General features: G+C 41.5%; 10 protein-coding genes, 1 long non-coding RNA gene and 1 pseudogene across 26 annotated transcripts; 9 read left to right on the forward strand and 3 right to left on the reverse strand.

Moving 5' to 3' along the window:
* The first annotated feature begins 3,714 nt into the window (after nucleotides 1-3,714).
* LOC125881656 (tight junction protein ZO-1-like) lies at nucleotides 3,715-62,809 on the forward strand. 8 transcript variants are annotated; one of them, XM_049564899.1, is made up of 30 exons: nucleotides 3,715-4,172; nucleotides 26,780-26,836; nucleotides 27,874-27,998; nucleotides 28,157-28,259; nucleotides 28,377-28,698; nucleotides 28,851-28,957; nucleotides 30,011-30,179; nucleotides 30,345-30,480; nucleotides 35,782-35,921; nucleotides 36,308-36,413; nucleotides 37,238-37,388; nucleotides 39,272-39,380; nucleotides 39,496-39,715; nucleotides 41,735-41,919; nucleotides 42,185-42,280; nucleotides 44,082-44,108; nucleotides 46,807-46,889; nucleotides 47,180-47,390; nucleotides 49,147-49,247; nucleotides 49,370-49,720; nucleotides 50,642-50,893; nucleotides 52,094-52,927; nucleotides 54,108-54,190; nucleotides 54,344-54,520; nucleotides 54,734-54,840; nucleotides 54,965-55,209; nucleotides 55,816-55,970; nucleotides 56,057-56,277; nucleotides 56,647-56,790; nucleotides 61,006-62,809. In XM_049564899.1, exons 1-30 carry the CDS (start codon nucleotides 4,149-4,151, stop codon nucleotides 61,098-61,100), a joined length of 5,136 nt encoding a protein of 1,711 aa, XP_049420856.1. In that variant the 5' UTR covers nucleotides 3,715-4,148; the 3' UTR covers nucleotides 61,101-62,809. The 8 variants fall into 8 exon arrangements, with proteins under 8 accessions (XP_049420856.1, XP_049420891.1, XP_049420899.1 ...); XM_049564934.1 differs by having other exon boundaries at nucleotides 56,647-56,751; XM_049564942.1 differs by having other exon boundaries at nucleotides 56,647-56,730.
* A 2,418-nt stretch (nucleotides 62,810-65,227) lies between these two features.
* On the forward strand, nucleotides 65,228-217,167 carry fam189a1 (family with sequence similarity 189 member A1). 2 transcript variants are annotated; one of them, XM_049564970.1, is made up of 12 exons: nucleotides 65,228-66,367; nucleotides 132,721-132,777; nucleotides 181,922-182,032; nucleotides 187,974-188,138; nucleotides 203,607-203,714; nucleotides 207,323-207,483; nucleotides 210,457-210,592; nucleotides 213,203-213,281; nucleotides 213,380-214,159; nucleotides 215,470-215,541; nucleotides 216,008-216,330; nucleotides 216,559-217,167. In XM_049564970.1, exons 1-12 carry the CDS (start codon nucleotides 66,119-66,121, stop codon nucleotides 216,754-216,756), a joined length of 2,439 nt encoding a protein of 812 aa, XP_049420927.1. In that variant the 5' UTR covers nucleotides 65,228-66,118; the 3' UTR covers nucleotides 216,757-217,167. The 2 variants fall into 2 exon arrangements, with proteins under 2 accessions (XP_049420927.1, XP_049420937.1); XM_049564980.1 differs by having other exon boundaries at nucleotides 65,229-66,367; nucleotides 188,007-188,138.
* Nucleotides 217,168-218,718: 1,551 nt separating this feature from the next.
* Nucleotides 218,719-231,029, forward strand: golm2 (golgi membrane protein 2). 4 transcript variants are annotated; one of them, XM_049603880.1, is made up of 10 exons: nucleotides 218,719-219,860; nucleotides 223,149-223,203; nucleotides 223,376-223,478; nucleotides 224,218-224,308; nucleotides 224,606-224,729; nucleotides 224,924-225,007; nucleotides 225,424-225,702; nucleotides 226,030-226,167; nucleotides 228,796-228,963; nucleotides 229,968-231,029. In XM_049603880.1, exons 1-10 carry the CDS (start codon nucleotides 219,534-219,536, stop codon nucleotides 230,042-230,044), a joined length of 1,446 nt encoding a protein of 481 aa, XP_049459837.1. In that variant the 5' UTR covers nucleotides 218,719-219,533; the 3' UTR covers nucleotides 230,045-231,029. The 4 variants fall into 4 exon arrangements, with proteins under 4 accessions (XP_049459837.1, XP_049459846.1, XP_049459855.1 ...); XM_049603889.1 differs by having other exon boundaries at nucleotides 224,927-225,007; XM_049603898.1 differs by lacking the exon at nucleotides 228,796-228,963.
* A 395-nt stretch (nucleotides 231,030-231,424) lies between these two features.
* On the forward strand, nucleotides 231,425-246,221 carry ctdspl2b (CTD (carboxy-terminal domain, RNA polymerase II, polypeptide A) small phosphatase like 2b). Its single transcript, XM_049600136.1, has 13 exons — nucleotides 231,425-231,620; nucleotides 235,492-235,682; nucleotides 237,317-237,455; nucleotides 237,550-237,699; nucleotides 237,839-238,087; nucleotides 238,212-238,308; nucleotides 239,110-239,221; nucleotides 239,328-239,414; nucleotides 239,625-239,687; nucleotides 239,775-239,854; nucleotides 240,088-240,214; nucleotides 240,858-240,953; nucleotides 243,067-246,221. The coding sequence occupies exons 2-13, from the start codon at nucleotides 235,515-235,517 to the stop codon at nucleotides 243,130-243,132; spliced, it is 1,434 nt and encodes a 477-aa protein (XP_049456093.1). The 5' UTR covers nucleotides 231,425-231,620; nucleotides 235,492-235,514; the 3' UTR covers nucleotides 243,133-246,221.
* A 4,184-nt stretch (nucleotides 246,222-250,405) lies between these two features.
* On the forward strand, nucleotides 250,406-251,588 carry LOC125906207 (uncharacterized). The gene is made up of 3 exons (XR_007451758.1): nucleotides 250,406-250,472; nucleotides 250,605-250,629; nucleotides 251,407-251,588. It is a non-coding gene; the product is annotated as an uncharacterized LOC125906207 (long non-coding RNA).
* Nucleotides 251,589-266,319: 14,731 nt separating this feature from the next.
* Nucleotides 266,320-277,237, forward strand: strc1 (stereocilin 1). Its single transcript, XM_049562589.1, has 15 exons — nucleotides 266,320-266,361; nucleotides 266,724-266,785; nucleotides 266,943-267,078; nucleotides 267,327-267,415; nucleotides 267,685-267,820; nucleotides 267,957-268,147; nucleotides 269,833-269,923; nucleotides 270,228-270,399; nucleotides 271,395-271,570; nucleotides 271,713-271,868; nucleotides 272,545-272,693; nucleotides 272,821-272,969; nucleotides 273,346-273,443; nucleotides 273,593-273,743; nucleotides 276,625-277,237. The coding sequence occupies exons 1-15, from the start codon at nucleotides 266,320-266,322 to the stop codon at nucleotides 276,729-276,731; spliced, it is 1,905 nt and encodes a 634-aa protein (XP_049418546.1). The 3' UTR covers nucleotides 276,732-277,237.
* Nucleotides 277,238-280,973: 3,736 nt separating this feature from the next.
* Nucleotides 280,974-288,427, forward strand: eif3jb (eukaryotic translation initiation factor 3, subunit Jb). The gene is made up of 8 exons (XM_049600050.1): nucleotides 280,974-281,131; nucleotides 281,281-281,369; nucleotides 284,598-284,655; nucleotides 284,772-284,878; nucleotides 284,988-285,084; nucleotides 286,535-286,705; nucleotides 286,811-286,884; nucleotides 287,202-288,427. Exons 1-8 carry the CDS (start codon nucleotides 281,119-281,121, stop codon nucleotides 287,328-287,330), a joined length of 738 nt encoding a protein of 245 aa, XP_049456007.1. The 5' UTR covers nucleotides 280,974-281,118; the 3' UTR covers nucleotides 287,331-288,427.
* Nucleotides 288,235-308,177, reverse strand: LOC125903240 (cartilage intermediate layer protein, nucleotide pyrophosphohydrolase). 2 transcript variants are annotated; one of them, XM_049600035.1, is made up of 10 exons: nucleotides 308,047-308,177; nucleotides 307,585-307,675; nucleotides 294,496-294,666; nucleotides 292,815-292,868; nucleotides 292,443-292,712; nucleotides 292,137-292,316; nucleotides 291,738-292,043; nucleotides 291,515-291,623; nucleotides 291,242-291,390; nucleotides 288,235-291,100 (listed from the first exon to the last, which is right to left on the reverse strand). In XM_049600035.1, exons 3-10 carry the CDS (start codon nucleotides 294,560-294,562, stop codon nucleotides 288,741-288,743), a joined length of 3,495 nt encoding a protein of 1,164 aa, XP_049455992.1. In that variant the 5' UTR covers nucleotides 294,563-294,666; nucleotides 307,585-307,675; nucleotides 308,047-308,177; the 3' UTR covers nucleotides 288,235-288,740. The 2 variants fall into 2 exon arrangements, with proteins under 2 accessions (XP_049455992.1, XP_049455997.1); XM_049600040.1 differs by lacking the exons at nucleotides 307,585-307,675; nucleotides 308,047-308,177 and adding an exon at nucleotides 295,455-295,568 and having other exon boundaries at nucleotides 294,496-294,669.
* Nucleotides 308,178-355,282: 47,105 nt separating this feature from the next.
* Nucleotides 355,283-441,246, reverse strand: igdcc3 (immunoglobulin superfamily, DCC subclass, member 3). 2 transcript variants are annotated; one of them, XM_049595653.1, is made up of 14 exons: nucleotides 440,961-441,246; nucleotides 435,966-436,271; nucleotides 398,481-398,625; nucleotides 398,231-398,361; nucleotides 397,877-398,014; nucleotides 393,961-394,119; nucleotides 387,353-387,518; nucleotides 372,723-372,970; nucleotides 371,305-371,469; nucleotides 369,466-369,654; nucleotides 369,037-369,141; nucleotides 368,668-368,803; nucleotides 368,272-368,482; nucleotides 355,283-367,047 (listed from the first exon to the last, which is right to left on the reverse strand). In XM_049595653.1, exons 1-14 carry the CDS (start codon nucleotides 441,025-441,027, stop codon nucleotides 366,922-366,924), a joined length of 2,292 nt encoding a protein of 763 aa, XP_049451610.1. In that variant the 5' UTR covers nucleotides 441,028-441,246; the 3' UTR covers nucleotides 355,283-366,921. The 2 variants fall into 2 exon arrangements, with proteins under 2 accessions (XP_049451610.1, XP_049451619.1); XM_049595662.1 differs by having other exon boundaries at nucleotides 366,910-367,047; nucleotides 368,277-368,482.
* Nucleotides 406,887-407,087, reverse strand: LOC125882659 (U2 spliceosomal RNA; annotated as a pseudogene).
* A 3,572-nt stretch (nucleotides 441,247-444,818) lies between the features above and the next one.
* ano5b (anoctamin 5b) lies at nucleotides 444,819-489,364 on the forward strand. Of its 3 annotated transcripts, XM_049595607.1 has the most exons (22): nucleotides 444,819-444,960; nucleotides 448,647-448,837; nucleotides 457,328-457,372; nucleotides 464,855-464,919; nucleotides 469,142-469,249; nucleotides 472,533-472,601; nucleotides 472,767-473,051; nucleotides 474,735-474,854; nucleotides 477,412-477,527; nucleotides 477,611-477,745; nucleotides 479,300-479,405; nucleotides 479,656-479,716; nucleotides 480,201-480,352; nucleotides 480,511-480,585; nucleotides 481,520-481,745; nucleotides 481,863-482,041; nucleotides 482,270-482,367; nucleotides 483,188-483,318; nucleotides 483,529-483,734; nucleotides 483,919-484,106; nucleotides 486,020-486,125; nucleotides 486,223-489,364. In XM_049595607.1, exons 2-22 carry the CDS (start codon nucleotides 448,762-448,764, stop codon nucleotides 486,445-486,447), a joined length of 2,772 nt encoding a protein of 923 aa, XP_049451564.1. In that variant the 5' UTR covers nucleotides 444,819-444,960; nucleotides 448,647-448,761; the 3' UTR covers nucleotides 486,448-489,364. The 3 variants fall into 3 exon arrangements, with proteins under 3 accessions (XP_049451564.1, XP_049451556.1, XP_049451573.1); XM_049595599.1 differs by lacking the exon at nucleotides 444,819-444,960 and having other exon boundaries at nucleotides 448,421-448,837; XM_049595616.1 differs by lacking the exons at nucleotides 444,819-444,960; nucleotides 457,328-457,372 and having other exon boundaries at nucleotides 448,427-448,837.
* A 3,114-nt stretch (nucleotides 489,365-492,478) lies between these two features.
* On the forward strand, nucleotides 492,479-511,845 carry slc17a6b (solute carrier family 17 member 6b). The gene is made up of 12 exons (XM_049595697.1): nucleotides 492,479-493,134; nucleotides 494,645-494,900; nucleotides 495,803-495,921; nucleotides 497,719-497,833; nucleotides 499,167-499,254; nucleotides 500,554-500,640; nucleotides 501,178-501,320; nucleotides 501,492-501,641; nucleotides 503,649-503,781; nucleotides 504,168-504,278; nucleotides 507,076-507,203; nucleotides 510,882-511,845. Exons 1-12 carry the CDS (start codon nucleotides 493,073-493,075, stop codon nucleotides 511,221-511,223), a joined length of 1,734 nt encoding a protein of 577 aa, XP_049451654.1. The 5' UTR covers nucleotides 492,479-493,072; the 3' UTR covers nucleotides 511,224-511,845.
* Nucleotides 511,846-532,951: the final 21,106 nt, after the last annotated feature.

The following is a 532,951-nucleotide window of genomic DNA, read 5'->3' on the forward strand; positions in this document are numbered from 1 at the left end:
GGAATATAAGTTTCATGTTGTTTTTAATTTATAGTTTTACTTTAAAGGTATTTATTTTCATCTGTAATCAAGATATCATATTTCCCTGATTTCATGGATGAATAAATTAACCATGGACCACATCGGGGGCTTAGCACATTCAAAACCAGATTTGTGTTTACTGTTTAAGTCAGCACAAAAGCCTTGACAATATTGACCTGGAAGGTAGGGGGTGAATTTGAGAGATGCCTGCTAATCCCGTCATATGATACTAATCTGGCCGCAAACAGTTGGCCTGTTAAGCAGAGATGTGACATTTGTGCTCTCATCATTTGCGGGTTACACCACAGCTCTTCCCTTTTACTGAACGGATTAATTTCCTGTGAGTGAAAGTTTTGCAAAATGAAATTCAGGTGAAAATGATATTGAAAGTATAAGGCTGGAATTATTCTATATTTTTCCTGGTGTATACAAATCCCATGACAAGACTAAAATGAAAAATCCATTGATCCTGGCAACAAATATTGTCTGAGTAATAATAATAATCTTTATTTATAAAGCACTTTTCAAAACAGAGTTACAAAGTGCTTTACATGTCAATAATTAAAACAGACAAGACATGAAAACAACAACTTTTAAAAGAACTGATAAAAACATGCATATGTATAAAAACAGAGGAAATAAAAGACATTTTAAATGAACTTAAAACTCAAGTAATATCAGAAAAGGCTGTCCTATAAAGGTATGTTTTAAGAAGGGAGATCACTGAATCGGCTGACCTGATTTCCTTGGGCGGACCGTTTCAGAGCCTTGGAGTCCTGACAGCAAACACTCTGTCCCCTTTAGTTTTCAGCTGGGCCTCTGGAACCGACAAAAGACCTCTGCCCGGGGACCTCAAAATATGTCCTGGCATGTAAGGCACAGTTCTTCTGTTCCACAGAGCTACCTTGTTGTCCAAAGACTCATTTAAACTGGTTATTTTACTACAAAAATCTACGTTGAAGCCCCAGTGTGTAGGATGTAAGGGCATTCATTCGCTGAAATTGAATATAATAAGTATGTTTTCTTTAGTGTATAATCACCTAGAAATAAGTATCATTGTGTTTTCATTACCTTAGAATGAGCTGTGTTGCAACTCCATGTTCCTACAATAGCCCGAACCCAACAAACCAAACACTGGCTCTAGATGGGGCCATTGGTGTTTTTGCATCGCATCAGCAACTTTAGTTAGTAGCCCCTCTGCGACAAGCCAAACAGTGTCGGAAAAACACTTATTTTTAACATGAAACTGCTTTATTTAGTGTTTTTACTCGTTTATATTTCTGGGTTAATTTGTCTGTGAGAGGAGGAGACCTCTGCGGATAATTCACTGCTCTGTAAAAACCTCCTGAACAATGAAAACTGATGGAATTCTAACCAGGAGTTCACGCTTTGCACATGGGAGAAGTTTCAGCTGGTTGCAATTTGTAATTTTCACCACTAGATGCCACTAAATTCCACACAATGCTCCTTTAAAGTGTTGTTTACCACCTACAGATACCAACTACAACAAAATTGAATACCACCAGATGAATGGGTTCATAGTGTTTCCATGGTTTAGATGGTCTACAACAAAGTGACAAGGATTGATTGAGAATTCCAAGTCTTCAGAAGGTCTTTATTAGTCTGTAGACACAAAGAGGCTCCGCTGGACATGCAGGGCAGCTCTGAGTCAACAGGGCACCAGAGATATCCCACAGCTTCTCACAGACACCTAATTCAGGACAGATGAAATTAGGGTAACAACATCTGCTGAACAACTTTTACCAATGCAAAACAAATGGTTCTCCTCAAATGTTTGACATTCTTCTTTCTCTCTCTCATCATCATGTAATCATGTCTTGCTTACATAAACGCCTTCATGCGCATCAACAGCCAGCTTTACATTTTTCGGGTGTGCACATTATGCTGTTTCACTCTACATTAGCCTTTTTGCTGCAGAGGAGCTGGGTTGAGTGAACCTTGTGATGCGCTCCAACCAAATGTGGGCTTGCATGTTCGCCTTTGTTTTCCATGTGCCTGCTCTTCCATGAGCGCACCTGAGCTTTGAAGCTGCCCGTTGTGCAAAAAGAGCTGTGTGTCTATGCTTGTATATATGTGTGTGTGAAAGAGCGGGAGAGAGAGGGGGGCAGGGATGGAGCACAGAGGACAAAGATAGCTTTGATCACATTGGAGTGTCACTAATGTCTTGCTCCTATCTGATAGAACATCTGAGGTACCATCACAGGTGTGGATGAGAGCAAGAGGCAAGCAGCAGAGGAAAAGCTCCTGCTTGTTGTAATTTTTAAAGGCAGTTATCTCAAGTTTGGTTATTTTGATTGTAAATTATTTATAGTTGACACCCAAGTCATCATGTTGAACATCCTGCTGTCTGCACTGATTGATCCTGACAGGCGTCTGAGGAGCTTCAGAAGGAGTGAGCGACTTGCATCAATACTAGTATGTATCATCCTTGGGGCACAGTCTGTTTTGTATATGCACTTTTTTTTGTGGTATTGATTTTGAACCCTTCAAGCATACTTGAGAAATGAGTATGTGTTTCCTGGCTGAAGTATGGCTGCAGGTTTTAAACTTGTGCATCTGTTTTGATCCTCTTTTCGGCATGACCTGGCCTTTCTGGAGGTCATTCCCCGCTTGCAACCTTCAGACATGTCTGCTACTCATGACTGGCGGTATTTTATCCTTGTAGGATTATGTCAGGTGGGAATTAACCCCTTAGACCACCTACACTGCCGCAACGCCCTCCTCCACAGTTGAGCGAGAAAGATAAAGGAAGGGATCATTAGAGGAGCTAGATTGCGGGAATGTGATTACTGAGTTTGTTTGGAAAGGATAGGGTGTGTCTCTGTTTTTTTTATGCCCACAATCACATGTAGTGTAACCTTGGATACTGAAAACTTTCATGTCACGCTGCTTCAGGATTTTGTGTTTTCTCCTGCGGCCCACTTTTAATATTGTTTTGCTGGAAACAAGAAGTAAACTGTGAAACAATGCAAGCTGAGATTGTTGCATCCTGTGGGTGGGGACTGGCTGAGGAAGTCATAGGAACTTAACTGAATGGCTTTTGTGGTTTCCTGTGAGGTGACTTATCAACCACAAACAGTTTCTCTGTGCTTAGAAGTGCTTTCAAATAAGGACTCTGTGTTTACTTTATTGACCTATTTTGTAATTAAAGCGACTGGCACAAACACAGGAGGGAAGTAGTTTCGGTCATTAGTTATGCAGCTAACTTTTTTAATATTCTGCTTTTTTTTTTATCAAAGGGCAGGCTTCATATGGTCTGTTTTACACCGATTTTCCAAGGTTTTTTGAACAGGATACAGGCTGTGGTTTTTCCCCACATAGTTGAGATTATGAAGCTACAGTGGTTTTTGTGTAACAACACAACATTCACCATCATCCCACAGTGAAAGTGAGCATCCAGCATGAGCAGGGACAGCGGCGTCGCTTCTCCTTATTGTATCCCGGACTGTTTATTCTACGGGATAACAGGGGTGCTCACTTTTTTAAACAGCGATAAAAAATAAACGATAAGGAGAAAATATACATAATGATGAGGTAATAATATGTTGTTGAGGTTTTTCAACAAAAATATTCGTATTAGAGGAGACTTTAAGCGGTAGATGGACATTGCCCCCGTTTTCTCAGAGTCTTGCGCCCCTCTGTGCATTCAATGGTCCGCTCCGCCCAGACACGACACGGCCGTTGCTCACAGAGCCGAGAGCAGGGAGAGGTTTACTCAGCCTGCCATTGCTGCACACCGTCCGAGTGATGCCTACTCTTCCCAACTTTTCATCCAGAGGTTAGTGACGAGACGTCAAAGCAAGGCGGTCTTATTTCCTCTTTTTTCCCAACTCGAGTTTCTTCCATGACTCGATACCCGACTGGACTATCGTTAGCGTTTCAGGCGACGAAGATAAGATAATGAACTTTGGACTTTCCACACGGCTTTTCGTGACATGTTCCCCGTCGTCCTGGATAAAATAAAATAACAACGTAGCCCGGCGTGGCGGCAGCTGGGCGAAAATTCAACTGGAAGGGAAATACCGCTCTCACCCCAAGTGATTACCAAAACAAAGACACCGACAACTTTTTAACCTGCCACTTTTGAAGCGGAATAGGGCTGTAAAATGTCCTCTAAACCTTCAAATAAGGTGGGTAACCTGCCCGGATAAAGTGTTTTGTTCCAACGTTATGCTGCTGGCTGTTGTAGCTAATGTGATGAACTGAAAAGCTAACAGTGACTGAACAGGAAAAGCGGTCAGTTGTGCTGTTGCTGGGCCATATAACTTTGTTGTTAGTAGTAATATAGTATGCCTAATGGTGGTGGTGTTTGTTTGTGTGTGAGAGAGGCAGTGTGTCTGGGTGTTTTTGTCTCAGGGGTTATTTTGAAATCTACACCTAGTAACATAGCCTACAACCAGCCATGCTGTTTGTCCAGTCCTAGGTTCAAAATAATCTGACTTTAACTGATTGTTGATAAATAGTCACACAGCAGTGTTCATGGGAGGTCTCAGCTCAGCTACCTGTTGATACCCAGAGTCCCAGTCCTGATAGTTTATTTTTTGAAAATGAGGCAGGAAATCCTCATGGATCTGAAAACTAACTGAGCCTCTGAGGCATAACTTCTGCAAAGGGATTCCCTTTTTACATGTCAGAGATCCCCAAATATAGCAGCCCACAAACTACATTTCTTAGACTTTGCCTTCTGGAAGCACATTTTGAAATATTTTTGTTTTTTGTATGCTGTGTTTTATATTAAATGATGATAACAGTCAGGGAGAAAGAAACACCTGTTACTCAAAATGTGATCTTCATGAACAGTCTTATTATAATGACCTTAAGTAAAAGAACTAACACTAATATAGTCTAATTTATAAAGTATAAAACTTAGAAACTATTCACCATTTTGGGTGCCCCTTCACTCACTTGTCAAGACTTAGTTGAGGTCCCTGAAGCCTAATTTGGAAAACCACTAGCTTACTACAGTTTGTGTTGTTTTCACCTGCAGCACTGTACCAGCTCTGTGTTACTGCCGTCCATTCATGAATGAATGGATATCTGTCAATCCTTACTTATTTTCTAGAGTTCTTTTATATATCTTTAAGTCATCAATGAAGCATTGCTGCAGAATTAGTTGAAATCTGGGTCAGGTCAGGTGCTGATCAATGGCTGAACAATCTTGAACATTAACTGTTGGCTTTTATCAATGACCTCTATGTATGTTTACACACATGCACCATGCGATTAAGATTAAAAGTTTAGTTTAGACATAGAGAATAGTTGTGGTAAATGAATTTTTCAACTGCTTTAATCTTCAAATTAGTTAAAAAAAAATTAGTGTATTAAATAGTTATTTACTATTAAGGGATTTCTTTTTTTCAGTTTGACAAGTGAGGAATGTGCTGTGTTTGCCTACCAGAGGTGGTGATATTCAGGTTTGGTCGGTTGTTCCAGTCAGACGAAACCAGCTCCACCATGTCAGCGGGTGACGTCATGTTGTACTGTAACTGATGGCCTTGGTCACACCTCGACATAAACCTTACTACTATACGACGCTTGCACTTGGTAATGAGCCAGAAGTGTTTCCTGTGCTCATTTCTAATTCTATTGTTTCCTCTTCAATTCACTATTATTCTCTATTTTGAGTGTTTTATTTCAACAAGTAGGGCCAGAACTTTTGAACATTATCATGGCTTTAAATTGAAAGTGAAATAGTTGTGAATGTATTCCTTTAGGGCAACATAAGCAATGATGGTCAGAGCCTGAAGAGGTAGGCCACGAAGAAGTGCTGAAAACTGTCCGGATCTTGATGTTATCTTGAAGAATTTTGAATAAGCAGCAAGAAGAGTCAGATTTGCATTATAGTAGATAAACAGAGGCTCCAGTAACACGATAAAGAGAACGGATCAGGCTGCTATTAGTTGGATGAAACAGGAATGTAGGAGTGGAAGATGAAAATGTTGCCTGATTGTTTACGGGCAGTCTTGGCAGCTTTGTTGCGGTTATTGGCCAGCTTGCTTACCAGGTTTCAGCCATACTGTTCAGGTGAGAGATTGATGTCTCTTTCATATAGGCCAGAGTTTTCTTATGATAGGAAAGCTATATGTCAGTTCAAGCCAACTTTATATACACATGTGTTTTAAAGATGAAAAACAGAAGTCCTGTCCTTTGTCCAAGCGAACCTCTTGGCTATTTCACTCAGTGTATATGTTCAATAAGGTTTTCTCTCATTGTTTTATTTTTCCTGAAAAGCATAAATATGATGTAAGGATTCTTGGCTGTAGTCCAAGCGAACTTATTATTGTTGGGGCTGGGCAGTATTATCTGCTAGTGAGATCATAACGTAATATTCCAATTTTATTATGTTATAGTTTATAAAATGTTGCCAAAATTAATGGTTTTCGAGGACATTTTATCAAAACAACAACATATGAAATTACCACAATTATTAAAAGAAATTTAATAAGATATATCTGTAAATATTTTGTTAACCTTCAACAACTACAGCATCAGTGAGGTACATAAACAAATATCCTGAATATCTCAATATTGTAAGAAGGAGGAAGTAAAGCTGTGTGTCCTTTAACACTCAAGACCTAGTGACTTATTTTCAGGGGTCACTGTACTGGTCAGCAAACATTGCAGGGACAGTAGACACATTAAGCTTCCAAAGCTGGTCCTAGGGAGACAGACCTACCATTACAAATTTGTGTTTTCTGAGAAATAATCTGTGACACAAATATGACTTGCCTTCCATTGTGTTAGCCTCCCCATCACCCATTGTCTAGCTCCCACCTGATGAGTTGTGGTCAACTCATACAATACCAGTATGAGTCACACATACCATGTAAAGCTACAGTTAATGATTAACTGTAATAAAATGTTGAGCCGCTGTTTTTTCAGGAATAGAGTAACATCTGTAGGTGTGTTGACTTTATGTCTCAGAGGTCAGTAATGCTTTTATTGCACAATAGTGTGTCATTAGGTTAGTGTTATGTGTCACTTAGCATTCACTCCACTGTGACAACTTTGGCAAAAACCAATACGGTGAACAGAAAGAATGCAGAATGCCATTAGTTTCATGTCATGACAGACCGACAGGACAATAACAGTTTATGTTAATTGCTGTTTAGGGGAGGATGTGTTTCTGAGAAGACGGAGAGTGAAATATCTTTCTGTTTGTGGTGCCAGAGTTCCTGCTCTGGCTCCAAGGAGAGAGGAAAGGACAGTTTTATCAAAGCTGGGAGAAAGAGACACAGTGACGACAGTCTGGCTGTGTTGGTAGGATGATATGATGACAGGAAGACACATATGCAGTGCAATAACAAAAAGTTTATTTGATTTTATCACCATTTGAAGACAGAATAATAAAATTGACCTACTTAGCAATGTTAATAATAATTGTATGACATTTTTACCAATCAGATTTTTATTAGCCTTATTTAAATCTGAATATGATTTATCGTCCTATATGTTATTTTTCAAATGAGTCAGTCATTTAACTGATATATAACTAATTGAAAACCACATTCATCCAGTGAAGAGCTGACGTAAACTCTTCTTCACCACAGTAAATGCTGGCCTCATTCTTCTTTGTCTCTGGCCTTCAGCCATTCCTGTTTACTTTTGTCAATGCAACACAAAAAAAGAAACATAATTTAGAGCATCAGCAGTCCCCCCAGCCTTTAGACTTGCATTTTGAGGAGACAGACCGAAATAAGTGGAAAATGCATTTGATGAAGGAGGTTGTATTAATTAGAGTTGCACAGCGGGCCAAGAACAGCCTCTATTTTGCTTTGATGATTACACATCCCCATTTACATCAATGAGGGAGGGAAATGTAATTAGAGGACCAAGTGCTGGGGAGAGGAAGAGTCCTGGTGGTGTTTTTGTTCTGTGTCTTAGGCTCCCCGTCCTTTTGGAGAATCAGGGCTGATGTGGCGAGTGATAAACAGAGGATGAAACAGCTAATGTCTGGCGTCTGTGACAAGGAGTTACACCATTAGATTATAAGGCATTTATGCAATCTTCTGTTGATAGACTTCCCAAAGTGCCTACATTTTAATATGTTAAATGTAACTTTTAAATCTCATAAATTCGGTTTACAAGATGGTCATGCGTGCAATGGGTAGGATAAGAACGGTTATTGATATTAAATGTCAAAGGGAAGCTGTGTTGAAAATGTCAAGGTGAATCCTCTAAGGCACAATCAAGGTCATTTTGAGAACAGCACATGGCAAAGGGTGAACAGTGCAGTACGGGTCAGTGTAGATCGCAGCTACTGCCCAAAAGTTTGAAGATTGAAAATTTGAGAACCCCACCGTGACCAATCACAGTTTCAGTGTAAAAATATGAGATGTAAAATTCATCTGTACTACATGTAGCACACTTACTCATTGTTGCTTACACTAACAGGCAAGTCTTTGATTATAGGCCCTTGATCTAAAGTCCTCCCGGCCCTTGAGGAGAGCAGGTGTGGGCTGTTTCTGTGTGTAAAATGAAAGGGCTTCCAGTTGATCATACTGAAGACAGCAGCCGGGAGTCTGTTGGTTCAGATGGGCTCCAGTTTTTGGCTGGTTTTCCTGCCACTGTGACCTTTCTGGATCGAAACAAAAGTATGTCGTTTATTTTTTCAAAAACAAATGTTTAGGCATACGCCCACTGACCACGAGAGACTAACTCACACAACACAAACAGAGCGCGCTTAATTGAAGTATGATTATATCCAGATGCCCAGATTGAATTTTCCTTGCCGACCAGTTTAGAAAAAGAGAAGACGGTGGACTGTAATAATCCAAATTAGCTCCTTGTTACTCAGGTATCACCTTCTGTCGGAGTCTAGATAAAGACATTGAGAGAAAGCAGCTGTTTTGTGTTGTTCCAATGCCAGGAGACTCTGGAGTGCGGCAGTTATCAAGGACATCTGACCTGCTTATCCTTTCATCCCTGGAGGGAAATTCAGGGCAGATACACACAGCAGGAGGCAGGTGGATAGCTGAGGGAGAAAAAGAGGGAAAACAGAAAATGCCTTTCGAGGGAGGAGGTGATGTGAGGAGGGGTTATTGGAGGGGTGAAATGGAGAAAGGAAGGAGTGGGAGGGCGAGATGCACCGGCTATAATCTGAATCACATGGCCGATCTTAAAAAGGCTGCTTCTTTCTCTTATAATCACAACATTACAGCTCCTGGACTTTTTCATGTTATAAAGCATGTTAATAACTATTTCTGTTTTGTTCAAATGCAGCAACTAAATAGGGTGGAGCACATTTCCTTGCCCAGTGTGGGTCAAGGACGCTTGTGGAAAAGAGTAGCTGTAGTCTTGCAAAACAATCCACAACATTTTATTTTGCTCACTGTGGTTTGGCAGCGCCATGCACAGAACATTTTAAGGGGGATGATGTTCAGAGTAAGCAATTCAATAGATGACTGACAGTTATCTGCTTCACTAAGAAATCAACATGAACCCGTCCTACACTTTATTGGATGAGCACACCACTTCGGCTATCACTGGTCTCTGGCTGTGATTTTTGTGGAATAACATGGGCGTGGTTCTGATTTTCTTCTTAACTTTCCATCAAAATCAGTTTCTGAAAAAGATGACACAGGAAGTGGGCCGTGTAGTCAATTAATATCCATCAGTCATATTTCAGTTTAATCTTCAATGCCTAATTTTAGTAGTTCACAGCAAGGTTTGGAGGCAGAAATTCATGCTTACATTTAAATGTTTTTTTTGTGGTTGGTTAGTTTTATCCGACTGTGCTGAATCAGTTTTCAAGTGGACGTTTCTAGACTTAGGGGGCTTTCACATCAGGGACCCAGGCCTGGATCTGACCTGGACCGGTGCAACAGGGTATTGCAGGCAGAACCAAACACACCTTAGACAGGACTCAGCACCGGTCTGCCCAGGAAGTCCACAACACACTTTTCTATTGTCTGAGTGTCTAAGGTCTAATATTGATTTGACTGAGTCTAAATATTCAATCATGGATTTACCCTCAGGAACACCAGCCTGGCATTAAATATTACCCACACTTTTGTTTGCAGAAACATGTGGGTTTCTGGAATAAGATGATCCACCACCTTTCACTCGCCTGCTGATTTTTATGATTGAGGTGGATGTAAATGTCACATAATCCTGAGTCTTGGTTAGTCCCTTGTTCCTTATCAAACAGCCAGCCTATCAAAGCTAGGACACTCCAAGCCAGCCCTGCATCCTCTCTGACAGGGCAGGGCAGGTCTCTGCAGGGATTTATCACTCCCACTGCAGGCATAGGGGATTTGACACAGGGTGTTTTGTGTGTCTGAGACAGTGAGAGTGAGAGAGACGGTGAGAGACAGAGGGAGAGATAGAGAGGGGAGGGACAAGAGCGGGTGCATGTGGCAGCCGTGGCTCAGCTGGTTAGGGAAGAGAGAAAGAGGCTGGAACAGATTCATCCCAAGGCTCTCTGCCCTGCATGCCTTTACTTACACACACATACACACACACACACACTCACACTCACACTCACACTCACTCACACACACACTGCTGTGTGTTCATTTGCTTATCTTTGGCAGTGTTGGGAGTACAGCACTGTCTTTTCTGTCTGGGAAACAGTCATCAGCCTGTGGGAGACATTGTCCGCTGCCTTAGATGATTTAAGGCATAATCATCACTAGCAGTAACTGTGTGTAAATTTCCCAGATCTTAGGCTTCTGTCAAGGGAATTTGCTTCTGTTAGAGACCCCTTTTTACAGTTTAATTCATACGCTATCATCCTGTCTGACAATAGAAGTGTTTTTCTTGCTAAATATAAATCTTGTCCACATGCATATTATTTTGAAAGCTGTTTCCCCCCATCTTAGACAAAACAGCACATCTTGTGATTGTGTTTTCTATAAACAACCCTGAGGTCATCCTTATCTCCTGTCTTTTTTAGTTTAACGGCTTCCTCTTTATATGTTTTTCTCCATATTTTGGTCTCTGTCTGCAATGTATCAGATTGAATGTGCCCTCAACACCCCCCCTGTATTATGAAACATAATCACCTGAGTAGGGCTGTAATCAACCAAATAAAAGACTGAAATTATACCTACTCCTGAACCACTCAATTGGTTGATGGGGGGGGGGGTTCTGTGCATTCTCTCCAAGTTAACTAAACCAGCTAAAGTGCTCTCTACCTGGTAGTGTCACATGTAAACTGAAGCATTTTTTCCTATCACAGAGCTCAAAATTAACTCTTTGATCGGGCAAGTGGACTGAGTGAAGTGAAAAATAAATGTGATGTTCACTGTAATGTTATCTTAAAAACAAACTGCGCACTGTATCTCTGGGAGCGACCAGCTGAGCTGTGTGCATGAGTCCATCTCGCCACTAAGCGTTGAACAGGACTGATTAGAAAAATCTGACACACTGAATACTATAGACTTTAACTCTGAGGTTGACGACGTAATTTACAACGTAACGTTACTAAAGTTAAATATCTCCATAACACTACATGCAATGTCTTCTGTGATTATTTATCCATTCTTCCAATTAAAAATGAGATTTGAAAAATGTTTAACTTTGGGTAAAGCACTGTGCATACCAGTGTCACCAGCTGTTCAATCATAGTTGAGAAGGGGCAGGACAAATACCACATAGACAAACCGTCACAGAAGTTGCAAGTTTTCAGCAAGGAAAAGAAATGCTTTGGTGGCCAAACAGCCATATTTAAATAACACCAGTGAATGTCTCAGTAAGTGAAGTAAGTATATAGCAGTGGGTGCCCAAGCATCCTTGGGTGCACTGAGGACACGTCAGGGGTGCTAACAATTTCTTCATTCATTCATTATTCTTCATTTACTGTGGGTTTTTAATTGTGTTTCAACACCACATTAAAAAAGCTGTTGACATTTACAGTAACTATGTTGTAAGTAACAATATTCAAACATACCAAAACATAAGAAAAAGCAATAATTATCAAACGTATTGAAAAAGTATTACGAACTGTTAAAAATGCTGGTGTGCCACAGCTAATAACATGATAACTCACGGTTGCCTGTTGTCATAGTAACACACTTCCCAGCTTAGGACTTCTTAAGAGCTCAGTGGTCAGAAAAATGTTGACCTATGAAGAGATTTGTCACACTAAACGGAGCTCAAAGAAATGGTGAAACATCTCAGCCCTCAACACAGTCTCACACAGCTGAATCTGTGCCAAACAACCAAACTTAAAATCAGAATGAACACTGGTATTTAGGCCTGTCACGATAAATTCATTAACGACTTATGGCACTTGTATCCGTGGTACCTATGGTGCTTGCATATAGATATATGGATATGACTTTGACCTCAATATTGCCTGTTGTGTTTAGACTACATGTGTGTTTGTTTACCTAAGAATGTCACCAACATTTTAGCCAACGTGATGCCTGTTTTCCCAATCATACTAAGACTTAGGCGCAGTTATTGTGACAGGCCTAGTGGTATCATCTGTTTCCAACCTCATGTATGTGTGATCTGGCTCTCTCATTCCTGGTTTACATGAAAACAAGACCAAAAACCGCGGGTCAGCTGAGTCAGTTCTGCAGGTTACGCTCTCTCTCGCTCCCCACGTCAACAGCAGGCTCACATATCCCTTTAAAATGCCTGCAACCTTTTTTGTTGTTTCTGTTTTGTTTGTCTTTGTACACATAAATTAAAGCACATTTTAAGTTGCATCTGTGTAGCTACACTGCATGTATGTTATTGTGACGATTGGTTGGCTCATGGTCCCATTTAAAAAAAACTTTAAGAAGTTTTCGGAGCCACTGGCACAGGGAATCAAACGTGAGTGGTTCTGTCACTGATTAAAAACAAATCACTCAGATAGAGCTACACTGTCACTCCTTTCACTCCTCCTCTCCTGTCTGAAGCAGGATCAGGGAGGTAAAAACACAAATAAACTGGCAACAGCCTTCAGTTTCAGGTAATAGTATGACAGGGAGGGCTAGTGAGTGATGTAAGGACAGGCACATTGTTATGCATCTATTTCAGCGCCAATTTGCAGATGCTTCGCACCTCTGAAGTGTTTCTGTTGTGACTGAAAAAACTTTTCTCTTCACACATATCAACAAAGGAAAGATTTGATGCAGGTTGTATTTTCTTAATACAGACCTGTTCAGCTGTCAGTCCTGTTTAAATTTCTTAACGTGGGTGATAACAACTGAGCGCTGCGCAGCTGTAGTCACAACAAATCTCTGACTTGGTATCCACAGATACTGTAAAGGATGTGTTCTCCTCCTCCTCCTCCTCCTCGCTAACCTTTAGTGGCCAACCCTCTGAAAACAGCATAATGATGTTCACTCACTTACAGTATGTACACTAAGATGATCAGGCTTCATTACAGATTTGTCCTTTGCACATTGTAATTAGTTCATTAGGTGCATTAGGGGCTGTGAGCATCCTCTCTAGTAGGGGTGCTGAGCTCTTTTTTTAGATGTCATTAGAAGTCATTCATGTATTATCTCTCTGTGCTTGTGCATCTTGTTAAAGAATGCATGCACCCCCTCCCCGTCTCTCATCTCTTGGGGGATTGGTAATTATGTCGCCAGTTAAGTGCTGGGAAAATGGCCGCTCCAACAGTAACTCATTAATTCACTATAGATTCTGTCCCACAACATGCCTATTGTAGCACAGTCCTCAGAAGGCTTGGGAATGCCATTGAGTGGGCTTGGCCCCTTGTTTTATTGCACCATGTGATTGTGAGGAATATGAGTTGTGGTTCAGAGTTGCGTAGTTTAAAAGATGTTGAGCAACTTGAAATTTGAAAGTCATAATGTTTTTATTTCTGTGTGTAATATTCCAACCGCCTGCTGCCCCAAGTTTGTGTTTGAACAGTCACCACAGTTACGTGAAGGCTTTATAGTTACATTGTGGCACATGAGACGCTTGACTGTTTGTCCTTGCTAGTAGTACCGTAGTTTATTTTGGTCATCCTGTGTGTACTGTGGACGCAGGCAAACACGAACAGACTGAGAGACTCCTTGCTGAATCAGCCCTCTGTTTTACCTGCGTGTGTGTGTGTGTGTGTGTGTGTGTGTGCGCTGGCTTACTCGTGTTGTACAGAGGGGCCACATTCACACTAATATGTTTTCATTTCAAAACCAAATTTTAAAACAAAAGCAATCTCCGCACATACAAGCATTGTTACAGAAATAATCACCGTCTATACTAACACACCTGAAAACACGTATTTCATGACCATTCATGTACGCCGGGCATGCAGATGTTAACAGGAAGCAGATTGCCTACTTTGTTTGGTTGCTTAGTTACAGAAAATACTAGGGAGATGTCAAAAAGTTGAACCAGAGACTTTTTTGCTTGGACAGACAACATAGTGGAACTGTAGCTGAAAGTAAAGCGTGAGTAAAAGGGTTGCAAAGTACCAAAGTGGTTTGGATGCTAAGCGTAAACCTAGCAATAGTTCTGTGTTTAAAACTAAAAAGTATTGGTGTGGTTGTAGCCTAAGTGTCACCACTGTCAAACCCAGCCATATTGTGAAGTGGAAAGCATCCTTTACAAACCCTAACAATACCAATATTTCACTTTCACAATGCTCACAATACGGGTACTCCTTTTACCCTTTGAAACCTGTGCCGCTTGTCTTTTGTTCTTTAACAGCTTTTTATACTACTTTGTGTTGTATGTTGCAAAGAAATGTTTGCACTGGCAGCTCCATGTGGATACTAGCTGTAAGTAATTGTGCTGTTATTGTCATTTGGAGCCAACCATGGTGGCTACGGCTTTATTTGGACAATATGACCTAAATATGAATGTTAAGTGATGCACAAGACTGTGGGTTAATTGCTTGGTTCAACTTTTGGTAAGATGTCAATAGTTGTTGTAGCTAATCAGTTTAATTTTATGGGATTCGATTAGAGTAACTTTAGATCAGTAAGGGATTTATAGTGATTGTAATTAGATAAGTTTTGTTCGTTGTCCAGCCCTGACTGCAACCCCTAAGGTACCTAATAAAACCCGTCTCTTACGACAAAATGTATCACATCATATAGCTTCTGTTAATTGACAGTTGAACACTGTGGTGAAATTTCTATTAAACTTTATCAGCCACATGATAGTAATCACTATACTTATCATTGCCAGACCATGAATCTTTTTACCTCGCCTTTATAGTCACTGATACTTGTCACTGATACAGTTACTGATACTTGATTATTTCAGTTTTCTGATAATAAATTGACTCAGTCACATGTAATTCAGTTGTGTTGTTCTCTGGTGTTCAATGTCAGTGAGACAGAAAAGGGGAAAGGGAGTCGACATGAACCAGAGAGAGAGGTGGAGGCAAAAAGATCCAGAGAGTGAGGCGAGGAAAAGGTGAGGGAAACCGTTTGGAATGAGAAACAGGCAGAGTGAGAGAGTTGGGCCTTGCCTCCTTATCTGCACATTCCTGTAGAGTGTATGTGTGAGATGGGAGGGGTAGGGTGGGAATACTGATAGTTGTGTGTGTGTGGTGATTGGCTGAATCCAAAGGTTCCAGTGCTGGATCTGGTTATCTTTCTCAATGCCTTGGCTTACAGTTTGTTTCCACAGACTCAAAAACAAAGTGTTGTGTTATGTTTTGTATGAATGTCTTAAACTTATTTTAGTTTAAATCTTAGTCTTTAGTTGAAAATGCTTTTTTTGTGTTAGTCACAATTTAGTCATTTTTCAATCCAATCCAATCCACTTTATTTATATAGCACGATTTTAACAAACACAAGGTTTCCAAAGTGCTGCACAGCAAGATAAAAACACAATATCCTTTTTATCCTTAATAGCTTTAGTTTAGTTTTAGTTGACGACAGCTCAAATGTTTTAGTCCAGACTTTCAGTCTTTACTTTTAATGAAACTGTTTTCTCTCTTTAAACGAATTCATTTAGGCTAATGCAGGTATTGGTTTTTGGAATCAAGGTAACATGGATCAAGTGTTAGAATTTAATTTAGGCATTTTTTTTTTTTACAACTACAGGTAATTTCTGCACATTTACAACCTTGCATTTCTCCAACAGAGTTGCTAACATTACTTAATTATTTTTTTTTCATGCCTGTGTGTCCCTGTGTATCAGTCTGTGTCCCATCTCTAAATTTGGAGGTTTTTGTGGGTCTGTGAATGCAGCACAGGATGAACTCTTCATGGGTTCTTCTGCTCCTCAGCAGCAGGATTTGGAGTATGAGTTGCTGGGTGGATTATTGATAAGTCGATCTGCAGGGGTCAACAGATGTGATCAGATCAGATCGATGGATGAGAGGTGCAGCTGTATGTGAGTGAAAGGAAACTTTTAGACCTTATAGACCCTAAAGTTTCCCTTTCACTACACCTGATGTTCTGCTGCTCCGTCTGTGCCCATAGTACACTCTGTGCTCTGAGAATATGGGAGAATAGATAACTGAACAGTATATATTCCAACAGTGCTTCTTATGAATGGTTAGACTCCTAAACTAGAAAATCAAAAATCAAAATGCGGTGGCAGATGTTATAATCGTGGCGGGCCACCACATATAAGTTAATGTGTGGGAAACCCTGGAGCTTTGGTAGTGCTCAACAACCTGACAAAGCTGTGAAACAGAAGTGTGGAAACAGCATACTAGCTCCAACAAATTTAAGGTTTGAGATTTATATTTAAAAGATTCAGTGTTGCTGCTAGACAGGTTAGACGCAACGCCTGGGGGACTGTCTTCAGAGCTGCTCTGCCCAGTTGGCACGAGCTAACACAGCAGCAGCGGTTAACATCCAACACTTACTCTGTTGTTATATCCGTTAATTACCATTAGGTTACATTAGCTGTGTGATGCATACAGGTAGCCCTGTCACTGTGTGTGTGCAGGTGGAGTCCCCAGTTGTACCTGGCACTGACCAGAGCTCTCATGATAAACAGAGAGGGAGAGAGTGAGAGAGCAGGGCAGGAGTTCAGTGAATCAATACGCTGCACTGACTTCTGTCTAAATCTGCAACATGTTAGTCTGAAGGTTTAAACTCCTGTCCTCTCACACAGTCTGCGATTAAAACTGGACTTTCAGCTCTGTCAGAGAAAACTCAGCTGAGTTCAGACTGTTTACATACAACACAGCCACACTCACAGGTGACTGAGCCTCCACCTGCCTGTCAAACAGCAATCAAGCCATAAACCTCCTCTGTGGATCAGAGTTGAGTCCGGACAATATTTGTCATAGTTTTCATTAAATAAATTAACACTGGCACGTCTCGATACATTCCACCAGGAACAACAATGAAAAACAAAAGTGTTTAAGCATTCAGTGATTTAACCCCCTCATGTGCACACCTTCATATCAGCCCACAAAAAAGTAAGAGTGTGATAAGCCTGTAAATGCTGATAACAGTGGCCGTTAGTTGTATCAGTCAGGCTGCACTCATGAAGCAATTTCCTCCCACAACTTTCTAATCGACCCAGACATCAACCAAATGTGACCCCTTTTACATTATTGAATTTGATTATCATTGTAAGTAGGCAGATAACTATAGTTTTACAACGTGAGAGATCACAGTAAGTACAGCCATATGCGTGCATTAGATTTATGTTTTAGGTGTCAGCTCCAGACTCGGACCTTTACCACCTGCACACCCAAAAGGAGAAAAAAGGAAACTGTTCACTTTGGCAAAATATCTTCCAGCCCTTAAATACACCCATAACTCTAGCGAGGGTCGGCCCTCAGATCCCAAGAGTGAGCAGCGCTGCCAGAGAGGCTATTTGAAACTTTGAAGTTTGTGATAAATCCACAGCGTGAACTAAACCAAGGGAACGGATTGTGGAAAAATGGAAAGTCAGACTCCCACCAGAAGTTACCACTATGTGACCTCGACACTGCCTGTCTCTCTAGGCAGAGAACAATTAGTGTGGTTGAGCTTGGGACGACTTTGCTGCTGGGTAAGCTGCACATGAGATGCCAGCCTAGCCTAACTGTGTGTGTCTGGGTCAGTGGATAGCAGAGAACAGCCCACTGCACATCAGCTCTGTGGAGCTACACTGAAAATAATCAGAGCCTGCACCTGACCAGAGGCTCCAATGAGGCACTCACATTATTCAAACGGAAATACATTACCTTTATGAGATACATGTGATTTATGTGATCATCATACAAGTTGAAATAGACATTAAACATTATATTAAAACTATACAATGAACAGTAGTGTAATCAAGTAAAATGTAGAGTGTGTGCACCCTAAAAGTCAGCTATCATACATTGAAATCAGCAGGCTCCTGAGTCAACCCTGTTCAAAACATAACTCAGCAGAGCCGAGCTGTATATAGTTCCACGTGTCTGGGGAACAAAATAACTTTTTCCTGGAGTTTTATGAATATTAAGCATAACACAAGTACTTTTAATTAATTAATCTCCTTATAAACAACTTCTGTGAACCAAAGATACCCTTTTCTTTCCCATTTTTACTGTAATAGCTAAACTGATGAAGTGATTTGGATCAGTAATTCTTCAAAGTTTGGATTAATTGGTTGATGGAGCCCATTTTATGCAAAGGCGATAATTTTCTAACAAAATCTTAAAGGCATCTGTGCTAATCTTGGGAAATGGGATGAAGTATTTGCATCATGTGGAACAGCTATCAGCTGATTTTGCATAATCATATACCTCAGAGATAATAGGCAGGCTTTGTTTTAAACTGGGTTTGGAATTTTGGCACCAGTTTGACTCTGCAAAAAGGTGATGGGTGGTGATTTAAGCAAGGCGTCGTCAATGGCAGATTTGACCACAATTGCATGTTATTAAAGATTCAATGAAACATAGACAGATTTATCATAAGCTAAATTGGCAGGCAGCTGCAACAGTAAGACAGAGGCATGTGTAACCATGCTGTGAGAAACATGCTCCCTGACATCACTAGAGTTGTAACCAACATAAGAAAGTCTTGGTTGATTAAAATTCTACCCTCTCTTCAACCAATCAATTGAGCATGGGGAAAGAAAGTCTGCACGTTATCTCTAGATTAACTAAATTGGTCACAGTAGCCCTTTTTTGATAGGAACTGTGCAAATTTGCAGGAAAGCCCAATCAGTCTTTTTTCAGCATTGGCAGTATAAAAACAAAATCGGGGAGTGCAGCAAAATGCCGCCTGCCTACTTTTGTTGATACAGAATGTGCCTTTTTCAGAGCAATGGGGGACGTGAGCAAGTAACAAAACGTGTAGCTCAGCGTGTGACGTAAACAGTGACGTAGCACTGTTGGGCACCTCGGATCAACTCGCCAATCCAACTCTGTGTGTCTAAACGCTCGCAGCTTGCCGGCAAAACGGCCCAACATTCGCGGAAAATCTGGCAGTGTAAAAGGGGCTAGTGTCACTTTACCCCGCTGTCCAATCACTGTGGAGGTAGGGCAGGACAAGTGCTAAACAACAACAACAATGGGAAGAAATCAAGACTGTTGGCCACACAGCCCGGCAGGTCCATCCTTTCTCCCTATGTGCTTCAGCTGTCCCTTCATCCAAAGCAAAGGCCAGAGCAAGTGCTCAACCTTCGGCCAACATTTTTACTTATGTGGATATTCTGTATCATAGCAACCACAAGCAATCAAAGCATCTTTGATGAAAAAAATCCTTTGCCTCCACAGCACTCGACTGCTCCGAGCTGGGCTTTTCAAAACAGCGTCCGGGAAAAAAAATAGGCATTGCTGGACAGACAGCCTTATGAAAATAACACCAGGGATTGTAAGTGTCCGACCAATGAGAGTTTAGTCAGACAAGAGCATATTGACCAATAAATCAACCATACGACTAGAAGGTGTCAGTCCCAAGCATTCAACTGCTCTCAGTTCTCCATCCATCCGTCCGCCTGTCCGTCTATCCATTTCACTCTGTCTGATTTCATGAGACAGCAGCAGTCGACTTCAGAGGGAAGCATGGCTCAGATTAACGTTTTAATCCAAAAGCCTGGATTATAGGTTTTGTATTTTATTCCTACCCTCACTATACTAGCAGTGACTCTGTGTCAGATAGTTTTCAGTCAGAAGTGTGTGTGTGTGTGTGTGTGTGTGTGTGTGTGTGTGTGTGTGTGTGTGTGAGTGCATCCTGTATATTATGTTGAGGAGAGTCCTGGTGGAGGGGTTTTCAGGGAGCTGTGTGGCAGAATAGAGCTGCTGTTTGAGACTAATTAACTCAAGCATATTTGAGCATGTCAGCACAACAGTACATCATTGCTGACTGAGGCTCTGCATCATCATCATCGTCATCTGCCTATTGGCTACTTGCCCTCATCTGCACACCCATGTGTGTGCACACACTTGCAGCCCTCTCTCGTCCCATCACAGTCCCAACTAGAGGTCGACTGATGGTGGATTTTTAAAGGCTGAGACAATAACGATAGTTTGGAGGAGGAAACAGCCGATAGCTGATTAATCAACCAAAATCCAACCTCTCAGAAATGAACGATTGAATGGCGACTACTGAATGCATCTGCTTAATGCCGCAGGTGACGACTGATACTTTGCTGGGTTTATATTGTGCGCTTCACAGGACAGCACAGCACACTAATCTGAAATACAGAATGTAAAGCTTACATTAGAGGCTTTAATGCATTTGCATGTGTTTGCTGATGAGTGCCTGCCCTCCAGAAAGAGCATGTGCGTGTGTCTCTAATTATGTGTTGTTTGAGTGTACTGCTGCCCCACTGTTTCCTTTGGGTCCGGTGAGAAGAGAGATACGGTTACCATGGATACAATTGCCCCAGTGATGTGGAGAGCTTTGGTATAGGGTGGTGGCTCTACAAGATGCCAGTCTAAATGTTCATTCATAAACATTAGTCTCAACTTTTCTCTCGTCCTCTTCTCTATTACGTGCATCCAGGTTTTGTTGTAGTGTTTTGACCTTTATGGTGTTTACAGTACACCATAATGACATGATAACTGTTTTTATTTGTGTGATAAAGAGCTGAATTTCTGCCTTTTATGGATGTTTGTGGTTGAAGTGACCTGTGACCTGTGACCTCGGTGTATTAGAATAAGAACACAGTGAGGCAGATCAACCACTTGCACTCAAGACTTTCTTTAGGTTGAAAGTTGTAGGATGAGGTGAGTATACTGGGAGGAATTTTCAATAGTGTGCACAGGGATTTCTCTGGAAGCTAAAGCTATTTCCTGCAAACAGGAAGTGAGTGTTTTCCTGTGGGTGATGTGGCCGCTCTTGCTTACATCCTGCCTCGGGCTATCGGAGAAGAGCAGGCACACTGACCTAAAGCTTTGTCAGGATTTTACCTCACTCATGCCATCATCAAGACACTCGCTCCTGTTAGCCCCATTGCTCAGTATTTCTGTCTTTACCTAAGAATAACTGGGTGTGAATAATACATTGTTCTCTCTTAATGGCACACATGTCAGCCCTCACCCATTCTTTCATCTTTTTTCTTTACTTCTCCCACATTTTCATCCTTTGTTTTTGTCAAAAACAGCATCTTAGACTTTGTGTTTGATACACCCACTGTGCAAGGCATTCCTGTGGTTCAGATGAAGGGGAGTTAGATGAAGGGAGGTGGTGAGTAATGGGCTCCTGGAAAACCTTTTCACTGGTAAAGCACTGATAAAGAGCTTGTATTGTGCCTCCTCCAAGCCTCCTCTCAGCTTGTGACATTACTCTTAAGATGACCTCATTGTCATCTGCTGCTTTGTCAGTTTCCTTTTTAAAATTATGAAATAAATTCTATAGGATAAGAAAAACAAGATAGGGATGTGTATGACTGCACACCTCTCTGTGCTTTTATTGTGTACTCATTGCCACCAACTTGGTTGTGTGAGTCAGGTCCACATGTTTGTGGCATTTTCTGGCTGAATGCTTCTTTTTACCAGAACTGAAGTGATGCTCATCAGCTGACTTTTTATATGGTTGCAGACTGGATGGGCGTACAGTGTTGGCAGTGTGTACTTTTGAATTTTTAAATGTGAGCATGTTTGATGACTGAAGAGACTGAGAGGCATGTGTGAAGACTCTCATGCTTGACTTGACCCTATTTATCATAGCTTTCTGCAGCAGGTTATTATTGTCCGTTTCATCACTCATTTTTTCAGTCCCTTCATCAGTACACCCCAAAGAACTGGATTAGTCTCTGCCTTTGAAGAGCCTGAGTGAGCTGTTATCTTCTGTACTGGACTCTGTTATGGTGGGCCAGGCAGGGCCAAGCCAGGCTGGCTGTAGCTTGAACAAAGAAGCCCTGTAGTGTTAGATCATGGCTGGGGTGTGTGTGTGTGTCTGTGTGTCTGTGTGTCTGTGTGCATGCATGTGTCTGTGTCTATGTTTGTGTGCACGAACAAGTACACATGTGTGTGATTGGTGGCTGCTCTTTGTTTCCCAGCCCTGGGCCTTGCTGGCCAGAGCTCAAGCCTGACTAATATGGATGTATAAATACACTAGGCTGCCGTCACTTTGTGCAACATCAAGCGCGCCATTGTTTCACACAACTCTGTGACTTCAGAGATAAACCGCATCCTTTGTTCCCGTCAGTATTTTGTATTATTTCTTTACTCCAAAAAGAAAACAAGACACACTTGTGTTTATGTCTGTTTCGGCCCAACATTTTCTTTGCCTCTGATCTTTGCTTTTGCACGGTCTAAAATGTTTCCGTTGCAAAATACATGAGATAACCAAATTACCATTTGACACTGAGCTACAGCTTTTCTACACAGAAAATTCCTCATTGTGGATTTTGTTTCATGAAAGATGAGACCACATCGCATATGAATTAGCAGTTAGAATTCACCCGGTTAAAGTAAATTGTTTGTTTTCCTCTCACGTCTCAGTAACGCTAAGCTAACACGTGATTTGTGCTCTGTTACTGTCTGCTCTGTACCCTGCTTATACCTCACACTCAATCAGCCAGCCTGTTAATCATCACTTCACATTGCAGTAATTAATTACTGTAATAATCTCATCTGAGACACTGAGCCGTAGTCCCAGTGGAGTAAATATTCTAAGCAGCCTGGTTCCCTCCTTAACCGTCTTGGCTTTCACCAGTTTACTGTGCATCTGTCGTAAACACTGCAGCCTGTATTATTCTTTTAAGAGGCTCTTCTTTTGTCACAGATCCCCTGCAGATGTATTCAACAGTAGAGAATCTGCTTTTTTAGATAAAAATATCCTGTGAGAATCAATATCCTACCTCAGTCCTAACTCGCCTGCCAACTTGATTGTTCTGTATTTGTTTTATTTGAACTGCATCAAGAGAAGCCATGCAAAACTCCATTTAACCTGTGTGTAATGACACTAAAGATCATTCTGATTCTGGCATCTGTCAAGGGCAGGGCTCTTTCCACTCGCAAACTGAACATCATGGCACTGTGAATATGCTCTCTGCTGTCAACATTGGATTGTGTTGTCAATGTGCTAACTGGCCAACTAGTGTCATGACAGTCTTTCAGTATCCCTTTTTGAATGATGAATACAGACTACCGTCGTCTGCTGCTAAGGAGAGTTATTTCCTCTCACGCAGGCGCAGAATATACGTGCTAGTTGGCCATCAGCTGTATTCTTTTCTGTGTGTTCATGTGCAGCTTTTTGGCCAAGACACAGACGATGTGAGGAGACGCAACAGTCGGGATTTGGTGCCGCTAGTTCTCTGATGTCAGTTTGGTGTGTCAGGGCCTTTATGACTCATACACCTGATCTATGACCTCTTACTGGTACAAGCGTGTCTACGCCTTAATGGCTCATACTCACGTACCGTAAGCCCTCCCTTGCAAGGCTATTGGCAGACTGTGGGGGTGTGGATGTCTAGGACTCCAGTGTTTTCAGAGGGTTTAGATTTGGTGGAGCAAAATATGTTTAACACAAAAGGTTTACCTCCTCTTCATTGCCCTAGCTTGCTTTGGAATAGGGATTTAGTTTAATGGTTAGCAAGCAATGTGCATGTGTGAGAAATGGGAAGAGACAAGGGAGCCGAGAATAAAAAGGAACGTGTCATTCAGCATGTCATCCTCTACAGTTTTATGGGCCCTGCCCATTGGTATTGTGTATGTATGCTGTATAAGCAGCCCACAGCCTTGGTCTTGCTCTCCTCCTCCCTCTCCCTGCCTATCAGTGCAACCCACAGTTCAAGGACAAGGCCACCTGCCCGCCTGACCGCCTGGTCACATGACCCCAGCATGCTGTTGTTTCTCATGGTGTAGCCCCCCTAGGTCTGCTTGGACTGTTGGATGAATGAATGGATGAACGGATGGATGAATATATCACAAAACACTTTAGAGGAATGGATGTGTTTGGGAATGTTGGGGGGGAGCTGTGGTTAAATGGGTCAGGTCCCTTCACACAATAGTGGCGTTACTGTGGGAGTCGTAGGGGCAGACAAGGGAGGGGAAGGAGAGAAAGAGAGGGGGAACACCCGAACCCTTTGCGCCAATTATGGACATAAATAACATCCACACAGAGCTGCCATGGAAATTAGGGTCAAAGGGTTAACTGTGTATTCTTGAGGTTCAGGCCAACTGAACTGAACAGAATGAATGGAAAAGATTGAAGCACAAACACAGGATAGGAGACCTACAGTAACTACAGCATACACTACTGCCTACAGGACCAGAGGCCTATATGAAGGTGTTCAGCCTTGTGTTAAAACAGTGCAGGGCGCTACCTTGGTGGTTGTGTGCTGTTTAGGTACCAGTAAGACAATGAAATATGATCCAGGATGTCCAGTTAAGTAACATATTGATGCATTGAAAGGCCTATCAGATGTCCAAACACTGCACAGCTTGTAATAGTCACTGACAGGAACTCTGGAAAGTTATCACGGCAGCTATTTTATTTTGTGTGAAGTTTGACAATCATGTTACAAAGTAGTCAACCAGGGATCTGTGCTTGTATGTAGGCTTGTGTGATTGGCAGTGCAGTGGAGCTTTAGCCATCGTGCCACTACTTGTCAAGTATTAGATTAACTACCAACTAATTTGATAATTGATTAATTGGTTTGAGTATTTTTTAAGAGTTTTCTCTTATTCCAGCTTCTTAAATGTGAATATTTTCTTGTTTCTTTACTCCTTCATGACAGTTAACTGAATATCCTTGGGTTGTGGACAAGACAAGACATTTGAGGGGGTCATCTCGGGCTTTGGGAAATACTGATTGACATTTTTCACCATTTTCTGACTATTTATTGACTAGTTGCAGCCCTGCAAGTTCCCAGGGACAAAGATGACATATTGCTTGTTTTGTTCTGTCTGCAGTTCAAAACCTGAAGATAAAAAATGACTCCAATTAATCGATTATTTAAAACATCCATTTGATTTACTTTTGATTGAATCATCTCTCAATCGGTCATTTAAAAAGTTCCTTGTTAACTTTTACATATGTTTTGAGCAGAGTCGTGTCTTCTTTCCAACAAACCTACAGTATTATGTGCCTGGCCATTTCTAAAAACAACAGACGCTCCCATCAGCTGGCTCTTCGCCTGTGTCCTCATCATATGCAGTTGGCAACATTGCAGTGTGAACCTGCTATGTGAACTGTGTAGTTAGGTTAAGGGGAGGTGATGACAGTAATGATCATGATGATGTTGAAGATGATGGGTGAGATGGTTTGGGGATTAGGTGATGATGAAGGGGTGCAGGAGTGAAATTATCACGATGATAGGGTGGGCAGGTGACACGGTGTGTTATTTTAAAAAGCTGATAATAGAAGCAGTGGTAAATAAGCACCCTGCCACGTGTGGTGGTGTTTGTTTTTTACTTTGCCTGCCACATTGGACTGTGCTCAGCACTCTGCCACAGACAGCTGTACCATCACTCCCTGCAGGCACACAGGCACAGACAGACACACAGACAGACAGGACAGCAGTGTTGCTTCATCAGCTGGAGGGATGCACAGTAAAGATGTAATTTAAAGCTGAGGATATAGCATGCAGGGAGTTTTAAAAAGCTGCTTTAAGACACAAATTGAAGAGTGTCTGTTTGACCTAATAGTAGTAACATATTCTTGTAGTTTCATGTTAGGATTTTTCTAGCATTTTCTGTGCTTAATGTGGAGTAAATATAATTGAAAAAAGCCTATGCTAAAAGACAAATCATGCATAAAGAGAAACCTTTGTGATGTAACTGAATTAGAGAATGAGTGAAAGGAAAAGATGCCTGCCTAGCATCAGTTTAATCCAGTGTGGCAGGTCAGAGGAGCAGCTAAATACCGTCTTTGCTCCAGCTCTCTCAGATGACCCAGCCAGGAATAATACACGACTGTTCACTCAGTCTCCTGAACCTCAGTCAGTCTCTGCCGGCTGTTTACTCATGCTGCTGTCATTCATAATCTTTTCACATGTAGACTTTTAGGACTCCGGGACTTAGTCGTGCAAATAAGCAATAGAGTCTACCTTGCTGGTAGCCAAACAACAACCCTGCCTGCTGAAACTGAACAGGATATGGGAGCACTAAGCGTGCATGTAGTTTTTAGACTGTCACTCTTATCTAAAGCTACATATAAACAGTGGTTCATTTCCAAAATTTTATGAGTCAGTGACATTTTGTGTGTGTTACATAAGTATGTCTTGCACGCCTGTTAAACATGCCCTCGTTGAGTTACTCCTGCTCTTCCTTATAGTAACAGAAAGATTTCACAATAAATAACATGGGTATGCCACCTTACATATAGTTACAGCTGAAAGTTATCATCAAGTTGTCTCAAAGTCTGCAAGAATGGAGCATCATAAGTTTCACAAAGAGAGTGTGTGTTGCAGGATTATTGTGATAGTGTACATTTGTGTATGTACTTTATTAACTGGCCTCAAAATACTGATCCTTTCCCTCTTGTTTCTTGCTTTGCAGAGTGCAGCGATGGAGGAAACGGTCATATGGGAACAGCACACAGTGACCCTTCACAGGGTAAGTGGTTACAACTCTTAAATCCATTCTCCCCTTCTCTTTTGTCTTTTCCCCCCTCTCTGCCTGTCTCTGGCATCTTAATCCTGCAGTATGTCTTGTGTGTTCTTCACTTTTTCCTCCCTGTCTCTTCATGCCCATCCATCTCTCTGCACTCTCTGTACTGAGAGGGCCAGCTGTAGCAGCAGGATGTGTGGTACTGAAACAATAGTCAAGGAACCCAGATGGCAGGAAACAAGGCTAAGGAAGACAGAAATCAGCATCCACATCCTTACTACTTCATTTCGCTTCCTTCCTGTTGGCAACACACTCCTCTCCTTAACACAGCTCCAGGGAAAGAGGTGGATGATGGCTTCAGTCCATGTGCTTTTTATCCTGTGTTAAGTCACATGTAATTATGATAGATTGCACCGGTGCATCTAATTGATGGCCCCCCCCCGGCAACATCATCAGATAAACTGTTAAACTATTCAAAGCCATATTCTCCCAGCTCTAGCTGGTATATTAATATATTCATTGTCTTGTAATGCTGAATTTCTGAATGTACTTTGTTGTGAGATACTAAACTGTACTGTTAGTTGATGCTGTTGTGCAGTGGGATTGTGTAGAGCACCTGTCTAGACTGGCCTGCTTGCTGTAATCTAATTAGTAGCGGCTTTATTGAGGCTGAAGGAGCGGCCCAGTGTGGCCTGTGGTTCTTTGCCTTGTGGTTCTCCTGTGTTGTTGTGGTTGTAAGATTAGCCATTTACATCACATGGCTTTCTCCCTTGGTGCTGGCTTTTGCTCAGGCAAAAAACACAGCAGTCCTCAAAACCTCCATGGAAACCTCTTGGAAAAGTAGGAAAACAACTTGCAAATGCATAGCTTTGCTGTAGACTACAGTAAAAGTATATATATTTTTAATGAAATCGCACATTCAATGATAATTAGCCTACAGAGAGTCTGTTAGTCTGTTTCTGTTTACAGCAAAGCCTGCTATAAGTTTAATGTATCTGCCATTTATGCTGTATCAGTCAGTGTGTATGTATTTCTGTGTGTAGGCCCCAGGTTTTGGGTTTGGTATTGCCATCTCAGGTGGGCGAGACAACCCTCATTTCCAAAGTGGGGAGACGTCCATTGTGATATCTGATGTGCTGAAAGGAGGGCCTGCAGAGGGACTGCTACAGTAAGTCTTTCACCATTGCCATCAATTTTTTGTGGGTTGTAGGAGCACTAAGCTCCTATTTATTATATTATATACCATTCTTGTGTTAATAGCATTGACTGACAGAGATCTCCGCAGCTATGTAGACATTGTTAATGGATTTTGTTTGTTTGTTTCAGAGAAAATGATCGAGTGGTGATGGTTAATGCAGTCTCTATGGACAATGTAGAGCATGCATACGCTGTGCAGCAGCTCAGAAAGAGTGGCAAAAATGCAAAGATAGTAAGTTTGACACTGCAGATATTGACATTGTGTGACATTGTGTGAATTTCCGTGACCCCTGAGGGAAAACCGCAATACTTGTCTCTCTAACACTCAACACTTCCTGTCTATTTCAAGACTATTCGTCGGAAAAGGAAAGTGCAGATCCCTGTTTCCCGGCCAGGGGACAGGGAGACGATGTCGGAGCATGAGGAAGAGGACAGTGATGAAGAGGATGGATATGACCACCATAGTGGTCGTGGTGGCCAAAGTGCCTATGGAGGAGCAAGCGGAGGCACTGGCAGGCGTCCTGATCGTGAGCGTAGCAACAGCGGCAGGCGGGATAATAGTGCCTCGCGGGAAAGGAGCATCTCACCGCGCTCTGATCGCCGATCACAAGCCTCCTCTGCGCCACCCAGGCCTTCCAAGGTCACCCTTGTAAAGTCCCGTAAAAATGAAGGTGAGTAACAAAATGTCCAAGCACATGAGGAGTTGATTGAGTGTCTCAGATTAAAGGTCAATCAGAATTTTAATCTCATTTGCATAGAACTAAATGATGCGTCAAATTGATGTTCGCTGTTAATATTACTTTATTTGTATTAACTCTGAAAGTAGAGTATGGACTGAGGTTGGCCAGCCACATCTTTGTGAAGGACATCTCTCCCGAGAGCCTTGCAGCCAGGGATGGAAACATCCAGGAGGGAGATGTCGTCCTTAAGGTGAGCGTGTTTGGGGGAGACGTGGGTTTTAAAAGTGGGTAAAACACAGTCAGTGAGGACATTGACATAAAAAATAGAATGAATGAGGTGGGGTGAAAGAGGAGGAAGCATCCGGTTTTACTGAAAACTTTAGCCAGTCTGCAGTGGCGATCTGTGAGCAGCTGAAAGTGAGAGTGAGGTCACAGTTCATTAGTATGCAGACTCACCAGCAGGAATACCACACATTCCACCATTCCTTTGAATTTTTATCCACTCAATCTCTGAGGAGGGAAAAATCCTCCTTCACGTTACAGAGATGCATTCAGAGTCTAATTTACTGTATCAGTTGTTCTGAGGAGAGGCTGAGACATTTTCCAGTTGAAATGTGGTTGCTGGATAAAGACCAGTGGGAAAAATACGTAAATAAAGATTATTAAGTTTGGCTTTATACAAACTATATGATGGGGAAAAAAAATTACGGACTCACTGTTTCTCTGACAGAAGTTGTAATCCTAATTATATTAATTTTTAAACTTGTTTGTAGCCTCATAGACATCATTATTTGTCCATCAGTTACCCTGAGTTACCTTGAATTGATGGAGAAAACGTTATTTTTCTTGCATACCTCCTCAGTGAACAAAGAATCCAGACACAGCCAACATTATTGATGAATTGCAGTAACGGGAGGCTGTGTTTGACAGCAGCAAAACTAAATCAAAACATCCGCTTACAAACTCTCACACAACTCCTGCAGTATAATCGAAGTCTAATTTATCTGGTTGTATGATCTGTACTTTCCAAACACGTTTTTGCTAAAACTTTACCCTTCAGCATAAAGAGTCTCATGCTCTGATGGGTAGCTGCGTGAACCACGTGCATTCAAACTCTGCTTATGAGTAGCGTTCAAATGCACACTAAAATGCATGTCTATGGAGAACAGTTTACAATTTTTCTTTTCCTTTTGGTGATCCTGTAGTTTTCAGAAGCACGTTGTGGGGTCTACAGACAAGCTGTGTAGTGGTGATGACTTGTGCATTCAGTTCTCATGCTGACCCTCTCCTCTACCTCGGGCAGATCAATGGCACTGTTACAGAGAACCTATCGCTAATAGATGCCAAGAAGCTGATTGAGAGGTCAAAGGGCAAGTTGAAGATGGTTGTGCAGAGAGATGAGCGAGCCACTCTGCTCAACATTCCCGACCTTGATGACAGCATCCCGTCAGCCAATAACTCCGACAGAGATGGTGAGTCATTTGATTACACAAAGACCATGTTTTAAAAAAAGACAATTCTTTAATTTTTTGAAGCACCAAGAAAGAAGTTAGAATTATATTTGTCTTGTTATTTTAACTCGATCTTAATTTACTTATTGATTAAATGCTAATACATGTAAAATTTCCATTTCACAGACATTTCAGAAATACATTCACTGACATCAGACCATTCCAATCGATCCCACGGGCGAGGTAGTCGATCACGTTCACCTGACAGGCCCGAGCCATCGGACCTTCTCCGTCACTCACCTCGGCAGATCAGCAATGGCAGGTAAGTGACGCACACAAGCACTCACACATCTGACTGCAAATCTGTTGATGAGACACAGCTGTCACACATGCCACAGTCATACATTCATACTCCCACCACTCCAACTTCATACATCATGTTCACACCCACGGGTTAGTGGGTGCTGAGTAAGTACCGTGTACCACTAATGCATAAATCAATGGGTAAAGACATTGCATGCATAAACCATCACACTCCCCACGGAGCCATCACTGGGTTCCAATAAGGCCTTGCTCTGGGAGAGGAGTGGTGAGGAGAGAAAGGATTGATCCACCTCCTCCTGCTGGACTGACGTCTTGCTTTGAAGTGTGCTAGATATTTTTAACCATTTTCTGTACATGGAATCACCTTCAAACCGTATAAGGTTGTCTCAGCCGTATATCGTCTCTCACTTTAAGTCTCGCAAAGCTAGGTTTGATTTATATTCAACACAGCTTTTACTGTTGTTGCCATTACTCATGCCAATGACCTGAACATTAATGCTTGAAATAAAGTCTATATTTTATAATGCACATTCGATTAATGCATAATTAAACCATAATTCACAGCTATTTTCTGCATATACTCTGTACTGATTAAGTGCTGTTGTGTTGATTCATGTTTCTTTGTCCCCTTTTCTTACTGCCAGTTGGAACCTCCAGTAAGCTATCTGTCTTGTAGTTTAGAGGCTGCATAGTTTCCTGTAGCTGATAAACACATAGATGGCAAAGGAGAGCTAAAGAAAGACATGCAAGAGATTGAAGTTTCTCTCAGATGGTGTGGAGCTTGGGTATTGTATACTTACTAGGCAAGAACAAGATACTGAGCTTGGTTGAATGGGACACGATGACTAACTCCGGTTAATGAAACAGGCCTGGGGAGTCAAACAGGCTTGGCAGATTTTGGAGCAGTCCCATGTTAATCCTGTCATCGGCTGTGTGTGATACTTTGAGATAGGAGTGGGTATTGAATCAGGCACCCCAAACCTTGCGACCTTTAACACTTGTTCTGGATTGAGCTGTCAGCGTGTCGTATAACCAGACCTCCTTTACATCATATTTGTATAGGACTTGGGTCACAGACGCAGGATGCTGTCATACTTAAACTAGGGCTGTCCCAAACAACAGTTTTGGGGCATCGAAGCTTCAGTGAGAAACATCTGCAATTCATCAAAGCTTTTAATTAATGTTGCTACTTGTTAGCATGCAGGTCGCACATTAGCTGTAAAAGCTAGAAATAAGAATACTTGGCAAGATGGCTAAGCTGTTCGTTGTAGATTTGTGATATGCCAGTGTCCTTTGGCATATCTGGGACTCCACGGTTTGGGAGTCGTCTTTGCAAATTTAGAAATTATTCCAAACACTTGACCTTTTCGACATATTGCAAGCTGGTCACTTGCTGGTGACTGACGTTACGTAAGAGTGAGCTGAAGTGACAAAACTGTCACTAAGTGTAAATGTCCTTGTCTGAGAAAAACTAAAGGTAATAATTTTGATGCATAATAAATAATGTTGATAACTCTTCCTTAATTTATGGGCTGTTTTGGATTTTCTTTGGATAATGCATACAGTATCTTTACAAAAAAAAACCTGCTGCATTTGAATACTTATTTGGACGTTGCTTACTTAAACTATGAAGCATTTGGGTCAGCCCTGCTCAAAGCCCCAAAAAAACTCTGCTACAGAGAACATGTTGAGATAGAAAACTATCCAGAGGTGCTATTTCATTTTCAGTTTCATTGCCAATCAAGTAGTGGCATTTTTCTCCAGACTTTTGTGATGTTGATGACATCAAGGTCTGATTATGTGAGATACAGGTGCCCAATATGCTGTTTATAATAAACTCTCCTCCTGAAGGGAGAAATGCCTCACAGGATCAGATATACAAAACCCAACTTAAGCTTAAAAAACAGTCGTCTTTTAAGATATTTCTTGCCTGAATTGTTTTGCACAAACCCACACACTGAGTGTTGTAGCTGCAGGATGTTAGTTTAGCTCTCTGGCTTACTTGTTGCTTGTCAGTGTTCAAGAACCCTAGTGATGTCGTTTCATTAGATAGTATGTTGTTTTCAGATTGTGGAGTAACCTTACTTGTTTCAATGCAGGATGAGGGCAGGGTCACTGTTGCACAGATTGCTTCCAATGTAAGTGAACGAATCCCTCTGATAACAGGCCAGTGTGTTTTTGTTTGAACGTTTATCACTGTTATACTTTTGTTGCTCTTTTCCTGATTCCTCCTCTATCTCTGTGCACCAAACTTATGCCAGTCCAGCAGTAAGAAAACAAAATGTTCAGTCATTTTACTTGTGTGTATTATTGCACATTTAGCACGACTGGTTAACTCGTAAACACGTGAACTGTCATAAGAGGAGTTACACCTGCTTCTCATGTGTTTGTGGTTGAAGAAGTAACTAATGAAACAACAGTCTGACTGTTAAGAGCCTGTGATGTAAGGCAATGTTTCTACTATCTCCCAGTTTAGGAGGGGGAAAATAAAGGAATTTGACATACTTCCCACAGTGCTTTGCCCCAAGCCAGATGGTTCGCTTAACCTGATTGGCTGTAGGGCTTAGAGGCATGCTATTCCCCAGGGCATGGTGCTGTTGCATGTTTTTGAATCAGACATATCATCAGAAACGCCCTTCATGCAGAGTCTCTCTTCGTGAGCATGAGTGTACTTTGCACATAGGCTCTCTTCAAGGAATTTAATTCGTCTTGATAAGCATCATGGTTCAACTTACAGATACATTTGTGTGAGTAATATTTGTTTCATTTCTAGTTCTTGATGTGCTAATCTTAGTGTTAGATTGTTTGTTTACAGGGGTGAACTTTTGCTCCTGCACATTTTGTTTGTTCTGCAAGAGTTGTCACTAAATTGAGTCAGTTTTGTTCTCTAAATATTTTGGAGCTTGTGGATGAAGGTGAAATTATAGAGACCGGGACTGTAATGATGTGTAGAGATTCTGGTGTGGCCGTACCATATTTTTTGCATTGTTTTTGATGTCTGTGCAGCCACATCTCTCCTGCTCCTTCACTTTTTCCGACTCTCACTCCCCTTGCTCCCTCTCGTCTGTACCCATACTGTAAGAATGTGTAAGCAAGGGGATTGAACAAAGGCTTCTGTCAAATGGTGTTTGTCAGCATGAAGCCGTTTTTAGCACCATTCTGCAGCAAGGAACAGCAGATTTAGGCCGCAACACTCTCCCTCACTCCTCTCTGTCTTTCTGTCCCTTGCTCTGTTTGTTTGTCCCTCTCTTTCTCATTCATCCATTACAAACACACAGACACAAACACATACTCTTGTCTCTCTCTCTCTCTGCCGCTACAATTCTGTTATTTATCCTCAGGCTGCAGCTCTCAAACAAATCCCATACACATCTCTCTAATGCTGAAACTGCTGACATATAAAATTGCACAGATCAGATTCATGTGTAAAGCTGAGTTGTAGTGAGAGATGCTGACACAGTCAATGCTGGGGATTCATGACTACGGCCAAAATTATAATCGCAATTCTTTTTTTAAATATTGAGATCACAATTATTTATCTCGCTGATTCATTGATTTTAGGGACAAAATATTTTTATTGCACTTCCACATGTAAAGAAACCAAGCACTGCTTTCACTTCATGTGACACTACGTTCCTGCTAACATACAAATCTTTGCATTAAAATAAGACTTAGAAATAAGGTTCTTCTTTACCTGAATTCAGTCCATCTCCTAGACGCAAAATATGAACAAAATTGTAACAAAAATAGAGGCTAGCTAAAAATAAATACGGCTTTCACAGTGTCACGTTATGGTGACGAGCTGTTTTGGATGTCTGAGGTGACACTAGAGAAGGACTGGGATCCAGTGAGACAACATTAGTGACGTCATTCTTCTTGGCCTTCATGCATTCATTGTACTGCATATTATGGTGTTTTTTTAGGTGGCTAACAAGTTAATTGTGTTGCTTTGAGGAGCAGTCACATCTCATACACTCTTTGCATATGATTTGTTCTCCTAAATCCAAAATTCTTCCAAACAGTGGATGATGAGGGTCGATGACGGATTTTCATTTTGCCTGTTTACAGTCACAACATTCAGAAAAGTTTTTTTACAGGCTGCTGCTGCAGTGTGTGCACGTATCGCCTTGACAGCTCTTCAAAAGTGGAGTCTGACTTTTGGAAGTGCTTGATTTGATATGCAGCAGAGGTTTCTATTAGCAAAGTTCTGATTTTAAACGTTAATATTTCATTCAAGAGTGTTCATTTAGGTGTCGGAAGTCAAAATAGTGATCATGATAAACATTAGGTTGATTGTGTAGGCTTGTTCAAGGCCCTAGAAAAGGCCGGCCATGCTGCAGTGAGAAGAAACTGTAAATAAAGTCAGCAGCTGTGCAGCTAACAGGTTTAACCCTAAGGGTCAGTCATTGCGTGTAAATGAATGTACTCGTGAATGGATTTGCATTGATGTTTTGCCATATTTTATTTATGGCTGACTACACCGTTCTGTACACTTTGCCTACACTGTATATTTTCATACCGCGTGAGCAAAAATGAGAGAATAGGAGAAGTTTCCTAGTCTGAGCTGGTGGCAGAGCCTGCACCTTCACATTCTTCTAGAAAAGCTTCTGAATGCAGCTCAAGTACTGTGCCAGCAGGCAGTCATGTGACCAGATTGGAATTCAACCATTGTTTTAAGCAGCAGAGGCCTTTCTACTCTGTTAGACATGGCCTACAAGACTCTCTCTCACATACACACACTCTCACACACACACACAGTTTCCTCTTGTTTATTCTATCCAGGTTAAACAGGAACTTGAACTGAAAAGTATCCTAACTCAAGAGTTTATGTTGGGAGACTTGGTTTGATTTTTCTTTCTCTGCCTGTGTGCTTTTATTGGAACGGTTATTAAAATGTGAGTTTACATTAGTTTTCCAGAAAGAAATTAATGTGGAAATATAAAATATATAAACAATGTCTGCTTCAGTTTAATATAACAACAGTTTCTGGTTGGGAATGTAGTTTTGACACAATGCATGTATGACACCATTAAACTTAGGACTGGTGACGAATTTGCAGGGCCTTTTCTTTTATTAGCTTCCTGTCTCCTCATTAAATTTTCTGTCCATGTGCTGCATGGTTCATGCTATTTCCTTTCAGGACAAAATTATATAAACACATACAAGGTCATTCTTACACCCACTGAAACCAACAAAAATGTTGCAGTCATTTAAGGATTCCATTAATGGAAACTGTCTTTGTTTACAGCCTTGACAGTCCACTCGTACTGAATTGCCATGTTATTTTTGTCTGTTTCAGCCATCGAAGTCGAGATGAAGAACGCGTATCCAAACCAGGGGCCATGTCCACTCCGGTCAAAAGCTCTGACGATGGTGTCTTGTCACAGGCCAGCGACCAGGCCAGCTCCAGAGATGACAAACAGTTACCTCCGCTGCCTGGTACGGAAACCTCTGCCTGTCAGCCATCAGCTCTAGGGATTAGTGTGGTTTCTCATGTTTGTCTCAGCTTTCACCACCTTTTATACTTCCTCATCTCATTGTCATTAGCACAGTAGGGTTTCAGTAAGGTCATAAAGAGATTTTCACTAAGGCTCAGTCTGCATGTTGCTGTGGTTTAATTAACTCTACAAGTATTTTTTTTTTCCCCTGTAGAGCTGTGCATAAAGAAAAATTATTGAGAGAAGGAGTGTGTCAGGTGTCAGATGCACCTTAACAATAAACTCCACTGTGACTGTATAAAGCACCTAAAAGAACACAATCTAAACTGTTGTTTATTGTGTGATATCATGGTTTTACATGTTTTGCTATGTTTGTTTTTGTGGCAGAACCAAAGCCAGTTTATGCACAGCCTGGTCAGCCTGATGTGGACCTTCCTGTCAGCCCCTCTGATGCCCCAGTACCCAGCGCTGCTCATGATGACAGCATCCTCAGGTAAATGTCCTCGATGCTCACGTCCAAAGCACCTTTAGCCAGATTAATACTTTTCATCTGCTCATGTCCACAAGGGGCTGCATGGACCCTTATGTTGATGTCTGCACACAGCCCAAAATTCGTGACCACGCAGATTGTAGATATAGCAAGCGTACCGCACATGCATGCTCCAGTTACAGGTGGTGCTTCTCCTCATCGATGCTTCTCATGTCTTGCACTAGTGTGCTGCATTCCCTGTACCTGGTCCTGCTCTCATTAAGCGGTCACACAATATATTTTCTCCTTTTACATGCTTCTTGTTGTTCAGCCAAAAACAACAAACACAGGAGCTTTTTTTTTTTTTGCTGTTGTGAGGTCGCCATTTTCTTTCCTGATGTGCGTGCTTTCTCTTCTTATTTGTCTGGTTCTTGATTTTTATCGTGGTTTGCAAATAGTGTTATGGTGCATTACCGCTACCAACTTAAATGAAGTGTGGATTGAGAAATGTGCATGCCTGGAACGCTTGACCGACATGGAGCCTGGGGATTGAAGTATGAATGGAACCAAATGCATGCAACCAGTATAGGTCTGCAGCTGTTAGGTGCAAACCTTTACAGTATCAAGTGTATATATTCACTTTATTATTCACTTAAAAAATAAGCTTACCTGTCATATACTTGAAATTAGTTCAGATATTCTGGTTGTTCTGGCTCTGACGTTAACACCACACTCTGCTTGCATGAATAGCTGGCTGTGTTCTGTGTCTCTTGCAATGATTGTTTTTAAATCCACGATTTGCTGACCTTTTTGCCTAATGCTATCTGTCTACCTGTGTTCTCCTGCAGGCCGAGTATGAAGCTGGTCAAGTTCAAGAAGGGAGAGAGTGTCGGTCTGCGGCTAGCAGGAGGGAACGACGTGGGAATTTTTGTGGCAGGTGTTTTGGAGGACAGTCCTGCTGCCAAGGAGGGGCTGGAGGAGGGAGACCAGATTCTCAGGGTACGCTACACTCCATCACTTACGCAACACGACTGCTTGCCTTCTGCAGTAACATGTAAACATGAAATGTAGTTATTGAAATAGTGGTGAGGGATTAAGAGAATCCCACTTTTACACATTTCTGCTGGAGAACCCTGATTTGTTGACTGTATTTTATCCTTTTTGTCTACATGTGCATGAGAGATATTTTAGAAAGGGAGAATATTGCAAAGGCAGCAGTTCAGTGGGTTGAAGGGACAGATCATTTGGCAAAAATTGAAGTTTAAATAAGTGTATCTAATTCGTGTTTCACAGCTGAAGTGGACTATTTTTTTAAATTCTGTAAAAGATGTCCTTTCATTGCACCGTCTGTCAGAGCGCTCCAAGAAAAAAACTCCTCAGGCTACACTGTCATTATCAAACATGCCAGCCTCAGTTGAAAAACTGGACTGCGGTAGGGAGGAAATCTGTCGCTTGTAAACACAAGTTTTACAGTAATCGGGTGTGTAAGTGTATTCTCTCTCCGACCAGATTCTTCCCAGTAACTTGTTGATTTTGTAGCCAGGTAAACACAGTGTGTGTGTGTGTTATGTTACTTCTCTGAGTCACAGGTAGATGTTGCTGACGTCGATCTTTTCGTTAAATGCTTTGTATTTGCAGCATGTTGTTTTCGTATTATGTAGCTTGTAACATGATTTTAAGGTATTGTTTTCGTTCAGAGTTCATTCAGGCTTTCTTGTTTAGAAAGTATTAACTGTGCCTATTTTTTTCCCATGTCACATGTGTGAAAGTGGGAAGAACATCTGGTGTTATTGTCAAAATAGTGGCTGCCCACACTAACTAATCAGTGGTGAAACTATGTGATTCCATGGCCACAATAGTTTTATTTCTGTGTTAAGAGATGTTGGGAATACATTACAATGTATCTGTCAGTGTGTGAGTCATTGCGAGTTCTGCCTCGTGTCAAAACTCCCCTTGTTTCCAATGTGAAGACACAATAGAGGTCGTTCTTGCACTCTGACCTCGGAACAGTTGACTTTCTGTCTCACTGAACACTAGACTAACAGTGTTGATGGGATGATGAAAACCCTCTTGATGTCAGTGTTGGATCCATTCTGACATGTTTATACAGCAGCCAAGCATTACATCTGCTTTGTTTAATGCTTTAACTGTGAATCTGTATAATCGTGCTCTGCGCAGACAGTTCTTTATCCCCCATGATATAAACATTTATAGACTGCTTTTATCTCATAGACAAATCTGTCCATTACCGAATCTCCTTCCCTTAATGAATATACTATGTCTTGTGTTCCTCCCACTCCAGTGTGTGTTCTCTCCACTGTGCAAACACTCCTCAGAGACTTTAAGGACATTGTTTTCCATCTTTAGATGGTTTCCCTTTGGTCATGGTGTGCTAGTGGAGATAAAGACGTCAAGCCCTCTCCTGTTTCTGGGAAGGATAAAGGTGTCTTTCTGAGGTTCAGTGATTCAGACCATGTGTTTCTGGTTCCCCTGCCGCCCCTCAAGCAGAGTCAATAAACAGCAGTTATTGTGTTTGGGATGTAGGCTGCGATGCGGAGGAGGCTGCATGGTTGAGGGGGGAATACACTGCCCTGCTTCTGTTGAGGAAGTTTTTCTTTCCCTACGTTGCTTCTGAGAATAAGAAGAACATATGCTAGAGTTATGTGGAAAAAGTAAAGATGTTAAAAGTTGAAAAATGAGTACACTTTCAACAATTGTTAAGCATTAAACAGTGATTATTGAGAAGTGTATGAGGATTAAGGAGGCCTTCTGTAACATGGCTTAAGAGTTCATAGGTTACTGTTTTGTATGGTACTCTACTAATCCTTCAGTGGACTTTAAGTTGATTGTTAATTGCTCCGTCTTCTGTTCTGCATCCGTAGGTGAACAATGTGGACTTTGCAAACATCATCCGGGAGGAGGCTGTGTTGTTTCTGCTGGATCTCCCAAGAGGGGAAGAAGTTACTATTTTGGCCCAGAAGAAGAAGGATGGTGAGTGATGGCAGTATAAAGCACTGTGCCAGTTGTGTAAACGTATCAGGCATCAAAACGAGCACATTTAAAAGGTCGCTGTCATCATCTCTGTTATTTTCTGCTTTTTCCTTAGTGTACCGGAGGATAGTGGAATCGGACGTGGGTGACTCCTTCTACATTCGCACACATTTTGAATATGAGAAAGAGTCACCGTACGGGCTGAGCTTTAACAAGGGTGAGGTGTTTCGTGTTGTAGACACGCTCTACAACGGGAAGCTAGGCTCCTGGCTTGCTATCCGTATTGGCAAGAACCATCAGGAAGTGGAAAGGGGCATCATCCCCAACAAGAACAGGTAAAAGAAGTTTTAGGTCACACCTTTAATACCTGTATGGCTTGTTGTGGCACTTTATGAATGGGCAGGGGCGGAGGCAAAGGAATGTAAGCATTGTGATTAATCTGAGAGTTGTATGAAAAGATTTGAGAGCACATTTACATTTATTCAATCTTCTCTTTTTTTTAAAGGGTATTATTTGTATTTCTGTAACTGTATTTAAGAAAATAATTCTGTGTTATAGTCCGCATAAACTGGAATTTCTTTAAAAGTAGGGCATTTTTAGTTTTTAAGGATCATTGCGTGAGGTTTGTGAGGACTCTGTGAGGCCCATGTGTCTGAGGATATGTACTGTAGCCCATGATCCAGCATCGTTTTATCTAGGCCTGCCTCTACAGCCTTCAACAGCCCCTGGCAATGTTTACACAGAGATTCCTCACTGTCCTGCTGACAGAGCAGACATCGCTTTCCACATGCTGCATGCGTTTCTATCGCTTACATTTAAGCATTGTGAAATATGTCTCCGCTTCTCTTCCAAGATAAACTTGCCTCCCTGGATATTCTTTCAAAATATAAATCCCTAAAATCTCACTCAGCATTCAATAATATTATTTTTAAAAACATGCATCAAAGGAAGAACATTGTTATTAAAAGCCAAAAGGGACGAGTTCTTCCCCGGTAGGCCCGCTGCATTACTAACCTTACTGCTTACCACTGTTTGCGTTGTTAGAATGTATTGACCCATCTGCAGTGATCTTAATATGTAAACTGTAGGGAACAGACTAAAAATGTTCCCACTGACTGTGTTTACATGTGAAAAATATTCCAGTTTCTGCCCTTATTCCAAAAAATATTACCCATTACATGGGTAATGAAAAGGAATATTCCACTGATATTCCCATTTACATGCAGCCATTCACACTCCGATTTACATGCCCTGACATGTCATGCATCATTTCAAAATATGGAAAATTGGAGTAGTTGAAGCTGCTTGTCATATTGCTTTTTTGCATGATGACAGGATTTTTTCAAAGTTTCCCCCCAGACTTGTTTGACCATGCAAATACAGCCTCCCTCTTTCATTCCTTCAGCCGCTTTCTTGAAAATGTCAGTGTTGTAATATTTGCGCATACCCAAAAAGTTGATATCCAAGTCTTTCATAATGTTTTAAAGAAGGTGTATTTTTCCTTCCAGACAGAATTGTGGGCTTCTGTTTTGAGCATGCTTCTGTACACCAGCTTTGCAAACTGTTGGTTAGTTAGTTAGTGTACAATGCATCCATGACAAAGCAGAGAACTGGCTGTAAACTGGGAAGAGGCCATGTGTTGCAAACTGTGGCAAAAACTGCAATAGAGAAGCATATTCCAAATGTCCTCTATACATGTCCAAAGAATGCTCCTAATACCTGAATATCTACATATGCATATGCTGTTTACATGACCCATATCATATTCAGAGTATTGTCATATTCAGAATAATAGTGGAACATTTGTATCCATGTAAACGTAGTCACGGTTTTATAAATAAGGCTTGCCATTTTACTGCAAAATCTTACCTTAGTTTCTGTTATACATGCACTGTATGTGACCTTTGTCATTACATTGGGAAACGACAATGTAAAACAGTGAGATTATGAATATCAAAGCGCTGACTCTGTTATTCTACTGCCAAGAGTTCACTGAAAAATCATTGGGTTATGTGATGTTTTAGCTCCTCATAATGTGAACACTGAGCTATAAATTAGGTTGTATTAGCCCCCAAGGCAACGTATCAATTAGCCCAAATATAAAGCAGCTTTTAAGCATTTCATCAGCATTTCTTCGGTCATTAATGGCAACTACTCCGTAATGAGTTTGACAACCATTTACAGCTCAGTACTGTACAGTGGTGTTACAGTTACACTGCCAGTATACCACCATGGCTGTTCCCTCCAAACGTTAGTGAGCTGTCAGATAAATACCTGAACAACCTCAAAGTGCATTTGGTTGCAGTTTTGACTGAAGTACTGGCATCTGACCTTACTCCTGCTTCTCTGTCCAGAGCTGAGCAGCTATCCAGTGTGCAGTACACCCTTCCCAAAACACCAGGAGGCGACAGAGCAGACTTTTGGAGATTCCGAGGATTGCGAAGCTCCAAGAGGAATTTGCGGAAAAGCAGGGAGGACCTGTCGGCCCAGCCAGTCCAGACCAAGTTCCCTGCCTATGAGAGGGTGGTGCTGAGGGAAGGTAAGAGTGTGTTGGCAAAGGCAGTAACAGCAGTGAACTCCCACATATCTTTATACTTTGATTTAGGAAGAACTTACAAAGTTGTGGACAGATTTCAACCTTGTAGCCTAAGGTCCTTCACAGCACTGAGTTCTAGCTAGCTGACATCTATAGTTTTAACGTTTCTATGCTTCTAAACATTGTAAAGTTATTAATTTGTAAAAATGTTTGTGTTATATGATGCTAAGCATTGTACTCTCAATGACATGGTCTTGTTCTTGCACAGCTGGGTTCCTGAGGCCTGTGGTTCTCTTTGGGCCGATAGCAGACGTGGCCAGAGAGAAACTGGCCAGGGAGGAGCCAGACATTTTTGAACTAGCAAGTAAGTGATGAAATACGAGTCACCCTCTGTTCTAATATTCACATTCTGTGTGGTGTCCTATTGTGGGTCTTGTGGAGATGCACCGATTTATTGGCTGATATTCACCTTGTTGACTGCCATCAGCCTTTCAGCAAATAAGATGACTGACGACAGTGGCCGATGTTTTTCTGTTGCGTCACATCAGTTTTGCGCAGGCTCAAAAGCAGGGCTCGAGACTAACAATAGAAAACGTGTTTAGGACAAACTGAGATCTTCTTCTGGACTCCTTCGAGACGAAAGGATGCAGTAGACTTATAATTGGCACAACATATTATTTCATTTATTTTTCGCCTGATAATGCTACACTGTGAACAACAAATCCATGTTGAAATCGACAGGATGAGAGCTAGTTAATGTTAGCACCTGCTAACGTAGATTACGCAGGTACGTACATGATCTATTCAGTACAAATGAGTATTGGCGAAGAAAGTTATAATGCTATCATGATGTGTTCAAATGTATGATATTGTAGAGGGTATTTTGAGATGTTTTTCATGTGAAACAAGGTTATATTATACAGTAGGCTGTTTATTCAAACATTTGAATAAAGGAATTTTCGTTCAGTCAAAGATATGTAATGAAGGGCTGAAAGTCTGTAAAACAGTTATTTTACATACTGAAGATTTCTTTGTTTCCCTGGCACGAAAGGGGGAATAAATAATAACAAAATAAACATCAACAGAAAACATCAGTATTATCCCAGAATATCACAGTCTGTGCATCCCTTGTGTCTTGCTTGAACAGGAGACCACACTCTTAATTCACACACTAAGTCTGAGGGCTGTCAAATTTCTCAGGATCTCTCAAATATTCACAGTAGTGGTCAGTATCTAATAGATGTTGAACTCACTGCTGGGTCAGAACCTCTACTGCGTACCTGTCATTTTTAAAATCCAAATGGTAGCTCTACAGTCTTAGCGCTTGAATTTCCCTCCCCTGGGGGATCAATAAAGTTTATCTTACCTTATCTTACACAGCCCTGAACAACCTAAATAATTGTGAGAGGTTTTAAAGCTATCTATAGCTTGTCTACATCTAATTTGATTGGTTTAGCAAAATTTATTCTACTGACTTTATTGTCTCTGAACAAATTTTGAGAATTCTTCTGTTGGCGATTTGTAACAGTAAGTCTCATGGCAGTCAATACCGCATGTGACTCTCTTTTCTCCTCCTCGGCATTACATTTTGGTAGCATATTCTTTGTAGAAATACACCACTGCTGTTGGCTGCTTCAATTTTTAGCTAAAACTGAAGCAAATGGTCATTCACCGGATGCCCATTTCTTAAAAAAAAAAGATGGCATACTGCTTTATTCGAGAATATTACTACTACTACAAATTCCCAATTTATTTTAGTGGGTCAGTTTGTCAGGTTAGTCAAGTTGTGTCTGTTAGTTCCTGAGTTTATTTATAGCTTCTCTATCTCTCTATCTTTGTTTTTCCTTTCACTCTTGTGCGCTCCAAGCAGAGCTGCATACTTTTATTCATTTCAGTCCTCACCCGTTGCCTCTTACTTCTTGAAACTGCAGCCTTCTTTAATGCGTGGTTTTATTTTAACACTCAGTATTGAATTTCAATTACTTTAAGTGCACACCCATGCATGCCAGTGCAACCACACACACACACACACACACACACACACACACACACACACACACACACACACACACATATTGAGCACACAATCACATTAAATATTTCCATTCCTTGATGTTTATTTGCGTAACTCCAGTGATGTTTGTGTAACTGTATTTTCTTTTCAGAAACACAGCAACAACAAGGAGGGGAAAGTATGTCACTTAGTGCATCAACTTTTGTTTCATTTGATTCAGTGAATGGCAGATAAACTTTAAACTGGTGTTTGGTGGCTAGCTGGCCTATAGATGTGTCAACAGTGTGTGTTGGGGAATAGCACTTGATTTATGAAATAACATTTGTTATTACAATTGGCAATAACAATTGTTTTAGACTATATCAGGACGATTGTTTAAACAAATCACAGAAGAGCTGAAACAGAAGAAATGCAATTTCACACTAACACACAGCTACTTTTAATTTTCCTGTAATTTTTTTCAGTGGAAACAAAATCTACTCTTGATACTGTACTTGATTTATTGACTGAAATTGCACTTGACTATGGTAAACAAAAAACACAACTATCAATGAAATTATATCTATTTAATATTTTCAGAAGCTCCACTGCATTAGCACAGATCACATTTTGGACATCTAAATGTGCAAGTGTTTTCCACTCAACACATTTATGCCCAAATTTAAGTCTCTAAGGAGCTGTGTGTCATTGTGATATTGCGTGTTGATCATGGAAGAGATTAGTGAATGCTGATTAATGTACAGCAGTATATACTGTAGTAATTTCACAGTTAAATTTAGTGGTATTCCCCTCTTAATGGCATCATATAGAGAGACAACAAGGCAGCATGTAGAGCTGTGCAGTTAATATGCCATGAAAACTGAGATGTGTGAAGTTGCTTTTCAACAAAATCATCAGGAAATGATCAAATAATGCAGAATTCACTGTGAATGTTAAAAAAGTTGACATTCATTTTTATGCTTTTTGTACTAATTTTTCCATACTTTCCCATAAAATACCACATCTAAAAAAAAAAAATGCAACAAATCAACACGGCATTAATCACCGAACTGGAGGATTTGCACAGATTTTCTTTTAAAAAAAAAATGCCCATAATATTACATAGATGAAATAAACCATCTCAGCAATCAGCTGAAAAATGAACCATCTATTTATGTGCTTATATCAATGACTGTTAGGGGTGTAACAGTTCACTAAATTCACAGTTCACCTTGATTTTTAAAATTTTAAATGTATAAAAAATTAACATAATTTGGACTGTTTTTTTGTGTACAGACCAACCAAACTGAAAGACTTGTGCAGAACGAATGCAGTATGAATATGTGTATTGTTATACCCCTAATGACTGTATATAAAGATGGACAACACTTCTCCACTTCCTCCCACTGTACAAAAATGAAGCCAGAATATCCCAGATATGGCCGCTGCCATCTTGGGCTGCTGATGCCATTTGGAGTCAGTCTACACTGTAGCAATCTCTGTGGTATTGAATTCCAGTTGGCACACACAGCTGTCACTTAAGACGTCAAACCCCTTTTTTATAGCATCAAATAACTAATTAAAACCAAACTTATCCAAAAAAACAACACTAGAAATAAACCAGCTTTGTACTTTGATTTTTAGTTTGGCCCATGTCCCATCTTCTAACATGGAGGGGGCAGGGTTTATGACCTCTACTGTAGCCGGTCACCAGCCTGCGATCAAAATGGCTTGGCTTCGTTTTTTTGGAAGCTGTCATGTCGTCCATCTTTATATACAGTCTATGGTTCACATCCTAAAATAAATCTCATGACACTGTGAGCATTCAGACACAGTATCCACACAGCAAAATTGTCACCAAATATTTGGATATCAGGTTCAAGCACGTGCTGCACCAAAAGTGTATCAGTATGTAATTTGATCAGAGTGGGTCATTTAATGGCTTACATAGTCAAACCACTGCTGTGACGCTACTCTACAAAAGCATAAAGTGTATATTAGACAAAGCTGACAGTGGTGTGTGTGTGTGTGTGTGTGTGTGTGCGTGCGTGTTTTTCTGCCTTATTTTTATAATGCAGTGATGGTATAAAGCCCCTAAGTTTTAATGGAAAGACTTCCTTGTGTCAGAATTGGTCTTTTAAATATTATATTGACACAGACATTACTAAATCCCAACATTACATTTTTAGCATTGCTGCATACGCTTAAATCTTGACTTGCTGCATGGCTATCTGCTCTCCCTGAAATGTTTTTGGGTAGTTACATGTAAGAGCGGTGCTTCCAGATCATAGATCCTATTAGAAATACTAGAAATCAAGCCTCGTCCTGTGATGTGTTTCAGTTGTTACTATACTACATCCTGGTGAGGTGGCTGCCCTCCTTTGAACCTTGTGTGTCTAGGCAGGAAACCATTGCTTATCTTCATGTGAATCATAAACCCCTCTACACATCCTTGCTTAAATCCCTGAGGCTTACAATGACACTGTATTCTGGTTAATCCCAAAAATGACCCTCATGCTCTTGTATGTGCATATTTCATGTCAGTGTTTCTCACATTAACACATTTCCTGCACCATAATTTACACTGTTACATGCAGTTGCACGCACAAATATATTAAACACTGAATTTAATTTCCCTAAACCTACCCAAAATACCTAATGAATAATTGCATGAATTGGCTGCTGTCCTCATTTTGTCTTTATTATAGAGCAGTTCTCACGAACGTACACTTGTCTTCTCCTGTATGGAGATTATTATTCTGTATTTAACAGCTCTATTTATGGGAGTCGACAACTGCACGCTACAAGGATGTCTAATTGGGGCACAGCCTGGTTTTATTGTTGTTTGTCTCTTGTGTTGATGTGATGCGGCAACTCTGTCCATTTGTCTTCCACAGAGAGTGAACCCAGGGATGCAGGAACTGACCAGAAAAGCTCCGGCATCATTCGCCTGCACACCATCAAACAGATCATTGACCGGGTGAGAAGCTAGACGTGCACACACATTTATTTATGCAGACAAAATGTAGACATATGAACATCTTTTGACAGATTTGTTATGGTAATGAAAAGATGGCCGTGAGCCACGATGGTATGTACAGCTCACTGCTGCCCTCTGCTGTACTGCACTCTGGTGTACACAACACTGTATGTAAGAAAAAAAAAACATCCTTAGCTTGAATGTTGATCCTGGAACTGCTCACAATATGGAAATAAACACACTGACAATATGTTAATGTTTTTGTTTTTATTTGATTTCTGTGTATGAAGGACAAGCATGCAGTGCTGGACATCACCCCTAATGCAGTGGACCGTCTGAACTACGCCCAGTGGTATCCAATCGTGGTGTTTCTCAACCCAGACACAAAGCAGGGTGTCAAGAACATGAGGACCCGCCTCTGCCCCGAGTCCAGGAAGAGTGCCAGGAAGCTCTATGAGCGAGCCCTTAAATTAAGGAAGAACAACCACCACCTCTTCACCAGTGAGTCCAGTGGGAGGAAGGGAAGACGGGGTAGACGGGTAGGGATGGTAGAGATTTTACAGGCAGCACAGACACATTTCAAAGGCAGTTGACAATTGAGTGCCGCAGTGTTGGAGGCTGCACTTGTTGTGCCTGGCCCTGTTCTGTCAGACTCCTTACAAACGCTTGTTCAGCACTGACCGTCACACAAGAGCACCCACAGGGCCCCTTTCTCAGCATGCACTCTTTCTGTCAAGTGGTGTGACCATGTTTTAGGAGCATCTGTTGTCGATAAAGATATTGGAGAAGTCCTAGAAAGTATTCTTCTTGGCTCTTTGCAGCACACACATTTCTTTACATAATCTGTCCAAACAACTACTACACACCGAGTTGCATCTGTACCTCTACGCCTTTATCTACTGGATTTCATTTGAAAGTTATCCTCAAAATCAAGCCTCATAATCACGTCCCACTGCAATTACTGTATGTAAAACTTGGAAACGGATAAAAGTGGGATATTTTTATATTTAGAATCTGGCACATGGGACTAGGCAATGTGGGAAGGTACCTCCAAGCTGCCTGTTTATCTCCTTGAGACTGAGGTAGAGCAGTTCCTTAACTTTGCATTTTAAGTATCTCTTTCTAGTATGTTGTTATTGGTTTGCACATTTTATTCAAAACAAGGTACTTGCTTCTCCACTGTGATTGTGACTGCCTTTATAAGATCGTGTGTGTGTGTGTGTGTGTGTGTGTGTGTGTGTGTGTGTGTGAGACTGTGTGTGACTGTGTGTATCTGTCTGTCTGCAGCTACTCTCACAAACTACTGGACCAATCAGTCAAATATTTTGTGTATGGCTGTATGCTCAAGGATCTCTTGTGGTTGCAGCGATTCAAAATTGTTGAAAAACTTGTTTTATTGACTGTTTTTTACCGTCACTAACTGACTCCTCATTTCTCTTAATCCGCCAGTACGGGCTGCATGTTTTCTGGACATCTGCTCGGCTAAAATCAAGAACCCTTACCTAGTATGTTGCAAGCCACATTTTGGCCTTCGCCATGGCTCAGTACCTGACATCCATAGAAAAGTTTGGTCATTTTGAACAGGCCTATCTGCAGATTAATTCCATACCTGATATGTTGGTTACGAGATGACTTGGTCCCCGTTTTTTCGTTATCTTAGCTGCCCCATGACTGTAAGGAAGCCAGGAGAGACATTTTCTCCGGCTGTAGCTCTTCGCATTCCACCTGTGACTCAGTTTTGCCTGTCAACTACATGGGGTCATACCACACTGGGGGGCATTTTAGAAGTGGAGTGCTTTGCCTGCCTAATTTTGTGGACTTAAGGTTTTGTTCATTTGGTCATTTTTCTTTGATATTAGTGTTTTGACTGTAAGCAAGTAGGCGGGTTACGTAGTTAAATGGTTTCTGTCGTTGTCTGTTGTAATTGTGTTTATTGTATTTCCTCCATCGTTGTCCTGTAGCCTGCAGATAACATTGATACCGTTAGAAGTCCAGTTATGAATGACAAATCAAAGATATGTGGCTGTATTTAAGTTACAAATACATTCGTGAACTAAGTCCTAGCAGGAGTCCTTTTCAGACACGATGCTAATCATGTAAAAGTGGCAAAGCATTTATGGATTAGAGTGCACGTCTAAAAGGGACTTTAGATTTCATGGTTGTACTTAATTGGTATTTGAAAAGTTTTTGGCACTCAGTTGATTGGAGAGATGTGTTTTTTTCTTTTCTTTCTGCTCTTTCCTCTCTGTGTATTTAGCGACCATTAACTTGAACAACATGAACGATGGTTGGTTTGGGGCGCTGAAAGAGATAATCCAGCAGCAGCAGAACCAGCTGGTGTGGGTTTCAGAGGGCAAAGTAAGTAACACACACACACACACACACACACACACACACACACAAACAAACACAAACACAAATGTGTAGACTAGAAATGCTCTTTTCTCACTCCCTCTCCCACTTTGCCTTTTGTTCCCCAGGCTGATGGCGCAGCTGAGGATGACTTGGACATCCACGATGACCGCCTGTCCTACCTATCAGCGCCAGGCAGTGAGTATTCCATGTACAGCACTGACAGCCGCCACACCTCCGACTACGAGGACACGGACACAGAGGGTGGAGCCTACACCGACCAGGAGCTGGACGAAACGCTGAATGACGACGTGGGTCCACCCACGGAGCCTGCCATCACCCGCTCCTCTGAGCCTGTCCGTGAGGACCCACCTGTCATCCAGGAGCCCCCTGGCTATGCTAGCTACACTCACACAGTGCAGCCGGACCCCCTGAACCGCATCGACCCGGCTGGATTCAAGGCACCAGTGCCGCAGCAGGTAGCGTTTCTGAGAGCTGCACGTCTTCCCTGTTGTCTGGAGGACGTGGTTTGCGTTAGAAGGGTTTTCTGGAGGCGCTATTGAAGGCACTTTTTTATTTTTACAGTTAATCTGTCTATCTACTGTTACCAAACAATATCAGTGGGAAAGTGAAAACTTCTGTGGTCAGGTATTTATCGCAATATATAAATATTATATATAATATATATATCTATATTTATGATATTATTTATTTTATCTATTTGCCTTTATGTATTTGTTGATTGATGTTTGTGAGCGTGTTTTTTATTTTTGAAAAGGAGAAGAACTTCTACAGAAGTTTTACTGTTACTCTTGTACTCTGTATTACCACAAGCTGTCTTATTGGTGTGACTGTTGCTGATGTCACTGGGAAAAGAAACTTATGATTGATGTCTAAGTGTCTGTACCAGTACTCACCTATGTGCACTTCCTACCTTTGTTCTACCTGTGATCGAGACTGTGACAATACGACACAAGAAAGTATTATGTGCATGTTGGAAATGCCAGTGTTAAACCAGTGTACCTGTGAAATGTATTTATCAACACCCAATTGGCCGTTGTGACACCCAAATCTAAACCTTTGTCGTCTCATGATGTGTTAATGAACATAAAAGGGGAAAAAAGAAACTACTGTATTGTAACCGTAGAATTAAAATCAAATTAGTATACTCTAACGATGAAAACTTGTCCCTCTGCTAATTCCTAACTCTCGCATGACATTGGTTGATCTACAGCTACTGTTAAATGTGGAGGCGGGTGATTGGCTGTTTGACTCCATGTAATCTGTAGGCACAAGTGAGGAGCAGACCGTTGTAGAGGGGCTGCGGAGGTAGTAGCACTTGTTAGTACTGCACCGTAGTGTCAGCGCGTGTTATTAAACATTTCTGAACCACTTCACAGAAAGCAGAGGCCGCTGCCGTCCCTAGCATCCCCCAGCAGCCTGAGCCCCTGGCTGAGACAGTGCCCCCTGCTGTCGACGTTACTGTAAAAACTGTAGGGGGTCTGAGCCCTGACGAGGCTCCTGCAGCTCCTCACAGCCAGCCAAGCCCCATCCCGGAGGCTGGCTCACTTAGGAGGCCCACCCCTGAGCTAACCCCCCAGAGCGTCACACCAGAACCTCTACAGTCTGGACTGGCCAGTTCAGAACCAAAGGTATCCATCTGACCGTCACTGGACGCTCCGTGATCCGGCTCAGCTCAGCTCGGTCTGACCCGGCTGACCTCCTGTGCTGCTGCTGCTGCCTGTCTACCTACCTACCTCCTGCTGCCACGCTTCTCTCTCTCTCCTTCCGCCCTGCATGTCTGCTGACCACAGTGCTGCCCAGAAGAGACAGAGATGTGTGTGTGTGTGTGTGTGTGTATGTGAGTGGGTGTTCTTGTGCAAGAGCGTGGATGTGTGTGCATGTGCCAGAGTGCGAGCAAATGCTGGTAAACAACAGTGGGCTTGGAGGTGATGGCTGTGCTGATAATGCCTACGTATAGAGGAGCAGCGGAAAACCTGCGGCTCTCACTGTTGCTTATCCTCTTTGCATGGCTGCAACATGTTTGCCTCGTTCTCTGTTAACCACTAGAAGTAGATTTCTTTGTGACGCATTTATCAGTGCAGACTGAATGGACCGTTTATTTGTAAAAGTAGCCATTAATTTTCCAACCATTTTATATTTTATTTTTTAAATATAGCCATGGCCGAATAACCTAGACAACCTCAACAGACGTGTCCTGCAGATTTGGATGGATAATTAATGGTTACTTCTCAGTTGTCAGAATTTTAAATATGTTTTTGTACAATGGTTATGTGCTTGTAATGTTAAATATTATTGTGGATGTTTAAGTTGCCATTATCTTTGCAACAAGACAGTAGGTGGCATTTTCACTTGTGAATGCAACAGGGCAGAAACCCCAAATTACTAGCCAAATTATTGACATTACATTTCTGAATTCCGTTTTCACATTCTGCCACTTTGGACAAGAAAAATGCATCCCATTGTTTTGATTTTTTTTTTTTTTTTTAACAACTTTGTTATTTTGTTAATTTAATTTCAGTGTTTAATTTGGAGCTGCAGTGGTGCAATGTGATGTTTTCAAGCTGCAATAAGTGTTTGGCTGTGCTGCGATTTCTATTTAATCTACTATATTATCTGACCAGTAACCCCTCCCTCTCAGTTTCTCTATTTCAGGTCTTTCCCTTCTTGTTTCTTCTGCAATTAATTTTACGGACTTGTTTTAATATTCTCCTTTTCTCAACCTTTCACTGATTGAAATCAGTCCAGTTTTTCAAATCACACATTTTACATCTGTGTAGTATGTCAGTGCAGTTGCTAACCCTCTTCTTTGTTGTGTATTTGTTTGGTAGATGTTTCAGAAGGATCCATACAGCACAGACAACACGGGGAGAATCGGTCACAGCATGAAGCCTGTGGCTTACAACCCTCAGCAGGGATATCACCCTGACCAGCAGCCATACAGAGATTACGACCACCCACCCAGTCGGTATGATGTCAGCAGCAGTGGAGTCAGCAGTGGAGGTGGTTACCCAGAACCAAAGTACCGAAACTATGACTCTAACCCGCCCTATGAGAACAGCGTGCCTCACTACGACCAGCAACAGTGGAACCCCTACAGCCAACCACTCTCTACTGCCAACTCCCAGGGATACGATCCCCGTTTGCCATACGGTGACGGCCCTGACTCCCAGTACACCCCTCCTCTCCGCTATGACGAGCCCCCACCTCAGCAGGGATTCGACGGACGGCCTCGCTACGGTAAGCCGACCGCTCCGGCTCCTGTCCGTTATGATGACCCTCCACCTCCTGCTCCAGGGCCTGACATGCACTATGACCAGGATCCTCACCTGAGCACGTACCCCACCGCGGCCCACTCCCCAGACCCTGCTGCCCAGCGGCCTGCCTATAACCAGGGACCAACACCGCAACAAAAGAGCTACAAACCTCAGCAGTATGACCCTACTCATGTGAACTCTGAAACCAGCCCCACACCTCCTCCCAAAGCAGAGGCACCCTCACCTGCCCCTGCAGATGCTCCAAAGCCTTTCTCTGCCAGAGAGGAGCAACAGGAAGACCCAGCCATGCGGCCACAGTCAGTCCTGACAAGGGTCAAGATGTTTGAGAACAAACGCTCTGTATCCGTGGATAGAGCCAGAGATGCAGGGGATTCATCTGGGAGCAAGGTAAACTTATTAGCTTTGTAGTTATATTACATAATGCAGCTTATGCAGCTTATGCAGTAAGAGTAGTTATTCTAGTGCTTAAAAGGTAACTAAGGTATTTTTCAAATTGAACACTGTTTTCTCAAATTTTTGTGTCAAAGTGACAAGAGTTTGGAAAGTGGTCTAGTATTGAGCATGCCGACACTGGTAAAGCGGGCTGCAATGCAACCAATCGAGGCATTTGGCACCATCAGTTTACATCCACTTAAAGTGCTTGTTTTTGCCACTGACAGGCTCAAATTGCTATTACCAGTGTCAGATAACTTATGGTGCAGATCCCTACAGACAGACCTTTTTGTTAAAGACTAAGATCCTTTTTGTTTAATCAGAAACAGCCCCAAATTTGCTATTGCCAAACCCATCGGACTCCATTTAAATAAACAGTAATTTTAGCATTTATAGAGGCAGCATCTTTTCACATTTAACTGGGTGAATTAAGGGTTTATTCAACCAAATCAGAGTTAGTTATAGTTTAACAGTAGAGAGACGAACCAAGACTGCTTTTGTTAGTTTGTTTCTGTCAGTTGTGAATGAATTGGGATTTACGATAATAGAATTACTGTTTATTGCCTTTATTGGTGTCTGGTAGGTTCATGTTTTTGTGTCCAAGTGACTAATCAGAGCAACAATATTTTGAAAGTGGTCCAGTAATAAGAGAGTAGCGATTTCAGGGCTGTTTCTGGATAAACAAAAAGGATCTTACTCCTTAACAGAAATGTCTATCTCTGTAGGGATCCTCTCCATAAGTTTTCAGACACTTATCATAACAATCTGAGCCTGTCAGTGGCAAAAACAAGCACTTTGAGTTTACATAAACTGACAGTGCCAAATACGCGATGTGGTTACAGTGCAGCCTCTTTCACGGCTTCTAGCTGTGGCATACTCTCTTATTACTGGACCACTTTCAAAATATTGTTGCTCTGATTTGTCACTTAGACACAAAAACATGTAAAAACAGGGTCCAGGTTGAAAAATACCGAAGTTACCCTTTAACTTGTACCTTTGCTTTTCAACTTCTTGAGAAATAAGCACGTTGTTGTTGTTGTTGTTGTGTGTGTGTGTGTGTGTGTGTGTGTGTGTGTGTGTGTGTGTGTGTGTGTGTTTGTCCTGCTGATAAGGTTTATTGCTTTTGCTATTACAGGCAGCTGATTTACCTTTGAAAGCAGGTGGAGTCATCCCTAAAGCAAATTCTCTGAGCAACTTGGATCAAGAGAAGACGTTTAGGTAAGCCTTTGCTTTTGCTCCTGTAACTGCATTTTTGGTCACCCTGAGTAATATCACAGTGAAATTGTGTAGTTAGTCAATTTGACCAGTCATTGACCAGTTTGCTAAAGCACCTTCATTGTGTCATGGTAAACTCTTCGTCTGCTGTTTCAGAGCCCCAGGTCCTCAGCAGCCTCAGTCCAAGGCCGCTGATGACATCGTGCGCTCCAACCATTACGACCCTGATGAGGACGAGGACTACTACAGGAAGCAGCTTTCTTACTTTGACAGGCTCCAGGCTGGTCCCAACAAACCCCAGCCACAAGCACAAACAACTAACAACTACCCCAGGTGATGCTCAGTCACTTACACATTCCCAGACATGCTGAGTATAATATCCTCATCAAACATATTTGTTTTTTTCCTCTTTGATGATCTGGAGAATTAATGTGTCTTTTCCAACTTTCCTTCCAACTATCTTTAGCAGCCTTTGTGGTTTTATGATCAGTTTCTTGGTCATTTTAATGCGTATCTTCAGTTGGTTGTTTTGGTCTTCTGATGTAGGACGGAGTCAGTGGAGAAACCAAGTCCAGTGGAGAAAAAATATGAACCAGTTCCCCAGGTGACGCCATCTCTGCCACCAGCCACGCTCCCCAAACCCGCAACTGAAGGTAAGATTTACTGTGTTATATCCAAGGGGGGAAAATGTAGTCAGGATTTTATGTTACACAAGACTGTAATCACGTGAAGATGCACCTGTGTACTGTCTCACACTGTACTTTGTCTCTTCCGCAGCCAAGCCTCCCGGCCGAGACGACACTGTCCAGACCAACTTCCTGCCTCACAAGAGTTTCCCTGAGAAGTCCCCAGTTAACGGCACAAGTGAACATCCTCCAAAAACAGCTCCACCAGCAACCAGCTACAACCGCTACACGCCCAAGCCCTACACAACGTCTGCCAAGCCTTTTGCTCGCATGTTCGACAGTCCTAAATTCAACCACAACCTTCTGCCCAACGACAAGCCGGATACTGCTCCAAAGGTAAACAGCAGTCGCACGTGAACTTAAATTTAAATCAAGTAAATAGATGACATCATTTAACTGTAGCTCTCAGATTTGGTACCAAGTCAAAAATATAAGCGACGCTTTTCTGTAATTCTCCGTATATTTGATCTCATACTGACCTCACTGTTCACCTAACTCACTTTTTTACAGTTGGTTTAACGCATTCCTCTCTGTTGATTTCGCTATCTAAAAAACTTTTCTGTGGCTATAACTTTGTCACAGTTGGTAATTCCTCATTACTAAGAACAGATTGGTCTGAAATATATGTTACTGGGGTTCCCTGAGGTTCTTAAACAGTCTTAAAAGACACTGAATTCATTTATCTAAAATTAATTAAATTAAAATGTCTGAAATCAATCTTTAAAAAGTCACGAGTCATGATCGTGATGGTTGCCACAGGGACTTAAAACCATCCTAAGCAAAGCAGAGTGTGGTTTTCCCTTGCTCCCTTTCCTCCTCTGACATTACTTGATTAAGACGTCAAGATTCATGCAAATATCCAGCTCCCAGCTCTTATGCTATGCCTCACTGCTGCTGTCTTCCCCTACAGTTTAACACTTTCCCCTCCTGTGTTTCAAACAGGGCCGGAGCTCCAGCCCAGTGAAGCCTCAGATTCCCCCGCAGCCCCAGAACACAGACCATGACAGTGGCCTGGACACTTTCACACGCACTATGGACCACCGCTCCAAACACCAGCACAACAACATCAACGCTGTGCCCAAGGCCATCCCTGTGAGGTAACAAACTCCGTCTGACTACATACTAAATGTAAACTACTCTGCTGAATATGAGAGTGTGAAAGTAAAGGTATCTCTCCCCTCAGCCCCAGTGCCCTGGATGATGATGAGGATGAAGATGAGGGCCACACAGTGGTTGCAACAGCTCGAGGTATCTTCAACAGCAACGGCGGCGTCCTGAGCTCCATCGAGACAGGTGTCAGCATAATTATCCCGCAGGGTGCCATCCCTGAAGGTGTGGAGCAGGAGATCTACTTCAAGGTCTGCAGAGACAACAGCATCCTGCCGCCACTCGACAAGGAGAAAGGTAACTTATATCATTATCAGTCACATCTAAATTCCGGGTTCACAAAAGGTACTTTAAGTGATTGAATTCATTTATGTTTAAGTCCCTAAATATAAAAGGGTGTGCTTGAATAAGGACTTGAATGTGTTTGAATTGTATTTCTTAATGTCTGTATGAACCCTGTAAATTATTCAATGCTTTATGAAACCAGTCTTTTAGAGTACAATTGTACATGTTGTCCTTTTGGGAGATGTGCTAGATCTAAAGTAGGATTGTTTCCACCATATTCCCAGGCGTACAAAGCCTACTAGCACTGTCGGGTATAAAATGCATTCAGGACCAGCCTGTGTGTGTGTTTATATATAATCGTCCTGAATTCTGTGTTTACAGGAGAGACTCTGCTCAGCCCTCTGGTGATGTGTGGACCTCACGGCCTCAAGTTTTTGAAGCCTGTGGAGCTGCGCTTACCTCACTGTGCGTCTATGACCCCTGATGGTTGGTCTTTTGCTCTAAAATCCTCCGACTCCTCGTCGGGTATGCTGTGCTCTCTCTGTTCTTTCGGGGTCGTTTGGGCTGGCTGTGTGACAATTTGAGGGTTGTGGGTCACTGTTTTATAATTATTATTGTTTGTAGTGTTACCCCTATTTTTGATTCTCTTCATTAGAAATCAATTGAGGAAAAAAAAATAACAAGATAATTTGGTCAGTCACCATATCTGAGAATCAATCTACGGGTAAACCCTCTTTAAATTTATATATATATAATTTATGGCTTTGGTTGATTCATTCTCATCATTTAGTTAACTCACCCACTCAATCTCTCATTCACTGTATCACTGATTTCCTGTATTTGGTGTTCAGATCAAAGTCTCTGCTCATGCTGAAATTGCAGTTTTCCTCTCTCAGTTTTCACCTCTTGAGTCATTTTAACAAGCTTCTCTTCTTTCATTTAACATCCATGCATCAAACACTTGGCTGTATAACAATTTAATTTCATCAGGTAGACGTATAATGCATGCTGCTCTGCCCTGAGTGATTTGTCTCACATAGCCACCCAAATCCTGACCTGAAGAACAGTTTGTAATGATCTCTACAGAAATTGGGACACAGTCATAACCAATACTGCCTGTATCTACCTTTATCCTGCAGAAAACAAAGATGTCTCGTTACCATGTCGAAATATAGCTCTCTAAATTTAGCTTGTGTCTCATTTCGAGGTAGCTTTCAGGTGGCAAGAAAATGAATTTTCCTGTTAATTTGTTTTCCAGACTGGCTTCAGTTTGTTTACTAAAAAGAGAGGTTGTGAAATTGGATCTTGGGTAAAAACAGGGAAATAGAAGTAATCAAACAGATAAATAATTCACAGCTCTCAGAGGTTGCTGGAGATGATTCAGGCAAATCCCTTCAGATAATTGAAACTCCTTCTCAGTAAACGGTTACTTCACGGACCAAACTCGTAACACTCTGAGATAACTCAATTCTAATATCTGTTTTTGAGGCGTAACCGGGCCTGATTAACCAGCTAATAAAGACGTTCCTGTGAAAGTCAAATTAAAACCACGAAACAGATTACTGTTTGAGAAGTGAATATTCATGTTTAGCATTGAAATTGATCAGCAATGTAGAATTTAGAGCAATAAATGAGATAGAGGGAGGACGTTGCACAGATCATGTTAATGGAAATCAAAAGCAATATAGGCCATCAGTTAGTCTGTCATGTAACTGAGCAAACAAACGTCCTCGTGGAGAGGTTGAGCTTCAGCTGAGAACGTTTTAAAAGAAAACAGAAGAAAGTATCTAATTCCTGCTTTCCCTTTTCTCAACACTGTCCCTCTCACATCTCACGTCTTCAAAAACAGTGGTAATTTTGGCAGTGGTCAGGATTAGCTGTTAATTAGCCTCATTTTAAGGATGAGACTTGAAGGGCTGAATGAGATGTGAGCTCACTCCGTTGTCCTGCTGAATTGTGGGAGGATTATCGGGCTGCCTCATAATCCTCTTATTGTAAAGCAAGGCCACTCTCTGGCCTCCTGTCCCTGCTCTGGTTTTCTTCTCACTTTGCTTCCCTGCTTCTCCTTTTCCTGCCTATACAACTCTGTATCTTACTGCTGCTTTTCTGTGTATATACTGTTATTCTGCAGATCATTGTGTTAACTTAAAGGCTGAAACCAGAACCACTGTGATACAGTTAAACTCTATAAAAGAAACGACTTCTCTTAATGTCGAACAGAGTGAAACGAAAGCACTGACATCAGATGATGCAACATCTCATCTTACTTGCATTCTTTAGGGTTTGACCACCGATGATATTTGTAGTTTAATAATACTATTCAAGCTATCACACTGTTGAGAAGGCAGATTGACGAAACATCAATCTTAAAAACTTGAAATAAAGTGTCTGAGTTTTGGGGCTTTCCCCCCTCTGCCTGTCATTTTGCGTACCTGAAAAGAAGATGCTCCTCAGGTCATATTTATCCCCTCCATGTCACCCAGAATTGAGCATAAGATTGACAGTTGAGGGACCGACGGTCGATGTCAATGAGGAGGCTGTATTTATAGTGAGTGTATACTGTATCGATGGACCTCTGCCGAGCTGGCTCCGTTTACTCTGATTGATTACTGGAACTTTCCTCTTGGCACAGACCTGTATGTTTATAATTGCAATTACACTCAGACCTCACAGTGACTGAGGTTTAATTTGCAGCCGGCAGGAGGCTGGGGGACGTTCAATAAAAATATTAAATTGCTTTAGCTCGCTTTTATAGGCCACAAAACCATGTGATATTACTTAACGTGGCTCAAAGACAATAGATACGATCATGCTCTGCTGCAGTCAGTGCTGTTTTAAAACGAGAACAGTAGTTCATGAGTTCGTTGTTCGATAGATTTTGTGGTGTGAAGAGGAGTCAGCAAGAGTATGGTGCTTATCAGATGCCTCAGGCCCTGTATCTACACGTATTCAGATATTTCTGAAAACTGAAAGCTCTCCATTTTAAAGGTCCAGTGTGTAGGATTTAGGGGGATTATGCTGGCAGAAATTGAATATAATGTAATATAAAAAGTATGCTCTCTTGAGTGTAACCACCATGAGAATCGTTGTGTTTTTGTTACCTGAGAATGAGATATTTATATCTACGTAGGGAGCAGGTCCTCGTCCACATATTCCGCCATGTTGCACCACCATGTTTCTACAGTAGCTCAGAACGGACAAATCAAACTCAAGATAATCATTCACATTTTTCACGTCAGCCACCATAGTTAGCAGCCATTCCATGACAAGTGGAAAATCAGATTTTTAAATGCAAAACTCCTTCATTCACTGTTTTTACTAGTTTAAATCACCTGGTTGATACGTTTGGAGAGGAAGAGAACTCTACGGATAATTCAGCTCCCAGTAAAAACCTCCTGAACTATGAACACTTGAGGAACTGTCAACAGGAGAAGTTTTGGCTGGTTGCAATCTGTAGCCGTCATCACTAGATGCCGCTAAATCCCCCTAAAGCTTATGTACTGCTTCTAAAAAAAAAGAAATTCTGTCCACACGACATTCGTCATTCAAAGTATCTCTATCCACACTACAACACAAAAACCATCCCAATTGCTCGCCAGTGTTGGCTGTCTACTGTCCTGTTGATCCCACTTCATTATAAGGATGAAGGAGCTCACTCAGAGTTTTCCTTCCTCTCCTCATCGACAACAGTCCAACTCTCGAAAATGTCCGACCATCCGCTGGTTCAATCGGACCTGATTCAAAGCCATCATTTCTGGTGACCTTTAAACTGTGGACGTTGAGGTAGACCAAATGACATTAGGCGCAGCAGACGCCTCTGTGGTCGTCCGTGAAGTGGTGCAGCATCACTGAGTTTAAGTGTAAGGTAGACCAAGCAGTGCCAACATGATGTCAATAAAGTAACGTTAATGGCGTAGTCTGCCGTTGTTTTCGTTGTGTCTGAAGTAAGCTCATTACACAAAGCAACTGTGGATCTGTGTGAATCAAGGAAATGATGTCATTGTTTTCCAAACACTCTGATTGAGGGCCCATACACAACAGACTGACATCAAAGAACTAAAGGCCGAGTGTTGTATCGGCTCTTGTCGCCCGTGTCTCAGCCAAGACTTTGCACCTGAACACACCGCAAAGACTACAGCTAACAGCCAACTAGCACGTATGTTCTGTGCCTGTGCCAGAGGACACAATTTCCATACCAGCAGGCGGCAGTAGTCTGTATTTGTTATTAAAAAAGCATTCAAGACACTAGTTAGCCAGTGAGCACTTTAACAACACGACCTGGTGCTGAAACAACAAAGGATATTTACAGTGTGCTAGCGAACTCTTTCTGCTAAAGATGCTAAAATAATCTTAATGTGATTTCATTCACTGATGAGCTTGCTGTCTCCAAAACTAACTCAACATGTTGAACAGCTGGAAAAGAAAACAGAAAACAAGGGCGGACTAGTGCCAACAGCGCGGGACACACCGCTAAAACTAGGGCGGCAGACACGTGCTGATTGCCTGACTTTGACCAACGGTCGACCGTCACCTTTTTGTGTCAGGAGACTAACAGACGCAGATAAACAGTAACTTTAGTGACCTAAAAGTCAGTTTGTAGACGAGAGGCCGAAATGTAGATGAAAATATCCGTTTACATAAACATCTGTATACGTGTAGACAGGCTCTTACAGTTTGAGTTTCACATGAAAAAAAAAAGCAGCTGTTATGACTCACTGTCCCCCATCTGTCTCTCCGCAGGTGACCCAAAAAGCTGGCAGAACAAGTCTCTCCCCGGGGACCCCAACTACCTGGTGGGAGCCAACTGTGTGTCTGTGCTCATTGACCACTTTTAAGGACGGACCCGCAGGTGTGATGTTACTGAATGTGGAACCGTGGGGGATCAAATGAAGAAGATGGACACACAAACACATACACACACACTGACAGATGCACTCCAGAGAGAGAGAGACACACACACACACACACACACACACACACACACACACAACATATTGGAGTATGAAGGATATCCAGTCAGTGCTGTTTACTGCACCCATGGATGAAGGCGAGACACTGATGATCGTTACAAGCTCTTCTTTAAACTTTTCTCCCCGATTTGAAGTTGTGATGTGAAATGAAACCATGGATGCATGCCCCATGCCACTGAGGATCGATCCTTTATATAAGGCAATGTTTAATGTAATTATTGACATGAGTATAGATGGATGGATGGCTTCTGAGGCACCGTACATGCTTCAGAAATCTGTGTTGGTATATTTATGCTATATATGCAGACAGTATATATAGTAGCATAGAGAAAATCTACTAAAATTCTACTCGTGAATTAAATTACAAGTCAACAAATAGTTATTTTTCAGTTCAGATGACTGAATACAAACATGTATCTCCACATTTTCTCCACACTGAGGGGATTTTAATGAAGGTTTGAGACAGACAGAGGCAAGAGTGAGCCAGTGAAGGTGATCTGTTGAAGGAGTCGGCGAAACACGAGCTGGATCTGAACCCAAGCAGCACACACTTTTCAGAGACGTTCTTCCTTCCTTTATTCTTCCTTTTTTTTCCTACAGTGATATCTTGTAGCTTAATTTCTTACAGAGTACCACGTCTCTCCTTCCAGCCTGAGGGAGATCTATGCATGTTCTTTACTCAGGTCCAGTAGCCTCCTCAGTTCCTTCCTCACATATATTTCTCCTCTTCCTCCTCCTCTCTCTGTGCACTCTTGCACTCACACACAAATAAGCAGTGATGCCTTATCTGCAGATTATTCACTTTTCATTAAGAGAAACAAAATAAGTTATGATAAATTATGGTATAATGTCATTTGTTTTGCCATTTTTTGTGAACCCACTGTATAAATGAACTTGGGTTTAGCACACAGTAACAGTTTATAAAGGATAACAAAGGTATGCTCTTCTTTTATCTGCTATGCATTACTTAAAGAAGAAAAGAAAAACCAGAAAAGAAGTGGCTGTAAATAAATCTAGCATATTGCCTTGTTTCTTTTGTTTGTAAATGAACTTTTTGTATGTCTTTCTTTTTTGTATAAAACCTAGAGAAAACATGTTTTAAAAAGTGGAAGAAAGTGAACGTGGTTATCTTTGTATTCTGGATATACCCTCGAGCCTTGGAACTTGTAACCTAACGATAATACATCACATCTTTTCTACCAGTATATTCACACTATGTTATGGTCACACTGAAAAAAGAAAACAAAAAAAAACGGTCTTTTCGTGGCTCTCTAAGGATCAGGAAAGTGCTTGGGCTAAAATACATTTAAAACATGTTTCTTTAAAAAGGGTGTGCTCTCAAAGTGTCCCCCCACTGATTTGTGATACTGGATGCTGTATCGTGTGCCCTTAAATGTATTTTTGTACTAATAGACGATATATGATGTATGGCACACCAGTACCATTTTATTTTTAGATATAACACGGCTTTAATTGGATATTAGCTCTTCACGTGTGGCTGACTTTTTTTCTCCTCTGCAACACAATTTTAAGTATACCACTGTATTAATAAATAAAATCATTTTTAAAGTAAACAGTGTGAGGAAGGTTTTTTTTGCCCCATACAGAGTGAATTATGTCTTATCTATCTATCTATCTATCTAATTGATTTTATTATCAGGTAATGTGAAATTTTATTTTCTTGACTAAACCAATTTATCCTTTCATCAAGAAAACTATGAAAATGACAGATCACAACCACCTTCAAATTGCTTGTTTGTCCCAGAAATACAGATACTTAGTTTAATACAGGGTTCCTATTGGTCCTTGAAATCCTTGAAAGTTTGTCAGTTTGAGGGGAAAAAATAAAGGCCTTGACAGTTTTTGAACAAAGACAATGGTCACTGAAAGTGCTTGAATTTATGGGTTTTTTTTGTTGTTTATTTGCAAATCACAGATAACGCTCCTTCGATATACATATTTTAGACGATTGTTTTTATGTGGTATGGTATGGACTTTTCTCTGTCCTTAATAAAGTCCTTATTATCATTATCATTAGTAGTAGTAGTAGTAGTAGTAGTGGTGGAAGTATTTAAAAATGGTACTTGCTGTCTGTGAGCGTCTGTAAAGCCGGCTAGTTTTTATAAAAATTCTCAGTGTTGCAACTTACTAACCCTGATCCATGTCCCAAACTGTGCCATGCTGTGTCCTTGAATTTGAGGCGCATGAGCTTGGGGAGTCCTTGAAGCAGCCTTGAATTTCTTTTGTTTCAGAAGGTGTAGGAACCCTAACAAGGAAAAAACAGCTGATTCTCATCCTGAGGATCTTAATGTCTTAAGTAAATGACTACTATGAAAATGAATGCTGATTCATTTTTGTCATTAAACTGATCAACTGATCAATTAATTGTTTATTTCAGCTCTATGAAATGGGCAGATTATGAAATAAGGGGCCCTTGAGCACAGATATGCAAAACGTCCCACCACCTCTCGTACATAAGAGCAAGACACATTTTGTCTCTTTGTAGTCAGTGTGCATCTTTTACCTTTTTTTTTTTTTAGTTTATTAAAGAAGGGACAGTGCAAATTAATAAATACACATGGTATAAAAATGCCAGGGTATTTTTTTTAACTGTAGTACCTTAGCCAAGGTGTTACATGAGGCTACCTTAAATACAACAAAGAAGAGACAAACCCCCCCCCCACCCCACCCCACCCCCACGGAACAGGACATGCAATTAAAAAACTGAAAAAAGGACATACAATTTCTAAAAGCACTTGAGGCAGTTTATGTTGTTTTGTGGTCATTTTGTTTATTTGTTGGTGATTAATTGTCTCTCGTCATTTTGTGTTTGTTTTTTGTTTGTGTTGTACGTCATTTTGTGTCTAGGTTTTTTTATGTCTTGTGGTTGTTATGAGTTTGTGTTTTGTATACATACATACATATATATATATATATATATATATATTTTAGGGGGGCATCTTTTGTGTTACTGAAGTACCTTTGTGTAGTCGTTTTGTGTTTTTTGTTTCTCCTCATGGTTGTTTTGTTGTTTTGCATGTCTTTGCATGTCTCATTTGTACAGTGACGTTTTGCAGTGAAGACCAAGTATGGGTGGTGGGTGAGTGGGTGATTGGACACACTCTGGGCCTGTGCCAGTAAGGCCCATTCATTAATCCATCCATGTCTCTCAGTGTCATGTTTGGCTGTATATCATTTTAGTAATGAGCATCACAGCAACCGTGGCTCAGCTATCACAGCTAGATGGCGCAGTTGAGCTCTGAATGAGTGCAGCACAAGGTCAGAAACACAAAAGTCCTTCAGATGTGATTTTAATGTGTTTTTCAATATTTGTATTTTCTTGCTTTCAGTCCCTGCGGCCTGCGTGTGGTAAAAAGCATTTGATGAGGAACAAGGAGCAAAATGTGCCCCAATAAGTGGCCTATATATATTCATATAAAATGCATTATATTGAAACTACAAATAATGGTTGCACAAATAAAGGAGCTTTGCAGGTTGTGGGGTATTAGTGATGATTCATTTTACTCTTTTCACTTCGTCAAGCCTCTAAGTGTCTTTTAAATAAAACTCTAAGAAAGGGGTCACAGCTAAGTGATGGATCACAAGCCATGAAGGTTGGGAACCACTGGGACATTTTCCTTTCATCACTAATTATATAACAATGTGCAGCCAGTGTAATTTCAAGCAGCTCTTTAGGCACAATCCTCTCCAGGTGTGTCGCATTCACTACCTGCAGCCTGCACACTGAAGGACAGATGATCCGGAGCCAGTGTTCAATGACAATGCGGTGGATGATGTCCTGACGCTGCGGCTGGAGCTCAGCTCAACCTACAGTCACTATGTTTTCTCAAAGGTAAACCCACCTCAACTTAAACCTGACATTTTCAATCCTGGTAATGGAACTGTTACAACACTCACACTGGAGCATTTTTACGCAACACAGAACGTGCACCCTCTCCAAAAAAAAAAATGATTTCTTGTTTGGCTAATCTGCTCGTGATCATCCACGTTCCCATGAAGCACTACATCACCAGCAGCCAGTAACAAATCACACGCAGGTTTTTTTTTTCTTTCTCTTGATGTTGCCTGATAGTAACGAGCCCACCTCCCCTCCTCCACTACATCGTAGTAAAACAGGCACCGTGCAGCAGCAGCAGCAGCTCGCCGCCATGAAGACGCGCACAGTGGCACATCTCCAATACGCAGTGTGCATCTCCTGTCCTGGCTGTTAGATTTGCTGTCGTCTGTGAAAACCACGGCTGGTGCCTCACACAGAGGAAACACTGCTCACTCCAGACCTGCGGATATTTACACACCATTTAAAAAACCGACTAATTCAGCGCCATTTCACCGTTTTTTCTCTGTTTAATCTTGAAGGAGTGCACCTTTTTGTTTCACACGCGTCTTATCCCGGGTTCATCTCTCGCTTTTTGAGTAGTTGGAGCGCCTGCAGAGGCGAACATGACAGCATGACAATGGTGCAAGGCTGCTTGACAGCAGGATGGTGCGTTTTTTTCTTTTTGCCTTTTTGCATTTTGACTTTTGAGGAATGGACTCTCTGCCGGAGCAGTCTGCGATAACTCCTGCGGTTTATTTTGAATATTTGGACTTGGAAAATCTTCCTACTTTGCGTGTGTGTTATGGTAAACATCTGGTGCCTCGTCCAGTCCGCTCTTTGCTCACCTTTCTCCTCCCATCCGCCGCAGCGCATCTCTAATTGGAGCGAGTATCTTAATTGATGGAGATCAGCCACACCGGACACTGACCTCCAGTTACACCGTGTTACCAGCTCAGCTGCAGGCGGAAACACACCGACTCTGCTCTCCGTGGATGTGTTTTGTCCTTTACTGGTACTGCTGTGCTTGTCGTACCCTTCAGTGACAATGCCGGTGAACGCGCTGCCCCGCGGCGGCAGCAGCGGCATCGGCGGCCCGGGCTCCCTGAGCCCCGCGTCGCTGTCCCGCAGCCTGTCCCGGCTAAGGGAGTACAGGACCCGGACGAGGATCATGCTGGCTTTGGGGGTCTCTCAGATGGTCCTGGGGAGTCTGATCCTGGCCGTCAGTTTCGCAGCTCTGGCTCTGACCACATCACCCAGGGTCCGGCACTCGTGTCCCTTCTGGGCAGGTTTCTCTGTGAGTACCAACCACACAATGCTGGGTTTATCTGGTTGCATGAATCAAACATGATGCAAGTTTTCATCTCTCAAAGAAAAGCCTTATCCTAAGAAAAGCATGATGCTATTGAGACACTAACAGCATGCCAATATTTGCTTTTGTTTCATTTAGCATCCATAAAATAAGGATATGTGTCACATGTCCCTACACTGGCCTCATGGGCTGCTAGTTATAACACAGGAGACCATAAATGATCAGTGTAGACTCAGTGTTTCAGGAATATTTAAAGTTGATTTTCTGATTTCAAAGAGGTCCAGTTCTTTAGTCTCAGGTACAGAGCTGAACTAATGTGTGTGTTACTGCCAAGGAAAAACATGAAATTAGGTTTTTTGAATGAATGGAGCCAATCTTAAGCAATTAGTTGTGAGGATGCAAAGCCTCTGGTCACAGATACACACACATACACACACATACACAGATACAGTGAAGGAGGAGGATATTTTAAGTGCTATACAGTGCTCACTCCTCCTCTGTGTACACTGGGATATGTTTGAGATGTTGTGTTTTTCCTTCTTCATGTGAAATTTTCATGGTGGTTTCCGTAAATATTTATGAATGCACACTTCCCCTGATTTCCTGCCAGCGACCCGGAGCAGGGCTGCTCCATTAATTATAGAGGCAGCGGGGCAGAGTGCAGGGGTAAGGGGAGGTCTGTGGCACAAGGGCCATCTGTGTTTGTGTGTGCCTCTACATCTATCTTTGCGAGAGCCAATCTGAGGACGTTTTGGGAAAGTCTGTGCATGGGTCCTTACCGTCGGAGAGATCTTCAGAGGCCTGTTTGAGGGTTCAGACTTGGTTCAAGGAGCATTGTGTCAATGAAAATCCTCACAAGTGTAGAAGTACAGGGTTGTAATATAAATTGTAAATGGATAGATGTTCTTGTATGAGAGAGAGAGAAATGAGGGGGAGAGAGCGGACATGTGTTGCTGCATGTATGTGTGGGAGTGTATAGTTACAGGAGAGTAACCACAGGGGTCAGAGAGCAAAGGTCAGTGCACATTCTTCATCGGTGCCTCGGGGCTGATTTGAGGTTTGCCAGCCTGTTGTGCTGCATCTTACCTCCTGTTGTCTTTGTTCACCTAAACCTGATGCACCTTTGTGCCCTTAGTTATGTTATTTATTGTGTCATGCACAAAACATCACTACTTAGGCCAGAGTATCTTCATACAACTGTCCATATATCTTACAGAAATACACGCACATTGGTTTGTGTGGTATATAATGAGTTAGCGCCCTACGAATGACGTCACACACTTCACGTAAAGTCACTTCAGTTAGGTTTCAGAACAGAAACATGGTTGGGTGTCTTCAGATTTAGACCAGTGGTTCTCAACTGGTGGGTTGCAGTCCAAAAGTGGGTCGCAGGCCCATTCTGAATGGACCACAAGTGACTCGCAAATGTGTCAAGTTTGTAAATAAAACACTTTATTTGTAAGTACAGTGAATTTCCAGCACAGAGCTTTTATTTTCAAGTGCTGTTTTCTGCTGTAGAGCGAGTGACTAACAGCTACTTAACAGAGACAGCAAACAAGCTCAGCGACATGGCCAAACGCAAGTATGATGCTATGTGTATTAACCTATGTGGACTACAAATTAATGACTAAGCAAAAATTTGCACCCTGTGGCCGGACCAGTTGGGAATCACTGGTTTAGACAAGTTACCTAGGCTTGGTTTAGGAAAAGAAACAAGGTGACGTCAGGCTAACTTGGTTTCACACAGCTCCAAACACAGATCTCGTGGGGGAAAGTCCTGTGTTGTGTGACACATCCACTGCCCCAACCTTCGTCTTTAGTTGGACTTTTGTCCTTTAAATTACTTCCATCTTTCCTTCCCTAAGCACATTGATCACGTGATTGCAGCCTTCCCAAATACATGGGTTACCCTTTTTAGTTACTGGCTCGTGATTACGTGGAATATATGAATTTTGTTGCATTACTTTCTGTAGGTATACGTACGAATGGTGCATGAGAACAAACTGCTTTTATGTAGTGCTACATTGCAAACAAGGAGAAAAAAACAGCCATGAAAAATAATTCCCTCTTAAACACATCTCCAGTTTTGTCGATGAAACTCATCAGAGATAAAGTACGATTTACTAAAAAGCATAGTGCTTAAATTTTAATTTTATGAGCAATAAAACAGGAAATGAACTTCATCTTTAATCTCATTTAAATCTCATAACAAACAAAGCATTTTATCTTCAGGGATACCATTAACCTGCCTGTTGTTACAGCTGATGGTGATGTTCATAACTCTGAACAAATACTTAAACTCTTTGTTAAATTCTGCTTCACATTAAACTGTTGTTGTTTTTCTTGAGACAATTTATTTGTACTTAAGGTTTGCACCAAACCCCAGCAGACGCTGTAAAGTAAGAAATAAATGAATCCTAAGTTTCACCTCCCTGATGAAGCGGTGTCTGTGCAAATTGTCCTAGTTGGTGATATGTAGGAGTTGGTTGAGATGAATTCTTATTGAGAGGCCCTTCAGAGGGAGACTGAGTGAGGCAAAGGTAATATAAGGTTTAGTACTGTAACTTAAACTGAGTCACTGAGGACATATAAGTGAAGATGAGGACCGCTCTCCAATTTAAAGGTCCAGTGTGTAGGACTTAGGGGGACATATTGGTAGAAATAGAATATAACATAAGTATGTTTCCTTTAGTGTATGATCACCTGAAAATCAAAGTTGTGCTTTCAGTACCTTAGAATGAGCTGTTTATACCTACACAGGGAGCGGGTCCTTGTCCACAGAGACTGCCATGTTGCACTGCCATGTTTCTACAGTAGCCCAGAATGGACAAACCAACCACTCACTATAGATAGGGTCATTCACGTTTTCGTGTCAGTCACTATAGTAAGTAGCCCCTCCCGATAAGCAGTGTTGAAAAAACAGATTTTTAATCATGAAACTGCTTCATTTAGTGCTTATTGGTTTAAATCACCTGGGGTCTAATTTATAAGCATTGCGTATGCACAAAACGAGGCCTGAGAGAGGTGTACGCCACTTCTCACGCAAAAGTTGTCACCTATAAAAACGAACTTGATGGGAAGAGCTTTGACCCATGCTTACGAACATTTTGGAGACAGGGAATTGGTGATGCAGATGGTGAGGTGGAAGCCTGGTTGTTAAATTTCTCTTCCATTTTCGGCTTTTGTCCGTACGTACATTTTTAGTATGGATCCTATGCATTGTTTTATAAATGAGACCCCAGGTTCATTTGTTGTGGAGAAGAAGAGACCTATGTGGATAATTTTGCTCCCGGCTAAAATCTACTGGACATCTGAATCAGAAAAAAGTTAAGCTGTGTTGGGCTAATGACCTGTCTCCATTACATTTGCAATATGTAAATACTTTATTCAGTGTTTTTACCAGTTTAAATCAACTGGTTGTTTTGTTTTGGAGAGGAAGAGACCTCTGCGGATAATTCAGCTCCTGTGGAAAATTCTCCTGAACAATGAAAACTAAAGGAATTCAAACCAGGAGAAGGTTTAGCTAGTTTCATTCTGCAATCCTCACTGATATGTGCCACTACATCCCCCTAAATCTTACACAATCAACCTTTAACTTTTGGACTTTTCAGGCACGACGCCCTTCCTCAGCGTGTATTCTATCAATGTCACGAACAATATACATGGGTGGGGTCAATTATAGGTGACCACAGCCAGCACAATCTGAACACTGAAAACAACCAGCCCGCAGAAAGACCCATCAGCCTCAGTGGTGCCAAAACCCAGATAATGTGGCTGAGGTCAGCTTCTCTGTATCTGGAGACAGTGGGAGTAACTCTTTGTAAAGTTGAAAGCTCTAAACTGATGGAGTTTAAAATCTTCTTATGTAAAAACGTGGGCTGGAAAAAGATTTTTCAGCACTCACTTCATTTGATCTTAAACATCAACTTCTATCAGCAGCAAATCCAGCAGCTGCTGTTACTAGAGAGTGTAAGTGTATTTTGTCTGGGTAAATAAGACAAATCAACAGCATCTCAATTAGGTGTTATGGGATGCTTTTTGCAGCTCTTCTCTTTGATTTAGTCTAATAAGATGAGTGTATTTGCATACAGAAGCTTGTCTTATGTAGCCTTAAGATGTGGTAGAGCTAATCTGTTTGATTATCTAGAGAAGGAAAGTGTTCTTTCTCTCTGCCTCCATGTGTGTGAGTGTGGTTTATAAGGAGGACGTTATCCTGGAGTATCTGTTAGAGATGCTTTGGTGCAGTGTGTCCATTCTCAAGTGTCCCTGTCACTGTGAGGAAACAAGCTCCTCGACAACCTGATTCTTTTGGCATGTAAATGTAGATTAGCATTGAACCATGACGCCTATTTGTTGAGCTTCCTGCCATGTTGGCGAACTGAGCTAATGAGGAAAGCGACAGCAAATCCAACAAATCCTCAACCTATCTGCATCCGTGTGTGTGTGTGTGTGTGTTTGTGTAGGGCGTAGGTGTGTGCGTGTGTGGTCACTGTGGGACGTCATTAAGGTTCTCTGTGTGATGACTGGCATTGTGGGATTTCATCACGGTCACAGCAAGAGAAGGAGAGAAGGCGTAATCTGTACTTCCTACACAGAGCAATCACTGTAGAGCCCACACACACACACACACACACACACACACACACAGATGCACATATCCCACCTTGGTGTTGTGCATATCTGTGTCTCCCTCATCCTGATCTTCCACACTCTGGACAGAAACGCGTTTTACAGCTTTGACGTTAAGAGTTGTGTGTTTGACAGCATAATATCTCTCTTTCTCACACACACACACACACACACACACACACACACTTGCCTGGCCAACAGAGACTAATCCTACAAATATCTTGCTCTTTCTTGCACCCTACCCTGGGCCTGTAATCATCCCACACCCTCGATGTAACTCAGCTCGGCAGACAAGCAGCCAGCCGCTGCTGTAGTCACTTCCTGTTGATCTCATCGCTGGTGACAAAAAATGACGCAGAGCTCAAACGTCGAGAGGTGCAGACTCGAGGCTGCAGAGGCCCGCCATACTCATCGTCTCCGCTCCGCTTAGTTCGGCAGCATCACCAGCAGGTTTACCTGTTGGCGCTGAATCACGCTGCCCTGCCGGGTTTGGCCAATAAATGAGGCGACGTGGCCGAGCCAGCCGAAGGGCTTCTGCAGCTGTCAGCAGCTGACATGCAGAACAAATTACCGTTCACCTCGCATCTCCACGAATTAAAGCTCGGAGCTGATCCAAGTGTTCAAACACACATACATGGATACACAAACCGCCTCTCTTCCCTTTCTCATTTCCTGTCACGGAGAATAAAGACACTTTAGACAAAATATGTGAATATGTAAATCCATCAGAAAGAGTTACTGCAGGCATCATTTACAAATGCACATTAGATTTTGATGCTTCCCGTCTCTTTCTCTCTGTACCACTATGACATCTCCTCTCCTCTCCTCTCCTCTCCTCTCCTCTCCTGAGAAGGATTTACTGCTCCTCTTTTCCCTCCCCCGCCCGCCTGGTTGTGTGGAAGAAGATGAATGTTGATTTTGTGTATAGCCGCTCTAAGAGTAACACTCCAACATCCCAAATCTACAGACTGTGCCGTAACAAAGATGGCTTAAGATGGTATTCTTGGTATTTGTTGTGAGGCAGCTCTCTCTGCCGCATTTCCAGCTCCAACCGTCAGCAAATTCTGCACTAATCTGCTCAAGTGCATGTTTGTGTTTGAATAGAATGCTTCAAAGTATTTTGTAGGGGGTTGTTGTGTTGTGGGGGCATATTGGGAGGCTCTCAGTGTCTTTTTTAGTGTGTTTGTGTGTGTGCTGAAGGGGGTCAAAGGTCCACGGTGGAGTGAAGTTAAGAACAGCTTAATTTTTAGCAACACTTGAGGCATGGCGATGTCGGGCTATTGGTTAGACCAGTCTTTACTTTGCTCCAGACCAAAATATTTCAGCAACTACTGGATGGATTATTATGAAATGTACAAAATGCATGTTTCCCAGAGGATGAATGTTACTGGCTGTAGTGCTCCAGGTGCCACGAGTAAGTCAGAGATTTTCCTTGTCCTGTGAAATATCTCAACACCTGCCGGGTGAACTGACACAAGGTTTTGTACATTTGTTGTTCCCAGACAATGTTAAGTTTTGGTTTATAAGAAAATATTTGCAGAACTAACATTCCCATAAACTGCACTTTGTGTTTGCTGTGAATTAGCAAATATTTGCCTAACACATTAAACTAAGATGGTGAACATTACAATAACCATTGTCATTGTGAGCATGCAAGGGGCTATCACCATGTCTGAAAAGTGAAGCCAATGTGAAAGCGCCTTAAATCTACAAGCAACTTCACTGGTTGCAAAAAGAAGTTTGATTGTGCAGATGTCTGTGAGAAAATGACCCTTTCTGTCACTTGATTTATTACCTCAGTAAACATTTTCCTGTATGGGTTTATGGTCTCAGTTGCAACTTTCAAGTCTTCTTCAATACAGCATGACGTTCATTTTGTAAGTTATGGTCCCATTTAGTGCCAGGTGGCATTCTACCCTCACTTGTGAACAAGACCCCGAGATACTTGAATTCCCTCGCTTGGGGCAGTAACTCACTCCCATCCCGGAGGGGGTAATCCACTGTTTTGACAGAGAACCATGGCCTCAGATTTGGAGGTGCTGACTCTCATCCTGACTGTGTCACATTGGCTGCAAACCACCCCAGTGCATGCTTGAGGTCACGGTGGGATGAACAGAACCACATCATCTGCATAAGGCAGAGATGCAATTCTGAGGTTACCAAACTGGGCCCCTTCCTCCCCACAGCTACGCCTTGAGATCTTGGGGTCTTGTTCACGAGTGAGGGGAGAATAGAGCATGAGATGGATTTGTGGTTTGGTGCAGTGTCTGCATTGAATCAGGCACTGCGTCGGACTGTCATGGTGAAGAGGGAGCTGAGCTGTAAGGTAAAGCTTTCGATTTACTGGTCCATCTACGTCCCAACCATCACCTATGGTCATGAACTCTGGGTAGTGACCGTAAGAATAAGGTTACAGATACAAGCGGCCAAAACGAGTTTCCTCAGAAGGGTGGCTGTGCTCAGCCGTAGAGACAGGGTAAGGAGCTCAGACATCTGGAGGGAGCTCGGAGTAGAGCTGCTGCTCCTTCGCGTCGAAAGGGGTCAGTTGAGGTGGTACAGGCATCTGATCAGGATGCCTCCTGGGCGCCTCCTGTTTGAGGTGTTCCGGGCACATCTCGCAGGTAGGAGGCCCCGGGGCAGACCCAGAACATATTGGAGAAATTACATATCTCATCTGACTTGGGAAAACCTCGGGGTCCCCCAGGAAGAGCCGGAAAACGTTCCTGGGGTGATGGACGTCTGCAATGCTTTGCTTGGCCTGCTGCCCCCAAGACTTTGGATAAGCGGTTGAAAATGGATGGATGGGTGTGACTATGTTAGCATGCTTATGTAAGCATTTGCTCAAAGCAGTGCTTTGCCTAAGTACATGGCTGTAGGCACCTATTTTTTGGGCATTTCTGTCTTGCTCTAAATTCAAAAACAGAATCAGGTTTCTCACTGACCTTGTGTGTTTTGTGCTGTCTTGAGATCCCGAGGCCAGGAAAATAGAATTTTGTGGTACCAGGCCTCTCACAGGAAATAATTTCAGAGGAAAAAGTTCTGTCTAATCTGGTTGTTGCAGGAAAATCTTGTTTGCAGTATTCCATGTTTGTATGTTGCACCTTTTTGTCTTGAGAGGTCTCAGCGAGGAATACAGAGCAGCAGTTCTGCGAGTAGACGAAATGTTTAATTTGATTGTTTAGTTGCTGGGTTCTGCTTTTTCTGCAGCAAGGGAGTGTGAATCATCATTAATTAACTGGCTTATTAGGCCTCGCTAGTATCCTGGCAACAGGTCTTAAGACACAAACACACGCAGACACACACATGTACACTCGCGCACATACTCATACTTCAAAGTGCAGTCTGCAGTGTTGGTTGGAAATCTTCATCATTTTGATGAACAGACTCTCGATGTGTTGGAAATGAATAAAGTAAATTCAGATGTGGTTGTTGTCGGGAATACTGAGACGTTATTTATGAAATTTTTTTTTATTTTTTTTTTTTTTAGCTTTTGGTGTCAGACTCCGAACATCAAAGTGAACGCAGAGAAGTGTTAAGATGCTTCAATCAGTTGCTGTTCTCTGCCTTCAAAGTGAATATCAATACTTCCACCACAGTATCAAACAAGTGGGAAGTCTTTCATAAGACTTTTTGTATGCTTAAAAAAAAAAAGATTGATATGAGTCATAGTTTAAGGTCCAATGAGACTCCTAATAATGTTCATTTTCATATTTTACTGTGTGTTTACTCGGTGAGTCACTGGGTTTTGATGCAGAGAACCGGGAAACTGAAATGTGAATCAACAGAATCAGGTAGTGTCATTAACAAGTTTTAGCACATAGGGATTAAAACGGAAGCTGCCATAATTAAAACAAATTTATGATTTTTATTGTGCAGCATGTGTGTGCAAAAAGCTACTACATTTATTATTCAACACGACTTCATCTATGTGGAATATTCATTAGGATGGAGGGAACTATTAAAGGATCAGTTCACCCAAAACTGCCACATATTATATCTTTAATGATATTTAGTTTTGTGCCACACCCTCATATTTTTATTTTTTGTTGAGGCTGCAACTAACAATTATTTTCATGATCTTTCCATAATTCTCTCAATTAATTGTTTTGTGAAATGTCAGAAAATAGTGAAATGCCTCAGAGCCCAAGGTGAAGTCTCCAAAAAAATCCAAAGCTATTCAGATTATCATGTATGACAAGGAAAAGCATCAATATGTCAGATTTAAGAACCATGAAACCAGCAAATGTTTGGCATTTTTTCGGTAAAAAAAAAAAAGGATTAAAATGATTATTCAATTATCAAAATAGTTGCCAATTAATTTTATGTCAGTTGACTTATCAATTAATCAACTAATCGTTAGGCCTGTCAGAATAACGACTTTTGATGGACGATATAGTGTCTCAGAAATAATTGCGATAAATACAAAGGGGTGTGAACTTTTATTTCTTAGAACATTCAGACATTGGAATTGGAATTAAAAAAATCTACATTTTTTTTAAACAGAGCTTAAAAGTAGCATATCTGTGTAGGAGTAGCCTAAAATAACTCAGTTTGAGACTTAATACAAAATTTGGCCAACAAAAGAAAACCAAATGACGCCTCTTGCAACTCAAAGACAAGCTTAGCAAGCTTCAGGAAACACTGCACTTACCACCATAATCTAGCTGGACAGTTTGGTGGTGGATTTACAGAGTGGAGAGTGAAGTTATTGGAGGATAAAATTACAAACAACTGACTTTTTGGCTCATAGCCAGGGGTTGCCAAGTAAATGACTACCAGGACTGTGACTCTCCCACTACCAATAAGCTACACTGTGTTGTCTTTGTTTTGTTGAACTGTTTTGTTTTCTTTGGACTAGCACAAATAGGCAAGAAAAAAAGGAGAACTGCTGGGCCCAAGTCTTATAATGATCAGAAAAACCCTGCCGTTTATTCTGGTTTATTTATTTATTTGGTTTATGTTGTTAACTTCCTTATGTAAACAACCATGCGTGTAAAATACAACGAGCATGCGAAATGATTGAGGTCATGGCCATATATCCTATGATAAGGTGATAATGATATTGTCGTGACAGACCTACTAATCATTGCAATTTTTCTTCATGGCACTCCCAGCAGGAGCAGTATGTCAGATTTAGGGGGATTTAGACCGCAGATTGCAACCAGCTGAAAATTCTCTGATGTGCTGAGTGTGAACTCCCAGTTAGAATTCCTTCAGTGTTCATTGTTCAGGAGGTTCTTACCAGGGGCTGAATTATTCGCAGTGGTCTCCTCTTCTCCAAAACAAACGAACTAGGTGGTTGAAATGAGTAAAAACACAGAATAAAACAGTTGTATATCACAAAAAAAAGAAAAATCTGTGTTTTGACGAAGCTTGTCATGGAAGAGTTGATAACTACATTGGCTGACACGAAAACATGAATGGCCTTATCTAGAACCAGTGTTTAGTTTGTCCCTTCTGGGCTACTGTAGAATCATGGCAGTGCAACATGGCGGACTCCCTAGGATGAGAACCATGTCCCTACGTAGATATAAACAGCTCATTCTAAGATAACGAAAACACAATGCTTCTCATTTTCAGGTGATTCTACACTCAAAAAACATACTTATTATAATATATTTATTCATTCATTTGTTGATTTTACGTTACTGCTTGTCCTGTTATGGGTTGCGGGGGGGCTGGCTGGGGCCTATCCCAGCTGACATTGGGCGAGAGGCGGGGTACGCCCTGGACAGGTCACCAGACTATCACAGGGCTGACACATAGAGACAGACAACCATTCACGCTCACATTCACACCTACGGACAATTTAGAGTCACCAATTAACCTGCATGTCTTTGGACTGTGGGAGGAAGCTGGAGTACCCCGAGAAAACCCTCACTGATACAGGGAGAACATGCAAACTCCGCACAGAGGGACTCCCCCACCCTGGGTTTGAACCAGGAAACCTCTTGCTGTGAGGCAGCAATGCTAACCACTGCACCACTGTTATAATATATTCTATTTCTGCTAAAGCAACCCCCTTAATCCTACACACTGGACCTTTAAACCAATTTAAAGCAACGCATCTGTCCTGTAACAATGCCCTGGTTACTAAGGACAATCCAAAGAGCACACTGTCAACAGTTCGTCCTCACTACCTGCATTACCTGATTAAAAAAAACAGAGGTGCTAGTGTTTTTTTTAAAATTTAATTTATTTAGGTGAACTGATCCTTTACAGGTGAAGCTCAGAGGAAACCCTCCTCCTACATGACACCTAGTGAAGAAGAGAGCTTGTTCTTGTGATGTGATATAAGTCACATTATGTAATGGCATCATAGGTTTCACAGCGTCTTATAATTTGATGGCCGTCCACTTGCGAACAGTGTAACAAAAGCATAATGCTATTATTCAGGGACTCGACACAAAGCTCCACTGGGCTGTTTGTTGTATTGATGCAGCCTTTTACCTCCCAGCTGTCAATAGAGGCCGTGGCTCCTCAGCTGCTTTACTCATCTTGTCAGTTTAGATTAAATGGAACAGTGCGGTCAGCACACATGCTCTCAGGCCAGACCACTCACGGCCGGACCGGCCTGTCTTAAATCTCATATTGATCAACTAATTAGATGGATTCCATCAATCATCTCACTGCTGTGTACCTTCATTTTACTTGGTGGTTTTTTTAACATCTCTGCAGTGACCTCACTCTTGTGTTTAGAGCGGGCGTGTGGTGTGATGATGTCATGTAGTTTTAGCACTCAGTCTGTGCCGAGGTGTCGCCGAACAGTTGTAATTCACTTTCCTGCCGCACCTTTTCCATAATAAGTAAGTAGGCACTCAGCCTGCTGCTACTCATTACTCTGAGGACCCTCCAGTGCATCCTGCCCCCACTCCAGTGCTACCAGTGAGCACCATAATGGTGGAGAGAACAGTTTGTCCTTGCTCCCACTTCAGCACACACACAGGCACACATACTGTACACACACACACACACATGCACACTGTTTGAGAGCGGCTCTAATATTTCAAGTTGTCAACTTCACTTAATTCCCTGTCTCGGTGTGCTTTGCCGTTACGAGCTGGAGACGCAGCCAGACTTTCTGTCTCATCTCGTTCCTCCACTTGTACTCTGATATTTTTGGGTTTTTTTTTATGATACGTGTTCAACACCGGGTACAGGATGATCTGAGCTTCTTCAGGATGTGTCGTGTTAAAAGATTAAAGTCCCTTTGTTACATGACGTCCCTTCTTTTTCTCCCTTCTCTTTGCTGTGTATTGCCTAATGAAGCAAAGAACCAGCCCAGCTGAAAACCTGGCATTGCACTACGCCTGGTTGGCAAAGCAGTCATCGGTAAAATGCAAAGGAAAAGAAGAACGTCTGGGTTGTATTTCTGTGGAAGATCTGCAGTGACACAGCAAAGGTTCTGACTCAGAGGGCTCAGGAGGAAAAATATGCACGGTCATTGAAAGAAGCTGAACTTCACTTAACTTCTGCAGTGCAAGTGCACATTCCTGTTAGATAAGTTTGTAATGTGAACAGTGTAGTTCTGTTATTGTCTTGTGATATTTGAGATAGAGGGAAAAAATAGGGCTGCAGCGTATGATTATTTTCATTATTGTTAATTCTGCCTATTGTTTTCTTGATTATTAGTTCAGAGAGCACAAGGTGACATTGTTAAATACCTTTTTTTTGTCAGAACAATAGTCCAAAAACCCCAAATATTCAGTTTACTTTATTGTTCAGACAAAGGCTGTGGTCAAATGACCTCCTATGTATTTTCCAAACACTTTTCCTCAGTGAAAATCATCATGAGGTCAAGGAAAGAGTTGGAGAATTCATAAGGACTAAGGAAAAAAGAGGCACTGTGCTGACAGAATCCAGGTACACCTAGGTTAAGGTGTAAGATCGAACGACTGTTGCAGCTCAGCTCTAATGATTGTCGACATGATGACTTCGGTGTTGCAAAATCCTGTCTCAAAGCTGGATGTACTGCATTTCATCTTCTCATCGGGGCTGTGCTTTTGTCCTATAGGCTGTCCAGCATAGACTCCAATTTGTTCATTATTCTGCTAACAAGATTACAGTCAGCATCAGAGAGAATCAACAAAATTGTGATTTGCCCTCCACTTACAAATTGTCTTTATCGTTACTTCACTTGGATGTTTGAGCTTCACTGTGCAGAATGATTTAAGTGCAGCGTTTGACTCTTCAAGGCTGTTTTCACGTTCATCTTCTGTAGACATCACAACTAGTTTGGAAGCCAACTGACCAGGGCTCGACAAACTTTACTATCAAAAGAGTCATTCTTGGCCAAAAAATGTTTGAAATCTGTCTGAAGCCACAATACATATCTGTGTCTTATAGTGACGGCAACGCAGCCTATTTAATCTACATTAACCATAAACATTCTATTATGTAGCATTCATTAATATGTATTACAACAAAGTAGCTACTCTGCAGTGGGCTATTTATTATTATTTGGTGCTTAAACATTGCAGCATTAGTAGTGAAAGCAAACAGATCTGTCCAAGGACTATGACGTTTTTTATTTTCGTCGAAGCCATTTTCGTTTTTGAATTTGGAATCAATAGCTAACCTCATTTTAACCTTTTTATTCAGTGTATGGGACACACATTTATACAACTGGAAAATGTAGGTCTCACTTTAGGGCTACAACAACAACAATTAAATTGAAATTAAAATGTTAATGCCACGTAATTTATTAATAAACTTAGAGTAGTTTCAGTAGTTTCATCTCACCTCAGCCATTTTTTTTTCAGCAGCAGCAGCAAAATGTATCTAGTGGACTGATACCCCCCCCCCCAACACCTTTAAAGTTCAGGTGTTGAAATTGGTGCTGAAGAAAAAAAATGGTAGCAGAACATCTCTAAATCATGGTCGAGTATTCAGTTTACACAAGTGTGATGTGGACACATGAATTCTCTAGTGCACAAACACTGAGACTGTTCGGTGATGGCGACGTCTTGTGTCCAATTGTTAAACTTGGGGGAATGAATAATAGTGTCACATTCATAAATTCTGGATTTCTTCAATGAGACAGATGGAGATGTAAAAAAATATTTAACGAGTTAATTGAACTTCTTTGTGGAAAAAACATCAGACAGAAATTATAATTCCAAGCAGATTGTTTTCATATATCTTAAAACATGTCTGGAGGGGGTCTTAGACTGATCAAACACATATCTGTGCTTGCACATGTGTGCGCACACTTGGCATCTCTGCCCGCCCACCTCTTTGTATTCACAGACACTTGCATGCACGCACACCCAAATGTGCGCACATAAAACACAAGCAGCCTCCATTATGCATCATTTTGATCTTTGAAGAGTGAAGCTGGTTGATGTGTGATGAAAGATGTTGTTTTGTTTTTCTGAATGTTTTCAGACCTGAACTGACCCTGCAAATACATGCGGGAGGAGACGGAGAGAGAGGGGGGAAGGGTCACGTGTTTGCAGGGTCGTGTGTTTGGGGAAATCGTTTCATGCATTGAATGCATGATATTTGTATGTCACATCACAGATCTCTGTCATAAATCCTCCTTTTCTTCCCTCTGCCTGCGCTTGTTTGTAGTGTGTCTGTGTGTCGGTGTGACCCGCAGCCCGGGACGTGTCTGACAGAATGCTTGATGCTGCATTTCTTTACAAACAGCCTCGACCCGGCCGCCAGCAGGTCTGCCTGCAGACTGTTGAATAGAAAAGGCCAACAAGGTTGATCTGTGCTCGCGGGGATGGGAGGGAAACCAGAGCAGAGACAACAGAAGACAACCAGAGGCGACCGAATGTCTGTCTCGATGTTCAGTTGTGCTTTAGCCGAGGGTGTTGCGTCGAGGAAAACACTCTCAGGTGCTGCGACTGTACAACACCTGTGTTTACAGTTATTCCGCCGGTGTGTTCGTGTGGAATCCGACAGGAAGAAGAAGCTTTAAGAAGCAAATGCGTCTTTTATTTGGACTGAATGGAAAGTTTTAGTTTCCAGTGATGTGACAGGCATCCATTTCCTCCTCCTGGCTTTGACCCGGTGTTTACAGAGTTTTCTTTTAATAAAGAGCTTTTCAGTGGCGTGCCGCAACAGGCCGTCATCAGTGTGGAGGTCTGATACCAGCGCTCGCAGGAGACAGACAGACAGTGCTTTGACTTCTACCCTCTACCTGCTATAGTGTCATAACTTCCTCCTGCTGTAACAAAGCTGACGGTCGTCCCTCCCTGCTGCTTTCTATGGCCGATCAATGGGAGAGCCTGCTGACTGGAGCTTCCCTTTGTTCTATGATTAGCAGCTGTGTTGTGCTGGATGGTGCTTTTATGTGTGTACACATGTGGGAGAGCAGGTCGGGGGCGTGTGTGTGCCTGTGCATGTTTATTTGTGTATCTGGAGCCAAAGTAGATGTAAAAGTTGGCGATATACCTTCGACAGTTGATCAACAAAGTGGTTATTCGTCTGAATCGGAACTCTACAGGCTGCTGATATGCAGCTCTTTAACAGAAAGTGAGGGAAGACGTGAGAGCACATTACAATATTTCTTTTATATTTTTCTTTTATCTTTGTTTATCTCTGGCTCCCACAGAAAGTAGCCGACCACTGCGCTGAGAGCTGTTTTAGGAGGTTAATCAGGCGGTGAGGAAGATAAATCAAGAGCCTAAAGACAAACCTGAGAGGCGTTTTCAGGCTCTTATATAAACACTGTTTACAAGAACTTTTAGTCTGAGCACACAAAAAATAAAAGCAATAAAGAGCCAAAGTGAAACTAGAACTTCTGGGTTCGGCTCCAAAAGGAAGAAAATCACATTGATTTGTAAAAATGACTATAAAGCATTGCAGCCCTACAGAATAACCTTGCTCAATAATATGTGGCTGTGTAGACACGGATGCTGAATGTTTTCAGATGAAATAATATTTGTTTGATATTTCTGTGTTTACAGCCTTTTAACAAAGACAATTTTCCGTCAAGCTGCAAAACCATCGCAGGTTAAACATCCACATTTTAACAGACTTTGAGTGGCTGTCACTGTGAGAATGGACTTGTTCATCTTCCTACATAATTTGAACAATAACTGGACAGAGAGACAAACATTGAGCATAGCGTTAGTTCAGGCAGGACACAATGTCAAGCTCAGCTCACATCTCATCTACATCAGCTGATCTGAAACTGAACTGATGGAGCAGCTGACTGATGGAAGGGAGTCAGCTGATAGATCACATGATTCCTTTCTATGTAACCAAGTGGCAAATCTCATTCAGAGCGCCCTATTTAAACTGCTCTGGCCTGCCTACTGTTGCTGCTTCCTCTGCAAGCCACTTTGCAACCCGCCTAATATTTTCTGAAAAACACAAACGTGTTTTTTGTTTCCCAGTCCTAGCATTAGTAAAGTGCTTTTTAGGACATTTAAAAATATCGAGATATATATCGTGTATCAAGACATAGCCCAAAAATACTGTGATATAATTTTCAGGACATATCGCCCAGCCCTAACCTAAGCTGGATAAACCACTTAGGCCTTAAACACCAGGAACTTGTGTCAGTTTTGCAGGAAGTTTGGTGAAAAAAATAATGAGACATTTCATTGAATCAGTGAAGCTGATGGAGTGGCTAGTTTAAGACTTCATATCTCTGTATCATCTGAAATGCAGTGAGAATACCACAGTACAAGAAAAATACACAGGTTTCCAGGTTGAAATCAGTAACAAGGATAAAATCTGTCTTGCTGACAGTGAGCTGTGAGGGTAAATTCTGTGGGTCGGAGGTCAAACCTTTAACAGCAGTTAATGACATACAAAAGGTCACAAGATCAGCGGAACACACACACACACACACACACACATTGTTCATTGTTCATCGTCTAGCGGTGATCAGATTTGTCACCTGTAATGTAGTCGCCGTTGTCTCCTGGTCGAGTGCAGCAGCATAATCTTAAAGTCATTTTTCACTGATAATGGCCCGAATGAGGCATTTCCTTTCAGTTTCCTGCTCCTCATGTTGTTTCATCAATACAGATGGGACTGGCAACGGGGAGACAGGCCAAATGGTTAATCTCTGGACGTTTTCCAAGGACTTTGTGTGTATATGCACGTCCCCCCATTTGTGTGTATGAGTGTGAGAGACGGAGAAGGAGAGAGAGCAGAGTACAGGACTGATTGATCTGACAGTCTAACACATCTGCCTTTTAGAGGAGCCTCAGTGGGAGTTTAATAAGTGCAAAAACCTCCAGAAAAGACAGGAGGGGGATCTGACTCCTTCTCCCTCTGCAGCTGAGGTTCATCTGTACCAATATTGTCTCTGTGTTAGCGCTCTTTCTTTGCACACCTCTATTGTGGTTTTTCTTGATAATCATTACATAATCAATGGTGATTGCATTACTGTCCTTTGAGATTAAAACATGCATCTGTATCCCTTTATTAGGTGCTATGTTTTGCACCTTTTGGTGTGTATTTTCTCTGCTGTGGTGCACTGCAGTGACATCGCAGTTTTGTAGGAGAGAAAAATCCGATTTCCTCACAGTTCCTTGCTTAAGGGAACAATCCTAATCGCTCATTTATTTTCAGACTGTCCTGGGGCTGGAGTGGATTGTGGGAGTTGCTGTTTTTTCTCTCTTAATTCACAAGTTGGTTTTTCTTTCTTCTTTTACTGTTTGGGTTTTTAGAAATATGCTTTATAAAAGAAAAAGACGAGGAGTAGAAACTAAGGGGGACATTGCTGCTGTTTTTGAGCCAGTGCTGCAGGGGATGATGGGGAATCTGTGGGTGTTTGCTCAGCATGAAGGAGGCCAGCCGCCCCCCGGGCCATCAGCTCCTCCCTCAGGTTGATATTTCAGCGCCCCCCTCTTCCTCCTCACCAGCTCTGAGTGTTTCTTTTGGCATCGCCTCAGTTTGGTTAGCATGCCTCATCCCCCACCCACCCTCTCATAATCGACACTCTTTTTGATCTGACTCGCTGCCTGTTTCTGTCCCTGGAGGTTACATCTCTGTGGGATCCATGTTTCAGCTGTGGCTCCAGGAGAGTGAGCGCCTCTGGGACTGCACTTTCAGGTTTCAGGAGTGTGCACACGTCCGTCAGAGAAATGTGTTTCTTTTAGTTTGTCCCTTTCTCCCTAATAGGCGAAATGTAGGATCCATTTCAGCATAAACATTATACATATCTATACGTGTCTTGTGTGCATGTTAATTAAAGGTTCAGTGTGTAGGATTTAGTGGAATATATTAGCAGAAATGGAATATAATAAGTATGTTTTCTGTAGTGTGTAATCACCTGAGGATAAGAGTCGTGTTTTCATTACCTTAGAATGAGCTGTTTATATCTACATAGGGACATGGTCCTCATCCGTGAAGTCCGCCATGTTGCACCTCCATGTTCCTACAGCAGCCCAGAACAGACAGACCAGACACTGTCTCCAGATAGGGCCATTCGTGTTTTTGTCAGCCCCTTCTCAACGTGCAGCGTAGGGAAAAACACAGATTTTTTTAATGTGAAACTGCTTCATTCAGTGTTTTTCACCCTTTAGAGAGGAAAAGACCTCTGCAGATAATCCAGCGCTCAGTAAACCCCCCCCCCCCCCCCCCCCCAAACAATAAACACAGAAGGAATTCTAACAAGGAGAAGTTTCAGCCGGGCTCAGTCTGCAGTGCTCAAAATCCTACGCACTGCCCCTTTAATGTCTTTTCCAAAAGTGCACACCTGTGAGCAAGTTCTGATTTTCTGTTCCATTATTTCCTCTTGCCGTACTGCCGTGTTTCATCTATATATTTCTGATTTTATTTTGTTGGAAAACACAAAAAGCCACTTCAGCAAAACATTAAACTTTATTAGCTCCTGATTCAGCGCGGGTCTCCATCACTGCCACAGCACTGCAGTGCAAAGCCTAAAAATATGCTCTATATAAGCTTTTTTTGTACTGATCAATACCCCCCAAATGTGCTTAGTAAGGGAGGACCAGAGCCAGACAGCCCTCTGCATGAAAACTGTGTGTGCATATATGTGTGTTTTAGTGCTGAAAAGATAAGCTGATCTACAGAGAACTGATCAGCAACTATTTCAACTATTGTGATGATTTGCTATTTTTCCTCTGTTCTGCATCACTGGAAACTCAGTATCTTGGTTTTCAACTGTTTGTCAGACAAAACATGCAATTTGAAGACTCCACATTGGGCTCTGAAAAATGGTGATGGTTATTTTTTTCACCTTTCTTTGTACTTTAAACTCTTAATTGAGAATTCAATCAGCAGTTTAGCAGTAATCAAAAGTTGTATTTATGTAACTGAGTAGAAAGAGAAGATAAATGTTTTATAATGAGCACAAAACATCCCTGATCAGGTCCTCAGGAAGTGCGCCAGGGTGTGAAGCCAATTTTCATAGTGGCCAAACAGTTAATTACACTATCACATGATGCCCTGCGACCCATTCACTAACATGACTAAAGAGACATTGGTAACTCAGTATATACATTTTTTTTTTTGAGCGTCACAGCCCCCGTAAGATGACTGGTTTCACTGTCGGGATTTCACTTCAGTCTGATAGCATTTCTAAAGTCTAGAAGAGCCACACAATTGAATCATTTTATCCCCATTCAAGTTAGCAGATCGCTAAACTGGAAGTAGTCTGCTGGGTCAGCAGAGGTCTCTTGTATGCTCGCTCTGTGGGTGACACAGTGCAGAAGCAGTGCCGAACATTCAAGTAATTTTATATACAGCAGTTGAGCCATTTTGGCTTCATCCACCACTGTGCACCTTCAATAGAAATAAACAGAGCGCTGCCTCTAACGCTGTATTGAGCACCCTTTTTCCATTGACACTCTTTGGCGTGCTGAGTAAAGTCATGCTGTGCTATGCCATGCCAAGCTGCGCAGGAGATGGACCTTCTCTGGAGTAGGTCCAAAAGCTGAGCCGCCCGCCCTCAAGCAAATAGCGGCAACGTCTCGCTGACCGCAGCCAACCCCGACGACCCCAACTCAAACAAGCGGGTGTGTTGCAAGACTCTACTCACCTTTGTCTACAGGAGACCAGAGAGAAAGGCTTTTCTAAAAGTCTCTGTGTGTTCAGCTCTCAGTACTTTTGTAGCTTCTAACTGGATGTTTGGTTTGGTTGGAGTTTAGTTTCTCTCCTGCGTCCTGTTTTTACTTTAGATATCTGCTTTATTTTACTGTTTCATGTTCACTATCTGCCGTATTAGAAGTTGTATTTCCTTATTTTGGCGCATCACAATAAAAGCTTATACATAACAAATAAATGGGGGACTTTTATTGTGAAGAATCTATAGGAAATGAAAATAAAGGCAAGTCTAACAATACTGTAGGGAGGAAAGTAAAAACAGAAACAGCCTCAGTGAGATGTTGATGAAGAGCTGCAGACAACAGGCTCTTACTGCACCTCTGCAAACAGCTCACCTCCAACAGGTAAACTTCTTTTACCTGCCCTGCTGTGTGATGGAAAAACACATGCAGCAAAAATAACAGGCTTTAGCCATGGATCAGCACTCTGCTTTTAAACGTCATGACTCAAGACAAGCCATCATCAGTTTAAGACACACCTTTAAGTGGGTAGCCCTGCTGCAATGGAAATGCAAATCCCTGCTGTGCTGGGCTGATGGTCCAAACCAAGCCAAGCCAGCCCATGACTGTTGAAAAGGGGTACAGTTCTCTTTACACATCCATGGTGCTGATGTTCAAAGTTTGGAAATTAATCTGTTAAAATGTCAGCTGATAAAGATCTGGCCAAAAAACCCAGATACTGTGACATTGTTTGGCTGCGAACACATGCAGTGTTTCCAATTTCTCCTCTGCGGTGTGACTTTCATAAAGGAAGTTGTGGAGATGAAATCGGACAGTTTTTCAGCTCGCAGGATATTTAGGTGCCATGGAAACAGCCGACAATGAAACTGCGTTTCCAGCAAAGAAAAGGTTTGTGATTCCTTTTCCAATTACTGAAGATAGCGATCACATAACTGAGCATTTTTGGTGCAGCAGAAAATAACAGTCATCGATTATCAGCAACAGAATTAAGACAGACGAGAGCCCAACACACAGAAAATCACTTGTTGCATTTTTGGAGCCAGTCCTCCAAATAATACATCCTTTGATCTAGGATGGAAGTGGAAGTGTCTTTATACGACATTGAATCTAGAGCTGTGAAAAAAGAAGCAGTATTCTTATTTAATATCGACTCTGATTAGGACCTCGTCAAGGTTGGTTACTATGGCAGCCAGAGACAGTTACTATGGCTTGTTACCACTCAGCATCATTTGAGGGAGGTGAGGGACTCAGCCGGGGTGGGGGGAGTGTCTTTCTTTCTGTCGCCTGCTGAAACGAGCTTTAAGGGGAAGAAGAAGCAATTGTAAGAAAGAGAAAGAGCTTGTAGCACATGAGGATCAGCGCGTCGAGAGGCTCGTCATGGGTGAGATGACAGGCAGGCTGCGAGAGGGAGAACAAGAAATATGAAAGCAGAGGAACAACAAAGGCTTCAGAAGAGTGACTTCTATTAGCGGAACGAGGAGGGAGAGTGAAATGTTTTGGTTGAAGTCAATTACAGCTGTGGTTGTGTGGAGTAATGAGTCTGGCCGTGTCTCATGCCTCTGTATCCCTCTCATTAGCGGGCACTGGAGGACAAAAACAGTGTTTTGACAACTGTAGTTTAAACGTGTGTTTGTGTGCAACGGCTCACACAGGCTTCTCCTGCACTTTCCGCAGAACCTGGACGGCAGTTAGGCCGGACAGGATAATAAGTGTGAGGCCATGTCTGTATTCTGCACCATCTTTAGAGCTGCTGTTTGTTTCTATGACTCACTCTGTTTCTCCCAGTTCCCAGTCTTGTATCAGTTTTTTTTTCTGCTCATGTTCCTCCTATTCAGCTTATTCACCATCGTCGTTAGGGAGGGACTTGTTGGTTGCCCCCAGCAACATGATCAGACATTTTGTTAGAAGTGAGACACTGCATATGAAAAAAAAGTCCTTCTAGGAATAACGTTCACATCGGATGTTTCTGCCGTGCATGATTTACATTCAGAGTCACTGTTGAGTGCCAGTGCAGGAAGTAGTGATGCTGCTGTCAATTTAGTGGTGAATAATAAAGGGAATGAGTCGTGTTTTGATGCCTGAGACTGAGGGTTGCGTCCTTTCTCAGACCAGCTATTGAGCGGTTTTTATATATTCAACCAGAACAACAATCCCTGCATTCTGGACTGCATATTTTTTCTGTTTACTATCAGTGCATACTGCAGCTGGCCTAAAAAGTACTATACTTACTGTTGCATGAAGTATGCAGTCAGGTACTTCTTTGTCACACAATTGCGCCTTGAACTTTGACCTTCTTGCTCATACAGTGCGTAGTGTGAAAAGAAAAGAAAAAGCGTACGGTGTGGAACACAAAAGATCTTAACGTCATCACCTTGGAAATACAACAAAAGGCATTCACAGAGATCTCCAGAGACGAAGATCAACTCAGACAACTACTTTGCATTGTACGCACACATTGTAGAGTCTAACATGCAGTATTATATTCATGACAGTAACACTTCCCTGTCATTGATATTTTCGTAGTTATGTATTGCGTATTTTGTTCACTTAAACAATCCCTATCATTATTATCTCTTCAACTGGTCACTTGAATGTGCAGTCATGCATCACTGTCCTCTGTCAGCTGTCAATGAGCTGTCATCTGTCTGCGGCTCAGTCGATGTGACGGATCGTCCGCTGTGCAGAGGATTGTGGGTCAGAATAGCCAGAAAAGCATGCTGGCTTGCACACCAACCAGATGCAATAGAACATCCCGGTATTTTTTGGCACACTGCATTTGACATACTTTGTACTGGAGCTTATGGAATCTTGTTTTAGCATACTAAATACTTGGGTAGTATGGGTATTCAAATCTCTCTCTAACCCAAGGTGGCCCTGAGAGCTCAACACCCTGCAACTTAAGAGACAGCATCTTCACTGAATTAACAACCTGTGAGCAGCATTTTTAAAAACTGCTGCAAAGTGAGAGAACACAACCAAATATAGAAACTCTCTGCAAACACAGAAACACTTCAAGAATAGAACTGGAACGAATCACCTGTGCCGTGCAAAGTTTAGGAATTAATTTCTGTTCTGTGTGACTTGCAGCATTTCTGCATTTTGTTGTGTTTTCTGTTGCCAAATTGAGGAAGGTGGTTTCTTTATTTGCATGTATTTTCCAAGTTGCGGTGCGTTGAGCTCTTAGGGCCACTGTAAGAAAGTTAACTCAGGTATTCTTACACGAGTAGGGTAAAAGAAACGTGGAGGCCATCTAAAGTTGAATGGATCTTATTCATGTAATAACACATCACTCAAATCTAAAATGCAAATTAAGTCATCTCCCGCTTTGTGTCTGGCTGTACTGGAAAAGTTAACTTGCATTTTTCATTTGTTCAAGAAAACTTGATGAGCAACACACACGATACAGGACGTTTTATATTATTTCAATAAAACAAAAAATGTGTGTCCGATATTGTTAATGGCTGATAAGAATTAAATCACTTTACACGGAGGCCATGAAATCGTGTTGAGCTTCCAAAGCGGAACATGACAGAACAAGTTTGAGAGCTACTGCCTTAGCTGCACTGAAGTTGTCATTAGCAGATAATGCTGGAATAATGAGATAAAAACACTCTGTGGTTTTTGCAGAATGGTCCAACATTAACGTTGTGCTGGGCGAGTGGGTGGATCCGCACACATGAAAGGAGACCTCAGAGCGTATTTGATGAGTCTGTATATGTGGGGATGATGCAGCCCGCGTCTTTGAACAGCTGGAGTCATAAAACAACAGAGAACCTGTGGGCTTCAAACATGGCAGGGCAGCGGGCCTTTGAAACATGACAAGTGAGGATCTGATCAAAATGTCACACTGTCAGAAAAGGCAGAGTTGAACCTTTGAGTATGAAAGCATGTTGCTGCCACAGAAGCAATACCATACTGCTCCTGCAAATGCACCAAGAAACAATGGTATAATAATTAGGCATCAGTGGGAAAATTAGCATGTGGCTTTTTTTTCTTTTTGCATTGTCATCTTTGGCTCAGAGTTTGAAGTGATCACTTCTGTCTGCACTGCAGTCCTTGTTGCTGCAAACTCCCACCACTCTTGTCTTGGGGAGGGTGCCGACAGAAGCAGACAGAGCAGACAGGCCAGCCAGAACAAGTCGCTGGTGCTGCAACACGGACTTCACCAGCGAACAAGAGTAATTGTGTTTGATGAGGCTGGAAGCTCCACTGCTGGGGATTGAACCCTGGTCTCTGCAGTGTTGCACCACCCAGGCCCATCAATCAGCGAGCTAACTTTTAGTATCTGTACTCTTTTTGTTCAGGCTGAGCTGCTTCAAATTTCCACCTTTCTGAAGGTGGATGAAAATGTACATCCTGTATGTGTGGGCCCACTGAAAATCTGTTATGTTGCGTTTGTGTAAAATGTACTTCTCAGTTCAACATTATAGATGTATGAGTTTCACTATTGCCAGCATGAGGTGGAGGGGATGGTGGATGGCGTGTCACCTAGGCAAGACGCCTGCCAAGATGCAGACCACTTTTCGAAACCAGTTACTTTTAGTGGCACACTGTGGCATTTCCCAGTTCAATCAGGTGAAACTCGTTCTGAGAGAAAAGAATTTAATCTTGAGAATTTACTTACTCGTGCACATAAGTATGGACCCCATCATGATGTCATATTTCAGGAGGGTGGTAAAGACGCAGTAGATTAGGGAAACCCCCCCTATGGAGTAGATGGTGATGAGAGGAGATGAAGATGGAGCTGAGGATCTGGATATGAAGAGGAGTGGCCTTTGATGAGCTTGTCCTGGGCTCTGGATGCTCTGGATAAGGTGACTGGGGGTGAATAGGGCGGAGGTGGGTGCAGTGATTCCGCCTAAAATGACAGCTGACTGGAGCAGAGAGAAGAACAGATTTAGGGTCCATGTCATTGATCCGACAGTCCATTGGTTCGACATCCCATTAGTCCGACTGTCCGCGGTGCTGAACAGCTCGCGGTGGGCATATGGTGCGCCGCGACCGGCTCTGGGTCAGCTGGGAAAGGCTTGAGGCGAAGCAGGCTCACGGCTTATGTGTTTGTCACTTTCTTTTTCATTTTAACCCACACCATGATCTTTTCCTGACCCTAACCAAGTGGTTTTTGTGCCTAAACCTAACCAGACCTTAACCACAGGACATCATGATGATTTTGGAACTTCGGAACAATGAGTTTAATATGGTCGGAACAATGGGCTGTCGAACCAATGGGCAGTTCCCACAGATTTAAAGCTTGGCAGCAGCAGCGTGAAAGGCTGAAGGAGATCGTGGCAAAGTTTGACTGGCAGGAAAGGGAACACCCATAGTCAGCTGGTGGGTGGAAGTGGTGGGAGTGGGATAGAAAGAGAATTGCAAATGGATATAGCGTAAAGAAAGTCTTCCTGATTGAACTTACGCTGAGCTTTATTAGTGTTTGAGCCACCAAACCTGGATGTTTTTAGTGGCACATGGTGACAGCTCCGAGCAGAGTTTATGCCACTGAGCCTGGGTGTTTTTCAACAACTCATCCCTGCTATTCCAGCAGCTTTTGTGTCACCAAATGTGGGTGTTTTTAGCCAAAACATGTGTTCCTGACCACAACCAAGTGATTTTTATGCCTAAAACTAACCAAACCTTCACCACAGCTGTATTGAGAAATGTAAAGTTTCAATATATCCGCTACAAAATAATGTACAAATGTAACACATGCAGTAGGGCTGGGTTAAAATAATCGATTTATGGGATTCAAATCAATCTTCATTTGAATGACCCGATATTGATTCATAAAATCAAAGATTGATCTTTTAATATACACTTTTCCCCACAGATTTATGAAACTTTAACCCCATTAATCTCGCCAGTAGTAAACGGGTTCTGGCGCTAAAGTGTTAATTACTGTAGTATTGAAAAGCTCCAACGTTCCTGGCTCTTTGATCTTGAACCGTTAGCTTACTGTTTTTTTATATTTTGGTGTCATTTATTATCACGCTGCAGAGGCCTCTCCTCCTGCTGTCTGTGCATTGGGGCTGTTGAGCCACTTTTACACACACACCAACACACAAACACAGAGCAGAGCTGTAACGTTTAGTTATAAAATATTCTGTTTTAGTCCAGTTCTTAATTATTTTTTAAGTAATTCCTTGGAAATTTTATAGTATTAGTTCTCTGAGAATTAATTTCACATTCTAGCAAAAAGTTGGTATTGTAATTATTACACCCCAAATTGAATCGAATCAAATGGGAAATCGAATCGAATTGGGTCCTTGTGAATCGAAATCTAATCAATTCAGGGAATCAGTGGGGATACCCAGCCCCAGTATGTGGGGGGATTTGCTTTCCTGTAGTATTGGCAGGATGGGAACAACAAGAAAACATCCGATTATTTCAACGTAGAAGTGTTCACATTGTTCCAAGATGGTTACCAGCGCTGCTACATAATAGTCACACCCTTTCTATAGCCTTAATTAGTTACATCTGCTGTGTTATGTTCTTATAGCAGTTCAAAAACAAGAGACACCACATACAAACTGCACCGCTCCTTTTGAATTAGATAAATTGATTGTAATTGTGTTCTTATTGGATTTTATTTAGATGTAACTGCCAGTGACGGTGGTTTGTTGACACTTGATGTGAATGTGGTTGCTTATAATTGTGGTCTGAACAAGATGACGCAAGCAAATTGTCGCTGTCCGATGAAAAACACGTATCTCCACTTTTGATGATTTTGATTTTCTACAGTGCATGGAGTGTCCATAATATTCCCTAGCAACCGTTAGCGTTGCATATCCAAATGACCAATGGAAAGATGTGTATTACATCTTCTATTCAACACATATCTCCATTGGGTGTCAGAAGTGTCCATCAAAGCGCGTAGAAAGTCAAAATCGTCAAAAGTGGAGATAGGTGTTTTTCATCGGACAGCGACGAAATGCAGCATAAGAGCTTAGAGTTTATATATCTCACCTTCCCCTGCTCCTGTTGCAGAGAACAGGAGGATGAGCTAAAGTGTGTTTAATTAGGGCTCTGTCTGTCTGTCTGTACAGCCCTGCAGTGTTCCTGCTTCCTCCAATAGGACAAATTACACAACAAAACTTGCAGCAGGAGCAATTGTGTGTATGTGTGTGTGTGTGTCTGCTCTGGAGCTGTGTTTGGTCCCACCAGATAAATACCACAGATCTTATTGTCACTGCATTGTGTGTTTAAACATCTTGTCTGCGTCTCATGGCTGTTTGGCAGATGGATACGGATTTAGTGTGTTTACAGATGTTTGTGCCAGCCATGTCAATTCTCCCTTTTTCCTCTCTTGGATCATAAAAGTTATACAGTTTATTTTTTTATAAGAAGGAGAAAAAGATGGCGAGTAACACTGATGGACAGGCTGAGCTGACCCAGAGGACATGACCGGCCTGCAGCCTTTGCCCAAACAGTTTATATCACTTATCTTTTTTTCCTGCTTAGTCAGAAGAGACATATCGCAAAAACTTTGAGTACATCCTTGCATATCCTGCACTGGTTTTTACATTTGCAGATGAAATTAGGAGCAAAAATAAAACCGTGTCTCACTCCTGGCAACATCCTGTTGATGCTCTGCTCCTTTGCAACACATCGGGGCCACATGCATCGTAAATATTCCTCATTAAAGGTGCAGATGATTTTTATTTGGAGGGGAGCAAATGTGTGTTAATGTGTGAGATGAACAGTGTAAGACGTGTTGACAGGACTCCCATTATTAGCAGCCTCCCCTCGCAGTGTGTGTCCGACTCTTACGCTCCCTGCTGTGTCACTGTCCAAGGTTAGCTGATATTTGTATCCACACAGAAAAACACAGCAGTTAAAAATAAATAAATCCCAATAGCTTTTTGTTTCTCTCAAGCAACATTTTTGAAGTTTGCTCTCCAGTGAGCTCCTTCTACGCAGCTTCAGTCTGAGGAGTGTAAATGAAGAGCGGCAGGTCTCAAACACGACTGCTCAATGCATCGATTCTCTTCATGTGGCATTGACTTGTGTTTCATCCAAGGCTGTGCTTTGGTTTCAGAAGAACTACCCTCTCCTCAGTTTTAACTGAGTTTAGCGGAGAGAAGGCGCTCCCACATGATTTCAGTCTGTGGTGTTTGTGTTAGGGAATAAAAAAAAAAATCAAGGTGAAGAATTTTTGAGTAGTGCATACTCAAAATGACTGTGAGGTTAAATGTGATTAACACTGGTGGTTCCCTCACAGGCAGGCAGAGGCTGGAAAATCTGTATTTCTTTTAAGATATTTTTTGGGCATTTTTAAGCCTTTAATTGATAGGACAGACAAGCGTGAAGGGGGAGAGAGAGAGAGAGAGAGAGAGGGAGTGACATGCAGCAAAGGGCCACAGGCTGGAGTCGAACCCGGGCCGCTGCGGCAACAACCTCGTACCTGGGGCGCCTGCTCTACCACTAAGCCACCGACGCCCCAAAAATCTGTATTTCTAAGAAACAAAGAAAAGAGGAGATTAATTTATGTTTTTATTTTAAAGGTTTGTAAAGTCAAGAGATATCTTCATCTGTTTGACTAAAGAAAGCAAATGTGTATTAAAAATGACATCTTTAAACCTTCTTCATCACAAAATATAAACTATTAAGGTAAAGCAATACTTTGACACTGAAACTTTCTATTAGAGCGTTAGATGAAACGAGTGATCCCACAGCCATATTTGTCCGTTCAATATGAAGCTTCAGTGGCTGGTTAGCTGAAATAGAAGAAATAGCTACTCTAGCTCTGTTGGGGCAATAAAAATAGCCCACTAACCGTGGTAAAAACGTGAATTATGTCACATAAAGTATCAGCCTTTTCATCCCTAGTGTGTAGTGGCGATAGCTGCAGGTGGTTCTGCTAATGCTAACCTTACATTAGCACACTTTTCACTAGGGCTGCCCCTGACTAAGAATATTCCTAATCGACCAATAGTCTTCATTTAGGGCCATTAGTCGACTAGTCGCCTGCATATTTATGATATTAATGTAATTATTAAATGATATATTTTGGGTGGGCCAACACAATGGTTTGAGTTGAAGGTGTGAGAAAGAATAGTATCAGTAACATTGTTAACACTGTGCTACATTACAGAGAAATACAAAACCGTCCTAATGAACCTTCATTAGTATAGGCCTATATTTTATCTACAAGTGCACGTCACACACTGAGCGAGCCGCCTGTTAATGACACTGTTGGCAAAGCAGTAATGATTGTGCTAAGTGGCTAATGGGCATGTAGCTACTTCCATGTTTCAGATGATACGTCATGTTTGTAGTCGACCAATGAAGATGAGTTTACATATCACCTTGGGTTCGTCCTTCACCTTCTCAAAATGATCCCACACTTTGGATTTCCTGCCCGACATGTTATTAACTAGCCTGTGGAATAACCTCAGGTACCAGCCCTGGAAATTAGAGGCCGTACACATGCTGCGTCTTTAACTTTCTTCTTCCAGGTGCTGTTCATAAGTGTGTAGGCCTATCGTCTATGGGTCAGATGTAAAGCTCTGGGTAGCCCTGCACTAACATGATCAACTTTTCCGTATTTATCAGACTGATTATTTACAGAGGAAGGGAAAGATATCTGTCGGCTGTGATTGGTTTGTAACGTGACTCTTTATTGTTTGACTGCTGAGCATGGCCACTTCCTGTGTCTGTCTTATAAAATTAAATTCCCACATGGTCCAGTCATATAGGTTTTGATTTATTTTGAAAAGGTGCAGCTCCTAATAAAGTTTTGCGTTGTTTTCTTTTTTCCTGTGACTAAGCAGGTGAGAGCAGGAACAGGTGAGCATCACATAGTTCCCCCAGTACCACTTGGGTAATGCAGTTAATTTGAGGTCCATGAATCTCCCAAAGAACCTGATACGGAGAAGGCAGAAATAAAAAGTACCGGCAGCTGGTGAGAAGTGCCAGAGTGCAAGAAAAAGTGCTGGTGAGCAGGCTACCAGCCCACTTGGACCACTGCCTACCAGCACCTCATCACATTTGTTTAATCAGTACAAGAACCAAAGTGAAAAACTTTATAAAGTCAATATTTTTATGGGCGTTCTGTGCCAGACTATTTCTTGGAGGGGAGCAGTAAATTCCTGGAGTCTGTGCTGCAAGAAATAGTTTGCTACATAGCCCGACATATCTGAAATTGCTGTCATGTTGAATCTTAAATGTGAAGAGGCTCAAGCCCTCATGTGAGCATTTATTGAAGCACCATGTGCGGCAGAAATACAGACGTAACAGCAAATCTTCTTCGGCATCTTCGGTGTTTTACAGCAGTTGGCATCCTTCAAATTGCATTACTGCTTCTGTCTGGTTTCATCAGACCACTGCCATCCTAACCTTCTACAGTATTCTGATAAGTCCTGTTGCATTCCAAAACCTAACCTTCTCACCTCCACTGTGTCAAGCACATCCTTAGTCCTGGCCTCCCTTCGTCCTACCCTCTTTAGTCCTGCCATCATCACCCATCTTTCTTCCTTGTATTTCCTGCAAGTACACTACATGTGCTTGTTGGTGGATTTTCTTTGTCTCCAACAGAACCGGGCTAGCTGTTTCCCCCAGTTTCCAGTCCTTGTGCTAAGCTCAGCGAACCAGCTGTGGACTGTAACTCCAAACTGAAAAGACAAGTTTAAGTTCAGTATCAGTCTTCTCATCCAACTCTCTGCCAGAAAGTGAATAAACACATTTCCCAAAACTATTCCTTAAGGCTCACACGCTGCACACATTTGAGTTTGTCGGCTTATCTGAATTTCACAGATGGTTTGAAGTTTTTCTGCAGAGTGACGGCCGTGCTGACATCAGACAAGGTCACACCCACCGCTGTGGTGGGGGTGTTCACCATTTGGATTACAGGGATAATCCTTTTATTATTTGACAATACGGTACCTGAATCTTGTCTGACCTCTACAGTGATGTGATGTGATTGTGTATCCAGGGTGCAGTGCAGAATTTATGTGTGCGTGTGCGTGTGCTTCACACAGAGATGATGTTTTTTGCTGTTTCTCCGTATTTGAGTTATTGCCTAAACTAAGACACGGCCATATGATCTTTGCCTGTGATTTGATCAATAGACAAAATTACCACAGCCTCCCAAAAGGCCAATATTGTTGTGTGGTAATGGAAATGCACTGCCACATGAGAAATGCTTTCTCCCAAAGTAATCCACATTGATTTGTGGGGCCACTTTGATAAATTGAGGGGGGTTTTAGGTTTCGTGTTGGTCCACTGCACATCATTTAGTTTGCTCTGTGTTGTGTGAGTGGGTGTTTGAATTGATGCCTATGGATCAGTCTACAATACTAACACCCTCTGAAGCCCTGTGGAAAATTACCCAAATCAAAAATATTGAACATTTTTCAGTTTTTGTATTCTAAAACTTTTGACCACCAAAAAAAAAAAAAAGAGAGAGGACGTCTTCACTTAGAGGATACTTGACTGTTAACCAATTATTTTCATATGTTAGTGATTACTGTGTGGGTGAAAGCCCTATTAATATTTATGAAAGTGTGGGGGTTCATTTTTGCATTCACTTGACAGTTAGCAACATGGCATTCATAATTCAAAACAGCAGGAGTACAAAAAAATGTCTTCTTTGTACTTTGTACAGTGATTCAGTCGGAGCTCCTTTACGTGGGATATATTTTATCATCAGCGTAGCTGCAGCCAACTGCTTTTTGTTTCCATTAGCAGGGAGGTGTTGGAGAGATTAAAATACTCTTGATTTCAGAGTATGTGTGCAAGTCAGCTGACATTTACCGTATGCATTCAGTAACGCTTTATTCAGGTGTTTTGCAGACAACATTGTGGTGGGACAAGAATTAATTGGGGCAGAAATGCCCTTGAAAGTTAATCACACAGCCGTGAAATTAAAAATGAGGGGGCCAAACAAAGCACAACTGCACAGAGCCAGCAGTAAAGCACAATGCTGACTCCACACAAAACACAGCACTGCATCAACACGACAAACAAAACAACTAATCTACTAAATGTACTAAAACCTTCAGAGGTGGAAGGTGGCCAGTCTGGGACAGAGAGAGGGGAAAAACAAAATCATCCTTTTACGTCAGGAGTAGCTGTAAATAGTCAGTGCTGTCTCCTAGAAATTACGTTTATATACAACTGATTTCAAACAGCAAATACGTTTTGAGGGAAATGTAAATTATTCATTCATTCATCATCTGTAACCGCGTATCCTGTTTGGGGTCGTGGAGGGGCTGGAGCCTATCCCTGCTGACATTGGGCGAAAGGCAGGGTACACCCTGGACAGGTCACCAGACTATCACAAGGCTGACACATAGAGACAGACAACCATTCACGCTCACATTCACACCTACGGACAATTTAGAGTCACCAATTAATCTGCATGTCTTTGGACTGTGGGAGTGAAGCTGGAGTACCCAGAGAATACCCATGCTGACACAGGGAGAACATGCAGACTCCGCCCAAAAGGGCTCCCCCACCTCAGGGTTCGAACCAGGAACCACCATGCGTGCCACCAAACGTAATGCCATTTTTTCAATTATTACAATGAGAAAACAAATTAATCAACATATCTGGCAAGTTGCAAAAAAAATGTTGATACTGAACATATCAACCAAATGTTCACTGACAAGTTCTTTCAGTTGTTTTCTGCCAGGATAGGCAATCTTACAATACAGTATCCACTCCTAGTGACTACAGCATTATTTTTTAATTACCTTTTATATTAACATTGAACTGAAACCATAATCTTTCCCAACTTTAACCAAAGTGCTTTTGTTGCCTTAACCTATGACAGGAGTCTTGACACAAACTTGAAATTCTGGTGTCGAGGTCCTGCACTTTGTACATCCGCCATCTTCTGCCGATGTGGTAGATAACTGTGGCGTTCCCCTACCTGATCGAAACGTTGTCTCAACATAATTCAGGCAGAGATTATGTTGCCACAGCCACGTACTTAAGAAAGTAGTTTAGTAAAATGGTGGCACAGTGGTGTAGTGGTTAGTATTGTCGCCTCATAGCAAGAGGGTTCCTGGTATGAACCCAGGGTGGGGGAGCCCTTCTGTGCAGAGTTTGCATGTTCTCCCCGTGTCAGCGTGGGTTTTCTCTGGCTACTCCAGCTTCCTCCCACAGTCCAAAGACATGCAGGTTAACTGGTGACTCTAAATTGTCCATAGGTGTGAATGTGAGTGTGAATGGTTGTCTGTCTCTATGTGTCAGCCCTGTGATAGTCTGGCGATCAGGGTCCAGGGTGTACCCTGCCTCTCACCCAATGTCACCTGAGATAGGCTCCAGCCCCCCCGCGACCCTAACAGGACAAGCAGCTACAGAAAATGAATGAATTTCAAGGGGACAGTGTTGAAACCACTGACTGTATATAATAATGGACATAGCCACTGATGTGATGTCACTGATTGGTTTGTGGACTCCCATTTTGGAGCATTTCAGCTGACGCCATTTTGTTTTGGTTTTTTCAAAGCCAGAATTGACCATATTTGTGGGGGAGCGAGGGGTGGATCTGACTCATAGGTTGTAGCGACGCCTCGCTGACAGCCTGTCACTCAAGCAGCCCACCCTTAATTATGCAGAACTTTAAGCCATAACAAAATGTAAGCGAGTGAGTCACTCCTGAACAGCTGTCATGAATGTTTGAATTGGCTATAGAGACCAAAATTGTTTTTGTATCAGGCTATAAACATGTTTCTTCCTACTGTAAAGTCAGGCATTTTAACATGGGGGTCTATGGGGATTGACACGTTTTTGGAACCAGCCTTTTGACGCTTCATTTTTCAGCTCCGGAGGTTGCAGCTTGGTTAAAATACAGTAGAAAACGAAAATAATGACACTTAAGATTACAACCTGCAAATGAAAGCGTACATACATTATATTTAGTACAGAATACTTAACATTACGTACAAAGGAAAAAGTATAATCAGTAAGGAAAGCGGGAAAAAAACTTAACAGCTTGCACTCTACACTGCTGTACGCTGTCATTACAGTAAAAGGAGACCATTTTATTTTTTATTTCACAGCCCTCATACCCAGGACTTGTAATGAATAACTGGAGGAATATTTTTTATTCAAGCATCCCCTGTACTTACATATCATACCCAGTAAGTATTTCATTGATACTCTATATACAGAATAATTACACTTCAGTTTAAAGGCCATAACTTGAAGTTTTACTAGTGAAACAAATGTCAGTAGTACAAACGGAGAGTTTGCCAAAATGCTTTTTTATTTCCTACATCTCTATAAAAACTGCCCCTGAGAAGAAACCATAAATCACATTGCTTGGCGAAGGATTTTTGCCCTCAGGGCGTTCTCAAAGCAATATGATGTAGCAGATGTTTTAAGGAATGTATTTCTTTGTAAAACTGGGACCTTAGCAGGAAGGTAAAACATAAATGATAAATTTATTCTCAGAGGACACTTGACGCAAACACACTCACACCTAAACATCCCAGTAGATTAAACATAGAAATAATTAAGAGGCAGTGAGGTTTCACTCTGGCTTCAGCTGCACTCTTTGTTTCATTTGTAAGCTTTCTTTAGAGGTGTGTGTAACCCTGCATAATCACATATGAAGTATAATTAGGGTTCCTGTGTGATAATTGCACTTGGCCACACTGGTAATCATCAGTGAGTTGGGAGTCGGCGTGGCTCGTATGTTTTGCTTGCCTTGATGAAATGATAAATGTGCTGCGTGGACAACTGCGGTCACATGATGCTGAGTGTGTTCATTAGCGTGATGCATGCTTTTCTTGGGCGTTGTTGCGCAATTACCCTGTTAGTGAGCTGGGGAAACATTTCACATCCCCCTCAGTCAGAGCTGGGCAGCAAATCTGTGCTAACGTTTAGATTAAAGTCTGTTTGTGTCGACAAGAGTGAACATTTGTTGGATTTTTCTTGGAAAGAGTGCAGGGCTAGCTCAGAATAACTGCATGACTCTGTACAGTGTGTCTGTGTTTTATGAGCAAACTAAATTGGGTTCAATTAGATGACAGAAATTCCACATTAAGATCTGGAGCCTAAAGATCATCACAGTTTATGGTTTGGCATTTCCCACTTCAGGGCAAAACCAGAAACCAAACCCAACATCCTTCCTGACTTTACAGTAACAGAGTTAAATCACATTATGAGTCCTGGGTTGATCTCGCCACTGTAAATATTCTGTATATAGGCAGTGTGCTCCATGATGGTGGTTCTTTGTTCTCCAGTTGTCTGTTATCAATTTGAAAGTTGTTGCCGTTGGACTGTCTTCTCAAAGATGATGTTATAAAGGATTTTCTTTACTGATATGGTTGATGTGGCATTTTTCCTTTGGATATAATTTAATTAATTTTATTTTATTTTTTTAAATTTTATATACTTTATTAATCCCCCTGAGGGGAAATTCAGTGTTTTCACTCTTGCTGTCAATTACACACAGGTCCGAAAGACACACACATGCACAAACAGGACCTATACATGCACAAAGTGAGGAGATGTCAGGGTGAGGGGGCTGCCCTTGGTCAGGCACCCCGAGCGGTTAGGGGGTTTGGTGCCTTGCTCAGGGGCACCGTGGCAGTGCCCAGGAGGTGAACTGGCACCTCTCCAGCTGCCAGTCCGCACTCCATATTTGGTCCGGACGGGGACTCGAATAGGCGACCCTCCGGTTCCCAACCCAGGTCCCTATGGACTGAGCTACTGCCGCCCCCTAATATTTGTAGGTTGTCTGTACCAAAGAGTAGTGTAGAAGTCAAGAGCACTCACTCTGTAGCAAAAACTGGGGACCAAAACGTCCACAGATGTACACTGCACAGCACACTGACTAGCAAAAAAATGGCCCAACAATCTGTGTGTTTTTCAGAACATTTGAAGTCATAAAAACTGTAAAAAATAAAATAAATATATTGAGTTGCCTGAGCCAACAATGAGGCAAACATGGTTAACACTAAGAGCTACTGTGGCTGTGCAAGTCAATGACATCATTTTTATCTTTAGAGATGACAAAAAAAGATGATTATTAATAGTAACTATGTTTACATGCACACTAATATTCCACCATTATCCAGAATATGACAGTCATGCAAGCCATATATTCCATTTGGATATTCTGAATAAGGCTTTTTTCCCCCAGGTTTAGCATCTTTTTTATATAAGACGTGGGATATAAGATTCTGGTTTTAAGACCATTTTTTGGACATTTATACAGCACATTCAAAATTTGCATCTCAGTTGGGGTTTTTATCACAGTTTGCGACATACAACCTCTTGCATGTTTACGTTCAGGTCTGTGTGTTGTCATGGATGCACTGTACACAAACCAAACCAAAGCCCACATTTCTGATCAGAAGGAGAAACACACTTACTTTACTTGGATAAAGACTTGGATAACAGCAGGTTGTTGGATATGTGCAAATATCAGAATGCTGAACTAAACAAGGAGATGGTTGAAGGAGTCACAGAGGGAGGCTGTGTTCGCATGGTCTAACAAAGAAGCAAAGTGGCACAAGCAGCTCCAGCCATTCCACTTCACCACATTTTGATATGATAGATGACATGTTTGGGCACCTTAATCAGAGAATGCATGGCTGCATGTAAACAGGTGTATTTGTGTTATATAGCTGAAATACAAGGGAAGTTTATGTAGACTGTGTAGCAGACTGACGTAGGGAGGCTACATGGTGCCAACAAGTGCATTTTTAGGCTTGAGGCTTCACTTCTGCTTACTGAGAAACATAGTAATTTAAAAAATATTTCAGTTTTTGTATAGTGTGTACATGCAAAGATCCTCCTCGCACCATGCACCAATGTGCACCATAAAAACATTTTTTAAAAAAATTATTTCTGCCATTTCCATTCAGGTATTGTTAAATATGCAAATTTAACAGCCAGCAACCGTTGCACAGACATGTGGCTTAACAACAGAGACTAAGTGAAACAGTGAGTACAACATGGAGACTAGTTTGAGAGGTTTCTATAGATGTTTTCATGCTGTGACTGACATGAATTCAAGCTGACCACAGCTGGGATGTCGCCCATGAGGGAGGACACTATAAAGTTTTTACATCCAGCTTTCATGCCTACAGGGGGTGAGCGTTTGATACTCAAAATATAGCGGGGCTTTAAGTCTCTCGCTTTATTCCTGGTACAGTAAAGTCCTTGTGGGTGCCGCCGCCTGTCTCTTCCACTCTCTTCAAACCTTGTGTAAGGTTGTATCATGAACTGCTCTCACCCCAGGCCACAGCGGCCAGCTGATATGTAAGTGAGAACATTACCCAGTGGCAGGCTCGCATGGGGAGACAAGACTTCAGAGGAAATATTTAAACAACCGTGAAATCTCTGTTTTATAAAGCAGGAAAATAGAACAGCAGCAGGCTCAGATGTTTTAGACGCAGAGTTACTAGGTAGATAGATAGTGACACCTAGAATAAGCTTACCACTTAGCCCTTACTCCTCTGTTTTGTGCCTTTTACGTTCAGGGTTAGTTTGTCCTGATTCTTGTTGGGGTAGGAGGGTTGAGCAAAGAGTTAGGGCTACAGTGTTATGTGAAAATCATTGGCAAGATGGTCGCACAAGCAACAAAAGAAAGCACAAGTGTATTTTGTTTGTTAATCGAGTTTTAAAATTACAACAACCATTGTATTATCTTAGTTTGATGTAATTTAGTCAATATGTTAATTCATTCTTCTAACCGCTTCATCCTCTTGAGGGTCGCGGGGGGGCTGGAGCCTATCCCAGCTGACATCGGGTGAGAGGCAGGGTACACCCTGGACAGGTCGCCAGACTATCGCAGGGCTGACACATAGAGACAAACAACCATTCACGCCTACGGACAATTTAGAGTTATCAATTAACCTAGTCCCCAATCTGCATGTCTTTGGACTGTGGGAGGAAGCCGGAGTGCCCAGAGAGAACCCACGCTGACACGGGGAGAACATGCAAACTCCGCACAGAAGGGATCGAACCGGCAACCCTCTTGCTGTGACGCGAGAGTGCTAACCACCACACCACCGTACCGCCCAATATGTTAATGTCTCTGTGAATGTTGAATTCGCCCTGTTTGATGGCAAATGCCGCCCGAAATTTAACTTAAAGGGAAATTTCAGTTTATTTCAACCTGTCTCCTATCGTCCTAAATTTGTTTCAAGTGACTAGTGACATAGAAATAATAGTTAGCATGTTAGCCATTAGCCTAGATACAGCCGTAGCGTCAGACCTGTTAAAACGTAAGTGAACGGGCATCCCTTCAAGTGCAAAGTTAGTCCCCTAAACAAGCTTTTTTTCCACAAAGACCGCCTCATATCGTTAGGATAAATGTCAGAGAACATATAGAAAACGACATGTAAACATGTTGTCTTACCTTACCGGTGTGCTGCCATGTTTGTTTACCATCTAGCTCTGCTTTCCAAAGCGCAGCCGAAATATCGCAAGAACAAGCAGCGATCTCATACCGTGCCTTAGCACAACAGCTGGAAGGCAGAACCGGACAGTAACCTGAAAAGTTCATTCATTTATATTATGAGAGAGAGAGAGAGAGAGAGAGAGAGAGAGAGAGAGAGAGAGGTGGTGTGCCTGTTGCAGCATTATTTTCAAGGTGTGGATGTGACCGAGTACGAGACACCTCCACCTGGAGTAACGTTAGTATCCAGCTGGGCTTTATCTAGAGCTCGCGAGATATATTTCGGCTGCACTTTGGAAAGCAGAGCTAAATGGTAAACAAACATGGCAGCACACCGGTAAGGTAAGACAACACGTTTACATGTTGTTTTCTATATGTTCTCTGACATTTATCCTAACGATATGAGGCGGTCTTTGTGGAAAAAATGCTTGTTTAGGGGACTAACTTTGCACTTGAAGATTGCCCGTTCACTTACGTTTTAACAGGTCTGACTCCCGGCTGTATCTAGGCTAACAGCTAACATGCTAACTATTATTTCTATGTCACTAGTCACTTGAAACAAATTTAGGACGATAGGAGACGGGTTGAAATAAACCGAAATTTCTCTTTAATTCATCATAAATCATTTTCCCACTCTTCTAATATCATTGCAAACTTGCAAGGTGGAAGCAGGGATTGTTAACGCTAACCTACAGAGCCCCGCTAGTGGCCTGGTAGTGAAGCAGTGTTATTTTTTTATTTGATCGATTGATGGCGTGAAGTTAAGATGTGAACAGATCGTGAGTGTTCTGACTATAGACCGTATATAAAGATAGATGCCACGTCCCTTCTTCCTCTTATTATATAAAATGAAGCCAAAATATCCCACATACGGCCGCTGCCATCTTGCTCTGTTGACGTCGTTTGGAGCCAGAGCCAGAGAGTAGCGATCTCCATGGTACAGAGCTCCCACTCACACACCCAATCAACCAATCATCTGCAGCACTATTGATCATGAGCACACCAATTGGCACACACAGCTGTCAGTCATGACATCACACCCCCTTTTAATAGCATCAAATAACTAATTAAAACAAAACTTATCAGAAAACCAACACTTGAACACACACTAGCGTGATAAAAAAAAATACCTAAAACAACAGAAACCATCGTTGGAAAAAATGTATTTGACGTGTTCTTTGAGTTTTTAATTTGGCCCACGTCCCATTTCCTATCATTGAGGGAGCGGGGTTTATGACATGTACTGCAGCCAGCCACCAGGGAGCAATCGAGATATTTTGGCTTCACTTTTAGGGAGGTCTTTGCTCCTTACAACCACAAAAGGATGCTTGTTGCTGATGCCAGAGAAATCACCACAGTAGAAGACAGCATTTTGCAATGTCCAGCAACACTCGTTGCGTCTGTTTAGGTAAACACCAGCACTGATTACTACTGATTACATATCAGATGGATCGCCCATTTCAAAGGGGAAGATTTCAACCAATACCCTTGTAGCTCTTCCAGGGGCAAAGGGGCGCTCCAAAACAAGAGGTGGGGGTAGAAATTAGAAATGGGATTGGATCTTACTTAAGCTGATTTTCCTTTAATGAAGTGTAACCATCACGCCACACATGTGTACTCATAAAGGCCTGATTAACTGATTAAAGCACAGCCACAGTGGCAGTAAAGTCTGTAGCTTTAATCATGGTTATACAAACCAACAGACGCCAGCTGCCTCTGTTCAGTCCAGTCATCCCTATTTAAATGTGTTTATTCTGTTGTGGGAATATTGTGCCCAGAACTAAAGGCATCCGAAGTCCTTTAAGTGTCACCCAAATTAATTTCTATCTCAAATTATGGCCGGTGACACTCAGACAAGAAAACCTGGTTCAGCGAGCTTCAGACAAGTCATGTAAAGCTCATCTCGGTGTTTCAGGGAGATCTGTCATCATCATTAGACGGCACTGAAAGAAGCCCGTGGCCGTAATCATTCGAGAGGCCTTTCTCAGCGCTAATTGCTTCTTGACTTGAAAGTGTCGCTCAGCCGCCTCTGTGTGAATGACAGTTTGGTGTTTGTCTTATAGTGTGTTCTAATGACTTGCAGAGTTTTGTGCCCGAGGAGACATCAAGCCTTCCCACCAGCGCTGAGAGTAGAAGTTAAGTGTATGATGAGATGGTCTCATTAGGGGATAAAGAACTTGCAGCAGATGGAAAACTCTGTTAGATCCCATAGAACATAGTTTGAATTCATGTCTTTAACATCTGGGAATATATGTGTGCTTATTTTGACTATTAAAAAAAACAGGCTTACAAAACTGCTTATTAAAAAAAGTAACTTGAAAGTCACATTTTAAGATTATAAATTGCATTGCAAACAGCCTGAATTTAACTGTGTTTAAAGAAAAATAAGAAAAAGTAACTGAGCGGCTGATTATGCACAAAATCCCCTCTGACACTGGAAGCATTACTGTAAACTGCAGTAAACAGTCGCTCCACAGCAGAAACACATCTTGTTGGTAAGATAAAATCCAGGTGTAGATTTGTTTCCAATCGATGCTTTCCTTTTGAAAATTTAAAGATTTTTTTTTTTTTTTTTTTTTTTGTGGTGAAAATCTTTAACTCCCTTGAACTCCCCGCCTGAGTCAGTATCAGTCAAATCCCACACAGTCAAAATAAAGAGAGTATTTTCCAAGGTCTAATTCTGTCTTTCTGTGTTAACTGCTCAGTGATCTCTCTTTATATATCAAATCTGTATCTGACTGCAGTTCTCCGTTGGGTCTCATGGGTCATATTTGCCTGCAGAGTGATATTGTGTGTTTGGATCTAAGTCAGCAAAAACTTTTGTTTACATTTCAGAAGAATATGAGGGAGGTCTCATCTCTCTTTTCTTTCTCCTGATTGAACAAAGTGAGTGAAAGGACGTCCTATATAAGTAAAAGTTTTTGTATGATTATAATAAAAACTAAAAGTTGAGCTTTGATTAGATATAACCATAGATTTACCAGAAAATGTATGTGTTTTTGGTTAAATGTCTGAAATAAGGTCTGTGGTTTCAGACATTTACATGTTATTTTCCACATTATGAAATATTAGGGCTACCCCCGACTGAGAATTTTCCTAGTCGACCAATAGTCATCATTTAGGGCCATTAGTGGACTAGTCGCCCGCATGTTTACAATATGAATTTAATTATTAAGTTATATATTTTGGGCGGGGCAACACAATGGTTTGAGTTGAAGGTGTGAGAAAGAATAGTATCAGTAACATTGTTAACACTGTGCTACATTACAGAGAAATACAAAACCGTACTAATGAACCTTCATTAATATAGGCCTATATTTTATCTACAAGTGCACGTCACACACTGAGCGAGCCGCCTGTTAATGACGCTGTCAGCAAAGCAGTAATGATTGTGCTAAGTGGCTAATGGGCATGTAGCTACTTCCATGTTTCAGATGATACGTCATGTTTGTAGTCGACCAATGAAGATGAGTTTACATATCACCTTGGGTTCGTCCTTCACCTTCTCAAAATGATCCCACACTTTGGATTTCCTGCCCGACATGTTATTAACTAGCCTGTGGAATAACCGCAGGTACCAGCCCTGGAAATTAACTGCCTGGAAAACACGAGGTCAGGCTGTGGGTGCTACTCTTGTGCCTTTTCTCTGTCAGCTTTGAAGAGCATAGCGGCAGTTTGCATCTGAGGTTCCTTAGCAACCTTAACAAGCGTCGTATGGTCTTTTTACCTCAAGTCCTGAGTGCAGAGCTGATCTTCTTCCAGGTGCTGTTCATAAGTGTGTAGGCCTATCGTCTGTGGGTCAGATGTAAAGCTCTGGGTAGCCCTGCACTAACATGATCAACTTTTCCGTGTTTATCAGACTGAATATTTACAGTAGAAGGGAAAGATTTCTGTCGGCTATGATCAGTTTGTAACGTGACTCCTGTCTGACTGCTGAGTGTGGCCTCTTCCTGTGTCTGTCCTTTCAAATTAAATTCCCACATGGTCCAGTCATATAGGTTTTGATTTATTTTGACAAGGTGCAGCTCCTAATAAAGTTTACCTTTTTTTTTGCGACTAAGCAACCAGTGAAATCTTGCTGACTAATGACCTTTCTGGTCGACTAATGTTTGGTCTACTATTAAGGGGCAGCCCTATAAAATGTGTCATTAAATATCCCACTTGTGGATTTTGATGCTTTTAGGTGTCTTAAAAAAGGCTGTTTCTAACAAGTGGCTTTATGAGTCTATCAATCATCATTATGCTTAACTTGGCTTCACAGCCTTATTGTGGTGGTGACATTGACGCTGTGTAATCGTAGTGTAGTTTGTTTATAGCCTTTAGTTAGCTTTTTCTTCTGGCAGTTGCATTTATACTTAAAAAAAAAATCAAAAAAGTGTTGTTAATTTGTGAAGACTTTCTTGTATCATAAGCGTTTGTTTAACACAGAGCTTATTTTCTGCCATAATCCAAAATCCATGGGAAAAATTCTGTAGGCTTGTTTTTTGAGGGAACCAGGGCAATGCTAACTTCCGGGTTGTGCCACTCTGTGCACAGCAACTGTAGTTTGAAATATGAAAGAAAAGATTCTGGTCAGATTTTGTGCCAAACTGATGCAGATGACAAGATACAATCTACACCCCCACCAAACCACAACTCAACACACACTCACTCTCTCCTTTCAAATCTAGTTGGCTGCAGGGTGAGATTATCCTGTCAGCGCAGGACTAAAAGCCTGATTCAGCTCTTGGTGTCACTGCAGTCGTATCCAGGATGGATGCATGGCTGGCTCACTGCTGCGCACTGCTGAGAGCCGCAGCCCTTTACTCCTGAATTATGACCGCTGAGGCTCAAACACTCCCCGTTCAGAACTTTGAGCAGAAGTTTAAGGTTATAGCTTGGTGTCACTTTCAGGTGACACATTCTGTCTTTCTGTCTCTTGCTTACACCCACGCGCTCGCACAAGCACACACATATACCTGCTACAGTGAGTGACTGGCGACTGACGCAGCCTGTGTGACCCCGGTGTGTCGGGGCATTTCTAACAGCAACTGTCACAACAACTTGACATCAAAAAAAGTAAATAAAAGGAAAGTTCCGGCATCATATCGCAGCCTAATACTCATGCATTTAAAGCATACACACCTTTATGTGACCCCTGGGAGATATTTTTAGTGGCTTCCAGAAATGTAGCATGAATCAAACCTGTCAGTCTTGTGACTGGCACTCAAAGTGAAGTAAAGATTAGAACTCTCTTTCTGCAGCTGAGCAGCGCATCGTACCATCAGGAGGGAAATTGGAGATATTGTCATCTGTCCATCATTCAAAGGCATTTTGCAGTGAAGTATCTACACCATCTCTTTGTAAACTTGTGGTGTCTCCTAGTTAATTTTCTCTGCCGTGAGGATTTAACAACCACACGTAATGCAGATTCTGTCATGCGTTGATTTTCATTCCAGCGATGCAGCCAGTCGGATCTCGCAGAGCAAACATATCTGGATAATTGAAAGGCAAGACATTGATGTTTTTTTTTTTTTTCCATACTCCATATTCATTTGTTGTAGCATCAAAGAAGCCGTTGTGAAATGAGAAGTGGCAGCCCATGTGTGACCGTGTGTTTGTGCTCATGCATGTGTGACGGGCCTGTGCGCGAGATACAGAGAGTCTGATGGTGATCTAAATCAGGAGGAGAAGCCAGAGAGTCACCGAGCAGCCTCGCCTCTCTCTCTGTCTTTTGTCTCTCTTTTCTGTCTCTCAGCTCGCTCACAACAACCAATCAGATCTGCTGTGTTCTCACGATGCTTGGGATGCACGGAAACAGGTCAAGGGTTTTTCCATCCTCACCAGGCGCTCCTTTCTCGCTTCAGTCACTTTGTCTGAAATGAAGGTTTTTGCTGGGAGAACGCCGGGAGAATGACCAAACAGGGAAGCACTGAGAATCTCATCTCACAAAGCAAGGCCTTGTGTTATCTTAGGCTCATGGTATTCTTGCTTTTAATAGTGCGTATGCATTGACAAGTGGCTGCAACACCATAGACCACTGTGTACTTGTGTGTGTACCTGGAAGATGAATACATTAGGGGCAGATCCATCTTGGATATCTCTCTTAAAAACTTAAGATTTTGCGCAGCATAAACCTGACAAGGTCACTACATTGTTGATGCAATATAAATGAGTTTTTCTTCATTTATTGACACCATTTTATCACAACGCTTCTACCGGGAGTCGAGCTGGAGCCCTTTGTTGCACGTCTTCCCTTCTCTCTGTCTCTTTTTTTCCTGACAGCTTCCCACTGTTTATCTAATAAATGCACAAAAAAGACACACAAGACACGTGGGGTAGCATATCAGAGACTTTACCCCTGCTTCACCCCGACTCATATTTACACCCTGTCTTCACAGGCTGCGTAGCAGAAGCAGCATGTCAGCAAAGCAGCAGCAGCTTCAGTCCTCCATCAGTGTCTCCACAGAAGTCGTAATCACTGAATAGTTACGCACATAAAACAGAAGAAAATAAAGCTGAAGACAGACGTATTGATTTAAATAAGTCTGTTCCATCAGGCTTGCGTGAGATGAACGACTGAAAAACGTAAGAACATGGCATGTCTAGGCAAGATGGATGATGGTGAGGGTGATGACGAGCTAAAGGATGCAGACATGATATCTCTCTAGCCTGGGGAAGTATCACCCATGCTCTTGGGCTGATCCATTTGTCCCTTTACATGGTGCTGACATACCTGCTTATGAATTTAATATTAAAAGTCATGACACTAAGGCTGTATGACTCCATCTTGGGGAGAAAGCAGCAAGCACACGTATGTTTCAACTGGGAACTCATTTACTAACCAAACAAAACTGCTTCATTCACATTAAATGCATCTATCTTTCTTAGTTGTAGAGGAGCATCATCCACTTCCTGTCTTGTTGCAAAGGCTGCAGCACACCAACATATTCCTCCCATCTGGTGTGTTATTGTTCAGTTGTGATTCACATACGTTCCTGTCTTGATTCATGGATTCAGCAGAGGTACTACAGACCACCTCGAGTGAGAGGAGAGGAGCAAAGGGTGGCTGAGATGCCACACCCCCAGGCGGCAGCAGCAGCCAACCTGCTGTTGTTCCACTGTTTCCATGGCGACGGCAGCGAGGTGCTGCTTGAGCTCCAAAGCGAAGTGATGATATACAAGATGGGGGGAGGGGGGTTGGAGAAGGAGAAGGAGGAGCAGGTGGGTGGGTGGAGAGAAAAGGGAATACTGTAGGAAACGGATGTTCGGGGGAAGAAAACTGCTGCTGTTGTTGAAACAGCGGGAATACGAGGAGGCCAAATGCTCACGTCTGTAAGCTTTGTCAGCATGAGCTTCAGTTAGACAGGCTGCAGTGCAGCAGCGTCAAATATCTCATGATCCCTCCAGCGTGGTTCACATTCTCTCTAAGACTCACACTTACTGGGATAACACGGGACACATATAATATGTTTGCACATAAACACGGGCACTTACAGACACGGTTTCATTCATGACCAGCAGAGGTTTCTTGAAGGTTACTTGAAGCCAAAATTGTCACACAAGCATTAGGAGTTCAGCTCCCCTGATGCTACAGCTCACCTTCATTTGTCTTTCATTTGGGGACATCTATATCCACACACACACACACACACACACACACACACACACACACACACACACGCACTCACATACACACACAGAGGGAGAGAAAGAGAAATGTACCTCAAGGTGAAACACAAGGTGATTTTTCATATTATTTTCTTATATCCACATTTATAGCTTCATCCTTATTCCTCCTGTGAACCTGTCTCTTGTCTGCACTGATATCAGAATATCACCACACTTTAAATGTGTGCACTTCGATGTATCTTCAATCACTGTGGACATCTATGGAAATTTCAACAACCCTTCTTGCTCATAAACAAAACTATCCTTCACCAATAACATTCATTCTAAAAATACAAAGTGCCGTTTCCTTTAGTTTCTCATGTATGAGGGTATACTATAGGAGCATATAGCATAAATAATTATACACTTTATCAGGTGCTTATTTAAATAAAATTTAATTTAAATCTAAGCAGCAGTGCAGGATTCAGCAGGGAGAGCATCAACATAAATCCCCCAAGTATTACAAAGAGTAGAACCCAACGGATACACATCAGAGAGATGCATGAAATTCACAAGGCATGAGATGGCACCACCAAGTGCCGTAATGTACCATACATTAGGGCACTTGGTAACACCAGAGCAGAACAAACTAGAACAGGACAATAGTGGACTTAAGTATTTGACAAATTGAAATTTTGACCTGATGATGGAGCTAGATGCAAAGTCAGGAGATAACCAAAGTCTTACGAATTGATTGTCCAGGGAACATAAATGTGTGTTGTCACGAACCGGGCCACACGGCCAAGACAAAGAGGGAGACACATACACAAGGGCTGGTGTAGGTGAGGGCATGAGTGAAACAATGTATGTGTGTGTGACGTTGTAGGGTGTAGAAACTAAGATAAAACCAAACCCAAAACCAAATGCTGCCTCAGGAAGGAGAAGAGACACACCCTCGGCCACACCCACTGCTACCTGCAAGGGAGAACACAACAAGGCAGGCAGGGCAGAGAGGGTCGTCACAGTGTACAAAATTTCATTGGAATTCATGTGATAGCTGTTGAGATATTTAAGTGAGGGTTAAAGTGTTGAACCGACAGATGAACTGACAAACCTCTTAAGATCCAGCCTTATGTTTGCAATTTAAGTTCCTTCAAACTACAGATACTTTTTATTTGTAAATTATTTTGTAGTGGATACATTGAAACATAACATTTCTCAACAACGCTTTGGTGAAGATGTGGTTCGGTTTAGGCACAAAAACCACTTGTTTATGGTTAGGAAAAGATCAGGTTTTGGTCTTAAAATACCCATGTTTGGTGGCAGATACTGTAAAAAAAAAAAAAAAAAAAAAAAGCCATGCTCATTGCCACAAACACTAGCGGGAACATCACGTAGATGGTGTTTGTTGGTTTTGAACAGTGGTCAAAGGTGATGTCTAGGTGACACCATCCACCATCCCCTCCACCTCCTGATGATAAAGTCGGCTTATATGTTAAGTCAGTGGTTCCCACCAGCCCAGCTAAAGGGTCCGGGTTTCTCCTTGGTCATTAGTTTGAGGTCCACAGAGTTTAATACATTCAGTGTCATACTTGCGTTCAGCCATGTCGTTTGCTGTCTCTGTCTATTGCTGTCCATTAGTCACTCACTGTACAGCAGGAAAATCAAAATTAAAGCTCTGTGCTTGAAATTTGAGTTTTTCACAAACATGACATGTTTGCAAGTCACTTGCCGTCTATTCAGACTGGGCCTGCACCCCACTTTTGGACTGTGAACCATCAGTTGGGAATCACTGTGTTATGATACTTTAGTAACGTTATATGACACTTTGAAAATATGCAAATGTAACTTATTTGTCGTTTGCAGAAACATACAATGCGAAATTCTTCCGGCGACTGGGCTGTAACATCACCGTCATGAACCTGGTTGATGTGTGAAGGTGATTATGAGACAAATATTCCTGTGATGCGTAATTTTTTGTAAAGAAATGTGAAACTAAAAGCTAAGATTTCTGAGCAGGAGGTTAATTGTTCGAACACTCACATGTAGCAAACTCTTAGAAGACAGCTCCCTTATAGACGTTGATTTAATCAGCAGCTCTTCATTTCATAAAAAGCCAGGATGGCGAGTTTCCCCGCACATATTCTGCTCAGCCTTATTCTGCAGATTTAACACATGCCTGCACTTGCAGGCAGCAACACACACAGGCACTCACACACACAGCTGTGCACACGCTTTCACACAAACACTCTGTGTCAGATTACTCCGTGCTAAAAGGCTGCAGAGCAGGAAAAGCTCCGAGAGAGACGGTTGACTCTGTGGAAAGACTTTCTTCTCTTGACCAACATCAAGCAAAAGTGAAAGGAAATAAAAGAGGCTTTCACTTTCTCTTGAAATAGAACAGCAGGAGAGGAGCTGACTGAGAGGCAGTTTGTGCAGCATGTGTGTGAATCAGTGTGTGCACGTGTGTCGGAGGGGTTTGCTTATTTTGGCTCCAAGTTTTACCATGTATGACAGGGTTTCTACAGTACGAGTGTGTAACGTGTTTGTCGGAGTGTGTGTATGTGATGTGGGGGATTCGTGAGCAGTCGGTCCATGAGCCTGTCTGAACCAGCGAGGGTCCCTGCCCCTCTCAGTGCAGCAGCTGATGGGAAATCATTATGGATCCTGGCAAATGGCCAGTTCGCGGTTACCAGGGCAACCGCACTGGCTCCATCCATCTTGGCAATGATGATGTTTGAGAAACGGCCTGCTTTCTAAACCCTCACTCTCAGTAATGGCTTCTGTGATTGGCGCCGTGCATAAATGAATAAGAATAGGTCAAGACTGTGATTTAGGTGGAATCCGTTGCAGCTTCAGCGCCCACGTGTCTTTCTTTCTAATCAGTAGTATGGAGTCACAAACACCTCCGCCGTTGTCTGGTTATTACGGAAGTCCTCACTTTGGATATAAGGAGGAAGAGGTTGTTTATTCACTCCCCCTGGAAATTGATTTTTCAGAGGAAGCAACACATAATAACACATATAAAAATGATTTATACAAGCAAGTATAGCATACAACAATAAAAGAGCAGAAATGTATTTTCATCAAAAGTTTTCTTATTGCAATTTTGCTATTTTGGTTTATTCAATGCACATCTATTGCATGACTTTACATCTGGAAGAGGGGCCCATTCTCTGTTGCTCTAACTGAGGTTTCTACCATTTTATTTTTCGCCGTTTCTTATCTAAATGGAGGATGTAAAGACAGAGGGTGTTGTATGCAATGCAGATTGAAAAGCTCCTTGAGAAACAACTTGTGACTTGTGAGGCTTTATAAATAAAATTGATTTAACTTAACTTGACACAGCGGTTAGGCGCCAGTATCAGAAGTAATACCACTTGATTTTTAACTGCATATAGAGCGAGTGACCAAAAATGTGAAAACAAAAACACCTGCATGATGTAATTCAAGGCAATACAGCCGCTCTGCACTAGATGTTTTTGTTTCTATAAGTTCATCTTATGCTGTTTGTGTGGTTTGTTTATTGCCTTAATTCATTCTTTTTACTTTTTTACTACATTTATTTATATTGACGTTCTGTGTCTTGCATTTGACATTTCTTGTCTTCTTCTTTTAATGTAGTCCCGACTTTACCTCAGTTTTGTCTTGCTTATATAGTGGTAGGACTGTTTGGCTGTGTTGCTATATAGACACAAGCCAGTTCTCTTAAACGGGTATTTATTTGGGCATTTCTCTCTCTGAAGCATCTCCCTGTCACACTGTTAAAACTATTTTTAGGAATAAACAACAGAGAATGCATCAATACAGTGTACAAAGTGTAACATGACAGAAAAGTAAACAAAATGGCGGTCAGCGGGATTATGAGAAAGAAAGTAAAATAAAATACCTCAAAGCAAAACTTTCTCAACGCTGTGCTATACAATGTCACACAGCAAATCCCATTGTAGCAGCACACCTGACAATGAACATTTGTTCTGTCACAGAAATACAGAAAGGTAAACAACAAACCAGTGCCTTAGTAGCTTCAACCCTTGTAATCATGTTCAGTTTACCCTTAATACATCAACTCAATCACATGAGATTTACATTTTAACCTTAATGAACTAAATTATTTATCCATGTATTTATTAAATTATGAACTTGGTTGTGCATCGTGCATATTTTAAACAGCACTTACAGTATGCAGGGATTGTTGGTTACTGTTGGTATACAGAACATTCAAACATGGCCCCTCCTTCATACACAGCTTGTATATACACTTGCAAGCTGCTGTTGTAAGAATAGTGAGGTAAAAGCCAGTACTTCAGCAAGCTAACTAAGCTAACCGCCGCCACCTATCTATCCAGCAGAAAATAGGCCACCTCTGTGTAGCTCCTTATCCCCATCCTCTTATTTAGTGCGGGTCCATGTCATAGGTCCGACAGCCCATTGGTCCGACATCCCATTAGTCCGACGGTGCGCGGTGCTGAACGGCTCCCGACGGGCGTATTTCTACCTTGATGGTGCGCCGCGACCGGCTCTGGGTCAGCTGGGAAAGGCTTGAGGCAGAGCAGGCTCACAGCTTATGTGTTTGCCACTTTCTTTTTCATTTTAACCCACACCATGATCTTTTCCTGACCCTAACCAAGTGTTTTTTGTGCCTAAACCTAACCAGACCTTAATCACAGGGCATCATGATGATTTCGGAACAACAGGACTTCGGAACAATGGGTTTAATATGGTCGGAACAATGGGCATTTCCCTTTAGTGCTCACCACTGAGAGTGAAAGTACTGAGTGCTGCTACTGTCTGGTTGCTACAGTTGACACAGTGATAAAGTCCTGGCCTGTGCGCAGTTGTCGGCTACAGGCTACATGTCCACTGCCCAAAGGTTGCAGCCCAAAATGTCCTGAGCACAGCAAAAAAAGAAGAAAATACAGGCAGACAGTAGAGTCTCTGCAGATAGATACACCGCCACACACCTCTAAATGATTGAGAGGGATTACTATATAGGAAATGTTTGATTCTTTTTGACAGACATAAGAGTCTAATTGCTACCATAGATACAAATGGTTATACAGTTTTTACCATGTACTGTAAAGTTCAGGCAACATTTAAAAATCCTAAGCACATAAAATCATCTTGTACCTGCACAGGATGGTCTTAAACCAAAATAGGACTACAGTAATTAAATATTGAGCACTAATAACTAGCTCCTTCGTCTCACTTCCGTTAACCATCAAATCTGTCCTTATAACGGGCGGAAAGCTCTGAAATATGGTGAAAATACTTCCACTCTCTGTTTTCATTCCCTTTTTGCAGTAAATCAACGAGTCCTGTATCCTTGGCATACTGTAGCTGTTGGGCTGAATTATTTGTGCGTCATTTGTGTGTAGGAAAACAGTGCAGGGACAAACAAACAAACCCTGTGGTTTTCATGTGAGCAGCCCAAAAGATTAGAAAGTTCTTTATTACATGAGAAAACAAAAAACAGGAACAAAAAAGACAAAATAATCAGTTTCAGGCAAATAAGTCAGTGGTTTGGATATGTCATCACCGTACTTGCCAATGTTTGAGACTTTAAAAAACAGGGAGGATTTTGAAAACCAAATCGGAGGGTCTGGGCATCTTGCCCCAGAAAACCTTCAGAGACTTTGTTTCCTGCGTTCTGGTGGCTTTTAAAGAATGAAAATAACAAATAATAGGTACACTGCAAAAGCATTTTATGTTAAATATCTTAAATTGTACTTTTAATTCTCAGGGAAGAATACAGAATAATTCACTGATCTTGCACGAACTTGCATAATTTCCTGGCATAAACATAAAATTGATGTGGTAGATTTTACAAAATGCATGACCCTTTGCTGTAATACTTTTTGTAAGAAGCAAGAATTCTTTTTTCCAGGGCCTCTGAAATTTGCTTTGCTTTCTCTTAGTACTCTCCAGTTGTCTCTCTGTCTCACTAGCCTTTTCAAGGTGGGAATATCACGCTGGTAGGCCGCCTTTCTGTTCTGTGTATAAGGTATGATTACAGAATGGGGGGACGGAGTTATCTAGTCACAGCTCCCAAACAACGTGTGATATTTTGATGGTTGTGATATTTTGACAACATCTTATGCGTGCCGCCCACCATGGAAGATTTATAAAGTAGCTGGTAGCAACTAGCGGCTAACTCAAAGGGGAAGAACAGCAGCTGAAAATGTCCACATATTGGGAAAACAATGAGGTCCAGGAGCTGCTTACCCTCTGCAGAGATGATAGACAAAGATGGTAAATGATTCTTATTGACATGTTTTGTGATTGTTATCGTCAATAAAGCGCTGCTGACGTGTATATTATATGTTACACTAGAGGCCGACACAGTTGTGTTACAAGTCACTCCAGTTCTGATTGCCGGAATGCTGTTTAAAATTACAGAATGCTGCCGTGGTCATTTGGTTTTGTGTAAAAATGCAAAGGTAGCATAAGGAAGGGACTTCATAGTGGCCCTATAGCAGGATCTCTGAGGAGGAGGTGTGAGCATCTGCATCACAACAACGACATTTTGTGTAGCTGAATTTATTGTCTGTGTGGTAACAGTAGACTTTTAGAGCTGTAGGATTTATACACGCTGTACAATGCCAGGAACAGGCAAAGGTGCAAAAATTTGTCATCAATCGGGAGAAATAAAGGACAATTGTGACCGTGGGAAAGGGCAACGAAAAACGGGCAGGCAGGTTGACAAGTGTGGTCAGCACAATAATTGGCTCTAGTGCCGATGAGTAAACTGTGTAATTACCTAAATGTAAAGTCACTGAATGTTTGAAAGAGAGAAAATCATATTTGCAGACCAAATAGTGACGTACCTACTCATCACATGGCTCATGTCGTAAATTTCCTCCAAATGAACTGAACTTTTAACAAATAGAAAAACAGACCTGAAACCTTTTCTCTAATCAGTATTAATGTCAGTTTAATAACAGGGCAGAGCTGAGAAGTCCAGATGTCTCTTTCCTACAGAGGCTCCTCCTGGGGGTTTCCCTAAGAGCTCACCAGGCCAGCTGAGAGTTAAAAACCCTCCACTGTGTCCTGAATCTGCCCCGGGGTCTCCTGTCAGACTGTAGCACCCGGGACACATTCAGAGAGTGATGTCCAGGAAGCAGCCTTAACAAGAGTCTCCACCACCTTCACTGACTCTTCTCAAAGTTAATGAGAAATACCTCGATATCAAGGGCCTTCCAAATCACTGAGCCCTTGCCTCTAAACTGAGACCAGACATAAACTCGGCTGCTTGCGTCTTCAGTTTCATTCTCTCAGTCAGTGCTCTAAACCTGCAGGTTAGTACACAGATTGAACAAGACAGTGAGAGCTTTGTTTTACAGCTCAGTGTGTTGTTGTGTGTGTGTGTGTGTGTGTGTGTGTGTGTGTGTGTGTGTGTGTGTGTGTGTGTGTGTGTGTGTGTGTGTGGCTGGAATTTGCTGTGGCAGCTACACAGCCTCATAACTTATTCTCTCATCCAGGGATCCAGCAGGGCTCACATGTCTTTTCTCTCCATCATAAAGCAGTTTGAGCTCAAACCTTTTCGCACTTACTTTGCATAAAGGCAATGATCTGTGAAAGAGAATTTGAAGTTGTTGTATTTTTAAATGTTTGCTTTGTGGGGGGCTTCAAATGACATGTCACCTCCGGGTGTGTGTATATATAGGTGTGTGTGTGCGTGTGTGTAGGTGTTAGCTGTCTCTGTCAGTCACAGTATCAGAGTAATGCATTCTTTAATGGCTGTGACTCTGGCTCCTCTGATCCAGCCCTGTGAAAAGCCAAAGCCTCACATTTGTCTCTCCATTCCATTTACACTTGTTAGTACTCTGTGTGTGTGGACCAGTTTATTAGGGATGGCATGTGCAACCTGTTCTCATTCCCAGGTCTTCAAATACTAACGCTTTGCCATGCGTCTCGCCGTCTGATAGTGACACACAGTGCACCCTTTAGCTTATCTACATGCATGTGACTCACAGTTGAAACTCTGTAACATATGGTTAATGTTGTGAAACGGTCACAGTTCGGTTTAGGCAACACAACTACCTGGTTAGATTTAGAAAAAAGATCATGTTTTGAATTAAAATAAGGACACGACGTAATTACGACACGTGAGTGACATAAGTGTCCAACGACCACACATACGTATATCGCACAAGGTTATGTTAAAACAACACTGACTTTTTCACATGGGACACAAATGGTGGTCTCCTGAATGAAAGTCCAGTTTCGTTTGACCCATCCAACTTCCCTCCCTTCCTTTGTGGACTTTCTCCCTCTCCATACTACGTCAGTTGTTCTAAGCATTCAGTTTTGCCATGGCTGGATGTTAAAGGGTGCCATTGGTGCTGATATGATGCACAGAGGGATGTGACAAAGTGGTGGTACTTGAAAGCCTGGGAACGCAACCCTGTCTCACTCTGAAGTTGTCCAAATATGGCTTCCAGCGTCAGACACAGACGGAAAAAGCCGTCCTTTAATGTTGACATGATACGCAGTCGGTCACCGTTATAGTTTAATGGCGGCAAGGGGAAATGAGGCGGGATCAGAATGAAAGTTAAGGCGGTGAAAGTCCGAGTAGGGTAGGGTGGGGCGGGAGGGGTGGTGTATGGGTCTAACAATCACCGACTTCCACCTGGTAGAGCAGTGTTTGCATCCTGCAAAATTCTAAAGCCAAACCCGGCCCTTTTTTTCTAAACCCAACCATGGTCGTTACTTGTTGAAGGAAAAAAGACGTCAATTTGCAGTGCTGTACCGGCTGCATTTATTTTGAAAGAGACTGTATGTAAATGGTTAATTTCCTGTGAAAACAGAAGTGTATTTTGAAAGAAGACAATGCAGGTAACAGGCAGAACTTGACATGGCATCCAAGAACATCATCAACCAACACACCCAGGGTACCTTGCAGGTCGTATCTGGGTTGGAAAGTCCATAACCAAACGTCGATATGTTACAGGGTTGGAGCGAGAATGTGTTGGAGAATGAGAATGGGCCAGGTATGTCCAAGAGCTGATTTTTGGGTCAGGTGGTGGTTAGAGTTAGGGTTAGTCTTCAGGAAATGAATGTAAGTCTCTGTAATCTCCTCAAAAGTGATCTAGGAAAATGCTTGTGTGTTCATCATAGACACACAAAGTACGTCCATGTAGTTTCACATTAGTCCAAAAGAGTTGCTGTTGTAAAATCTAATTTGTTTTTATGCTCACTTTATCAAATCCTCTGTCATTTCTAAGTTGTCACCCACCATCTGCATGTCACTTAAGCTGATACGCTTAATGATCTGAACATCCTGCTCTGCTGACTAACTGCCATCAAAGATTAGATGTCTTTAAATGTTATCCAACTCTGAAATTAAGACTCTGGTTGTTGTTCCTGAACAAATTTCTAACACTGTTCCCTTTTTAGCCCTTGGCTGTTAACATGAAATCTTACGCTTGGAAATATTAGCAAAGTTTGTTTGAGGTTTTCTAAAAATATACCCGATCCAAAAACCTTCATTTCCTCCACGTTTGTTCAGCGCCATTCCATATTTCCATGTTTTATTATTTGGCAACTTAAAAATTCCAATTCATCTTGAATACTGCATGTAGAGAGTGTTTCACCTCAGTTATGAACTTGTTTCCACTGTACAGATTTTATTTAAATAGCCTTTATTAACAGTTTGCAGCATCATTTGACCCCGCATACTTTACTGCATCAGCACTTCTCACAGCGACTGACTAAAAGCTGTTCAGGCTCAAAACACTTTATGGAAGTGCCTATAGCTTATTATCAGGGTCAACGCTGCTTTTTAAACACCCTTTCTGTGCAGAATTTTAATTTCATAGTTTATTTGCCAGCTACACCCGTTTCTGTTTTGTTTTTCTTTCATTCTAACTGAGCTTTTCAATCACTCTGTGTAGTTTATAAATTACGCTAAAATACCAGAAAACATTCTGAAAAACACTCCAGCATTTTGTCAGTATGTTAGCGGGTGTGCGCTGCTCAGGTTTCAGTGACTAATGCTGCTAAGTATTTCGTTTTAATCCTGTTCTGAGCATCCGAGGGGAAAAGCCTCCAGTGACTGACAACCAGCAAAGCTATCACATGGTGCCTGCTCTCACATCATTTCTTCCCTCAAACCACACACACACAAAGACACATGGGTGCACACACAGTCCTTCACACATGTATACATGAGCGAACAGACATGTGTTGCACAGTAGAGGGACAGGAAGGATGGCATGGGGGAAAGTCAGGGAGAGAAGGAGTCTCCCCACATTTCAGTTTCATTCAGTCTCTGCTGCCGTGGTGATCACTCAACCACAAACACACCAGTGTGCGTGCGTTGTATGTTTGATTGCACTTTTGATATCTACAAAATATGACATGGCTGAAGCAAAGATGCACTTTAATGTTAAATTTGTTTCTCTGCTCTTACACACTAAGTCAACAGTCAGCGGTTGGTCAGTGTTGGGCTGTTGGTGAGCGTCTGACGCCCTAGTTTCACGGTGTGAGCGGGCACAACCCATCTGTTAGGACAGTTCAGGTCAATGCATGAGAAGAGAAACAGAAGTGAGGAAAGTAAATGGCTGAAGTCAAGACAGTGTTATATTAAAACAAAGTTGTTTTACAAGATTTTTTTTGGCCACTGAGCTCTTTAGCAGAAATGGTTTGCAATTGTTTGAGTTACTGTTCACTGTAAACATCCATTGTTCTTTCAACATTGTGTTGTGTTGGAAATATGCTAACTGGCTAACTAGCATCTTGAATCTGTCCTATCAGTCTTCCAGTTTCCCCTTTTGAATGATGAACACAGACTACTTCTGTCTGCTGCTATGGAGAGTTATTTCCTCTTAAGAAGGCGCAGAACGTACCCATTTGTTGGCGAGAGTGTAGATTAAATGATGACCCACTCTCTCTCAGTCACTGTTGGCTTGGACCCGCATTTATTTCAGCACTGGTGAATAGAAAACAAAAAAATCAGCCTCCACAGCCATCTCTCATAAACAATAGCTCAGCATACACTGGAAAAAAGACGAACCAAACAGGGCTTGCTGCAAATCAAATAGCCACACCACCTGGATGGGAACTGCCCATTGGTTCGACAGCCCATTGGTTCGACATCCCATTGTTCCGACCATATTAAACTCATTGTTCCGAAGTCTGTTCCGAAATCATCATGATGCCCTGTGGTTAAGGTCTGGTTAGGTTTAGGCACAAAAACCACTTGGTTAGGGTCAGGAAAAGATCATGGTGTGGGTTAAAATGAAAAAGAAAGTGACAAACACATAAGCCGTGAGCCTGCTTCGCCTCAAGCCGGTCGCGGCGCACCATACGCCCGCCGCGAGCCGTTCAGCACCGCGGACAGTCGGACTAATGGGATGTCGAACCAATGGGCTGTCGAGCCAATGACATGGACCCACCTGGATTAGTAGCATCTAATGGCTAACAAGCTAATAAAGTTACCCACACAGTTACCTGCACAGCTACTTGCTCCAAATACATCTTCAACCACCCAACATCATCACAAAATATTAATTAGTGTTTTCAGGAGCTTTTATGGCACATTAATGACAAATAAGTAAAAAATAAAAAGTTAAGTATTTTGGCAGAGCTAAGCTGAAGTCAGCCTACCAGGAGTGCAGAGACAGCCGACTATACCAGAGCATGGGGGCGCATCTATGAGGTCTGCATGGGCTCGTCAGTCTGGCGGGTACACACACACACACACACACACACACACAGACACAGTGCATAACATAATAATGAAACAGGTATGTTTCTAACAATAACTTAAAATCAGTGCACCTTCCACAATGACAGAAAGACAGCTTGTAATGGTTAGTGGGATCACCAGCTTATTAACTCCCTTACATTGGCTGTAGCCTATGCGCTGTGTTCATGTGCAGCTTTTTGGCTGAGACACAGGTGACGTAAGGCGATGCAACAGTCCGCCTTTGTCGCCACTGGTTCTTTCATGTCGGTTAAGTGTGTCTGGGCCTCACTCACAAAAGAATGCACTTCATCTGCGCCATGTTTTCACATCAGTATGTCAAGAACCATGATATAAAAACACAGAATATATTAGTGAGATGTGGTGGTCAATACATTATCCCTTTGGGCTTGATACATGCCCTCACTTCAGATATTTGATCCTAAAATATTTAGATTTCCGTACTTGATTATGCAAATTCAACATATTGTGTTAACTGAAGCAAATTCCCTTTCTCCACTTTATCACACCAACCCTGAACTGAATATTGTTAACACCAAATACACAAACTCAGGTGCCGCAAACTTAAAGGACGCCATGCATCACTCCCTTACAGTCATTTTCCCATGGAGCTTTTCCATTCCTATAAGGAGTAACGTGAGTCAACCCACCTCAGGTTGCATAATTATGGAAATCTCTGCTGAGACTGAAATAGTTGGATAAGAAACCGGGAGCTGCATTATGGCAGGAGCTCAGTTCAACCTTGATTGTGCACGGTGCAGTGCATTTGCTCTCTGCTGCCAGGAACAGCACCGCAGAGAAAGAGAGGTAATGGTGACACTCTGGACATCTCTGGACTCTTTGTCGCAGTGCATGGAGACGGTGAATGTTACCTGCAGTAACACAGGCTTAATACAAGCCTCTGTGTCCTGCTGCCTGCTGCAGTTTATACCTGTACTTGGGCAGCCACATTGCAACTTTACAGCCATTTCTTACTTGTTTCAGATAGCTGTGCAATGTGCTATCTTCATTTTTTCGACTGTGTATTTCCTAAAAAGTGTCTATTGGCAAAAGGAAAACTGGAGCAGTTTTTTGCAGTCTTCACAGACTGGGGGAGAAGTGACCGAACAAAAAGAACAAAGTAATTAAAATAAGTTCTTTGGCAAAAATAGACCCAGCTTATAAAGAAAGTGAAATACTGTAATGGGAGACAGCAGACATTGGCACACCAGCTAGAATGGCTGTAGATTGTCTCTGGCAGTCGCAGTGGAGCCTGACAGCAACATAATTGCACCCAGTGGACATTACGGGCTTTATTCTGGTGATATCTAGGCATTACCATGGATCCGACTGCAACTAGAAGCATATGAAAAGTCAGAGATTTCACAATAACAAATTCAGAGGAACAAACATCAGAATAAAACAACTATAGGGGTTTCATGATAAACAGGTATGGACAGTAACTGTGATATTTGAAAAATTTAAATACTGAAACCATGTTAATAATATACTTATGATAATATTGTGTAAACAGTCCAGCTCCTCTTAAATCATATCTGCTCCTCTCTGTTCTTGATTTGTTTCCCTCCCCCAGTGCCATCTGGTCGCCTTTTCACTATCAATTAAGTGTAATTACTGTTTTTGTGTGCTTTTGTTACAGAGTCTCTCTGTCTCCTTACACTGGTGTTGTGAGTTTAATTCCTTTGCCAGAAAAGGGACAATGAGGCACAGTAAACAAAGTTAAAGGTTCAGTGTGTAGGATTTAGGGGGATACAGTGGCATATAGTGGTGAGGACTGCACATTGCAACCAGCTGAGATCTTTCTGAATTATCTGCAGACGTCTCTTCCTCTCAAAAGCAAAAGGACCCGGTGATTTAAACTAGTAAAAACACTGGATAAAATAGTTTCACAGTGAAAAAAACACAGTGTTTTTCTGACACTGCTGGTCACAGAGGGGCTGCCAACAACAGTGGCTAAAATAAAAATGTGAAGGGTCGTATCTAGAGCCAGTGTTTGGTTTGTCCATTCTGGGCTTCTTCAGCAACATGGTGGTGCAACGTGGCAATCTCTGTAGATGAGGAACTGAAACGGCTCATTCTAAGGTAACGAAAACACAACAGTTTTTATTTTCATGTGATTATACACTAAAGAGAACATTATATTTTAATCTACTAACTTTACAGATATTGTGATCATAATGTTATCATGAACTCCTTGGCCATAATAATCATGTCATGAAAATCTGATATCGTGACAGCCTAAAGTCAATTCGGACCAAAGATTCATGGCGAGGTGAATTGAAACAGGCAACTACTTGCAATGCGCCGATCTGCAACGTTCTAAAAACCGGTTCACGCCAGTGCAGCTAGATGAGACGGAAGTACTCTCTGTACTTCCATTTTGATTTTCAGCTTTTCAGGCTCATTTTGTGGCTGAAAATAATTTGTAGCTTTTTAAAATATGAATGAGGAAAGTGATAGTGAGATAGTGGCTACAGTTGTACTTGTAGTAGTAGTAATGAAACAGCAAAAAACATGAACAAAACGAGCATCAGATGGACTGTATTCATCAGCACAGCATGAGAACAGAAACAGAGGGCTCGGCAGGGACGGAGCACCTGCTTGATCAGATGAACACAGCATTTTCGGTCATTTTGACTTGACTGGTGGACTTGATTACAAGTCCATTGGTGTACAAACAGGTGACGTGCGTTGAGCTCTAAAACCAGCCGCTGATGACTTGACCAGTTGAGTTGTAGGTGACACCATCAGCCAGTGGAGTGGAGTGGAGCTCAGACTGGCCAGTTCACACCTCTGCAACTTTTCTCTGCAACATTCTAAAATGGTTTCGTCTCATTGCGAATCTTTGGTCTGAACTGGGCTTAAATGAAAGCACAAAGTGGTCCTAGCCTTTGATCTAAAATCAGGAACACGGGAATGTATCTTATTCTTATGTTACTATAACCATTAAATCTCAGTAAAAAGACCAGAACACTTCACGTGTTTGGCTTTAATATGTTTTAAATAGTTTTTAGATGATGATGGAGTTTGATGGCACTGAGGCCTATTCAGCAGAAACAGACACTAATACTTTGTGGGATAGATTTATTGTGGGTTCTGACTTTTAGTGTAACTTGTTGATAATTCTAAAAGGATTTTTAAAAAAAAAAAAAAAAGCTCCAACCTGACCCTTTCTAATCCAGGTGTGTGTGTGTGTGTGTGCGTGTGTGTCGCAAATGAAATATTGACATCCCATTCGGCAGATCCTGTCGGTATCAAGGTGAGTGAAGAAGTGGAAGATTGACTAGAGAGTGGAACAAGATGGAGAGGGAAATAGAAAAAAGAAGCCTGGATAGAGAGTAGTTAAAGCGGGTGTGTAAGTGCAGACATATACTGTGATTGTGTGGGTGCAGAGCAGGAGCAAGAAATACGGAGATGGAGTGTGATACAGGGAGAAATTGGAAAGGGAACGGTAGCAAAACTGGAGGAGAGAAAGAGCAGATATCAAGAAAAGTGAAGGCAGGGAAGGAGAGCAAGATGAGGGGAAATGGGGAGAGCATGTTGGTGTTTAATGGAGGGTGAAGAAGGGTGAAAGGCACAGAGAGAGAGAGACCATGGAGAAATAGAGCGCTGGAGGCTATGAGTACCCTTTGTTCACACACATTGCGATGATTCGCAAATTCACACCTACAGTAGCAAGCACTGTAAAAATGCAACACCACGCCCAGAGTGAGGCGTGCTGAGAAAATCAATAGGTTGTTTTCTCAAATCTAAATTTAATTAAATCAGGCATCTCGTTTAAAAAACATCTGCTGTTTAGTGTGACATCGTTACGAAAAAACAAACAGTTTAAATCAAACGGACAGCTCAATAACAGAATGGGAGTAGTAAGTATTAGAGGCAACCACAGACTTCTCAACAAGATGGGCCCAGATAGCCTCAATTGTTTCATTTCAGCCGACGCATCAGACTGCAGGGTAACTGGTTCCAGGTAGATGGAGCACAAAATCTAAAAGAAAATCAGTGCTAATGGAAAAACCTGCAGCACCAATAAGTCCTGAAAGACAGTCTGATGAAGTCACCATGGTAGTAACACAAGAAGTCCACCAAATTAAACCACAAAATACGTTTTGTCCCTGCCCTCTACATCGATACACCGAAGCATTTTCTGATCTGATGACCTGAGCATCATTTGTCTCTGCCTCCAGACGCCGCCATGAATCCATTCCATTTTCTGGTACTGCTGACCCTCTTAAGGGTCGAGAGGGTGGGGGCTGAAGCCCTGCTGACATTGGGCAAGATTTAGGGTACATCTTGGACAGAGTACCAGACTATCACAGGGCTGACATATAATGACAGACGATCACTCACACTCACATTCACACCTACAGGCAATTTTCTAACCTGCATGTCTTTGGACTGTGGGAGGAAGCTGAAGAAACCAGAGAAAACCCACGCTGACACAAGGAGAACATGCAAACTCTGCACAGAAGGGCCCTCAACCTTCCTAATCACTGCATCACGGTGCCGTCACTGTTGAAAAAGAAATTGAGCATAGCATTAGTTCAGGCAGGACACAATGTCAAGCTCAGCTTACATCCCAGCTACATCAGCTGATCTCAAACAGCCAATCAACTGATGGAGCAGCTGATTGATGAAGGGAGTCAGCTGATAGATCACATGATTCCTTTATATGCAACCAATTGGCAAATCTCATTCAGGGCGCCCTATTTAAACTGCTCTGGCCTGCCTACTGTTGCTGCTTCATCTGCAAGCCACTTTGCAACCCACCTCCACCCCAGCTCCTCCTTTTCATGCTGTGTCTGACTTATCAATGTCATTTCTGTTTGTCATTGATGCTGCTCTGTTCTGTTCCTGGGGGCTCTTTGCTGCTGCTCTCCCTGCCTTAGACTTTTCATATAGGTGCATGGAAGGGCAGGGAGGTGTGCTCTCTTTACCTCAGGCTTTCCTTGTTTGCATGTGGAAGGGCAGAGAGATGTACTCTCTCTGTCTTAAGGCTTTCCACGTAAGCATGTGGAAGGGCAGAGAAGTGTGCTCTCTCTGTCTTAAGGCTTTCCACGTAAGCATGTGGAAGGGCAGAGAAGTGTGCTCTCTCTGTCTTAAGGCTTTCCACGTAAGCATGTGGAAGGGCAGAGAGGTATGCTCTCTCTGTCTTAAGGCTTTCCACATAAGCATGTGGAAGGGCAGAGAAGTGTGCTCTCTCTGTCTTAAGGCTTTCCACATAAGCATGTGGAAGGGTGAAGAGGTGTACTCTCTGTCTTAAGGCTTTCCACATAAGCACGTGGAAGGGCAGAGAGGTGTGCTCTCTCTGTCTTAAGGCTTTCCACGTAAGCATTTGGAAGGGCAGAGAGGTGTGCTCTCTCTGTTTTAAGGCTTTCCACATAAGCACGTGGAAGGGCAGAGAAGTGTGCTCTCTCTGTATTAAGGCTTTCCACATAAGCATGTGGAAGGGCGAAGAGGTATGCTCTCTCTGTCTTAAGGCTTTCCACGTAAGCATTTGGAAGGGTAGAGAGGTGTGCTCTCTCTGTCTTAAGGCTTTCCACATAAGCACGTGGAAGGGCAGAGAGGTGTGCTCTCTCTGTCTTAAGGCTTTCCACATAAGCATGTGGAAGGGCGAAGAGGTGTGCTCTCTGTCTTAAGGCTTTCCACGTAAGCACGTGGAAGGGCAGAGAGGTGTGCTCTCTGTCTTAAGGCTTTCCACATAAGCACGTGGAAGGGCAGAGAGGTGTGCTGTCTCTGCCTTAGGCTTTCCACAAAGGCATGTAGGAGAGGCTTTCTGTGTAGGCCAGAGGAAAGTCAGCAAGGCCCGAGAACAGAGCCATACCGCCAAATATAAGAGTGCAAATGAGAATAAAGTTTTCTTTAACTAAAGTGTTCCTGACTGAAATCAGTTTAATGGCAACACTCTAGCTAAGTTTTGCTTCAATTTCAAGTAAGTACTTTGTTAACATTGGAAAAACACCACGGATTTGGTTGAAATTACCCCTTTGTTAAGATTAGGGGAGTTTTGTTGTCATGGTTACAATTACAACCTCCACACTGAAATCCAAGAAATCCACACTGGGCACAATACATGTAATTTTTCTTTGGACAACATTCTTTTTATTTTCTACCAACAGAGCTTACTGTATATTAGTTGCGCTTACAGTATACTTTTAGTATTATAGTTCTTATTGTAAACTTTCAGCCTAATATGCGCAGGAATAGGCTGCAGCCCACTTTGATTCTTTATATTATTATGTGGTTTAGAAAATGGATTAATGGATGGAAATATCAGCATAAAGCTCATAGAAAACAGGTAGAATTCACGTCATTGACAGTCATTGACAGTCATTGACATCTTTTATGTATTATTTCTCATATCCTTCACTTTGCTTTTGACAAGAGCACAAAGCTTTGATGTTTCTACTCCATGCTGTCCATGATAATTGATACATTATACCATTATATGAACTTATGAATGTGGTTATATAGAAAAATGTCCTGCAAAACTCAACAGTAATTCACCATCTTTAAAACACAGTGCAACTCAATTTACTGAAGACATCTACTAAACATAAAAATCTTTGGGTGTTTTGGAGCCAGAGGTGTCCATGTTTGGATGAGAGGAGCTGTAGAAGAGTGAAGGATGGATCTGACTCAGACTGTGGTGACGCCTCGCAGACAGCCTGTCACTCTAAGTCGCTTTTCCCTTAAATATGCATAACTTTAAGCCTTAATAAAAGTGTAATATGTAAACAAGTGAGTTATATGTTCACAAACTGAAGTTGGAGGCATACATTTCTCTGAGGGTTTGACTAACTGATATAATAATAATGTTTCTGACGGTTTAAATTAGTGTAGCGTGCAGTGTCTGTGTGAGATGATTGCTTTGTGTGACTGTGACGTCTTGTTGTGATGTTTCGCATTTATATAGATGGTTTTCAAGTCTGTCTTGTGATAGAAATAGAAATCTAAGTGAGACTTCCTAAATAAATAAAGCCTCCTGTAACAAATCACGAGGGAGGTGATTCCTATCCTTTGTCGTTCGCTGTCCAAACTGTGGCTCAAGTATTAGTCTGAGCTGTCAAATTACATCTGTTTGTTATTACAGAGGTAGAAAAATAAATGAATGCAGGGACCAAACAGTCTACTTTCAGCAGCCCTTATAATTCTTTTCGGTCGCTGGCAGCAGTCAAATGAAACGAGAAGTTTATGCAGAGTTTTCTGGGTGGTGGATCAGGTTGAGTGAGGAGTGAATCACACTTGTAAGAAGCTGGGAACACATTAGAATAGCTTTTAAAAGCCTAACCAACTGTGAAAAGATGTGGCATCACACTTACGCACATTACAGTCCTCGGAAAGCTCACTGCGTTCGGTTTTCTGTAACCACCTCAAACTACAGGATTGTGTTGTTCATTTGTTCCCAGCTAAAGGGAGAAGACGCTGTGGAAGAGCGAGCCTGTGAATACATGATGAGCACTTGACAAAGAAATCCACATTGAAACATCGGTGACAAATCTGACGGCAGATGGGCGCAGAATTGCCAAACAAGAGCGACAGCTCCCACCTGATCTGTGTATTACTCAGCCCATCATGCAGATGATCTTTCCAATCAGAGTGTGTTTGCCAGAGAAACCACAGAAGTGAATCCCATATTGAAAGTCTGTTTTTGTGTGTCAGAGGACGAGTGACTGAAAAGACTAGAAAATGCAATTTTAATTGCTGTGTGTTTTTCTGTTGTGACTGTGAATAACATGAGGCAGTTTTGGTTCATTAAAGCTTTAATTATTTGTGTACTTTTGTCCGTCAATTTAGTTGCTATTGTTAATTTTGTACTTTCCTATAAACAAGCCAAAAGATTAGCAAACCACTTAATTTGATCTCTTAAAATGGCACTAAAACATACTATAATCCCCTTTCCTTAGATTATGTTGAGAAAATGAGTCTGAGAGTTTACAGTCATACTAGCAGCTATGAGAGGCTCCACTGTGGCACACATTATCTCACAACGACAGTGCTAATATGAATATGTTAAGCAAGTATAGTGTTTACTATGTTTGCCATTGTAGTTTATCATGTTAGCATGCTAACGTATGCTAATTAGCATTAAAACAAAATTTAGTGAAACTGTAGAATCGGTCAAAGTGAACTTTGGACCAAATGGTGGCACTGTAGAGCCCCTTTCCCACTGCACAAAAAAAACTACTAACACCTGCCAACACTTGGCTTTTTAATGCAATGGGAAAGGTTTCAATTGGAATTCATACCCGGGTCAAATGACAATGCAGTAGTCACGGGTATTTATCGGCTCTGGCCCCTATTGGTGTTAATGGAAACACAGTTGAAAGGGTAATTCTTGCTCCTTTACCGGCGAGATGCAGTGACACCACCACACAATGATGCTGATCTACTAACAATGGAAAAGGAGCCTATAACCAATTTTTAGGGGGTTTACTCGTGTTTTAAAAAAACCCGTACACACGCTTATTTGGATGAAAAAGGGCTATATAAAAAGTCAGGGAATCACAGTCTTGGACAATGAATGCTTGCACGAAATTTCATGACAACTGGTCTAATAATTGTTGTGATATATCCATAGACTGTATGGGGATATATCAGACCCAAGTGGTGGACCGACTGCTGACAGATTGACATCACCATCCCTGGAGCCAAGCTGCTAGCATAGCTCAAATGGACAAAGACATACAGGAAATACATATATAGTCAACTTAGAGTAGGTGTTCATTTGTCATTAAAAAATGGGCTTCATAACTATGAATCCAAGGTGGGAGTTGCCTTCGCCAGTGTCCAAGTGCCAACACTGTAACGAAGTCACACATCAATATCACAAAAGATTTAAAACCTGTGAGATCAGCAGACTGCTCCTGTTTCTTGCACCATCAAACTTCTTTCTATTTATCACCTCATTTTCCAGATCCCAGTAATTCTCTTGGTGATTCTAGTGTTATTATTATAAACTATAACTTTTGTCTTTAGCACATCTTTGTTTACACAGACTTGTCAGTATCAATCACCTCTTACAGCATCTGTTTTGGGTCTTGTCTCCCAGGTGCTGCTCTCTGGACTGATCGGAGTGGTGTCATGGAAGAGGCCGCTCTCTCTTGTGGTGAGTGTCCTCTGAACGCCCACACTCAGCTGCTAATCTGACAACTCTGAAGAAAGCATTAACCCCCGAGAGGGAGATGTGACGTTGCATGAAACAGATGCTTTGTTTCCTGATAGGATCACCACACGTAGATATGTATACACACGAGAATACATATCATGATGAAGCAGAAGACATCATTAACTGCTGTGTTTGATTACCTGAGACGCTGTAGCTCTAGAGACCAACATGCAAATCAATCATTAATTACTGACCGATTAAAACCTATCATTGAGTTTTAATCTATGCAGTATCTCTAACTCTATAAAAAGACCTCAAGCTGACGTCTCAGTTTATTGACACAGTGTGACAGAGTGCTGAAGAGTCCACACCTAGTTGCTGCTCACACTTGTGGTTTAGCAGGCGTAGAAACTGTAACTGTGAACGCAGTTTCCACTTCGGGGCATGTTCAGGTTGTGTTAAAAATCCCTGGATCACAGCTCCAGTGTTGTATGTTGTTACAGCCAGTGGACTGGAAACATCTCTGCTTGCACAGATAAAAAATCATTGAACTGTGTCACTTATTCAGAACAGGATAGCTGTAGCTTACTATTTGCATTTGACTTGGACATCTGATGTTACATCACTTTTTGCATTTATCATGGGTGCAAACAACAACAAAAAAGCTGGCACTAGTTTGTATGTAATTGCATTCAATTTCAGTCGTTAATTTGGTTCTAAATCTCCTTCCTGTATGATTTCTCTGATGTTTCTCCTTCATCTAGTTTTCTTTACATGTCTCTTTTCCAGTATAACACATCAGTTTTTGCATCTTAAATCTTCCATATATCCTGTGTCCTCATATGAGGACATCACATTTTGGGTTTACTTGACCTTATACTTCATTCTACTTTACTTAGACCTGTTGTCCTTGTTTGTGGACACTTTTTTGTGCCATCTAGTGGTAGTAAGAGCACAATACACTAAATCGTGTAAAAACAAGATGGCAGCCATCTCTGCCAAGTCAGACTGCAGCCGATCCCAACACAAAAGTACATGTTTGTAGTTTGATGTGTCAACAAATTTGACCAATTTTAGCAACAGTAAAAGGCTAAGATACTGTTAATTAGGAAGTACTCGTTTGAAGACATTGGGCAATTGATTAATTGTTGTCATGTTATAGGACATTAAGGACACATTCACACTGGCGCTATTTGGTCCGCTTTAAACGAACCCTGGTTCACCTACGGATAGTTCGGTTTGTTTGGAGTCGTGTGAACACTCATTCGAACTCTGGTGGGGACCAAATGAGCGAACCTTGGTCAGCTTGAAAACTGGGGTTCTCTGTTCACTTGCAAGTGAACCCTGGTGCAGTTTGCTTACAGTGGGAAATGCAAACAGACTATCCAGCGAACCAAAGAGAGGAAGTGAACCAAAGGAAGGAAGTCACATAGAGCACAGTGCATTTTTGGGTAGCAAAAAAACAAAGCCAATAGCGGGTACCAGGAGAAACATAGGTTAAGAAAAAAGAAAAAGTTGGAAAATGTCTCATGGGCGGACGTGGAGTACTAAAAACAGAAACCTCAAGACAGAATAAATTTGGTGTTGCGCCATTGTTTTTGTGGTGACCAAGCCGGCTGAAGGGGACGGATTTCCGTTTTTGGTCCTGGCCAATCAATGAGCTGGGTTTTCTTCTTTCTCATGCTTTTTTTCTTCCTGGTCAGTGGTTGTTTCGGGCAATACCGCCCCCAAACGAGCAGCTGTCGTAACTGCTTGACGTTGTCTGGGCAGTTTGGTCCGCTTTAAAAAGTGCAGTGTGAAAGTGAACCGAACCAAATGAAGGTGTGAAATGTTTCAGCATTCCCTGCCCATTTGAACTGAGTCCCCCGGACTATCCTGATGTGAATGCACCCTTAGACTTACCTATTGCTGACAATGTTTAGTTTCTTATACTTATCAGGTCCTACTAATCCCAAATAGCTAGGACAAATTAAAAATGCATACCAAACAAAAGTCCAGGTCTCAGGAGGATATATGTGGCCTATCAGCTTTAAGCTAGTCAATATCAAGATTTTAGTCTTCATCTGTGTGGATTACTCTGCAGCTCTAACTAACCAAAGCACCTTTAAGCACCAGCAACCCATGAATGAAGCAAAACACAGAGAAATAAGTGAAAAATATCAAAAGAAAACAACTGAAATTTGACATGGGATCCATCTGCAACCCAGTTAGCTTGTGGATTTCCTGTTATTTTATCCCTATTTATACATTTATAGTATAAATACTTGAGCATTCTTAAGTGTAATTCTTGTTAATTGTATGAATTCAGGTCCCGGGCCCTTATTTATCAAACCTCTAAGAATTGCACTGAAGAATTCTCTAAAGAGCTAATTTAGGGGTAAAAACCTTTTTCGCTGAGTGCGAGCAATAAGCCACATTTATTAAGCTCCTCACTCATATTTACAGCGAAGTGCAAGAGCAACTCTCAAGCGATCACATGATTAATCACATGCATGCTCTTAGCAAGAATAGTCAATCAGGGGCAAGGATTTACTCTGCGCCTGCCATATGTCCCTTTTTTTTCAAGTTCAGTTAATGGTCCTTAAGGTATCCAGTGTCAATTAACATGTCAAATTAAGAAAAATCCATTAAATCAATCACAAATTGATATGTGTATAACGTATAAATGTATGCATTGGGATTTTTTCCTGCTCCAGTTTTGAGAAATTGTGCAGCTGCTCTAAATCACATGGCAGTAATAAGGAGAATTGAGTACCACACTGACAGTTTAGACAATGACGCTACATGGAAAGTGTCTGCTCTCGATGTTTGCACCCCAAAATTAAAAAAAAAGTAACAATAAAAAAGCTGTGTAACATCCTATCAAATGTTCAAATCAAATGCAAATAATAGGCTGTTCTGAATCATACATATTGCTTCAGCTAATGTATTATTCATCAGACATGTCTCAGAAGCTGTCTGCACTGCAGACATCTAGCATCTCTTAACTCACTTAACAGAAATCTTTCAAATATAAAAGCATTTTAGATCATAATAAATTTTTATTCTCAAACATGTAAGTAGGAGTAAAAACGAAGGACTTTACTTTTGATAAATAACTGTTTTCATGAACACAGGTCCTGATCTTGCACTGTTGTTTTGCATTTGACGGGTGAAATGTTTCTTTCATTCCCAAGACTTCCGAGGGGAGTCATTTCCCTGCCATAACAGAGCCTGAAAACCTGTAATTGACTGTCATGTAGTGCACTCTGTAGCCCACACTCCCCTCACCTGTGTCTGTGATACATTGCGTAACATATATCATTTCCCCTCACCCTTTGAACTGCAAGACGACAGACGGGTATTTTGATTTATTTGTGACTGAAAATGATCTCTTTCTGACTTTATCTTTCAGTCTTTTTGTCCATTAAAGATCAGGATCGGGGTGCAGCACAAATAAGCCGCTGCCCAATTCTATTTCATGCTCTTTTAATGCCATAAATAATCTCATCTCATTTCTGCTGCTTCACCACATCATGGTTATATCACTTGTCTCGCTTCCTTAAGTTTTATCACCTCTCTTTCCTACCACACATTTGCATCCTCTCCTATTCCCCTTCCCCCATCCTGCCTTTGCCTTTGTGTAATGTAAGACCAGAGGAAGAGATCTGAATCATCTCTGCTCTTGTGGATCAAAGGAAATATCCCATCATTGGAGGTGTTGGTCACACGTGGTGCACTGTAAAGGAGTCAAATCCTCTTAGCTCTCTTTCCTTAAAAAGCATGACTAATTCAGCAGAATAGTCTGTGCCTGCTACAACACAGAGATGTCACTCTGTGGCCACTGCTTCCTGCCTATAGAGGTCTGAAAGGTAATATCTGGTGTTTGTGACTGTAGCATGTTTAGCGCTGACAGTCAAGCTTCTCCATTTCTGGCCTCGACCCAGCGCTGACTGGCAGGTGACTAATACACCGGCTGGACGCTTTCAGGCCTGGCAAAGCTGCACCAACCCATCTGCCAACTGTGGGTGGCCGTGCTCTGCATCGTGATTCGTAATAACTGGAGCTTCTCCAAAGCGTTTGTTGAGCACTTGGTTTTCCTTGTTGACTTATTCGTGGTCCTTTTAAATGATAAAACAAGGTCCAGGGGCTAAGATTAGGATTTGAATCTGCTATCCAAATTTAGAGCTGAGAAGATTAGTTAAATACTCAATTAGTCAGTTGACAGATGATTAATCTGCAACTATTTTGGTAATGTATTAGTTGTTTAAGTCATGTATTCAGCAGAAATGCCAAATATTTGATGCCTCCAGTTTCTTAAGTGTGTCGATGAGGGGCTTTTTTAATTTGTGGCTCTGTGAATCTTTTGGAATTGGACAGTTACAAGCTAATTAAAGATATCACTTAAAGGAATAATAAGACATTTTTATATCATTTTATCATCTATTATTTTTATAGAAAAATATAGATGCTAGCAGCCAGTTAGCCACCCTGAGTTCAAAGCCTGGTAACAGAAGGAAACAGCTAACCTATTTCTATCCACAGGTGAAAAAAAAAACCCCTTCCAGTTGAGTCATATATATATATATATATATATATATATATATGTATATATATATATATATTTCAGACTCAGGGTCCATAGTGAGACGTACATGGACACAACAGCAAACATATAACATAGAATAAAAAAGAATACAGCTAAAGATATAAAAATAGAGATTTACACATTTGGTATCAAAAATAGAGATTTCTATAAAGTTAAAAACAGACAGCTGTACCAGTGTTTCCAGAACAGAGATTGGCACCTGATGGAGCTACAGTTGATGTGAGTCAAGATGTTAATTATATGATTTTCTGAGACATCGAGCCGACACATAAATCTATACATAAGGTTTCTGACTACCGAGTTAAAGGTGTTGACATGTGCATTTACAAACAATTCGCTTGCACTCAGCCAGCGAGGTCTTTTTAATAAAATCCGTAATGCATTGTTATACACAACCTGTAGTCTTTTCATGCTTGCTTTCTTGTACTTAACCCACAGGTGTGCGGTGTACAGAGATATTTTAACGTCATCTGAACATGAATAAAACCTGCGAGCAAGAGTATTTGCCTGTACATATAGTTTGCAGCACTGCCCATGAATATCATCATCATCTGTCATATCTTCTGTAAGGAAATGGCCGAGGTATTTGACCTTTTTACAGGGAGCAATATTATTATTTGACAGTTTAAATGCAGGAAAGGCCATTTTTTGGTCCTCTCTAGTGCGACAGATCATAACATGACTCTTGCTCAAAACTCATTAATTAACATGTTTTGTCTTGTTTGTTTAGGTGTAATTGTAAATACAACACATTGTGAGGGTCATTAGTCAGACTATTTCTTGGCCTGGTGCTTTGATTTCCTGGTGTCGCCACTAGTTGCTTGGCAACCATATGGTGATGACAAGCCTCTCCAGTCTTTTTCTAGGCTAAGCTAACATGCTGCTGGCTGTATCTTCATATTAAAAGACAGGTGTCCTCTCATATCATTATAAAACCATCAGTAAGAAGGCATATACATGTGTTTATCTTCTTTTCTACTGGGTTATGGTTTTGTGAAATCGTGATATTCATGTTTATTATTTTAAACCATTTTATAGAGTATAAATCCCAATGTTAGTAACTTCCAGGTAGAAAACCCCGGTGTTGTCTACATCAGTGGTTCCCTGGTGGGTCCGGGTCCAAAAGTGGGTCGCAAGTCCATTTTGAATAGACTGCAAGTGACTCGCAAACATGTCAAGCTTGTAAAAACACACCTTATTTTGAAGTACAGTGAATTTCTGGCAGAAAGGTTTTATTTTGAAGTGCCATTTCCTGCTGTAGAGTGAGTTACTAACAGACAGCCACTTGACAGAGACAGCAAACTAACTCCACGACATGGCCAAACCCATGTATGATGCGTCGCTGAATATATAAAAACTGTGTGGACCTTGAACTAAAGACTAAGGAGAAATCTGGACCCCAAGGCTGAACCAGTTGGGAACCACTGGTCTACATAATGTGAAACGGCACTGAGCAAATGCTGCCTCAGTTGTTACGTTTTTAGCCACCTAAAAAAAAAAAAGGCCAACCCCAAAAATCACCGCTTTACCTTGCTGTCCGACCGCTCTCTCTGACGGGTAACTGAGACCATTATCTGAAAGCCACCAGACTCCATGAATAAAAACAGTGATTTTACTTTGCAGAACATGGGGAGTGCTGGTCCTCCATTGCCTCGATCAGTTGGTGTGTAAGGTAATTCATTAAATATATTCCAAATACAGTGTACACTTAAACAGATATTGATCTTTTTTTTAGGTGGCTAAAATACATTTTGCTGCAGTCCCTGTCCACAGCAGTACATTGCTTTGCTTCTGTGCCAGTAGATTTGGTTTATCAAAGACACAAGCAAAGGTGGCACAGTGGTACAGTGGTTAGCATTGTCACCTCATAGCAAGAGGTTTCCTGGTTTGAACCCAGGGTGAGGGAGCCCTTCTGTGCAGAGTTTGCATGTTCTTCCCATATGGGTTTTCTCCAGACTCCAGGTACTCCAGCTTCCTCCCACAGTCCAAAGACATGCAGGGTAGGTAACTGGTTACTCTAAATTATCTGTAGGTGTGAATGTGAGTGTGAATGGTCGTCTGTCTCTATGTGTCAGTCCTATGATAGTCTGGCGACCTGTCCAGGGTGTACTCCGCCTCTTGTCCAATGTCACCTGGGACAGGCTCCAGCCCCCCGTGACCCCCTGGAGGAGATTGTTGATGATAGAGCGACGTCACAGTGATTCAGTCAATAGATTATTCAAATAACGAAGCAATTGGTTTCATCTTCTTATAATAATCTTTCATTATTTTGAGTTTTCCAGAAACATTTGCATCATTCTGAAATCTTTCCACCTACAGTATGCTGAAGTATTAGAGAGACAGATATGAGTTATAAATAGAAAAGGCAAGACAGGCTTTGGTTCTGACACATTGCAGTCAAGTCTGCGTATGACGCTCGCATTCAAACACCCAGTCTCCAACCATCCAAACGTTGCATTCAGAGCGAAAAAAAAAACAAGTGCACTATTGTGAGGAGAGAAGATGTGCTGAATATGAAATTCAGCCTACCCCCAAACTTTCCTTGTAAACTCCACATCAAAGACATATTGATATATTGTGCTCGGCGGAGGGAGAAAACACACTGTGTCCATGTTTGAAGGAAATCCTCCTCCACCACGTTATCTGAAAAAGCTAATAAACAATGTAGTTTTCTATCCAGTCAAGTCGGCTGCATTAATGCCGTGGCAGATTTACTCCGTATCACTCGCAGGCAGGAGAAAGACAAGACTACCTGCAGTCGTCTGCTGTTTGTGACTGTGATGGATTATGTGTTTAGAGAGAGACAGAAAGACAGAGAGAGAGTTAGAGGGCATTAAGTCCTTGTTTGCCCTGTTGGGAAACAAGACAGAGATAGTCTGCAGAGTAGAGTATGTGTCTCAGGAAGCCTCAACTGCTGTCGCTTTGTTGGTGTTATTTCAAGTATGTAGGCTAAAGTATGCACAACTCTTACCTCTAAATACTTCTATGTTTAATGTACAGTTAGCTCCATTTTTAATCTGTTCTTCCAATGCAGCACTTTGAAGAAATTGTTTGCATTGTACACAAATATGTTTACACATTTACACGTTATATCAACGTTTCTAAAGTTATGTTAGATATATAAACTGACTGTCATTAGAAGGTGGAGGGGGTTGTGGATGGTGTGTCACCTAGATTAGACGCCTGCCAAGCTGCAGACCACCGTTCGAAACCAACAAACAACAACACTGGTTGTTTCCTTGCGACCCTTCATGGCATCTCTACCAGCTTTTACCCCTGGAACCTGGGCTAGTGGCATTTTTTTCTACTGGCACATCGCAGCGTTTCCCAGCAGCCACATGAGTGTGATCTTGATCTTGATCAAAACCAAGTGTTGTTCTTGCCTTAACCTAACAAGATCTCACCACAGTGTTGTTGAGAAAGATAAAGTTTTCACACATTTGCTTCAAAAGAAAGCAAAAATGTGAAGAAAAAAACCCCCAGAGTGCTGCACTGGGTTAAGTCACTATGTAGTTAGTTGTAAAAGTCAGATGCTCTTTGAGGATGAGGCACATAGTCACGTAAAGATAAAAAAACAACAACTGGCCAGCTCACTCAGTGTTTAAGTCCATGGTTTAGGCAGGCAGACCAAAAATTCATAGAGGCACGGACAGTAGCTAAAAATCTTTTATTACCAACGTGATTCAACTAGAAAGTCTTCATCAGGGGGATGATGTATTGTACACCCTGGTGAAGACTCTGTAGTCGAAACATGTTGGTTTATCCATGTATTAATAAAAGATTTTTATTTTATTTTCTATAGTCAGAGTGCCTCAGGTGCATGTGTGGACAGCCTGTCTATACCATGGACTTTCACACTGAGTGAGCTGGCTCGTCGTTGTGTTTTTCATCTTTAATGCGAAAATGATATATATCAGTGGTTTGCAGAGACGTACATACAAACATTTTTTCTGGTAATTAAGTCAACCAGACAATCATCTTCTTCACGTGCATTACTTTTGTATAATGTTTTCTTTCGTGCCAAGAGTTACGTGAACAGATCGATAGAGCCAGGAGGCAGTTAGCTTAGCTTAGCATTAAGACTGAACACAGGGAAGCAGCTAGCCTGCTTCTGTCTGCAAGTCAAAAATACACAAAACAGCACCTCTAAGTAAACTTGTAATTTCTTTACATTTACATTTCATTTCATTTATTTGACTCATGACCATATCACATGGTGTAGAGTACAAACATTACATACAGTAACAAAACAATAGCACACTCTTGTGTAAAGTACAACAAATGTTACTTACACAAAGGAAGGACATTCTTCAATAAAAAGTACCTAGTTTACAAATTACTTTTGGCTCATGTGATTGTAATAACAGAATTAATTTATACACAGATGGACAGTTTAGATAATACTTTGGCAAATACCTTTCTCTGTAAGTCATTAAGCTTACATTCTGACATTCAAACAAAATATGACACTCAACTCCCACACGATTATCATCATAGAGGTTGCAGATCCTCTGGTTTGTGTCCAGCTTTTTATGTCTTCCAGTGACTTTAAAAATTCTGATGTTATTTACTCAAAAATTACAAATAGCCCATCTGTACTTTTAGTGTTCGTGCAACAGATACTTCTCCAGTTTAAACTCTTTTTTAATTTTGACACATATATATATATGTATATATATAGAGAGAGAGCTGGCCAGTTGTTGTTTTTTATACATATATATATATATATATATATATATATATATATATATATCCCATGATGGCATGCTTCTGAGCTCACTTTGCCACTTTTGCATGAACTGATCCTTTAGCCTCTGTTCAATAGTAAGTTTTAACCAGTTGATGTTACACTTTTGTGTGAGCCAGATGTAAGACTAGCCACATTCATCCAGTATCTGCTTAACATGGTGACACATTTACACTGGTACTATGCAGGCTGAGCAAATAGTTGTACATTATTCGACTGAGTCAAGTTTCTTGACCCTCTATCAGCCTCCCCCAGGCTTTGATCTCATTTGTTAAATCCATACACACACAAAAATGTTATCGTTTGTAGATATGTGTAACTACAGCCAGGTTCCTTCGCTTCCCGGAGTCTCTGCTGGTTAACTGGCAACCTCACGGTGATTATAAGACCAGAGCTGCAACTTAAATCATTCACTTTCTTATGACTTCCTGTGTAACAAACAACCAGTAGTTTATTTTATAGTCAGCAGTATTGTGAATTGAGATATTACACACATGAATCGTCATCAGTTTCACAACTGTAAGTTTGCATCTATGGAAGTAAAATCATTTTACAATCAAATTAAATGCCAGAGGGTAAATGCAGTGCATTAGTAAACATTACTCTCAAACACAACACGTTGTAGCTCAAGTTAATGCACAGTCATGAGGCTGTTAACCTCTCTAACTCTCAGCAGATTTCCTACATGTTGAACTTTACCCTTCAAGGTATGTATATATCTGTGTAGCTGTTTCATTCATAAGATTTAAGTGGTGTTTATACTGCACTAACCCGATACCTCTCCGGACTGAAGTGTAGCATGGGGAGATTTAAATAATGGAGAGGCACAGCAATGTTGAGGTGAAACGGTCACTGCACTTTTGAGGTGTCAGGCAGTGAGAGACGAACATGTGCAGCTACTTCACATTCATGTTTCCACAGGGATGTGAGTGCAAGTCGTCCTTTAGTGTTGGAGCAGGGCAGTGTAGCTGAACCATGTTCTGAATGTCACACAGTGCTTCTCTGCACCACTGACTCTGTTTGCATGGACTGCGAGCATTGAGCTTATTCTAAACAGGAAACGGTTTTTGATGGAGCTGTACCAATGACCTATATATATATTCCTATTTACAGAACAAGAGACATTAATGATTTAAGTTGCTTTTGTTTTCTGTTACATTGTTAATGTGGTTTACGCATTGAGCGAATTTTGATGTCAGCCAGGTGTATGAGTAGATCATGCATTTGGTGGTGTGTGTGCATGCATGATTGAGTGTGTGCGTGTGTGAATGTATGTATCTGTCCGTCTGCAGCTAATCTCACAAACTACTGGACCAATTGGCCTAATACTGTATGCACATGTATAACTGTATGCTCAAGGACCCTTCATGGTTGCAGTGATTCATCATTTTTGAAAATCCTGTTTTATGGACTGTTTTATATTTTATACATATTGACTGCTGACTCCTCACTCCTCAGGCCAGTCGAGGCTACAAGTTTTCTAGATATTAGCTCAGCAAATAACAACAAGCCTCACTGGCTGTTGCAGGCCACATTTTGGCCTTTGCCGTGGCTCAAAAACTGACATCCCTAGAAAAGTTTGGTCTCATTTTGAACTGCAGCATCTGTAGATTTATCCCATACCCGATATGTTATGATCAGCTAAAGTTAGGCACGATGCAAGATGAATAAATCTCCATTTTCATTATCTCGCCACCATATTGACTGTAAGGGAGCTGTGAGGGACAGTTCTACTTGGGCTCAGCTCTAAGCAGTCCGACTGTGACCTGGTTTTGTTCAGTCCTATGCTCAGTGTCATACCACACCAGAAGCAAAGCGTTTTGCCTGCCTGATTTTGTAGACTTGCAGATTTTGTTGATTCGCTTATTTTTCTTAATATTAGTGCTTCTACCGTAAGTAAGTAAGAAAGCTACATAGTTAAATTGTTTCTTTCTTTGTCTATTTTAATTGTATTGTTGTTATTTCCTTCTTTATTTTGCTGTTGCCTACAGACAAAGTTAATACTGTTAAAATTCCAGTTCAGTCAGGACCAGCTTAGTCAAAGAAAACTTGATTTCCATTTGCAGTATAATATTTGGCTGTATGGCTCTGTTCTGGGTCCTCGCTACCTTTCTTTGGGCCTACGTAGAAAGCCTCTTCCACACTCCTACATGGAAAGCCTTAAGGAAAGCCTTAAGGCAGAGAGAGCGCACCTCCCTGCCCTTCCATGTAAGGCAGAGAGAGCAGCAGCAAAGACCCCCCCAGGAACAGAACAGAGCAGCATCAATGACAAACAGAGATGACATTGATAAGCCAGACACAGCATGAAAAGGAGGAGCTGGGGTGGAGGCGGGTTGCAAAGCAGCTTGCAGAGGAAGCAGCAACAGTAGGCAGGCCAGAGCAGTTTAAATAGGGCGCCCTGAATGAGATTCACCAATAGCTGCATATAAAGGAATCATGTGATCTATCAGCTGACTCCCTTCCATCAGTCAGCTGCTCCATCAGTTGATTGGGCTGTTTGAGATCAGCTGATGTAGCTGAGATGTGAGCTGAGCTTGACATCATTTCCTGCCTGAACTAACGCTATGCTCAATTCATGAACAATATGGATCAAAGTTTTGTGGCTGTGTTTTACTTATATAAAAATACACTGAATTATATATTGTATCTTGTGAAATCGTGGTGTGGCTTGTCCACTGGATTTACAAGAATTAGAGTGACTGCGATCAGCTTGGGCAGCTAGAACGTAGCAGCCTAGTGGAGGTCTGCTCTTTACTGAGTGTCCCTTTTCTAGTTTAAAAACATATTTTGAGATACAGATTTTTGCCAGGCTAGCAGTATGGCGGTATGACAGTCTGTTGGGCCATCCACCACTTTAGTCCAATCTGAAATATTTCAGCAACTCTTGCATGGTTTGCAATGACATTTGGTACAGACATTCATGGTTTGCAGAGGATGAATCCCTCTGACTTTTCCTCTAGTGCCCTGTCATAGTGTTAGCATGCTCACGCTAGCGTTTTGCTCATTTTGACTATGTAAATGTATCAGTCGCTGAAGGCCAACTCACCAGCTGGTAAGAGCTTGTGCAACAGAGGAAATATACTCTCTATAAACTTCTAGAGGCATTTCATTTTGTGTTGCATTACTGTCAGAAAATGAATTCAAGTTCATGCCTGCTCTTGCCTTCCACTATAATGCATTAATCAGCTGAGCTACAAAGGTTTATTTCGACGCCAGCGAGCGCTCGACCTATATGGTACGCCCTGAGAATATTAAAGCTTCATCTCTGCTGGGGAAATCTCCTCTCAGTGCTGGCCTCTTTTTCTCACTTTTTTCAGTGGAAATGAGACAATGGTGTACGCTCCCAAAAGAGGTTGAAGCTAAGCATGTTTTCAGCTCCACCAGCTAACACCATGGGCTCCTTTAATTATTGCCATGGCCATGACCAGCACTTCTTGAACAGAGAACTGCCGGTTGATACAAGTCCAGTTGTCAGAGAGGGCAAATGTTTCATCGCCTCGATATGGTGTGAATCTTTGAGTGACAGGTTGGACCTGGAGCATGTTTCCGGCCTGATCCGGGGGATATGCTCTTGCCTCTGCTGCCTGCTCGTCCAGGCCTCAGACGCTAAAACAATTGTTCACATTCGATCAGGAAAGATTAGAGGCTGTCATCATGTTCTGTCAGCCCCATATGTCTGACGCTATTTATCAATGTCATCCCCTAATGTACGCCTACTGGATACACAAGCACACACAAGCAGTACGTACAGGCCCATAGCTACCAATGAGGACATCAAAGTCATGTCCTCTGTATTTTTGGGGAGTTTTATGAGGGTTTACTTTCTACAGTTGAGTTGTTGGATATTTTACAGTATAGCTGATATCACAATATCTTATACTCTTTTTATGTAAGTTTAGGCAAATCAGTTAGTATTCAAACAGCATCTAAACCTATATGTACAAAAGCACAATTATGCGCATTTAATCACTAAAAAGGCACAAATCAATATGAACATGTCCCACCTATCTAATATCTCTCCAATCCCCTACAAGTGTTTGCTGAAATATGTTTTTTTAAGAACATATTTCCTCCAAGCATGCATACACAGGGTATTTTCTAGCTTGGAAAAGTGTTGCCACCCGAACACTGCTGCAGCATTTGTCAGACAACAGCTCGTATAGTCACCAAGGCAACCCTGAGGCAAAGAGTTATGCACACAGGGAAACAGTTTTGCTTCAAGTGTGAAGCATCCCAAAATAGCGCCTGGATCTTACAGTGGAACTCACAGCTTGAGAAGAAACATGGGGAGATATAGGATGCATTGATCAGCCCCTTTTTAATGACAAACAAGATGATTTATAACAGCAGGTTTCTTCAGCATAAACCAGTGGTGGAATGTAACTCAGTAGAAGTACTCAAGTACCGTGTACTAAAATAGAAATCTGAGCTACATCCTGTATGGTTGGAGATTAGTTTCCTACCATCCAGGCACTCAGTATCTTCACACCAAAGATAATCACACCTGTAAAACAGAGTGATACGTATAGGTAAATGTCGCAGTCATATTATACTTCGTAACAGTCTCTTGTCCAATCACATTACTTGGTCGGAACTAACTGTTGTATAAAATCCATGTTATTATGTAGGCTGCAATTATTTGATGAATGTACTAATGGATGTAAAGAAGGAAGTCGTAAAAAAAATGAAGGTCTGCGTCAGGAGGCAGGTTGCGGTGGTACATGGGTCAAACAAACACAGAACTTTCCCCCAGGAGAGAGTTCGTGTTCCGTGTGAAACCAACTTTGAGTTATTTTACGGTACGTCGTGACATTACATTAAGTACGTGACATAACAACACCCAACCATGTTTCTTTTCCTTAACCTAACCTATGTAGCTTTACTTTCATAAACCTAACGCACATAACTTTATGTTAAGTACATCACTTTACATTAAGTACACTACCTGACCTGACCAAACCATGATACTTTTCATAAAACCAGCCTAAGTAACTTTACTTTCCTAAACCTAGCCTGCATAACTTTACGTTGCATACAATACATAATGAAGCCCAACTATGATTCTTTTCCTAAACCTAACAAACGTAATTTTACTTTTTAAACCTAACCTAAATAACTTTGCGTTCAGTATATAATGCAACGACACCAAACCATGATTATTTTTATAAACCTACCTTACGCAACTTTACTTTCCTAAACCTAACATATGTAACTTTGTTAAGTCCAAAATATGACGAAAAAAAAACATGATTGTCTTCCTAAACCTAATCTACATAACTTTACTTTCCTAAACCTAACCTGCATAACTTTACGTTAAGTAGGATACATAATTAGGGCCCAGCTATGATTCTTTTCTTAACCCTAACCTGCGTAACTTTCCATTAAGCACATAACGCAGTGACGCCAAACCATGATTCTTTTCCTAAACCTAATCTACGTAACTTAATTTTCCTAAACCAAACCTACGTAACTTTGCATGAAGATACCTGATGACACCCAACTATGATTGTTTTTGTAAACCTATACTATGTAACTTTACTTTGCTAAACATAACCTATGTAACTTTACGTTAAGTACATAACGCAACAGCAAAACCATAATTCTTTTCCTAAACCTTAACGACATAACATGTCTTTCCTAAACCTAACCTATGTAACTTTACATGAAGTACATAAAGTGACGGAAAAACCATGATTCTTTTAACCATGTATCTTTATGTCAAATATTTAATGTGACGATGCCCAACCATGTTTTTTTACCTGAACCTAACCTATTAAATTTTCCTGTCCTAAACAGAGCCTACGTAACTTTACATTACTCACATAATTTTATGTTAGGAAATGTGATGTGATGACACTCAACCATGGTTCTTTTCCTAAACCTATCCTAAATGGTAGGGGCGTTAATATGTTGGGCGCTAATTCATTAATGTCATATGAAATATTGTATGAGAATACATTGAAAAAATGCCAAACCAACTGCATGGTGTTTTATACTTATACTAGATTGTGTATATATATGACTGGCTGTGGAGACATATTAGTCATGTGTGTGAGGAGTGCCAGCACGTGTTGGCCTTCCTCGTTGAACTTCCACCACAGCTTAATTTGACAAATGTGTGTGTGCCTGTTTATCTTAGATCAGATACACAAGGAGTGTGTGTGATTTACAGGACCATTTCAGTGACATGTGGATGGCTAAAGATTTCCTGGGGATAAATCTGAGTCCAGGGCACATCTGTTCAGCACTCCACGCTGCTGCCTACTTACAACACACACACACACACACACACACACACACACACACAGAGTCACGCACACAGCTTGTGCCCGCTGCATGGTCAGGAGGGGAGCAGCTTCCTCTTTTTTTAACAACCCAGACACACATACATGCTCCCCACATCTCTACATATCTAGCTAACGATGCACACAAATCACTGACAGCACATACACATGATAACCGTAGACTTTCCATTATGATCGCATAACTACAGTGCAAGGCCTGCAGGACACCGGTGAAAGGGTTTATGAGGTGCTCTCTGTGACAGCCTGTGACCCTGACAGGCCATAAATATTACTGCAGCTGATGAAAGAGGGAGGAGGAGAGAGAGAGATGGCACGCTGACTGATTGCGACGAGGAAACAGATATGTATGCGTGTGGAATAAAGATTTATGTTCAGACACCACAACAACAAAAAATCAAAGCGTCACGGTTTGTGAGTGCCATTTTTTATCATTCAGTTAATTAAATGATGAAAAGACTGTCCATCAGACCAGTAAAGGCGGAGACAGTGGCTGTGTCCAACCCAGTTTCACCCTCCAATAGCTGAGCATTTTTCATACAGACAAATGGACAAATTAATCCTGTAATTAGTAGTGAAAGTAGTCTATTAGCAGCCTCTGTTCCTGGCTCCAGCAGAGGTTTGTGTGTGTTTTTTTTCGGAGCTATAAGTGGTTTAACTTATTGCTTTGGACCCCTGGTTTTTGGCCCCAGACGAACAATGTTCTACTCCTTCTTAATCCTAAATCATTTTGATGTCTTCCTCCCTTTTCCGTTGGCTTATTCCATGAAACCTTCTACAAATCGTGGCGATTGATGTGAACAGATATAAGTTTGACACAATGACGTCAGGGAGTATTTTTAAAAAACATCTCACACTTGGATGTTTGTGAACATAAACAGGAGATGTTCTCTGGTTTACAGTGCACACCCACTACTATCATGCCCTCAGAGGCTAGTATTAAATCTTTAATTCATGAATAGCTTATGAGAAACAGAAGCACAATGATGAGAAACAGCAGGCTTTTAGTCTTCAGTGGTTTGGTTGTCTTTTGATCATAAATGATCCCACAGCGGATTATTTATAGCACCGATGTTCGTAGTATGCTGTAAATATAAATGCAGATGTGGGTGGCAGCAGGGCCATATGGCTGTGCACGTGTGAAAATTAGTTTGCGGCAGTATTTGTATTTTCTGCACGCATGCAAGCAAGGATATCATGGAAAGATGATCATCATTGTGGCTCTGTGTTTTTTCTCTGAGCGTAAAGCAAACAAGTACTAATACAGAAATGTTATTGTTGGCTAAAAAATGAGAGGCAGCTTTTGTCTGCCTCTGTCTGCAACCATTGTTTAAAAAATGGCTGTGACTGTGGAGTGGTAAATCTGCCACTGTGTAAACTGCATGTATTTTTGGAGAAACTAAAGCACACACAGTCATGCCCTGGCCAGTAACTGCATCGCTGCATAAAGTGGGTGTGAGGATAGCCATTAAAACGGTGAACTAACGGAGTGACAGACTATTGTGTCCTGAAATCATTACTGCAGGTGAATCCAACTCCAACCAGCTACAGGGTAAATTTATACACATTGTGTCACTTACCTGCCAAAACATGTCCTCAAACATCCAGTTTGTTATACACACTCACACAGAGGAATTTATTAGCCCAATAGAACTGATGAATAAAAAGATAAAAAAGACATTTTTTCTGCACATTGTCATTCGATTCAGTCTAGAATATAACTCCTCCAAATTTTTAAATGCCACAAGCGCGCACACAAAATGATGCTTGTGCTCCTCTGTCAGCTTTTGTTAAGCAGCACAAATGGGCTCCACTCTCCTCTCCCTCCTGTCACACTGGTGCCAATCTCTTTCTATAGCAAACAGTTAGAACTGTGTGTGACATTGCAGCGATTGTGTTTTGGGCAAATAGAGGCATTAGAGGCAGGGTCCACCAGTTTATTTTCCACAGTTGACTGAACAACTAGTGCTCTGTGGTCACTTGTCAGGGACTAGAGACGTAATTGTGGTTTGCCGACGATCATGTCAGCTATATTTCACAGCTGAGTGAGTTGATACTGCGGCATGACTACAGCCGCTGCTTTACAGCTCTGGCAGGCCTGACTTTTACAGTAGCTGCTGGAGACTCACCTGGGATTTGGCGGTTGGGTACGGGACACCACTTTTCACATTGTGACCTTTGTTGTCAGGAGGAGGCATGTGAATGAAGTGAGGGTTGGGACTGTATATCATATGACTATATATCTCTGTTATATTACCAGCAGTGTGCATATCACAGTTACTGTCTGAAGGCCCAGACACACCAAACTGAGATCAAAGAACTAGTGGCGATGAAGATTGACTGTTGCGTCGCAGGCGGGAGTAGTCTGTATTTGTTATTGAAATAGGGGAAACCGACAGGATGGATAGAAGGTGCTAGTTAGCCAGTTAGCACATGAACAGCACAACCCAATGTCCATCCATCCAACCATCCATTTTCAACCGCTTATCCAAAGCTAGGTCGTGGGGGCAGCAGGCCAAGCAAAGCACCTCAGGTGTCCCTTGCCCTAGCAACACTTTCCAATTCTACCTGGGGGATCCCAAGGGGTTCCCAGGCCAGATGAGATATGTTATCCCTCCAGTGAGTTCTGGGTCTGCCCGAATCACCTCAACTGACCCCTTTAAACACGAAGCAGCAGCGGCTCTACTCCGAGCTCCCTCTGGATGTCCGAGCTCCTCACCCTATCTCTAAGAGTGAACTCAGCCACCCCACAGAGGAAACTCATTTCTGTCGTTTGTATTCGTGATGTCATTCTTTTGGTCACTTCCCAGCGCTCATGACCATAGGTGAGGGTTGGGATGTAGATGAACCAGTAAATCCAAAGCTTCGACTTCTGGTTCAGCTCTCTCATCACCACAACAGTCCGGCACATCACCTGCATCACGGCAGAAGCTGCACCAAACTGCAGATCCATCTAATGCTCCATTCTACTCTCACTTTGTCAACAAGACCCCGAGATATTTGAACTCTCTCCCAACCTGGAGGGGTCAATCCACCATGCAAAGAACCATGGCCTCAGATTTGGAGGTGCTGATTCTCATCTGGACCGCTTCACACTCAGCTGCAAACTGCCCCAGTGCATGCTGGAGGTCACAGTGTGAAGAAGCCAATAGAGCCACATCATCTGCAAAAAGCAGAGATGCAATTCTGAGGTCCCCAAACCGGACCCTTTCCTCCCCCCGCGCCTCGAGATCCTGGCTATTGGCAACAACCCAATGTTGAAAGAAGAAATGATATTTGCCATTTGCTGGTGAACAGTTACACAAACAATCATGAACAGTTTCTACTAAAGAGCTCAATGACTAAAAAATGATCTTATCCAATTATCCAGTAAGTTTGTTTTGACATCACTCCCTCTTGTCTTTAGCAGTTTGTTTGCTTTCCTCCCTTCCGTTTCTGTTCTCATGCTGAACTGCCAGTCAGACGTAATTCACTCACCGATGGGCACCACCGGCCACGATGCAGATTCAGCACCCTCTATTGGCCAAAAAAAAGATGACAAGGGCCAACTAGTGCCAACAGAGCGGGACACAAAGACAGCAGATGCTCACTGATTGCCTGATGTTGACCAATGGCCAGCCGTCGCCTTGGTGTGTCAGGGTCCTGTATTCAGAGCACTGAAGTTACACTCGTGTTAGCAGACTACTATCACCTGCTCCAATCATGCTTCACAATCTTTGGCTTAGTCATCAGCTGTTGGGTTATCAGTTCACAAGTAACATCCAATCATATTAACACAAGCACAATATGGACATTATAAAAGCACTGGGCTTTTTCTCATTTGTCTATTTTCCTCTGTCCTCCGTCCTCCTGTCTGTAACCTGGGAATCGATCTTAGTGCCCCATCCTGAAGGATGTCTCTCAATTCCTAAAATGCATCTCAAGGACAAAGGAGGCTTGCCAATGGAGCAATGAGCGAGGATACACAGGTGTAACCTTTGTAAAAGTATTTTTGGCACCCATGATGTATAAAAGAGGCGTGACCGGTGTGACACACAGCTGACGATGCAGCTGTCTGTCACACATCTAATTGACGAAAGAGTGGATGTCTCTTTTTGAGAAATGCCTGTTGCCTGTTTCCTTGTTTTTTTTTCCTTGCCCCCTTCGCTTGCATATCACGTGGGAGGGACTAAGATGCCAAGAGAGGAGGCAAGGAAAGGAATCAAAGATGTACAAATTGTTATTTCCCTGCTGATACCTTTATACCTGATGCTTGTATTTCTATTAAAGGGGGGTTTAAAAAAAGAGTACTCGTTGCTGCTCATGTTCTTTGAGAGCTCCCCCAAAGACCAGAAGCTTTACTGTCAAATAAGTAACTCCATTTCTGGATGAAGTAACTACAGAAATCATCTTTTATATTGTGACACTTTTGAAATTAACTATACCGTAACATTTTTATTCTGGAACAGTCCTATTAAAAACAGTTGCAAGGGATTGGGCTGTCCTGAGATTGCTTTCCCTTTGAGGTTGAGAAGGTTCAATAAGAAGGTGAAGACCAGAGAGAAGCCGTGTTTGCTATATTGACTGAAGTGTATGCACATGTCTTTGCTCATAAATGTGTGCATGCATGATTAATGCCTGCACATCTTGTTGTGTATGTACAGCATTAATGGCTGAGTCAGTGTTTGAAAGCACCAGGCAACATTATACTGCAGTTCCAGCAGGCCAGACTCAGAGGAACAGAGTGTTGGATATCTCTCAAGGTAGACACAGAAATGAAGTAACAAACTACAGTGCACCAGCTGCTGCTTCTCCGGGAGGGCAGCTATGATTAGCAACATCGATTTTCACTGGCTCTTTATCATAGACAGGAGAAAATGAAAGCGGAAAGTGTGAATAAATATTAGAGCTGAAGTTTGTTTTTATCTGCTGTGAATTGATTGTTCATGATGTATAAAGAAGCGCTCCCGTGAGACTGGTAAGAGTAAAGTAGTCCAGCAAAGCTACAAACAATCCTGAAGCCACTGATCCCTTTGACAAGTTAAGGTGTGCAGAGATAACACAGCAACTCATAAACATCTCCCAGGGTAGGGGATGCAATGTTTATCATCATAATGTGTAACTTAAGGGATTTACTCACTTAATTTAAGTCAGACTAGACACAACACACTGTCTCAAAACCTCCTTGAATAGGGTTTTGCTTCATGCAGTTATTGGGCCTGAAACATGAAATGCTCCCTCATGGGTTGAGGAGCATAGTTTTAATTTGACAGCTATGTTACGCCAATTATATGCTCTCTAACTTAGCCACGCTGAAAACTGCAGCAGATGAATATATAAGTAATCCCTCTCAATCATTATTAATAACCCACTAGAAGTGTGTGATGGTGTATTTATCTGCAGAGACTCTGCCCTCTGCCTGTATTTTCTTATTTTCTGCTCATGTTGCTGTGGTCGGGACGTTCCTGGGCTGCAGCATTTGGCAGTAGTGTGTAGCCACCAGCCAAAAACAGCATGTATATGAGGTCAGGACTTTATAAAATTGTAGCTACCGGGTGCCAGACCATTAGCAGCAGGCATCCAAGAGGAAGCTACAATAATTGCAGGCACAGTTCCGGTTAAACTACAGATATAGCGAGGCGAAACACCAAGCAGAGTGAATCTGGGGTTGCTCTTTCTTTTACTGGCGATACTGTTTGTAAACAGTAACAGACAATTCCTGCATAGTATACCTTTAAGACATTCAAGATTCAAGAGGTTTATTATCATGGTGGCGGTTACAGGCAGTGAAATTCTTACTTTGCGAGTCGCCCTGACACCACTAAAATACACCCTTACTGTACTAAACTAAAATAGATAACAATAAATAAAAAAGAACAAGTATTATGTACAGTCAGATTTGTTGTGCAAATATTCTCACATTGTCCAATATGTATATGTAGAGACAGATAGTTGCAATTTAGTAGTCTGATGGCCTGTGGATCGAAACTGTTTTTTTAGTCTGGTTGTCCTTGCTTTCACACCTCTGGAGTGACTGCCAGACAGCAGGAGTGTGAACAGTGTGTGCTGTGGGTGGGTGTGGTCCTTGATGATGTTGTGTGCCCTTTTTGTGACCCGGGTGCTGTAGATGTTTTTCTAATGGGGGAGGGCTGCTCCGCAGTCGAATTGCGCTGTTTTAATGACACGCTGGAGAGCCTTTCTGTCCTGAACAGTGCAGTTCCCAAACCACACTGTGATGTAGTTTGTCAGGATGCTCTCAATTGTGCATCTGTAGAAGTTGCCGAGGAGTTTGGAGGATAGTCCAAATTTCCTCAGCTTCCTCTAGAAGAAGAGTCTCTGTTGAGCATTCTTGACGATCTGCTGTGTGTTATGAGTCCAGTCGCTGATGTGGGTGCCAAGGAGTTTGAAGGTTTTCACCCTGTCAACCTGTGTCCCGTTGATGCGTAATGGGGCGTACTGGTCTCTGCTCTTCCTTGGGTCGATAATCATCTCCTTAGTCTTCTCAGCATTTAAGGAGAGATTAAGAAGAGGAGAGGAGTTCAAGAATTAGCAATACCTGGGGCGTCGGTGGCTTGGTGGTAGAGCAGGCGCCCCATGTACAAGGCTGTTGCCGCAGCGGTGCTGCACCGCAGGTGACATGGTGCTGCAATGGTTAACACTGTCGCCTCACAGCACGGGGGTTCCTGCTTCAATCCCAGGAGGGAGCCCTTCTGTGCAGAGTTTGCATGTTCTCCCCATGTCAGCGTGAGTTTTTCTCCAGGTACTCCAGCTTCCTCCCACAGTCCAAAGACACGCAGGTTAATTGGTGACTCTAAATTGTCCGTAGGTGTGAATGTGAGTGTGAATGGTTGTTTGCCTCTATGTGTCAGCCCTGTGATAGTCTGGCGACCTGTCCAGGGTTTTGGACTCCTTTTCTATCATTGCATAAACTGACGACCCCTGGCTAAGTGACATATTTTATGGATATGTCATAGTATATTAAATACATAACTATAGCGGTACAGGACAACTGATTAACTGAAGTCTGTGTAAAATATGTGACTTTTCCTGTGAATGTTATATCAGCGATTATTTTCCTGATATTTCTTTGGTAACTTTTTTTATACATTTCTGTATTTTGTGGTTATTTTATTTTTATTTTTAACGCTCATACATACATAATAGACTCCTTTTTGACAAATTCACTGTTTTCTCCTCCTTGATGTTTTACCATTGTTCTGTCAGCTCTTCGGTTGTTATAACCACATAGTTTAATAATGCAGGATGAGGATGTTTAGCAGAGAGTGAAGGCTCTGTGAATATAGCTTGTGTTCAGGTCTTGACTGTGCCCTTATCCTGTAAGTTTTTTGGTAAAGTCTGTATCTTAGATAATAATCTAAACTTTAAAAATAACAATTTCTTTGAGTTTTTGTCACAGAATTGAATGAAATGCTAGATATAGGCCTGCTATATGTAATATATATATGTATATATACATATATATATATATATATATACATATATATATATATATATATATATATATATATATATATATATATATATATTTAAAAGTTTTCCTACACTCTTTAAAAATTGAAAATGCCTCATGACCCCCTGTGAAGCTTTGGTGACACATACTGGGGGTCAGGACCCTCAGGTTGGGAACCAGCAGCCAGTGGCACCACCCAAGTTATTCTTTTTTTTTTTAATTAAGATTATTTTTTGGGCTTTTTTGCCTTTGATGTATAGGACAGAGTGAAATGGGGTGAGAGAGAGAGCGGGGGGTGACATGCAGTAAATGGTTGCAAGCCGGACTCAAACCTGCGACCACTGCGTCAAGGCATTGCCTCTGTACATGGGGCACCGGCACTATCCACTACACTACCGACGCCCCACCCAAGTTATTCTTGTGTTTTTCTTTATTTTTAAAAGTCGAACACAGGGATAAAATGATGCAAAGATTTGATGCTAGCGGTCGGTCTGCCGTCGGGGTACCATCTCAAGTTCTGGCAGTGCAGTTCACCTGACGTCTTCATCAGTGGGTGATTATCACAGTCAGAACAGAACAAGCTTTGATGGGTTTCATGCAGTGCAGTGTTTTTAGAGAGCATTAGAGTAAAGGAAAATGAAAAGGCAAAAGCCATCTGGAGAGTAGTACCCCAAAAAAAGTGTTTACTCATGTTGCTTTCTTAACGGTTTTCCTGTTCATGTTTGTAATAATTACAAGGTTGTTCTTTTTTGTTGTTGTTGTTTTGTGTTTTTGAGGGAGAGGGGCAGGGGATGCTTGCCTAGGGCGCAGAATTTGCAAAGTCTAGCACTGCTAGCCGCAGCATCTTCAAGACTTAAACCACTTCAACTGCATATTGTAAACCATGTCTAACATATGAAATACAAGGGCAAAATGAAATCCTCACCCCAAAGCAACAAGCAAAGGAAAGCGGTAACAAAATGGCAATTCAGTCGGAAACAGATTTTGCTTTTTAATTTTGGTTTAATTAAACCAAAATTAAAAAACACTCAGGAGGGTGAAACAGGTTCAGCTCATTTCCTTCATATTTATTCTCTTGAAGTTCTTGAGTGTGCTGACAGCAAGAGCAAAAGTCCGTAGCATTCACATATTAGGCGGGTGCACATGTTCCTCTGGTTACTTTCTTCTCTTTTTATTAAATGATGATGATTCTTTTAATGATTGGCAACAGTCCAGCAACAGTTTTTCTGATACTGTTCACCAGTTTGTACTGCGGAGCATCAATCGAGCTCTATTAATTCAAGCCACTGCCGTCTGCCGTCCTGTGTAATTAGAGAGCTGTGAAGAGACTCTATTGTTGCTCCAGGCTCTGGGTTTTTATTACAACTGTAGGTGCACATGTAGTACCACAAATGTACAACACACACAGACATAAAACCAGCACCCGAATACACACTCCATGATGCACATGACTGACACACACAATTTCAGACTGGCCTGTGTGTTTGCATTTTGTGTGTGTGTGTGTGCCTCTTCCTTAGAGGCCTGTTATTCTCTGACTTGACCCAGATGGAGAGGCTTTTGTGGGAGATATAGCCTACTGCCAACCGAGATGGGCCCCACAGGACCACCTGTCAGGAGCTGCTAAAGGAAAACAGAGAGACAGGAAGTGTGTGTGTGTGTCAGACAGACAGACGAGGGGAGATGAAAACAAAAGTGCATACGTGTGCGAATGTGTGAGCTGAGGAAGACCCAGTGGAAGGTGGTGTTTGGGGGGGGCGGAGAGACGATGTACAAAGAACAAATGTGCAGGAAACATTGCACGACTTCAAACAGACGCAAAGCACTCAAAATAGCTTTGGGAGAGGATTACTCCCATTCACATGTTCTCTTTAGGATTTTATGATTTTATGGTGAGATTTTCCCTTTTTGTTCTTTCGAGTTATTTTACTGAGCTGGCAGGGGACCAGGAGGAGGAGAAGCCCTGAAATGAGAGCTAGCCTGGGGTGCTGTATTATGAAATTTTATCTTTTATACTCAGAAGTGGGCACTCAAACAGGGGAAGCTCATTGGTATCCCAGCACACCTGTAGATATAAGCTTGCTTCCTTTATTTAAGGTACACAGTTCAATTGAATTGACATAGTAACATGACAGTAAGAAGGGAGCTATCCCCTGCCAGATTTACTGTACATACAAATGTACTACAAATACAAAGTTAGTAATTGTAGAAGTGCCAGTAAAAACTTCAAATGGGGGGAAATTATTTAAAGACATGATGGAGATGCGGCATTTATGTTTGTTTCATGCATTCATCTGCGGAAAGTTAAAGTCTCTTCATTGTTCCACACAGATCTAATGTTCATCTGACGCTATTTTTTGGTTCTCTTCAGTAGAAATAAACTGTCAGTGGATGTTTAAGTCACATGCTTCCTGTAGGTAATTAAAGAAGTATTTCACTGCTGAAAAGATGGTCGAAGGGCTGGAGCCTATTCCAGTTGACATTGGGCGAGAGGCAGGGTACACCCTGGACAGGTCACCAGTTAATCAGTTGTCCTGTACCGTTATAGTTATGTATTTAATATACTATGACATATCCATAAAATATGTCACTTAGCCAGGGGTCATCAGTTTATGCAATGATAGAAAAGGAGTCCAAAACCCTGGACAGGTTGCCAGACTATCGCAGGGCTGACACATAGAGACAGACAACCATTCACATTCACATTCACACCTACGGGCAATTAAGAGTCACCAATTAACCTGCATGTCTTTGGACTGTGGGAGGAAGCTGGAGTACCCAGAGAAAACCCACGCTGACTTAGGGAGAACATGCAAAGGGATCCCCCACCCCAGGTGCAAGCTCCCCACCCTGGGTTTGAACCAGGAGCCCTCTTGCTGTGAGGTGACAGTGCTAACCACTGCAGCACCGTGTTTCCAATACTACTACTACTACTAATAATAATGCATTTTATTTATAGGCACCTTTCAAAGGTGCCTATAAATAAAATCAAACAATTCTGTAATATACAATAAAAGTTAATTAAATCAGTAGACAAAAATCATAATGATAAATATTAGGTATAAAATCATTATTATAAAATCATCTTCAGTGCAAGTCTGCATATGTGTGTCACCATTAAATCAGACTGAATATGCTAGCTAATACAGGAAACAGTATGGCGTCCACTCAACAGTGTGCTAAAATGTGATTCTAAGAACATTATTTGATTGGTAGTGCCTAGTTTTAAAGTTTAATTGGCATTTGGTCTTAGTCTGAGAGAGAAAGAAGTAGGTCTCTCTTTCTGGCTGCTTCTATACACTGTTTCTGTGATGGCGGGCATATGTAAATGCTCAAGTACAATCTTTAATGTGTGCAACAATCCCAGAGCGAGCAAAACACGTTATCCAGCGGATTTGAGATGGGACATTAGCAGCAAGATCTGGGCGCTAGGGAAGTTTATCACAGTTCATTTAGAAGTACTACCCATATTTTTATGATACAGAGCTGGTTCAACATCAGCAAAGTGTCCCTTTAATTAGCTAAGTCTGTGTCTATTGCACTTTGTCACATTTTGCTTTTAGAGTTTTTTTTCTTCAGCTAAGCAAAAAAAGTTTTTGTGCAAAGTTGAATCTCGCTGGCAGCCACAGCTGTGAGAGCGAGTGTGAAGGTGCTGCATCTGCAGAAACAGTGAACGTGTGACATAGAAATGCACCAAGTGACAAGTGTTGTCACAATACTGGAATTTCTAACAACACTATAACAACTTTTCTTTTTCTGGTTAGTAGCAGAGAACAGAGGAATGACTGTAGTGAACATAAACAATAAGTGAGAGTGGTACCAATGTGTTGATGCAGGAAATGGGACTTGAGAGTCTTAGATATTCAGAATCCATGTGTATCAATAAATTGATATTGTTAACAACACTACCAGTGACAACTGCATAGTTCTTTTTCCCTCTAGATCTTTTATTGAAATAATTACTAGCCCTCATTTTCAGTATTTCCTCACGTAATTGAATAAACCCAGCATATTAATTAAAACCAACAGAAAACAGAAAAACAGCACATTGCAGTATATTTAACCAGCATCACTGTGAAATGAGTTTCTGTGGTAAAGACCTCACACTCACCTTCCTCCACAGATATTTCACTCAAGTTTCACCAGCAAGCTCAACCAGAACTGTGTAATTGTTGTTTGGGGCACGCGGCCATGTATCCCTGCTCCTGTCACATTTTAAACGGTTTAGGAAAAATAAACAGTGAACACATAAGAACAAGATTTATGCTATGAGATAGTGGCACAGCTGTGATATGGCCGTAGGCACGGGGACAAAGGCAGAGACAGAAGCTTTGGGTTTGTTTTGATAAATTTTCTTTGGTCCTTTGCCAAGAAGAAATATTTTCCCGTTGCTAAGCAACATCCTTTTTTCCATCTTTCCAGCATCCTTTGTTAAATATTAAAGTTCATTTTGGCTCAGTGTAGATATTTATTTGAATGTGTTCAAGTTCATCAAACTCCAACTGTGACTCAACTGTGTTTCAGGTGACAGAAACGTTAGACGTCAGAGACACATTTATTCATCAGCTGTCATAACAGTACCAGAAAATCTAAATTCAGATTCAATCTTATGTTGTCTGCAGACTAATAACCCATTTTGGCTGTTTCTTTGTTGCAGTGAACGCTGATTAGTGAACGCAGTTTCTATGAATTTGGTTAATTAAGTGTAGGAAAAAAGCTAAGAGACCTTGCTCAAGTAGTCAGGTACAAGGATTCTTTAATTATAAGCTCTAACAGAGTGTTTCCCATCCAGTCACAATGCAGGATCAGCACTAAATGTTGTATAATTAACCATAAACAGCTGCTGCTAACATGAGCTGTGTTAACCTGGTGCACAGAGCTGAAGTGTCTTGCTCAGGGACACTCAAGCAGGGTGGATGCCTGCCAATGTGGAGGCTTCACCCTGAGTCCTCCTGCTGAAGAGTGGCCTCTCTAAAGCCACCTCGCTGCCAGACTGAATAAAGAGTGTGTGTTATTTCTTTATACACCAGGCGAGCTGAAAGAGATAGTACAAGGGCGTGTGTGTGTGTGCTTCAGGAGTGTTTTCTCCCTGGTCTGGCCACAGTTTGCCTGTCACCTCTGGTCAGTTTGCATTAGTACTGCCACTCTGCGTCTCCCACTGCTCCTCAGATCATCTCCTCTCCTCTCCTCTCCTCTCCTCTCCTCTCCTCTCACATACTGTGTATTGTATCTGCCAAGATGGCTTTCAAGTGAGAGTCAGAGCCGGAGCATTCTTACTCTACTAACCAACTTCTCTCTTAAAAGCTCAAGGAAGGAAGAATCGGGTGATTAAAGAAGCTTCTTTGTGACTCCCAGCTTGGGGAGTTTCTCACATCAACCCCCCAGTAGTTTAACTGTAGTGTGTGAACTGACTCAGCTAAGTGCCGCAGCCTCAGGCGATGTGGTGCTACTTTGCTGCATCATTACAATACCTCTGTAATTTTGTGTTTTGCTCCTGTTCTCTAAGCATGACATTCAGAAGGTGCTGCAGGAATTTCTAACCTGTTTTACCATTTCATTGTTCTTTCCTGCTGCAGCTGCAACTTTTACAGTTTATATTGGACGCCACTGTTCCTTTCCAACCGACCTTAAAGCCACAGTTGGTAACTTTTACAAAAATAACTCTGTCACATTTGCTGAGACTGCCACTGTATCCACACGATAGTCCGTGAAAAAAATCTTGTGTCTCTTCCTGCTTCTAATGGCACTTTTTAGAATCTACCACAGCTGTAGGAAAACCAATCAGAGTCTCTAACACAGCTGTCAATCATGTCAGTCACTGCTTGCGAACTGCAGTCAAACAAGCAGTTAAATCAAGATTCTGTTAGTCCTACTGCATTGCCTATTTCTAGCCTCAAACGTTTTCAGAAACATATTTTAGTGTACTGTTTAGCTGTAAAATGAGTACAGTCTTTACACAAATTTGTAGCACTTTTGCTGTGCACAGTACGGCTGGGCTGGTATAAAAATGTTCAAACCGTTTTGATGTTAAGCCAAACTTCTAACCAACCAGTATACCGAATTTTACTGGATCTCACATTTGACACAGCTCCTGAGTGAAACATAATGAGGCAACGGACAACGAGCATCTGACCCCAGCCAGTGTTTATATGTGGTGCCAGTAAGGATGGTAAACAGGCTAAAAAATAAGCCCTATATGGGATTGTTTAAGGGTCGCATATGGGCCCCATGCCAAATGCCCACATGTGTGGTTTTACCCAGGCGGGCCCCAGATAAGATGCCCATTTTGGGCCCAAACCCACTCGATACCCAGGTAGCCCTAGCATAACCACGTGGTGCCTGCTTGGGTAAAGCCATCAATGTGGGCAACTGGCATGGGGCCAAATGGAACCCATGTACAGTCTCATATAGGGCCCATTTTTCAACCCACTGACTACCCACATGGGCCCCACATACAAATGCTGGCTGGGCCTATTGCGTCGTATTGATAACATCAGACGGACTCCTTTAAATATGCACTTCTGTGATATAATGTAAACAAGCCACATAGCTATCAGCCTAGCGCTCAAGATCATCCTAGAGATGTACCTAGAGATAGTTGAGTTGCCCACTTGCTATCTTCCTACATTTGTAACGTTACTAACAGAAAACACACGTTTTATATTATGATATTTACTGGAAATTACATACAAAATAGCTAACAGCAATCAGGCTGATATTAGCAATGGTCACTTACCAGAAACTTTCACCTCCTTGGCTATCTCCCTCCAGCCATCTGCCACCTTACCTTTGTTTTTCTTTGCAAAATAAGGAGTCCTGATTACATTTTGCTCACATATTTACTTCAGTCTTGGCCATTAGTGGAGATATGGGATGGGAACTTCCAAACATCACTCATAAATGTCTAATGCTTCGGCTTTGGAGTAGACTTGTGAAGATGTCGGATCAGAAAAAATATTTAGTTGGGACACCTCCCACTGTCATCCCTGGGCTAATGAGTTAAAATCATTATTTCATTTGAACAATTTGTCATTTATTTTCCAGAACAGCTTAACCTGTGATATATTGAAAATATTTCGCACAGTCTGTTGACGTATGGCATAAAGCAAAACTACAAACTTATTGTCTCATAAAGAATAGTTACAGTGTGGAACTTTACATGAAGTATAATCTAATCAAAAGACAAAGATCCCTGTGTGCACAATTGCGCTCAGGAACATTTCCATCAGCCTTAGAGACCGGAAGGTTTAACGCACATACAGGTGCACATGACACAAAATAAAAAATTTATCAAACCAACTTTATGAATCAGCCGTTCCTCATCCACTGAGGCGCTTTCAAAGCGAGCAACAGGCATAAATAGAAACAGGGGCTCAACAGAGTTCAGCTCCAAGCAACACACCACATTGCTCAGGGTTATTTAGGACACTTCTTTCGTCGGGTTCAGATCGAAAATGTTGCCATACTGGTGCAGTTTTAGTTTTCTTTGGAGACTAATTCTGCCGTGTCTCCTCTCGTCACTCCAAAAAACACATTAACATTTTAGCAAACGCACACAATGTGCTCCGCTGCCCCTCCTACTTCTGCTGAAGTTTGATCTCCTTCATGTTGCTGTGCTCAGTTCACAGCCTGTCAAACGCTTGTGGCTTTGTTAGTCAGTAAAATCTATGGCCACGTCCTGTTCAGCATCACATTTCCCAGTAATAAGACTAATATTTATATGTATTTAAATTCTTGTAGATGAGTGTGTAGGCTTCACTGCAGGGGGGGAGCACTGCAGGGTACAACTTCAAACCAGTCCCTAAACCCTCCTACCTTTCTGTGAGAAGACACGAGATGAAAAACGCTGTGTTTTCTTTCCTAGTCAGAGCATATGGCGATGTGTATATTATCATTCCAAATGACAACGGAAAACATGTTTCTTGTGTTTGTGACTTGGACTACAGATACAGAAAGCTATGTAGTCCCCAAAAAAGCAACTAATTTACAAATCCACAGCTTTGATGTAATCACACACATAGATGTGCTTAAATCTGTATCTGACGACCTTGGAATATGATTCAACAATCTGATTATGTGTACTGAACCTTTACTTGTGTTTTGGGTCTGTTTTATCATGCATCATCAAGTCAGGCTGTTGTTCATTTTTCTTCCTCTGCGCTGACGCTGATGGAACTGAATTGAATATGAATAAAAGGAAACAATATGCGATGTGGTTTGCTCCACACCATGAAAAACACTGATGATCCACTCTGCTGTTTCCCACAGACTAAAAGATGTCTCCCTTGAGGCAATTTGGGAAGCTTTTTGAATCCTGCTCTCTCCTGTTTTCTCTTGATTTCTCTCCCTTGCATTTATATCACATCGCTTCTCTCGGCATATAAAAGCGCACACCTATTGTAACCGTCTTTGATTCTCTATTTTTTATCTTACACTCACTCTTATTATGTGTAAAATGACAGGAAGTGACAGGTAAGGGATCGGACAAAGGGATGAGCGGAGAGTGAGTGAAAGCCGGGTAGAGTGAGAAAGAGAGCGGTTGGCTCGGTGAACAGGAACCTTTCGGCTCGAGATAATGCCCTATGAATGATGTCCTCCCCTAAGGCCCCAAGAAGCAGGAAGTGTGGCTCCATATTAATTAGAATATGAATTAGATAGACCCCGTTATCTGATGGCTCATAGGAGCGGGAGCAGCATGATCCAGGCAGCAGCAGCAGCATTAGAGGTGTTTGAACAAATAGTACCAGTGCAGGTCACATTGCTCTCCTGCAGTCATTATGACCACTTACAGCCTAAAATAAAAAGCAAAGGGGCTATTTAATAATTTTGTATTGGTTCATTACACTTTTTTAAAAAATACAAACACAGAATCATATTTACAGGGAAAACACATAAACACAACAGAGCAATATTGCTTAAGAGTTAAATATAAATACATGTGTCTCAGTCACAGGTCGCCCACACATAACAAAACTGACTTTCAGTTTTATTGGAAAACGTTCAAAACAGTGTGCGAAATACAGGGTCTCAGGAGGTCTCTTGCCCTTTAATTAATACTGACTACAGTACTTAATACTACAGTCCGCGAAACTTTATTTGCATGTTTGAATGTCGAAAGATGAGGAGCAGCACAAGTAATGACACAGACAGGGAGGAGGCGGTTAATGTACATCTTACTGGTGCTGCAGCTGCTGGCGTAGATATAATACGGCTCTGTAATACATTTTACCACCTTTCTTTAAAAGTCTATTACTAAGCAAGACTCACTGTTCTAGCAGCTCTGTGGAGGGCTTCCGCGGACTAAGAATTTTCCTAGCCGACCAATAGTCATCATTTAGAGCCATTAGTCGAATAGTTGCCTGCATGTTTACAGTATTATTATATGATATATTTTGGGCGGGGCAACACAATGGTTTGAGTTGAAGGTGTGAGAAAGAATAGTATCAGTAACATTGTTAACACTGTGCTACATTACAGAGAAATACAAAACCGTACTAATGAACCTTCATTAATATAGGCCTATATTTTATCTACAAGTGCACGTACACTAAGCGAGCCGCCTGTTAATGACGCTGTCGGCAAAGCAGTAATGATTGTGCTAAGTGGCTAATGGACATGTAGCTACTTCCATGTTTCAGATGATACGTCATGTTTGTAGTAGACTCACAAGTCAGTCTTTAGACACTTTGCTTAACTAAAGACTGATGACTTTCTCCCTGATTTTGTGTTTAGATGGGCGGATACAATTTCAGAGTTTAAAAAACTCCCTACGTTGCAGAACCAATAGTAAATCTGCAGGGCGGTCCTTCGGTGGCTCGCTGAACTCTTGTGCTCGTAAACATAGTCCCACTAGAAACACGGTTAGCGGTACAAAATGGCTCAGCTGCGCTTGCAGAAAACGCCTCAAAGTTAGTGGATGTTTGTTGCGTTTGCGGCGACACATTCTCGCCAACTAAAAGAAACAAACATAATCTTTTACAAGGCCATGACTCATCCGTCCGGCCAGACTATAGAGCTGTGTGCACGTTTAGCTGGGCTAACTGTTAGCTGTTAGCCCTGTTAGCCGTTAGCGGGTTCTGTAATAGGTAATAACTCATTAAACGGTCCGTGAAAAAAATATCTTTTCCAGCGGATATCTTAGTTACAACATGATTGGGCTAGCAAGGCAGTTTTGTGTTGCTATGTGTGGTATTTATTCAGTTTTGGAAAATCACGATGTCTAGAAAGCATCAGTGGCTGCAGCTGACAGGGACAGCTAACAGCAGCAGCAAAGCTAACATCAGGACATCATCTGTTAAAAGCCTCCCGTTGTCGGATACGACATGAAACTACTCCAGTTAGCTCAATCATGTTGTAACTAAGACATCCGCTGGAAAAAATATTTTCTTCAGGGATGAGAACACGTTCAATAAAACGGAGTTTAATCTCTCGACATCCATTCTCAAGCTCTCTGTGTGTTTGTTTCCTTGCGGACCATAAAAGGGGGAGCGCACATTTCCGAGTAGGCGTGTCCTTTTCAAAAATGCAAGAGGCATTGCTTTGTTGCCGGCCGTTTTCGCCAGTGTGTTAAACACACTTTAGAAAGGAGTGTCCCCAGACTATGAGAAGGCGGAGATCTCTGATTGTCTGGTGGCGAGACTATGTTTGTAGTCGACCAATGAAGATGAGTTTACATATCACCTTGGGTTCGTCCTTCACCTTCTCAAAATGATCCCACACTTTGGATTTCCTGCCCGACATGTTATTAACTAGCCTGTGGAATAAGGCTAGTTAATAAGGTACCACATGGTCCAGTCATACAGGTTTTGAGGCTAACATGCTAACAAAGGTAATGCTGACAGGACTGATTTAGAAATACTTTCTACAACACTTAATATTCTTTCATGGCATAAGTGTGTTGTTGTAAAGCTACTTAATGTATCCTCCTCATGTAACAGTAGGATATTGAATGAATTAGCAGCCCCACTGATCAGGTTAGGTACCGCACAGGCAAGGCACCAAACCTCCAACTGTTAGGGGCACCTGTTCATGGGCAGCCCCCTCGCTCTGACATCTCTCCATTTAGTGTAGGTCCAGTTTGTGCGAGTGTGTGACAACAGAGTGAAAAAATTGAATTTCCCCTCAGGGATTTAAGAAGTATATCTTCTTCTTTAGTATTTAAACACAGCAAGACTTGTCTAAGTAGGCTAATTGCATATTAGATACACACACAGCATTGTAGACTAGACAATGTCATACATGCATACATACATACATTTTTTTCCACAAGTATCATCATATACTATATATCCCGGTGAAATGTCAGCAAGATATGAAAAATCAGATACTGCCCAAGCCTATTATGTGCTTACTATAGTGCATAAATTAAAGTATAAGTATGAACAGTGAATGAGAGCAGCCTGAAACTACTTCTAGCTAATATAGGCCTGCTGTGATAGGTTGTTGGATTTCTGAACTTTTCTGAGAGGAACCTCAAGGTATCAATTGGATGTCACATTTAGTTTCACATGTCTTGTGTGTAATGTAACATACTTGACAGTGTTTTGCATCCTATTACTCATTTATGGAGACGTCATCCTTGATTTTCAATGAACCGCCTCGAGCAAGCAGCATCTTTTACAAAGTTCCTGCTGTACTTCTGTGTGGTGTGAGAGTCTGCCGGGACCGGGTTCATTATAGGCCTGTCTCATTACAGCAGCCCCCCCACCACGAGCCTGGAGGGGAGCAGAGATGCAGAGCCTCCTTGTTTTAGCCCTTTAGAGGTCAGTGGTTGATTAAAATGTTGAGAAGTGGAGGTTAATCAGCCACTGACCCTCGGGGTGATGCTGTCTTTCATGGTCTGTTTTAATCAATAAGTGTGAGCACTGGCACAGACGAACTCCTCTGCCTCCTTATACGGAGCACCCCTACTTCCCTTATACTGCCAAGTGCCTGCCTGTCTCATTACCTATTATCTGTCCTCTCCTTGTGTAGATGTTTAGAGACAGAGGACCATACTTGATCCATGAATTCATATTATTAAATAGGCTAAAAGGTTAAATTCAAAAAGTATTCCAACATGTAAGGTGCAGCTCAGCGAGTTTGATGCTGATTTCACGGCTCATCTGCCAATAAAAGGTGTTGGACTGCAACTTCCACATGATGTCTGTAACCACAGGAACTAATCCATCACATCCTGTGGAGATGCAGTCTGACATGCTGTCAACATGACTGCACATCAAAGCCTACAAAGTCAAGAGGCAAGGTGTTTTCTTTTTTAACTCCTACAGTCAACAGCTACAGAAACAGAAACAGATCTGCAACTCTTTCTTGACCACCTAGAACAATTAGATAGAGCCAGCAGGAGAAGCTAGCTTTAATGCTGTGATAACATCTTATGGTACATGTGTGCAGGATTTCTCTAGCTTACTTTCATTATCTTACTGTGAAAATATTTAGTGTGTATGACCTCCACAAACAGTGTTCTGCTTGATGAGGAATATATCAATTTAGGGAAACAAGGTGCTCTTAACATGCCTCTTCTCAGTGCATTTAATCTTAATGTGCTCCGTCTGCTGTGCAGTGACAGCCTTGCTTCCTAGAAATTACATTTTTATACAAATTATTTGAAACAGCAAATGTGTTTTTCAGGTAAAAGTAATGCAGAGCAAATTGCGTTTTCTATTAAAGGTCCAGTGTGTAGGACTTAGAGGCATCTATCGGCAGAAATTGAATATAATATTCAGAGCTATGTTTTAATTGGTTTATAATCACCTGAAAATGAGAATTGTTGTTTTTTTGTTACCTTAGAATGAAGAATGATTCATTTATATTCACATATGGAGTGGGTTCTCTTCCACGGAGCCCGCCATGTTGTTCTACTGGCCGAGAATGGACAAATCAGAAACTTGCTAAAGCCAGTGTTTGATTTGTCAGTTGTGGGCTACTGTAGTTCTTTTTTTGAAAGTTCCCTCCATTTCACCGTGTTACTCCCCCCTTCCCCTAGACCTCAGGGACGTAATATATATTTGGGGGCTCGTCCAGGATCTTTCAAAAAAAAAAGAAAAAGGCAAGCAAAACAAATCGCCAGTTTAAAGGAAGTTTATTTAAAACGAAAACGGAAAAAAGGACCACCAACAAAAAACGAGCTCCAAAAGGGAACCGGATCACGTCTTAGAGACACACAACTGTCACAGCCTTCTGGCCCACTGGCACTGGCACTACTCCTCCTTTATTCATTTATACCCTTGCTGATGAGGAATGATGAGGATCAGCTGCACGCTGAAAAAAGAAAGAAAGGGGAAAACACAAAACAAAGGGAGGGCCCAAAACACACCGACACAGCACCTTACACCACTGACCTATTTCTAGCCTTGCCGCCCCCAGAATTTAGTTTTCCTCCACTCACCCTCTGCTTGTACATACCATTTGTCTCTGCTCCTGCCGCAGCTCGACTCCTCTCCTCACCACTGATTCATACAGAAAACTCTGTTGTTGTTGCTGTCTTGTGTTCGTCGAAGCCTGGATAAGGAGAGACTCGTTGAGGTCAATAAATTCCCAAGCTAAATGACCCACAATCCCGTCACTATAAAGACAATGGCCAAAGAGATATTGCCTGGCGAGTCATGGCTCTGGAGATTGACTCATCTGGTGAGAAATCAAGTTTTATTAGGGAATGTCCACACGGTTTTAAGCTAATGCACAGGTGGAGGAGGCACAGATCGTTCAGTAAAAGTAGTATTAACTTTGTGTGGTTGTCTGTTGACAAGCTGCAGCACGATTTGTCAAGTGTGTTCTAAGGGCAGCACTTGACACGCTTCACATCACATGCCACACGCCGGTGTTGTTTCAGGTTAAGGTAACAAAATCACAATGATTCTTTTTTTCAGGTGATTATAAACAAATGAAAACATAGCTTTCAATATTGTATTCTATTTCTGCCAGTCCTAAATCCTACACACTGGACCTTTAAATGATGAAATATTGGAAATAAACATACCTGGATAGTTGCAAAAATGTTGATACTAAAATGTTCACTGACAACTTGTTTTTCATCAAAGTAGGCAATCTTGCAATGCAGCATCCACTAGTGGTTACTACAGCGTTACTTGGACACAAACCCTGGATTCTAGTTTCAAAGTCCTGCACTTTCAATATCTGCTATCCCACCCAATTACCTCCCTGTGATTCCAGCACGGTGCCTAAATGTAATGTTCCATTAACTCAAAGAAACATTGTCTCTGAGCAGAACCCAGATAGTGCTTATGATTACACTACAACATAATTAGGAAAGCAGTGTAGTAATTTACTAACATAATTTCTAGGAGACAGAGTTGGCACTGTAAACAACGCTTTTATATACTATGGGTAAATTTCATTTTCTGCTGAACTTGGTTGGTAAAACATCAGCTTCCCATCAGTGTTTTTGTCGGGTTTTCTACATATGTGTGTCCAGATATCTCTAAGCACATATACTTACATGAACGGAGGTCTAAAGTGATGTGTGCTCCTGTGATGAAGCTATTTCCTAGCTGGATTAGGGGTCTGTGGAAGTCGTTACGTCTGGTTTAGTGTGATGTCCCCTGGGTTCTGCTGCCGAGAGTTAGTATCAACACCTCCACTGTTTATTTCGACCGGCACCGAACTCTGGGTCACTCCACTCCTATCACAACTAATCCTGGTGATGTGGTCACACATGCATATTAGAATACACTCCACGGCCCTCGGTGGGAGGAGGGAGCAGAGAGGTAGAAAGTGGTGGAGGGAACCAATGAGAACCAGCTGTTGCAGCCCCGATCTGCTTTCTCTTGTGTGTTTATAAAGTCAGCGGGGCACACACCAGCAGAAACACAGTGTTTTCTTTACTGATTGTGGTTTCACCCCCAGACTGGGGGTATTTTAGCATATTCTTTACATTACTTCACTTTAAGATCACTTTAAGTCCCTAAGACCGATATACGACAGTGTTGATTCTTGATCAATATTCAGAAGTGATCTCCTCTCGTCCTTTAAGTGTCTGTTGTTCGCAGATGTGTCGGAGCTCTGCAGGGCCTGAGGATTGATATACGGTGTCAGAGGGAAACTGAATCAGAGGGCTTGTGATCTCCTGAGCCAGAGCAAAAACAAAACAACACCGCCTCCAACTCTCATGGCTCAGGGATAATTTAAAATAAATAGCGCTGTGTCGCAGTGCTGCTGCAGACTAAATACTAATTTGTGCTGCAGTCAAAGGATGCTAACAGTGTCTCACATTCTCGTTTTGTATAATTCCCATCTGATCAAAACTGTCCAGTCTTTAATTATCTTGCTGTGAGGCACCTCCACAGGGTTAAACCCCACATGCACATCATTACTGTATTGCACTGATTTTTTTAAAGAGGCTGATTTGAATGTTGTTGTATCCCATAGTTCAGTCACTGTTTGCTGCTCTACAGATGAGCTCATATCTCATTGTCATACCACATTAGCATTATCTACTGCTGTGGCTGTAGAGGGGACAGTGTTGTGACAGTTATTCTGCCACACCGGTCTGCACCTGCCTGAAGACAGATTTGGCTGTCCCTGGTCCTGTGACTAACAATGATTTTCATCATTGATCGATCTGCAGATTATTTTCTGGATTCTCTTGAATTTCTCTAAATACATAACTTTGTTTACATTACAGTTGAACGTGCTGATGTGGGGCTTTTACGAGGTGTCTCATTTATGTCATAGCTTTAAATAGAAAATGTAAAACTTTGAATTATTCATATTTCAGTGTTTACACACAGAGACTTTGAATGAAAAAGGCATAAAAACCAATTGGAATAAAATCACTTTACATGTAAACAGACTGTGTTATACAGCAAACAAACCGGTTTATACATCCAAAGACATTTTATAAAAATGAACTACATGGCACCCAGACCAGGTGTTCGGCGCTTATTTGTCAAAATATGTAGCCACACCAGGCTAGTAAAAGGGATTGGGCATTTAACTGGGACTATGCTTTTATTTAAAGTTTTACGGTAGTTTAATTTCTTCCATTTTTCCGCTGTATTTATGTGTATAAATATGACACTTATAATATCACTTGCATCACTGTACCTTGCATTTTGGGTTCCTGGCAGCTTTATACTTGCTGACGACGTGACAAGTCACACTTTAGTTTGTGTTGAAACAAGGATACCATGCATATGTCATGTGGACACTTCAAAAGGTGCTAAAAATGGACAAAAATGAATGCATAGGAAAAAAATACCAAAATGAACCTGGACTTCAGAAGGACAGAATGTCAGAAAATATAAGATTCCTTATTTTCCCCCAAGAACTGGCAAAACCAAATATGAAACAGGGGCTTTGGGAGTCCTCTGCCAGAAAATTTTGAGCGTCAAACACTTCTGGTGACTTAATATGTACTATTTTGTGCATCAATTTATGTTGTACGAGTTTTAATTTTGTCAAAATAAAAGTCCTAAATGAAAGGTGGCACAGTGGTGCAGTGATGAGCATTGTTGCCCCACAGCAAGCTGGTTCCTGGTTCAAACCTGGGGTGGAGGGTTTGAACCTTGGGTGGGGTTCCTTCCATAGTCCAAAGACATGCAGTTTAATTGGTGACTCCAAAGTCCCGTTTATACGACGATTTCAACAGAAAACAGTAAACTTTAGTTGTGTTTTGGCCGATCGTTTACACGACAGCAGCGTTTTGGGTGCCTGAAAACGCAGCGTTTTGAAAACGGGTTCCAGAGTGCAGTTTTTTGGAAACGGCTCTGTTTCCATTGTCATGTAAACTTGCAATATGCAGTTCCTCTGAAAACGGAGACTTTTGGCACTTGTGCATTACGGTTCCAGTCACTAGGCATGCGCGAGAAAGTTGACCATCACAACAACAATGGCGGACTCCCGAGCTCTGCTTGTGCTGCTCACCCTGTTGAACTGATCAACGCTTCCCCATCAGTGTAGATTTACTGTAGCAACTCCAGCTCGTCGTCCGTCCAGACAAACGTTCGTGCAGTTGCCATTTTGTTTGTTTATACATCGCTGCTCTGTAGAGGGAAGCGTAAGCGTCACACCGCCAACTACTGGCCTGGCATGTATACTGCAGCGTTTTTGGTCATTTTTGCGGATCCGTGTGCAGAGCTATTGTTATCAAAACGTTGTTGTCTAAATGCGGAACTTTTTTCAAAACGAGGATGAGAAAGGATTCTGTTTTCAGTGGACCGTTTTGGTGTAAACATGGCCTAAATTTCCCTTAGGTGTAAATGTGAGATAAATGTGGGTTGTGGGTCTCTATGTGTCAGCCCTGTGATAGTCTGGCAGCCTGTCTAGGACGTACCCCGCCTCTCGCCCAGTGTCAGCAGGGATAGGCTCCAGCCCCCCCAAGACCCCTAACAGGATAAGCGGTTACGGAAAATGAATGAATGAATGAAAAGTCCCCTGGTACTGTTATGTTTATGTCGGGGGCGACAAACCTATGCCCAGATGTGTTTTACAAATCCCCAGTTTTCAATCCAGAGAGGATTTGGCATTTCTGCTTCAAAAACAACTTAATGAAGGAATTGATTATTAAAACAGCTGCCAGTTAATTTTCCATTAATAGACTAATCAACCAACAATCCGCTGTAGAGCTGAAAACATTTTCTCCTATTAAGTCAATTAGGTAACTTATTGTTCAAATTGCTTTTCGCTTTACCACTCAGGATTAAAAAACAAAAAAAGGTGATTAATGAGGACAAGAAGCAGCATCGACAAACAATACAGTCCCAAATCACTTATCTTATAAAACAATCTGTAAAGCACACACCTCCTTGTTAGATATGTGGCGTATGCCCTATTGAAGCTGTGAGGCTGTGAGAAAGGGGTGCACTCTTAGCTTTGATAGTGTTGGAATTTCATCATCTGCCTTCATGAAACAAAAGCAGATAATCAGTAGAGTTAACACACATGTGAAGGCTATTTTTACACACCTGTGTTTTACTCTTAACATAGTACTCTTACAGTATACTTTGCACATTGTGAGATTTGCACCAGGTTTGTGTTTTTACAGTAAAGCACATGGCCTCATCTGCACAATCCATACCTGTATGTAAATATGTATGAAATATGTATAATGTCCTGTTAGAGCTCAACTACATGGCAGGTTTTTTTGCATATATGTGTGCAAGCTTCAGGGCATATACTCCTAATAAAATATTCATTCGTTGCTGCTTAAAATACTGCTGAAATTGTCAGTTGATGATATACGAGCCCCCTCTGTCCTCTGTTCTTACTTCCATTAAATATCTGTGTATTTCTTATTAGTTGGCTTTTAATGAAACATTGAAAGCCCATTACTGTTTGCTGCATCAGTCCAGTTCCCCCACTGAGATGCTTATCTTATCTCTGATTCATGCTTCTTCAAATAAACAAAGGTGATGAATGAGCTTGGGTTTTTGTTGGTGTTGGTGGTGTTGGTGGTGGTGGTGACGGCGGCACAGATGGATGAGGAGAGCTGCACAATAGAAGGACAAGATGGGTGTGAAGTAAAGCCAGGCATCTATTTTTGCCTTGTGATTAGAACACGTGTGTTGAAGGTTAACTGTAAATGCAGATGTTAAGCGTGTTAATTGTTGAACTGGCATTGTTTTTCCAGTGAGGCTACAGCAAGCAGATGGTTAACTTAGCTTTAAGTAATGACTGGCAACAGGGAAACAGCTGCTCCAGCTCTGTCCAAAGGTAACAAAATGCACCTCTAAAGCTCACTAATTGAAATGTTATCTCTTGTTTGTTCAGTCTGTCGAAATGCCCAAATGTAAAAACTTCAATTCACCCGATGACCTCATATTTAACAGATAAAGTGGTATCAATCGTGTTATATAACTCCACCGGGGAGAGAATAAGCGTATTTCACAAAATGTTTAACATTTGGCCTGTGGAGTTTTCTTTTAAATAAGCAGAGTTTCTGTTTACGCTCAGTGTTACCAAAAACTCATTATCCTTGAGGTCTAGCAAATGTATTGAATGCAATTACTTTCTAATAAAAACATTACACAGCTGATTTTTAGGTATTTTAAATCCTGCATTGTGCATCTATTCGATCTATTTTTACTGACTCAACCTAGTCACCAGAAAAAATGATGCCACTGTACATTTCTGCAAACCACGGATACGTTACATTTGCATGATATTTCTCCAGCAGATACATTAAACTTAAGTTACAACAGTGCTCTGGTTAGAGTGTGGTTAAGTTTAGGCACAAAAAACATTTGGATATGGATAGGAAAAGATCATGTTTCAGCTTTAAATACCCCATTTGGGGGGCACAACCCTCTGTAAAAAACAACCTGCTAACAGGTTGCTACGAAACACCCATGACTGGAGTCAAAAAAGCTAATGGAAAACACAGATGGGTAGACATTTGACCTCTCGCTAAGCCCCGACCCTTTGCGATGGTTCGACAAGCTGTGGGAGTAAGCATGGAGCCCACACTAACTAACTCCCTGAAGAAATATTATCATATTTTTGAACGAACTATACTGTAACTATAGGCTACAGATCACAGTGTAAAAGTGAACCACCACATCACTGCTGATCACCACCGAAGACAATGAATATAAAGGGAAACTTTGCTGATATTGAACCAGCTGTGTGGCAACACAGTGTGTGCAGATGAACGGTATTTGGCTTCGCCCCTGTGACGCTGCCAGCTCCTGGACCTCTGCCGCCGAACAGGAAGTCAAACAACGATCATCTGCACACAGTGTGATGACACACAGCTGGTTGAATATCAGCCATGTTCCCCTGCTTCCCTTCACTGGTTCCTGTACAGCAGGGTTGGCCTTTTTTTCACTGTTATAATCATTAAAAGCAAAAGCAGCATGTGTACACATTCAGTAGGCTATATCTTCAGTAGCTAGCTAGCTAACTCTACACTTTCCAGGGTTTGATTTTGGTTTTGGAACAGGGAAGAAACGTATATCTTTTTCCAACCTCTCCAGGTAACGAGTATCATTAATACACGACGTGCCCCAGGCACAACATTTAGCTCCAAATCCACAAAACCAGCCTGAAAATGAAGGAAATCTGAAATGATTGCATTAGAGTCAATGGAGCACAGCTGTGTTGTTGTCGGACCCTGGTCTGAGCCGGCCTGATTCTACAATATGATTGGCCAGTCTGCGTCCTGGGGCGGGACTAGTGAAGGGTCAATTGGAACCTATGAAGCCACTGCAAACACAGTAATGACTTGCTTAAACACAACCGGTTTTGCTTGTTGGTCTCAAACAGTAGGCTGCAACTTGGCAGCCATCTTGCCTAGATGACACATCATCCATCACCCCCCCACCTCCCAATGACTATGTACGAATGTTGATTTGATACGTAAAAGACTAATACCAACATTTTCATATTGCAACTGGGCTGACTTGTTAGCACTAGTGACTCTTCTTCTTCGCTGCTTCTCTTGACAGATTGCTGTGTTTCTTGGCACGTTACCACCACCTGTAGATCAGAGGAGTAATGTGATTGTGTGCATGTGTATCCTTGTGCATGAGAGCAAACAAACAAGTCATAAAATTGCTCCATAATGCTATGAGTGGTCAGACACTCCACAGGGCGCCTTTAAGATTATACCTCTTTAGCTGCAGCCCTCCTAACGACGTCTCTCCAGTGCACAAGAACAAAACTCTCACCAGTCTGTGCTTTCACCACGTACTGTATGTGGTCCATTCAGAACACCATCCATTTCCCCTGCAGTTTGAAGAACTGCTGCAGCTTGATGAATGATAGTAAGAGGCAAACTAAAGCCAAATGATTTTCACCTCACTGACAGTTATGGAGAATTACAGTGATACTCCTGAACCTTGGGTCTCATATCGTAATCTATGAGTGTGTGTCATGGAGATGAATGGTGATTATATTGTGGTGTATTGTCCTCTGCAGTGAGCGCTAAACGATGTGATGATGACACGCGGCGTAAATCTGCCTCAGCTGTTGCTGCGACCGAGCGGCGCATGCATAGCTAACCGCGTGTGTGTTTACCTGTTTGACATGCAGAGGGCAGCGCTGCAGTAATTAATGACTAGCTGCTAAACGGTGCTATGTGTTCCTACATGGTAATGAGAAGGCATCGATGTGGGTCCAGGCGTGACAATCAGCTCAGCGGAGAGAAACCGTGGGGGACGCACAGGTGACACCCGGGTCACACAGGCCTGGAGACAACTGTCTGGATATCAAAAGGATTTCTTGTGGGACTTTTCCACCATTGTTCCATAGAACCATAATTCTGCCAGCATGTATGTCTGAATCAGCATGGTGGCATCGGCTTTGTTGTTTCATGGTTGTGTGCTTTTCATTGTGGCTGCAGATTATAATAAAGAGTAATTGGAAGATCTGACACAGATTCCTATGACAATTATGCAAATGCACACAACAAAAAATTAAATATCCTTTAAAGTAGTGTGATACCATTGGAGCGCTCTCCAGCAGTCACTGGAGCTTTGATAAAGAGAGATTGTTTTCTCCTCAGTTGGAATTGCAGCTGGTTATTGTTTGAGTCGCAGCATTGTATCCGACTGGCTCGCCTGGCGACGATGCAAATCCAGAGAGGTTTCATTACAATACAACTTATGGCCTTTGTGTCAGAGCGAGAGCTTTTACTGTCAAAGCTTTATGCATTACAGTATCCTCGTTGTGGTAGTTATTGTCATCGCACCATTCAACTTAAACGCTCCTGCACTCCCACGTGAACTAATGACGATGCTCTCTGCTTGTTGTTCACTTCTGCAGAGCTGAAAAAGTTATTACTGTCACACTTAGTAATCAATATGAGCCAGCCTGGATGTTATGACAAAAGTCTGTCTCTCTCTGGATATTATAGAACCAGCCGTTACAGTATTCCTCTGCATCTAATTTTCACATCGCAGAGCACTCGGCTTTGCTTGTTGTATCCTGCATCAAAGGAAATAAATCCAAGTTGGCAGCAGAAAGTTGTCTGATGATTTTAAAGTCCAAAGACATCCCTGCATTAGTGATATTGCTGCTTTTCACAAAGCTCCGTTAGCAAGCTTCAAAAACACTCATCACTATGAATGAAGAGATGCTCCATATTAATTTATATGGTCCATCTCTGTTTTGCCATCCCATCAGTCTGCGTGAAAAACATCAGCACTTCCAAACTTTATCAAAGTGTGCAGAAAATCAGTCGTGGCTGCCGCTTACGGCGGCATCGATAAAATGAAATTAGTGTTCTGTCAAGGTGACGGTGCACCATATTCCCCACAAGCCCCTATGATTCAATTTTCAAATGCAAATTAAATTTACTTGACAGAACATCTGATTCAGTCATGTTGATAAGTGAAGTGATTCCGTAATGTTGGTAATAAACTGCCTATATGTGGCTCAATCAGTCTCATTTTTACCATCAGTCAGCATTTGATTCACTGTTTAATAATGATGCTGAAGCTGGGAGCTTTACATTTATGTATATGTGTTCTAGGATGTATCTTTAATGTTTATGATTTTGCAAGTAAGTCTCCCCAAAGTGAAAGTAGATGCAATTTCCCCCTTCATACTCAATAATGAGCTTAATTAAATAGCTTTGGGAATGCTGGAAAAGTCCCCCGATTCCACGCTGTCAGATAACATCACGCAGAAGGTCGTCAGTCATGACGGTAAACTTTGCACATTTCTCACAGTTTCCATTTTTGTTTTAATTTTGAATTGTTATGTTTGTTTTATATCTACAACCATGTTATTTGGCCGCTGCCTGTCTCGGCCAGGACACTTTTGAAAAGGCGATTCTTAGTCTCAATGAGTCTTTAACTCCTGGTTTTATTAAAGGTAAAAAGGTAAAACAATACATTCATGCTCATAAGTCAGGTCATGATTTACACCAAAGTGGAAGCAAAGGATCTTAATGTTCCAGACTTTTTGGGGAGGTAAAGCTCGCTCACTGCTCTTTGCTGGTCTGTTCAAATATTGCTCGTTAGTTTGATAAAGGTTATTTTAGATGCACGAACCCCTCTATTCCAGTCTCATTTATGATTCAGTTTGAGAAAACTGGTGAATATTATGGAAAATCTCACCATATGATGATTGCCACATCATCCTATTTCTGGATAATGTGTTTCAAAATGTCATCCATCAATGGTCACTTGGTTCTAAAAAGAATTCCTCAGGTTTTTGGGTTGTAGTACAAAAACATTGATGGCACACAAGAAATCTCGGCAGCTCATAGATATATGTTTAAAATATTTATAGCGGACATAGTTTGTGTATCAAAAAGTCTGTCTTGGCCAAGTTGTGTCATGTTACCTGCAGATTTGACTGTGGCCACTATTCAAAACCTCTGCAGGCTTGATCACATTCTCGTGTAGCTGATCAACCAGAGAACCAGATATTTCAAATGAAATGCTAATAGCTTCTTTGCATGTGATGTCATACATTGGTACTCTGTCCAGATGGCAGGCAGGCAACCGGAGAAAAAGCCCTCCACAACACTGCACAAATGCTTATGATTTGCGTTGTTTATGACGGTGCCAATCTATCAAGTTAGTAAAAAAAAAAAAGGCCACTTGATGTAGATGGAGAATAAATAGAAAAACTCATCAAGAAACAGCAGCAGATGTGGATCAAAACCCTTTTTCTTTAGTATGGAGAAGCGGAGTCGACTAATTTAAAGTGTAAACATTAAAGCGTTGTGTTCAGCACGCCTCGAGTTGGATGCAGTAACAGTGTGCTGTAAAAACACAACTTCTTCTCTGTGTTTTAATAGTTTCACCAGACCTTTGGGAACGGTTGACCTAGTAGGTAGAGAATAGTGGCTAATGTTAGCTAATGTTAGCTAGTAACGTTAGCCTGACTGTGGTGCATCCATGCACTGAGCTGAAATCAAGTGGCATCCTCCAGGGCTTAAAAACAAAGGCAACACGTAATTGCCAAAAACTGCAGTTCTTTGAACCGCCACTTGAGGCTGGGTCCAAATGTCAGTCAATCCCCATAGAGTCCCATGTTAAAATACCAGCTTTACAGCAGAAATGAAAATGTTTACAGCCTGGTACAAAAAGCAGTTTTCGTCTCGATGTCTAATTTCCTAGTATATGACAACTGTATAACTCACCCATTTTAATTTTAGTAAGGCTTAAAGTTATAATACATAAAACATAATTAAGTTTGGGCCTCTGCGTTAGTCATCTTCGCCTTCTCAGTCAAGTCCATCCCTTCGCTCCTTCACAGCGCCTGCCCCTCTTCCAAATATGGTCACTTCTGGCTCCACAATACTAAGATGGCGACGGCAGAATTGCTCAACTTGAGGCCCAAAGTGGGAGCGCACAAACCAATGGGTGATATCATGGTAACTACATTCATTATTGTTAGTCTACTTTGTCTCACCTGGCCAAAAACAAGAAGGCAATTGTTTCAGTTGTGGGCTGAACCGCACATGAAAGACTTATTAGCCCATTGGACTCCTGTACTCTTTCATCAGCTATTGTGTAACATTAGTAATGTTAGGACACAAATCATTACACAAATCATTTAAGTTCCTTCGCTTTGTATGGATCGCATCCACATTCCATTTTCTGATGATACCAGCTGCCTGTAGGTTCATCCGACCCTTTTACATAGTTGTGTTCTTCTATTTCCAGTTCACACAGTATATGGATTTATCACTTCCTGCCCTCCGTCTTAATTTAAAGTGTCATGATAGTCACATGATTGCAAACAAACTATTAATCAGATCACCACCGATGAACCATGGGATTACAGAGTCTGTCTTCTCTTCTTCTCCATGCTCCTCCATGTTTTATATAATCCTTTACTTAGGTGGAATGTGTTAAATATCACAGGTACGGCCTGTATGCCTCTCCTCTTTTACCATTTCCCTTGTGTTGTGTTTATGCACTGAATGCGTTCTAATGTGAAACTGTTTTATGTGAAAGTGCTCATGCTGCTGCGTCGACCAGGACTTCCTGGAAGAAGAGATCTTGTATCTCAGTGGAACCTTCCTGACTACATAAAGGATAAATAAATAAATAAATAAAAAATAAATAAAGCTTGCCCATCAGCCTCTCAATCTTTCAATTTTCTGCCATGGTGAAAAGCACTTAAATTTATCGCTCCATCTGTTTATTACATGCCACCTCCACTTCCTTCCCTTCTCCACCCCCTGGTCCTCCTCTCCTCCTCTCCTCCTCTCCATCTGTGTATGTGTGTTCTCAATAACCTTTAAAGCCGTCAAACTCCTCCTGCAAGTGCCCTTTATGCCCTCCACCAATACCGTTCCAGGGTTTTTTCTTTGTGGAAGCAAAATAGGCAGTGATTGTGATTTTTAATTAAATTCATCAATTATGAGCTTGTGAAACGCAGACGTCGTGTCCCCACAAAACCAAGAGTTGTAAAGTGCAGAAAATGATAGTGCCATGTTTGCAGTTTCCTGGACAGAGAGAGCTGGTTGTCTGTTGCCAATTTTAAAACTCTTTCCGTTGCGCTTGACCTGTAATTTAAAGTACAAGAAATGGTAGCCATATTTCTGTTAAGGGGATTGATATCCACGGGGCTGTCAGCCAGGAAATAAAAAGAAGCCTTTACCCTGAAGAAAAAGGGGCCAAGGAGACCTTCGGTGTGAAAGTACATTAGGCCTAAACTGCCAGCGCTATCGGCTTGTAGCATGGAGAAATATCAGCTCTGTTGAGACTGGTGTTAGTGTGTGTGCATGTGTGTCTGTTTTATAGCGACTGAAAGACATTAGCTGTAACACAACTGTTCAGGTGTCGAGGAAGACAGAAATAGCCTGCCGCAGGTCGAGAATTTCCATCTGACAATAAGTTGTTTATGTCATCGCGTAAAAAGCTTTTCTGTGATTATGATTCCTCTCGCCGTCAGACTGGAGTTCTGTGGAGGAACAGGTTATTGATTTCTCCTGACATCAGTGCTAATTTCCTCTTTGGTGATCTGTTGAAATCACTGTGAGTGACGAGCGATTGGAGAAGTGCTCCGCGCAGCCGCCTCTTGTATTACAGCTGCGTTCAAACGCAGTATCAGAAAGATGTGAATGTCGAAGCAGCAGCTTTTTGACGTGATGTCGTTCTTTTTTTTCCCCTCCCTCTCTTTCTCTGTCACAGATCACATTCTTCATGCTGCTGTCAGCTGTGTGTGTGATGCTAAACCTGGCGGGCTCCATCCTCTCCTGCCAGAACGCTCAGCTGGTCAACTCTCTGGAGGACTGTCAGCTGGTGAGACCAACTGGACATTAACCCGTGCACTCTACAACTTTATACCCGGCACTTGAAAAGTGTGGACGAAAAGATGTCCATGTTAATGAGTCATTTAATCAGGCTGTCAGTTTGAGAGGCTTCAAAAAGTTCATACTGTCTAAATATATACCAATCAGCCACAGTGTTAAAACCACTGACGGTTGAAGTGAATAATGTCAGTCATCTTGTTACAATGCAGTGTTCTGCTGGGAAAACTTGGGTCCTGATATTCACGCCGCCTGACGCGCACCACCCACACAAAGACTGTTACAGACCACGTACCCCTCCTCAGTCCCATCGGTACTACCTGATGGCAGTGTTCAGGAATGGCCCGAGGAACATGACTCAGAGCTCAAGGCCTCAACCTGGCCTCCACATTCCCTCGTTCCCAATCTGATTGAGCATCAGTGGGGTGTGCTGGTACCCCACTTAAGAACCCACGGGACTCAAAGGATCCAACGCTCTGGTGCCAGACACCACAGTACACCCCCAGAGGTCCTGTGTCCTTGCCTTCTCAGGTCAGACGCCTCACTGTGGATGGCCACTGCCATCAGGGAGTGCTGTTGCCTTGAGGGGGTGTGCTTGGTGTGTAATATTGTTTCGCTGGGTGGTGCATTAAAGTAGCATCCACATGAATGCCAAGACCAAGATTTCCCAAAAGAACTTTGCATTGTAACAAGGTGATCAATGTCAGATGTCTGAATCTGATGATCCAATATGCATCAAACATTCCACCCCTTGTTCTCTGCAATAACACACACAGACATCACACAATCATAGACGGAAACTTATTGTTTCCAGTGCTACCAGTATCTCAGACTTGACTTTTCATGGTGTGGATTTGCCAAAATGTTAAGAAATAAAGGCTTAAAAGATAAAGTAGATTTCCTGAGGCTCAGAGTGCTCCATCAACAGTGGCACCCCCAGATATTTTTCACAGGGAAAAATGAAAATCTTGGATGGCAGATCAAAACCAACAGCCCTAACTGAACTTCAGGAATCCTTTTATGCTGTTGAAGTTAAGAGGCTAGTTGCAAATTATGTCAATATAAGAGTTAAGGAATCGCACACTGATATACTTTGGTTTCATATTTTACAGTTGATGTTGCTAGTCATGTGATATGCATAGACTAATACTGGTACAGTTAATACCTTGAGTTCCACAGCAGTCCTGTATTATGTATTCATACATGTGTTAGGCAATTCATTGTTCATTAAATAGGCTGGTTGTCCTTTTCTTAAAACACACAGCTTTAATTTGAAGGCGTTCATTGATTGTAAGGAACAAAACATTTACCCGGAGGAAAGGTTGTTAAGTTTAGGGGATACTCATGGGTACCCAGAAGCCATTTTCATTCAGATATCTTGAAGTGAGAGTTAAAGGGAGCCCTTTGAAAATAACTAGACCAGGTGTATCTCAGCAAAATTTAGCCTAACTTTAGAGCATTATTTCCCAACACATTAGGTACCAATGGATGTCTTAATGTCGTCTAGTTTCACGAGACCACGATCCTTTGCACTATCTTAAAAAATGAGTGTGCCATAAGCCCCTTTAACACGGCCAGATTTTCCGCGAATGTTGGGCCATTTTGCCGGCAAGCTGCGAGTGTTTAGACACACACAGCTAGATTGGTGAATTGATCCGAGGTGCCCAATTTTCCGCCTCGTAGGGTAGACATATTGACGGAATCCTTTTAGTTTAAACAGAACGAGGTGGCCTTCCGCAACAGGAAGGGCTGTTGAAGACTTGTGGGAGGAGCTGTTGATGACGCCGCACGTGCGAGCCACTGGCGGTGGATAAACAGGAAACCGCTGATAGCAGGAATTAGCGAGCAGCTAGTAGCAAGAGGGAAACGCAAACCTGACAGACACTGTAAAGATGAGCAACTGGGGAGACAAGGAATTGTGCGCCCTCGCAAACGAAGAGGCCATTAACCATCAGATGACGGGGACGGTGAAAGATGGGCCGACTTACGAGAGAATCGCCGAAGAACTGACCAGCCGCAGCTTCCCTGCCACGTCACTGTTTATGTCACACGCTGAGCTACACGTTTTGTTACTTGCTCACGCCCCACATTGCCCCGAAAAAGGCACATTCTGTATAAACAAAAGTAGGTAGGCAGCATTTTGCAGCACTTCCCGATTTTGCTTTTATACTGCCAATGCTGAAAAAAGACTGATTGGGCTTTCCTGCAAATTTGCACAATTCCTGTTTAAAAAGGGCTAATGACTCCAATTATTCAGCCTCCAATTATTCTTTAGCCAGGGTGGGTCAGCAATTGTATCAGGGAGGCCATGGCCCCCCCACCACTGTCCATCAATATGATTTTTATCATATCACTGACACTCTTCTATATATCCATTCATGTATGAATATCTGCTGTAAGTTAAAAAGCTATCGACATAGAGCTAAAAACATCTACAACAACAAAACTAGAGTGCCACTAACTTGCCAGAGGATGGGGTTGCTGAGCATCCTAACATACTCAGTATATACAAAATAACAGCACATGGTATGGATCAAATAACTGACATGTCATCCTGAACACATGTAGTGACTATGCCATAAGCCTGTAAATCAAAGCCTGAGATTGGTCCAAGACTTGAATTTTGTTGTTTTGAGTAATAAGCATGTGTTTATTGTCGCCTGCATGTGAGTCCGCATTTAAATTTATAACTGTCGACACATGGCAGGCTGACAGACGGCACTTCTGCTCCGAGCAGGCTGCAGAACTGAGTCAACATCAAAAGTGAACCAAACTATTTGTCTGTTAGTGACTAATGGCTGGTGATTATCACATCCATCTTTGCCAGAATAGAAAATAGCTAAAACACAGATAAACAACTTTTGAAAGCACTGCAGCCATTTAGTATTGCACCGCCATAAAGTTTCTAGACTCAGAAGAGACAGTTTAAAAAAAGAGGGCTCAATATCAAAGCAGCAGAGACTGAGATGGCACTCGCACAGATAGATACATTAGAGAGGCCAGCACACTCCATCAGGAGGGCTTGTTTGATGGACAAACAGCTTTTCCCCCACCCTTTGAGTGTGGCAGTTTGGAACAAATATACACACTATTTTCTTTTCTTTTCTAGCATGACTCGATTTTTAGTTTGGAGCAGGTTGAGTGGATTTGAAAACAACTTTGACATAAGGTTTAACCTTTCTCAACGTCCCCACATTGTACCTCTGGGCAACGTTTGAGTCTTTGAGTAATGGTGGGCAATGTTGCCATGTTTTTTTAAGGTTAAATTCATAATGAATGGCATCTGTCACATATCCGGTGTTTAAGTACTACCGTGTGAATGATGCATCAGTCCTTCCCCAAAACGCTGAATCCTTCATTTCCCAAAATGCAGCCAACAGCTTCTTTTTGTTAGACCATCTGTTCTCTTGTAATGCCCCGGTATTTCAAACGCCATAACCTCAATTTTATACACAGGTCTTGTGTTACAGATTTCTTATTTTAACCTCCATCCCTCGTATTGAGTGCACTATTGCCCCTCGGAGCAGAGTTACAAAGTATGGTTGAGATCTTACCCTGTGAAATGGGACAGCCCTTCAGGACCCTGATATGTCATCTGTGTCATCATTGGTGGTGTTTGAATAAACAGACTTAACTATGCCAATAATGGTATTATCACAATGACACTTTTCCATTTCTCTGATGCAGAGAGAGAAGCAATTTGTTCATAACTGCAGTTTCACGCAATCAGTCAACAAGTCAACAAATAAAAAAAGAACTCTGCTTCATTACCAGGCAACTAGTGGTGCTCTGTAAGCTAACGTTTGCAACCCATGCTCCTATGTACCTGCTAGTGTGCACTGATATTAGAGGAGCGAAAAACAAGCAACTTCACTGCTGGACGTAAGTTAAATTTCGGGCGACATATGTCATGAAAAGGGGAAGAATGCAACATGGACATATGTCACGAAGTGACTCACACATTAATCAGCAATGTTATGTTATAAAGAAAAAGACCATAATACATTGATATGACAAACTATGGTTATCATATTTAAAGTCTTTATTATCAAAGAAAATGCATTTGTAGGTTTCTTTTGTTGCTCATACAGCCATCTTGCTGAAAATTTCTTGTAACTATCAATTTGGAAAGTGCCTCTGATAAACCTCAACTTAGAGGGCCATGCAGCCCTTACACTTTACCCCACCCCTCTATCCCAGCAAGAGTCGGGACACCATACTGCTAGCTGTGAACATGCATGCAAAATGGAGGGCAAAGTTCTAGGGGATAAGGGTATATTGAGATTAAGCGTGTCGGTGAAGATTCTCAGTCATCCAGGTCATGGTAATCTTAAGTGCTATATTGTAGGCCACTGGACTTACTTGAGTTTCTTGAAGACGTTTCGTCTCTCATCCAAGAGGTTTAGAACTGAAGAAGCCTCTTGGATGAGAGACGAAACGTCTTCAAGAAACTCAAGTAAGTCCAGTTTCCTATGATATAGCACTTAAGATTGAGACTGAGCCGTAGTCTCTGAGCCAAAGTGAAGATAAACCCTGATGACATCAGATGTGATGAAGTTCCTCCAGAGCTACTGAAGATATTACACAACTGTTTTCACAAGCTGAGCCAAACTCTGAGTAAAATTGACGGAATTACCCTTTAATTGGATCCTAAAAGGGAACAACATCGAAATTAAGAATTCCAATATGTTATTTCCATGGCCAAAGAAAGTTCAGTAATATTTGGGAACATAAGCTAATCTCTCTCAAAGCCAGAAACCAGAGAAATAAGTCTTAAACTTGTGATGTCATAGAGCATTAAGTCTGGAGCTGCTCCATAGACAATGAATGGAGCGTTACCCACAGAATGTTTGTTTTCTTTTGAGATTTATTCTATTGTAGTGTGTAGTGTACATTCCTCTGGCTGCTCTCACTGTCATCTGTAACATCTTTCACCATTTATTGCTCCAGACTTTAAACCCTATGACATCATAACTTTGAGCTATAGCGCTCTAGCTTTTGATTTGGGAGAGTTGTTCATGCTTACTAATATTTTTGGACTGTTTTAGACCATAGGAATAACATATGAGTTTTGAAAGTGGGTGTAGTTCCCCTTTAATATTTTAAAAGATGTTTTTTACAAGTGGTTTTCACCAGATAGAAACATGCTCTCTACACCCTGGCAACTCCAACAGCGGTGTTAACACATGGAAAACAGCAGAGCGCACTTCAAAATAAGTGTATTAAGCTCTTCCTCCGTGCAGCTGGTGATCAGAAGTAGTTGGACACAGAACACTCAGTCTTCACATTTTCATAATGAGATGCTAAGCTGATTTTTTAAGCTGAATTTACAGCGCCAAGGTCTTCTATCTTTTTCATGACTGAAGACGCCCCTTGTGATTCATCCAGCAACCAACCCACTAACCCGACCGCTTCCACTTCAGAAGCAGCTTTTCTCCTTACAAAAGTGGGACCAGCCACGTAGACCAACTTCACTGCTTTATGTGGCCCCCCAGAGACCCTCCCCCTGTCGTGACTGAAATGCTAACGTTCCTCATCTCCTCTCCCCAATGTAATTAACCCATACTTGTTGGGTTCATGTCCTGCTTTCTCTCAATCTGGGACACATAGCAGAGGTATGCTCTACCTCCATCCCTCCCTGGGTAGCTGCACATATTTCACAGCCACTCTTCTTTTGTTGCACACTTCTGATCAGCCACGTGCAGCGCGGTCACAATAAATTCTGTACATGTGTTTAGTCTCTCTGTTTGACTGTGTTCTCCTAAAAATACACTTCAAATCGAGTGTATCCTCCACCAAATTAAATTTAACAACAACACATCAGAACACCAAGCTCAGGTCTGATCAGTGCATCTGTCTGTGTGTGTGTGTGTTTGCGCGTTTGTGTGTGTGTCTGTGTGTGTGTTTTTGTGTATGTGGCGTGCATGCATGAGTGTGGATGTGTGTTCTCCCCTCCTCCCCCCCAGCTCAAGTTTGACAGCGATGGAGTGTGTGTGTGCTGCGAGCTGCAGCAGCAGAGTTCGAGCTGCAACAACCTGGGAGAGACGCTGAAACTGAATCCACTGAGGGACTGCAACACCATACGCCTACGACTCAAGGTGGGCAGGCGTCAACGTGTGTTTGTGTTGTGCTGATGGTGAGAGCTGATGATGTTTTCAAGTGTGAAAAACACATTATATATAAGTCAGACTGTGTTCAGACTGCAGGTAAGTTGAGGTAACTTGTAGAATCCTTTTAATACGGACACAGTGTGCTATATGTACTGTTTGGGTTTTCTAGATCAAAGAATCAGTGCCGATGTATCCTTGTGCTTTTTACATCATAGCAAGTTTTCATCGCTGCGTGATATTTTCTTTTGCATCATCGAAAACGGTTAATGTTGATTCATGCAGCCTTTGGCTTTAACCAAACTCTGTCATGTCACAATTGCATGTGACTGTTTGAAATCCACTTGAGAAGCCAGACTGAGAGACATCTCCAGGAAATCAGTTTTATTCAAACAGCAAACCAAATTGTGTAAATCTGATTTGCAAAATTGAATTCTGTGTGTTTATTTATTTGTTTTTTTTTTGCAATCCAGAGATGGAAGTATAGATGTGTGGAGACAAATGCTCAAACTACTTAATTTCTTCTGCAGATATTACCATTCATGATTTTAGTTCTCCATTTTCTGGCACTGCCCTAGGGGATGGCAGTGCCAGTCAGCTGAAATTTTGTAGACAATCAAAGTCCCGAGATGATGAAGTCTGCTGACAATGCTTGTCCCTAGACTTTCCCTCTGGCATCACTATGAGGCTGACCTGTGTTTTTGTCGGGTAGATTGCCGTAAAATTTGGTCCAGACATTCATGTTCCCTTAAGGATGAATTTCACCTGATTCCGAGGTCTGTTTTTTTTTGTTGTTGTTGTTTAAGAACCTAGATCTCAGGCTGCTTCTAATAATGCTCATTGTGTAAACAGTGTTGGGGGGTAGCATGTTAGAGGAATATATTATGTTTTAGCAGTAAGAAAGTAATATATTGCGTTTCCAACAGGATTTCAGGTAATGTTATTACATTTACAAAGTCACATAACACGCTACCACCCGAAATAAACTGTCTATTGTTTTAATTTTTCATTCAACCACAATGATCTACACCACACCAATTTTGCCAGTGCACCACCAGAAAAAATGTTCCCTGAGGGTTGTTGTGTGTTGTCATGTCACTTCATGTCGCTACATTATAGAGGGGTGGCGCTGGTAATAACGTTAACTGAAATCCTGTTGGCAACATGTCATTCTCAGAACCCATCGGCTGTATTCGGCATCTGACTTTCGCCAGACAGCGATACAGCCTCTGGGGGCAGCCCCCTGATTTTTTGGCATTCCGGTTTGATTTGGGCGGAGGAGGCGAATTTCCGTTTCCGACTTCCGTTTATATATAAGTAAATATGCTGAACCATTGAGATGGATTCAGAGTTTGCAGTGACGCCAATTATGTTCTGCCTCGTTAGTTCACCGCACGGACCGTTTAACCTGGCAACAACTGCAGCTGGCTCAAACGTGATTGGTCAATATCACGCGGACTACAAACAGCCTACAACAGGAAACCAGGGCTCTTCCGCTCTTCTTCCGGAGGCAAGATCTCCGGGGTTTGCCTACAGACTCTACATTCACTGAATGTAGAGTCTGTATATAGAGACTAGCAATGTGTTAAATTACTTTGTTACTGCTAAAACATAATATGCAAATGTAACGCATTACTTTTGTACCATGATACCCCCAACACTGTGAGAGTAACTTGCCCAGCACTGAGTATAACAAGAAAATCATGCAAGTAAAACAACGTTAATCCCTGTTTGCCTGAGACTAGTGCTACATGGGGACCAGTAATCTGTAGTAATTGCAAGGGTCATCTGTCATCTTAACTCCATGCAAATTTGCCTTGTCCATAATTTGTCAAGCATAAATTCCATAGCAAATTATACTTCATATGATAGTATTAGTCCTGTGCAAACTGGCATCTCTGTGATTTGGGGTCATATTGTTATCTTTACGCAGAGCCTTGACATCATATCTGGGGGATAATGTCAGTAAATTCGAGTTAAATACAGACCTCGCTTATCTCATGTGACTGAGCCGCATGAAACACAAACGTGGTGTAATCTCAAAATCACATGGTAATTGGATATGAACTTGTATAGAGACTTTCTAGTCACCACTCAAAGCACTTTTACACTACTTGTCACATTCACCCATTCACTGGTAGCTGAGGCTGCCACACAAGGTGCTGCCTGCTCAGTTTAACAATCACTCACACTCACACCCTGATGGCACAGCCACCGGGAGCAATTTGGGGTTCAGTATCTTGCCTGGGGATACTTCAACATATGGACTGGAGGAGCTGGGGATTAAACTGCAGGTCTTCCGATGAGTGACAGCCCGCTCTATCTCCTGATATATGATATGTAAAAAGGAATAAAATGGCGCAGAAGTTAAAATATAGGGATGAAACATAACATATATACACACACTAAACAAAGGTTAACAAGGTAAACATTATACCTGCTGCCAACATGATGCTGACATATATCTTAAAGCACTGCCTCACAGAGCTGCTAACATGGCTGCAGACTCTACCACAGCACTCTTGTTATTTCTCTTATCAGATGTTATCATCAACTTGAGTAAAAGTCAGTAGTCATTCAAAAATAATTGTCTTTCAATTGCTGAAATCTTTGAGTCTAAACCGATGTCTCCAAGTTCCCCCTCTCACTGTGGAATGTATCCCATGTGAGAACAGCCGAACAACGTAAAATAAAAAGCACTGAAAGCGTTCAGTCGCAGATTAATTGGGCAGGAAGTGGAGAATGGCAACAGCATTTGTCTTTCCCCAAGAGGCAGACCTCTTAGTATGCAGTGTGTATCCGGCCTGGGCTGGCTGTAGTTTGCGAGTGCATGATCTCGGTAGATTATCTTGACTCAGAGTGTCTGCAGGAATGATATACAGTATGTGCTACTGTGCCTTTATTGGATAATGACAATCATATCCATTCATTTTATGACCCTGATTGATTATAAAACATTGATAACCAAATAAAAGACTTCATAGGATGAAGCATGCATATGAAAAGAGGAAAGATCAAGCACATTTGTCATTTTGATCATAGCTCATTAAAACAGATATGGGAATTGGTGCCGTAAACCTTTATTAAGTGCCAAAGTGGTCAGATGTGTTGAATTATGTCTAAGACGAAGCTGTCATAGCCGAGTCCCAAGAGTCCTCGGCCATTTCAGATAGGCTGTTAGGCTGTCGCTGATCCTAATGAACTCATGATGCAGCTGCCATATAGTTCCTCCATCACTAAATTACATAGCATATCCGGAGCACAGGATTATCACAGCAGGTACACTGAGTATTAAACCACCCGCAGCTCCTCTTTGTTTTAAAGTTTTGTTTTTAAAAAGCACTCAACACTATCCATGCTAAAATGTGCCATTCACTCTTTGCAGACACCTTTAATTTCCATCCCATTTTTTAAACTTACACCGCCCGGGGCCGTAAATCATCAGTGGGAGTATTGAGATAATTTGTGATTTCCTGTGAGGGGGCGGATGTGTAACCTTGCCGTGTACCTCACTAACCTGTTTGGCTCAAGGCAAGGTATCTTCCAGAGGTTAAATATCTGGTGAGCAGGCATGTTAAACACCTTCTTTTAGAGGTGTTATTACGTTTCTTTGCCTGGCAGAATTTATTATGTCATTATGTACATTGTGGTCACAAGGGAAATCACAGAAATGCACCGTCTCACATCTGCACAGCAGATGCATTATCATAACAAAAAGTAGCCCAGATGAAGCTGTCATGAATATTTCTTGTCTTACTTAATGTGTGCAGGTCGACTTGGGAAAGCTACGTTTACGGTAATAAACCATCACTCCCTCTCTGCAGGGATACACATTGTACAAACCTCTTCCCGAGTGCCTCACTATTAGTCGCCTGTTGCCTGTAGTTTTTGTGATGTGTGTGGCGCTGTCTGCTCTACTTGTCCCAAATCAACGATTGATTTTGTTGAATCTGCGAGAGAAAACTATCCTACTGGTAATTTACCCTCGAGGATCAGTCATTTCCCCCATTCATCGCATTTTCTGCTTATTTTTCTCCTCTGCCTCGTCATCTTCAAGTATTGAGACCACATACTGACAACATCCATCCACAGCACTGCAAAGCCATGTTTGGTTTTCAGTACTCTGCCAGGTGTTTATATGTTTGTGACAGATTTTGTCACTGCAATAACGTCACAACTGTGCCAGAGGCAGTCATGAAACTTTACAGGTGTGTGGTTGAAATGAAAATGAAGGCTGAGTTCGGAGATGTATGTGGTGTGAGCAAGGGGGCTGAAAGTAGTAGAGTAGGAAGTTGGGAAGGAGCCGTTGGCAGTAGGCAATTTGAGGCTGGACGAGGGGGGGGACCCTCCATCGCCATCTCCCAGGTCTGGACTCATATGTTGTCCTGTCTGGACTCAGACCTATCTATAAATTATTGAGAAGCATAAGATTTTGACAGAATGTTTCTATTTTACCAGCGCAGCATTGTAGCACTGGTTTAGCAGACCGGCTGCATGTGTTCCATCATCTCACGTGATGTTACTCAGCCAATTAAATCTGTGCATTGCAACTCAAGTGGGTGAGATACACACATAGGAGATCGACAAGAGGCAGCAGTCTGAGAAATAAGAGAGTAAAAAAAGTAATTTAACATGGTGTGTTTTAGAGAGAGAAAAGCAGATGGCAAAAACAGATATTTTAATCAAGAATGGACAAACTCTTACGTGTTTATTTTTTCAAAACCAGTGTGTCTCATTATATGTACTGAGACTGTGGTGATTATTAGAAGTGGTAATGTGAAGCACCACTACGAGACAAAGCACAGAGCAGCTTTCAAGCAAACATACCCACTCAAACTTAGGATACAGAATCTTTATATGGCACTGAATCATTGAATCATTAGACATTAGGTTAAACAAACTGTGCACTGGTCATTGGCCCCCTTACTTTACACCCCTGGCTTATAAAAATGTGTGTAGTTAAGATCACAGTGAAGGCCAAGCTCAAAAATGGGTGTGGTCCAAACAAGGACGTAGGAAGTAGGGAAGGGGCCATTGCCCCCCACTTTACACCCCAGGTTCACATTCATTTTAATGCAGAATATATACTTCTGCGTTGAATCAACCCCGTAACCTGACGCACACCTCACCAGAAATGTAACTACACATTGCAGCAATGCAGACCTCCTGTCTATTTTTGTAAGATGAAACCATTTTCCTCAGTGGAAACGAAGCTTTTTTAACTTTTATTTTACAGATAAGAAACAATAAATTGTGAAGACAATAAAGCCTCTAAAAAATAACATTTTAAGTCTTGTGTGTGAGTTATCCTGGCTTCATATGAGCAGGGGAAATCTCAGCTTGTCACTAGGCTAATTTATACAATGTAAAATGCCTTAGGCTTGTGCTAATAATGTTAGCATGTTGTATTTGTTTGGAAAACGTGTAGTAAAGGACAGTTGTTTTGTCGGTGAACCTTGTGAGTTGAGATGGAGCTGAATTTTGTAACGTTACCTTTGTTAAATGTTGCTGTCGTCCCTGGCTTCATATGAGTAAAGGAAATGTCCACTAGCTGCAAGGCTAATTAATACAATGTAAAATGCCATAGGCTTGTGCTAATAATGTTAGCATGTTGTATTTGTGGGGAAAGTGTGTCAAGCAAAAGACAAGTGCTTTGTCTGTGAATCCTGCTAATCATAATGAAGCTAATTTGTGTACTTGAGTTTGAAATTGTTGCTATTAAGCCATATTTAATGTGTGTTTAGTGTGTGTTTTGAATCAACTAAACTTTGCAGCACTTCACAGAAACCCTGCTGCTGACTAGTGTTTTAGAGGTATAACTGCAGAGTGACACAGACACACTACCACACAAGTATAAATTCCGCTTTAGGTGCGGGTCATTGATCGTGGCTGGAGTGATCCCATTGCATGATGATCTCTAGCTTTACAGAGCAGCACATTGCACATTCTGTGTGACAGCAGGATAAAATCCCGACATAATTTCCATGTTTGTTTGTTGTATTATGGTTTTAGTTAGTTCCTGTATTTTCTCTCAAGTCAGCAGCCAGCTGGTGATCAGCTGTTAGTCTTTGCAGTGTATTCAAAGCTCTTAACATAAGACTTTAGGTGATGTGAGGATCATCAAGCTGTCTTTGTTGGCACTAGTTGTGAGGCCGGATGGTGTGTCAGAGCCCTGTAGGACTGATTAAGCTGTGTACCTTTGTCAAAAAGGATGGATATCAGCTTTTGATGGAGTATTAGCCTTCAATAATAACTTTCAGGCAGAAATCCAGAGGATAAATTGGGATTTCTTTTGATTAGGATGAGCTGTTTTCCTCCTGTTTATGTAGGAGGATAGACAGGGTGTGATCCACTCCAGCTCCAGGCTGTAAGAGAAAAGAAAACGGATCATTTTTGCATGTTCTATGTTTGGACAATTCAAGCTCTACAACTCTGAGATGAGCTTGTATGGAAGGTCAAGACTCTAGGTATTAGAAAAGCTTTTTCCTTTACAGCAGAGTCTGTGCATTTAGTACTTTATGAGAAGTGGCATCACAGAGCTACAACATCTGCTACTTCCTGTCATTGGAGGTTAGAAAATCTCTGAAGGGTTTTGCCAACAGTCTGGACTGACCTCCCTGAAAGTGCTGCAGGGCTTCTTGAGGGAAGTGCTGGGTTTTCTGCCAGATGCTGTAAAGAGCTGCTTGGGGATGCCAAAGACAGTGGAGGTCAGCGGAGACTATCAGCAGAAACTCCATGTTGGCTGGAGAAAGGCAGGGTGCTGCCCTTTGCTACTGTGAGCCTGTCATACTTTAGAAAGAAGCAGCTCGTGGAGGCATGTGTGTAGTTTGTGTCTGGTCAAGACGTTCACGGTTCAAGAGACAACGGTTGAGTATCAGTGATGTGAAAACCCAATTAGGCCCCCTGTAAGGCTCAGAGTGCGATACAATCTGTCACTATAGTGGTCAGACGAGGCAGCAGGTGTCACTTCCCAGGTGCCACTCATGTGTGGAGGCAGTAATAGTTGTCTTGATACAGGTCTTATGGGATCAATGACCACATGAGCACTTTTTCAAAGCATAACATTGAGTTTTAGTTTGGGGCAGAAAGTTTTCCATTTACTTCACTATGATAAAAGAGGGGCCTATGACTTGTTTGGATGTTTCATTACAGTGAACTGCTTTTATTGAACATCATGGCTCTTTTATTGTGATCAAAGACATGTTATAATTGTCTGGTCTTGTCTTGGCTGTCTGCGATGGCTTTATTTTCTTTAGTGGGTTTTAAGTTTCTACAAGTTAATTTTCAAAATGCAACAAGATTAATTCAAGCCTACAGCTACAAAATTAAAGAAGTGGCATTACTTTACTTGAACATGTTTTCAGATATTTTGCCTTTAGCACTAAATAATACAACAAGAAATACAATATTAAAAACAAAAAGGTTGAGTCTTCTCTTTCATTCATGTCAGTCTTCACACCTAATGACACACATTCAAAACTCTAAAATGGGGGACAAACTCATTTTAGTACATGGGCTGCATACAGCCCAATTTAATCTCAAGTGGGCCAGACAAGTTAAACCATAGCATAATAACCTATAGATAACAGTATCTCCAAATTTCCCCCTTTCTTTTGGTGTGAAGACGACAAGTACATTCTAGAAATGTTAAAAAACAAATGACAACCTGAGATGTTTTAAGAAAAATGAGTGTGTAGCCCAGCAGTCTGAACAGCCATTCTAGTATCAGATTATCTATGTTTTCAGGTTTGGTGGCTCACTGCTGCCGCCGAGTGGCGTAACTGAGCGATAGGAAGGGGTGGACTGACGAGTTTTAGTCAGAAGAAGACAACAGACACGAGTGTGGAGAGTTGAGCTTAGCAGCATCAGCAGAGAGCTGTTATTAGCACAAGACAATAGTTAACTACTTGTCTTTAAAGTAGAAAGTAGCAAAGCTACGTTAGAAGAGTCTTTTGACCGTGGAAAGAGAAGCCGTCCGACGCCGCGGAGGTTCCCGACCTGTCCGAGCGACGTGGCTATTGGATATCCCGGTGAGTTAGCTGTTAGCAAACACTGTGAATTTGCACATTGAACTAGCACGGTGAATTTGCATTCTGCTTGATAACTTGATAAAGGTTTATAACTTCGACTGTAGATTTATTGTGCTAAAAACCAGTCGATAAGCTGATAAGCTCATGGTGATATTACAAACGGTGTGTTTATTTTGGAAATGTGTAAATACTGTGAAAAATGCTAATTGGGCCTGTTGGTCAGCTAATTCAGCTAATTTAGCAGACTCAGTTTATGTTATGTGGTAAATGTGTGAATATATTCTTTGTGAGCCCTTTATATTAAGCATATGATGTAAAAGTTCAAGTACATGTGAGTGTAATGTTATGATGTGTGATACGAGGGATTGTGTGATACTGTGTGTGACTCAGAGATAAAAAGAAAAGGGAAAAGAAAGAGACAACACCCAGTGGACTTTTGATAAGGACAATTATTAATTTTTTCCCTGCACCTTTGTGCAGGCTGGTTTTTGTTGAGCTGTTCTACAGACTGGATCGAGCTGCTAAGCTGCCTCCATCCCGCCACTTTTGGTTTTCTCTCATCATTCTCCATCCCGGCTCCCTGGATCCCCAGTCATCATCCCCATCGTCTTCAGTCCCCTCTTCTCTATTTACCACACAGCCTTCATCGCCTGTAACCAGGATGGACAGTCTTTCTCATAAAGGGTGGTAGGAAACTCAAGTGCACTCACAAAGGAAAAACTTGGGTCGAGTGACCAAGTACTGACTCATACTCACCCTGTTGACACATTTTTGTTTGTTGAGATCTCAATATTTTATTTTTGTTTTGTTTTTTTATTTTGGTTGGGTCCCAACAATTTATTTAACAACTTATTTGTGAATTGATACAAGGTGGAATTTGGGTCATGTGTGTTTAAATTCTGTTATGCCCAATTGTGTACCAGGTTAAGGGTCCTTGTCACAAATATAAAAAGGTGAATTGAAGTGGAAAAAATTCATTTAAAGCTATTGTTTAACTTAAAGGTGAATACCAGATAAAAGTGAAACAAGCCGTTAAACATTGAAACAGAAACCAATACAGTGAATTGAAAGAGTTTAACAGTTGGTGTGAGATATTCTTTTTTTTTGGGAAGAAATAAAAGTGTTTCATTTACTACTTTACTGCTCTATTTTACTTTCAGTCTCCTCTTAGAACCTAGACATTAGACATACCTGCAGGGTTGGTGGAACACACGCCAGGTGGGTTACAAGTGCAATTTCAACAATATGTCTCAGTTTTTCCACATTCAGTCAGTCTTCTACTCACTGTCATTACAAATGCATTCTTCTGTTACCACACTAAACTAAAGTGAAAGCTACTGAGAAAGTAGGTTAAGATTTCCCCTGCCTTACAAACCAGTTGCAAATCAAAAGCTCAGTCAGGACCGTGTTCATAACAGAAAACTTTGGTTACGTTTGCAGTATTATATTTGGTGGCATGGCTCTGTTCTGGGCCCCTCTGCCTTTCCTCGGGCCTACGCAGAAAGCCTCCTCCACGCGCCTATGTGGAAAGCCTTTAGGCAGAGAGAGCACACCTCCCTGCCCTTCCATGCGCCTACATGGAAAGCCTGAGACAGGGAGAGCAGCAGCAAAGACCCCCCAGGAACAGAACTGAACGGCATCAATGACAAACAGAAATGACATTGATAAGTCAGACAGACACAGCATGAAAAGGAGGAGCTGGGGTGGAGGCAAATTTCAAAGTGGCTTGCAGAGGAAGCAGCAACAGTAGGCAGGCCAGAGCAGTTTAAATAGGGCACCCTGAATGAAATTTGCCAATTGGTTACATAGAAAGGAATCATGTGATCTATCAGCTGACTCCCTTCCATCAGTCAGCTGCTCCATCAGTTGACTGGGCTGTTTGAGATCAGCTGATGTAGCTGGGATGCGAGCTGAGCTTGACATCATCATCTTGCTCAATTTTTGGCAGACGATATTTTGCACAATGTTCAATATCTATAAATATGGCCATAATACTGTACTATGGTAAGGGTGGAAAAGCCCCTGAAACAGCATTTACTTACTGTTTAACTTGCTCCTAAAATCTCACAACTCTAAACTTTAAGAAGTGCATCAGTATTAGGTGTGCAAAGTCATCCAGTTGCCAGATTGAACCCTTTGGTGGGCCAGCTCTGGCCAGCAGGCCTTATGTTTGACACCCCTGCTGCAAAACACCACAACATACTTTGGGAAAAGGTTAGCAGCAATGTAAAGTGAATATAATTTGGTGTAATTGGGCAAAATATGCAAAAAACAGTGATATTAACCTTTAACGCTGCATCACTTGGAAATTTTACATCACTTAGCTCTGCTCTTTAATCTGCCAAACATCAAACTGCTGTAATTCTCACTAAACTAAAAGCTGGTAAAATCTCTAATGACTGGTTGTAATTTTCCATGTTTAAAATGTCAGGCAGACTTGTGCTCCAGCCTCAAGTTCTCCAGACTTCTCTCCGACATATCTGAAGAATATTAACTTTTGCAATCACCGAGAAGATTCACAGTCAAATTAGAGTTTGGATTCTAAATAGGTCTCAGTGCACCTGGGTCAGACACTGCATGTAAAAGGGAACGATTAAATTCTTTGCGCTGCATCCCCTATTGTCGTTCTGTTGAATGTTGTGTTGAGTATTTATGAGACACAGTGTACGTGTTTGGACACAAGACACATTTCAAAGTAAGTTCACAAGTATTCTGATAATAAAGTCAAATCAAATCAATCCAAAAGCGTTAAGGCAAACACGTATTAGTTGCATTTCATAATTGGCACCGCACAACATCAACTCCGCTGGTTCCAACTGGCATCATCTCTGCTTTAACATCCAGCTCACACAGACTTGATCTTTGGCAACTAGTTACTGGATATCAAACATGTTTGAAAAACAGTTGCAGGGCTGGCGGCTGATCCATTTTATATCACAAACTTCAAAGGGAGAGGAAGTGAGTAATAGGATCTGGTTGGCGAAAAGTCGTCTCCTTTAAAAAGTCAGGGTACCTGCAACCACACAACAAACCTGGTAGATCTCAGCGGGGGAGACGGCTGTCCTCTCCGCAGATTATCAGCAGCCTTATACATGTGGGGGGTTTTGTAATGTCACTGGTAATTATGCGCCTCCTGAATCTGGTGAATAATCTGTGCGACGGGCTGGAAAACACTTTGTGTGGTGACTGGGGAGCTTCATTCATGAGCCTGTGTCCACAAAGAATAAAAAAGCTGTAGTTAGGTTTTAATTCCAGTGCTGAAAGTCTCTCCTGTTCTTGTCTTTAAAGGTCCTATATTTTATGCTTATTTTCAGCTTCGTACTTGTATTTTGGGTTTCTATTGGAACATGTCAGCATGCTTTAATGGTCAAAAACGCTTTTGTTTCTTATACTGTCTGCCTGAATATACCTGTATTCACCCTCTGTCTGAAACGCTCCATTCTGCTCTGATTAGTCAGTGTTTCCAGGTCTTCTACATCTGTGCTCTCGGTATCTCTGCACTGTAGTGGCATGTTCTACCTTTATATAGTATAAATGTGACGCAGCATAGAAGTCCTGACACTCATTTAGAGACAAAAGTTTCTGAATACGCAAGCAAAAGACATGGAAATCTGACATTTTACAATATGGGACCTTTCGGGAATGATACCTTTATATACCCTTACCAGCCATTTTATTAGGTACACCTTGCTAGTACCGGGTTGGACCCCTTTTGCCTTCAGAACTGCCTTGACAAGGTGCTGGAAACATTCCTCAGAGATTTTAGTCCATATCGACATGATAGCATCATGCAGTTGCTGCACATTTGTCGACTGCACATCCATGATGCGAATCTCCCGTTCCACCACATCCCAAAGGTGCTCTATTGGATTGAGATCTGGTGACTGTGGAGGCCATTGGAGTACAGTGAACTCATTTACGTTCAAGAAACCACTTTGAGATGATTTGAGCTTTGTGACATGGCGTTACACCACCACCACCGGCCTGAAGTGTTAACACAAGGCAGGATGGATTCATGCTTTCATGTTGTTTGCACCAAATTCTGCCCCTACCATCTGAATGCTGCAGCAGAAATCCAGACTCATCAGATCTGGCAACGTTTTTCCAATCTCCTGTTGTTCAATTTTGAAGAGCCCATGTGATTTGTAGCCTCAATGTCCTGTTGTTAGCTGACCGGAGTGGCACATGGTGTGGTCTTCTGCTGCTGTAGCCCATCTGCTTCAAGGTTGGACGTGTTGTTGGTTCAGAGATGGTCTTCTGCAGACCTTTGTCATAACGAGTGAGTTACAGTTTCCTTTTTATCATCTTGAACCAGTCTGGCCATTCTCCTCTGACCTCTGGCATCAACGAGGCATTTTCGCCCAGAGAACTGTCGCTCACTGGATATTGTCTCTTTTTCAGACCATGCTCGGTAAACTCTAGAGATGGTTGGGCATGAAAATCCAAGTAGATCAGCAGTTTCTGACAGACCAGCCCGTCTGGCACCAACAACCATGCCACGTTTGAAGTCACTTAAATCACCTTTCTTTCTCATTCTGATGCTTGGTTTGAACTTCAGCAGGTCGTCTTGACCATGTCTACATGCCTAAATGCATTGAGTTGCTGCCCCATGATTGGCTGATTAGCTACTTGCATTAACAAGCAGTTGAACAGATGTACCTTATAAAGTGGCTGGTGAGTGTATATAGATGGCCTATATATAAATGTTTTGGGGTAGCTGCTGTTTTATTTGTCACTGAATGTACCTGTTAAGTGTGCCAGCTCTGTGATATCCTGGGGGTTTTTTCATCTGTTTAAGTGAACAGTACGTTTGTGGTTGCAGATATATGAGACAGAAAATTAAATTCACTTCCTCTAGTTTTGAGATATTTAAATGGAAACATCCAAAGTCTCTGCCACAGTTTCACCTCTTTTTCTGCCTTCTCTCCTCCTCCCTCTCATCTTTTGACAGTCTAACAATAATCCCAATAATACTATTACCATAGCAATTTTGTAAGTGAATTCATTGTGACAGATGAACCCTGTGAACTTTACAAAGAGGCATATAGTTTGCGACTCTATTCAAATATCTGAAAGAACTGCAGATAACTTAGACCTATTTTATTCATGTATATAAATGATATTTAGATTTTTCTCATTTTGAAGCAGCCATACAAGCTGCTGTTATCCTCTTTCCTCTCAACATGTTCACTGTCAGGGATGCTTAAGTCGCTCTGCCACTTTTGGAAGATGGCAAGAGACCATGGGCCAGATGATAAATTAACATTAATAATTAATAACAAGTCTAGACCTCTGCTGGGGGGTCCAGGGGATCCTCCCCTTTGCAGGCTGGTCTCACTCCCAGGGCATCGAAATGCAGTGCTTCAGACACCATTTAGTGTCTGTGTGAGACACACAGGGCTCTCCGTAAACTCATAAGCTTCATTATTTGATGCTCAGAATAACGGACATAATTTAAAGACCATGAAAGTCCTCTCAGATAGGCGGGACTGGAGGTGTATGGGTCCAAACACCAGACAACAGGGAGTTTTTTTACTAAGATCTGCCAACGACTAAGAAGTTTCCTAGTCGATCAATAGTCGTAATTTAGGGCCATTAGTCACTAGTCCCCTGCATGTTAATGACATTAATTTGATTATTAAATTATATATTTTGGGTGGGGCAACACAATGGTTTGAGTTGAAGGTGTGAGAAAGAATAGTATCAGTAACATTGTTAACACTGTGCTACATTACAGAGAAATACAAAACCATACTAATGAACCTTCATTAATATAGGCCTATATTTTATCTACAAGTGCACATCACACACTGAGCGAGCCGCCTGTTAATGACGCTGTTGGCAAAGCAGTAATGATTGTGCTAAGTGGCTAATGGGCATGTAGCTACTTCCATGTTTCAGATGATACGTCATGTTTGTAGTCGACCAGTGAAGATGAGTTTACATATCACCTCGGGTTCATCCTTCACCTTCTCAAAATGATCCCACACTTTGGATTTCCTGCCCGACATGTTATTAACTAGCATGTGGAATAACCGCAGGTACCAGCCCTGGAAATTAACATGACCCCTGTCTGACTGCTGAGCGTGGCCACTTCCTGTGTCTGTCCTTTCAAATTAAATTCCCACATGGTCCAATCATATAGATTTAGATTTATTGTGACAAGGCGCAGCTCCTCTTAGAGTTTCACGTTTTTTTGTGTGACTAAGTGACCAATGAAATCTTGCCGACTAATGACCTTTCTGGTCAACCAACGTTTGGTCGACTATCAGAGGGCAGCCCTAATCGGCAATGTTTTCCTCACTAAAACCAAGACCAACTGCTCACCCCCTCTTACTGCTGGCTCTTTACACATCAAGATACAAAGCAAAAGGCTGCACCTGATCTCATTTCAGAAACGCCTGGGGCTTCTGCCCAAGCAGAATATGACAAGTAGGGATGAGAATAAACAATCTTTATTCTGATGTTTTTATGTGCACTCAGGCACTTATTACATTCAAAGTAAAAAAAAAAAAATCCCATTGTGAATCAGTTTATTTTCACTGTCTACTAAAAATGGTCAGCGGCCAACCTGGCACCCTATTGTGGACTGTGTGCCGTAAGTTGAATGCAACTGCTCTGTGTGCTAAACAGTTGCTATTCCCAATTACCATGCAGGTGGTATAGCTGCCCCTGCGCTCTACTTCAGGAAATTAATTCACACAGTACAGTTATTATTGGTTCATTTGTTAGGATGTACAAAACTCGATATGGTTTAAAAATGGAGCCACTTAAAGATGATTATTTTCCACCTTTTGGAAGAACGGCACAAACGGCAGCTTAATGGGACTGCAGTCATGAGTCTTTTCTCTGATTCAGGGATGCTGGGCTAGTATTACACCAGCGTGCACATTTATTTCTGCTGACAGATTCAAGTTTGTCCCCTCACTGTGCACTGTGTTGCCAGTGTGAATGTGTATATGCCGGTGCTTAACCTTGGATGTTTATGAGGTTGTTTATTGAATTTGTTTCACGAGGCCTCCATGTGCACAGACATCATAATTCTTTTTATCCGCCTTTAACCTTTTACATTTTGCCAGTGCAGATTAGACTCTTCCTCACACTGTGTGGCTGTCTCACTAAACCAGATGTTTGTGGAAATATTCTCTCACCGCAGTGCCGCCCCGCTGTGCTTTTCTAAACTTGGTTACCTTACTGGTGACGTCAACGCTGTTTGTGTCACCTTCAGTCCTATCTTCTTCTCCTGTTGTTCCACATTCACCTCTTCTTGTTCTCATATTGCACATCGTTTAACGTTCATAATGTTGACTGTCTTCTCTTCCTCTCCTCACCCTCTCTCCTGCACCCTTGTGTCTTATTTTTCACACCCTTCCTCCTCTCTTCTTGTTCCTCTAACAGTCTCCTCCTCTCCTCCCCCCTTCTCCTGTAGGAGCTGCTGTTCAGCGTATGTGCCCTTAACGTCATCTCCACCATCGTGTGTGCTCTAGCCACCGCCATGTGCTGTATGCAGATGGTCTCGACTGATGTGCTGCAGATGGTGAGTGTAAAGGAAGCACAGACAACAACAATAGCCAACCTGCTGAATTCAAAATCATTTTTTTGGTCTGAAGATCACTATCATGCTTTATCGGTTAGATAAACACGTGTGGCTCAGGAATGATGGTGCAAACCTTTATCCATTTTTAAGATAGTGGAGAGTAATGTTTGACTGTTTGGTTGAATCATCCTGCCTGGTAAATACGAGTGAATGTAAACACACACAGTGAAGGTCAATTGCCACAGGACCTCTCGCAGCATCCTGCATCTCAAAAATGTGTTGGATTCAGAGAAAACAGCTTAACATCTCTCAGGATTTTTCTCCTCAAAGGTACACCGTCCTCATTGTGACCCTCTTTTTTCATTTTATGTGGAACAATGAAACTATTACCAACAGCTAAATGCTTTCAGTCATGAGGGAAATTAGCATGGCCAAGCTCCCTTTGTGTTTCACACCAACAATAGTTATTTCATGCCTCTAAACACATCAGCAGCTGGAAAGGTAGAGCAACGCTGCCAAGTCGCCATATGAAATAGCTTTGCAGTAATATTTGATTCAACCTCTTACACATTTTATGAACTATGCTGTAAATTTTGTGCGTGCTGTAACGAGTCTGGATATTAAGACTGGTGCTCTGGGCTGGATGTGAAGCTTGGTTTGATAACAGGTTGATGTGGCTGGGAATCAGCAGTAATCTCAGCTATATAGTAGCTAGTGAAATAAATGAGGTTTAACTCAGAGTACAAGGAGCAGGCATTAAATTAGTTTCATCTCCATGTGAGTCACAAATCAGCAAAGATCCATGTGTAAATCAGATCTGCTTGAACAATGGGTCAAATGACTAATGACTATGTGAAAGAGTTGCCTGTGGTTATGAACCTGCAGTGAGAGAAATTACCCAACTGCAGTTCTTCTCAGCTCTATGGAGCTGTTATTTTTTTTATGTTTTTAAGTTCATCAGTTTGGTGTTTTCCAGCTCACAATTTTGGTTCACTCTCACAGCTCTCATCAGGATTTTCCCCAGACACAGAAGGCAGCTGTTGTCAGCAACAAATATCTGATAAAACTGCTGCACAGAACCCAACAACAGACAGAGTTAACAGGTAGCTGGTGAACATAGTGGAGCATTGAGCAGCTTAAGAGTCAGCTCTTTCCCCTCAGGAGTTGGTGGAGACCAAAACAGAGCTATAAAGACAGTGAATATAGGGTTTGTATGATATCTAACAAATTAGCACCCCACGAATGGCGTTGCTATGGTAATGTAAAGTTGCATAATGCAAAGTTGCTCATGTTAGGTTTAGGTAAGTAAAGTTAAGTGGGTCGGATTTAGTAAAAAGAAACATGGTTGGGCGTTGTCACGTTACCTCCTGAGACCCCAACTTTTTTTTTTTTTGGTATGTATTTTTTAATTTCTCCTTGCTATGTAGGATTAGTAGGATCTGATAAGTATAAAAACTAAATACTGCTGACGATAAAGTCCCAGTGTCCTCAAATGAGACAATAATAAAGTCCCAGTGTCCTCAAACGAGACAACAATTAAGTCCCGATGTCCTCAAACGACATGATATAAAGTCCAATGTCTTCACGAGTACTTTCTAATAAAAAGCATCTTAGCTTGTTACCGTTGCTAAAATTTGTCAAATTTGTTTGGCATATCCTACTACTAATGTTCTTGATCATAAATAAACAGGTTTCAACCATTAAATTTGATCAGGTTTTTGATCTTGTCCACTTTTATTTATTTATTTTATTTATTTAACAGGGACAGTGCACAACTACTTAGCTGCACCAGAGTTATCTATAAGCTAATTTTCATTTGTAGTCCCTAGGCAGGAAACAGAGAATAATTCTTCTGCTAAAAGACGTTTGTATCGGGGTCGACTGCAGTCTGACTTGGCAGAGATGGTCGCCATCTTGTTTTAACATGGATTAGTGTATTGTCATCTCACTACCACTAGATGGCACAAAAAAGTGTCCATGAATGAGGCCTCTGCTAAGTGGAATGAAGTATAAGGTCCAGTAAACCCAAAATGTATTGTCCTCACATGAGCACACAGGGTCTCAGGGGGTTAATGTTAAGTTATGTAGGTTAGGTTCAGGAAAAAATATAGTGATGGGGTGCCTTAAAATAATTCAAAGTCCACTTGGTTTCACACGAGACATGAACACCGGTCTCATCAGGGAAAGTCCTGTGTTGTTTGACCTACCCACCACCCCTACCTGCCTCCTGATGCAGAGTTTCGCTCTTTATACTATTTCCGTCTATACTCCTGTCAGTATATTGGTCATGTTAGCGCAGCCTTCTTGATTACGTGGGTTACATTCAAATTCTGGTGCATTACTTTTCGTAGGTATATTTGAACACTGCATGAGAACAGACTGCAGACTTATTTTCACCGGGCTGACAGAAACACGACTTCAAATGAATAATAATGTTTCTCGATGTCTGCAGGATGTGTAAATATGCAGCTGTTTACAAAGTGATTATAAGTCTTACATCCTGTTTCCACTGCCTATATGTAGGTTGAAACAGTGATAACCATGAACACTTCTTACATTATAAATAAGGTATTTTATATCTGTGACTATTTGAGAAGAGACAGATAGGTGATAAAAATAAATTCATCTGAAGCTGTTTGAATTATACAGCAATTAAAAATGGGACTAAAACATCATTCTCACGTTGACATAAGGACATAATTCCCTGTGGTCCCTGCTTCAGTGGCCCAATTTCACATGATCAAACTGTGGACACTTTGTTCTCAAAGCATCTTACTGTCTAGACCTGCAGAGACCTGTAGTTATAAGCACATTAGGGGCACTTCTTTTTTTGTTTGTTTAATTTTCGGCTCATCTGTAATTACATATGTCGAGCAGACACAACATAAAGATATAAACATAGAAAAACCTCTATAAAGTGAAGTGGCCGAACATTTTGGCATCTAGTTATTGATTTACACAGAGAACAAGCAAGGCAAGTTTATGTGTTGAGTCTGTCTACATCAAGGCTTTACATAAGACAGAGAGACATTAAAAATGATATGAAAGAAACACGAGGCAATGTAAGAAGAAGAGTCAAACAAAAGAGAATAGACAATGAAAATAAGCTAAAATAGAGTAAGACAAATCAAACAGTAGAAGAAGAAGATAAAGGAGGAGAGCATTGTGTCTTATCTCTCGCAGAGCTTCCAAGAGTGGTCTCGTTTTCCCATTTACCACAAGAGGTGTTAACCTTTTATTTCGCTCAGTAAATTTAGCCAATAGCAGCGGTGGCAGCCTGAAGATTAGAAAAGCAGGCTGGCTGTGACTGGAAGGTTGTCCCACTTAGAAACGTCTGAGCGAGGAAAGCAGATGAGCGGGGCTTTCAGAGCTGCTGTTGAGTTACCACTGAGCAAGGCACTTGACTCACAGCTGCTGCAGTGATGCTCGTTCAATGACCAACGAGCGCAGATGGGAATAACTGCTTGTAATAAGGAGAGGTGCTATGGAAAGGCACATTTGCTCAGTCATGCCTCGCTGGATGAGTAATGGCGTAAAATAATGAATAAACAACTAAGAGCTCGGTGTGATAAAAGGCTGATAATGGTTGTTTTTATGCTGTGTTTCAGTTTATGCCGCACAGAGCACGAGCTCTAAATGCTGACTGTATGACCCCCCATGGAACCATCCTCCACCAAACGCTGGACTTTGATGAGTTTATTCCTCCCATTCCCCCTCCGCCGTACTACCCCCCAGAGTACACCTGCACCCCCTCAATGGATGGACAGAGGTGAGACGCAAAATACTCCTCATCAGCATCACATCTTCGCTCAGTGCTCAGTGTTTCCCAAACTCTGGTGCCAGTGTATCTTCTGGGATGTGTGGGCACTGTCAGGGAATGCACAATAAAAATTGTAATTTGCTATTTTGCTAACAAATAGTCCAAAGTTTACAAGACACTGTAATTATATTCAATAGTCTACTCGTAAATCAGAACCCCCTTTCAAATCGTATAAATGCTTGCAGCCCAGAATACTTTGGCAACGCTCCAGCTCTTAAACTGTTACATTTTCAATGACACTTGACACCGTTTCATTCATTTCCCTTTGTTAGTGGGAAACTTGCAGCTTATTATAGCACAGTACAAAACAATACAGTTCAGCTTCATCGTCCACTGTGGTGGAAGTGAACACATTAGTGACATCCTATGAAGCATTTTTAATCTATGTTCACAGCCAAACAACCGTTGATAATGATTTATATGCAAAGTGCAGGGCAGAAAATCATAATATTTATTATATTAAGTGAAACAATAACTACAGGTTAATTGCAATGAGTGCATGTTACTGATTGCAGGGGGAATAAATGTGTAAATATTATTATTATTTTGCCATAGGAAATATGACGCACCCCCCAGAGCGCAGCGATTCAAATTGGGTACCAAGGCGCTGCATGTTCTCTGTTTTTATTAAATAGATTTTGAGAACTAATTATTCCAAAATCCAATGTTCATTTCTCGAGAGACCCATCTCAAAATGTTCTGAAATATGTATTGAAACTTGAATTCTGCTGGTTGCGGCCCTCTCTTTGATTTGCATTCATACCTGCAAGAGGAATGAGTGGGTACAGTCAGATCTAAAGACGTGTATTTCTTCAAGTTTCCAGTTTTACAAGACAGCACAAATATATTTAAGATTCTTCAGGATTCATCTTTGTGAGTCTATACTTGCTCCTTCATAGATGCCTGAAATTAGTCAGATACTAAAGGTATATATGTGGTGTAAAGGTGGAGGAAAGTTTTTGATGACAAAAAGTAAAACCCACTAAGAGAACACACAACAAAGAAAAGAGACAAGATTTTTACTTTGGGGGAGCTAATGGATGCATTTTATTACATCTCCTTGTGTATGGAAGTAAATAAGAGGCATAAGAATTTGAATTTTGCATTGGAATATTTTCTTTGAAAGCTATATAAATTTCATTCATTCATTCATTCATTCATCTTCTAACCGCTTCATCCTCTTGAGGGTCGCGGGGGGGCTGGAGCCTATCCCAGCTGACATCGGGCGAGAGGCAGGGTACACCCTGGACAGGTCGCCAGACTATCACAGGGCTGACACATAGAGACAAACAACCATTCACGCTCACATTCACACCTACGGACAATTTAGAGTTACCAATTAACCTAGTCCCCAATCTGCATGTCTTTGGACTGTGGGAGGAAGCCGGAGTACCTGGAGAAAACCCACACTGACACGGGGAGAACATGCAAGCTCCGCACAGAAGGGCTCCCATGCCCGGGATCAAACCAGCAACCCTCTTGCTGTGAGGCAAAAGTGCTAACCACCACACCACCGTGCCACCAATATAAATTTATTTTCCTGAATTAACCTCTTTGAAATTGAAATATAACATTTCTTGACTTGAAATTTTAAAAGCTGAAATTTATATTTTACATTCAACATCCACAAATTTAGATCCAAAAATTCAAGTTTCTAAATTTCACAAAAGAAAAAAAATGTATTGAGGTTGCTCAAATTTGATTGGTTAACTATCTGAGCTTGAACGTTTCGACCAATCGAATTTAAATGATGTTATTTAGATGTTTGTCAACCTGAATTTTAAGATCTGAATTTGACCAATTTAATTTAAGCAACTTGAATCTATTTTCTGAAATTATGAAACTTGATTTTTTGGGTTTGAATTTGTGAACACACAAAAAATAAACTTAGCTTTTGAAATATCAAATCAAGACATTCTATATTATAATTTCTAAGAGGTAAATTCAGAACAAATAATTTCAGATACGTGGTTTTATTCAGTGGCTGTTAAAATTCAAATATATACGTTTCTTATTTGCTTCCACACTCTTGGACAGTAACTGTCAGTTAAGTAATTTTATCAAGTTAAAAACTGCGTTTTTATTCAATGTAGACGACCCTGGGATGTCCTGTGAGATGGTGACTAATGGCTACAGATGCCAAAAGCAACATTTGCATCCAAAGCCAAATCCCAATCTATCATATTAAGCAGCGATGGCATGTGTCTATTCACTATCTGACTGTGACCATCACATGTGGTATTATCATCCATGGTCAGCTCTGAGCATTTCCCTCCGCTAAGCAGCTGCGACATCCGTGATTCTCAGCTGTTGTGAAAGATCAGTCGTCCCCTCCCTCATCACCCCCTTCATTTTCTCTCAGTCTTGCCAGAGAGGGTGCTGCCGATGTAGCCATTTGGCAGGAAGCCACATCTGTTTGTCAATTATGCCATAAATATAAACAAGGCAGCGGAAGCATTTATGGTGTCCCTGCCCAGGGCCAGGGATGTGTCATGACATCATCATGCCTCGGATGATTGGTGGAAACTCTCAGGTTGTATTTCATGCTCTGCCACTTTAGAGGAGAATGGGGTTGTAATTAAAAGATATGACTGCACGCATGGCTGCTTATTCTTAATTGGCACCACATGAAACGGTGGTGGCGCACATTGAATAATGCTATACCCACATATATCGTCTGGATTTAAGGGCCGGGGACAAGAGGATATTTTTCATCCTTTCTTTCTCAATGTTTTAATAGACAATACGCTGTATTTTTCACTCGCATAGGATGGATATGCAGACTGTCTGTGCCAGTGTCTTGAATACTGCACAGTGTGACTGGCTCAGTGTTCTCTCCACTCTTTATATTCCTTTCATTTATGATGACTTTGATTGTTTATTTACTGTTTGGTTGACTCTCTGCTGTTATGCCCCTGACAGAGGCCTGCACCTGGACTTTCCCCATTCCCCCTTCAGCGCCATCTACGGGGTGCCCATCAACAGCCCAGGGACTCTGTATCCAACTGATCTGCCACCTCCGTATGAGTCTGTGGTGGGGCAGACCCCTGCCAGCCAGGTGAGAAGGACCAGCATGCTCTGTCATTAAAACAACACTGTCTCCAGAAGCCGTCTGTGTAGGAAGCTGGGCCGAGGCCATAATGTATTTGTTTCCAGTGAGAGCAGCCAAACTATCAATCTGTTCCCTTCTTTAATCCTAAACATAAATATGTTTTATGTGCAATAGCAGTGACAAAACTGCAGCCATGCTAGCAGCTCTGTAGGCTACTGTTTGGATATAAATCAGACCCCCAGGGAGTGCTCTGGCCAAACAGTGTAACTACAACTCGCATGGTCTGCCACATGTTGCCATTATTCCAGATAAGACTTTTCCCCATAGACTTACATTGGGAAAGTGACGTCTATAATGGATACGTGTAATAGGGTCAATTATACAGCAGTAATATGTGTAACAAACGTACATTTGTAAAATTAAGTATTATAGTTACACAAAATTTGTTTCAGTTGTTATTACTTGAGACGCTTACGACTCCATAGTCAATATGTGGAACATTTGATACTCGGTTTCGGTACCCCTACGTTCACCTTTGGGGGCACCCCACCTACAAAGGGGTGTCTCCCGTCTTATCTCTTTTACTGTTGTACTCCATGGGAGAGTAGCTTGAATTATATGGTCGCAATTGATGGAGGATTTTGTTTTTACCTCTTGCCGTCTGAGTTGTCAGGAATTAACAGAGATCGCCTCCTAAGATAGCCGCGGTCTGGGCCTCTTCATATCAACAGACAACACTAGAGTCCAGCGGCTACATACATTTTTTTGAGCATCACAGCCCTCACAATATGTCTCATTTCACATTTCATCAGGATTTGATCCATTTGGTCCGTAAACATTTTGAAAGTCTACAAGAGCCGCAGGATTATATCATGTTATTCCCATTCAAGTTAGCGGAGGGCGGCGGAGGCTAGCCGCTCAGTTTGCTTGCTCTGTGGGCCAAGTGATGTGAAAGATCTGGGTAATTTTACACCAGGGAAATTGACCTTTTTTGGCTTCATGTACCACTGAGCATGCTGTGTTCAGTTCTCTTTATACATCCCTGATATCAATGCTCTGAGCTAAATGCTAACTTTAGCATGCTAACATGCTCACAGTGACAATGTTAACATGCTGATGATCTTAGTTAGCATGTTATTAGCATGCTAACATCTGTTATTCAGCAGATATTTAATAAACGCACAATGCAGCTGAGGTTGATGGGTATATTGTACGTGGACAAACTGAGATACTGACCTGATGATGGTGCTGGATGAAAAGTCAGAGGATCGCAGGAGTTATTAGAGTTCATCCCTAGGGCAATCATAAATGTGTGTACCAAATGTCATGACAATCTATCCACAGCTGTCAAGACCAAAAGCCTTAAATGTCAACCTCAAATCAGGAGATCAAAGTCATTAGGATTCATTGGCTGGGGACCATGAATGTCTGTGCAAAATTTCATTGTAGTCTATAGCAGTGATTGATGTTTCTGTCTGGACCAAAGGGGTGGAGCAACCAACAGACCAACATTACCATCCTTAGAGTCAGTGGTACACCTGCTTGAGACCGTGTTTTCCCAAGATTAAAAAATATATTTTATGTTTTGGCATATTGCTGTTATTTGAAAGTCGAAGCACATTGGACTGAGAGAGAGAAGATCCTTGGTTGGAACTGAACCTGGATTGCATGAAAATTAGGTGGTTTGGTTAAAAATTGAAACCTTTTAAATTTTGATGAGGCAGCCCCTCAAAACAAGGAGATTTCAAGGTGAAGCCCACGTTATTTTAAAGTCTGAAATGTGAGTAATATGACATTGTAGACCAGGTCTTAGTATAAAACTTAATTCAACCAACCCAATCAACTTGCCAGTGTTGTTATCTAAATCAAAACAGTATTACTACTATGTTCATCTTTTGTGATGTTGCCTGTCAGCTTGATCTGAGTATTTATACGCCGTTTCAGATTTACCGAGGCATTCTCCCTGGACTGTCATGTTGAACTGATCAGAGCTTTTTTTCCAGGCTGAGGCTTCGCTGCTTCTCATTGTTCACAGCTAAAAATAACTGTCCAATGTGCAAGCAAATCCTTTTATCTTCCATTATATTCTCGACACCATTTAACACCTTAGGCTTTGAATCCCTTAGTTCCATTATACGTGTTAAATCCATAGCTCTCTTCACAGTGTCCTTCAAATAGAAATCAGCAGACGGTTTTCACACCTGCATTTACCTGCTGTAAATAACTAATGGGAGCAGGCAGTGATCGATTGATTGTGTGCGAGAACTGTCAGCGAGCAGAAGACGCTCAGCTGATAATTTCAGGCTAAAGACCCAGTATGATGTGAAGGTATATGTGTCATATACTGTGCCTTTAAAAGCACATTAGTGAATCTAATTAAAGTGTCTTTTTCAACTCTTCATGATACAGTAGTTTCCTTTAAAGTGAGACATCTCTTGTCAGTGTGTTGTGGTGTCATAGAGCCCTCTAGTGGTGGTGTGGGTTAGGTACCACGCTGTTGCTTTTATTCAGTGCACACAGAGCATACAAAATATGCAGCATTTTCTTTACCTGCTCAGTTCATTGTATGCGAACCATGTTGTTATGTTCTCATCATTAATAATGTCCTCTTCACAGGTCACCACCAGCAATGAGCAGCAGGCCACTGAATCCAGTCTGTGTGAGAGAAACACGACTGCAGGACTCAGCACTCAGGGTACAGACAGATAAGACTGCAGTCAACATTACAGATGATTGTCAAATGTCTTTGTCTGCTAGTAGTCATGGTGATAGTTCTTTGTGCCCTGTTTTCAGCCTCAGTGGACAGTGCGTCACTGATGGTGTCAGAGGTGGCAGATCAGGACCAGACTTGCTCCTCAGAGGACTTGTGCTCCCTGGAGGTGCAGGGCTCTGACTCCTCTCCCTATGGCACGCCCCACACCGCCCCCATTGACGGAAGCTGCACCAGCCTGGAACTTTGTACACGTGACCCCCGTTGCCATCGTGGCCAAGCTAATTCTGACGCTCGACCCAGTGATACAGGTTACAGCGAGTCCTCGCACACCCAGGAGTCTCTGGAGCGCTCTCCGGACTGGTCTTCAGAAAATTATAGCAATCTGGACCAGGAGGATTCCACAGACAGCACACATCCATGTGAGGAACTCAGGGCTGCAATGCACATATGTGACGAGCTTGCATCAGCCAAACATTTACCAGAGGAGCCACCTAAAGCGTCAACACACTCCCTAATTAAGGCACGAATGATGAGCCGGAAGCTTACGCTCCCCGTCACCATCCCCCCGCCACCTCAGCCTTGCTCCCCCACCTCCGTGGCCTCCTCTGGTGGGACTTCAGCCATCAGTCCTATGGCTCCATCTCCTTCCCCCTCCCCTCCTAGCAGGCCACGTGGCCCCAGGCTGTGTTTCAGTGTTTGGTCACCCTCCTCCACATCACAACCCCCCTCTACCTCAGCCCAGAGTGGCTACTCGCCCTCAGAGAGGCCTCGAGTGCACCGAGCAGCCAGGAGGTACCGCAAGCTGGCACGCATAGTCCGTTCCACCAGTGACCCTATCTCCTGCTCCTCTACGACAGGAAGTGAGTGCACCAAGGATTTCACATAAGAGCTATACTGCAGCTTAAATACTCCATTTACTAATTACTATAGAGATCAGTCTTTAGAGCTTAAAGGTCCAGTGTGTAAGATTTAGGGGGATATTTTGGCAGAAATTGAATATAGCAAGTATGTTTTCTTTAGTGTATATTCACCTGAAAATAAGAAACATTGTGTTTTCATTACCTTAGAATGAGCAGTTTATAACTACATAGGCAGCAGGTCCTCGTCAGCAGTGATCACAAGAGCATCAGAAAAACACATGAAAAACACGTTTTATTGACATGAAACCGCTTTATTCAGTGTTTAAATCACAGGTTCCACTTGTTTTGGAGAGGAAGAGACCTCTCTGGATCATTCAGCTCTCTGTAAAAACCTCTTGAATGTCTTTTTTTTTTTTTTTTTTTTTAATCAGAGAAAAAAGGTGAGCATACATTAGCAGGTGCTGGGCTAGCAGGCCGTCTCCAACGTGCCAAACAGCATTGAAAAAACACTGATTTTCAACATGAAACTGCTTTATTCAGTGCTGTTACTGGTTTTAATCACCTTGTCCATTTGTTTTGGAGAGGAGAAGACCTCTGCGGATAATTCAGCTGTCGGTAAAAACCTCTGGAATGTCTGGATTTTAAGTTATCAGAATAAAACGGTAATCACATTAGCAGGTGCTGGGCTAGCGGTCTGTCTCGAAATGCCAAACAGCATCAGAAAAACACTGATTTTTGACGTGGCACTGCTTTATTCAGTGCTGGTACCTGTTTTAATCACTTTGTCCGTTTGTTTTGGAGAGGAAGAGACCTCTGCAGATAATTCGGCTCATGGTAAAAATCTCCTAAACACGGGAATACTGAAGGAATTCCAACCAGGAGAAGTTTCAGCTGGTTGCAATCTCCAATCCTCACTGCTAGATACCACTTAATCCCCTTAAATTCTTACACACTGTGCCTTTAAGTGATAAGTCAACTAGTCCATCATTTTGAGTCATTTTACATGCAAAAGAGTCCAAACTCACACTGGTCCCAGATTCTCTTATGTAAGCATTTGATCCTCTTTTCTGTTTTATAGCATTCTCTCAATGGGTTTTGGCAAGATATTTGAAGACATCGCCTTGCATTTAACATTTTATAGACTGAACAAATAATACATCAAACAAGAAACTCATCGTCAGATTAATTTATAATGAAACTAAACATTAAGGCAGCCTCTCATTGTCAATGAGCAGTGGTGACTTGCTAACCAGCGACAGCTTGTGCTTGCTTTATTGTGTCCACACTCAGTTTCTTGTCTCCCTCTGCAGGAGAAAATAGTGGCTGCACCTCTGCAAATAACCCTGCTGCTGAGGATTCAACTCATGCATCACCAGAGCAAGGTACCATCATAGCAACTGTGAATTCCTGCCATGGTGGGAGTCGTGGGACGCTTGCTAATAAACAGCTTTCACATCTTTTTTTATGAAACACAGAGGGAGTGAAGAGAGCTAATAAAACAAATTTCACTGAAACAACTGTTAGTTATCATCACTCTCAAATGAAAACCATGTTGCATCTCCAAATTTGGTGATTAAAAAAATGTCTAGATGAACTGAAGGATTAAATATTCTTATATAAAATATTTAAAACACCATGGGGCCCATTATCTAAAGAAGGCATTGTCACAAAGCTTGAAATTAAAAAAAATCTTAAATTAATTATAACTGAGCTGATAATAAGATTGTGTTACGCCAGCAACACAAAACACTGATTCCCCTTTACCTAAAGCACCAACTCCACAGGTATTAGCCCTGATTGTAAGAATTATATGTGATTTAATTTATTTTTCTCTGTCTTTACCTTCAGAGCCAACAGATGTCACAACAGGCGTAGTTGGAGCTAAACCCAGTCACACAAGTGTCAGGAAGCCGCAAAAGGAGGGCAGGAAAGTCGACATCCACCTTAAACCCCGCGCCCTGCACTCGCACTCCTCCCACGAACGCCCGCACTCCCTGGCTGACTTTAAGATGTACAAAGACACCAAAGTGCTGGTGGCAAAGTTCCTGGAGCATTCGAGCTGCAGTCTACCTCCTGAAGTCCAGCAGGTTGTCAACAACATCAAGTGTGTCATTAAGTCGGATGAGAAACACATGGAGGAGGCCATTTTTAGTGCCAATGTCATAGATCAGGTAACCAGAGAGAGTGTGTATAATGTGTAGTGGTTAAAGCAAAGCAGCAGTTTCCAAGCCTGTTTTTAGTTTTATGGTGAGCATCAGCATTCAAGACTATGAGTATCAGGCTAGTAGCTCACTACACACCAGAAAACATGGATAAAAGTGGATGGTTTAATCACATGACTGTTATGTAAAAGCAAACTATTTCTCTCTCTTTGACTCTTGGTTATTTTTGCTACACAGGTGATGACCCAGCGCATCATTGGCAGCCCCAGAAAGCGCGGCCACGAGGATCTTCACCTTCAGAGCTGCGGTGCTTTGAGTTCATCCCCTTCTATGCGCCGTCCAAAACACCTCCCACAAACAACCAGCGCCTCCACCAACCCACTGGACTCCCCCTCCTCTGAACAAAGCCTTGAGTGCAAAGAAACTATTCTCTGACCACTCTCCCACCAAGGACTCGGGTCAAAGCTCTGAGGCCATTTCAGGTTGCCGGTGTTGCAGCCACGCTGTGCTGTGCAGTGCAGCAGGTGTCTGTAGAGCAATGAATAACTCTTCTAGCACTGAAGGATGGTTTATTTTCACAGTGTGACTGCGGCACAGGCGAACTGAAATGGTCTCATACTGTATCTCCTAGTGCCCTGTGAGACCGTGCCAAGTCATCAGCAGAAATGGTAGCAAACTCAGACTGAGCCTGCCAGTGTCTGTAGTGGCTTCTTTCTCATCAGAAAAACAAAAGAATGTTTCTCCCTCAGGGGACCTTTTCTACCGAGTTTCATCTCTGAAAAAAAAAAGAAACAAACAAACAGCTGGTAAGTTTGGATCTGTGACTCAAAAGACAAAGGAAATCGTGTTATCAGTATTCCTCTTGTCCTCATAAGACGCCGGAAGAAATATGTTTGTATTAAACTGTGAACTGAACGGACTGGGCATTGCTAGCCATTGTTTGCAGACTTTGTGGAACTGTTACTGATAGGGTGGTGAATATTTTGTGGTGCCGCTGGTTCAAGAACATCACAGATGTGGAGTATTTAACTTACCTCATTGTGTTACAATTCTTATCAGTGTTACAATAAAATATGAGTTTGTATCAAGTGGTGCGTGTTCTTATTTCAGTGCATGTTTGTGGATCGTGTGTCAGTCTGTGTGTGTTAGCATTCTGAACTTCTGCTCACCTCAGGCACATAGAGGTGGCCAAAATAATAGAAACACATGGCGATACAATAGCGTTGCCATAAATATCAGTTTGGTGAAGCTAATAATATGTTTTTTTATTCAAGTTTGTGATGTTTTATTTAATAGTGTTGTTTAATTAAACACCCAGTGATGTTTCTTTTAGTCAGTGTTGGTTAGAGCCAACTTGTGACCGCTGTTTTTCATGCCAGGCAGCTTTCAGATCATGATTTGTCAGACTTTTCCCTTGCAGAATTGCCTGAATTTGTAATACTTTTGACTGAAATACTGGCAATTATTTACAGCAATTAGACCAAAGTTACAATGGCAAGGGAGTTATCCTAAGACGAATACCAATTATGGCAATATGTGAGCTTTAATAGATGTTTGGCAAAAGTTAGTTTGAAGTCAGAGGTGGAGAGACTCCAGATAGTTAACCTATTCATTTGGTGTGTACCTATCTAGTAATTAATATTCTGCACAACCCTCCAGTTAGTCAGTGAGTGCAGAGACTGCATCTAGGCTAATTTAAGCCTACTGTTATTTAAAATAAATAAATTAATTAAAATAAAACCACAGAATCAGGCAGCAAGTATCTTTAAGTACATTACTTAAATTACATGAAGACACTGTTAGACTTGGATTACAGGCCACAAAATGACTTCCTTATGGTGTTTCTCCATTTAAAATGACATTTTATTTATTTATTTTTGGAGAGAACACATTTCGTCTTCACTCATTTGATAAGAGGGGGGAGTGTTTGAGTTTACACAGTGGATTTTTCTTTCTGCAGGTGGTCAGGAGCAGTAAGGTATGTGTAACCGGTTTCAATGGATTAATTATGTTGCTTTGAAAAGCTGACTCGTGGCAATGCATTCGTAGGCTTTAGTTTTTCAAGTCTAACACGCAACACTTGCTTAATATAAAAAATCTGGACCCTTATGTCATTATATGTGTAAAGTGTCCTTCCAGTCGGCCATGTACTTCCGGTTTTGGGACGCTGAGTCGCTATGTTTTCATATATGATATTATTGTCACCGTGTGGTCAATGATTTTTGTTTATAATTTATAATAAAAGTATAGACTTTAAGCCTACAGCCTGGCTTTAATACATAAAGCGAAGCCAAAGGCAAGATAATCAAAAGATAAATGCCTAGCTTTGTTTGTGCTCAATTTGGTCTTTTATTTTGAAATTAATCTGTGCTCCTGTAGAAGAAACCGGAAGTTGCGCATGCGGATTGCAGCTAGCTTCACCCAGCGCAGTTTGGTCGGCAGCGAAAGGTGGAGAGAGTGACACAAAGCCCGTGTTCTTAATATTTGTTAGGATTTTGTTCGTTTAATTACAAGATATACATCTTTCCTCCGCAAGAAGAGACGATACTTTTCTGTGTGACGGTCGCTAATTGTGCTCGCGCATCTACCGTTGCTGCTAGCTTGTGCGGAGTGGTTAGCTGGACAGCGTTAACGTCAGTAGGAGCTAACATTAACGTCAGGTCGGTACCGAAAATCATCAGTGGTCTTGTTTGACGGCGATTCTGTAATTAACGGAGCTCCAAGCGTCAGTGTGTGCAGTCCTACAGGGCTCACAACAGGACCACTGGAGGGAAGTAGCTGAATGCTAACGTTATATAGCTAGCTGTATGATTTGTATGTGCACTCCTCACTGCCACGGTGCCGTGTAACGTTAGCTGTCCACGTCTAGTCTCGTCTGCTGTGTTTAACGTTGCCAGCTGAGCTAGGCCACGTCCCTGCGGGCGTATTTCATCTAACCTACTGACATTGGACGAGTTGCAGAGAAGATGCCCAGTGTGCGGAAGGAGGAAGGAGAGTAAAGCTCAGTAGAAATGTGAAAAAGTCTCGCACATTCATGACTGTCTGTCTGTGTAACTGTAGTGTTTGCTTTTTCGAGCGGTTGCCGCATATACACGGCATGTCACGTAGACGGATGTGTTTTACAGCCGGAGCCTACTCTCGTTGAGCTCTGTAAGGTTGCGGTAACAACCTGAAGAAGTAACGTGAACACTTTGGGTTTTTTTTTTTTGGAAATGGTTGGGTTTGGTGCAAACCGACGGGGTGGCCGCCTCCCGTCCTTCATCCTCATCTTCTTGATGGTGATCATCGCCATACTGTCTTTCAACTACTGGGCAGTGACCAACAAGCACGGCCGCTTGTTGGATGAGCTGGCGGAGGTGCAGACGCAGGTGAAGCGCACGGACGCGGCGCGGAGCCGGCTGGAGAAGCGGAACTCGGAGCTGATGGTGCAGGTGGACACGCACAGGAAGCAGATCGACCAGAAGGATGGAGACTACAGCGTCCTGGAGGGCAAGCTGCAGGCCCGGGAGGCGCTCATCAAAAAGTGCACTGATGAAAAGGTAAACCACGGTTTTATAAACTGATATCTGGCAGCAGGTGAAATGATCAAAGGGCACATGTGTGCTACACGTAGGAACAGGTGATCAAAGTTTCCACAGACAGGGATAAGCCCTTTGACAGCACCATTTTCAGGTGAAACAAAGTGACAATGACAAAGTGAGAATATTAGTTTTTTGACTTTTTACCTCTGTTTCAATAGTGTGTATTGTTTGGGTATGTTAATGCTCATTCAATATTTAATATAGGGGTGTGTGTGTGTGTGTTCTCTGAGAGAGCAAATAGTCATGGTAATATGAGGACAAAGCAGGTTCATTGTTTATTTTCCAAGCCACTCACATACATTTAGATTGTGACAATTTTCCCATGATATTGTGCAATATTACAACATCCAAAATCATCACACCACATCTAGTCTCATCACAGTATCTACATTATATTGCTTTGATCTCCCCACTCTATATCATAGTGGCATGTACATGAAAACTTTAACTCATGATGGAGGGAGATTTTGGGTAGTTTTATCAACTCAAAAAAGGCAAGGTCATAGTCATCATGGCGAGAGCAATTTGTCTTGTTTCAAAAGGTCTATGGTACCAAGTGGCAGGTGACACATCAACCCGTCCTTCACTGGGAACTCATTCACGTCAGAGCCTGAGTTCTGCTCCACAAATATAGTATTTTTTATTCACAGCACTGTGTTTTAATATCTGTCCCTTTAGTTTTTTGGAAGAAAAATTTATAATGGAGTTGTTTCATCGTGCCCATGCCTCTGAGCCACTTAAAATGTATTGAAGTGTGGCGCGTCTGTATGCTCCACAAGACTATTCCCACCTCTTGTTCTGTGCAGTGGCCCAGCCAGCAATTCACTGTGTTTTGTGTCCCAGCACCCTCTGAACATTAGTGTGCGTCCAGCTGCCCTGGGAGACAATTAGACAACAGATGGAGGGGGAGGTTTTCCTGTAATTTGCATTCAGTCTCGCATGCTTATTTCTCATGGACAGGCATACATTTGTTTAACATGTGGTGTAGTGTCATAGTTGAACCACTGCTGGTTTGCAAAGTCAACCCAGTAGAACTAAACTAGAACACATTAAATATCATTTTGTTAAGAAGCAAACAATGACTTTATGCCGGTCTGATAGATGACAGGCAGCAAGATAATGTGCAGGAATAAGAGGAAGGCCGTGAGCAACAGTTTTTTGTTTTGCTCAACATATGCTGAGAAGCTGTCCTCAACCACAATACATCAACCTTTCTATCATCTTCTTGAGTGGAGTTGGTTACCTAGTGACAGGCAAGATAACACTACTTATAATAGGCCACAAATGCATAGAGAAATGTTTATACATGCTCAACAAACAAGGTCTGAAATTAAAACCAGCCAGTGCTCATAAAAAGTTAACACCCATTTACATAAAAATGATCTCGGATGGAGAAATCAACAAGAGTCACTCGTCAGATGACTCTTTTCAAACGATTTCCCACTCTGAATCTTTTCTCCTGCTCACCATCACACACTGTGTTTATGAGCCAATTCAGTTTTCTGTGGCCAAATCAAATCATAGCAAAACAATGGCCCTATAACAGTTAGCCGTCTGTTTCACTGCCCATTGTGCTGGCACCGTCTCATCTGCGACAAACTGACGTGTTTTACTGACTATTCTATGTTTTATTCCAAATGTCTATTCAGTATTTATGACACTAAAATCCCTCTTGGCTAGCTGAATTGTTTGACACTGTTACACTGTTTGCATAAGAGATTAAGCCATGTAGCCAAACAATATACATGCAGACATTAGAAATACACAAAATAAAACCCTACAGTATCAAGTCACAGAATCATGTGCACAGATCTAGTTAAAGATTAGGTTATACGTTGTTGTTAGGGCAAGTATACATGCTGATGTGTGGAACAAAGAGGAGTCTGAGCACCCTGGCTTCATGGTCGTAACTTCAGGATCCAGCTCCCTGTTTCCGTAATCAAGATAAGGGCAGGTGTTGAATAGCAGTTGTTCCACTCCTTTCTTTTGTCAACAGCCCAGCCCTTTTTCAACAGAGATGCATGCTACATACAGTGAGAGGCCTGCAATGCAGAGAAAGTAGGGACAGTTGAGTTCTTGAATGGCTTCTACACAGTACAGTATACAGTCATGCACCCATTAGGCACAAGAATGAATTATGCTGGCTTATAGTCTGTCTGGCCGTGTTGTTGGCTATATTGCCAGTATCAGCAGGCTGCAGGGGAAATTAACCACATGTAAGGGAGTGACAGGATGAAGCTTCGGTTTTTACAACACTTGACATTGATGCTGTACTTCCTGTCCGCTCTTCCGTCACCGCCCTCTGTCCAAATCAGTTAAAGGTATAACTTATTCACGAACTCAGATGATCACAAAACAGTTGTTTTGCCAAAATATGGCTTTATGCACTTAATTTTCTGTGACATTTTCCCCCCCTCAAAGCTCTTAAAGAAATTGTGTCTGCACTTATCTGTATTTTGACGGTGCAGTCATTTTTGTAACATAATGAGGCTGCGATCTTTGTGCACTTTTCAATACTTTAAGTCTGCTTGAAAACTTTGTCACCATCTTAACATCAAAGTGTGGAAACTGATGCGTATTTGGATACTCAAAAGATCGATTTCAGCTATCACTCCAAAGTCCAAGGCCTCCTCTATCTCCTCTGCCTCCCTCCTTTGCTTACTTGCTCCCTTCAGCTTCACATCAGTATTGTGTGTTACAGAGCTGTTGTCTTGGGTTACATTACAGCGTACAGGGGTTTCTATTTTCCTGATCTCTCCGTGTGAGTTAAATGAAAAAGATCATAAACCAGCTATGTTATGAGCTACTAACATCTGCGCTGGTGTTTTCTGCATGTTGCTGTGAGATATTTATTTTTGTGGTCCCCATGTAAATCCTAAAACATAATCCCTTCGCATGATTTCAGCAATCAGGCATGTGGTTAATGTCTAATACCCCATACTGGTTTTGATAGGCAGGAGCGTATTGCCTCGTAGCAATTACTACTTAACGTGTCACAGTGGGTGCCACCTGAAGCTTTGTTATACAATAAAACAAGACGAACCTGTTTGTTCCTAGTTTTCTTTGCCTTAATGACAGCACTGTCTACTAATTAGAAAACCTGTTGCACTGTTTAGACATCTATGGCTTAGCAGGGAACTCTGAGTAGGCTGCTGCTGCGTGATTTGAGGTGTTGAAGAATTCAAATGTTTGTAGCTCTCCTTCAGATGATAAGAGTCCTAAACCTGTTGTCTCTCTTGTGTGCAGATGAAGGTGCAGGGTGATGTCACAGCCCAAATGACAGAAATCCAGAGGCTTAAAGGTAGGCCTTTAACCCTGTGTGGCCACCAGAGGGCAACCCCCAACACTAAATCCCTCAACAGATGGAAAGTCTCTTTTAAAATTATATTGCATTTAACAGAAAAGAACTAACTAAAATATTATGTGTGTGTGTGTGTGTGTGTGTGTGTGTTTGTTTGTGTTGCTGCAAACAGAGCAGCTAAAGGAGCTGAAGCAGGAGTTCATGAAACAAGAAGAGCAGCTAAGAGAAGTGAAGAAAAACAGCACTACCTTGGAAAGAAAACTGGAGTATGAGAGGTATGTCGAATTTTTAGAATTTCTTGTGAGCTTAATGAGACGTGTGCCGCAGCATGCCTGCAGCAGAGCATGTCCATTACAATCAACCAAAGCTACAACACTGACCACAAGTGCCGGGCACTGCTCTGCTCAACCAGTGGATGGTCATGGTTTTTCACACATAAAATGTGTGAAAAACAAGTACAGTTCTCTAAAAAAATGTTAATAAGCAACACAGCAGAACTACCTTGTGGGTGTTTTTGTATTTCACATTAAAAGAATCAAACAATTGCACCCTGTAGTTAGAATGATCCCATTGATTAAGTCAGTACCAGTTAATATAGCCTGTACTTCCAAACACTACATAACAAACTGCATCATCACTTAAATCTCCCCCCACTTCAATCATCTGTGTCGTGATGTCTAAATTATTTCACAAAATATGACTTTGTGCTTCTCAAATTACACATTATTATGACAGTTATTGGTTTTTGAACAGAACCTTCAGTATAATAAGATTATGTTAGGTCATTATCTTAATTTCCCTATTTCCTTATCGCTTTACAAGGCTGATCTAATCTCAGTGATGTTTCGCTTACATTGGGTGTCACAAGATTTTCAGAATAGATTTAACCATAGCTCAGCTTTGCAGTTTTTCAAAAATGTATTTGTCACCTGTTTGCACAGATTAGTTTCCTAGTAAGGTGAAGAAAATCGCAGACAATGTGGGTGAAAGTAACAGGGAATCTGTGTTCACTAGTTTGCAGTGTGGACGTCAAATTGCACAGCTGAAGGAGGAGTGTGAAGAAACAAAGAAGACCCTGGAGGAAGAAGCATCAAAGCTAAGACAGGTTAGTATTGATAAAATCTCCACCGACGAGCTAGAGAGCATTCTCGTGACTCTAGTAAATGGTGAAAGGTTGTGCCCCCCTCCCTCCAGCTACACATTGCATTTGTTGAGCAATGAAGCGTTTATTCATTATGCTAAGATTCTTAACGCAGATGTGCAAACAGTCGCAGCCAAACTAAATTCACTCCCCTCTTTGTCTCTGTTCCTGTTAAAGCTTCTCTACTCATTACACAGAGTGTCTTCTTCTCTCAGTTTTCCATTTGCTTCGTTTTCTGATTCGCCTTTAATCATTTTTCAGAGTGTAATAGACAGCCAGAAGGGTGCAGTGGCAGGTAGACATGTAGAGGGAGCACAAGGTGTGGAGATGACTGGAGAGCGCCATACAGTGGCCACTCACCGGCATGACAACCCAGATTTAAAAGGTACAGTAGATGTGTGACCGTGTCAACCAACACTCGTACAGTCTTGATTGTTCTTCCTTATATTGCGATGCATACACACACACACACACACACACACACACATTGTGTAGTAGTATTTGATCGTGTTTTTTTAACTGTGTAAAAGGGAGCTTGTCAAGCCATTACCTAAGTCATTCTCTTCTGCTCTGTTACAGAAGAGATGGGTAAGCCTGGCAGTGACGCTGGCATGCCTGGTATTGAAGACAGTGAAGTAGGAAAAATCGACGATGTGCAATTTGGTAAGCAGTGGTACTTAACTTTTAATTGTGGTTTGTAAACCTAGTGAATTAATGAGTGGCAAAAATTTACGTAGAATGTATGTAGCCTACATTTATAGTGACTTATTAGAGTAGAGACTGATTAGGTTTTAAATATGGACTCAGTTGCTGCCCTATGATTTTGAACCTGCAACTTATTAAGACTAGAAACAGCCAAGAGTGAGAAAAGTATACTCAAACTATACAAACACATCAAATTACCTGTTTAAAACTGTAAATTGAAACCAAAACTGGTGGAAAAAAACAACCAACAGACCACAGATGTGAGTCACAATAACCTACAGCTGTGCGTAGCGCTGTGGCAGGGTCCACTCCCTCGCGTTGCCTAAAAAAGAACTTTCCAAGCTTTCTGACTGTGCCGCTCCTTTTATCTACAGCCTTAAAGAAACCAGCCATCACTCAGAAGCATGACGAGGCCCCTGATGTGGTCGTGGGAGCCGGTGCCGGACCTGGAGTCGGGGCAGCCGACGGCCCCGGGGGGCAGGGTATGTCTCTGGACCAGCCCAGGCTCCAGCAGGACCGAGTGGAGGGCCGAGCGGCGGTGGTCGCACCTCCGGGCATCATCAAACAGGCAGACAAACCGATAGTGTTTGAAGAAGACAACAAGGCAGGTATCAAGGCAGACGAACTGGGAGAGCAGCAGAGACAACTGCGAGGTACAGAATGCACCACATCCATATATATGGTATTAATTATAATAGTCTGTCTTTAAGCCTTTAGGCGTGTGATAATTCATTCTCAGGCTTAATTGAAACTTAGCTTTGCTGATTTAATTCTTTTAAGTATGGTAATTTTACTGAATGTTTAGTTAAGTGAAGGTAAAAGCAGAGAACTTTTATCTTGGCACAGGCTTTGTTGGCAGTTTTCCCTTTCTTGTGTAACTTATTTCAAAACTGAGGGTGCTATATTAAAGAACACAAGCCTTTTGATATTTTATTTTTGTCATACACACCACAGAACCTAAGTGTCTTTCTTATTGTCAGCTCCTGATAATGTGAAGGGTGACAACGAACACTTGAAGGGGATTCCTCTGCCCCCAAACCCAGCCCAGGTGCCCAACCCCATCCAGCCTCACCACGCCAAAGACCAAGTCCAAGCAGAACCAGTACACCACCGCCAAAGTGAGTTCCTCCACGACACTTTGAAAAATAAAGTACTGTAATTTTGCAGCAGAGGTTGTGGTTTGCAGGGTGTTTTTTTACTTACTTGTTGATTTGATTTTGAATCAGAAGGGGTTGGGAAAAATAAGATTTCACATGAAACAGTACAGTCACAGCTATTCTTGTTAGCTCTGCCTTTGTGCTTAGCCGCTGCCTCCCAGCTCTCTGTGATGTGTGTCACTGTCGAGAGTAAAGTACAATTTGGTGTCATGATGCCATCTGTGTGAATTTCCCTCATTGCTAACCGGTTACACTCCCACCTCTACATAACACATTTTCATAAAAGTCGGTTGAATGTTAAGTCATGTCTGAATACGGCTAGGAGCACTGTCAGGGAGGAGAGAGAGGGCTCAGTTGCAGAGGAGACAAGATAAATGACACACACCTGGCTCCCAGATGATCCGTTCCTGCTGCCTGGCTTCTGCTCTGCTCTGCTCTGCTGCCTTTTCTCCCTCCTCGTCCTCTGTTGTCACACGTCCTAGTCTTTCATCTCCCTTACACATCCACCTCACCCCCTGCAGCTCTGCTGCTGCTCCAAACACCGACTGCATTCAGTTCACGTCTTCATTTTGTTTTTCCTCTAATCTTCTGCCTCAGATTTCATTATACTTGCATCCTATTATAGCAAATTAACACCCGACATCCACCAGATGTCTCGTTTTTGGCAGCGTGTGGCGCTCACTAGACACTTGCAGCTCACACTGCGTGGCTCAGAGAATCTCAAGTCCCACCCTGTCCTGTTGTCGACAGTGTCATCTGAAATCAGATAGGATCTTAGACTGTATCAGATGCCTGTGTGATGGAGATTGAGCAGCCGTTATAGATCAGAGGGCAAAAACACTATTTTAGGAAAGTTTATTTAAACATTGTTCGTATTTTGAATTGAAAACATTGTAAATTACAAGAGTAAAAAAATGTCATTGTTCCACATTGACTTGGTCATATCCACAACATCCAGAAAAATACATCAATTTCTTGCTTTTAGTTTTACACTATTTATATTTTAACACAACCCAGCTATTGGTTAATTGCTTATAGAACAATTGTTATCCTTTTCCAACATTAAAAGGTTTTTAGAGGGAGATATTTGCACATCCAGCTATCTCAGATGCAGGTGCGTCAGAAAATATCACTTGAGTCTTAAAAAAGAAGAATACTCTGTATTTACTCAGAAAGTAAAATACTCTTGACAAAGGTCCAGAGGGACTGAAACAGTAGTATAACCAATCAATTCTGAGCAAAATCAGTGTGCAGGATCATCTTTTTTTTCCCAAGACCCAATGTTAAAAGTAAAATGGCTGCACCACCATGGCTGTAACATGTAGAAACATTTGTAACAGTCTGTCCTCTTCACATATGTTAATTGAGGTGGACAACATGTTAAAACACTACAAATGCAGTTCAATAAAACAACAAATTTACCGTATTTGTAGCCTTAAAGCCACAGTTCAGCCCATAATCAAATATACATACTATTTGTCAATCTTGATTGTTTTGGTGTGAGTTACCAAGTGTTGGAGATAACGACTGTAGAGATATCTGCCTTCTCTTTAATATAATGGAACTAGATGGCACTCGACTTGTCATACTCAGAGCGCCAAAAACACATTTGAAACTCCACAGAAATGTCTCTTTCCAGAAATCATGACCCAGTAATTCAAGATAATCCACAGACCATGTTATGACCAGTTTCATGTAGGAACTATTTTCTCACTACTGAACTACACCCACCATCCGTATCACTATGCAGAATGAATCATGCATGAATTACTCATGGATGAGAGGTTCGTGCCCATGTCAGCGCAAGATGTAACCATTAATGGCATCCTCCTTGGCTGAGCTGTAACATTAGCTAGCTCAGTGATGCTAGGTGAGCTAGCTGATATGGTCGGCGGGTGGAGTTCGATAGAAGAAAATAGTTCCTACATGAAACTGCTCACAACAAGATCTGTGGATTATCTTGAGGAACCTGTTGAGTATGTTTTTTGGCCCTCTTGAGCACCACTAGCTAAGTGCTATCTATCTCTATTATATTGGAAAAGAGGCAGACATCTCCACAGCCGATATCTCCAACACTGTGCTCAAGCCAAAACAATCTAGATTGTAATATCACTACAGCTTAGTTGAAAAAAACATGCATTTTTGACTTTTGGGTTAACTACCTCTTTACAGAAACTGTTGAGTTGAATCAACAAAGCTAAACATAAGATAGGATTTACAGCAGGGCTATTGTATTTGATTGATTGGATTGTAAAGATGATTAAGCCGGTAACTCAATTAGCGCTCTGTGCTCTCCAGACTTTAAACAGTTCCTCATTACAAAGAAAACCCCATTTGTTTCCACTTGGCTCTCTGCTTTCAAGTCTATGATTCACTCTCCTTTACTCTTCAGAAACACTCGTCTCCTAATTACAATCTGCCACTGTGTATCCATTCACCTCATCTTCCTTATCTCTTGTCATCCTCTTCACGCGATCACTTATTCCTTCATGCATTCATTATGCAGTATTTCACCCACTCCTCCCTGTCTTCCTACAACTGCCTCCGCTTCCCTCCCTTCCTGATGAGGCCCTTCTCTGCCTCCTGCAGGCCGGTTCTTTGATGAGAACGAGTCCCCAGTAGATCCGCAACACGGCTCTAAGCTAGCGGACTACAATGGGGATGATGGGAACGTGGGTGAGTATGAGGCCGACAAGCAGGCCGAGCTGGCCTACAATGAGGAAGAGGATGGTGATGGTGGGGAGGAAGACGTTCAAGGTGAGCCAGGCCGGGGGACTGGACTGCCTGTCCAGATGTGTATCCACCATTCCTCCCTTGCTCCCTCCCTCCACCCCTGTCCTGCTGCCGCCCCCCCCTTGCATCTGTTCCGACAGTTAGAGTAGCTCACAGCACCCTGAGTTTGGTCCTTGAATTTATCATAAACTACAGCTATTCAGTGAATCATAACCAAAACACCTTCAGGGTCAAAGCAGGACTGCTGTGTGCGCAGTTCAGAATGAGCTGAATTGTGTCAGGCATTGTGTGCTGTATAGGCACAGTAACAGTCCTAGCTTCCTATTCTCCCGTGAATGGGGAAAACTTGACCCAGCAACTTACGGTTCTGTGAGAGTAATTCAGTCGCCATTTAGTATTTTCTCTCCTGCCTGTGCTTCTTTTTAGCGATACCACCTGTCTGTGCCCACCAAACATCTGACCCACATCTAGACCAGTAGATAAATATAGCTCACTGTGTTTGTTAATGTGTCTGTGTTCTCCTTGAAATATTGAAATGCATGTTTTTGTCTTGGTCATTGTCTCCTGACATGAATTTCTGATTGCTTATTAGATTAGATTTTTAATATATGATACAACTGTAAAATATTATTTTTGTATCACGGCTGTGTTTTGTCATTTTTATGTTATATCTGTGTTTAACTGTTTAGCTTGTTCACAGTCGGATTTCAATAAAAATCTCGGATGTCCTTGTTATTATAACGACCAACAAGGGAGCTAATAATATGCTAGATTTATGAATGAGGCATTCCTCCCAAAAATAGATGTGCCTTCTCAATAATTTATTCCAGATTAACACATGCATAAGAAGGGCTGTGAGTCCTACGTTGCTCACACACGATGGACATGAACATCCTTTCTGTTAAAGCATAAAGTCAGCACTTTAATCTGCAGTTTTAATCTGATAAAGGAGTATGGTTACAGCACTTCTTTAAGTGTATTGTCTCATATTTAAGCTCTAATGCTTGTGTTGCTGTCTTTTCTTCCAGATGATGATGATCGGGACATGCAGGGAGACCGGGCTGTGGATTATGGGAAAAGACATCAAGCCATTGACATTCTTTGAATGGGAACTCACACAGCCGTTAACTCATTAAAAATATCCCGACCTTCCTCTCTACCATCAAGGTCTTTTCTTGAGAAAATAGTTTGAACATCATTATGTTTAAGAATTTATAGAGTGCATCCTCAATGTCACGGACTATTTTGACAGACGTTGCAACAAATGAATTAATACTGAATAACCATATTACAAAGAAGAAGAAAAAAAATCATGGCATTGTCCTGAGCTGCTGTTGATTTGCTAATGGTTCTAAGTTATGGCAGTAGAGATGACGTACTGTATACTGACTGTTGTTTATTTGATAACTGCCTCAGTTCATAACGGAGGGATCCGGAAGAGCCCTGTTGACTCACAGCCAAGCTTCAAGGTCAAACTGTTTTGTTTTTGCTACTTTTCTTTTCAGGTTGCTGTTTCTTGATATATATGAGAAAAAAAACGTTTCATCTGAGATGTTTATCAAAGAGACTAACCTTTTGGCATTCTGCCTTTCTAACATGATTTTGGGACTTTTACATGGAAGACCATTTTTCGTTTACAGGAGTGGGAATGCATTGCCAATGCCAAGGACTTTGCTTATGGCCTATTAAATCAATTTCTTTTCTTTGTGACAGACACTCGAAAGTGCTCCTCATTCTGTTTTTTTCTTTTTAATGCCATTGCATGCATTTGAAACATTTTATTAATAATCAAACTGAGCAAAATACTGATACTTAAGCAATACTTAGAGCGATGTTAGTGTCTCCACAGTGTGCAAAGATTTAACCAAGCACATATAGAACTGACATACTGTACACATGCTTCCATTAATGAGGTTTCTTGTACATAATGTAGTTGAACTGTTACCATTTGTACTGAGGACACCTGAATCCTCACCTTTTAGGGAAATCCGTGAACATGAAATCAGTTCTGTTTGTGCAGCCAGGAAAAATTGATTTCTCATGGAAAGGCACATTGAATGTAATTTAATTTTATTAAAGGTGATGCTTCATGTCATTTGTCAGTTGTGATAGTGCTTTAGAGTCAATGTAGATGTAGAGATTAGTTTGAAGGGGTATGGATTACTCAGGTGATGCAGCTTTTTAATGTTTGGAGTTTTTCTATTTGCAAAGGTGACAGGATGCTTTGCACCTGAATGTCTTCAGTTCATAATTAAATGTCCTGTGCTTTTCTTTTCAGTAGTGATAAAACATATGTTGAGTATATTCAGCAAGAAATGCATACATGCCCGATTCATTGTTTTAATATTAAGTCATTTACTACCCCCACAAAGACGGGCAGTCCTCTACCTTAATCAAAGCAATGAAGAAGAAAAAGACAAGTGGTAGTCTTCGCTGCAGACTGGCTGGTGTTTTTCAGAGGTAAGGGGGTGTGTCTGTGTCCCATACGGGTATCTGCCTTGGAGAGACTGAGCAGAGGCGGGAAATGGCGCCTGGTAACACAACGATGTGTCGTTTCGGAGACGGCCCTTGAGTAGATACACAGAAAAAGTCGGATCAGATCACGAAAACAACCGCTGCCTCTGTTGTGATGGTTAATCGGTCTTGAGTCCTCATCGCCAGACACTGCGGATCACAGTAAAGTAAGTCGGGGACGCAACCAACCTTGTTCGTTCATTTGTCTTCTTTTGGCTTGCGGTTTATGTAATGTTGGCTAACGACAGGATAAATATTTTCCTTCCCTGCCTGTGCACATCTGTTAGCCCGAAGCAATTTTTCAAGAAGGCTAGGTAGGGTTAACGCTAAGCTAGCGGTGCTAAGTCGCATAGCTAAGGGCAGCTAAAACACGGCCTACCGCGGGACTCGCTAATTCCTGGTTGACTCGACATTTAGTTATTTTTTACCTGTTGTCTATTCTAAATAACACACTCAACAAATACTCGCTACAACACCTATCATAGAAAGTGTAAATATCTACAATGTCTTGTTTAAACAAAGAACAGTTAATGATAAGTAGCGCCAGTGCTAACTAGTTAGCTTCCTTTGATGCTAACGTCTTCCAAATTGGCATTCCTTAACTGAACTTTGCTAACGCTAGGTTTACATTAGCTGGCTAACTCCGTCTCCGTCCTTTCTATTTTAATATCCTTTCACTGGGTGTTGATCTAGGCATGTTAGAGTACCACAATAGATGACTTAAATCGCATCAACTGCATTTTAAAGATAACGTCGACGGGATCAACAGATAATTTGGATAACATCACTGTGTTAGCTAGCTGTTTTGATTAACGATGTCTGACGAGTTTCTCTTCCAAATAACGCAAATGACAATTATGTATTTAATTCGAGGAGACAGTCGAGTCAACCTGCTCAGCAAACTTAACACCAGCTAGCCAGATAGTGTTCCTCACTTGAGTTAATCGTTTAAACGTTATTTTGTTTTATTTACGATGCCGCACTGGCTCACCGACGGTAAGTTAGCTTGTTTGATCTCGCCTTGTTGAAATGCTAACGGTAGTGAGTGCCATGTTGTGTTAAGTGTCACATAACAACACCTTTAGGCACCATTTGTTCAATGTGACAGTGTTTAAATATACAGTAGTTATCCCTTGCTATGTTGCACACCCTTATAACCCCTGACACCTTAACACACGACCTCCCGTAGTTCGTTTAGGTAGCGTTAGCTTAGTCGAGCTAGCTGCTCCGTTAGCTGCAAAGCTTGGTAGTCATGATTATTTAGTGCAACTTTTACAGACGTTGATTTGTGCACAAGTGAGGCTACTGCGCCAAATGTGTCATCTGCCTTTTTCTAATGTATTTACTTTTATTAGTTAGGATATTTGCTTCAGCCAATAAGAGGCTAAAGCATATACCCTAGCCAATTAGCCAACCTTAGCCTCACAGTAATTTTCGCAGAGGGAACGGGGTGTCTATCAAGCAAGGCCCTGCTTGTTTCTCCGCTGTGTTTCCATGGCTAGCGTTTTGCTAGCTCGCTCATACAGTCTCAGTGGCATGCATGTTCTTATTTCCCGCTCACTTGCTCGTACCTAGCTATGTGCACGATCCTTGGTTAGTGGGTGATATCCTAGAGAGGTGGATGTTTAGCAGCCATGGTGTTGTTGCTATGCAAGCCGGGGCAAGATTTAATCGCACAGTAAATATAACAGGCACTCCGTTTGGATGTTTATTTAGAAGAAACCGGAAAACCTTGTGTGTTGTACATGCATACATTTGCAATGTATACGAGCAGGAGAGGAGAAACAGAAAACACTAAGTAGCATTAAGTACAGTAAATGGGTATAATGTAATATTTGCAGAAACGACCTTTGAAAAATCTTATTTATGATAGATTCAGTCACATCATCACAATACAGAGGCAGTCTCACACAGTAAAGGGTCAGTGAGAATGCTTGTTTTCTCATCAGGTTACAAAGAAACGCATTGGCACAAGAGTCCAGATTATTACAGCTTTAACCGTTGATGCATCAGTTACAAAAACTATAATGTGATGAGGAGGAAGTGTTAAGAAATTTGAGCACATTTACCAAATGCATGCAAACAGTGCAACAGCAAAGACAAACAGTGGTCACAAAGAGACCATCAATGATATCGATATAGGACAACCTGTGGGATATTTATGCTCAGCATTTTGCACCTCACCAATATTTTTCCTTCAAGGCTTTTGTTCTTCCTATTTTTTCCATTCTCTGTGTAGCTTAACACGATTTTGTCATTAAAAATACGAGTGTCGTTGTGGTAATAGGTGTTATTTTCCTGCATAATATAAGACGAGGAGATTTTGTTGGGCAGTAGACCGAGTAGTTTTTCAAGTTGGTTTAGAATAATTAAGGATTGGATAAGGAAGTCAAACTCAGCTGTCTAGTCTGCAAAATAGCATTTTGAGTAGTGCAGCTCCGAACTTAAAAAAATAAGAGGCTCTTGTCAAATACGAACAGAATGAATTAACTTATGCAGGACAGTGCCAGTGCTGAGATGTCTATATTCGAATTGTAAAATGTTTTTGTTGTATGTAGGTCCTCTTCTACAGTGACTTAAGAACAGAAGTCCCAAAGACACTGTTAAACACTATATGTATAAAATGTTTGGTGAGTAGTTAAGAAAAAAAGATGCAGCTAATCCAAAATAACAGGTGGTTGATTCAATAAGGAAACACTGGCAACATTTTTTTTCGTATAGCTTCTTGCCAGGTCAGAATACAGTGACTAGCTATGGGGAAATCATTTTTACACTCTCAGTTTATTGTCAGAATAACAATTGGCAATTTTAGCTGAAAAGCTTTAATAGCTCAAAGTTGTACTAATTACGTTTCTCTGTAAATCTGATCTCTTAAAAAAGCTGCACAACCAAGGCATTTCCAGATTAACCAAAGATCAATAGTACAGTGCTTAATCAGCTTTTTAACTTAAAAGTACACAAAACTTGCTGTAGTTTCTAAAATGATCTCAGAAAACTGGAAATTGGATTGTCATTTTCAGCTTGAGTTGTGTTGTGAAATCTCTTCTACATAGATTGTTTAGTGTAGCCAACTTTTTTTTTTTTAATAGCACCCATTAATAAGAATTTATTGAAGGGCTATGTTGCATGCTGTAATATCAGGAAGTGTATCCATCTTACACTAGTGAATTGATATTCATTTAAATTTGCATTCAGGCTTGTCTCACTTACCCTGCCTGCCTGTTACTGTACTGTTACCATGTACCCTGTTGAAGCACTCGCTGGTGTTTTTGGGCTCGCGCGATTGAGCAACAGCACCGTACACCTCTGGTGTGTTCACAGATACACCCCTGTGTAAATGTAAAGCAGATGTAGTGAAGGACATTTACAGTATAGGAGATTTACAGTATGTACTGAGAGGCTGCTATTGTGTGTTTAGGGTTCCTGACAGGTTGTGGATATGTCCAGACACATTTTCAGCCAGCTGCCGTTACGTAAGCGCAAGGGGCTGGCATGCTTGACTGACATTTCATGTTCACTGTGAATAGTTTTTACGTTTCCCCGTGCATACTCAATGACAACTCCGGACAATTAAATCCCTCAACTTTAGAAATAAGTAGTTTATTCCTTCACATAGGTTTTGAGTGCATCTTAAAAAATGTTTAGATTTAAACAATGACCTTGTGTTCTTGCATGTACATAGCTAATAATAAGGACTGAGTGTGTGTGTGTAATAAAGTCCCGGGCATTTTTTTTTTGTACTGTACGAATAGAAGTAAAGCCAGCTGCGGCTGCTGTGATCCACTGTGATGTAAGTGAAATGGGATCTTGAATGCATCCAGATGTTCGCAGAAAATGCACCAGTATTACCCCACTACAGATAGATACACCTCATAGACTTATCCATTTTTAAGTTAAAACAATTTACCGTTGGAACAACCTGTTTGTCCATCTTAATATGTGAGTATTTGCTTTAATGTGTTTCCTTGACAGTAACAGTTGTATTGATATCCTCTTGTCATCTTTCTCTGTGTCTGATGTTTTTTTTGTTTTAAACAGCCTTACATGTGACTGCTAAAACAATGAGGCTGAGAATGCGTAAGGCGTCTCAGCAGCCGAACCCCAGTCTGGCAAGCCGCCCATCTCGTACCAAGCGGAGGCATTCAGAAGTAGAAGAGGATACTCCTACTAGCGGAGGGAGGGGCTTGTTCTCGACCATCAAGAAGTTCATCAGAGGAAATGCTGTTAAGGTAACGCCCTCTATGATCACATCAAAGATCCCGCTTCTTAATTGAGTTCAATGCAAACATGAGCTTGGTGCCCCTTCTGGGAGCGTCGAAACACTGTCCCCCTCCTCTCAGCGTGTTTGCTTTACCAGTGCTACCTGAGCTTTTTCGGGACCTCTGGGATTTTTTTGGGTTGTGTTTTTTCTTTAACTGTATTTAGCACTGTGCTCTCCAGGTTGCTGAATTAAATACAGTGTTTCTTGGTGCAGAGTGTCATGTTTCCCAAGAAATGTCTGGAGGAATGCAGCAGCTTGTCTGAGAACTCGGACTCGGTTCTAATTTTAGCTTCTGGCTCACGGAGTTGGTGTGCAGGGACAGGAGGCAGTAACAAGTGGAAAAGTCAACTCTGCTAAAAGAGGCTTTTCCTCTGGAAACAGACGGGGGCTTTTTGATGTTTTTACGTGATATTGGTATTTCTTGGTCCTCCCTGCCTGTCCTCATTAATCCTAGTTAAAGACTTGTAGCATATTGCCTCAGTTTTTTCTTGCCTATATTTTTCTATAGTTTATTCTTTTAATAAGCAGAGTAAAAAATGAATGTTGTAATTAGATTCCTACCTTTTTGATTATTGACATGTCATGGCATCTATGCAGTATATATGATAACTGATCTTGCAGGTTCATTGTACATCACATCATGCGAGGTAAGTACAATAAACAGGAAAAAGCACCATCCCGTGTTTTAAAATGCAGAAAAAGAAACAAGCTCTGGCCGCATCATTTAACTGTTTTCTTCCAGTGTTACAGTTTATTGTAAGGTTGTGAGGTCTGCATCATTGCGTGCCGTGTTTAGACTGGTTGATTTATAGGCAAAGGTCATAGCAGCATTTACACGGTGAGAATTTAGTCTGGAATTTCTGTCCTTTTCAGAATTTTGTCACAACCTATCCTCTGTCACTGAAGTTTTCAATCTGCTGTCAAAGGATGTGTCTCACATTGTGATCACCATTTTTGGATTGACAACAAGACAGCTCTCTACGTCTCTTTAATTTTCATCTGAGCCGGTCACATTTTTTTACTATGTTTATTTTATTTAGAAAGGGACAGTGCACATTATCATGATCTCTTAAGTCATGTAAATGTCCCAGATTTAGCCGTACAGTCTAATTTTCATCTGCATCACGTTAAAATAACACTCAAAAGCGCAGAAGCACGTCAGCACAGATAAAAGTGGATTGATGGCATGTCCATAGAAGGGCACATGAGCTCAGAGCAAGCATATAACCATAGACACAAGCACATAGAAGAGCAGATAAGCAAAAACAACAGGACATAAGCTCTATTAATAAAACAATGACATAACCATATAACCAGAAACATTAAGAACGGAACGTACTCTACAAAAATACAACATAACATACGACATAGACCAAAGCACATAGCCACAAACAAACACAAAAGCACAAAGCTAAGCAAGTAAGGAGGGACAACGGCACACAAGCACAATTAGCAAGACAGTGACATCACCATAAAACCAAAGCACATTACGGAACACACAGTAAGAAAACGAGGACATAACCACTCATTCAGTCATATCTGTTTGACTGTTTGTATTTATTTACAACTATTTTTTTCTGCTTGATGTCTTGTCCTCTGAAGGTGCAGCAGGAGAGCCCAGCCAAGAAGACACGCCTCCACTGTGATGTGGACAACAACCTGATCACCTCCACACCCCCGAACACCAACACCCCCCGCAGGACTATCACCAGGGTTGGCAGGAGAGGTTCTGTCAATGGACGTGAGTAGCAGTTCCAAGAAAACCACCAATTACAAGCCTTTATTTTCCACTTGTCTATGTTAACTCTCCTATAACGGTTACTTCTCATCTGCAGAGGCAACCAATCATGACAGGAGTAAGGAGAAGCCCAATGGCAGTCTGGAGGAGACGACAGCCGTTGAGGTGCCCACCAGCCCTCCCAGGACCACCCTTCTTGGGACCATCTTCTCCCCTGTTTTCAACTTCTTCTCACCAGCTAAAAATGGTAAGCTAACCCCGAGGCAGCCTGTTAAATTCATGGCTAGCACCATGCTCAAACGTTTAGTATATCTGTACTCAGATGTATTTTAGCACAGTGTTGATAGGTGCCTCTCAGATGCCTCTTCTTTGTGTTTGTTTCACAGCCTCTTCTGGCTCAGACTCCCCAGACCAGGCATTGGAGGCCGAGGAGATAGTCAAACAGCTGGACATAGAACAAGCCGTGGAGACGCCCACCAGCACAGCCACATCCACACAGGAATTGTGTGCCACCACTAACTTCTACTCTAGTGTATCACAGCTGCCACCTCTGCGGCCTCCCCACATCCCTGAGGTGTCTCCTGCGGCAGGGGAGGGAGAGCTCTGTGCCGATTCTGACCTTCCACCCCTCACAGGTAGATATCACCGCTGAGAACACATGCCTCTGAAATGTTTAAGAGTTTTAGTTGTTGAGGTTATGTTATCTCGCTGTTTCCTCATCATGTGCTTTTTAACATCTTGTTCTTGTTCTGGTCCAAGCTCCAGGCTCCAGTCCAGATATGGCATATGTGGACTCTCCTCCCACTGCGGTACCACCAGAGGCAACCTATGAGGAAGACTGGGAAGTCTTTGACCCGTGAGTAAAACAGTGTGCAGCCATAAAATGTGTAGTCCTATAGCTAGACCCCATTGAGCAGAATTTGAAACAAAACCAGAGTGCTGATATTTGGAAAGCAAGGGGTAGCAGTGGGATACTTTAAGCAAGCATGTGAGATAAGCAGGGAAGGAACAAATGTTGCAATGGTTTTTGAAGTGGGGTTGTATGAGGTACTAGTCAGTGTACACCTAAACTAGATGGCAGTCGGCAAGCTGCAGGAGTGCTGCAGTAGAAGCTAAGCAACGTTCTGCTGTGGACAGGGGCAGCATTAGAATTTATGTTAGCCACCTAAAAAAATTCAATATCAGTGTGCACTATATTTAAATTATTTTCAGAGCGTTACTTTGCCGTCAAATCGCCCTTTCTGATGGGGGACTGAAGCTGTTCTATTGGTCTCTTCGAAAACTAAAACACTAGTTTTACCTCAGAACATGGGAGTTGCTGCTCTACCACTTCCTTGATCAATTTAATTGTGTCTTTGTGTGACTTTGGTGAATCCAAAATTAACTCCTTAAAGCCCAAAGTCAGGGGGTGTGCAGACCTCTATCTGCTGTAGGTAATACACTGATTATTGATAAATACCTCATACAACCCCACTTCAAAAAATCAGAAATCTCCCTTTTAGGCAAATGGTATCCAGAACGCCAACGTGACCCCCTAACCTACAACTCTGCAGTTAAGCCAACAGCTGTAGTTTGACCCGACAAGCTTTAAAATATTGTGGTTAAAATTTGATGATTTATCTGACTAAAAAAGTATGTGTGATGTTTTGATTTGCAGGTATTTCTTCATCAAGCACGTCCCCCCACTGACGGAAGAGCAGCTCACTCGTAAGCCGGCCTTGCCACTGAAGACACGCAGCACGCCTGAGTTCTCTCTGGTCCTAGACTTGGTCAGTTGTAGTGTACAACAAATTATTTATTCATTTGTTATGAAATTTTGAAAGACGTCATAAGTTTGAGAAGAGTTTCAAGTATTCACTCTGCTGTGTTCATCAGGATGAAACGTTGGTTCACTGCAGTTTAAATGAGCTGGAGGACGCAGCACTTACCTTCCCTGTCCTCTTTCAAGATGTCATTTACCAGGTAAGTGCTGACTTACAGGGATGTTTCTCTGTTTATTCCATGTTGCCACTAGAGGGGGATAAAGTCCTAATTGTAGAAAGCCTCACTGTGAGGAAGGTTTACTTTGAAAAATAGTTAAACTTGTCACAAAGTTGGAGAACTTACCAGATGTAGATGTTGACTCTGTTTATCACAAATGTTTGTTAACCTGTGGTCTGTTGTCATGTGCAGGTGTATGTGCGCCTGAGGCCGTTTTTTAGAGAGTTTCTGGAACGCATGTCTCAAATCTATGAGGTAAATATAACTCCTGTCTACTCCTGTTACTTTATAAATTCATGAGATTCGAAGAAATTGACCTCTTAAATTTTCTTCTCTGTGCAGATCATCCTTTTCACAGCCTCTAAAAAGGTGTATGCAGACAAACTGCTCAACATCTTGGATCCTAAAAAGCAGCTAGTTAGGTAATGTGTTTCCTGTAAATCGATTAAAATTGCACAACAAACTCAAACGCTGACGAGAGCCCTAGTGAAAAGAGGTCGAGCTCAAAAAGCTGCCTGCAGCTCCGGCATTGGCGTGTGCTGCCGTTGAGGTGTCAGTGTTGTGGTTTTTCTGAATTATTGATCGCTCTGACCTTGTCACTGATTGATTTTTGTCTCTCCTCCCTCTTTCCTTTCATCTCCTACTGTAACTGTAGACACAGGTTGTTTCGAGAGCATTGTGTTTGTGTCCAGGGAAACTACATCAAGGACCTCAACATCTTGGGCAGAGATCTGTCAAAGACCATCATCATCGACAATTCACCGCAAGCCTTTGCATATCAGGTGAACACCTAAAGAAAATATGACACTGGGGGTTGTATGTCATCTGGCTATTGACAGGCAGCAGTAATAGTCAGCAAAGAAAACATAATACAGAGATCAAAAAACACAACTCATGTTGGTATTCAGGGTTTTGCCCTGGAAATTGATTATCAGGCTAACTTCTTCCTGGTATCTGACCGTTCAAAGTGTTTTTTCTCACACACATGCGCCTAATAGTGACCAACTTTTTCCTTGTTGGAAAAACCCTGCATCTCCATGTGCTGCTCCATCTGATTAATTACCAGGAAGCAGACGTAGGGCGTGGCAGATCAATCATCGCAGCCTGCTGAGCTGTATGAGACAGATTCTAACACATCTCCTGATCAGTTTATCTACCAGATGACTAGCTAAACAATAGACCCATTCATTAGATATCTGGCATTTGCTGTGTGATAAAGCTCCTTGGCTTGTTCCCCTGAAACTTAATACTATATTTTGATAAAGTGGAACAATTTCCTCTTACATTAGTAGAGGTGTTCACTATTATGTGGCTGTGGGAAACTCTGTAGTTTTGTCAGTACGTTGCAGAAACATATTTGAGGCCAGTGAATAAAACAAAGACGTACTCATGTAATCACAATTGACATGTTTTTTGTTCCAACAGTTGTCCAATGGGATTCCCATAGAGAGCTGGTTCATGGACAAGAATGACAATGAGCTGCTGAAGCTGGTTCCCTTCCTGGAGAAGTTGGTCGAGATGGTAAGATGTCCTTCTGTTCATTAGCTACTGTCGGACCAATTACAGCAGCTCCATTAGGGTTGGGAATCTCCAGGCACCTCACAATTTGATTATGTGGTTATAAAACAGTTTTGGTTTTTGCCACTTTGAAACATAGAACTGTATTTGTAATGATCCATAACTACTTTACTTGTATACATTGTGGCCAAAATGCTCGTATACGCTAGGTATAAGTCAAGGAGTACCAGTCGGGTTGTATCCATCTGCCGTCTCTCATGCTAACCCCTTGTGAGATACACGTGCCAGTGTAGTGTCAAATGTTTGCATACTTAAATATTTCACTGGAAATAGTATGCAAATCACGCAATGTGGGTTTCATACTAAGGTTTCGGTCATACTGAAACATTTCAGGTAGGCCACTGTTTTAACGTATTAAATGATAAATTTATATACTGTGTGCTAAACCATTCACTGTCATTCTTATTACACTGAAATATGATATGAAACATAACTGGCATTCAGGGCTGTACCCAAATATTCGGATATTCGAATATTTGTTTCTATGGGTAGGTATTCGTTATGAAAATTTGGTATTTGATATTCGTTTTTTTATTTACCCTTTTTTTTGTGCTAAATGTAGTCTTTTTGTTGTTGGTAAATGAAGGTTATCAATACAAATCAAAGCTTTTAAATTAAAAATGTGAAAATATAGTATAGCCTACCAACTGAGCTTGTGCGCACGGCACGCTTGAGCACATCCGTCTGAGGCTGTGGATCAATGCCAAGTTTTACCACTTTATCACTATTCCCTCTAACTTGTAGCTGTTTTTTCGTTATCTTTTTAATTTAATATGAATTATGGAACCGTTTTTGTCAACATTTGTTTCCCCCGTTTTGTACAATAAATTATTGTTTAAAGTTTCAACAAGTTTTTTTTTTTGTAGTGCATGACACAAGTGTGTTTTGAAAACGACCGCGGACTGTCACCTGCTCAACGCATCACTACCTTCGGATGCCATGACAGTAATAGCCAATAATGTCAAATATCATTTACAGACCGATTTAACAGACGATCACTGCTGCCCGACCCGCAGGTCCATTTGCGGGTCCTGCGGGTTACAGGTCGACCCACACATCACTACTCAGCTCAGTCTATAAGGTTGTACACAACAGTAAGGCTATAGACATTATATTCTTCAGGCCGGCAGAACCAGTAGCGCATCGGCTCTTCAGTGCACGGCACTGCTGATTAACCATTTTATTGCAGCACAGAGTGTCTGCCAGCAACCAATTACATACAGAGGCTTCCTACAACTTGTTGTACAACTTGTACAACTTCAATGGTTCCAATTTAATCAGAAGACAAATTAAACAGGATGACTAGCCAATGTGAAAATCAAAAGAAAGCATAGAATAATGTACTGAAGGAGACTGTTGTGCCATCACATTTTTTTGTGGTTTGAGAGCAAAGATCCGGTCGCCGCTGTGCAAAACTCCACAATACAATTAGGTGCAAAAAAACCCCGGAGTCCGTCTGCTCGGTCAGGCTCCGAGATAACATTATCTTCTGCCCTCTGCTTAGAAGTTGTGAATTTACAGCTCACAGCAACTTAATACAGATACAGTTTCTATTTTTTTGTTAGATATCTAATGTTAGCAAAAACAGTTGTTGCACATTTCTGATCCACCATTAGCACAGTTAGCTTGTTTACTATATCACGTGAATGCAGCTTTCACATTGAACATCTCTCTCGTTCAGACTCTCAAACTCTATATGGACAAAGGGAGTGAATAGTTAAACAGCCAGATCTGATGTTACTGATATAACTCAGGTGCAGCCCTTCATGCTTGCAACCGCTGCCTTTTATGAAGATTAATTACAAGACAGGCTAACTCAAGCGTGTGCAGCAACTGTAGACTCTTCAAGTGCTGCCCTGCCCACGTGGTTGAGTTCCATCTCTTGCTCTGACATCATGTTATTAACACACATTTAGATAATCAATGTATCTGAGAATTGATTTTGTTTTCCCACCCCTGAGCTACATCAGAGTAATAATTGATCATTGTAGTGAATCTAATTTGTTCTTTGATCTCTTCTTTTCATGCTTCTCCTGCCTGCTGTGCTCGTCACCAGAATGAGGATGTGCGGCCGCACGTTCGGGAGAGGTTCCGGCTTCACGATCTGTTGCCCCCTGATTGAACTGGACCACAGTCTCAGAACGGGACAACATGAAAAGACTGAAAACAACATGCGTGTAAAAAGCCCCTCTTTGGATTACAAACTACAACATTGCCATTACTGTTAAAAATTTTAGCCTTTTTTTGTTTTTAAATCCACCGTTGCTTTTTAAGAAACTTCAAAATGAAAAAACATTTTTAAAGATCTGGGCGAAATTTTCTAAATATCTAAATGTATAGATGAAATTACACGCTATGAACAAGCCCAGGCGAACTCCTCTCTTTTTGACTGACTCTCCTGCTGTGGAGCCGGACATCTCCTCCACACTAAATTCTGAAGTCTTGGTGCTGGTTTGGTGGATGTAAAAACGCCACCTGGTAAAGAGGAACTCCGCCCCAACCAACGAGTCCCTGAACCCGAACCGACCCCCTGGTGCTCACGCTGTTGGCGCTGACGAATAACCACACTCTGTGGCTACAGACCATTTTCAACAGGAATGACTGGCCTGTAAATCAATCTGTGCATGTGTGTATGTTTACTCCAAGCCACACACACACACTCACTGATTTGGTGTTTGGCAAACCTACAATCTGTAGCCTTTAAAATCATATGCATTCCTCCGTAGCTGAGTCAAGTTTCTATTGTTGGTTGCAGTTTTTTTTTTCTGGTAAAACTGGTGTTTCATTGTTTAAAAAAAAAAAAAAAAGATAGCGTTTCAAAATGTTTTACTTCTGTTTGTAAGATATGATGTTTTAAAAGGGGTCGTGTAAGTTTTTATTGTAAGCCTTTTTTTTTTTCTATTAGGAGAACATGGGTGCGTATTAATGATGACAGTCCACTGCATAGTCAAATGAAATGGGATTAATCCAGGACTTTAAGTATAGTTTGTTCTCATTCTAACAAATAGAGGTTTAAATCAATGTGTTGGCTTCACTGTGGACACAACATGGCTCCTTTAATTAAATGTTAGGATTAAGAATCTCCTTACCTGTAAATCTGACATATTGTAAAGGTTTGAGGGCATTCATTTTCAAAGTGATATGTGTTAACCTTTCGTTGATAATAGTATTTGATTTGTCATTCGTCTATAATCAGTATTGTCTTTTACTCCTAATCAAGTATTCTGGCTAAATCGGAGCTCTGTTTCTTTCGGTTGTCATGTGTGATTCGATGGCTATATCAGTAGCATTATGACTAATGTAGCACATCTCTGCCAGTGTGTCATGACATCTACCCATGGTAGAAACCCATGGCCAGACTGTGTACCAGCCATATCTGGCACCAGCAACATACTGTTTTAACACGTCACTGCTCCTCGACCTGTTTCATACTTTTAAGCTTTTTTCTTTTTATGTTTTATTGCAGTTTTTAAAGCGTTGTGTTTCAGAATGGTAACTTTATGAATGTGTTTCTGCCCGACATCAGCCTGGACACTCAAGCCAAACTGACATTTTACTCCTCTGTTGTTCCAACTTAATTTATTTAATAGTGAGACAGACAGTAGGTAGAAATGTAGATGTTTCGTTGGCATCTTCACAAGCCAAACTAAACGTGGGAGGTGAAGACAGAAAGCTCAGATGCTTCTCTGTCGTCTGTCATCGCCCCCAAAACCCCCGAGCTGACTTGAATCTCCGTGACAATTTGGCATGCGTTGAACCTTTTTCAGTTCTTGTTTAGTTTCAATCAAAGTGCTTTTTTTGTTATGTTAAAGCAAATGTGAGTGTTTGGATTTGTCTAGGTTGCCTGTACAGTGCCATACAGTTCCTCTCCTAACTAATCCCCTCCTATGGCATTTCCTGCACTCTCACCCCCAAAAAATGCTTAGATGGAAAGAGACAATCAGACCTCAAAGCTCTGCAGATACTGAACCATGGAGACACCCGGCCTTCCCCTAATTTTTTATTTTCGGTGTGCTGTATGTGTTGTGTACTGTGATTCCATTGAGTTGTACCCCCCGCCCCCTCCTGCGCTCTCTCATGAGTAAATTTGCCAGGTGAATCCTGCTGTGCCCTGCCCAAACAATCCCTGCTGCTCACTTAACACAGGCTCTGCTCAGAGATGGCTTCCATCCCGTCAGCGCCTGCCTGTCTTTGCCTTTTTTTTATTTTCACCAGAAGTTAGTAGCTCTCCGGAAATTAGAATTAGTTTGTATTAAAGTAAAATTGTTACAGGGCACAATGGTGTTTACTCAGACGTGATGTCATGAGTACACATGTCCAGACTATGAATGTAAATTGTACATGGGGTGAAGTCTTAAGTGTCTTTCCAAATTCCTCGTGTTGTTTTCTCCTCGTCCGCTACAACAGATAGATGAGGAGGGATGGCAGCTTGTGTCTGCCGCTCACAGGCGAGAACAATGTGCGTGGAAGAGGAAACATGTCTTGAGGTCCCGCCATGGTAGCCCCCTCCCTGACCCCCCCCCTCCCATGACCTCTCACCATCCTGACTGCCATCTTTCGGTATGCAAGCCTCACTGCGAGTGTGCGATGTAGCCCGGGTGTGCTCGTCCCCTCAGTATGATCATGTGTAACTAGTCGCGGCTTGTTCCTGAAGGATGGGTGGGAGGCATTTGATACTTTTCATCCCGCTCATTTTTATGTGCATTACCAGTTTATTGTACACTGAGTGTTGTACAATACATGCAGCTTCATGTTTAAAAAATCCTTAAAGTAAGGAAAAATCTTTTGTATTTTTGATTTCAAAAGGCATGTCATATCTACTTTTTAAATGTATTAATGAAGATTTAACTTTACATCAGATGGAGTGTTTTTTTTTTTCTTACAAATATCTGTATGTTTAGTTTAGCGCAATGTCACTGAACTGTTAAACTTAGCATGTAGAGAATACCGCTTGCTTTGTGGGAAAGTCCTGAATTAAATTTTAATCATGGCACTTTTTCTGCAGAAAAGAGCAATCGTGTTAATGATTTTTTTTTTCTCCCCTCCCCCCCGATATCCGTTAAGCCATTTTAATTGCAAGAATTGCTATTTGTGCTGAAGATGTATTTAAAAATGTTTTAAGACATCTTTGTTAGCCGTCAGGCTATATGCTATTGTAAAGTGTATATACAGTTACATTGAATTTCTGAAACAAAGTTTTAAAGTTAAAAACCTCTTGCATGCCCTTTGTTTTTATTTCTCTGGACTGTCTGAGGTGACGCTGAATATGCTGGAAAATTTGTGGGAGTAAAGGGGAATGTTGGAGTTAAGGGTACAGTTACAGTTGTGCTTATGAGTGAAGATCCAAAAGTTTGGACATTAACTTTATTGTCCTACAGAGAGGGAAATTTGTCTTGGCCGTTCCACCCTCATGCTGCAGCCAGAAAGACAACATTCCACAGACACATAAAGGTACATACACACAAAAGGCTAATAAATATAATATAGCAAGCTTCTAAAAACACTTCGGCAAGCAGAAAAAGCACACATCAGCAATAAAAAAAAAATGAAGGAAATCCCAATTTCCCTTACAAAATGCCTTACTTTGTTTACGCTCTGTCAGTATTAAGTGTTATTTTATTGGGAGATAGTTGAAGAGTCTAATTCCCAATCTTTCTCCTAAAACAGGGATACACTCACTTCATGGATTGTAGTAGCATTAAAGAAGGCCTAAAACATTTAGGCCCTCCCTTTTTTAAACTGTGATGAGCCTAACTGTTGAGGTATTGCACAAGAGTATACTCTGTCATTGTAAAAAATAGTATTTTATAATTTCACAAGTAACTGTCCTGTGTATTGTAGCCAGTTCATTTTGATCTGTTCTCCTCCTCATGCTTCAGATGAAGAGTGCCCAGTCGTACTAACTAGTCATACTAACAACTAGTAAACTCCTACCATCAACTTTTTCCATTAGTTATGATTTAATTTTTCAAAATTTGATTTGAAGTGCACAATTAATGGATCGTATTTAAATAGGGTTCTCTATCATTTATATCAGGGGTGTCAAATATACGGCCCGGGGACCAGAACCGGCCCACCAAAGGGTCCAATCTGGCTAAAAGGTTTCAGGAGCAGTTTGAACAGTGAGTAGATACTTCATGAAACAACTGCCTCAGAGGGGTTTCCACTCTGACCAGAGGGCAGCTCTTTGAAATAACAATGAATATTTCTGTGGACAGATTAGAAGATATTGAACATTGTGCAAAATTTGTCAACCAGCAGCTTCAGTACAAAAGAATCTGTCTCAGACTTAAAACAGTATAGGTGGAACCCTGCTGCTGAGTCACTGACAAAACTTAAGATTGTAAATGCTTTATAAGGCAGCAGATGCCTTTACCTGCTTCTTTAATAGCCTCCACTTTAGTGGAAAGTTATGAAAAAAGTCACACGTAATGAACGTTGTTATTTATAGGTTATTATGTAATGGTTTTACTGGTCTGGCCCACTTGAGATCAAATTGAGCTGTATGTGGCCCCTGAACTAAAATGAGTTTGACACCTCTGATTTAGAGGGTTTAACAAGAAAAACACTCAAGTTGCCCCTGAATTTGTAACTTAGTATTTCCTAAAAGCTTTTAAACTAAGGGGTTTTCCATTAAAGCCATTTAAACAATGTAGGAAGCCCCAGTTAAAATAACTTGCTTCACTTATGAAAGGAACATTTGTAAATCAATAAGTCATGTTTTACCCTTAATTTGTCAAGCACCCTGTTTTTCTCACATGCCTTCACTGAAAACAGTGAACTGCTGATTGACTGGGGCCACATTTAGCAACAGCAGCAAAGCTATATCAAAGAGTCCGTTTACAAACTCTCACACAGCTCTTGCAGTATAAGTCAGGTCACATTTATCCAGTCGTATGCCCAGTACTTCCCAAACACATGCATTGTCACTAAAACCTTACTATTACAAGCTGAACTGAAACAGTTTTGCTATTGCTAAACGTGGACCCCAATCAGTGAATCAATATGATCTCTGTTTTCTGTGGAGGCGTGCCATGAAAGACAAGTTTTCTTCACAAATTTAAGGTACCACAGCGTGACTAACTGATTTACAGATGGTCATTTTGTGGGTGAAGTGTTCCTTTAATATGTGGGAGACCATTAAAAATATATTACTGTGCTAACCGGTGCTGTTTAAAGGGGTTTTTGTTGCAAGAAATATTAATATGTTCTGTTTGGATGGCCAACATCTTGAGTAAACAAACACCCTTTGACCGTCCAAACAAACCTCCTCACAGCACCATCATGTAGGCTGCATGTGGGAGTTGTAAGTCGTCCACCAGAGAATTTGCAGCAGATGTCTTGTAAATCCTCCAGCAGTCAGTCTGGTGTCTTCTGGCTCCTCTGACAGGACTCGGGTTTCAGACGCAGGAGTTAATCAACACACTCCATTAATAATTCAGCACCCATGGCCGGGCTTGTTGCCGAAATCCCTTCTGCGTTTCACAGCCCTCATTTCGCACCTACTTTTTCCCCTTTACCAGTGTCCTTAATTACGCTGCTTTCAGAGCAGGTGTTGAGTTTCAGGTAGACATGGAGGAGAGGAGCCCGCAGCCTCTCAGAGCACAGTGGCATGTAAGAGGGATCATCACCTCGGGCCTGCTGGACAGAGATGAGGTTTGAAGGATGAGCGACAGCTTGTTGAATCCTGGCTCTGTGCAGTTCATCAATATGACGCCTGTTCTCAACCCGGTTCTTCTGCGTCAGCTGAATATGTCTTCTACATCAACGGGATAAAACAAACTGGATTATTATTATTATTATTGTTAATTTATTTCGTCTGGAGTGGTTGTCTGCTTGAATTTGATTGACTCTGATGACTCTGACAATGTGGTCAACACCAGCTGCGTGCATGGTGTGCATCCTGTTTGGTAAGTACAAAATAAGATTTAAGAAAACTTCGAGCAAATGTAGTGATGTAAAACTTTTCCACTGAGCTCAGGGTGTCTGCTGTCCTTTAAATGTCTTAAATTCAATTTTATAGATATTAGGTCATAAAAGTAATTGAATAGTCTTGGATATGAATTTGTGAGGTCTTAGTTGCCACAAACATTTATGTTATTTAATTTATAATTGTTTTATTTTATTTTTGCTTTATTTTATTTTGTTTTGTTTTGTTTATTTTTTTTCATCAAAATGAGTCGAGCTTTAAAACCAACCACTGAACCTAAAATTGTCTTTTTACCTTATAGTTGTACTTACCTGTTGGAAAAATGCAGATTAACCTAACCCACTAATAACCATATTTTTACATAAAATCTACCTCTGCACAGGACCACATTTGTGTACTTAAATTTACCTGCAATGCTTGAATAAAAATATAAAAAGATTTGTCCAAAAATCAGTCTTAAAGTTGGTTAAATAACTTCTTGATCTTGAAAAGGTCTCAAAAAGCATTAAATTAAGACACCCTGACTGAGATGGCAAAATTATGTATCAATATCTGAATATAAACTTATTAACATCAGCTTTTCTAACTTGTTCATGGCAAAGAAGTGCTTGCAATACTTATAAATGCCTATACATGATAGCCTATCATTTTGTTTTCTTACTAAGCCTATTAACAAATCATAATAAATGTCACACGGTCCTTGATATGCTGTCACTTTTTAATTTTCATGATAGCAAAGAGTGGATAAACTTTCTTTCAACTGTCAATGTGGGGCAACAGAAATGAATATTTCCTGTTTTTTGTTTTTAAATTTTGTGTCTTAATATCTACAGGGATCCTTTGTGATGTCAAGGCGGTGTACTCACAACCCAAATTAATACAAAGACAGTCTAACCAGACCCCTGACGAAGCCACCAAACTACAAGAGGACATCCAGAAAGTTATAAACCAAATCCACTCTTTGTCTGGCAAAAATGAAAACACACGCAGCTTCAGCGCCTCGTCCACAGGAGGCGGCTTTGACTTAAATGCATATTACAGTGCTCTGAGTAACTTATACAGCATCTTCCAGCCACTGCTGAGAGAACGATTCGTGGATGACCTTCCCAAGATGTTAGTTTGTATTCTGTCTGGGAGACAGGACTGTGGACTGGAGGCAGAGCTAACAAAGACCGTGTCTTTGGAGTTAGGAAGGCCGCTGCTGACCTTTGTGTCGTCTCTGGGGTCCCAGACATGTACTCAACTGAGGAGTGATGCGGAGTCAAACGGCTTCCTGAGGACCTACATCAGGATGGGGGAATCAACGGCAGCGGTGTTAGATAGTTTTCAGCAAACATTTATAAATGTAGTGTCGAGTTTCCCTCTCTCTGGGAATCTGATGAGTGCTGTGAGTGGCCTCGTGGATGCAGCTGTGACGTATGTCTCAAAGTTCATGGCAACGTTTCTCCAAATACCACTGGACTACATCAAAATCGCTTTACAGTTTGGGATTAGAATACCATCTTTAGATGGAAGAGAGACCTGCGAGCAAGGTAAGACATTACCTTTCATTAGCATAAACACAGTGAGTAGTGCCATGTCATTTTCTGAACTGTTCTGTGTAATATACAGTTGATTAGAGTTTCTTTATGCCTAATAAATTTGCTTTCCCATTTGCTCTACAGGAGATCTCAAGCAGCTCATTATGTGGTAAGTCATTGAGGAAATCCACATAAACCTTTTTCCATTTTAAAGTTACCATGTGGTGCTTTTAACCTCAAGTAGCACTATAGAGCAGTGGCTCCCAACTGGTTCAGCCACAGGGTCCAGATTTCTCTGTAGTCATTAGTTCAAGGTCTGCACAGTTTAATATATTCAGCATCATACTTGTGTTTGACCATGTTGTCGAGCTAGTTCGCTGTCCCTCAAGGGCTTGTAAAAGTCAAGCATGCTTCCTTGGTAGGACAGGTTCTTCCTTGTCAGTTCCCACAGAGTGAACACACAGGTTAGCAAATGCCCGGGCACGCGCCATTGACAAGGCCTTTCCTTCAATTCGGAGGAATTCAAAGCATCCTTGACACTGGAACAGTCCTTCAGTGGGATGTGATGACACAGCCTCTTTGAAATTTAAGGCAATAAAGATTAGTTCGAAAGCACCTGAGCGAAGTGTGTTAGAAGTGTGTGTGAGAAGTTATCAGCACCAACAAACTAGCTGGGTATACACTGGACAATTGATTGATAGAGAAAAAAGGCATTGACTTTGGGAAATTGACTCTGCTTCAGCTGTATGAGAGCCTGATGACTGATGTGCACAGTGATTTCTCAGAAACAAAGTTCAGAATGATTAAAACTGGTTTCCATGATGTTAGATAAGATTATATGAGATAGGAAGTGTAGAAAAGCAATGGAAATGAGGCATTAGTCTCTATGCCTTTCAGTAAATATTATGTGAATCTGTAATAATGATCAAATTCCTGTTTTGTTCAGGGGGATAAACCACAATGTGAGCTGGTCCTTCAGCACCTCCATCTTTGACATCCTAATGGACATCTTCCTGGCTCCAGAAGAGTCTATCTGCACATATCCAGGACCAGAGTGCCAGAATCCTCAAAGGGTTCCCTTCCATCGCAGCACCTCAGAGGCAAAAGACGACACTGATACCAATCACGACATCCTGCTGAAGTGCGATCGCCACAACCTGGCTCGGCTCAATGACACGCTGTGTGCTGACATCCTTACAGGCTCAAGAGCGGGGTCCTCTGCATGTGTGCTCACCTTTTGCCAGGCGCTCAGCTCCCTCGGCCCTGACCAGATAGAGCAGGTGTGGAGCAATATGTGTTATGTCATACAAACGCTGATGTCTCCGTTCCTCAGCAAGTCAACTGGCTGCAGTGTTGGGGACACACAGCCTTCCCCTGCTGTCACCGCGACCTCTGCACCTCATCGAGTAGCCAGAGAAGCCTCTAACCTCAAACAGCTCGCCTGTAACTATAACAACTGGCTTGAAAATGAGGTGGCGGACGCTGTCCTGGTGTCGCTGTGCAGCGATAACGAACGTGAGGAGTTTGTGAAGCAGGTGTGTAACAATGGTTTGTTGATGAGGAAGCTGCTCTCAGATCAGATGAACAGCTGGCTGTATGGATACTGTGCCAACTCCTCTGCAGACGCTGCCTACATGGCGAGTCAGTTCTGTGTCTATGACCAGTGGATCGAGCAGCCCTCTGCCCCGGTTGGCCCCTCGCTGCTGGAGTTCTGCATGAGCCTGGACAGCCCCAGACTGACCAATCTCATCTGTGAGCACACTGGATTCTTCCTGCTTTTATTCTCCAACCCTGAAAACGTGCACTTCATGCCTAACTGCACAAAGCAGCCTCCTCCGGCACCATTCCCTGACATGGGCTCAATAATGTTAGAGTCTTGTCGTTACTCAGAGTGGCATGATGTGATGCACATTAGCATTGATGTTTTGTCACAGTGCATCCGCCTGGATAACAGTGGTTTCATCAAAGAGGTTTGCGCTAACAAAACGTTTCTAAACAGTCTGCTGCTCAATGAAGCAAATGCATGGCTTGAGGATCACTGCAACTCCTCTCTCAGCTTTCAAACTCCGGAGCCGACCCAGCCCTTCGTCATCGCAGACTGGTGCGACTACCACACGTGGGGAGAGCGGCAGGTGGACGATTCAGTGATCGGCCTCTGCTGGCATTACGATCAACTTGCCTTTCAGAAGAACGTCTGCTGCAAAGCGTCTGTGTTTGAGAAGCTGTTAGAAGACCCTCAGAACAAATGGCTGACATCAGTCTGCACAGACATAAAGGAAATAGAAGATATAGCAGTGTTACCACAGGTGGGTATCTTACCTGGATGACTTGGATCTGTTTATCCAAAGACTACTCAATATGCATGCACAAAAAAAGAATAGAAATACATTTTCATTTAAGTCCCACTTCATAGAAAAATGTCCCTGCACACTGAAAAAAAAGAAGTAGAAGCAGAAGCAGCTGTTAAGATGCAAAAACTATGGACTGTTTTTGGAGGTAAGAGGCAAAAGGTGTTTCACATGAACTTATCAGCTACCTTTGGGGTCACATGACCTAGATGGAAACCAGACAGTTGCTGCGTTTCCTTTAACTTTTACTAGTTACTGCAGCTGCCCCTACAAAGTATGTACTGTTCCATGCAGTATGCAATTGGGACATACTACTTTGTCATTACATTGCACCCTGAACTTTGACCCTTTTGCTCATATATCGGTTACCTTGGAGATAAAACAAAACACTATTTTCCAGAGACAAAGGTCACCTCGAAGAGCTCTGCTGTTGTGACTTTGCAATGTATGTAGTTTTAAGCTACAACTGCGTACAGTAGCCTACGTTATATCCTTTTGTTGTTTGTTATCTTATACGTATGATACGACGTAGATTACCAAGATTGTGGATCAGGATAGACAGAAAAGCATGCTAACTTACTGCAAATTGACTGGATGCAGTAGAACATCCTGGTATTTTTGGCATTTTGCATTTGACACACTATGTATTCGGACAAACTAGATATTTCTCTGGCATATTGGATATTATGGAAGGGTAAGGTAAAACTTTTATGTCCCAGAGAGGCAATTTGAGTCCAGTATCACACTGCCAGGGGTAAATCATGGACATTAGTGGTCACTGCTGGTTAAGATAAGTGATAGCAGACGGGACAAAGGACGATCTTTGCTTTGTGCTACATTTAGGGCGGCAAAACCTCCGCCCTGACGGAAACATCTAAAACTCAACATGGACACTCAACGGGGATATTGAGAGTCTGAGACAGTAGACGGCGCTTTAGAGATGACCCAGTCTTTATACAGATGATCTTACAGCACAACTTGACCACTTGACCAAACCAACAGACAATGTCAAACAAAAGACTCAATAAAGGCAGAATAGAACAATTTCATGATTGTCCTATCAACACTGAATCTCCTCAGCATCCTCAAAAAGAATATCATTGGTTTGCGTTCTTACAGATGATGTACCATTACAGAAAAGAAGTTAAAATGTTATTTTAAAATAAGCCTCTAGTACAGCATTTGTATTCTGATGTTGTTTGCATCTGTTTTTAGGTGTGCAAATACTCTGAGTGGACCCGTCCCATCATCGTCGACATGACCGAGCTAGCTCTCTGCGCTGAGATCGACCCACATAACTTCACCTCCAAAGTCTGCGCCAATGAGACAGTCCTCCAGAACCTGTTGGCCAATCAGGACAACACCTGGTTAATACAGCACTGTGCCAACCATTCAAATCAAAGGGTGACTCCCAGTGGAGGTGGGGAACAAGGAGAAAGCCCACCTGGATTCAATCCTGCAGAGCAGTGCCAGTACTCAAGCTGGAGCATATCTCTTCCAGACGCAGCCCTCTTGACTCTCTGCTGGGAGCATGACCAGATCAGTTTTGTCTCCTCCATCTGCCCTGATGCCGGTCTTCTCTTTTTGCTGTCCCAGGAGCCATCTAGTTTGTGGGTGAGCAGCATGTGTACCACCTACACCAACTACACCACTAACAGCAGCAGCACCACTGCAGAGCCTAATTTTTGCCTCGCCAAGAGCCTGGTGCGACAGTTCAACTGGACCTGCTCAGCTGACTTCACCTCAGCTTGCCAGCCCGGGGCCAGTCAGAACATGGCTCTGCAGATGATGGTGCGCTGCTGGGTGGAGAGTCTGAGGTCCAGGGTGGAGGATCTGATGACTCCACCTGTGGTGACAGTGTTGGAGCAGGCAGTCAGCAATACTGTGGTGATCCTGTTGGCCCTGGAGGAGGTCCACAACACCTCGTTGCATGTCACCGAGAACATACGACTGAGCGTGTTAACATCTGTAGTTCGTTATCTTGAGAGGGTGGACAACTTCGACAAAAAGAGGGTGTTGCTGCAGTGCTTTGGGGTAAGTAGTTTTCCTATTAGTATTGGAGGTAGTATACAGATCCTGTAATCATCAATTAAAAGTCATGCATTGAAAGTGTCACCTAAACAATTAGCAAAATATTCTTAAAGCTGGAGTGAGGAACTTTTGACTCCCCCCTCTGGCAGTGAGAGTAATTACACAACGCAGTCGATGCACGCTCATGCCGTATGCCTGCATGAGCGCCACCTCCACCCCTCTCTCGTTTGTTTTTAACCTTCTTAAAGACAGGACACGAAGTCAATGAGCAAGGAAAGAAAAAAAATGATCCAAAACATTAGCAAGAAATTAGTGAAAAGAGAAAATTAAAAACAAGGAAATGACCCAGAGAGAAGGCTTAAAAATTATAATAATTCTGCAACACAATTTTAAAACATTTTTTTATCAAGATGCTCACTGCTTTTTTTTTTTCCCCGATGTCTTTGAAAGAAATTACACCAATTTGCTCAAGGTTCAAAGGTTCAAATACTTGCAAAAAGCGCCTGAAAGCAGCACAAGAAAAGTGATGTTGCTCCAGATTTCAAAGGGTTAATGGAGCATCCATTCCAGAAATCTTTCTTGGACACTTCTTGCTCCTAGCTGCTGCTTCATCACTATGGCCTCTCCACCTGTTCCTGCCCTCTTAAGCTCTGGCTGGTTGACATAAAACAAATCGCTTCCAGTGAGCCAGCGCGGGAAAGTCGCCACAGACACCAGACACCACAACTCCGGTACACTACAAAGTACAGTGAACTCTCCTGGCGGCAGCAGGCTTAATCAGCATTGTGTTTACTTGTTTGGCAAGGGCTTGAATGTAACACCCATGTATTAATGTGTAAGCAGTATGTGACAGTTGTAGCTGGCCGTGGTGGAGCAAATTCTAATATTTTATAGTTCTGTTGGGTTGTTAACAATGCTTTATGTTGTGAATGTTTTCAATGTAAAAATTAGTGTTAAGTAAGCAGTAACTATTTACAGCTGTCAGATTAATGTAGTGGAGTACAAAGCCAAACATTTCCCTCTGAACTATAGTAGAAATATAAAGTAGCATCGAATGGAAATAATCACAGCAGCTCAGCAAATGTTCCCCAACACATCGCACCACTGCTTACTATATTATTGTCTACTACTACTACTACTATTGTACTATACTATATGAATGACTAATTAAGTTTATATTGGCTCTTTGTTGGAAATGTATTCTGCAGGTTAATCTTCATCTTTTATTTATCTATGCTCAATCGGTTTCTGTGTAGAACAATTCATTGACTTTATGCTTTATCTAACCATTCGTCCGTATCAGTTACCATTAGCGTCATTGTATAGCTCCAGTGTACAGGCAGCCTACAGCTGGTGTACAGTTACACTCCTGTCATCGATATGGACATAATGAATCTCTTCCTCTTGGTGTAATCTCTAATAGGCTCACACTCGATTTAACAATCACAATAATGTGTTAAAACAGACGCCCAGATTCTGTTGTGCCGTTAATCCCCTTGTTAATAGTGTGTGTGTGTGTGTGTGTGTGTGTGTTTCCCTCCTGTAGAGAGTCTTAACCAGTTTGATGCAGACAGCAAGGGACGTGACCAGCGATGAGTACTTCCTCATTAAGGTGATTTTACCACACCTTAGATGTCAGTCTAAGTTTTTAGCCATGCTGACAACATGGCTCTAGTGATGGCAAAGTTAATCTGCCAGTTTACCACTTTGGTCGAAACTGAATTATCTCAACAATTGTTGGATGTATTTTCATTAAATTTTGGACTGACATTCATAGTCCTCAGAAGATGAATCCTAATGACTTTGCTAATCCTCTGATTATTCCTCTTGCGCAGGGGTCGGCAACCTTTACCACTGAAAGACCCATTTTTGGCCAAAAAAAGGGGGGGATCTGTAAGGAGTCGCAAAGCATATTTGAGCCTTTTAATTAAAGTATCTAAATTAGTTAGCATTCATTAGTATTCATTATTATCTTTTACCATGAGGTGGTAAAAGATAATAATGTTGACTATTCAAGATTATTGGCTGCTTTAACTTTGCAGCATTGGTGGTGAAAGCAAACAAATCTGTCTGCACACTATTAATTTCTCTGTTTTCTTTTTTGGTTTTGGAATCCATAGTTAGCCTAGCTAGGTAAACTCAAGACGAGTCACCATGATTGAGGTTTGGAAAAAATTATTGGAAAAGGCTCCAGGACGTATGACAAACATTTTAGTTGACGAAATGTTAAAACGTTTTTTTAACTGGTGTATAGGCTGCACATTTTTACAATAAGAGAATGTAAAATGACTTTAGGCCTAAAACAATGATGTATGAAAATTAAATTGTTAAAAATAACATATTCTTTACCTTTTTTTTTTGGACAAACCCACAGGGAGCCACTGTAGAGAGGATAAAGAGCCACATGTGCACAACGTTTTCACTTATCCTTCAAAATATTTTAACATGTACCAGATACTACATTGGCTCAAAATTTGGCACAGGCATTCATGGCCCCCAGATGATGAACCCTAATGACTTTGCTAATCTTCTGACTATTCCTTTAATGCCAACGGTTATACGAAGTTTTCACTTATCTTGTAAAATCTGTTAACATCTACCAAATGTATTGGTGCAGACATACATGGTCCCCAGATGGTGAATCCTCCTAACTTTGGTGGTCCCCAAACTTTTCCTCTGGCTTCGCCATGAGTTTTGAGTGACATTTCTCAACAACTGTTGGTTGGACTGCCATGAAATTTGGTACAAACATTCATGTCCCCCTGAGGATGAATTGTAATAACTTTGGTGACCCACTAACTTTCCCTCTGGCACCATCATTAGGTCAGATTTTTAATTAGCCCAATACTTTTGTTTATGACCAAATACCTGCACAACTAATTGCATTCCCATCAGCCTCAGATGTACTTTGTGTTAAATGCTAATTAGAAACTATTAGCATGCTAACATAGCAATCTAAAATGGTGAACACTGTAAATATTCAATCTGCAATAAGCACATTAGCATTGTCATTTTCATTTAGATTTAGCACAAGGCACAGCACTACTTATTTATGTTATTTATTTTCATGTTTGTGTTAACTGAGTTCCTCATGTGTTCATGTGTCCAGGAGTACTTTGATATTCCGCTGGGCAGCCTGAGCTCAGTGCTCAGTTCAGCTCACATCACCACCGTCAGACTGATCCTTCAGTACTACAGCAGAAACAAGGATAAGCTGCAGGTGACTAAGCACACCATTACACAACCATGTGAAACCTACACTGACCACAACAGCAGTGTTTCCCTGTGTCTTCCTGGAATTCTTTGTTCTCTGTTTCACCATTGTAACACTGGTTAAGTCTTTAGCTGATTACACAGTAGGCTACACAGTTTGGTATTCTTGCTGACACGTAATTGTTTCTGTTTACCAGTGTCCTGACAAGTACCTGTCCGCCATGGTGTCAGTGTTGTTCCAGACCCACCTGGTTAAAGATGTTAGTCTCTTCCCAGAGCTGGCTCCACTGCTGGCTGCAGCCAGCCCAGCTGACATCCAAACTCTGCCCTCACTGCAGAACAACATCAATGTGTAAGTCATGGAGTCACCTAATCATTTCTAATGACCCAGTACTCATCTGTAAAGAGCCTGATACTTATTATTATAAGGCAGATTTATTCATGATTATTGTGTCACTTATTCTAACAGCAGTATTATTTCTCTGGTGCACTGGTGTGTGAATGATGAGGACTGTTTCCTGGGTTTCTTAAAGGTTGCCCTTCGTCATTTGTGGTGCTTCTTAAGTTCACACACGATGTTATTAGCAGAGGATCATGTTTTTCTGGTTACAGTTTAAATTTGTGTTAATATGTTGATTTTTTGTCTCAAAGATTACCTCTCTATGCCAGAATCCTTAAATGGCTCAGTTGTTAGATACAGTACTTTATTAATCAAGGTGGGAAATTATGTAAATAAGAACAGATAAATAAAGAGGTGCCATTGAACCTCAGGAACCTCGGGTTAAAACCTGTTTCTAAAAACTTGCTGACAGGATGCATTCATTCCATGTCGCATGCCTTTGCACTTTTAAATGGCGATATGTCAAGCTCCTTTCTAAGTTAAGACCAGGAACATACCAGTGAATTCAGTTTATTTTAATAGCCTGTTCAAAGCTTCAGACTCACCTTGCATCCAAAAAAGATCATACTTATTATCATTTATGTTTGTGTATCATCTGCCTAAAGTATGTAGTGAACACCATGATTTATTTCGGTGGTGCACAATAATGCAATCTCACTTTCCTGCATTCACTGTGTTTCCACGTGAACACAGAAGTGGTGTCAGGCTTCTGCAAGAAGTGATGTGTCACTGCACCCTGAGGTGCCAGGAACATTCATTATACATAGAAAGTAAAGGAAACGAGTTGACTGACTAGATTTCAATCTAGAGAGGCTTTGTAACGTGTGCGGAGGTTTTAGCTGTTGATTCAACCAGAATGAGACATTAAATGTAGAACAGCAAGGAAACCTTAATTCTGCTCTGGTCTTTACTATCCATGTCTGACTGTAAATTTGAGTCAACATTAATTTTCTCTTAAGGGAAGTTTTGTCTGCAGACAGCGCACACATAGATCGAGCATTAAATACATCTCATAGTATCACAGTCCAACATGAGTTTTTTGTTTCTTTTCTTTACAGTAGAAATAAATGAGTCTGCTGTTAGATTATGTCACTGTGACTATCTGGATGGTAAATATGTAGCTGCCTCCAGAGGGGAATTAGCTTAGCTTAACATTAAGACTGGAAACTTGGAGAAGCATCAAGCCTGGCTCTGTTAATAGGTAACAAAATTCACATTCACACAAGGGAGTACAACCACAAACTGTTATTCTTACATTTAGGGGTTTGTACAAATCATGTAAAAGAGATATAGCATGTTAACTAGTAAATTGTAGAGGTGCTAGTATGGGCAGATTTTTTTTAATGTTTACTTTGAGTCAGGCTTGATTCTCCCTGGTTTCAGTCTTTATGCTAAGCTATTTGCCTCCTTGCTGTAGATCAATACTTAAACGGTAAGTTCATTATTTTTTAAGCTGGACCCTACTTTACCATGATTATGTGTCTGAGTGACTAATGGGAACAGCAATTTTTGAAATTGGTGCAATATTGATTGAGACCACTGCAGCAAGCAGCAGTAAAACAGGCTGCAATGTAATCACTCCGGCCATGTTTGCACCATCAGTTTACGTCCACTAAAACAGCTTGTTTTTGTCACTGACGGCTCAGATTATTATTCTAAGTGTCTGACAACATTATAGAAAGATCTTCACAGAGGTCAACCGTCTCATTAAAGAGTAATATCGTTTTTGTTCAACTAGAAACAGTCCCGAAATCGCTATTGCCAAATACACCAGACTCCATTTAGATAAACGGTAAATTTATCATCGTGAAACACACCTCATTTAAAGTAAGGTAAATAAATAAAACTCACAAGAACCATCTTCGTTCATCTTTCTACTTTTCCACATTTTACCAATCACCAACCCTGGTGTGGTTGAAATAAACCCTTAACTCACCCAGTAAGCTGTAAGAATATGCTGGCTCTATGCAGGCTAAAAATACTGTTTATTTAAATGGGGCCTGGAGGTTCTGGTCATAGCAATTTCAGGGCTGTTTCTGATTAAACAAAAAGGCTCTTACTCTGCAACAAAAATGTCTATCACTGTAGGGATCCTGGTCATAAATTGTCAAACACTTAGAATAAAAATCTGAGCCTGTCAGTGGTACAAACAAGCACTTTTAGTGGATGTAAACTGACAGTGCAAACGTGCCCCTAGTGTTTAATGTTGTTGCCTGATTTCCCGCAGATGGCTGCAGTGGTCTTGCTAAATGCTGGGCTAATTTATGTTAAATGTTTTCTCCCATCAGTCACGCAAAAATCATGGGAACAGGTTGAAAAATATCAGACATAGCCTTTGTAAGAGAGACATGAAAGTGGTATCAATACCGTCAGAAACCCAGAAGGTCAAACCTTTTTCTGTATTACTTGTACCGAGCTTATGAAGAAACATGGTAAGTTTAATTTGCTTAAATGAAATCTTTAAATGCAGACCACATGAAAATATTCAATAAAACTTTTACAAAGCAACAGCTCTGGTATGTGGCACACGTTTAAACAAAACTCATTATTTCCTAGGAGGGAGACCATTAACAGACACCTGCACCACATGACTCTGGAGCAGCGACAGGCGTTTGGCTTGTGGTACAGTAAAGTTATGCCTCCCTCCAACATCATCAGAGGTCATCAGTCACTCATCAGGGACACAGGAAACCTGATCGCCTACCTGCCCTTCCACAACTTCCAACACCTCTCATCTGCTCAGGTAACAGCCCTCTGAGCTCTGACACCTGGCTGGGAAACCTGACACGCCAGGACTCAGTCAGTTCTATTAGCCTCAGGGCACAGCAGAGCTACTTGTCACATTTGGGTTAAAAGAAAAGCACAGACAGCCTCTTCTTCCTGTGTGTGTGTGTGTGTGTGTGTGTGTGTGTGTGTGTGTGTGTGTGTGTGTGTGTGTCATATGCTTGTAGCTGACGTTCAATAAGTAAAGATAGGAACACATGAATTAAAAATGACCTGAGGATAAAGGGGTTACTGACCTTAAGCATTCAACCATGACTTTAAAAGCTTTTGAAGGAATAGTTTGACATTTTAAGAAATGCAGCGACTCACTTTCCTAAATATGAGGCCACAGCCAGCAGCCACTTAGCTTAGCTTAGCTTAGCTTAGTTTAGCTTAGCGCTAACCCATATTGACAATGACAAATAGTTGTTTTGACATATTTTTGTAAGGATTAGATAAACAAGATGTAACGTGTTAATTAGCAAGCTTTAGAGGTGCTCATAGGCGGATTTTGTTACCATCAGACAGACTCAGGCTAGCCGTTTCCCCCTGTTTCCAGTCATTATGCTAAGCTAAGCTAGCCTGCTGCTGGAGGGTGGCTTCACATTTCACCTACAGACATGAGATTGGTATCAATCTATTCATTTAACTCTTGGCAAGAGAGCAAATAAGCATATTTCCCAAACTGTCTAACTATACTTTTAAAGATTTCATCTGTGCTTGGCATATGTAGAGTGTTCCCCAACCTTGCAAGCTGCTCCTTTGAATGAGTTCATGATTCTGCAGGTTGTGAACACAGACAAGTTCTTGCTTCTCTAATATTTATTTGTCAAATTTTCAAAAAGTGTCTAATGTCTAATATTCAGACAGTGATGTTTCTGTCATGTTTCTCTACAGCTTTTGGACGGGCTGGATGTGTTGCAGAGAAACACCCTCACTTCTCTAAAGCAGGAGTTCATAGCTCAGAGCCTCATCGGCACCTACAGGAACCTGACAGCTCAGGATTTTATCAGGTTGGAAATGGTTCATTTTGATAGTATAGCAGTGTAAAATGATGAACATGTAATATATACACACATCTGTCTCTATGGTAATAATTTGCCTGGGTACAGATCTTTGAATCTGATATCAGGGAAGGTCATTTTCAGAAAGACCTGCATATAACTGAAACCTTAGAAAAATATGGTGTTTCATGGGCGGCAATGTTGAAAGGTTTTCATAGTCACTGGCAGCACAAATTTAAATTAAGTATGTTATTAAGTGTGTTGTGTTCACAGTTTTCACATCGTGTTACTAATGTGAGCTTGAATGCTAGAATGTTTTGTGTTGACTTGCTTCGTACGAACGAATAACTCGCATCACATGCATGTGAAATCACTGAATAGATAAATGAACTTCCGCTAGTATGTCCTCGTCATACATCCCCGGACGATCTCAATGCTGATTGGCTATCATGGCGCAAAGTGGTCACTGAAGTTCAGATTTTTCAACTCTTGCAGATAAGTGTATTGGCTTCTCGCCGCTTAATTTGCATATTTTTCATCATTTGCATCGCGTCCATTGCATCCGCATTTGCAACCAATCGTGTCAGATATCTTAAGGTCACATGTGCAATGGGCAGTAATTAACTTTTTTTTTTTACAAAATGTAAATCTAGATTTTTGGGAGGAAACCTCTCATTGCTCCCAGTTGTGTGTTGTTAAAACAGTGTTTGTGATTTTAGGCTGGGTAACCTCTCCTGCCTGGCAGACCCAGAGGACCTCCTCATGTACAAAGACACTGCGGTCTTCAGTGTCATCCAGGACATTGTTATGAACTGCACACGTGATGGACTCAGTCTGCCCAGCCATCTGGTGGGAACACAGAAGTTATTGTGCGGTTATTTATAGTTTTTAATTTATGTGCTTACATGTAACAGCTGCATGTAAGGAGTATTTATAAGCTATATGTTGTCCCTGTGCTTGTTCTGAACTCCATGTCCAGATTTCCAGTCTGTTACTGAACAGATCAGAGTTAAAGGTCCCCTCCTTGCTCAGTCCCGGTCGCCTGGCAGAGCTCGGCCCCCTCCTGCCTTCGCTGGGTGTGACTTTCCTGCAGGATGTCACACCGTCACAGCTGCTCGCTGCCCTCCCTGCCCTCGACTCTGTTGCCTTCAGCCCTGCACAGGTAGAGGAGCGAACTCAACCTACAATCCATCTCTACTGCCACTTAACATACAGAATTTTTTCTTTTAAAATAAATGCCAGGGGTATAGTCAGTCCCTTGATCGACATAAGCCCCTATCTGTTGTCCATGGTTTGACTGAATGACAGCTGGTTGGGCTCATAGTTGCTGAGGAACAGCTGTCAGACAGTCGGTCTTCAGCACACTGACCCCTGAGGCGAGACGGCTCGTGAGGCAAATACCTGGGCTTTACTTCGCCCTCAGCTATCATCTGAAGTGGAGCCGTTTACTTTCACCTCCACCTCACAGCTGCTGTCTTGCTTTTAAGGAGTCTTTAGAGCATTAACCTCTTCTGACCTACAGGTAGTTTGGCAGGTTCATCATGATTTTTTTTTATATTGTAGTAAATAGTGATGTAGTGGCAGCACCTTGGAGCCTGTTTACGCCTGGTATTAATATGTGTGGACAGCTTTAAGTCTGTCTGTCCACACCTGGCATGTGTCTCCACTGACCACTTGTGATCCAGTTATCCAAGATTCATGTTAATACCAGTTGTAACTAGGGCCTAATCTGAATCTTTCAGTAGATTCTGAATGTATTTATCACCACTTAAAATGGTAGTTGCTTTTTATTCATTTGCTTCTTTCTGTTTGTTTTGCAGGCTTCCATAATCATAGACAAGATGTCTTCAACTAGCACCGTGAGTTATTTTATTCACACATCACAATGTGAATTTAGTTGAGAGATGCTCTTTACACCCTGAGCTGAACACCTCCCTCTCCTCTGCCCAGCTGACCACTCCAGGCCAACTGCAGAAGCTCGGCTCCCTCATCATTGGAATGAGGACAGAGACATTGTTAACCCTCACATCTGACAGGCTGCTGTCATCCCTGCCTGCCATGGCCCAACACACACCGTGCCTCAGCCCGCAGGCCAATGCGATCTCCACCAAACTATGGGTACAACACACACACCAACTGCGGGGAGACACAGTCATACTGACTTGAAATCTAAACTTTCAAGTTCTGTTAACAAAAGGTGTATTTAGTTTGGCTTTGCTGGAGCTGAAAAAAATAATGAAACACTGTCCCAATCTCGGGCGGCATGGTGGTGTGGTGGTTAGCACTCTCGCCTCACAGCAAGAGGGTTGCCGGTTCGATCCCGGGCGTGGGAGCCCTTCTGTGCGGAGTTTGCATGTTCTCCCCGTGTCAGCGTGGGTTCTCTCCGGGCACTCCGGCTTCCTCCCACAGTCCAAAGACATGCAGATTGGGGACTAGGTTAATTGGTAACTCTAAATTGTCCGTAGGTGTGAATGTGAGCGTGAATGGTTGTTTGTCTCTATGTGTCAGCCCTGCGATAGTCTGGCGACCTGTCCAGGGTGTACCCTGCCTCTCACCCAATGTCAGCTGGGATAGGCTCCAGCCCCCCGCGACCCTCAAGAGGATGAAGCGGTTAGAAGATGAATGAATGAATGAATGTCCCAATCTCACCTCTTTTATGACCAGGGTTTTCCAGAAGTGGTCGGTTGGTTGGATGAAGTGGAGCCGTTGCTCCATTGCACGCCTCTGCTCAGCGTCATGCCCAGGATTCTTGTGCTCGTCTCTAACATCTCCACTGCGTTCACAAGACCTTGGAACACACAGCAGGTATCACACAGCACATCTTGCATCAACACACATCATATTTGTCACGGTATTCAAACATTTTAGCTTGATAAATGTGTTTCCAGCTCATGAGACATCATTACAGGTGCATATGCAGAATGATAAACACTAAATTGTCAAGTTGTTTTGTTTGGTCAAATGACAGAGAATCTTCACAAGCTAAAAAGTATTCAGTATTTAACAAAATAAATGAGAAAATCCCTAAAACATATGTAACGATACATGGCTTCCTGTGAGTCAACTGATTATGTAACATTCATGGTACAATTTTTAAGTTTTGCACACAAAAAAGAAGGGAAAAAAGAAAAGTGTAGATATTGAGATCAATAGAAACATGATGTAGGTGTGTACATTCCCAATCGTCTCTCTACCATCTCCCTTAAATCTGTGCTAAATTTATGCCCTTACGTCTGTTCGTGAGTGTTGATGGTGCTTTTTGTGGTTGCTGTTGTACAGTGGAGGTGTGTGGCTGCGAGTCTCTAGAACTGGAAACTAGAAACTTGAACTAGAAAGCCTTTATTGTCATTGCAGTGATGATAGAAATGCAATAAATAAATAAATAAATAAATAAATAAATAGATAAATAAATATAAAAGTATTTAAAGTGCGTGTGCTCAATGGGATGAGGAAATCAACTCCCTAGTCTGTAAACTCTTCTTGTCCCGACTTGTGCTAGCTGGCTAGGTTGAGTTTTTTTTAAATGTAAATATCAGTACACTTTGAAGGAAAGATGAGGAAGATGGGGGCAGCTGAAACAGCGTCCTGCAAGCCATTGTACAGGACGTACTCCGCGCTGCATCAGTTTTCACATGACATCAGGAGCTGTAATATCCTTTGATTCACCGAAACTAAATCTTAGGAAGGGCTGTTCAACCAGGACACCGATTGTCTATATGCTGATCTGACAGAGTGGAGGACTGGCAAGAGAGGGAGAGGAGGTGTGTGCATTGCGATGAATTAGAAGTGGTGTGAGGTGCTGTCCTGTTCCTGCTGTGGATCACTGCTATACACCCTTCAGAGGAAGAGTGACCATGCAGCCATCTTGTTGGGGTCGGAATGTGTTGACAGTTAAATCATTCCACAGCCAGAAACTATGGATAACCAGAGACCGTCCGGAAACATGGACAGTTATAAAGCAGCAGCAAATAACTACAAATGACACAAAATTAAAAACTGAAAAACTAAATTACAGAGCACAAGTTAAAGGATCACATTTCACTGGAGTTTGTATAATTCCATGTGACAAATAAATGATTGATTAATTGAACACAAACAAAATGTTCCGCCCCGCTGTGGAAGAGACCATCGAGTCACAGCATGTGAATATGGGACATTACATAACCCCGAGCATGTGGCTTTTACTCTGTGTTATGATCTCCTCGTGCTTCCTCTGATTAAATATGCTTCCTCTGTTTGGCATGAGAAGGTGTCTATGACAGTGTCTTGATTAACTGCTGAATTATTAAGTGGCGAAGCAAAAGCACAGACGTCATCATCACTGACACTGTGAATGGACTTGTGACTGTGGATACAAACAACACACACAAAAACTACGATACGCTGTTCATGTCAGATTGTCTCTGACCACGAAAACTGGGACAGAAAGCAGCCCAGAACCAACATGTAACCACATTCCTATTTCTACAATAATGACACAGCGTTTTCTCTGTTTCTTCTTCAGGCTAAAGCCATTTTCAAAGTGGTGCTTGATACTAAACCAGAGCTGATCAAACAGGATTTTCTGTAAGTATTCTTCATCTCTGTGATAAATCTGTTTTCACTTTGTCTGTATCCAGGATGTCTGAATCCTATCGGCAGCAGCTGTGTTGATTCTCTGCAGCTTTACAGTATATATAACAGTTACGCGCATCTCTTGACACTCACCTCTTTATGTAATCAGGAGTCTGGGAACAGTGGGTCAGGGTGTGAGCTGCAAGGTCCTACAGGAACATCTGCGGGCCGATTCCTCGCCTTCTTCAGTGAGAAGAATCCTGGCCTTCCTCAGGCAGCAGCCGGGTCCTCTTCACACCTCACTGGTAAAGTTACTGGATTAATTGCTGCTGTCTATAATAGAGGTGCAAGAAAATATCAATACAGCTGGGTGTTGTGATGATATGTTTTGTGACACTGTGTTGATTCTTAAAGACACAGAATTCATTTTTTATCAGTAGTTTACGTGCAGAGATTCAAGGTAGGGGTTTGTTTTGTGTAATGTTTAAACTCCTGACTGCTCGATACTTAAGTGTTGTAATCTATGTCTATGTGTCTTTGTTTTTCTGGACAGAAAAAGTGTGTGATTGAGGAGCTGTATCAGTTTGAGTTCTTCTCTGAGCTGCTCAGAGATCTCGGAGCTGAGATTGCCCTGTCGATGCCGTAAGTCAGGAGTTGACGTTTCTCATTATGAGCAGATAGGAATTAAATATCAAAAGCCTTTGTTAAAAAATCATGTTCTGTCTTGGCAGGGAAGACATGGCAAACCTTTGTGTACTTATCATGTTTGATCTATTAAAAAAGAAAGTATAATATATAAAATATTCTGTAGTAAAATAGAATATAAAAGCCACTCCCTCTATGTATAAAATTTATCGACTATGTAATGAAAAATATCCTTTATCATTTTCTGTTTGTGTGTTTGCTTGCAGGGTGAGCACCATTAAGAAGTTTCCCACAGACATGATGGGCACTCTGAGGGAGATGATCATCGAGCACCCTCTGCCCTTCCAGAAGCTGGATAGAACAAAACAGGAGCTGCTGGTAGACAAAATGGTGCAGAGGATGGTCAGTACTTTCCTAATTTAAAAAGTGAAATGAAAAAGAAACAGGGAGAGGATGGAAGGCCAAGATTTTTAGGAGTTCAGCAGTGCAGTGTTAGTTGTTTATTTGCTGTGTGCTTTTGTGGTCTCTTCCTCTGCAGGGCATGTACACCGGGGTGTTCACTGAGCAGGAGTTTCGTTCACTGGGCATTATGGCACCGTATGTGGTGGATGAGATTTTCATCCAGCTGGACCGCAGCTTCTTCGTCGACAATCTGGAGTTCCTGCAGGGACTCTGCTACAGCAGGAGCAAGATGGACATTGTGGCTCGTATCCTGCAAGACGTCTTCGGGTAAAGTTATCATCTGAAACTCAAGAAAATCAAAGTGGTCTTTTACACGTTGTTGAACAATGAAATTATAAACAACAAGGCAGTATAACTACAGCATTACATATCCTTGCTATGTGATTAGTGCAGGGTGCTTTAAGGTTTTCAAGCCAAGGACCTCTTAGCTCAAACACAGACAGAGCAGGGACCCCCTACTACATATATTGTGTAAAATTAAATTGCAAATGAGATAAATTTCTAGATATTTTCAAGTCTTCTCTCTTTTGTGCTGGCCTGTAGCTGTTAAGTCAGCAGCAGTCGTAGCACGGTTATGTGTGCTAGCCTCACCCTCTGCACTTCTGCTTGTAGTTTCCGAGGTGCACAGTATGTCAGAGTGACTTCTGATGATTTCTGTAGGACGACATGGAAGTTAGTGATGCCCTGGTTCCCCTGTCAAAAAGCCTAATAGGATTTTTCCACTGGATTTTGGATCACTGCAGAAAATAAGCTCTGTGGCAAATAAACAGTTATACTACTTAAACATTTCAGCAACATAATCTTCACAAATCAACACCACTTTTATGATTTCTAAAGACTAAATGAAATCTCCAGAAGCAAATAGCTAAAGTTAGGCTATAAACAAACCACACAAAGATCGTGTAATTTAACGTCGCACCCACAACAAGGCTGTAAAGCTGTGTTTGGCATGATGCTGTTCTCATTTAGCCATTTGTCAGCAACCACCTTTTTAGGCCATATAAAGGTATTTGCTGATGCATTTTAGGGTATAAAACAAAAACAAAGTCTTGTCTTGTGTTAACCGCAGACCTTATTTCAGGAATCTAAAACCCACTGATTTTGACACGTGGAAACCGGAAGTGCTACAGTGCTAACTCATTTCTGAGTTTTAGGACTCATTCATGGAGTGCTCAGTATGTTTTAATAGTACGTAACTGTCACATGACTAGATGTATTGAAAAAGGAAACTAGTTCATCTTGCTGTTATGGATTAGTGCTGCATTGATGATAGTGATAGTGGTCTGTATCATTCTGAAAGGTCAGCTTTTGTAAAAGCAGCATGGCCACAAAATGATTGCCTGAGGACTAATGGGTAACAGTTAGCTTATCGTTAACATTGTGTACTGTTTTTTAATGATTACGCCAGTTTATCTTTGCTAATAATATGTTGGATTCATGTTAATGCATATTTTCAGACCTAATCAATTTAATTTTGGGTTTGTGGACCTCCTGTTGAAGACCAAGGAGATTAGTGGAAAGAAAATCATCAACGTTAAATCTAAAATCAAACAAGAATATTTTATTTGTATTGTACAGTGAGGCTGTAATTTTAGACATCTCAACAATTCTTTTACAGCTTTTGAATTTGCATTTCAACCAGAATTTGTCCAAAAAAAAGGCATTAAAAGTGAACGATTTTTTTCTATTTGGCTTAATCAAAATATTTTGCTATTATGAGAATTGAGTTAATCAGCAATTTTCCCAGTTTGTCTTAGGAGAAATTAGTAATCACTGTTGTAATGTTGTGCGTTTAGAGTTTATCCAAAGTGTGTGTGCAACCTTTATGTTAAGATTACAGTTAAGGAGGGAAACATGGGAATTATCAGAATAATATGGAGGATAATATGGAGGAGGTTTCATATGATAAAAGCTCTACCAGCAAGCTGATGAAATGTTATGTTTCCTCACAGCCCAGTCAGCAGCTGGAACCAGACGACACTCAGTCAGGTGGACCGGTTTCTCTTCTTCCTGCCTGATGACAAACTGCAGGAGATTTCCCTGGTAAGTTTATGACTGTTTTCATATGTGTTTGATTCTACATCTTCATTGTTTCTGAGATTGAGAAACATTTAAATCTCATTCCTGAAACGGACTCATTCGATGTATAGAAATCCATAGTGAGGCGTTGGGATTGTTACCTGATGCCGTGGCAGGTTAGGCCAACAAAGGCTGTAAATAAATCAATCAGGTGTCGCATCTCCAGCAGGTGTCAGGATCAGGTGGTGAAGTTCCTGTTTTCCCGTAAACCATCAGTGTGTTGTGTGTCTCTCCATGTTCACATGTGCTGTTGTTTGTGTTCCCACAGGCGCTGATGACTGTGGGGCGAATAGAGAAGCTGTTCATGAGCCAGCGTCGGTGGGAGCGTGGGGATGTGGGGATCCACTGTTTGGATGAGGATGAGAGGAAGAGATTTTTTGAGAAGCAGCAGTTTGTTCTACAGTTTTTCCTGGGCTTCCTCAAAATAAACCTCATGTCATGTAAGCTTCACTTTGGTTCTTAAATGTAACATGAAACTTACTCTCTGAAGGAAGAGGTTGACATTTGGGAAAATATGCCACAAAGTGCCACAAGCAGGGCACTTAAAGGGGAGCTGTTAACTAATATAAGTCAATAGTAGAAGGGCATATTCAGCATATTCAGGTCCACTGTCAGACTATTCCTTTAATGATTGCAATCATGTCAAAATTATTGTTGATTTTCCTTTTCTTTTCTTTTTTTTATGGTTAGGTTTAAAGTCTAACATTAAATGAATTCGCTCGCACACTGCAGGGTTCCAATGTTGACTTATTTATTACACAAAAGTGCTGATGTTTTTAAGCATAAAAATGCACGTTTTGAATTTTTATTATAATTTTCTTTATTGATTTTTTAGAGCCATTCAGCAGTCAGTACAGTACAGTCAATACAAAACAGAACAAAACATATCCAAGTCTTCATTCCCTCCATTCTCTACCCTCAGGTCACATAAAGACAAAATTAATCAGATTAAATACCTAACTAACTAACTAACTAACTAACTAAATAAATAAACCAATAACTAAATAACAATAATAAATAAAATAGAATACAATAAAATACAATAAAATAAAATTAAATTAAATTATAAATCAAATAAAAACTAGTAAATAATACTTTAAATAAATAATTGCCTGGAATGTTTGTTGAACTTTTTTTTAGTCTGATGAAGAGTAGCTGTGCTCAAAATGTCACCACCTTGGTGTAATAAATAGTGGACATTGGAGCCCTGCATAGTGCAAGCGATTAATTTTCATTTACATCTGCTTACTTTTGGTTCAGTACCTGTTCTCATTGGTCTGGATGTGCGTGCATACTCATATTGTGTGTACAGTATGACACTGGCTATACTTTAAACCAAAAACAAAAATATTACTTACTTACAGGCTAATCAAAGTTGTTGATATGCTGTACATACAGTCACATGTTGTATGTCTGTGTCTGTGTCCTTTACCAGCGGCTCCTATGGTTCCTACCTGTGAGATTCTGCATACAACAGCTCCCTCCGCCTGGACCTCCAGCAGTCTGACAAGCATGTCTACATCGGCCTTCTCCAACTGTCTCGAGCTGATAGGTCAGGACCCGTTCCTTGCATCCTACCAGCGCAGCCAAGTGCTCAAGAGAGTCAAACAGGTAAAATACCTTCTTTAGTGCACCACAGTACATTTAACAGCCTCTCAGATGTGTTTAACTCAAGGCTGCACAGGCTAGTTTTCCCTCCTCAGCTCAGATGTTAACACTGTGTGTCTGCTCTGTCTTTACTGCATGTATGAAGATATACGGCCCCGTCTCGACCTTCTCCCAGTCTGTGATCTCTCAGCTGGGTGGAATAGCAGTAGAGCTGTTACCGGAGGAGCTGAGCAGCCTTCGACTGACTGAGCGAAGGAGCATCGCTGCTCTGGGTGCTGTCAGTACCTGGAGCAACAGACAGGTAGCTGCTTTGGCTACAGACGTTAACAGATCACATATATTTACTGTACTGCCCTCATTAACTACTGCACATATTACAGTGAAGACCAGAATGTGACGTTTTGACATTTTTATTTTACCATATAAGAGATAATATGCTTTAAAAATGTGTATTTTCTGAAAACACAGTGTGTAAAATTTGCATTATGACACGACCACTGACAATTCTTGATTCGGATAAACAGACAATTAATTTCTAATAGTCAAACAGTATAGCTGGACACATGTAGTGCAGGTGTGTTTGCTAAGTGAATGCAGCAGTATTAAACTCCAGGCTTATAGCTATTTAGAGCTACACAAAATTTAATTTCAGACCTGTTTGATATAGACAGAAATCAGTCATTTAAGTAAATGAATGACTGATAGTTTTAATTTGATTAAATATGGTAGTTTTTAATCAAGTGACCATTGTGCAAGACGGATAAAGCATACTGATGTTCCACGATTGTCATGGATGACAAGGCGGCTAAGAATCACATGACTCATGAGGCTGACTCATCTCCTCTCACAAAATAATATAACAATCATTAAAGTAGGGCTTTTGTATCAGACTGCATTAGTCTCAGCAAAGTCTTCTGAATAAACTGAGTGTTTGCTTAAAGAGTATGTCTTGATCTTGATTGCTCTTTCCGTCCTAGCTGTCTGCACTGTTCACCACTGTGTTAAACTCCACAAAGCGGCTGCAGAGTCCGAGCCAGCTTGACTCCAGCACACTGGTGGCGATGGGACACATTGTGTGCGGAGCTAAAACGACAGAGATGAAGTTTTTCAATGCTGTAGAGTTCAGGTGAGCAGATAAAAACAGACATTTCTGTCTGAGAATTACTCTGCTGCTGACAGTATTTAAGTCATAGTGATCTCCCCTCTCTCCTCCTCCTCTCTCTGTGTGCTGTGTCTCACCCTGGTGGCTGCAGTAAGGCGGTGCTCTGGCTGGGTCAGTTGAGGTTGTCCTGCTCAGAGGAGCAGCTGCTGGCTCTGGTTGGGCTGCTGGCCCACAGCCTTGCTTTTGGACCCATAAGTTCATGGGGAACTGATGTCTTCATTGAGATTGGAGTTCTGGCAGGTATTATGCACACACTGTCGTCATCTTATTGCTTTGTTCAACTTCGAGTGTCATCACACTTATAATCAGTTATACAATGAAACTGTTGTGTTCATTCTGTTGCTTATTGTACTGTTGACAGCTGCACTAAATTACATTGTGCAAGGCAAAAAGCATCAATTCTCAATAGTGTTAGTTGGACATCTGGTTTAATATGTGACTGGCACAAATGTCTTATTTGTGTTGCTCACTCAAACGCTGTGTGCTCACAAGCTTAAATTAAAGCCATCCTGTTTTTATTATTTGTTTTCTTGACACCCTCTTAATGTATTCTGTCACTCTAGTATTGCTACATCCTAGTGTTTTTGACTCAGGTGACATTTTTGCACTTTTTCAGCTGGTCTCCCAGACATGGCAATGTCAGCGCTGGTGAAAGAGCAAATAGAAGGACTCTTACCTGCGGCCATCGAATTGATACCACCTGATAAGTTTGCTGTAAGTCGGATTTCAGAGCTTTTTATTAACCTCTATATCTTGATCTATGCTCATGTTGTTGCATTCATTCTAACAGCTCCTTATGTTGCCTTGTCTCATCTTTGCCAATCTGCGTCTATGTGTCCGTCTGCTTTGTTCTGTCCTCAAAGGTGGTGTTTGACCAGAGAATGATCAGCATGTTCTCCTACGAGCAGGCGGCTGCGGTGACTGATGCGCAGCTCGCTGCTCTGTCGGATCTTCAGAGGAAAGCTCTGGCTATGGTGCTGACACCGTGGGAGGACAGGCATGTAGACTTCAGAGGTAAACCACTGAAATCGCTGAATTCGCTTCCTGTCCTCTGATAATTGTAAAGAGGGATCATTTTCAGAAGCTTGCTTGGTTTTTATCTGGTAAACATGAATGCTCTAACTGAAGTTGTGCACCAGTTCTATACTAATACTGTAATATTCTTAATATAGTGTCTTTAAAGTTAGTATTCAGGAAATAATAATGAATCAAACAAGCTGTGCACTGACAGACATCACTCCAACTATGATGTTAGAAACCTATTGCCAGAATAAACCAAACTATGAAGAAAAACCTAAATGTTTTTCCAAAGATGTAACACTTTATTTTCATTTTCTCTCAACATCATCTGCAATTTGTTTCATTTTTTCCATCTGTGAATAGCCAGGGGGAGCCACGCCTCTCCCTCAAGTGAAAATACTTGCAGGCCAACATTGCAGTCTTTAAGAGGCTGCTGTACGCACATTTTTTAAGCTTGCGCACAGACCACAAGGCCTCAGGACAACAATCACACAATACTGCCCAACCACATTATCGCTACAGAAAAAGAAAACTACATAAACTATTAGACATCTACCACACAAACCCAAAACAAACTGCAATGCTATTTGGCCCTAAACTGACAGTACACGATGGGAAACTATCTGACTGATGTGACAGATCAGAAACTGAGAAAGATACTGACTATGTACAGACTCAGTGATCACAGCCTGGACATAGAGGCATATATTCCTGCACATATGAAAACACCAGAGCAAAGTTCTTCGCAAAAATTAAATGTAAACTCCTAGACCAGACTAAAATGCAACATCTACTTGGAGAAAATTTTGTCAGCGCCATAGATGCAGCAGGATATGCCAGTGCATGTCACAGCCTAAGAGACAACTAACTCAACAACATATAGTTCAACTCCTCACAGATCACACTCTGCCTTTTTATTTACTCCTTCACTTCACTATTTTTTCTTTTAAAATTGATGTCTATGATTTTATATTAATACATTGTTGTTAAATATTTTTTAATTTTCACTGCCTTAATTGTGATTGTGCTTTGGGCAACACATAAGACATGTCATGCCAATAAAGCTTATTGAATCAAACTGAATAGTGGTATCATAGACAACTAGACAACCTAAGGCACATGACACATGAAGCCAGTGGCTGGCTGTCAGTCAGTGTCAGGCCATCATTTAGCGTCTGTCGCCCTAGTTTTTGTAATGTGTCCTGCACCATTGGCACTAGTCGGCCCTTGTTGTTTTATTTTGGCGGATTGAATCAGCATCGGAGATGGCGGAGTATGTCTGTAAATGAAATCACTGTCACAGTGATAAGCTCAGAGCAAACAAACAACTTAAATCAAGACAGCTTAAGAGCAAAACAGACTTGAAACAGATTCAAAACAGATTATTTTCAGCCATTTATCTCTTTAGCAGAAACGGTTCGAAACTGCGCCACTATTCACTTTCACATGGTAACTTGCTAAGTAGCATCTTGAATCCATCCTGACGGTCTTCCACTTTCCCTTTTTGAATGACGAATACAGACTAAGCTGCCTGCTGCTATGGAGAGTTATTTACTCTCATGAAAGTGCAGAAGGTATGTCCGAGTTGGCCTTCGGCTGTAGTCTTTGTAGAGTGTTCAAGTGCAGATTTTTGGCTCTGAGTAAGTAAGTAAGTAAGTAAATTTTATTTATATAGCACTTCTCACAGAGAGGACTCACAAAGTGCTTCACGAGATAAAATACAAAAAATACAATAACAGAAACAATGCAAAATACACAAAAACAAATAAAAAGTAAAGTGCAGCGAAATACAGAGATGATACAATAGACAATTAATGGAACACAAGCCTAAACAGATGTGTTTTTAACTGCTTTTTAAAAATGTCCACGGAAGAGGCCGCTCTCAGCTCATGAGGTAGTGCATTCCACCATTTCGGTGCAACAGTCTTAAAGGCTCTATCACCTTTCGTCTTTAATCTTGTGTGAGGGACAGTAAGTAGGTGGCCTTCAGCGGACCGCAGTGACCTGACAGGACAGTGAAAGGACACCAGATCCGTCAAGTATGCAGGTGCTTGACCATGGAGGGCTCTGTAAGTGATGGTTAGAATCTTGTGCTGGATCCTGAAATTAACAGGGAGCCAGTGCGGGGATGCCAGGGCTGGAGTGATGTGAGTGAACTTATGAGATCTGGACAGAAGCCTGGCAGCAGCGTTCTGGACTAGTTGGACGCGGTCTAATGAAGTTTTATTGAGACAGGTGAAAAGAGAATTACAGTAATGTAGACGTGAGGAAATAAAAGCATGGATGATCATTTCTAGCTCGGAATAAGTTAATATAGACAGGCACAACAGACAACAGAGGCAGGTGGTGTGAGGTGACGCAACAGTTGGCCATTTCTTCTAGTTCACTGAATGTCACTTTGGTGTGTGTGGGCCTTTATGCATCCATTGGCTTTCGGTTTTGGTGTGCCACCCCAAGATTTTCATGCCCTTTAAGTGCGAATGCATTTTATACACAAATCCTGTTTAGAATCGTATGTAATGTGGAATTGGGACACATTATGGGACACAATCGGGGCGTTTATATGTACTTTAATTGTCTCACAATTGCACACATCTGTTCAGTAGACTAATTAATGATGATAGATAATGATGTGCTATTTTGGGGAAAAGAAAAAGAGGTTCACTTGAGATGAGGTTTCTTCATTTCACTGTGTTATTCTATAACCATAACAGCTCTAAAACAGAAACGTGCCACTTAAACTGGAATATCACAGCTGACCAGCTCCAGAGGGTGCTATAAAATACTCTGACATTTGTTTTACAGTGTTTTTTTTGCTGTGACAGTTAACCCACAGGGTTCATACATCGCGTGGTGTCACTGTGTTCCTCTTTAGGGAAGTCACAGGGGCTGGCACTGAGCCACAGTCCTCTGTGTCTCATACTGGGACTGCTGATGCTGCTGGTCCTACCCTGTCCTGACCTGATCTGCCCTGGCACATGACCCCACTCACCCCTGCTGGATCGGAAAACACCTCCTCACCCACATAACCGAGATGATCTCGTCTATCTGTGCAATACCATACCTCTGTGAAATGAACAGCACTTCAGGATTTCTATCCAGTGTAATTAATGAGACAATGAGATAATTTATTTTGTGCAGCTGTCACTTATGTAAACATATCAACAATCAGCACTGAAGGAACCAAATGGAGAGTTTAACTCAAAAAACAGACCATTTAACAGTATAAACATATCCAGTAAGTCAACACCCACACACCCAGCTTATTTATTTATTTATTTATTTGTTTATTTATTTATTTTTGTATGATCCCTACTGTCCCGATGTATCCTTCTCAGGGATGTGACGCCATACCCAGAAATACAACCCAAACACTTAAATGATTTAAATACACTTATGATACAGTTATAACGAGCAAATCAAAGTTGTGTTGCAATGCTACATGCAAAGTTATATATTTTTGTGAAATGATATATTATTTTTGTCAGAATAAGGGCTGCAATGTTTGCTACATTTATATAAAAGTTATCTTGATTAGATAACTGGTACATAATGCTCAGTAAGACCTGATTGTACTGGTCAGCTTCAGTCTGTTTTTGCTGTGAGTTTTGTATTGTTGTGCACACTCTCTGGTTTGATAAATGTATTCTTAAATTATTAAACTGTACCAATCTGTCTCTGATCAACTCTGCTTGTTTTATTTAATTTCATTTATTTAGATATTTATTTTTGAGGCCTTTATTCTAAACACCATACATGCAGTTTATTGGGTCCTGATGTGCTGTGTAATGCACATCCTGGGCCTTTGATATAACACAGATGGGGGTGTGACTTTCTTTATGCATCCATGGGTGTGACCAACAGATGATATCTTTTGTCTTTTCAAAATGGGGCAGTTGCAGCAAACATGTTTCATGGCAGTAAGGGAGAAAAGTGTTCAAATTTATAAGAATATACCATTTCTGTTCTTCATAAAGATGTTGTTTTTATTTATGAGACTCTTAACAATTTTATATTTAATTATATTATGTGTGTTCTTTTCTAAGTACACATTTAAGCCATGTCCTTTGTAGGTGACAGTGGGACATGCTTCTTCTTATTTTAAACCATTTTCAATACTTGAGGAACGAGAGCACTGGGTGAGACACACATGCACACACACCATGTATAACCAATTAAAAGCATGCACAATACCTTTAATATTACATTACTTAAAAGTGATTTTTATATAATGTTAATGTGCTGTACTGTAATGTAGGCCACTGTTTGTGAAAAAGATTACCCTAATGTCCACTACAAGGGACATGTTATAAAATATGAATAACATTTAATAAAAAATCTAGGTGATTCTTAGATCGCAATTACTTAAATTATCTAAAAACAAACAAACAAAAAAGGGCCTCAGGAGGGTGTATGGTATACTGGTACATTCCAATTACTTAAATTATGTTAAAAAAAATATTAAAATCTTTTTTTCCAGGTTTCAAGAGGGTATATAGTATACTGTTACATCCTAATTACTTAAATTATATTATCAAAAAAATAAAAAATAAAAATCTAAATATTAAAATATTTTTTCCAGGTTTCAGGAGGGTATATATAATATACTGTTACATCCTAATTACTTAAATTATATTATTAAAAAAAAAAAAAGAAAAATCAAAATATTAAAATATTTTTATATCCAGGTCTCAGGGGGTATATAGTCTACCAGTTACTTCAATTATGGTAAAAAAAAAACCCTAAATATTAAAATATTTTTATATCCAGGTCTCAGGAGGGTGTATAGTATACTGTTACATTCCAATTACTTCAATTATGTAAAATGAATAAATGAATAAAATATTAAAATCTTTTTTTCTAGGCCTCGGGGGGTATATAGTATACTGTTACATCCCAATAACTTAAATCATGTTTAAATAAAAGTTCAAATCTTTTTTTCCAGATCTCAGGGGGTATATAATATACTGTTACATCCAAATTACTTCATTTACAGTACAGGCCAAAAGTTTGGACACACCTTCTCATTCAATGCGTTTTCTTTATTTTCATGACTATTTACATTGTAGATTCTCACTGAAGGCATCAAAACTATGAATGAACACATGTGGAGTTATGTACTTAACAAAAAAGGTGAAATAACTGAAAACATGTTTTATATTCTAGTTTCTTCAAAATAGCCACCCTTTGCTCTGATTACTGCTTTGCACACTCTTGGCATTCTCTCCATGAGCTTCAAGAGGTAGTCACCTGAAATGGTTTCCACTTCACAGGTGTGCCTTATCAGGGTTAATTAGTGGAATTTCTTGCTTTATCAATGGGGTTGGGACCATCAGTTGTGTTGTGCAGAAGTCAGGTTAATACACAGCCGACAGCCCTATTGGACAACTGTTAAAATTCATATTATGGCAAGAACCAATCAGAAGAAAAACGAGTGGCCATCATTACTTTAAGAAATGAAGGTCAGTCAGTCCGGAAAATTGCAAAAACTTTAAATGTGTCCCCAAGTGGAGTCGCAAAAACCATCAAGCGCTACAACGAAACTGGCACACATGAGGACCGACCCAGGAAAGGAAGACCAAGAGTCACCTCTGCTTCTGAGGATAAGTTCATCCGAGTCACCAGCCTCAGAAATCACAAGTTAACAGCAGCTCAGATCAGAGACCAGATGAATGCCACACAGAGTTCTAGCAGCAGACCCATCTCTAGAACAACTGTTAAGAGGAGACTGCGTGAATCAGGCCTTCATGGTCAAATAGCTGCTAGGAAACCACTGCTAAGGAGAGGCAACAAGCAGAAGAGATTTGTTTGGGCCAAGAAACACAAGGAATGGAAATTAGACCAGTGGAAATCTGTGCTTTGGTCTGATGAGTCCAAATTTGAGCTCTTTGGTTCCAACCGCCGTGTCTTTGTGAGACGCAGAAAAGGTGAACGGATGGATTCCACATGCCTGGTTCCCACTGTGAAGCATGGAGGAGGAGGTGTGATGGTGTGGGGGTGTTTTGCTGCTGACACTGTTGGGGATTTATTCAAAATTGAAGGCACACTGAACCAGCATGGCTACCACAGCATCCTGCAGCGACATGCCATCCCATCCGGTTTGCGTTTAGTTGGACGATCATTTATTTTTCAACAGGACAATGACCCCAAACACACCTCCAGGCTGTGTAAGGGCTATTTGACCAAGAAGGTGAGTGATGGAGTGCTGCGGCAGATGACCTGGCCTCCACAGTCACCCGACCTGAACCCAATCGAGATGGTTTGGGGTGAGCTGGACCGCAGAGTGAAGGCAAAGGGGCCAACAAGTGCTAAACACCTCTGGGAACTCCTTCAAGACTGTTGGAAAACCATTTCAGATGACTACCTCTTGAAGCTCATGGAGAGAATGCCAAGAGTGTGCAAAGCAGTAATCAGAGCAAAGGGTGGCTATTTTGAAGAAACTAGAATATAAAACATGTTTTCAGTTATTTCACCTTTTTTTGTTAAGTACTTAAATCCACATGTGTTCATTCATAGTTTTGATGCCTTCAGTGAGAATCTACAATGTAAATAGTCATGAAAATAAAGAAAATGCATTGAATGAGAAGGTGCGTCCAAACTTTTGGCCTGTACTGTATGTAAATAAAATAAAATATTAAAATCTTTTTTTCTAGGCCTCGGGGGGTATATAGCCTACTATTACATCCCAATTACTTAAATTATATTTTTAATAAAATCAAAAATATTTAAATCTTTTTCCCCAGCTCTCAGGGGGATATATAGTGTACTGTTACATTACAGTTGCTTAAATTATGTTTTAAAAAAAACCAAAATATTAAAATATATTTTCCAGGTCTCAGGAGGGTATGTAGTGTACTGTTACATCCCAATTACTTAAATTATATAAAAAAATTAATTTAATTTAATTTAAAAAATCAAACTGTCAGGTTTTTTTTTATTTATTTATTTTTAATTTTATTATATAGGCTCTTTGTGTGTTTTGCTTGATAAAATCTGAATTTCTAAAGTAACTACACAATAATTCCCCGTGAAATGTAGTGGAGTACAAGTAGCAGGTGGCATGAAAAGAAAATACTACGTGTATCTCAAATACGTACTCAGGCACAGTACATGTTAATGTAACGTTCAACCACACATTGCTCCACGCACATTATACATATCTTCCTCCTTATGTTTACTGTTTAATAAAGAAATAAAGCTGCCGGGTGCCGTATCAGTGTCAGTGTGCCTGAAGTAGTCCAGTGGAGTCAGGTCATTAGATAAGCGCTCAGAGTGACGTCCAGAAGGTGGGAGCTGTTTCTGAACGTGGCCAACGGGCTGCAGCACTGACTCCACTGCGAGCCTGTCAAACACAACCAACACAGCCGACATGGCGGACTGGGGTGAGAAACTAAAAGTTGGGAAGGATAGCTTTCTGTACATCATCCGCTTGTCTCAGTGTTTGATAAACGATCCGAACACTCCGTTAATTGTCAGACTCGGTCGTTAGATGTGGATTGGCCTAACAAACCTCATGTTGTCGTTTTTACAGACGCTGAGAACTTCGAGCCGGATGAGCCGATCAAAAAGGCGGCAGCGATGGATAAATGGGAAGGCGAAGACGAAGAGGAAGATGTTAAGGTAAATCATCGTGACAAACAGCCGTGGGATTGAAGTTAGCCATCGTGTGACGGGGTTAACGTTGAGCGTGCTGTTAGCCGGGCCGGGTAATGTCAAGCTAACGCCCGACTGAAGCAGTGTTGCCCCCGCTGTGGTGCCATGCTTCAGCGCGGTCTCAGGCTGCCTGTCAATCCTGCCCTCCGAGCCTGTGTTAGCTTCATGCTAGCTAGCTAACGGCTAACTCATGTGGCTCCACCAGCCTGAGTTAGTAACTCCAGTTTAGCTAGCTAACGCTAGGCTAGCTCTCGGTTTTCAGTTGGCGTCACGTTACCACAGTGAATATTAGCATGCCAGTTAACGGTTGTGGATTAATCTAAACGTCTGAAGGCTAATGTTGTTTGTTTGTATCTTGAAACTGACAGTTAGCGATGTAATTCTTAGATAGCCGGGCTAAATTTGGCTAGCTTGATGCTAACCTCATACCGGGCCACTTAGCTAGCAAGCTCGCTAGCTCCCACATCAGCTTGCGTCTGAAAATGAGCTTTAATGTTGTGTAACCTCGACGATATCGTCGTTAAGATAAGTGGGTTGGAGTACCTGTGTGGTTAATAGGTGGTTAGTTTAGACAGTTATCGGATCATTGCTAACGTTGGCTGCGTTAAATGATTATAGGAGATTAGCATTTGTGTCCTGGATTCTCTCAGTTTGAGTTAGGTTCAGCATGAGGCGGCGTTAGCTTGCTAACCAACTTTAGCCACAATCACATGAAATCATCATCTGGGTTGATGACTCAACTCAAGCCAAGAACGAGGCCTAGAACTTTCTGGCTCCACAACAGGCGTGTTGTAGGAAGCTGGTGCTCAGTTGATGCTGCAATACAGGTGGTTATTAGATGAATGTTGACTTGGTTGCTGTCCAGAAACCTCGGATTATTGACCCAGGGGAAAGTGCTGGTAGAGGCCTCTTCAATTGTTCAGTTTTCTGTCACATATGGTGCCCAAACTAAAGGAACTGATGATTTCATGGCATCTGTAATACAATATGTATTCTCACTGTACAAACTGTTGTCTAATTCAGCTAGCAGGGTTAGATGTTTGTGCCACACCAGGGATTAACACAATTAATTTTTGTCTAACATACATTAATTTGTAATCCGAAATGGATTGTATTGAGGCACTGTATTATTAACTATGTTTAAATACAGCAGTGTGCTTGTCAAAGCTCATTGACTAATGTCTGTATCTCTGTCTATAATTGAGTTAGTTGTGAGGTATTGAATTTTGCTCATAAGATAAGTGAATGGGGAACACCTTTAGTTATCGAATGATCATGTGGATATCATATCTCTGACAACTTGCCAGACATTCACATGCATGTTTGAACTTGGTTGTTGGATCAGTCCCCAGCACTAGCAGCTCTACTCTGAGGGAGTGTCAAGTAGGGCTGGTCACCGTCTCATCGTCTATATTATCTTATCACAATATGGAAGATGACACAAAATCGGCTATGAAATAACCATACAGATGTTTTGATGTAGTATTACATGACGAAATTCTTTAAATGTATTAGATTGTGATAGTTTTTAATTACAGCTTGCTGAGATCCATTCATTTGACAACAAAAATTGTAGAGCAATACAATCATATTACAATCACATTTCCCTGAAATTTGTTAAACGAACATATTGAATTATTGCCCATCTTCTGTATCAAGGTCTCTATTGGTCTTGATGGACCTAAACTCACCCAGCATTGCATACTTTTCTTGCTTAGATGTCTATAGACTGTACCTGGTGTTGTGTAGTTGAACTGATTTAGGGTGTGAACCTGCCTTAACTAGGGCCGTCACTGAATATTCTAAATTCAATTATATAATTGAATTGTTTAAAAACAGAATTGTGAAAAAGAAAAAGCAGCACCCCTCAAGCGTGGGCCTATGAGAGAGCTCTCTCTATAGTATAATATAAAATTTTATTCGTTTATTTTATAATGTATAGCTATCGTTTGCCAGTGGAGGTGCTGCACACACTACAATGATACAGAGCAAGGTAAAAATGGGCAAAATGTATTTTTATAGGACATGTTTATGTTGAAATAAATAAACCTATACACAGGGTTCCCCCAGATCCTTCAAGTCATAAAAGGCATTGGCTTCATTAATTTAAAAATAAGGCATTAATTGGTTTTAAAATGTCTTTAATCAATCCTTAAAGTCTTAAAAATGCTAAAACACGGGAAATATGATTTTGCGAATCTTTCTTTTACTGACCTTGCATCGTAAAATTTCAAAATAACTGAAATATTTTACCAAAGGCCTTTTGCATTAATGTCACGCAGATGAGAATAGTGGAACCAGAAACACTTAGCCTATATTTTGCTTGCAGCTGCAATGCTCAGAGCAACCTATACTAGGCAGTGCATATGAGGCTCAGTGTTTTTTACATAGAAAGTTTTTTAATCTTAGCACAATGGGAGTTAAGGCAGTGGAATCTCACATGCAGAGTGTGAAACTCAAATTGCCAAGAAAACTTGCCAGCTAACACCACTTAAGTTCCCAGTTAAGTTCTACCCTCGTCTCTGCCATGCCACAAAAGGTTTTGGGTAAAACTATCCCTCACCCTAAGTGATTGATCTCAGCCTATTTTGTTTGTTGGTTTGTTTCGTTTTTGTTTTTCCTTTAATTTGGTTATTGTAAAATTTGTCTAGAATTTCTTACCAAGTGGCACTGAGAAACTTAAATTTAACATACTTTAAGCTTTAGGAACACTGTATACAAGTAGTTGTATTGGGTTGTACTGACATAATGTGCAGAAATAGGTATTTGAATGGTTCAAACATGCCGGCATTTGTTTTGTTTTTTTTACTTTTTTAAGGAGTAATGGAACGTCATTTCTGGCCAGTTTTGACAGCCCTAGTCTAAAGGCTAATTCAGTGCTTTATTATTAGAACAGTGCCTGTGCTTTTTGTTTATTTGTTTTTTAAAATTTTCTTATTGTATTTTATTTTTTATTTTTTGCGCAGATATGTCTATTTGTAAAATTTTAGGGATGTTTAAAAGGGATGTTTTTCTGTCATTTATCTGATTTGTGTAAGCATGCATTTGTTTGTATTATGTTTATTATTCAATTTATGATGTAAAATTTATTTGTAGCATTAATTGATATTTGTCTCAATTCATGTTTTGTTTTACAAAGTTTGCCTGTGTAACCTTTATAATAACATGGGAACTATCCCACTTTTTTATTCACAGGATAACTGGGATGATGATGAAGAAGATGAAGAGAAAAAGACAGAGATAAAAAAAATGGGTACATATGTATATCCTGTTTCACAAGAATACAATATATTGTATGTTAGTAAGTGGCAAAGTGATCTGCTGTTACTGCAAGTTCACGTGTTTTTCTTTTTCTTTTTTAAATTTCAGAGACAAAGGTTTCTGAAAAGAAAAAGTTGAGTGAGAAGATCAAAGAGAAAGAAAACCGGTTAAAGAAAAAACAACAGGAGCTGAAGGAGAAAGAGATGCAGAGCAGTGTGAGTGTTTTTTCTGACTTTAACCATTCTATATAACTCTCAAACTGTCCTCCTCTCTGTTGTCTCTAATAATGTTTTCAATTTGGCTTTGTGACATGTGTCATTACAGCAAGAAGCGCTCACTCCTGAAGAACAACTCGCAGAGAAGATAAGAGTGAAGAAATTACAGGAGGACGCAGACTTGGAGCTAGCAAAAGATGCTTTTGGTAAGACATGATTAACAAAATAATCTAGTCTTTTTTTATAGTAACAGTTTAATCTTCTACAATTCACACTACTTCCCTTTTTGTATAAATGAAACTGTATAACTTCTGCATACCTTTTTAAAGTAATACTTCACCCACAAAATGACCATTTGTATGCTCAGTTCTTTCCATGCATTTTGCTGAAACCTTACAATTTCAAACTAAACAAAGATTAACTTAACTGTCCTCTGTTCAAAGCCAGACTCCAATTGTAAGGTTATTTTAATGAAAATGCATGTGTTTGGGAAGTACTGAGCATATGACTGGATAAATGAGACTTGGATTACACCTGCAAAAGAACCTTACTATGGAGTCTGGCTTTGAAGAGAGCATAGTAAAGTTTTATTTTCAGTTAAGTCTTAAATTTTAACGTCTCAGCAAATTGAATTTTTAGGATGTACTAAGCATACAGCTAGATAAATAATAATTGAATTAAACTGTGTAAGTTGTGTGAGAGTTTGTAGATGGAAGTTTTAATATAGTGATGCTATTCTTAAATGAGGTCCTGAATGAATCTATGCATCAATATGTTGGCTGTTTTCAGCAGAGGCATGTGAGACAAAGCTTCATTCAGAGATTCAAGGTAACGCAGCATTACAACTTGATAAACAAATGGTCATTTTGTGGGTGAAATGTTCCTTTTAAGAATGTAATTTATATTCATAATGTTTAATTTGGGCTTTGATTGTCTTTATTCCATTGCTCTCTTGGTTGCTTTCACTTTTTACATCAGAATTTGCTCATATACTGGTGTTCAGCTGTGTCATGTATGTAGACTCAGGTTGTGTTCAGGGCCTCCAAAAATAACACTGATACTGGACTTTGAAACTGATACTGATATTTGGGAGTTAAAAACATCTGATAATGATGCATCAGCTGCTCATTTTTTCAAGACTTGTGACCAAGATATACACTGGTTATGTCTTTCAGACAGACTATATAATAGGCCTGTTTCACAGAAGATATTTTGACTTGTCAGAGTAGGAAAAACACAGGTGTAAATAACAAACTGAATGATGGCTGATTTCCATTTGCTGCTTTGATTTCAGGGTCCTGGTATTGTGCATGCTGGCTCACTATCACTCACTGTCTTACTTGAATAGTTAATGTTACTAGTTAAACCTGTGCTTTTCCTACTGTGACAAGTTGAAATGTCGGCTGTAAATAAAGTGTCCATGGTGACGGTGTTTCTAAAAGACTACAAACATATTTTGGCAGTTGCTACTGTCATCTCAGCACCCTTAAAATCCAGCCCAGCTTTACACTCTTGAGCGCTGGTTTTAACACTAGTACCACACTTGGAGGTCCAATATAACTCCATATACAAGTACGGCTTTGTATCTGACTCTGTATGCCCTCATACTGTATTTTTTTAATTTATTTATTTATTTATTTTTTTATCTTGTTTCAGGTGTCAGCAGCACTTCAAACAGTGTCACTGGAATCGACGCCATGTGTCCATCTTCCAAAGAAGACTTCACAGAGTTTGAAAAATTGCTGAAAGAAAAGATATCCCAGTTTGAAAAATCTGTGCATTATTCAAGTTTCTTGGATTCATTGTTTCGGGAACTCTGTATTTCATGTAAGCACAGCACCTCTTAGTTATTTTTTTTTTTTTTTTGAATATTACTTATCCGCTCTTAATGTTTAATGAAAGTAAGCATAATTTTCTTTTTCTCTCTTACAGTGGAAGTAGATGACTTGAAGAAAGTCAGTAATTCCCTGTCAGTCCTACTTAGTGAAAAACAGAAACAAGAAAAAGTAAGTGATTGCAGATACAGTATTTTTTCTGATACATTTTGATCTGTAGTTTACATTCAGAAGGGGGTGCTGTTCACTTAGCACAGTCACCTGATGTGTGCCCATAGTATAAATCAACCGTACTCTGGTAGTTTGTTTGTGAACATTCATGTGGTTTATATAATAAATCTAACAGTCATATTTATTTGTTAAGTCAGGTGTAATATGTACCTGCTAAATTGATTTTAGTTTGTTGCACATTTGAATCAGACTGAGACAGCTGCACGTGTGGTCATATCAAGTATGCATTTTAAAGTGACCTTTATTTGCCTTCACAGCAAAACAAAGGAAAGAAGAAGAAGAAAGGGGTTGTACCTGGAGGCGGATTGAAAGCACAGCTGAGAGACGACCTTGACTATGCAGAGTTTGATGGTGGCTACGCCCAAGACTATGAGGACTTCATGTGACACTGGCTCCATCACCACTGCCCTTTCCCTCTCCCATCCCTCAGAAATGCAGCTGTACCTTCTCATGCTGTCCAGTGCCATCCTGGAAAATCTGAACTATGTGTTGCCCCCTTCATTTTGCTTCAATGACCAGAGGGACTATACCAGGGAGCATCCAGTCTCACCAACTCTTTATGTTCATACATATGGAATTGCCTTTTCTGTCTCATTCAGCCTCAACTCACACACACACACACACACACACATCGTCATGTATTATCTGTTGGGTGACCCAGCTTCAATGGAGAATACATTGTAACTGCTGTTGTCTGAGTTTTGCAGGGCTCGTTTATTAGATGTTGCTCCTGTCAAAATGGCAGATACATTATTGCAGTTACAAGTGAAGTGACATAGAAACAACAAGGTTCTATGCAAATTCTTTAACCAGAATGTCATGTATATATTATAGGTCTCACTTACCTGTGGATGGTTCTCTTACAGGGAAGTATATAGTATCTATAACTCCGGTTGCCAAATTCAAAACAATTATCCATTACATTATTCATCTATCTCTGGAAAGGTTGCATTGTGGGTGATTTTGAGACTGATGCAACATGTAAGTAGTAGTTGTAATTTTACAGAGAGCACATGACATTCACTGTAAGGTAAAAGGGATAGACAAGTATAATAAATGTGACTTTAAAACCTCACAGCCATTCTCTTGATACATCTCTGGAATATCCTTGAAAATGTGGAGCAAAGAGTACTTATAGGTATTTTTTGTGCATGACAAAAGTGTAATTTACTAATTTGATTTCTACTAATGCAGAAAAAGTATGGATCAGGCAAGCGCATTAACTTGCTACGACTGGTCTCCTAATCATTGCTTCTGCAGGCTTGTATCAAGTGTGATGAGGAGCGGGGGCTTATGGGCTTCACCCCACCATGTCTTCATATGGGCTACAGTTAGTTAAAAGGGGCTTATTTCTCCTCTTCTTTTCTAGCAATTGACCAGTTTCAATGTTACATGGACAATTGGATACACACAATGTGGAAGATACAGCATCTGCAGTGTTTTATAAGCATCTAATTTAATAAATCACTGGTCAAAAGGACAAGTTGTGTTTCTGTTCTTGTTTACATCATCAGTGAAAGAAACTTGTGCAGTAACAGCACCCTGATTACTATTTAAGGTATGTAATAAATACTCTATTTACAATTTCAAGTAAATATTTACCACAGTACAGTTGAAAATGTAAGAGAAAAACAAATGTTCTTGACAAGAATCTGCAAGAAATAGGCCTATGGTTAGTATGTGAACAAAAAGTCAAAATGTTTGTATGAGAACATAAAGTCGACGTCTCCACTCCCATCTCCTTTGCAGATGTTAATTTGGTCTCCAGGTAGAATTTCGACCTTTGCTGTTGTCATTTAGCTTGTGGCCGTTGCACGTTTTCCTGTTGGATTTCTGGTGCTGCGTCTGCGGCTGCTGCGGGGTGCATTGGCCCTCTGCCGGCGTCGGTTCTGCCTGCCTTCTCCTCTCACCACACTCGTTAATGTTTGACCTTGAGCAGTCTGCAGGGCCTGGAAGACGCTCTGGCGTGTCACCTCATGATCTCCGCAGGTGAACGTCAGTGCTACACCATCATTGCTCTTCATGACACGAGATGTCCCATCAGAAGTGCCATCAAAGCAACGTCCGAGTGCAATCTCTTTGGCTGTGCGGGGATCCTGGTCTGTCACTGTGTAAATCCCGTAGTTATGGCCAAGTGGGTCAAGAGGTGCCAGCATGGTGAACTCGTTGGTGTCGTTGTTGACGGCTAAGGGCAGGTGGTTGACCAGATACTCTTGAAGCATATTGTTGACGAGATCTCTCTTGCAGCTTCCTTGTGGAATCACCTTCACCAGGGTGCGGTCGACACGCTCCTGATCATACAGCATCCCACTGCACTTGAACTCCAGGCACACAGCTGAAATAGTTCCCTGGTCCATGTCACGGATGCTGCGAGTGTCTCGGAGGCCATACAGCTGGCCTACTGTCTTTGGGTGGGTGCCACCCATGTTGCGGGACCGAACATTGATCTCATGTGGGCTGATGATTTTGACTTTAATGTAGCAGGCCCGGTATTCCATGGGCTTGGGCCACCAGCTCAGGTAGTCCTCTGTCCAGCTCATTGGGTCGTCTTCATTAAACGGCACTGTGTTGTAATCGTAGCGGTCACCTTCTACTCTTGAAAAGCGGAAGTGTGCCGCACTGAACGGGGCCTCCTCACAGTCTCTCAAGTTCTCAAATGCGTACACTGGTCCGTTGCTTTCCTCAGCTGTGTTGGGACTTGGTTTTGCCACATTGATGCTGAATGCAGTCTTCTTCACTCTGGGGTCCTCGTGGTCAGTCCGCCTGTAGTTCAGCTTACCCAGGTAAGGCTGGGGCACTCCAATGAGGTTTGGATTGAGTTTGGGAGCAGAAGACACGGCCTCCAGCTCCTCTCCTCCAAGGTTGGCCATGACATAGGCAGAGTAGGCATCAGCTTTTTGTTCATCGCAGAAGGCAGGAAGACAGGCACCATTGGAGCCGGTGATAACGCTATCAAAACGGCCCCAAGCGCGTGGGTTAGTGGAGTAGCCAGCTGTGGGCTCCATGTTTATAAGACTCACCACAACTCCCTCCACCTGCTCACTGGGCATGAAGCGTTCACTGCGGAAAGCCCTCACTTTCACGTAACACCTGCGGTTCTCTGGGACATCCAGGTTAAAAAGACGTCTTTCTCTGATCTCCATGTTACCAATCAGAAAGGTTCTCTCCTCCCTTTTGCCTCTTTTTTTCTTCTCTACTTGCAGACTTCCCTCCTCCTCCCACAGGCCAGTGTCAGGGTTCAGTGACCACAGCTTCATGATGTCGAGGTGCTCGGACATCTTCACCTGGGCAGAGTCCAGGAACACCTTCACTTCACCTGCGTTCAGGGGCTCATTGTTTTCCTCACCCCTAAAGTCAACTGAGAACATCCCGTAGGTTCTCAGCGGCAGGGTATCTCCTTCATCTCCTACAAAGTTGAGATCACTTTGAGCTGCAGCAGCTGTGGAGACATCTCTGGGGTCAAGGAACGTTACACTGGCATTTACGTTACCCGTGAAGACTTCTCCTTTTTCTGTATAGAAGGAATTGGGAGGAATCTGGATTTGAACCATTGACTCCTGGCCCTCTAACTCCCCAAGCTCCAGAGTGTTGGTTTCTGTAGGGCTAATGGTCACAGGAGCTTTCTTTCTCAGTAGTTTGACCTCATGGTAAACAGCCCCTCCTTTGGGGTTAAATGGGAGTACTTTTGTGGTGTTGACGAATTTCTGCATGTTGTCCACAAAAGTCAGGACTAGCCTCTCTGTGTCTGGAGGAACCTGGATAGAGAATGTTCCTTTGTAGCCTGTGCGGCTGATTCGGACACCGTTCATAAAGACGTGGCCGAACCTCATCGGCTCACCATTGTCTGCAGCAATGGCCCTACCGTGCACAATGGCCTTGGTGTCCACACATTTTTGGCAGCCGCACTCAGTCACCACCATGGTGGGCAATTGGTAACCCCGGCATGTCAGCTGCTTCTCCTCCATCTTTTTGACGCCACAGCAGTAAGCCACTTTGTCTTTGCACCTGATGCCATTGTCCAGCTTTCCAGCACATGTGCTCGAGGGGCACTTGCCCACATCGTAGTAGAAGGAGTCTGTACTGTTTTGGTAGCAGTCATGCGGAAGGCGGATGAGGTGGGATTCAGGTTTGGGATTACACGAATGCTCATCTCTACCTGTGTAAGAGATGTAGAAATCAAAATGTTGATTTTAATATGATCATACTGACATTTTTTTCTTAAGTAGAATACAGTAGTCTACTCAATGTTCACAAAGTCTGTTTAATAAATGTGTAAAGAAATTTATTGAGAACACACCTAAGACTTTGAGTGTAGCTGGTTTGGTCTTGATAGCCCCAGAGGGACCACTTGCTCTGCAGTAGTACTCCCCAGTCAGCTCAAGACGCAGATTTTTTAGGACTAAGGTGCTCTCAGAGTGTTCCTCCAGGAGACTGTTGTTATGAAACCTGTTGGTTCACACAGAAGAAAAAGAATTAGAGTCACTGAATATACTATATTATTCAGACATCAGATGCATCTATTTGACTCAGTAACATTTGCAGACTTTGAGTTTACTGTTGCAAGTCCTACCATTGGTACTTGTCTGGTTGGGGTGTTCCTGCCACTTTGCAGCAGAAGGCAGCAGTTTGTCCCTCCCTCCGGACCTTGCTCTCGGGGTTGCTCAGCACGTGAAGCTTCTCTGGCAAATCACAATTGGAGATAAAATTACATATAAACTGTATGTAGGTAAGGTAATATAAACTTTTTGATTACAAAGGTAATGTAGACTGCAATCCGTAGACATCCACTCTACCTATTCTTTTCAGCTGGACACTGAGGACAGAGGTACGTTCAGTACTGTGGGGCACAACAACGCTAAGGGTGGCATGACCCTGCAGGTTGACCGTCAGGGTGGTGTTGCCGTCAGGGCAGACTCCAGGGATGCGGAAATGCCCATTGTGGTCGGTAAGAGTAAGGAGTTTGCCTGAGCGAAGGATGGTAGCCCCTTCAGCTGTGAGGCCCCCGGCACCACGGACAGAACCCAGCAGGATGTGGTCTTCACACATGCAGGCGTCACACTCAGCATTCACCTTCCCCGTTATACACTGCAGGGAGCAATCTAAAGAGAAGAACAAAATAAGGTCTCCCAGATCTGATGAATAAATAGAGTTGAAGGAGAAGGGTCTGTCTGACAAAACAGGGGCCAGCTCACCTGGTATCGGGCACTCTGCTCCATTGCATGCTTTCCCTTCAACTTTGGGCCCAATGCAGGGCACAGAGCGAGACTGGCAGTTTCTGGAGCGCAGTTGGACCCCCACCTGACCACAGAGGGCAGGGCATGGGCTCCAGTCTGACCATGGACCCCAGGTACCCTGAATGTTCACACTGTTATCTGTCGGAAAAGAGAGAACAAGAGAGAGAGTCAGGCTTTTGAGGTACAAGACTGTATGGTCTTGCTTTTACACTAAGACCAACTTTTGGTGACTGAATGAATATTAAAGGTGTAACGACATGGAACCTTTGGGGCATAGGAAGCGGACCGCGTAGTTAGAGCAGTTGCGGTCAGGACCCTGCTCCTCATTGAGGCACCAGAAGCCCACAGATGGGTCTGCATGGACCGTCTCCCCAGTTTCTCGGGCTGGGACCCATTCAGTGGTTCTGGCTTCGATTGCCCGTGGAGTCTCACACACTCGGGCACGGTAGTAAAAGCGAATGGCCTCCAGCTGCTCGTAGTCTCCACGACCTCCGGGGTGATCAACATTGAACCATGTGGTCCACTCATAGTTGTCTAGATAGAGTACAGAAACATGTTAGGAATGTGACACAAACCGCTAGAGGAAAATGCCACAACGACTACATGTTTGGTTTAAAAGGTTTGGAGTAAAGTTACCATCAGAGCTGAACAGAGACGAGCCTGACTCTCTGTTGTCTGTTCTCCATGGTCCTGCAAGAGACAAATCCAAATGTGTCACTTTCTTTTAACTGTATCTCACATGATTTCTGTACCATGAACTACATCAATATCTGATAATGTACTTTAGTTCTCACTACTTCAAAGTTATGAGATGTATTTAACTCAAACATGAAATCAAACCATTAAATACATGAGATCATTTTGATCTTGATTATAATATTTCTTTATTTATGAGTTCTGATTGTGAAAACCTTAAAAGGAATACTGTACCCACAAAAGGACCAGTTGTACATCAGTTAGTCATGGCGTGTTACCTTGAATTTGTGAAGAAAACTTTGTTTTTCTCACATGCCTCCACGGACAATGCTGAACATATTTATTTATTATTGATTTGGGATCACGTGTAACAACAGCAAAACTATATCAAAACATCTGTTTACAAACTTTCACATAACTTGTGCAGTATATCCCAAGTCTCAATGATCCAGTAATATGCTCCGTACTTACCAAACACATGTATTTTCACTAAAACCTTACCATTTAAAACTGAGCTGAAAGAAAAACTTTTCTGCTCTCTCTTTAAAGCCAGACTTCAGTACTCCAATAAGTTGTTTTTTTTTGTGAAAATGCATCTGTTCAGGAAGTACTGAACATATGACTGAATAAATGTGATTTGGATTATACTGCCAGAGTTGTGTCAGAGTTTGAAAACAGATGTTTTGATATAAGTTCTGCTGGTGTTAAATGTGGACTCCAATCAATCACTAAATCAATATATTTGCCATTTGCCAGGAGGGTACGTGAGAAAAACAATTTTTTTAATATAAATTCGAAGTAACACGGCATGACTAATTGATCTACAAATGGTCCTTTTTGTTGAGTGAAGTATTCCTTTAAGTCTTGTTTGCATGTACTTTTCACATTAGAATTTGCTCATATATTAACTATGTCATGTATGTAGACTCAGGTTGTGTTCGGGGTCTCCAAAAACCTACAAATATAACAGAGTGATAGTGTATTTTTTAGACACTGATATAGATATCTGGGAATTTAAAACATCAGATACATCAGTTGATAGGTCATTTTTTAAAGGGTTGTAACTAAGATACGTACTAGTGCTCTCTGGTGGACAAATGATAATAGGTCTTTGTCACATAAGACATTTTGATGCTTTAGGGAGGAGAATAATAGTAATTGCAGTTGAGCAGTTATGTGCATCTGTAAAATCTGCAAAGTGTAATTAATTTTTAGCTGCCTTACACAGACTTTCTGTCAGTTTTGAGCATAAATGTTGACCAACTGATTGATTGAGAAAACATACTCAGGAAAGATTACAGCAGGGGATAACTGATCTAGAACACATGGCTGCCCACAAGGAGCTGCAAAGAGAAACATACTTTCAGCTGCAGGCCAAGTGTTTTTCTAAAAAAGACAGCTAAAACATATTAACATTCAACATTCCTTGGACTGTGCATCATTTTATCAGCCTGCCTCTCTCATTATTCTCCAACCTTGTATTCCAAGGCACAACTGTTTGCCATTTTGATGTATTTACATCTGCAAATGTCCCAAGATGTGTGTGTGTTTGTAGGGAGTGTGCTGTGTTTTTCACTACCTATGTGCCAGAAACAACACTGGATATTGGTGATTGACCCACCTTGAGCTGTGACAACTGTGGCTGCAGTGATTCCCAGGAGGAGAAGAAGAAGAGGCTTCACCGACATTCTCACACGCTGCCGCTACGCCTGACCCCTGAACTTTCACCTCTCCTAATGTGCGTTTCACAGCAGGAACTCCAAAGAAGATAGAGTCCAGCAGCAGAGCCTCACTGCTGGAAAAATAAAGACAGAAAATGATGAAAAACAAATCTTCAATGCTGCATTTAACAAAATACATTCCTATAGATACCCGAAGATATAAGTCAGAATATTTCTAAAAAATAAATAATTTCAGTTTAAGTGTTTTAACTTTACAAAAGTAAATACAACAATAGCTCACATCTCAAACAAAAATATGTCTTTAAGAACAGATTCCATCATCTTTCTCCTTTAGGGTGAAAAACATGGCCGGACTGAAACCCCCCACTCAGATTACACATCTGTGTTAGCCATCACCATTTGTCACTGGAACGCTCAAACATTTCCGCATCCACTGACGAAACACTGGCTGCACAGTCCAAACACCCACGCACACACAAGGTTTGCATTTGTGCACTTTAGGTAAAAAAAAAAAATCAAAAAATCATACATGACAGACTAATTTGTCACCTTTGCTTTTAAGTTGAATTAACACAAATTATATTGATAAAATAAATACCTGGCAGGTTACAGGCAATATATGAGAGTGCAGCAATTACAATAAAAGCTATTAGCAGAAAAGCAAGTGATCTGATGTAAAGACTCATGTCTGGTGGATGATATTCAAATCACAAATGACAATCAAAATACAGGCTCTGAAATTTAAATGAACTCTTCACTTGTAACTTATTTTAATCTTAAACCACCGAATCAAAGAACCTTTTTTCTGATTACACTTTTAATTATATCCATAACAAGCATCCAGTTGCCTACAAAATTTAAAGTACCCTGCCAGCACATTAATCTGTTTCTTTCTTACCTTTGTGTTGAGTTCACTGTCCTGGTTCTTTCTGTATAAGAATGTCCTTTACTCTTTCCCTCTTTTTTCTTCCTTTATATTTCCCTCTCACATCTCTCTCCCCCTCCTCTTTTCTTCACTCTGGCTCAACTCACTCCTTCACTGTCTCTTTTATACCTCTCTGCCTCCAGCACCCCTCCCTCCTCCTCTCTCGGCAGTGTGCCAAAATGTCTTTTGATTACTCTATTATTCTTAGAATTTGTCACCTTTAATTGTGCGACCGTGACACCTGATGGTAGATGGTGCTCTGTATGAAAAAAGGACTGTCAGGGGGCCTGAGTAACAAATGCTGGTGTTAATAAATCGACACCCCCTTATGCTCTCCTGTGCATGAAGAATGTACAGCCTGATTAAAAAAACAGGCAGTCTGTTATGTCATACTATGACTTTGCTCTGCTCATTTACTTTAAGTGAATCTTTACATTTTTCTTGCTGTAATGTGACATATTTTAGAAATGTTGGGCATGTTTACATTTGTGGCATAAAAATCATAACTTTTGGTTATAAATATATGTATATATTGTATATGTGTTGTCTTACAGGCATCTGACTGTGTTTCCATACCTTGTTATGTAATGTTACTAGACCACCACCATTTGTCTCTGATTAGAGGCCATTCTCCATGTCTGCAATCACACAGAGGAAATCTGACACTAATTTAAGTAACCGCCGCCACAAACCCACAAAACCTCACTTAGCCTCATTATGTAAGTGTGTACAAGCTGCTGTGGTGTTTCAGTGTCAACAGACAGACAGATTGGGAGTTTATAACAATTTAATCTTGTCAGTATAAATAGATAAGTAAGTGAAAGATTATAGAGAAGACACATTGTGGCAGCATAGATTAAAGTCAGTGTTACTATCAGTGTTGGGAGGGTTACTTTTGAAATGCAGTAGGTTACAGATCACTAGTTACCCTGTTATTCTTATTTTTATTGAATCTTTATTTAACCAGGAAGTCCCATTGAGATTGAAAATCTCTTTTACAAGAGAGACCTGGCCGAGGTAGCAGCCAATGAAAACGCATTAAAATGCAACAAATACAACATATAATATATATAATACAAAAATCCACAATGAAACAACTATACAAACATAGTGGCCTCTCAAGAAAAACAAGCACATGTCTCTGTCACCATATTCTTATGATTGGTAACTCTAATTTAATTACATTTGTTTTCCTAAGTAAGTTATAGTTACAGTGACTTCCCAGCACTGGTTTGTCTGCTATCTAAGAGTGTTTTAGTGAGCATACATAACTCGGTAAAACTAAACCTCAAACAAAATGATCACCTCTGCAAACATTCCTACAAAGTCAGATCATTTTAGGCTGAATAATTACCAGTATGTGCCAAACCCCTGTAAACTGTTACTGCATGTCTGTCCTGTAACAGACAAAAGTACGGCTGTCCACATCCCCTTTTTGCTGCTAATTCTTTAATATTGAATATTTGCCAATAATGAGTCTGATTTATTCACATATTTTTTTCCCTCCATAGCTGCACAGTGGACACGTGAGTTTACATTAATATCTGCAGTTTTAAATGATTAATAGCAGAAAAGCTCTACTTTGGGAAAAATAACATGCACAACAGGTTTTCTATAATATTTTCTATGGGGCCTTCATTGTTTTGTTAAAATATCTGTGGAGAGGAGTGTCAGTGAGTATCTGCTGCAGCAAGAAGCTTTCGGAAAACAGGCAGACAACCTCTCTGTTTCAAAAGCATTACCAACATACTGAATACTGACTCCAGGTACACTTTGCATACTGCAGGTACAGTTTGTACAGCTTACAGCTTACTGCTAAATGTTCCTGAAGATACCATGAGCCACAGGAGTGAGGGCGCGGTAGCTGAAACTTGACACAGTTCACACTGAAGTTTTAAAAAACAGTCATCTGGATTGTTTGGGGATTTGGGGAAAGTGTTGGACACCATAACAAAATACTTGAGTGTTTTAATCCTGTGAGTTCCCAGTGTTTTGTTTTATTAAGTCAGTGTATTCTAGAGAAAGAGGCGTGAAGGAAGAAGTATTCATCTCTTTTACTGAAGTAAAAGTAGCAATACCTCAATGTAAAAATACTCCACGCTGCATTTCAACTCTTACTTAAGCAAAAGTACAAAAATACTGGTCTCAAATTATACTTAAAGGAGCGGTGTGTGGGATTTATTGGCATCTAGTGCTGAGGATTTCAGACCTCAACCTGCTGAAACTTCTGTCATGTGCAAAGCCTGAACTCCCTGCTAGCCCAGCACCTGCTAATGACTGCTCACCTTGTTTTCTCTGATAATTTAAGATCCAGACATCCAAGAGGTTTTTACTGGGAGCTGAATCACAATTTAGACTGGAAAAAACACTCAAAAAGTAGCTGTTAGCAATTAGCAGCTAACTCAAAGTAGAAGAACAGTGGTTGTAAATGTCTGCAAATTGGGAAAACAATGAGGTCAGAGGAAGAGATCAGCCGCCGCACAACAGGGATGGTAAATGGTTGTTATTGACACATTATTGCCATTTTTGTTGTTTATAATGAGTTGTTGACGTGTATGTTATATACTGATGACGCTGATGTGTTACATGTTACACACATCATGCCTCTTTTGATTTGGCAATGCCATGATACAATGTATAATCACACACTGGAACACAATGATACTGTTTTCATTTGGATCTGTGTGAAAATGCAAAAAAGGCATAAAGACGGGACTTTGTAGCGGCTCTTTAGCGCAGTCTCTGTGTAAAAAGGGCTTTTAATACTATAGCTGAAGGTGGAGCTCATGTTAATTACTTTATATAGTTGCTGAGTAGCTTGCTAAATAATAATACATTATTATTATTATTATTATTGTTATTGTTATTATTATTATTAACTATTATATTAGCTGATGTATATTTTGTATTAATAATCTTAATCTTAAAATTATGTAGTAACTAAAGCTTTGAAATAAATGTAGTGGAGCAAAAAACATGACCATGGCCTCCAAAATGTTTTGGAGTAGGACTAGATGTATAAAGTTGCATTCATTTTCTGTAACCGCTTATCCTGTTTGGGGTCGTGGGAGGGCTGGAGCCTATCCCAGCTGACATTGGGTGAGTGGTGGGGTCGCAGACAACCATTCACGCTCACATTCACACCTACAGCCAATTTAGAGTCACCAATTAACCTGTATGTCTTTGAACTGTGGGAGGAAAGCTGGAGTACCCGCAGAAAACCCACGCTGACACGGGGAGAACATACAGACTCCGCACAGAAGGGCTCCCTCACTCCAGGTTTGAACAAGGAACCTTCTTCCTGTAAGGCGAAAATGCTAACCACTGCACCGCTGTGCTGCCATTAAGTAGCATAAATTGGAAGTACTCAAGTAAAGTACAAGTACCTACAAGTGCACTTAAGTGCAGTATTTAAATAAATGTACTTAGTTACATTCCAACACTGAGGGAGACAGAGAGAAGAAGGGGTGCAGCAGATTCTAAAAGTACACTTGTGTCAGTCATGTCTGTCAGAGATCCTGTCAAGTCGTCAGTGTCTGTTGTTTTTCCACACAGCATTCATTAGCTGACCTCATCCTGTTAATTACAAGGCAAAGAAGGCCTAACAGAGGAGGAACACACCCTGGTCCTGGTCCTCAGTCTTTCCAGTCTTCTTCAACTTCCAGGACAGGTGAGGGGACAAATGACTGGTGTCTGCAGCAAAGGTTACATAAAGTACATCATACTTGTAGTGCATGGAGACAGTGCTGTCCTCAGAGGAAAAACAATTTTGTTTAACAAGCACAACCTTACTTCATGTTTACCGTCCACCAATTACTGTGTTTAAGTGGTAATATCAGGAGGCAGTTAAGGAAGGGCCAAAGCAATGCTCCACGGAAATCACATACTAAATCCTCAGTTCAGTTTTTTTCACTACACCAGAAGACAAACTGATGGAAAAACACTCACATATGCTGCTGTATTCATATTACATGCTTGTGTGGAATGCAAATGTTTTCATTAACATGGTGGAGTGAGTTTGGCAGACTTTGGTCCTGATATCTGAACTGCACAGCGGCGTTTACCATCCTCAGATTTTTATTCTACATCAAGTGAATTCTTTGTGAAATACATCAATATGGCCAATATTAACATAAATCATACATTCATCCACCAGCTTACGCTGCATAAACTCCAGATGTCAGATTCTTTACGTGTCTCATCACTTCCAGCCAGAGAGGACAGCAGCTTTCGACAGCAGCAAATTTTTCTAATATTTACGAGCCGTTCAGTGAGGACGACTCTGTGCCACGTTTCTGCTCCTCAAAGGACTTTATGTCTTTGTTTAGAGAAGGAGGACGGAGGTGGTGGGTGATGATGATGTGAGGACAGGAAAGTGAGAGAAGTGAGAGATTGGACACGCAAACACAAAACACTTGGTTGCCAGGGCGACAGGAGAGGACACGGTCTACTTTCTAACACCCTGGATCCAGACAGGTAAATGACGCTGGGTGAAGTCTGTGGAATTACATCAAAGATGGAAGATTTTATGAAAGAGATTTTTATTAGTTTCCTATTTTGGCTATGCTTTAAACAAGCTGCACTGTGACATGTTAAAGGTTTGTCTGTCATCAAGCTCAACCTCTGGTAGCATCTGTCATCATCGGTAAACAAAAACATGAACCTTATTTTCAGGTAAGAATAAACTCAAACATAGTTATGCATGTTATATACCGCTGCCAACAGATGCCCCTAAATCCTACACACTGTACCTTTAATTTCCTGTGATGTTTGTGTTTGACACAGCAGAGTGTTTTATCACATGTGGAGGACACCTGCCAATCACATTAACCGGGGAGGCGGGCCACGTTCCTTCATGATAATGAAGATATACAGTAGGTTCTTCCTGGTGGCTACACACAATTGTTGTGTGAGCTCAGAATAAAAACAAAAAATAAAAACAACATCTTGACCTGACACGCTAACAATTACCAAGCTGAGTCAATCCCCGGAGAGAGGCTGTAAAACCAGAAACAGAGGCAGTTTGCTGAACTACAGCCACAACAAGATGTGACTACACCGACTAACGTCTGCTGGAGCCAGAATGCAGAATAGGTCGCATTAAGATGTCTCATGACAAGATAACTGTAAAAGTTTCAGGCTTTTAATTAAATTCTTTGACCTGCAATTATCCAAATACATGATGCAAGCAACAGTTTTAACTCCATATCCACCTTATTCCTGAGGGCACTAATGTAGAAATGATTATGTGTGCAACTTCCCATCAGATAGCGGAAGTAGCAGTAAGCTAGTTAGTCCCATAGACTGTCTGTGGGGAAACTGCCCATTGGTTCGACATCCCATTGTTCCGACCATATTAAACTCATTGTTCCGAAGTCCCGTTGTTCTGAAATCATCATGATGCCCTGTGGTTAAGGTCTGGTTAGGTTTAAGCACAAAAACCATTTGGTTAGGGTCAGGAAAAGATCATGGTGTGGGTTAAAATGAAAAAGAAAGTTGTCAAACACATAAGCTGTGAGCCTGCTTCGCCTCAAGCCTTTCCCAGCTGACCCAGAGCCAGTTGCGGTGCACCATCAAGGTAGAAATACGTCCACCGGGAGCCGTTCAGCACCATGGAACGTCCGACTAATGGGATGTCGGACCAATGACATGGACCCGACTGTGGTTAGTCCCGGCGACTACTCTTGGTGGCTAACCGCCAATGCTGGTTCTTTTCGAAAGTAATTTACCTTCAGTTTAGCAAATACTAATTTATTTTTTAACAAATATTAACTTAGCATTTTCTAAAATGTCTTCGCGGAGCTGCGGTACCTGTTGCACTGTCAGCGTCTGTAACGACTAACAACCAGTCGAAGCTAAATTTTTGTCTTCAGCAACTGTGTGTTGAATCTGCAACCAGAACAAAAAGGGATTGTTCCTGTTGCCAAAGGTACCGTTGATATGAGAAGTTAAAACACAAGCACTTCACGAGACATAGTGAAATAGTATTAAATCAGAATTAGCAGAAGAGAATGACACCTAGACTGACAGGTCCGTCATACAACGTCAGTACATGATATCCCTGTCTTTCCTCGTCTGACTTCATTCTCAACCTACATTAGAAAATCGCTCGTTATAAAATAAATTCAGCAACATACCTTAAAAATATGTATTAAGTTAGTAGGGTTGAAAATGTGTTACTGATTTACCAAACTTCCTGTCTATCATATTCTTTTTTGTACTAATTTATATTACTATTACTGAAGTCTGCTGCTAAATTCAGCTTCATGTTTCGCTCAGAAAAGTTTTTAATAAATCAGAAGTTAAAAAAACGTGTAAACTGCGTCGTTAACGCAGACGAGCAGAGGATTAGCTGAGAAACATCACATTTATTCGCTTTACATGGAGCTACAGTTAATACTGAATTATGTTAAATGTTTGCTGAATGTGTTAGTGACTCTTAACAAGTCATCATAAATCATAAAGCATCAGGTATACTAGGTTGAAAAGTAAAAAAAAAGACAATGCTTTGAGATCGCCGGTTCAACACCAGAAGTTGCACACATAATTCGCGCAAGGTATCATGGGGGCTAGGGATAAATTGGATAGCTTCTAATCTAAGAACATGCATCTGTAATGTGTAATGGGTTTCAATGAATACTTCCATTTATAGTTCTTTTCCACAGAGTACTTCTACAATGTGGTATTGCTACTTTTACTGAAGGATCTGAGTACGTCTTCCACCTCTGCAGTCAACTACTGATTAAAAGTAATCGTTAATAGGTTTAAACCTGACAGTGCCAATATGTTGTAGTCAGTAAATGATGAATGACGGTATCTAAGTGAAACCTTAACAACAATCTGCCAGTGTTGCAATGTAGCCCTTGAGATTTTTCTCATGGGGCGCTCTGTGTTCCAAACTCATTTTTATTTTCAATGAGAAAACCTCTCCTGGTGATAGAGGAGGTCTGTTTTCATCAGAGATGTAATTCTTGCACACTGAAAAATGACGTCCTTCCCCAAAAGTCAAACGTGTTGACTTCTAAATGTCTTAACAATTTCCTTGAATCTGAATGACTCTTTCCTCCCCCTGAACTCACCTAAAGGAAGTGGAGTGCTCTCTCTCTCTCCCTCTGTGTGATGCCGGGCCCCTAATGACAGTAGCAGAAGTTGCTCTGCATACTTTCACTGGTAGAGTCATTAAAGGGACCAACACCACCCCCCCGGAGTGCTCTCTGCCTAACCTCCGTCTCCTCTCTGTCCTGGAAATATTTCACAAAGCTTGGTGTCTGTCTCAGCTACAGGAGTCTTCCCTGTTTAACCAGTAGTCACCAGTACACTGTATGCCCTTTGTGTTTCTGCTCTGCAGCTCTACATGTTAAAGGATAGGTTCACTTTTTTTTAAAATAGTGCTCACATGACCATTTATACATTTAAAAGAGTTATCAGTTGCACAAAATTCGCAGATCACCTAAAGCTAATATGAGGCTTCAGCAGTCTGAGAAAGGGCCTTGAAACATGCTTTGTTTTTGTACCTGCAAATCCATTGTTGTCAGTGTAGAGGAGTGAAAGTCGTGCTCAAAAGTGAGAGCAACCGACGGCTGCACCCTGAGATTCAGAGTTCAACTTCTGGAACACACCAACCTGCATCACATCATGTGACATGTGACGAACAATACTTGAATGCAAACTTAAAAAACAACACCTGGCGGACCATCAGCCCCAAGGTTAGTCTTTCTACTGTTACGGCCACTTAGCAACAGAGGGTGCAACCTGCCTCTGCACTGGCACAAGTAGCACCCAGTGTCTGACCTCGCATTTTTCAGGAAGTAAAAGATATGGCATGTTTATAAGCTGTTAGACAATCAAGTGAAGTATGAAATTCCCCCTTTGTGTTTCTCTTTTCACACTGAAACGACTGAAAATGTACCCACTTGCTTTGCCCTACTCAGACTCCTGAAGATTCACATTTCTTTAAAGTAAATGTTGTAATATTTGCAAAGAATGACGACTGTGGATTTTCTCTCCCGTCTCTTTCATTAAAGTTGCATTAGGAAGGGTTCACTTCACAAATCACAACCAGAGAGGAGGAACAATCACAGCAAGCAGAAACTCTTTCAGTGTACATGTGAGTATCACATTAAGATAGGATTGGGAAAAAACGTGGGGCTGCAACTAATGATTGTTTTCATCCTCGATTAATCTGACATGTAGTTTCTGTATCGATTGACTAATTGTTATGTTAGAAAAACAGCCGCCGAATAATTACTTATCACTGATCAACTAATCATTTCAGATCTACAAAACGGTTACACATCCTTTCATTTATAGTAACTAGTCCATACCCATTGAGTGCACAGTTGCCCACATACAGTTTCACATGGTGTGTGTTTGGGATACAGGTCATAGGAAATTGCAGATTAAATAGTCAACTGAACCCATTAAGAAGAGCAATGTATTCAGACAGAGTTTTTGGAAATTTGATGGTACGATTGCTTTATTGAAAGTACAGTAGTACCATTGCCAATAGTGGGAGAGTTAGTGGGCTAAAACTGTACATTAGTAGTTGAGGTAGCACGTTGAAAGGCAGATAGTTAAAGTGTTTAAATATTGTATTGACTTATAAATGGGGTGCACTGGTAGTTCACATGGGAAAGGTGCAGCTAGCCCTTGTTGCAGCAGCATACCATACCATACCATGACTTAGTCATACTGAAAATTAGAAAAACCCCCCAGAATATTCAGCCACAGGGGGAGCCACAGCGATCGGTCGCATTTTAGCCATTTTTTTTCTGTTGTTATAGCGCCACCCAGTTGCCAATTAGAGTTAAATTTCTCCAGTCACCTTGAGGCGTCCTGTTCTACATATGTACCAACTTTAGTAAAAATCGATATGGCGGTTAGGCCTAGATAAGAAATTAGCTCTCTAGTGCCCTTGTTTTGTTTGATGGGGTCAATAATGGAGGGGTCCCCTCAGATTATGTGTGGTCATATGCCTACAAAGTTGCGTGGTGATCGGTGAAACCCTTGAGATGTTATACACCTTTATGTGATGAGCCACGCCCTCTGCAATATTCATTGCCTTATAGAAGCTCAGTTTTAGTAAGTTTACTAACTTTTGCCAAGAGGGAACTTTAGATATTGGTCCCTACATTATGTTCACCGAGTTTCACGCAGATCGGTCAAACTTCCTAAGAAGAGATTGATTTTTGCTCCTCACGAGGAGAGGCATCTCTGTGCAAAGTTTCATGTCTCTACGACATACGGGGCATGAGATATGCCCATTCAAAGTTTGCTAGTTCAATCGGTTGCTATAGCGCCCCCCTTTGGCCAATTGATGTAATATTGCTTCATTCGCATCCTCCCATGACCCTCTACCACTGTGCCAAATTTCACATGGATTGACCAAGTCAGTGAGGAGAAAAACGTGGAACAGACAAACAGACACGCAGACACGCAGACACACAGACACACAGACAGAGTTTTCATCATTATGTAGTAAGATATAGTAAGATAGTAAGATAAGTATTTTCACTTGACAACAGCACATTAAGGATAATGTCAAGTTTGTATCCACTATCAGTGCTCTGGATTAAGTAGTACTTAAGTAATACTTAAATTTAGAACACAGCCTATCAAATATGTTTGGTTGTGATTTCAACATCTTATAATTAGACTGGGCTGTATTACTCACAGTCAAAGCCAATAAAATAAAATTGGTTGTGTTCCTGTCTCAGTGGGGGTAATGTTGCAGATTAAAGATGGGACACTGTGTCCCGGAGAGAGGTGCGTATTTAAAGTATGAGTCGATAAACCACAGAGGAAGTCTGCGACACAAACAGGCCAAACACACTGTTGTTTGACATCTGATGATTAAAATATTTCAGGTTAGACGTTGTGTTTTAGTGATGTTATGGCTGTGGGGATTTGAATTCATCGCCACAGCTGCCTGTGCAAGCCTTCTAAAAAACACATCAAACATGTATTGATATTTGCTAGGTTCTCAACATAACTAGGACATTATAAACTTTAGGCCATAGGTGAAGGTGGGTCCACTCCATTTCAGTGTGCCGGTGCATTGCTCAACACATAACAGCGAGGGCTGGAAAAGCTGTGAAAATGGAGTGTAATCTGTCAGCCAGTGGCAGCAACCATGTAACTGTCAGCTGACAAAACAAAATCAATGTCACCCTACAGGGCAAAAGCCACGGCTGCTTTTCTTGTTGACAAGTAATTGCCTGCATGGACAGTTATGTTCACAAAATGATTTTATGTAAGTCCGAATGACATTCATCAATTCTCTGGCTCATCAGTCTCCCTTGGCTTGTCTGTGTTTGTATGAGCCATGTGGTTGTGAAGTTTACGCCGCTCTTGCTGCTATAGTTTAGCTGTGGATCCGACTAGGGCTGCCCCCTAATAGTCGACCAAACATCAGTAATTAGTCGGCAAGATTTCATTGGTCGCTTAGTCGCAGAAAAAAAAACCCAAACAAACGTGAAACTCTATTAGGAGCTGCGCCTTGTCAGAATAAATCAAAACCTATATGACTGGACCATGTGGGACTTTACATCTGTCCCACGGACGATAGGCCTACACACTTATAAACAGCACCTGGAAGAAGATCAGCTCTGCACTCAGGATTTCAGGTACATAGGCTATACAGTGCTTGTTAAGGTTGCTTAGCAACCTCAGACGCAACCTGCCACCGCGCTCCTGAAAGCTGGCACAAAAAAGGCACATGAGTAGCGCCCAGTTTTCCAGGTGGTTAAAGACATGGCATGTGTACGGCCCCTAATTTCCAGGGCTGGTACCTGCGGTTATTCCACAGGCTAGTTAATAACATGTCGGGCAGGAAATCCAAAGTGTGGGATCATTTTGAGAAGGTGAAGGACGAACCCAAGGTGATATGTAAATTCATCTTCATTGGTCGACTACAAACATGACGTATCATCTGAAACATGAAAGTAGCTACATGCCCATTAGCCACTTAGCACAATCATTACTGCTTTGCCGACAGCGTCATTAACAGGCGGCTCGCTCAGTGTGTGACGTGCACTTGTAGATAAAATATAGGCCTATATTAATGAAGGTTCATTAGTACGGTTTTGTATTTCTCTGTAATGTAGCATAGTGTTAACAATGTTACTGATACTATTCTTTCTCACACCTTCAACTCAAACCATTGTGTTGCCCCGCCCAAAATATATAATTTAACAACTAAATTAACATAATAAACATGCGGGTGACTAGTCGACTAATGGCCCTTAAATGACGACTACTGGTCAACTAGGAATATTCTCAAACGGGGGCAGCCCCAGATCTGGCATATCTGCTGGCTTCGATCATTCTGATAAACTCCAGTAAAGGAGGTTAAACTACAAAAAAAAATCTCGAACAGTAATACATTTTATCTTTAACCTACTAATTGTTTTTCGGCCACTAGAGATCAGTAGACATAAGGTGTCAATACAACTTTGAAACTGATTTGGCAAACTTTGGCAGTTCTAGAGCAACATTACCATTCATCTATGGTCGTGTTTGTGTCCACCTGGTGATTGTATTTCCACTATTAAGTCCCGAGGGAAATATCTGGCTCTTAAGCAGCTAAATGCTCCACTGTGTTCACCAGCGAGTTACCAAATGTATGAAGTTACTTGGAGGGTAAGATGATAAACCACAATTAAATCATGACATAACCAATGACACAACTGTGGTAGTGTTTTGGATGGAGAAAGTAGGTTTATCTTACACATGACCAGTTTTGCATTTGTGCAGAAAATAAACACTGCTTATCTAACAAATCTCTGACAATCAACTTAACGATTCTTAGTCACAGAGAAAATCAAGAGAAAGAAAACATCTGTATAATGTAACACTAAACCCATTATCATTATCAAACATGACCAAAGTGCAAACTTATGTCCACTTACACGGCTGTAAAGATTCTGCACATTAACCTGGCTACAAGCAGAGGGAGAGAGGACATGTGTTTTTCTGCTGACGCATTATGGAGAGCACATGTAAAGGTTATGGCACCTCCTTCATGTTTTCTGGCCGGCTCCAGCTCAGTAAAGCATGAAGACATGCAGAATTAGGGGCTAGATTAGAAACATGTGTAGCTGACCTGGAAGACTGATGATGTGCGCTGAAGGAGGTCGTCCATTTTCCTCTTGGACAGTGTTTTGGAGACGTTTGGAGACCCCGGCACGAAAGATCTGGAAGAGGAGGAGATTTGAGCTAGGGCAGAACAAACAGAACATTTTCCCTCCAAAACCCCTTTAGTCCCCACATTGTTTTAACTCTAAATTTACTCATGTGCACTCTTTATAACAAAGGCCTTAAATCGCATCTCAGTTTCAAAACAAAGTGTTAGTTCAGCAAATCTAGTAGCACATCTGAAAACTGATCTGCTGAACAAGTCTCACAAATCCCAGTTCCCCCCACAGCCCCTGCTCTACAAATAACACAGTGATGTTGTAGCATAGTCTGTTCTCATGTCTGTTTATGTACTTTTACATTACTGTTTCAGCTGATGTTTGGACTCAAGACTAAACAACAGGGCAGGAAGAAATAAAGTGAGGTTTACTGGATTAAAGGCAGAAGTCAGCAGCATGGCAGGCAGTCAGCAGAGGCAAACAAATCCAAAAACTGTGCAGGGAATAAGAGATGACGACAGACTGACAAACAGAGGCCCAGTGTTGGTGGGCAGGTATATATACTGAGAGGCTGATTAGGGGGAATGAGCAGCAGGTGTGCAGACAGGTAGAGATCAGGTGACTGAGGACAACTGCTGGCCAGGAGGGGAACAACAGGCAGTGCTCCTCAAAGATTGGAACAGGAATCAAAAGTTCTTTGGTGGCATTCAGTGACATAACCTCCTTGAAATTCATACATTTAAATATCCCTCCTTGACTTTGAGAAGCACCAGGGGTCTGATGTGACAGCACAGATTAAGGTGTTCTTCTCAAAGGGATACTTTGCCAATTGTCAACCAGTTTTGTATCATACCCCGATACCCCGAACGAGTTTTGTGGATTAAAAACTACACTGGACTTCTTGTCGGCATGAGGGTCGGTAGCCTAAGTACTGTCTGTATTTTCATTCTAAAGTGGCCATTTCCTAATGCTGAGGACGGCTATGAGCTGAAACGCATCCGTTCGACTGCTGCTGTGCAATCCACTATATTAAAAAGTATTATACTTATTAGTGAGTGCTGTCGGGTTTTTCTGCTTTGCTGTAATATTTTGGACTGGCACCCAATTACACTTTGAGACTTTTGAGTGAGCACAAGTGAGCTGAAGACTTATCTCCATACACAACAGTACTAGGCAGCCGGCAGTGACCTCCCCGAGATGGCGGCGACGTTGACGCATCACTGAAACGGGCCGAAGCCATCAGGTATCTACTGTATATGATATCTATGCCCAGATCTCCCAGCTCATCTCTCAGCTCAATTTTTTCTATGCTCCTTGGCCTAGACAAAGTTTTAGGGCTGTTACTGAAACTACAGATTGTATTTGTGCATTTTCATCAGCCGCCACCACTGACATAAAGAGTATAAAAGCGGATCAAAGGGAGAAAGCTGCGCCCCTCTCTCTGTCTCACAGCCTGAACTCAGATCAAACTGTAAAACTAGGCAGTGTTGATCAAATGTAAACCAAGATTCTGTTACTGTGTTCCCTATTTCTCAACTAAAATGTCTTCAGAGACACATTTTAGTGCACTGTTTGGCTGTAATGCAAGAAGCTGTGAACAAGAAGCAGGTGTTGTACTGTTTCCTGTATTGTAAAAATGGAGGCTGAAAAAACTGTCACTGTGTTGCCTTTTTCTTGCCGAAAATGTTTTTAGAGACATATTTTAGCTTACTGTACAAATGTACCAGCTTGCATTACGTCACCTATCTGTGGGAGCATTTGTGTGATGCAGTGCATTCTGGTAGTTGTAGGTTTTCTACCGCTTAAGCAATTTTAGCACTGCCACTGCCCCTTTCCTTTGATTTCTCTGGTCATATTGCACTAATTTGTGTATTTCTACTACATTAACAGCCTAGTTTCAGCAGTGAAATACTTCTTTAAATCTCAAATGGTGTGTATTGCGTTTTACTATTTGGAGTATTCCTACTATTAGTGTTGTTCTTATGTGGATTTTGTATGTTTTGACATATTAAGGAAGTGAGGGATTGGTCAAAGACAATTTTCCATCTCTGTGGACGATAAAATTGTACTTTTTCCTAGTTTTTTTTTTTTTAGCTATAGTGAACTCTTAACATGTTTTTTTCTAAATTGTAATTATTGTTTACTGGATTTTCCCCTGAGGGATCCATAAAGAGGGCGGCACGGTGGTGTGGTGGTTAGCACTGTCGCCTCACAGCAAGAGGGTTGCCAGTTCGATCCTGGGCGTGGGAGCCCTTCTGTGTGGAGTTTGCATGTTCTCCCCGTGTCAGCGTGGGTTCTCTCCGGGCACACAGTCCCACAGTCCAAAGACATGCAGATTGGGGACTAGGTTAATTGATAACTCTAAATTGTCCATAGGTGTGAATGTGAGCGTGAATGGTTGTTTGTCTCTATGTGTCAGCCCTGCGATAGTCTGGCGACCTGTCCAGGGTGTAACCTGCCTCTCGCCCGATGTCAGCTGGGATAGGCTCCAGCCCCCCCGCGACCCTCAAGAGGATGAAGCGGTTAGAAGATCCATAAAGACTGACCTTATCCTAAATACTTCCTTAACATAGTCCTCAACAAATGCACTACTCATTCACTCCTGTTTGAATAACCGTCTCTAAAAACTGCAGTTCTCAGCTGTTCTTTCTGTCTTCCAAAAAACAAAGACAGTTTTCTCAGACAAGCTCTTTGTTGGTTTTGTTTTTTTCATTTGATTTGTTTGCAAGACGTATCCATTAATACATTTTCCTGCTCTTTATTGTTCACAAATGTTACATAATGCCTAATGCAAAATCCTCCTGATATATCTTTGACATGAATGAAGACAAATGTTTAAGAACACTGCATTTATTTTTCTTCACGGAGGATAAAAATTCAGATGGAATAACAATAGGAAGAATTACAGACTTTGATCTAGATCATGAAGGAGAACACTGATGTGAAGATAATCATTTTTTCATGCTTTAGGTCCCACGATAAAAGACAGGAAACTCGACAGCTGGAAGAAATGCACAAGATCATGAGTTTTCATGAGTCGTTTGAAAAACCTTGGCTTGATTCAGCTATAGCTTAACGGGAGAAGAGAGGAAGATGTGTTGCACAAGGAATAATTCCCCGATCAGATGACTCACTCAGGGGCAGAAAGTTCTTGTGAGATCAGGGCAAGAAAGATTTTGTATGGAAATATTAAAAGCTGGACACACAGAACTCTGACCATGATCAATCTGTGCAGCTTCAGGCAGTGACCCCCTGTCCTAACTGGCTTGTCTTTTTGATTTATATACAAGTACAGATTTATTGTTAGTGAGATCAAATATCTGACCTATTCTGCTTTCTATGCTTCTCTGAAAGAGAGACACCTCTTTGGCTGCATCCCATTGGCCCCAAAACTTCCTTGAGGCTGTAACTGGATGTGCTGAAGAGGAACAGGACAATGATGGGACAATAAAATATGTTCAGGGTTGGATGATGTTTGATCTTTGTGTCGTTTGTCGACAGTAATAATCTTCATGCTGTCTTTGGGATGTTGGTTGGTCGGTCAGTTAACCAACATATTTCAACAACTATTTGATGGATTGCCACGAGACGTTCATGGTGCACAGACTATGAATCCACAATAATTAATTTAAGTTAAAGTTTTCAATGATCCAGTAAAATCCTGCAACATCTAACTGATGGATTGCATTGCAATTTTGGGCAGGCAGACAGAAAGAGAAAAAAGTCCTGTGACTTTATCTCTTGCCCCCTCATGAGGACACTTCTGGCTTTTAGTTAAACGTCTTAACAACTGTTGGATGGGTTGCAATGAAATGTGACACCCATGGCTCCCAGACAATGTATCCTCATAACTCTGGTGGTCCAGGACTTTTTTCCACTGGCACCATTGTCAGCTCACATTTTCAACTTGTCCAGTAATTTGCTTCATGACTAAATACCTGCAAAGCTGAAGACATTCCCATCAGCCACAGCTGTCCTCTGTGATTACACCTGTTTTATATCAGCCAGTCATTTTGAGCATGCTGATAGAAGCATTCAGCTCAAAGCAGTGATGGAGTAGACTCTTGTTTTGGGCTTATCACATATGGGTAGCAACACATTTTCACATTTTGTTTTTCCATACAGCAAATGGTAGTTCACTAGCAAGGACCACCAGCTGTTTAATTGTAATTCAGGAAGTGTTAGATGTTGAGGGATGGTAAATGGATGTAAGTAGGGGTGAAGGTGGAAGAGGGATGTCTTCTGTTAGGTTGGTCTGGGATGAATTGGAGACTCAGTGTGGGGGGTTTGCTTCAGGCATGTTTCCTACCCCAAGCTGATTACAGGCCCCCCAGACGGTACCTAGAAAGAGACGTGGGAGAGGTATGCACCAGATTGAATAAGAAGAGATGATGGAAGAAGGGAAGAGCGGATGAAGGAATGTTGGTAGTGATGAGGTGAGGAGGATGATGGATGAAGGGAAGGGAAATCTGAGACAAACAGAGCAGGATGGAACGGCCAGATATAAGTAGGCTTGACAGGTTATCAGGGGTGTGGTTGAGGCGTCGCCCTGCTCCCGAACTTAAGTTAACAAATTAATTTCATATATAGTGAGGCAGGCTAAAGTCTACTGAAATGTTTCTGTACTTCTGAACTTAACATTTGTCAAAGATTGGGGCAATTGATTGGTGTTTTTATTCAATTTCTGTTTTGACATATTTTTCAGAGATGTGAATAAAAAATCAATTAAATTCAATTGTTCACCAACTAGTTTAACTTACTCCCACTTTTCAAACATTTTATCTTGAAAAAAAAAGTAACTATTATGAAATATTTGCTTTTATCTTTTTCTTTTTATGTATGATTGCTGTAATTTAATAAGGGAGGTATCTTCATAAGCCATTTTTGGCTTCTAACCTCTTCTACACAATGTTTTAACTTTTAATTTCTTTTTTTCTGTATTTTTTGTACATGTATGTACAACTAAACTAAACTACACTTAAACCAAACTAAACTGTACGTATGGGCTCCTTGTCCACTGACAGTAACACCTCACACAGCAGTGAGGGAGAAGGAAAAATGAACACAGGAGTCATGGAGCTAATCATCATGGCATGGAAGAACAGTAATTATACTGTACAGGATTTCAGTGCTGCGTAATGAGGAAAACGGTTGCAGGTTGTAAAACAGAGAGAGAAGGGCGAAAAAAACAGTTTGAGCCAAGAACAACAGATGGAGCCGCTCTGAGCCAGTTATCCTGAGAACCTTTACTGAACTTAACATTGTTTCTTCAGTGTAATTTAAAGAGTAAGTATTTATGCCAATCAACCATACCCATGTCAAAATGTCCTTTAAAGAGTAAACAGCAATGTTTAAGGGCAAATGTGGAGTTGGGTTGACTTTAGAAACAACACACTACTAAAATGGTGTGATGCTAGGCAGTAATTATAATATTCAAAAAGCCCTGTTGTAAGATTTTTGTGTCTAAATATTCTAAAATGGTCATTTTAGGTGTTAAGTTTCTTAAAATTTCTGCTGGTGCTGATTGACCTTTTGCTAAGCCCCGCCCCTTTGTGATGGCATGGAGCCCACACTGTAACTAACTGCACTCCCTGAAGAAATATTATCATATTTTTGGAAAAATGAAACAGTGATTCCAGAGAGAAGCAGACAGAGGGGTCTACAGACTGAAGGATATATCCAGGATGTCAAACTGACTCAGCAGCAACAACAGGTTAAAAAGACAAAGATAGTTAGATGCTAAAGCCGAACTATAGGCTACAGATCACAATGTAGAAGTGAACCACCACATCACTGCTGATCGCCACACAAGACAAAGAATATAAAGGGAAACTTTGCTGATATCAAACCAGCTGTGTGGCATTGCAGTGTGTGCAGATGCTTTGCCCCTGTGCTGCTGCCAGCACCTGGACCTCCGCTGCCGGACAGGCAGTGATCTCTGTGGGAAGTCAAACAACGTTCATCTGCGCACACTGCGATGACACACAGCTGGTTGAGTATCAGCAAAGTTCCCCTGCTTCCCTTCACTGGTTCCTGTACAGCAGGGTCAGTCTTTTTTTCACTGTTATAATCATTACAAAGCAAAAGCAGCATGTGTACACATTCAGTAGGCTATATCTTCAGTAGCTAGCTAGCTAACCCTACACTTTTCAGGGTTTGATTTTGGTTTTGGAACAGGGAAGAAACGTATATCTTTTTCCAACCTCTCCAGGTAACGAGTATCATTAATACACGACGTGCCCCAGGCACAACATTTAGCTCCAAATCCACAAAACCAGCCTGAAAATGAAGGAAATCTGAAACGATTGCATTAGAGAAATTTCAAATGGCTGCAGTCCAATACTGTGTAACTTCAATTTCTATATATGTCACAGCTCAGTTACTTAAGGTAATTCAAAGTAATGATATTACATAAGTAGATGGACATTTGATTTAATAACACAACAGTATTAATCACAGGAAGCCCTTCTGTCATCACTCAGTTGCAGTAAAAAATATCCTTCACAACCAGACCTCACTGGTGAAATACAGCAGCATAAGTTGCAAGTGCCACACAAACGCTCCCAGTGACCTTGGTGGGAAAAAGATTGTGCAATCACCTCTGGTGCATGTTTTTCTGAAATGTATAACATCACTGTCTAGGAGCTCCTTCCCTCCTCACCCTCACTACTTATCAAACCAGCCACAGTCACAGTGGAAAACTGATACTCCCTGTCGGACAGTTATTATTATTCACTCTCACAACACAAACAAGGACTCAATCTGAGGTGTTCCAGTTTCCCAAAAGTAGCCTGAAATGTTTCGGACCTGGTAACAGTTAAGTCTGGTGCTCAGCTTTCATCTGTGGAAGTGAGGACATATTTCTTCTCTGATAAAATGTCACACAATTTTCTGCTGGTAATTACTGCGTGAGAGCTGCGATGAATTAGGGTTATTTTGGAAAATTGTAGGCTATAAAATTGGCATGCTGATCTGTGTGAGCATACATGAAAGAAAGTGTGACATACTGTGGCACGTTGCTAATCTCCAATGTAAAAACATCAGGCTCTATTGTTACGTTCCTCTTTGAATCAACATCTGTTCGCAATCTGAGAAACTATCTTGGCTACCGGATGTAGACAGTGTGTGTTTTTTATATTCAGACAAAAAACAATTTGTTCCAACAAAAGCCGATCTGCTGGGAAGTGAACAGTTTTATCATTTCATATATGTCATGTCTGTGATTTTATGAAGGCAGTATAAGATATATAGTCTTTGTGCAGACAAAACCTTTAAAGTCAAGTATATTTTCACTCCCATTCGTCAAACATTTAATACTATCAGCTGTAGTATCGTAGTTCGGCGTGTAGGAGAAAGTTTTTAAACTCTGACATGAAAGGATGTGGCCTCATTCCTGTCTCCTGTTTCCCAACTCTTTCACATAATATATCCTCCAACTGTAAGTCACTACGCCAAAAGAAAAACGCAGTAAAACATGCAGTCATCCTTCAGTCATTCATTCATTTACCCATTACTTATTTTCTGAATTACAAGCAGCTTATTCACTATATTCAGTCTGCGATGTTTATTCCAAATTTAAATTATTCCATTTTGCAATTTGGTCCAATTTATTCTGTGTTTTTGATTTTTAAAAGATCATTAAAACAGAGTCACTTATGTTTAGATAGTTGTCTGTGTCCAGTGCACAGTTATAGTAGAAATTAATTCATCCATGTCTCTTTCCCCTCTAATTTGAACACTCCATAATTCATTCAGAAGGTCACGACCTTCCTGTGAGGAGCTGAAAGCTTTCCCCTGCAGCCAGTTCTACTCTGGAAGCAGGAAACACTGAGGCTGGGAAAGCCATCAGGTCCAAATGCTCGAACAAACACACACTGATACACACTCACACACAGAGACCCTAGTCTATCTACACCAGACACTTCAGATATTCATTAACAAATGAGAAAAAAGTATGCACACATTTAATCACTTTGTGTTTGGGCAATTTCTCAGCTTCAGAAAGCCAAATATCGTTTTGTTGGATTCCTCTTCTTGCTGTATTTCTTCCCCTTTTCTGTTTTTGTTCAGGTTATAATCTACACCACAACTTCTGTAAGTGAATTTGCAGGTTGTTTAGATGTAACTTATATAATTTCATATTTGTCAGAGTTCAAACTTAAGTGTCCGCTGAGGTCATAGATTGCACTGCTGCTCTCTAGTGGCGGTCTGGTTTTGATCATCACACACCAAAAAGATCTGAAAACGTGATCACGTATTGTCAAGCATGTGATATCCAATGTCAGGTTTGCTTATCAATTACTCATCTTCCATGCTTGTGGCTACAAATGAATGGACACATAAACAATTGCAGTGTTGACCTATTTGACATTTTAGTTTCTTTACACTGGCTTCCCATCAGGTTCAGGATTCACTTTGGGATTCTTGTTCTCACGCATAGAGCCCTCTACAGTCAGGCACCTGACTACATCAGTGATCTCCTCCATTCGTATATCGTCAGTAGGTCCCTTAGGTCTTCAGAACAGGACCTACTGGCTGTCCCCTGCTCCAGACTGAAAACAAAAGGTGATCATGCCCTTGCAGTGGTGGCTCCAGCACTGTGGAACTCTCTTCCATTAGCTTTTCGGTCTGCAGTCTCCTTAGAAACTTTTAAAAAACAGCTGAGGAACATCTTTACAAAATGGCTTTTGCCCCACCTTAAACTGTCGAGTGCTTGTCCCCTGGTATGTTTCTGTTTGAGGTCGTATTTGCTCTATGTTTTACTTTATTTTTGTTGCTTTGTTTTATTTGTTATATTCTTCTATAGTCTTTGTTTTTATTGATTGCATTGTTTGATTCTATTTTGTGAAGCACTTTGTGAATTTCATTTCTGTGAAAAATGCTATATCAAATAAATGTTATTATTGTTTATTATTATTATTATTATTTCAAAGGTCACATAGAGAACAAACAAATTAGATTTATTGCCTCTGGAAAGAAGATGCATTTTGGATACATAAATTAGACAAATTATCAGCATGTGAAGACTAAAGTCTCAGGTGTTTTTATGCCTCTGTGCCTGTGATGGCCAGGGCTGGAGACATTATGTTTTCACTTTGTCCCTCCCTCCCTCCATCTGTCTGTCTTCTTCTCGTGAATGTGATATCTGAAAAACACCTTGAGGGAGTTTCCTAAAATTTGGCACATTCACTTGGACACAACGATAAACTGATTAGACTGTGGTGGTCAAAGGTCACTGTAACTCAAGAATTCATGAGCTAATTATGACAAAATTTCACACAAATGTCTAACAGGATATAGTGATCACATTTTATTACTAAAAGGTCAAAGGTCACTTTTGTGACCATTATTTGTTATATCTCAGGAACAGAAAGGGAAACATTTGTATGGATACTAAATTAGTGACTCTAATCTTGGGTGTCCACTTCAAATCTGTGCTGATCATATTGATCCTCTGTGCTGCTGAGGGCGTAAGATGTGTGTGAAGCATCCATGTTTTAGAAATTGTAGGGTTTTTTTGCATCCATTTTTGAAGCATCGTCTACTGTCATGTCTACATATGAGTCTGGACAGACATGGATGTAAACTGTAACTGCAACTTGACTGGATCGCGGTCAAGTTGCAGTTACAGCAAGACTAGTATTTATAATTAGCATCCACTAAGGTAGCAGTTACTCTTCCTGACTGCCACACCCAACAAATTGAACATATAACCAGTCATACAGGATAACACAAAACGCCTCAATGAGAATGTATTCAAGACTAGTAAAAGTTTTTTTTTTTAAACTGGATTTTTTCCAAGATGTGAGATACCATTGTGACATGAAACCAGGGTGAATAACTAACAATACACAAAGCAAAAATGAATAAAGAAAGCACAAATAAAGGAAAAACAAAACAAATACAGTCATGCACAAACCCTCAACAAGGTAGCAAATATATCAGAAATAACAGAAGTGACTAAATACAACTGTTTGTATGCTATCCAAACCCCTGCACCCCCAAGTGCCCGATGCATGATGTAAGTAGAAAGTCGATCTCAAAATGTTGCTGAAAATGTTGCTGATATCATGAGTTGTAACAGGTGGCCAAACATTTATCTCAATGAGTCTGATTACTGAAGGATTCAGTTATCCAATAAGATGCCCAGTGCTTGTCTTTAAAAAGATTTAAGAAGTGGTTTCTAAGAAACTGTTTCTAATATAAGCAGGAAACAACAGTTTGAGCTTTAATAATAATAATCATCTGTAATGGTTTGTCTTCCAAGTGGTCTTTCGTTTGGCCAGTAGGTGTCACTGTTTGGCAGTAGATTTCCACCACTGGATGTCCACACCGTCACACCAACACCTACTAAATGACAAATGAGAGTTCATATGAGATCCATCAGTCAAGCAAAGAAATCTCTCCCTGCAGAACGCAAACTCGGAGCTGTGGTGGAGAAAAAATGGTCGCACTGAGTGAATCCACACAACCAGCCAGCTGTTCAGTTAAGAAACCAGATTCACATTAAAACATGATGGCTTTTAAAGGTTACCACGCCTGACTTTAAAGGTCACAACTGGCATAACCCATGAGAGGAAATGTTCTCAGAGGAAGAAATGCCTTTGTTTCTTTAAACATTCAACATTTACTCTGTCAGCTCGTGGAATCAATCCTTCTTTTCTAAAAATGGCTGCCCGTGCAGCTCTGGGAAATAAGACATAAGACTGGGATCGGATACTTCCTGGTGTAAACACATGTAGCCTGTTTACCCATGTATGTGTGTCTTCACGTGAGAGCAAACGTGATCGTATGCTCTCCTGTGTGTGTGTTTCTCCAGGTGTGAACTTGCCACCCAGTCCTGGCTAATAGATGTAATTAACTGGTCACTGTAGCATAAAGTCTTTACATTCTATAAGTAATAGTCATGCTCGAGAAAATCACCAGCTAATGGGCAATTCTCCTCCCAGCAGTGTCTCATCTAGCTTTCCTAATTACCCAATTAAAGCTTATGTGGCAGATTTGTTTTTCCTTATTGTCTTCTGCTTTAGCTTGACGGCATGAGGTCCTTTAACACTCATATCCTGCAATGTTTACAGAAGAGATTCGAATACAGAGAGAAGGAGCAGCACAATGTGCAGCCACATGCCAAAATGTATGTATAATAAAGCTTTTTCTACATCAGTGTTGACAAGAACTCATGCAGCTATATATCAGAAACTCTCTTTACACTTTCCTGGGCCTAGGACGTCAGTATTTATGTCAGATAAATGAAATGTAAAGCAATATTTTGGCAAGGGTCAAGGATATTGTATGGACAAACGCCATATACTGCAGCAGTGTGCAATGCACCTCCCTAGATGGGCCTTTAAAAATACACAAATCTCAAACCAAAACACAAAACAGAAATCAAATAAACAAATGAACGTTGGTGCTGAGCAGGTAGTGCAAAGTAGACTTTGAGAACTCTTTCACTGGAAACAGCTGCGGCCAAAACCGACGCTACGTGAGCGGTGAGAGTGAACTAAAGCAGTAAAGTTACGGCCAGACAGCTAAACAATGAGCCGAAGCTCTATAAAGCTCCATAAAGCTGAGGGGAGCTACAGATTCAGGCAATAATTCTCTGAGCAACCCTTTTCACACTGTCACAATGTTTTCACACCGTCATTGATACATTATTATTATTATGAATAAAGCCGGGATAAATCACGCACGAATGTAAATGCACCAAAGAATACAGGTCCAAAAAAAACTGGCTTTCACCCCAGAACACAGCTTCCAGTTTCCAAAATAAACAGGTCTTGTTCAAATGAACAAACAAACAAACAAAAACAACAGTATTCCAGCACAAATATGGCATAAATAATGACCCTGCAGAGACCATCTATGGAGAGGAGACAACAGAAAAGCACTGATAGACTATTTGTGCGAAACTTAGAAGCTAATTCGCTTTACAAAGGAGACAAAACACGTCCATCCAACTGCTAAATACATTCAACAAATAAAAATTAGAAGCATCAAATCATAAATCATCATCAAACCGATTCCTACCTCGTAGATAAAACACTCCACAAGCATCCGCACTGAACCAAAATCTTGCTGTATTGTGCTAACTAATGCTTAAACAATATGACGTTTTTCATAAATCTTCTCACCGTTGACAATAACAGCAATTACCAGACAGTAGCACTTCCTGAATTTTCCCAGTGTCCTCTGACCTCTGAGCAAGCATACACTCTGAGAGAGGGTGAAACTGCATCATCTGCTGTCCAAAGTCAGCATCTACAGCAAGACTGCTGCAGCGCAGATTCTTGCTTTATTTCATTTTTTATTTTTTAAGATTATTTTTGGGTTTTTTATACCTTTAATGGACAGGACAGTGTAGTGTGAAAGGGGAAGAATTGAACCCGCTATCGTGGGCTACTGTAGGCGGACATGGTGGACCCAATAGACGAGGACCCGCTCCGAATGTAGAATAAATGGCTCCTTCTAAGTTAATGAATCCTTATTTACAATACAATCCTTATTTTCAGGTGATTATAAACTAATGAAAACATGTGAATATCTTATGTAATTTCTGTCAATAGATGCCCCTAAATCCTACACACTGGACCTTTAATGTTAAGCATTCGACAGGAATTTTTAAACCATGCTGCTATGGACTGCTGCCAACACGTTTTCCAAATGAAATGAAAAAAAAAATATTGTGTCGAAGTGTTTTCATATTAGCAGGACGACATCATTTGTCTGTGTTTACCCAAACCTTTACAAACCAGTGTAGAGAAATACATGTTTTATTATGTGACAAGACTATGATTAAGGTTTAGGGACTGACTGAGGTTTGGGTTAAAATGACTATGTCATCATGGTTACAATAATAAGTACGTGGTCATGTTGAAAACAAACAACGTTGACCATCTGTTGGGAACAGAAAACGAGCAGTCTACTCCCGTGTTAATGCCTGATGTTTTACTGACCCATCCATCCTGATGAAAACTGGGCCAAGTACAGAACCCTGTGGAGTCCCTGCTCTACTTTCTAGGACAGATTATTTCTCATCGTCATTGTTAATAATTACACTGTACAATATTATAGATAATTGTAGTAATTACAAACTGTATGATAAAACAGATTACAATATTAGGTGCACAGTGTAAGGTGTTGAGTATGAAATCTCAGTATATTGCAGAGTTGTTTCAGCTGAGAGGAAAACATGGGTGAATGAAAAAGGGACTTCTTCAGTTGATATAAATAAATGGAGAGCAAACAATGAAACAGCTAGGACAGTGAATGGAAAAAGATCTATTTTTTTGTTAAAATAAAAAGTATATCTGTGGTGAAGCACAGACTATAAAGGTGACAACAGAGCACAGAGGTGTCTGAGGGACTGAAGAGATCCCACATGTTGTTGGGAGCTTGTTACCGGCTGCGAAGTGAAGAGTGGTGCCTGTCTGTCAGTGATAATAGATGAGATGGGACTTGCAGGGCAGGGGCTGGTCGGCAGGGGGGCCCAGGTGTTCAGAGGTGAGATAGACTGGACGGATGCACCTGTGTAGCTGAGAGGAGTGTGAGGAGAGGAGCAGCTGGCAGACAACAGTTCACGGTCAGACGGTCAGAGGCCATAATGATGAAGCTCTCCGTGTCAGTTTGATCATTTCAGGCTTGACAAGATATGGGTGGTGTTCTCTCAAACAACAGTGAGGACAGGTGTACAGCAGCTGAAGGAGCTGTGGGTGCAAATTAAAGGAAAATCCAACATGAAGTGTTGAAGCAAACAGCTTTAGCGCTCCTAGGTAAACAACTCCACAAGTTTCCTTAAACTCTGCTGGAGGGATTATCACCATTTTCTGACTTGTGAAGCTGGGGTTTAAAGAAAGGGTTCCAATTTTCTTTTTCAGGTCTGGACACAAACTGAAATCCTGGTCGTAAAATATTTCACTTTTCACGCCCACCATCTTCCCCAGCCACCACCTTCTGAAGCCTGTGTGGTACATAAATGTAATGTTTTGTTACCTGAAAGAAACATTGACGTTGTCGTTGAACATCACCCAAGCAGCGATATTGTTGCCCCAACAACATGGGATTAAATGGGTTAAGTAAGCAGCTCAGTAGCATACTAATTTCTTGGAGACAAGGTCGAGATGTTAAGTACATGTATGAGCAAATTTTCAACACCAAATCTTTAAACTGACTGACTATACGTAATCAGCATTGTGTCTTAACTATTCAGAAGGTTTTGGCGGGTAAGTTTCTGTTTAAAGCTCACTGAAAAACTGCTAAAGCCATAGACATGATCTTGACGAAACAACTTTGATGCAAACAGGCAGCTGTTAAACTATGACCCTTATAAACAGTGCAACCAACTGAACCTACTACTGAACTTAACTAAGTCAGAATCAGGACGGAACACTGTGGCGGTGCAAAAAGTGATGTACCAAAGTACCTTCAAATGGGAATGACATCGAAGGCCACAGCATATGATTTATGTGACCCACCCATAGATTAACTCACAGATTTAAAGTCAGAATACCCAGATTTGGCAATTAAATCAGTGGGGCTGTAGTCTCCCTTACATGGAAAGTAAAGCGGCTGTGGCTCAGAGGTAGAGCAGGTCATCCACCAATCAAAGCTCAGCGGTTCAATCCCAGGCTCCTCCAGTCTGCATGTCAATGGCCCAATGGCTGTTCCATCGGTGTGTGAGCGTGTTAAAAATGAGCAGTAGGTGACACTTTGTATGGTAGCTTCGGCCACCAGTGTGTGAATCGGTGAATGTGACTCACAGTGTAAAAAGCTCTTTGAGTGGTCTGATGACTAGAAAGGTGCTTTACGAATGCAGGTCCATTTACCATTTAAAGCTAAGCAGAGTAGGAAGTGATATGTGAGGAGGAGTGACCGGCCAGGTAAAAGTGGCTTGGACAGGGAGTATGCAAAATGTTTTTAGGCAGATTTTGAAATAAATTTGCAGGAGCAAGTGAAAATTGCAAAAGTAGTTGAGATGCTGTCTCAGATTAAGAGCCTATTATTAGTGTTTCCCACAGAATTAGAATCTATTCGTGATGGAGGGGATGCAACAGCTGATTGTTGCCGACCTGCCGTTTGAGGCAGTGCTAAAGGGCCGACCCGGGAGCCGTTCCCCTACTCCTCTCTCTTCCTGGTTAGCCCAAGCTAACACAGCAGCGGCTAACATCTGTAAAGCACTCCCAGCAATCTCACACCAACACCAAAACACCTCAATTTTGTTTGTAAATCCATAAATAACCATTGATATATTAGCCGTGTTGTGCTGTTGCGGTGATTGGACAGCATTGCAAGGTTGCACAGAATCCCCATGGATTGGCTAAATTTGCGTTAACTGTTGCAACACACCATTGTAACATCCTGCAGGGGCTGATTCGGGTTTTTCCTCTACTAATCCTGCTTGAAACACCTCATGTCTATCTGTCTGTGTGTCTGACTGTCTTTCTATCCTCCCTGTGGGCCGTTAGCTATGCTGTGCGTCTGTCACGGTCTCAGCAGTGTGTTGCAGACACAGGGGAGAAAGAGAAGAGGCCATCTGGACTGGGTCACACTGTAGCAGCGACCACACGGGACGCAGCCAGAACTCCTCTCCAAACCATAATAACCATCCGGGTGGGAAGAAATAACGACAGTGGCTATGGGAACGTTTCCCCTCTCTACTTACAGTGGCGCTCTTTCTTTCCGTACACCCCTCCCCTCGCCGCTCTCTGGATCTCACTCTTTCTTCACACCTCTTGAGATAGCTATGCTTACATGAGTTGATAAATCCTTTTTTGTGTCCCCCCGTTTATTCACGCTTTGTCTTTGCACTACTGGCTTTGCTTCATTCAAGAGGAAGGCAGTGTATCTGCAGAGAGCGAACATTTGGGAAAGAGCCCTTTGTTGCTGATTTGAAAGAGCCAGCTTCCAGTCTGACAATTGGCAGCATACCGATAGGGGACAAACAGCGGTCTGTGCACATTCACCGACACACAGTTTCCTAGCAGATACCCGTGCTGTAACACTCATCACACACACACACATACAGGGAGAGATCAACTTTGCTCCTGCTTAGTTTAAGTGTGTGTCAGGGAGGACAACAAAGCTCCACCACTGGCGACACAAAACCTACAATTCACCTTTTTAAACGTGCATTTCCATAACAGTGGAACAGTTGCTGGTACAATAAAGTACACTTCTCTTTCCTCTCAGGCATTGTGGAGGTGTCTGCCTGCTATGAATGCTCTGTTGTGTTTTGTGTCTGACACTCTTGACCTGCATTTTTTGGACCAGCATCCCTCCTGCTCCTCTTTCAGAGCTGGGAGAAATTCCCCACCGTGGACGGGATCCCCCAGTGAACACCTCTCTGTGTCCCTTCCTCCCTCAGTGTGTAAGATAATGAACTCTCATAAGGGAGTGGGTGACCCTCTTTTATACACTTTCCATCTATCTTTGCTGTGCGACAGAGGGACTCAGCGTGCAGTGGAGAGAAAGGATGAAGTACAGACTGGCAGTAATATCATGGAGACGGAGATTGAAGCCTTTGGACTGTGCTGCCCTGCACTCGTCTCGATAATGGACGAGGTTAAGACGCAAGTGGCCCCATCTCCAGCAGATGAAGAAGGAAAATGTCTCTCTTCTGGCCTGCCCGGTCCAGCCCGGCATTGATCCACCTCTGGATAGAGCAGAAGTCTATTATCTTGGAGATTACTTTCAAAGCTTTTCATTTTGTCCTTGTGCCTGCGAATTGGCCACGCACTATGAGGACTGATTGAGTGTCCTGCAGCCCCCCAGCTGTGAGTCTGACCTGAATGCATCGCCAAGACATCGGCCTCATCCAACCACTGCCTCTATTCTCACTCCCTCTGACCTTTCTGACCACCAGACTCTCTTCTTTTTTATCTCCTTTGGAGAAGCTCCATCTTCTACATATTCACCCCTTCACACTCCCGCTGCCCCCAAGTCCCTCAGTCTCTTGTGTTTTTCCTTCTTAACTCCCTTTTCATTGAAGCAGATTCACACATCACGAGATAAGTCTGTCTTTTTAAATGGCTTGCTGTAAAGGCCAGAATCTGCCAAATCACATCACGACAAGAACAAGACAATAGTTTGTATAGAGACAAGCAAAATCAAATGCTAAACATAACATAGATGGCTCAGAACAAGTGGCAACCTGAACAATGAAGTGCCAAAAACTGCAGTTCCTCGAATGGCGACTTGAGGCTGGCTCCAAAAGCAAAGTCAGTCCCTCGACACTTACGTTAAAATGCCCAACTTAAATTGCACCATTTGCATTTTATTAAGGCTTACAGTTAAGCTTATTCCAGTAACCTAGCTACTGCAGTGGCAGGCAGTTTGTGAAGCGTTGCGACAGTCTATCTGTCAGATCCACCCGTCGCTCCTCCACAGATTAACTTGAGGGTCCACAAACTCATGGATAAGAGCAGGCTATGTCCAATTTTTTTACAGTCTTTGGATTAGAATTATATCCATACTCTTAGATCATAGACACTGAACTGCCATCACAGTTTAGCACACTTTATCAGGGGTTCAAATCTGAAACCCCAATTTGTGTTATGTGGATTTATTTACTTTCTTCAGTGATGGTTTTGCAAATTCCCATTGGATGTTACGTCGTAGAAGCATGAAATTTTGTAAAATGATTGGAAGTTGTGTGCAAATGCTGCTCAACAACTATGACTCCAATTGGCCTGATAGGGGCACTACAATAAAGGTCCAAATATAACATTTTGGAAAGGCCACACCTCTTGCACCGTAAGTCTGAATGACTTGAAATTTACATAAAGTTCAGGTCAAGTGCTCTACAAAAAGCCTCAAGAATTATTGAGTTGTGCCCACTAGATATTCAGCGATTTGAATTTTTTGAAAAACACATTTTTAAGATCTCCTCCTAAACTGTACATCAGATTTGTATTAAATTTTCTGTGGATAAAAACTGGACCAGGCTTATCAAAATTTTATTAAAAGTGTCTTGATATCTCATTGCATTTTGAAGAAAATAACCAATAAACTGAAGATGTGGACACATAAATAGACTGAACTTCATAATGGCTGAACCAATCATCACAAACCGTGCAGGAAATGTATACGCAAGTGCAACAAACATATCCTGAAAGTTTCATTTAAATCAACCAGTGGTGGGTGCCACAAATGCAAAAAATGTGCATGATATAACACAAATTAGACTATAAATCAGATTTTTTTTTTTCAATCGTTACAAAACTTGCAGGACATGTTAAATAATAATGTTGAACCATGTGTGTAAAATTATTGTGAAATTGCTCAGTAGAGGGCACCACCAATTCCAAATTATTGCATCGACCCTTTCCAAAATTTGGCCATGAATCAATGTTTTTGTCCAAACATTGTCAGACTTGATGGATATTTTCAACTAAGCCATTAAAGCATGTTCCCAAAATGTTTCTGCATCACACCAAAAGGAAGCGGCGGTGTTGCCAAAGAAGAACATGACCTGGTAGAGTTTATTAATTCATTTTCATATTTGTACATGTCACTGTGTAAGTGTTAATGTGAAACATATTCAGCTATAACAGAATATGTCTCGCTGTGCATAAATTAACTGCTCACTCCTATTATTTCCCACCTCAACGTCACCTTGTTCTGAGGAAGGTCTTGTGACTGACACAATCTTTCTTCATTAAACTGGTTGTCAACTGTGAACAGAGCAGCAGGGAATCTTATGACCTTCTGTCTTTGCTGTAATGTCTTTTCAGCTGCACCTATTTACCAGAGCTGTGGAGTCCAGTCACATGACTTGGGCTCGAGTCAGACTCAAGTCACCAATTTGATGACTTTAGACAAAATCAAAAAAGACCTGTGACTCAACTTGGACTTTTTTTGACCAATGATTCGTGACTTCTTCTTTGACTTGAGCCTTTTGACTTGAAAATAGTTAAAGCCCAAAGACTAAAAACTATGATGTTTAAAAAGTGTTCCACAAATCAATACATTTCCTTAATGAACTAATGTCAACCTTCCCATTCCCAGCAAGTCAACACTTATTTTCCCAGCTCTTCTTTGTTTGACCATCTGACAGCATCATATGAAGCTGCAGGACAGAAACATGAGGAATTAACAAAACTTTACTGAGTGCCAGCTGGAAAAACTGATACCAAAAATATTTCATTTATGTGGCGGTCAACAAAAAATGAATTGCAGTAAGCAAAATATGCAGGATTAATATTACACACAGATTCAACAGATTCAATTATTTGATGTTCCACAAATAATGGTAAGTCAAAGCTAATATTAGCATAGCTTAGCTTAGCTAACATTAGCTTAAAGCTATAGTTGGTAATCCTGTTCAGAAACACTTTTTGTTATACTGGGTGAAATTGTCCTTCCATCCTGAGAGTAGTCAATACATAATGTGTTCAGAAAAAGTAACGAAAAAAATCCGACCTCTGTGGCAGCTGCAAGCCTGTAAAAACTCTGACCAATCCCTGCCTCTCGGTGCGAGTGGAAAGAACCAATCAGATGCCTTCATGTCTTGTCTTTATATATCGCTCTGGTCCTGCCCATGCCCCCCTCTGTCCCTCCCTCCTCCCTGCGTGTACTCATCACGTGTCACAGTTGCCGGAAATATTCAGCACACTTCTCAGCAGAAATACCGAGTTAGCAGGAGAATAAGTTTACTGAACAATACCAGAGAAAATGCAGCCGAAAGTACCCCTTCCAGCGTTACTTGTAACGGCTCACCCCACTAAACAGGCTGAGAAAAGAAAGTCGGAGGCAGAAAAGGCTGCGACGAAAAAGGCTTTGGATAAAGCGAGAGGACAAACCAGACATCAACATCCGACATCCGTGCAGCTTTTGAATGATGGAGACAACTGAGGGGGCTGAAGGGCCTGAAAAGTGATGCAGAGGCTGCTGTCTTTCTGTTGGACAGGTAATTATTTGTTTTGCTTTGGGGGAGATTTGTTATTTTCATGGAATATGTAATGTTAGCCAACTCAGCTACTTTTAGCTCGTATTAGCCCAATGCTAACATTAGCTTCTCTGTCAGTGTACTGCAGGATGTGTGTTCAAGTTTGTGAGGGCGTGGCTTTGGACGGAGCACCAACGGGAGGGGGAGGAGGGTGGTGGAGCTTAGAGGAGGTGCCACTTTCAAATCTTGCTAGCTCTCCAACATTACCAACTATAGCTTTAACAGCCAAGAAAACTGTTTAACAAACTTGTTGTAACAAATAAGTACAAATTTTATAAAGTGTTCATGATTTTGAACTGATGACGTAAATTATTTACTTTTCCTTTATTTTTATTTTCTGTTCTTTCCTAGTCTTTGGCTTTTTTAACCCTTTTAATGTCTTTCATTTCATTTCCTTGTTTTCTATTTCTTTCCTTCTTTTTTTCATTATATTTCCTCTTTGTCCTTCATTTTCCATTTCTTTCCTTTCTGTCATTTCCTTTCCATTCCCTGCTTGTTTTTACTTGCCTTTCTCCTCTCCTTTGTACGTCTTTGATTTCACTTTCTTTCTCATTTCCTCCTCCTTTTTGTTTCCTTTCTTTGACTTGTATTTTTTTTGCATTTCCTTTCCCTATCAGACTTTTCTTTCCTTTTTTTCATTTCCTTTCTTTGTCTTACATTTACTTTTCTTTCCTTTTTCTTTTCATTTTTAAGTCTTTCATTTTCTTTTTTATCCTTTCACCTTTTATTTTCTTTCCTTTTCTATCTTTTGCTTTCACTTTCACTTTGCCTTTTCTTCCAGTTCTTACCTTTCCTTGTCCCTTATTTCCTTCCCTTTCATGTCATTTCCACATTTTCTCTCCTTCAATCTGTTTGCCCCAGTTTTTCAGGCCATCTGTCCATCCATCAGCAGGGCACCTCAGATGGATCCTCCTCTCAGGAAGAACATTAAGACTGTTCCTCCCGGCTGTGCAGAAGGATAAATCAGTCCATCATCAGGTGCGTGTGTCAGCTAATCAAGTGCTGTGATTACTTAACGGAGATCCTGACTGACCTGCCATTACAGACAGTTATGGAAACTGAGAACATAATTTATCTGCACGGCCTCCTCACCTTTATTTTGTCATCTTTTAATTTTTGTAATTGATTTTAAGTGGGTTTTGCAACTCAGCAGTCGGGGAGGCCAAAATTAGTTTGGCCAATTCTTGCCTGTCTCTGGTCGGGGCCAATTGATTCTACGACAAGGTTATATTCCCTGGACCATATTGATCAATTAATCATGATGGATTTCCAATTGTCAGAGGCCACAGTTTGTAAGATCCTCCTTTATTACCTTAGAGACTGATAGAGTGACCTTTGCTGGCCTTGAAGATACCATCAGGAATAAAGATTTTTTTTACAGTATACTCACACAGCGAGGACTCTTTAATACGAGAGAATAAATGTTTTATCAGTTTTATTGCTCAGAAAATCCTGTTTGAAAAAGAATGAGCTTGTAAATTGACACTGATAGCCGTTTTCATCAGGACCCTCCGAGAGTAAGAGTGAATTTGATGTGACTGAAAGATGATGAGTGAATGATGGGCTGTGACAGTGACAGTGTAATTGGTCCCAGGCGCACCATTAAAGCAGCATACATTGAAGAATATCCCTGACACCTCATTAAAAGAGACTGCAATATTTGCGTTTCATATTCGGAGGAGTCAAATTAAATTCTCCAATGTTTTTATTTGATAAATGGCACTTGAGGGGCTGCTCGTAAAATATACCAGATTCTGTACGGCGCTCGATGACAAGGCTCCTCCTCTTCTTTGATTAGCGCCTGAGTGGTTCAGATGAAGGGCAAGAGGTGAATTGATCCAAGCGGTGTCCTGTTCATAGGCAGCGGCTCAGCTATTTGATGGAAGTCAGGAGGGGACAGCCAGTCCGTCGGCAGGAACGCATGAGACCGAGCGACATTACTCTGAGGTGGGGGAGGGGAGGGATGGAGGAAGAGAAAGAGGGAGAACAGATCTGTTGCTCAGCCATGAATGACCTTCAGCAGACCTTCGACAGACAATAATAACCTGACTGCCACGCCTCCTTCTGCTCCTCCAATATTGTGTGCGCTCCTCACATCTCCTCTTCACACAAGCACTTATCGTTTTCAATTACAGTTGTTGTGACCATGTGAGAGTGAAGTGCACAGCTAAATCACTGCTTCTCCATTTGAAGGCCGTGTATGGCAAGCTTATCTCTGAGATGTTACATTTATATATGACTCAACTGCAACAGCATGTGTTGTAGGATTCTTTCCCCCAGCATTAAGAAAAATGTTTTAAAGGAAACGTTGAACATATTTGCAAATATTCCTTTTTTATTTTTGCAGAGACTTAAATGAAAAAAATCAATACCACTCTCATGTCTGTGTGGTGAGTAATTAAGCTCCCAGTTAGCTTTAGCTTAGCATAAAGACTGGAAACAGCTAGCCTCTGTCAAACCGTGTCAAAACCCACTCCCAGCACCTCTAAACCTCACTAATTAACACGTTACATCTCATTTGTTTTTGTTTTTTTTAAAAAAGGTGTTAACGGTGTTACAGGGGGTTAATATAGTCCCTGCTGGTTGCCAGGCAACATCACAGCGATGACAACACTCCACGAAGGCGCTGTAACTATTCCAGGAAATATACCCCTGTAGAACAAGCTGTTTCCAACAGTAGTGTCACACACTTATGAATGAAAGGGATTTTCTTCCTAAAATGTTAAAATTCATGTTATAAAAAAAAAAGTAGGCTATAAAAAAATACTCTGCTATGATTAATATTTTGTTTAACATACGGGCTGGATCTACTCTCTATCCTTCAGTGAGATATTCTGGATCTGGCCTCACCAGTAAAAGAGCTGTGTCCATCATGAGGACTAGCATTAGCGTTAGAACAGATGTATCTGAATGGTAAGTGTAGTTAGCATCTTATATTGGTTTATATTGTTTGTTAGCTTGTTAGCTTGCAACTGTAATAACAATAAGATATGCCATTATGTTACAGTGTGTTCTCATTGTCACATTGTTGTTATGTAATTATAGCAGATGTCTACTGAAATAGAGTAACAGAGTGCTGCAGGAAAGACTCCAAAAACCTGGAAATAAATTAACACTTCTGGTTCCCTCTTCTTAAAGTCAATATTTTAATTTAACAGGGTTTTGGTTAGATGCCTGAAATAAGGTATGTGGTTAACACAATACAAGAAAATACCCCCCTTCTGAATTTTGAAGCCTTCCTGTGTCTTAAAAATGACGGTTGCTAACAAGTTGCTAAATGAGACTACAGGATATCATAAGTCCGCTCTGTGCTGGAGGTTTCACGTTTTTCACGTCTGTTGTGTCGAAATGTAATCTAGCCTGGCCGGGTGTGTTTAAATCTTAAATTTTAGGGAAGTGTATCCACATCGCTCCCTTCAGCAGAGGAATGTGAAAACACCTCTCTATTACTGTAACAAACTTTACACAGATACAAGTCAACCTGAAGAAATTGGCCTGATTCCTTTCAAGAACACACAACAAAGGCAATGAGTAACTTTACAAGAAATGACCCAAAAACTAGCAAGAAATTAGTAAGTTACAGGAATAACAAACAAGGAAATGACTTGGGGAAAAAACCCTTCTATATATACAGAAGAAAGAGAGAGAGAGGAAAACAGATGCTTTTCTGTTTTGTAATTTTGATTTTTTGAAATACATTTTTCTGCACCTTTTTTTTTTTTTTTTTTTTACTATTTTTTTTTTAAAATCATTTTCTAATAATCCCCCCCCCCTCTTTCTTTTCTTTTCAGGTTATTTTTCTTGTCACATTTGACTATTTTCTTGAAATGTGCAGGACATTTCCTACCAAGTTGCTCAGCGCATTTTTCGAAAGAAACCAAACCAATTCGCTCAGGTTTTAAAGGTTTAAATGCTTGTGAAAGCCGTCTGAATGCAGCACAAGAAAACTGATGTCTCTCCAGGTTTCAAAGGGTTAAGGTCAGACATTTTAGAAAACATTTACAGAAGAAAAACATTTTTGACCAGAGGGGATCTTTAAACAATATATTCAATGAAGGGATCTGCCAAATTATAAAATGTCAATGTGAAGGTTTTTGCAAAATATTCAGTGACAATAAAATTCATTTTTCCCTATGCTATATATACACTTATAGCAACTGAATACTTAAAAATCAACAAAGCACGAGACTTGACGTCTACTCTCTTAGCCTTCAACCAAACCACCAATTTAACCAACCATGAACAAAGTGTTTTTGTTGCCCAAACATGACCACACCAAGGACTCCTGATGTAAACTCCTAAGACCACCTACAAGAATATGGTAAAAAAAAAATAAATAAAAATAAAAAAGGCAGCACTTCCTGAACTGAGAAAAAAGCACTGTGACTGATCATTCACAAGGCAGCATTTACATTTTCCAAAGACAAATTAGTATAAACAGATTTCTAGGGCACAGTCAGTGATGGAGGTGTTGAGGACGGAGGGATGGAACAGTACTCTGTAGGTTGACAGCACCTGGGAGAAGACAGTGGAGCTTTCTTTAAAAAGCAAGAAAATGAGAAAATTCACACACGCACACACACACACACACACACACACACACACACACTTGTTTTAGTCCTCAGGCATATTCAAATCAATGCCCACCTCGACCATGGAGCATTAGTGACTAATTGAAGACTTGGTAATTATGATTGCTCGTACATACTGAACAGCGGCAGACAATCCCTGGATGTCTCTCCAGCTGTGAAATTGACTCTGGCAGTTAAGTGTCTCCATTCAGAACCTGCGCGAAAAACCAGAAGAGGAAAGGCTCCCTCATTCAGTGTTATTGCCATGTGCTTGACAGGCATTATCTCTCCCAAAACTACGTATGGCACCTTCAGCTATTGAAATGCTAATTTGAAAAATACTACAGGGGTGGCAAACATCAGCATATTCCTCATATTAAAGCCGGGAGGCTGGAGGACCGTGTGATATCACAGGTACCCAACTGTGCTCAGCCTCGAGGAACAGCGGTGTGATCTAAATCAGCGGACAACAAACCCACCTATCTAGTACATCCAATTTGATTTCACCAAAACTGTCCGCGCATTTCCATAATTGCATCTGATGACACGGAGAAACAGGAACGGAGAAACGAGAGGCAGCAGAACATGAAGAGAAAGAAAGGGAGGAAGTGCAAACATTGAGATGATGAGGTCAAAGGAAGAGAGAGCGTGAGATTTATGGGACACACAGTCCTCCAGAGATGATTTCATCTCTTCCAAAAATATGTGAAGGCAAAACATTTTAACACAGTGCTAAATGAGAACACAGTGATTACCTGTGCAGTTTGCTGTCACATTATTTGCTACTCAATGACTTTAATCATTTAACATTTTTGGTGGAATGTAAAATTGCTCCGGGCATCTGAGTGTGGATGCAGGACCTGCTGCTCTTTGATCTGCGCTGAAGAAGCACATGCAATTATGTGCGCTGAGAATTAACAAGTAGAGTCGAGTGAGGAAGCTTTGAATTTTCTCCATCTACATATGAACAGTTCCGCCAGTGTTATGCATAATGAATTATTCAAGGTGTGTATGTGTATGTAAATTACAGGAGATAGTTATGATGTGATTTGAATCAAGGTGGACCTTCAGTGTGGTTGTTACTGATGTGAGGGGAGGGACGATTGCTCTCTGTAGCACAGCTCAATATATTCATGCGCTCATTATTGAAAATCACGTCACTTTTTCCAATGCACATATGACACACACACACACACACACACATACATACACATACTGTATGCTTAATTACATCTGTGCCTACGCATGTCGTCATTTTATCGCTCACAGCAGTTGAGTTTCGGTGCAATAAAGGAACTGAGAGGATGTCTTGTCTGGCTATCTTGCCTGTTGAGATATTGTTGAGAGCAGGGGAGTATCTGTATGTGGAAAATGGTTTATTGTCATATTTTGACCTTCTGAAAGGTCCAGTGTGTAGGACTTTGAAAGACAAATTCTATGTTTTCTTTATGTGTATAATCATTGTGTGTAGAATGAGCTGTTTATATCTCCATAGGGAGCACGTCCTTGCCTATAGAGATTGTTATAATGGACTGCCATGTTGCTACAGGAACCCAGAAAAGACTGCACTGGTTTTAGATAAAGTCATTTGTGTTTTTGTGTTGGCCACAATGGTTAGCAGCCCTTCTGCGACAAGAGCGTCAGAAAAACACTGATTTTTTTTTAACATGAAACTGCTTTATTCAGTGTTTTTAGTGGTTTAAATCACTGGGTCTGTTTGTTTTGAAAAGGAAGAGACTTCTGTGGATTATTCCACTCGTGGTAAAAACCTCATGAATGGGTGGATTAGAAATAAAGTGGGCACAAATCAAGTTATCAGAGGCTTATCTGCCACTAGATCCCCCCAAATTGTACTAACTGGACCTAATCACAGTGAGACATGTAGGCGGCTCAGGAGGGGATCATCTCCCAGAGACAGATAGCGCAAAAAGGCAGCAGATCATTCAGAGTGGACAGACCAGAGACAAGACATCAGTATAACAGCCGTAGAGATCATTATGTTTATATCCTGCCTCTCAGCTGTAAGGGTGATGGCAGGTACTCTGTCTCACATATTGCTGAATACAAACAAGTGAAAAGACAGAATATTTATGTGAAATATGGGCTGTTCCTGATTCTTCCCTCAGACAATGATTTTGGCTTTTCAGCTACATGTGAGCTCCAGCAACATATCACACTGTAGAGTAATACAGGAATGAGTCCTTAAACCCAGAAATGATTTGGTATGTTTTTTCCATTTCCAGTTCCCTCATCTCAAAGTCAGTGGGTTGTTGATGAGATGCCAGAGATACAGTAAGGTCTGTCGTCAACACAAGCAGTTTTATTCTACAACATAACTTACACCATTAAATATCCCTTTCCTGAATGGTGAAGTTTTTCATGTCTTACAAAAGGTGCTTGCTAACACGTGGTCAAATGAGACTACAAGATGTCTTCATGCCAAACACAGCTTTACAGCCTCATTGTGAGGTTGCGTAAAACTGTGCATTTGTAAGGATTATCTTATCACAAATGTGTGCTTGCCATAGAGTTTTTTTTTCAGCAATAATCCATAATGCCAATGGAAAAAATCCATTGGCGTTTTGTCCATAAAAGAGTCTGAATGTGATTCACATCAAAGAGTGATTTGCTCTTGTTTTTTTGTTTTTATAACAGAGCTGTGAAGTAGAAATTATTTCAGGTGCCTCTTGTTCCAGGATAAAAAGTTCCTTTTTCTTTTTTTGACTGAATAAACAGCACAAAAGATGAACAAATAGTTTTGGAAATACCTGGTTCATTGATTAAAAAAAGTCAAGTCTGTGCCCATTAAAACTACGGCTCCCAGGGTGCATTTTGGCGTAACATTCAGTCAAATGTCCCACTGACAAATTACTTCAAAATTATGCTCAACGGCACCAAACATTTTCAATTTGTTACCGCCCTGAGGCTTCTCCTCCAATGCAAGAATGGCTGACGCTCATGGGTATTGTTGTACTGACACGTGTACAGCTCGCCAAAATGTGTGCAAGATGGTGCTCAAGACTACTTGTACATGTCAGTTAGAGCAGCCATGAAAACATGGAGTCTTGGGTTTAAGTGACTCAACAAGCTGATCAGAAAGGCCAGTGACGTTGTGGGAGTGGAGCTGGACTCTTTGACAGCAGTGTCGGACAGGAGGATGCTGTCGAAGGTGCGGGCGATACTTCAGCATGGCTCTCACCCTCTCCACAACGCTCTGGTCGATCAGAGGAGTACCTTCAGCCAGAGACTGATTGCTCCTAAATGCACCACTGAGCGCCACAGGAAGTCATTCTTACCTGTGGCCATTAAACTGTACAACTCCTCCCTCTGATGATCGGACTCATTTGGCTCTTTATAAAACAAAACAAACAATATTACTACTCATTCTCATTTCATTTATAACGCTACAACCATTTCATTGTATATTATTTCAGATTGTCTACTTTACTATTTTATTATTTATTTTATTTTATTGTCTACTTTAATATTTTATTTTATTTTATTCAAATGTCTACTTAATATTTTATTTTATTTATTTCATTGTCTATTTTAGTATTTTATTTATATCTTCATCTTTATCTCTTGTTTCCATTCATGCTGTATTTCTATTTCTACTTTGCACAGAGCATTGGAACAAAAACAATTTCCCCCCGGGGATTAATAAAGTATTCTGAATCTGAATCTGAATCTGAAGTGTTCTATGTGAAAACATCATGATGCTTCAGTCACCAGATGAAACGACCTCAATCTGATTCACGTCAGATTCAATAAACAGGATCACGTAACACAGCAATAAATCCTCAATTCTTCATGATGCTGAAGTTTTAGCTCCTCCACCTTTAGAAAACCTCTGCTGTGGCAGACCAAACCAGTGTTACAGTATTGCTCTAAACCACATTAGCACCAAATCGATAACAACACAGGGTCGGTTCATGTTGTAGCTCTGAGGAGTCGTCTACAGGTTACAGGTATGGAGGGTTAAGTCAGCGGATGCAGAATGGGGGGCAGGGGGACGCCGAGCAGCTTCTCCAGGGAGTGTTGACAAATCCCCAGATATTGATTGGATGCAGGAGCTTCTGGACACACACGTCCAAACTGATCCCCTCAAAGCTCGGGTGAGATGCTGTAAACTGCAGAAGAGGAAGCTGGAGGGGTATTAAATGTTGTGAAAAGACATATGTACTGAGAAGAGAAAGCGTGTGTCTCTCTGACAGCCTTATTGCTGCTTGGTTTACTGTACACAGCAATATGCAGCCCCGGATGACTGATTGCCCTGCGAGGGTTTATGGTCGTTGCAATGTGTGTGTGTGTGTGTGTGTGTGTGTGTGTGTGTGTGTGTGTGTGTGTGCTGTCCATCTAGTCAGTGAGATACAGGTCTGTTTGTATTGACATGGTAAAGAAACTGCACCCTCGTCAGCAATACTCAGCAAGACAGTCAATCACCACCCTGACGACCTGCGTGCTCCCTTCCACTGGGTTCAATACACACACAACCGCACACACACACACACACACACATACATACACGTATGCATGAACACATCCACACCCAGCTGAAAGATCAGATTTATGCACTGTGTGGATGAAATATCCTGTTGCACGCCACAACACCAAACTTCCAACTCAATATGGAAGAAACCATGAAGTCTATGAAGACCTGTGATTGCTGTGGCCTTTGTTGAATATGCAATAAGTGATTGCTTAACCCTTGTTGTAATGTTGAGATTTGATGAGGCTTTTCTGCCTCATAGTTTGATGTTCCACAGACCCCACTGTATTATGTGTAAATAATAACCCATTGTTAAAAGTTAATCAACATTTTTATCATCTTTACTGAGCTTTATGGTGAGTTTCTAGTCATTGTTCAGCTGTCCAGCCGTCACTTCACCATTTAGGTTAGGGTTAGGGTTAGCTCTCACACTCTCACTGCTTTTATATACTCCCCTTTTCACCAACATGGAAAAGGTTCTGGTTTCCACACCCAATTTTGAACCGTTCAGAGCATTTCGACCAAAAATTAGGACTCGAAAATTGGAGGTTGGAAAGACAGGATGGAGTCTTGCATATAACAGCCTAGTTGAAGGAGCCATGAATTAATTTAGAAAGGAATGAACTTTTCAGATGGTTTATGTTTTTGTATTGTTATATTTTTTTTGGTTAGTGTTTTGGGAAATTATTATTTATTGGTTTTTTGTGATTGTGGTTATTGGGAGAGTCGGGTCACATGGCTATGGCCGGTGACACTCATAATCTATATCAGCATCTCATCTTCAACTGTGGGTTGCGGTATATTTCGCTGACCGCACTTTTCTTTGTTCCCCATGATCATCTTAATTAGAAGCTTGTGCACGTTAGAATAAGTTGATTCTTTTTCATTAATAAATTTATTTAACATGTTTTTTGGATCCAGCTAATCTTTTGTTGGCGTGACAGATGTAACAAAGTTAACTAATCCCAGCCTTAGCCTCTCAGTGACTTTTAGATTGTTACCTGCAGTCGCTACAACAGTCTTCCATGTCTTCTTATCAACATTAGTTTTGGGGATAAAAACAAATATCTGTAATAACAGAACAAACGACTTGCTACTACTGTTTACTTCCATTGTGCATCCTTTATTACAATGCTCAAAACTGGTGGAAACACAAGTTGATTTGCTCGATAGTGCCAAGGCTCCAAGAAACCTGAACAGAACCGACTCAAGGACCAGGGTTAATTTGGTTAAGAGGGGTAATATTGTCAATTTCAGCTGCATCAGGGAAATGTTTTCAGCAAAAAGACTCTAAAAACTAAAACGCTGTACACTAACCTGCTCAGCACTAACTGAACTTAAGTTTAAATGACACGCTGGTGGACATGGTGGAGCGTTTAGCAGCTAAAGAGCCAGACCTTAGTTTAGACTAAGCTTAAGTTTGGTTGGTGCAACCAAGGTAAAGCCTGTTCCAGAGTCTGGTCTAAACAAAGGCTGACTAGCAGTGAGGACCAGGCTTAACTAAGACCAACTGGCCCCAGATATTGCCCTTAAGGAGTTGGTGGAGACCAAAAATGGAGCTTAAAGAGAGTTCATATTGAACTTACATTAATTGGTTGGCCATAAACACAACACACGAATGATGTTTCTCTATAACTGCTAAATCTTTAAATAAGCAACTGTTTGCGAACAAGCTTGTTATGGTAAATCAACTTAAAGGGTGATGATATGTCAGTGTTATGTTCACAACTTGTTTCTGCTGCCAACAAGTGGCCAAAAAAATCAATAACTGCAGGTTTAGAGGTGCTTTTGCTTTTCTTCTGATTCCATTAACTCAGATCTCTTGAATGAAATGGTAACCTACTCCTGACTAAATACATGAATGAGCCTAACACATCAGTGTTTCACCAAATAAAGAAATATCTCGTGTTTATGTATTAGATGGGCTATACATGATCAAACATTAATTTTGATTTCCAAAAAAATGCTCAGAGCCAAAGTAATGTACAAAATGTTCTCCTACATATTGATGTTACTTAGGTTTAGGATCAATTAGACCCCAGAGAGGTCCGACTTCCCCGTTATGTAATAACAATAACAGAAATCAATTTGGGCTTATTTGGGATCTGGGACGAATAGTGCTGTATAGAAAGTGCAGTCAACACCAATTACATATAAAGAGCTCCACTGCATTTAGCCATGTTTTACAACTGAAGTCTGAGACCCGAATAGGAGTAATGCATCATTTTATGTAAGTCATCAGTTCATTATCATGTTTATAAGAACATATCTTAAGATTAGGAAATGGAAAAGGCTATGAGCACTTGAGTAAGAACATCTGTATTTAGCCTCCCATATATGTACACAGTATGTATATGTAACCCTCTTTTCCTGATTGTTGGTGTTCCCCAGTTCTTCCAGGCTGTAATAAGCGGGCAACAACATTTATTTTGTCCTCTTCGTTCAATTTTTACCAACACAGGAAGACAGTACTAACACAGTACTTACTTAGGGGGTACAGCAACTTCTTTTCATTCTTAAGCACGAGGTACTCACTCTCTCATGTGTATCACTCACACCTGTCCCCATAAAACAAGGGCAGATAGGAACCAATTAGCTCTTAACCACGGGAACACAATGGCTCCACTTAAACACCACACATGGAAATACAAATGAAACAATATACAAGGTACTATAACTGTTTAGTTTTATTTTATTTTATTTTATTTAAATTCTATTCTATTCTGTAGGACTTACTTGTTATTAGTATTTAATTGTTGTTTTACTAATAATAAGTTGTTATTCTGATGGTTCATATGATTATTCTTTATTTTCTAGTTTTATATTTATTTATTTATTTATTTGGGTTACATTTTGACAGTATTTTAGTTTTGCAACTTATATGTTTATTGTTATTATCATCATTAGTTTGGTTAGCATATTTAGTTTTTGGGTAATTAGTATTTTCCTTGTTTGTTTTTTTTGTTTTGTTTTGTTCTTTTTGCTTATCAAAAGAGGCAGCAGTGCTATGTTTTGTTACCTGATTGCTTGCTTGTTTTTGGAGACATATATCACTTTGCTTGGACCATGGACATCTTTTGCCTTGGTACATGACATGTCTGATTTACGTTTGATTTAGATTTTACTGGCAAATGTCATTTATAATTCTATCTAATTAAATATTTGTATAGATGTGATGTGTATAGGATGAAGGGGCCACAACTTAGATTTCATAAAGTTAACCTTTAATTGTTAAAGTTCAGTATAAAATGAAAAAAAAGGTGTACATCACAGTGTAGATTGGAGGTGAACTCTTCCTGCAGTGACTTCATCTGACCATTGGGTGGCAATGGTTTTCTTTTCTGTGCAATGGGAGAATTGCACATGTTTCCACGTTTTGTGTGTGTGTGTGTGTGTGTGTGTGTGTGTGTGTGTGTGTGTGTGTGTGTGTGTGTGTGTGTGTGTGTGTGTTTCGTCATCCATACATTACCAAGCATGCAGTCCAATAGCGTTGAGCCTATAGGCTGAGACAACAAAGGAAAGGCCATTGTAAAGAGTCTCTGTAATGGCTGCAAAGATGGGACAAAGGCCAGTCAGGTGCAATGATTCATAACAAGATGGAGCCAGAAAAAAATATATTTTGACAAAAAAATGCAGTTTTACATTTCATCAGTTTTGCATCAAAATGAGCAGAATGTATGCAGTGTACATAAGCCAATAATGTTGTGTGTTATTCTTGTACTCTCTGCCCTCCTAATATCATTATGCACCATGATTCAGTTAGTGTTACACTGTTTATACTAATAGATCCCTCTGGTGAGCTCACTGTTTTTTTTTATGGTCACCTATTGATCGTACGATTAGCGGCCCAGCAGGGTCCACCCACTTCATGTCACATTGAGAGAAATGGTTATTGAGTGAGCTGTCAATGTTTAAGAAGGACCAGAGGAACAGGAGGGTGGTGGTGGTGGTGGTGGTGGTGGTGGTGGACGGGGGGGTTGGGGTACAGGCAGCAGTGTCCACCCTGACCTTCACCTCGCCTCCACACCAGCTCTCTGATTCAATAAGACGACCCAGCAACCATGGTGACCTCCACCTGCAACCCCACCATCCGCCCATCTCTCCATCCTCTTGATCCTTTATCACACAACGCTTGGAAATTGGTCCCTGTGTTTCAGTACAGAAGTAGGTCCATCCATTAGGTCGACTATCCTTCATCCTGCGGGTGATGATGCAATTTGAGAGCAATGCAATCATTCCACATGATCCAATCTTAGAGTACAACCACGGGATTAAAGTGGACCCTCAGGCCAGTCCTCATTTTTACATGATTCTGTTGTCAATAAAACAAGCTCAGCAGCTTCTTGTTTTTACGTCTGTCGTACTAAAGCTTCAATCAAAGACCTTGTATACATGAAAAAATCCCCCTTTGCCTTTTCTTTCTTCAGGGGCTGAGCTTGAACCTGAGAGGATTAAGAAATGTGAGTTCTGATGCTTCAGTAGACCAACCAATAGATGTGAAAAACAGGAATTTATTGTTATGTCCACTGTTTGCTCAACTGCCTTTAAGTTACTGGTCAAATTTCAGTTTAAACAGCGACATAAAAAAAAAATCTTAATCTAACAAATCTAATAAATGTGGTCATGTCATGTTTGATGCAGGATTATGGATCTGTATGTTTCCCTGGATTTGGTAAAGCAGATGAAGCAGTGGAAATGAATTCTCCCGGGACTCCTGAGAGGGGAGGAGAATAATGGAGGGTAACTTTGAGAGGATTATAGTGACCGCAGAGGTTTGGAGGATGAAGAACATCAGAGCAGTGAACATAAGCAACCACATATTGAGCCAAGAAATAAGCAACGGCTGGCTCCTTCAGATTCTATTACCACAAGCTAAAATGTCCATAAATTGTTGATACACATCCTGACAATTAATCTCACTGCAGAGCATGAACTGCAGCAGCAAGGTGAACCAGGGGCGACAGAGTTCAAGTGAGACTCACTGCAGAGAGCAGAAAATGTTAAATAAATAAGAGTTTATGTTAAACCTGCATGAATGTTTTTTTTGTTTTTTGTTTTTTTTGTTTTTTTTTGTCATTCGGGGCAGCATAACATGAGACTGACATATTAAATTTAATTGTTTGGTCCACTCGCACTGCTCTCGTCAACTGTTCTCAATCTGACCTCGTCACATATGGATGTTTGGTCATGGACCTTTCTCATCCAGACACAAAGTTGGCTACCCTGGGTGCATTGGTTGTCGATGTTCTGGGATGCCATGTCAAGTTCTGCCACTGTTTACATAGAGTCTCTTTCAAAATAAACGCACTAGGTCTGTACAACAGTGTGAATTGACCTTTCTTTTCCTCCAACATCTAACACATGTGGTTAGGTTTAGGAAAAAAGAACAGAGTTTGGCTTTATAATCTTCAATCACCCCTCCTACCCACACTCCTTGGACTTTTGTGACATAAAATTCATTCTTGTCCTACTGCGTTTCTCCCTGATGCTGCCAAACGCCATTAAACTAAAATAACGACCAGCCGTGTAACATGCCGACGTTAAAGGACGGCTTTATCCGTTAGCATCTGACACTACAAGTCACCGCCCAAGCACCGGATTTCGACGACTTCAAGGTGAGACCAGGTTGCTCTCGTAGCAAAAAAAACTGACTGTGCACTAACCTACCCAGCAACCAAGAGCAGTCAGACACAGTTAGACTGGCTAGTAAACATAGTGGAGCATTTAGCAGCTTAAGAGACAGATATTTCCCTCAGGAGTTGGTGGAGACCAAAAACAGAGCTAAAGGAGGACTTACATTTACCAGGTGGCCAGAAACACTGCACATGAATGCTAATGTTGTCTGCATCTGTTGATATACAAATGAGCTAACAAGCTCACCAGTAAAATTAACCAATTAGATGATGATGATATGTCAGTGTTGTGTTTACAGATTGTTTCTGCTGCCCCCAGGTGGCCAGAAAATCTGTTGTTAAGCTTTAAGGACAGAAAGAATCTATAATACTGAGAATTTAAATCACTCCCTGTGTTTTACCACCTTTGGACAACACAGCTCCTGAATAAGAACCTCACAGCCATCTCCACTGATCCAGCCATCTCTATCCAGTAACTTCCTTTCAACTGCCCAGGGGACAGCTGGGCAAACACTGACCCGTATCTGCCCCTTTCTCCGTGACCCCTTAAGCTGACCTCACCCCTACCGGCTCCCCATTGAGGCCCCCTCTGCTCCCTGCGTTGGCCCCTTAGCTCAAGCGGCCCACCTCGCCAGCCAAGCAACTGGACCTGATGCCCACCCAGGTCTGGGGTCCCTCAGCGGGAGCGATGTGTGAGACTCAGGAATTCACAGCACTTAAGAGTTTGGGCAAATACAGGAGGTCGCTCCACACAAGGAGCAGGGTCAGCTTCTTTAGACCGGACTGGCTAACCAGACGCTGCTGCCAACTTCTTTCTTTCTCTTTCTCTCTTAACTACATGCACATAGCTGCGTATGTGAACTTTTATTCCTTTGTTTTCTTGTTAGTGCTGTTTTCTGCAGGGGCCTGATGATGGATGGATGAAGCTTCCCTGAACATAGGCATATTCTCTTTCTCTTGTTCGCTGTTTCAAGTGCACACGCACACACACCAATAGCAACCCTCACCTGATTTATTCCCCAGTGACAGCACTCCTTAACCCTTCCAAGGCTCAGGCAACACAGCTTATATAATCTGCAAAGTATGATTTTATGTACATACAGTAATAAATGACCGCTCATTCTTATGAAACAAAAAAATATCTTCACTTTAGGAGCTGTTTACTCTTTTGGCATTATTGTAAAGTACTTGGAAGATCATGCATTAAGTAATAAAGGCAGATCAGGTAAACATGGGTGACAGCTCAGTGTGTTTGGTGCAACCTGATGGAGAATAATAGCTCACAGTGTTCTGGCTTTGTTTACACAAAATCTGCGTTGCTAAATGTGAATGTTAATGATACATAGAATTCCTCACACGTTGACAGTGTTACATTTTAACAACACTTCTCTGTTAACCAAAAACTTTGAGGTCACACTGGGTGTTGCTTTCAGGTCCTGTAACTTCATCGTTTCCAAGAAGGGTTTCTAGAAAGTACTGTTTGTGATTTGGTCTGAATTGATAGAGACATGTTCTGAGACATACATGAACTGAATAGTTATAGTATATACATACAAAGCAGATGTTGTTTTTAGAAGAAATCAGACGAATTAGGGCAGCTGACTTAGCCCAATTCTGGGGCCTCATTCATACCGAGTCTCAACCGAGTAGGGCAACTGGACCTGGCCCTGCTAATTTCATCCGGTATGCCAAATTCAGGCCAATTCTGGGCTAGGTCACTTTTTATAACGGCAAAGTGATAGTAGTGTCAGCAGCTGGATTCGACCCAGTTGATTTGGCCTGATTCTGGGGCGTCGTTCATGCGAGTCTCAGCTGAGTCGGGCAACCAGACCTGGCTCGGCTAATTTCATCCAGTATGCTGAGTTCAGGCTGATTCTGGGCCAAGTCATTTTGGATACCTGGGATCTATTTAAACCACAAATACTGTGGCTGTGGCTCAGAAGGAAAAGCAGGTCGTCCACTTTTCGCAAGACCAGGGGTTCGTTTGCCAGCTCCTCCTGTCCGCATGTTGAAGTATCCTTGAGCAAGATACTGAACCCCAAATTGGTCCCGACGGCTGTTCCATTGGTGTGTGAGTGGGTTAAAAACTGAGTAGCAGGTGATACCCTGTAGGGCAGCCTTGGGTGCCAGTGTGTGAATGTGTGAATGTGACTCATAGTGTAAAAAGCACTTTAAGTGGTCGGATGACTAGAAAGGCGCTATACAAGTGCACATCCATTTACCATTTTTTTTTCATGTGAAGAAATTTGTATGTAGCCTAACATCACACATCACACACTTGCCTCGAAGAGTCTCACAATCTGAACAGCAAAAGCCCCCCTCTATCCCCAGACCCCAGCTGCTCAAAGCCCAGCCAATAGCAGTCCTCAGAAACATTTTGTGCGGCCCCTGGGAGTGACATAAAATGCATGCATGATACTTTAATCAGCTACGGTCCATTTAAATACTTTAATTTTCAGTCGCTTACATGTAATACACTACCTGGCTACTGTGTCAAACTGTGCCTCCCTAACAAGCATCTGTTGGGTTAGGAATGACGACTTGTTGCATGGGAACTAATGACACACCTCGCAAGCGTCATGGGAGTTACATTCTGGCATCAGTGCTAGTGCTGTTAGCTAAAGATAGCGATTTCAGTGTAAGCCTACAACCCGCAACTGCATCTTTCCTATGTGAACCTAGATGCCATGCTGCCTAATGCTTTATTCACATGGAGTCAGGCAGATTGTAGACGTAAGAAGTCGCAAGTATCCTGTTCTCATCCACTGAAATGATATCTGGTTTGCCATTACCTTCTGCCTGATTTCATGTGAACGCAGCATTAGACCCCTTGCTTTGTTAGAACACTCTTGTTTGCGTGCCTGTGACAGGTAACAGCTACACAGACAGTGTTTTTCTGTGTTTCTCTGACCTGCTTTGCACTAAAAGGCAATTACTTGGGTAAAGGAAAGCTACATTACCAATGAACTGTAATTAATAGAAAGTGATTGAACACTTTCTCCCATAATTATTCCAGAAAGACTCCCAGAAAGGAAGTCTGTAAGCCTTTCCAATACATTTACCAAAGAGCTCCTCTCTCCAGGAAGTTACGAGGAAACTACTGACCCATGAAATTAAGTGTTGCTTTTTATTTAAATGTTTAATGTTTGACCACAGCTATGATTTAAGAAACAAACACGATCCTAAAAAAGCAAATCAAAGCAAAATGTGTTCCTGTAGCCAGAGGAACAAATCCTAGTAACACAAACAAAACATAAATAAAATATTTGCAGTGAGATAAAATTGATTAGCTGAACCTGACACAATCATTTTAATGGGCAAACATCCAGCCGTGGAGCAAAAACAAATTGATCTAGATTAAATTTGGTTAACTTTGCTTAATTGATCTACCTCAGTAATCTGTTTGTTGACTTGATTTTTTTTTTTTTTTTTATCACTTTCTGCTCTGATGCCCTGCCAGCAGCCGGCCCCGACCAGCATGCCAACACCAGCTGATCTGAGGCCAGATCTGTTGCTGTTTGAAAACACACACACACATACACACACACATACACACACCACACACGCACACACACAAACAACATTTTGCTGCATGCGACCCACTCTTCGCTCACCTACTGTACCTCCATCCTCCCAGTTTATGCTGGGAGGTAGATTTCTGCTCCCAGCATAGCAACTGCTAGAGTCACTCCAGTCCCCGGTGTGTGGCCACGCCCTGGGGCCTAATTAATACAACACACTGTGCATCCATATGGCTCTGTGTGATTAAACAGATAGAGAGAAGAGGGGAGATAAAGGGAGAGGAAGACAGGATAGGATGGGGAGGGTGTGCAGGCGGGGTCCACTCCTTCGTGTTTCCTTCATTGATGGATAAGAATATTGCTGCATTAGCTGTTTCCCTCGGCCTGCAACAACTGCGCTCTGTTCAGGGCAATGAAACAGGAAGCCGACCTTGGCACAAAGCAGTGTGATTAGACCCTGGAAAATCAATACGTAAAATGTTTGAGTAAATCAAAGAGACAATGAATACCATCTTCTTTTCATGTCATTCGCTATGAAACAACGCTTCCTCAAGGCCAGATACAAGAGTTGGAACAAAGCCCTGACCCTGTTGTTGGAACAAAGCCCTGTTTGCAGACCACAATCCCCAAGTGGGTTTCTTCCCGACTATGGATTAGAGATAGGTGAGTGCTGGGGGTAATGGAGAGGGACAGGCCTGGGGCAACAAGCAGCAAGATAAAGTACCAGGAGAGAAGGAAAAAGCGAAGCAGAAGAGAGGTGGCCAGACATCTAAACTGTTGTAGCGAGTATAAATCTCAGCCTTTCCACAAATCCCATATTTTTTTAGTGGCGTCCAGTAATACATGTAGTTATGCTTTTATCTGACCGGGTCTTTTAAGATTTCTGTCTCTACCCAAGTACTATGGAGGTAAATCTACTTTTGTTTGTGGCGCTCAAAGCATTGAAAAAAAAACAAAACTTTTACATAAAGACTAATTGTCTGCAGCCATGCTGGCATCTCTGCGAGGCTGTACTTTGATGGGCTATCGGTGAGCATCTGTCAGCTCATTTTTTTCTGGTGTGTCCCACACTGTTGGCACTAGAAAGCCCTTATTGGCCCTTGTTGGCTTGTTTTCATCTGATTCAGTATGTTAAATCTGGTGGAGATGGCGGAGCCCATCAGTGAGACAAATTACTCCAATTGGCAGCTCAACTTGAAGGTGCACATGAAGAGAAACAGAAGTGAGGAAAGCAAACAAATGGCTAAAGTCAAGAGGGCGTGAGATCAAAACAAACTTGTTATATTAGATTACATTATTATTTCTTGAATCCATCCATCCAGTTCACCATTTTTAATGACAAATACAGACTACCACTGCCTTCTGCTGGAGAGTTATTTCCACTCACGCAGGCGTAGAATGTACATGCTAGTTGGCTATTGGCTGCAATCTATGAGGTGTGTTCAAGAGCAACTTTTTGGCCGCAACAGAGGCCACTTAAGGCAATGCACCAGTCGGCCTTCTTTGCCACTAGTTCAGTCAGGAGAGACGGAGGAATGGAGTAAAAGATAATATTTAATACAGAATGAATAAGAGATGATTTGTGGTGAGTGACATTTAACAGAAGTCTTTGGTGCTTGCACACCCGAGGGAGATAATTTGTGATTGAGGGGCATCTGAGAGGCAGTAGAATAAATCCGCCCATGAACTCCAGACACTGGTGGTGGAGGTGGTGGCTGATGACTCTGAGGCTGCTGAGGCATATGAGGCTGATGAATCCGTAAAGACTAGGTGGTGATGGGGTGGATGGAGGTGGAGGACGCATATGACTGCAGCAAGGAAGAACTACATCAGATAAAGAACCATATTTAAAATGAGGAGCAGTAAGATGATAGGCTGACAGAGAAGGTGTGTCACTGTGCTATTGGTTGATTGTGAAACAGCTGATGACTCATCTGACAGACCCAGCATACATGCAAGGAGTGAATGGCAGAGTAAGAAAGAAACGCACAGCCTGAGTATGAAAAGTACTGTCTTCCTGACTGAACTTTCACTAGAGCTTTATTTGTTTGATGTTGGTTCAGTGTGTCTGGGCCTTCAGACGCAAGGGTGTTTTGCGCTAAATGCTAATGTCAGTAAGCTAACGTGTTCACATGACAATGCTAACAAGCAGGAGCATATTAAACAAACATTTGCTAATTAGGAGGATATACGAAGGACAGCCGAGGCTGATGGGAGTGCTGTCAGTTTTGGAGGTATTTGGTGACAAAAAATACTGGTGACCCGGTCGTGGCACCAAGAAGAAACGTCAGGGGATCACCAAAGTTATCATAATTCATCCTCTGAGATCATGAATGTCCAAATTAAGTTTAATGGCAATCCTTGTAATAGTTGCTGACATATTGCACTTAAAATCAACTGGCCACAGACTGTTTTCTATAGGAACTACTTTCTACAAAGAAATAGTCTTCAAAACTGTCGACAGAGTGTTTAGGGCTGTCCCACTGTGAAATCAGTAAGTGCCTGAGGGCTCTCTTGTGGCCTTTTTGAGCCATTTCTGCACACTTTCCTTAAGACTGCAATTCAGCAGACTTTCTTGAGGGAATATCCCACAATTTACGGTGCTCTAATGTTAAATATGATGGCGAGGGAAATCCAAATAACGCATCCAATCCTAACAGCAATTCCATTCACCTCAGCAGAAATCTCAGTTAAATATCTCAAGCTATACGTGTATGTGCATGGCTAGATACAACTAGGCATAACAAAATATTTGATGTAACTTCAGAGCAGCATACATCATATTTTCCTTGTTTTCAGTTTTACACCCTCACACATATCTCCATCCCTTGCTCCCTTTGTCCCACCCTCCATCCTTTCTTTGTCCTGCTCCACACATCACTGCCGTTGTGAGCACTGGGGATGCGATATCTCTGCTGCTTCCCCTCCCCCACACTCTACCCTCCTCCCCCCCTTTTCTTTCTTGAGGGCGCCTGGGTGCGTTGTACATGTTAACCGGTGAGTAGTTGTGAGTGTGTGTGTGTGCGTGTGTGTTTGAGTGATAAATGTAGAGAAACTTGAGGCGTGGGGGGGCCTGTGTCATAGATGATGACTGCATATCTCTGCATGTGAGCCTTACACTCCCCGCCAATGAAAAGGCCACCCGATTTATCTCTCAAATACATATAAATGTGTTATAAGGGCAGCTATACAGCCTGCATGGTCGGCTCCTGCAGAACGATTCCCCCGGCACCCATTGCAATCACATCAGCCCTCCTTTTCTCAGAAACAGTCACTCCATTAATGCTTTCAGTGCCACGTCTCCTGTGGCCTCAGCATGTTAATGCCCACATTCTCCATCAGTCACCCTCCACCACATGACACTCCATCTTAAACCGGAGCCACAGGCAACAGCACAGGGAAGAGAGAAGTGGCAGAAATGATACTGTTTTTGAACCATGCAGGTTTTCACACAAATGCATCCACAAGAACACAGTCACAGTAGGAGCATACAGTACACAGCATATACAACAGGCAGGAGTTCAGCTTACATAAGTACGCTATATGCAGAGTTCATTGTCATAGCGCTTTAAATCTAAAACCTAACACTTAAATGGGCCATTCTGTATAATGAGTACTTACATTAAAGCTGCCATAATCATTTTTTATATAAACATATAACAAAACAAATGATGCTGTTTAATGTAAAAGCTCAAAGTGTTAAACTCACAGAGGAAATATTACAGTTTCCCTTCAGCTATACGAAGCATTTCAGCATCTTTCAGCTGGCTGTTTTGGTTTTTATGGCATACAGCTTTACTTTCTTGGTTCAGTCTCATGGCTCTCATCAGCATCATTTTCAGTCACAGCAGAGGGGTGTTTACCGGAAAAGCTCTGACAAACCCACTGTACACTACCTGCCCAGCACCAAACAGCAGACACACAGTAAGTGACTAGCTGGTGAACATTGTAGAGCTTTAGCAACTAAAGCCAAGTTCACACTACACGACTCCAAAGTAGTCAGATGGCTGTACTTTCCACACTACGCAACTTGTTATTGGGAGTCTTTAAGTTGTTTGGTTTTTACACTATATGACTGACCAGCAATGGGGTCACACACTACAGCATCTTTCACCAGGAGGAATCCCCAGCGAGTATGTCATGTGATCTGCGGGTCAGGACGGGTGCTTACCTGGAAAATATCAAAGTCAAAAAGTGACAAAGCATTCCTGATAAGTTACTAAAAAGGTATACAAACATGCATGCAATAGTCCACCTTCCACCATCTCATCCCCTCCTCTCCCAACTTGTTTCTGATGCCCCCAGGTGGCCAGAAAATCAGATAAAGCAGTTTTGACACCAGACCTGGATGACTGGCAGCACCTGTAGTGGTAAAGAATTGTACATTTTAAAGGTACAGGATTTTCCTTAAAAAACAACAACAATGTATTAAATCATACAAAAGTAATCCTTCTTAGTTACTACTTATGACCCACCCCCAAACTCTGCCCTTTGTCTGTAATTTCCAAGTGGCACCTCTGGGGCTGAAAAATGGAGTCAACACGGACGTACTAAAAACTGCAGTTTCTTCAACAGCCACTTGAGGTTGGCTCCAGAACGAGTCAATCTTCACAGAACCCCATGTTAAAATATTCAGCTTCACAGCAGAATAAACATGTTTATGGTCTGGTACAAAAAAGGGGTCTCTATAGCTAATTTCCCACTTCATGACAACTTTTTATATAACTCAACCGTTTACATTTTATTAAGGCTTAAGGTTAAAGTGCATGATTATGAGTGTGGCCATTTTTAAATGACAGGCTGTCTGCTGATAGTGTTCTTAACTTCTCAGTCAGATCCACTCCTGGCTCCCCCACAGCTCCATCCTCTCATTAATTAAGGCCACTCCTTGCTCCAAAAAAGCAAGATGGCGATGGCCGAAATGCCGAACTCATGGCTTCAAAATGGGAGTCCACAAGCCAATGGGTGACATCACAGAAGCTACATCCAATTATCAAAACGCCAAGTGAACAAAGCTGAGGTTGACTTTCACTTTCGCTGGTGATACTGTCTACAAACAGTTACTGACAATTCCAGCATAGTATACCTTCAATAATACTGAGCCAAAAGTGTTTAAAATAAAACCTGTATCAACCACTGGCATCTTGTGCACTTGTTTACAGTGCAGCCAAACAAACTGTGGGCTGAAAGGAATCCCTGCCTCATGTTGTTTTAATAGAAAGGACCATCAATGATAAGGTCAGAGACAACAGCACTGTGTGTGGTCGTGCAACTGAATCCCTCGCTGGAAAGGCAGACCGTGGAAATAACAATGTAAAAAAACTAGACAGGCAGTTATAGGATGTAAATTTGTGCTACATGCTAAAAAAAATCAGACCATGAAACATATTTAAAAAAGGTTTGATAATAAAAGGATTATTATATCAAGCTGATTTTGCAAATACTTATTTCCTTAACTTAAATTTGATTCTGAAAGCCTACTAAGTAAAGACTGCGCACACATGCATATGTAGCAGTTTGCTGAAACCACTGAGACACACACACACACACACTGAGACACACACATGGAGGATCGCACTTAAAAGAGAAACGGGAGCTGACAAGACGGTTTTGATTATTTGCGACGTGAGAGGAGGGATGTCACCTGGGAAGTGTGTTACGGCTGGGAAATCTGGAAACAGTAAAAAAAGAAGAGGAAAAAAAAACAGGGAACATCAGAGGTAGGCGGGTATGAAAGTTGGCTGGTGTGACCTCTGGCCTCCCTCCTTCTTGGCTGCTCCCTTTGAGCCGCTAAAAGGCGTGCGGTGTGAGAAGCCAGAAGACAGCTGCACCCCCCTTCTCCTCCTCTGGGCTCTCTCTGGGAAACTGAGGTCCCCTTTCTCAACTCACTTTAAATGCTGTGGGGTCAGGAGGAGCCGGGGCCCAGTTGAGGTGGTCCAGCCGGGGATAGAGTTTCACTGCTTTACACGGCCAGTCTGGACTGTTTTGTGTGTGTGTGTGTGTGTGTGTGTGTGTGTGAGAGAGAGTGAAAGAAAAGGGAGCTGCTGTTGTCTCTCTATTAGAACTGCAAATAAAGAGGAAACTTTCACTAATGATCACAAACACCCTCCGTCTGCCACTGCAATCCTCCACAAACTTCTCATCCCACGCAAATACACATATTTACATATCACAGTCTGTGCATATACACACATGGTCAGCTACTGTTGCTGTAAGGACAGGAGAGAAAAACTTCAACACGCAAGTCTGTCGTGACTACCACGGTAAATCCGGTGACATATCATAAAAAGCTCACTTTTTTTTTAATCAGATGTTCACATGAATAGATGACAAAAGAACGTTTTACGGAGCACTGTCAGACGTCCCTGATCACATATTAAGAAACAGAGATTAGCTTTGACTTGTTAAGTGATCCCTAATCGTCATATTTTGCTGCTTGGGAAGAAGCCCCAGGCATCACTAAAATGATCCCGAGGGCAACCTATTGCATTGTATCTTGATGCAGAAGGGGTAGATGCATGGTAAAAAGCAGTCGGCGGTTAGGTTTAGGGAGCAAAAGCACTTGTTTATGATCATGAAAAGATTGCAGATGTTACTAAAACAGACCTGTCTTTGAGTGGCACAAATGCTGCAACCAATGTTTGAGCCCAATTGCAATTCGAAGTCATTGAAATGCGACGCTTGGGCAGTGACTTGCAGTGTCAGAAACCAACGAAAAAAGGCATCCTTTAAAGTCGGCATGATAAGCCGCCGGTTGCCATTATAGTTTAATGGTGCCTGGCGTCAGCTGGAAACGCAGTGGGACATGGACGAAAGTTAAGGTGGCGAAAGTCTGGCTGTGCCGGCAGGACTTTCACCCGAGAGAGCGGTATTCGCATCCTGTAAGATTATAAAGCCAAACCCTGTTCTTTTTTCCTAAACCCAACCACATGTTTTTGTTGCCTAAACCCAACCCTGTATGTTAACACAGTGTCCTAGAACATCACCAACCAACACAGGTGGTACCTTTCACGTTGTATGTGGACGTAAAAAGTCCATGACCAAACGTGAATATGTGATGAGGTCGGAGAGAGAATGCGTTGGATGTTTTTTCTATGATGGTCCCAAAAGTCCAGGAGTGTTTGTTGAACCGACCGACCCTGAACGGACTTTCATACTCTTTAAACTACATCCGTTGCTCTGAACATCTAATAATGACACAGATTGATTTACATTGGGGTTGGTGGAGAGCCCGGTGCATCTCACACAGATGCTAAACACTACCAAACTCTCGTATTTTGACACCATGGGAGTAAGACCAGACTAGACAGGTGAATGTGGATTCAAGGCTTTAGCCATCGTTTCTATTGATTATGAGAACAAAGCACTGCGCGAGTTAATTGCTGAAATCTGTGATCCGTGAATGCGACCACATCTGTAAAAAAATCCCAGGCAGAAACACAGGCTTTCAGGCCGTCAGATTAGGTTGTAAACAGGCCAACAGACTGTGTAAACCACTTAATTACAATGTATGTACAACAGGTCAAAGGACCAGGAAACTACTGAATTAACTGTGATGGATGACGGACGTTTCTGAGAATAATTTGGACGATAATTTAACCCAGATCAAGATCAAGCTGACATGGACGAGAAGTCCTTTAGATGCTCAGAAAAATGGAAATTCCACCATCTGTGGAACATCTGAGGGATATTCTGTGATGTGATCTGAAGCTCTGGAGCAGCTACTAAATTGTTATGTTAAATAATGTTACCATTAACCTTCATTTCCTCTGCCTAATAGGTTTGACTAACCTGGATGTTTGTTTAAACCTGTATAATCATCTGACTTTGTTTAGCCCTCCGTTGGACTACTTTACAGTGGTGTTGATGCATTCCCAGATTTTCCCAGATTGTTACCAATAGAAACAACGGCCAAAACTACAAAAACCGGAATTATCCTCGGATGCCTTGCCAGAGCGAGAGAAACCCAGGAAGAGGAGACTGATTCATATTGGACTCCCCCTTTGTCTCAAAGTTCAATCACGCATTGGGATTCACAGTGATTAGAAGTCCGGCACCAACCTTCATCGACCAGGAGCTCGGGGCCTCGTGCTCAATACTCTTTGTCTGTCCAGCAGGCCGTGAGTTAATGTGCTGTAGAACTGAGGTAGAGGAGAGGCCTGCATCAGATTGATCTGCTGCATCTCAGCGGACCACAGGAAGCAAGCAAACACTTCTGTGCTGTAAATTACGCCTCTTTATCCACCAAGCTCAAGTCTCAGGTACACTGCCTACACACACACACACACACACACACACATACACACACACACGGTCTGTTTCCCATCACTCCAGAGGACACTGACTTACATTCATTTCCTGGAGACTTACCTTAACCCTTACTCTAACCGTAAAGGCCCAGTGTGTCAGATTTAGGGGGATATTTTGGCAGAAATGGACTACAATAAAGTAAGTATGTTTTCTGTAGTGCATAATCACCTGGAAATAAGAACCATTGTGCTTTTGTTGCTTTAGAATGAGTCACATAAGGAGTGAGTCCATGTCTACAGAGATTGCTGTGTTGCCTGCATGTTTCTACTGTAGCTCAGAACAAACAAAATGAACACTGGCTTTCGATCGGGCTATCCTTGTTTTCTTACTGGCCACTATAGTTAGCAGCCCCTTTGTGATGAGCAGTGTCAAAGAAACCCAGGTTTTTTTGACATGACACTGCTTTATTCAGTATTTTTACTGGTTTAAATGGCCAGGTATGTTTGTTTTGGAGAAGAGGAGATTTCTGAAGATAATTCAGCTCCTGGTAAAAACCTCCTGAACGTCTGGATCTTAAGTTATCTAAGAAAACAGGTGGGCACACACTAGTAGGTAGTGGCAAAGTGCCCATCTCCAAAATAAAGAAAACACAAATTTGTACCGTGAAACTGCTTAATTCAGTGTTTTAACCAGTTTTAATCACCTTGTCCATTTTGGAGGAGACCTTTGCGGATAATTTGACTCTCAGTAAAAACCTCCTGAACAATACTGAAGGAATCCTAACTGGGAGAAGTTTCAGCTGGTTGCAATGCACAATCCTCACCACTAGGTGCCACTAAATCCCCCTAAATCTTACACAGTGTTGCTGTAACCCAAGTCTTCGCCCTAAAATTCAATGATACACGTCAGTGGTTGCCAACTGGGAATCCAGATTTCTCTTTTGTCATTAGTTAAAGGTCACAGAGGTGAGAATAAATTTTAGCGTCATACTTGCATTTAGTCATGTCATCCCGCTAGCTTGCTGTCTCTTTCAAGGAGCTGTACGTTAGTCACTCACTCAGCAGCAGGGAACAGCACTTCAAAATAAAAGCAGTTTGGAACCACCGATTTACGTTAAGGGGGCTTGTGTTTTGTCCCCAAAGGAAGGCGAATCCCCCCTTACGCACACATGCACGCACACACACACACACACACACACACACACACACACACACACACACACAGAATAAAGAGAGTCTCTGGGTTCATTACTTCTAGATCTAGTTTATTATCACTGTTATTGTTTTTTTCTTCAGTTTTGCACAATGAACCCTAAAACAATACAAACCACTAAAAATGGTCTATTTTGCCTTTTCACACACACATACATACATACACACATACAGTACACACTGTATATGTGGATATGTATACAGATTTACACCTTGGTCTAGAGAGAGTGTAGAAACATAACTTTGTGGAAACATACAGCAGTGATCCCTGACAATGCTCTGAGAACGCTTATTAAATCATCTCATATTGACCTGAATTAAACTGTGGGAGAAGACAGTGTACGGGCAGATGGAGGCACCTCAGCAGACGGACATATAACAAGACGGACAGACAGACAGACAGACAGACACTGACAGATAGATGTGTGATCGTGAGCTGGCTGTACAGATTTGCGCTCCCTTTGTTCCAACTGGTCGATCGGCTAATCGAACGCAGGTAACACAACAATTGAGGCTTGTTTTGTGACATTAAACAAGTAGTTTACGCAGCTGGTAATGCATATGGTTTTTGGTTTCAGGTTGGCACCACATTTGAACCCTGTAGGATTTAAAAATAAAAATAAAACTGCATAGATAAAATAGAAGTTCTACTCGTTTTTAATGAACTGTAGTATCAGTAAAAGCAACTCTAATGAGGTGAGAATAAAATGGCTGACAGACCTTCTCTTGCCCTTTGTTGTGGTCACATATTGTACTGGGGAAAAAAACTGCAATTCTTTGAGCATAAAAGCCAAGATTACTGTCCTCATTGTATCTGCTTCACCAGGACTTACAGTGAGAATCTACAGTGGTTTTTGTAATATATTAATCTGTATGAAAAAGAATGGTAAACATAAAAAAACAGCCTGATTTTGCTGGTGGAATCCTGGTTGATGCCAATAAAGTTATAAACGGAGCCAACACACAGACCACAATGCTTTTTTAACCCCATGTCCGCCAAAGTAAGAACAAATTTGGTGATTTCTGTATTTGTGTTTTTGACTTTGCTCCCATAATTGCTTTGAGGGATGCATGGCTGAGTTGGTAAAAACTGATGTCATGCACATCCGCGCACGAATCTGGATTTAGCATGTCGTGATATAATAGAGACACGTGTCACACTCTTCAAACCAAACCCATCATTGGGGAAAACAATCACCTCCACAATATGCAACCAAGCACTGAAACGATTTCAGCAAGTCAAAGGATCGTTTAAGCATCCTATGTCTAGTCAGTAATGGTATCATATCTTAGTGTCCCTTCTCCTTAATTTTCAATTCAATTCAATTTTATTTATAAAGCCCAATATCACAAATCACAATTTGCCTCAGAGGGCTTTACAGCATACGACATCCCTCTGTCCTTTGATAAGGAAAAACTTCCCCCAAAAAACCCCAGTAACAGGGATGAATACCTTGCTAATCTTGGAGAAATGGTCCTGTTGAATGGCCAGAATCTAAATACTTTGATATTTACAACTATTTCATCAACTCAAGAGGTAAAATCATTGTTTAACCTAACAAAGTTTGAGACCAGGCATTACATTGCTAAGTTAGCTTCAACCTCCACAGTTTATCCAGTCAACTTAGCAAGATGCTCTCTGCAAATGCAACTGAGTTCCACAGTATCCACTACTGTCTTCTTAAAATTTGGTTCAGCAGTTTGTAAAATCTTAGGTCTGGGTTCTTAGCGCTGTTGGTAGTGCATCCCACCACACAGCAGCTTTTAGGCATTTTCTGTTGTTTGCTAGCAGATGGTAGAAACATGGAGGTACGTTCATGCAATACAGTCAGTGAGCGGCGATTAATTGTTTCCCCTTTGGTGTGGGTGGGGCTAAATTGCTCTGTTTCTATAATGTTGTGGGGTGGTTTGGATTTACTGTCGATGAAATATATCCTGATGAAACAGATTAGCTAGTTAAACTCTCGATAAATGACTGATGTTATTATTATGTTTTTTTTTCTTCTGAATTTCAACCTTGTTGCCTCTTTAATCATGAATATCTAATGTTATAAAGCCAAACTTGGGCTTTGAAACCAAGCTTTTGGGGACTTTAAACCTAATAATGGAGATTAAACTTCACGTGTGGTCGACTTGCAAGTTTTACAGTTGTAGATTTAAAAAAAAACAAATTCAATATTTCAAATTCAAATCCTTTTCTTGGCCAACTGAATAAAAATTAGTTTTAATAAATAAAACAAATCACTCATCAGTTCTTCTAATTTGAACACAAGTGAAATTCTTGTTGCAAACCAGCAACACTGGGCAAGAGCAGGTCTAATATTCTTACACCTACATGGTTTCACATGGCAGCAATATATCAGCGTCGTTTTCCCTTTAAGATTAAATACTCTTTTGCCTGCAGTGGAGCAGGATCGAAGCTCAGACTGTGAATCACAAACATAAATGTGGCGCTCTATACAGGAAGATTTTACAATGCATGTCTCTGTAAGCAGACTTAAACAATGATCTCTTTACTGACATGCTGGTATTGACTTTGACGTTTGACACTAACCTCGCAGGACAGGTGTGTGGGTTCGATCACCTGCCCAATAGACTCTACTCTTTTTCTATTTCAGTGGCCAAATTACTGATGACCGAGCAGCTTTAGATGGTGTTGACAACATCAATACAGAACAGACATTCTCCTCAAGCAACGATGGTTTGTGAAGGAAAATGAAAACAACTTGTCACTTTAAACGGTAACAGCGCTGACAGGACCTCACCCCGAGTCACTCATGTGAGGATGACTGGTGGGAACAGGATGAGGATGAGGTGATCATCAGGCATCAGCGAGGACGAGACAGGTTTAGATTTGTCAGCGGAAAAAGGTCACACGACCTGTTTTCATCAACAGACACCATCAAGACAGATTGACCGACAATGCGAGATGGGACCATCAGTAGTCACCATATTGAGATCACAACATTATTTTGCCATTATTCGGCTAAATATCACAGTGCTACCATCACAAGTCCAATAATGATTAACTAACACTTTTCATTTCAGCTTAAATAACACGTTAGCTTTTTCGTTTCTCATGCAGATCTACTGTAGGTTTCTCTCTGCCTACTACCGTTAAACACATTGGATTCAATCTGCTTTCTTGACAGAGGTATATAAAATATAATACTGATCTCAAACATTAAAGTACATTTACATTAAATCACCATTTGACAAGAGTATAAATCACTCGGAAAATCTTTAAACTCAGCATTATTTGACATGTACAGTCATCGGGGTCTCAGAGCAGAACACCATAGAGATAAATGCATCGGAAATGTAATCAATTCACAATCATATCGGATGATCATGTGGTGCCACAACGATCAATACCACATAATGTAAATGAGATTTCAAGCAGAGGCTAGTTGCATCAGGCTTTGGACTTTTAGAGAAACCAGAGTGAGAATATTTCAGGTTACCCAAAACATCCTCACCATTAAATCAACCATTGAGTTACAGCATCGTACTTAACAGACATTATACAGTGAGACAGTGTCAGTCTAATGTTGTCCTGACTGGATCTGGTTACCTGTGTTCAGTTAATGCATAAGACAGAGAACTGCACAGACACATAGTCTAAACAGCTGGAGCCATATACTGGCCATGAGAAACAAATCCTGCACATGCCCAGTTCAGGATGCCTTCTTTGTGAGAACCTGAGAACAAGTATGGATGAATGACAGCTGAGACCTGTTATTCTTTGTGTTTCATCAAATCATGAGCCCGTTATTTTCTCTGTTAGTCAATTATTAGTTTGGTTTATGAAATATCAGAAAAATTACAAGTTTCTAAAGCTCAATATCACTTCTGTCAGGGCCCTTTCACACCTGCCTCATTTGATCTGGAGTTTTGGACTTTACAGTTTGATCTGAACCAAAGTTACAGATGTGAGACCTTTCCCTGGATCATGGTCTGGACAAAAACACACCTGTTGAAAAGAGGTGGTCAGGATCAAACTAGACAATGGTTTGGTTGGTTTCTGGTGTGAAAATCTTTGAAATGTTCAGACTTTAAGACCAATTAAAGGAAGTTTTGGCAGGCTATCGCATGTGATAGGAGTAGTGTAGTGCCTCCAGCGTAGTGTATGCGCATTAGGTGACAGAGAGAGTGTGGGTGTCAGGTTGACCATGAACAACAGACACAACAAAATGAGTTGTGGTTGCACATGGGGAGAGGATGATACGACTTTATAGAGTCAGTTGGAAAAACTCAAAAATTTTTTAAATACTTTTCAATCAGAAGCAGACGCAGCTTACGTAGGTGATGATGACAGGACGTAGGTGTTTCATGTATAGTTCTTTAGTGCGCTCGTATCAGTCGTCTAAATGATTAAACGTCCTCCCCCTCTCTAGTCAGCACCAGGAATATTAGTTGGTTAAACCAATTAGTGTTTTATTCAGGTACAAGGCCGCTAAACTGTCATGCAGCCGCCCGCCACTAGTGGGGGCTACAGAGCCGTCAGACAGCAGTCCCCTCCCTGCGGAAATGCTCGAGTCGACTGGAGTTTTAAAACAGTACGGTGGAAAATAAGAGCGATGTTCTCTCTTAAAACCAGTGCGGTTTGGCAGTACTTTGATCTAGAAAATGGAAACGATGTAGCATGTAAACTGTGTCAGAAAAAACGGCATAGCATATAATCACTCGACTGGAGCAATACATAACCACATTCAACTCAAGCAACGGTGCTAGCCACAATTTGACATCGTTGCTGCTGTGATCCCGCCTGGTCTGACAAGATAACGCAGCTCATCACGACAATGACCTTGCAAGATATGCTTCCACTAAAGTTTGCTGAAGGTAAAGCTTCAGGAAGTTAATGGAATATGTTGAGCCTGAATACAATTTTTAGACTAGTCGACTAGTCTTAATGAAAATTTTCGTTTAGTCAACAGGGAAATTAGTCCCCAGGAACATCCCTAGCTCGTATAAACGCAGAGTGAAACCAAAACTGTCCGAATCAAATGTGTTCAATGTAGCAAAGACATGAACCTTGGTTTGGACCTTGGTTCATTCGGGTGTAAAAAAGGCCCTAAAATGTTTGTTTTGTTTCAAGCAGTAAATTCTCACAATTTCACAGTTAATTTTTGGCATTTTTGCGTTAAAAATCTCCTAAATTGTTAATTATTTCTTCTGCAGATAGACTTACCAACTCACTGACTGCTTGTTTAAGCTCTTGGATGAATATCAACATAAATTAGGAACTACAGATGGTTTTAAGTTATCTGATTTCCATAGTGAGCAGGAGCATTAACACAGAAGTCGATCGCTTCTGAGGTATTTCAGGCAGATTTGTGAGGGATTTTGAGGCATTAACAGTAATCTTTCACTGAGAGTAAAAAATTGTTGACTCTCCGTGTGAACGAGAGTTCCCTCAAGTTGTCACAGATAATTTTTCCACTGCAGTTGCAACCTTATGTTAATGTATAATCCCTATGTCTTTGTTTTCATCATCCTCTGGCACACAAGGGTAGCAAGTGAACTATTTTCTGAGAAGTTGGCCCTTTATGTTTCCAGCAGAGCAGCCACACTGTGGACAAGTGTTTGAACATGCTGCCAACACTTTCTCTTAGTTACGCAAATGACCGACAAAGAAGACATCCCTGACAGTGAATCTGTCTGAACTGGGCACAAAGAAGAATTTAAAGAGTAAAATCATGTAAAACCCAGAAGGCCAAGAGCGGCCTGCTGATGCACATATAGCAAGAGGATCAGAGAGTCCCTGAGCACACACTCTCCCTGTCCAAAGGTCAGGATTCTTGAACGAAGAAAAAAGGAGGCTGGCTAACTGACAGGAGCAGAGTTTGGTGATATAGCACTTCCCAAGGCTGCAAAATATATAAGACAAAGGCCCCTTTTTTTCACTAACTGTGATGGAGTTAGAGCACTGTCAGTCAGTGAGAACAGCTTCGAGGGCTCTGTTAAATCACACAAGTTGGAATATTATAAAGCAAAAGGACAACCTGACCTATTAAAGTCTAATCACGTAAACATGATCGTCACTGCACCACATTCCCAGTGAATCAGGTTAAACAGTATGGCACTAAAACCTGTCACATCCACGGGTGAGATGTGGGCAATTTCCTGCAGGAGGAGATTAACCCTAAATTACACCGAGGGACAGAGGAAGGAAGGAAGAAAGGAAGAAAGAAAAGCACACCACTTGTTTCCCCAGTGAAATTACTCTCAGTAGAAGTAAATACACTGATTAAGGCTGCAGCAGCCCCGGAGAGAAAATATCACATTGGCAGTTAATAAATATACAAGCAGGAGACATTTAGGTTCGAGCATTTGTTCTGCTATTTTGACAAGTACCGTTACTGTTTTTCCAACACGTGTAACATGATAATAACACCGCAGCGTACAATTAAATACAAGAAATGGATGCAAGGAGAAAAATCTGCAAACAAATAAGCATGAACAAATAAATTTAAAAGGCATAACATCACAGATGCTAAGATGATCACTAAGATGGAAACTGTATAATGAAGAACACACAAAGATGGGAGGTGATTCTCGGCTGTGGGGACACAAACAACTCTCATGTGGAATGTCGCAGATGATCAGAAGATATGATACTGTATATTGAGCCAAAAATCGAATTTGAAAACTATTTTCCAATTTCCTGTATTGTCATTACACCTTATGCTGCATTCATGCAATATTAACAAAATGGGAAAACTGGAAAACGTCCACTTATTGTGACTGTATTTACGCGTTAGCCCAAGCTGCTAGCCCCAGTGTTAGCCTGGTTTACAGAGTGTAGTACTTGTATTTATTCAGTATTTGTTGTGTGAAACCAGATACATTCAACTAGTAGCCGACTTGTGAGTAAGTATCTCATTGGAGCTGCAATGCCAATCGGAATGCACAGATTTGATTGGCTGAGTAGCGTCACAGGAGATGATTTAACTTGTGTAATTGGTCTGTGAGTTTCTTGGTCACTCAACCAAAGCTACAAATTCTGCGTCACTAAGCGCTTCGTTAAAACTGAACAGTTGTCAATAATTTATCAGTAATAGGTCTGGGTCCAGGCCTGGGGATGAAGAAGGATGGCAGGTTAACAAGGGGGTTGGCATCCCCCATTGTCCCATCTCAAATCGCCTACTGCATACAAGTCGTGTGTAGCTCATTCGAATCCAGCCAAATAAACTGCAATCAAAATGCCCTGTCGGTCTTTGAATTGCATGCTCTGCTGCCTCTTAGTGAACCGATATCAAACGGAAAAAGCTAACTGAAAAGTAGGGCGCTGAGCTGACGATACCAAACTATCCAACCCGGTCTCACTCTGAAGTTGTCGAAATTTGGTGCCTTGGCAGTGACTTGCGGTGTCAGACACTGATGATAAAAGCCGTTCTTTAACGTCGGCATGATATGGCGGTTGTTGTTATAGTCAAACGGTGCTCGGCGGCATCAGGTGGAAACATGGTGGGAAAACAGCGAAAGTTAAGGCGGCAAAAGTCCAAGTAGGGCGGGCAGGAGGGATGGTGGATGGGTCCAACAAGCACCGACCTGACACAACGTCCCAGAACATCAGAAACCAACGCACCCAGGGTACCTTTCATGTCGTATCTGGACGTGGAAGATCCATGACCAAATGTCGATATGTGACGAGGTCGGAGCGAGAATGTGTTTAACTATCTGAGAGGTGATGAGAGGAAGAATGTTGGATTTAACACCATAGATGTGGATAACGCGTATAAAGGAAAAGGTTGGTCTACTGACTTTGCAAACTTGTCACTCCAGTGAGGCAGCAGAGGGACGGCAAATGAATGAAACAAGGTCACGTCTACAATGTTTTGAACAATACTTAATCAAATTTAGGCTACTTGATTTAGATTTTCTGAGGAAGTGACAGTTCTAGTTTGTTCCTCCGTACTTGTTTTGGCTAAGTGGAAGATATTGGAGCTGTCAGATATTCCAGATATCACCAACCTGGAATTACAACTAGGAGTCTGACATCAATCGTTTCTCCCACTCGGCTGCTCATAAAATCAATCTGAACAGTATCACGTGAATGCAGAATAGTTAAGGTAATGACGAGTCACGCTCTGGATTAAGAGCCAGAAAGGCAAATCAATAAATTGTTTGCATGTTCGAGTTGTAAGTGCCGCCCACATTACTTTCCTTAGTTTACTTATCCATGGAATAACTTTCAACAGAGGATATTAAGTCAAACACCAGTGAAAAAAAATAAAGTTAACAGCTTGTGATATGAAAAAAAAAAAAAAAAAAATCTGATGATAACCAAAGTTACACATTCACATCCACTAGAAACTAAGCGTGAACCATTTTCATAGTTAGTGCATGAGATAAAGGTCCTAAAAAGTTCTCCCTCCATTTGTGTGTTTGTGTTTTACTGTGTGTCCCTTTCTGTGGCAGCATGTGGCGACAATTGCAATATATATATTTATATACATTTATATATACGTATGTGTGTATTCCTCCATTGTTCATACTCTGTATGTTTCTTCATAAAGACCTGAGAGAAAGGCCAAAATCAGGGTTGAGGTAGGTTACCATGATGCATCAGAGCAAGTCCTGTATAGTATGTGACGACACAGAGCGGAGAGCTGGAGAGAGAAGCCCTGTGATCGTAGAGCCAACCAACGACCGTCTATCTCCCTCAGCCAGCTCTCTGCCCGTGGCTGTCAACAACCAGCTATATTATAAACACGGTGTTCCTGAAGCACTTTGACTAGTCAGTGTCGTCAGGAGGGAGAATGCTAAGCAGCAGTTGTGGGTTTGGGAAGAGAGTAACAATAGTCAAGCATGCTCAGCAACTGTCATGTCTCCTGGGCACCGTAAGTCTGAAGGCTACTACTTTTGTTTAAAAAGGAGGCAGATAATGTGATGTGGAAAAAATATTACTAAGAGTACTGTAGCAACAAATATCCAGAGAGAGGTTAGAAATACACTGCTGCTTATTTAAACCAAAAGAATAGTTCTTTTAGCTCATTTGCTGTTGGGTGAAAAGTTAGAGGAGAATGTTACCACTCTGTCAACTATCTCTGTTAAGTTGCGAGGCAACTGGTGGAGACTTCACGAAGCTACTGCTCACTGTCAAAAAATAGCATAGATGTGTAAAGAGAACTGGATGCAGGGCCCATTCATTCCTGTGAAAGTTGCTCAGTGGCACTTGAAGCCAAAAAAAAGCCTGCATGGGTACATAATTACCCAGATCTTCTACATCATTGGGCCCATAGAGCAAGCGCATTACAGATTCTCACAAGCTGAGCGGAAAACTTCTGGTGTAGCGCTCTGCTATCTTGAATGGGGAGCAAATTGTGCTGTTCTTGTGGACTTTAGAAATCTTATTGGACTGAATGGACCAAATCCCAAAAGTGAAATGATTCATTTTGAAGGGGTTGTGATGCTCAAAAAAAATGAGCCACTAATTTACAGATGTCTTTTTCACCATTAAGTCTATGGGAAAAGATCTTTTTGGGCCTGATGGCATCATGTGATGGACCTAGACATCGTAATTTCACTGTTTGGCCACTAAAAAAAATCAGCTTCGAAGCCTGGCGCACTTCCTGAGGGCCTGAGAAATAGTCCATAACAAGATCCCCAATAAAACAGCCAATTGGTGAAATTGTTTTTTGAATGGGTTAAACAAACAAGATAAATAATATATTATTTAGTTTGCTATAGATGAGCTGGGGGCTAGAGGTCTTTATGCTAAGCTAAGCTAGGCTAACCATCTGGTGGCCATAGATCATATTAACTGTACAGACTCGAGAGTTGAATCGATCTTCTAATCGAGCTTTCCACCACAACGAAACTAATCATATTTCCCGACATGTCAAACTATTCCTTTAAGTATGAGGCTAGAGCTGTTACAGCTAGTTAGCTTAGCTTACCATAAAGACTTGAAGCAGGTGAAAACAGCTAGCCTGGCTTTATCTTAAGTCCAAAGATATGCACAACACCTCTACCCAGGGTTGAAAATGAACTCCACCTGACATTGTGGCTGGTGGATACAAACACCTATCAGTCATTTGCATTTTTTTTAAGCATTTGGCTGGTGGCTGGTGCTAATTTCCAACCCTGGAAACTGTGTTGAAAAATTAACAAGTTACATCTTAGCTGGTTAATCTGTGCATGCTAACAGTTATAGCATCATAGCTAGTAGTAAGAGTGGTAACATCTAACTGTCAGCAAGTAGGCTAACGAGCAAATTTCCCAAAATGTCAAACTATTCTTTTAAGTCATTACACTAAGAACAGTGAAATTAAATTTTGGGGAATTTTGATAAATTGTTTAACAAACATCATATAGGTGTGGAAACATTCATTCAATCAATAAAACATAATCTACACAGACACACACAGAATTCAATCATACAATAATTTTAGGCACATATCTGATGTCTGTAGGTCATATTATTTGGTCCAATTAAAAATTGTGTATCCCGTCTGGAGCAGTAAATAGTCCTGAACATATCATAAGCAGTGCAGTGTATCTCTAACGCTCTTTTCATTCAACTTAAGAAAAAAATATGATGTTTTGAACGAGATAAAATCTAAAAAAAAAAAAAAGGGCTCACAATGGAACATCATAATTCATACATCATCCTAACATACTGTAATTCATACAACAGTGTTATCAGTCTGTCAACTTGCATGAGGTACTGACATTGAATCTACAAACACCATATTCATCAACAGAGGGAAGCTGGGATTTCACAGAGGAGGGAAAAGAGGGTTTTTCATTATGCAATAAACAGACAAACAACAACAACAACAGCGACAACATTAACATTGTTATCTTGAGGTAGAACATTAACTTCAGCATTTGGAAGTGCTTTATGTTGGATACTCGTTTCTTTTTCTTTTTTCGTTTTGCTTTGAAAAGCAGGAGAAGAGAGACGATTCTTGACATCTGAGGTAGTGCGGCACCTGATCTTGTAATTTTCAAACCAATCAGTTCCTCCGCATGTAAAGTAATTGTGAGCACAGGGGAAGGTAAAGTCCCTAAAAGCTTCCCGCAACACATTCATTCCGGCTGAGGTAGGTTTTTGTTGAATCGTAAGGTTCACACAGCCAAGTCTAGTGCCTGTATGAAGGCCGAGAACTCATAAAAAAATGTTGATACCACTGAAACAAAGTCCTGAGACAGAAGGCTGAGGTCTTCTGTGTGCGAGAAGGTGGAATCATTGGTAGGTGAGAGCAGGCAGCAGGAGTCTTTGACATCCACAGAAAAGTAGAGATAAGACCAATAACTTATAACCACTTCGACATACAGTATAGTTGATAAAGATATATATGTATATATATATTTATAAACTTAAAAATAAAATCATCATTGTATAACAAGGACATTATGGGGCCTCTATTCTGTGTGCTGCCCAACAGCAGAAAATTAACAAAAGACCAAATTGAAAAAATAACGAGCGTTTAACTAGCCTGGCTGGAGACAGCTGTCTGTCAGAAGAGAGCTCTCCCAAACTTCAGGCCCCAAACACTCTGATATACGGTCCTAGATCCTCTAGAACTCCTTAACTTAAAAAAAAAAAAAAAAAAAAAAAATCTTTGCACAAAAGGAAAAACTACTTTGAAAGGAAACACTTGTCAACCTGAGAGAGAGAAGAGTCTAAGTGGACACTGTGGACAGTGTCGTGTGAATTGGCCTTCATACATGATCAGCCTTGGTCCTGCCGACCCGCTCCTGCTGCAGGAGGCTCCTGGAACTGCGTCTCCCGCTCCAGCGCAAACTCATCCAGTGGTATCGTAGAGAGCTGGGTGTCGTTCAGCGCGTAGGAGTCAGACTGAAAACACATGCATAATTGAAGCCCGTTAGCTAGAGAGTACATTGAATTCATTCATTTGTGTGAAGAGATAGTAGTGACGGACAGGAAACATGAGATGGGAGGAGATGGCCAGATATCTGCAGGTTTTCCAGCCACCAGGATGCCGTGCCTCTTTTCTATGTAAAAAATAATGCTCTAAATTCCCTTACTGCGTCACCTTGATGTATTTTTGTGTGCTTTTATCTCACACATAACAAGCTGTAACTTCAGCTGACAACTATTTTATTGTGTTGTTTTCTACAATTCTGTTTTCCTCCTGCTTCCTCCAATCAGCTGATTATACGTAGGTGTTTGCGTTTCCAGTTAAACCAGTCAAATTTTGCGATCTCTATGAGCCAATCATGTTGCTGCTGTCAAACTATAAATCTGTTCTCGCCTCTGTTGCTGTCAGTGATCACTTTACCCCATTCACCTCCAGTCATCATATCCAGTGCCCAGGTCGAGCTCATCAAAGTCCACTCCTCATCACATCCAGAACCCCAGCACCCTCTTCATAGACTCCATGGGGGTGTGTGTGTGGAGGGAGGTTCTACTGCTGCTTCAACCCCGTTGGTGTTTGAAGATGTTGTGATTTGTACAACACTCATTATACAGGTTATTGTGATGAGGTGGCCTCTGCTCCTCAGAGTTGATCTCATCTAGCTGACTGATTCATCACACCTGTTAGTAATGTGTCTGTGTCTATATCTGTTCTGTGAAGCACTTGTGTCAGTAGTACTGATGATAGTTATGGACTGAAACGTCTGCTGTTGCCTTTTTTGGGGCTGTGCACTCCAGTTGTATTGGTGTGCAGGTATCTCTTGTCCTTTCATGATACCACTGTACCAGCGGGATATGAAACACGAGTGATGAGACCATCGTAACTTTTAAAAAACACAGACTAGCTACCACTTTAGCTGAGGTAAAACTAAAAGTAAGCACACTTGTGATGTTGTTAATAACTTCTAAACAGGAAAACCATCAGTGTACACAATTACGGCAACTAGGGCAGGTCAAACTTAAGCCAGGAGATTGGGCTTTGAGCTGTGGAGAATGTTTACAGCAGAAAGTGTGGGCTGTAATTTTCCCTCCAGAGCTACAAAAAATATAACTCAAGTTATAACAAACTGTATCTTTCCTTTGAAACATTTCACATTTAACACAAAATGGCTTTAAGTTCACCTTCTCATTATCAGAACTCACCATACATGTATCTTGTGTGGTGGGTTGAGTAAAAAGTCTCTCCAGTTCGTTGCTGTCAGCCACTTTCTTCCCCACTGTGCTGCCATTGACCTCCATCTCTCTCCTGGCAGCCCCGTTCAGCCCTGAGGCCCCCTGGGAAGAGGAAGAGGATTCCAGCACTGCGCTGTGTCCCGCCTGGGGGGTGGCCTGAACCGTCTTACACATCATTAACCTGGGGATTACATGAAAGCACACACACATTAAACTATTGTCAGCTGCACACACACACACACACACACACACACACTGTAGACCGACATTAACCTCCAACAGCAATTATTGGCAAGATGTTTCCATTGGTACCTTTTGTTGCTGTTGGGGTTTCTGTTGCTGTTTACACATCATGTTTGCACTGACCTGCCGCGGTAGCTGAATACGAGGAAGAGCACACAGAAGATGATGCAGGTGACTCCGATGTGAATGCCGATTATGATGCCTGTGGTGGATGTTTTGCTCTGCTCGTCTTTCACACAGTCGCACGGGGTGTCCAACACTGAGGGGATACAGAACAGCTCACAGTCAAACCATGTTAACCAATGTTTGTGTTAACAAGGCTATGTCAGGGAGGTGTGACACGTGTGTGTGTGACTGTGACGATCATCTTGACTTTTCTATAGACAGAAGATGACATGAGACTCAGTGAGGTGCATTAAACCTGGATGCACTGGTGGTGATGTGGGACCGTGTAGCTACGTATGGTTGCGTTTGGTTGTGTCAGACAATCACCAGATTTCTCCACCGCCTCTCGAAGTGAAACAAATCGCAGGGTGGCGTTGCCGTCTCCGTGTTGGTTGTGTGCGAGCAGCTTTATCTCATAGACCAGTGAAGGATCTATACAAATAGGTAAGAGAGAGAGATGTTCAGACAGTGAGTAACCCTGCAAAGAGTGCAGATATTTAATCCTTTTCCTTGCTGAAATTAAGCTTCATAAATAACTCATCAGTCACTCCCTGAGGAGTGTTTTTAAGTTCTCGTTTAATCTTCATCATAGTTCCAGTGCGGAGAGACTGTGAGAAACTTGTTTATGAACACATTATTAAATATGTCTTCTGTAATGAAGACTATATGATGATTGAGATTATAGAAACAGCTCAAAAACAGATCATATTTGCTATGACACACTAAGCTGCAGTCCTAAGACACTAAACGTCTCACCCAGCTGAGTGATGTTGTACTGGGTGACGTTGCGAGGGAAGCTGATGGGACCAGTAAACAGCGGCGTGTGGGCTCTCCTGTAATACAGTCTGAAGCCTTGGTGCTGGCCCATCTTGGAGGAAGGTTCCCATGTTGCTTGTATAACACTGCTGTTCACCACCTTGGTGTAGAGGGACGGCGGCGCTGGCACTGCAACACAACACAGACTGATGAGCTTCATATCCACTGCATGGTCATGATGCGGCTCGAATTGGAACCACTCTGAGCTGATACTAGAAGGTGGAGTTACAGTTTTTTTTACAGTTGTTTACGCACTAAAATGAAAAATTTCACACAATTAACAGCTCCTTACACTCAAGAAGCAAAACACCTGTCCATAGTTGCACAACAATAAGCACAGATTCAGCTTCACACTTTTTGCAAAACATTACACACAGTGATTTGCAAAACTCTACATGCATTATCACACCTTAGACACAGATAAGGATTGTGAGGTTACTTCCTTCTCATTACAAAGCCCCTGCTTGCCAACGACCACACTAATGAACGAATTGGATAATCACATCCACCTGGTGTGGAAGCACACAGGTGCTTACTGTAAACCAAGTGGACCACATGCAGTACATTGTCGTTTGGGACAATGTATCTTTCCATCGATCTGCTCTGGTCCACAATTGGTTCCATGAGCACCCTGAATTTGCAGTCTTATACCTTCCACCATACTCCCCATTCCTAAACCCAATAGAGGAATTTTTATTTGTCTACACTTTACAGTAGTAAGAAAAACTACTATTTTGTTCTGATTTTCATTGTTGTTCTGTTACTGTAACTGAGTGTGGTAAGAAATAAATATTTTCAGTCTGCAGCAGTCTGCAATCAGTGTTGTGTTTGTTTGTTGTATTTGTGTACTTTCTCTGTATACCTCAAAGTAATCATGAAGAATGTTGTGGGTTTGACAATATCTTTTTGTCATCTAAATTATCCCTTACATAAAAATGTCTGGCAAAAAGGTCTAGCACTAGACCAGCTATTTCCTAAAATAGGGGTTTTTACAAATGCATTTTGTATTGATCACTGTAGTGTGTAACTGACTGCAATAGTGTCTGATCATTTGAAGACTGTGTTAGTGAGATGAAAATAAAACAGCATTTTTATAAATATGTGTATATGTTTTGACTGAAGTGTATATGTTTTGACTGAAGTGTGTCATTTTGCAAACAATCTAGGAGTTATGCAAATTGAGTGTGGTGTTTGGATAATTGTGTGAATATTTTGAAAAAAGGAGCCCTGTTTTCAAAATTGCGTGTAAACAATTGAGAAAAACTGTAAAACACTGCAGACCACTGATCAGTCAGAAAGAAACACCACAAGCATGACATCCGGCACAAACCCGCCATTTTTTAAAAAGTCGAACCACCCTTTTCTATTTACTCAACCAAGATTTTTTTTTTAAAACGGCAGTTTCACGCAGCGTTGCCATGACAGTCAGCTTTGAGTCCTTACATTGTCAGGGTGCTATCTGCGGTGGAAAACAAAATTAAGAAAACACCTCGTATCAAAAGTGAAACAAGCTGAGTCGAATCTAGCTGAACTAAGCAGTGAAAATTAAGCAATTGTGGCAACACTTAGAGCTTTTATTTTCTATCACTGGAGTGTGAATTATGGCACGTTATGTGTAAAAGCTTCATATCAGCAGTTTAAACGCTCCTAATCTTGCATGTTTTCACTCTCAGCAAACACTAAATAGCTCAGCTGCAAACCTCCATGCATGTTTATGACTGATGAAAAATGCTTTTTGAGTGTGTGTGTGTGTTTGCGTGTGTTCTGCTTCCAGCTCACCCTCCCCATGCGTGCTCTCGGTGACACTGTCTGATGGTTTGCTGGCCCCGTGGGATGTGTAGGCCTTGACGTAGAAGGTGTAACTGGTTGAGGGCTCCAGGTCCCTGATGATCTGCTGCAGTGTCACCTTACTCACGGCCTCCTCATACTCCATCTCCACTGGGTCTGAAGGAGGAGAGATGGGGGAGGAGGAGATGGAGGAACAGAAAGAGGAGGAGAGATTAGAAAAGAGTGTGAGAAAGAGAGACATAAACAGAAGAAGAAAAGCAGGAGGAAGCATTAAAGTGATGGAAACCGGGATCAGGAGAGGAAACAATAAGTACAATCAGTTTCTGTCATCATTTTATGGTTATTGCCCATTTCACTGGTTTTATCAGAGCAGCTCTGTTAGGTAATAGCTAATCTAGTTTGGCCCTGGGAGCCTGAATGATGATAGTTGGCTGAATTGCAGGGGTGGAGTGAAGAGATGGAGGGGGTAAAAGGGGGAGTTACAAAGGAGGTGTTAACGCATTTTATTGCCCTCAATCCGGAGACAACCAACCATAACCACTATCTACCTCCAGCCCTCCAACCATAGGGCCATACCATCTTGGAAGGGTAATTACAGCAGATCCTATTGGTTGGCCCCGGGGGCCCTTAATTATCCATCTGATAAAACTACTGAGGAGAACAGCAGCTGGCACTACGAGACCCTCACCACACACACACACACACACACTCAACCATACACTTGCCGAAACACACACTGCATGTGCGTAAACAAGCATGCCCATGTACATGTATGAACACACACACACACACAGAGGGAGCATCATACCGATACACCATATCACACCATGTAGTCTACGCATACAGATCAAAAGGCAAAAAAATCAGATATTAAATGTTTTCCTATCCTTTTTATATCCCTTTGTGGGGACTTGTTCTGTAGCACCAAACACACTATCACGTGCATTTCCCTTTTGCTTGATCGAACGTACTGTAAGTAGCTTTGGATAAAAGCATCTGCCACATGAAAGAAGTATATATGTGATGGGAAATACTAAAAATGGTGCTTTTATTATAGTTTCCTCAATCTGCCACTGACACTGGTGATGGAGTCGCAATCTGGGTCCCGTTTCATCGCATGAAAACTGCGACTTGCAAATTGAGATCATTTCCTCACATGTTCGTTTTGACACATTTAATTAATCACAAGGAACAGCACACTAAGCATGTGAGAAAAGAGTGACAAAGAGATGCTGGCACCATTTGTGATCTGCGTGCTTGCAAATTGTTTTTGTGAAAGGGGCCCCTCGCTGTCAATGTCAGAGCCGTCTGTCTTCATCACTTCAGTCTAACAGCTAATTTACATGAGCAAATTTTATGCTAACTTATTTTTATCTAATTGATTGGATATCACTTCGGAGCAGACCCACCTGAGGTCCTGCGGATGTGGAGCACGTAACCGATGATGTCCTGAGTGTTCTGATCCGGCTCCTTCCAGGACACCTGGATGTTGGTGGGTGAGAGGGCCTCGGCCTGCACGTTGGTGGGCACACCGGGCAGTCCATCGGCCCAGAGCACTGTGAGGCGGGCGCTGGCCTGTGTGGAGCCGGCACTGTTCTCAGCAATGCACTGGTAGATAGCCTCGTCATCCTGGCTAATGCCGTATATCGTCAGTGTGCTGTGAGAGGAGCAGTAAGGAAAGTGGGAAAGAAAAAAGAAAATGGAGATGTTTAGTTTCTCTGACACTGATATGAATCACTGGAGTTGATTGTGTAGGACTGTATGTGAGAAGATTAAAGTCCAGAAGGTCAATTCTACTGTTGAATAGCTGTTAAGTAAAAGTAATCACTGTTAAATGTTTCACTTAAGGTAAAGCACTTGCAGTAAAGTAAACCAAAATAGTAGCAGAAAGTTCTTATTATATCACAGTGTTGAATTATTGTTGCACACTTAAATAATGATTGTTTGACACATTGACTTGCCTCTGTTAGAAACACCTTGCATTTAAGCGGGTGATAATTATGCCCAAGTGATTCCCTGCCTTAAATTGTAACAGGTATTTTAATGTATAACAATAAAGCACTTGTTGTTGTTGTACAATCACAGCAACAACGACATCATGCTACACACTAATTTTTAATCTGCATCTGGATCCATATCTGCCCCAAAATACACACATCAGATAGATAGATATAAATAAATCATAATAATAACTGAACAACTGTTTTCAGGCTCATCCAGATGTGTTATGCACCTATTTCGGTGAATATAAAGTGAAATGTGAAGTTAAAATGCTGAAAAGCTGATAAATGCAAGAATGGAAATACAATTCAAAACGTTGGAAATCTGTCAGCAGAAAAAGCCCATTACCAATAGATTTGTCTTCAGGGAAAGGTAAAATTACAGTATATGCCTCATGTTTCAGAGTTAGAGACGTATTTAACTGCTGGAAAGATGTGCTTTTAAAAAAACTGGGCTGTCTGTGTGGTGGAGAGCTGCAAATACTGTTGAAATTGGTGCTATATGACCAGAGAAAACAGGGCTGTGGCATTCACTTTTTATCAAGAGGTAGAAAACCTACCATTACCAGAATGCATTGCACTGCACCAGACCAATAAACGCTGCCACTTATGGGTGACATATTGCGAGCTTGTCTGTTTTGACACAGAAAACAATATAGCGACAAGCTGGTGGCAAACGATCTCCAACTACAGTCAAACAGTGCACTAAAATATGTTTCTGAGAACATCTGAGGCAAAAACAGACAAAGCAGTGACAGAATCTTGGTCCATATTTTCTTGAAGCTGCTAAGTTTTACTGTTTGATCTTAGTTTTGTCGGCTGTTTTTACAATACAGGAAACAGTATGGCACCACTTCTTGCTCACAAGTTTTCTTATTACAGCCAAACAGTGCACTAAAATGCTCCTGAAGACATTTTAGGTGAGAAACAGGCAATACAATAACAGGTTCATATTTGATCAGCACTGCCAAGTTTTGCAGTTTAATCTGAGTTTGTGATAGGAGGAGAGGGGTGCATCTCTTTTTCTTAATCGTGGTGGCAGGCATATGAAAATGTGGAGGTGCAATCTGTAATTTAAGTAACAGCCCTAGAGCCAGCGAAAATCCTGGATGACTCAGAATATGTCATCAGGCGGATTTGAGCTGAGAGACTGAGCAGGGAGAGAGGTTTACCACAAATCATTTACACACACTACCCACATTGTTTTGACACAAAGCTGGTTGAAAATTGGCAAAGTATCCCTTTAAGTAATCACATAGTTACCCTAATCTCATCAGAAACAAACTAAAACCTGTCCTTAATAGTTTTTGAAATATTCTGCACACACCAAAACTGCTTCCTCTCTGATGAAAATAACTTTTTTTATATAAGTGAAATAAATAAAGTGATAACATTTTTACTGAAAGTATGAAGTCTTCCAGAAGATGAATACACTGTTTCTCCATACCTCAGATAAGGACTGCATAAAGTAAGGAAGATGAATGTGGCAGTATGTCAAGAGGTACAGTGTTGAGCTGTGTGTGATTGAGTGAGTGAAAGAAAGAACACAATACAGACAGCAGCGGTCTGTAAAGAAGATCGTCACTCATGCATAGCACAGACTTTCAAACTGATTCGTCTTCTTCTGGAACTCCCGTTGGAGTAGATCATTCTATTTCAGCGCTTCAAAAAAAAAAAAAAAATGTAATTTGCCTACATCAGTGAAACCTTTCATCTGTCCATGCACACGGATGCACTCACCTCATCACTCATACCTATACACACTCAGAACCTCCCACACTCAATGCCTTCACTCTATATTCTCTTTCTTCCGATCCATCGCTCTTCAGTATCCTACCTGCACCACTCTGCTCTTTGTGTTTCTACTGTATCCCCGCTTCTTCTTCCCTCCCACGTGGTCTCTTTTCTGTTATAGAAGAAATATAAGCACTGTGTGTGCATGCCTGGTGTGTGTGTGTGTGTGTGTGTGTGTGTGTGTGTACGTGTGCATGCTGAGTAGGTGTTATAATGCGAGAATAAATAATCCACTTCTTTCATTTGTCCCGAGGCAAAAGAAAGAGCATTCAAAAGCACATGCCCCGTGCACAGCTCTGTCGGTCCTTATAACTTGGTGCAGGTGATGACAGGAAACATTAGATTGATAGCAAATACATAGATGCATCGCACACAAGATGGGTAAACTGCTTTGTCTTTTAATCTAATCTTCGATTGAAATGTTACCAACAACATGTTTTGCCAATGGCTTCATCAGGTTTGCTTTACAATGCACAGGTGCATTATGTGCTGAGTAGACTCCATATATGGACGTGTCTACATGCCTATAATTTGAAAATACCACATACTGTATAAACAATTAGACACTATGCATTACATACACATCACAATGGATAGTTTTAAATAACATAACACCTTTGAAATAAAACATTTAACAAACAATATGGAAATGAGACCCTGTGGCACAAAACACTTCTTCATGCCATTTTCATACCAAGGCCATTTCTGCTGTATTTAAGGTATAATACGCGCTGGAGAGAAAGTGAGGATGCACGAATAATAAACACCTTGGGAATATGGCAGGGCATGATTTGTAGCTATGTCCATTTTCTCTACCTCAAGCTCTTGGTCATGGCATTTCAAGAGATCAGAAGCATTTTTTCAAATAAAGGGAAGAAAGCCCTCCGGCTTCTGGCTCTCATGCTGTGCTTTAAGTTGAAACAGTAGAATTGAATGCCACAGGAGTTCAACATATCCCGCAGCATCCCGCCTAATCTGTCACTTGCAGTTTGTAAGAACCTGTCGAACAGACCGTCATCTTTCTTTGACGGGCAGGTCGGCTGCTCTGTGTATTAAATCAGAATTTATTAAGAAATGCCAGGACGATCCCGTGAGAAAAAGCATGCCATTTATCGAAAGAACAACATTTCAGCCGTGCGCGACGTGCGTGGTCTGTCACTGGCCACCTCCTGGACCTGTGAAATGAGACATGAGGAAAGTGGCATTTCGGCTCTCTCGATGGACGGCGCTGAAGTCGTACCAGCCTCAGAGTGGTTTGTGAGAATGGATTTGTAAGGACGGGGGAGCGCTCTTCTGGGTCAGCGGGCAGGATGGAGAAGTGAATCATTCCATTTCCTTTTCAAAATTGATGTGCCGGGATACAATTACTGTACGTCTCTAATCTGGGTCAGAATAGGCTTCGAGGTGGAAGAGTTATTATTCTCTCCAGTCTGCCAGGTGGATTCAATCTGGATAATTATCAGGTCAAAGAGGCCCTCTGTATTTCACCCTCTCTAAGACAATCTCACCTCTGACCCCCGAGGTGGCAGCAGTCGCCAGCCCTGGGCTCGCTACTCAACCATCACATTTTCTGACAGCCTTTCATATCAGTGATGGATGGAGTGTTTGTAGACAGGCAGCTTTGACCGGACGCCACAGACGCAGCAAAGAGGCCCCCAGGGACGCACTGCCCTGATGCCACTGGGCCTGGATGGGCCCCTGAGTGTGTGAGGGGAATGCGGGGAAATTCCACAAGACGTTGCTTGTTTCAGAAGGTACAGTAGCGTCCAACCGCATGTATGCTAGCTCACACACACGTATACATGCCTCGCCACATGCACACGGACTGATCCTGCATATGAAATTCCACACCTGCAGTCAAAACTTTCTTCCCAACTTTCAGAATGAAAGCTTCAGTGGTTTCAATAAGTCTTCGAAATGATCTTATATTAATATTCCTTTAGTACAGTAATGGCTGCATATTAATGAACGAGCAATTTACAGTAAGTTGCTTTGTCTAAAATTTGAGATTAACAGTGTTTTCTTTTTGTACTCAAGATTCTGTGTCTTGACCTCATCTTTGGTGAGCAGATCCAGGTGTTTTTGGACATTTTACAGTTATCATTTGGTGAATAAGGAAACACAGGAATTTCTGTCTATCTTTCTCTGTGTCCTGCGCGTATCTAGGGAACCATTTATCCGATCTACTTCACACTTGGCGGGTGTATTGCTGGGATTCAAGGATTTGCATTGTTGAATGACACATTCAGTATTAATAAACTTTGAAGAAACAAGCGAACAGTGCTTTGTGGCTCTGAGTAGCGGCTGGAGGAACGGGGCTTAAGGGCTCTGCACAGTCCAGCATGTCTTCTCAACAAATGAAGACACAGGGGATGTTACGCTGTAGCAAACTCAAACATTTCAAGCATCAGCAAACTTTCAGAATGAACAAATGCTTCCTGGACCCAAGGAAGTGCAGGGTCGAATGTGAAGCTGTTTGGATGTGTGGTTGGTAACGCTCTCCTGCCTGCTTGCACATGGCGAGAGAAAAGGGAGAGATGCTGTGGTGGTGTTATATTATTCTGAGCAGCAAGTCTCAAAAAAGGTCTAAAAAGTTCACCGTGTGTGCGTTTTTGTGTGTGCTATACCTGCTATTTTAATCCATGCTCTACTTTATACCCGTGGTGGTGCATACTGAGTTGAGCATGTCATCACCTTCTTACATTGTGTACATTAGCTATACTAACCTATGATGCTAATAACATTCACGGTAGAGCTTTCAGTTCTGATATACATGTATACATATATACATGGATAGTTTAATGATTAATGATGCATCATATTTTAATTGTTATATTTTGAAAGGGAAATCTGAATCTGCAAAGTGACATTTCTCTGTCAGGTAAATGTAGTAGTACATTGAGAAAGAATAGCAGCATCAGTTATTAATTTCATATCTAAACATCATAATAAATGTATAGCTGTTTGGGGCCCAGATGTGTTGCTCAGTATTCAAACAAGAGCAGAGTAGAGAATGAGTTTGTTTGTATGAGCGGTTCTCGACTCTATCACAGGCCAAGTATATCCCACCGTTTCGAACAGTTGTGTTTTGAACAGGCACTGCACTAGTTAATATAATAAAATTAAATACTCAGCAAAGTAGGATACTAAACTTATAAAGTTTTTTTGTCTGGAGAGCTGTTTTATTTCTAGAGGTCAGAGAGAAGTCTTTAAGATTAAAACTTTTTCTCATTTAAGTAGTCCCAGTCAAAGAGATACACAGCTCACTTTTGACCTTTTTTTAAAAGACTTTCTGATGAAATAGTTCAGACTTGAGTTTTAGAATACATTAATATGCAACAGCCGAGCATGGCCACCAACGATCCATACAATGTGTGAGGAAGAAAGAAGGATGGCGAGTCAGTGTGAGAGAAGAGGAGCTTTGGGAGGTATACGGCCTGAATTTTGGCTGTTTGCTTGTCTTACATGAGCTCCAAAGCCAAGCTGTCCTGTCCTGACAGGTTGACACCATCATTTACTCATCAGTTCAAGGTCATTTCACAGATTGATGGATAAGGCCGTGGGCCAGGGGAGTGGCTGACAGCGGGGCCTTGGGCCTGTTGTTCGGCTGTGTTTACTCTGCGTTGTCTGTGAGCGGCACCCCATCAAAAGCCAGCATGGCCATTCTGGATCCGGCGAGAGGGAAAGGGGGGGAAAAAAAGATGGGGACAAAAAGAGAACAGGAGGAAGAGGTGGGGGAGGGGGAGAGGAGGAGCGATGAGCTGTCTGTGGCCTGAGAGGAGGGAAGGGCCCAGGGATATGACTGATTACAGGCGGGGTCAGAGTTCAAGGCCAATGCCCAGGCCCCAGCTCTCTGTAATGGGGGCAGGAAGGGGGATGTGGGGCACAGAGAGGGGCCGCAAACAAGAAAGGCAGGTCTTGGTGAAAGAAAGGGAAGAAAAAAGGAAAAAAAAAGAAAAAGAAAATCCTTTGAAAGGATTCTGCAACAAAATGTCCAGGTTTGTGTGGTAGCCTGTTCCTTCAGATGTTGGCCATTAATTATAAAACACACCACGCCCCCCCCCCCCCCCACACACACACACACATTTGAAACACGTCCCTTTGCTATATAGCTTAAACTCTCTCTACAACGATGCTGAAAGGATTCCAGATTTTCTAAATTATTTAGAGAAATGGAGTAAATTAGAAAAATGCCCGTGGGATCTCCCTCTCATATCTTATCTGCGAGGAAATTAAATTTTCCTAATCATCAGTTACAGTCTCGCTTTTAAAACAACTGGACGGGCTGGATTTCCATTTCACCATTCGTACACCGTCTGATGTGAGATCACAGCTTGTACGTGTTGTATGATTACACGTGTCAGCTTTAGAGACTTAAGAGTGAGCCGAGTCCTTGTGCGTAATTAGCAACAGCTCTCACAGAGGCTTCAAATAACCACAATAGCGTGTTTTACAGGAGCCTGGTCAGCGAGGGCCAATAATGAATGGGGTAACAATAATGTGTGTGTGTGTGTGTGTGTGTGTGTTTGAGCATGTGTGCAGGTGTGTGTGCGAAGGTCTGGGGAGACGCATGGCTTCACCCTGATCGTTGATGTCTGTTTACACAGGCAGCTAATCAGATCCTCTGTGACATCATTGCGTCTTGCGCAGCGTAGCTGTGTCCTCGTCGTGTGTGATCTGTGTGTAAAAAGCATGTGTGGACGAGGAGTAGAAGGAGCAACACGTTTGTGAATTTTCATGTTTGATTATGCGTGTGCACAAAATGAATGATGGCATGCACCGCGGGGCTATTTGTGCACATGCGGGGCTCACTTGCTTTTTGATTAATGTGTGTGCATGCGTGTGTGTGAATGAAATGTACAATCGATTCCCCTTCCTTCCCTTGTCCGACTTGCTTTGAAGGTCAGCGTCATGAGAGATGGCCGAAGGGAGACCTCAGCGTGCGTATATTTTTACACAAACACACACACACACACACAGTTAAACCCACCACACACACTAATTAAAATCTCTGTATGCTGCACTCACTGTATATCTAAGCTTCCCGTATCCGACGGAGTATGTATTTATATAAGACCAGTATCGTGCTGCTCCGAGCTGTTGAATACCATTTGCATATCATTACTTTTGTTTTGGCTTGGTTCAGGAGGTAAATTGCGCCTCGTGCCACATCATTTTCCCTCCCTTTCAGGACCTCCTCTACATTAAAAAACACACCACATGGCTTTTTTTAGCTTCAGGTGAAACTATGGATTTGGTGTGTGTGTGTGTGGGGGGGGGGGGGGGCATGTTAGCCTCTAATCAGAGGGGCTGGTGTGGCAGGGATGCACTGATCTGACACTTATATCGGGCTGATACTGACTCCAGGCTCTGAAATCAAAATTGTTTACTGCCTGCCACTGTGGCAGCCAAGAATTTTTTTTGTCTGTTTGAAATTTTATTTGCTACTTTTGAAACCTTTGTGCTTCAGATTCTGCCAATAACATTAATGTAAAGAATGCTAGCTTTCAACATACATGCACAAAAAAACTTATATGCATGGTAAACTCACAAAGTCAAATTACAGTGTGGGTTTAGGGAGTTCTATTTTTCGGGGTTTGGGGATGGAGGGTGGGAGGGCACTGTACACTTACAGGAAGGCGCCCGTCTATGTTCAGAGGCAAGACATGGGGGCTTTACTTGGGTCTTGAGGAGCTGCAATGCTGATTCATGGACAAACTGAAACCTACACTTTATACGCACGACCACATGACAATTATTACCTTTAAATTTCTCCTCTGCTACTATTGCTAATACTTGAGTGTTCTGACCCATGTTCTCTCACTCTCACCTGACCACATAGTTGCTACGCACTTGGCTATTGCCTAACAGGAAAGAGGAGGTAGCTGGTGAAGTTCATACAGTAACATATATATGCATGTGTGCACACATTAGGGGCGGCTGTGGCTCAGGAGGTAGAGTGGGTCGTCCACTAATCGGAAGTTCAGTAGTTTGATTCTTGGCTCCTCCAGTCCGCATGTCAAAGTATCCTTGAGCAAGATGCTGAACCCCATATTGTTCCTGATGGTTGTTCCATTGGCGTGTGAGTGTGTTGAAGCTGTATAGCAGGTGGCCATTTGTACAGTAGCCTTGGCCACCAGTGTGTGAATGGGTGAATGTGACTCATAGTGTTTGAGTGGTTGGAAGACAAAAAAGGTGCTATACAAGAACAGGCCCATTACCATTTACGTCTTATTGATGGTTATTTGTTAGACTTTGGTGAACTTTGACTGTCAGTCGCAATGAATAACATTCTACAGCTGATAGCGTTTCTTTCATATTGCAGTTCTGAGCAACTCTTGTGTAGCTTGTGTAGTAATGTGTAGCTCTAACCTTGCTACACGTCTTTCTGTTGTGCATCTTTCCTCCGCCAAAGTTTCAGATGGCCTGATGATTTGACCCAGCACTGCCAACAATTTACATTTGTCAGGTATTGGTAACAATTGGGCCGATCTGGTTAATTCAATTCTATATTATGTCTGATTAAATGTGTGCATACTACATCATGTGTCAGCAGGGGATAGACAGCATAGCTGAGGGAGCGAACAACAAACATGTCAGCTGTTTGGAGATACCTAACGCTTGCTATGCTGACAAATTCTAGACTATGGCTTCTGGCAATATCTGCAAAGCCAGTGTTTCGAGGGGTTGTGAAATCTCTGTTAATTTAGACGATTTTGTTTTATCGAGTTGCTGGTGCACAATTCATTATTTTAATAATAATGAGAGCAATTTTGAAGTCAAGCCTGATGTTGCCTCACATATAAAAATAGATCCCAGTCACTTGCACACATTAAGGCATACAGTATTAAGCATTAAACACTGGTGTCGAGCATTATCTGAAACCTGGTTATTGGTATCAGGACTGAAAAAGTTGGATAGGTTTCCATTTTTAATGACCTGGAGTTCCATCAGATTATGTTGATGATAATGTGAAAAAGGACACATTGTATTGAACAAAACTCTTCACTGGCCATTCAAATCAATCAAAGCGTTCAATGTTGATGTGTTTAATTTGTTTTCCATACAACACTAGTTCCTGACAACTAAAGCAGAATAAATGTTTAAGCAATTCAAGTCACTCTGTTGTGCTTAGTGTTAGATTGTTGCTGGTTTTGGTTAAATATTGATAACATTGATGCATCTTGTGCTTAAATTGACCTTTTTAATATTTAACACAAACCATGTTTTTTTTCCTAACCGTAACAAATTATTCTAGCAGTCTGAAGTGAACAACACTGGAGGCAGCACACCAATCCTGGGCTGTGGTGACACATAAAATCATCAAATACCTCCTGGAGTGGAAAAAACCATTGAGCTGAGATGATTTGTCCATTATTTATATCCAGAAAAAACTAACTGCCAAACAATGTTGATAATAAATTGTCATTTTTATGATATGTTTTTGGCTTTGCAAATGTGAATTGATTATTTTAATTGTACTTGTACTTTAATTGTACCATATAAGTTGACTGTACAAGCAGCTTATTGAGACCCATACTTGCATTTATTGTAAGCCGACGCCTTCCAGTAGCTGTAGTAAGTATTACAGGAGCTGAGGAGGAAGTCGGGTGATGTAGTATAAAAAGTAACATAGTCTGTGTTAAGTTGTATAAAGATGGAAGAAGTCCCTACAAGGTGAGTGGATGGTGGTGGATTGGTCAAACAAGCCAACATGTTCTCATCCCAAGTCGTTACATATCACTGCTTTGTCAGTGGCCTTTCACGTCTACATATTATGTGCTAGGTATCCTTCTGCATCTGCTGCTGACGTCCAGGACTTCACACATGGTTAAGTTTAGACAATAAAAGCCCATGGTTAGGTTTAGAAAAAAAATCACTGTCACACATATCACACATCCTAACACAGTGAAATGTTACGTCCGGCTGCTTTACATACTGACGCTGCCGAGCCGCGTATCATATTGCCGCAAAAGGTGGCTTTTGGCATCAAGGGGTCTGATGCCCAAATCATTGACAAAGCGGCGGTATTCGAAGACTTTGCAGTGAGAATGAGCTGAACAAGCACAGGACTTTCACCCAGGAGACTGGTGTTCATGGCCCAAAGTCTACATTGACATCTTTAATAACAACGCAGCATAATATGCTAGTATGTGTAGCATACTACGCTTGTAACCTATGTGACGTGGCATATATCTAAATAAATATATATATCTTTCAGTGGTGTTGTGGTAGTTGATGAGGTGGGTGTACTACCAACAGGTGGGTAGGTTACCTAGGAGGGTACTGGGTATACTCTGCTATATATTCCAGTGTTTTTTGGCTAATAGGTGGGTATACCCTGTACAGTATACCTGCATAGACCCTCCACTACACCACTTACGTCTATCAAGTGACATACGTCCTGTTATTTTAGTGACAAAAGTACTAATTTAAAGCCAAACCATGATGTTTTTCTAAACGTAACCACTAAGATTTATAGCGAAATGGGGACGTTTCATCATTTTAAGGACATGTTTTAAACTGCAAACATTAGGATGGTGATGTCTTTTTGGGGACAGTCATGTGTGTCACTTTGGAAGTCAGTGGAAATTGACCTCTTCTGTCGTTTAGGTGTGAGAGGGTGTTGTTTTGGACTGTTGGTCAGACAAAACACATCAGCTGTTTTTCTATACTATTTTCTGATGTTTAATCTAGACAATGAATTTATTATTTTTAAAAATGCAGATTAATCAAATATGAAAATAATTTTAAGCCCTTGTTGCCAATAAACAAAATTCAGGAATCAGTTACATTTACTCCAAAATAAATGAGTTGTATATAAATACAATGTAGAAGACAGGGTTAACACTCTGATGTCCAGATAATAATTAAGGAATATTAAATCAGGGACTGTGATAATGAATCAGACTGTGATGTGCGCTTTCTCCTCACCTCACAGTTCAGCCACACAATGCAAAAAGATGCATATAATGCTGCTCTGTGCTCTAAATGGCTGACTGCATTTCCTGGTCAACTAGCTGAGTTTATGAGCTAATTAGCTAATGGTAGATCTCAAGCTGAGGCCTGCCTCCTTAACCAATCACAGAGCTGGCTTTGTGATGCATGACATCCACATTATAGCAGGTCTATAGCATACACTAATGGTGGCAAGTGGAAAACGCTGTGATGCTCTGACGACCTGCTCTGTCTTTCTCTTTCTCTCCTCATTTGCTCTTCCTGCCGACTCATCATTTCTCTTTTGACCACCCGTTCATTTTTCTCCTTTTTTTCCCCCCCTACGTCTAAGTCCGGCCTCTCATTTATTTCTTCCCTCTCCTCTTTCCTCCTTTGTTAGTCCCTCGCTCCATCTCCCTGACTAATATAGACTGGTGTAGGCAAGTGGGAGTGGAGCAGTGTCTGTGAGCGATGGAGGTGTCTGCTCCCTTCACTCACTGATATGCAGTCCAAGTATTGATTTTTTTTGGGGTGCAAATTTAATATATTCACTTCATACTTCTCTTTTATGAATAATAACAACATGCATGGATGGTTGGCTGCCAAGGTCAACTGGAAAAATTGAACTTTCCGTGTGCATTAATGCATAACAGAATTTACTCAGAAACACATTTGCTGGATGGATGGAGTATAGCAGTGTATAATTACACACTCAGAAGTGCTAGCAACAGGCTGCACGCTTATGTGTTACTCTTAAATAATGCCCTCAGGCTACAGGAAAACTGTTGATCATGAAATGTTATCAGCCATCGTTCTGTAAAACTCATATGCAGCTTCTTTGAGAGTAGAAAAACAGGTCCAGCATGCAATCACTCCTTCATATCATCTCTAAGATAGTACCCCACTGCCACATACAGTACCGAGACACAGAAAACAGCCGCTGCAACATGCAGCCTCTACAGCGCGAGGTGCTGGGAATGGTAACTAACAGAGCTGGTTGCTGGGTCCTCCTCCTCATGACATTCCTGTGGACTGCCATGGGAAAGCATCCAACATCCAGTCAATACGCTGCTTGCATACAAAAGCACAAATAAATTGAGGCTCATGTCTTGGCAGGCGTAAATTCCAGCAGCTGCCGCGTTAGAAGCAACAGAAACGCGGAGAAATTGAACATTTGATGATGCCAATGATCAGATCAAGGCAGCAGTGATTAATACTGACATCCATATTACTTCTGTGAGCTGGGTCCAACTTTGTGAGGATTCAGTGAGTGCCATCACAGTTAGGAGGGGAATCTGGGCTGTGTTAATGACAGTGTGCATTACGTGACAGCCTGTTTATGGCTCTTTTTCAGATTAAATAAATAATAAAATCACTGTACCACTTTCTGATAAAGGCTTTATAAGGCTATAACAACCCCATTAAGGGTTTATAATGCTTTATAGATCAGTTATAAAACATTAATAAGAGCAGTTATAAATGTTGGTAATCCATCAATAAATGCTTGTAGGTTTCACACTTTCTAGTAAGTTGTCACTTGTTAATAAGCTTTTAAGAAATGGTTTGTGATCCAGACTAAGTGGACCACTCGAGGGTCTTACTGATGAGTTTAAGAGTGTCTTGCTGGAGGACAAACACCAGCCACAAGATTTTTCACTGCCTGGCAGCTCAAAAGTTACTCTGATGGAAGACTTTAAATGATTTATTAAGTATAAGTGGGCTAAATTATTTATTATGCATTGATAAAGACTCACAAAGCCTTTAAGTAAGTAAAGGGAGAGTTAAAAGTGGTACGGGAATCCCTCCTGGTAGAAGGTTGCCATCCTATCAATCTGTTAAGCGATCTCTCCTCTCTTATAGTCCCACAACATCTCCAATTTTTCATTTTAATAGCTTTACTGTGGACAAGAAAAATGGTACAATCAATCAATCATCAGCTCAATCTGTTAACAGACCACTCGAACCTAAAAAACCTCACAGCAACCCTAAAGCACAATCTGATCCCGTTATATAACACCTGTGCTGTGTCTCAAATTGGATATTTCTCTCCAATCAAACATGCCTGTGGTGCACTTACGGGAAATATCTATCACAAGATTTCACAACTTTTCTTCTACTGTTTGGGAAACTGCAACCGGACGGAGCATTCTCGACAACATGAGACAAACAATTCACTTGCCAAAATATATGTTTGCTATACCTGCATGCTTGCTCACTTAACTTCTTCTGTTTTCTTTCTTTGCTTAGTTACTGCATTGAAAATCAACATGCTTTCATGTTTACATGTTTTATTATCTATGAATGAGCGGCTGACACTTGCTGGCTCTATCACTATCTGATCTACTGTGTTAATGATAGCTGCTGCATGTTGTATATATTCACCACTTGTCAAGCAATAACAGGCATTAACACCAAATATAAATACGCTTTTAGATCATATAGCTTTCACCATAACACAGGTAACGTCAATGCCAGGTGATAAAATGTGTCGCTGTTAGGTAGCTAACAAGATAACAATAGCATACATGTTACTGTTTATGGTACCAAATGATTACAGGATTAATCCAGTAGTATAGTGGTAGTGAAAAGTACACATGTATATTTATGCTTTGGTGTTCACGGTGGTAATCAGCCGACATTTCATAAGTTAAAAATGTGTTTGTGGTCCCATCCCTTCTGCTACATAAGTGACATGATGACAGTTGAGGGTGAGAGGTGTCCAATGTTGCACAATCAACATTTTGACCGTTATGAGTGCACCACACGGTTACTCATAGTACTAGCATTTTCCCATAAATCTCAGTGTAAATGTACTCATGTACATAAAGTAGCAAGTACAGAACTATCTGATTTAAGACACAACGCTGGTCTCCTTTCCTGCAGTTTATCCAGAGCTGATCCCTTTCCACACCGCCATACTCATTCAGATCTTCCCAAAACCAATATGCCAATATGACAACTCACAACAACCAGTAACCAACAATATGATCTTTTAAGTGGGATATTTAGCACAGTAGTATGAACAATAAATTGGTGTATCAGACATAAGCTGGCAGAAGTCTCAAAGACACGATGCCAAGAAAATTGGCAAGAAAATGCAGCCCTCTCCTTTGCTTAACACTACAAATTAGGGTGCCAAAAAAGGTCTTTTGTGAAAACAATACTTCTGACAGCATTAACAAAAACTGAAAAAGCTGAGCTATTCTTTTGTTTTGCCATTTTTTCCTGCACCCTGAGGAATCTATGGGAATTCCTGAATATATGAATACGTTTACAAAAGAACACAAGGCAAAGGCTTTTTAATGTACCTGTTGTTGTTCCTGAGTTTGACGTGTCCCCCGGGCTCCAGAATCTGCCCGTTCTTCAGCCAGGTGAGCTGGGGCTCTGGCTCGCCCTGTGCCTGGCAGGTGAAGATGGCGGTGGTGCCGACGGGCCGAGCGATGGACTGCGGAGCTTGAACAAACTCTGCTGGAGCTGAGAGAGGAGGGAGGCAGAGAGTCAGTTAAGTTGGCCTCGTTCCCACAACCAAAAGGACAAGTGCCAGGAAAATTAGTGCCAGAGAAACAAACTGGAAGATTTGAGCGAGACCTAGAGGTGCAATATCTTGAGTTACAAAAAAAAAAGTGAAGACTGACATTGATAAAAAGACAGAAAGAAAGACAAGATAAGCAAATGAGAAAGGAAAAACCAGAGAGCCCACGGGGTGTGCATGCAGCTGCCCTTTATTATAAAGAAGCAGAGTACTGCATTATACCGTAGGTGTATGGATAAATAGTGTTGCAAATCTATAATTCAGGGTCAATTAGCAGGATTATACGAGACACTAGATCAGTGCAAATACAGTGTGATAGAAGAGAGAGGGAAGAGAGAGCAGGAAAGTGGAGAGAAATGAGCAAGACAATCAACATCAGCCCTACTTTGAGACTAATGTGATTTAAAACAGCAACACATTTACATGAAAATAAAGTGATGCAGTTTATAGTTTCATCATATCCTGCCTCATATATGCTTCAGGCTTTCCAGCTATGGTCAATTAGTGGTAATAACTTATTCATATGAAACGGTTCTCTTAGCAGAGAAGGTACTTTCTTTAAATCACAGAATAATTACAGTTACATCCACTAGAGTTTAATTTCTGGCTTGGGTGTTTTTATTTGAGCTGACAGACAGAGAGGTATTGCACTTCTCTTCTCCGTACTCATTATTGTCCCAGCGGTTATCTGTGATTTGATAACCTGAATTATTTATGCCCATATTAACTAAGAAAAAATGTTATGGTAATTATAATATCTCAGAGTCTTCACTAGAGGGTAGAACGCTAGAATACTAGGGCGTATCACATTGCCTGTTATAAAAAAAATTAAAAAAATAAAGATCAGCTTTCCTTCTGTGCCGATCATTTGACTCATCATTACCTGGTGGGATTGAGCAACTAAAGTCAAACCGTGACATTACACCTTTTAACACTGATGCTGGCTGGAATAAAACAATAAAAAAATATTTAAAAATATTTAATTTTGCTGAGTAATTTTTAACACAGAGGTAAACCTTGATTAGTGTGGTGATACCTAAACAGTGACTCTTGTTCATTAAGAAAAAAATGCTCATTTATTCTTACTGAAGACTTAAAGATGGGATAGGCAATTTAATTTTGGCATCACTGGGAGAAAATCCCTTAATAAACTTTGAGCATGTCATAATTCAAGTGGTCTTAAAGACAGCTACTTCTGCACCTCGTCACAGCTTTGTTTTTAGGCTTTAGAAAATCTCAGTAGGCAATTTGGCCAATCACAAGTCATTTCAGAGAGAGGGTGTTGGCTGTTCTACAAATGCAGATGCGTGTGCACGTCCCTTCAATGAAACCCTGATTCAATAGCAGAGGTATTCTTGCTTTTACAGCACTGGCAACAACTGCCGAAACTGCAAAACAACCCAAAAAAAGGACACAGACTTATCAGGCGTAAATGAAAGAAAAAACATGTCAATATCGGCAAAGTGTTTCACAGATGGACAGAAAATGTTGCTTATAGTAGTGCCTCTCTATCCACCACTACAAACCACCTCTGCAGAGCGGGCAACAGCTCCAGAGATGGAGCCCCAGTCAGTGGCCGCGTCAACACGTATCCAGCCAACGCAAATCCCAACTGCGGGGGATCGCACAGCCCCGACTCCACACTAGATCTCTTAACAGGCTGTACCTGGTGCTGCTGCTGACCACCAGCCTGCTTTGCCACCCAGTGATGGGGAGTTTGCACTGGCCGAATTCGAGCCTCTACAGCTGCTGCCTGCTCTCCTCCTGGGGAAGCAGTCTAATACCACTGGGTGGCTAGCTAGCTAATTCTTGTCTCATTTATATGCTGATAAACAGAGATAGAGCGGTGCAAGGAGGGGCTGAGTGAATGAGCTGCATGCAACTGTACAATGAAACGGAATTAAATCTATGGGAAACACTGGGTTATCTGTGGTCGTCTGGTGGGAGGAGCTTGGGACAGAAGGGGTGGGGTGTGGCTGCAGGAGGAGGGTGTATTTTCTTTTTTCAGATGTCTGCTTACCTCAGCTTTAAATCTTGACAAACAGGTCACAAATATTTAATTTAATTTTTAGAACAGAACACACTCAATAACTTAAGTGTTGTCCTGAGCTTTACTTTATTTTTCAAAAAGGTCCAATTATTTCCTTAAACTGTTGGGCCAAAGAACATGACTAAATAGTGTATTGGTTGGGGACCATTTTTTTCTGCTGCGAATTAACATGCATTTGGTGCACTAGTAATTTATTTACAGCTGTAGTGTTCATGTTCACTGACATGGATGAACCTAACAATAGTCTTTGGACAACAATGGAGGTCTATTGCACAGAGGAATTATTTATATCAGCAGCTCTTTACAAAATACTTGTTAGTAGGATCGACTTGTTGTTGGTTTTATCTTTTCAAGGGCTTTGTTGACAATAAGACAGCCATATTTTTAAGCATTCAAATACCTTTGTTTATTACTTTTCTTTTCTCCAGTTTAATATTTCCACTGTTCTGTCCTCTGTCTTGTTCACACCCTAATAGACAAAATGTTGTCTGACACTTTTTCAATGTAAGCATTTCCATTCTCCCATTGGAAAAGCTAGGGGACCCTGAGGCACTTGAATGGAGGCTGCTGACAGCGTGTGATGGTCCTTTCATTTATCTCTCCCTCCTTCCCGGCTTCATTCGCTCTTTCTCTCCCGCTCGACGTGTTCTTTGAGGGCTGTCTTAAAGGTGAAGGTCACAGGGAGCTCGAGAAGATATTGATTTGCACCTGTAAGGGTGTGGGTTAGATCATCTGCACCACCCATCCATCTTGCTCTTGTTTTTCCCTTTGGGCTGTCACAGTTTGACTCCTCCTCTGGTTTTTGTTTCTCTTGTTTCTCTCTCTTTTTGTAGCCCCAAGGAGCCAAAATGAACGTAATTGATTTGCTGTATCAGTACATTTGTTTGATGTGTGATGGTTTCATGAGTACTCTTGTCTGCATTCATCTGGAGTTTGAGTTCCTAACCGCTCTTTTTTTTTTTAAATGACAGCCCTCTCATATTCAAAGATGTGTTAATTGCTAATTGTGCTAATAATAATTCCTCAAGGACATGCCGTGTTCTTCTCATATAGAAACAGACCTAACCGACATGTATTTGGAACTGACAGTACACCTTTGTTTCCACAAGTCAATAACAAAACCCAAAGACATTGACACATAATTAACATCTGTGGCTTTTCCCCTCTTTGTTCCTGCGAGGGAACGGGCTTGTCTTGGACTTGACAGGCAGATAAAATGAAATATTGATCAGGATCAATACTGCTTTGGGCTGAAGCAAAGTGTGATCCATCTGGTCAATATGTGAGTGAGGATGGCAGATGCTGGATGTTTCCTGCTTGGTGACAATTAATGCACTGGGGGCCACCCACACCTGGCCTCATCCCAACGGTCAACACGTTCATGGTACTGCCTATAACACTAATAAGAAGACGAATATCACAGAACAACATAAAATAATAAGAGTGAAAAAGCAATTAAAAGGACAATAACAGGTTTACATGATATAGCCCATTAACTATTATTTTACTTTATATAAAGCACTTAACATTACTGCACTTACTGACAATATTTATTATATTTATGTCCCACTATTCAAATATTCTACATTCTTAATGTTACGATTCACTGTTCTTAACAGAGGCCATATAGGATATACCTGCCACATCTTGCTGTGACATTGAGAGTCTCTTTACAATTATACCACACAAAGTTGACCTTGATGCAATCTGACTGTAACCCTGCCACAAAGCCATCAACATCTCATATTGAGTTTATCAGGGTTGTTCTCAAGAGCAACTGTACTGACATCTATGGGCTTTACATTTGCACCAAATAATGCAAATACTTTTAAATAAGACTGATGGCAGTGTTTGTATATTATATTTTTTTTATGTGTGTGTCCATATGGAGGGGAAAACCTCAGAACTACCATACAAAAGAAGATACAAATACTCTCCTGTGACAAAATTTGATTTGTTAAAGCTGGGGGCATGAGAGAAAGTTTTGAGGTGCGGCACCCTGGTCTCATAGAAATATGTAAAATGAACACAAACTTTGGGTACAAAATGTGTTATTATTATGTACTGACAACACAAAAACAACAGCCATGCAAATTCAATGAGGATCTCTTGTCATGTTGGACAAACGAATTAAGTGTCAAGAGCGAGATCATCCACGTACGGTGGGTGGGAGGGATGGTAGATGGGTCAAACAAACATGGACTTTCAGCCACTAGATCTCTGTTCATGCTCCGTGTGAAAACAAAATTCAGTGTGGTTACATGACTTTACAAACTTTGCATAACTGCGCAAATTACTTTATGTAGGTACTTTACGTAACCATGCAAAGTATGTTAGTTCCCTTTACTTACGTCTGGTATGTAGTTATTTTAACCAAAACCACAATCTTTTCCTTTTTTTTCTCCCTAAACCAAACCATGTGTGTTTCCCAAACTGCAACTGTTTCAGAAAGTTGACCACACTAACTACGTGATTAAAACTGCAACCGTTCGTAATAGATTTCGCACTGCATTGTTTTCATTTTGGCAGCATATAATGTTAACACATTTTGTGCCCACTACTATGTAATGCATTCTTAAGAGGTCGTATCTATTTCACGCATTTCTGTCAGACTGTTGGACAAAGATATCCAACACAAAAACAATCTTGTCCTGGCCTTTTTGAAGAAAAAATCTATTTGTATATCTTCTAACGATAACAGTTCTACAGATTTGAAGAAAATCTGCAAACTGTTGACATATCTGATTCTCTGATCAGTGATGTAAGTTACGATGGGCCCCAGTGCACACTATTATGATGGGCCCTAGTTGCTAGTTATGAACCACACACACACACACACACACACACACACACACACACACACACACACAGAGTTTTAGGCATATATATATTTTACCATCTGTATGTCTTACTGCTGCATTTGTTATATCAGCTTGCAGAAGTGTCTAGCTTGTCAGTCTTGACAGATTTTGCACCTAAACTGGCTTCTGTAAATCGTATCGTCTTGTTACAAGATTAGACACTTAAAGACTTGATACTGGACAACCTTAACAAACATGTTACCTTGTGATCATCATTACATATCTGTAAATGACAAAAACTATGAAAGAAAACAGGAAATTATTGGTTTAACTAAGTTGTTTTTATAGTTAAATTATAGGTTTGTTTTATAGTTTATGTAGAATAAGCATATAATTTTGTTGTAGATTGACACTATCTTACAAAAACTGAAAACCATGATGGGGCTGTGTTTGCCTTTTTGAAGGCATATATGAAAAATCGCACCATTTTTGATTTCACATAAGTTCTTCTTTGAACACGGGTGTATTTCCAGGCGGTAATCCGGCCCCTCCACCCCACATTCCCCAGTGCAACCGCACTATCTGCAGTGTCTATATTTACACCCCTGCCTCTGATTCCACTGCAAAGAATACATTCACAGACTTGTCTAGAGTTTTGTGTTGTGCAAACTTGGTCTGTAAAGCTTCTTTCAACTGACTTTTTTGAGTGTCGTCTCTGATCTAAAAAGTAATATACCATCAATCACATGTGCTTCCACAAATGTACAATATGCACATGATTTCATGTCCATGTAGAGGGGCCAACATCTCTTAAAACTCTCTTAAACATCATTCTAGTGAGCACAAAAATTGTTGTTACATAAATTACTGCTTCCTACTGTGATGTATGTTGGATGTTTGCTCTATACCGTTTACAATGGCACCAGAGATTATGTTAATAAATACATTTTATTGTTTATATTATCATCTCCACCCAGATGCCATTGTTATGGATTTGAATCATGACACTGTTATTGGTTGGTCAAACTCATAAACTGTTTGTTCACACCTGAGGGGATCACTGATTCTTTATCCTGTGCTATTAATGTTTGTGTTTGTTTGGTAGTGCTATGAAAGACATGCTTTTTAGTATCAACATGGTACGTCTGTTGCACTAAAAACCAAAATTTTTACTGCTGCTTGGCAGGTAGAAAAACAGCCTAAGTTGTGCAAGCTTTGGTTGGCAGTAAAATAAAAACCCTTAAGTCTGTAAAGTGACACAGCGGCAAAACACTAGATGAAATGACACTGGTTCAAGTAAAGGCAGAGGTGCTACAGCTGGGTTTTGCATTCCAGCAAACACAACTGAAAGTGTTGGCTGATGGGAAGTCGGTGGAGTTATTATATGGTAGTCAGGGTGCCTGCACACAGGTCCACCCAGAGAATACACAAGCTTTACCTTATCACCTGACCTCGACTGTATTTGTGTGCTTTGAGTTTCCCTCCACTGCTCCTACCTAACCTTTTGAAAATAGCCTTATATCAAGAACTCACCTTGGACCACCAGACGTCCCTGAGCAGTCCTACGAACACGGGTCCCTGGTTTGTTAGCAGCACACACGTAGACCCCTGAGTGCTGCACACCGACATCTGAGATCATCAAGTTGCCTGTGCCGAGTACCTGGATTCCCTCCACACCAATCGGACGGCCGTCTACGCATGGAAAACAGAGAGACAGCGGTTCAGAAGGATGGGAAAGAATTTATATAGGGCAGCAAAAAAGGCCAAGTGTGCACAGGTACAGTATATGTTCATGTTGGGTAGGGGTGAATGGGGTGTGTACTACAGTAAAGGTCAGAGTACACTTAAATCACCGGCAAGAAAGCCTAATTAAATGTATTGCATATTTACAGCCACAATTCAATGGGAGCGGTTCAATTTCCGGCCCTGCAAGAGGTCAAGGATGCAGCTTTCACAGTGAAGTGTGTGATTCTCAGAATTGTTAAGGCTTATGACGAAGCTGCCAGTACAACAGACACCTGGGTAATAAAGAGAAGAAGGTCACTGAGTTTGTGACTGCTGTGTGAGCAGGGTACATGCTGTAATTAGTTGTCTTCACTGGGAGGCTGTTGTCAGAGTGACATCCTAAAGAGTACATTCATCATCAGCTTTTTCCTCTAATGTTTTTTATTGTAAGAGCAGCTTCTCTAATAGATGTCCGTTTAATTAAAGCTTTCAGACTTGAGCGGGAACTTTCTTTTCTTTGTGCCTTTGTCTGACAAAGCCTTGTAGTACATTAAACAGTTACGCAGGAGATGTTCCACCCGCCACTGGGGGACCAGAAGCTCTAACTGCAACTTCTAATCTCCTATCTCCTTACACAATCCATAGCTGCCTCCTCTCTGCTCTCACTGTACTTACATGATAAGCCCACACTTTCCTGTGCTCCCTATCTGCAGTCTATTAGCTATGGGGCCAAGGGGGCATTTTAATCCCATCTATGACTTCCATCTGCAGCCTGTAAGCCTGTATGGTCCAGATTTGATGTGTTAAAAGGCCAGTCAGGGAGGCAGGGTGATGGGCATCATGCCGGACACACGCAGAGCTAGGGGTTCCAGTCAGAGATGAAAACCATATGGTCACGGGTCAGCAGAGTATTTTCAGACTTACTTTCATATCTTTCATGTAAATAATTAAGGCAAGCAAGTTTAAAATTACAATTTCTATATTCCATGTTTTAATAACAGGTTGTACTTGTGTCAAAATTATACAAAATGTAGCAATATAGAACAAGAAAATATAGAAATGAAGGGATTAAATCTGTCAAATAAACATCAAAGAGAATTTATTCATGCAAATAAATCACAGTGAAGCTGCTGTGAATAGATTAAGACCACCTTTAATTAGATATGTTCACAGGCCCTACACTGCAAAAAGCAAACTTCATAGCAGTAGCACTAGATATTTCTAACCAGATGATGTAATGAAAGCCCCTGTCTGAAGACCTAACCTCTCTTACAGCTTCTTGGGGAAGTCTAAGAACCCTGACACATCGAGCCGTCGGTCAGTGTCGGGCTGTGGTGAGCGTCCATCGCCCTAGTTTTTTGTGGTGTGTCCCACACTGTTGGCAAAGGTCGGCCACTGTCAGCTTTTTTTTGGCTGATTCATTATGTTGACTCGACAGTGGAGACAGAGGAGCCCGCTGGCGATGAAATCATTCTGATTGGCAGTTTAGCTCAGTGCACAGGAGGAGAAATGAAAGTGAGGAAAGTGAACAAACAGCTAAAGTCAAGATGGCATGAGATCGTAACAAACTTGTTATATTAGAATTGATTTTAAGCTCCTCCTCCTTGTATACAAAGCCCTACATGGGCTGGGACCGAGCTACATTGCTAACTCCCTTGTTAACTATCTGCCTCCAAGAACACTGCAATCATCTGCTGCTGGTTTACTGGAGGGTCCCAGCAACAGCCAGAAGAAGAATGGGGATGCAGCCTTTGTCAATTATGCCCCAAAGCTATGGAACAAACTACCTATAGATATCAGGGAAGCTAGCTCGCTAAATATCTTTAAAAGGAAGCTAAAAACGTATCTGTTGACTTAAGTCTTTAACACGCTCTGACTTCCTGATACTGGTCTGAAACTCTTTCTTTTTACGCTTTTACTCTCTATTTAAGCCTCACACTGCTATAACTCTTTTTAAATCTTACTTAATATTATGATTTATAGTTTTACAACTCTATGATTTTATGAATCAGTTAATCCATGTTTTAAACTGTTTTAAATGTACTTTTATATATATAGAATTCTCGTCTTTTTTATGTCCATTATGTCTATTTTCATGTGAAGCACTCAGTGCTTATACTTATTGTAAAGCACTTTGTGCTGCATGTCATGTATGAAAAATGCTATATATATGAAGTTTATTATCATCATCATTATTATAACTACATTAGATAAGATTATTGTTATTATTATTGTTTGCTAGCACACTGTAAATATCCTTTGGTCTTTCAATATCAGATTGTGTTGTTAATTAATGTGCTAACTGGCTAACTAGCATCTTGAATCCGTTCTGTCGTTCTTGAGACCTTTAATGACAAATGCAACGGATGTAATCTTTGTGGTGCATTTAGTGCAACTCTCTGGCTGAGACACATGCAACATGAGGTGATGCAACAGTCGGCCCTCGTTGTTCTGGTTCTTTGATGTCTGTTTGGTGTGTCTGGGCCTTAAAATTCACACACAAGCCATTAAATCCATGAAGTTATCAGAAGGAAGACAGTTAAAAACATTACTGGCAGTGAGTCTTTGTAAGATATATTACAGCGTCATTTAGGCAAGACGTAATCTTGTTGTGATAGATTATGAAAAGGACAGTATTTGTTATTAATCATGACAAAAGGTTGAGATGAAATAAATCACTCCAACTTGCCTGTCAAGTTGCTTTTACCCTGCATCTGTCATTATGGTGTGTTTGATTGTGATTTCTGCATTTTTCACCAGCTAACTTCTCAGTCCAGTGAGCTTTTGTCTCAACAAAAGAAGTCTTGTTCTCTTTTTGCCTTTTTCTACTATATTTTTTTCTCTGCGTCTCTTGCCCCCTCCATCAGTTTCTCTCCGTCAGGCACTAATTAATTTAGTGTCAGAAAAGAAAGAGCACAAGCTAGCTGGCTGTGGTGCTGTTGAATGGATAGCAGCAAACAAACTCCGGCATTAAGGAGTGACTGATGTGAAACTATCAGATTCATTATGCAGCTTATCCCAGCCTCCCTGCCGTAATCTAATACATACAAATCCCATCGTGTTAGCATTTCATTCTGGCGACATTGTGTAAGGCAATACCCTCAATCTGATTATACCCAACTGCTTGGGAGGGGCAGCAATTTACATTTGGAACAGCAAATCAGATTGGATAATAGGTAAAGAAAACAGATACCAGATTGAAAAATTGGTCACGACAGACTTTGAGTGATAGTCACGAAAAAAATGCACATGGCGAGAGGGAGAAACTAATCGTATCTGTTTCAGCACCTCACAGCAATTACTCAGAGGCTCTCCGGTGCTTCGAAGGAGGTTCAACTTTACGAGGAGATGAAGCATACATTTATCAACACAGAGTCGAACATAATGTTTAGCCCCAAGGCCTAATGTTGAATCCCATTGCCTCATGTATACACAATAGATGCTCCACTGTATCTAATGCATTCTGTGCACACATGTACATAACACAATGCTGACAGATCAAAGCTGCACTGCAAAGAACATAAAATCACACAGGGACACAAAGCACATACGACCCACACATTATATACAGATTTCCCATGCACAAACGCACACTGTGATTGTGCTTTGGCTCAGTGACACATAATTCCTCAAACACATAGGCACACATGCACAGAATGACAAATTCAACATACATGCACCTTCTGGGGAATTTTCTTTGATCTGATCAGGATTTTTTCCTCACCTAGTCTGCTCCAAGACACGATGGGCCGAGGGTATCCGGTAGCAACACACTCCAAGATGGCGGTTTGGTGAACAGTGAGGGTGAGGTTTTCTGGGCCGACCACTATCATAGGCTCTTTGTAAACAGATGACTGAGAGCCTGGAAAAAAAACAGCAGAGAGAGGAGAATAAGATGGGAATGAGCATGATGGATGGCATCCTTTAATTGGATTTCTCTAGAGTGCATTAGCTCGATATGCAGCTATCTCTAAGATCAGGCGGAGGGGAACAATAGATTTAGAAAATCTTGGGAATATGCTGGGACAATAGTCTGCTCATGGTATGCAGATGTGGAAAAAAGATTAAATCTAACAACCTGAAACAGTGAGGAGGGCCTCAGTGCTGTGTTTCACTCCTGCACTGTTATGAGCCACACAGCAGAACTTCCCACTGTCCTCCTCACGCACTCCTGTAATCTGCAGGACACCTGTAGGCAGAAGAGTGTACCTACGGGACAGAATAAAGACACAAGACAGACGAAGATAAATACGATGAGACCTGGTAAATGACCGATAAAGTGCTGCCATCTCCAATAAGTGTCAGGCTGCGATGTGGTTTGGCCTGACCTCTTGTCCTCGGTGTCCACCGGACGGCTGTCTTTTTCCCAGCTGATGACAGGCTCTGGCAGGCCATGGATCTGGCACTGGAATCTGGCCACACCGGACTCCTCGGCGTGCACCGACTCTGGTTGGACATGGAAGTCTGCCATGGCTGTAGAGCGAGGAAAAGGGGGATACTAGGTCACACACAGCACAGATACAGGGCAACAAGCTGCCCACAGCACAGAACTGTAAGACACATATATCGTCACTTTTTGATTTAATAAAAACACGTCTATCAAATCAACAACAGCGTATTCTCCTGACACGTTTATGTTGTCCTTTACCATCCAGTCATTATGTCTGCGAGGGAAAAGGAGCTTTAAAGGCTGTGTGAAGTGCCAAAGTCATGTGTATGCATTCATTAACACTTAAAATGGAAAAAACTCAAGATAAGAGGTGATTATTCACAGGGTGCCTAAAAGACCAGTGTAGAGCTGCTGTAGTGCTCAACATAAAGTGCACACTGATAAATGAGTTACACCAAAAACAGTAACTCTAACAATATTAAAAATACATTATTTTGAAAACAGCTCTATCTCAAGTGGATGGCGTCCACACCACAACTGTAACCACAATGACCAGTGTCACGACCAGATCAGTGTCAGTCCCACTGCATTACACATGATGAATTGTGGAACATGCAAACCAGGCACTCCTCAAACTGACCTGAAAGATCCACTATCCCATAAAAACACCCACAGAAAACACATGAGGATTCCTCTTCATTCACCTCTTTTATTGCCATACTGTATATATATGTATGTTAAATGTACCATGAGAAATTCATCCATTCATTCATTTTCTGTAGCTGCTTACCCTGGCTGGGTATCACCAGACTATCACAGCGCTGACACATAGAGACAGACAACCATTCACACTCACATTCACACCTATGGACAATTCAGAGTCACCAATTAACCTGCATGTCTTTGGACTGTGGGAGGAAGCTGGAGTACTTGGAGAAAACCCACACTGACACGGGGAAAACATGCAAACTCCACACAGAAGGGCTCCCCCACGATAGGGTTCGAACCAGGAACCCTCTTGTTGTGAGGCGACAATGCTGACCACTGTACCACTGTGACACCAACCATGAGAAATGTCTTGATGACGTAGAGCAAAGGAGAATTTTGTGTGGGCAAATTACGACCAAACAAGTACAAACAAAGACTAAACAGCTAAAATCAACTTGACCATCTTTATTCATCACTCTTTTCTGCACAGGCAAATAAGAAATATCTTTGCAGTTGTGGTCTTTACTGGTCCCGAGAAAATCAAAGAATCCTCTTTGTCTGAGACCGACGACAAGGCCAAGTAAAAATGCAGTTTCCTAAGCTGCCGATACAGCTTGGCTTCACTGTTTACAATCGTTATCATTCACCCGTGTGGATGCTAACATTATTGTGGTTCTTGTTAAGGACGGACCTCTAGGGTGATGATGATGAGAAAAGAAATGCAAGGAATTTTCCCATCTCTGCATCTCTAGAGAAAATGTTTTCAGAACAACTCAGAAAGCTATACAGCTAGTTTGTCTACAGGTTGTAAGGTTAGGATACATATGGACTGAAACTAGTGACATTCACCACAAGTAGACTGCTTTTAGTAGTCTGCATATACACTGAAGGACAGTTAGTTCAGCTCTTTTCTATGAGGGCTACAACATATTACTGTACTGTGGCAATCCTCAAAGAATTTTTTGTGAAAAATATAATGAGATTTACACTTCTTTCTACACAAATGTTGTTGGAGACACTTGGTGCAATGTGCCAATGATATTCTCTTGCACTACATTTACTCGTCCTTGGTGTAGTAAACTGCCCTGAAACTGCAGTGGGTGAGGTTTAACAGTGTAAGACCTTCTTTTTTTTGATTATAGATGACTGGAAGAGATGTAGAGTGTATATACATATATTTACAAGTAAAACAATAGCGTCTTTTTTAAAAGGGTTATCAGATCAATGCTGTTTTGATCCAAATGTTGCTCCAACTTGGCTCAAGAGTGGACATGACACACCTACAACTGTAACTGAGTCACCAGTCGCTGAAGGTGATCTCTTCATGTAAAGTACGGAGCATATGGATTTCCTGCCATATGTTGACATTTAGTATGTAGGCAAGGCATGTTTTTAAAAATGCATGCAAACACAAACAAAGACAACACACACACACACACACACACACGCACACACACACATCACCACACAGCATAACCAATATCAATATCCCTACAGAGAGCCTCATTCAGCTGCACTTCACATGTCGGCTGCTGCCTGCAGAACCAAGGCGGCATCGAAGGTGGAGCCAGCGACAAACTCAATTAGAGAGAGGCCCTCTCTTCTTCCACAGTTCTCCCACCTTCTTCAGCACAAGTGTACTCATTTAAATGTCAGCCATAATTAACTTGGACGCAGGAGGACTTATCTGAACATTGTTAGCATAACAAGAGGGACGGACCCCTTATTATTTCCTAACCTCCTGCTCTTCCCAACCTGTAGCCTGCGTTAATTCATTACTTAAAGGACGAGCAGGAAGCAAGCAGCGCTACTGGGGGGGCTTATTTATACCAGAGACACGCTTTGCTGTCGCCACTTCGTCCTTCCATTACCTTTGTCTTTCTTTTGCACTGAAGATAATATGTTCAGTTTGTTTAGTGACTTATCCACTGTTTCTGCATTTAAAGGTCCTGTGCGTACGATTAAGGGCAACATATTGGCAGAAACTGAATATAATAACTATGTTTTCTTTAGTGTATAATCACCAGATAATAAGAGTTATTGAGTTTTCGTTATCTTAGAATGAGCCGTTTAAATCTACACAGGGAGCAGGTCCTTGTCTACAGAGAGCCATGTTGCACCGCCATGTTTCTACAGTAGCCCAGAATGGACAAACCAAACACTGGCTCTAGATAGGGCCATTCCCATTCTGACCCATGCTTAAGAACATTCTGGAGACAGGAAATTGGCAATGCAGACGGTGAGGTGGAAGTCTGATTGTAAAAACTGTTCAACATTTTTTGGCGCACACCATTTTTGGCTTGTGTTTGTGCATACATTTTTAATATGGATCCTACATGTTGTTTTATAAATGAGAACCCTTAACCATTTCTTTCGGAGAGGACGAGACCTCTGTGGATAACTAGGCTTCTGCTAAAAAACCACTAAAGGAATTCTAACCGGGCAACATTTAACATGGTTGCAATCTGCAGATGCTACTTAAACCCCTTAAATCTTACACACTGGACCTTTAATATTTTCAACTGACATGTCATTCCTCTTGGTTGACAGCGTTGGTATAGAGACAAAGTAAAGCTTTATCGTCTGAATATAAATGAAACCAACCTGCAAACATTCCTATAATGGACAAGAGACTGAGAGATACTTAATATAGAGTGGCAGTACTTTAGACCAACGTAGCTGCATCAGTGGTCTAACGCTCTGATTATTCCATTTCAGGGCTTAATGAGAAGTGTGGCATTCTCCAACACGACTTGACCTTAGATCTCTGAATGAATGTATGGAGCTCTGATGAAAATTTAAACGTGCTAATTTAGTATTCTTCCAGTGGTGACAGCTCACTCTTCCTACGCTGTGAGTTCTCTGTGAGAAGAGATAGCACGTTCACTGCTGCCTTTGTTTTGACTCATGTAACGCCCCAGAAAATCTGACTGTTATTCAGCCTGACAGATTTCTGGGGCTCATATATTTTCTTTTGCCTCCCTTCTATGAGGCCACGCTTAAACAGCTGTATATCTTACCAGGGTAATTCAGCCTAAGTGCCTATCTCAGGGGCCCAACTGCAATTTTTCCACCTGGGACCCACAACCTTCTGGCCATAAAACATTTTAGGCCAACCTTTCTGTGAGGCATGGATGGCTTAAAAGTCACAGAGAACATCAGCAATATTTTATCACCAAACCACCACAGCTCTTTACATGTTCTTTAGATAATAACTGTTTCCTTTTACCACGGTGAACTGCGTGCCCGTGAACATTCTTCTCTTTCACATCCATTTACTAAAGCTGTAAAACATTAAAAATCATTGCAAACTTGTCAGAAGTATCAAATTACTGTATATTTCACATGACACAATATTGGCCCGGAAGAACATTTTCATTGCTTCATTTCGAGACTTGACGCTGACAAAAGCAATCAGCGATACTTTCTGTCTTGGCCTGCTGTAATACGGAGCCCGGGGCAGAGACTGGCAGAGTGTAGCATTGAATTAAAGCCCTGCTGGCACTGTCACTGCAGAAAGGTTAGGAATAGTGAAACAGCTAGGAATCCTTCACAACACAATGCACAGAAAACAAGGAGCTCGGAGTGACTGATGCGATCAAAGAAGCTTGTTGTCTTGGAATACAGTCTCAAATTAAGATACACGCACACTGCTGTTTGTGCTGTCCGTGTGTACTGGGAACACTGGGGACATGGAGAGAGAAACAAAATTGCACTTGAATGCGGGGCAACAAAAGGAGTTAAAAAGGAGGAGCAGTGCCTATAGAAGCTTTCTTGTGCATCTCTGCCAAGTAGCCATGGTGTCCGCTGATCTGGCTGTTGTGTGTGTCCGCCGACTCAACCCCCCTAACGGGCCCCACCCTTGGCCCTCATGCATAAAACATGCCTTCTCTAAGAGGCCCACACCCCTGCGACTATCGACACACTCACAGAATCAGATACAATCAGAGAGAAATCACAATAGCGTTACATACGCAGATAAACACATGCAGAAGCAGAGAAATTTGTTAACCGCCTGTGCCGGATGTAAAGGGAAAACAGCCGTTCGTAATCTGCATTGTGCACGTGCCTTTTATTGTGTGAGAGGCTGCAGAGTCAATCTAAAGTGATGTAGCTCAACTGCCGCATATATACATGTAAACAAATGCAAAGAGCTGCTGCGACAGAAACAAACAACTATATAGATCTCCCCTCTGATGCTGCAGGGAACGGCAGACACACACACACAAGGCCCTATCACTCATCCATGCATCCAGCCCCGACAGACATGTTCCACTATTGTTTTTCACTCTTCCTTTTGCTAAGTGTTGACAGACACTCACCCATGATTAAAGACTGTCCACTACCAGCATGACGCTGCTGGCGTAAATGGAGCAAGTCTAATTACTGCAACAGGGGAGAGAATGGTTGGGGTGCATACTAAAAAGAAATCCATACACAAATGCACAGGGAGGACGTTGCTCCTAGGAACATATGTCTGACAGTTCCTCTGTGACAACCACAAAAGAAGAATGAGTGAGGGAGCATTATGGAGGAAGGTCACAGACAGGAAATGTGGAGCGTTGTGATTTAGATGGGTAGCTCAACTATAAATCAGGTCTTGTCAAAACTCTGGTCATCTGATAATAGCCAACAAGTGCGTGACGCTGCCCGAATATTTACGACCAAATGGTTCCACAAGGAGTCCAGAACAGGTAGAAATTAACATGTAAGCTTGCTTTTAAAAGTTAAATTCCACATGCTTATCCTGAAAACTCACAAAGACACACAAAAGCATGGAATTCGACTCAGAGTGATGTACTGATTATTGGGTTCGAAGGCCAATGACGAGCTAAAAGGGCAGTCAATACTGATGAATTTCCCCCATCCTTCAATTTCACACTGCTGCTCATGTGCAACAGATACTTAAGATGGTGGCTTTACTGTGTTTTCCAAATGAGCAGCTCTGATGTATCTAATGAAGAAATGTAGATTAAATGGTGATTATTTGAATGACCCCTAGCTGCATTATTTTTTTGCCTAATGGCCGCAAAGTAATGATCCATCTCTTTATTGCTCAGTTAAACACAGACACACACACACACACACACACACACACACAAATGCCCAACAGAGAGTAATTAACAAGGTGATTAAAAGCCCAAACTGTGCCGTTTTCTGGGACGACTCATGCTGCAGTCACCAAATCAATCTGATGAGACATTTCCATGTTTTTTTACAGACCTGTGGTCACATGTGGATATTTTTTTTTCCAGTGCCGTGGATGATTCATTGATATGACAGAGGTAATGATGCCAACAGAGGGACATACATCCTACAGCACCATTCAAACCTGCAGCTATGGTGTAAAGCTTCACTGAACTCCCATGTTATAATGTCATCTCCCTTCCTCACATCTTTCCTTGCCTCCAGGCCAACCCCTCTCCACCGTGCGTTTCAACTGTTTTCTCAGCTCTCCGTCGCACCCCTCGCCCCACCCCCCCATGAGCCCTCTCAGGCTTGTGACATCATTAAGCACATGTTGTTCAAGCAGCGCTGATGACTGCCGTACCCACCCCGCCCCCACCTCGGTAAACCAGTAAAATAGAGATGAGGCCCATAAATAATGGAGATGGTGTACGGTGCTATTCCAGCGTTGAGAGCCCACACTTCAACAGCCTTTAAATAGGCATCCCTGAAATAGCAGGCCCTGTGCTGGGACCCTAGAGATGGCATTTTAATGCAGATGTGATATTTTATTGGCTCCCTGCCCCACTGGGCCCCCCCCCTACATCCCCACCCTGCGCCCAAGCTTGGGCACCCCTGTGATCAATCTGCTGGTTCCTGGTGTGTGATGCTTATCACCTATGAAAGGAAGGGCTGCATGTGTGTGGGCTGTCTTCTTCTGACAAACATTCATTCCCCTCCTTTTAATGCTCTGGCTCATCAACACCTTCCTGTGTGAGAACCTGAAGAGCATATCTGACATTTGTGCTCAGCTGGCAGATGTAAGGATGTTCATGAGGACAGTACGGCTCGGGAACCAGACCTAACGATCATTTACGTAAAAGCTTGCCAGCTAATATATGTTTGTACTATGTTTTATACAGGAGGGACTTAAAGTTATACTTTAAGATGAGAATACATCTCCTGTCATACCTTTTGTCTTTCTGTTTTATCTGACACATGATCAGTCTTTACTCACCAGACAGGTGGTGGTCGCAACCTTGCAAGATAGTCATGAAAGTGTAGCCGAGATCAAACTAAAGGCAGAGTTTACAGATTGTTGTGTTCTAAGCAAGGGTGCCAGTAGTAGGGAAGGGACCAATGTATGAGCTGTACTCAGCCTTCCTCCAGCACACACTCATTCCCCTCCTTTTAATGTTTTGACACATCAGTGCCTTCCTGTGTCAGTACCTGTGAGAGCAAATGCTTCAGGTGAGCTGCATATCTGCCATTCATGCTCAGCTGGCAGACGTAGGGGTGTTCATGAGGACAGTAAGGCTCCAGAACCAGACTTATCGATCATTTATATTAACAGCTCTCCAGGCAATATACCTCCAATATGTTTTATACAGCAGGAGCGTACAAGCATGTTTTATTGTTTTTTTTCTACCTGTTCAGCTTTTCATTTTACCGTTTGTACTACTTTATGATGAGAAATACATCTCCTGTCATACCTTCTGTTTTTCTGTCATATCTAGCATATGATCAGTCTTAACACAAAATGCGCATGTGGTGGTCCAGTCACTGGCACCCCCGGAAATCTTTCATAGGTGTGGCCAGATGGGCCCACTGAAAATCTTAGGGTGGGACACCAAAACCAAAGTCGTAACTGAATTTCAGATATTCCCTTATGCTGCTGAAGTATTTAGACTACTTAAAAATGTTAACGAATAGCATTCTGCTATACTTCTAAATGTGTTATGTAACGATACATGTTTGGGGATTCATTGCTCTCTAAAAGACAAATATACAGCTTTAATTTGAAGGAGTACATTGATTGTTAGGAACACAACCTTTACAGGGAACACGCCTTCTCAAGTTTAGAGGAGACTCACGGGTACCCACTGAACCCATTTTCATTCAGGTATCTTGAGGTGAGAGATCAAGGGACCCCTTTTTGAAAACTGCCATGCCAGAATTTAACCTGACTTTGGAGCATTATTTAGCCGCCTTCCTGACAAGCTAGCTTGACATGGTACCAATGATGCCTTAGGTTGTGTAGTTTCACGAGATACCACTGCCTTCACGCTAGCTTAAAATAATAAGTCTTCCACAGCCTCTTAAAGACAGTAATGTTGGCCTCCAATTATTTTAGCTGTGATGCAGGCATGTACTGTCTGTTTGAAAGCAAATAAGCAGGGAATTATTCTTTAGACTTTGGTAGCTTTTATACAAGGGAAAACTAGCACTTTGAAGGTGCTAGATGAAATGTCCAGGTCATGACCAAAGAAGGAGGAGAAGAAGAAGAAGAAGAAGAAGCAGAAGAAGATGAAGAAGATATACTTTATTAATCCCCGAGGGGAAATTAAATTTTTTTTCACTCTGTTGTCATGTACACACACTTGCACAACCAGGACCTACATATGCATTAAATGGCATGCCGAGCAACTGGGGGTTTGGTGCCTTGCCCATGGACACCTCAGCAGTGCCCAGGCGGTGAATTGGCACCTCTCCACCTACCAGTCCACACTCCATACATGGGACTTGAGCCAGCAACCCGCTGGTTCCCAACCCAAGTCCCTATGGACTGAGCTACTGCTGCCCCAGTACTGTCCCCTTATAGAGGACATACCAGATATTAAACTGATAGAAGACACCACACTTGATCTTAGCCAAAAGGCAGAGAAGTGATGACTTTATTGCTAGAGGAAAAGTCAGAGGATCTTCAAAGTTATTAGGATTCATCCTGTGGGAAACATGGATGTCTGTACAAAATTTCATTTGAATCCATCCTATAGTTGTTGAAATATTTCAGTCTGAATCAAGTGACCAACAGACCTACACTGCCATCCCCAGAGCCACACCACTAGTGTGACTTAAAGCTACCTACATGATCACCTATATGGTTTTAAAAATATCAATACTGCATGATGTGCCCTTGTTCCTAAAGTGGAAAAGGGATGTCGAGAAGACCGTGAGCATGAGTCTAAGTCATACATTGTAAGCAAACACCAAGGCATGAGCTCTTTGGGCCTATCAGAACACACAGATCCGCTAAATGTCAACCAATTCAAATACCAACCTAGTTCTTCTCCTCATGTTTCATGGGCTTCTCATTCTCTTGTCTTTAGCGAGTTTATTTTATTTGATTCCCTTGACTCACAGATGAACCTGACAGATTTTCTTACTTTCCCCTCTCACATTTCAAAACTGTTTTGACTATTTAATTGCTTTTCTGCTCGTGTAGTGACCTTGTTTGCATTAGGCTTTTCTGTGGTGTGATTTTCCTTAGTCTGTTGTATTGATCAATACCGTGGAGCTCGTGTGCACTAAGTTAAATATAGTAAGATTGATGGCTGCTATTAAGGCTCCCCTTAGAAGGTGAAGAGAGCAGCAATGCTACAATAGTTACCATTCACAATGATGCTTAATGTTTCTTCTGTTTACCCAAGGAAGTTAATGAGAGGCAATGACATACCTGGATGATGTGACCTGGATAATAAAAAGGCTGTACATTTATATTGTAATGCAATCCAACATAGCAAGTCTGTAATTGATTCTACCTTTGTAAAGATGAGAAGTCCTAGAGGTGCTCAAAATCATCAAAGTCTGAATGATAACTGAGCAAACTCAATCTGGTGATGATGACAGTGTGATGCAGTTTAAAGCTACAGAACGAGTAAGTTGAAATTGTTATGCCAACCGCATTTGTAAAATTTAAACCTGCTACTTTGGAGTTATAGCTCACCATTATGTTGCACTGAATTAAACCTAAATTAATTGGTCAATTAATCCACAAGTTAGTTGACAAAATTATTTAGCAACTCTTGTTCCAGCCTCCCAGTACTGGTTTTCTTAGTCTGCTATGAGTGCATTCACATGGACATAAATAACCTGTTTATGATCAGGGTTTTTGAACATTTATGTCTTTGGGCATGTGAACACCATATGCTGTTCTGAGGAAGCTGAATAAGACCTTATCCCATTTATGAGAAACCCAAATGTGCTAGCTGGGGCACTCCAAAAGAGACCGGGATATTGTTGCAATTACACACCTTATTCATGTTAAAGAGTGCCGTCAACTACCTGCACAGGCTTCAACCAAGTGACATATAAAACACACAAACAATGGCGGCAGAAAGAGGTTGTGTATCTTCATCCACTGCTCCCCTGTCCTATGCGATGGTAGTGACAGTGATGAGCTTGCACCAGTGTGGAGGACGATGATGTAAAAGTAACGTAGCTCCTTTCAAGAATAATGTCAGCCCAGTATGTACATCTGTGTGTGGTTGAGAAAAAGACACAGTGGTTGGCACTCAGAGCAGACAGCTGCTGATCAGAGCAGAGAAGAAATTAGCAGTTATTTGGTCAAGTACGTAAATCTACAGTGTAGAATTTAATAATTCCTGTCACTCATCTTTCATTGGGGGATCAAGATTAATCGATAATGTAGATATTCATTAACTGCTGCCTAATTCTGGATTGTGCTACATAATGAGGGTTTCAAATGTTTGGCTCATCCATGCAGTAAATATAGTAAAGTAATCTTGTGTTTTATAACTTCTTTCACCTGCTCAGCATTAATTACATAAAGCAGTACTCTATTATATAACACTGCTACTGTAAATCCTTTGGTGGGTTAATAACATTGCAAGTTTGTCTTGATTAATTACCGTCATAGCAAACATTATGTTACTGCCTGCCAAGGTGGCTGACTGAACAAACACTGAAAAAGCACAATTAGACAGTGTAAACTTAAACAGTGTAAATACAAAGTTAGCCATCATCTGCTCTTCTTCAGCTCTAAGTAGCAAAGTAATTAAGGCAAGAAGATAAAAGCTTTTTTGTCACACAAAGAGAGTATATGATGGGGAGGCACATTGCTCACTGTCTAGTTGTTTTTCCCCTCGCCCCTCCTAACCTCTCCACCCCAGGGACAAAGCCTGGGCCTCCTCTGGTGCCCTGCTCTGTGCCTGTGCCTCCGTCACACCCCTTACTCCTGCGCCACCTCGAGCCCCCTCCACCCCTCCTCCACCTCACACCATACTACACCATCCCTCCGGCCTCTGCTCCTCCCACTCCAGCACCCCGAGCCCCTGCACTCCTGCTCTGCCCCAGTAGCCCCAAATCTCCACACTAAGCCTCCTACACTCACTTCAGTATGCAGACCCTAATTAAAGAGAGACCCATTAAAGCACAACAGATGCTAAAAATTAAGGGATTATTTAAATGATTCCCAGTCGCGGCGGCTTGGGTGAGATTAGAGACAAGCCAGAGAGTGAGAGATTTGGGGGAGGACAACAGAGAAACGAGGGTTAAAATAACAGACAAACCACTGCCATGAAAAGTGCCATTTGATTTGAATTTAACTGCCAGTGTTTCTCTTGTCGGTGTTGGTGTTGATATTGCTTCCTTTTTTTTTTTTTAAAAAAAAAAGGGGTTTTTAAGTGTTTATGAATGCAGAGACTGACAAGCAACAAAGAAGGGATTTAGCGTGTGATAACAAAAAGAGTGGGCCTCTTGTATCATATTGGGACTAACTGGGCGTGAAACTGTGTCCGCAAAATGGCATCTTCTCTGTTTTACAAAGACCTCACCTAGCCTTACCCTGTGAGTGTATTTTCCACTCTGCCTGTCACATAATCTAGTTTACTCTCAGGGTTTCCCCCTAAAAATTTAGGCCAGGTGGCAAGTGCATTCTGATATGGGCAGGCAGCCTAGTGCAGGCCGGCAGCCAAGTGTTTATTTTGACAGGGGCCAGCGACAGACTTTGTTTTGATTCTGATGTTAACAATGCAGCTAAGTTAAATTAAAATGTTTTTTGTATGTGTAAAAAGTCGCATTAGATTTTATATGCATATGGAATATGATGCAGATTTGTTGTGTTTCATCATAGGGCCCCCAAAAAAGCTAGAAATAGACCTGTTGGCTGGTGTGTCAACTGCACAAGATGCACCTACAATGGAGAGAAGCATGTTGCAGAGGACGACATGGGATGAGAGGTCTCACTGCACCCTTATTTCCCACAGGGAATGAAGAGGAGTAAGTATGTCAGCAGTGGTTAAGTGGAACTATTTGAGTTTTTTTAAAGATATTTTCTGGGGCTTCATATTTTGATTGGACAGATATAGCGTGAAAGGGGCAGAGAGAGGAGGGATGATATGCTGCAAAGGGCAGTGGGTTGGAATCAAGGCCACAGCCGCTGCAGCAAGGAAACAGCCTCTGTACATGGGGTCCCCGCTCTACCAGCTGAGCTAGAGGGTGCTCCTGACGCGGACTTTTGACACCTCAAAGTCAACGTAATGTTAAAATGATCATAAATGCAAACGTCGGCTGCTAACTCGTTAGCTAGTGTTAACTGTATTGTTACCGTTACATTAATCAGTCTAATGTTAGCTGGTAATGTTAATATTATACTCACAAGCTTACTGTTTTGACTTGAGTTGAATTCCTAATTGCAGCTGTGGCTGTCGAGAGGTCAGAGGTAATGTTTTTCCACACTCTCAAGACTACTGCAATTTAAAAGTACCAAGCAGCAACCTCCGGGACTGAAAAATGAAGCCAATATCTAAGTGCCAAACATTGCATTTTTTTGAATGGCCACTTGAGGCTGGCTCCCCAAGCGAATCAATCTCTATAGATGCTAATTTTACACCTGAGATAAACATGTTTACAGCTTGGTACAAAAAAACAGTTTTGGTCTCTATAGCTTATTTCAATGTTCATGACAACTGTATGGGGGTGAATTCTTTATATAACCTACTGTTTACATTTTATTAACACTTAAAGCTATGTATAACTAAGCAGGCTGTCTGCCAACTGTGTCCTCAGCTTCTCAGTCAGATCCACCCCTCACTCCTCCACAGTACCAGCATCTCGCCCAAATATGGTCACTTCTGGTCCAAAAACAAAAACAAAGATGGCGAAGGCCGTGATGCCAAACTCAAGGCTTGAAAATAGGAGCCCACAAACAAATGGGTGATGTCACAATAGCTATGTCTATTATTTTTGCAGTCTGTGACAAATATATTTTCCCAGATTCTTAGGACAAAAGAGCCACCTGGCTTGCAATACACTGGCGGAGACCCTGACTCTGAAACACAGAAGTCTTTCTCTTCAACATGCAGGTGAGTACAGGATGGCCAGTCTCAGCACCATCTAGTGTCTCATTGGGGATCATCCTGTGTGCACTGTGCACTCGCAGAAACACCCACAGGCACCTCTGCACTGACCAACACCCTGATCACCTACAACGTTCTAGCGGAGAAGAGACCTGACTGTCCAGTAAAAGATGAGGACATTGGACCAGTGTGAACTGTTTTGACAGTCATGTATTTATCATTAAATGCTGTAAATCTGTCACCTGCATGTAACTTATTATGTACAAGAAATATCTCTCGACATGCAGCAACATAGATTTCCATTTCTGTTTTCCTGGTTGTACACCGGCGACTCTACTCTGCTTCGGCTCTGCTATTAAAAAAACGAGAGATAAAGAGGGTCTGAGGACACAGACAGCTCGGTGAATGAGCATACTCTCCCATTACTGCAGCTTGGAACCCTCTACTTGAAAGAATTTGAACTCCTCCTCTTAACTTGCCCCCTCCTTAGTTTGTCCCTCTGCCAAATTACCCACTTACTGAGGACACTGCATGTGTGATAGCTCCAGAGAGCTGAAGTCCCATCAACTTTACCTTCCTATAGCCTCAGCCAAACAGTGTTTGTCTCATAGAGGGTTTAAATAGCTGCATAATGATACTAGAGTTCTGTTCTGGACTGTAAAATTTGACCATTGTGTCTTACCTTTGAGATTTGCTGGCACACGTGTGGCTAAAGGATGTATAGGAGCTGTTGACTGCTAACAAAATGATCATTCTTTTAACTGGGCAATTCGACTCTGCCCAGTACAGTAGTAGATATTCTTTTAATGCTGAATATGGACAGAAAACATCCTTTCAGAAGAGCAGTGAAAGAAAGCTGCTTTTCAAAAAGACGACAAGGACTGAAAGCTACCAGGCGCTAACCTGTAAGTGGGTCAGGATTTGGGCTCTCTACAGACTGCTGATTTCCTACATTTTCTCTCCTCTTTAACTTGCTCGGTAGCTGAGAGTAAATCTCTTAAAGTTAATGAAATCATTTTCTCTTGAGCATTTCAGGGAGCACTAAGCTTTCCTTAAGGGTCTGTGCTCAAAATCAATTGGTAGTAGAAGAAGAAATTCACCTACTTTGCACACACATGCACTCTTTACACACTCTTGCTCATACAATTCATAGCACAACAGCGTCACCACGACAAGACGGGAAAACAGAGGTAATTTGCATCTTCTTTTTTGTCAATTTTGAAATTACGCTTTAATGAAAAATATCATCCTCCAAGTGTTTATTGCAGAGAGTAAAGCCCCTTAAATAATAATCTGTCACTCTTCTTTTTCACACCTGATTGTTGCTGGGAAGAGGCTATGCCTTCACAGAGCCATTCTCTACTTGCCCAGAGGCCACATATCTAATTAATATTGCCAATACCTCAGCATGCAACTGCCTGCTTTAGAATTCAAATGAGATGCCTCTCCCGTCATCCAACCAGTATATATGAGCTCATATCCACATGAATTATGTGCTGTCTTTTATTCAGTTCATTCACTGTATGCCCTCTGCACAAAAGCGAAACCCTACAACTGCTTTATCCCTGTCTTGTCTTGGTGTCTCTTGGTGTTGGGAGAGTTTGAAATATTTTTAAACGTTTAAGAGACATCTGGAGTAAGATAACATTTATATTCAAATGGAAATGCCATTAAATTCTTCTTTGGCTTGTCTCCGCCTCTTGTTTTGTGAGGCTAGAAATAAGCGAGGCCCGCAGACAGCAGTGGCTCTGAATAACAACCTGGACGGACATTTGGCATCACAATTCTCCTCAGCCCAATACTCATTACTTCCCCCTCATTAGAGGACAACTGTTGGGTAGTGAGGCCAGTCTGAGGAGGCCAGGATGAATCTTTCCCGAAAAGTCTTCCCTTTGTGTTGCTGTTTCTTGATCAAATATTGCTGGTGACATGAACACAAGTGTAGAGAAATTTCTGAGATGAGCATAGCTCGATGTAAGTGTGGTCCTTTCTGAGAGCATTGCATGCAGTGTTAACTATGCATCTGACAGTGATTTTGAGGGGGGCTGGCCTGAACCAGGGGTAGATGGATGACCCCACATCTGGCACTCCCACGGGACATCTGAAAGACGCAGGGCGGGACTGGCCCATGCGCTCCACTGCATCTCACAGCACCCTGAAAACTGGGCTCCCCAAATGGCTGAAACGGCTTTGTAAATCACACACACACACACAGACACACACAGACACACGCACACACACGCACAAGAGAAGCCTCTGGCAGTTGTAAGAGGGAGATGGACTGTGCCCCAGCTGCATGGTTCCCACTGGGCATTTATCTGTGTCTCAGTGTCCCTGTGTCCCTGTTGGTTTCCAAATCCTCACATCACAGTTTCCAAATATGCAGTCCTGTCAAAAATTCACACAAACAAATCCATCAACAGACTGACAGCTGCATGTCTGAAACCTGCAGTTTGTCCATTTCATATGAGTCTCCACTCTAGGGCTGGACAAGATGGCTTTTTCCTTTGTTCAAAATAATGTCCAGCAAACACAAGCCATTCTCAACTCCCCACAGTGTTTGCATATCATAACTATGTTTACTAGAACCCAACAGCACATAATCTTACAATGACAAGTATCCACATCTCCACTGAGAACAAACAGACTCAGGTAAAGTGCTGCCACATCACTCAAACTAGAAGAAGAGAATAAAGTTGGCATATTAATTTAAATAATTTCAATTTTGGGCGGTACTGTGGAGCAGTGGTTAGCACTGTCACCTCACAGCAAGAGGGTTCCTGGGTCGAACCCCCCACCCCAGATTCCCCCACCCCAATTGGTGACTCTGAAATGGCTGTGGATGTGAATGTGAGCGTTAATGGTTGTCTATCTCTATGTGTTAGCCCAGAAATAGTCTGTCCAGGGTGACCTGTCCAGGGTGTACCCCAGCTCTCGCCCAATGTTAGCTGGGGTAGGTTCCAGCTCCCCTGCGACCCTCAACAGGATAAGTGATTATGGAATATGAATGAAAGAATTCTAAAGATATTTTTTTAGGGCATTTTGCCTTTAATGGATAGGACAGCCAAGTGTGAAAGGGGGAGAGAGAGAGAGAGAGGGGATGACACACAGCAAAGGGCCACAGGCTGGACTCGAACCTGGGCCGCTGCAGCAACAGCCTTGTATATGGGGCGCCCGCTCTATCCACTAAGCCACCGACGCCCTGACTGAATGAATTCTGATGTGAACTGACAGACGCCAAGAAAAGAGTGGGGGCCTGTAAAATGCTCTTTAACAAAATACTAAGATGAGATGACATTTGCTTTGTTGATTCAACAACAGTCATTAGCTAGCTAACTCACATGACTTCATATCTTAATTCCCAGATAGTCTTGTTTCTTACAAACTATTTCACTCACTCCCCACAACGCAGTGAGACAGACCTGGTTGACAATCAGCAAAGTATCCCTTTAAGAAACCACATCCTAATCCACGGTCTCCAACCTTTCATTTTTTTTTGAAAGTACAAAAAAACTGTGTCTCAGCAACTTTCAACACCTCAGTGCTTATATTATTGGATCTCAGTACTACATTTAATATAGATCACTGTGTACTCCTAGACCACCTGGAAAATCAATTTGGTGTTCTCGCTCTTGCATGTTTTCTACAGTAATCTTAATTTTATGATGTGAAACAAGGAGTACCTCAGGGTTATATTCTTGGCCCGCTGCTTTTCTCTGTTTATATTTTACCTCTTGACCAAATTACACAGTCAAGGAATACATTTACACTACTACACTGATGATACTCAGCTGTATGTGCCTGATATCACCAAGAACCACCTTTTATCATCCTGCAAAATACCTAAAATAAGGTCTTTTCATACATTGTGGCTGATGTAGAGACCCTAATTCATGCCTTTATTTCATCCAGACTTGATTACCGTTATGTCTTGTTGTCAGGCCAATGTAATAGCTTCCCCTCACTGGCTTTCTGTTAATACCATATCCTACTTCAACATGCTTCTGATGACTTACAAAACTGTAAATATGCATGTCCTCCATACCTGTCTGATCTTGTTAAACCTTACATTTCATCCAGTGCTTTCAGCTCTCAGAGCGCAGGGCTCCTGTCAGTCCCCGGGGTTAAAAAGAAGAACACATAAAAATAAAACTGACATGACTACACTGTACCAAAAAAAATTGAATTAATCAAGATAATCAGATTTATCCTGCAGCTTGGTTCATTCTTTTCAAACTAAGCAGCACAGAAAAAGCCTGAGCCACATATGGCGCTAATTCCCATATGTGCAATGTATATGTGCATGTCCTCAAATCTTCATTTTGGCAGCGTTTGAGGTGTCAGCTAATGTAGATAGCAATCTCTCTGTGAGCTGCACTCTTCTCTGCTTGTCCATATTATGCAGGCCTAACCTCATTTTAGAATGCTTTCTTTTCTGCCCTGCCACTTTCTTTAAGGCTTGCTCTACTTTCTCACTGCCACCTTATCTTTAATAAGAGTGAAACGGCCAAGAATGTTGTTTAAAATGAAAACTTTTCAGTAGGACTATTAGTAAGAGTAACATCCCCACTATGTGGCATATTTACCTTAACATAGATGAAAGAGTTTATCTATGAATGGAGGATAAAAACGTGTAGAGATAGACTAATATATGTAACATACTGTACAGGAGATTGACTGTGGTCATAAAGCAGCATGGTGCTCACAGGTTATCCATTAAAACCTTAAGATGGAGTTGTGAGTGCAGGGTGCAGACGATATTGGGCTCAGTCCCTTGTTACTTGGATACCAGCCCTGGGACACACTGTCATATTTACACTCGGTTTAAAACACGTGGACACACTTCATTCACGCATGATGGCTTACACATGGCAAAGGTGGACAGACATGCATGCACTTACTGACATGCACAAAAATGAGTTTCTCTCTCTACACGCACACACACAGACACACGTACAATCACTCACACCCCTCCCTGCTCCGTCAGCTCAACTGACAGCAGTAATGAGTTTCTTCTCTGCGTAAGCCAACTGGCACCCACTCAAGGGAATTTTTCAGGCTGAATTGCGGCCATTAATCACAATCCCGGGCAACACAGTGCCATCACGTGTGTGGCAAACAGAGATACGTTCGTGGGGGGCAACGGGACGACAACATAGTGAAGGAGGAGCTTGCCACAAAGACAGAGGGAGTGGACTGATGACGAAGGAATGAGACAGACCATAAAAAAAACATAAAAGTGCTTCATAAACAAAACGTTTGGAAAATCATCTCCCTCTCGTTGAGAGCCGGTCTGGGCCTTGGCTCATACTGGGCTAAATGGAGGATAAAGACAGGGAGTATCAAAAGCCCAGATGCTCTATTCTGTAAATATGAGCTCAATTACTGGGAAGAGAGATGCAGTAACATTAATCATGATCAACGAGATAGGTTGGACATACGTCTGCCAACCACTGCACGCCTTTAGCAACATGTAGCAACACACTCACACATTCATGTACATGTAAACAGAGAATGAAATGTTGCATGTGCTGAAACTCGAATGCATAACATGGAGCAAATAGAGAGGCAGTGGAATAAATACTGAACAATTCCATGGCAGCCACAGTGACAGTGGCCCTTTAAACGCACGGAGCATTTGAGATAATGACAAAGAGAGCAGCAGCCGTTAATGTATGGAGAATTGCCATCGCCTTGCTTTGTGACGTCAAGATATTGTCACCACCACATCCTCTTATTGAGACAGCTGGAAACTCAAAGTCTGCCTGCTATTCTTTTCTTTTCACCATCTTTTCCCTCCCTCTTTCCCTCCATTCAGGCTGCCAGCTGACTGCGGTCACCAGGGATATTACTGCCCCTTGCTGATCCGAGGAACCCAGCCCCCCACTCGCCTCCAAACTGGCTAATCTCGATGAATTCATGCTAATACGCAGTCAGTAACCCCTAGCTCTTTTTTTTGTACGCACATGTGCGGCTCATCCACCACGCCCACTGCGCGGAGCCTAGTTCGCACCAATTCAGCAGGAAAAATAACCACAGAGGAAGAGGAGTAGATGAAGAGAAAGAGGAAAGGCAAGTGCAGGACCTGTCATAACCACTTAGTGTTACAAGACAGCGGGTGAGAAATGAAAGCCCTTTGTCTCTGCCTCTACCTACAGTGTGTGTGCAAACAAAGACGCAGATACTGTATTTGTTACAATGGCATATCTGCTCCATCAGATAATAAAATACCATTTTCAGGACCTGAGTAAACAAAGAGCCGCTCTGGATTTACATAAATTGAGAGAAATATATTTTTTTCTATGGAAAAAGAAATCCCAAGGCTACTGCTTATGAACAATGGGATAAAATGACAGGCTTTGTCTTTTGTATTCCTTGCTGTAAATAAAATTCCTTATTCAGGATTATCAATTAATGCTAGTTTAAACTAACTGTGGTTCTAAGCAGCTCAAAACATTCATTTTTGTTTACGTGTGATAGTGTGATAGTTTGCGTAGACCGCCTTAAGGCTGCAACTGACGATTATTCTCATTGCCAATTATTTTCTCGATTAATCTTTTTTTCATAGATGTCAGAAAGTGACATATTCAAATTGGTTGATTTGTTTGATCTACAGCCTAAAACCCCCAAATATTCTGTTTCCTTTTATATAACATAAAGAAAAGTAGCATATCCTCTCGTTGAAACTAGGAAGTGAGTCATTTTTTGCTTGAAAAATGACTCAAAATTTATGATTATCCAACCAATTCTCTGTGAAATGACTATTTGATTAGTTTACAATTTTTTCGGCTCATCAGATAATACATCAGTATTTGTTTCCCACATACACTAAATGAAAATAAAATACTATGATGTTCTACTGACTTAAATTCAACACTCAGGATGTTTGAGCACTCACATATCATTGCTTCTGTACACTACCATTAGATATGATGTAAAATAATGTCCTCAAAACACAGAGGTTGACAAAGAACACAAAAGCAGCCTGTAGTGGTGGCTCTCTTCCTGTCATGCTCTCCTCTTGTCTATTCCCCGCAGTGGATGGGAGGAGCACGACCATAAGCTGTCAGACATAAGCACATATCACTGGCTCTTCCAACCTGCCATCAGCCAGCTAACCCTCTAAAACTGTCTTCCCACTCACAAATAATGCCTATGCTTGCAAATGGAGAGGGCTATTACGCCACTAGAATCATGCTTCATCTTTTCACGCTGAGGCTATGAAATGGTCCGCCTTATGACTTGCTAACACACGACAGGAAACCACTTCTGTCGAGGAAAGAAAAAAAACTGACACATTCATAAATATGATTAAAGGCTGCAGTTGGATAGATGATACAAATTCTTTGATAAACTCATCTCATCCCCTGAGCAGCTACTGAAAGAGTTGAAACATCTCTTACGATGGATCTTAAAATTGCTACTGCATCACTTTAGGTGGAAATTAAATTAAATGTTTCTGCGGTGCATTCTGGGAGAAAAGCAGGCCTTGGTAACATGTCTATTAGGCCGGAGATATACTTGCTTTTTTGTGGAGACTGTGTCATGAACATAAGTGTTCACATACATGCCTATTTACTATGATCCCAAAGGAATCCACTCAAGGGCAAAACAGAGAACTCAGACAGTAAAGAAATTCCAGATTTGCACGATGTAAACAATAAACATGACAAAACAAGGCCCCTAAATGAAGCATGTTGTGACAGTGGTGAATATGTATGTTACATTGCCCCTATCGTTCATGCACGTATTGCATCTTGCGTGCATGTAGTGTTAATTTCTGAGAACCTGCACAACCAATGTTCCAAACAGACACAGCCATGACGCGCTTTGAAACCATCATTAAAAGCAAGTATATCGTGGGCTTTAGAGCTGCCAGTCTTCCTCTATAATCCCATTCAAATTTAAGTCCTTATCAATATTAACATTCAAATTATATTTCAATTTCTAATGCTCAAATTTAGCCTATTACTACCATTTACGATGTAGTCTGTGTTATGTTTTCTGGCCACTAGAGGGCATTTCAACATTACTAATTAACATTTGGATTTACAAAGTTATTAGCTTTCTTTGCTAAGTAATTGTTAAGGCACAAAATAACATTAACTTTTCAACCTCAATTAACATTTTCAATCTCACATTGCTTCTTAGACGATCAGGGATAGTGATTTCCATGGGTGCGTCGCTTTCTGCCATTCCTGATATCGTTATGTAAGAGGTTAGCTCACTGAACGAGAGATTGTGACTCAGAGAACCTTATTGTTGATGAGAAGGACGAGAATCTCTAACCTTATCATGTCCTAAGTGAATGCAGTGCAAGCAAGCATCAGTGGCAAAATAAATCCTATTGCATTGTTTCCTACTGGAATATCCCACAAAATCCTGCCCAACGCAGCACTGTGTATCGCAACGTATTGAGCTACACTTTTGTTGGATGCTGGATGAGATTCATTCCTGTTGCTTGCTTTGAAAGCACCACCATGGACGAGGAACGGCTGATTTGTAAGGTTAAAATGAGAAGTTATCTGTACGATATCCCCTTATTCTCTACAAAAACCTAAATATGGTTGCAGCTGGCTAGAGGGAGATCAACGGGGGACTAAAAGTTTCTGGTAAATAACCATAGCTAAAAACAACCTACTTGCTAATGGATATATTGTATGTCATTTCCATTAATAAATAAACAACTGCCTAAGCTGTAGTGCGTAACTTCTACAGGTCCGTAAATGTCCGTTTCACCCAAGCCACAATGCTGATTAAGCCGATTGGCTCCTCTAACATCTTGCGGTATTTTTCAATATATATCATTTGTAATTTGCATGTCAACCGGCGACATTCCCGTGCTGGCGCACAGGAAATGCTTCCTCACAACAAGAAGGGAGGGGGAGGAAGAGCGGATGGTGTCATAGCAAGAGGTGGAGCGCAGGTAGAAAGAGAAAGCAACATGGCAGAGAAGCGGCTGAGACACGGTTCAGAAGTGGATCCTACCACAAAGAAAAAGCCTGGATGTTCGGCTAAAGGTCTATTAGCAAAGAAGGAAAGTGACCAACGGAGAAGGCAAACAAGGATTTGTATTGGCATCGCTTTTCCTCGGTGGAGAGCCCTGAAGGAAGAAATTGGGCTGAGGGTAGACACAGTTGTTGCCTTGCTGCTGTTGGATAAGTAAGTGACTTGGTTTATAATTATATTATGAGTAGTATGTGTTGGTGTTACATGTACTGGACCTAGTACTTTATTATTTTCTTGGAAATGGTGCTATGAACGTAATGTAATGTTAGCAGCCTGGTGTTCACCACGTTGTGTAGCATTGTGTACACGGTGCGTGGCGAGTCTTACTCTACACGGTGTGTGGCGACTAGCGAGTGTTACTCTGTGTACGGTGTGTGGAGAGTGTTACTCTGTGTATGATGTGTGGCGACTGGCGAGTGTTAATCTGTGTACGGTGTGTGCCGAGTGTTACTCTGTGTACGTGGAAGTGTCGCTGGCTTATGAGTTGTAATAACGCATTATCCGCTGGGAGGCAACTGAAGTTATGCACTATAGCTTTAAGCGTGGAAAAAGGGCATCTGATGCAAAGCCATGGTCTGATGCTTGCTGTTGCAGGACACAGTGAACACATTTATAGAAAAATAAATAAATACACATTTGAACAGTAATTTCAGCATTGATTAATATTAATTTGTTTTCTGTTCCATTTATATCCGACTCCGGAAATTTGTTCTAACAGCCTAATGTCTACTTGTTGAGGGAATGCACACTGCACATTAGTTACTAGCATTTTACTAGCAGCAGGTCTTGTTATGTACAGTCACTAACCATAAGCCCATGCAACAGTGTGCACATGTTCATGCCAGTGCATTTATTTGATGTTAAGCATAGGTAAAATTGTGCATGCTACAGTGAGGAATTACGAGTGTGGGGTGAGGGGAGCAGTTTTCCTGCATGTTCTAACAGCAGAGGCGTGCTTCTTCAAGCTAAGCGAGCCCGCCGCTGTTGCTTTGCATCCTGCTGCCTGTCGAAAGCTGCCCTTGAAACAAAGCTGCCGGGGTCGGGAGGTCACGGCACAGCATCAGAATGGAATGTTCCTTCCTGGTTCAAGGTCCAGCCTCCAGAGCCAGAGGGGCCCAGAGATCATTTGAGACCACCGACACATGCTCCATCTATTTTACTCAGCTTTCATCTACCCCTGTCTGCGTGGTTTACTGATGGACGCTCGGCCGCTCTAATCACTCAAATTAATGCTGCTAAGTCACCCACACTTTTACATAATGACCGAATTAACTCTACCATGAAAGAAAACTCAAATGAGGTGATTAGAACTATAACTATACAGGTTTGTTTTATGGCACTCTAGGTTTGAATCAATGCACACAGCTCTTCAGGCTGCAATTATTTTTACTATTGATGAATCTGATGATTATTTTCTTGATTAACCAATCACCTCTTTGCTCTATACTGATTACAATTTAGTTAAGTCCAAGATGGAGTCATCATATGTCCTGCTTTGTCCAATTAATAGTCCAAACCCTACAGATAATATGTTTACTATGGCAGAATACAAGTTGAGAAGCTGGAATAAGGGATTGTTCAGATCAATAATCAAAATAATTAATTAATCCATTTGCTGCCTTAAGACTGTATGATTAAGAAAAATGCTGCAACAGTTGGACTGATGGGTCTTACGTCTTGAAATCTGGTACTGACATACTTAGGTCACAGTAAAACAGTTACAAAGTCAATAGTCAAAGTCAGGATATTTGAAAATGAGGAAAAACATGACATTGTGTTTATCCCATTTTCCCTATTAATGTCTTTTACACTGCATATATGTACATGTATTTATTCAACTTGTTATGAGGTCGCAGATATAAAATACTTGAACCATTGTCTAACACTATATGTCATCTTTGTGCCACAGAGGCACATGGGACTACTGTGGCAGGATAAGAAAATGGCTGCATCTCATTAACCATTTGACCAATTTAAAAAATGTCTTTAGATTTGAGCTTAGGCCACCCAGGAGTATATCAAAAAAAACATATCAGCTGTGGGCACAAATGGGCTTATGTCGTTGCAGGTTTTCTTCATAATTAGTAGGTACTAGTTGCTCTGATATCCGTCCGTAATATGTTGATTAGAAAGCACTCTAAATTACATCATTCTTAAGCCACAAATATCAGAAATTTACACTGAATGCTATGATAATTTGTAGTAAGAAACAGGAAAATTAGCCTCATGGCCATTCGATTCCCAAAAGTGGAACATGCTAACAAACTAGAGGCATTGCAAACAGGTTGTCAGGAGGAAATCGGCCATCCTAGAAATCTTTCATCCTATGCCAGCAGCAACCTCTTCTAATTGGTTCCTGTGGAATTCATTTCATCCCCGGTGACCGACTCCACACACACTGGAGCCTGACAGGCTTTTAACCCCAAACACTTCAGGTGTTCTGTCCCTTTGTGACAACTGTGGAGAAACTAGAGTAAAGATTGTTTTGTTTTTTTACTTTCAGCGTCGATCCAATGAGATCATTTTCTTCACAGTAAATCCCTTATTTTTAGAGTTTAATTGTAAATATGATTATAATGCACGCACACACAAAAGTACCCTGAACCCATTCAATCATTTACTCCCACAATCTCTCCCAGTATCGCGCTCGCCCTCCCTCATTATTCCCCTGTACACAAATAACAGTTAGCCTCCATTGAAAGTGAAAAATAAGTCTTCCAGCATGACGTTGGTCAAATAATAGTGTTAATGCAAAACCCAATCATTATAATTGTGTGAGGAAACAATTGAAATAATGCCACACATTTCCTCAAGCCAAGTCCAACATCAATCAGTCATGTAGTGATGTATTGTATGAAAGACGTCTGAAAATAACTGCAGTAATAGAGGCAAAGCACTATATTGTTATACAGTACAGGCTTTTATGCACAGCGACTAACTGTTCAGCCTTCATGGAAGAGCAGAAACACATGACAGAGACAAATAAATGTCCTTTCTGAGTGAGTGAAAATGTGCTTATTTTGCTCTTGTTCTTCCAGGCTGCTGCGTTGCTTGTTTGGGGAAAGGGCAGGGTTAGAGATGTGATGCTGTGGCAGGTTCGGGCCACCTTATTTCACTGCCAAAGCCAAGGTCACTGCCACTGCCCCGGGGCCAGCAGACAGGGGGATGGGTCCCCACTGGGGAATGAGCAGGAGACTGAGCGTTGGAGGAGGGGAAACGTAATGGGAGGAGAATTTTTTTTATTTTTTTTTAAAAAAGGGGAGGGGTATTCTGCCCTAGTGCACACAAAAAGGTCACCGTTTCCCAGATAAACCCCCCTCCCCATCGTCCAGCCCCTCATGACCTCTGACCCCTCTGAGTCAATGCTGAAACAGAGGGAGAAGAAGGAGGAGGGAGGGCGCAAGGGGAAACACACCCACCCAGAGTCAGCGGTGACAAAAGGGGGCCTCAGCCGCAGCTAGCTGAGTCGGTCAGGAGAACAAACGCTCAGGCCACCGTCACAAAGCGGAGCCACCAGAGGCTGCACATCTCCACAGCCTCTGCCTGTTCCCAGCCACTCCACTGCCCTGCATTTCACCACTAACAATAGGTGCTGCTCCGCTCCGAGAGGTACCCCAACACACACAAACACACACAGGCTAGAGAGGGGAGAGGTTGCTGAGGCCCAAAGGAGAGTTGCTGCCTGCCCATCACTGACTGGCCTTTGTCTCCGACTCTTCTGCTTATTGGCCACCACTGAGAGATTTCCTGATCCCTGCTTAAACTAAATGGAAAACTGGACTTTGGGCCCCTGTGTATATGTGTGTGTATGTGTGTGTGTGAATGACTGAGGCAAAGATAACATTATAACACCATTATGTTTACTGCTATCTCTACCACTACCTCCTATCTGTCCACGTCCTTACTACAAATTTCCACACATGCTAAACAAAATGTCTGCCAAAGGAGAAGACAGGAAGAGGGAGTTTTGGTGTTTTTATTGGTGGATGGTGCAGACCCTGTAAAGGCTTTTAACTGCCCAATCTGGCCATAAAGGCTCTGTTAAGTGTAGTGAAGCGCGGTGACGGGGCAGTAGCGAGAGCTAGCCAAGCCCCTAGTGAAGCCTGGAATCATAGGAACACCAACATACACACTCCATACACACCCCCATATCCCTGTGCCTCCCTCCTTAGGAGAAATCGATTCCATGCTGACTAACCTTAACCTTCACTTCATCCTCATTTTGATCTCAACACTAAATCACGGTACAAAATCTAAAATAGGATCTTAAAGAAGAACAAATTGCGACTTTTGTTTTCACTCTGGACGGGACTGGAATTCAAACATACTTTTCCGGGGGACCAGGTGACCAAGGAATGATGAAAAGACACACATGCTGGCATGAAAACACAGGATTCATCACAGACACATGCTTGTTACAGACAAAACTCTCAGTGAGGGGATCATACAGGATTTGTCCAAATCAAAACAACTCAGTGCATCATTGCTGTGTATAGATTGGAAAGCCAGACTCCAGCATTTGAACACTGGCCCGACCCATCCAACCTCTGGCCCTGGCCTCTGCTCTCTGTCACCTTTCACCTCTATTATGAAGGAATTCCTCCCATGAGCCTTAAAAGCAGGCAGAAGGAATTTTAGGCCCCCTTTTCATTTGTTTGTTTGAGAATAGCTCGGGTGGTCCAGAAACATCCGGAGACCAACACAGATGAAGTCTGTGTCGCGCAGCACCCAAGCCCACGCCCACTGACAGACACACAGACACACCAAACCCCCCCCCCCAACCCAACCTTGAACTTGAATTTCAACTAAGACCTGATCTTAGCTGAAGCCAGTGAACAGGTAAAGGCTTGCTGTACTGTTTACTTTGAATTTATCACACTGTCTAAAAAACACGTGTCATTGTTAGAATGTTTTTCAAAGTTAACGCTGCTTTAAGGACAACAAAATTAAAAAGACATCTTCTGAATGGGCATTATCTGGATGATCAGCTTCAGTGTACACAGCTGATGAGAGCAGCTGCTGGAGGAAGCACCCTGTAAAGACAAGGTCAAACATTGCTTATGCACTTCAAGTTGCTCTGGGTAAGAGCTAAATATGTCAGCTAGATATCCGAAAGGACGAATATTTAAGAATGAATTAAACCGATCAAACAGTTACTGCAGTCTAGGAAGCTGATGATTAAAGCACTATTGGTTACTCTGGACTCTAATTTCACGTCTGTCTTTTTTCTCTTAAACATGTTAGAAATGATTGCCTGAGTCCAGACCTTCAAATCCGCCCACTCCACCGAGTTGACTGGTGGTGGCATCATGATATGAGGCAGCAATTTCTCTATTAAAGGTCCAGTGTGTAGGATTTAGGGGGATATATTGGAAAATATGGAATATAATATAACAAGTATGTTTTCTTTAGTGTACAATCACTTGTATTTTTGTTACTTTAGAATAAGCCATTTTTATCTACATAAGGGAGTGGGTCCTTGTCCATGGAGTCCACCATGTTGCACTGCCACGTTTCGACAGTAGCCCAGAACAGACAACTTTAACACTGGCTCAAGATAGTGCCATTCATGTTTTTGTGTCTGCCACCGTAGTTAGCTGCCCCTCCATACAGTGTCCTGAAAACACTGATTTTAAACGTGAAACTGCTTTATTTTGTGTTTTTATTGGTTTAAATCAACTAATAAGTTTGTTTTGAGAGGACGAGACCTCTGCGTATAATTTGGTTCCCAGTAAAAATCTCCTAAACAACGAACACTGAAGGAATCGAGGAGCTAACCCTTGGCACATGGAAGAAATTTCAGCTGGTTGCAATCTGCAGTCCTCACCACTAGATGCCACTAAATCCTACACACTGCTCTGTTAAAATAAAAAACAATCCAATTAGCACCACGGGCAGGACTTATATCACTGTTAAACTGTTGTCAAGCACTGTTAAGTGGTGCACTGTAACCCATGAGTCATGGTAACAAGAATGCCGAGCTCTTTAGACAAGATAGACGCTGCTATTGAGGCTGTTCTGAATCCACTTATCTTCGCTCCGATCAAAAAACCTCAGCAAATCAAGTATGTTGACATGGCTACACATCAGTGTAGACTTAAAATGATGTCAGATTTAGGGGGGTTATGTTGATCTCTAGTGACTGGTTAGGGAAAATGGAATCCCCCTCCCTCACACAAGATTGGTTAGAGTGGATGTAATGTCAGACTGAAGATGGAAACAGAGTGTAACGACGTGACAACTGTCTGATATCAGGAGCAAGAGAGATGATAAGTTGCTTGACATGATATAATCTTTACTTACATCTTTTTCTTCTTTGTGATTCTGTGGGTTTAATATAACTAAAATTAATTTGTAGTTCATTTGTAACAGAATAGAATAGAAACAGAGAGACATATATTGTTGTATATGTGTTGTTTTTCCTGGTTTTAAAGGTTGCAAGTGATATTATTTTCTAAACTTCTCAGATTGTTCTAGCTGTTCTATTATTTGCCTTTACCCTATTAGTGATTATATCCACATTATGAATGATTATTTATCAAAATCTCATCGTCAGTCTGCATTTCACTCAGACCTATTCCGACTTGTATGCGTTTTCTATTTATGTGCATGTGTAGGATTTGGTATATATATATATATATATATATATATATATATATATATATATACATATATATATATATAGTGGTGGAAAAAAGTTTTCAGACACCCTTAAAATTTTACACAATCTCAAATATTATCATGAAATATTTGTGGAAAAATCTTTTTTGTGTTTCAAAAGGTGTGGCTGCATTAGACAGATACAAACAAATACAAATTATATTTTTTTGTTTATTGTTTACAAGAAAAACTGACAAAACTAAATTCTTGACAGTTTCAATATGTCAGTTCTCAACATTGTCGGTATCAAAGTCAACAAATAACAGAGAATGTGTTCAAAACTGAACAAAAAATAAATAAACCATCACATCATCAAATTAATACTTAGTAGTCCTGCCATTGGCACGTAGTAGAGCTCTAATCCTGGCTGGCATGTTCCCCCCGAGCCTTTCACACTGTTGAGGGGTAATCTTGTCCCATTCTTCTTGAATTACTGCTTTTAATTCTTCTAAATTCTTTGGTTTATGCTTTGAAACAGACCTTTGATAATCCACCACAGATTTTCAATGGGGCTCATGTCCGGGATTGAGCTGGCCACTCTAAGACCTGGATACTGTGCTCCTGCAGCCAAGTTCTGCTGGCCTTGGATGTGTGGCAAGGGGCATTATCTTGTTGAAACATCCAGTTTTTACCTCGACGGAACAGTGCACGCAGAAGGAGCATGTGGGTTTAGAATGGTACAATACTTGGTAGAGTTCAATGTGCCATCACAGACAGTGAGATGACCAACACCAGCAGCACTCATGCATCCCCAAACCATGATACTGCCTCCACCATGCTTGACAGTAGGTACTGTACATGCTGGAGATAATGCTTCGCCTGGCCTTCTGCGTACCCTCACATTAGAGGGTTATTACATTAGAAGATAAAGCTGGAAACTGGACTCATCTGACCACAAAATCTTCTTCCAATTCCTGGCTGTCCAGTTCTTGTGTGCCTGGGCCCAACGATGCCGGGCTAACCTCTGTCTCTCATTGATCAGGGGCTTCTTGATAGCCTTGTAGGACCATAAGCCATGATCTAAAAGTCGGCCACGTACAGTGCGGGTGGAACACTGGACACCAGTTTGGTTTGACCACTGCTGCTGAAGCTCCTGTGATGTCATTAGGTGGTTTTGCCTGCACGTGCGGATCAGGATGCGGTCATTTCTTGCTGAAGAAACCCTTGGACGCCCAGATCTTGGTTTGTCTTCCAAGCTGTTGGTTCGTCTGTATTTCTGCAGAGTGTATCCAACTGCTGAAGGACTGCATCTGCACTTCCTGGCTATCTGGCGGCAGCTGTACCCCTCCTGGCTGAGAATCTTTATCTTCAGGCGTGTTTCCTGCGTTAGGTTCCTTGTTTTAGCCATTTTTGTGTCTGAAGAACTTTCAAATGTGCTGGCTTTATGTAGACACGAAGCTTGGCAACAAAAATTGTGTCTTTTAAATGCTTGGGGCGTCCGAAAACTTTTTTCCACCACTGTATATACCAAATCCTACACAAGACACTAAATCCTACACATGCATATACTACACATGCAATATATATATATATAAAATGTACATATGTGTATTGTGTACCTATGTTTCCCTCTAGTGTAGAAAGCACATAGCCACAAATCTTGTTTGTTTTTTAAGGCGCTACATAAACATACACATAACATGACTCCATTTGCTATTGTATCACTCTAAGAAAGACATAAGCAGGATTAAAGCCATGTCAAACACGAAGACAGTGTGCGCCTGGAGGAATAAGCAAAATGCTATTTTGAACAGTTCAATATTTCCACCACCCAGCTGTTTCACCACTCTTCAGTACCCCTTACCCTGTTTAGTGTCTTGATTTGCCAAGTGATGTTGTTTACACAGGCGGGTATTTTTAGTGCATAGCATCTCATCGCTCGCGTTATGAGGCAGCCCTCCTCCAACAGACGATTGTTATAGCTCTCCATGCATGTCTGTGCTCTGTGCATGGCTGAAGTCTTGTCAGCTCAGCTCAAGATTTAAGCACACTGGCAACCATTGTGCTCTTTATTTTGTTGTATTAGTTGTTCATTCCTGACATCTGGAGACAGAGGAGCATGAAATGAATGGAAATCTGCAAAGCAGGTTCAGGTGCGTGCCCTTTATGTTTCCAACCATGCAGCATAATCAGCACTGTAACAAAACACAAACAGTAGTTAATGTATTCAATAAATATTTGATTAGTAATTAATTAGAGAAGTGACTAAAAATGTGAGAATTGGTTCGGAAATCTGAATAAAATGTTGATGCATTTAATTGTTCCCCACAGTAAACAGTAAACAAAGGCAATAAAGCATACTGTGGGCAGTATGGCATCCCTTGGTGATTTTCCACTGCTTCAAGGTCAATGATGTGTCATCTTCAGAAATAATAGGGATTTGCTCTGCCCCTTCCCCACAGGAGAGTTGGACAGCTTAAGCATTTGTCAATGCAAATATTCAGGGCTGGCATTAGGGACGTTCAGTGTTGTTGTTTATTCAGCTCCAGGAGAAACAAAACAACCCATAGAGGACAAGCAGCATTTTTATAGGCATGAGATAGGGAGACACACAATGAGACCGGCAGTTGTTTACCCTTGCCTTCGCTCATATATAACCATGGGAAGTATCGGAAAAGGACCCTTTTGAACCATTTCTGAACACAAGAAATAGAATCTCTTATTTATTGTAACCATTTCTAAACTGACATAAATAGAGGAGGCGTAATCAGGAAATGAGATCTGAGTATTTTGTCTGCAGGTGTACAGTAATAAACCGAGTTCTTGCGTAATTACACAGCAGAGGTCAGAGCTCTCATCCCATCAGCCCGCCTCATCAGTATAGAAAGGGGGGAAAAAAAAGCCCTTTCTTCCTCAATCCTTCTGACAAACTGGCGGACAGATGGAGGGGCGCTGACCACACAGCAGGAGGGAACACTCTGGTTTAACATCAGCCCACATACCTGCCCAAAGGAAGGAAAAGGGCAGTCATAGGCCATGTCCATACGTACTAATACTACTACCATGTAATGTTTTCAAGACAGGAATATCAATGAGAGGAATGATATCAGCAAGAGGAGTGTAACAATGCCTATTCTGTATTTGTTTTGTGGCATTAAATGGCAAAGCCATATGACTTTTTCTCAAAAATCTGGATGGATAAAGTGCCCCGATGTCAAACATGCGGCAGATCCTTCGCATGAACTAATCTCGATTTTGCAAGGATTAGAAGAAAACACTAAGAGGCTTCAGGTTTAAATGTCAAAACAAGCGTATATGGCATTTAGTTGGCTAATCTATATGACAGAGAGATGACTTGCTTCGTGGCAAACGAGCAGAGAAGAGCGAGGGTGGGGGGGACGGATTGAGGGCGGGGTTTGGCTGGCAGACAAAGGGAGCTACAAGGAGATGTAGGGATAGCGCTTCAGCATTCACCCAGGCAGGAGGCCATGAAAGGGGTGGGGACAGGAAGGTCGGAGGGTGATGGAGAGCCACCGTCGACCCTCCAAACACATGCACACGTACAAACACTCTCACATAAACTAACAGGAGCTCCCCATAAATCACTCTCACTAACTGGTGTCTGAGTCGAGGAGCTGCTTGTGGCAGTTCATCCATGTAGCATGTTGCAACTTCTCATCTTCTGCCACATGTAGTGTGGATCAGACTCTGCCCAGTCGACGTCACACTTATTTACATTTACACCCCCGAAAGCAGTTAAATTCACACAAATGGGATGCATGGGTATAAACTGAGACACTTTTACAGGCATCCTGTGTCTTCTCCTATTTCATCCTTTACAGCCCCCTGGGTTCTTCTTTTTTATTAAAGTCTCATTCAGGAGCCTCCCATTATACCCGCAGTTCAATTCACCATGACCATTTCAGAATTAAACAAGGTGGAAATTATCATCCAGCAGCCCAAGGCTCCATTTCTATACTGAAGCAGTCAATAAAATAAATAACACATATAATGTACTATTATCATACCTGCATTTATTGTGTGTTTTCTTTACTATTTGTGTTTTTGCCCTTCTCATGTTTGCACTGACTTTGCCTTTTCTCAGCACACTTCATATTGTGTTTGCAAATCTTTTTCAAATAGTCCTTGAGGTCAATTGCAGTCTCCACATATGAATAGGACCGGGGGGAAAAAAATAAATTATTTCCTAACAAAGCTTCAACTCTTTCCAATTAATTCCAGACAAACAGACAAAAGCAAGTCATTTCAATTGATCCTAAAAGCTATTTTGTAACAGGGGGGCTTTTGTGGTGTGTTGCCTGGTGACGCGGGTGTGCTGTGGGGGGAGGGGCGGGAGCCATGGCCGGGCCCACTGTACCAGGCTTGTCATTCATCCAAATGATGAAAAGCTTCCTGAACGTAAGCTAATGAGGAGGTCCTAGAGAAACTGAGGAAAGAGAGGGAGAGAGACGGAGAGAGAAACCCACCATCAAAGAGATAACATTTAGGAGGAAAAAGGGGTTTCCTGGACCGACCGCCGATTTAGAGGGGCAACGGGGCGTCCGTACTATACCAGCCCCCGACAGTGAGCTCACACAAATGCTTGTCAAGCAAATAAAAAGTGAAATTTATGGAGGGAGGTAGTTTGGAGGGTAAGATGGAAGCTTTATCCACTGAGAGGGCTATAAAGAGGCTTCAGTAATCACACCACCCATTGCATCACAGTGGTACAAGTCAGAGCTCTGTTGTGAGAGGGACTATAACACAGCAAATTACCTCAAAAAACACAAAGAGAGCATCCACATTAACAAACACTTGGAACAGAAAAAGAAACAAACACTAGCTAGTGATCTTTGTAGGGAGAGCGCTTACTTGTTTTGGGGCCATTTCTCTTCATAAACAAAATGAAAGCAGTTTATCCTAAATTATTTATGTCCAGTAAAGAAATCTGATGGGCCAGGAGAGGATATGAAATAGACTTGTGATTGTCCAAATCCCTGTAGAACACACTTCACCTCAAAGATTAAGCTCCTTTAAGACCTTATATTAAAGACCTAAAACATAATAGTCTGACAAATTGAGGCATGATCAGCAGGGGAGCACTTCTGAACTGAACCAGCGCCTGCAGGAACCTGGAGACTGAGGAGTGAAGACGCTGGGCAATGACGGACGATTACCATTTTTATGAATGTACAGTGCAAAAATCATATATATATAGCCTTTCCAGGATAGCCTCGCAGAAACACTGCAGGTGGGGAAGCCGTTATGCCTGCTTATAAACGCTGGAATTATGTGATTTTGCTTTATGTGACACAACAGGGAAAGCACAAGAACGCTGGAAGTCAACTACCACAACTAATGGTGCATTGAAGAGGGCACTTTCCTAATGCACTGCAAAACAATGTAAACTCAAACATGGTCAAGCCCACAGTGAAATACCAACATTACTGTTTTATGGAAAATCTTCCAAAACAGAGAGGGTATTAGTGGGTAATGACGGGTAACATGGGGACATTTACAACCACAAGTTCTTATCTCCCCTTTGAAGGGTCTCAGGAGGATTATTTCCACAGTGATGGCTTCTTGCTGCCTCGATAGAAGTGAGACTCCATTAACAGGGGACAGACTATCATTATAGCAGAGCCTCTACTCATTCAACGCCTCGCCTTCAAAGACTGCTCAATACGACCCAAAAGTTCAGGGTTCAAGGGTCAGAATGGGAGCTTCAGTAATCCTTCAGTCCCCTACTAATCAATACAAGACGAGCGGAAACGCTGGAAAGGACCTGCAGGAGAGCAAAGCCCAGCCACAACAGATTATTTCCACCGTGAATGATTTTGAACTTCAGCCACCGAGTCTGAGGTGTGCTCCAGGTCAGGTTCATTCACTGGAATCTGTATTCACATCACAGCTTCTCAGATACACACAAGCAGTGGAGGATTGCTCTACGCTTGCATAATCCTTTACTTTTCGTGCTCATACAGTATTAAACCCATGAATTAAAAAAGATGTTTCTATTCTACAGCAATCTCTGGCACAAGAATTTCCTTCAGGATTAATGAAGTTCAATCTTATCTTGTGAATTTTCTGAATACTACATCCAAGGATTAATTTGTGAAGCATGAGTTAACAATACCGTAACATCTTAAAATAGACTGTGATTATTTTATGACAACGGACTAATGAGGGACAGTGTTGCATGGTTTGTGGTTGCACCGCATCACAACTCTGTACTGAACACATTTTCACTTTAATCAATGCATTCACCAAATTAATATTCGAAATCCAGAGCAGGACGTACTCAAAATCTGGCTAGCACTGTTCTCACTGAAATATGCATCAAACTTTAATCCATTTCAGAGTGTACACCAACTTAAAATTGCACCTTGGAGCACAAGTTGATCTATCTGGCACTCAAACAGATTCTCACCAAAACGTAAAATAAATAACGTGAATGCTGCCACATATTGAAGCCATAAATAATCCACTGTATGTCACTGCAGAACAAATCATCAGGGCAGTTGTTATCTCTATTATTTTCTCTGCACCCTGTATAGGTGATAAACTCTGCATTCAAAAATCTGTGTCTCTATTTTTCCAATGCTTTCTTACCAAAAAAAAAAAAAAAAGTGAAATAAAAAATAGGGGGACCATATCAAAGACTTTTTCCTGATGCAGATTTCCTTTTAAAAACGGTGATAAAATAGCGCCTACAATCTGACCTTTGAGAAGAAAGACCCTTTGGGGAGGCCTTAAAAGGTTGCATGTGTTTGACAGCGCCAGCCACTGAGCCGAAGTGACTTTTCCCTTCGGTCAGTGAGACATCCATGCTAACCTCCCAATCCCGCTGAGTAGAAAAGCTGTATCGGCCACAACAGCACAGCAGTGTGCTGTCTACACACAGCCCGGGAATCAACAGGCTTCTGCGAGCCTTTGTCCATCTCTGTTTTACAGAGTATATGTAACAGAGGCTTCAAAAAGTCTTAACTCAGCGCAGTGTGCGACAGTACAGTACCACTAAAGCTGCTGCTGCAGCATCCCAGCATGTCCACAGAGGAATGCGCACATCCTTGATGCCTTTGATTTAAAGTAAGTTGAGACACGCAGTGTATGTGAGTGAGAGAAAAGAGGAGAGGGGAGTATAGAGAGTCAGATCCACTCTGATATGATGAAAATGTTGTAAATGAACCATGGCAACAACGCTGAGAACTTAATGTTGAACAAGACAGACTTCAAATAATAGATCTGGTGGTCAAGCCAGAGAAGATTTATCTTGATGCCTCCACCACTGAGTGGGCTGCTGGGTTGCTTCGAGTTTATTGCACTCTCACAAAGCAGCTTGGAGACTCTCAGCATGAGCGCTTGTTAATGCTCAACTCCAAAGCTTTAATTTCTAAGCAACACTGTAGATGAGCATCAGAAAGTTCATTACACTCAAAGAATCATATTAAAATATTCAGAGGACTCCACAGCCGGGGAGATTCGGCACATTTACAGCACAGCAATACCCTCATGAGTCGGACTGGACTGACATGTGATAACTTAAGGCGATATTTCAATTACAGTGTTTACGTTAGTAGGGAACACAGATCACAACTTAATCAAACTTAAATAAGTGGCTGTGGCTGCAGTTTCTGTATGTCTGCATTGATCAATAATGATTCCTTGACACTTGAGACTCAAGGCCCAGACAAACTACTATATACGATGATAAAATAAGACTTTAAAGATAACCGAAATTAAGACACAGATTCAAAAAGTGGAATGAAATTAAAACCCAATTAAGATATCTCTTAAAGGAGAGTTAGATAAGAGGATCAATAACACTCTCATGTGTGCACATTAAATATGAAATAAGAGCCAACGGTCTGCCTGCCAGCATCTTTAAAGCTCACTAATTAACATGTGATATCTAATTTGTTTTATCAGAACAAAAACCAGAGTGTGAAAACAGTATGTTGTGGTGTTATGGGGGGGAATGTGTTGGGACTATTTTCTGGACTGGCACAGTTACTTCCTGAACTTGATGTCACTGTGAGGTTGCCAGGCAACCAGTGGAGAATCTGGGTGGATTTTGTTACCTTTGGACAGGCTAGCTTTCTGTTCTTTATGCTAAGCTAAGCTAACTTGGTGAATATTGAACAGACAGTTGGTGGGGGGGATCTGTGGAATGGGTTGGGTGATGGGTTAAAGCAAAGCACAAATATAAATCAATTTAAAAAATGTTACAAAAAAGAAATCTTAGGGAGTTATATGGTTGAGGAGGGGTTGCGTTAAGGGATGATTTTGTTTGTTTGTTAAATTATTATTTTTTATTAGTATTTTTAAAAAAAAAAAAAAAAAAAACACTGGGTGGATATTAGGGTTGTAAATAATTTGATGAATGTGTATATATTTAATTTGGGTTGTAAATAAATTGGGGATAGTTGTTTGTATGTTTATATTTAGTTGTAAATTGATTTATGAAGCTGTTATTAATAGATAAGTAAGAAAGGGGTAGGGGTCATATAAGTTTTACTTCTACCTGCTCCTTTTCGGACACTGTTCTTTTTTGTTTGTATTCTGTTTTCTGTCTTTAAGTTTTATTCTTTAAGTTTTTATTTTTATTTTTTTTTTATTTTTGAAATAAAACAAATTCATTCATTCATTCATTCATTCATTCATAAGAGTGGAATTGATCTTCTCGTCTGTAACCCTTGGCAACAAAGCAAATCATTTCCCAAAAATGTCAAACTATTCTTTTAATTGGGTTTGGAGTGAATCCAGGCAACTTTTAAGGCCCCTGTAACCACATACAGCCCACACAAGTGCATCACTATAGGACAGGAGAAGAGACTTACTGGCTGCCTGAATACGGGCCTTGCGGCTCACCACCAGCCCAAAAGAATTCTCGGCCACGCACTCGTAGTCGCCCTCATCAGACGAGCCGTCGGATTTGGTCTTCTGGAAGTGAGCGATCAGGAGCGAGCCGTTGATGAAGGTGGTGTGATGCTTATCCTGAGTTAACAGCAGGCCGTTGTGCCTCCACTGTGTCGTAATTGGGGGGATGCCGTCCACTTGGCAGTGGAGCATGAGGGGCTGCTCCTGTACAGCGATGATGTCAGTGGGCTCCAGTGTGAAGGAGAGCTCTGCTTCGCACATCACACCTGAGGAGAGATACACACAAATGATAACTCAGTAGCTATTTCAGCTTATAGTACAGTCCTCAGCAGATGGAGTTTGCTCAGTTGTAATGACTAACCTCCACTGAAGCTCCAGAAAAAGCTAACAGGTGAACTCTGAGTTAAGATTACAGGTTGAGATTCTGACTTTTAACGGCAACACTAAAGCTGTATTCATCAATTCATTCATTCATTTCCCATACATGCTTATTACTTTCCAGGGTCATGAGGGATTAAATATCATTTTCATATCATCCCTCGCACCTTAACTAACAGGAAGAATGCTCAACATGTCAAATCATTGGTAGCTGCTCACGAGGCCTTACAGCTCACAAATAAAAAGCCTTGACTGGGCTACCTCCAGGCTACAGTCACAAGGGAATTCACAGGCTATAGATCGAATGCACCATGTGAGCATGTGTACTCTTGTACTATACACACAGGCACACATGCATTGCCTTGTACGTGCTGTAACCGATGGCAGAAACTTTGTCACTGTGATAACTGCGCTCTTTTTCATCACTCGACGCAAAATGATATGCAACTACTTTTTGTTGTTGGAGGGATGCTTTCCACTTTATAATGACATGATTTGATTTTTCATATTTGCAGTTCCTAGAGAGGTAGGAGCAGGAGAACAATAAATAAAGGATGTAAACAGCCTGACCTGACTCGGTACTATAAAAGAGGAGCTTAGAGGGCTCTCTTGGTATCATGTTTCAGCGGCTGATGGACTAAGCACTACCAGTCTCTGCCCCAGGCCCTGGAATCTGGTGGGAGGGGGGCCAGGGGAGGGCAGCGGAGGGGGGGCAAAGCACAGGGGTCAAAACAGAGAACCTCCGGCTTCATCCCTCAAATTCCAGCCGAGGAATACTTCCCCTTAGGTGCAGACAAGGAATTCATTGACACACTCCTCCATGAAGATCACATATGGAGTATAATGCAAAGAAACATTTCCTCTCCCTCTCTTCTTGCTCTGTATCCTTTCTTTATGTGACCCCCCTCCCACCCAACCCCCTTTTTTTCACTCAACAAGCACGGAAAGTAAATGGCCATGGGACCAGAGAGACATCAGTGCTACCACTTGTGAAAAACAAGGGGGTGGTGGTGGAGAAATATTTAACCCTTAGCTGGCAGGCGGTGATCCCCATGCCTGGGCTGCTGCTCTCCAAAATGATGCTGGCCACAGAGCGCCATCTCCTTTGGTCCTACAGAGATCACGCTTTCACACAGGAAGCAGCCATCAAAGAAAGAAAAAAATAATACAAAGAGCCTGCAGCCATAGATCCAGTCAGTCACACTTCATGTTACCCGGATGATTCTCAAATAAAGTAAGTATTATATACAGAGCCAAATGCTTCTGGAGAAATCTGAGGATGTGCAACACATGATTGTTTAACATTAGATCATATTGACTGAAAGATACTGGAGGCTTTGTTTTTCAGCTTTCAAAGCTGTCAAATGATGTTAGTCAATGTTATCACGCCTCACAGCAAACAGGTTAATAACAGTTCAATGCTCAATGTGATACAATGTCATTGATTTGGGGTTGATTAAGCAGCTTTATTGATGTTGTATATACTTCCTCATGACTTCAATTAATCAGTTTCTTCCATTAGCCGGAACAATGTGAAAGTTCTTGGGCTTTGACTTTCCTAATGAATAAAGCATGTTGCTAGAGTGACTGGCTAATGCGATGCTGAGCTCTGGGAGGGAAGGTTACAAACAACAGTGTGAAACAGGCTAAAGAAAGTCATTTTGAAGATAACACTGAATCATTTGACAGATCCAAGGAGAAAAGGGAGATAAGAGGACAAAATAAACAGGCGATAGTTTAGGTTAAAGGCCATCTGTGTATGCTGAGCATCCAGAGAGTGTGTGTGTATGCGCAGAGAAGAGAGCACAGCTGTGGAAACTGGTGGCGAGAACACCGCCTTTTCACAGAAACACATGTCCGCCGACATGAATCTGTACAGGCGTGGATTTTCATGGTTAGATAAGGAGACGGACAGAAACGCACACACACATCCTAATGCGGAGAAAAGAGACACTAGCATGTCGGATTACCGGGTGAGACCAGAGACAAGTGTTGGCTAAGTGTGGCTCATGCTCTGGCTTACTATTGACAGATAAGTGTGGCTGGCTGGCACAGAGGTTTACTGCTGCAACAGTAAAGTTAGGATCACACACCAGCAGCTACTGACAGACAGATGTAGTTAGCAGACATGAGCACGACTGACACACCACAGGCTTCATACAGGCAGCTAAGACAACTGCTTGGCATCATATCATATGGTGCATTTATGAAAAAACTGCTGTGAAATGGTCAGATTTAGTATCTTATAAATGCTACTGAACATCGTAGAATAGACATTTTGTTATACATTTGGAGTTTTTATTGCTAAATGAACTGCTGTGACTCCTTACGCTCTCAGCATCCATCTGTTGCAGTTCGCTCTTCCTCACCATAACAATACATACAATGTACTTTAAATTACTAGTTAAATGTGCTATGACAGGCTGCTGCAGGCTGCATCATTGCTTTAAAAGTGGATTGTTTTCTGGATTTATCCTCCGTTAATGTCACTGAACTATACATGGAAAGCTGAAGCAGCATTTGCTCTTTGAAGAAAACAATGCACGCCACCTATATTCCACATGAGCCTTGAACATCATATAGAAACAGACTTACAAACTCATTAAACATTACTTCAAACATGTATTCTGGCATGCACAGCAAAAGTCACATATTTGCATTTAGATCATGGAGGCTCTATGAGTATAGATGAAACAGCAGGGAGCCACCAGCATAAAAGAACTGCTAAAAAGAACATCAACAGTGCAGCTCAATTTCTTTTTTTATCAAGCCTATAGTGTCTGGCGCTGAGGCAATATTTATTCTACTTCCAGGGGGAAGACCACGCATGCAGCATTGATAGTCTTGTTCCCTCCTATAGGCTTGTGCTGGGTAAATTATTAATCAAAACCCTTTCATTTATAGCTACCTTAATGCTCATGAGCATGTTTTAAGTAGTCTGATTTTCACTTGCTATAATATCAGCAGCTCAGTGATGATTAGTAGTAAAATACAACACATGAATGCTGAGAAATAGTCTGTGTGTGGACATGATGGGGCAGCTGTTGCATGGTTTACCTCTCACAGAAGTATTTACCAGTAGTATCTTTCTATAAAAGTCCTAACCCTATACACCTAATACATTCTGGTCACTTTAGATTCAAATTGATTGGTAGACATAGACACGTACAGCAGGCACGTACAGTAAACAGTTGGTGAAGTTGAGTAAAAGTTCTCACTCTTTGACCGAACATTGATACGGTCCGTCTTTCTAAAGCAACAGACACTAGCCAACTCAGTCAGTCCACTCAAAGCAAACACTTGTCCTTTGATAAACTCATATGCTTGTATCATGAGATCTTCTGAATGATCTACAGTGTTTTGCCTCAGCTCTTCATGCCATAAGAGATCTAATGCCGATATTCTCCTTATTGCTTCTTATCAACTCTGCTTTAAATGACATAAAAAAGTGCCTTTATCTTAACCGAATCTAATCTCTGAAGGCAGACTCGGGGAAAAAGAGCTCCGTTTATTTAATCCGATGGATAGATTGGAACTACATCCATCACTGAGCTGTGTTTCTGAAGTTTTTGTTCCCAGCACTCTGACTGAACATGTTATGAGCCACTGTGTACTAGCCTTTATGATTCCAGTCGGGGCCATTGTGGGTCCCTGTGTGGTATGCTTTGCAAATACTCAGTACTCTCTCCTGCCTTTGAATTAAGGGGCCTCACATAGAGAGAGAAACTGTCTATCATGGGGAACAAAGGGCCAAAAAAAAAGGAAATTTGAAAAGGAGGAGAGGGACAGTCTTGACATTTAATCTGTACAAATATTCTCCCCAGCAGGCAATAACCACAGTCTTTTAATCTATCCTCAGAGCAATAACCACTGTCATTTCGCCCAGCCATGAGGAGGTGTGCTATAGACTGACCAGCCAGGAACTCCACTTTAGAAGTCCCCTGATATGAAATGAAACTCCATCTGCTTTAAAAGTTAGCTTTAAGAGTTAAGCAGGATATTTTGATTGAGGAAATTGAAATTCAAACGCCTATATGCATGTAAAAAATACAATATATTTACATTTGGTTTAAAAGTGTCATAAGTATTACAGTAATGGGTCCTAATGTCCTCCCTAAGTGCTGAATTTGTAATATTGAGACCATGTGATTAACAGTAACAGTGGGAAAGTGGCTCTAACACAGCAGAACTACAGTTGTAAAAGTATTTTTTGCTCTTTGTATCACAAGACTTTCTCAATGCAGGAACTTCACATCTAAAGTTCTGCAGGATGCACGCAAAAATTTAACTTTACACTAATAAGTATCCGCGTGTAACTCAGAAACCTGCAGGTAGAAATTCCACAGTGCACACGGCTCCAGCACCAGCCTTCGCATTGGCATTTACAGCCGGAATACTTACGGTCATAGGAGAGGGGCCAAGTTCAGGGTTACTGGTCAGCAGCGTACTTATCGCTGCTTGCAGCATGCACCAAGCTCCGGAGAGCTCTAACAGCAGTTATCCTCCACAAGGCTATCACACCTTGCAGCACTGTACTCTCCTCTCTGTGTTCGGGCAAATGACATAATTCCACTTACCGATTAAAGCGTTTAGGAGTATTCCCAAAAAGCACGGAACAAGGCGGCGGCGCCTTGTGGATGCCATTTAAAACACTTATAGAAAATATTCCAGCACTTGCAGAAGACAACGTGAGGTGAATAGACGAAGAGGGAGTGTTTGTTTTTTTAAAAAAAAGAAAAGCACACACACGAGAGATATCCAGCTTCAGCTACTACATGTTCCGACCTACACTGCTACAGTTTGGTGGCTCGCTGGGGTCGAACACGCTTTCGCCATTTTAGCCATCTATCAGGAATCTGTCAGCATCCCGCTCCCTCTCCTCCTCACTCACTCAGTCTGCCGTATCCCAAAGACAGCCTCTCTCTCTCTCTCTCTCTCTCTCTCTCTCTCTCTCTCTCTCTCTCTCTCTCTAACACACACACACACACACACACACACACACACACACACACACACAGTCGCTGAATCTGCTCTCGGAACAAAAGAGCCGACTGCTGACTGCTTTGCACCCAACGCATGAGAAACCTGCACAAACTGCATGATTTCTGCATGTCAACAAAACAGCCACTACTACTCCTGCACACACACACACACACACACACACACACACACACACACACACACACACACCAGCAATAAAACACTACTAACAATACAGTTAGTAATAGCCTGCTAATAAAAAAAAATAAAATAAAACACGATATTCATGACCATAACAGCACAGCTACGATGTAATAAAATGCCACTGACAATGTTTCTAACAATCAAACAGACTATAACCAGTAAAATCTTCCCTCTGTCACTGGCTGCACATGTGTTAACAAATTATATTGTTAAAAAATGACAAAAACATCCATAAAGCACATTGTCCGCACTGAACACATGGCAGCTGCTTGTATATTTTTTTAAAAGCAGGCTCAGTTTCAGAAGGACAATAAAAACAGCATTATGAAATTGTGTGAAGTGGATGTGTTTTATTTTTATGGCTCCACACATGTGAGGCTGATATCATAAATAAACAAGGAGGACCTCTAAAACTCAGTTACAACAAAGCAGCGGGTGTTTAGCTGTACTCCATCTCCCCCTAGTGGGCCAAACACGTACTTTGAATCTCAACTAAAATATAAATAAATAAATAAATAAATAAATAAATAAATAAGCTATTACTTTGCTATTGAATTGGCCAATGTCTAGTCCCATATATGAGGTAATGTATTGTACACTAATCTAATATCACAGTAGATGCACCTATGTAGTATCACGTGACAAATACACAACTGGTGCTTCACTGAAAACTCACCTTGCAACTTCCACTTTATAATAATACTACATATATATTATACTATATCATAGATGTTTTTACTTCTTATTGATTAGGCTTTTGCAATCAGGGCTGCTACTAATGGACATTTTTAGTATTTACTATCCAGCTCATTATAATTATTTTTATTGTGTTTATTTCTTTATTAAATAATTTACCATTTATCGTTTTGGTCTATAAAACATCGGGAAAATACTGAAAAAGATTTCCATTCTAGTTTCCTAGAGTTCAAGATGATACCTTGACATTGTTTGTCCAACCAGCGGTCCAAACCCTACTTACTTTATGTAATTGATTTCAACTGGAGAACAATAACAACAGCAATATGGGATTATATGTTGTGGTGTTTTAATGCAAAGCCCATGGTTGAGTGTAAGTGAATGTGGTATGATAAATAAATCTCTGACACACAATTACAACCAAGCTGAGCTTGTTTAGATGTACTCCAGCTCCCCCTAGTGGAGAAAAAATGTACTTCAGGTCTAAAAAAATATTTAAAAAAATTAAAGTCTCTGTGCATCCATCATTATTTTACAGTCTCCAATCTAAGATTAGATGAACAGGCGTTTTTCTATGGGTACTTCATCACACTAAAATGGCTCTCATTTCCTTTCTTCGCCCTAATGCATCTGTATGACTGATTATATTAGAAAATTATGTGTACCAAGTACCAGTGACAATACTCTAAGTTAAAAAGAGAGAGATAAGGAGAGAGAAGCCAGTCAGAAACATTATAGGGGACTGAAATTATATTAACTCACAGGCATCCACACTGTTAAAAAGTAAGTTAACACAAATCTACTTCTTTAAGCGTCTTCAATTAATCATGTATGCAGTCACTTTAGTACTCATATTAAAGTGTTCATTGTACTGTCCCAGAAATTAAAGTGAAAGCACATTTACTCTGCAGCGTTTTCACCTTTATTTTCAATGTTACAGCCTGCTATTTATGTTAGTGTTAGAAAAGTGGAGCTTGTGACCTGTAAGTGGCCCTGATGAAAAGCCAGGGACTCAACAAAGCATCCGTCCTCTAAAGAACATGTCCCTTTGATATATGTGAAATATAACTCACTCTGGAAGTGCTGAAGTGTTGGTTGGGTGATGCCAAAGCCCAGCATTCACATGCTAAAGTATCATTAACAAACTATGGAAGATTTGAAGTACATTCAGTAGTTTCTAAAGACTGGTGCTATCCTCCAGTGGGTATTAGGCTATTACAGTACCCTGCATTTACTTAAAATGATACTTTTGAGGATACCAATTGTCAAGCAGCGTTGCATCATATCAATATGGGTAGTATGTGTAAATGAACTGTGGTAAACTTCCCTCCATCTTACCACAGAGCTGCCAACTTTCACGCATTGACCGTGAGACTCACGCAACTGACACTTTTCACACGCTCTCACGCCACATGTCCATTTTCTCACGCAGTGAAAACTAAATTCATAACTGATAACGTCGTGGTGTGAAAAGAGGATACTGACGTCGCACGGACAGACAAGACAGAGCAGCAAAACGTTATTCGGGTCATCAGGGGGAAAGCAAGAAATATACAGATATCTATTATATTGTAATTTATTCCCATGCATGCTGCTCCGAGTAATCTCAGTCAGCGTCTCTTCCTCTCCTCTCATGCCGCGCGCACACAGGCAGGAGCAAGTGAGTTACTATGGTTACGGGAATGCTCTGTGTCTCTGTCGCTTTCTCACGATTCCCAATAATCGTTTTTTAGGTTGGCATGCCTATGTGTAGCGGTAGCCAGCAGGTACAGTGCCGTGCGTAACCCAGATGAGCACTAGCGACAGGCACTCGGGGCCATGGATCTTAGTCTGGATTATGTATGTAACTACCTCAATGCTGAAATCTTGTAATATAATTTTACATTTTTGGTTAACATCATACATGGTTGCTCTTTCTTGTCTTAATCCAAGAGGTTAGTGGTGTAGAAATGCAGGAAATTTGTTTTAAATTACATGTTTTTGAACAAATCTCACTCCAAGCTGAAGTCAAAAGTTGGCAGCCCTGTTACCAGCACCCACATCTCTCTGCTCATCTCCCAGTTCGACTCAAATAAATGGCACTAGCTCATGTAGTACAGATGTACTGCATTTTCATATGCCTGCCCCCACCACTGGACAATAAGTATAGAAGCAGATAAACTAAGCAGAACTGAATATAAACCAAGGCTATGTTACTGTATTGCCTTTACCTCAACTAAAATGTCTTCAGAAACATATTTTAGCGCAGTGTTCGGTTGTAATATAAGAATTCATGAAGTGGTGGCACCAACCTGTTTCCTGTATTGTAAAAATGGAGGCTAAAACTACTCAGTTACTCAAACTGTTAAAACTAAGCAGTGCTGATAAAATATAAACCAACGTTCTGTTACGGTGTCGCTTATTTTTCGCCTAAAATGTCTAAAGGAACATATATCAGTTTACCTTTAACTCTTATTTAGTAATGTTCGTTACCAACCGGCCGCCATATTGTTTCCCGTGGACAAAGGTTTCCCTTGTGGCGCAGTGCATTCTGGTAGTTGTAGGTTATCTACCTCTTGAGTAAAAGCTAACGCTACAGCTCTTTTTCTCGGTTTTCTCTGGTCATGTAGCGCCAATTTCAACGGTATTTGTGTCTTTCTACTGCAGAGACAGTCCAGTTTTATGCAAAGACCATCTATACTGCAGTTACATACTTCTGTAAGTACGGAATAGACTGTTTTGAGGTACTGTGCTCTATTTGAGTGTGTCCATTTCATGCTAGGCTACTTTATACTTCTTCTCCATTACACGCCAGAAGGAAATTGTACCCTACATTTTGCTCTGCTAGCTAACTATAGATTAAGATTGTACATACAAGACAGGATAAGCTCATAATACACTTTTATGTTACAACAAAAGTAGTGTCTAGTTGTCTGCTAGCACTTCCTTCAAAAATAACTGTTTATTATAAGAACAGTATAAGACCAAACAATGGGAAATTAACCAATATTTCACAGAATAAAAACAAAAGCTGTGCAGCTACAACGGTGAAATGCTCTAAAAGGTCTTAGGTTGTTTAACTAATATCCTCCCACTCACAGGGGCCAGTTTTCTGCATGATGAGTACTATGTTTTGCTAATAATACATCAGTACTTTTACTTAAATAGGATTTTGAATTATGTCTTTCACCCCTGAGAGTGAGGCTGGAAAATAATAGGTGGATTTTACTCCTTTTATGTGTATATTTTTTGCAGTGTTCTACTACTGGTTTATTATTCAGGGAATCAGGGATTTGTAGCCAGTGCCTCCATTAAGTGATAAAGAGAGCTTCAGTATCAGCTGAAACAAGCAGCTGTGATTTTAGTTGACGACAGTGTACACCAATTAAGGCCCTTGTTGGTATTTGTTTAATCTGCTGAGTGGGGCATTTGAAACCAGAAAGGCCAGCCCTGCCATTAACCTCTGGTAATTGGTACAGTGTGGTTTATGAGTTCTTGAGCTGGTCTGTGCAAACCCAGAGATGTTCTGACAGAGAGATTATGTTGACGGTGATGATGGTGATTTTTAATAGGAAAAAATATGATCTGATGTGTTTTATTGCAGTGTGACTAACATGGAATAGATATAATATGATGTTCAGTATACTGTATGGAATCCAGCACAATAACCCTGTCATAATTTTCAAGCTTATCTAGTTCATTGATCCATTTTTGCCAGGTTGTGGAAAATCTCTTGCTGATGAGAGATTAATAGTCAAGTCATTAATAAATGAAATGAAATAAATAGTTTCTCACTTTCTAATTATCCATCATGTCTGCAGATACAAATATTAGCAATTACTAAAGGGCTAAGTTAAGTTAATAAAAGTGTTAATAAAGTGTCATGCATTACTAATTTTATAATAAGTCAATTAGCTAGCAAAAGTGAGTAAAGTATCTGTATACAATTATAGTGCCAGTGTTAAAAAGTCACTGTGGGACAATAAGTAATCCATCAAGTCTACAGTAAAGTGCATTAAAATCACTTAATTTGCACACTAGCAACTATGTTACCAAAAAGGCAACCTCTGTCTTATTGTCCTATGATTTTATTATTTTCAACCTGTGTTTGTTTGCCCGTGTTGTGTCCATGTTTTTGCCTGCGGTAATATGTTTGACTTTTGTTAGTATTGTGTGACATTCTTTCTAAATGTTATTTATTTTAATCTATGGTTTTTATGTGTATCTGTTTTCCTGATGGATGTCAGTGTGTCTTGTTTTGCTGCACGCCGAATTTCCCATGTAGGACAATCAAGACTGAACTGAACTAAAGAGTGAAGGGGCAAAGTGTCCAGCAGGAGGAGGATAAACACCAGCCAGAGATTTTGTTTTACAGCCTGGCAACCCAAACATGCTTCTTAATAATGCTTTATAATTAAACGATAAACCCATCAGGTACATCTCACAGGAAATTGGTAGCAGTATCTCTTTATGAAAATAATGGAATTATAAATAGTCGACTTTCCTGTCACACAGCAGGCTGTTAAATATAGAATAAAAAATAAATAGGTGTTTATGGCCCTAACTTAATGTAAAATGTTCATGTAAAATATTAAGTTAGGGGGTTTCTGCTTTGAGAAACTTAAAAGCTAATCTGACCATTTTTGAGCATCATAAAACAAATGTCTTTGATCAGAGGTTTCCAAGGTTTTAATGACTGAGTACCATTTTAGGGAGCCAGCATATGATTGAGGGCCGCACAGGAAAGGTGCACACACTCTGATGTTTTTATGACATTTTTAGTTATACTCTGATCATTTTAATTACTTTTAAAAAACTTTTTTATGACACTACACAATGACTTTTAATTACCTTTTTCATGATTTACTAACACGTTACAAAAATGACACTCGTACTATATTCTAGTTTCCCACTTTTTAATACATTTGAAAGTAATGGCACAGAGAGACAGTACAGTGTTTGGCATGTATTGTACCTACTCACAGCAGTCAAGCAGGGCTTCTGCTGGGACAATAGCACTGGCACAAACCACACGCAGAATTGCAGTAATACTTGAACCAGTAGTAATAATAATGGCAATATGTTAACTTTATTTATGACTATGACTACATTTGCTAATGATTCTGATTAGGATAGAGGTGTGTGGTCTCCTATCATAGCATGTATTTTTATATTTTTTATTAGTACTGAGGGGAACTTTTTGAGCATATTTGAATATTGGGTTTATAGTTGTTATTTTTCTTTTTTGCACAATTAAAACACAAAGGAGGCAAGACAAATGAGCAATGAAATACAGTGCAGGGAGAGGCAAAAAACCCAGAGGGCTCATTTGAAGCCTCCACCTAATAACATTTTCACAAAGTTATTAAGAACACAAAAATAACACGAGTGAAAACAAACTACTAATTGCAAAATATGTTAGATTGCAACAACAAAAGAACAGCAATAACAGTATCCATGTAAGAGCAGAAAATGTGAGTATGTGATGTGTAAGTTGATATGCGTGTGTGTGTATGTGTGTGCATGAGCGGCATAATAGTGTGTACTGTGTTGAGCCTATATTATAATGACAATACAATAAAATAAGATACGTAACATTAAATGGGGCGGCAGTAGCTCAGCCCATAGGGACCTGGGTTGGGAACCGGAGGGTCGCCTGCTCAAGTCCCCGTCCGGGTCAAAATATGGAGTGTGAACTGGTAGCTGGAGAGGCACCAGTTCACCCCCTGGGCACTGCCGAGGTGCCCCTGAGCAAGGCACCGAACCCCCAACTGCTTGGAGCGCCTGCCATGGGCAGCCCACTCTGACATCTCTCCACTTAGTGCATGTATAGGTCCAGTTTGTGCGTGTGTGTGTAATTGACAACAGAGTGAAAAAATTGAATTTCCCCTCGGGGATTAATATATATATATATATATATATATATATATATATATATATATATATATATATATATATGAAGGGCCTACATATGTGCAATATTAGAATTGGCCACAAGGTGTCCCCATCCTATCCTATCAATGACTTCAATCTCACTGTCACCTCCTTCTATTTAAATTGTATTTAAGGTCACACAGGTGAGCTTCTCTTGCTGTTATTTTACCACATCAGGACGACTCACAAACCTTTCTTCACTTTCAATGGGCTGCTTTAGAGATTAAAACATTCTCCACTTTCCTCTCCCTCACACGCGCTCTCTCTCACACACACACGCACACACACCGTTATGCCGACGAGAAAAACCGTCACGCCACTCCCCTTTATGTGTGCCTGCCTTTCTCGGGTAGCGCCAGGGACCCAGCAGGGTACAGTTTCACTGAGGATCGATCATAATGTAAAAAAATAAGCTCCCTTCTTTGTCCATTGATCTGAATCGGCCTCATTGATTTCCTCATTGTGATCAGCCGATGCTTTGGATGGTGGAGTCTTCATTGAGACGGATCACAGCGGCATCCCCTCTCTGCCCTGCTGTCACACTTCTCTGAGGAGCTGAAACCTGCAGAATAACACCGCTACAGTATGAGACGAATAACGGGAAAAGCCAAGGATGAAACTTTGATCGAGCTGCAGAGCACGACGGATTCACAAACCGGAGGTAATGACATTAACACGCATTCATTAACCCAAAGCAGCAGCGTGTGGCAGTCACGAGGAGGTTTCTGATGATCAGATGATGATAATCATTATAGAGGCTGTGTTACTTCGACTGTTCAGCTACTACCCCGGCAAATAAACACATTACATTAGGTGGTTAAGCTGTAATCCTTATCCCTAAAGACATGGTAATCTAATTAAAATCTGCTTTTGAAGAATGTATCATCATGTCAAAATAAAAGTCTCCAGAGAGCCATTATAGAAAACAATAAAATGAGTTATAGTCATTTTAGTGCGTGTGGCAAAGCATTTAAAATACAAAATAAAGTCTGAGGGACACTCTTACATATATTTGGTTATATGTTTTGCTTAAATAAACTTTTAATAAGGCATATTATTAACTTTCTTTTTGAAGTTATGGCCTTGTTGTCAGTTTGGCTGCTCTCAGCACTCAGACTGTGCGAATTACGTCATGCATGGCTAGAAAGAGGCAGAGTCTGGGGAGGATTTGGATTAATTAGAGTCATCTCAGTCAGGAGGTCAGGGCTGTCAACTCTCACTAAATGCTTTATAACACAAGGACAGACCCACAATTAAAAGAGAAACCACTTTAACACACAAAGGAGTTTATTCTAGTTCATGTCTGGGACATTTTACAGCAAGTTAGTAGTGATCCTGTGACATGCCAGAGGGGAAACAGATCAAAACAAACATGGAGGGAGTTTGACTCTGTATGTGTGTGTATTTTCGGAGGGGTTTTAGCCTTTTGATTTGCACTGCAGGAATGTTCCTTAATACTGGCAGGTATTTTCAAAACTTGAGCAGATTTAATCCACATTTTTTGGATTCTAGTTTAAGTAAATTCACACCCATCAGCCATCATCACTGTAGCAGAGTATCCTTGCTTAAGCATCTCTCATATTTTATTTAAAACTCAAATTAAGTTAAGGACAAAATGCTCTTGCGTGAAGCATGTGAGTAAACAAAACAATTTTTCTTCCTCTCTGCTACCTGTCAAGCTTCTTGTGTGTGTCCATGTCTAATTGGATTACGTCCTCCGACACAGTCAGGCCTCACTGACTCTCAACCATTCTCAGTTTGAGGTTTCAGACAGCTTGGTCACCAGAGTCCATCTGGAGGTTAATGGTCTTGACAGTTCACCCGGTCACTGATTTGCTTTCAGCCATTAGCGTGATGAAACTAGCCATTATTTGTTGTACAGTAATCTCAGCGGATGCTAGGAAATGAGTAGAGATTAATAGTTTCCACTTCCACGGAGCTCCATATGTCATAATAATGGCGGGCTGTGGTCTTCAGAGTCCTGCATAATGTCCCCCAAAGCTCCCACAGCACCACACTTTGTGAGGATGACATTGCCTCAGTGGCATTATTACACAACACAGCCTATAAACTGAGGAAAACAGAGTTCACACTTACAATCAACCTACTGTGTATGCTAAAAGACAATTCAGTCTGTTAATGAGCAGTTTTTTTTTCATAGCCAGGAAACAAGTGGTTGTGTTCTGATATTTGACGTGTCTTATATCAACAGTTACACGGACAGGAAAGTAAGTGTTTACAAATGGAAACGGCCACTTAATGGATCACTGTGGTCAAAGGCTAATTGCTCTAATGTAAGGCTCACTAAAAAGATCTAATCAACAATGCATGGATCTAAAAAAAACTTGTTTTTACCTGCATTTTCAATGAGGCAGATTAGTGTGATGTACAGTTATAAAGTAATGGCTCTGAGACAATGTGCTAACACACTGGTTTAATGTCCCGAATCCCTGTTTATATAATCCACGTCTCACTTATCGCAGGGACTAAAAGTCCTCATTATAACCTGTCGTGTCCTTTCACTGACATTTTAAACTCTAAATACAAATGTGCAGCGGAAAACTTATCATATTCAAAGCGAAGGGCTGAAGTGCTGATGCCTGTCGAAGTCCAGTATGTCAGATTGGTCAGGAGACATTGTGGTTTCCATCAGAAACTTGCTGATAGAGAATCCATAACATGAAAAGCAAAGCAAGCATTGGGGATACTCTTAAGATATACTAAGTGCATGGCGTGCATTGACTGACTGTATCTTTTGGCCCCTGCCTGTCCCCTGCATTGGAAAGGCCTGGTGTTCTTGTGATAAGAGCAGGACTGTATTCTAATGAAGATGACTCACAGGATGAGAGACTAAACTTTGCATTCAGTCCCAAAAGTTCTTCGTAGAATCATCATTGTTAATGGACCATCAGTTAGAGAATAAACCCGAATGCACATTTAAGCCTCATTATGATGTAACACATTAAGTGCATCTGAGAACTTCGTAAACAGTTAATACATTTAGATGGAGTTGCAGCACTTTTATTAATGTGATCTGAGGAAATTGATTCTAAAGGGAAAAAGTAATGTCAAGCTTTTTAAATGTTTTTGTTATTAGCTGTTAGAGCCACTGATCATTGTATAAAAGGTCTAAAATTACTGCTTTACCTTTTTTCTGTTGCTCAATATCAGACAGAATGGTCAACTCATCACTGTACGTTTACATCCTTATCAGTCAGCTCAATGCAGTGGGCAGATTCCAAGATCTGGTCTCAGGCAAATTCTTTTGTACTCTTGATGACTTCTTTAAGAAATGTATTTGAGTAAATTTGCTATTATTGAAAGGTCTTCTGATACTTTAAAGGTTCGCTATTCAGGTGCATCTATTTGCAAAAATGCTTTATAATAATCAGAGCTACTACCTTTCTCAGTGACAGCTTACCGGCTCCGAAACGTAGTTGGGAACACGCTTCCTTAGCTTGGCTCCTTATTAGCTGGTGACTAGCTTCTAGCGGTTCGGACCACTCTGCAGAAGGAAGGCTGGTAAGGCGTTCGGGTGCCGTTCATCAACAGTGGCTTCATTGCAGTCTTCACCACAAAACAACAAACATGGCCTTCTCATGAGGTTTAACAGCAGCCCTGAGCTTATCTAGACACTGCTGACTATCATCTCTCTTCACCATGACACCCCAAGAGAGCAGCTTCCCACCACACACACAATGAAACACATGTCACACCCTCAAAGGTTACCCACAAGGCCACCACCCTTACAGGGGAAAAGGGTGAGCTGGTAACAATTAGTTTCTAATCAAAAATAAGAATTATTGTGCTTTGACTACCTTAGAATGAGCTGTTTATATCTACATACGGAGTGGGTCGCCTTCCACAGAGTCCTGTTGTTCTACAGTAGCCTAGAAAGAACAAATCAAACATTGGCTCTAGGCAGGGCCATTCGCATTTTTGCATCTGCCATCATAGTTCTCTTAAAGGCTCATTTATACTCCCTTTATGTACGAAAATTGATATATCAGTACCTTTAAACCGAGGCAGCACTGTAGATGGCAGTGGTCTGTGCGGCCATTATATACATCCCGACATGTGGGCGGAGAATTCTTGTTACTATATTAGTGACTTATTCTGTTCCACCATTTTTTAAACATCCTTGTCGTTTCCTACAGACGTATCTTGCTTGAACTACACAAGAATGTTCCCACAATCTCCCGTGGTACTGCTCCGTTTCGAAGGATCTGTAAGCTTTCAGAAAGTGCACATAAATACAGACAAAATGAACGCAGAGTATGGACAGAAGGCTCCATCAATCTCTGTATCTAATGTTGAGCATAAATGAGCCCTAAGAGTTGGGAGAAGATGCAGTTCTGCAACCTCACCAAGAGATCGCACTAAATCGTACACATTAGACCTTTAACTTGACAAAAATGTAACATTGGACAATTTATGGTTGTGGCTCCCAACTGGTCCAGCCACAGGGTCCAGATTTTCCTTCGTCATCAGTTCAACGTCCGCACAGTTTAATCTATTCAGTGTCATACTTGTGTTTGGCCATGTTGTTGAGCTAGTTCGCTGCCTTTGTCAAGTAGCTGTCTGTTAAGCCTATTTCACATTACATGATTTTCATGTGGTGACTATCGTAATCTTTTGAGTGTTCATATCTGGCGACATGTGTTTCTGTCATCGGGAGTCTTGCCAACTGCATTACGACCTGTGTGTGCATACCACAAGTTTGGTGACGTGCTGACGTCACCAAACTACGTTTTTTAACTTGGAGACGACACATCGTAAAGGCAAAGATGCTCTTCCCAGTGTTGAATCAGATCTGCCTCCAGGGCCTGGGTCCAAACACAACGCGCTCCCCGTGATCCTGTGGATGCCGCCATTGTTGTTGTTGCTTGCCGGCTTGTCAGTGTTGCCATTTCTTGGGAGAGAAACAAGCAACCAGGGCTATGGAAACAAGCCCAAAAGAAGCGACGGATATATATAGAGAAAGGCGACGTTTAGAGAGCAAGCCCAAATAAGCAACTCCACTTTAGAAACAAGCCCAAAAAAACGCAACTTCCGACTACCAATACTTGAAAGCGACTTCACAAAAGCCCAAAGTTGCGGCTAATAAGTGGACCTGGCAACCCTGCAGCTTGTCCTCCTCACATTTCTTCCGTCCTCCTGCATGCTGACGTGGGGCGTATCCCACCTCTCATTGGCTGATGCTCTTTGTCAGTCGTGTCAGACTTCTCCAGTTTTCTAGTATGCCAGATATCCAGTCCCAGACGCAGACGAGGGGGCGACTTGCTCGTAGGCTTGTTCACACATGAGGACTCGTCGTGGCAGACTATCTGCCGACTCACCTCCGACCCAAGGTGGCTCTCAAGATCCTCTGCGACGTCAAAATCGCAGTGAAAATCGTGTAATGTGAACTAAGCTTTAGTCACTCACCCTGCAACATGAAACAGCACTTCAGAGTAAAAGTTCTGTGCCGGAAATTCACTATACTTCAAAATAAAGTGTGTTTTTACAAACCTGACATGTTCGCAAGTCACTTGTTGTCCATTTAGAATGGACTCAGGACCCACTTTTGGACTGGGACCCACCAGTTGGGAACCACTGCTTTATGGTGTAGGCATACAACGAAATAACAAGAACAAGATAAAAACATGTCAGCTTATGTGTGTTCAAAATCTGTAGCTACGTTATGTTATAATAGTGAACTCACTTGTTCGTAAACCTGCATACATCTATCTGTGAGATGGATGAAATCAGTAGCACCCATGACACTGCATGACTGAAAGACCATTAAAGGGTGATGAAAAATAAAGGTAATGTATTCCGCAGCATTCATCTTGCGTGTGTTGAGTGAACATAATAAAATCCCATTCAGACCCTTTCCATTTGTAAATCCCACACTCTTTATTGTGTTCATTAGCAAGCTGTAACTAAAGACACGTGCCTCTTTATCTCAGCAAAGCTGTGGGTTAATAGACTGCTCTCTTTCTGCAAAGGCTTTGTTCAGGCTCTTATCAGGGCTGACCAACAGCCACGTGTGACCAGAGAAGAAAAAGGGGTCTGTCCTCACCTCTGTATATCCGTGTGTTCAGAGTGTATTACCTCGTTCACAGCTGCTCAAACACTGATTTATAGATGGTCACAACTGACTACTGGATGAGCGCCACATGCACTGTGACATGATATACAATGATGCAGACACTTGGTGTCATCTTAATTCAGTTAATCTTTTTAATTGGTCTCAAAGCTATCGAGGAGAGTCAGGCAGTAACTCTTATCAAATGACTCTCAGTGCTCTTAATAGTAATAATGCATATTTTAAGGGGTTTGCTTCCATTTAAGGTGATTCCACTCTGCTCTCTGCAGCCATGGCTGATGAAGTCATCTACCAGTCAGAGGTGAAACAGAGCCAAAGAGTTGCTATGGAAACAGGCCTTGTGATTGCATTATCTCCTTGATGGAGGCATGATACTAAATAAGACAAGGAAGGCAACCGTGATTTCTTCTGAACAAAGTAGAGGACAACTGCAGTACAACTGTTTGGGCTGTTTTAGTTAGAACATAATGAGCTTTTTCAGACTTTTTTTTTTTTTTTTTAGATAAAAACAAAATGTTGTGGTCTAATTTTAGAACATGGTTTCCACATGCCTCCCCTCGGTCTTGGCCCATATTTGCCTGGCCTTTTGGTACATGGACGAGAAACACTTTGAGAGAAAACAAACACACTCTTGGGCCATTAAACCATGTTTTATGTATGTGATCTGTTTATAGAACAGCTGTGCCCATATGAACCATGTTTTTTACAGAGAGTACAGTACTCTATCTCTTAATAAAAGTTGCCGTATCTGGCTACAAGGCAAATGATATGACAGAAACAAGAATACTTAGGTTGTCGCCTTACATGAACATCGGAACTAAACAACCCGATCAAAGGTATCATGCAAGCGAGAGTGCAAATCTCTGTGTCCAAATCCATGTTAACAGGTGCTCCTTGGGAACTCTTTTCTCAAATACAGCTCAAAAATATCAGAACATGGTATTTCATGTTATTTTGTGTCTAATGAGGATATAACATTATTCCCTCTACCCCACACATGACCTTTCGTTTAAACATTTGTTTCCGGGGATTGTCAGGAACTCTCCCCTTTGGGGCTACAGTATCCTGCTGATAAGAAAGTAAACTAGTATTCCTCATGGCAAAACAATCCTGATACCAACACTTAAACACAATTCAGAACAGAGGATGATGTTGTTGCGTTACCAGTGGTTTTCTTTCCCAACTATTCATGACTCATAGTGTTTATATGTGCCAACAACAGGCCTTGAGGTGATATTGTTCTGTCGGTACTGTATTGTATTATTTTACAATAACATAATGATCAGTTAATTTCATCTAAAGGTCCATTTAGTAACTGCTCTGGGCCTGTCAATCATGTCGCATGATCCTTATCAGCAGACGGAGTTTGCTGAGCTGAGAGTCAAATGTAATTTTAAGGTTCTTTTTCAGCCAAGCATGGACAAGAAGTCCTTGAAGCGCTTAGAAAAAAATGGAAATTTGATCATTTACTGTTCCAGAACAATGTTTGCTGTTGAAGGTCGTGTCATATCCCAGCCGGCCAACAATGTTGTTGTTGTGACAGCGGGTGACCAAAATTCAATGTCAGGATTCAACGTCTAATGCCAACATCAATTGATGCAGAATACTGACGACAGATGAACTTGATCTTTTATTGGTTTTATGTTGTGCTGTTAAGAAACCAAAATCCAACGTCGTCCAAAAGTTTCATGCTAGTGTTATCTTGGCATAAGGTGCAAACCTCTATGATGTTAATATCCACACAATGTAAAATTCTAACGTTGTTAGGATATTTAAATTATCGTCAACCTGATTTTCATTTTAACCAAAATTTAATGTCTGTCCAAAGTAAAAGTCCATCGTCTCTCTGACATCATATTGACGTCTGTTGCGAGCTAGGATGATTGAAAGCCTCAGAACAGCTACGAAACAGACTTCGACGTGATGTTTTTTGTCAACTGCTTATTTCCAAGACCAAAAAAGTAACTTTGAAAACTACAGTTTTAGTTATTAACTTTTTAACTCTTAGCAAGCAGGAGTCCACAATTTTCCTGCCTCACATTTTCACTCCAGGACTCTACTAGTAACTGGAGAAGTTTCTGAATTTTCCTTTTTGTATAAACTTAGCTGACTTGACAGGAAACGCGGGGCGAGAGATAGAGAGGATGTCTTGTCATAGAAGGCCTAGGCTCGGTTTGAGCTCAGGACGTTGTGGTTTCACTGTATGATGGTATACACACTCAGGATTCGTCACTGGTGTGTTTTGCTATAAAATGTAATATTTCAGTCTCCTGCTTTATGTTAACATATGTGAGTGCCTGCCAGATTTGACTTACCCATGGTAATAATCAAAAGAGACACTCAACTTGCCTGAGACTGTACCGTGAATGACTTTCCCTTTGATCCATTGCATTTAAACTTGAGTACTAACCTGCTGTATCACATCAATATTTCATACACAGCTACATGCAATCCATCTGGCACTAACTCCTGCTTAGAGGGAAGTTGTAGGGCAATCTGCGACGTGTTTGTATCACTTCCCTCGAGAAAAGGTTTATGTCATCGTAATCCAGAGTGGTGGTTGTGGTTTGCAGTTGCTGAAGTGCAAAGCAAAGCAATGATCTGAGGTGTATCTGTTCGAGAGTAGTAAGCAGGGCGCTGTAGCTGAGTGCCAGCCTTGTGGGAGAGCTACACAAGAGCTGTTAATGCTTTTTTCAGACAGGAGGCGCCCACACAGGCGGCTTGAGTCATAGTTTAAAAACAATTTGGTTGGTTATTTAATCAAATTTACATTACCAAATGCATTATTTTCAGGTTATCATCGCACCTTGTATAGATGCTGATCTACAGATGGAAGCCCTGATCTGATCGCCACAAGGGATAAAAGTGTTTTGCTGAGCATTCATGTTGTTTATTTTCTAGTGTAGTGTTAGTGTAAGCAGGCCCTTGGGTCTGTTTAACACTGTGAGACACCTTAGTGGATTCTGCAGTCACTCTGTGTCTCAGCACTTTGTTAGCATGCTTGTTCACCTCTCCTGACCTACAGTTTAACACTAACCTGTCTCTATCTGTCTTTTGAAGATGGTATTGCAGTGTTGACCGCATTCAGGATAAACCTGCACTCAGGTACGGGCAGATCAGAGGCTTTATGTGACGCCTGTCTGTCCGCCCTCTCATCATCATCACCCTCTGGTTTTTCTCTTTTCCTCCACTCGCTCTTTTATCATGCCGACCTCCATATCACTTTAAGTCTACATCTCTGTTTCTGTTCTGTTAACTCTGCTTTCCAGTTTGTGTGCTAATCAGACCCAGATGTCCGTGTGTCCGTGTGCTCTTTCAGACTCCGTCTCAGCTTCTGATTGCATCTGCAGAGCCTGGCAGCTAAGCGCGTTGTGCCTTGTGTTCATGGCTGGAGTGTCAAATCTGCACTGATGCATGCACACATATACTGTGTAAGCATATACTGTAGTGAGGCACGTGCACATGGAAATCAGGTCAATTAGGGTTGATTTGAAAATGTATACCGTGAGGTGATATACATTTGTCAACCAGATCATTTGCTTTACTGTTTATACTGTGATAGCTTTCTCTTCAGTGTAATATATGTGGCTGCATCATGCCATTGTCTGCAATGTTGCAAATCGATGTGCAGGACAGCTTTATGTCAATATTGGATTTTCACAAGATGTTTTTATCAATGTGATGAAGGACCTTGATCTTTAAGCTATTTACTTTTCTTGATTTGCAAAAAAAAAACCAACAGTTCTGTCTGGTCTTTTTATCCACAAACGGTTACTTACTGTTTGCTTCTCAGAAGATACACAATATTACATTATTATGTCAGTATCACAATATACAGTTAATATATGCCATCATGCAGTATCTGATCTATATCACCTGTTTCTATAGTGTCAGTCATACATGTGCAAAACTGGGAAAAGTACTGATTTCTTTGACTTAAGCAAAAGTAGCAGCAATCCCACATGATGAACATACTCCATTACAAGTAAAAGTCCAAGTGAAAGTACAAAAGTTTTAAGGGAAGAAGGTACTTAAAGGATTAAAAGTTAAAGAACTCATTAGGCAACTGAATGGCCCCCGACAGAGTGATTTATGAGCCATTATTGTTTGATTTTTATGACTGATGCATTTAGGTTAAGTTTAATTTATAGCTGCATTATATTTTGTAAGTATGTCACAATTTTACATGTACAGTTTGTATCATTAAAGTAATTATCTGTCTTATAAAAACTGCTGAAAACCAGTGGAGAAAGTATTAAGTTAGAAATAAATGGAAGAACTCAAGCAAAATACAGTCACCTAAAAATTAGTGCTGAGACTATTGATTATTTTAGCAATTAAATATTCAACCAGTTCATCCATCGAATAATTCAGTGGTCAGAAAATAAATACTTTTGCTTTATTAAAGAGCAATTGTAAATATTGAAAGGAGAAAATAAGACTGTTTTTTTTAATCAAAAACTAATTGGTTTATGGTTATGCCCTAAATTAGCTAACATAAAGTTTTACTCTAGAAAATAAACTCAGAAAATAAAATGCTGCAGTCAAACTGTGAAAGCCTGACCAGCCACCATACTGATTTAGCTACATTCTTAGAAGGGGATCTTGTCCTTACAGCTTTGTGTCACTGCAGTGTGGGCAGTTTGTGCAGCTGAACGGTGTTTGGCACACCGGTGGGGGTCCCCAGGTTTCGCGTTGCAGACTTCTGCTGACATATGAGTGGGGAGCTCCGGGTGCTCCTACCTTGTGTCTGGTCTGCTCCAGTGACTGGGTGCTTTCCGTTGAGATGCTGGAGTACTGATGTTTTGCTATCGCATGAAGCTAGTTTGGTTTTACAATATACACACTGTATAACATTAGAGTTTCCATTTTGTTTCATGTTGAAATGATCCCAAACTTTGACATCGTCTCTGTCTTCAGTGTTTTGCAAGCTGCGCTATGGCACTCGTTTTGAGCACGGGTGCGTAATTTTGACTTATGAGGCATTTTCTTCTCGTCATGTGTCCACAGTGCAACAGTAATAATACAGTGTACTGTATATAGTTATCTATCAAACAAAGATTTGATGCAGATCATTTGCATTCATGATTTTCAGTGATTCAGGTTTGTCTAGGAACGTTTCAGCTCTACTCAAAATTGTACTTATGTACAGTAAACTGCTGAGGTACCTTCTACCAGTGCTGGTGGACAGGTGCTTTCAGCCTGTCTAGTATCAAACAAGAAGATTATGATGGTTTTATTGGTATTGAAAAATCTGCATTATGTATTATGTATTATGTGCTTGTCTGTGTGGGAAAGGGAGTGCGTGGGTGGCTGAGATATCATTTCACATCTTCTCGTTAGACACATACTAGACCCTGATGGAGAGATGTAGGTTCCCTTTCATAACATTTGTTTTGATGACTCACTTTGGGATACACTGAAGGCAGCCGCTTTCCTACCAGTTACACATGCTGGCATGTAAAATGAAACTGTGGAGTACTAAATGTGCGTCTCATGGGGGCCACACATGGAATTAGAGGTGGATTTAATGTTCTGAGGCAATCATCGAGATTGGTAACCTCATCAGCCTGTCATGAATTCGGTTTTGGTGTGATTCGGCTGGGGAATAGAGGATTTGCTTGGGTTGAGAAAGAATGCAAAGCCTCTGTTGCTTCTCTCTCTGCATGATCAGCACATGCCTCTAGGGAGTGATATATATTGGCACGAGTGACCCTCCATTCTATGATACTGGAGGCCACTGATTTCTTTAATTATTTAGAGTGAGAGAAAATTGTCTAATTGGGTCCACGTCATTGGTCCGACAGCCCATTGGTCCGACATCCCATTAGTCCGACTGTCCACAGTGCTGAATGGCTCCCGGCGGGCATATTTCTACCTTGATGGTGCGCCGCGACCGGCTCTGGGTCAGCTGGGAAAGGCTTGAGGCGAAGCAGGCTCACAGCTTATGTGTTTGTCACTTTCTTTTTCATTTTAACCCACACCATGATCTTTTCCTGACCCTAACCAAGTGGTTTTTGTGCCTAAACCTAACCAGACCTTAACCACAGGGCATCATGATGATTTCGGAACGGACTTTGGAACAATGGGTTTAATATGGTTGGAACAATGGGATGTTGGCCAATGGGCTGTTGGACCAATGGGCAGTTCCCGTCTAATCACTATTCGCTTGCCTTCAGTGCTCTGGCTAGTGAACGTGAAGCAGCAATTATGTACCTGTTGTCTTGGAAACATAATTCTCAGTGGGCTTGACCTAAGAGGGGAGCTTGACCTGCTCCAGAGATTGAGCATCATACCAGCATATTAAAGCCTCTGCTGCTTCAATTTTGACCACTCTTATGTATCTCATATGCCTTCATCTTTACAGAAGTGCAAAGAAGTTCTCTTTAAAGGTGATCATCTCATGTCTGCCTATGAATCTTGTAGCCATCCATCTCCCACTCTGTTCTACAGAACAGCAATGGTTGGGCTTGCATGTGTTTTGCATGTGTTTCTGGATAGAATTAGGGCATTTAGGAAAAGAGACAAGTTGATTGCATCCCTGGAAAGCTACAAGGGTTTTGGTTCTTGATTCCTCATGCATGGTTTTGCGCAGGTCTATTCCAGTTTTGGTGGCTTTTTATTTAAGACATTAGTGCTAGTAAGTTGTTTGTCACATGTGCAAGATTTAATGAGTTGGAATCCCTATTAAACAATGTAAAATGTCTCCATATCTCAAAGTGAGACAGCATCGGGGCAAAGAGAAAGGGGTACATCACACCCATGCTACTCATATAGCCTGTTCAAACCTGGTATTGATATGCGTCTTAGGTGATCTGATTACAAATGGACAGCTCTATGTCTGTCTATTGGAACATGGTCTCGCTTCAAAGTCGTGGAAATCTGGCGCTTGGGCAGTGACTTGTGGCGTCAGAAACAAACGGGAAAAAAAGGCATCGTTGGCATGATACGCAGCATGTTGCCATTACAATTTACCCCTGCCCGGTAGCATCAGGGGGAAAAGCAGCAGGACAAGGACGAAAGTTGAAAGTTGAGGCGGCGAAATTCCGTGTGGGGCAGGCGGGAGAGGTGGTGGATGGGTCCAACCAATACCGACTTTCACCCGAGAGAGTGGTGTGCCTGGTGTACTTAAACCCAACCATGTATGTTTGTTGTTGAAGAAAAAAAAAGAACATGTCAATTTGCAGTGTTGTACCGACGTAGTTAGTTTATTTTGAAAGAGACTGTATGAAGACATTAAATTTCCTGTGAAACAGAAGTGTATTTTGGAAGAAGAGAATGGATGAAACTGAGAATGTCAACAACCAACGCACCCAGGGTACCTTTCACATCGCATGTGGACGTGGAAAATCCATGACTACAACGTTAATATGTGACGAGTTTGGAGTGAGAATGTGTTGTCTGTTCACATGTGACATTAGAATGTGTCTCAAGTGACCACTTGTGGTGTGAGTTCAGTGCCGGGGACAGATGGTGAGAGTCTGCCCGCACACACACAACAACAGGGTTAACTGTTAGCATCACACAGCTAATGTTATCTGACAGTTATTTATGCTTTTAACAACAGAGTTGAGCCGTTTCAGTATTGGTGTGAGTTTTTTGGGATCATTTAACAGCTACAGCTAGATGAACTGACCATTCGCTGATCGGAGAGTGGCTCCTGAGACTGTCCTTCAGCTCTGCATCCATGTAATAGCACCAAAATGATGTGTTCTTACCCTGCGGATCGTCAAAAAAGTAAGGACATCAGCTGAGTAGGCGTTCCTTCATGATGGCCCAGAACATGTAGGTGTACACACTGCTGGAAAAATGTGTCCATTTGTGGCCCAGGCCGTGTTTGAATGGGGTCTAAGTGATCAGAGCTGTAAATACTGTAAATATACAGCAGCAGAGTGGTAATTGGGTTAGAAAACATTGTAATCTAGTTCATTTGCACCCCAAAAATATACATACTATAGTTATTTTCAACATTTATACCCATCTGTGCCAGTCACTGTTTCAGCACTGTAGTCCACCATTGCTGCTCAGGTCTACAAAGGGCAAGCTACACTGTGCAGATGACCCATTACTCCATTGATTCATCTCTCTGTGGAAGTAGTTGTAACACACTGCTGGCCTTTGCTTCTATTTGCTCAAGCCAGGCTCTGATAACTGGCTGCGCACAGTTGGAGCACGACCAAAAAAAGTGAGACTAAAAAGGAAAGAGAAAAAAGGCTGCTAAGATTAAAGAAAAATATCATCTGTACAGTCAACAAGGCTTCCCACGAGTCAACTGGGAAAATCATACTCTGTCATTTGGCCTTTGTACACCTCAGGGATTCCCGTCGTCTTACTGATGGCTTATTTTCATTCTTTTCTGGTGAGTCTCCAGCCCTATCATTGAGCTTCCACATGGAGACACCACAGTCCTGCTCTCATTGGCTCACACTGCTGTCTGTCACATCACTGTGTCTAATCAGACGGTTTACGCTGAAGATCATGTCCTTTGTGTGCTGTATGTGCTTCATTTAGGCAGGGGGGAGTAAGACTTCTGGTACAGCAGCAACGCCAACCCCCTGGGCCCCTCCCCCTTACTGATGTCTCCACGCACGTTCCAGCCTCCCCCACAGGAAGTGCCGCTTTCCCACCATTCAGGAATAATAGGGGAACAAGCAGCATGAGGAGCAATGCCACATGAGCACATTCCCTCCGCCAGAGTGGAGGGAGAGGGAGGCAGTGCAGGAATGTTGTGTCATTGTAGTAGAGATGAAGAGGAGAGCGTATGTGCCGCTGCCTTTGTGTCCCTCGTCTCTGTCTCTCAGCTCCTATTAGTGCTCACCAATATGGCAGGAGTCTGTATTTGCTGATGTTGCCAGGAGACTGTAGGATTTTTATTGGGCCTTTGTGAAATTAAGATATGTGTGCGGCCATAACAATAATTGGCCGGCTCGTGACTCTTAAAGGGACAGTCATCTTGCTTTGAGTGAACCTTGTTATCCTGTACACCACGTACCCTGCATGGATACAAACAGAGCTTATAGCTTAACCAAGCTTAGACAAATTACTGGATGTAGATGGGATAAGTAAAGAGGAAACCCACTCTGTTGCTACAGTGTTTGAGACTATAGTGTCTGCTTGTTAGATAACAATTTTTTCTAAAGTATTTAAACAAGTTTATATGAAATTCTAAAGACGACACTATTTTTGGAGCTATTTTTTCCTTTGTTGGGCTTGGGTGCATGTAAACAGGAAGCTGGAACAGGTGATTAAAAGGTTGACTTTTTCTCTTGCAAAAAACACATACATTGCTATGTGTATACTGAACAATAATTTAATCAGAACACTGTTTTTTCTCTCATTTTTCACTGTTAAAGTCAAAGATCTTTATTTTTTTTTTCATGCACTCAATAGATTATATTTCGCTCAAATTCTGGTCACAAGTTTGTTAAAATCCATGTTAGTGAACATTTCTCCTTTTCCAAGATAATCCATCCACCTGACAGGTGTGGGGTATCAAGATGCTGATTAAATAGCATCATTACTACACAGGTGAACCTTTGGATGGGCACAATTAAAGGACACTCTAAAATGTGCGGTTTGATCACACAATACAATGTCACAGATGTTGATAGTTTTGAGGGAGTGTGCCATTGGCTTGCTGACTGCAGGAATGTCCTCCAGAGTTGTTGCCCTTGAACTCAATGTTCATGTCACGACCCTAGGACATCTCCAATGTTGTTTCTGTGAATTTGGCAGTACATCCAACCACCCTCACAACCACAGAGGTTGATTACAACGATGATTAAGTGCTGTCAGGTCAAGTCCCCGGAGATGTTTTATGGTAGTGAAATGAACATTCAGCTCTGATGGACATCTCTGCAGTCAGCATGCCAGTGGCACACTCCCTCAAAACATGGGAAATCTGTGACATTGTGTTGTGTGATCAAACACATTTTAGAGTGGCCTTTTACTGGGATCATCCCAAGGTGCTCACTAACATGGATTTTAACAACTTTGTGACCAAAAGTTTGGAGGAATATATCTACTGAGTGCATAAAAAAGTCTGAGATCTTTAGCTTATCCTGTGAAAAATAGGAGCAATATCAAAAGTGTTTTGTTCAGTGTAGTTTAGTTTGATCAGTCACCAGGCTCTGGATCAGTTGAACTTACCTCTGTTTACTGATCCTGTAGACATCCACTGACTGAGCTCACATCTGGACTATGTGACCCATCAACACACCCTCAAACTGCAAGCAAAGACATACATAGAAAAAAAATCAGAACTATCCCTTTATTAGACAAACTATATGACATGACAGTGACATTTAATACTCAAAATCAAACACACTAAATATAAAACTGTAAGGGATATTGTGTATATTGTATAATGACTAACACAACTGACAGTAATTGCACAAGTTGTTTGTTGACAGTCGTATGAATCATATTCTACACAGATTTAAAAGTCTGGCGACAAAATAAATATTCTGCCAACTTCTGCACATGTGATTGTTGTATTTTCTATTCTTCTTTGACTGCATAAGGTATTATGTTATATTTATGTAAATATTTAAAAATATTTATTAACTTTTTTTTCCCCGATTGCAGATGAAAACGGTGGCAATGGTGTCAATTCATTATCTGAAACGGCGACACTGCCAGGACATACAGAGGTAAGTTTGGACGTATTTGTGGGTGTTTCGACATACTCACAAATTGTTAAGGAGGAAGTTTAACATTTTGGGATAAAAGCTTATTTGCTGTCTTGCCAAGAGTTAGATGAAAAGATCAGTTCTGCTCTCATGTTTGCAAGGTACACAAAGACAAACACTGGTTAGCTTAGCTTAGCATAATGAAGGACTGGGAACAGGGGGAAACAGCTAGCCTGGCTCTGTCTGAAGGTAAAAAAAAAAAATCAGCCAACCAACATCTATAAATATGAAAAATGAACAAGTCATATTTTGTTTGTTTACTCCATACACAAACCTAAGTGTAAAAACTTCCTGTTTCTCCACTGGTTGCCTGGCAACATCACATCAATAACAAGAGCTCAACCTGTTTTTACTTTTTGTGCTTAGATAATTAGCTGCTTATTGTAGCTTGTAATGTACTGACGTAAGAGTGGTATCAAACTCTCTACAAGAAAGTGAATATATCGTTCCCAAAATGTTGAACTGTTCCTTTAATTGTCACATTTGTTGAGTAATATTTTTACTTTGATTTGATGTGTTAAAACTAAAATCAACCCTCTTATGTAAGGTTTTCAGCAGCAGCTGTGCAGGTGTAGGTGGTTTTTGTTACATTTCCAAAGCCTGTCTTTTTTTCTTTGTAGCCATGAAATTGTTTGTTTGTGTAAATTTGTGGGCTTAGATGAGTGACCTTTTGCCGACTCAACGCTCTCATCACTGAGTCAGAAGACCTCTGTGTCTCACAGAGCCGCTCTCATTTCTCTAACAGCGAGGCAAACTGTCGCTGCTCAGACAGGAGCCTGTTCATCAGTCTGTTGGGTTCAAACAAGCAGATGGTTTACCCAGCGCTGATTATATTATGTTTCCTGTGATATATGACTTTAGGATTTAGTGAATGAATGCGTCATTGCTAATCTATCGTACACTTCTGTTTTCCATGTTCTGATTATGTCAGATCGTGTTTAAATAACACTTAAACGAGCAGCGTTCATGCCCCTGCAGGAAGGCCTGTTAGTGGATGTGAGGATCAGATAAACAGGCTGGGTGGAGTTCAGTTAACTGCTGAACATACAGGGTACTCCAGAACATGGTTAAAGCCCTTATAGAGTAGCTCTTTAAACATGAGGTGCCTCGAAAAAACATGGAGGAGAAAGAGTGCTGAAAAATAAACTGGTAAATTTACTTTTTTTTTTTTTGCAGCCAGTTGTTCCTGGCTTTCTATTTTGGGCTGCAAACAGTCATCATAAATCTGACAGAAAATTTTTAAGTCATGTCATGTGAAATGAAGTGAAGTGAGGCATGTATTGATATTGGCGGTGGAATGTAACAAAGTATATTTACTGAAGTACTGTACCTAAGTACAATTTGAAAGAACTTGTAATTTGCTTGTGTATTTCCATTCTCTGCTACTTTATACTTCTACTCCACCACGTCTCAGAGGGATATATTGTTCTTTTTACTCCACTACATTTATTTGATAACTTTAGTTACTAGTTAGTTTGCATATTCAGACTATTAATAGAAGATCTAAATCAATAAATAAACTAGTCCATGCCCACTGAGTTGCCCACGTACAGTTTCACATGGTGTGTGTTTGGGATACAGGTCACAGGAAATTGCAGATTAAATAGTCAACTGAACCCATTAAAAAGAGCAATGTATTCAGACAGGCTTTGTGAATTTGATAGTACAACTGCTTTATTGAAAGTACAGTAGTAACATTGTCAATAGTGGGAGAGTTAGTGGGCTAAAACTGTACATTAGTAGTTGAGGTAGCACGTTGAAAGGTTAAAGTGTTTATATGTTGTATTGACTTAAAAGTGGGGCGCACTGGTAGTTCACATATTTTTCAACTTTTTCCAAGAGGGAACTTTAGATATTGGTCCCTAGATTATGGTCACCGAGTTTCATGCAGCTCGGTCAAAATTCCTAGGAAGAGATCAATTTTAAGTGTTTTTCAAAAAATTCAAAATGGCGGAAAGACTATATAAGCGGATGTTATGGGTTCTTGAGGCAAATGTGTTCCTCATGAGGAGAGGCATCTCTGTTCAAAGTTTCATGTCTCTACGACATATGGGGCATGAGATATGCCCATTCAAGTTTGCAATTTCAATTGGTTGCTATAGCACCCCCCTTTGGCCAATTGATGTAAAGTTGCTTCATTCGCATCCTCCCATGACTACCACTGTGCCAAACTTCACATGGATTGACCAAGTCACTGAGGAAAAAAACATGGCACAGACACTCCGACACACCCACAGACAGAGTTTTTGTCATTATGTAGTAAGTACTGTACTGTAGACACAGACACATAAATGCATCACTAATAATCCAATCATATGATATACATTATTCTGATAGCATAATGAGTACTTTTACTCATGGTACCTTAAATATATTTTGATGCTAATACTTTACTTTTCCTTCAGTAAAATTCTGAATGCAGGACTTCAACTCATTAAAGAGTCTTTTTTAACACCATGATATTGCTACTTGTACTTAAATGTGATATCTGAATACTTTGCCTACCACTGATTAATATTGAATAATTAAATTATATGTTTTAATCATTTTATTTCATACATTAAGACACTGTACTTCAGTACATTGACACATGTGAACACGTCTGTGTAAAACAATGGTGGGTGGCAAGAAGTGATCTTGAAACAGTATGCTAAAACACATTTCTAATAAAATTTGAGGTGCAAATGGGCAACTCAGTAACAGAATCTTGGTTTATTTGATCAGTACTGCCTTGTTTTACTGTTTGATCTCAGTTTTTCAGCCTCTGTTTTCACTGTGCAGAAAACAGTATGGCGCCCACTTCCTGTTTACAAGCTCCCCCTGTTACAGCTACAGCACTTAAATAGGTTTCTATAACATCATGGGGGAGAAATAGGCACTACAGTAACATAAACGTGGTTTAAATTTCAACAGCACTGCCTAGTTTTACCGTTTCAGTCTGAGTTTCAGAGATACAGAGAGAGGGGCGGGTCTGTCTCTTGATCTGTTTCTATACTCTTTCTGTCGGCGGCGGCAGCATGGGTGGCATGCAATACGAAAATGTAGAAGCCCAGCCTGTAGTTTGAGCAACATCCCGAGAGCCAGCAAAAGTCAGCTGGATGATGTAAATTGCATCATCCAGCAGAGTTTCACTGGGATGCAAGGAGGGATATCTAGGCACTGGTTAGATGGAGGTAAGTTTACCATAGTTCATTTACACATACTGCCCACAGTGCTTTGATACAAAGCTGGTTGAAAATCAGCAAAGCATCCTTCTATATTCAATATAAAAAGGACTCTGTCTACACACATGTTACATTTACCTATTTTCATTTTTAAAAAAGTATGGCAATGTAAAGCCATACGCCGACATAGTTAGTTTAGACGTAGTTAGATTTGAGTCATTCAACTGTGTGACAAGTGTAGACTGAAGGTTTACAGTCATATCTTAAATTCCAGGTTGGTTAAAGGTTATGAGACGCATATTGATGTTTTAATGAACGACATTGTTACAGCGCTACAAATAAAGACGCATACGGTATATTGTAGACACAGATTACAGTAAATCACATACTGTAGATCACTTAATCTTACATCTATTTCCAGCAGCGTTCTTTTTCCAAATTACCTTAGATATTACTAGTGTCAATAAAACACATTTCCACAGAAAAATGAAAAAACATCCAGCCTCAAAAAATGTATCCGTAGTTTAGGAGTTAAGACAATGAGTGAAATACAGAAGTTAATATAGAACATGTAGAGCAAGTGTCTTTTCCACCGTCAACTATTTTTGTGTAATGATAGACTGTGATTGTACCGTGTCCAGAATTTCCTGTTTTATGTGGCTTTTCTTCAGTCATCGTGGCCTCCCTCTGAACGTTTTTCCCAAGCAACAACATCTAGAAATACTTTAAATATGCTCCCGTGCAATAACAAGTGGATGTCTGCTGCATGGAGTCAGTAGTCTACAGTAACTTTAATTACATGTGTAATTTACATGTGGGACATAATGTGCTTCCTGCTATATAGAATACTGTATATGTATCAGTGTTAAAGTCTGAGCCCTTTGCGTGTGTCTTAACATACATGACAGTTTCATTTCTTGCTCTCTCAGTAAATGTTGTTCAAGTATTGCGTGTCTGTTTGCTTCCCACTATGTGAGAAATCTGAAAGTGTCATTTTGTTTGTTTGTGTCTCCCCTTAGACCGACAAGCTACAACCAAACAAAGACACGGTGTTCTTCAGGGACGGAGTTCGGAGGATAGACTTTGTGTTGTCTTACGTAGACGACAAAGATGGAGAAAAGAAACAGGTAAGCATAAAAGAAAAGTGACAAGTTAGTTGACGACTCAGCATTTTACTGAGCGACCACTGACTAACTGTGACACTGTTGATGTTACACAACTCACATGCAGAACAGGAATACAAGGTACTGCAAAGAGGAAGTGAGACTCTGATTGCATTTTTTCCACATGACACATGCCATTTGTGGCCTTCAGTATTTGGGTTAAGTAGCATGTGAAAAAATAAGGTGGGCTGAATTTCGAAGGCTAAATCTGTTGCTTAAATGTGTCAGATACATATTTAAACAGCAAGTCGGTGACTTATTGGATCGGACTTGGTACTGTTAGATATCCAAAATCAGAGGACTTGGATTAGGACCAAAAAACTTGATTGGATAAAATCACAGATTGACTAACTTGAAAGTTAGCTTATCTGTACTTTTGTGAATCCAGTTTCTGTCTTCTTGGACTAATTAAATTCCAGATATGGAAAGTCATTGTTGTTTCATTTGTAATTACTATGATTTAATTTGTTGTCCATTATGGGTTCACAATTGCGTGCAATAAAGGCCTCAAAGGCCCTCTCTGCACAGCTGTCCACCTACATCAGTGACATCAGTGTTCAGATTCGTCCTATTTTGAAGCATGTTGTTAACTACATCATCGTCAAGCAGCAATCTGAAATGGCAAAGACAGAGTTGATCCTTTTCCAGTGACTTCGAAAATGACATGACGGTTGGCTCACATACAAACAGCCGCAGTTTTAAACATGTGGTTAATGTTGTGAAACATCACAGTTATGCACCAAAACTATGTGGTTGTTAAGAAAACACGTGGGACACAAACCTTGGTCTCTTGGGTGAAAGTCCTGTGTTTGTTTGAGCCATCCACCACCCCACTCTATGTGGACTTTGTCGCTCTATACTTTATACTGCGTCACCTGACTTCCTCCTTTGCCTGTGTCTTAATTACCAAGGCTACTAGAAGTTGCTGCCTAACTGTAGACATAAATATGGGTCATAGTCATGGATATATAAAGAGAACTGGATACAGTGTTGAAAGTGGGACCCAGTTTGTTTCTGTGAAGGCTGCTCAGTGAAGCCAAAAATTACCTGTGTATAAAAGTACCTGGATGATTGGCACTCTGTCTGCACCATGTGGTCCATAAAGCAGGCGGCAGGTGCTCTCAAGACTTCCGCTGGTCAAGCTGCTAAATTGTATTCTAGCGCCCTGCTAACTTGATTAAGAATAAACTTGTAATGAGTGGAGTTTGGACCCATAAACAACACCAGGGACAGGCAGAACAGTTTATACTGAGCTTTTATACATCACTTCAATAGATACAAGCAGTGCAGAGTGATGAAGCAACAGAGATAGTCAGTGTTCAGTTTCAGAGCCCCTAGGGGAATAGAATCTGCCTGCAGCTGTCCGTGTGGCATTCTGAAGCAGCACACAGGTGAGATGCCAGTGTCCGCCGGGTGCACACACAGCAGACAGTTCAGTTGTGTGCAGTGATGATGCGAGGGGGCAGGCAGAGAGCGATGTCCGAAGAGATGAGGTTTCAAACCCAGGAGTACTCACTGAGGAAACATTCTCTCCGATGCGAAGCTGGGGATGGACAGGGACGAGCTTGACAGCAGCAATGAAATGTGGAATCCACAAGGCGCACACAGTGTCGTTGTCTGCAGCCAAACAGCAAAGCAATCCACAGCACAGAAGATCACAGGTGACTGAACTGGTGAACTCACTTTGGAAAGATGGGTGATGGTTTTTCCAGACAGGAAATGGGCGAAAAGGAATCAGGAAGGCAGAAGCAAAGCTTGTGGTCGAAAACAGAAGGCAGATTGTTTTACCGGGGAGGAGACGACGCAGGAGAGTCAGGGATGGGCAGGGTCGATATCGAGGAAGCAGTCCGGAAACAAACGCTAAATAGTCTTGCATGTAGGCAAAGAACAATCTGGCAAGGAGTTTCTGTGAAGTGGGCGTCGTTGTAGTGACAGGGGATAATGATCCACAGGTGAGCAGCGTTTGCCTGATAAGGCTGCGTGGTGGACTGGCAGGAGTGGGAAATGCGTGGACAGGCGATAGGCTGGCAGGTAGGTGTGGTGACGAGGCGGGGCGTGTGGAAAATTACTGAATGAGTTGAGGAGGTGGCATGTATGGCAGATGAAAAGTGCTGACTGTGACAAAAATGATTCAATCCTGCAGCTCCTCTAGACTTTCAAAATGTTATCTGACCGTCATTTAGTGTGGGTTGTGTGACACTTAAGAAATATATCTATCCACTCATTTACAGACGTGTCTTTCATCATGTAAGTCTATGCAAAAAGTCTGTTTGAGCCACATGGCCTCGTGTGGTAAACGTAATTCCACTGTTTGGCCACTATGAAAAGCCCTGCACACATCTGGGGGGCTTGGTCATTTTAACCTGCTTGTACAGACGACTTATGTGGCCCTTTTTTGAGTGAGGGTGGACTTGAAAGGTCAAAGCACAAAGGCTTGGAAGACTGATGGTGGAAAGTTTCTCTCCTGACCCTCCTCAATCTCAACCCTTTTTTTATCCACTTTTTTATATATTTTTTTATCACTCTCTTTTTTAGGAAGGTTCCTTTGGGAGCTGCACAGAACAACCACAGTGCCAAAGATCACAGTGTGTTCAGAGATTGAAACATTTAGTCTCTAATCATTTTTCCTGGAATTTATTTATTTTTTTCCATGCTTTTTTTTTTTTTAAGCCAGCAGTTTTGCAGGTTAATTGGTGACTCTAAATTGGCCATAGGTGTGAATGTAAGAGTCAATGGTTGTCTGTCTCTATGTGTCAGCCTGGTGATAGTGTGGCGACCTGTCCAGGGTGTACCCTGTCTCTCACGCAGTGTTAGTTGGGATAGGCTCCAGCCTCCCCGTGACCCCCAACAGGGTCATGGAAAATGAATGAATGAATGTATTATCGTGTGGCCAGTTAACACAACTGGGATGGAAAATTTGGAGAATTTGTCAGGGTTAGGTTTAAAACATAAATGTGCTCCCACAGTATTTAGCAAGTCAGTAATTAAGATTTGCCACTAGCTGTGTCTGTTGATAGGGGAAATATAACTGTTAAGTGTCTCTTAAATCTATTTAAAAGCTACAACACCCATCATCACACCCCCTTATGCCCCCTGTTTGACCCGTCTGTAACAACACAACCAAAGAGTCAAAGAGAGGAGCCTCAAACAGGGGCTTTGGTAAATTTCTCTAACAAGGATGGGTAAAGGAGAAAACATGCGCAGTGAGTGTGTAGCTCATGCCTGTGGTTTGTGTGTTTTTCTACAGGAGAGGAGGAGGGAGTTTGAGGCCAACCTTGAGAAAGCAGGACTGGAGCTGGAAACAGAGGACAAATCAGTAAGAAATTCAACCACAGAGTAACTGCACCACCTAGTGGACAGTTTGCTGAGGCACACCATATTCTACAGAAGGAGTCTTAAAGGGATGGCTCAGCATTAGACTCATGAAACTGCCATTAATTCAAGTATTTTTTCTCCTCCCCTCCATCTCTCCTTGTACCAGGACTCCAAAGATCAAAAGACATATTTCTTGAAGATCCATGCTCCATGGGATGTTCTGGCCACTTATGCTGATGTCTTAAAGATCAAAGTCCCTTTCAAGTTGAGCGATATCCCCCACAGTCAGGATGTCCCGCTGGAGTGGCTCTCGCATCCGTTCCGCCTGCCAGAGCACATCATGCGACCACAACCTGACTACTTTACACACCCCTTCGACAAGGGCAAGACTGACTTCTTTCTCATCACTGACAAGGATACTTTCTTCCCGCCTTCCACCAGAAACAGAATCGTGAGTTTCTCTCTGATTTTCATGATTGATATATCAGTTTAAAGGAATATTTCATCCCCCAAATGACTAACTGTATATAAATTACTCATCCTGTGTCACGCTGAATTTGTCACGAAAATTTTGTCTTTCCTCACATACGTCATGTGGAGAACAAAGAATCCAAAAACTGTGAGAATTCTTGATGAATTGATGTCATAGGCGACTGCGTCTGACAACGGAAAAACTATACCTAAGCTTCTGGGGCCAGTTGCACAAAGCACCTTAAGTTTGCTCCTTAAGTATGACACTTAAGGCTTACATGAAATGCCTCACCAATATTGACTGGAAAGATCCTGTTGCATAAAGCCACAGAGCAATCGTTAATTGTTAAGTACAAAATCAGTTGCTCATCATCATCATAAACTCAACCATGTTGTGTCTAAGAAGGAGTCAGGGGTACTTTATGTTTTTGTCCTTGCTTTGGTTAGTAAGGTTCTTAGTGCAACGGTTCAACAAACTTTAAGCAAGTCTTTAAGTATAAGACCAAGATTAGGAGAAAAACTTAAATCCTTAAGTAAACATTTTCAGGAAACCTTAAGGAGAAGGAGAAGACTTGAGAATGTTTTGTGCAACAGATTTTTTTTCAAGGAATCCTTAACTTGGACTTTAAGGAAGATCTTAAAGTAAGGTCCCTGGTCTACCACTGCCTCCATTGGTAGTTTGTCTGTGTTACTGTATGACTTTTGTGAATCCTTTAAAACACCAAAATTAGACAATAACACAAACACATTACTTATAGAGGCAGTAAGAGAGCATAGGTAACTTTCATTTTCTGTTCAGTTCTTCATTGGAAAGGTCTGTCTGTTTGGGAAATAGGGAGCATACAGCTGGATCAATGAGACTTGGATTATACGCCAAGAATTGTTTTTTTCACATATGATTGTGTGGCCTCCCAGACCAATATTAGCATTATAAAACTGGCAGATGACACTACAGGTATTGGGTTGATCACTGGTGAGGGAGAGATATCATACAGAGGGCAGGTAGCTGAACTGGTGGGCTGGTGTCAGGAAAATAATCTCTCTCGTAATATAGATAAGACCAAGGAGATGATTATTGATCCTAGGAGAAGGAAAGGGGTGCACATACCACTATACACTGGTGAGACAGAGGCAGAGAGGGTGAAAACCTTTAAATTTCTTGGCACCCACATCAGCGAGACTCTCTCCTGGTCTCACAACACATAACAGATCATTAAGAAATCCCAGCAGCGACTGTTCTTCTTAAGAAAGCTGAGGAAGTTTGGCATGACAACCAATATCCTAGAGTGTACTTAGCTCAATCACAGCCTGGTATGGAAACTATATTGCCCAGGTCAGGAAGGCCCTCCAGCGTGTGATAAAACCTGCACAACTCATTTCAGGAGCAGCCTTTCCTTCCATTCAGGACATTTATAACAGCAGGGTCATCAGGAGGGCCCACAATATTATCAAGGACAGTACACACCCCAACCACAATCCCTTTAGCTCTCACAATTCTTCTGGACAGTCTGGCCCCAGGAGACTTTGCTTGTTTTTGTTTTACTCTGCAGCTTTAGAACATGCTTGTGCAACAATGAAGCCGAATGTAAAATGCATTTAGCTAAAATGTTCCTACAAATCCAAATCCCCTAATCTCTTGTTAAATCCCATCCTTGTTTTTAAGGTGTTCTACATTCTGGCTCGCTGCCCGTACTACAAAGAGGGTCGGAAAGAAAAAGACAAGACGGGAATCAAGCGACTGCTTAGCAATGGGACGTATACAGCAGCCTTTCCTCTACATGATGTAAGACACATGAAGAAAGAACAGTCAAACATATGTTCATTCACTTTGGCCTTTCCATTTCATGATATTTTTTACCTTTACCTCATGAGACAGGGAGAAAACCGTGCAGAGCTACTACTTTAATCTAGGTTAAGATTCAGCATGCAGTATTTATGATATGACGCATATGAGTAACCTGATTCCATATTAAGTACTTAGAGATAATGCTTCCTGGACCACAAACATTAAAATGCTGCTTGTATTTTAAAGGGTAACTTATGGATTTTCAAATCACTATACATATCACTTTGTTAAAGTTTACACTTCCTGCAATTATAATCCAATGAATCATATTTCCACATATATTGGCAGAAAAAATGCAGTCCATAGAATGATTACAGAAAATTAAAATCAGACGTTGACTTAAGAAATTACTGCAAGGTATTAAATCATAACAACATACAGTATATTGGTTTAATTGCCTGCCGCACTGAAAGAGATGAAAGAGTATATGGCTGTCAACTCTCAGTTTTCCAGTTATACCCAATTTATGCAATTACAGGACTGTTGAGGGACCCCAGTGTGCAGGGATAATATACTTTGGAGCCTTATTTGGCCCCCTTTTCCAACAAGGTTGGTACCAATGGATGCCTTAGGTCCACTAGTTTAGCGATACCTGTGTCTTCACTGTAACTTTAAAATGGTTAGCCCGATACAGCAGGTTTTATTCGGTAACATTAGTCCTCCTCACTTCCCACCTTCAGCTCTGCCTGTCATACCTGCTGCTTCTTCACATATTTTTGCAGAGGTTTTGTCAATGCCTCTTTTCTTCTTTCACTTTCTTGTTCTCGCTGACTTTCCTTTAGGAGCCCCTGATTTTTGGTGAGGCACCCTGACTTTGCTTATAGGCTGCAGTTTGCCTCAAACCTTGTCATTATTGCATGTGCATCTGTCCCCCTCTCTCAGATGGACTGCACCATTTCACAATACCTGCTGGGGGTGGGAGTATCAGATGGCATGTTGACATGTGTTTTAATGATAAAAATATATTTATTTATCATATAAATACATATAACTTGTATTGTCAGTGATCTAAGCCAGTAAGTTGTTGTACTTGATCCAAATTAAAGGCCATGTCAACCATATATACCTATAAAGATAAACCTTTATGTTAAATAGTAAGATCCTTTCCATAGTCCATTTAAATAAACGTTAAGTTTTTTAGAGCTAACATACTTTTTCATCTAACTAGGTGAACAAAGAGTTAATTTCAGCCAACTCAGAGCTAGTGATTGTTGTGGAAAGATTAACCAAGGCGGGTTTTGTGAATTTTACAGTACTGTGTTTCTGTCGACTTTGTCTGAAGTGTGATTTACAAAGTTAAAGGGATAGTGCACCCAAAAATGAAAATTCAGCCATTATCTACTCACCCATATGCCGATGGAGGCTCAAGTGAAGTGAGTCCTCACAACACTTGCAGAGATCCCAGGGGAGAGGGTGTAGCAACACAACTACACCTAATGGAGGCTTACGGCGCCCCAGATTCAAATGTCCAAAAACACATAATTGAAACCACAAAATATCTCCATACTGCTCGTCCATAGTGATCCAAGTGTCCTGAAACCCCGACGTAAAAAGTTGTTTGGAAAAACGTCACTTAAACTCTGTTTTTAGCCTCATTGTAGCCTGCAGCTCTAACTGCCTCTCTGTGCATCGCACTCACGTGTGCGTGCTTGCTCTACACCAGCAAAAGCACATGAACACACATGAACGCGGTGCCCATGTCTCACGGTCTCACGTGAGTGCAGTATGCCTCCCTCGGCATATGGGTGGATAGATAATGGCAGAATTTTCATTTTCGGGTGCACTATCCCTTTAAAGTGACTGTTTCTTTAAATGGAGTTGGGTGGCTTTGATGATAATAATTTTGGGGATGATTCTGGTTAAACAAAAAGGATATTACTATTTACCAAAAAGGTCTTGATCTGTAGAGATCCTCTCCATAATATAAAATAATAATCTGAGCCTGTCAGTGGCAAAAACAAACACTTTTAATGGGTGTAAATTGATGTGTACATTTGCCCTGAGTGGTTATATTGCAGCCTGTCCTGTTCGATACTGGACCAATTTCAAGAACTGTTGTTCCCATTAGTCACAAAAACATGATAAAGCAGGGTCCAGGTTGAAATACACTGAAGTTAACCATTAATGCATGAGCATTAGCCACACTGACAGGAGCAGGTCTGTAGAATGGACACATTTTTACTGCTATTACAACTGTCCTGTAAAAAAAAAAATAAAGTGGTTCTGTAGTAGTTAACAGGCCTGTAAAATGTTGAATGCAGGACTTTCATTACAACTACTTTTGTTTCATTTGTTTGTGTATTTCCTATTTCCAGAGCAACAATGATTAATTGAGATGTTCTTAACATAAGAAGACATTACATCTGTTTGTTCCTAAGTAATGACATTATAAAGCACAAGACTCTTTGTATTTTTTACTTCAAGGAAAATGTGATGTTCTGAAAATGCTAATATTAAAAGAAGGAATAAAAGGAATTGTTTATTTTCCTTTCAGTGTCGATACTGGAAAAGGGCACGAAATGCTGAGTGTGAGAGTGAGCGCTACAACTTGTACAAACACTGGGCCAGGTTTCTCTGCTTCTACAAAGAGCAGCCTCTTAACCTCATCAGGTAAACACGCAGCACCTGAATGCTGTCATCTTTTGTTTACTAAAAGTCATCTGCAGAGTTAAATGTGCTGTTCTTGGTTGCAGGAAGTACTACGGGGAGAAGATTGGGATCTACTTTGCCTGGCTGGGCTTCTACACAGAGATGCTGTTCTTTGCAGCTGTCATGGGTGTTATATGTTTCACCTATGGGGTGCTCAGTTATGATGACAATGTGTCGAGGTTTGTACCACCAGAGAGTGTCAGGGAGCTGATAAACTATATGGCCAAAAGTATATGGACACAATTACACTCAGATGTGAATGTTGGCTGTTCTAAACCATGAATATTAATCTGCTGTTGGAACCGTCTCCACTCTTCTGGGAAGAGTTTTCACGAGATCGTGGAAACTGGTTGCAGAGATTTTTTCCGCATTCAATCACAGGATTACAACAATACTGAGGACCACTGATGTTAGCCATTAAGGACTGAATGGTTCATCCCAAAACATTTGGATGGGGTTAAGATGAGGGCTCTCAATTTAGGAAAACCATTTCATTATGGAGCTTTCCTTGTGTACCAGTTGTTTTGTTTAAACCAGAAAGGGCTTTCCCCAAACTGTGGCCACAAAATCAGACAGAGACGACTATGTTGACAGAGAAATCTACATACTTTTGGCCATATAATATATTACTCCTATGCCATAAATTTTAAAGACAGATTCTCACATTATAATAAAATGATGTCCTTCTCAAAACTAGATGCTGTATGGTTTTAGTAAGACATACTGCTCTGTACCTGTTCTGTACACCCTGTATATGCTACCCCTGGGACAGATAATACACCATCACAATATCTCTTTCCATAGCTATGTGGATGCTACACAGCTCTACCTGTTCTTTTGTCTATAGTTGCCTATGTCTATGCCTACTTAAAATTCAACTCTGAAAAGACAGAAGTTGTCATCATTGGCCCTGAACATATCTCAAAACAAATTCAGCCACTCATCAGCCCCCTCACTCTTAATATGAAATCAGATGTAGAAACCTGTGTGTTATTCTGGACAGTAGTTTGACCCTGGAGCAACATGTAGGGAATGTAGTCCGGTCTTGTTTTTAAGACTGGACTCGTGCTATACATCAGCTCCAGATCGTTCCAAATTCAGCAGCTAGACTTTTAAACCAAAACAAAATGATCCTCATGCACCACACCTATTTTGGCCTCCCTGCATTGGCTTCCTGTCTCTTTCAGAATCCATTTTTAGGTACGTTTAATACCCTACAAGGCTCTCAATGATTTTGCACTAAGCTTCTCACACCGTGCCGTCCAAACAGGCCCCTCAGGTCTGCTAGTCTGGGTCTTCTGACCGTGCCAGAGTCCAGGTTAAAGACAAAGGGTGATCGAGCCTTTTCAGTTCTTGCTCCTCGACTTTGGAACATCCTCTCACTGAACATCAGATCAGCTGACTCTGTTCACGTCTGTAAATCTCGTCTGAAAACTAACATTTACAGTTTTGCCTCTCCTGACAGGTGATAGACTTACTGTGTGTATGGGAGTGTTTGTATGTGAAGCCATGTGTATATGTCTGCATGCTGACAGGTATATAAGTGAATATGTTGGTGTATGCGTATGTTTCTGCTTATGTTTTATTAGTATCACTTTTGTATTTTCTTCACCTTGGAAAGCACTTTATGCTCTACATATAAAGCTATTATTATCATTATTATTTCCAAGCTGTATTTACCTTCTATTGATGCACTTACATTTTTGAAATTCTCTTTTTTGTTCTTCTTTTAGCAAAGAGATATGTAACGCCACTATTGGAGGCAGTATTGTGATGTGTCCACTCTGTGATAGGAAGTGCCCTTTCTGGAAGCTCAACTCTACGTGTCTCTCATCCTGGGTAAAACATTACACTTTATATGTTCATAGGATGCTTAGGATTCAAAGGATACAAGAGCCATCACATATCAAAAACCCCAAATCTACATTATTAATGAAGAAAGGAAACATGAGTGTGGGAAATACGTTATTAACTCAAATATGTGCAGATAATTGTATCCTGCTGAGTCAGCAGTATGTCATCCTGTTTATGCCCAGCGTGTCTTCTGCCTCTCTGAGGAACTTATTGTTTTCCATATTCTCTCTTCCAGCAATCCCATCTGTTTGATAATGAGGGGACGGTGTTCTTTGCCATATTTATGGGGATTTGGGGTGAGTGTCAGTTGATGCTTTTTCTTACTGTGTTTAACCTGTGTTGAAGATCCAATTTGTTCCCTCTCTGGTGAGACAGATTTTCACAGTTAAAGCCTTTTCACACCAAAGCATCGACCTTTATCCGTTCTGCCCAAGCCCAGTAAAGATGCCAGCACAATTATGTCATTATATACTAAGCATTTGGAAAGCTTGCCAAGCACACTGAAGGCCGAGCGTGCCTAAAAACTGCCCACATAGCCAAGAAGTGTCGTGGCACAGCTGAAACACATTACACTCCTCAAACTCAACACAGGCACTTTCTGTTTTCAGTCAGTGCAAAAGCGACAACAAGATTAACGTCATAAAAACTGTCCAAAAAGTGTACGGACACACCTGCACAGCATGAGACCTCTCATTGTACCTCAAAATCTGTTTGGTAGATGTGACACCCAGACTTTAGATTTTACAACTGTTTTTTCCTTTCTTCAAATCTACGTGGCAGTGACTCTGTTTTTGGAGTTCTGGAAACGGCGCCAAGCCCGGCTGGAGTATGAGTGGGACTTGGTTGACTTTGAAGAGGAACAGCAGCAGCTTCAAATCCGGCCTGAGTTTGAGATCCGATGCACTAACAGGAGACTCAACAAGATCACTCAGGTGCCTCAAACATGGAAATAAACATGAAAATATTGCATACTTTGTGGTTTGCAGATAATAGTATGGCACCTGCTTCCAGAACAATAAATCCCAGCTGACTTTGGGTGAGAGGCCAGAACAATAAATAATAATATTAAATCTTATGTAATATTTTTCAGGAAATGGAGCCATATCTCCCCGTCACCAGCAAGTGTGCTCGCTTCTGCCTCTCAAGTGCCACTGTTATATTCTGGGTAACTGAATATTTAAAGGAATACTTCACCCCCCAAATGACCATTTGCACATCAGTAACTCACCCTGTGTTTCACTGGATTTGGGGAAACAAAAATGTTTTTCTCACATGCCTCTGGTGAACGAAGAATCCAAAAATGGAGAAAATTCTTGTTGTAAAGTAAGTAGATGGGGTCCACGTTTAACAACAGCAAAACTATAATAAAACACCCGTTTCCAAACTCTCACACAGCTTGTACAGTTTAATCCAAGTCTCATTTATCCTGTCATATGCTCAGTACTGCAACAAGGAACTGAACAAGGAGTGAAACTTACCTTTGCTTTCTTCAAAGCCAGACTCCATTGACAAAACAGCAAATTTACCTTGCTGTACATGGGAGCTGCTGATTGACCACTGCGTCGATCAGTAGCTTGTTTGTGTTATTATGTGTCTTTGGTGTTTTAAAGGGTTAGTTCAGACTCACCAAAGTCACACAATAACACAAAGAAACCACATATTTTGAGGCAGCAGTAGACCAGCAGCTCATGTGTTCAGGGAGGTAAAATTACTGTTTTTGTAAATGGAGTCTGGCTTTGAAGAGAGTGTAGATAAGTTGCACTTTCAGTTCAGTTGCCCACTGGAAACGGCTGTCTGTTTTAGAAGTACTAAGCATTAGACTGGATGAATGAGACTTGGATTATACTGCACGAGTTGTGTGAGAGATTGTAACTGGATGTTTTGATATAGTTTTGCTGTTGTTAAGCGCAGTCTATGACTTTATTTCTACAGAAATTGACTGTTACATGTGGTAATTGGTATACAAATGGTCATTTTGTGGGCTAAGTCATGTGTGTTTGTGTAAGCACGTTTGTGTGCTATTTACAATCATACATAGTCATTTTCCCAGCCTAGTCACATCCTGTTAACAGCTCTACATGTGTGTGTGCTCCTCACAGATTTCTCTGATAGTGGCCTGTATCATCGGGGTCATAGCGTACAGGCTGGCCGTGTATGCTGCCTTTGCGAGTATCATTAAAGACCCTATGAGGAAGATCCAAGTGGTGGGCAGGTTCATCACTCCGCAGCTAGCGACTTCTGTCACTGCCTCCTGCATCAACTTTGTCATCATCATGATCCTCAACTTCTTCTATGAGAGGGTGGCTGTTTGGATCACTGATTTGGGTAAAGAGGTTTAATATGACGTTTACTGAATGGACTGAAACACAAATGACAGGAATATACAGTAGTCATCATTTTGTCTTTTATACCTATCTACTGTTTGATGTTTGCCTCCTGCAGAAATCCCAAAGACTCACCTGGAGTACGAGAACAGGTTGACCATGAAGATGTTCCTCTTTCAGTTTGTCAACTACTACTCGTCATGCTTCTATGTGGCCTTTTTCAAAGGCAAATTTGTGGGTTATCCTGGCAAGTACTCGTACATGTTCGGCAACTCGACCACACTGAGGAATGAGGAGGTGAGTTTTTCCTTTCCTTTTATACAATATTGATTATGCACTGTACTTAGCTGAGATTTATTTCTTTTAAGTAAACATCTTCATAAACAAGGGCAGGTTCATGTCATACCTCCAACATTTTAACACATTTTTCTACCAGTGATATCAGCTTTATAACCTGTTGATGCCAACAGGAAGTGCATCAAATAAAAGTGTGTTATGTAAACTAAAAACCTCTTTCTGTCCCAGTGTGACCCTGGAGGCTGTCTGATTGAGCTGACCACACAGCTGGTGATTGTTATGGCAGGAAAACAACTCTGGGGGAACATTCAGGAAGCTCTGCTGCCGTGAGTCCATCCATCCTTTCACCTCTTTATAAATCACCTCAGTCACTCATTCAGTGCGAAATTAGCAAATAGACTCATCAAGAGGGGGATTTTCAGTTAAGGTTTCTATTCTATTTCTATTGCATTTTAATCATTCTTTTGACAAGATCATTATGTTGTGTGCACACATTATCTTCAAGTGGGTGCAAGTTGATTTAACCTCAATAAATGTAATTTCCTGTTATGCAGCTTGCCCACTTGAGATGCACACACTCATGGGAAGCAGAGAGAATTCAGTTAATTACGTTTTACTTTTACCTCTGAATGTCTAAATGAAATTCTTGCTCTTATATCCCACAAACACAGTCAAGAGCTGGCTTAGAGACGGAAGTGTTTGGCATATTTAGACAGTATCTGACTTCACCCTGGGGTGGGGGAGCCCCTCTGTGCGGAGTTTGCATGGTCTCTCCATGTCAGCATTGGTTTTCTTCCTCCCACAGTCCAAAGACATGCAGGTTAATTGGTGACTCTAAATTGTCTGTAGGTGTGAATGTGAGTGTGAATGGTTGTCTGTCTCTATGTGTCTGTGATAGTCTGGCGACCTGTCCAGGGTGTACCCTGCCTCTCGCCCAGTGTCAGCTGGGATAGGCTCCAGCCCCTTCGCAACCCGCAACAGGATAAGGGATTAGGAAAATGAATGAATGTATGAATTAAGGTTTAGGTACGTAGTGTTTTGTCAGATATAAATATAGATTAGTTATGTGCTGATCGAGTGACTGTCATCCCAACGTCAGGTCTCAGCATTTTGACATGCATTTCTTCTTCATGTGCTTCTTAACAGGTTGATGCGTAACTGGTGGAACAGCAGAAAAGGACGGCACAATCCTGAGAACCATTACAGCCGCTGGGAGCAGGACCACATCCTGCTGAACTTCAGCCAGCTGGGATTGTTTTATGAGTACCTGGAGATGGGTGAGATACTTCACTGACTTTGTTTACAATACAGAGATCAAGCTGAATGGCTGTTTGATGTATAAATGCTGTCTTCTTTTCTTTCCCTTTATTGCATTTCTCTGTTTTCCACTCTTTTTTGAATTGAATTTCCCCTCAGGGATTAATAAAGTATATCCTCTTTCTTCTTCTTCTTCTTCTTCTCTCGTTTGGCTCTCTCTGTCATTTCAGTGGTCCAGTTTGGTTTCATCACTTTGTTTGTGGCCTCTTTCCCCTTGGCTCCACTCCTGGCTCTGTGCAATAACATCTTGGAGATTAGGGTGGATGCCTGGAAGTTCACCACCCAGTTCAGGCGGCCGGTGGCATCCAAGGCCCGAAATATCGGGGCGTGGCAGGAAATCCTAAATGCAGTGGCCATTTTGTCTGTTGTTACCAACGTGAGTGTTGCAGTGTACAATGAGTTTGTCTGTCCATAACATTAAGTCAGTTTTTTTTTGTCTAATGTGTGTTCATATCTGTATTTGCATGTATAATAAATGTGTGACATTTTTGGATAATTAATTGTTGCGATTTCACTGCAGACTTTTAAGTGAAAGTTTTTTGTGCTTTCTTCTGTCCCAGGCTTTCATAATGGCGTTCACCTCAGACATGATCCCCCGGATGGTCTTCCTGTATGCCTACGGTGAAGATTCCAGCATGAGAGGCTACGTTAACAACAGCCTGTCAGTATACAACATCTCTCAGATACCTAAGCACAACATGCCAGAGGAAGGAGACAGCTGGTTTGATAACTCGACTACCACCTGCAGGTATTAGAGCTTTCAGAGCTTGTTGTGCTTCTGGCTTTAGATATTTTTCTTTTACATTTTTGAAGCGCTTCAAAACTGCACTAAAGTATTTATTTATGAACAACAGGTCAAAAGGCTGTGTAATGCGATAGAGTTTGCTTGTAGTGAAATACTGACATGCTCTTTAGTACTGATGCTCTTTAGTTGGCTTTTAAGTGACTTTCCGCTCATCGTGTTTTGGTTTTATAGCCTGCCAGACTACTATTTTGATTCAGTCTCAGTGGTCTCATGGTGTTGTTTTCAACAAAAACACTCAAGACAAACCCTTTGTACACTATGATATCAAACAAACAGTCAAAGTTAGGAACTAGCTGGTGAACCCAGTGGAGAATTTAACGGCTAAAGGGTCAGATTTTTCTCTCAGGGGTTGCAAGAAATCAAAAACAGACAGGCTCTGGAGCCACATGCGGCACTTCTGCGCTTCTTCAGTGGCTCCCTGTGGCTTTGACATCAAGAAATCATATGGAAATAAATAATGGTTATTTTTTAACATTTTAATTTTCATCTATTATTGTTTTAGGCCTAAAAAATGATGCGCCTGGGGCATCAGTGGCTTAGTGGTAGAGCAGGCGCCCCATGTACAAGGCTGTTGCCGCAGTGGCCTGGATTCAACTCAAGCCTGTGGCCCTTTGCTGCATGTCAATCCCTCTCTCTCTCCTCCCCCTTTCACACTCAGCTTTCCTATCGATTAAAGGCAAAAATGCCCAAAAAATATCTTTAAAAAAAAAAAAAAATGATGCACCAAATTTAATAAAAAACAATTTGATCAACCAATATGTGCTTCAAACATCTATGACCTGGCACCTTTTCCTCCAAATTTTGCCAAACCTCATGAGGGGTGGGTGGCTAGTCAAGTTGCGGAGAAGAAAAGAGAATTTAATAGTGTTTGGAGAGCTTCATTTGCTTTCACCGCCAACTCTGCAGAGTTAAACTTCCAAATAATCAGAAATAGCCCACTGCAGAGTAGCCACCACATACTAAAAGATATTAATGAATGCTCATTTAGACCTATTAGATGATGTTGATCGGCTAATTTGACTTGTGGTTTCAAAACGCAAACCCTGGTCTCCCAGGTCAAAGTCTTGTGTTTGTGTGTTTTACCCATCCATCACCCTGAACCTTCCTCCCTACTTCAACTTTGTTGCTCTTTATACTACGTGACCTGGGCTGCGTTGAGCCCCCGCAACATGGAGCAAAATGTTTATTTTAACAGAAACGCTGAACGCCCTGTTATGTTACACAGGCACACTGCCTTTCAATACAACAGGCTTTCATTAAGTTAAATTCTGTTCAACCTGAAGGGTCTTTATCTCAGGAAAACATATGTTTGCATTGCTGAAAACCCAAATTGTATGTACGATACGTAAAAATCTGCTATAATATGGTTTATGTACAGGTAGCTACAGACTGGGTAATACCTCTGACACACCAAATGAGAGAAAACATAAATCAAATCCAGTTGCACGTTTCGAGAAAACATCTTGTTTAACTTCCACCTTTGTTCCAGTTATGTGATGGAGGACAGCCTGCAGTGCATAGGTCAAGTGATCACAGCTTCGTGGCTCACAATTACATGGCTTATACACAACAGTGAATAAGAACAGCTTGGATATGTCAGTGTTGTATTTACAGCTTGTTTGCAGCGGTCAAGTGGATGGAAATAGAAGTTTTGTACGACAGCATGTTCGTCATTGTTGGGCAGAAAGATGCAGCTTATTATCTGAATGAATCAAAAGTGTTTATATCTGTTGTTGGAGCTGTCAGTGGTTCTGTAGCATTTACTGATGAATACACTGGTATACATTTTTTTTAATGATCACATTAATGAAACATTACTGACTGTATGGTGGCCCTTTGCTTGTTGTGTTGTACAGATACCGTGACTACCGATACCCTCCAGGCCATGAGAAGGAGTACAATCACACCATGCAGTTCTGGCACATCCTGGCAGCCAAAATGGCCTTCATTATCATCATGGAAGTAAGATATCGCAACTCTTCCTCACTCCTTAATCAATGAATAAATGCTCAGAATTAAAGGATTATATTTTGACCACGTGGTAATTCTTTCTCCACAGCATGTAGTGTTTGTGGTGAAGTTCTTTGTGGCGTGGATGATCCCGGACGTCCCATCAGATGTGAAGGCTCGAATTAAACGAGAACGCTACCTGATTCAGGAGTACCTGCATAACTACGAGGTGGAGAGGCTAAAACTCCAGCTGAGTGCCAGTTTCATCACAGAGCCGCAGTCGGAAATGTCCTCGATGACAGACAGGCATGAAGTGTTGTCTGAGTGCCTGTAGCCTCCTGTGTTATACCTCCCAGCTAACCAAACCAAGAAGGGACGTGTCGGGGAGTTTTCTTCTCACTCAGAACATCCATATACAAGGGCTTCTGTCTTTGGGAGAAACAAACGCCATCATCTTTTCTTGCCGAATGGACTCCTATATTAGGATCTGTATAGAGACACTCAAATGCAACATTTCACTTTGCTTAAAGGAGCTCTATATGACATTCAGAGCATTAATATAGCAACAGGTATTTGCTTTGTAAAGATACAGTGGAATATATATGTTGAGAGAGTCTAGACGGTGGTGGTGCTGAGATGAAGAGGGAGCTGAAGATCTGGATGTGATGAGGAGTGGACTTTTGATTAACTCACTGGATATGATGAGTGGAGGTGGATGTGGTGAAGGAGGGCGCAATGATTTGCTATGTAAAGACACACAGAGTAATGGCGTCCTGAGCATAGAGTGAAGTCACACTCCCTCTGTGTTTGTTGTAACTTGAGCTTCTCTGTTCTTTGTTGTGGTAGCTGGGCCAGCCACATGTGCACGTTGTTAGTCCCTGTGTGTGTATCCCACTGGCTAGCTAATGGCTGCCACTCTGAAATGCGCTTACACGGCAGATACTGTAGAATGGCGTCATCACAGAAGCATTTCTCAACATTAACACAGTAAGTTCTGTCAACACTGTTGCAGTTGCTAGCACTCTTAGCACTGTTAGCACTGTTAGCTGCTAGCCGCCGGCTCAACCACCTCCATGTTGAGAACTGTGTGCAGACAATCCAGGCTCAGACTCAGTCAGAAGACATTCTGAGTAAAACGTGCACAAAAACATGAAAAATGCAAATAGCCTTTGGCGATTCGACTCCATCTTGATGTCATATATCTTACAGAGGGTGTTGAAGCTGTAGTAGCACTGGGAGACAAAGAGGGTGCTCAAGATCTGAATGCAATAAGGACTGGACTTCTGATGAGCTCTACTTGTGCACTGGATATGATGATTGCAGGTGGATGTGATGAAGGAGGGCGTGACAATTCTGGCTAAAACGACAGCTGACAGCAGCAGAGATGAGAACAGATTTAAAGTTCATCAGCAGCAACATGATCAGCTGATTATGTCAAAATTTGATTGGTTTAACTGGAAAGGCGAACGCCAATAATCAGCTGATTGGAAGAAACAAAGGAATAAGACAGTCTTATAAAGTCTTAGTGATTGAAGTTAGATTGAGCTTCATATGTGCTCTGAATGTCGCATACAGCACTTTTAAAATCAGCATCTTGAGTGGATGAAACGTTCCTGTGCCATAGTTGGAAAAGATTGTAACTGCAGCTCATATCATTCCCCATGTAATGCCTTCAACGTCTCCATCTGTCATGACTGAAAATAATCTCTGTACGTTCAAGATTGTGAAGTTGAATATGTGACATTAGGTGTAATTATGATATTATTAATCAGATTTTCTGCATGTGATTCTTCTGATGGGAACATGAAGGACTCAACTGTTAAGGGATATATCGTATACATCACATATCCTCTATCTGTCATTTAATTATGAATGTAGAGTTAATGGTAGCTACATAATGCTGAGTGTCACTGATCTATAGCTGGGCTATGAGATTGTCAGCTGTGTTATGTGAGTGTGTTTAGGGAAAGGCTCTTTAAAAAACTGTGCATTCGAAAAACCAAGTACCTCCATCATACTACGGTCGTACTGTAACAATCACAAGTGTGTGTATCATTCCACCCTGAGCTGGTAATGTGGTGAGACAGCAGCTGCAGGCTCATGTCTCGTCTTCCAAGTGTATTTCCAACTTGCTGCGGGACCAATTATGGGATTTCAAGAGGAAAGACTACACGAGGAAAATCTCCTGACAGATTTTCTGTTTTAACACAATCAGTTTAGGGCGATCACGTGTCAACTGTACTCCTTCTTGTGTCGCACGGGATAATAAATGGGCTATATTTGTGTTTTCAGATTTCACATTATCAGTGTCTCGGCATAAACAAGTGTAACCTTCATTTCAGAGATAAACAGAGAGAAGAACTGCTTGTACCCTGCTGACATGTGAGAGAGGATTTCAGTGAAGAGAAATGACTTTTATTAACCGCTTCATAGCTGGTTACAAAGTGTTGCTGTAGATATAAAGAATATATCATCTATTTAAAAGGGTTGTATTACAAATAATTTATTGAGCTGCTTCTGCTCTGTAGCCTGAAGCTTTTATATTTAGAGTGACTTCATGATCCGCGTTTAGAGATCTGTCTTACTACTCGCAACACCTGATTTCTTTTTATGTACTTTTCATCACCTCATGATCAAGCCATGTTAGTTCAGACAGCTCTTCAAGTACATTTTAGTCCAATAATGACTTTATCAAGGGACCAGACAAGTAAAAACTCCTGAGATAATATTTGTTACAGTAGATTAGTCATTTATAAAATACAGTACAGATTTTATATCTTAAGCTTAACATGCTTTAAGGGTTTTTCTGTGTTTGTATTGACACCTCTTTGTAATTAAATGATGCAGTTGTGATTCTGGCTGTCAGCAAATTATCTGACAGTCAAAAATTAACCATCTCAGGATTAAGCGTGCTGACATTTGTTGAGCTTCACGTGTTGATACAGTATACAGATGTGTGCAGAGCGTGACCCTGCGACGTGCATGATGTACTTCCCGACTAACAAATGCCTTAAACCTCTGTGTTTACTTGTTTTTGTATGGTTTTGTAATGACCAAATTTCCTATCTGAATTCCAAGTCTGTTTCGTATCATTTGTTGCTGCTGCTACTGCTAGTCATCGCAAAGTAGCTGGTTTGTGCATGAATCGTTGTAAATATGTTGTCAGCTATGTTCTAAGTTTACTGTAGCCTATTGTACAGAAATGCTGAGCTGTTCATGTTCACAATAAACAAAGAAATAACCAGTTATAATGTGAGTTGTATTTGCACTTTGCCTACACGACAACACAAAACCAGAGAAGAAGAAACAGAGATATGAAAGGCCATGTCAAGACTGTGGAGCTTTACCCCTCTAGCTATGTGACATATGAAAATACTCTGCTCCAAATGATAAGTCTAATAAGTTTTTTTGCCACAAAAAAAGTTCAGTAAACTTATTACAAATCCTTCTCCATTACTGAAAAATGCACAATTTATTAATCTGTATATTGTTCAACTACTGGACACTAGATGTCGCCATCGTCACTGTATAATCTACTCTCAGTATTTCCAAACCCACATTTGCCTAAGTTGAGAATGGACTGCTTGTTGCAATGTCACAAAATGTTATCTCAAAATCTCATATGTTAGGGTGCACAGTAGCTCAATGGGTAGAGCGGGTGTCCCATGTACAAAGGTAATGTCCTCGGCTGGGTGTTTGATTCCAGCCCTCGACCCTTTGCTACATGACATCCCCTCTTTCTCCCCGTTTCATGCTTAACTTGTTCAATAAAGGCAAATAATATATATATAATCTTTAAAAAAAAATTCGTATGTACTTGCCATCTTTAACTGAGATTTAAAGAGATAGTTTGTTTTTGAAGTGGGGTTGTATGAGGTACTTGTCAGTGTATTGCATGCACTAGTTGTTAGTTGTCACGCCCCCAGTTTGGAGAAGCAGCAGGAGTACTGACATTGAAGCTAGGCAATGCACTGCTGTGGACAGGGGCAGCAGCAAAACATATTTCAGCCACCTAAAAAAAGTCATACTTAAAGGAAATATAACAGTTTAAGTGCACACTTTTTGAGAATATTTCACCCCTTTACTTTTGTATCAGAGAGTCTGTTCTGACAGGGAAGCTGTTAACTGCTTTAGTTCCCCATCCATGCACTTATCAAAGCCACCAGACTCCACTGACACTCATTTTGGCTCACTGATCACTGGAGCTGCAGGTCTGCCTCTGCCTTGATCACTCAGTTAGTTAATTTGTGTTATTGTGTGACTTTGTGGAAACCAAACTAACTAAACACCAAAGTCACACAATAACAAAACTGAAGGAAGCAGCGGTACACCAGCAACTCCTGTTTTCAGCTATGTTTAATCATTGTTTTTCTCAGTGGAGTCTGGCTTTGAAGACAGCGATATAACAGCTTCAGTTCTCTGTCGGACATTGCACGAGATGGCAAAGTTAAGCAGTCCCAGCTGACTCATGACCGACCTTCAAAGCTGAAATGTGGTTGAAATTATGTCAGTTGTTGTTTCAACATTAAAACACTGTTTAACTCTGATGGTTGTGAAAAGGTTTTAAAAAATTCTCATAAATCAACACTGAAATTTCAGAAAGATCTGTTTCAGTGTTGAAACAATTTTGAAACGGTTAAAAATTATGAAACAACATTGTAAAATCAGTGGTGATCCATCTTTCAAAATCACGACATAGTTCAACAGTGATTCAGCTGTGGTGTGTGGCGTTGATTCAACAGTGAATAAACACCAGACGACCAGCTGGGGTGAAAATATTCTGAATATAGCGTACACTTAAACTGATATAGATTTTATGGGGCTGGACCTTATAGGTGGCTAAAATACATTCTGTCGCTGACCCTGTCCACACCAGTACATTAGCTTCTGTGTCAGACTCATGCCTGCTTCTCCAAACTGGGGGCGTGCCAACTGACATCCACTGTAAACAATACACTGACCTTTGATAAATATCTCATACAACCCCACTTCAGAAGATCCAAACTATCCCTTTAAAATGAGCACACAAGCTTTCTTGCTTCAGCAGATGAATGTGGAAACCAGTGGCGTAAGGTAGTTACGACGGGCCCCGGTGCACGCTGTTATGACGGCCTGATAGTGTACACTATTGTGCACATGATCAAAGACTTGACATCTGATAACATCAACCTACATATTAACCAGCAATCATCATCTAATATCTGTAAATTACAAAAATACCAAATAAAATATATGTCGGAGATGGGTTTGTCTTTTTTAAAGGCACATATAGCGAATGGCACTGTTTTTAATTTAATGAGTTCTTTTTTGGAAACAGGCATATCTCCAAGATGGTGATCACTCATAAGGGCCCATTCTCTGGCCAACACATTGTTTGAAGGCCAACTCCTTCTATGGGCCCCCCCACCTCACGCTCAGGTGCAACTGCCTGCACTGTCTATATTTACGCCCCTCGTGGAAACAGCCATCCAGACGTCACTCTGTACAGAGAACCTCAAACATCCAAAAAAGTAACAGCAAGCAAAAACCCAATTCTGAGTGTAGAAAAAAAAAAACTAACTACTACTCATGTAAAACTAAGTAAAAGAATATTACACAGTACAACTATTCCTGCAGGAATGTGAGAGCAGGCTGCAGTGCCATAAATGGCCACCAGATGGCGCACCATACCAACAAATGAAGAGAGAGACACTTCTCGCCTTTCTCTTCTCTCTTTTGTCCTCTAATCGCACATCTAGGATCTGTATCTTACTATTCTATAATTAATAGTGGTAGTAGCAGTAGGAGGAGGAGGCCCAGTAGCCTATTAAAATTATTGCTGTTATTATTTTTACTGTCATCCCCATTATTATTATTTGGCTATATTTGGTCTGCAGATGAATGGTTATCACATGGCATATCTCTGAAATCTCATCAAATATACACACGCAAAAACGCTTCCAAAATTTTATGCATGTTTCAGTGGGAAGATGTGGCTGTCGGGGGGGATGAAAGTAGGCTTGAATTATTGATGGATTCCTACGTTGAGCAGAGGAGCTTGTTGGAGGGGGGAATCCACTCCTGCTCATTTGGTTTCCATAGCACCGCCCTCAGGAGAGCTGCAGCTCTCATACACGGGGTTGACTGTCCTTGTTTTTGTTTTTTAAAATATATATTTTTACGCATATAAACGCCAAATTAAAAAAAAACGAAAGAATCGAAATATTTAAAGTTGTGTTATTTGTCACATTATTCAGGCTGCGACATACAGTGAAGACTTGAGCTATGAAAACATTTCCCCCTCTTCCCCCAGTGTTTTATGGACTGACTAACATAGACAGACTCATATATATGCATTAGCATGTTATATTTGACTCAGGCCTTCATGTGTGCAGAGCAGCTGGCCAGATGTTGGACGCGGAGCTGCTGTCGCTGACCTCGGTGCTGAACACGACGTCAGATGAACCTGCGCGCACCACAGGAGACACGATACAGCCTCACTCCCTCTTTGATTTATTGAAGCTACTCTAAACACCCACTTTTGCTTTCTAAACTTTGATCTTTTTTATTTTTCCGTCCCTACTCTTTCTCTCACACACATACACACTCTCTGTTTTTTTTTTAACTCCGGACAAATCCACAACAGATGCACAACGCTGGCTATCAATTTCACTCCTTTTCGTTTTCCGTCGTGATGGCACTTGGCGCGGCTACTGTACGCCAGGCAGGAGATGAGCTGGTGGTGGATGAAGGCGCACAGATCGTTTGATTCCTCCTCCTTTTTTCTCGCTTTAGCGCTTTCATTGTGAAAATTAGACTCGTCTTCTGGACCGTCGCCTCCCCTGGACTCAGATTTATCACAACTTGTGTTTGTTGTTTTCCTCGCAGCCGCTGCAGTCGGCCATCCTGCGCCGTAACATGACGATTAAGCAGTAGAAATAAAAACAGTGAGAAACAGGCCCTACACATAGAAACTGGATATGGCATCCGTGAGGACGAAAGCCACGGAATTTGCGGGGAAGACCCTGGGTCATATGTACAGGTAAGGACAGGCATTTTCTTTTCTTTCTTTCTTTTTTTTTCTCCATCTTGATTTGCGCGCGTGCCAAATTTCCTCGCGGGAAAGTGTGATTATTTTGCATGCTTGATGTTAAACCAGACACGAGTCAGGGAGGCGTGGAGGTCCTGCAGGTCACCCAAAACTGTTTTACAACTTACTGGGATCTGTAGTCACGCCTCTAGAAGTGAGAAGAAAATTATGCAATCAAATGCGTGTGTGAGTGTGTGTGTGTGTGTGTGTGTGTGTGTGTGTGGTGACAGCAGGAGGGGGTTTGGATGAACCTAGATGCCACTGGATGGAAGCGTGCACGCACTCAGTTGGTCCTGATGCAGGGGCCTGTGCGTGAATCTCATTAGCAGACAGGTTATACAGGACGTGCAGGCCACGCGCGATTTGTGTGTGTGTGTGTGTGTGGGGGGGGGGGGGGTCGCCCTTCATAATTTATAATGCATTTCATATTATCCTTTTACACCAGTGAGGCACGCACAATGATAACCGTGCTGCGTGTCGTATTATTTTAAAAAGCATCACGTTTTCACAAGTGGTTTCTCTCTCAGACATCTCCAGCTATATTTAGATGATTCCCCTGTGTCCTTCAGAAATTTGGGGGCATTCCTGTGCTTTGTTTATCACAATCACAGGTAGAAATACAGTGAAACCACGTGCGTATTTATTGCAGCTCTGCAGAGGTTTAATTTTTGTGATTTTTCCTAAAACGCAGCTGTGTATTTTCTCTGAGGCCTCTGATTCCTGTGCATCAATTTGCATTTTATTCGATTATTTTGGCGTCATCATTAATTAGCTCTGGTGCTTTCCATCCATTTGGAGACACGTGTATTTTAATGTTTCGATTCAGAATCCTGGTTTTGGATTTGTGGCTACTGAATGTGACTTTCCTGGTAAATAAAAAAATAAAAAATAAAAGGAGGAGACTTTGAGGAATGCCCACAGACGTGTGTGTGTCTGCAGGCTGGAGCTGCTGCTCGGTCCCGTGAATGCTAATGAGTGTGAAAGTGAGCGGGGCTGCTGCAATGCGGTACAGTCAGGGACATGTTCGCGTGGTTTGGGCTCCACAGGCGAACTTTGTTTGCTTTTTTCCTTATCATATTATTGCCATAGACACAAACACAGCAGGAGGTGTTTGCTTTTAAACTGCTGCTCATGTCTTATAGCTTGAACCTCACATGTGATGCTCCTTATAGTGGAGGAGGAGAATACAGTATGGAGGCCTCTCCTCCTGTGCATTCATTTTATTGTGGGGATTCAGGGAGAGCTGGCTTCTGCTTTTTCATCACTGACACACCAAAACAATCTCACACAGACACACAAACTACCCAATCCTTAATGAAATATTCACACAAATAGAGAAATAAAAAATGTCCTCCTTAGAAATATGTTCCACTACAGGACTGATTTTTGGAGTGCATCATCTTGTGTGATAATATTTAATCAGGGGGTGCAGCTTGCTATAGTCACTGTCCTCACCTTGCAGGGTGATAGAGAGGAAACAGAAAACCGGGGAGGTGATCGAGCTGACGGAGGATGGGCGGCCCCGGGAGGCCGCGGAGAAGAAAGCCCCGCTGTGCGACTGCAAGTGCTTCGGTCTGCCCCGCCGCTACATCATCGCCATCATGAGCGGCCTGGGCTTCTGCATCTCCTTCGGTATCCGGTGTAACCTGGGCGTGGCCATAGTGGGCATGGTCAACAACAGCACCATCCACCAGAACGGCAAGATCATCATCAAAGAGGTGTGGCGACATGCTGACGTCAAAAACAACGTAGACTGCATGCCTCGAAACACCTGACTGATATTTTAACAGAATAAGAAAGACAGAAAGAGGAACATTAATTCCTCTACAACACAAGCCACAGAATAATAAGGCCTTCTGTCATATTAATAATAATAAATAAAACCCCTTTAATCAGCCCCCAGTAATCATTGATGAGCTTTTTTATTTAAATTAAATTGGATATTTGTGCGTAAAATCCTTTAACATGCCTACAATATTTTAAAACGTTCCCAAATCAATAATGCGCCACAGACATGGAACTGTTTTATAATGGCAGCCAGCTTTTAAAGCTTTTATAACATCATCTTTAGGTATTATGTGATGCCGTTTTAAAAGCATATCATGCATATCTGCTGCTTAAAAAGCTGAATTCATGTTGACGTCATTCTGAAATACACATTTCCTCCATGGAGTTTATTTGCGTAAAAGATAAATAAACCAAAAGATACATATATTTAAAAAAAAATATGTCACATTAAATGAATTTACAGAAGGTTGTTTATATATATAAATCTCAGTTTAGGTGAAATTGATGCCTAATTTTGTGCTTTTGCGTTCCAGCCAAATATTAACCAAATAATTTAATCACAAATTTACCTCCACACATGTTCTCAGTGCTTTTTGTTTGCCAGTGCAGGACACACCAATGATTTTAGTGCACAGATCAATGTCTTGTGATCGAAATAAAGCGTTGCAGGCCTTTAATAAACAGGCCTGGCTTTGGATCAGTGCATCCAGAGAATATTGTTTCGTTTGTTTCTTGCTTTATAGTCTAAAAATGTTCATCAGAGGTTATTAAATACTGCTCAACTTCAGTGTTTTTTACCTTACGGGTTTTGTTTTTCCATATTGCCTCCCAGAAAGCCAAGTTCAACTGGGATCCAGAGACAGTGGGAATGATCCACGGATCTTTTTTCTGGGGCTACATCGTTACACAAATCCCGGGAGGATACATATCCTCCAGGCTGGCAGCGAACAGGTAGGCGGCACTCCCCGTGAATCACCATAAATACAACACACTCGGCTGATGAATCATTATGGTATTCAAAAAAAAAAATCATATGTGGGCCAATTAAACGAAATGACTGAACAGTTGGCGTGACTCTCTCTCTTCCTCTCACTCTCACTCTCCATTGTTTGTTATTTTTAAAATACGTAGGAAACGAAAATGAACACATGGGCACTGGAATAAATTCAGACAATAAAAAAACGCAGCCAAGGCCTGAAATTAGAAATTAAAAAAACATGGCGTCATTCTTGCTTGAATTATGAATTGGATGAAGAATCCACAGTCACAGGCTGAGTGTCAGTGCATGAAGGCAGCAGTAGCAGCAGACAGTCAGCTGCTCTGAAGTGATGCAGAGCTGCAGGGAGGGCACCGGGCTGGCAGGCCTGCAGCTCCTGGTGTCAGGGCTCTCTGCCACCTGTTAATGAGCTCCCTGGGGGGAGCCGGGTCTAATCTGTCGCTCTCTCAGGGCATGGAGACCAGACCCTGTCTTCACGCCAAAGGCTTTAATTCACATGAGCACTGCCAAAGCGTCACCATGATTATTACAAACACTATAGGCTATAATATTATAATATAAAAGATGCTGGTTTTTATTGATTGCGTGTTGATATGCAGGTTGCCATGGATATAAAATGCTAATTGTGTCATTATTGGTGACACCACTGTAAAGGCAAAAAGGTTCCGCTTAAAATCGCTTTAGGTTTTGACAATAAAAGTCGAACAAAAAAGCCAAATATTGACAAAATGGCTACTAATTATTATACTTATTGTTATTTAAAGGCAGCTAAAATTATAGTTCTATACATACAGATTAATTTTAATGTTTGACTGCTGCTCTTTGTCTTGATGTTTTTATTTCCCTTTTATTGTCTGCTCCTCGTCCCGTTGATTGACACGAGCGTGTAATCGAATCAATTGGTCTCGTGCCCAACAGTAGTCTCGCCCGGATTAGGGCTTGCCCCCCGCGTGCACATGAGAGGGGCGGGAAAACGTGACATAAATGAGAAATAGCACGGTGGTAATGGACGGCCTGGCCCTCCCTGCGCGAGATCTCACCTGCTCAGCTGCTCCCTCGCGCTAAGAAACGATGTTAAAGAAAATGTTTCCATCAAAAGAATAGAAAGAATTTTGTTTATTTTTCAACAACCCTAAAACATGAGCTTTTTGACTAGTCACAGCCTCATTTGGTTAAATGATTAGCAAAGACAGGCCTACACAAATGAAAAAAAAAATCTAGTGATGATAAATCTTCTTTAATTCAATGTCAAATTAAAATTAAATGTCACTCTGCATGAAAAACACATTTATTGAAACAGGAGCCCAGCATAAGTAATAATGGTTGCTAGGCGACACACTGTGCTGGTGTGACGGAGCGGTGCTCCTGGAAATTTTTATTTCCGTGACGCCAGAAGAGCGCGTGAGGCGCAGGACCAATCAGAGCAGAGCTGCGTGCTCTTATTGGCAGCAATAAATAATCATAATCTTAAATGTTTTTCAAATGTGGCACATTTCTGTTCTGTCCAAACGCAGATTGAGACAAAGAGACGTTTAATGGCCTTTTATGTGGCCTAAAATATGAAGCAGTGTTTTTCCATGAGAGATTATTTGTAATTAAAAAATCTTGAGGCCAATATTATTTTCCTCCTAAACAAAACAAAGGCATATTTCACCTGCTGTGATAATTCATTGCTCTACTCCTTACATTCAGTTCAGCTGCCATATATATATATAAAATGCTGTTTTTAAAATGCATGTTATTATTTTCAGGGTATTTGGTGCAGCCATTGTGCTAACCTCGACTCTCAACATGTTCATTCCCTCGGCTGCCCGAGTCCACTATGGGTGTGTCATCTTTGTCAGGATATTACAAGGGTTGGTGGAGGTAAGATCATGTTGTCATCTAAATATTTAAATCTTTATGTCTTTTAATGAAAATCCTGGATGGGTTTTTCCACAAATAAGAGCCTGCATTAACAGAACATAAAAGCTACACATGTGTTGTGAGTTCCTGTTATCATGGCTGTCACTATCTGAGGATTTGCAACCCAAGTGGGCTTCCTGCACATGACACTCCCTCAGAAAGCAGAGAAAAAGACTGTAACATGCACAGGATATTCAGACAGGAAATGTGAGAGGAGCTGTATTGATCCAGTCCACTACAACTGAGTGTTTGTGGGATAGTCCAGCTTCCTATTATGCTGGCACACTTTGTATCCTGGATACACAACAACAAAGTGCTGGTTTACAGAGAGATGCAAAGCAAAATGCTGACAGACAAACGCACATCAATCCTCTGGCTTTATAGTGAAAAATGACACCCAGGTATCCGCCTGCTGTGTTGCTGATGGTGACGAAATTTGTCTGTTATAGTGCAAAATACATGCATACATTATGTTTTAACACAGGAGGATGTCTGGCTGAGGGTTCATTTTTTTTTGGACAAATGGTATCAAATACTTTGTCATGATGGCAGATAAGTAGCCTTGAATCACACACCATGCTGCAACGCATCTTTATTAAAAGCTAAATGACAGATATGATCAATTGTGTGTCAAATAATCAAAAGCAATCTATGTTACAACACACTGGACTGCTCTCCTAAGAAAGTCCGTGCAGACTGTATTTTACGTCAGCACAATTTGTTCAAATTAGTAACTGATGAACATTTAATAGCTGCAGGGCTGCTTTGCTCCATGAACAGCTCATCAGCTCCTCTTTTCTCGTGGCACCGTAGCAATTTGCTCATAGTAATTACAAGGGTGAAAATGTTAATTTTTGTTGGTTATTAAATCAGACATCTGTTGGTTTAGATTTGTATCTAAAAGGGTATTCCCTCACTGTTAAACTCAAATAATCCAGAATTTAAAACATTAAAACATTATAGTGTTTAAAATGGGTGTAGAAAATGGTTTTGTTTCTATTCATATATGGATTTTGAGATTATTATTTACTGAAACAACACTGTGTTGGATCCATCAAAAATAGGTACAAACCAATGCTTATAATTTGTTTACTGCACAAACTTAAACATTTACCAAAATGCCAAAAATGGCTGACATGGAGCGTAGACTACTTTCATACATTTCCCCAAAAAATGGATCAGGAGGCCTAAAAATAATGAGCTAAAGAACATGGAGTCCCATTCTGCTGCTAACTGGTTTTACATGTTTCTTCATCATGAGTTAACACAGATTGTTGGTGTGTGTTGTGTTTAGGGAGTGACCTACCCGGCCTGTCATGGCATCTGGAGTAAGTGGGCTCCTCCGCTGGAAAGGAGTCGTCTGGCCACCCTGTCGTTCTGTGGTAAATACTTCTTTCTTAATTTCTCCTATTGGCATTTATACATTTGGTTCAGAAGTGATGTACTGCATTTTACTGAATTACACAAAGGGATACTTTGCTGATTTTAAGCCATCTTTATATCAGAACATTGTGGTAGTTTGTGTAAATGGCATGTGATAAACTTCCCTACGTCATACTAGTGCCCAGATCTCCGAGCTCATCCCCCAGTGAAAATCATTTTGCGTCATCCAATGAATGATCCAACAGATTTTTGCTCGATCTTGCCATTTGTATAATAATAGAGTGATGCAGGAATGAGGCCTAAGACCCAGAAATGAGTTGCTTCCCTTATTTTAAAGTATTTGTGTCTTGTAAATGGGGTTTTAGATTAGATGCCTGAAATAATGTCTGCTTAAAAGAGTTTTACATTTTGTTCCATGGCATAAAATACATCTGGAAATACCCTACTTGTAAATTTTTAAGCATTTAGCTGTCTTAAAAGATTTGGTTGCTAACAAGTGGTTATATGAGACTACAAAACATCATCACGCCAACCACGATATTACAGCCTTGTTATGGTGGCAACGTTGAAGTCATGTGACCATAGTGTAGTTCCTTTACAGCATAACGCTAGCTTTTTTCCAAGCTGGCTTCCAAACCCATAAATGTGGTGGTCATTTGTGAAAATTATCTTGCTGAACAAAATGTGTAAGTATCATAAACCTTTGTTTGCTACAGAGCTTATTTTCTGCAAGAATCCAAAATTCAATGGAAGAATCCTGTCGGCTTTTTTGAAAAGGGAACCTAATTTCCGCATCGGCCTACAAACAAACGTCATCCCTGCAGCACTCTATAGGCTCTTGTTCAAACTACAGATTGTACTCATGCTTTTTGTGTACCTGCAACCACAAACACAAGAAGTATAAAAGTGGATCAAGAGAGAGACCTGCCCCTCCGATCAAACAGTTAAACTACACTGCAATTTCGAATATAACCCAAGATTGTGTTGCTATTTTGCCTATTTCTGGCCTAAAATGTTTTGGAAACATATTTTTTACTTACTGTTAAACTATAATTCGAGATTGTCTAGCCTCGAATTACATCACCCACCAACTGGAGCCTTTATTGGTCCAGTGCAGCGCAGTGCATTTTGGTAGTTGTAGATTTTCTACCTCTGGAGCAAAAGCAAATGCTGCAACCCTTTTTCTCTGTTTTCTCTGGTCAGGTAGCACCAATTTCAAAATGTGAAGAGACCATCTTTCCAGCAGCGAAATACCTCCTAAAGTAGTCTGACTTATCCCTTGTCTCACTGTCTGTCAGGCTCTTATGCTGGGGCTGTGATAGCGATGCCTCTGGCTGGGATCCTGGTTCAGTATTCAGGCTGGTCCTCGGTGTTCTATGTCTATGGTAAGATTGATCGATGATGCATGTGATATGTGTGTGTGTGTGTGTGTGTGTGTGTGTGTGTGTGTGTGTGTGTGTGTGTATGTCATTGCACAAGTGAATTTGAGATGAGGTGAAATTCTGTGGTGACTTAATGACACCAAAGAGTGGATATATGTGTGGAAATCTGTTTGGCTGAAGTGTTTTTAAGCTTGGTTGAAAGCTCGAGAGTTTAACACTCAGAGAGTCCAGTGAAAGTCAAATGGATTTATCCAGGCAGACTGCGTATTGATTTCCTCCCCCCCGATGTTTTGGTGTGTCAATAAATAACCCCCCATGTTTCTCTCTTGACTGGATACAGTTAGCTTTCCTGTCTGGGTTTTATTCTCTCAGGCATTTTGGAGGGATCAGACTGCCAAACGCTGTGTGTGTGTGTGTGTGTGTGTGTGTGTGTGTGTGTGTGTGTGTGTGTGTGTACCTACTGCTGAGGTCAAAATTAGCTGCAGTACTTCATCTGTAATTATCTAAAGTTCTAACATGTAATCTATCTGTGATATGCAGGATGCTTCGGCATTTTCTGGTATATGTTCTGGATCTTTGTGTCTTATGAGAGCCCTGCTGTACATCCAACCATCACTGATGAGGAACGCTGCTACATTGAGGAGAGCATTGGAGAGAGCGCCAAGCTGGCCGGTCCTGCTGAGGTAAGGACAACAATAAATATAATTTACACAGCACAGCACTCTTTGTCTTCAGTTCTTTGTGTTGTAGAGGGCATTATAAGTACCAACACAACACCAAGCTTTCACTAGCCATCACCTATCAAACATGTATTATCATGTGTAAAATTAATCTTATGTGATGATCTGTTCCAGAAATTCAAGACCCCCTGGAGGAAGTTCTTCACCTCTATGCCTGTCTATGCAATCATCGTGGCCAACTTCTGCAGGAGCTGGACGTTTTACCTGCTGCTGATTAGCCAGCCTGCATACTTTGAGGAAGTCTTTGGCTTTGAGATAAGCAAGGTGAGCTCACAGTGCACGTCACTGGACAAGTGACAAAGATGGAGCATGAATTGAGTGATCAAAGTAATGGACTCAAATGCGATGGAAAAAAACAACAGCAGTGCCAGATGTTTTAGAGTTGAGCGTGTGATACTTTGTTCCTGGAATGATTCAATATCAAAATCAATGTCAGTGCAACTGGTGGCCTGCTGGTCTCTCTCATGTACTGATACGTTATATAACAACAAAGGCCACAAATGATTGTCAGAGTGACTGCTATCACAAAGTCTTTGATACTGATTTTTAAGGAGTAAAAAGGCAGGTAAGTAGCCACAGAATAAATTATTAATATGCAATAAAATAAAAGGAATGTAGCTGTAGTTGTAACTGCAACATAATTAACATTATTCTAATTTTTATGGTATAAAAGGTCCAGTGTGTAAGATTCAGGGAGATTTAGTGGCATCTAGTGGTGAGGTTTGCAGATTGCAACCAGCTGAAATTTCTCCTGGTTAGATTTTTATCAGTGTTTATTGTTCAGGAGGTTTTTTATATGGAGCTGAATTATCTGCAGAGGTCTCCTCCTCTTCAAAACAAATGGATCAGGTCATTTAAACCAGTAAAAACACTGAATTTAAAGCAGTTTCTCATTACAAAGCAGTGTTTATCTGACGCTGTTTGGCTTGTCACGGACAATCTGCTTTCCCAGCACCTGCAAATATGCGCTCACCTTATTTCTGATCCACATATTCAGAAGGTTTTGACTGGGAGCTGAATTATCTGCAGATGTGTCTTCCTCTCCAAAACAAACAGACCCAGCAATTCAAACTAGTAAAAACCCTGATTTAAGTAATTTAATAAGTGCTTTTCTGACACTCTCATCGCGGAGGGGCTGCTAACTACAGTGGCTGACATGACAACAGGAATGGTCCTATCTAGAGCCAGTGTTTGGTTGGTCCATTCTTGGCTACTGTAGAAACATGACAGTGCAACATGGCAGACTCTGTAAACAAGGACCTGCTCCATATGTAGATATAAATGACTCATTCTAAGAAAAAGAAAACACAACAATTCTTATTAATACACTAAAGAAACAACACATTCTCAGTCCGACCTTGTCACATATTGATGTTTGGTCATGGACTTTCTACATCCACATACAATGTGAAAGGTACCCTGGGTGCGTTGGTAGTTAATGTTCTGGGACCTCATGTCAAATTTTGCCTGTTAGGTGTTTTGTCTTCTTTCAAAATAAACTTCGGTTTTCACAGGAAATTCAACGCTTAAATACAGTCTCTTTCAAAATAAGCCAACAAATGCATGTGGTTAGGTTTAGCAAAAAAGAACAGAGTTTGGCTTTAGAATCTTACAGGACGTGAACACCTCTCTCACGGGTCAAAGTCTTTGTTTGTTTGACCCATCCACCACCTCGCACACCCACCCCACTTGGACTTACGGCACCTTAACTTTTGACCTTGTCCCATCGCGTTCCCCCTCTGACACTGCCGGGCGCTGTTAAACTATAACAGCAACCTTTTTTTGTTGGTTTCTGACGCCGCAAGTCACTGCCCAAGTGCCGGATTTCAATGACTTTGAAGTGAGACTAGGCTCAAAGAAAACTTATATTCCACTTCTGTCAGTATATCCCCCTAAATCCTATATACTGGACCTTTTAAATATTCAGTGACTAAATAAAAAAACAATCAAAGTTAAAGTTTAGGTAAGTTATTATTAACTGAAACACAAAAATCAGAAACTCAGCTAATCTCTCCTTATTCATTGTACGATGCACTACATTTACCCTCTATGTAAATGTGTCCACTGTAGTGCTCCCAGAAATTCAGACAATGGAACAGACAAATCAGTGTCCATGGCAACAATCCCACAATGCAATTCACCGCATCTTAAAGATGAAAAAAAAATGTCATTGGCAGTGATGATACTTAATAATAATGTTTTCCTCATGAATTTATTGTGCTATTCTAATTTACTTAGCTGATTTGTTTTATTGTCTGCACGTGGTTGTAGGTTGGCATACTGTCTGCCCTGCCACATTTGGTGATGACTATCATCGTGCCCATCGGCGGCCAGCTGGCCGACTACCTACGCAGCAAGAACATCCTGTCGACTACCACTGTCAGGAAAATCATGAACTGTGGAGGTGAGAAGTCTGAACTGAGGATGAAATATCACTTTCCGCACCTCGCTCTGCACAGCCACCGGGTGCTACTTTCATGGTGTTAGATCCATACTGCTCTTTTTTTCTGGCTGCTCTACACGGCCAGAGAGATGGTTGTGTTTATATTTTTGTAAAATCTATCTGTTCAATACTTAGTTGACTCGCTGATTGTGACTGTGCATTGATTTCATATCTGTCACTTATGTAATTGAGTGCAGGCCATGTATCATGCTTAATTCAGTTGGCACTGCGATGACCAACAGCCCACGGGCTTTGTGTGTTTCTGTGTGTGTGTGTGTGTGTGTGTGTGTGTGTGTGTGTGTGTGTGTGTGTGTGTGTGTGTGTGACCTGCTGTCTGTCTCTGTCAGGATTTGGCATGGAGGCCACATTGCTGCTGGTGGTAGGATATTCCCACAGCAAAGGGGTGGCCATCTCCTTCCTGGTGCTGGCAGTGGGCTTCAGTGGATTTGCTATATCAGGTTAGTACAAGTAAAACACACTTTGTGCTCAATTACAATGTTCTCATGTAGTGTGGCTTTGTATAGTTTTCACAGTATAAGAACCGATGGATTTGGGGAGTCTAAGAGAATGCTAATAAGCCGCATTGGTAAAGGGTATATATTCACAACAACAGCTGTTCATGTAGCTGTACTGTTACATACATCCTTAATGTACAGTTACGTAATTAGCAAAAAGTTAAGAAGGTTCAGTTTAGGAAAAGAAACTTGGCAAGGGCATACCTTAAAATGCCCCAGAGTTCACTCAAAGTTCACACAGTTCCAAACACACATCTCCAGGGGTAAGTCCTTGGTGAAGGTCTGTGTTACCAAACTTACCTCTTAACAAGAGCGCTGAGGACTTTGTCCTTGTTCACTCCTGTCACTGCATTGGTTGTGTGATCGCAGCCTTTCAAAATACATGGAATATGTACAAATTTGGGGGCATAGCTTTTTGTAAGGAAAATTGTTTATAAGAATAGCCTGAATAAAACGAAATCCTAAAATATCAGTACAGATGATGTTATGGACAAGGATACACTTAACAGTGTTTCGACTGACTCGGATATTCAGGCATATTTATTTGAGCCATGCAGCAAAGAGAGATCGAAGCTGCGGTTGCGTGAGATGTGCAAGAGGTTATGGCCAGCAGGGACCCTCCAGAACCTGAGCTACCAATAGTGGTAGTCAAATTGCCCAACAGAAATGTAATCACTCGGCTGCAATGAATTTCAGCCTAGGCTGTTTTTGTTGGACACTGTTGCCAAATGCCAACCCAGAGACACTCCCTGTGTGTGTGTAACTATGCATGAAAGTTTTGCTCCCCACTTGGACGAAACTGTTTCAAGGTATTGAGGATAAACTGGAAAAGACAACCAAGACCAGCAAGGCCAAGAGGGCAGATGGCCATTGAGTGAGGACTTTTGTCACCTTACACTACAAAGTAATAGCTATGGGCTAAGGTGGTAATACAAAGGAACATTGCGCTCCATGAGCAGAACTCACCTTTCTCAGTCAACATAGCATGCACAGGAATTTCTGCCTCAGTTGACTACATTTACCATCAACACTGATTGGACATCCAAATAAAAAGTGGCAAGATGACACTGTTGGGAAATAAGCGTGTTTGCTTACTTGCTGAGCGTTAGATGAGAAGCTACACGCAGAAGGTTAGGGTAGCTTGGCATCAAGATAGGAAAAAGTTATCTCTCTCCAAAGGTAACAAAATCTACCTACCAGCATCTCTAAAGCACATAAATTAACATGTTATTGCTCCTTTATTTATATAATACAAAACCATCCATCCATTTTCAACCGCTTATCCAAAGCCGGGTTGCAGGGGCAGCAGGCTGAGCTCTCCAAGGCCAGACAAGATATGTAATACTCTCACTCATGAACAAGACCCCAAGAACTCCCTCACTTGGGGCAGTAACTTACTCCCAATCTGGAGGGGGCAATCCGCCATTTTCTGGTGGAGAGCCATGGCCTTAGACTTGAAGCTGCTGGCTCTCATCCCGACCGCTTTACACTCAGCTGCAAACCGCCCCAGTGCATCCTGGAGGTCACGGTGTAATGAAGCCAACAGAACCACATCATCTGCAAAAGGCAGAGATGCACTTCTGAGGTCACCACTCCAGACCTCTTCCACCGCCCGGCTACGCCTTGAGATCAAAACCCAAGTGTTATAATGACAAGTTGTGGGCTTATGGGAAGTTAAATGTTGGACTGTTTATTAGCTAAGAGCAGTGATCTTAGACAGAATCAGGCTAGCTGTTTCCCACTGTTTCCAGTCTTTATGCTAAGCTAAGCTAACTGTCTCCTGGCAGTAGCTTCATATACACTCAAAAAATATGACAGTGGTATCAATCTTACCATCTTTCTCTTAGCAATGATCAGCTACTCTATATCTGAGATGCTGCATCATTGTAGTTGTTCTTTATTTGGTAATTTAGTCATTCTTATTTGACCACTGTCTCTTGTCTCAAGCACAGAATTTTAAATGATGATCCAAATTGTGTTGCCTTGTTAAGGATTCTGTACAATCTGAGCATGTGGACATGGTGAACATGAACCTAAACTAGATCTCTTTGATGATAACATTGGGTAGTTGGGAAATGTGTAAACATCCCAAACAGTGGTTTGTGTGCAGCTCTTTGGTAATATGATGTTGCATATACATGTAGAACAGTGTTATCCTTTAAATTGTATTTTCAACACCCAAAGAACTCCAACGCTGAGCTCAATCACCATCATATTTTAGATGTTATTTGTAACACATTTTCACTGACTGGCAAAATGAACCCTTTCAGCTTTATTCAATCATTCATTCAACAGATCTTTTCATGTTTATGCTCAGAAGATGCAGAAAGCTGTGACTGTGTGCAAAATCAGTTTCTTGCCTGTTGTTCTTGAGCTTTCTCCTGGAGTGTTTAATAATTCAGTGCTAGCTGTCTCGGGGGATTTGCCAGGCAGGCAGTGTGAGGCAGATCGCGAGGATACTTACTCATTCAGCCAGTCAGAGTGGGGGAGGAGGAGGATGTGTGGCGAGTTGCTGCCTATTTCTGCAACAAGATGGTCACCATTTGTGCTGCTTTTATCTACAACTGTGTCCTGCTTCTGTTGCTTTTACTACTTGTTACATACTGTGATAGTGTCTGCCTCAATTTGGCCTTTAAATCTGGTTGTCTGGTGATGTCATAATTCACAACTGTAAGATTTATCAACAATATGTTCATTTTATGTTTTCTTTTTTCTTTTTTTCTTTTTTTTGCTCCATCAGGCTTTAATGTCAATCACTTGGACATCGCTCCACGCTACGCCAGTATCTTAATGGGAATCTCTAATGGTGTGGGTACCCTGTCTGGGATGGTGTGCCCACTGATTGTTGGTACCATGACAAAGAACAAGGTAAGGGCTTCAAACATGGCAGTAATAAAGATCTTCTCATTTCATGTGCAGTGGCAGTGCCAAGGAACAGCTGTGAGGTCCATGGCCACCCTCATACAATCGTTAGGCCCCCTACCGGCCCCTGCTTGTATAATATGGGGGGCCTCTGTGTGGTGTTTTTAAACTTGAGCACTTGTTCCCAGTAAATGTTTTGTTCCTTATGATCAATGTACTCTGGCATGTTAAAGCTGTATATTTGTCTTTTTAAGGAAAAGAACAACCAGCCTGTTTGAAGGACAATGAATTACCGAACACATGTATAAACAGATACATCACACAATAAAACAGGACTGTCAAAATGTTAACTGTACCAGCATTAGTCTGTTCACATCAGATAATTAATAACATTAACTGTGAAATAAGAAACCAAAGAATATTAGTATGCAACTCCTTAATACTCTTTATGACATAGTTTTAACTAGCTCACATAGGCTAATACAACAGCACAATAGAATTCCTGAAATTCAGTTATGGCTTTTGGTTTTGATTTGCCACTCCAAGACTACATTATGGAATATATCTGGGAATTTCTGTTGAAGTGTGCAGAAAGGCATAAGGACCCAGATAAGTCAGCAACCCTTTAAAGGTATAGAGTGCCCCAGGAATGAGTCCTAATACTTGGAAATGGTTCCCTCGTCTCAGAGTCAGTAGCCCTTTTTGAATAGGAATTGTGCAAATTTGCAGGAAAGTCCAATCAGTCTTCTTTCAGCATTGGCAGTATAAAAACAAAATCGGGGAGTGCAGCAAAATGCCACCTACCTACTTTTGTTTATACAGAATGTGCCTTTTTTGGGGCATTGGGGGGCGTGAGCAAGTAACAAAATGTGTAGCTCAGCGTGTGACGTAACCAGTGACATGGGAGGGAAGCCGCGGCTGGTCAGTCCTTCTGCGATTCTCTCATAAGTTGGCCGATTCTTCACCGCTCGCGTCATCTGACGGTTAATGGCCTCTTCTTTTGCGAGGGCAAGGAGGGCGCGCAATTCCTTGTCTCCCCAGTTGCTCATCTTTACAGTGTTTGCTTTTCCCTCTTGCTACTAGCTGCTCGCTAATTCCTGCTATCAGCTGTTTCCTGTTTATCCACTGCCAGTGGCTTGCACGTGTGGCGTCATCAAAAGCTCCTCCCACATTCTTCAACAGCCCCTCCCGTTGCGAAAGCCCGCCTTGGTCTGTTTAAACTAAAAGGGTTCTGCCAATATGACGGAAAATTGGGCACCTCGGATCAACTCGCCAATCTGGCTCTGTGTGTCTAAACGCTCCCAGCTTGCCGGCAAAACGGCCCAACATTTCCGGAAAATCTGGCCATGTAAAAGGGGCTAATGGCGTTTTTGGTTAGATGCCTGAAATAAGGTCTGTGGTTAACACAGCCTTGAGAGACTTTTACTTTTTGTTCTACAACATAAAATACAAAAGTAAAAACCTAACTTTGAAGCTTCTATGTCAACACATTCTCACTCAGACTTCGTCACATATCAGCGTTTGGTCATGTAATTTCTACATCCAGATACGATGTGCAAGGCTCCCTGGGTGCGTTGGTTGGGATGCCGTGTCAAGTTCTGCCTGTTACATGCATTGTCTGTTTTTAAAAAATTCTCAAAATACTCAAAATTTACCATTTACATAAAGTCTCTTTCAAAATAAATGCACTACATCAGTACAACACCGCAAATTGACATTTTTTCCTTCAACAAAAAACGTCTGTGATTATGTTTTGCCAAACAGACAGACGTAGTTGGGTTTAGGAAAAAAGAACAGGGCTTGGCTTTACAATCTAATGGGAAGTGAACACCTGCCTCCTGGGTGACAGTCCTTGGTTGCTACCAACAAGTGGCTGTATGAGACTACACATTGTCATCCCGCCATGCCGAACATGGTTTTACAGTCTTGTTGTTGTGGTGGCAATGTTGAAGTCATATGACCATAGTGTAGTTCGTTGCCTAACGTTACCATTTCACTTCTGGGGATTGCATTTGGGCTTCTAAAATCATAAAAGTAGTGTTTATTTGTGAAGATGATCTTGCTGAACAAAATGTGTAAGTGTCATAAACATTTGCATACCACAGAGCCTATTTTCTGCAATAATCCAAAATCCTATGGAAAAATCCCATAGGATTTTTTGACACACGAACCAGGGCAATGTTAACTTGTGCGTCAGCCTATACAGAAATGGCATCCCTGGGGCTCTCTATACTTTGCAGGAATTGACCGTTTGCCAGTGAAACTTCCAAATCCCAAATTGTCTCACGTGCTATTTTTACATTTTTTTCAGTGCTGTCAGTGGTTTTCATAGCTCCCTCAGTGCGTGCTGTGGTCTGGCACCTAGTCACTTTTATAAAGTCCCAAACCTCACCTGACTGCTGTGCCAAGGAACATCCCGACCATAGCAAAATAAGAAGAAAATATGGGCAGGGGGTCTTTGTCAGCACCTCACATTTTTAGTGGGACATAGGTGATTGGGAGGGATTACTTTTGTATGAGTCTATACACTGGTTGTTGTTTTTTTTAGGGGAATCCTCCATAGCGTACCTTCAGTACCCCTATTTAGCATTTATATAGTTTAACCCCTAACCCTGAACAGTACATTATATACAGTACATTTGTCATTAATTATTTAGAGCACACTGTAATGTAGCTCTAAGCACATATACAGTAAGTGTGTATTAATGTATATGTCAACAACTGTAACTCCTCCTTTGAGATTTCTCAAGGCTGTAGGCTGAGGTAAAACAAACAGACGATGAATGACAACATATAAAACATAGTTGTAAGGCAGGAGAAGTTATGATTGGTGGCAAATATTGTAAATTAAAAAGGACTTTATAGCTGACTACACTGTAGTGTGTTGTAAATGATTCACTAAATGTTTATATACTGCTTATAAATGCTAAATATGGAGGGTTAAAGTGAAGTGTTACCAAGAGGTCCAATCAATAAAAGTATGTTTTTGTTCATTTGTCATTTTCTGTGTTGAATATATTAGATTAGAAAGGTATTTAAAAGAGTTTATAACGAGTCAAGCATCATGACTTTGGAACATGATGTACTAATAATAAAATATCGGACAAGATAAAGTGACAGATAAGATTAAATGGTAGGACAGATGATGTACTTGTCTCCCTTATAATCTTACTTTATTGGTATTTGGACAGTAAATATATGAAAGGATATATGTGTCATATATATTCTGTATCAGCTTATTCCATCTCTTTATTGAAGTTACTGTATTTAATGTTCATACTAGGTCAAATACTCAAACCTCACACTTATAAAGTACACATTTCCCCCCTAAAACTTCACCAACAAGGCTGCACAACATCACAAATAGAGTTTTATTCATTTACAAAGGCTAAATCATTTCTTTAAACTGTGGACACTGTTAGCAAATATCACATTTGTTGGCGAATATTTTCAGCTGGTGAGAACTTGCAACAGCAGGATGGCGTACAGTATGTTTATGGTAATGAAGAAACATGTTAACCAATGTGTTTTTAAAAAACTTTTGGTCAACAATGTCTCCCACACACATAAAAATCTATTAATTTTTGGTTTTAGTCATTTTTTACAATAAGACAACATGAAATAATGTCCAGACTTTTCTTTTAAGTGGTTAAAGATGACTTTTTGTTTCTTTTCCCTCTTCAGACTCGAGAGGAGTGGCAATATGTGTTCCTGATCGCCTCCTTGGTGCATTATGGGGGTGTGATCTTCTACGGGATCTTTGCTTCGGGAGAAAAACAGCCGTGGGCCGACCCAGAACTGACCAGCGAGGAGAAGTGCGGCTTCATAGACGAGGACGAGCTGGCAGAAGAGACGGGCGACATCACTCAAAGTTACGGTGCCTTTGGAGCTCAGCCCAAGTCGTACGGTGCGACCACGCAGGTGAACGGAGGCTGGGCTTCAGGGTGGGAGAAGACAGAGGAGTACGTCCAGGAGGAGGCGCAGGCAGGAGGCTACGGCTACAGGCAGGATGAGGGATACTCCTAGACCAAACACGCATTCGCCGACACATGAGTAGACTTATTTTCCTGAGTGTGCATCAGTTTAGTCATAAAAATATCGACAAACGAGAAAAACTACAATCCATTGTTGTATTGTTTGCACAAATTCTAAAAGAAAAAAACCTAACAAAGTATCAACGTAATGTAAAAATGACTAAAATGTGTAAAAAAATACAAGGATATTCGATTAATAGAGGTGTAACATATCAAATTGGCAGTCTGTAAATGTATTATTATGCATATTGATAATAGATATATTCATTTGGAGTGCAATTGTGTGTAAATGTGGACATTTTCATCCCATCAGCCAAGGCTTCCTGGCCAATCTGAAGCCTGTAGGGTTACATAGAAGCTGCCCATGAGAACCAAACCCCTTATTTATCAAACTAACTGTTACAGTACAACGTCCTAGAAGCCAGCCATTACAATGTATAGATATGTCACTGCACAGCGTCGTCAACAGAAACTAGACACTCTGTCGATATAGATTGTACTGTATCTCTCCTGAATGCACTCAGAGTAGTGTGTCGTCTTAATGCACAATATGATGGTCTTTTTGTTTTCTTATCACTGGCTTCTGTGTGTGTGTGTGTGTGTGTGTGTGTGTGTGTGTGTGTGTGTGTGTGTGTGTGTGTGTGTGTGTGTGTGTGTGTGTGTGTGTGTAAAAGTCCTTAACATGTGAGTGACCTGGTGTAGAGATCTGAGCGGTATATAATGACCTGTGATGACCGTTTGGTTGCAGTTGCATATAAGGTAAAACATGCCTGTCTAATGTTTGCTATATGTGATCCATTTTGTAACTCGGTACCTCTGCAGTCGAACGTTTGAGTTTAGCGTTTTCAACCCGTCACATCTCAGCAGTGTAGTGCAGGAGTAAAGCCATTCTCATTATTGTACTCACCATAACTGTCAAAAGTCTAGTTGCACCAATGCGCTACTGAAAGATTTGTCTTAGATAAATACATATATGACAGAGAAATCTAGAGATAAGAGTTTATAGATTAATTTAGACCAAGAGATTCATGGTCATACACGACCTTATGAAGGGTTTGTGCAATGCAAAGACGTAGCAAGTACAGACTAGCCAAAATCAGTATGAGATTGTTAATATATTAGAGCAGCAAACCTAATAATAATAATAATAATAATTATGTTTAATGTGAAGGGGAAAAAAATGAATATTTAAAATGGCGTGAGATAGATATTAACATGATCAAATGGAGACAAGAGTAATTTTTGATGTTAAAGCCTCTGAAAACAAAGTATTTCTCAATAACATCAAATATTTATGACTAAAAAAGCAACAACATGAGCTGAAAAAAGAAATCTGTTATGTGAAATAATCAAAAATGGTTTAACGCCAGGGCCACACTGCCCGCAGAAGGGCAGCGCACCGAAATTCTCTCACGTGCCGGAGCACCTCCGTTCACATCAGACGCGCATTTCTCCACGCCGTCAACAAGCGATTCTGCTCCCAGCTCTTGTTTTTCACTGCCTGGCTTGTCAGATTCGCTCGCGGCTCGCACAGAAAATAGACCAGACGCCGAACTGATCGCTGCAAATCGTGAGCCTGCCGCGGAGCTTCCCGGTGCGGCGCGGCCAGTGTGGACGACACAGTCGGTTAACATGGGCGCCGAAAGGAAACTGCCTTCTCTTCTTGGTGCTTCAAGGCTATTCGCGGCGCTTCCGCGGGCGGTGTGGCCCTAGCGTAACTTTAGCAGAGATATGAGGGTTTGTGTAGGATTATATTGTTTAAAGGGGACCTATTGTGCTTATTTTAGGTTTCTACTACACTTTACACACTTTAATATTCAAAACACACTTTATTTTTCACACACTGTCTTCCTGAATATAACTGGATCCACCCTCTGTCTGAAACACGCTGCTTTAGTGCCTGTCTCTTTAAGACCCCCCTCCCAGAAAAGCAACATCTGCTCTGATTGGTCAGTGTATCCGGGTCTTCCATTTCTCGGCATCCCTGCACCATCATCGGCACTTTCTGCTGTACAAAAAATTACCAAAAAAAGGAGTATGATCAGCAACAAGGAATACATGTTTTCCTGATGTTAGCATGTAGCTACATGTAGCAGTGTAGGCTACATACTGTAAACACTTACTGTGAACCTGTAAGCACAGGTTTCGTTACAACATTGTGGGGCGACACATATGAAATGCCAACACAACTGTCATGGACTTTTAAGTTCTGCCTCATACATGCATTGTCTTCTTTCAAAATACACTTCTGTTTTTACAGGAAATTTACTGTTAACATACAGTCTCTTTCAAAATAAGCACACTACATCAGTACAACACAGAAAACTGACGGGGGTTTTTCCCACTTCGTCAACAAATGCGCGTGTTTGCGTTTTGCCACCACACACGTGGTTGGGTTTAGGAGAAAAGAACAGGGTTTGGCGGGTGGCACGGTGGTGTGGTGGTTAGCACTGTCGCCTCACAGCAAGAGGGTTGCCGGTTCGATCCCGGGTGTGGGAGCCCTTCTGTGTGGAGTTTGCATGTTCTCCCCGTGTCAGCGTGGGTTCTCTCCGGGCACTCCGGCTTCCTCCCACAGTCCAAAGACATGCAGATTGGGGACTAGGTTAATTGGTGACTCTAAATTGTCCGTAGGTGTGAATGTGAGCGTGAATGGTTGTTTGTCTCTGTGTGTCAGCCCTGCGATAGTCTGGCGACCTGTCTAGGGTGTACCCTGCCTCTCACCTGATGTCAGCTGGGATAGGCTCCAGCCCCCCTGGCGGCCCTCAAGAGGATGAAGCGGTTAGAAGATGAATGGATGAATGAACAGGGTTTGGCTTTACAATCTCAATCGAACTCTGGCCTCTCAGGTGAAAGTTGGTGTTTGTTGGACCCATCCACTACCCCTCTCACCTGCCCCACTTGGACTTTCACCGTCTTAACTTTTGTTCTTGTCCTGCCATGTTTCCCTCTGATGCTGCCGCACACCGTTAAACTATAATGGCGATTGGCTGTGTATCATGCCGATGTTAAAGGACGGCTTTTATCATCGGTATCTGATGCTGCAAGTCACTGCCCAAGCCCAAGACTTAAAGACTTCAGAGTGAGACCAGAGGTTAAATTAGAGGGAACAAATGCACATGTTCAAATGTTCTAAATATTGAGGTGGACACGTGCCCTACATCCCCCCTGAAATCTTCACCTCTGAGATGACTGTAAAAAGGAATTTGTCATCAGCTTGTAGCCAAAGTAGAAAAGCCATTGTAAAAAAGATCATTCAGAACAATCTGAAGCCTGGGGTTTTTGCTCACACTGATTTGTTTTTACATTTTATACCTCATTTTCTGAAACTTTGGCCACATTTAATATGAACATCAGACACTGTAATATTTCTATATGACAGAAATATGAATAGGTCCTCTTTAAAGTGAGAAGCTGATTGAGAATATGTGTTTTCAGGGCCTTTAAATCTGAAGGGAAAATAGCTTAAAATGTCAAATAACATGACAAAAGTCAAAGTGAACAAACAAGTATTTGAATGTTTACATATACGTTGCATTACGTTCACCAAACCAGGAGATTTCTATAAGCGGTTATAGAGACGATGCAGCAGGAGGGGCAATCACAAATGTGTGCAATTTGGACAAACTGCCATTTGTCCATTTCCATCACAGGATGGAAGTGAGATTAAACAGTTTATGATGTGATGTTTGATGCAATGACCTGTCTTCATGGGAGTCTGGTAATGAAAAGTGTTTTAGGCTCATGAGTAGAAAGAACAAGTGAACCCACCTCCACAATCACTTTCATCTTCATTCTGCACTTACACTGACAAGGTCTGAAGGGGGCCAATTTTGTCTGATTTATCACCTGTCTGTGGAGACCTTGAGTCAGCATTTCACAATATAGATGTGTGTGGATGTGTATTTATGCATGGAACAAAGTGAAATTTGTTGTATGTCCTTTTTTAATTTCCCTTTTTCGTTCCAACTTATTTGTCTTTGTCTCAGAAACTGTTACTGATGCTTCAATTTCTTTGCACAATCAACCAAAGGTGAAGAGCAGAGCTGGGTTTTAGCTGGAAGTCAAATGTTTTTGAGGGAGTACAGACCATCAGCAGCGAGGTTCCAGCGTTTGGACCCCCAGTGTGCAGGTGGCCCCAAACATTACTCAGTGTACAAAGCAATAAATTCATAGTAACAGTTCTGGTCAAACATCACAAACAGTCATTATGTTGCTGTTTTTTATGCATTTGTTTGAAAGTCGTGTTTTTTTGTGATAACAAATGTAGAAAATTAACACTTGTAAAGAAAAAAACATATATGTATGAAAAATATAGTAATAGAGTCCAACACAAACGTCTTTGACAACAAAGAGGTGCGAAGAGTTTGTGACGGGGCTGCTCACCAGATGAGAATGATAAAAAGAGCTCTGCCTGAGAGGCGGACGCTCTTCTTCTTCTTCATGTTTCTGTTTTTGTTTTGGTGTGGTCCATGTTGTTTCCTCTCTCTTTCTCTCTCTCTCTCTTCACTCTTTCCTCACTCTTTAGTTTGATTAATGTTCTTCATTCAGTGGCTGGACCTCCCTACTTATAACCACATGTACCTCCTCCCTGTTCAACCCTGATTCCATTGTCACAATATCCATTGACATTGAGGATGAAACCTAAACAGGTGATTCTGCATTTTCAAAAATGACAAATGTGCAACCTGAAGTAGTTAAAAGTTTCCTGTTTTGTGCCTCTGAAGTTACAGTGTGATTCTATGGCTTCTGTTGCTGTGTAAATTGAGAGATTTGTTGGTGTCGAAATGAAATACTCTATATCCTTTTTTGATAAAAAAAGAAAAGCAAACAACTCTGTGTGTGTGTCCTGAGTATTTGTGTCGACAGCAAAGGAGAACAGGAGATGAAACAAGTCAGACGGTGTTGAAGAGCATGAAATACAGAAAGGTTTTGTTTTTCACCTTTTGTAAATTCTTAGCAACTTTTGTGCTCTTTGACCATTACAAAATGGAAACTGCTGACAGCACTTAAAAAAGACAGTTCAACAAATGCTCACACAACATCAACAGACACTGATAATATCATCTGTCTCTACAGACACACTGGGCCAAACATGAAGTCGTCTACAGTCAAACTAATATACAGTCAGCTCCAGTAGCATCAACATATTCTCACTCACCTTGTCACATATCAGTGTTGGGTCATGGACTTTCCATGTCAAGATATGGCGTGCAAGGAACCCTGGTTGTGTTGGTTGTTGATGTTCTGGGACGTTCTGTCAACTTCTGCCTGCTACATGCATTCTCTTGTTTCCAAATACACTTCCCTTTTCACAGGAAATTGACCTTTTACATACAGTCTCTTTCAAAAGAAACATTCACTGGTACAACACTTTTTTCCTTCAACAACACGCATGTGGTTGGGTTTAGGCAAGAAACGCACGTGATTCGTTTTAGGAAAAAAGAACAGGGTTTGGCTTTAGAATCTTACAGGATGCAAACCCTGGTCTCCCAGGTAAAAGTCAACGTTTCCACAGCCCTCCTGCCCACCTCACTCGGACTTTCACCACTCTAACTTTCATTCTCATCCCACCACATTTACCTCTGATGACATCGAGCGTCATTAAACTAGTTAAACATGGTTGGACATAACCTTTTGCGATGTTATGATAAGCAGCCAGTCAGCAGTATGATATGCCCACTGAACGGCATCAGGTTGAAATGCTGCCAGTAACAACGTCATATAAAGAGCTGGAAAGTCCCTATAGAGCGAGTGGTAGGGGTGGTGGATAACTCCAGCAAACCCGAGACTTTCACTCAGGACCAAGCGTTTGCTTCAGGTATGAATAAAAATGCAAAACCATGATGTTTTTGTCTAAACCTAACCATGTAACCATGTGCTTTTGTTGCCTAAACCTAACCACTCAGTACATCAGACGCAGAAAGATACCTGGTGCTGAATATGTAGACGTGAAAGGCCACTGACAAAGTGGCGATACGTGACAACTCCGAAAACTCAGATGCCAAGATGGCACCTATTCAGTCCAATACAATTGCTTGCCTGGAGTATTCGCCAAAGAAGTTTCTAGCCTTCAGGTTATGTATTAAGAGATCCGAGTACAGCACTGGCAGCAGAGCCCTGTTCATTCCTATGAAAGTTGCTTAGTGGCACATAAAGTCCAGATCACTCTGTTTCTGCACCATGAAATTACCCAAGTGATTGGTGCTGCTTCTCCCTTATTGGGCCCATAGAGTAGGCACACTAGAGACTTGCGGCCGCCGAGCACAACTGCGCAGGACCAAGCAGCCAACTTCCACTGGCTGAGTAGCTAACATCCTGTTTATGGCTCTGCTAACTTGAATGGGGATTAAATAATTTAATTTAAAAGCTCTCTAGACTTTCCAAATGTTAGTGGACTGAATGGATTAAATCTTGATAATTGAATGAGTCATTTCTTGTGGGTTGTAAGACAAATAAAGAAAAATGTATCCATCTATTTTCCAATGTAAGTTTATGAGAAAAAAAAAAGTATTTTTGGGGCCACTGGCATCATGTGACGGACCCTGGAAACTGCAGTACCACTCTTTGGCCACTATGAAAATTGTCTCAAAAGCCTGGTGCACTTCCTGGTGGGCCTGTTTGCAGCCCGCTGAACATGCACATGTTTTGTACCCCAATGATATGATACCTTTACTTCTCTTTTTAACCTCCTTGGGTAACTGCAGGGCAGGCAAGAGTGGCTGATATGGGAGTCAGGGGAGTGGGACAGTTGGAAAAGGCTGATCTGATGAACATATAGAGAAATGGCAGGAAAGGGGCCTGTGGAAGTGTGGCTGAAAGGAGGGGCAGAGCGGCACAGTGTGCAGGAACAAACACAGTAAGGCAGACGTTGTGGAAAATTATATACTGTGTCAGAGCATTGTAAGTTTACAGCATACCACATTCATTTTTCTGCAGAATATTTCTCACAGCTTATTCATCAAGACACAATAATATAAACATACAAAATAGGTGTAAAGGGTTTGAATGAATGATCTTAAAAACACATGGCATCAATGTAAGACAATGACAGCTGGGTTTTCAGGAGAGTGAGTGTTAGCTGCTCCTCCAAGGCCACAGGAAGTGCACAGTTAATGGTTGCCCTCCTTCCCTGTCGGTGAAATCAATAGGGTGGGTCCCCAGTGTTCGGCTGGACCTATTGACTGTTCTAACCTCTTAATGGAGATGAGGGGGAGGAGGAGCACTTATTGAGCTATTTGGAGGTGTTATTTCGATTTAGGAGCCGATCCCTACCTCCACCAGCAAAGCTTAGGCACACAGCTCTCACAGGCGATCATCGGAAGAGATACTGTACAACAAAACAGAACAGTCCACCTGAACTGGAGATAAATGATCTTTGTTTCTGTCAGATAAATGTCTCACTGAAACTGTCCACTTAAGTGAAAGATATTTTTTTCACCTATACATCTTTTTTTATGGACAAGAACAATATGTAAAATATTGAAACATAAAACATGTTACACATAAACATGAAGCATTTTTAAAAGATGAATAAATAAAGTAATTATAGTCATGTAACAGCAATGAAAAACATATAATCTGCATTACCTGTACGTTTCACTCTGGGTATATTCTTCGGGCAGGAGTTGCACCACCTAAGGGTGCTTTCACACCTGCCCCATTTGGTTTGGTTCAATCAAACTCAAGTTTGTTTGCCGAAATTGAGTTGTTCGTTTGGGCAGGTGTGCACACCAAAACAACTGGACTGAGACCTTCTTGAAGAGGTGGTCTCGGTCCAGTTACAAACAAACTCTAGTGCGGTTGGTTTGTGGTGAGAACGTGTTCCAACCTCGATCAGAGCCAACTGCAGTCACATGACACATTGTTTGGGTTAAACATGAGCATGTTACAGTCCTGGAGGATTATTAATGTGCACCTCCTCCTGTACTGCCTTAATATGCACATTCAGCACATCCAATGCATCAAAACATTGTTTTCTAGTTGGAGCCACGCCTCGTTTTCAAACTGTATGGTTTGACTAAAATGAACAATGACAGCAATATAGTCCATGATGACCAGCGCTAAAATCAACCTGCATAGTTGTCCCTCCATTGTGACATTAGAAAGTGTCACATTTATCTTGCAAGTGTACTCTTCTCCAACGTTTTGTTTACTTCCTGGACTTTTCCTGCATGAAAATTCTGACCAATCAAGAGCAACTTTGTCACAAAAGGCATTTAATCTGGTCCACTTGTAAATGCTGCTGTGAGAACACGAACCAACTCTAGGCAATTATACAACTTTGTAACTAGTCCCTGATTCAGACCAAAGCAAGACAACTCTAGGTCTGAAAGCACCCTAAGACTTTCACTTGGCCATCCATATCATTCTGACTGTATTCACCTGATTATAGTGACTAATTTATTGACATTACTGACTATTTACTAACAACTTATAATCAAAGACTTTGTATTCCAATGCAATATTAAGTTTTTTAAACAAACAAGCAAAAGAAAGAGACAAAAACAAAATGTGTATCTACGAAGTCATGACACAAACTGTTATTCCAAGCAGAGTATTTTCTTATAAGTCATAAAACATGTCTGAAGAGGATCTTCAAAAACAGCTATATAAAAACAACTAAAGTAACCCTTGTCACTGTGTGGATATGATAGCTGATTATTTGCAGCCATCACATTATGAGGCCTACTCCAACTCTGCTTAACTGTCTCCTTTAAACATCCATTGTGTAGGATGTAGGGGCATCTATTGGCAGATATGATGTAATAATGAGCTTATTGGACTTGTTGTCATAACCCCTAAGAGTAACCAGCGCTTGCCACTTGTTTCTTGAGTGGAAGAGGGGTAATCACTTCATTGTGGGTCATCAGGTGGGCACCCTCTTTCACTGGTGTTTCGTTGATAGGCCCACAATACCTCCAGAGGACTCAATGGGTCCCAGGTGTGTCCCCCTCTGCTTTTACCCCTCAGGCTGGACATCTTGCAGACCAGTAAGGGTCCTTCCTGTTCATCCAAAGCCAATTTATGCTTCGCTCAGCAGCCTCTGACGGTGACTTGATGGCTTGTCCGAAGGCCTGTCCTCAAACCCCTATACTCTTCAGGAGCCTGGTTGATGATGTGGATACGCCTAACCTCTACAGGGAGCACCTGGGTACGCCAGCAAGGTTGTTCTGCATCAGCTGCTGGGTCTGTGTACTTCAGGCCTTTGCATTCGTAAGTTTCTCCAACTGCAGCCTCCCATGGTATTGTTAGTTCTACGATGTGCAAGGACGTCTGTGAGGTCAACATATTCTCACACTGACCTTGTCACATATTGACATTTTGGTCAAGGAATTTCTACATCCAGAAGTTGATGTTGGTTAGGTTTACGTAACAAAAGGAAGTGGTTAGGTTTAGGAATAAAAAAAACAGGGTTTGGCTTTGGAATCTTAAGGGATGCGAACACCACTCTCGGATGAAACTCTGTGTTTGTTGGACCAATCCACCAACCCTCCCGCCTGCCCCACTTGGACTTTTTCTGTCTTAACTTTTGTCCTCGTCCCGTCGCGTTTCCCCGTGGCACCACCGGTCACCGTTAAACTATAACGGCAACCAGCCGCGTATCGTGCCAACGCTAAAGGACGCCTCTTCACGTTGGTTTCTGACTCCAAAACTGCTAAGGCGAGACCGTGCTCATGAGATTAGTTGTAGCAGTCGCTGGTGGAAAGCTGAGTTTCTGATCCAGGTCAACCTGCATTCTCCAGTATTTTGCAGTATCCAGGAGGGTTGTTCCCACTCTTGCAGATGGTTTCGGAGTCCAGGCATAGGGTAAGTGTTTATAACATTAATATCCATGTTTTTATTAGTTTATATTCATCTGAAAATAAGAATTGTTGTGTTTTTGTTGCCTTAGAATAAACTGCTTGTATCTATGGAGCAGGCCCTGTTGCCACACCATGTTGTTCTACAGTAGCCCTAAATGGACAAACCAAACACTGGCTCCAGATGGGGCCATTTGCATTTTCGTGTCAGCCACTACAGGTCTCCTATACCCTTGACGCACAAGAGAAGTTTCAATTGGTTGCAACCTCAGTGCTAAAAGCCACTAAATCCTACGTAGTAGACCTTTGAATTCTATGTATAGCATATCTGCGTAACTGCTCACCTCTTTCCTTTGTAGCTAGTTTAACCTACGTAGGTGTCTATATTTAAAGTCATTTTGTATGGATTCCTGCGGCGTGTAGAGCCGGATCAGTGAAGTTAAATTCAGACCACATTCTCTCTGCTAACATCACTGACTTCAAAACAACTCTGCAGGAGCCCTGAAAAGCCCAGAGGTGACAGAGATCAGGGTTTGATTGATGCACAACTTCTGGATAAGGTGATATTAAAAACATGCTCTCTGTCCTTGTGTGTGTGTGTGTGTGTGTGTGTGTGTGTGTGTGTGTGTGTGTGTGTGTGTAGGTAGGTGTGTGTGTTATTGTGACTCTTGTCCCGACTCAGCTCATTGCTTTTGTTAATTTGACAGGCTCAATAAACGTGTCACCAGTCCTAAATGGTATTTTCTCACAGTCAACCAGCCAGAACCGTCATCCTGTCCCGGTGCAAGTGAGGGAGGTGACCCATAACCCTTTCGTGACAATCAATCCGCCTATTACACAAAACCTGCCACTGCCTCTCCCCGCTGAAAAGGTAAAAAAAAAAAAAAATCAAGGTAACATCAGCCTCGGCGTCTGATGCAAGTCTTTGTGCGGAAACACGTCACCCTGGCAGCTCTTTAAATGTTCTCTTGGGTTTTAATGTCTTCATTTGCATCATATACTGTATATAAATATAGCATGTGGGCGTGTGCATCTGACAGCATGGATGCTAAATTGAGAGAATGCGTGCGCATATGTTCAGCATCTTAAATGGCTGTTCAAATGTGGGTGGGGGGCAGGTGGTGCAACGGTCTCAAGGGAGCGGTGGGGGTGTGTGCAAGAGGAGTGGAAGTGGATGCCAAAATCAGTCTTTAATGACTCGGGGGCCGTGCTCATGTTGTGCTCGGGCCCCTGAGAGCCCACGCTGTCCATAAATAAGCTCCTGATTTGCACAATGTGCCTCCAGCACCTTTAGGCAAGTCACAGGATGATGAGAAAGTGTATGTCTTTAGATAGGTTATCGACTTAAGATCAAGCAGAACACATATGAGGATCACATTAGTTATGACTGGATTATCATCCTCAGAGTATCACAAAGCATTTCCTGCTGTCTTTCTCCAAACTTCATGAATTATTAAACATTTAATGAGTCACTCCTTCGCATGTTTTTAGGAGTTGCTTTGTTAAAAATAACTGCAAAGATGGAAATATCTTTATTTGGTGTTAAAAAATACCTTGTAACTTTCCTGCCTTCTGCAGTCACATACATCCACACGTGAGCTGTCCATGGTGCTCAATGAAGGATCACTGCGTAACACGACCATGGGCGTGTTCACCGAGCAGCACATAGATATGCAGAATACAGCATGGGATCGTGGTATTGAAGACCTTAAATAATCCGCTTCTATACGTTGCACTTCTACAAGAATGCTGGGTAACAATCCCCCCCCCCCCCTCCACAACAGGCTCTGGATCATCACCGGTTGGCTCTGCAAACGGCAGCAGGATCCTCCTCCTGCACGAGTCAGGAAGCATGATTGGTTGCACATGCCAGCCTTCAGCACTATCACCACAGCTGGTATATATTTAGCTGGTCACCCCCTCCCCCCTTTTACTCCCCCCACACCTCCTGCTCCTCTCCTCATACGCAGCCTTCTACCACCTTGTCAGGAAGTGCGTCATAGCCTCGTCAAGGGGGAGCCTCTGGGGCGAGGCATTCTAATATTACGAAGTCAGAAACTCTCCTTCACCAGGCCTCCTGTAAGACACGTACACACGCAGAGAATGACACTTAAAAGACGTGTGCGTGGAGCTGAGAGGTCTGCGGATGTGTACAGGTCACACGCAGACATGACCTTTCTTACCTATTTGTCATCTGCTTCTTTTTTTATATTCAAAATGAAGCAGTTTCAAGACAAAATGGAGAGAAAAAGAATAATTTCTCTCATGAGGTTGAATCACAAGGATGCAGTCCTCCTAAAACGCTTCAGGGAAACTGCTGGTTTGATCACAGATTCCTCCGTTTTCCAGAGTTAAACATGCATTTGATATTTTGGAGGGATGCAGGGAAGAGATCTGGTAATAAGGCCTTTTATTTCACACTCACAGACGCTCTAAGAATAAAAAACAACCTGTTATAAACTGACCTTTAGGTGTATCTCAGCGTTTGAAATAGTTTGAGACAAATTTCTTGTTTTACTTTAATCGTTTCAGGTTGACTTGTTGCTTTTATTTCTCTTCAGCAGCTAAAATTGTCTCCCTGTTGTGCTTTGATATTTGGATAGAGACAAAAAGCAAAGAGCACAGTTGTGCGGCACAAGTCGATGGCGAATAGAAGATGAGAACATTAGGAACATGGCGAGGGAGGGGAAGGAGGGAGGCATTTTTCTTTCAATTAATGCAGCTAAAGCACCTGGATTGAAGTGTGTGTGTGTGTGTGTGTGCATGGACATGCATGTGTGTGTGCCAATAGTTCCTTATTCAGGCTCGCCTCTTAATGCCCCATCACCAGATGGGAGCTAGCGGTGTGTATGTGTGTGTGTGTATGAATGTGTGTGTGTCTGGTCAGGAGGGGGTAGTTCCCAAAACCCAAGCATCAGGCCTCCTTTTGTCCTCTTGCCTGTCACCGATGGCTTCGCAGTGGGGTGACACACACACTCCAAATCTCATTAAAAAGTGAGAGATGGGGGAGGGCTTTTATGTCTAATGGGGACTGGAGGAAATACATAATAGCAATAACTTGGGGCAAGCAATGTTGTGTTGTGTGAGCATTTTAAACACAACATTCATCATTATGACAACATCCACCTTTTGCAATTGATTTTTTTGTTGCCTTTTTTATAAAAAAAAAAAAATACACCTAGGAAAACCAGAAAATTCTTCATATACTCACACTGTAGAGGTAAACCACACACACTCACAGACACACAGTCCCTCAGAAGCTTTATTGATTTCATGGACAATACTTGTCCATCTGATTTCATTAGTTACAGTGATGTGACAGGTCTGATAGAGGTCTCAAAGCGGAGGGATAACACAAGGACGACACTATCTCCGCCTGCCCTTTTGTTCTGCGTTTAGAGAGCCGGCTCAGCTCACACTCCTCCCTGCCAGGGCTGACTGTGATTAATCAATTTCCTTTCACTTGTGTGAGATAAAAACACATGTTAAACAACCATAATCTTTAAAACAAGCCTTTTATCATCCCATGTTAAACCGTTTGTCGTAATTGCCAGTATGAATGGCACAACAACAACAACCTTTTTACACCCTGCAATTTACCCATTAGGGTTAGAAATTGCTTTGTAATTGCAGGCAATTACTCCCCATCCACAGCAGCAACCAAACACTAAAGCGCCTCAATTGAAAATAGTCCAAGCAGCCCCTTAATTTCACTCTTTGTCAGTGACTTCCTGCAGCCATTTTTAATGAGAACTTAACAACGCATATTTGCATCCAGCTAATGGATTTTGTTTTGTGTCATTGCGGTGATGAAATATTGATGCACGGTGCCTTTAAGAGCCAAGGCTGTGAGAGGCGACACCTTGGGACGAGTGTGTGTGGGAGAAAAGGGACAGACAATAAACAAATAGGGGTAAAGCACACAGGAGACACTGCCTCTGACATTTGCTTTGGAAAGATGATGGAAAGAGGATGGGAAAATGCGCAGGTTGATATTTAATATGGAAACAGAGAGCTGAGGCTACAAGTCCCAGTGGTTTTATATCATAATTGGAAAAAATACACAGAAAGTGATTATATTTTATCATTATTTTAAATTATTTTCTTTTAAAGGAGTGATTGAGTGGCAGAGTCATCATTGGAGATCACCAGAAAATCAACGTCATTTAAAGTTGTAAACACTCCTCAAAGAAAAACAAACTAAAAAATTAACCTATGCGTCCATATTAAATTAGTTTTCCTCTGCATTATTGGCATTAATACTGTGTCCTGCACCCTTCATTTGTCTCATTTTCTCCCCATAATATACTCCAATCTCTCTAAATATTTAAAAGAAATACCAAATATGCACCTGCCAACAATTTAAATCAGACATTTTTGACTGTTAGAGAAGTGCGCAGGATTATATGAGACAGATGTTGACAAATCTGTTTAACACACCCACAAAGCCTCCACCTCCTGTGAGCTCCACATCGACACATATGACTAGATAACACCTCTGACAGACTGAAGTAAGGCTGCAGAAAAGAGTCAGATGACAAGGATAAGATAATGTCATGATCTTTCTTTCATCATATCAGCTTCCTTTGTTATTGTCTCTTTTCCTTTTGCTCTCACTCCCTCCCTCTTCCTCACTCTGTCACTGCTGCATGGTGACTCAGACACTGCAGAGATGCTACATCTGAATGGTATATCGGATGAGTCACACACACACCGATCGGACGCTGTCCATCTCTGAAAACTTTTTCTCCACATGTACACAAACAAACACTGGCAGGCTGTAACCTCTGAAAGATTCTATGTATCTTCTATCCACTCAATCTCTGCAGACAGTGAGGTGCCATGATGGACATGTCAAACACAGCTTATTCTGAAACCTTCCCTCCTGACTAAACAAACAAGCTGATTTTAATGGTGTTCCCTTCACACCGCCCTGACCACTGCTGCACAAAAAACGTGTACACACACAGTGAATCTGTCAATCCGCCGCTCCACAGAGGGGCAAGGCTTTTCTTCATTCCCTCGCTCTCTCTGTCCATCTGTCAGTCTGTCTGCCTTCTGCTCAGACGGAGAGTTTTAAACCACTTACACATCCTACTCTTTGTACTAACACACACACACAAACATGAACTCATGCAAAGTCTTTGTTTCAGGGGCTTCAATGAGTCGGTCACGCTCAACTCTCTGCAAGCAGCGGGGCAAAGACACCTGAGTACTTCTTACTTTAACTTCCCACCAGTTTACAAAGCAGTATGCAGTATATAAACAAGGGATGAATGGTTGATAACCACAGACTGTAAAATAAGTGGATGTAGCCACTGGGACATCACCCGCTGGTTTGTGTGCTGCCATTTTGAAGCCTCGAGTTTCCCATGTTTTGGAGCCAGAAGCGACCATATTTGGACAAGAGGGTGGAGCTGTGGAGAAGTGAGAGGTGGATTTGCCTGAGGACACCACCGTGGTAGCCACTTGTCAAACATAAGATAGCCAAGCCCTGAAGCATACCCTGCTCACACCTCTAGACCCGTTTCCACCGCAGGAACTTCGGGGAAATTTTACAGGGCCGGGGCCGTTGGTGCGTGTCTTCACCGCAGGAACTATCCCCGAAGGACAGAGTTCTGGAACTTTTACGGGGGCTAAACAAGTCCCTGCCTCGGAGTAGGTACTCAGAGGGGCCCCGAAAAAATCCTGGGTGGGGCTTGGGGGTTACTTGGTGCTAACAGAAAGCAACAAAATACTCAGCAGACGTCTTGTCATCTCGTTCATAGCTTCCACTGCCATATAAACGAAGAGACACGCCAGAAACCCAGCAACCACCTCAGCTCCTTCCATGCTTCTTATGTCTGCTTTCTTCTTCTTACTTCTGCTTCTTCTTCTTTGTTGTTTTTCTTCTTTGTTTGTTTCTTTGCCTCGTCGCCCCGGTCAAAATGGTCGCGCAATGATTACGTCACATCCAGAGCCCGGTAACTTTACAGGAACCTTCCTCCTACTCCGCTCTCTCAGTGGAGACACGGCGGTTGAGAGGGCCGAGCGAGAGGACGTTCCTGTAAAGTTCCTGCCCCCCAAATAGTACCTGGAACTTCTTCAGTGTAAACAAGCCTTCTGTTTCAAACTGAATAAGTGGTTCCCAAGTGGTGGGTCGAAGTCCAAAAGAGGGTTGTGGGTCCTGAAAGGACCGCAAGTGACTCGCAAACATCAAATTTGAGCTTTGATTTCAAAGTGTCATGTCCTGCTGTAGAGTGAGGGACTAACAGACAGCTACTTGACAGCAAACTAGCTGGATGACATGGCCAAACACAAGTATGACTCTCAGTATGTTTAACTGTGTCGACCTTGAACTAATGACTAAGGAGAAATCTGGACCTCGTGGCAGGACCAGCTGGGGAACACTGCTCTAAATGGCACCATGATTTACAAAAACAACACCATTCTGTGTTGAAGTAGACTTTAAACTAGTGATTGAGCTCATTTACTCTTTAGGGAAATGTTTACTGAGGTAATAAATTAAAGCCGCTACAAGGAACTTTTAACTGGATATGCAAAAGTCTCTCGTTTCTGCTGATGTCTGTGCGTGACCTACAACAGCAAATGAGACCATCGGTGTGAAGATAAGCTATTTCTATATAGTGTATATCCATACCTTTAGGAAACTGTCTCCTGGTCCGCCCCAGGTCACTTCCAGGACGAAACGATTTACGGCACTCAGACGGCACACTTCATCTTACCTAGCTGCTTACATTTATAGTGACTCTTATAAATAGTCGGTATTGCTCCTCCTCGACCCGACGTCCGCGGGGAGTTAAAATAGCAGCAATCATCGGGTAAAAGTTCTGTGAAAGCACTGGACTCACCAACAGTCACCCACGTCTCAGTCACACAGAGAAAATCCAATCCTCGGGAAGTCAGGAAATACTTCAGGATAAACATTTTGTTCGCTAGCGATCTAGCATTTACCAGCCCAATCCTGGCAGGAGCCGGCGTGTCCACAGCGTTAGCTGTCCGGGGAACCACACACAGAGGCCACAGGTACCAGCCAGGCGTCGACAGGGTCCAGCGAGTGCCGAGAAATAAAGAGGCGAGGCACCGCTCCATACTCAGTCCAAGAAGCCGTGGGAGTGCTCGCCAAACAGGCCTTCAGCCTTACCAGCAGACTGCTGCGTTTACCCTGGCGGCGGTGGTGCTTACACCGGAGAGGTGGAGGTGGGGCGGGGCAGAGGTGAGCTGGGATCCCCGATAAAGTTTTCCCATCTTGTTGTTTCATTCATCCCCAAAACAAACTCATGTGCAAGCCAGGTAAGCGTCTTTACGACAATACGTGCTAGAGCTCATGGGAAATGTAGGCTTCATTCTGGCAAAACACTACTGCTTTTGTCCACAGGGTCACCAAAATCAACTCAAAATGAAAGTTCCTTGTAGGGGCTTTAAGTGAGTGAGAGTTAGGGTCATTTTCTCACAGACTTCTATACAATTGGACATCTTTTTGGAATTTGTGGTGTCGCCCCCTGCTGGCCATTAGAAAGAATGCAGGTTTTAGTTTTTTCCACATTGGCTTCACTTTTGAGACTTGACAATAACCCGTTGTTTATGACACACTGTACTTCAGGTGTAAACAGACATAAATCTATTTGTCAAACATTATAACCCCTCCTGTGGGTAGGTGGAGGCAGGTGTATAAATACTTAATTGATGGCAATGTAGTAAAACACAGGTGTGTTGACATCAAATATATATCTCCATAGCTGAAGTTACATTTGTCAAAAGACACTTAAATGACCCTTTATGTGCTTACAACTATATTTGAGTCTGCTATAAACCATTCATTAAATGTTTACAAGGAAGTTATCAACGCTTAATGCCTACATGCTAATGCATCACTTATAATGATTCAATAATATCATACTGTCAGGAAGCATTTTGCATGATTAGTACTCTCATGTTGGATACATTGTATTGTATTGTTGCCGGCATTGCTGTACTTTTCCTTAAAGGTCCAGTGTGGGGGATTCAGTGGTATACAGTGGCAGTGGTGGGTTGGTAAATTGCAACCAACTGAAACGTCTCCCATGTGTCCAACATATAGGAGACATACAGTGGCAGATACGCAAACAAGGACGCAATAATGGCCCTATTTAGAGCCAGTGTTTGGTTTGTCCATTCTGGGCCACAGTAGAAACAACATGGTGGACTCCGTGGGCAGGGACCCGCTTCCTATGTAGATATAAACAAGTCATTCTGAGGTCACAGAAACACAACAGTTTTTATTTTCAGTTGATTATAAACTAATGAAAACATACTTTTTCTATTATATTCCATTTCTGCCAGTAGATGCCCCTTCATCCTACATACTGGACCTTTAAGTAACATTTTTAAGATGGGACTTTACTTGTAATGGAGCATTTCTACATTTGGCATCAGCCCAACCTCCACCTCCACCTCCACCTCTAGCATAACATACATATCTCATTGTGGGTGATGTAGGCAGCAGGCTTTGACAAGGAAGAAGAATGCATGTATTAAAAAAGACAATATCTCTGGTCCTGCTGCACCGTTATTTAAAAAACAGTCCAGTGTTTAAGAGTGCAATGCTACGCTGTTGGTGTAAATCAGTGGTTCCTAACTGGTCCAGCCATGGGGTCTAGATTTCTCCTCAGTCATTAGTTCAAGGTCCACACAGTTATATTCAAGGTCATACCTGCGTTTGGCCATGTCGTCGAGCTAGTTTGCTGTCATTGTCAAGTGGCTGTCTGTTAGTCACTTACTCTACAGCAGGAAATGGCGCTTTGAAAGAAAAGCTATGCGCCAGAAATTCACTGTACTTCAAAATAAAGTGTGTTTTTTCAAACTTGACAGAATGGACCAGCAACCCACTTTTTGACCACGACCCACCAGTTGGGGACCACTAATGTAAATGATATTGATTCCTCACCCCTGTCTGTGAGTGGTCTTAGAAATTCATAGTTTGTTTACACACATACATAACGTCTGATCACAGATGTGGCTCCCAATCTTGTGCCACCGCCACCATACTCCATCACAAAACATCTGAAAGAGTTAAGCTGACAACAGAGGAGACACGACTCAGTAAAACTTGATATGAAACATCAGCTGTAAACTTAATTTACAGAAAATAACAAAGACAGCTGCTGGAAACTGGACAAAGTATCTTTATTTGAAAGGCAAAGCAAAGTCATTTCATCAATGCATTTTCAAGCTGGAGTGATGTCATTATGACGAGCAAATGCCTCGGTGACGTAGATATCAGATCCCTCTGTGACTGAGGAAATGAAATGAATAAAGTGACAATATGCAGTGAAACATTATTCAAATCTAAAACATTGTTCCTGTGTCTTTCAATAGTCCTGTCTCAGTGGTGAAAGTAGGTGTGGTGGTGACATTTGGTGCCTCTGCATCTGTGTGTGTGTGTGTGTGTGTGTGTGTGTGTGTGTGTGTGTGTGTGTGTGTGTGTGTGTGCATGTTCCATTGATTATTACCGTGCGTCAACATGTATTATTTGTGTATGTCCTTGCCTATTTTTCTTTTTTCACCCCATGTCTTTTGTCCATGCTTCTAAAACTGAGATGAGTTGCTATGGAGACTGGGGTACTTGTGTAAAAAGGAAGTGGCAAAAGAGAGAAATGTGGTTGTCAGGAGACACTCTGGGACCACAGGGTCAGGTGTGTTGCACCCGCGGGTGTTACATCAGTCATGGCACTCACGCTCTTGCGGGAGCATGATGCCACACCCCACATGTTTTTGGCGAGTTTGAGGCTGAAGGAGTGATCCTGCAGAGTGTGTGTGCGTGTGGACTCGAGGTTCAGGTTGTCTCCACGGTGATGTACATTAATATTTTTTCCTTGTTCATTCAGTATGTCACAGAAACACAAAGATGTAGACACAAAGACAGAGACTCTTTTGTTTGTGTCTGCAAATTAATGAAAGCATTAACACACAATTACACTCATACATGCCAATAAACCTTTGTTCATCGTCACACAGGGAGTGAGGGTGTGATCCTTCACGTGTTGACAGGGGTTAAGCGACTGACCAGTGATAATACAGCTGTTTCAGGCACTCCATCACTTGATAATTACATTACACTGGTACTCCATTGCTTCCACTCGCTCCCGGTAATCTTGTTAAAATCCCAGTGATTGGAATCGCAGTGACAGAGAGACGAATGACAGCGAGGCAGCAGCCCGTGGAGCCGAGCCCTCTCCAAGTCTGACTGAAGGTTTTGAAGTGCACGAAGCTTTTGTCGGGGTAACCATGGAGCTGCATAGGCATACAGGTACTGAAATGCACTTTTTTTTGTTGATGGTTCGCATCAAAGATCTGTCCATTTGCTGTTTGCAGTTTTAGGATGAAGTGAAGGACGTGCACAATCTTTCTTTCTGTCTTTTTTTTTTTTAACTTAAAAGCACATGAAAACACTACACAATAGCTGCACCCACTCCATTAAAAGTAAAGATGGCTCCCCCTTTTTCCTTTTTAGTCCAGCATCAGGGGCTTCAGCTTACAGTAAGTCGCTATGCTGCCCTCTGGTTGCCATTTCATAACACTCCCTCAAAACTATTTGCTGTATCAGGGTGTTGCATGTCGGTTTGCTTTATAAAGTGCAGAGAACTGCAAAAAAAAATATGCAAAACATTAGCATAAATAAATCTGTTTTTAGGTGTTTTTATTCCCACATTCCTGCCGTAGACTGGAAGGTAAAGTGCAGTCATTTCCTTTCCCCGACTCCAGACTGGCTCCACATTTAGACGCTCAGTGTGACAGGTAGTTTAATTAAAGTAAAGGTCTGCCCCGCAGCTACTGACCCCCTGGCCTGCCAGCCTGAGCCGAGGTAACCAGCATTCATTTGTCATGTGCACGACTGGCTGACATAATATTTATTAGTCATTTATATGAACGCCTCACAGCCGCACCCCCACCGACAGGCTGCGACAGAGAGACAGGTTTTTAATGCTTTGTGGGGATAATCAGAGGTAATTAAGGCGACACTGACATGATTTAAATCACAATAAATTTCTCTGAGATGAAAAATGCAGAGTGGAGTATTTCCTCACAATGTATTATACGATGATGGGAGCTTATTTTTAAAAGATATGAGGCACAGAGACATTTCAAAGAGCACAAAGAACTCCCTTTGCCACTTTGAGTGCATTTAAATCACACTGTATTTCATTTTAATCAGTTTGAAATGCATTATTTGTATGTCAGAGAGTCTTGAAAGACTGGTACAAATAAATAACAATTTGACTGTTTTGTATAAAAAAGTCAAAGTGGTTTCAGGAGATATTTAGGAACTATTAAGTGCCATGTAGCATACTTATGTGTGTACATTAGGCAAAAAAATTAAAATGGTTATGCTCTCCATTCATAGAACATGTTTTTATTGTCTGTATACCGAGGGCATGTACAGAGTTTGGTAAGCGAGCATTTATGTATGCAGCTCCTTATATGTGGAATCTTCTGCAGAAGGACTTAAAGGACAACTTCGGTATTTTTCAACCTGGGCCCTATTTCCCCATGTGTATGTGTGCGTATGATTCATAGGTACAACTCCGGATGCAGCCGGCAGTCGCAAAACAAGCTAAAATGGTAACGGGGGCAAACATGTCACGTATAAGTTTGCGCATTAAAAGTGCTTTTTTTCGCCACTGACCAGTTCAGATCGCCAGTGTTACCTCTGTAAATAGCATACTAAGCTTTTCGAACATTGTTTATATAACATTACCTCCACTGTGTCTGTAGCTCTCTCTACTCGTGGGACAGCCGTTTTCTTGAGGAAGAGGTGTTTCGGGATTGGATGTCTTCTCTTCTTCGGCTGGCAGTAGTCATCTTGGGAGAAGTGAGCACTGCAGACCCGATGGTCTGCAAGGCGCAGTGTCTGGACAGGAGTGTTAGCATCCATTTGTAG

This window comes from Epinephelus fuscoguttatus, linkage group LG2 (genome assembly GCF_011397635.1).
Source record: "Epinephelus fuscoguttatus linkage group LG2, E.fuscoguttatus.final_Chr_v1".
Classification (NCBI taxonomy): Eukaryota; Metazoa; Chordata; class Actinopteri; order Perciformes; family Serranidae; genus Epinephelus; species Epinephelus fuscoguttatus.

What these genes read in the sequence shown, in the direction of transcription:
- ano5b (XM_049595607.1), top strand. Translation starts at nt 448,762, where the DNA reads ATGAGACGAATAACGGGAAAAGCCAAGGATGAAACTTTGATCGAGCTG. An exon ending in TGGAAACAGAGGACAAATCA is followed by an intron (nt 472,602 to 472,766) that starts GTAAGAAATTCA and finishes TCCTTGTACCAG; the next exon opens with GACTCCAAAGATCAAAAGAC. An exon ending in CTTCCACCAGAAACAGAATC is followed by an intron (nt 473,052 to 474,734) that starts GTGAGTTTCTCT and finishes CTTGTTTTTAAG; the next exon opens with GTGTTCTACATTCTGGCTCG.
- strc1 (XM_049562589.1), top strand. Translation starts at nt 266,320, where the DNA reads ATGTTCCGCCCCGCTGTGGAAGAGACCATCGAGTCACAGCAT. An exon ending in GAGATTGCCCTGTCGATGCC is followed by an intron (nt 267,416 to 267,684) that starts GTAAGTCAGGAG and finishes GTTTGCTTGCAG; the next exon opens with GGTGAGCACCATTAAGAAGT. An exon ending in GTACCTGGAGCAACAGACAG is followed by an intron (nt 271,869 to 272,544) that starts GTAGCTGCTTTG and finishes TTTCCGTCCTAG; the next exon opens with CTGTCTGCACTGTTCACCAC.
- eif3jb (XM_049600050.1), top strand. An exon ending in GACAGAGATAAAAAAAATGG is followed by an intron (nt 284,656 to 284,771) that starts GTACATATGTAT and finishes TTTAAATTTCAG; the next exon opens with AGACAAAGGTTTCTGAAAAG. An exon ending in AGAAAGAGATGCAGAGCAGT is followed by an intron (nt 284,879 to 284,987) that starts GTGAGTGTTTTT and finishes GTGTCATTACAG; the next exon opens with CAAGAAGCGCTCACTCCTGA.
- LOC125881656 (XM_049564899.1), top strand. Translation starts at nt 4,149, where the DNA reads ATGTCCTCTAAACCTTCAAATAAG. An exon ending in TCAAACAGATCATTGACCGG is followed by an intron (nt 46,890 to 47,179) that starts GTGAGAAGCTAG and finishes CTGTGTATGAAG; the next exon opens with GACAAGCATGCAGTGCTGGA. An exon ending in ACAACTAACAACTACCCCAG is followed by an intron (nt 54,521 to 54,733) that starts GTGATGCTCAGT and finishes CTTCTGATGTAG; the next exon opens with GACGGAGTCAGTGGAGAAAC.
- LOC125903240 (XM_049600035.1), bottom strand. Translation starts at nt 294,562, where the DNA reads ATGTCGGTGAAGCCTCTTCTTCTTCTCCTCCTGGGAATCACTGCAGCC. An exon ending in GTCTCTGTTCAGCTCTGATG is followed by an intron (nt 292,713 to 292,814) that starts GTAACTTTACTC and finishes TACTCTATCTAG; the next exon opens with ACAACTATGAGTGGACCACA. An exon ending in AGCAGAGTGCCCGATACCAG is followed by an intron (nt 292,044 to 292,136) that starts GTGAGCTGGCCC and finishes TCTTCTCTTTAG; the next exon opens with ATTGCTCCCTGCAGTGTATA.
- fam189a1 (XM_049564970.1), top strand. Translation starts at nt 66,119, where the DNA reads ATGCCGGTGAACGCGCTGCCCCGCGGCGGCAGCAGCGGCATCGGCGGC. An exon ending in CCATACGCCTACGACTCAAG is followed by an intron (nt 188,139 to 203,606) that starts GTGGGCAGGCGT and finishes CTTCTCCTGTAG; the next exon opens with GAGCTGCTGTTCAGCGTATG. An exon ending in TGCAGGACTCAGCACTCAGG is followed by an intron (nt 213,282 to 213,379) that starts GTACAGACAGAT and finishes CCCTGTTTTCAG; the next exon opens with CCTCAGTGGACAGTGCGTCA.
- ctdspl2b (XM_049600136.1), top strand. Translation starts at nt 235,515, where the DNA reads ATGAGGCTGAGAATGCGTAAGGCGTCTCAGCAGCCGAACCCCAGTCTG. An exon ending in CTTCTCACCAGCTAAAAATG is followed by an intron (nt 237,700 to 237,838) that starts GTAAGCTAACCC and finishes TTTGTTTCACAG; the next exon opens with CCTCTTCTGGCTCAGACTCC. An exon ending in TCTCTCTGGTCCTAGACTTG is followed by an intron (nt 239,222 to 239,327) that starts GTCAGTTGTAGT and finishes TGTGTTCATCAG; the next exon opens with GATGAAACGTTGGTTCACTG.
- slc17a6b (XM_049595697.1), top strand. Translation starts at nt 493,073, where the DNA reads ATGGCATCCGTGAGGACGAAAGCCACGGAATTTGCGGGGAAGACCCTG. An exon ending in TCCAGGCTGGCAGCGAACAG is followed by an intron (nt 495,922 to 497,718) that starts GTAGGCGGCACT and finishes TATTATTTTCAG; the next exon opens with GGTATTTGGTGCAGCCATTG. An exon ending in GAAAATCATGAACTGTGGAG is followed by an intron (nt 503,782 to 504,167) that starts GTGAGAAGTCTG and finishes TGTCTCTGTCAG; the next exon opens with GATTTGGCATGGAGGCCACA.
- igdcc3 (XM_049595653.1), bottom strand. Translation starts at nt 441,027, where the DNA reads ATGGCATCCACAAGGCGCCGCCGCCTTGTTCCGTGCTTTTTGGGAATA. An exon ending in GGCCCTCCTCACTGTTTCAG is followed by an intron (nt 398,015 to 398,230) that starts GTTGTTAGATTT and finishes TTTTTTTTCCAG; the next exon opens with GCTCTCAGTCATCTGTTTAC. An exon ending in GGGACGTCTGGTGGTCCAAG is followed by an intron (nt 387,519 to 393,960) that starts GTGAGTTCTTGA and finishes CTCCTCTCTCAG; the next exon opens with CTCCAGCAGAGTTTGTTCAA.
- golm2 (XM_049603880.1), top strand. Translation starts at nt 219,534, where the DNA reads ATGGTTGGGTTTGGTGCAAACCGACGGGGTGGCCGCCTCCCGTCCTTC. An exon ending in GCAGCAGAGACAACTGCGAG is followed by an intron (nt 225,703 to 226,029) that starts GTACAGAATGCA and finishes TCTTATTGTCAG; the next exon opens with CTCCTGATAATGTGAAGGGT. An exon ending in ACCAGTACACCACCGCCAAA is followed by an intron (nt 226,168 to 228,795) that starts GTGAGTTCCTCC and finishes TGCCTCCTGCAG; the next exon opens with GCCGGTTCTTTGATGAGAAC.